General features: G+C 46.2%; 1 protein-coding gene across 1 annotated transcript; it reads right to left on the reverse strand.

Moving 5' to 3' along the window:
• Positions 1-221,221: 221,221 nt before the first annotated feature.
• On the reverse strand, positions 221,222-487,334 carry CPLX4 (complexin 4). Its single transcript, XM_069627069.1, has 3 exons — positions 486,690-487,334; positions 297,848-297,935; positions 221,222-228,692 (listed from the first exon to the last, which is right to left on the reverse strand). Exons 1-3 carry the CDS (start codon positions 486,854-486,856, stop codon positions 228,465-228,467), a joined length of 483 nt encoding a protein of 160 aa, XP_069483170.1. The 5' UTR covers positions 486,857-487,334; the 3' UTR covers positions 221,222-228,464.
• Between the last annotated feature and the right edge of the window lie 84,996 nt (positions 487,335-572,330).

Here is a 572,330-nt window from a genome sequence, read left to right on the forward strand (position 1 = left end):
TTCAATTATATGTGGCTACTTTTCGTTCCTTCTATTGGTATGACCTTGGCCCTCTTGGCACCAGTTGCATCTGCCGAGTTTCGATTCAGCCGTCTCGTCTCGTTTTGCTAGAATATGAATCTCTGATCATTCGACCTTTAGTAACATGGGTTGATTCTGCTTCCTTTGCAAAGTGGAATTGCACTTATAATACTGTGCTTCGTTTGAGGTAGATGTAAGTATAATGGCGCTTGCCGCACTATTCTTCTACTTAGCATAGCAAGCTGTACCGTTTTCCTAGCTTTCTTGCGGTTCAAAGCATATGTACAGGTGTAAACTGATCAACTGTATTCATTTTGCTTACAGCTTAACTCTCTTGTATTTTTGATAGCATTCTTTCACTTTAGGTTCACAATCTCTTTTCTTGTGGCGTTTCGTCTCTTTGTGTCATTCTCGGGTTGTCATTTCTTCTATCTGTGAGTCCACCCGGGTCCTCATGACGTCACCATTTGTCTTCCATTAAGGCCTTTTTGGTTTCTTCCGGGACTGTACTTAGGCAATCTTCATTTCGTCTCATTTGCTGGTAGGGTTTCCTTAATGGATACCTTACTGTCCATGGTTTTCTGGGTATCGGTACTTCAATAGGCGTTGTTTTTCTGATAGTCACTGGGCAGAGCCCCCTGAGGCTCTCTGCTTGTTTATTTGCTCATCATATGTCACATATTTTGGTGTGAACGTTCCTGGTACTGCAAATGGGTGACTCGAGTGCAGGCTTTATTTGGGACCTCCTCTACACCTTCAAAGCCTCTATAGAGACGGCTCACAAGTGGAATCAGAACATTGCTCAAAAAAAGCTTTATTTTTGCCTTGAGTTTCCCTTACTAGGTCAAACGTTGTCCACACAGTTCGAATCCACACTGCCACACCTTGCTCAGTATTCTTAGAGAGGCACATCTCCACCCTACTGATGACGTCCAACCAGACTGAAACACGTATCTGGGGTTGCTGTTGGTGTTCTTGAACAGAGGAGAATTGCCTATCATTTTGGTGCTGGACTGCCCCAGGGCAGGACAAAAATAGATATGTTTTGTATATTTCTCCTCTGTGAAAGATAGTGAGCTAAAGACTCAGGGTAAGGGTCTCGTAACCGGGACTAATGTCCAGCAGAGGGATTCCCAGGACCCCCCTTGTTTTTTTTAACCCATAATGGGCCCATTAAGCCAGTGCTTAGACAGCAAGGTGTCTTTTCGTTTGTCAAATATCTTTATTTTAAAACATTGTTTATAATAGTCATTTGTTCTACTTTCAGTCTCACTTACTACGTCCAGCCGAATTGACACCATTCGAATCAAGAGTTTCCTATGGTTCAAAAAAGAATACGCTAATTCGAATCAAAAAATCTCTATTGTTCAGAATAGCTTTAGCCCACTTCAAACTATAGTGACCTATTGGCTCGAATTGGATTGAGCCGAATCGGACATTTACGGACTCGGCTTGAATCAGCTCAATCTAATTCGAGCCAATAGGTCACTAAGGTTTCAATTGGGTTTAAGCTTTTGTGACCAATTGACATAGATTCATTTGAATTGGTTGAGGTTTTTTTTCAAAGCATAGGAAACTATTTATTCCAATTGTGTTGTTGGCTGGACGCAATAAGTGAAACTGAAGAAGACCAAATTACTGTTATTAACAACGTTTTGAAACAAAGATAGTTGACAAACAAAAAGACTGCTTGCTGTTTAAGCACTGGCTTAATGGGGCTCATTATGGGTTTGGCAGTGTGGTAAAATATGTTAATTGTGTTACCACCGTTTTCTTCGGCGGTAATAGCATTGCTAGTAATAGCAATACTTTAGTGTTTTGCAGTATGTGTTCTCGATTGGAACATGTTCTTTCACCTAAGTTGACAGCTGTTCGTAGAGCTCAGCTGTGACTAGTGGCACTCTGTTGATGACACTTCTGGCCTAGTAACAATCCCAAGTGATTCAACATCTGTGAAGAACCGACAGGATTACTAGATGTATAATCTTAAAATGAATTTAGTGAGGTTTTTATTAATCACGAAATGTAGGTGTGAAATTGGTTGTTACATTGAAATATATAATAAGGAAATATGCTCCTTGTGTGGTATGACAAGTTTGGTATAACGGAGAATTAATTTTTGCACTGGGCCACCTTTTAAAGATTATAGAAAAAGACAGCAATATTTGAAAACAATATATGAGGAAATCACAGAAAAGGGCAACTCCATTTATTGTTTTATCGTAAAGTTGAATATTGATATTTTGATAGAAATTAATTAGTGTACATGTTGTTTTAGTAACCATTTTGTATACCCATTGGTGTAAAAATGTTAATGTAATATGTATTATCAGTAATTTTTGTGTTTTTTTGTCTTTTAATTTGAGGTTTTGTAAAGCTTTTTATTAACCAAACACAAATATATATATATATATATATAATGGAGAATAGCGGATACTGTGTTTTAGGTAGACTGGATTTAGATTGTAATTGAAGTTAAACGAGCATTAAAACATAAAAAAGGCAGCCAAATAAAGTATATGGGGTGGGGGGTGTGGCCAGCAGCCTGCAAGATGGCAGCTTAGCTCCTTTTCTTCCTCTGAAGGAGTGAGAGACTAACATATTATTGACCCTTACAATTTGAATTTTTCTTTTCGCGGCACAGGGATATTCAATTGAGCATCTCTAATGATATTGCAGGTGACTTGACCCTTGAGATCTAACAAATAGATTCACTTACCTGACATCATCGGTGCAGCATGCTCCTTGTTGTGGGGCTGATTACTCGACCATGATGATTGGTGTTGGTGGCAGACTGGCCGCTCCAGTGGATCGATCAGTGGCCCATATAAACTGAGGAGGCATGATATGTCGGGCTGATGACGCAGCGGATACATCGTACACAGCTTCCAGTCATTTGCCCGTGGATGGCGTGTTCTCCGCCCGACACTGAGGTAACTTAGCTGGTATGGCATACTATGCTACTCCAACGCTTCTTTGATGTTTCGCCTCGTTCCCTTTGGCCTTCTCATGACTGACATCTACGGACCATATTTAGAATAACAAGTTATAACATTGTTTTTCCACTCTATATTTGCTTCATTTGCTTTAATTAGTCCCAACATGGCAGCTACTAAAGAAGAACTTTGTAAATTAATTGCAACAAACAAACTTTCTGCTATCAATGTATGTATGGAGATGAACTGTCCATATGTGTTCTTCTATATCAATGCTGGATACCTGTTCTTTATGCATGTATGTTTTCAAAAGTGAAATTAAAATGTTATCTGAAAGATTAGGAGAGGCCTAAGAGCTTATTTCTTTTGTCAAAGATAAAGTAGAGGGCCTGGAGATTATACAGCTATAGCAGAGAATATTGAAACTTGAAACAGATGTTTCTGAACTTAAAGATAGAACTACAAGAAACAATGATTACTTTTATGGTATTACAGAAAAAATGAAAATAACAATCCAATGAAAATATTGGATAACTGGATTCCTAAAGCTCTGAGCATTTTTCACTTTCTCTTGAATGACAAGGAGCACATAGAATAAAACCTTGTTTTACATCTAAGTTATTTGCCTGCCTTCTGTGACATCAACAGGCCCGGCAGGTTTTCTTCACTGCTAGGATAACCAATTATATTTGCTGGCCAAAAAGTTTTCATTTTACCAGATTTCTCCAAAGCAAGACAAAACAAAAGGAAAAGATTTTTATATATGCGGTCTTCTTTAAAAAACCTTGGTATGAGATATGTCTTGCTTGATCTGGCCAGAAAAATGATCACCATACCTACTAAAGATTTTCTAGAACCTAATGATCTACACAATCTCTTGAGACAGTACCTATGGATTCCTCTTCGACTGATGCTCTGTCAACATCAAACACCTCCTGTCAAGACGATTGTCATCCCTTTGAAGCTTCTTGTAAGTGTAATAAAAGTAACCTAAATAAATTCAACATTCCATGGACTAGATCTGATTCAGCTACATCTACTAATTTGCCTGTTTCTCGTGACAGAACTAGAGACACATTTAGATCCCCAATTGAAACAGCTGATATTGCTTTACTTCTGTACAAGATGAGTTACATTTATCTAGATCTATTTTACCTTTTTGGTTCCTAATCCATCTCATTAATCTACTCTGTGCCTTGCTACTCTTTCACGTGTCCTTTTTTTGTGTTTTCGTACATAATTCTCTTGCGATGTCACAGATTTTTGGAGTTACACCCTTTACAAATATATTACCTCTTAATTTCTCTAATTTTCTCCTTCTTGAGGCCTCCCTTTTGTCTTTCCTTTCTATGTTTCAAGTTTTCTTAATTTGAGTAATCATTTCAAAAAAGTATTTTGCAACTGTTGGTGTAATAAATATAGATATCTTGTGGTCCCTATTATTACTTTCATTACCTCCATGTATACACTTTAGTTCATACAGAATCCATGAATCTTAAAATCATTACTTGGAATATCAAAGGTATTAACCACCCAATAAGACGCCAACAAATTGTATCTCAATTATCGAAATTTCTAAATTTAAAATAGTCATTGCTTGTATTCAAGAAATGCATTTAGAATCAAAAAACGAAAATAAGAAACTTAAAAGATCCTGAATAGGTTACATATTCTTCTCATCTGCTCTTCACAAAAAAGGAAGTGTTGCAATCTTAATTAACAAGCAAGTATCTTTCAAACCAATTGGTGAAGAGTAAGATCTCGGAGGCTGTTGGATTATCCTTGAAGCAAATATTTCTATCCCTATTACTAATGTGAATGTTTATAGTCTTACTGCTCTTAATCCTCTCTTCTGGAACGACTTAAAACAAATTTGAATTGGAAGACATTTGGATTGTATAATTATTTGTGTAGACTGTAACCAGATTTGTGACTTTACTATAAATAGTACATCTAATGACAAGTTTATTCATTTAAAATCCCAGAAAAGCTTTTTGAAGATTTACATATTTTCGACTCATGGTGATTTTGTGTCACCCTGACCTGGAAGAATACACTTTGTTTTCCCCGCCTCATCAATCCCTTTCAAGGTTGCTTTAAAGTAAAATGTCACATGCATATATTTACTTGGGTGTTTATTTTGTGATTTATTTGAGTATGAAGGTTATATTGACTGCCTTCATTGATTTATATAAAATGCAAACAATGAATCATATATCAAATGCCCTTAAATGATTCATTAATTAAGAGGTGAATCATAATTCAAGTACCAACACGTGTTACACCCAGCCCAGGTTTTTTCAAGGCTAATGTCAATTCAAGGTATTTTCCTGTGTGTGCTCAACTTCCTATATTGAATTTTTGATATAGCGTTCCAAGGAATAAGTTCCCCAAGCACCCTAAGCATGAACACCTACTTATCAAGGCATAACAATGAGCACTATCAACTACATAGGACACCAGTAGGCATGGCACTATGAACCTTGTGACTATCAGAATGGCCTTAAAATAGGGTTCAGCACACATGTGGACTATCTTCTAAATCCCTTATTTAAAATGTAATCACGCATGGAGCCAAACATTTACGTTTAAATCACTCATCCAGTCCCTTTCAAGGTTGGACTATATCTTTTTAATTCACCACTAATTGCTACAGTACAAAGTTCTGAAATTGGATCCTTAGCGATTTCAGACCACGCTCTGGTTATCACTTCCCTTGAATGTGAATTTAATCCTACTAAGGCATCCAGGTGGAGATTTAATTATTATAAAGGATCCTTTTTTATTAAAAAATGACTTTATAGTGGAATCCGTTAATAACAAAAAGCAGAGGACACTTCTGTCCAAAATAATTGGGACTTTTTAAACATCATTTAGAGGCTTTGTCATACAATGATTTACTTGAAACATCATATTACAATGATTCATCCTATGTTACACTAAAATAATTATTAGTTAGCCGTATTGAATTTAAAAACATTTGAACTGAAAAAGGCTTCCAACTCCTTGCTTCATGTTAAAGCAAAATATGACAGAGGTTCTAATAAGGCAGGGAAATTGTTATCCTCAAATTTAATGCATAAGAAAAATTAATCTTTAATTACTTTCATAATTGATACTTCTGGTATGACAATAACTAATAATACCAAGATTAATAATGCTTTTTATATTTTTATTCAGAATTGTATTCCCCTGACCCATCCATAAATATTTCTAAAGTAAAACCATTTTTGATTGGGCATAATAAATTCCCCACTGAGCCTATTGACATGTCTTCCTTAGATCAACCTATTAATATACTAGAGTTCAAAAAAGCTATCCTGGATCTTAAAATTAGGAAATCTCTGGGTCCCAATAATGTTCTTATTGATTCTTACAGAACCTTTTCAGAATTACTTGCACCCAAACTTTTGAAATTTCGGACCACTTTTTTCTACATGAACCGAGTTTACGATTTTTGGAGCAGCTTTGCTTATACTGTTTGCCAAACTGGACAAAGATCCTTCACTCATTAAATATTACGTCCTATGCATCTTATTAACTGTGATTAAAAAATGTTTGGAAAAATCTTAGCTAACAGACTAGATTGCTTTATGCCCTGACTTGTTAATGAAGACCAGTCTGACTTCATAAAAGATCATTATGCTTTCTCAAATACTAAGCTTCTTGTCAATGCTCTAACACATGCTCAAAAATTATTCAATCCCCTCATTTTATTAACTCTTGATGCTGAAAATCCTTTGATCATTAATCATGGTTATTTATGTTTGAATCCTTAAAATGGCATAGCATTGCCTCTACCTTTATAAGGTGTATTACAATTCTTTATTCCTCACCTTCCACCTCACATTTTGTTAATGATACATTCTCACAATCCCTTCTAATCTCTAGCGGAACTCGACAAAGCTGCCCCTTATCTCCTATGCTGTTTAACTCTTGAATCACTCCTCCAAAACATTAGAATGAATGAGAATATATCAGGTTTACCTATTGAATAATTTAGTTACATTATCAGCATATGCTGATGATATCCTTCTATATTTATCTACTTCATCACAGTCTATTTCAAACTTGCTAACTATATATTTGAGTTCGGCCTTACCGTGGAAGAGGCAGGGTCCAAAGAGGAGGACGTCGACCAGTGTGGTAGAATGATGGTGATGCTGATCAGACCTGAGCAGATCCGAGGATGGCACTCCAAGAAACCAGGAACAAGCCAAGAAACAGCAGGCAGGAAATCAGGGCCCAGAACATCAGGGAACAGAAGCAGAATGAAAGGAGGGAAAAGGACACAGGAAACAAGGACACAGTAATGATGGAATGAACAAGAAACTCACAGGCAGGGGACGCACCTGCAGGAGCAGCGTCTACAATGTTGAGACGCGCTGGCTGTCTTCTGAACCTGGAAGGAAATATAGCTGAGCATGTAGAATGGCAAATGACTAGACCGCAGCTTTCATTGCGTCTAGTGCGTTATGTGCTTTCTATAGTGCCGATGCACGCTGTGGCACAGAAACCATAACCTTGAGGACAGCTGGCAATAGCGCCACAACGCCGCATCCCTGACACTATAATAAACAATGTTTCCTCAGGTTCTGGATACAAAATAAACCATGACCAATCTGAAATTCTTCCTTTAGCCAATTCGTGCTCGCTCCGAAACATACCTTTGCATGGAATGGAATGGTGTCCTAAATATATTAAACACCTTGGTATTCTTATATCAAAAGATATTGATACTACTATATCATTAAATACTTATTGACCTTTGAGAAGGTAAAAGTTATGTTACATGATGGTGTCCGTTATTTCTATCATGTTGAGGACATCTTGATTATACCTAGATGACTCTGAGCCCTGCAGTTTTATACTTTATCTCAATGCTTCCTATGACTTTTCCCTCTACATTCTTTGAAAAACTAGAGTTATCGTACTAAATTTCTTTTGAGCAACAAATTTCCAAGAATTGCATTGAACAAACTTAAATTGTCCAATAATAATGGTGCAGATAAATTCACTGATTTTCTAACATACCATTGAGAAGTTATTCTACGACAAATTGTTATTTTCTTCAACAATAAGAATCATGTGGTTAATGCTCCTACCTGGGTTAAGATAGGAGCTGATTTAATAGCCTCACTTAGCATGTCTCATATTCTACAAACAATGTTCTGGTCGAACATTAAAAAACTTCCCTCTTTTATACCTTTACAAAGCTGCTAAAAATAAACCTTTGGAATCCTCATATAACAGAACTGAATTGGATGTTCTATTTATCTGGAATAAAGTATCCCAATGAACTTTTATCCCATCATTTTTTTTATAGATGGTATTCTAATGGTATTCACCAAATTAACCACCTATTTAATAATTGTATTGCTATACCTTTCCTTATTATTGAATTTGAAAGGTAATCTCATTACTTCAGATTTCATCTTTTATTTCACAATTATTAACTCTATTTCAAGGCGTTACCCACCTTTTCCCAGAAACTTTATTTTATTGCTTTTAGTGCGAACCTAGCTCCAGAGCAGCAGAGCACTTTACAATAGGATTGGCCCACAATTGGGCTAAGCATTTTATACAGTAGTACAGTACTGTTGGTGGAGGGAGCAAGTCATTTCTATTCGACAGGCAGGTATTGTTGAAAGAGCTGTGTTTTTAATGTTTTTCAAAACTACTCTCATTTGTAGTAAATAATATTTCCACAAGAGTGGCAAAATTATATTCAGATACATCAGCCGTGGGGGATTTTGTGGTGGTGGCCTTTGAGTTCCCTGCTGTTACTAATTATGTGGTGACCTCTAACCTAGGTTCTCCTGGGCCCAAGCGCTGTGCATCGATGGTACAGTTGAACTATTGTTATACCTGCTGGTGGTCTTGCTGGATTAAGGGGGTCTAATTTGCCAAATTGCACATGGTTGTCGGAGGCATGTGTGACCTCTATTCCAGATGCTACCCAGGTTTCTCAGGGGCTTGAGGTTGGGAGTGCTTGAGGTAGGGTGGCCATAGAATATAACTCTGTCGGTTCGCTTGTCTCAGCAAAATGGCTGACATCGAATGACTTGAGCAGTTGGGCTCAGGCTCTAGTTACACCCAAGGGGTTTCCCCATGTATTTCCCTTGGGCCCCACAACTGCTAATTCACTTATTGACCAAGTGTAATTTCCATCATGGAATGTGGCTGGGGTTAAATCTAGACTAGCATGTGTTGAGACCCAATCATTATTTGAAGAGATGGACATCATTCTCCTGCAAGAGACGTGGTCTCCGGAGACAATTAATATTGTTAGTTTTGTCTCATATGTAGAACTGGCCCAGAGAAACAAGAGGGGCGGAATTGTGGATATCTGTGTACTCTGGTCAAATCTAATTTGAATAGTAAATTGGTGAGACTAGAGTCCCCATCCGCCTTTATTTTGGTGGCCAGAATTGCTAGACCTGGCACGTATGACATACTGGTCGTTAACCTTTATAAGAGCTTGCATAGTCAATACAAGAAGAACTTCTTGCAAGTCCTTGCTGCAGTGCTAGAGGATTATATCTTCCAGATCACCTCATAAAATCTGTGTTTGGTACTAGGCTGAGACTTTAATGCGAATTTGGGTGGAGGTACGGGAAACATGTTGTATGACGAGATGGTTGATGTGATAGCAGGTATTCCTCCTCCAATTATGATGAATCTTAGACGTGCGCAGAGGTTTACCTCTATCATTGGGGGATGCACACTGTAAATGGGCGCTTTCGTGGCAATATCCCAGGCAGGCACACTTACTCTTCTGCATTAGTTAGCTCCATCATTGATTATTTTAGTGTCCCAGACTCCCAGTGAAGTTTTGGGGTAACTGCTCGGGTTCAAAGTCATGGACAACATCTGCAGTGACCACTTTCCAATTATGCTCAATATTAGTCTAGGCCACAGAGATGTGTCACCTGGGCAGGTTTATCTGCCGGAGGTATTGTTGACTGCATCCGGTGGCAGGCTCAGGTGGAACAGCGATAGGAGGGAGGAACTTCTGAGAAAGGCTGTTCAATCTAGTTCATACAAACTAAAGGCTATATTGTTGGGGACTGGGGAGCATAATTCTATTTCACAGGAGTTTGGGTCACTATTGTGCAATTTCTCATTGATTATTACCCAGGCAATGGCAAAAGAAGGGAAGTACCAAGGATGGGTTGGTTTTGACCAGGAATGCACTAGAGCAATGTCTCAGTTACTCTTAGCATTGAAAAATCCTCTGACTACTAAACACTCCATTATTTGTGCAAGGCCTCTTTTTAAGAAGGTTTTGGCTAGGAGAAAAATGTTGATCGAAGATGAGGCATGGGACACTTAGGTCAGAGCTTCCAAGGATAATGACGTAAAACCTTTTGGGAAATTGAAAATCACAGCCCTTTTTACAAATGTAATCTGAAGGTCTCAGTCTCTAATGTATCAGACCTCACTTGTTTGGATCATTTCTTACCTTATATAGGGAACATCAAGGGGATGTGAATGGTAGCCCTGCTACCTTGGTTGGCATATGGAGCATGGAGGAGGAGGGCATTGCTATAAGGATCATTTTCTCAGTGGCGGAAATTACTAAAGCCTTTGGTTGTCCGTGCTGTAATTGGGCCCCGACAATGTTCCAGCTGACCTGTTTGTCATGGCGCCAGAATTGTGGGCCCTGGTTTTGACCCAGGGGTTCAATGCTATTTGTGCAGGGGGTGTGGTACTCCATCATGGTCCTGTGCAACCATCCAGCCAATTTACAAAAAGGGACCGCAGGAAGATCCCGCCTCATACAGGCCAATCTCACCTATAGACTCACTCTGTAAATCTTTGTCCATGCTATTCTTGAAAGGCTAGAGGAGTGGGTCGTGGACAGTGGGGTTCTCTCGTTGCTGCAGTTGGGATTCCGGCTGGGCCTGGGTATAGCTGAGCAGTCTCTTAATCTCTACACTGTGATTTCTCATTCCATCTATGTAACGTAGGATCTAATTTATCTGGCATTCATGGAGTACAGCTTTTGACAAGGTCAATCGAGCCAGGTTATGGGCCGTGCTCAGATCCATAAATTGCCCTCCAGCCCTGGTGATCCTCCTGGCACGATTGCATGACTCGACCCAGGCCTGTGTTAGGAGTGGTGCCAACAGGAGATGCACAGGAGTTAGGAGTGTGTCAGGGCTGTGTCTTCGCCCCCCTGCTATTCTCTCTGTATATGAATGGCCTTTACAATCATTTACTGAGATCCTCACCCCATGTCCCTAGGATGGGTGGCCGGCCTTTGCCGGTATTGGTGTATGTGGATGACACCGAATTAATGGCGCGTACCCCAATGGTTCTACAGAGGCTCATTTCCGACTATGCTTGCTTCATGGACAGTTTGGATCTGGTGATCAATGCCGCAAAGTCAGCAGTAATGGCCTGCTGTAGAGGGAGGCATCCTGGGAAATTTAGGGCAATGTATTTCAGGGGCGCGCTGATCCAAAGGGTTGATAATTTCGACTTTCTGCGGGTCAGGTTCTCTTTCAATCTTGGCCTGACTTTGCATATGAGTAAATAGGTATCTCATTTTAAGCAGACAATGGGAGGCATCATCAGGTCAATTGGTATGTGTAGAGCCAAACCAATTGACCTGTTGTTGAATTTGTACAATGTCAAAGCGGCCTTGGTCGCTAGATTTGGGATGGAGTTGTGGGGTTATTCTAATGTGAATTCCATCCAAGTAGCGGAGAACCATTTTTTCAAAAGCATTCTAGGCATGCTGTACTCTGCTCCAAATTTTGGGTTATACCTAGAAATGGCCTGTAAGCTAATTGGGGATGTGATTTCCCTGCAGACCGTCTTTCAGTGGCTCAGGCTTTGGGGCAATGAAGAAGCAGTCCTTACCCAAGTGTTAATATATTTTATGATCTCTTACAATATTGGTGGAAAGTTTCTGGGGTTGAGCCACATTAAGAATCAAATGACGGAAATCAACATCACACATTTGTACCCACCTTCTAATGTTGTATCTCCAGAGGGGATAGCATTGCTGACTAGCCATTTCCATTATCACCTAGGGTAATTGAGAGAGGGCTAGGAGCCGAAGGAACCTAAGAATCTAGGGCTAATGACCATTATGTCTTCTGGCACTCAGAAGTACTTACTGTGGGCTGTGTTACCAGAGGAACGAGTCATCATAACAAGGGCAAGGTTTGATTGTGTTTTATTACAGGCAATGGCGGCAGCATGGTCTGGGGAGATTGGCAATCGGTCTTGTCTTTTGTGTGATGCCCCATATGAAGATCTCTCCCATCTGATATTTTTCTGTCCGGCCTATGAGAGGGCGAGAGGTTCTCTATTATGCCCCTTGCTGCGCAAATTGGGTTTTCTACAATATTATCCTGCCTTCACTTTCTTATTATGGGTCGATTCCCCACGTGTTGGGTGGTCCCTCCTATCTTATCTAAAAACAGCACTCTATATCAGTAAACGTTTGCTTACGGATACGTCATATGGTAGTATATGGTTTTTATAGATGTTATGGTATGGTGCTTGTCATATTTATTTCTGTATTGTGATGTATTTTATTCTTGTATTGTTTTTATGTAAAGTTTTTTTCCGAAATAAACATTATGAAGATGATCATATTCAATACTGAATGAAAAAGTTGATGGAAACTTATTTAGCACCAATACTAAAAGAATGTGAGAGAGATTGGAGTTTGCATATGTTACCTGATTCATGGAAATCAATTTGGAAACAATATTACAATAATTCTGTTGCAACTAATGAAACTCAAACCAACTTTTTTGTTTTACATTCAGCATACCATACCCCAATGAGAATCTCCAAACTTTCTATAAACACTCCTAAACTAGGATGGTCGTGCAAATCCCCAAATGCGGATTAAATACATACATTCCGTTTGTACATGTTTTTGGGAAACGATATGCAATTGCTTGCCGGATATTTTTGATTGTCATCAACCGTTAACCCCAACTAATTTGATGACTGGAACTCTCTCGAATCCTTGTATGGAGGTAACATCCTCTCCAACCCTATTTAATCTTTTTTATTTGTCTAGGCTTTCATCTTATTTCTTCTAATAGGAATAATTCTGATAAATGATTGTATGTGATGTGGTGGAATTGTCTATGCTCTATCCATATTGCTTACTCAAGTAATATCATTCCTATATTGTCTAATAAATGGAGTGTTTATCAACTATTTTAGCAATAGATAATTATCACCAATATTTACTTTTCAAAACGATTAATTAATTATTCACTGTTGCCGGTTATGCGGCACGAAGAAGGACGCAAACAGGGAGGTGAAAGGAGCCTCTTTATTCCCCTCAACATAACAGACTGACTGGCACCTTTCCGCGCCTTCCCAGCAAACCCCCGCTTCCCTGCTCCCACGTCACACTAACACTCCGCCTCCCCAACGGAAGGGGCCGAGTGTGTTAACTCGTGGAGTGCCTGGCAACACTACCCCCGAACATTATATCCTAACATCAACTTAACACTCTTCAACAAGTCTCATTGGTTTCTTGATGACTCGTCGTGGCCTCTCCTCTTGAGCACTTGGCTGTAAGGCAATGGGGTTGTTCACTCCCTGGCTTGTCCCTCCCGGATCCCCGACCGGAGGGGTCCAGAGGTCGTCTCTCTGCAGGCGAGGCTCTGGGGAAGTAGACCTCTGCGGCACTTCTGTGCCTTCCCTCTTGATATAATGTCTAAATTGTTGACAGTTCCTGGTGACAGCTCGATTCTGATCCTCAGCCGTCACCATAGTGCCTTTCACTGCGACTACCCTCATGGGACTTGGGGCAAACCGCGGATCTGTCTTCCTGGTTATCCTCCTGATTGTCTCTGTGTCCGTCTTTTTCGCCTGCTCTGTCTATATTTAAATTAATTATAATAACATTCCATAATATCATTGTGTTTTTATATTTTATTGATATTATTGAATCTTGTTATTCATTTTTCTTTAGTTAATTTTCCTTTTAATCAGATGCTGGACTTTATAGATTATCATCTTTCTGTTTTATGTTAGAAAAGCACGCACAATTTACTGGTTTGGATTAAAACGTAAGAGAAAAAGAAATGGAAATAATAATTTGGCAATAAAATGCTACCAGCACAGTGCTCCTCAGCTGGTTAGTAGTTGCTAATTGAAACATTGTCTAAGTCTGATATACGTCAGCCCAACTTTTCAAGCTGGAAAAAGTGTGGCAGTGTAGAAGGTAATTTAAATGTGAGCAATGCCTTGCCAAATGAATAATCTAAAGAATCTTTGATCCCGGTTAATTCGCTATGCGACATTCACATCCAATGCAATAATCCTGGACTGAAGCTTGCATGGTAGAACCACATGTATATCATCGCACAAATAGAGCCCTTATAGTTCGGGGTTACTGTCCCTCCGTGGGGTTATATGGTGACACCTATAAGGAAAAATATTACAGCAGTATTGTTTTTATTTAATTAGAAAGTTACTGTGTGTATGGAATGTCATAGTGACACGTTGAGCCATGTTAGGGAGTTATTCTTGTTCAAAGTGTGTCATCTGCAATGTTCTGGGCATGGCTGAACTATGAGCAACAATGACTCAGGGGACAGCGAACAGGACACCCCTCTCGTTTCCTGTGACAATGGATATTCCCAGGTCTGAGGCGGAGAGAGGACAGTTGGGGAAAAGCCATTGAGAGTGAGAGAGATGACTGGACGGGATTCGGTGAGACTTCTCAATGGGGCTGTCGCTTCTGGCGATCCCCCTGCTGGCGAGGTCTGCCTGGAGCTTGGATACCCGCAGTGGAGCTAAGCAGCCAGATGCCCAGACATGGCCTCCCTATTCTTGAGGTCATTGTCTTACCCGCGGCATCACCACAAATAGCAGCCCTCTGACTTTCAAGAGATGAAAGGCAACATCAGACTCTATGTTGCTTAGGCCGAATGAATTGGGTTGAATGGAGGTTTGAGTTGGGTGCAGGCTCGGGAGAACCGACAGATGCTGCTGCTGAATCACGTTCCTAATGGGGGACATGTACCTGGGGCAGCTGCTGTTGCCTAGGTACGTGGAGAGGAGCAGACCCTGCCCGATCGCTAAATGCAAAAGGTGAAGAGGAGCAAGCAGTGTTTTCCTGGTGATTGATGGAGTCACCATGGTCTCCTGTCTTCAACCCAGACATTGCAGGAGAGGACTGGAGCCTGCCTTCAGTTCCTATCACTCAAACATCACAGAAGTTTTCAACAACTATAATGAGCAAGGATCACCCGGTGCTGCATGTGGTGTGTTGCCTGGGTATTAGGTCAAGAGACCTTTTTATAAAAAACGGGAAAAAAATCGATTTAGAAAGACTGCATTGTGACCGCAGTCAGTGAGATAGGGGGGGGGGCAGAAGGGTAGACATTGAGAATCAAGTAAGAAGGAAGAGGGTTGGAAGGAGAAGAATAAGGGTGATCTTTAGAAAGAAAGAAAAGAAGAGGAGAGGGGAGAAAAGAACACATAAGAGAAGAGGAAGAATCAGAGGGAGGGGGAGAGTAAGAAGAGAGAGAAGAGTAGATATATTACTCAAATGGGTAACCTTAGTGGTAAAAGAAGAGGCAAAGTTGGAGGCTGGCAGAGAAGAGGATAGCAGTGGATCAGAAGGAGGAGAAAGGATGTATTTCAGAGTGTGAAAAAGACATTGGGATGAGAGGAAAATTAGTTAAAAAGGTCAGTGTAGTATTGTTGTTTAGCAAGAAATAAAGCATAATCAAAAGCAGTATGATGAGAAGTTAGACTATTGGCATTAGAGGGGGAGTTGGACTTCTGCCATCAGCATTCTAGGTGGCGTAGAGTATGATGTAGTGAGTGGCGAGACAGAGTCTTCCATGGTTGATGAGCCTGCACATAGGAAAGCACGAGAAGCAGGAAAGAGAGCACCAAGAGACTTGGAGAATGAGGATGAGAGGAGAGAAGCTACACAATCAGCTGATGGTGAAGCAGCAATGTTCACTGAAGGGAGAGAAGAAGAAGTGAGAGCTGAGGTAAAAGCAGGGGAATTGAAACAATGAAGATCACGATAAACAAATGTCAAAGGGAAAGAAGGTCTAGGAGAAGAAGAAAGAGATGTAATACGTGAAAAGAAAAGAATGATCGGATGTGTACATAGGAAAGACATACTGAGATTAAAGGTAAAGGGAAGAACATTTTTGATCTAAGGAAGGACTAGAAATGTGGAAAGAGGGAGTAGGAATATTGAATACATTACATGAGTCAGGGATAGGGATTAGAGGGACATGAGAGGGAGTTGGGGTGAGATTAAGGTTGAAATCACAGAGTGAAGGAGAGAAGGCAGAAGAGCATTAAGAGCATTGAAAAAAAATGACAGGGCGAGGGGGCCGATGGACTTATAAAAAAGCCAAAGAATAGGGTTTAGTGAAAAAAGAGCATTGATATCCGAAAGTGGAAAAGAGAGGAAGATGAGGTGCAAGGAGAGGGATATAATAAGAAGAGTGCTAGTGGACCGGAGGGCAGGGAAGGGGGGCAGATGGCAGGGCAGGTGAGCAGCCTTCAGGGTGCTGGGAACGTGGGCTTGGATCATGGATCATGGGATTCAGCCTGGGATCCTAGCCACCTGATTGGCTGCCCATCGCCACCGTCCTGTGTACTAATAAGGGAAGAAGAACAATCAGAGAGCGGGATAGATAAGATTACAAGTAGTGTGGGGGAAGAGGGATGAACAGTGCAGTGGCAGGGAAGGGCATACGACATGCTAACCAAAAGGCAGAGTAAGATAGGAAAACAAGTAGAGAAATAAGAGAACAAAATAACTGAAGGAGGAGTGGAAAGACTTGCACCACAATGTAATTAGAACATAAAGGGTCCAGCAATGAGATGGCTTTAGGGCCTAAGTGGGACAGGAGGAAGGAAAATGGCCAGGGCAAGATGGGAAGAAAGTAGTGACAATGGCGCCAGAGACTAAAGACAGAAGACAGAGTGAGAGAATAAGCAGGGGAGTGGTGAGAAACTGCAAGAGAGAGACAGAAAGGAGTCAAATCCATCTGCTGACAGCTACACACAGCTCTGGACTTTTTCCAAACTGCTGCCGGGCTTTGCACCGCTGGTAAGGGGAAATGCCTTCCAGAGGTAGTTGGTGGGCTGATTGGTGTTGCCAGTTCCAGGAGGGCAGTTTATGATGCAGTGTACTGCGGGAGAGCTCAGGAGACAGTCCGTGGCCGAGGAGGTGGAAGAGTGGCCGTAGGACGATGGTGGACTAACCGGTAGGGCTTCACTGCTTCACTACGGGGAACAGCAGATGATAGCTCTGAAGGTAGGCAGGCACAATTGGGATATCCTACACGGGACAGCAGTTCAGGACTCAGGCGGCAGTGGGCAGATATGGGCCAAGGCAAAGCTTCCCATACTGATCTGCAATATTCACAGCTGGAAACAGACATGTATCTCATCCAGGGGGTGCAGCACACTGGTCAAAGTTGCAGACAGCTCTGGACTTTTCCCAGACTTTGCCTGCGGCTCTGCCCAGAAGTAAGATGAAATGCCTTCCAGAAGCAGTGGACGGCCTTCCTTTGGGATAGTCGAAGACACCTTTATGAAAAAATAAACCCACCCACCTTCCTGATCGTACAAGTGTATTTGTTTTTATTTGAGTACAATGTAACTGTATGTATGGTATGGTTTAGTGGCAAGTTGAGCCATTATTGTTTTTAGAGAGTTATTGTTGTTCAAAGTGTGTCAGTTAGGATGCTCAGGACATGGCTACACCATGGGGGAACACTGGCAGAGTGATACTGGACAGGACACCCCTCTAGTGTCCTAGGATAATGATGTTTCTTGGGCAGGAGAAAGATCGGATGGTTGGAGAAAATGAGAAAGAGGACTAAAGGGGATTCTATGAGACTACCCTGGGGCTGTAACTTCTGGTGACCACCCGGGCAGGCGAAGTTTGCTGGAGCTTGTGACTTTGAGCCCTGCAGTGGGGCGCTAGCTCACATGATGCCCTTGTTCAGCCTCCCTACTCCTGAAGGTGTTGCATCGCCCCGAGTATCACCATGAGGTGTTCTGCACCAACCATCAGGAGTCAAGAAGTGACAGCCACCGCTGTTGTGCCTAGACAGCATGAGTTGTCTGGCCCAAGGGAGAATTGGGTGAAAGCATGGCAGCACAAGGAGATGCAGGTGCCAGATCGGGTCCCAAATGGGGGCAATGCCTGGGCAAGGGAAGGGCCTAGGTTGGCCGCTGTCACCAAGGAAGTGAGGCAGGGATGGCCCTTGTCAGATCACTAAATGCAATAAGTGAGGACTCAGCAGCATTTCCCTGGTGAGACACTGTGCCACTGATCGTCTACCTGGGTGGTGCGGGTAGCAGGAGATGACTGGAGCCCGTCCAGGGTCCAGGTAAGGGATTTATGTGTATGCCTGCAGAGTGCAATGGAGTGCTGCCGGTACCAAACTCCATCTGACTCTCTGAGAACGATGAGTCAGAACACAACAACTCTGGAATAAGAACACAGCATATCTTTCCCCTCATGAACAATGAAACGACAAATGAGAAGAAAATGCATATAAAGGAATGAAGTGAGATGCAAGGAAATCAGATAACGTGCACGGGAAAAAATGGTTAACATCAAGAGCAAAAATACAATAAAATATTGCTTGAAAATAGCTCATGCTGAGAACTAAAAAGTGAGCATAAAGCGCAAAAATAGCTATAAAACATTGCTGGCTGATAACTCATTCACCTGGGCCTTGGACCACATTCCTCCTCTCTACATACGCCATAACCACTCGCATTGACAAACTTCACCACCTTCCACCACGACCACACCTTTCCTTATGGCAGTGATCCTCTTTGGACCCAAGAACCTACTCTTCAAACACTCCAAGCACTTGAGACCCAACCTTGGATCTTGATTAACACCTGATTACAAACAACCCAGTCACGGGGCTTGACCTTATGGCAATCATCAAACACTCTCATATAGTGCTCCTGCTCTTCCTCTATCACCCTCAAGATCTCCTCATGGTCCACTTACACAGGAACTGCCATTCCCATAAAACCGGACACAATTTAGTGCTGGGCTTGCGCCCCTTCAATGACACAAACGGAGACTCCTTTGTGACTGATTTCGGCATGGTAAAAGACCCCCACACCATTTGTCTCAACACTACCTGCCATAGCAAACCAGACCTCAACGCCAACTGAATGCCCCCTTTTAAGATTCTGTTGACTCGTTCAACCAACCCATTGGCCCTTGGATGATAGAGGGCCATGCATACATGTGCAATGAAAACCTCTCCCAAAAACCTCTTCATAATCTCTGAGCAGAAATGAACCCCATTGTTAGTGACTAACTCCTTCACAGAAAAACACCCCCTCAAGGAAATTCACCAATTCCGCCATCATGGCTTCCTTCACAGCCTTCCACTCAATCCACTTAGAATGATAGTCAACCATCACAAAAACATACTTACTACCAGCACCCAAACCTTAAATCGGACCCATCACATCTACTGCCAACTTTTGCCAAGGTTGAGCTGGAATGGTGACGGGAATGCGTGGAGTCTCCCATACCACTTTACTCTTATCACTCGCCATGCACGGAGCACAATCTCGTGCTCTCCTCTCAACATCAGCATCCATTGCTGACCACCAGTAACTCTGGAGTAATCTCCTCTTGGTGCCACTTGCCCCTACATGTCCCTGATGTGCAATATCCACTAACATTTCTTTGACAAACTCGGGAGGTACACATTTATCCCCTCTTCTGAGCTTCTAACCACACAAAGAAAGCTCGTCCTTCTCCTCAAGATACAGCGCAAATCTCTTTTCCAGACCATCCCTGCTGGGCCATTCCAGAGCTGTCCACTCAACAATGGACTTCAAAACTCCAACTTCACTATCTGCAGGTTCCCACTCAACCTCACTTAACACCTCATGCTCAATGCTGGCCACCGCCATGTCCTCTACACACAACTCTCCCCCCGCCCCTCAGAGGACCCAACTGGTATACGTGACAGTCTGCCACAGAATTATTTTTCCCTAACAAGTAACATACCTGGAAATCATAGCCCGTAAACCCTAACTGCCATTTGAAAATTCTTGGTGAGCCATTGTTGCACCCTACCCCTGACAACATTTGCACCAGGGGTTTATGGTCCATCCTGATCACACAACGTTGAGCCCACAAGAAATATTTACAACAGAGAGCTGCCCAGAAAACACAGCAAGAGCTTGTCTCTCGACCACTGAATACTTCACTTCAGCACCCCTAAGAGGACTGGACACGAAAACTACAACATGTTCATCCCTACCTTATCACCTTGTGCCAGGGATGCCCCCAGACCTAAAATGCTAGCATCTACCATCAAATACGTTTAGTTCTTAACACAAAATTTCCCCAGGGATCGGGCATTGGCTATACCCTCCTTGATGGTCCCAAATGTATTTTTACTCTCCTTTTTTAAGCAGCGATCTAAGGGCAATTGAAATGACCACAAAATTCTGCACACACTTTTGGTAATACTTAGCCAAAACCAAGAATGACCTCTGCTGATCTTTGTGCTTGGGTTCTGGAGCTAGACTGATGGCCTCTACTAAACTGTGCTTTGGGCAAATTCCTTCAGCTGAAATTAGATGTTGACATTCTCCACACCAATTCTACACTGCGCTGAACCATGAGTCCAGCCTCTCTCAATGTACACAAAACCTACACAAAACCTCCTTAAGGACAATATCATGCTCCTCACACGAGCTTGTATGCACCAAAATATCATCCTGGAATAGCACAATATTTTTAAAATTCTCCAGAACTTTTTTCCTGACCTGTTGGAATATTGTGGCCATCGAGGCCAAACCAAATGGCACCCTGCTGTAATTAAAAGTCCTGTTCCGTAGTAACAAAAGCAGTGACCTCTTGGCACTCCGGTGCTAATGGTACCTGGTGAGAGGCTGCCGGGAGATCAATGACAATAAAAAATTGGTTTGCCCCAGCATAGCCAAGACTTCTGAGATGATAGGCAGGGGATGACGATCCACCAAAATGTAATTGTTGATATCTCTAAGGTCCACAAATTGCCATTACTATTGGTGACTAACACCACATGGGACAACCACTCTGTGCCTTCCACTCTCTCAATGATTCCTTTCTATAATAATGCATCCAGTTCACTTTTGAACTGCTCTCTTAGATGATGCAGCACTGGTAGCACCTTGTGCACCACGGGATTGACATTACCCTTGGCCTTTATAAAATGTTTGAAATCCTTCTGCCTGCCCAGTTCTGTCGTGAACAACTTAGGAAACTCTGCAGCCTACTTGTTCTCAATTTCAGCTATCATCACTGGTTCCTTAAGGTTGCCCTGAATTTGGATGCCCAGGCTCACTTGTTCATCCCAACCGAGCAAGGGCGATCCCTTTTTTGCGAAATAGACATCGGCAACATATTTTCTGCCCTTATATTCAATGCGCATTTGAAATGTTCCTAACAGCTCTATTTCGACCTCTCTGAATCCCTAGGGTTGGATATCATGTTTCAGAAGATCTTGGATAAGACCTCGCAAGGCCCCTGTGAAGGTTTCTCCAGACACAATCGTCCATGGAGATGCACTATACACTTTCATGAGTAGTATCTTCCCATTTATGGTAAAGCCATCCAACAGACCCTTTTTTCCTCAATGTATTGCAGAAATCTAGAAGACATGCCAAACACTCCCTTCAGCTGTGGGTGACTGGGACTCTTGGGTCACTTCCTGTTCTGGCAGTGCTACCACCTGCTCTGCCACATTGATTGCCCCCTCCTTGCAGACACGGGAAAATTGCCCTCTGCGTTTACACTTGATGCAGTTAGCATGCTTAGCTGAGCAAAATAAACTGGATCACAAGTGTCTAGTGCTGCCATGCTTGAAACATTTGACTTCATTGCTGTTATCATTAGGTCTTTTGCTAGGAGTTTCTCTTGTACTTTCACATTGTTGGTGCATCTCACAAGTTGATCTCTGATCAACGAGCTTGTCAAAAGCCCAAACTAGCATCCTTAGAGCTGCCACATATTTATCCACAGGTTCCAAAGGATCTTGACTCCTTCGAAAAAACCTGTGGCGCTCAAACCTTCTTGCTCTCAAAATACTCCCGAGGCTTCCTGAGGGCTACGACAAATTCATTCAAATTGAATGAATTCCATCATAGACGCTGCATCCTGCTGTCCCGAGGTCGTGGAGTAAGACCGCCTGCTTCCTGGCTGGAGGAAATTTGTCCCCACTCAATGTGATGAGGTTGGCATCAAACATTCTCCTCTACCTCTTCTGATAGGAGGAGTGCCAGGTTTTGCCAAAAAAGGGAGGGGTGGAGGTTTCCCTGCAGCCACCATGACAACTCTCACAGTACAATTAGCACAATACCAAACCACAATAAGAAGCAGATTTTAGGGCTGAGCCCTGACATGGGGTGGTTCAGTCAGTTTATACATTCAGGACACTTGTGCAGTTCAAAGGACATAGGAACACACTTTTAAAGGATACAAATTCAGGGCAAAACCTTTCCTAGATAATCATACAGGGCAAGAAATCTTCAGCACATCCTTGGCTTGGCCAACACTTGCTGCGTGGACTGCAGGGACAGCTGCGATAGCTACCGCGTGTCTCGTTGCTATGGAAACACTCAGTTAACAAGTGACGTACGCTCAGGGTGCAAGGTCCTCTCCTCTGGGCCACCATGTGACAGTGTGCAAAACACTGATGGTACCCACATTTCTGATATTCTGCCTCAGACAAAATCACGCTGCCTCTACAGGTGAAAGCCAAAGGGGTCACAGTAGCATGCAACAACTGCTGGCTGCAAGAAATGATCAACTGCTACGTCTGGTGAGCTGCCCCAATCAAGTTAGATAGTCAAATAGAGAGGAACCCTGGTAGACTGCACTTTGCAGATTGTGTGCTCTGTTATGCCCACATTAATGAGGGTTATCTGTTACAGGAATTAGTGATTTCATGGAAAGAGCGTGGTCATGGCTTTGTGCCCCTCTTTTAGTTGTGATCCTAGCTCCCAGTGATGGGGGCCTCAAGTAGAAGAATGACGTTCATAGAGATGGTAACTGTTATATTATGCAAGAAAAGTAAATACATCTTTGTTTACAGGGTCACGTCACTAGTGTTTATGAGTGGTTACCTGCTGGCTGGGAGTTACCGCCATCTGACATCATGCCCTCTCTTTGAAGCATTGTTTTCACTAAGATTTATTCTTTTGTCCTTTTAGAAAAATCCTTAGTTGAATACACTAGGTTTCGTTTGTAAGTTGGATTATATCGTTGTTGATTTGGGATCTTTATTTGTTTAGTATTCTTAGTTCAGTTCACTAAGTCTCATAGGTTGAGAAAGTCCTTAAAGATAGAAGAATCCTGTTGAGGTTGAGATCAATGCAGTGAATGCTTCAATGTGTAATGTTCCCTTGGGTTCTAGTGGTATGCAAACCTCGTTCCTAGGTTTGAAGAAATGCTATTTCCTCAACACGTGTTTCTCCACCGCACGGTCGCGGTGGTTCTTCAGGAGGAATATCGGATGAGAATCAAAGGGTGTAAGGTTGTGGTCAGGTCAGATTAATTGTTGAAATTAGTTCACTTCGGTTGTACTGGAATGAATGGATTCTGTTTGTTCTGGTCGTTAGGTTTCCAATGTTACTTCTCGTTCGTAGGTGTCTCTACTAAGACAAGATTTCCTTACCTAACATTTTCGTTCTATTTCAGCTAGAATGGACAGGGATTAATATGGAGTGAACCCCCCAGCCCCCCGCTTACCTGATGGCAATCACCTTTTAGCGGGCCAGAGGGAAAATACATGGACCATACCCATGTGCTAAAATCTTTGTGATAAAAACTGATTACTCTAGTCTTATGCAGGTGGTGAGAGCACATCAAGGAATGTATTTTCTTTTTTTATTATATGGTTGAAGCACAACAAATGCAACGTTTAATACATTACATTTCAAATAGTATGGTCTGAAATGAACATTAACATAATTACTGCAATATATTACATGACCAACAGTAAATTTCATGTAACCATCAATACATTTTATACAAGCAACAAGTCAATTACAGGTAGATACATATCATAAAAAAAGACAAACAAGCAATATCATCAGGTTTCCCAAGCGCACTACTCAAATATAAAACAGTAAGTTAAAACAGTATAATAAAACACAGATGCAAAATCAATTACCAAGCAACCACCCTCTACTCCTGTATGTGGGGTTCCAATTTCAGGGATTTAACAAAACCTGTTACAGCAATTACTGTTGATGTTGTTCGCCCAGCAAGGCAACACGATCATGTTTGGTTGTCTTTGTCCCCTGTGTTAAAGTTTGAGAACTTTCTATAAACCAACCTCACATTTACCAGTTCTTTACAGTGAAACAGCCAGTGTTTAACTGATTCTGGAAACAGATTAGAGAACCGACAAAGGTCATGTGTCACATCAATCATACCATAGCAGGCCAATATTTACTTTGAGGCAAGCAGATTCCAACAGAATCGAAGAAATGTAGATCATACAGATCTGTCCGGATAAATACTAAGAAAAGTTGCTAAACTTCTAGTTTTTATGTTCACTCTGCAAGTGCAGCAATGAAGGATAGGAATTGAAAGATTCCTGTTTGTTAATCCAGTCATGTCTACATAAAATCAATGTTATTCTCCCGGGAACTTGAATCAGTTCATTTATAGAGCTCCCAATATGCAACAATATTGGCATACATAAATCTGCATATCTTAAAATTTTGGGCAATCCTGGGTCAAATAAATTGCGCTAAAATCTTCCTTCTGTAGGAGTCGAGACACAGCGATCATAAGGAAGGTAAGAAGGCAGAGCAGGGGACTGAGATACGTAGGTACACAACCCAGACTACAGACGTTCAGGGATTAATAGGAACCTACCCGAGCGATAAGAGGGGAAGTTGTGTGTAGTAAGAGGTACAAGCAGTGAGAGGACATTATCCAATCCGGCAGAGCTGTTCACTCATATACCTACCGTACTGCACCACAAGGGGACCTGATGTTGATAGTACAGCGTTACTGCATAGAGAACGTGATTTCTAAGCATTGACATATTGGGGCTTTGTCGTTGTAGGATTACCAGGGATCCACGTTTACAGGAGAACTCCCTGTGTTATATAATCGCGGACCAAGGACTAGAAACCCCATTGATGACAGGTAAAGCAGATTTCTTTTTAATTCATGACTGATGATGGACAGATACAGTGTATCAAAGAAAGGGACCATAGTAATGGACAATGAATTCATCCCTAGATACCTGACAAGATAAAAGCTTAAGAGGACGGACAAGAGCAGGAGCATACCTCCACAAGACACCCCTGAAAAATGAATCCATAGGGAGTTACAGGCTAACACAGGTAAGGTAGAATGACCCAATAAACATGCGGACTTCCACTCCCATACATTGGTATTATTTACCTACTCATAGTAAGCACTCGAAGACTGATGATGCCCCCATCTGTCTATTTTTTTAACCCCATACGGCCCGGGAATCTGCCCAACAAGCCCATTGGAAACTTGATGATATCCTCCAAGCATCCATGGAATGGAGACCTGAAAAGAAATTAGACATCACAGGTAGAATGCAGTATTAGCAGCATTTGTCCTGAAGAAAGCGACCACTGATTAGATCCGCTGAAACCGGTTGACTGTTAATAAGTAGTATTGGATTGATGATCCAAAGTTCGATACCCTCCATACATTGATGAAAGGGCTTGTTAAAGAAATATATCACAGCTATCCAATCTAACAGAAAAACAAACTAACTGATTAAATGGATATCTATTTTTAACCACTACCCGACCTAACAGGTCGAGTAGTTATTATTGATAAGACACACGTATTGGAGGCGGTACAAATAAAGACAAAAATCGACCACCAATAAGTGCGCACTTGACTTTTTTAGAGCACAGGAAAGTAGTGACAGAGGAAAGGGTAAGGACCTCTACACCCCATTTGTAGGTGGCACACCAGCGCACACTAGGGCTGGTGAAATATCTATCCATAGGGACTTAGATGTAGGAATAACATTTTAATAGAAATTCTTCTGTATATATTGTGTTGTAAAGTTTAGGGTACAGACAGGAGGTGACAGCCCCTTGACTCCAATTGTAGCTATCTAGTTGTTCTATGTCAGCCAGGTAAAGGTTAAACTGGCAGGGTGCCAAAATGCAGCCCTGCCTCACCCCCCTCCCAACCTCGATTTTTCTTGATAAATCCCCAGCATGATTCAAACACACTTGCATTTAGGAATCTGTATGCAACGCAATTATTAGCTTTAGCAGGCCGGATGAGATACCCCAAGCCTGCAACTTTCTCCACAGCTTCCCCCTATCGACCGCGTCAAATGCAGTGGATAGGTCTCATGAGGCCACATAAATTCCTTCATACGACCCGCTCCATGACAGTTGTTACAAGCAATTCATTGCTAACCCATTCATAGTCCAATGGGAGCCCATTTGCCATTTCTCAATTCTACCTGTAGACTCCACCCACGATTCTAGATGCAAAAGTAAGACAGACAAAAACACCTTACTGTCCACATCCAGAATTGTGATGGGCTTGAGCGGTTTCGTTTTTTATATATCGGGACTACATATGCCAAGGACCAGGTGGCAGGATATAATCCAGTATGAAGAACAGTCCCAAAGAAGTGATGATAAAACCTCTGCCCAACTCACCAAATTCCCTTTGAACATGTAGTTCGATAGGCCATTACGTCCCTGGTGAACAATCTCGAAAACAAAATCCTCTTTAGAGAGCTCATGTCTATTTACCTGGAGTAGTTGATCAAACCTTTCCCCTTAAAAATCGACAAAATTGGGCCCGAAATGTGTTACCCAGTTTACTTTCTGTAACTCATCTATCTGAAAAGTGGGCTGAGATGAATCCACTGCATTAATCAATCAGCAAAATGCTCTCAAGTCTTGGCCTCTGCGTCATCTTGGGCCCTTCTAGCTCTTGATTGCTGTAGTCAATTTTTATACTGCTGACGCGCATGCTTTATACCAACTAATCAATCCTCACGTGAGGCAGAAGTCACCTTCTTCAAATGGCAAATCTTTTGCCTCATGATTTTTTTCTGGGCAACTAATTTGCCATTGTATGCATGCTGGTGATTGTCATTCTGGCCCCGAGTCATTACCTTTTTTTTTACCCACACCCTTCCAGTAATGGACCATTACATTGGTCAAAACACGAGGGGTTAAGGTCAAATATTTCCATTCATGTGACATAATGGGCGCTTGCAAATGCTTGCACAATTCCTTTATGGCTCTTGCGAATGTTTGCACAGTTCTTTTATGGCTCTTGCCAATGCTTGTTCTCTTCATCTTGCACAGTTCCTTTAACTCATGTAATTCCACTTTCATTCATAAAGGCATTCCACCGTGCTTGCTTTTATTCAGATGGGTATTCAAAGTTCAAAGTGTTTGCTTTCATGTAAATCAGTATTCAATATGCTTCTTTCCATCAAAATGCTTGCTTTCCTTTAAAGCGGTATTCAGTATACATGTTTTCACCAAATGCTTGCTTTGATTTAACTCAGAGCTTTCATTCACTTTCCTATAACTCTAACATGCTAGCCTCCCGTCCCAGTGTCCTCTTTATTTAGGTTGACTCACTGGTCGGTGTTTACGGCTGCCTGCAAGGCTTCCCGCTGTCACAAACTCTCTCTCTCATGCAGCTTCTTCGATCCACCAACGATGCATATCTTGCAGCACAGGCCTCACTCAGCGGCTTCTCCTGCTTACGCTGGTTCCTTTTTTCGCACTTTGCCACCGGCATCCAGGCTCCTTCAGCCGCGCTTCACGCTGCATACACTATGTATCTTCTCTGGCCCTGTGAGTGCTCTGTCTGCCACGCCGTCTTCCAGGAGAGGTCCAGGAGCAGTCCCGCGACCTGCTTTCACAGCTGACCGCATGTTCTTCCATCTTCCTGCTTTTAAACATCATGCCATACTGATTGGCCCGAAAAAGACTAGACCATTCATTGCTAGCTTGGGAGTTCTGTGTTAACCTTAGATGCCTCCTCCTTGTCCCAGTACCTAACTGGTATTTGTCTGTGTATGTATCAATAAAGAGTGGTTGTGTGTCTCTAGTTGGTCTCTGACTCATCCCAGTATATAACTGGTGTGCTTTAGGGAAGCATTCACAAGAAAAGTAGGAAAGGGATTGACAACAGCCTATAAAGGCTTGGGGCACATTGGGCTCATGGTGAAAGGGAAATGGGGGATAGCATGTCTCACCTAAGGGTGCCTCACCCCCACTCCCCAAGTCTCTTCCACCCAGCTGAGCCTCCCTCGCGTATCCACCCCGAGGGTCAGGATCCGATAGAGTCAGCCTTTTCTTGGCCACCTCGGAGCCCGATAACTGGGGGAAAGAAGTGTGGACTCCCTCTGATTCCTCACACTGCAATCTTCCCACCCTCATAAACGCAATACACATGTGTTACTATATAAGGCTCATAGTTACCAATGTGGAGAATTGTATGTGACAAAAACTGAAATCTAGAGAAAATAAGGAAATGTAGAGGTTCCCTCTCTCGACAATGCTCTTTTTGTGTTATCAATAATCTTATGGAGTGGGGTTTCCTTAGTAATAGCCTTATCTATTCTTTATCATCACTTCTTAATATCTACTCGCAAACTAGAAATATTTGTGCAGCAAACAAGTATATTAAAAAAATGTAATACTTGCATGTCCCGATAGTTATATGGATGTTTGGGGCCTCTTTTCAATAAGGATTGGACTTTCAAGAAGAGCTGAGATAATCACATTTCAGTGCTCTCTGTCCTCCCTACACTTGATCACTTCTTCATGATTTACTTGTTTGCTTAGTTTTGGAAATAAATATGGGATTTGTGCTGGCAAAGAGTATTAGAAATGGGGGTGAACTTCATCCACACAAAGCTCCAGACTCTTTTCTGAGTCTGTCTTGCAGGTGGAAATCTCCTTGCCTGATAGTAAAATACTAATAGGTTTTGATTTTGTATACATGCACTGGTTTGATGACCATTTACAAGTTTGATAATTTCAGAGATGATATTATCAGTCCCTCTTATTAGAAGAAATTACACCTGTAAAATAGTACAGTTTTTGTAGTCCGTGTTTTATGGCTGGCCTATGATTTCTCTATATTTTACATAATCCAAGTGGGACTGCAACATAATAATTGTAAATCCACAGGATAACAAAGTCCAGTTTATGTTATTAAATGTCTTTTTGGCTTTTAAGTGAAAATCTTAGCAAAGCAATGTTAATTTATTATTTTCTGAATAAATTGACAACATGAAATTCATAGCACTTGAAGGATATGCTCTCTAGTTAGAAGCACATGTTTTCATGACTGACATCCAACGTGTTATTCAGAACAGTATTTCCATCACGTCCCTCTTCTCCTAGCCATTGGATTACATAATTTACTCTACTTATCTTTGAGGATAGAAAATGTCTCGTAAATGATGTCGCTCTACGTTTTCTAGGAGACAAGTGAGCCTGCGGTGTTCTCGCTAAAAAAAAGTCAATATTATTGTATGTAGTTCAATACTATGAGGCCACTGAATCACCCACAAGAGGCCAGTATCGAGCTTTTAGTTCTCGGCTTTCCCAATTTCGGCATCTGAGGAAAATATTGAGGTAAAATAATTTGCCCTGGATCATGTAAGTTGATCAAGTAGGAAAGCTAAGTTTCGAAGGAAGGTTTCTCTATTTGCGATTTAGTCTGAATACCACTTCTCCTTCAATCTCATCTTGAAATGTAGGCCTTCTTCCTAGATGTTTTTCAAAAGCAAAACTAGACATCTGTGTTCTATACATTTAACTTGTAAAGCAGCAAATCCCATGGTAACTCAACTTGGCATTACATGAGAAATCTTTATAGAAGGATTCATTGGAAGAGACAAGACTACAGCAGAGCATGCATCTGAGCTTCATTCATATGGAGGTAGCTAAAATGATCACTAGTATTTTGGGTAACAATTATTCAAACTAATACCTTGCAGAAACAATAGTTTATTCAGTGCTGGTGATAGCCTGGAAACCATCCTATTAATATTTCTGTGTGATTCAGAACATGCATTCCGAGATACTTGACATTACTCTGCCTTACAATTTCAACCTAAGTGTCAGAAAATGAGCCAAAAAGGCAAAATTGAGTTTGAGATATTTGAGACCGCAGGCTAGTGCGCCTGTTCACACATCCTGAGTGGTTGGTACTGAATCCGATTGGTTGACTTGATTTGATGGATCGATCTTCAGACCTGGATGGCAGTAAAATGGAAATTTGTAAGGTTAAAGAAACACCAATTCTGATTGGTTAGCAATGGATTGAACATTTTCCAGTGAGCTGCTCTCTTTGTGTGAGGAATGCATGGGGAGTTTGTAGATTCTATGCTGAAGAAAGTTGTAAAAGGGGCAGCCCTATGGTTACGCACCAACCCAGAGCAGGTTTAAGGTGCCCCTTGGACTGTTAGAATGTGTCTCTTATGCCCCAAAGAAAATGGTGGATTTGGTGATAAATTCTGCTCTCTCACCATATGGGTGAGAAATATGGTGGCCTCATCACGAGTTTGGCGGTAACCCTTAAATCCGGCGGTAGCGCTGTTACCGCCGGATTTAAGGGTCCGCCAAATCAGGACTTTGGCGGATTTCTCCCCAGCTCTGAGCTAGGGGGAAATCCGCCGAAAATTCACGCTCATACCACCGGCGGAAAATCCGCCCGGTGGTATGAGCGCAAAATTTCCCCATTGAGCCCAATGGGGAATGGGGCATTCCTGAAAGGGCTCAATGGGGAATGGGGATTTCCAAATCCGCCAAAGCGTGATCCAGCGCTAATAGCGCCGGTGGGTTTGGCGGTAGGGCAGATAGCGCAAGCGCTATTAGCGCCGGCGTTACCGCCCAACTCGTGATGAGGCCCATTGTCGGGTATATTCTAACAGAACAGGGCATGAAAGAGCAGGAAAAAATGCACTGGTGGCACTATAGGGTATGTGCGGATGTGAAAGATGGCAAGGGAAATGTGGAATATGAAGTGGGCTAGCCATAGAACAGGGCATATGCAGTATGGGGTCCCATGTTCTATTGCGCAGACCTCATTTTCAGTATCTGTGCCGGCCACAGTGTCCGTGGCTGAGCTCATGTCCATTGCACATTGTGGGTGTGTTTTAGGTGCATGTCACATGACCTTTGGGCCCAAGCACAGCATCCAATGGGCATGTCTCAGGAGGATAGCTCAGGGCAAACATGCTCGCCTTGGATGCAAGACATCACAGAGCACCACAGGTTCAATCCCCGGGTCCGCACTTAGAAGCCTTTGGGTATTAAGCACGTTATAAATAACCTATCATATCATATCAAGATCAGAGGCCATGCCGAGTGGGCAAGGTGGGAGCACAAATCAGCAATCAACCTAGTTTAAAGACAAACATATTTGCTTTTTCTTTGTTTCTTTCTGTCCTTCTTTCTTTTCTTTCTTCCTTTATTTCTTTATATGTCCATACGGAAGAGTTATTTTAAAGCTTACTCATCCTACCAACATCAATACGGAAACGCCATGACCGGACAACTACAAACCTTTACGACGAATAACCACAATACAAAATCACACCCGGAGAATCCACTGTAACTTAATAAATGCAAGGTCAATGTCCAAACATTCAACCGAAATATACGGCCTCCTATCAGACGGAGGCATAGACATCCTATTTGTAAGCAAAATGCAGCTAGACAACAAATACAAGATCACCCTCAACAACTGCCTGCCTGAAAACTTCAAATGCATCCAAGCAAACAGGAAATCCAAAAGAGAGGGGGGGGGCTAGCGATCATCCACAAGGAGCAACAGGCCACCAAAATGGAAGATCCATTAAACATTGATAAATGCAAATCCTTAATACTCCGGCTATCAGTAAACCCCAAAACAAACCTGAAATTCATACTGATATACAGACCGCCAACCTACGATGCAACTTTCGTAGACACCTTCAGGGAAGCAATCACCATCCTAGCCATCAAGAACAATCATCTGATCATCCTCAGAGATTTCAACTTCTGGTTCGACGAAGAAACCACAACCACACAAAAATCCTTAACTGCCCAACTAGCAGCCATGAACCTACAACAACTAGTCAAAGGAGCAACACACTCGGCAGGGCACACACTTAATGCAATCTTTGCCAACAAGGATCTCATCACCACGGCACCCCCAATTCAAATACTCTGGAGCGACCACCTCATCATTCCATTCATAATCACAACGGCCGCTCCAACAAAGAAGCAACAAGATAAACCACTGATCACGATGAATAAAAATTGGAGAACCATAAAAAACTCCAACCTAACCGAGCTCCTGGAACACAGCCAACCACAAGTAACAACCATGGAAGAAGCTGACCTAGACGAAAAAGTTGCCCTGCTCCATACCTGGATCGCAACAACCCTAGATGACATTGCTGAAGAAAAACCCTTCACCCCATCACATAAGAAAACAACAGCAAAATGGTTCACCCCACTACTCAGCACCATTAAAAGAAAACAACGAAAACTATAATCTGGAGGACCAACAACACCACTGCAAACAAATTGAAATTCCTGCAACAGATCCACGCATACAAAAAGGAAATACAAAAAGCGAAGAGGAAACACTACGACAACCGAATCTTCAAAGCACCAAACACCCAAAAAGAACTCCTCGAAAACATAAACGAAATAAAAAATCCACTGGGTTACAACAACACGCCAATTCCATCGATTAAACTATGCGATGACCTAGGAGACCACTTCAAAAACAAAATAAGTTCCATCCAACACACCATACAAAACAGACCAAGGGATCACACCTCAAACCCCACTGCCACCCACGAGGAACATCCAAACAAACTACGAAGCTTCCCGTAAATATCAGTGGAGACTTTCATCAAACTGGTAAACCAAAGCAACCAATAAGGCTCTCCTGAAAACCCCTGACCCCCGCACATATACAAAACAATTCTCAAACACGGAACCCCCATGGAATACCACATGAATCTCCTCAACCTCTCAATCTCAACAGGTAAAGTACCACAGGCCTTCAAATCGGCTTACATCAAGCCGCTACTCAAAGACACAACAGTAAACGTAGAGGACTTATCCAACTACAGACCCATTTCCAACATACCTTACATTGCCAGACTGCTAGAAACGTACGTCTACAAAATAACCCAAGAATTCATAGAAGAGCACTGCCTACTAGACCAGCCACAAGTTGGATTCAGATCAATGAGAGGAACAGAATCAGTTCTCCTCTCAATATGGGATGACCTAAAAACGAACGCAGACTCAGACAACAGTACCGCCCTGATTCTCCTTGATCTATCTGTAGCTTTCGACACGGTCAACCACGACATCCTCATAAAGAGATTAGAAGGACTAGGAATAACAGACACCACCCTACTATGGATCAAATCCTTCCTAACAAACAGAATCAAAACCATGTGGATGAAACCTTTTAAGTCCAAACCTAGAGATTCCACGTGCGGAGTACCACAAGGATCATCTTTCTCCCCGCTTCTATTCAACATCTACATGTACCTATTAATCAAACTCATCAAAAGGCATGGCCTCACATGCTACAACTACGCTGACGATACTCAAATAATCTTCAACATGAGAAGAAGACACCACACTAGAGAATTGCCTTTGTGATATATATTCAACTGGACGAACCTCAACCACCTCAAAATCAACCCAGGCAAAACAGAGATAATGATTGTTACAAAAAAAGGAAGCGACATCAACTACATCCCATGGCCAGGAGAGCTCAGCACCACACCAGCACCATCATCAATTGTAAAAAACCTAGGGGTCCTGATGGATAACAACCTCACTCTAGAGCCACAAGTAAACGCTCTGCTCAAGAAATGTTTCTTCCTCCTGCAAGTGGCAAAAAGGATCCTACCGTTCCTGTTGTTCGCCAACAAAACACTTACTATCATCGCTCTGATCATCTCCAGAGTAGATTATGCCAATAGCCTATACCTAGCCATGCCTGAACGACTTCTAAAAAAACTACAACGCATACAAAATGCGGCAGCCAGACTCCTCCTCAAGCTACCCAGAAGAGAACACATCACACCCGCACTAAAAATTCTACATCGGCTACCTTTGAAACAGCGAATAAAGTTAAAATCCATGTGCATCACACACAGGGCAATACAAAAACAAGGCGCATAATTCCTAAGCGATAAAAAATGCCTAAATCAACCAACAAGAACACTGAGATCAAGCAACACCATCCGCCTGGAAACAAAAACCCTATAACAGAAGAAAACTCTGAGGATCCTCTTTCTCTCACCAGGCACCGAAAACCTGGAATGACCTACCTAAGAATATACGGAACACAAAAAACCACCTAGCATTCAGGAAACTCCTCAAATCATGGCTCTTCACAGCGTAACTACAACAGCGACGCACAAGAATGCCCACCCGCTAAACAACGATGAATAAAGATACCAACCTCGGTCTCTCCCAAAATGGAAATACATAGAACCCAAAGAATGGACCCCATGACAGACCATAAGACATTATGAGTAATAGCCACAAAATGAGGACACTACAGACTGATCACACACTCAGACGAAAGCCCTTAAATGACTCATCCACTGCCTCCCGGCCGTACCTAATCCAAACTCCCAGCAGACACATTCAGATAGAAAGTGTGTAAGAGGAGACCACAACACCTGCTCCAACACCCAAGATGGAGAATAGACATCCAACCCACATTAATTAATCCATCAGAATTAGAACACTTACAGAGCTCGCTAGAATAGAACGGCGAGTGCATCACACCAACCTAAAACCCAACCCACAACACTTACCAGAACACTTACAGAGCGCATTAGAATAGCACAAGGAGCGCGTCACACAAACCCACAACCCTGCCAGGCATAACCCCTTCGGCCATCCTGACGATATTGGGAGGATTCGCGAGCGCCACACCCGTACGGAGCTCTGAATGTTAGCATGTTAAACTTCATATAACCCATTAACAAAAAAACTCAGCATTTCTGCAGATTTATCTCACTCAAAAATCTCACACAACCATTTCTCGCACAACAACCCGCACACACTTCACAACACTGCAACAACGCATAAACTGCACCAACAGCACACGAGGACTGACATCGATCCAATACTCGCACCAAAGCTCAGCACCTGGTGTATACCGAGTTGAAGCTGCCAACAGAACACCACTCCTCTCACTATCCTAATCCCGCTTCACCTACTAACCCATCCCACCTTCTTGTTTGCAAATCCGCCAGAGTGCCTGGGGACCAACTCTGTTGGTGATGGTGCGCGGTACAAATACCTTTAACATTTAACATTTACGTCAGGGCGCTGTACATGTATTTAAAATGACGAAAATCCCAATTACCTCGGATGGATTTATCCGAACGATAGAAATACTTTAGAAAATAAAATTTAAATTAAAAAAATCACAATAAAGGAGATTTGGCAACAATAGCTGAAAACAGAGTTCATCCAGTTATAGTAAACCACATGAGTCTGGATAAATGCTTTTTAAACATATTTCTAAACTCTCCAAGTGAAGAGTTGCGGCGAAAAAAGCAAGAGGAAATCAAAAAAGTGCAAATTGCCCAGGGAAAATTACAAAGTATATCGGCGTTCCAGTTGAATATAAATCCTCTGCCCCCCCAGGACGGACCAATGGAGGCGCTCATTAGCGAATGGGGGACTAGTTTCATGCTATTATTGCATAACCCTGACTGTACGCTCATTAAATGTAGCAGATAGTTTGTTCGTGAATAATACGGATTAGGCAGTAATCACTTTAACCTAATCCCCGGCATACTTATTTAAGTGGCCAGCCCGTTTGATTCTCTATAAAGGATTTGCCTAAAAAAATGGAATGTGAAAGAAAGGCCACAGAAAGTAAACATTAGCTAAAAGATTAAATTAATGCAGAGATTATGGCGTTGCCCTAATACCTATTATCACTATCACACTGCAGGTCATTGGGGAAAACAGCATGCATTTCTAGATGTGATCTGTGTCATGCTAAGTTGCACATAACTATGATGGTGTGAAAGTGAACCATAACTCAGGCTAGCATTAAGAACGAAGCAGGAGTATGCATTGGGATTATTTTCATTGTGCTGCCGACTTCATCGTCTTCCTCAAATTCTTACCCTGCGTCTTTACATCCAATCCGTAGCCAGCCCCCTCCCTATCGGGCATCTTCTATTTCTCGCAACTCTACTGCGCCTACGCTTTCCTTAGCAAGCAACACCCTCAACCTTTCTGTTCTTCACCCACCTCTGGCTTTTAATCCATCCCACTACTTATCCTCATTTTTTGGGTCTCCCACCCCCCAGACTAAAAACATCACCAATGTATTACATTTGAATCAGCAGCTAAGCATTGCCTTCTTCTCCTTGAAAATGCACCCTCCGTCCTTAGTTCGAGATCACCTCTCCTTAACAATTATCTCTCATCCGCATTTATGTAAGTATTTTTTATTTATTTATTTGGTATTTGTACAGCACGGTTAGCCCAGAGGCATCAAGGCGCTAGAATTTAAGAATATGGTTACATTAAAGTGTTATTACATCATACATGTTACTCGTTGCATGTTACAGATTGCGGTTACATTCATAAGACAGGTACGTGTTTGCTACAGTTTGTATTTGCATTCATAGGAAGAGTGCAGGGAGGAAGACAGGCAGGCTAGCAATGACAATTTGATTTAAGCAGGTGTCCTAGAAGAGGGCATAATCAGTATGTCACTTATCGTTTGTCACAGGTAAGTAATTGTTGTAAATCTAGTCTGAATAGTCTGGTTTTGAGACTTTTTTCGGAATGACCACAGGGATGGGTCGTTTCTCAATTGTGGTGGTAGGGAATTCCATAGATTAGCTGCGACTACCGGGAAGCTGGACCCTCCTGCCTTTACTCTTGTAAATCTTGGGATGGTGATACGGTTGGTGTAGGAGGAGCGAGTAGGTCTGTTGGATTGGGTTCTGTTGATTTGGTTACTGAGATATGTCGGGGCATTGTTGGCCAGGAATTTGTGGGTAAGGGTGAGGATTTTGAATTTAATCCGGTCGTGGACGGGTAGCCAATGTATGAGTCATCTGGCAGAGGAGATATGCTCATTCTTGGGTATGTTCAAAGCTGCTCTGATCATGTTATTTTGCACAATTTGAAGTTTTTTGATGTTACTCATGCTAGTGCCTGCGAATAGTGAGTTACAATAGTCTATCCTAGAAAGGATCAAGGCTCTTGCTAGAGTGACCCTATTGTCAGTTGAGAGAAAAGGTCGGCTGGATATGATACAGATGAGACAACGGCATTGACCTGTCTGGTGAGGGAGAGAGATGAGTCAATGTAGACGACCAATGTTTTTATTTCTTTGGCGACCAGAATCTTATTTCCATTGATATTAAAGGATTCTTATTGTTTTGGCAGGTTATCAAGTTTGGATTTATTTCCTATTAGGATAAGCTCTATTTTTTTCATTGTTAAGGCATCATTCATTTTGGGCCATCCAGGCCTGGATGGCAAGATAGATTTTGTTCAGGTTGAGGGTGGCAGCGTCATGACATCCTGGTTTTGGAATTAGTATTTGCGTATCATCTGCGTAATTGGTGTAGGTGATGCCCATGTTATCTAGATTGTCGAAGAGGAGCTTTTTTAATGCATTATAAAATGTTGGTGATACGCATGATCCCTGTGGGATGCCACAGGTTACTGGGATGAGGGAGGCTGCTGCTGTGGTTGAGAAGTCTCTCATTGTACGATTGAAAAGAAATGATTCAATCCATTTGATAGCTTCTGGTGAGTACTGGACTGCAGTTTCGAGGTTGTGGCATAGGATGTTGTGGTTGACCAGATCAAAGGCAGCCAAAAGGTCTAGTAGAAGAAGCATACATAGGTCTCCTCTGTCTTTGAATTGGTCCATCTGTATTTGCAGATCCACTAATGCTGTCTCTGTACCATAGCCAGGTCGAAACCCTAACTGTCTTAGTCCTAGTAGTTTGTTGGTTTCTAGGAATTGTTGGATCTGCAGATAAGCTGCACGGTCAATGATTTTTAGAAAGAATGGTATTGTCGTGATAGGTCGAAAATTAGTTGGGATATCAGGGACTAAGGTGTTTTTTTTTAACAAGGGTAACACCCAAGATTCTTTTAAGTCATCGGGAATGGAGCTGGAGGCGAATGAACTATTGACGATGGCCGTGATGAGAGGAGTTAGTTCCTAGTGCACATTCCATTATCAATGTGGCTGGACAGGTATCGCCTTTGCATCTGGAAGGTTTGAGTCCTTTAATGATAGTAACAGTTTCTGTTGTAGTTACCGGTCTAAATGCAAATCTATTGAGTAATGGTGGTTCTCGGGTTGCGGTTATGGGGTATGGGTTGGTGGTCTAGATCAAGATTGAGTATGGATTTTTTTACTTCAATTTTATTTTGTAGAAGGGAAATTTTGTCTGCTAGTGCTTTTTGAACATTAGTGAACCATAGCTGATCTTTGGTAGTGTGGTCAGGTGTTGGGGCAGGTGACTCAAGCTCGCGGAGGATAGCAAATAGTTCTCTAGGGTGTGATTGGGTGTTCTGGATTCTAGAGTTGTAGAGATTACTTTTGGCTTTGGTGATTGCTTCCTTGTAGTTTTCGGCGAGAGTTTTGAAGTTGGCTTTGTTTGAGGGTGTTGACGACTTCCGCCGGTTTCAGTTTGTATTTCATAGGTAAACCATGTGTTGATATGAGCTTTGTGTTTCATTTTCTTAGATTCCAGAGGAGCAATTGTGTCCATGGCTGTTAGAATGGTTTTGTTGTATAGCTTGATTAGTGGGGATGGGTCATCATCTGGATATGTGGCATTTGTTAGTGGTGCTAGGAGTTAGTGGTGCTTTGTTAGAGGTGCTAGGAGAAGTATGTATGATGAATATAGTCCAGGGAGGATTGCTCAAGGGCAACGTGCTGGCATTGGATACAAGACGACACGAAGCAACGCAGGTTTGATCCCTGGGTCCGAAATACGCAAATAAGACATATTCCTGTAACAGCGCCTCGATGCCCCCGGGCTGTGTGAGTGCTTGAAAAATGTAAATAAATAAATAATATTTGGGATTCATAAAGGGTGACCTTTTCTGAGAAGCAAGAGCACAGTGCAGAGTGGATGCACCCAGGGATTTATTTACAAGTAGGGTAAATACAAAGCAGAGGAGCTGGGATGTTTAGTGAGAGCATGTGAGGGGGTGCACTCCTGAGGAGTAGAAAATACATTCAATGGAGCGATCAGCAGTAGGAGAAATGATCTTTGAGGTCAAGTGATCCTGAATTGAATGAACAGTCTGTGCTGGTAACTTGTTCAAAGGACAGGATTCACAGCAGAAAAAGACCTGTTTCCTGTGTTCTTCCTTCTTGCAGTTCTTTGTAGCCTGTGATGTTGTGACTTCTGGTGGAGAGCTGGACCCCAGAGATGCTGAGCTTCACAGTCAAGTACACTGGGGGCTTGCCTCTGACTGCTTTGTAGTTGTTTCAGGCGGTCCTGTACATGCTGCATGCTTGAAGGGGTAGCCAGTGGTGCTTCTTGAAGATAGGGGGGATGTGGTTGGATTTTCTTCGTGTTGTGATGAAGCATGCTACAGTGTGCTGGACGGATTTCAGAGATCTGGGACTCCGGTGAGTAGGGCATTGCCACAGTCACGGTAGGAGATAACCAGGACTTGGACAAATCAGGATCACCCTACCACCCTCTCCCTGTATATGCCCTCATGTTTAGTCATGTAAGATGATCCCGGAATATGTTTTAGTGTACATCTCTAAACAAATGGCACATTGCACACATATGCATTTCGCGATTTTTGTTTCGGGCTAGATTTCAATTGAGATGCGATACAAAGATGGCATTTCATTTAAACATTTACCCCTGACTGCTATCTACTATAAAGTGCTATGCCTGGGCCAGGCCTTCTTTGATGCTTTTCAGCATCTGAGAAGATTCAATTACATGTGTGGCACCCTCCTGACCACGCGGAAAGAGAGGAGGATTCCAGTGAGGAGCCTATGGGGAAAGTTGAGTTAGCCTGGAGGCATTAAGCACCGTGTTCTGGGGCAGACCTGTGCAGTAATGCTCTGCTAGCCTGAGTCTAGGCAGGCCTGTGTAAAGTGATGGCCTTGGCAATGCATTGGGTCCTTGCCATAGACACCATCACCAAAACGCAGTGCTTAACTCTATTAGCAACCCTGCTCATTTGATCAGGTGGTAAAAGAGTTTCTTAAGTCAAAAGAAGCCTTTTTGTTTGATGGATGACTTTGCGTGGTGGTGCACCCATCCACCAAAGGGAAGATCAGGACATTTGAAAATGGCTGCCATGGACATGTGAGAGGGGCTCAGAAATCCCTTCTTGCTGTTTATGTTGGCGTCTTGGGATGAAGCAGAGGAAAGTAGGAGTGCTAAGTGAGGTAAGAGCAGGTGGGCAGCTGGAGAGTGTAGGGAGAGGTGTGTGAGGATCATGCGAGGTGAGGGAGAGGCATGGAACCACACTGGTGACAGTTAGAAGGAGCCTGGCATGCAGGGGAGATGTTATCAGCTGTCCTGGAACACAGGATAATACTGGGGGATTCAGCCCAGCATTACGTGATGCTATCTGCCTGGCACTCATATGCCGATAAGAACTTCCAGTTTTTATGATTTTACATATACATACCTTATACATATATACCACTAGACAAACACTTTAAAACATGTATACATAGCTGCCAGACAATTGATAATACGGAAAATTATTATCAGTAAATCAATACAATTACAATTCTATCAATTTTGCCTGTCCAATCCTCCTAACGGAGAGCTATGTGTCTGTTTCCCTGTTGTGCCTCTGTGCGCCTATTTGTGTAAAGCATTGTATGCCTCTATATGTCGCCTGTACGTGCTTGTAGAGTGTAGTAGAAGGGAGTGTCAGTGCAGGCAGGCCTGTGTGTGCGGATCTCTCCATGGCGGTCTGTGTATTGTCGTGTATGTACCTACCTGTATGTTATGTGTAAGTGTGTGTGTTTGTGTGTACACTTGTACACACCTGCATGAATGTGTATCAGTTTGTGGGTCTCTGGGCGTACTCATGGTGCTCATTATCGCTCTGCGAATCAGGCCCTAGTGTTCATTATGATTAATCCACCTGATGGTCATTTTGCCACACCAGTGTGCTTACCATTATTGTTCATCCTCTCTGATATGGCTCTTAGTTCTCATCCTGCTGGTTGAGGTCATCATTTCTAACCCTGTATAATACATGAATGATCACTACTCGCACTAATTAGCATTTCCTATGCAGTGTGAATGTTCTCTGATCCTCCCTGAAAGGAACATTTAGTTAATCCGGTGAATATATTAACAATTGCTAATACTTTCTGACAAGTCCATCATTTCTAATGGAGACCAATGTTATTTATTTTTAATCGTGCCTAATATAGATATTATTCTTCATTCTGTCTATTAAGATCCTCATTGCTAGCTCTGCCGGATACTCCTGTCATTGCTTTTCCTGTCCAATCGTACCCTGCCTGATTGACATTATTTCCAATCCTGACTCAGTCTGAGAGACATATTGTTTTTGTGTGTGTAGATAGAGAATGCATGGGAGGGGGAAGGTTCACTTTGAAGGTGAGGGCATTTGAGGCATGAAGGCAGAGAGAGGGACTTTTCCTTTCTACCTTTGCTGCAAAAATCTGTGATCCTTCTCTGAATGCATAAATGAAGGAATTCAGCACTAGTGAATAGGACTGGTGAACTTGCACCCAGTCCAACCAGTGGGCTGAACCAACCTCTGAGAGTGGTACTCCCGTGAGATCTCAAAGGACTTTACCCCACTGCAAAACTTTGCCAAAGCACAGCCTCCGGTTCAGGCAAGCAGGGTTTCATTCAGCGGGAACCAATCTCACAAAATGAGTCAATGTACTCTGGAGCCCAAGAGAAAGAGTGTACAGGCAGGCGTATATCCCTGTATGACCCCTTTTGTCTGTTGGCATGTTTATTGGACTCAATTTGTCGTCATTCCGTATTTCCCTATGTTACCCTTACTTATCCAAAGCACCAAAACAAGTGAGTCGTAAGTATGCCGACGCATAAAACACAGGCTTAAAGAGCCCCAGTCCAGACCACATTGTGTAATAATGGTTTATAGAAGAATTACAACAATTTTCAAATTAGTGAGCCAATAATTTTGAAAATAGGCAACTAATTGTTGTGACTTGAGTCATGTGAAAAAGGCAATGGCACATACAAAGTTGTACATCAAGCGCCATAAACACTGAGCCTTGAAAAAGCACCAACTTGGTGTGAAGCTTGTGTTGGGTGAGGTATGATGACATCTACATACGTCTTGTAAGTGGTTTCAACCCAGCACCCCACCTAAGTCACGGCTTGGCGTGAGATGCCCAGCTGGAACCCTTAATTATGTATTTCGATGTCTAAAGTTCTTTTATTTCTGAATGATGTACCCTTATATCACGCCCCTCTCTTTGAATCCCCCTACCCCTGGTCTCACTGAACCAAGAAGTAGGTTGTTTTGCAAAGTTAAAAGATGTATTTGATGGATTTGAACAAGATATATATCACACGTTTATGAATTTGAACAATACCTAGATATCACACTATTAATATTTATACAATGATCAGCAATGGGTGATATTACAACCAACAGTCTCTTTAATCAATAGGAGTATGGATGAAAAGAATAATGTAGCATAGAATGAACTTTGTGTGGGTTCAATAAAATGCAATGATAGGAAATTAATACAGCACAGAAATAAAACTTGATATAAATTCAATGAAATGCAATGTAATCACTCTTTCCCCCTGATACTACTCAATCCCCCCTAATATGCAATATAGAGATGGAAGGAGAGAAAACAGGCTTCAGGAATATACACTCTACAAATGCAGTTTCAATCCCAGTTCCCCCCAGCAAGCTGAGAGAAACAGGAATGATTTCAAAACAGGTCAAAGGCTTTTGAATGTGGCTTGGAATGAATGGGAAAAACACTAACAATTGATTTAATTCTCTAAATGGGATTCAAAACTAGTGGGAGCCGCTTTGGATAGCTTCAGGTAAACACTAGCAATGATGGTTGAACGACTGATATATAGGAAACTGAATTCAGAGGTTGAGTGCAAAGAAATAGCTGTTTTATATGGGATGAACTTGAGCCAAATGCAGAATCGCGGCAAACTTTTCTGCGTCCGTTAAGTGCGATTGTGAATGTGGTTCTGGGTTTGTTGGAAAGCTGAGGATGTTAGATTCAATTTGACACTTAAATGTCGCTCCTAGCATGTACGGTTCAGAAGGTATGAAGGTTTTAGTAAAGGTTGATTTTTCTCAAAAAGAGATTTCAAATGAAAGATGCGCTTTTGAAGATGACAAACAAGGATTGGCTTTACACTAAGGGGCTATGAAGACGTGAGATACCAACTGTACAGCCACCAGCCCAGAGGCGCCTCTCTCTGATCTTTCCCCGCTGCAACACTTGCCTTTCTTCAGCAACTATATTAGCGCAAAGATGATTTATCACTAGAATTATCACAGGACTATATGGATGAGAGAAGGATTCAGGACAGACAAAACAGGTTCTACAATGCAGTTCTGGATATGATAGAATGGTTTGGGATTGGATTACTTAAGGGTAAGAGATTGGCTATGGACAATTCAATGCTAAATACTCACAACTATGGTTTTGGAATAGGCCTGTCAGGATCTGGTCAAAGGCTTTTGGACTGGAATCTGCTAACCACCGGACAGGATTCAGGCGCTTGGTTCTGCCCTCAGTAAGGCACTCTGGTCTCTGCACGGCCTCTTGGACTGGATCTGATGGGTTGGTTCTGGGTTACAGCTCTGCTCTACTGGTTTGGATCTCTGGGTTCTAGCAAGGGTTCTTGGCAAGAAGCAGAAAAACAGCACAGCCCGGTTGTTCAATTTGTTGTGTGCCCCTTGGAAGTTTGGGTTTAAAATCAGGTTGCCAGATTTTAAAGGCCAGCTGAGAAGGGTTCAGCTTTGGATTGGGCCTTCTGCTTTCAGGGTTCTGGAGTCTGGATCTGGGTTCTCCTGCAGAGGGCTTCGCCAGTAAATCAGTTGATGGGTGAATGTGTCTGTCTGGAATGAGGTACGAACCACCCACTGATCATGGCCAGCTAGGGATCTTCTTACCAACAAACCGTCTTGGATTCGGAACATTTTTGGACATTTCATCAACCCTCCGAGGTCCTCTTTCCCAATGTAATCGGTATCCGTCAGGGGAAAGTTCTCTGGGTCCTCAATGTGTTGATAAAACTTACCAGTTATTGGATCCACTTTTTGAGCCATAATCAAATCAGCATCTGGGGTCTCCTTACTCCATTGTGCAGTTGAGAGTTCATTGTGAGCATTTGTCTGGGACCTAGTGATGGCAGTACCCTGGATCTCCCCCAACAGGGACTCAATCTCTAGTAGATCCCCTTGGATGGCTCCGGTTTTGGCCAGCTGTTCAGCTAAGTCATTTCCAGTTTTGGCTGGTCCCTCTACTTTAGAATGAGCTTTGATCTTTTTCCAGTAGATGTTCATCCCATTCGTGGTGACCAGATCATCAATATTTTGAATTAATTTCCCTTGTTTCAAGGGTTAGTTGTAAGCAAATAGCATGCCTCTTGTTTTCCGGTTATCCAGGTGCTCCACGAACCCGTTCCGTATATAATCAGAATCTGTGATTATGACCAGTTCGTGGCGTTGATGTTAGACAGCAGTGAGGATGGCTTGATGCACAGCCATCAACTCTGCCACTTGACTACTTCGGGGACAAATCTTGTACCCAGCGGAGGGTTCTGGGGTCTCATTCACCCATGCATTCCCTACGCCAGCCACAGGTTCTTTTTCCCCGTTGTTGTCAACATGGTAAGAGCCTCCATCCACATAGACCGTGGGAATTCCCTCACACTTGTCTTCTTCAAAGACTTTGTGTGGGGAATGGAGGTATGCCTCCATGTTGTCCTTGATTTTTAGACTCTCGTCCTCGAGACAGTTTTCTCTGGCACAATCATACAAGTCAGCCAGACCTTGCGCGAGGGGACTCTTCCTGTTTTGGCCATATCTGACCTCCACAGGAAAGCCTTGCATTGACAGAATCCAGGAAGTAATTCGGGAATTACTCACATTTCCGGCCCGGATTCTTTCACTTTGGAGATATTGCAGTGGCTGGTGTGGAGTCTCCACTATGATGTGTTCCCCTTGGATAAACGGGCGGTAATTCTTCAATGCCCACACCGTTGCCAGGAGTGCCTTCTCACAATCGTTAAATTTTTCCTCCACAGGGGATAAAGTTTTACCCGCATAGGAGATTACTTTATTGACCTTGTCATGATTTTGGTATAATACTGCAGTCAAGCATGTATTAGAGAATCCTGTCTCCAAGAAGAACTCCCTGTTTTTGACAGGGTAAGCTAGGCAAGGCGCTTGTGAGAGGCTTCTTTTGAGTTGTCTTACTGCCTCAGCTTGTTCAGGACCCCACTCCCACTTGACCCCCCCCTTCAAAGGATGAATCAGGGGTCTTGTGATCTCTGCATAGTCCTCAATGAACTTTCTACTGTAATTAGTCAGACCAAGGAGGCTCCTTAGTTCCCGCAGAGTTGTGGAGTCTTTCAATTTCTGGAGTGCTTCCACTTTCTTTTCCTGGGGACAGAGACCCTGAGGAGTAATCTCATGCCCCAAGAAATGTACACGGGTTCTACACCACTGTGCCTTTTGAAAGGCAAGTTTTGCTCCGGTAGCCCCCAACTGGGTCAGGACATAATGGATCTCCGCTATGTGTTCCTCCACCGTCGAGCTTCTGATGAGAACATCATCTACATAAACCAGGTTACCCCTTTCACCCAGATCGGGCATGGCCTTATGTAGAAACATGTTGAATTCATTGCCAGAGTTGATGTATCCGAAGGGAGTCCGGGTCCATGTGTACTACTGCCCCCCGAAGGTAAAGGCCAGCTCATATTGGTAATCCCTACTGACAGGTACAGTCAAGTACCCATTGGTCAGGTCTATTGCAGTGAATACCTGTGACCCCTGGATCTGGGCCAGCCCTTGGTCAATGTAGGGAAGAGGCCATCGGGAAGTATGGACCCGTATGTTGAGCACCCTAAGGTCGCGCAGAGTCTCCACTGGCCGTTTGGCTTCAATATTCCCAGCACCGGATTATTGAAGGAGCTGTGGACTGGACAGACTATCCCACGGGACTCAAGGTTCTTAATTACTTCAGTAAGGGACTCCAATGATGCGAGAGGAAAGCAATATTGCTTCACAAACACTGGAGTCATGCCAGGGTCCGTGGGAATTGTTGTTGTGTGGATGTCGGTGCGACCACAGTCATATGAGTCCACCGCAAAGAGATCTTGAAAATCCAAGAAAACTTGTTTCAACTTTTGCTTCTGCTCCAGAGTCTCACAGGCATCAGCTAGGTTGACTCTCTCTTCAACCATCTGCCTGAAGCCTGGAAAGACTTCTGGTTTTGCTATCTCAGCAGCCTACTCCAGCTGGGTGGAGAAGTCCCTGGTCAAGGTGCTGATTTGGACTGGTGGCTTCAGGTGGGGAAGGCAGTCCTCGCAGACTTGAAAATCACCTCATCCCTCCTGAAGTCACAAGTCACATCCTCCTTACCATAAGGGCAGGAAGTGTACACCAGGAAGTTCCTCCCATGCTGGGTAAAGATCCTGTCTGGTGTTGTGTTGTCATCACTATCACTGTCAAAACAGTCCTTGGGGATTGGTCCTAAAAGTTAATTGCCTAAATCTATGGAAAAATGTCGGTCATCAACCGCCATTCCAATAATGGTACCTGCGGCTAGAGTGATAATCTTTAAGTCGCTGTTATCAATCTCTATTGGAATGGTGTCATGTTCTATATTGACCAGTGGTGTTGGGTTCACCCCCAACCCTTGTTGTTGGAAATAAGTATTAAGATGAATATAGGCATCAGGGTTTTTCAATTTCTGTCCTCTTTTAACTTTCACTTCCAGGGAGAATTGTCGGGTCCTTTCTGGGATGGTGACTTCCTCTCCAATCTGAATTTCAGCAGCATAAGGCAGCAGTTGAGCTGACCTAAATGCTTTCTCTGGATCATCACAGCCCATGGGATTATCTGCTAATCGGGACCAAGCTTTGAAGTTTATTAGGTCCCAACTAATGGCAAAGCGATTGAGAATGTCACTGCCTAAGTAAAAGGTGGAAGTGACGTCTCGCACGACCCAACAATTATGGACTATGCTCTTGTTGCCTATGGAGATTTTGAGCATACACCTGCTTGGCAGGAGCTGTTTGGAATTGGGTGTTTCCAGATCCATTTCCCATTCGTCTATCAGTTTGAATGTAGGAATGGCTGGATCTTTTGGGAGATGGCGGAACATGGCTTCGCTGATGAAGCTCTTACCGTTGTTCACACACACTTGGGCGAGAACAGAGTCCTTCCCTTCATTTAACTGAACAGGGATGAATAACTGCTCTCCAATCTGCTGAATATCAGCCAGGCTTTGAGCTGAATTCTCATCTTTCTGGACTATAGGAGTGGGAATGTCTGATTGTGGATTAGTATAGAATTTCAGAGTATTTCCTTCCAGTGTGGAATGCCACCTTAAACTGGAAGGAAGGTTGATTTTCAGAAACAGAGAGGACCCCCCATCACCAGTTTGTTGTCCTACTGCTATTACTGTCACGTCTGGGATTTGGTTGTTCTGGAAGTGAAATTCTACTTGGTCAGGTTTTTGTTCAACCATGTGGCAGGTGCCATTTAAACTAACATGGTTGACACTCTGTTTTAATTTTATTGGTCGGCTAGTCTGGGTCCAGAGGACCTTGTTTACGTAATCTGTTAGGGGTGACAACCTTCTCAGGGTCATTGAACATTCCCTAGTAAACAAGAGGTGCCCTCTGCAGTTACAACTATGACCGGGTGCTTCACCTTGTGTCACCCAATTTTAATGTCCAAATCCGCAGTCCCCTCGACGGGAATTTCCTTCACATCAAAGTTCTGAAGTTGTCCAGGGAGAGGGGTGAGAGGAATTTGGTAATTATCCCCCCCTCCTGAATTCAATTTATCAAAGGCCTTTTTGGACAGAAGGGTAGCTTGGGATCTAGTGTCTACCAGTGCCATAATTGTACCCTGCCCCTGTATTTGGACCGGGGCATAGAATCTTCCCTCCTTCTGCGCAAGGGGGCACAGATAATGTACATTTTTGAACAACTGGTGGGTTAGTTTTCTAGTTTTGGAGACTGGAAGAGAAGAGATTTGGGCAGAATTCTGTGGGGTGTCTTGGGAATCTGCAAAGAAAAGGTGGCAACTAGATATGGGAGAAGTTTTGGGTTCCCCTGGTTCCGGTGCTGGGCCGCCCCCCCCTTTTTGGAGGCAGTCACCAGGATGGGTTTGAACCAGGGGATTTTCATGCTGTTGGTTCTGGGGTAGGATGATGGGTGGCACTAGCTCAGTCCCCACATCTACCCAGTCTGGATTTGGATCCTTTGGGACCCATTTTTCTTTCAGAGGAGTTCCCACATCTCTGAAGGAGAAGATCATTTTCCCAGGATCCTCTGAGGATCCCTCTCCTTCAAATTGGAAGATTTGTATCTCCGCCTCAAAATGGGTCTGTTTGGGTTCTTTGTTTCTGCTACCACCACCCCCTCTGCTCCTTGGGTGTCAGACTTTCAGGGGCAGGAGATTTTGGTTCCAGGGTTTTCAGGGGCTTTTTACAAGTGGGGAAGGAAGCTTCCTCCAAGGCTTTACACCCCCCCTTCCCCTTGTGCCTCCTCCCTGGGAACCGGTGGGTTGTCGGGGTTTATTTATTTTTATTTATTTATTTTAATTTATGATGCGCCGGTAGCCCGCAGGCCTCAGGGCGCAGAGATATGGACACGTTTACAACTGGACAGTGCTTATAAAGACGGGACAGACAAACAAGTGAGCAGGGGGCCTAAAAGGTAGGTTCGACAAAGGGATTATTTAAAACAGAGGGTCTTCACTTGCTTGCGGAAACTCAAATAGTTGGTTTCCAATCGGGTAGGAGTGGGGAGATTGTTCCAAATGCCGGCTGCCAGTATAGGGAAGGATCTGCCAAGACCACATTTGAGTTTATGCAGAGCAACTGTAATTTTACCGAGGTGGGTAGATCTAAGTGTTCTGCCGGGCACATAGGAATGAATCCTGGATTTCAAGTAAGCCGGGGCTTTTCCATGGATACATTTATGCACGATGGTTAAGGCCTTGAAATGGACCCTATCCTCTATTTTCAACCAGTGTAGCTCTCTTCTGGAGTCACTGATGTGCTGTGATTTGTTTTTTGCTTCACAATCCTTACTGCGTTATTCTGGACAAACTGATAGCTATGTATGCATTTCTTAGATGCACCTAGGATCAGGGCATTGCCATAGTCCAAACGGGACAGTATGGTGGCTCTGGCAATGGTGGCGCTGTTTTCCTCAGATATATATGGCCGGATGGATTTCAGTAGCCTGAGGTGATAAGCACAGTTTTTTTTATATATTATGCCTGCGCGTTTCTCCCCAATGAGGCTTCAAGCATCATACCCAGGGTTTTAACTTTACTTAGGACCTGAATATGTGTATCTTTTATTTTAAAGGATTTATACAAGGTGGATAGTTTCACTGTGACTGAAGGAGGTCCGAAGATCATAAGCTCGGTTTTTTGTCCATTCAGGCACATCCAATTGGAGTCCATCGAAAGTTCCACGTTATTGTAGACCAAGGTGAGCTGGTCACTATCTTTCTGATAGTCGCCGCTTAGCTCGATCACCAGCTGCCCCCGTCATTGTTCTGGAGCAGTAGGTCCGGAGTTTGGGGCATTCTGTGCTGTCATTCTCATCTGAGGTTTGGTTGAGCCCTCAGCATGCAACCCAGATCCTGTGCCATGTTTTGGACCTGGCGCTCTAGCTGTGACACCCGCTCAGGCTGATAAGGGGTTTTCATTTCTCCGCTGGGCTGATCCCGGGAAGGGTAGCTATCCCTTCTCTGAAAATACCCTGGGTTGGGAAAATGTGGGTACACCTCCACCCTTGGCCTCCCCTCTCCCGGATTGTGTTGTCTGGGCTCGGGAAAGAAGGATGGATTGCTCTGGGGTTGACAGTTGTGTGGGTACCTGGGGAAGAAGATCTGTCCAGGATTTGGGGAGTTTCTGCCCTCCTGGGGGAAGTGAGGAGGGAAGTTCCCTGGGTTAGGTGCTGTTTGGTTGGATCCCCCCCCTTGGGCTGGAGGGGTCCACACACAACCCAGGATGGGTCTGTTCCCCTTGTAACGGGGACTTATGTAGTCAGGGGAGTGAGGGATCCCATTTGTGGGACTACCTCCTTGGCTCCCTGTCTGTGACTGGCCCGATGGCCTTCTGGGCTTGGGATTATTCAGCTGTGCAGGTGGGTTTTTAGGCCCCCCCATCTCCAAATCTAAAATGGGGGCAACCTTCACCTCTGCCACCTTAGCGGCAGCAGGGGTTTTGGTTGGTTTGGGGCTTTTAGGATTATTCTTGTTTTCTATGGGTTTTGCACCTCATAAATTCGGGTGACCTGTTCAATGACCCAGTCTAGTGATCTTTTCTCATGATATTCTCTCACTAGCTGGGTCATGATGTACTTTGGTAGAGTGTGGAAAAAAGTATTGACAAATTCTTTGCTGTCCGTGCGCACCCTTCCGGTGGTCTGCGCAAAGGCACGCTTTAATTCCTGCACAGATTCTTGTGGGGCCTGATCCTCCCCACATTGCAAGTTGTAGGCTGCCTTGCGAGCCTCCTGAGGATTTCTCTGAACAGAAAAATGCTTCAAGATGGCCGCCCTATAGGTGGACCATCTAGAATCATTTTGGTCCTCCAGCCCCGCAAAGAAGCTGGAGTATTCTGGTGAGAAGGTCCATTTCACATATTGAATACAGCTCTGGCTGTCCTTCAAATAGAAAGTTTCCATCATCTACTCAAAGAGCTCTAAGTGCTCCCAAACAGAATACTTAGCGTTCTTATGATAGGGTGTGATGACGCTCCTTATCACCTTGATCTGTTTTAAGGGGTCCTTAAGCACTGAGAGGCGCTGACTCAGAGGCACTGCTGCCAGAGGTGCCCGTCTGGTCTTCTAGGTTCTCCCGGATTCTGCGAGCCTGGAAATGGCTGGCAGAATGTGGGGACCTAGTCTCCTGTGTCCTGGGGCGCTCAGAGGAGTCTTCTGATTCCACCTTGCTCCCAGGATTTGATAGGTAACCCCCCCCACACTGTCCTAGCTGAGCAGAGGTTTTCAGAATGCCCTAGTGGGCCTACCCTCATGGAGTTCCCCACTAAATTTCACAGTACTTGGGTGCCCATACCCCGATGCCCGCCCATCCATTCCTGGGAGGTGCTGGTCTGTGGGCCCCATACTTCTGATTGGATTCAAATCTGCCATCCCTGTGGCCCTTGGCTCATGTGCGCCAGTGGACATGGGGGTGGCAGAGTCTAGGGATTGGGAGAGATGAAGGCCTCTGGTACTAGGGTTCCTGGGGTTATGCTCAGGTGTTTCCCTTTCCCAGCGCACCTCATCTCTATCAGCCCCCAATCCCTGTTGCCATGCAAGAACCTATCCTTTCTGTTCTTCATTCAAGGCCTTATTAGTCTCTATCAATCTCTCTTGCATAGCTACCTGTCTGTGAACCCTGTCATTGTTCTCACAGAGAGCCTCATTTTCTCTCTGTGCTTCCTGGGTTGTTTTTGAGTTCTGGGCTAGTCTTTGCTGCAGGAGGGTTACCCTCCTGAGTCCTGTCCATACTGGCCTGGTCCTTCCTTGCTAGAGCATCTTCCACCCTCCTGGTGTGCTCGAACAATCTTTCATGCTCTTTTTGGAGGTCACCCAGTCCCTGAAGGGCCAGGTGAATTTCTTCCAGTTTCTCGTTTAAATGACAGACTTCCTGGCCTAAGGTGTCCCTTTCCTGCACAAGAGCCTGCCTCTGTGCTGCCAGGTCGTCCCTCTGTCTATGAAGCGCACTAGCTTTCTGGTGCTCTTCATCAAATTCTGCCTGGGTATCTAGGTCTTTCAAGATCAATTTATTGCTCTCCTCTTTCTCTCTGTCTAGTTGGCTTTGCAGGGTGGCTACCTGCTCTGTACATGCCCTGTTGAAATGCATCTGTTGCTCCAGCTTTTTCTGGCTCTGCAGTAGAGTGTCCAAACTTTCTTAGTACTCCTTCTGCAAGGCCAGAATTCTGGTATCCTGTTCTGCCTTTTCCTGCTGCAGGATACTCATGTCCACTTTTATCTTGATTATGTACTGCCTACTTTCATTTTCGGACTCTTGGCTCCTCTGCAGCCTCTGCTCAGCAGAGTCCAGATCAGTTTGGGTCTTTCCTAATGCCTGCAATTGCTTACTTGCCACATCTTGGCCCTCGGCATATTTATCGTGTATGGCTCCAATATGCAAGTACAGATATGCCGCTATTTTGGCAATCTTGTTTTGCTCATCCTTTGCCTTACGGGCCATATATAGTTCACTCGGGCCATGTGTAAGGGACCCTGATCTTTCCATTTATCTAACCCTGTTGCAGTGATGTGTTGTTTGATTGCCTGCAACCACAAATTCTGATCCTGCTCTGTCCACTCACCTCTCACAAATAACTTATGCAATAGGTGTTCTCTAGCCATATTGATCTCTACCAATGTCGCCATTCTGGAAATATTGATTTCCTTCCTGATTTACAGAAGTTTATTTTATTTTTGCAAAACAGACCCTTTCCTTAGAGCGTTCCCTTTTGAGTGATGCTTTTCGGAGTGTAACACAGCGTGGTAGCCCAACAGGATTTATGTACCCTGTCAGTTAGCACACTGTATTAAGCTGTCACAAATGGTATATCTAATTCAGAAATCCCGGATTCGAGCCCCCAATCTGTAAGTGGTTTCAACCCAGCACCCCACCTAAGTCAATGTCTGGCATGATATGCCCAGCTGGAACCCTTAATTATGTATTTTGATGTCTAAAGTTCTTTTATTTCTGAATGATGTACCCTCATATCACGCCCCTCTCTTTGAATCCCCCCGGGCTCACTGAACCAAGAAGTTGGTTGTTTTGCAAAGTTAAAAGATTTATTTGATGGATTTGAACAAATTATATATCACACTTTTATGACTTTGAACAATATCTAGATATCACACTATTGATATTTATACAATGATCAGCAATGGGTGATATTACAACCAACAATCTCTTTAATCAATAGGAGTATGGATGTGTGTGGGTTCAATGAAATGCAATGATAGGAAATTAATGCAGCACAGAAATAAAACTTGATATGAATTCAATCAAATGCAATGTAATCACTCTTTGCCCCTGGTACTACTCAATCCCCCCCTAATATGCAATATAGAGATGGAAGGAGAGAAAACAGGCTTGAGGAATATACACTCTACAAATGCAGTTTCAATCCCAGTTCCCCCCAGCAAGCTTACAGAAACAGGAATGATTTCAAAACAGGTCAAAGGCTTTTGAAAGTGGCTTGGAATGAATGGGAAAAACACTAAAAATTGATTTCATTCTCTAAATGGGATTCAAAACTAGTGGGAGCCGCTTAAGCGCGATTGCGGCAAAATTATAAGGAATTCTGGGTTCAGTAAAGGTCGATTTTTCTCAAAAAGAGTTAAGATTTCAAATGAAAGATGCGCTTTTGAAGATGACAAACAAGGATTGGCTTTACACTAAGGGGCTATGAAGATGTGAGATACCAACAGTACAGCCACCAGTCCAGAGACCAGTCCAGAGGCACCTCTGTCTGATCTTTGCCTGCTGCAAAACTTGACTTTCTTCAGCAAATATATATTAGCGCAAAGATGATTACAATTATCACAGGACTATTTGGATGAGAGAAGGATTCAGGACAGACAAAAGAGGTTCTACAATGCAGTTATGGATATGATAGAATGGTTTGGGATTGGATTTCTTAAGGATAAGAAATTGGCTATGGACAATTCTATGCTAAATACTCACAACTATGGTTTTGGAATAGGCCCGTCAGGATCTGGTCAAAGGGTTTTGGACTGGAATCTGCTAACCACCGGACAGGATTCAGGCGCTTGGTTCTGCCCTCAGCAAGGCACTCTGGTCTCTGCACGGCCTCTTGGACTGGATCTGATGGATTGGTTCTGGGTTACAGCTCTGCTCTACTGGTTTGGATCTCTGGGTTCCAGCAAGGGTTCTTGGCAAAAAGCAGAAAAACAGCCCAGCCCGGCTGTTCAATTTGTTGTGTGCCCCTTGGAAGTTTGGGGTTAAAATCAGGTTGCCAGATTTTAAAGGCCAGCTGAGAAGGGTTCAGCTTTGGATTGGGCCTTCTGCTTTCAGGGTTCTGGGGTCTGGATCTGGGTTCTCCTGCAGAGCGCTTTGCCAGTAAATCAATTGATGGGTGAATGTGTCTGTTCAGGTCCTCAACAGTCCCTATTTATGTATTTCCCAAAGGGGTGGATAGGCTGATTATACTAAGCCCACCCTCTAGGAAACTGATTGGTCAAAGTATTCCCTCTCTTCTGATTTGAGAATGAAACCAGCGTGTCATGATGTGTCATGATGACGCTGTGTTTATGGTCCAAGGAAAAACTTCCCCTTTGTTTCTAGACAGAAAATGTATTTTTCATATAAAACATATTTCCAATATCACCAACTTGCTAATAATGCATATTCACATAACAGATTTAATAAAGCACGTATCTGTCCAAGTCTCATCTTCTTAAGAGTTTCGGTTCACAATTGACAGTTTTTCACGCTTTTGGTTGGTTCCCAGTGTCAGATCTGTACACATTTTTCCACATACATGCGCATAACATCTGGGCATACTCCTGTGAAGTTTCATATTTTTAGCATTATCACAATGGCTACAAAGTCAATATTTTGGTAGTTCTGTCTCTGAACATCCCACAGATTCCAGAGTAGTTTTAAACTGTGAGCCACATTTTCATTTTAACAACCTTTACATTCCAGATTTTTACCAGTTTGGCACAGTTTTCTATGAGTCTTTTTCTCAAAACTATATTTTCTTCTGTTCCAGATACACAATTCAGTCTAACCCCGCCTCCAAGGTTTGGCTGAGCCAAGAGCAACCTGAGCCTCTTCCTGCCAGCAGCTGGTTTCTGTTGACGCCCAAATTAGCATTTACTTTCTGTCAAGGGAGTCTTTTGTCTCCTGTCAGAGCAAAAGGCCAAAGTCCCCTCCCACTTCCTTTCACAACTTCCTGCCAGTTCCTCAGCAGAGAGCAGGGGGGAAGATTCATTTGTTTGGGAGAAGCTGTGGAATGTCTTTTGAAGCCCAGTGTGGCTGGCTTTACCTCACTTTTAAAACACTGTTTAAAATAGTCTTTTTCTAAAATACAATTTACATTTTTAACAAATATAGCCACAAATCTCTTAATTCCAGCCTTTTTAAAATATAGAGATTGAATTTTATCAACCTCTATTGCTTTTGATGGGAAGTCTCTTCTTTTCCATACTTTGATTTTAATGTACAAGTTTAAATGACAGTATAAGTAAATGCCAGCTTCTGACACAGGCGAGCGGCGGTACTGCGGCCATTTCTGACATATTTTTCCCATGCAAGCACCTTTGAATGTGGATTCTTTAAATAAAGTGATGATTAACACCCAACAAGGATGTCGGATCTTTTGTGCTGAGAATCATTATTTTGCAAATTTAACAGCCACGGAAAAACAGAATTTTAAGCAGTTCTGTGTTTCCCTTGCCATGCAGCTCTGCTTTTTCGAGTAGTTTCATTTTACTCTGTGGTTAGCCCAATGATAGGTTTTGGTAGTGGTCTCCTGTGTTACCACTGACATAGGCAAAATGGATTGGCAGCCTATTTTTCAGGTTTTCCAGCACACTTCTCAGAGATATTGAGCGCATAGATCTCTTTGGCGGCCATTCTGTTGTTTTGATGAAAACAGCACACAGGGTTGTTGCAGGGCATAGACTAGTAGGTTAGAACATCCCACAGTCTGAACCATACAAGATGAATTTGCTTTAAGAAGAAAACCTCTAAATGCATTCTGGTTTCTCTGTGCAAATGAAAGGAAGTAATTTGTCATTTGTAGGAGGCTATGATTGAAGTGCGAATATGTCCTGTTTGTAATAGGTATTGTAAGATGGAAGGGTTGTACCCCTGGCGGTCTCTTCAGATTGCAGTCACATGCTGCAACATTGAAAATTTGAGAGCATATTAATAGAAGTGGTCCATAACCCATGTAACTCTTTGCAGTATTTTGACTCATCACACAACAATGGCACCATGGTTGGAAGCCATTAAATATCACCTCTGTCTCCAAAGAATTGTAAGCCTTTCTAGTCACTGCAGGTAGTTTGTCTCACCATCAAAGAATGGTGCACAGAGTTACAGTCACTGAGCAATATCCTCTTACTTTCAAAGAATTCTATAAAGTTTTCTCTGCAACAAGTATTTCCATTTGTCTCAGAAAATGGCACATTCAATTACAGCTACTGAATGCAATATCTGTCCTGCCTACAAATAGGGTTGTTCATTTGCTCCATCTGACAAGAAATGTCATGTGTGTTCATGTCATGGAAGGCGATCACAGGGATATGTCAGTGAACAGTCATACAACTATGGTTTATCCTATTTCAATCTTTCCTCTCTTCCTCAGCTAAAACCTATTTCATGTTTTACCTCTTCCTCAACCAAATCCTACTTTTAATTTTCACATCTCCCTCAACTATTTTAATTTTAATTATTTACCTCTCCCCCAACTAAATCCTACTTTAATGTTCTCCCACACCCTCAACTCAATCCTATAAAATTTCTGCTTCTCCCTCAACTGAAGCTCATTCTCTCAACTGCTCCAGTGGCCTCTTGCTCCTGTCTAATATGACTGATCCTAAAATCAAACCATAGATTCCCCGTATATACTATGTTAGCTAGAAACACTAAAGACATTTTCCCGTAGCAGTGATAATGTTTGCAAATACTTAATTCTGCAGTAATGCCCAATTTCTGGCTCTTTTGGAATATGACTGGATATGTTTGCCCAGAATTTGGGGTTAAGTGGCATATCATTTTGTAGATTCTAAAGTAGTTTGTTTTGGTCTCCATAATGTTTTCCTAATAAAATCTTATTTACAAAACCCAGTGTTTTAAAGAAACATGGTTTGAATCAACCTATAGAAACAGTATATCCAGTCAATATACATTCATTCATAATTGCAGTTATCATTGCTGCAATTAAATCGACTAGTTAATGGTTGCCTCTGCAATGTAGCTCTTTACAAGTCCTATTATTTGGCGCGCAACCAGAAGTGCACTCTAAGTGTACTGTCTGCTGTTGTCTGGTGTTCAACCAGAAACGCTGCCCGCCAGTTTCTGGAATGTGCATGTCATCTTTAATTCAGCACCTAAACAAGCCAATTTGGACTCCTTCAACGGAACTCATCTGGACTTTTATGAAGAGCATATTATACTCTATACAAGAAACCTAACAACATATTTAACCTACCATCCTTATGTTGCATTGAAGCCACGCCCTTCTTTGACATCACCGGCATAAATACAGGAGCGCGCGCGCAACTGGAAGTGCACTGTAAGTGTACTGGCTGCTGTCTGCTGGTCCGCTGGTCCACTGTGCTGCAGGCCGCGCAAATCTCTTGGCCTCTGTTTTCATCACCTTTACCCCTTATGTGCTAACGTTGTGAAAGGTATTTCTAAATCTAACTCTGCTTGTCAAATCTATAACAATGACAACGTATCACCTAACAGATTATATGCCAAATTCCGCTCCTCGATCATTCAATACCCCTTCAAGTTTGATTATACAATCCTCTCATATAGGAACCACCCCCCGTCAGCCTTTGAATAAACAACCCTTCCAATTTAATCCCAATATTTGCACGTTTTATCCAGAAGCGAAACAGGGCATTGCTTCCTTACCTCTAGTCACAGACCACTCTACTACAAATCCTGCTCAGCAATAATAGCGCCCAAGCGCCTACAGAAACATCCAACCCCCCTCCTACGCCCTCAATTACACTATCTGATTCTACAATGGAGGAATTCTCCACCCCTTTACCTATTACAACTGAGATGCAATTGTACCAGACGCCAGGTGAGCAATCCAACTTCCCAAATTTTTCTACAGTAGAAGCAGTCTTACACGTGGCAGACTCATCCTCTATTCCCATGTTATACTCTCAGGAGGTTAAGATGATTCCCACTCATAATGTCCATACTAGTCATCAGACCCAACGTCCGTCCTTTGGGAAACCCCACAAAATCGACTCAACAGTCTTCAAATAGCCTGTCAACAATGCAAACTAGCACTTCTTCTCAAACACCACCAGAGCTTCCCCACAGGCTCTCGGCTTCCCCCCCAACTGTTTTCCTCCAATGTACCCCTTGAAAATGATTAATCCTCTATCTCTCAGTCCTCCCTCGTAGCATCTTTTTCAAAACCTACACCAAGACCTTCCTTTGGCTTTCCACCGCAGCTGCTCAATATACTTGACGCTACTCTCAACGCAATATGTACAAGTCTCTTTTCTATAACAAAGCTATGTGAAACGCTTGATGAAAAGTCCCGGCATCACAATATGACCTTACAATTGCTATTCCCTAAATTTGACTGGATTGGGTGGAAACTCCAAGAGATCCTTGCTTCATCTTGTTTGACAGCTCCATGCTCTCTTACTCTGTCAAACTCTCCTTCTAATTATATTGTAAGCCAACTGAAGTCCAGGACAGGGAGCAGCAAATCCCTTAATGCAGAGGTCCATCACCCGAGTACATCAATCAAAGCTCTGATAATCCCAAGTAACGTGACCATATTTCATTGTACCCCTGGCTTAGAAGAAATTGGTTCTAGTGACATTGAGTACATTAAATATATCGAACCTAGTAATCTTGATGTCATTGAACGTTCTATTAAGTCAAAACCAATAAAGAATCTAGTGTGGTATAACATAAATGTATTAAAATCAAATGGCCTGCTTATACAAATCCTCAAATATCAACCACCACCAATTGAACATATTGATCCTGACACTTCTGATAAACAATCATGTCACCAGTATCTCAAAAATGCTCATGTTCAAACAATTTGAATCTTCCATCTATGAAACCCCCACATCCACCTGAGCGCCAGTCAAGATGATCCTGGCTATCCAAGTCAAACTGAACTAACCAGTCCTATAATGCTTCAAACACTCCCCTAGCCTCATGCTCACTAATATCATGGAACACTCAGGGATTTATGCATTTATTCTCATCGAAAGCAAATTTCTTAAATAATTATGACATTGTTCTCCTTCAAGAGACCTGGCTAACTGATCCCCCAATTTGGCCTGATCATACAATAACTCATGTTCCTGCTAATAAGGCACTCAAAGGTCGCCCATGTGCGGGCCTTTTGTTTGCAACCAAAATACAATCTGGTTTTTTATCTTGAAAACATTCCATCTCCATAAAGAGTGCCAGGGGACCACTCCAGTGGTGATATTGTGCGGTACAAATGTCCTTTAACATTAACATTAACATTAACGTATTCAAGCATCCAAGGAATAAAGATCTCTACAGAGAATCGTGCACATCCCCTATATCCGAATATCACAATAGTGAATATCTATTGGAATCCTGCTGTCATAGATGAGAAATCTTTTCTCTCCCACCTTAAAGCAGTACTAAATATAATGCTTCTAGAAAAAAGAATATGTACTACGATTATTGCGGGAGATCTTAATACTAATTTTATTCCCAAAAAATCTTTATACACCGATACAAGAGCGACTAAATGGCGAACTCTCATGGAAACCTATAATATTATTATGCTAAATGGGTCTTGAAATGAGGACTCCCCACCAGCCGCAACCTGGTCGATAGGATCTGCCTCTTCAATACTCGATTATATTGTGGGATGTTTTTACCCATGCATACAAGCCCTACCATAAAACTGTGCAGTACTGGCATGGAAAACATCATGATGGCCAGAACTTCCCAGAGAGTGCACAGGGAAAACATGAAGAATAGGCTGCCACCCATTTTTGCCTATGTTGTGAGCACAGGAGGGCACTGCCTAAAACCACCATTGGGCTACAAACACAGTAGCCTGAAACCATTGGGAATGGCAATGCTGATTGCCAAAAAAGCAACCCAGAACTGTGGGGAATTCATTTTCTTAATCCCAAAAATGGTTGCATTACCAGTACTCACCACTATCAGAAAGCCGGCGTTTTAAAACCACCAGACTTTTGTGTAAAACTGAACAAATGAAACAAAACCAGACCAAGGAAAGACTTGCTAAGAGGTGGATACAATGTAAAACTATATTCTGAAATGACTTGAATTAAGTAATTATTTAATGTATAGGTAAAAATTGTCAGTTTGATTTGAATGTAGAAAACTGGGAACAAAAAGTGACATTTAGCTGAAACCTGGCTTAATGAAACTGAATTCTGCCTGACAACTACCCGCGACAGGAGTTGAAACTGGATGCTCAGCCACTCTGCCCCTGGCCAAAAGGAGTTAACACCTCTCTGATTAGATTAGGGGCGGAGCAGCTGGGGACTACAGGGAGTTGGACAAAGGCCTGTCCTGGACTCAGGCAAATGTTACATTGGGGGTGTCGTAAAATAGCTTCCTCTTGGGAGAAACTGGGGGACAGCTGTGCCTCTGTGAACAAGCTGGCTTGGGGGAAGTGGATAAACCAGTTATTCCACCCTGTGATGTGGGAAGGCACACCCCTTTTTGACCAGAGCATAATTTAAAAAAGATAGATAACTCATAGTGCGGACTTGTCAGAATTATATAAGGAATATCATTATTTTTGTGATTTTTCTGTGAACATTTTAAGAGGTGTTAGGACCCTGTGGTGTATTCTGGGGGGAAAATAGGGTCTCACTCCAAATGTATGCATGTTAAAAATCTGACACTTTATCATCTGTAACCCATATCCCTGGTGCACATTTGTGTAAAATCTGGAAAGGTTTAGAGGTTGTTATCTGGATGAAAAGGGGAGAATTCTGTCATCAGTGGACACGACATCGTACAAAGACAGGGATCGGATGGTTTGGTGCTACAGAAAATATGTTAACTGGACCTACAATATTAGAAAAATGGTACATAGGTAAATATGTATCTGGGTCAGAAATAGATTTGTGTGCAATCTGACAAGGGGAGGTTCCTCTGACCATAAAACCTACAGCATCACTCTGACTCACATTTCCTTCCCCCAATCAAGGGAGAGAGGAGGAATTGGCCAATGATAAATGAGAGGGGCAGGTTTAGTTATGACCAGGCACACACCCATTTTCAAAACACATAAAAAGAGACTGCTGGGACAGGTAGAAAAATTCAATTCCATTTGCTGCGGAGCATGCTGACCGACGACTTCACATCCAGACAACCAGACTTCAAATCCATCAATCTCCAGAACCTGTAGCAGAAATTAACTTCAGAATTTGTAGCAGAGAGGCCTGAATCCACCAGCTGAATCCTCTTCAGCAGGCCTCAAAACTAACCAAACTATTCAACAGCCGGGCGAGCTGTTTGAAGTTTTGCCGAGAATTTTTGCAAGAACCTGTAGCAGTACCCAGAAAGCAGTGTTACATCCAGAATCCAGAGAGGCTAGACCAGCAGAGCAGAGCTGACCCAGATCGCTGTGAGCATAACCGGTGCCTGATTGACCCGCCGAGCAGACAGAACCGCAGCCGGACGTGTTGACCAGATCCGTGACGAGGCCTAGTTCAAATTTATATTGTGAGTACCTAGCAGAACTGTGCAGAACCAATCTCTTAGTTAAAATAATCTAATCCAAACTATTTTAACCTAAGTAGAACTGCCTCCTAGAAATTGTGTCATCTGTCATTTTTAAAGCTGCACAACTGTCACCAGTCAATTCTGCAGCTGCAAGCTGTCATCTGTCATTTTGAGTTTACTTTAAATCCGAAAAACTACCTTTATTTAATTGTCCGTATCTCTGGAACCGTTTGGGCTAGGAACGAGATTTAACTTTCCTCTGAAAGCTCAATTTCTCCACTTGTCAAAATAGCAGCTCCATTCTTTCTTTTGTTAAATCCGTTTGCAACTTGGTAATAACTCATAGAGCATTGCTAAAGTGAGCCTGAACTAATACCAACATGCATCTCCCACTCACCCTGAATCTCTAGAGGGAATTAAAAGCAATTTTAGCACCTTTTCCCATCCATTGCCATCACATGTAAAAAGCATTTTGGGCCTGTGTTTCAAACTCCTACCTGTTTCCTCTAAGCTTGCTGGGGGGGAACTGAATTTCGTATTGTATTTGATTGCATTCCTGAGAACTGTCTGCTCCTCTTTCCATCTCCTTCAATTTCTTACATTGCATAGGGAGGTGGGTGAATTGCCAGAGAAAAAGTGATTATCTTATCTTTTGCTAAAATCATATCAAGTATTTCTGTACTGCATTTTATTCCTCATTGCTTTTCCCTTGAAATCATAAAAGTATTTTTGCTACTTTATCCATCCTATACTAACTCCTCATTGATTGTAAAGAAGTGTGCTAGTGCCAGATTGCCCATTGTTGATCAACATCATATGACTAAGTGTACTATCAGATATTAATTTATTATAAAGTGTGATATATATATATTGTTTAAATTCTCAAATAAACCTTTTAATTTGCAAAACAAACCTACTTCTTGGCTCAGTGGGGTCAGGGGGATTCTAAGAGGGGGGTGTTATACAAGGGTGGTCACCCAGAGTACTGAACTAGACATAAAAATACATTAATAAGGGTTTTCCTCAGCATCCCAGACTAGGCATTGACTTGGCTGTAGTGTTGATTGAATATCACTTACAAAAGTGGGGGCTCGGAGCCGGGACATTCTGGGTTAGATTTACCACTTGTGCAGATTAAAAAAGTGTGACAACTGACCAGATACACATATCCGGTTAGATCACCACGCTGTTTTACACTGTGAAAGCATCCCTCAAAGGAACGCTCTAAGGAAACGGTCTGTTTTGCAAAATAAAATACAAACTTCTGTAAGTCAGGAAGGAACTCAAATTCCAGAATGACGACCTTGGTAGATATGAAAATAGCCAGAGAGCACTTCTTACATAAGCTATTTGTGAGAGGTGAGTGGACTCATCAGGACCAAACGGTCTGGTTGCAGGCAATCGCGCAACAGGTCACTGAAACAGGGTCAGACCTATGGAGAGATTAGGGTCCATTACATGTGGCCCTGAGTGAATTATACATGGCTCCTAAAGTTAAAGATGAACACGACAAGATGGTTAGGATAGCGGCATATTTGTATCTATATATGGGAGCCATGCAGGACAAATGTGCTGAAGGCCAAGATCTGGCAAATAGGCAACAGATGGCGTTAGAGAAGGCCCAATCTGATCTGGACTCTTCTGAGCAGAGGCTGCTCAGGAGCCAGGAGTCAGTAAAGGACATCAGACAGTACATCACTAAAATAAAGGAGGATATGGATGTGCTGCAACAGGAAAAGGCTGACCAGGATACCAGATTTCTGGCCTTGCATAAGGAGTACCAAGAAGGTTTGGACTCCCTACTGCAGAGCCAGAAAAAGCTGGAGCAACAGTTAGACTTCAATAGGGCATGTGCTGAGCAGGTAGTCACCCTGCAAAGCCACCTAGATAGGGAGAAGGCAGAGAGCAATAAACTGATTTTGAAAGACCTGGATACCCAGGCAGAGTTTGATGAAGAATGCCAGAAAGCTGGTGCCTTTCAAAGGCAGAGGGACGACCTGGCGTCACAAATGCAGGCTCTTGGTCAGGAAAGGGATACCTTAGGCCAGGAAGTCTGCCACTTAAAAAGAAAAATTGAAGAAAATCACTTGGCCCTCCAAGGGCTGGTTGACCTCCAAAAAGAGCATCAGGGCTTGCTAGATCACACCAGGAGGGTGGAGGAGGCTCTGGCAAGAAAGGAGCAGGCCAGTAGGGATGGGTCTGAGGAGGTTACACTCCTGAAGCAGAGTCTGGCCCAGTACTCCAGGACCAATCAGGAGGCACAGAGAGAAAATGAGGCTCTCTGTCAGCACAATGATAGGCTCCAGCAACAGGTAGCGATGCAGGAGAGACTGATAGAGTCTAGTAAGGCCTTAACTGAGGAACTGAAAGCGCAGGCTCTTGCATTGCAACAGGGTACAGGGGCGGATAGAGATGAGGTTCGCTGGGAAAGAGAAACTCCTGAGCATAACCTCAGGAGCCCTAGTGCCAGAGGCCTTCACTTCTACCAGTCCCTGGACTCTGCCACCCCCATGTTCCCTGGCGCACATGAGCACGGGGCCACAAGGATGGCAGATCACTATCCAGCTAAAAGTATGGGGCTCATAGGCCAGTACCACCCAGGAATGGAGGGGCGGGCATCCAGGTATGGGCACCCAAGCACAGTGCAATTTAGTGGGGAACCCCAGCAGAGTAGGCCCACTAAGGGCATCCTGAAAACCTCTGCCCAGTTAGGTCAGTGGGGGGGATACCCAGCAAATCCTGGCAGCAAGGAGGGGTCTCAAGACTCCTCTGAGCATTACAGGACACAGGAGACCAGGTCCCCACATTCTGCCAGCCATTCCCAGGCTCGCAGAAACCGGGAAAACTTGGAAGATCAGACGGGCGCCTCTGGGAGCAGCGCTTCTGAGTCGGCGGATGAATGGACCAGGGTTACCCGAACCAAAAAGGCCAATAAGGCAAAAAGGGCCTTGCTTGAGGACCCATTGAAACAAATAAAGGCAATAAGGAGTGTCATCACGCCTTATCATAAGAACGCCAAGTATTCTGTTTGGGAACACTTGGAGCTCTATGAGCAAATGATGGAGACTTTCCATTTGAAGGACAGCCAAAGCTGTATTCAATATGTAAAGTGGACCTTCTCACCAAAATACTCCAGTTTCTTTGCGGGGCTGGAGGATCAAAACCATTCAAGGTGGTCCACATACAGGGCGGCCATCTTGAAACATTTTTCTGTGCACAGAAATCCTCAAGAGGCTCGCAAGGCAGCCTACAATTTGCAATGTGGGGAGGATCAGGCCCCACAAGAGTTTGTGCAAGAATTAAAGCGTACTTTTGCACAGACCACCAGAAGGGTGCGCACGGATAGCAGAGAATTTATCAATACATTTTTCCATGCCTTACCCAAATACATAATGACCCAGCTCGTGAGAGATTTTCATGAGAAAAGATCTTTAGACTGGGTCATTGAACAGGCTACCCGGATCTATGAGGTGCAGAAGCCTATCAAAAATAAAAATAACGCGCCGAAAAACCCCAAAACCAACAGCACCCCTGCTGCTGCCAAGGTGGCAGAGGTAAAGGTTGCCCCCGTTTTAGATTTGGAGATGGGGGGGGCCTAAAAACCTGCCTGCACCAAATAATTCACAGCCCAGAAGGCCCTCGGGCCAGTCACAGACAGGGAGTCGAGGAGGTAGTCCCACAAATGGGGTCCCCCGCTCCCCTAACTATGTAAGTCCCCGCTACAAGGGAAACCGACCAATCCTGGGTTATGTGTGGACTCCTCCAGCCCAAGGGGGGGATCCAGCCAAGCACCTAACCCAGGGAACTTCCCTCCCAACTTCCCACAGGAGGGCAGAAATTCTCCAAATCCTGGGCAGAACTTTTTCCCCAGGTATCCACCCAATTTCCAGCCCCAAAATCATCCATCCTTCTTTCCCCAATTCCCTAGCCCAGACAACCTAATCCGGGAGAGGGGAGGCCAAGGGTGGAGGGGTACCAAAATCTTCCCAACCAGAGGTACTACCAGAGAAGGGATAGCTACCCTTCCCGGGATCAGCCCAGGGGAGAAAATAGAGCCCCGTATCAGCCTGAGCGGGTTTCACAACTTGAGCGCCAGGTCCAAAATATGGCACGGGATCTGGGTCACATACTGAGGGCTCAACAGAACCCTCAGATGAGCATGCCACCGCAGAATGCCGAAACTCTGGACCTGGTGCTCCAGAACAATGACGGGGGCAGCACCCCGATAACCCACCGGTTCCCAGGGTGGAGGCACAAGGGGAAGGGGTGTGTAAAGCCTTGGAGGAAGCTTCCTTCCCAACTTGTAAACAGCCCCTGGAAAACCAGGAACCGGAAACAAAATCTCCTGCCCCTGAAAGCCTGCCTCCCAAGGAGCAGAGGGGGGTAGGAGAAACAAAGGACCCAAACAGACCCACTTTGTGGAGGAGGTAAAGGTCTTCCAATTTGAGGGAGAGGGATCCTCAGAAGATCCTGGGAAAAGGATCTTCTCCTTCAGAGATGGGGGAACTCCTCCCAAGGAAAAATGGGTCCCAAGGGATGCCAATTCAGACTGGGGAGATGTGGAGACTGAGCTACCGCTGCCCATCATCTCATCCCAGAACCGACAGTACCGAAATCCCCTGGTTCAAACCCATCCTGGTGACTGCCTCCAAAAAAGGGGGGGCGGCCCAGAACCGGAACCAGGGGAACCCACAATGGCTCTGATCTCCAGTTGCCAACTTTTTCTTTCATATTCCCCAGGCTCTTCACAGAATTCTGCCCAAATCTCTTCGCTTGATATGTCCAAAACCAGAAAGATAGCCCACCAGTTGTCCAAAAATGTGCATTATCTGTGCCCCCTTGAGGAGAAGGAGGGAAGATACTATGCCCCGGTATAAGTACAGGGGCAGGGTACAATTTTAGCACTGGTGGACACTGGATCCCAAGCTACTCTTCTGTCCAAAAGGGCCTTTGAGGAACTAAATGCAGGAAGGGGGGAGATTCCTCTCACCTCTCTTCCTGGACAACTGCAGAACTTTGACGGGAAGGAAATTCCTGTTGAGGGGACTGCAGATTTGGACATCAAAATTGGGCGACACAAGGTGAAACACCCGGTCATAGTAGTGACTCCAGAGGGCACCCCTTGTTTACTAGGGAATGACCTCCTGAGAAGGTTGTCACCCCTAATAGATTGCGTAAACAAGGTCCTCTGGACCCAGACTAGCCGACCAATAAAATTAAAACAGAGTGTCAACCATGTTAGTTTAAATGGCACCTGCCACATGGTTGAACAAAAATCTGACCAAGTAGAATTTCACTTCCAGAACAACCAAATTCCAGACGTGACAGTAATAGCAGTAGGACAACAGACTGGTGATGGGGGGTCCTCTCTATTTCTGAAAATCAACCTTCCCTCCAGTTTAATGTGGTACTCCACACTGGAAGGAAATACTCTGAAATTCTTTACTAATCCACAATCAGAAACTCCCACTCCTATAGTCCAGAAAGATGTGAAATCAGCTCAGAGCCTGGCTGATATTCAGCAAATTGGAGAGCAGTTGTTCATCCCTGTTCAGTTAAATGATGGGAAGGACTCTGTTCTCGCTCGAGTGTGTGTGAACAACGGTAAGAGCTTCATCAGCTAAGCCATGTTCCGCCAACTCCCAAAAGATCCAGCCATTCCCACATTCAAACTGATAGACAAATGGGAAATGGACCTGGAAGCACCTAATTCCAAACATCTCCTGCCAAGCAGGTGTATGCTCAAAATCTCCATTGGCAACAAGAGCATAGTCCATAATTGTTGGGTCGTGCGAGATGTCACTGCCGCCTTTTACTTAGGCAGTGACATTCTCAATCGCTTTGCCATTAGTTTGGACCTAATAAACTTCAAAGCTTGGTCCCGATTAGCGGATAATCCCATGGGCTTTGATGATCCAGAAAAAGCATTTAGGTCAGCTCAATTGCTACCTTATAGGGTTGAAATTCAGCTCAAAAAGGAAGTCACCATCCCAGAAAAGACCCGACAATTCTCCCTGGAAGTGAAAGTTAAAAGAGGACAGAAATTGCAAAACCCTGATGCTTATATTCATCTAAATGCTTCTCTCCAACAGCAAGGGTAAGGGGTAAACCCAACACCATTAGTCAACATAGAACATGACACCATTCCAATAGAGGTGGATAACAGCGACTTACAGAGTATTACTCTAGCCGCAGGCACCACTATTCGAATGGCGGTTGATGACCGACATTTCTCCCTTGATTTAGGAAATGAACTGTTAGGACCAATCCCCAAGGACTGTTTTGACAGCGACAGCGAGGACAATACAACACCAGACAGGATTTTCACCCGGCATGGGGGGAACTTCCTGGTGTACACTTCTTGCCCTTATGGTAAGGAAGATGTGACTTGTGACTTCAGGAGGGATGAGGTGATTTTCCAGGTCCATGAGGGCTGCCTTTCCCACCTGAAGCCTCCAGTCCAAATCAGCACTCTGACCAGGGACTTCTCCACCCAGCTGGAGGAGGCCGCTGAGATAGCCAAATCAGAAGTCTTTCCATGCTTCAGGCAGATGGTGGAAGAGAGAGTCAACCTAGCTGATGCCTGTGTGACTCTGGAACAGAAGCAAAAGTTGAAACAAGTTTTCTTGGATTTCCAAGATCTCTTTGCGGTAGACTCATATGACTGTGGTCGCATCGACATCCACACCACAACAATTCCCACGGACCCTGGAATGACTCCAGTGTTTGTGAAGCAATATCGCTTGCCTCTCGCATCCATGGAGTCCCTTACTGAAAAAATTAAGAACCTTGAGTCCCGGGGAATAATCCGTCCAGTCCACAGCACTTTCAATAATCTGGTGCTGGGAATATTGAAGCCAAACGGCCAGTGGAGACTCTGCGCCGACCTTAGGGAGCTCAACAAACGGGTCCATACTTCCCGATGGCTTCTGCCCTACATTTACCAAGGGCTGGCCCAGATTCAGGGGTCACAGGTATTCACAGCAATAGACCTGACCAATGGATACTGGACCGTGCCTGTCAGTAGGGAGGACCAATACAAACTGGCTTTTACCTTTGGGGGCCAGCAGTACACATGGACCCGGACTCCCTTCGGATACCTAAACTCCGGCAATGAATTCAACATTTTCCTACATAAGGCCAGCCCGACCTGGGTGCGAGGGGTAACCTGGCTTATGTAGATGATGTCCTCATCAAAAGTTCATCTGTGGAGGAACACATAGCGGAGATCCGTTATGTTCTGACACAGTTGAGGGCTGCCGGAGCAAAACTTTCCTTTCAGAAAGCACAGTGGTGTAGAACCCGTGTTAATTTCTTGGGGCATGAGATTACTCCTCAGGGTCTCTGTCCCCAAGAAAAGAAAGCAGAAGCACTCCAGAAACTGGAAGACCCCACAACTCTGCGGGAACTAAGGAGCCTCCTTGGACTGACTAATTACAGCAGAAAGTTCATTGAAGGCTACGCAGAGATCACTAGACCCCTGATTCATCTCTTGAAGGGGGGGTCAAGTGGGAATGGGGTCCAGAACAATTCGAGGCGGTAAGACAACTCAAAAGAAGCCTCTCACAAGCGCCTTGCCTAGCTTACCCTGTCAGAATCAAGGAGTTCTTCCTGGAGACGGGGTTCTCTAATACGTGCTTGACGGCAGTATTATACCAAGAGCATGACAAGGTCAATAAAGTAATCTCCTATGCGAGCAAAACTTTATCCTCTGTGGAGGAAAAATTCAACGATTGTGAGAAGGCACTCCTGGCAACGGTGTGGGCATTGAAGAATTACCGCCCGTTTATCCAGGGGGAACACATCATAGTGGAGACTCCACACCAGCCTCTGCAATACCTCCAAAGTGACAGAATCTGGGCCGGAAATGTGAGTAATTCCCGAAATACTTCCTGGATTCTGTCAAGGCAAGGCTTTCCTGTAGAGGTCAGATATGGCCAAAACAAGAAGAGTCCCCTCGCGTAAGGTCTGGCTGACTTGCATGATTGTGCCAGAGAAAACTGTCTCGAGGACGAAAGTCTAAAAATCAAGGACAACATGGAGGCATACCTTAATTCCCCACACAAAGTCTTTGAAGAAGACAAGTGTGAGGGAATGCCCACTGTCTATGTGGATGGATGCTCTTGCCATGTTGACAACGACGGGGAAAAGAACTGGTGGCTGGCGTAGGGAATGCATGGGTGAAGGAGTTCCCAGAACCCTCCACTGGATACAATATTGGTCCCCGAAGTAGTCAGGTGGCAGAATTGATGGCTTTACATCAGGCCATCCTCACTGCTGTCCAGCATCAACTCCATGAACTGGTCATAATCACAGATTCGGATTATGTACGGAACGGGTTCGTGGAGCACCTGGTGAACTGGAAAACCAGAGGCATGTTATGTGCTAATAACAAACCCTTGAAACATGGGAAGTTAATTCAAATCATTGATGATCTGGTCACATCGAATGGGATGACCATCTACTGGATAAAGATCAAGGGTCATTCCAAAGTAGAGGGACCAGACAAAACTGGAAATTACTTAGCTGATCAGCTGGCCAAAACCGGGGCCATCCAAGGGGATCTAATAGAAATAGAGTCCCTGTTGGGGGAAATCCAGGTCACTGCTATCACTAGGTCCCAGATAAATGCTCACAATGATCTTTCAACTGCACAATGGAGTAAGGAGACCCCTGATGCTGATTTAATTACAGCTCAGAAGAGGGATCCAATTATTGGTGAGTTTTACCAACACCTTGAGGACCCTGAGAACTTTCCCCTGACGGATACCGATTACATTGGGAAAGAGGACCTAAGAGTGTTGATGAAATGTCCAAAAATGTTCCGAATCCAAGACGGTTTGTTGGTAAGGAAATCCCAAGCTGGCCATGATCAGTGGGTGGTTCCTACCTCGTTCCGAAGCCTGATGTTAAGTCACGCCCATGATGCGGCCACAGCCGGTCATAGGGGGTTTCACACAACACTGGAAATCTTAAGAGAGGTTGCATACTGGCCACACATGGGGCAGGATCTCGAACAAAACTTGAAGGGGTGTCTTGTGTGTGCACAATTTCAGCCATCATCCCTTACACACCGTGCGCCTCTCCAAAAGAGGGGGATGACACTGCCATGGTCAGATTTGCAAATCAACTTTGTAGGCCCTGTATTCCGCTCGTCTAGAGGAAACAAGTACATGTTGACCGTTACATGCTTGTTTACCAAGTGGGTGGAATGTCTCCCAGCCCCAAACTGCAAGGCAGAAACAGCAGCTGCCCTGATGATTAACCACATCTTTTCCCGTTTTGGTCTACCTCAAAGGATTGAGTCAGACAGGGGTAGCCACTTCACCAGTGAAGTAATGACAAAGATGTGGGAGATACTGGGGGTCAAAAGGAAGTTACATATTGCTTACAGGCCAGCTTCTTCTGGAACAGTGGAGAGATACAACCGAACCATTGTGAGCATATTAAAAAAGTTTGTGGCAGATTCTGGGCCAAGTTGGGCTATCCGATTACCTCTGGTCCTAATGGCCATCAGATCTACCCCTTCATCTGCAACTAAAATGTCACCATTTGAGTTGATGACTGGATGCAAGATGGTGCTTCCCCAGCATTTGCTCTACAGAACCCAAGAGCAAACGTTGATAAATGCCTCCACAACTCATGAGTATGTGGAGAATTTAAGGAAACACCTTCAGCATGCTTTTGCCTATGCTCAGCGGAATCTAGAAAGATCAGCCGAGGGCATGAAGACCCACTACGACCTGAAGACCACCTGGAAGGAATATAAGGTGGGTGATCGGGTCTATCTATACAATTTACAAAGGAACCAGGCCAAACAGCAAAAATTCTTGCCTACATGGAAGGGACCGTTTGAAATTATAGACAAGATCTCCCCTGTTGCCTATAAGATCTGCATCCCCAAAGGCAGTCTGGCGGAAGGGGAAGACAAGTGGGTACATGTAAATCAGCTAAAGTGTTGCCATCCCAGGCACACTCTGCAACAACTGGAGGAATCCACTGGAATCCCAGAGGGGGCCGCTCCAGAGTAAATCAATTCCAACCCTAAAATATTCCACATATAGCATATAAAATTCTGTGATCCTTGTATATATATATGTTCTTGTCTCCTAATTTAAAAAAGAAAATGTATATGTTCATATCTTCTGATTCATAAAATGTATATGTTCGCCACACCATTAATAGTGGTGAAGAAATGTCTACGAATAGGTATTGCCGCTTTGCTTTATCATCCTAGGAGAGATGAAACCATGGAGACTGGCCAAGGAGGATGACCGGGGACCGGGAGCAGAGACCCGAGGGGCCTGGGGTAACGCCCAATCCTCCCATCAGGACTAGCAAGGAGAACTGATTGATCGACTGGAGGGAGGAAAAGATTCTGAACTGTGCGATCCATGGAATTGGAAGAAGAGGAGGCGAACATCCCAGATCTTGCGAGTTCCATCAGCGAAAGGACAGAATGGCCATCGCAAGAGGGGGGGCTTGTGGGATGTTTTTACCCATGCATACAAGCCCTACCATAAAACTGTGCAGTACTGGCATGGAAAACATCATGATGGCCAGAACTCCCCAGAGAGTGCACAGGGAAACATGAAGAATAGGCTGCCACCCATTTTTGCCTATGTTGTGAGCACAGGAGGGCACTGCCTAAAACCACCATTGGGCTACACACACAGTAGCCTGAAACCATTGGGATTGGCAATGCTGATTGCCAAAAAAGCAACCCAGAACTGTGGGGAATTAATTTTCTTAATCCCAAAAATGGTTGCATTACCAGTACTCACCACTATCAGAAAGCCGGCGTTTTAAAACCACCAGACTTTTGTGTAAAACTGAACAAATTAAACAAAACCAGACCAAGGAAAGACTTGCTAAGAGGTGGATACAATGTAAAACTATATTCTGAAATGACTTGAAGGAAGTAATTATTTAATGTATAGGTAAAAATTGTCAGTTTGATTTGAATGTAGAAAACTGGGAACAAAAAGTGACATTTAGCTGAAACCTGGCTTAATGAAACTGAATTCTGCCTGACAACTACCCCCGACAGGAGTTGAAACTGGGTGCTCAGCCACTCTGTCCCTGGCCAAAAGGAGTTAACACCTCTCTGATTAGATTAGGGGTGGAGCAGCTGGGGACTACAGGGAGTTGAACAAAGGCCTGTCCTGGACTCAGGCAAATGTTATATTGGGGGTGTCGTAAAATAGCTTCCTCTTGGGAGAAACTGGGGGGCAGCTGTGCCTCTGTGAACAAGCTGGCTTAGGGAAGTGGATAAAACAGTTATTCCACCCTGTGATGTAGGAAGCCACACACCTTTTTGACCAGAGCATAATTTTAAAAAAGATAGATAACTCATAGTGCGGACTTGTCAGAATTATATAAGTAATATCATTATTTTTGTGATTTTTCTGTGAACATTTTAAGAGGTGTTAGGACCCTGTGGTGTATTCTGGGGGGTTGCTAGTGGAAAATGGGGTCTCACTCCAAATGTGTGCATGTTAAAAATCTGACACTTTATCATCTGTAACCCATATCCCTGGTGCACATTTGTGTAAAATCTGGAAAGGTTTAGAGGTCGTTATCTGGATGAAAAGGGGAGAATTCTGTCATCAGTGGACACGACATTGTACAAAGACAGGGATCGGATGGTTTGGTGCTACAGAAAATATGTTAACTGGACCTATAATATTAGAAAAATGGTACATAGATAAATATGTATCTGGGTCAGAAATAGATTTGTGTGCAATCTGACAAGGGGAGGTTCCTCTGACCATAAAACCTACAGCATCACTCTGACTCACATTTCCTTCCCCCAATCAAGGGAGAGAGGAGGAATTGGCCAATGATAAGTGGGAGGGGCAGGTTTAGTTATGACCAGGCACACACCCATTTTCAAAACACATAAAAGGAGACAGCTGGGACAAGTAGAGACATTCAATTCCATTTGCTGCGGAGCATGCTGACCGACGACTTCACATCCAGAGACCCAGACTTCAAATCCATCAATCTCCAGAACCTGTAGCAGAGATTAACTTCAGAATTTGTAGCAGAGAGGCCTGAATCCACCAGCTGAATCCTCTTCAGCAGGCCTCGAAACTAACCAAACTATTCAACAGCCGGGCAAGCTGTTTGAAGTTTTGCCGAGAGTTTTTGCAAGAACCTGTAGCAGTACCCAGAAAGCAGTGTTACATCCAGAATCCAGAGAGGCTAGACCAGCAGAGCAGAGCTGACCCAGATCGCTGTGAGCATAACCGGTGCCTGATTGACCCGCCGAGCAGACAGAACCGCAGCCGGACGTGTTGACCAGATCCGTGACGAGGCCTAGTTCAAATTTATATTGTGAGTACCTAGCAGAACTGTGCAGAACCAATCTCTTAGTTAAAATAATCTAATCCAAACTATTTTAACCTAAGTAGAACTGCCTCCTAGAAATCGTGTCATCTGTCATTTTTAAAGCTGCACAACTGTCACCTGTCAATTCTGCAAATGCAAGCTGTCACCTGTCATTTTGAGTTTACTTTAAATCTGAAAAACTACCTTTATTTAATTGTCCGTATCTCTGGAACCGTTCGGGCAAGGAACGAGATTTAACTTTCCTCTGAAAGCTTAGAATCTAAGCTTTCCAACAAGCCTAGAACCGACTTCCTACTCCTATACATTTTCCGCAATCACGATTTACGCACTCGCGAAATTTACCGCGATTTGCGATTTTGGCTCAATTTCTCCACCTGTCAAAATAGCAGCTCCATTCTTTCTTTTGTTAAATCCGTTTGCAACTTGGTAATAACTCATAGAGCATTGCTAAAGTGAGCCTGAACTAATACCAACATGCATCTCCCACTCACCCTGAATCTCTAGAGGGAATTAAAAGCAATTTTAGCACCTTTTCCCGTCCATTGCCATCACATGTAAAAAGCATTTTGGGCCTGTGTTTCAAACTTCTACCTGTTTCCTCTAAGCTTGCTGGGGGGGAACTGAATTTCGTATTGTATTTGATTGCATTCCTGAGAACTGTGTGCTCCTCTTTCCATCTCCTTCCATTTCTTACATTGCATAGGGAGGGGGGTGAATTGCCAGAGAAAAAGTGATTATCTTATCTTTTGCTAAAATCATATCAAGTATTTCTGTACTGCATTTTATTCCTCATTGCTTTTCCCTTGAAATCATAAAAGTATTTTTGCTACTTTATCCATCCTATACTAACTCCTCATTGATTGTAAAGAAGTGTGCTAGTACCAGATTACCCATTGTTGATCAACATCATATGTCTAAGTGTACTATCAGATATTAATTTATTATAAAGTGTGATATATATATTGTTTAAATTCTCAAATAAACCTTTTAATTTGCAAAACAAACCGACTTCTTGGCTCAGTGGGGTCAGGGGGATTCTAATAGGGGGGTGTTATACAAGGGTGGTCATCCAGAGTACTGAACTAGACATAAAAATACATTAATAAGGGTTTTCCTCAGCATCCCAGACTAGGCATTGACTTGGCTGTAGTGTTGATTGAATATCGCTTACAATATATTCATATATAGCAAATCGAATAAAAAAGCACTATTGTTCCAAATCATCCCAAGTGCATCAAGTAATCACCAAATATTGATATGATGTGATATTTTACTTGTATCGCGCTCGTACACAAGTGTTTCAGAGCGCGACTAGGCAAGGGAGGGGAACAAGGGAGAACACAGCACAACATAAAAACCATCTTACTAGGCCTAGCGACATTGAGAACGCGCAAGTGCATGGGAAAGGGAAAAGGGAAAAAGTGCTTGGAAGGGGGAGAGTGGAAAGTGCAGAACCCGAGGAGCGCAGATAAATAAAATAAATAAAATAAATAGAAAATTGAGGCAAACTGTGGTAATGCAGCCAGCAAGTGGCAAGTGCTGTGTTTAAGGCAGCAGACTGTGTAAGTCTGAATAAGTGCAGAAAAAGAAGAAAAATGGGGGGGTGGCTGTATGGGTACAGATACAGTCCCCAGAGTTCAAGGGGAGGCAGTGCAGGAAGGTGGCAGGGTGAGCAGGTACCTGGGCCCAGGGGACAGAGGGTGGCCAGGTGCACAGTGCCAAGAGAGAACAGATCAGCAGGGGAGAAGGGGAGTGAAGGCAGAAGCAAAGAGAAAGGTTTTGAGGTGCTTCCGGAATCGGAGATGTTCTCCTCAAGTTTTAGAGTGGCAGGGAGTCTGTTCCAGAGGGAGGCTGCAGCCGAAGATAGAGATCTACCCCCAGCTCGTTTCTTTGAAAAACGACTGACACTGAGGGAGTTAGAGGGAGAGGAGTGAAGAGATCGAGAGGTGAGGTATTTGCGGAGGGATAGCTGAAGGTATTTTGGACCCAGGCCCCAGAAAGCCTTGTGGACAATGCAGAGGGTTTTGAATGTAATCCTTGCATCCACTGGGAGCCAATTGAGATATTTCAAAGCTGGAGAGATACGATCCCAGGGCTTGAGGCCAAGGACAAGTCTCGCAGTCCGGTTCTGGATAAGTTGTAGAGAGCGGAGAGTAGAGGCAGGTAGATTTAGAAAGAGGCTGTTACAATAGTCCAAGGTAGAGACAACCAGATCTTGGGATATCATGAGCTTCGGGGGGAAGGGGAGGAGAGGCAGAATACCTCTAAGGAGGTGCAGTCGGAAGTTTGACTTTTTAGAGACATCAGAGATATGGGCCGAGAAGGAAAGTGTGGAGTTAAAGATGACGCCAAGGTTCTTAGCCTCGCAGGTAGGGGTAGGTGGAGGGCCAAGGGAGGCCGGCCAGAGAGTGAGGGAAAAGGATGGAGATGGTGTGCCAATGAGGAGGATATCTGCCTTGCTGGCATTCAGACAAAGATCATTGGCGGCACACCAATTTTGAATGGCAGTTAGGCAGTCAGAGATGAGAGAGGGAGAGGAGGTGGCCGAGGGCAGCCGGAAAATGAGTTGAGTGTCATCAGCGTAGCACTGGAAATTTGAGCAGAAAATGGCAATGCAGTGAGCGAGAGTTGCCAGGTATTGGTTGAAAAGCCAGGGTGAGAGGTTAGACCCCTGGGGAACCCCACAGGTGGAGAGGAAGATAGATGGTAGGAAAGACCCCAGTTGGACCTGGGAGGGTCGATCAGAGAGGAAAGAGGTCAGCCAGGCCAGAGCCTGATCAGTGATACCCAGATTATCACGGAGAGGGTTGAGCAGGATGGTGTAGTTGACCGTTTCGAAGGCAGAAGAGAGATCAAGAAGGATGAGGACAGAGGGAATGTTAGAATCAAGGTTGGAGAGCAGATCTTCACGGATATTGAGGAGAGCAGTTTCCATGCTTCTGGCCGCTCTGAAGCCAGACTGGTGGCCATGGAGACAACCAACAGAATCTGAATGAAGGTTAAGCCGAGAGATGGCCAGCTTTTCCAGGAGTTTGCCCAGAAAGGCGGTAATGGAAATTGGGCGATAGTTTGCTGGACAGGAAGGATCAGGTGTGGGTTTCTTGAGAAGAGGATGCACAAGGGAGTGCTTCAGAGGGGAGGAGAAGGATCCTGAGGCAAATGAGTGGTTGCAAAAATCAGCAAGGGCAGGAGCGAGGGTGTCAATGTGGTCCTTGATGGTTTTGGAGGAACAGGGATGAACCTGTTTTGACAAGGCTTTCATAGATCGGACTTGTCTAGCGACCTCGTCAGGGGAGAAAATATTAAAGGAAGAGAAAGATGGGATCCATATTGAAGCTCAAATGGATCCCTCACCCCATTCTGCACCCAGAATATAATATTCCATCTTTTAGTATTAATGAAGGACTCAATCATCTAATTTGGAAGCCTTACAAAATAGCTAGACTAAAGGATCATTTATTATCCACCAATGTAGAACAATCCTCGGAGTCCACATATGATTATACTAAATCCATCCAGATAATCATGCAATCTTACTCCTCAAATGGTCAGCCTACATTCAAGCACAAACATCCGTGGGACCTAGAAATGTATAACCTTAAACAAAAATGTAGCAATCCATGAGGAATCTATTACCATTAACATGCTCTCAATTAAAAACGAAATTGAAAACTAGATATAGAAACAGGATTAAACAAATCATAGCCGCTTGAAAACAAATCAATGCAGAAAGTATGTTGGGAGCAATTCTGAAAAAGTCAACCTTGCAAATTTTTAATCTCATAAACAATGTCATATCATCTGCAACCACATCCATTCAACTCAATCCCATTGCTGGAAAGACATGGATGAATCATTTCAAGGCACTTCTTAACAAATCAATCCAAGAAAATCCTTTAACAGTCTTACCTTGCCCTTACCTGTCCACGTTTTATTTTTGACATATGTATTCATAATTAAAAATCTAAGTCCATCAAGGGCCCCAGGCCGTGAAAAACTAAAAAATATTGCCCTGAGAACCTATCCAAATGAATGGGCAGATATCCTCGAAATAATCTTCTCTAACATCATCAAAAGAGGCATGATCCCTACAACTTGGCAAGAATCAATAATCGTTTCAATTTTTTAAAAAAGGCAATAGAGCTTTACCTGTAAATTACAGACCAATAGCACTTCTCGATGTGCCTGGCAACATTTCTGGCTGTCTAGTCTTTTACCATGTGGCTAAATGCAAATATTCTATTAGATATACATCAATCAGGTTTTATAAAGGGCATTAGAACATCACTAAATGTGTCAATTTTATGAACTCTCAAAAAGCAAGCCATCAGAAACAAACAGCCCATTTATTTAGCTCTAGTAAATTTTAAGCAGGCCTTTGATTCAGTGTCACGCTAGATTTTATGGTCCAAATTTCTTAATGCAAATTGCCCCTCTTATTGATTTCATTTTATCAAACAATTTTATACAAATACTGTGATAAAAATAAAATTGACTACCAATGGGCACCTGTCCGAAGCTATCCCGACCTCAGTAGGCCTGAAACAAAGATGTATTTTTGCTTCATGATATATTCATGATATTAACAAGGCAATCATTTTCACCAAAACTTGGACCTTGCAAAATTGGATATCTTCTATATACTGACGATTTAGTGATTTTGGGCAGGACACCTATAGGTTTACAAAGGAAACTGCAGGCTCTGGATCTATATGCCCTCAAAAATCTACTCATAATTAATGTAGAAAAATCAAATATCCTAGTATTCCACCATAAATTGCCAAAGCTAGGATATAAATTCAATTGGACTTTAGCAGGATCCAATCGTAGACAACTTTCACACTATAAATATTTAGGCGTAAACCTAAACAATCACATCTCTGATGCATTATACAAATAGGAACTCAAGAAAAGAATTCAACTTTTAACAACACAAGCCAAAGCGATCCAATATAAATATGGCAATTTTAGCTTTAGACCAGCAATACTATTCTATCTAAAAAATGTAGTACCAATCGTTACTTATGGAGCACACACTAAGCTACCTGGAAACACACAGAATTGGGAATTATTGGATGGTCTCTATTGGAAGCAAATCGTATCATCACCATCTAGTATACCCATGTCTGTTATTATACTGGAACTTGGTCTTCTGTCTTTAACTGCTTTTGTTTCATGGCAATGTTTTGCAGCGTACAGAAAATTCCTCATTACTTCCCCTACTGCCCATTCACTCATACCTGTCCTGAAGATCACACTTGATAGCACAATGAAAGGCCCACTACATCTCTGGAAACTAGATCGCATTTGCATATTGTCAGAAGCAAATATTACAACTGATCTATTAGTAGAATATCCCGAGAATGCAAAAAAGAAGTTATGGTCAATAGACTGGATAGCGACATGGGAGGCGTAAAACAAATACACCATATTTCGTGGCGGTATATTTCTTCATAAACCGCTACACAGACTATCTGCTTATCTGAGGCATTTCCCAGACTCAAAGTACGCCTTGGCAATCCTTTGATTAAGAGTAAATTTATGGCCAACCAAAAGCAGGCTAGTCCTATATAAATCTGAGACAGTTGCTTATAAAATATGTAGATTCTGTAAGGAGATTGACTCCCATGAGACTCTCAAACATCTGATTATAGATTGTACTACATTAACTATTCGAAGAGGACAAACTTATCATACATTTCTACAACAGTTTAGAACACTCACAAAGATCAAATGTGGGCCTTCATTTTTTATTCACCTCTAATATCGCTGAATTTAGTAACAGTTAATTATCTCATGTCTCTTGATCTCGCAAACGTGTAATACCACAAGTAAATGTGACAAAAATGATACTGTTGGTTTATACATGAATTGTCCACAAGATCTTATTGTTTGAAAATACATAGATCTCTTAGGCTGTCTCTTTTTAAATGATATGTTTGCTGAGTCATTATAATATTCTTAACTTCATCAAACTTTGAAGCCATGTTTTAGAAGAAATGTATTTTAAACTTTTATAGTCTTAAAAATAACAAATGAGATTTAACATATCAATGAATGAAATGAAGTAGACATTTTATTTATGATTTGATTTTAAACTGTTAAAGTTCTTTTTTAATGTGATAACTTGAAATTTGAATATACTAAAGATGAATTACAAGCTACGGAATACATGACAACTATATGCATGACAATCCCACAGTGACTATCATAGGTGTATATTCAGTTGCTTTCTTCAATACCAATGATGATCCCAAATCTGGAAATAAGCCATTGCATGATCTATGAAACTGGAGTTGAACAACATTTTTGTCAATATATATTTCTAAATATGTTATTCACGAATGTATAACAATTGTATTCAAGAAAACAAAAAAGTATTCACATTCTTCTATCAATGTTGATTGAAAAAGTAGTAATATCAACTAATACAACATGAAAAATTAAAATAAAAAAAAACAAGTCATATTATGTTATGATATGTTATGTTGATTTATTCTGCTCACCGCTGCCACCCAAGGCCGGTCTCGAGGTGCTCACGTGACTCTGCAAGAAAAGAGGGCGGGATGTGCAAGTGGGGATAGGATGATAGGATAGGTTCAGAATCACGAGAAACCGGTGTCTGTGTGCATTGTCTTGCATGAAAGTTGGTTTACGGCCCGGCTTGTTGTAACCGTAATGGTAAGACTCAGTGCCTCGGTTGTATGCAAGTGTTTATGTTGGGTGTGTTATTCATGTGCGGTTGGGTGAAAGTATAATCGTGTGCACTCCTTTGTTGCATCCATAAGGGGGAGTCCAGTGTTGTGGTTATATAATATATATAATATATATATAATTATATATAATGGTTGTTTGTTACATGCCTGATGGAGTTCTGTTGGTTTGTGTTTCAATGTGTTTGCGTGTGGTTAAGCTGGGGTTTTGTGTGCATTGGTATGTTCTGTCTGAGGTTAGGTGAAATATCTCCAAAGTTTGTTGGGTGCAAAAATTAATTAATGCTTGGTGTGTGTGTATGTGTATTTTAGCTAGTCCATAGTCGTGTATAGTGGTTGTGGATTGTGTCAGAGGAGAAGGAGTAAGGAGGATTGGTTACTACATTGGTTAATCTAGACGGTACCTTCAAAATATGTTTTCAGAGTGCACCCTTTTTCAGCTATGTGATACACTCCCACACTTCTGGCTGAGGTCCGCTGGCCGTCCCCGCCTCCTCTCCAACCTTTCCCTACTGGTTCTTCTGAGTGCAATAGATCGGTTGCACCCAATAGGTCTCTAGTTGCTCGGCAAGAATTATTTGGTATAATCGTGCGTCGGCTTGTTGTAGGATTTCCAGCTAAAGTGACGCATGGCTGTTCTTCACAATCATTCAGTAAGCAATGTGTGACTGAAAACTACCCTAACTCTCTGGAGTGACACAGGTTCGTCTACAACATTCAATTGAATGTGTTATATGGCTGGCATTTCCAAAATGTCTAGATGTTGTGCATGGGGTGTCCTCCACAGATCTGCCTAAGTCATGTCATTTGACACAGATAAACACCCATCTTTTCATTGATAATTCAGCCTATATCTCAAGTTATCAAAATCCCTGTACAATGTTCCATCTTCTTTATAGAATTAACACAAAGTGATCGAAAGCCAATTTGTTGACATTACTCTACTGACTTGTCTTAAGAAAAAGATGTTCTAAGCTGAATCTAAAGGTAGTTCATTCAAACATCTGCTGAAAGAAACCCTCCATTGTTCACTTATTTTAAGCTGTGGGGGTGGTAATTGTTGTAAAGTTGTTTTAATTGTGCTAGATTGAAATCAGGGTTATGCAGTTGTGCTGCAACTCTATTTGCTACTGTAATGGGGCAAATTAATATGCAGATAACACCTACTTCCCCTGCTAGGCAAGTACCAACTCCCACCCCTATTCCTCACCATTTTCATACAGGTGAGAAACGATGCCAGCTGAGGAAGCACTACCGCCCCATGAATCTGGGGTGAGAGACGAGACTAACTAAGGCAGGTTCTAAGTAGCAATACTTTAAATAGCCAATGTAAACCCCTCTGCCATTAGGAATTAGTTAGGTTGTGCTAATAGGGATTACAGTTAAATAGCAGGAAGCACAAGTTGTGTGCTGTATATAACTGAGGAGGGAGGAGGATTGTAGTATACCAAGAGAGGGACTCACTGCACTCATAGGGCAGATTGAATTATAAGCAGGATAAATGCAGAATTCACAGGAAGTGTGTGAGAAACCAAAGGGTGTCTCACTTGCTAGTCTCTGGGGATCTCTCTCTCAGGTGGCTAGGGCACGGACATCGACTTTTGACCCAGACCCTGGGGGTGGACAAGTGTGGGAGGATCACCTGGGTGGGGAATCTTCGGGGAGTGGGGGTGAGATAACCTATGGTGAGGTGCAGTATCCCCCCTTTCCCGTGTCCATACCCCATCTTATTTTATAGGATTTTCCAACATCCCAACCCCCCCTTTTTTTACACAAACACTGGGCAGAGGAAGAATAGAAATGAGAGAATAAAGGCTAACCCTTACATATGCCATTGGACATGTCCCATTAATAAGCTCAGGCAAAGTCAGGCACTTGACTTTAATGACACACATCTGATACCCATTAGGTCCCCCCACATGGATAAAAGGCAGACTGTGGAGACTCAGAGCAAGTTGGAACACGAGATGGAGCAGATCCTCTGTGGAGAAGGCCTGAACCCAGACAAGAAGAAGCCTGTATTGTGTTTCAAGGACACAGTGACACTCCCAGGTGAACGGCAGAGTTGGGGAGGAAAGGCAAAGCCTTTAGTATTAACCTTGACTCATGAATCAAAGCCACATAGGGCAGAAAAGAATGCACACAACCGATGAGTTAGCAAAAGATATGAAAGGCCATTTTTTTGTCAAGGAAAGGTTGAAGCTACAACAGTATCTCACAATTGTGGGTTGCGCACGTGCTGATGAGCCGTGAAAGAAAGCAAACCTGTAGTGAACTTTAAAGTCAGTGGTAACTGTGAAGCCAGTGATACAGAGTAGCGGAGTGGTCTGGCAAAAGGAAACATCACACTCGAAAGTCTCTGCAAAATATTTGATGTTTGTTATAAAGGAACAAAGTGAATGAACTTTGAAATATGCTATAGTCAAGATTAACTCAGACGAAAGGGGAAGTTAAAAGGTGATTGCTTTAAGAGAAAGACTTCTTGGAACTTTTTGAACTACCCCGACCAAGAGACACTGGGGCAAATATCACAAGGAAGAGCTGTAGTGGAAGTTGAAGTGGTCCTGCGGAGGTTTGTGGAAAAGCCTTGCACATTTGAAAATCTTCGACATCAGTGAAAGGTCCATGCCCAACTGAGGGAGACCTAGAATGTGCTTTTATTGAATGTGAATAAAGCTTGGGGAAGGGAGCCCCTGCAAGTGCTGTGATTGTGAGTTCTGAGCCTGACAGAGGTGGATCTATGTTGAATCAGGTACTTTCCTTGAGAGGTCCGAGCCTGACAGAGGGAGATTTACGTGAATTTTGAAGAATCGTGAAATAACTTTTTTGTGAACTTAATTGACTTTAACGTGGAAGGCCAAGCGGGCCGCGACACTCATTTTGAACTGCCTTTTTTTGATAACCTGAGCCAGAGTATGTCATGCTGTCTCCAGGGGTCGCCTTACTCCATGCTGTCCAAGGTGCGTATCTCGAGCTTTTATGTTATAACACTGACTTTCCTTTACATACACATTTCCCTTTACACACTTTTTGTAGAAGAGATAGGGCAGGCATCCATTTTTCTTTATAGTGAAGGCCATTTTGATGTGACATAGACTTACTAGGACTGTGTTTTCTTTATTATTTGATGTAGAGACCAGTCACATCATAGTTATAGGGCAAAGTAGGAGTTTTTCCAAACCCTCTTGCATCAGTGTCATACTTGTGATAGCATGCCTCCCTTAGAAGGGACAGCAGCGTATGGCAGATGCACAAAGTGAATGCAACATGCACAGATATGATATGATATGATATTTATAACATGCCTATACACAAGTGTTTCGAGGCGCGATGAGGCAAGGTGGGGGAATACAAAGGGAGGACAGACAACGATCCTACTAGGCCAAGTGTCATTCAGATCGTGCAAGTGCATGGGAAGGGGGAAAAGGAAAAGTGCGTGGGGGAAGGGAGCGGGGAAAGTGCAGTACATGGGAAAAGTGCAATAAATACGAAAAAATAAATAAACGGCCATCAAGTGGCAAGTAAGTGCAGACAAAGTGCTGGTAGGGGGACTGTAGGGATACAGAACAACGGTCCCCAGGTGCAGGGGTTGCCAGGGAGGCAGTGCAAGTGGGAAATTGATGGGGCCTGAGCCAGAAATCAGAAAGGGTGGCCAGGTAACCCGAGCAGTTTCAGTCAGGAAATCAGCAGGGGAGAGGGGGAGATAAAGTAGAGGCAAAGAGGAAGGCACTAACATGGATGTGAGAAGCTCAGGAGTGTAGCCATTTTCCTAACAGAGAGAGCACAGCAGGCCTAGAAGTAAGCAAGGCCTCAAACAAGAGGCTGAACTCACAAAAACATGTATATTTTAGAATCCTGAAGCTGCCCAGACAGTAGTTCGTAGCAGATGCCAAGGTCCGATGCAGAGAAGTCAGTAATGGAGATCCAGAATGCAGGAACGAGATAACAATTCCCAGAACGAAAAGCAGTCGACTCCCAAGCTAAATAAGTTACAATAAGAGCAAAAACAGCTATTGATGTCCAGGTGCATGAGATCATATGCCAAAAGTCGCGGATAGATGAAGTGTGTCCCCAGTGGTCACAAAGAGCACAACATGCACGTTAGAATTGGCTAAAACCCAGTAAATAGTATGCAATTAATTCACCAGTATGGTCCCCAACACGTGATCAAGATGTGAAAAACACTAGCCATTCATTACAAGCCAAGTTCAGATAAGACAGCTGCTGAAACTCTCTAGCACACACACAGGCACCAGATGACACACAAGGCCAAATACAATTGAATTGATAGGCCACATGGCCTGGGAATGTTGGGGAGTACTTTTAATTGGAATTAGTGCAGACTATTGACTTCTCTCTCCCCCTGCCCTATGTGTCTCTCACATTTTGACATCTTGTCAAAGTACCTAAGGTTGGTGAATAATGTGCCAACCAGTAAAAATCCTTTTTGTCATACCGCCTTGGATGGCTAATGGCAGCCAATCGGTAGCTAACATAATGATGTAGTAAAACTTGTATCTGGGGTGGGGTGAGCTCAGGAGGAGCCAACAGATAGTTATGGACAAATAGGGAAATTAACACTTATGTAATCCATATGCATGCTAAGGTATTAACCATTCCTAACCTCTCTTGTAGTATGACGTCATTGTTGACGTATCTGTAATACAAACTCCATGTACAATCTTTGTATTTGGTGACAGCTTTTATATGCTGCCCCGGTTGAGATTCTATGCTTTGAACAAAACTGGTTTTTACTGTGCACTTTAAGTACTCCATTATTGAGTATTGGTTTTATTTTCTTGGGAATTTGGGCCCATCTGTACACTACAGTGACATTGTGACAACAGGAATGAAAACTTGATTTACTTAATCAGGAAATGTCATTAAATGAAATGAATGTCCTTATAAGAAATTAGTGCCTGCGGCTATTACCAGATACATATTAAGAGTAGATTTTGCCACTCCTCTAAGGTACAGAAAATGATGTAGGATGTACTTTTACAAGCTGATATGAGTGGATGACACACAATCCAAAAGGAATTCTAACAAAATCTGATCCCATTACACCTGTTTTTACATTCAAACTAAAACCCATAAAAATGTGCTACTCCACCAGGAATGTCCTTATATTGAACCCACATGAGGAAGAATTACCAGCATAAAAAGAGGAAGCCTGAGGTTTGCTGAAATCACCTCTTCACAAATTAGCATCAGGGGTAGGTGGGCAGACCAATCAGGTTGTTCTAAATGTGGGCATCCGGAGAGAGCTCCTCACACCACCCTCGTGATTTCCTCATCCTCTCTACCCTGCCACAACTCTCCCCACTCTTCACACAAATCTCCCATTTTGCCACCAGGGAACATATTCCACAAGTCCACCCTCCTTACCCCTCCATCCGCCACTGCACTTATCTGTGTCCTGCTGCTACTCTCAAGACAAGGCTTCCCCACTCAAAACATCACAGCGAGGCAAATCGAGAGGGATAACTGGTAGTTCCCATTTTCTTTTATAGTCTAGCACGCCGCTTCACAACTAAAAACAAAAGCTACCAGCACCCCAGAGCTGGCTTTGCTCGGTCCTATAACTTGGGCCCATGGCCCTTACCTACCAGGGAAGCCCACAGGAACGGTATTATTGCATACTTGCTAATCACAGTTGTAGCCTCATTTAAAATGATTATTTTGACAAGGGAAATATTTTGCAGATGTTTCTTTTAGTTGTTTGCTACATATACCCTTCCAAATACTCCACATGTTAACACCATAAAACATTATTGAGGCTACCTTTCTCACATAGACATTAATTATAGGTAAGGCTCTCAGTTTTATGGTGTTTATTTTATAAACATTTCCATTTTTATTTTTGAAAATATGACCCCACAGATCCCTATGCTACTATGATCCTTGAAAACTGATTAGGGAAACTACAGCAAGTATGTGATTTCAACAGGTGTTGACAGTTAACACTATCGGAGGCCACATGAAATTCTTGTAAAAAATATAACACTCTGGTATACCTCCCCACTAGTAAACCTCTCCTGTGTTGGCAATTGAGAGCAGCAGCCTACTGCACGGATTGTTGCACAGTGACAGGTACATGCTTTTTCACTTCCCCTACTCCTACCACTGTCCCCGCTGCGGGCTTGGGGGGAGGTTCTGGAGGTAGGGGGTAATAAACATCATATCACTGTGACACCCCAGATAGGACATTGCTCGCCTTTCCTACACCCTAATGCTATTCTATCCACCTGGCTAATGAAGAGAGACTAGGGAGTTTGCTACCAGCCTGGTGTTACAAAGAATAATGTACACTCTAGTGAAGAGGAGAGTGTAAAGCAAAGCTGAAAGCACTCTACTGAAGAGCTGGGTGGCTTTTCAAGTAAGTCTTATTAACAACTATCTAGTTAACATGGTGTCTAACAAATACCTAAAAACACAGTCTAGTGAAGAGTACAGTGTCTTTTGAAGTAAGCTATGCAGCTAAGAGAACTGCCGTCATGCATAAACTGGGTGGTTACAGGAAGGCGGAATGTCGACACCAACTTCACAGTGGCAGTGTCTGGAGGATTGCCGGGGTAAACCCTGTTCACATATATGAAGATGTCTGGCAGCAGGCCAGGTGGTTTGTTTGAGACCCTACACATTAGGAGTGATCAAGATCAAATACAGTGCACACCCTATGGCTATTGTGAGAATCCAAAGGGTGTCTCACTTGCTTGTCCGCGGGAATCTCTCTCTCAGGTGGCCAGGGCACGGGCATTGCCTTTGGATCTGGACTCTGGTGGTGGCCCAGTGTGGGAGGATGACCTGGGTGGACGATCTTCAGGGAGTGTAGGGTGAGATAATCGATGGTGAGACACTGTATAGCCCCCAGCTCCGTGCCCATACCCCATCCTATTTTATAGGATTTCCCGATATCCCAAACCCCCGCCCCCTTTTCTACACAAACATTGGACTGAGGAAGAGAGAAAAGAGGGTAACCCTTACATATTCTATTGGACATGTCCCATTAATAAGGTCAGGCAAAGTCAGGCACTTGACCTTAATCACATACATCTGATACCAATTAGCTCCCCCCACATGGATAAAAGGCAGAACATGGAGACACACACAGAGCAAGGTGGAATACAAGAAGGAGCAGATCTTCCGGGCCCGAGGAGAAACCACAGGATCAGGACGACTGATCGACGGACCAGTGTGAGGGGCTAGGAAACCCTGAACATCCCTGCAGGAGCTTGTTGCCTCCGGGAAACCGTGAGAAATATGCAGAGAAGGCCAGAACCTAGACAAGAAGAAGCCTACATTGTGTTTCACGTCCGAGCCCGACTTAGGGAGACCTAGAAGGTGCTTTTGTTGAATGTGAATAAAGCTTGGGGAAGGGAGACCCTGTAAGTTTTGTGATTGCAAGGTCTGAGCCCGACAGAGGGAGGCCTACATGGACTATTGATGCCTTGAGAGGTCCGAGCCTATGTGAATTTTGTTGAATTGTGAAAGAACATTTTTGTGAACTTAAGTGATTTTAACGTGGAGGGTCAAGTGGGACTCGACCCATGTTTTGAACTGCCTTTTGTTTATAACCTGAGCCAGAGTGTGTTATCCTGTCTTCAGGGGCAGCCTTACTCCGTGCTGTCCAACGTGGGGAGGAGAGCTGACTCAGCCATCTTGATCCTTTATGTTATAACACTGACTTTCCTTTGCATACACATTTTCCTTTGCACACTTTTTGTATAAGAGATAGGGCAGAAATTAGTCTTTGTTAGTATAGGCCATTTCGATTTTACATAGAATGACTAGGACTGTGTTTTCTTTATTATTTGGTGGTAGAGACTACTCCCATCATAGCTATAGGGTAAAGTAGGAGTTTTTCCAAACCCCAAGAATGTAATAACGGTTTTGAAACATGTACCTCTTGTGTCAGTGTCATACCTGTGATACCATGCCTCCCTTACAGTATCCAGAAGTAGTCTTGCAGCAGGTCGACCACCAGAACTGGTTTCATGGCGGCTTGACAAACCCCACCGCAAGCGCTACACATGTCCTTTGCTATCGAAGGGTTTACCTTAAAAGAAACATCCTTAGGTTCTACCCAAATAGGGAGGCAAATCATCCATATACCAGAGAACACTATGATATTCTGGTGAGACATTTCCGACAATATCCACACTCAAGATTTAGAATATAGAGATTTGGGAGCTACTCCAGCAGCACCCATACCAGGAATAGCAGGGGAGAAAGGAATACTTCCATTCCAGACCCTCAAAGCATTAGTGGGCACCTGCTCCACAAGACAGAGGATATCCCTAGATGGTATTCCACCAAGCTGAGCCAGCTAAAGGCAGCCTACCCTGAGGTCACTTCTCAGCAGAGGCAGACAGAGGGCGCTAGCAATCATAATGCCAACATATTGTAATCCACCAATGGAACACTGTGATAGTTTTGTTTCAGTCCATAGTTGGTTTTACCTTCATTTAACGGGGACTCATTCAATTACAGCACTTACCTCCATTCTGAGAGAAATATTGAACTCGCAGGGAGCAGAAGCAGCAATGAGTTTTGCGCTGACAATAGCTAGGGGCAATTTTTCCATGATAGAAATGATACTCATGCCCCTAATAAAAGGTGAGTCAGTAAGACTAGAAGTCTTCAGACACCTAGCAGTATTGCCCAGTGACCAGAAAAGGAAACTCGAGTTTGGGCTCACTGTAACAGCTACTTATAGGTCCCTAGGCAGAGATCACCTCGGTAGACCCCCCCCCCATGGAAGGGAAAAAGAAGGAGCCTGGGAGAGCAAGCACTCTAAAGAGCACCACTTACTAACACCGCTGGTAACAGACAGGAACCAAGCAGCCATACCTTATCAGCTAGAGGCAGAAAGGGAAGGACAGTATGCCCTCTGCCAAAGAAGAAAGGGAGACATTTTGTAGAAGAACACTATCTATAGAAAGAGATAGTACCATCCCAGGCATGCAGCTGGTTGGGATAGAATACCCTTTAAGGGCAGAAGTGGTGAAAAAAGTACTTATCAGTTAAGGGAAAGGGCACAGCTTAGGCAGAAACAAAGATACAGAGATGAAAACTATCCTTCTCCTTCACAGAAAGAAAAGTAACAGGGCTTGGCACCTAAGGGATAGCAGAAGCCCGCTGGGAGGGTGGAGAAGAAAGGAAAAAGGAAGCAAACTGCAGCTTTGGGGTGAACGGGGACCAATGGGTTGGTTAGTCGTACAGTTGGAATCTGGTATGCATGTTTCCATATTTAAAGGACGCAAGAAGCTTTTACATCACATTCCTACAAATCGCAAACTAGAGGTTATCATTCCCACAGGAGAAGTGGTTAAGGACAATAATGTGTATATAGTTACAATTCACCTTGAAGGGGAACATCCAAAGGAATAGAGGCACTATTCTGGTCTAATTTGCATATAACACAAGATGGATTTTTAGAAGAACCTGATTGGCCCAGGCTATATGTTAGGGAAAGCCCTAGGGGGAGGAAGTGATTAAACTAGCATTTTCAGATGAAGTTGGAGAACATGCAGTGAGCTCCAATGCAGACGCATGAGCTGTTGTAAGTGCAGCACAGTTATACAAGAGCCATGTAGGACATGACACAGATTGCTCTCCACATACGATGCCAGTGTCTGCATCACCAAGGCATCAGAAACAATATCCCTTCAAAGCACAGGCTCTACCGGATTTGAAAGTAATGATGGATCAGTTATTAACCAAGGGTTTCTAATACAACAGGCAAGCCCCTATAATATAGCATTACTTCCAGTATTTAAACTAGATGGTTCATATTGATTGGTAATAGACTTTAGAATCTGAAAGGATAATACATGCACATAGGTTGTACAGAACATGCATAGTTCAGATCATTCTGAGTAACAAAGAGAGATATAAATATACGACTATATTGGATCTGGGGAATCGATTCTTTGCACAGCCTTTGGATTCAGAGAGCTATACATACACAGCTATAACCTTTAGGGCGAAACAGTTTTGTTTTGCCAGGCTCACATAGGGGTACCAACACAGTCCTGGGCCTAGGCTATTCTCTAGTCTAGTAGAATATAATCCCTCTTTGAAGGCATACACACATGCTGGACATATGCAGATGACATATACTGTACAGATGATGACTTAGATGAACACTTATAAAAGGTGGACTTAATCATAAGAACACAAGCTGCTAAAGGCTACATTTTCAATTTTAAGAAGTCTAAAATAGCCCATAGAAAATTATATTTCTGGGGTTTTCGTTACCTGATGAGGGAAGGGAACTTGCTCCAAAATTCCTACAGAAATGTGCATACACACAGAGCCCACGTACACGTTTTGTATTAACATATTTATAAAAAGAACAATATATATAAAAGCTTACATATTGATTTTCCCTTTTATAAGCCCACTCCCCTCCCTTCTCAAAGCAATATTACAAATTAAAACAGATTCAAAAACCTCCCCCAAATGTCTACATACAGTTTCACTGACATCTGTAAATGTAAATGAGAGTTTATTCATTTCCTCTATCCAGGTTTCCACTTCTGGACGAGTCAAAGCCTTGCAATTTCTTAGACTCAAATTCTTTGCCACCAATGCTCCCCTGATCAGCCATTCATTCTGTGCACTGGATAAATCGTCTACTAGGATACTTTCTCCCAAAATCAGAGTCTCAAAATCATAGTCCAGTGGCACCCTCAGAATCCTGTTAAAAATCAAAATCAGTGCACTCCAGAAATACTCCACTCTGTTATATTCCCAAATCATATGTTCCTGGGTACCAGTCCTGTGAGTAGGCCCGCAACATGCACAAGTATCATTAAGTCCTCTCTTATATAAGCATTAAGGTGTCCAATAAATTTTGTGCAGAATCTTGATCTGCCTTTATCATTCCCCTAGACTTAGTGATAAAAGGGCGACATTCTTACATAGGTTAGACCAGCGTGTCTGAAACATCTCTTCAGTTAACTTTGCTGACCATGTTTCTAATAATAATGTGTTACGCTGTGTGTAAGATACTATTAGCTTATATGTTTTTGAAGCTTGATGTCCCTCTGTCTCTGTTCTTAATACAATCTCAAGTACGTGCAACTGTGATACATTTTCGAAACCACTTTCTTTTTTTTTCACAACAACATTTTATTTGGTTTTACAATTCAGTTCAACATACACAACAATGCATTAAATTGTTCATTGCAACACTGTATCTGGTCTATCACAGTGTTTGATGGGTGAGGGGACTATCGGCATTCTTGCGTCCATTGATCTATGGGTTGTTCCATTGGTGAGTGGAAGTGGGTACTGCTCTTGGGGTGTTTTGCCTGGGGGTTGATGACTAATATAGAGGGGTGCATTGCAACCATCTGGTCAGTGGAGGTCTCTTGGTAAGGGTCAGGATTTAGCTGCGTAGTCCATAAATGGGTCCCATATGTTCCTAGTTCTATTCAGGGAACCTGTTCTTATTGCAGTGATTTTTTTGGCCACTGCTATGTCCCAGCATTTAGACCAGCATAGAGCTACGGATGCACCACTTCGTGTTTCCAAAGTCGTGCCATCGCTATTTTTGCTGCCAGAAGAAGGTGTGTGCATAGACGGGGGATTTGACCAGAGATTGGAAATGCGCCGTCTCCTGTTTCACCCAGAATAATTATTCCTGGATCCCAAGGTATCGAGAGACCAGAGATTTCTTTGATGTGTTGTAGCATTTCTGTCCAATATGTTTCAGCCTTTGGGCATGTCCAAACCATATGGAACAATGAGCCAGGGACCGGGCATCCTCGCCAGCAGGTACCAGGGATCTTCGGGTTGGCTTTATGGATTTGGGCTGGGGTGACATAGTACCTATAGCACAGTTTATATACCCCTTCCTGATTTGAGATACATTGAGAGCTTTTGTGTAATCATGCCCATATTTTCGCCCATTCCTTCACCTCGATCTCCCGCCCCAGATGCTTTTCCCACTACAACATATATCTTTCTTTTTTCCCGGGGTCTGCCCAATCTAGTAGGCGATAGATGGTTGAGATCCTCCCTCTCTTGGTCGGTGTTGTCAGTGAGAGCTCCAGAGCTGTTAGCTCTCTGGAGCATTTCTCTCGGGTTACCCTGTGGGACATCCAGTGCCTAATTTGTGTATAGCGAATCTGTCAGGCTCCCCCACCCCAAATTTTGCTTTACATCTCTCAAACGAGATGGGGGCTCCTTCTTCTAAAAATTTGCTAGTTTTAGCCAGCCCACCCTCTATCCAGGCCTGAAAGCAAGACGGGGACATACCTGGCGAGAAGTCGGAAATATTCCAGATGGGGGTCAGAGGGCCAAGAGAACTCCGAAAGCCACACCTACGGGCTGCCGATTTCCAGCACTGGACTGTTGCTAACGTAGATAGGAGGGGGCCGCTGTGTGTCTGTGGCTTTATATTTGGTAAGTGTGGTACGTTAGAGGGCGTAGTTGGGGACCAGGCTTCTTCGATTTGTGTCCATTTCGGGGGATCTTCCACTTGTGCCCAGGAGAATGCGTGAGACAGTTGGGCGGCTAGTGGGTATCTGGCTAGATCGGGTACTCCTAATCCTCCCTGTGCTTTCCCCCTCAGCATAATGCGCTTGCCAATTCGGGGTCTCTCCCCCCCAGACAAATTCTTGTATTTTCTTTTGTAGGACTTTTAGAGCCGGGCCTGGGATATGGATTGGTAATGCTGTGCAGTGGTACAGCCATCTGGGAATTATATTTATTTTAACGGTGGATATTCGCCCGAACCATGGGATTTCAAGCTGTTTCCACCTTTCGAGTTCATTTCGAAGGTCGCTAATTAGTTGCGGGATATTGCTTGAGTACTAACGTAGTGGGTCTTTTGTAATGTGCACCCCAATTGCCTCTGGCGCCCATGGAATTGGTGTTAGGGGGGGCTAAAGAATCTTTTTTACGTGTGGAGATGTTGATGGCCAAGGCCACCGACTTGGCCAGGTTTACCTTAAACCCCTGATAGGCTGCCAAAAGCTTTGATTTCTTCCCATAGTGCTTCTCGGGATGTTCCCATATTTGATGCTGTAATTAAAACATCATCTGCATATAGTGCAATTTTATATTCTTGGTCTCCCACGGTTAGCCCTGAAATTCTATTGTTTTGCCTCATCCTAGCAGCGAAAGGCGCCATAGACAGGGCAAAGATGAGAGGTGAGAGTGGACATCACTGCCTAGTGCCCCTGGATATCTGTATATTGCCCGACCTAGTGCCATTGACCCGCAGTTGTGTTTTGGGCGCTTGATAGTTAGCCATTACCCATGTGGTAAAGTTAGGGCCAAATCCGAAGTGCTCAAGGACTGCTCGAATGTATCCCCAGTCAACCCGATCAAAGGCTTTGTGGGCGTCTAGTGAGATAACGGCCATTCCCACCCCCATTTTATGGGCGTTTTCAATTATGTTTATTGTCCTCCTGATGTTGTTGTGAGTCCCTCTTCCCGGTATGAAGCCTGTTTGATCACTGTCAATTAGAGATGGGAGAACCGCCCCTTGTCTCCCAGCTAGAACTTTTGTGAAGATTTTGCCGTCATTGTTCAAGAGTGAGATTAGGCGTTAAGAGTCAGGTGACTTGGGGTCCTTCCCGGGTTAGTGAAGCAGGATAGTAAGTGACTCAGCCATTGATTCAGTGACCGATCTTGCAGATAAGAAGGAATTGAATAAGACTGCCATTTGGGGTGCTAGGATTCTGGTGTATTTTTTATAGAAGTTTGCGGAGAAGCCATCTGGCCAGGCGCTGTCGACTTGAGAGATTTGATGGCTTCGATGACTTATTCAGTATTGATGGGGGCTTCCAGGTCTTCTAGCTGACTTGAGTTTTGGGGGGGTATAGCCCTCAGGTATTCCGGCAAATCGTCTAGAACCGTAGGATCCCGGACATTACAGATTTATGGTGTCTAACCAGTTCCTTAATATTGTCTGCCTCAGAGTAGTATAGTTTCCCGTCGTCACCCCGTAGCTTGAGAATATTGTTTCTGCTGTGGATCTTTTTCACCTTCTGTGCTAAGACTTTATTTGCTTTGTTTCCTTTACTGTAGTAGAATTGTTTTGTGTATGCTAGCGATTTGCCTGTTCGGTCTCCGTAGTGCATTTCTAAAGCTATTTTGGACTTCCTCAAGGATCTTTCTATTTTCCTGGTGTAGCTCACTTTCAGTTCATTTTCTAGTTGCTGCACTTCCGATTCCAGTTTGGTTTCTGCAATGTTCACAATCCTTTTCTGCTCCGCCCCTACGCTAATCAGAGTGCCTCTGACTACAGTTTTCATAGCGTCCCAGATGATACTGATGGGGGAGTTCTCAGTGGTATTTTCTTTGAAATAGTTAGATATTGTGGTTTCCACTTCAGAACTGGTGCATTCGTCTAGTAGTAGGGAGTCATTCAATTTCCAATACCTCTGTGTTGGGTTTTTGTTGGCCCGATATGGCTAAAGTTGCGGAAACTGGGGCGTGGTCCGATATCATGCAGGTATGTATATCTACAGAATTGAGGCATGGGTACAGCACTCCGGATATTAGGACCAGGTCTATTCACGAATATCCTTTATGCACATTGGAATAGTGAGTATAGTCTCGTGCAGTGCCATTGAATAGTCTCCAGGTGTCGACAGTCTCGGTTTCTCTAAATAATATGACTGTATAGTCTGCCTTCGTGGGGGGAAGAGTCTTGTCCAGTTGAGGATTTGGTATGGAGTTAAAATCCCCGCCAATGATAAGGTGCCCTTCGCGAAAGGCCAGAATTGCCGTGATTAGGTTCGAGATGAAGCTAGGTTGGGATGTGTTGGGCCCATAGACAGTGACGAGTGTGATGGGAAGTTCTTCAAACAGGCCTTTCAGTAAGAGAAAGTGACCTTCAGGGTCTCTTTTAATGATGAGCTTTGATAAGGGGACTCTGTTGCTTAGTAATATGGCCACCCCTCTTTTCTTCTTCCCTGCTGTGGCAAAATAGGCTTTTTTATATCTGTTAAATTTTATTCGGTGCTCATCTTCTTGTAGTAAGTGGGTTTCTTGGAGTAATACAATGTCCCTGGCCAATTGGCCCAGTCTGTGTTCCACGGACCAACGCTTTCTTGGCGAGTTAATGACTTGGACATTCCAGGAGAGGATTCGCAACTCGCTTATGTCAGCCATCACCTGATACTTTTGCGTTGGATCTGCATTGTGTTTTGACCCTCGACTGGGGGAGTGAGCTTGTTAGTCGTGTTGTGTAGTTACGTCAGTGTTGAATGTGTCTCGCTGTTGCTGTAGTATGTTGCAGCGTTGGTTGGTAAGACGAAGCTTGAGATGGTTGAAGTCCCAAGCTTTTGATCAGTCCCTCCAAAACCCCCTTCCCCTTCCCTCACCCTCCCCCCATCACCCCTCCCTCAAAAAGAACTGGTAGGAGAAACGTCATCCTACTGCCACTGGGAAAACTGGTGGCTCCAATGCGCTTGCCGTTGGCCAACCAGGCCGCCGAAATGAGATATGATGATGCTTAAGCATTGCTCTCGCATTGGTAAGGTAGTTGTATGCAATTTGCCCTGAGGGGTTGCCTCAGTATCGTTCAGGAGGAATAATTGCCTGTGGTCGGATAATCTATAATCACTGGCAGTCCTGGACTCTCCTCATCCCGTGTTGGTATCTTTCTTAGTGGGACCTCGGGGTCTGTATCATCCACTGGCTCTTAACCATTCACTCCCCGAGGATTTGCCCGGGGAGGGTTGATTCGGATCTTCGGGTTCAGGCCCCTTTTCTGTTCTCTTACGGCCCATAAATTTGTCTGCTTCTTTTAGTGACTGAATTTGCTTCTGGGATCCCTCCCAACTGAATCTCACTAAAGTTGGAAATCCCCATTGGTATGGGATCTTCCTTTTGCGTAACCATTCTGTTAGTGGATGCATAACTTTCCATTTCTGCAGAGTGGAGTTCGCTAGGTCCTGATATAGCGATATTGTGGCCCCTTGGAAGGTGATTTGGCGCATCTGCCTCGCTTCGCGCATGATCTCCTCCTTTATTTGGGAAAAGTGTACCCTCGCTAGTACATCAGGGGGGAACTTGGATGTCCTCCTCATGATCGTTCTGTGCGCACGGTCCAACTCCAGAGGTGAGCCATCTGGGAGAGTGATTATGAACCGGAGAAGGTCCGAGACATAGGATTTCAGGTCTGCGTCTGGGATAGATGATGGAATACCTCGTATGCGGATGTTGTTCCTTCGCGATCGTTTTTCAGTGTCTTCTTGTTTTACTTCCAGGCTGGTGCATCTCGCCTCTAGGGCTGCTATTCTATCCCTGCCATGTTCAGTTTCAAATCTTTGATCACAGACCTCGGATTCCAGCTCGTAGGTTCGACGTTCCATTTCCACTACTCTTTAGTCCAGAGAGTTGATTTTCTTTGTTACTTCCTCTGTGCTATTTTGGATCTCCCTGGTTAATGCTGTTAAAAGGTCTTGAAGATCGGCCTTCGTGGCTGCTTGTGGTGGGAGTTGGTCAGACTCAGCTGAGGAGGATGTAATGTTTTTAATGGAGTCTTCTGGTGGGTCCATCTTTCTGGATTTTTCAGTGGATGAGTTGGCCATAAGGGTGGCAATATCTGTTTGTTTGGCCGATTTTCCGCTTCCTGACATTTTGCAACTGGGGGATCTGGGTAGCCGTCCTTCTTGCTTAATGGAGCTGCTTATTTTTCATGCAATAGCATCTCGCGCTGCCGCTCCACGAACCCGAACCTCACCGGGTCGACACCACTGGAGAGCGGGGAGGATTGGTGCCACCACCCAAGGCTTTAGTTCCTGCTGAGTAGTTTGGAGGCCGGTGCGATGCTGGGTCGGCCCTGAACCGGCCGACAGGGGGTTAATTAGGTGGCCATGATGTCGGCACGGCCCCAGACCGGATGAGATTAAGGGCCTCATTACACGGTAGGCGGTAACCATGGCGCTATCAGCGCCATGGTTGCCGCCGGTATTTTACCGTGTCCGCCTTGGTGGATGGCGGAATTACCGCCCTACTCCAAGGTGAGCGGGGACGGTAATTCCCCATTCACCAAGGCACTTCCCCATTGCCATTTTTGCCCCCATAGGGCTCAATGGGAATGGGGAAGGAGCTAATTACAGTACCGTTAAGGTCGGGTCCCGCAAAGGGACCTCGTAGTAAGGCGGTAAGGGTTTACCGGTACCAGTGCCCTTACCGGTACCGGTAAACCCTTACTGCCTACTGTGTAATGAGGCCCTAAGTGTCCAATGCCCCTTGGAGACGGGGGAGGCTGCTTAGCGGTGGCTGTATCAAGCCCCCGTGAGGCAATGGCGGTCCCCCGACCCCCCGACTCCTCACCTTGTAGACTGAGGACAGGTGCGGGTTCCGGCAGGCGCACGGTTCACTCTCCTCCTCGGGAGGAATCCCTCCTCCAAGATCGATCCCAGTGGGCTGGGCCTGCCGTAGCTCCCACTTCGTGGGCGGATAGTCACCGGGGGAGGGACCCGTCGCCCCCGACACCCCGCTGATGGTGCGGATTGTTCCCGCACGTGAGCCGGGCGGCGATCTCCTCTGCGGGCAGGGCCCTCCGGTGCCGACACAGGCGGAGCGTCAGCTTCAGGCTCCGGGGCGGTCACCCCGGTGCAGTTACACGGTCCCCCGCTGATTGAAGCAAGGGGCCGCTATCAGTCATGAGCAGTGGGACCCCGGGTGGCGTCACTCGTGTGCAATTCCCATGGACCAGGGTGCGGGCAGACGACCAGCGGAAGGGAGCCCCGGAGCCCCGGACCGATGTGACACTGTGGGACCGCGCCGCCGAGTTCGCAATCCGCTACGACTCTGGAAGGCAGTCCAATGGTCCGTCGCTATCGGGAGGTTATGGTGCAGTCTTTTGTTGCTCAGAGTACGGGACTGGAGCAGTCATAGCCGTGCAGGAAAGAGTGGTAATGTTGTTCGGCGGCTGAGGACAGGTTTAAAACACTCGCCGTTCATCCTTGTTGCAGAAGCTTTGCATTAAGGCGCGCGGCGGCCATCTTGGTCTCAATCAGGTCCCGATCCGAAAGGAGCCGAAACCATGCAAAATTGGCCACGGGACGGGGATCCATTCTAACGATACCCTCAGGGAAGCTTCCGACGCTATCTGTATAAATTGTGACTCTTAACGGAGTCTAAAAGCGGAGATATTATGTATGGCACATTGGGCCAGACAGGCGCTCTTAGGAAGCCATGCCGTACGCGGCACCTCCGAACCCTCGAAACCACTTTCTTAAGAGAACAATATTCTTGAACAGTACAATTGGGACGTTTTTTTATATCCTTCAGCTGGATGAAAGTGAGCCATTTTCCATTAGCCGTGAGGCCTCCAATCCACCTTACATCATCTAGAAACCATTCAGGGAAAAATAGCATTTTGTTTCCTTCTTTAATTAGCGGGTTGAACCACATGGAAGAATCAAGCTGTTGCTGAGGGTTCGAACGCAAGGAGCTCAAGAACTTCTTCAAGTTAGCCTCAGGAAGTCTGTCAGTACGGCAGAGGTAGATACGCGGGTGGGTTTTGTAGACAAAGTAGCCTTTGACATCAGTGGACCATACAAACTAGAAGTAAGAATTGGCAGAACAAGTCAAAGGTATCCACAGCGCTTGTACACAAGATAGCAAAGGCAAAAAGGCTGCAGGTGTCTGGGGGGTGTGGGTGTACTGCCAATACACGACCACGTTACTACAGAAATGAACAAAACAATCTGCCATATTTGAGCCATATTCTGTTGCCGTCTGTCATACACATCAGCCTCTACCGCATTTGCGAAGCATAAGAGCAAGTACTGGCATTTTATGCCCTTTTTGACTAGAAATTCCTGACTTCAACATTAAGCCTCAGATGTACAGCCAGCCAGGCTCGAAACACGTGTCAGGCTGTCCGACCATACAAAATAAAATATAATTTTGTATTTAATATTTGCATTTTTGGCGCAGTGTGTCCCTGGGATTTTTTAGTTCATGACTATACAAACTAGCCTCTTCACAGGTTCATTTATCCGAAACAACCATGAGGAAAAGAGCAACATGCTTGATTCCGAAAGCCAGGAGGTATGCTTGAAAGTTAGGTAAACCTCATCCTCCTCTGTCTGTTGGCAACTGAAGTTTTCAAGGATTGATGTGTGGTGGCTTATTATCCCAAAGGAAGCATTGAATCAGTCTATCGCTATCAGCCCATACATTTTTTGAAGGAATCATGCTGAGGACATAATTGATTTTAGGTGCACTGTTCATTTTCAAAGCGTTGAACTTCCCCCACAGCAAGAGGTTGAGTAACTTCCATCCCTCCAGATCTGATTTCAGATTTGAAGCTACATTATTCATATTTGCTGACATGATTTTATCTATTGAGCGTGTCTGCAGTATACCTAGATATTTAATGCTGTTGGAACACCAATGAATGCCTTAGGTAACTAGATTTGTCTTAGTACAGTATTTTTTCACATTGGCATAGCCTCCAATTTGGTCCAGTTAATCTTGTAACTGGACAGACTACCAAGAATTGCACTTTTTGGAAGGCTCAGACGGACCCTCTCGACAGGGGAAAGCGTGTCAAGGGTGCTGGAGATAGAGACATTGAGGTTAGTGAGAGCTAGGTCAGGGTGGAAGTCAGCCGAAGCAGTGGGTGGAGGAGAGTAGGTGGAGGCAAAGCAGCCCCTGTTACTATTTTCATGGGTCTGGAGACTATGAAGCTGAGTGGCAGTGCCGGGTGTGTTGCTGCATAAGGTGTGATGAGAGAAGAGAGTGGTCGGTGCAAGAGAGAGAGGTAGTGAGGGGGATAGAGAAAGGGATGTCAGTAGAGATGAGAGCATCTAAGGCGTGGCCCTCGGTGTGCTTGGAGCCAGAGGGTAGGATACAGAGGGAGAGAGAGTTGCAAAGGTTGTGGAAAGGACCTGAGGAGACAGGAGAGTCCAGATTGATGTTCAGATCACCCATCAGGAGGAGTTGAGAAGAGGAGGAGAGTAGGGAGGAGGCCAGGTCCGCCCATTCTGAGAGGAAGAGAGTGGTCTGACCTGGTGGTCGATAGAAGGTGGCCATAGTGAGAGAAGATTTAGGGGAGAGTGAGAGTTTGCAAACTAGGCACTCAAAGGAGGAGTAGGCCTAAGTAGGGATGATGGACACAGGTATCCACTCTGGGAAGATGAGCGCCACGCCCCCAGCAGTCTTCTTGAGCCTGGGCACAGAAAGGATTTTGTAGGGAGAAGTGTGTCAAAGCTCGTGATGGAGCTATCCTTGAACCATGTTTCTGTGATGGCGAGAACATCCAGATCCATGAGTTTGAGGAGGGTGCAGATGTCAGGCGAGTGTTCTGCCTTTGCAATGCACACATCTTGTGTGAAACAAGTTGTACTCAGCTGTTTCAGAAATCAATCTATTGATTGGCAGACCATGTATGTTATGTGAAATATTTTGACACCTCTCTTTTCTATAAACAAAGACCAGTACAGTGGCCAAGGAAGGCCAATTGGGAGCATTGTCCTATTCTGTTACTGAACTCACCACCAGAGTTTGATGCACAATTTCCATACACGAAAAAGCTCTCATTTAAGGGAGTGATGATAGAGTTGAACGACTTCATATTCCCCCCACTGTCTGCAAATGGACAGAATGTGTGGTCTGCACATGCTGCTGTGTATGATAAAACATTCTATGCTATGCCACAACGACAGAGAAAATATGGCAAGACACAGTCCCTCTTAAAATGTCATGGGGGGAACCATTGCAAGCACATGGAACAGACACTCTATATTTAGCATGCACGCATACCCTTTTAATGTTCTTCCTCAATTCCACTCATTGTGCAGTAAGGTGTAGTTAATACGTTCTATCCACGTATCGGGATTGGGTAGCCAAAGAGGGTAAATTCTGGAGGACAACAGCACAGCTTAACAAAGCAATACAGGAAAACAAATATGAACATATAAGAATACCTGAAGCATTCCAGTAGGCTGGAATTTTGCCAACAATGAGTGTTACACAAGGCATAGGTACCTATACAGCTTATGTTTCATTAAACATTTCACAACCATGCCATTTCGATAGGCAAGGCATGCCAGCTAATTTCGCAGTAAGCACCTTTGCATGATTTTGTTACTGAAATAGACACATGGGGAAGATCAGGTATTTGTTTAGCAATCCTAGATAGGATAGATCACCTAGAAAAGGACAGGGCCAAAAGGGAGGCGAAGGAAGCTGAAGTTACCTGAAAGAAAGGAAAATGAAGGAGTGTCTAGACTGCCCATCGAGATGAACCTTTTTGCAGCTGATGACAACTTTATTGCTTTGCAGCAGGGAATCTATAAACTGAGAGATATGGTAGTGGATATGGTGTAGATCATTCAAGAAGACTTGAAAACTTTACAGGATGAGCAACATGCAATGCTTGAACGTCTGAAGATCACAGGCTTCCTGGATACACACTCTACAGGTGTTCCAGACTGGTCTACCATCACATGAACAGAGCGGCTGACAGACTTGAATCTTTCAAAGACAGGCTATTTCTGAGTGTACCTGCACTTTTCTGAGTGTACTCAAGAAAACATTCCATGGAATATTGCTGTGGGACACTGGATAGAATCATGAATATTCCAGTGCCAGCTGAAACACCTCTGTTGTGTGCAGAACTGTAGCATCAAGTAGAGAAGCAATGGATACAAACTCTCTATGAGGTGCCCTACACCCATGCTGTTTGACTCATGAAGATTGTACAGTAAAACTGTATTCCCTGAGGAACTGTGTGGGATCACCCCATACAAGATGCCAGGACATTCTCAAGATCAGCCTGTGTGAGCAGAATTCAAACTCAACCTTGTACATGCTGAGTGCAATTTCACTTGAAACCTTCAGTAGTAAAGCTCTGCTACTACCTTACATCTTACTTCTTGCAGTTTAACGCTTCATGCTGTGGTGTGCCTGTGGGGACTGCCAGCTTGACTCAAAGGTGGTAAAGTGTTGCAACATCTTTTTTCATCCACCAGTGCGGACTGAGCTAATTCTATTGAATTGGCTTGAAGCAAAGCTATCACCTTTGAAGTTCCACAACTATCACTGAGACTGGCCTACCTCCTGGATATGAATATACACATCACTAGCACCACAGAGACCTTCGTAGAATCATCTAAAAGAGCACTGCAATTGGCCAAAGACCTGCTCAAGAGAACACCAGATTAGCCAAAGAAGATTCAAGCCCTATTGGAAAGCTCAGCTTCAACAAATGGGAGCTTCATTCTGGGATCCTTTATGGATTGGCTGACAAAGACATTCTTCTCTTTTAATTTGTTGAAGACTATTGTGGACTTGTTTGAAAACATAGGCTCAGGGAACACAACCTCACAGCTGGATTCATGCTGAGCCTGATTATCTTATTATTTTATCGTAACAAGTAGCAGTGACCGTCAGCGAATGAAGACTGTCTGAGTACCAGTACCTGCTGCAGTTGGCTCTTCTCAAGAAGAAATATTTATGTTTCAGAATTTAGTATCTAGTGAAGATTCTGAGTGAACACATTCATAGCCTCGCTCAGAAGCCTGAGGGTTCGTAGCATTATATAAATGCCAAAAAAAAATAAATAAATAAGCATTCTGTCATGTTTTACATGCTCTTTTGGCTCTTCACTCTTATTCCCATGATACCTATGATGCCTCCATGGCTTGCTCTACGGCTCATGGGTGAGATGACATGTAATTTCCCATGTCTGACCATGTCAGCCATACTTGAAGCAGCATGTGGTGTGAGCCATAGGCCCATCCTTAATGCTAAAGCAAAGTGTGATGCAAACACTTTCATAGTCAGTAAACACATGCTTCGAGAATTGTCTTAGAAATATCAAAAAACATTACATCAGTGTTTTTTTTTCAATAGTCCAGGCCGAGCACCAGTGACCTTGAGCCTGGTACATTGTGATTCTTTTGCGTGCGCAAAGCCGTTCATTGCTCTATAGGCTTTTTCTGGGACAAAAGGCAATTTTCAAATAAATAATAAACAAGAGATAACAATTCAAAATACGGCACTGCAGAAGAACTACAAAACACCATCCTCGATGTAGTTTTCACAGGATCAGTGCTGTCCGCTGACAATTTTGTTGAAAAGATTCCTAGTGCTAAATGACGAGATCGTCCTTGCTGTACTTTACACAAGAAAGATGTTGATCACTGACATTTTTGTTTAGAACAATTTTTAATGCTGGGTGAACATTGGCGGGCGTAGGACAGTTTTAGAGGCCGATTCATGGAATAATTAGCGCGGCGCAAGTGGGCAAAAACGTGCGAATCACAGTGGAATAGCGAAAATCGCAGTGCAATTGCGAAAATCGCACGAAAAGCAGCGCACGTCGATTCATGGAAGGCCGTGCGCGAGAAAACCAGCGGATGTGCGATAAAAAGTGCGCGGCGCACGTTGGCGCACAGGCCATCTAACAGCGTGCGCCAGGTCACTGCGAAAATCGCACAGGCCACAGCGAAAATCGCACATAGCGCGGCGCACGCAACAAAAGTAGGCGGAACACGGGCGTAACACTCGGAATGGGGAACAACTTGCCAAAACGTGGGCGTCACGGGGGAAGTACAGGGCACAAGTGCGCGGAACGCCCACACGCTCGCCTACAACACGTATTCATGGAATAGAATAGGGGAAAAAAGCGCACGCTCAAACCAGCGCACAGGCACAAACACGACCGCCACAAGAAAGCAGGCGGTAGCGTCTCTGCGGCTGTAAGAAATGTGCGCCAAAAGGTGCGCCAACAAATCGCACCTATATACTGCCATGATGAATGTCCCATACTGTGGCCCTCCAGGAAAAAAGACGTGCAAAGGGGTACCCACAAACACGGACACCCGCTGACAAAAAATACGTGTGCGTGTATACCGGGGTGCGCGGGAAGTCTAACACGCGATTTCAGCAGGGTACGTGCATCACAGGGGTTCGCGTGAAGTTTCACACGCGATCCGGTCTGGGGGAGCGGGCTACGTGTATTTCAGGGGTGCGCGGGAAGTTCCACACGCGAATAGCCTGGGCGCGTGTATTCCAGGGGTGCGCGGGAAGTTCCACACGCGAATAGCCTGGGCGCGTGTATTTCAGGGGTGCGCGGGAAGTTCCACACGCGAATAGCCTGGGCGCGTGTATTTCAGGGGTGCGCGGGAAGTTCCACACGCGAATAGCCTGGGCGCGTGTATTCCAGGGGTGCGCGGGAAGTTCCACACGCGAATAGCCTGGGCGCGTGTATTCCAGGGGTGCGCGGGAAGTTCCACACGCGAATAGCCTGGGCGCGTGTATTCCAGGGGTGCGCGGGAAGTTCCACACGCGAATAGCCTGGGCGCGTGTATTCCAGGGGTGCGCGGGAAGTTCCACACGCGAATAGCCTGGGCGCGTGTATTTCAGGGGTGCGCGGGAAGTTCCACACGCGAATAGCCTGGGCGCGTGTATTTCAGGGGTGCGCGGGAAGTTCCACACGCGAATAGCCTGGGCGCGTGTATTTCAGGGGTGCGCGGGAAGTTCCACACGCGAATAGCCTGGGCGCGTGTATTCCAGGGGTGCGCGGGAAGTTCCACACGCGAACAGCCTGGGCGCGTGTATTTCAGGGGTGCGCGGGAAGTTCCACACGCGAACAGCCTGGGCGCGTGTATTTCAGGGGTGCGCGGGAAGTTCCACACGCGAACAGCCTGGGCGCGTGTATTTCAGGGGTGCGCGGGAAGTTCCACACGCGAACAGCCTGGGCGCGTGTATTTCAGGGGTGCGCGGGAAGTTCCACACGCGAACAGCCTGGGCGCGTGTATTTCAGGGGTGCGCGGGAAGTTCCACACGCGAACAGCCTGGGCGCGTGTATTCCAGGGGTGCGCGGGAAGTTCCACACGCGAACAGCCTGGGCGCGTGTATTTCAGGGGTGCGCGGGAAGTTCCACACGCGAACAGCCTGGGCGCGTGTATTTCAGGGGTGCGCGGGAAGTTCCACACGCGAACAGCCTGGGCGCGTGTATTTCAGGGGTGCGCGGGAAGTTCCACATGTGATTTGACAGTGTGGGTCCTCCCAGGTGTACCCTGTACACCCTCCACGGCCCCTGCAGGCAGCCCACACCACAGGGGACTACCCTGCATCCCTGGTCATGTCCCGCAGGCAGCCCACCCACCATGGGCATGCCCCCCAGCAAAGGCACATGTCTCCTTGAACTAATGAACACCAACTCATGTCCCCTTGCACCCCCACCCCCCAGCACTGTGGGGCACCTGCCAGCAGGCCCCCACCCATGTCCAACTCATGTCCCCCACCCCCCCCACCCCCCAGCACTGTGGGGCACCTGCCAGCAGGCCCCCACCCATGTCCAACTCATGTCTCCCACCACCCCCACCACCCAGCCACCAGGGTCACCCTCCACCAGGCCCCCACTCATGTCACCCACCACCCCCACACCCCAGCACTGTGGGGCACCTACCAGCAGGCCCCCACCCATGTCCAACTCATGTCCCCCACCCCCCCCACCCCCCAGCACTGTGGGGCACCTGCCAGCAGGCCCCCACCCATGTCCAACTCATGTCCCCCACCACCCCCACCCCCCAGCACTGTGGGGCACCTGCCAGCAGGCCCCCACCCATGTCCAACTCATGTCCCCCACCACCCCCACCCCCCAGCACTGTGTGGGACCTGCCAGCAGGCCCCCACCCATGTCCAATCCATGCCCCCCTGCACCTGGGTCCCAACATTCCCCAATCATGTCCGTAATGCCCATCCTCCCCTGCCAAAAGGCCCAACCAACTATCACACCCACCCACATATCAAAGGCAATTACATGTTACACCCCCAATGTAAATAATGCAATTTAACACATGTCTGTCACACACAATGGCTGCAAGTGAATGACAAAACACCCAACATGACATGCCTGAAAGCAATGAGATGATACGACACATTGAAGATTAAAAAAATATGTATTGAACAGCAAATAAGAGAAAACACAAAGCAAATCAAACAAAACAAGATGAATGTCCAAGAAAAAATTCTGAAAAATTAAAATAAGCCAATTAAGAAGATCATCCTGGGTCCATGAGCCCTACCAAATTAAACCTAACTGACTACTAACTAAAAAGTGAACTATATACAAAAAAGTGGTGCATTGTCCAATCGCAACCAAAAAAAAATCAAAAAAACAAAGGAAACCTAACCCTAACTATACAACTATATACAAAGGCAGCGGGCTATTCGGACGGCTCACTGGTTGTTGTCATGGGCCAGGGCATCATCGAACTCCTGGTCAATGGCTTGGAGGCGGGCATGTTCCCTGGCCCCGAGGTCCCGCAGGGATAACGCAGTGTCCAGCTCAAACTCCCTGCGAAGACCCTCGAGGCACTCAGCCCGCCTCAGCGCCCTCCGCATGGAGTCCTCCGCCCTGACCATCGTGAGCCGTTCCTCCTCTGCCCGCTGCCGCTCCGCACCTATCCGCTGGCACAACCTCTCCCACACGGAAGCCACTCCCATTCCAGGGTTCTCCTGCCCTCCGGCCGATGCCTGCACCCCTGATGTTGATGGCCCCGAGCCATGATGCCTCCCACGTTGAGCCTGCTGCTGCCTCCGACGCAACTGCCTGTGCCAGCACGACGGCATCCAGGCTGATGGAAACCACCGACGCCGTCGTGCACGTGCCCTGCCCGATGATGCCGTCACATCCTCCATCTGCTGGGGTCCAGTTGGTCTGGTGTCCACCCCTGCTGGATCTCTGACTCCCGACTGTGGCAGGGATGGGATCCCCACCGAGCTGGCTGCATTGGTCGGGGCAGGTCCACAGGGGGCCCTGGTGGCATCTGGGCTGGAAGACGGCAAGGAGAACGACTGGTGGATAGCCTGCACAGAGGAGGAGAGGGCCGCCACATTGGCCAACACATGCAGGAAACCCCCGAACATGGCCGATCCCAATTGGGCCACGTCGGCACGGTGCACTTCGTGATGACGTGCGTGCTCCTCCCGGGAAGCACGCACGGCATCACGAATCACAGCCGTGCGCATCGCGACCCCAATCAGGACCTTCTCCGCACGGCCAGGGGTTCCCACGTCCGCAGGTGGAGGGGAGTCAGGTGACATGGACATCCCCTCTACCTGCGGACAGGCCTGGGACGGGGCATCCCTGCTGGTGCATGGTGGTGCACTCACAGGGTCAGGGACAGCGACATGCACAGGCCCCTCCACGGTGACCTGTGCTGCCTCCTGCCCCTGGCCCTGGACTGCACCACTTGCACCAGCAGGGATGCCCCCACCAGGCCCCATGTGTGCCCCAGTGGCGGCCTCCTCCTCCTCTGTGCAAACCACCAACCTGGATGGCTCCTCACCGTCTCCCACCGTAGCAGGCCCCTGTGGGGGCTCACCCACCCCTTCCGCTGCAGCCGTGGGGGCATCCCCGCCGCCTTGCTCCACAGCGCCGTCTCCGCCCTCTTCTTCACTAGCCGCTGCGTAGAGGGAGACAAAGAACACAAGCATCAGGGCACTGTACAATGGTCCCCTAGACAGGAAGCAATAGCAGATGAGCACCACTGTCAAAGTACACTTCCATCATGTCCCTCCACAACACATGGGTCAGTCCAGGCAAAACACACACAGTAACAGGCATGGTGCATGCCATGGACATTTCCATGCATGTCCAATGGACTCTTGAAACATTCAATGATATGTAACTCACATGCATCATGCCTCATGCCCATCACATGCACACACTTCACCTCAGTCACATCCATCTGGCCCCGAACACACCAAACACAGCGGTTACAAGGGTAATTTGGCTGCTTTACTGAATCTGTGCATTGTCACACACATGTGTCATGCATCCATGGCATGCACAAGTCACAGACACGCAGGTCAGGCACACAGACATGGCTACCATATATGTACCTGGCATCAGCACCCATCCCTCACCCCCACCCATGTCCAGGTACAGAGACTGGCATGCTCTCATGTTCAAAATCTGAATAGGGCTCCCCATGCGGCATTTCAACACATGCAACAACCATGTGCATCACACATCACTGGTCGCACATGCATTACCATGATGTCCCTGCACATATACATGCATACATGGCCTATGGCACACATACAGGCAAGTATCATAGAACCAGCACACCGCAACATGCCCTGTCTCACACAGTAATGCATGGACACTTACCGCTCAACTCCAGACGGGCCTCCCTCTCAAGGATCTGGGCGTGGAGCGCTGGGCGTACGCGTTCCAGGACCCTCATCTGGATGGAACTCATGCGGCCCCGGCCCCCCTCCACGAGGCGCCGGGCCTTCACAAGGGTCCTGGACCTCAAGTCCTCCCAGCGCTTCTTGATCTTCAGGATGTCGCGGGTTGCCACCCCCTCCGCGTTGATGGCAACCACACAGTCGGCCCAGATCCTCTGCCGTCCTTCCTTGCTGGCGCGGGACGATCCAAAGAGGGCATCATACTGCCCCAGGACATGCTCCACCAGGACACCAACTTCGGTGACAGTGAAGCTGGTGCCCCTCTGCCCCTCTGGCCTGGGGTTGCCACTGGTGCCAGATGTGGAAGTGCCCGACATGGCAACCCCAGAGGCAGGTGTGGGTGGGCAACTGGGTCCTGGGGCTGGGCTGTGGAGCGATTTAATACCAGTCGGGAGTCTTCAGTTCCAGCAGGGGTGGACACAGCAACTGGACCCCTGCAGATGGCTGATGTGCAGGCACCAAATGGCAGGGCACGGTGGCAGCAGGCAGGCAGGCAGGCAGGCAGCAGCAGATGGCACGTGGGAGGCTGCTCGGGGCACTGGGGGGCAGTAACTCGGCCTTCTGGGCAGGAGCGTGGGCTTCCGTGTGTTTTCGCGTGGCCAGCTTGATACGGAGTGATTTGGCACGTGAAAATCCTGCACGTCAGCGTGAAATCCGAGAAAAGGCCCTTAGCGCGTAAGCGCGTCAGCACGCATACGCGATTCTATTGGACCAGAGTCCCTCAGCGCGTAAGCGCGTCTGTGACGTGACCCGCACGGGTGTTCCCCACTCAGCACGTGATGACGGGGCACACGTGGAGATACTGCACGTCAGAGTGTCATCGCGTGTAATTGGACAAAAGTGCGCGTACACGCGATTGGCCTATGTACGTGTATTTAATGGGTGCACGGCCACTTACACACGCAAGTACGTCAGCGAACCTGTATCACGTGGTGCGTGTGAATTTCCGCACGCTATTGGACTGGGAACTGGATTCCAGGGGTGCGCGGGTCACACGCTGTATCCCGTGGTGCGTGTGAATTTCCACACGCTATTGGACTGGGAACTGGATTCCAGGGGTGCGCGGGTCACACGCTGTATCCCGTGGTGCGTGTGAATTTCCACACGCTATTGGACTGGGAACTGGATTCCAGGGGTGCGCGGGTCACACGCTGTATCCCGTGGTGCGTGTGAATTTCCACACGCTATTGGACTGGGAACTGGATTCCAGGGGTGTGCGGGTCACACGCTGTATCCCGTGGTGCGTGTGAATTTCCACACGCTATTGGACTGGGAACTGGATTCCAGGGGTGCGCGGGTCACACGCTGTATCCCGTGGTGCGTGTGAATTTCCACACGCTATTGGACTGGGAACTGGATTCCAGGGGTGCGCGGGTCACACGCTCGCCTAGAACACGCGCTAAGCATAAATTGCGGACTTTAACAATAACAAGCTCAGACGCCAGGATGAACATACCGTTCCTAGCAGCAGTGGCAGTGGGCTACCAAAGGAGGAGGAGGAGGATAGTCAGGGCCAGAATATTCACACCCAGAACCAGCCTTTTCGGGATGCCTGATGACCAGGTGTATGGGAGGTACAGGTTTCCACCACACATCATACTGGACCTGGTGAGTGAGTGGGAGGATGACCTCACATCACCCACCCTGTGCTCCCAAGCACTCAGCCCCCTGGAGAAGGTCCTCAATGTACTGCACTTCTTAGCCACTGGATCATTTCAGCGGACAAGTGCCATAGTGGGTGGGGTGTCACAGGCCACCCAGTCACGCTGCCTACACCAGGTCTTGAACATCATGACTGCACGCCCATCAGTCCGCAGGCACATATACCTGCCCAGAACACCTGCAGAAAGGCATGCTGCCGCCCTGGATTTTTACGCAGTGGCACGATTCCCCAAAGTGCTAGGTGCCATCGACTGCACCCATGTGGCTCTACGTCCCCCCAGGGCATCTGAGCACATATATAGGAAGCGCAAGCACTGGCATTCCATCAACGTGCAGGTAGCATGTAATGCCAAGGGAATCATCACCTCAGTATATGCAAACTATCCCGGCTCCACCCACGACAGCTTCATTTACCGAATGTCCACCCTAAGCCGGGACCTAGAAGCTGGGCGGCATGGCGATACATGGCTGCTTGGTGAGTATGTATGCCACTGCACATGCATGCATGTTGGATACTGAGCAAGGTCACAACCTCACCAATGATACCAATCCCCACCTCCACAGGGGACAGTGCCTACCCTCTCAGCCCCCACATGATGACGCCAATTCGGAACCCCACCACGCCACCCCAGGTAAGATTTAACACAGCCATCATTACATCCAGGGGCATAGTGGAGCGCACATTCGGAGTACTGAAGTCACGCTTTCGCTCCCTTGACCGTTCTGGCGGGCAGCTGTTATACGCTCCCACAGTAGTGTGCAGGATCATAGTGGCAGCATGTGTCCTGCACAACGTTGCAACACGCCGGGGCCTGGCCGTGGACATGGTGGTGGCCCCACATCCCCAACCACATGCACAGCCGCTGCGCATGGGAGGGGAAAGGGCACGGGGGGAGGCAGCCCGTACACAGCTAGTGGCTAATTACTTCACATAGAAATCACACCCCTGTGGAGTGCACACTGCCCTGGCACATTCCATCTGACAATCAATGATGACTCAACCTGACACTGATCCTGAATGTCTGGAGAATGAACCGTGAATACCATATCAGCCTGAGATTGTTCACCTGGAAGTGTCACAATGTGTGCATCCCTACCCACACAGACACCACCAATGCAGTTTTGTGAAGTTACACATTGAAGCAGCTAAAATGAATACCCACTTGCAAAATGCAACAAGAGGACAGTGCCATGTCAGCCAACCCAACCCCAGCACTGCCACACGACACACCGTGCCATATCATGCTAATTGCAGGTAAACAAAGTAATCCCCACAACATGACATCACTCTCACTATGTACAGTGGCACTATTAGCAACCTGCAACACCTGAAATGCTCACAGCAATGCCGGACCAACAACATACTTGAGCACGTAGTACCATTAACATGACATCAAAAATGTTACATATTAGTAGTCTCACCACCTGGAAATGCCTGCACTCCCACCACTACCAACTGTGCAGTGTTGGCGCCATGTAGAGTTGTAGGTGCACTGCTGCCAACATGGTCCCCATCGCCAGACTAGAGGTCCTTGTGTGGACTTGAGGAAGGGACCTGCAAATTGGGAGGTAGACACAGAAGAAGAGTTACACATCAATGCAACATGCAGTGTACAACACAACAGCAATATGCACTATGAATGTATACACAGTATTGACTACAGACTGGCCACACAGCTCATGGGAGTCCAACGTCACTGTGTAATTCACTGTCACTTGGGCACACCCTTTGCAAGCCCATGGAAACGGGAAGCAGGAGGGGTGTGTGTGACTCAAACCCAAGCATCTGAACCAAATACATTACAAGCCTGCATGTGCCCAGCCACAATGCAGCGTATGCCCACAGGAACCACGGAAGCCAACACATCGAAGCCAACACATCAGAGCCAACACATCGGAGCCAACAGATCGGAGCCAACAGATCGGAGCCAACAGATCGAAGCCAACAGATCGGAGCCAACACATCGGAGCCAACACATCGGAGCCAACACATCGGAGCCAACAGATCGGAGCCAACAGATCGGAGCCAACAGATCGTCCCAAAAAAATTGGGAATAAAAGAAATCAAAATAAAAATATAAAAAAGAAACAATCAAAAATGGCCATTGATGGGCCCGGGGGGGTTGGGGAGGCCACCCAGGAGGTCCGAGGACAGGATGCACACCAGAACCCACCTGCGTGGATCCTGGGAAGATAAAACACCTCCATGGGCTCATGGCCCACACGGCTACCCTATTGTGGGAGTATCACTACTGTTGCTATTATCACCCTGTGCAGCTGCATCCGGAGGTGGTTGCACTATGGGAGGCAGCCCACGCAAGGCCCTAGTCTGCTCCTCCATGGCTGCAAGCATGCGGGTGTGGTAGGTCTGGTTCTGGAGGATGAGTGTGCGGAGGTCCCCATGCAACAACTCACGGGATGCCCGGACCTCCGCCCTCGTTGCCTGCATCTCAGCTGAGAGCGTACGGGTGAGACGCTCCAGCTGCTGTTCTGTCCTTTGGTGTGTTGAAGCCTCAAGCTCAACAAGAGTCGTCCTGAGGTGTAGGAGCTCCTGCCTCAGGGCTTCCCTGTGGCCCTGGGACTCAATGGAGATGGCCTCCTGCAGAGTCGCCAGTGCCGCCCGCCTGTCCCTGTTGGACCCCAACATGTCCTCCCTGTGTGACTGGCAGATGGAGTCGGTTGCCTGCTCTAGTCGCTCCATCAGCCTTTCTGGGGGGACAATGGAAGTGGCCACCCTATCCATGGCCTGAGCCATCATCTCGGATGATGCAGCCTGTTGGGTAGCCATACCGTAAATGGATTGCTCCCATGCGGTATTGCCGGGTGGCGTACGGCCACCACGTCGGCGGGCACCACACCTGTCTGGGGCAAGGCGAACTGCGCCTTGCTGTGCCGGCACTGCCTGAGGCTGCAGGACTGCATTCCCCCTCTGATCTGCTGGCCCAGGAACAGGATCAGATGTCGCGGAGTGTGACCCTGCATCCGTAACCACCGAAGGCGTAGCTGCCAACACTGACATCCCCATGGAGGGTACTGACCCTGGTGCAGGTGGGTGAGACAGAACAGAATCCCTCCTGGAACACTCACCAGCGACGGCACGTAGGTCTCATCCGAATCAACACCTGAGTACAGCTCGGGGGAGGTGCAGCCAGAGACACCCCTTGAGAGCACGACCTGCAGCACTTGTGGGTTCTCCCCCACCACCACACCACGTCCCTCACTGGTGGTTGGTCGGCCCTGGGACTATCCCGGCTCCACCCACGACAGCTTCATTTACCGAATGTCCACCCTAAGCCGGGACCTAGAAGCTGGGCGGCATGGCGATACATGGCTGCTTGGTGAGTATGTATGCCACTGCACATGCATGCATGTTGGATACTGAGCAAGGTCACAACCTCACCAATGATACCAATCCCCACCTCCACAGGGGACAGTGCCTACCCTCTCAGCCCCCACATGATGACGCCAATTCGGAACCCCACCACGCCACCCCAGGTAAGATTTAACACAGCCATCATTACATCCAGGGGCATAGTGGAGCGCACATTCGGAGTACTGAAGTCACGCTTTCGCTCCCTTGACCGTTCTGGCGGGCAGCTGTTATACGCTCCCACAGTAGTGTGCAGGATCATAGTGGCAGCATGTGTCCTGCACAACGTTGCAACACGCCGGGGCCTGGCCGTGGACATGGTGGTGGCCCCACATCCCCAACCACATGCACAGCCGCTGCGCATGGGAGGGGAAAGGGCACGGGGGGAGGCAGCCCGTACACAGCTAGTGGCTAATTACTTCACATAGAAATCACACCCCTGTGGAGTGCACACTGCCCTGGCACATTCCATCTGACAATCAATGATGACTCAACCTGACACTGATCCTGAATGTCTGGAGAATGAACCGTGAATACCATATCAGCCTGAGATTGTTCACCTGGAAGTGTCACAATGTGTGCATCCCTACCCACACAGACACCACCAATGCAGTTTTGTGAAGTTACACATTGAAGCAGCTAAAATGAATACCCACTTGCAAAATGCAACAAGAGGACAGTGCCATGTCAGCCAACCCAACCCCAGCACTGCCACACGACACACCGTGCCATATCATGCTAATTGCAGGTAAACAAAGTAATCCCCACAACATGACATCACTCTCACTATGTACAGTGGCACTATTAGCAACCTGCAACACCTGAAATGCTCACAGCAATGCCGGACCAACAACATACTTGAGCACGTAGTACCATTAACATGACATCAAAAATGTTACATATTAGTAGTCTCACCACCTGGAAATGCCTGCACTCCCACCACTACCAACTGTGCAGTGTTGGCGCCATGTAGAGTTGTAGGTGCACTGCTGCCAACATGGTCCCCATCGCCAGACTAGAGGTCCTTGTGTGGACTTGAGGAAGGGACCTGCAAATTGGGAGGTAGACACAGAAGAAGAGTTACACATCAATGCAACATGCAGTGTACAACACAACAGCAATATGCACTATGAATGTATACACAGTATTGACTACAGACTGGCCACACAGCTCATGGGAGTCCAACGTCACTGTGTAATTCACTGTCACTTGGGCACACCCTTTGCAAGCCCATGGAAACGGGAAGCAGGAGGGGTGTGTGTGACTCAAACCCAAGCATCTGAACCAAATACATTACAAGCCTGCATGTGCCCAGCCACAATGCAGCGTATGCCCACAGGAACCACGGAAGCCAACACATCGAAGCCAACACATCGGAGCCAACACATCGGAGCCAACAGATCGGAGCCAACAGATCGGAGCCAACAGATCGAAGCCAACAGATCGGAGCCAACACATCGGAGCCAACACATCGGAGCCAACACATCGGAGCCAACAGATCGGAGCCAACAGATTGGAGCCAACAGATCGTCCCAAAAAAATTGGGAATAAAAGAAATCAAAATAAAAATATAAAAAAGAAACAATCAAAAATGGCCATTGATGGGCCCGGGGGGGTTGGGGAGGCCACCCAGGAGGTCCGAGGACAGGATGCACACCAGAACCCACCTGCGTGGATCCTGGGAAGATAAAACACCTCCATGGGCTCATGGCCCACACGGCTACCCTATTGTGGGAGTATCACTACTGTTGCTATTATCACCCTGTGCAGCTGCATCCGGAGGTGGTTGCACTATGGGAGGCAGCCCACGCAAGGCCCTAGTCTGCTCCTCCATGGCTGCAAGCATGCGGGTGTGGTAGGTCTGGTTCTGGAGGATGAGTGTGCGGAGGTCCCCATGCAACAACTCACGGGATGCCCGGACCTCCGCCCTCGTTGCCTGCATCTCAGCTGAGAGCGTACGGGTGAGACGCTCCAGCTGCTGTTCTGTCCTTTGGTGTGTTGAAGCCTCAAGCTCAACAAGAGTCGTCCTGAGGTGTAGGAGCTCCTGCCTCAGGGCTTCCCTGTGGCCCTGGGACTCAATGGAGATGGCCTCCTGCAGAGTCGCCAGTGCCGCCCGCCTGTCCCTGTTGGACCCCAACATGTCCTCCCTGTGTGACTGGCAGATGGAGTCGGTTGCCTGCTCTAGTCGCTCCATCAGCCTTTCTGGGGGGACAATGGAAGTGGCCACCCTATCCATGGCCTGAGCCATCATCTCGGATGATGCAGCCTGTTGGGTAGCCATACCGTAAATGGATTGCTCCCATGCGGTATTGCCGGGTGGCGTACGGCCACCACGTCGGCGGGCACCACACCTGTCTGGGGCAAGGCGAACTGCGCCTTGCTGTGCCGGCACTGCCTGAGGCTGCAGGACTGCATTCCCCCTCTGATCTGCTGGCCCAGGAACAGGATCAGATGTCGCGGAGTGTGACCCTGCATCCGTAACCACCGAAGGCGTAGCTGCCAACACTGACATCCCCATGGAGGGTACTGACCCTGGTGCAGGTGGGTGAGACAGAACAGAATCCCTCCTGGAACACTCACCAGCGACGGCACGTAGGTCTCATCCGAATCAACACCTGAGTACAGCTCGGGGGAGGTGCAGCCAGAGACACCCCTTGAGAGCACGACCTGCAGCACTTGTGGGTTCTCCCCCACCACCACACCACGTCCCTCACTGGTGGTTGGTCGGCCCTGGGACACCTCCTGGGTCTGCACCATCTCCACAACCCCAGCAGTATCAGGTGCGTCTTCCCCTGCAAAGACATGAAAACAAAGTAATGGAAACAGGCATTAGCACCATGGCACACATTGAGGGCTGAGAAGCAAGAGAACCAGTACTTGATTGACACATGTCCCACATGACTAAAACCCTCCCATGCATGCACCCTCACTGCGTATGAAGTGCAGGCAAATGGCACACACTGATGACACCAAGATGGAAGATGAACACATTTTCTGCATGCTGCCTGGCAGTGGCATCACACATTGGCCTGTGATTGGCAGGTGAAACACACATGCCATCACACAGATGGCATGTACCATTGCTATTGAGTGAAGATGGAGAGGAGGGCAGCACCTATTCATTCAGTCCAGTTCCCGCATGTAATGGCTTTTCTGATTCTAACAGGTCAGATTTTTCACCTGGAGCTGCCAGTCTGAAATGGTCAAATTGCACAGGGACATGTGTGTACAAATGATATCCAGGTAACAAAGTCACTCCACTTTACCATACCCATGTCAGACATGTGACTAGTGGACAGCGACATGCCTAGTGAAAGTGGTGGAATGCAAACAAACTGACTGAATGAACAGTGAAAAATAAGCAAATATGTTGTGTCAAGGTGACACTTCAAGGGCAACTGGCGTGCAGTTGTGCTAGATGTCTACTGTTGGCAGAAGGGATACTGCTATGGCCAAATGCAGCTGCGCAGGAAGTATTGCATGAAGCACATGGCTGACACATACGACTGAGGCGCACACACTCTCACCTGGCACCCGAACAGAAGCCCTCACACACACACCATGCACATGGATGACACACACATGCATGTGCACTCACCGGACAATGCCTCGTAATCAGCCAGATCTCCCACGCCTTGGATCTGTTCCTCCGTGACGTAGGTCCCAGCGACTGACTCATGTGGAGTGAGTTCCATGTCTACTACTGGAGACCCACCTCCAGTCACTAGAGTTGTGGCATGACTTGAGGCCAGCTTACTCTTTGCCCTGCGCTTTAGGTCATTCCAGCGCTTATAGCAATCATTGGCTGTGCGCCTCACGATTCCAATTGGCACTTACGATGTCCGCAACGGTCTGCCAGTGTGCCTGGCGTTGTGCAGGTGTGGTCTTGGATCCTGCAACAATGACCATCTTGTTGTCATGTCCGGACACATACTCGACAAGTGCATTCAGTTCGTCATCCGTGAAGCTGGGCTTCCTGGACGGGCCGGACTGTGTAGCCGTGTCTGGGGCATCAGCCTGTGCCGGACGAGCACTCTTCCTCTTCCGCTTGGAAGGTGGTGGTGATCCTGAGTGTCCTGCGCCGCTCTGGACACTAGGGGCAGGAGCCCTGGTGGACTCTGTATCAGGAGTGTGGGATTGCACACTCAGCATGGGAGTTGGTGCAGGCATTGGCTCTAGTGTGATGGTGTCAGGGGGAATGCCAGCAGCATGGACTAGGACCGACACTGTCCTGGCTGGGTGTGTGAGGGCTGGGGTGGATGGAGCCGCAGCTGCCCCTGCAGCCACTCCGCCCTGCCTCCTTGGTGCAGCAGATGACCTTGCTGCCCCAGATCCACGTGGCATGATGGCATCAACGTGCACCAGCGCACGTGTCGTAGCCCTGCTGACCTGGAAGTCAGCCATGGAGTCAGCCAGGTCTAGTGCCACAATGGGCTGGTCCAACAAGGGCTGAGCATGGATGGTGTCAGCCACTTCAGCCTCAACGGGAGGGGGGGAGGGGGGGGGAGGGGGGGGGGATGATGGGTGCCCTTGACTGGTCCTCCACACATGGGGGGACAGGCTCACCCTGCAAGTTACGACCACGTCCCCTACCGGATCCACCACGGCCACCACTTGTGGCTCTTCCACCTTTGCCACCCTTACGGAATCCTCGCCTCCCAGCCATGGCACTGATATTAATGTGCGTATGGGAGTGGCTGTAGACAATTGTCCTGGGCAATTGGGGGTCAAAGGGGTTGGGTACCAGATGGTAATTGTACCCTAGTGCTCTAGCACGGCTGATTGTAACCCCTGGGGAAAGATGACGGGTCACGCAACGCACAGGAGGCCCAAAAAAGGGAGATGACGTGCACGCAACCCCTCCTAGACCACGTGTGCAGAAAGAAAAACCTGCACTACGCTGTGGCACCCAGTAACACAAGAATGAACGTATGCGTGTCACACGCAGCCTAGAATGACCTCTGAAGGGGTAGGCTACACACGGGGCGAGCACAGAAGTTGGATACGTGCGTGACTCACCGTCTGCCAGGTAAAAGAGCGTGAAGAATGAGCGCGTTTGGCTGGCTAAACCCCCGCCAAAAGAAGATGTGTACGCTGTCTGAGAAGACAGGACAACAGTAGAAGGGGACACTGTTTGAGGGAACAGGCCCAGGTAAACCAGTAAAAGAGAAAAAAGAGAAAAAGCTGTCAGAGGTAACAGGGAATACGAACTGGATACGCTGTGAAGTAAATCGCGTGTGAAACGACAAGAAGTACAGAATTCACCCACTCGCTCTCCACGAAAAGCACGTACAAGGAAATGGTGTTCTACATGTACCTTATATACAGGCCCACACGTACAGCGTCACCTACGCGGCGTGTACGTTCACCAATCACACGCTTTGTCACTCCTGCGTGTAGATCCATTTTCACCAATCACACGCTTTGTCACTTCTGCGTGTAGATCCATTTTCACCATTCACACGCTTTGTCACTTCTGCGTGTAGATCCATTTTCACCAATCACACGCTTTGTCACTTCTACGTGTACATCCATTTTCACCAATCACACGCTTTGACACTGGGACGTGTCACGCAACAATTTCCTGCACGTGCAGGTGACTATAGGCGCGCATATGCTGTTGACGGGTTTACGCGCTAAGGGCCTTTGCTGACGTGTGGGATTTCACTCCCTATCAGGCTGTCCACGCGTTCACACACGAGAGACCACGCTCCTGGCCAGGAGGCCAAATTACTGCCCCCCAGAGCCCTGAGCACGCTCCCACCTGCCATCTGCTGCTGCCTGACTGCCTGCTGGCCACGTGCCCCACAGTGCTGATGGGTGGGGGTGTTGGGAGACATGGGTGGGGGCCTGGTGGAGGGTGCCCCTGCACTGGTGGGGGTGGTGGGAGACATGGGTGGGGGCTTGGTGGAGAGTGCCCCTGGTGGCGGGGGGGTGGGGGTGGTGGGAGACATGGGTGGGAGCCTGGTGGAGGCTGCCCCTGGTGGCGGGAGGGTGGGGGTGGTGGGAGACATGAGCGGGGGCCTGGTGGAGGCTGCCCCTGCACTGCTGTGGGGTGGGGGTGCAGGGGGACATGAGCAGGTGTGCAGGGTAGTCCCCTGTTTTGTAGGCTGCCTGCAGGGGCCGTGGAGGGTGTACAGGGAACACCTGTGAGGACCCACCCAGCCTAATCGCGTGTGATGATTCCCACGCACCCCTGTAATACACGTACCCTGGCCAATCGCGTGTTGAACTTCCCGCGTACCCCTGTAATACACGTACCCTGGCCAATCGCGTGTTAAACTTCCCGCGTACCCCTGTAATACACGTACCCTGGCTAATCGCGTGTTAAACTTCCCGCGTACCCCTGTAATACACTTACCCTGGCTAATCGCTTGTTAAACTTCCCGCGTACCCCTGTAATACACGTACCCTGGCCAATCGCGTGTTAAACTTCCCGCGTACCCCTGTAATACACGTACCCTGGCTAATCGCGTGTTAAACTTCCCGCGTATCCCTATAATACACTTACCCTGGCTAATCGCGTGTTCAACTTCCCGCGTACCCCTGTAATACACGTACCCTGGCCAATCGCGTGTTAAACTTCCCGCGTACCCCTGTAATACACGTACCCTGCCTAATCGCGTGTTAAACTTCCCGCGTACCCCTGTAATACACTTACCCTGGCTAATCGCGTGTTAAACTTCCCGCGTACCCCTGTAATACACGTACCCTGGCCAATCGCGTGTTAAACTTCCCGCGTACCCCTGTAATACACGTACCCTGCCTAATCGCGTGTTAAACTTCCCGCGTACCCCTGTAATACACGTACCCTGGCCAATCGCGTGTTAAACTTCCCGCGTACCCCTGTAATACACGTACCCTGGCTAATCGCGTGTATAACTTCCCGCGTACCCCTGTAATACACGTACCCTGGCCAATCGCGTGTTAAACTTCCCGCGTACCCCTGTAATACACGTACCCTGGCTAATCGCGTGTTAAACTTCCCGCGTACCCCTGTAATACACTTACCCTGGCTAATCGCGTGTTAAACTTCCCGCGTACCCCTGTAATACACGTACCCTGGCCAATCGCGTGTTGAACTTCCCGCTTACCCCTGTAATACACGTACCCTGGCTAATCGCGTGTATGACTTCACGCGTACCCCTGATATGCACGTTACCCGCTTTGCGTTCCTTGTTTGGCAGCCCTGTAAACTGGTCCAGGGTTAGCGCAGCCCTTTGCGATGATTTAGCGATTTTGATGGCTTTTCCTTGCGCGAGGGCGTTCTTGGGGGCGTTACTGGCGCTGCTGCAGGGTCGCTGCGATACTCTGCGCCACGGCTGGTTTGGGAGCATGAAATCCATGAATACGCTGTGCGCGGAAATCGGTTTTAGCGCACGTGCCTGGCGCAGTCAATCGCACGCGGACACTCTGCGCCAGCCGCGTGCGACACTTTTCAGCGAAATTCTATGAATTACCCTGCTAGTCTGTTGAAGGATGGGTATGTGACTCCTCCTGCCCATTGATCATAAATACACCAGGCTCAAAGCCCAGACAGCAGTTTGGGGTGGCATTTCTGGCAAGAAGACAAGGGGCAGATGGGGACGGCTGTAGGACTTGAGGGAGAAGACAGAGGCCTTCCAGAAGAGAGGGGCCAACTCCCTCTTTTTTCTTTTACTGGATTTTAAGTACACTAAGTAAGCTGGATTTCTGGATTTAAGGCATTTTTAGTCCGACATTTGTAAAAACATCTTACAAGTGTTGGATGACTATCACAGTCATAGTCATGGATGCCCAGGGCCTGCTGCAGAACCAACATAAATCACTCCCTTTCAGACCTAACCTCAGCTTCCTGGAAGGTTTGGTCCATGGTGGGGCCAAAAGTGCAGTGCAGTGCAGCAGTCTATTCCATTCCTTATCCCAATTTCCAACTCCACTTTTTCACTCCATGAGACAGAGGTTTTAGTGAAGGGAACCACTCTATACACCCCAGTTATAAGAGTTTACAATATTTCATAGAATACAAGGTGATATAAAAGACGAGCTAGCCCGAGCTCTCCTACAACCAGTCCTGTTTCCTTTCCAAACCAGTCTCTCAACTGTCCACTCAATAGCCTATTTCTATTTCACTTACTCTATTCTTACACTTCTGGTAGTGGAATTCCAGCAATGAGCCGTCCACCCAGATTTGGTCAAACATCAGTGCAACCACTGAATCCATTCCTTCACAACATTGGTGATCCTGATATTCTGCCCACTTCCATTACCCTAGAGAGAAAATGGAAAGAATGTAAAAACTGTCACAAAAAGCTGTTCTTCCCAGAGCCACCTATTCTGTTTTAAGAATAGAAAACACCACACTCCGGCTGGTAGGGTCTCTATTCTCAGGCACCATCACACTACCCACAAGTGTGATCGCTCTGCATATGGCATAGCCAAAGGCAATATCACAAGCATAGTGGGCCTCATTATGACCCTGCTGGTCTGGAAAATAAATTCCAGTATTTCCCTATACCAGCACTTTTCCAGACCGGCAGAGTACAGGTTTGCCAGTGAGGGTTGATTGATTTACCTCCAGCCAAGAGCTAGAGGTAAATCAGGACCTCTCCCCAAAAGAATAAGCTTGTATTAGCAGTGCCGGAAATACCGGCAACCCATGGAATGGGGATTTACCTACCATTGCTGGCAGCCAGGAAATCCTGGAAATTCCGGGATATCAGGCACCAGTAATGGTAGGTAAGTTTGCCGGTATCCCACCGGAATTACTGACGGGATACTGGCAAACATATAATGACCCCAAGTGACCCTGCCAGCAGGGGACACTGGGGCTCATTATATGTTTGCCAGTCTCCTGGCGGTATTAACACCAGGATACTGGAAAACGGTAATATGGTTATTGGCACCTGATTTGCTGGAATTACTGTCAGATTACTGGTGACGGCTACCGTAGGTTAATCCCCATTTCATGTAGGACTCCATGGGGGGATTGCTGGTTTTACCAACACCGATATTACCAGGACCAATAATACTGGTGCCTGTAATACCAGATGTTTTTTCCAGTGGGGTGCCTGACTTAGCTCCAGCTCTTGACTGGAGGTAACTCAGGCCATCCCACCAGAATACTTGCAGGTTGCTGGTCTGGAAAAGTGCTGGTAAACGTTATTACAGGATTCAATTCTGGATCGGCAAACTTAAAATGAGCCCCATTGTGCCTAGGGCATGATGCCTGAATAGGTCTTTCACAATGAACCTAGTAATCAGTAAGGTCGTTATACATGAAGCGCAGTCTTTGGTTATGGCTAACTCACAGTAACCCTATTAGCTGGTATAATCATTATTCTGTTGGAAAGGCTGTCGGGATATAGTGAGCCTACTGGCTGGTATGTTTACTGTGCATGATAAATATGTTCATGCTTTGACATTGCCCTATCCACAGAGGCCCTACCAAGAGGTAGAGCGATTGTGACCAGTGCATGACGGAAGTACATGCCCCAGGGATAGACCCACACTATCTAGGGCTTGAACTTGGCCCTACCAGTTGATTAGAATATTGTGCCTTAATAAAGTCCACCCTGTTCCATGCATACAGGCCCTTCCAGCCAGTAGGACCACTGTGTCTGACGTTTAGCCTTTAGGTACATTGTACGTACAGGAACTCTAGGAGTGGAGGCAACAGTGTGCCTTAGCCATCACCATCTCACATATCCCAACCATAGCAACCTTAAAATCTTAGTATTGCTGTGCCTGATAAATGGCTTGTTGGTTATGCCCAAGCCACAGTGACCCTACCTGTTTGTAGAGTGATTGGGCCCAGGATATTACTGAAGACAATGCCCTTGGGACACTGACAAGCTGGCTGCGTCAGCATGACTAACAAAAGGTTGTCCCTCATACCCCAACTTTTCTGGGAGATTACCTTTTGACTAAAGCTATAGGGATCCAACCAACCAACTAGTAGAGTCACCTAGCCCAGAATATAAGCTTCAGTCATATTCACCATGTCACTGCATCTGTCACAATCACTATCCGTATGGTGGTGCATACATAAACCATCTGCTAATTCAGTGATACTCTGGTCAAAATGACTCTGGGCACAGGGACAGGGCCAGATGGTATAGGCACTAAAACTAGGGCATGGCATTTTGCCATGATCTTGCTACACTGTTGTACTACTCAGTTGAGTCACATTAGCCAATCATCCCATCCATAATGTTGACTCTATGCCAGGGGCGTTGCTAGGGGGGGCTAAGGGGGCTATAGCCCCTGATCTTTTGGTTGTAGCCCCGAATAGAATCTCAGGAGCTACAGCCAAAAGACTAGCTAGCCCCCAGTACCGACAGTTCTGACATCAGCTTAGCCCCGGGTCTTTTCCAGACCTAGCAACTCCCCTGCTCTATGCTAAGTGATCCTATCAACTAATAACATCTCTGAGCCATGGACAGTCTTTTCCTATGCACCAGGTGTAGGGGGCTCTGATATATCATAGAGGCACTTTATCTGGAGAACGCCTATAGTAAAGTCTCTGAAGGGTTTACCATTGATAGAAAAGTACACAAGACGATGTATTTGTTGCTCCAGATGGGTTGGTTGATTGGCCTCCCTATGCTTCGCATAGTGATGAATCTCACTTTGTCTCTGAATTATGTGCAGGTCACTTTGCTGCTAGGCAGCCCATCCACCTCTTTGTCTGCATGCTGCCTGTTATCACGCCACTCTGCCTTGTCTCGTACCCTTCCTCTTCACAACACTTATCTTGACTTCTCCTCTCTAGTCTCACAGCCCTAAACTGTTTCTTGACACTCTCCTCACAGTTTGCTCAGCTGCTAAATTGGACACTTCCCTGTCTGATTTCCTGCTCCGATTCTGGCCAAGTCTGTCTTCCATTTCCACAGCCACATACGTCAAAATCTCTACTCTACTCTCCACGCTCTCCCACTCTCATCCCATGTCAGAATTTAGTACCATGGGACCCTCCCTATTTTGAAGACCGTCTCAGGGTTCGAATAGCTATCCATTTCCCAGATTGTGCTTTATCATCTATTGTGCTTTATCATCTAGTAATGGCCCTGGGGCCTGCATTAGGGCCATTCATTTTATTTAATGTAATTGCATTTTATTGATCATTGCGCAGACCAAGTTCAAAAGCTCTTTACAGCAGGATAGTGCCAATAGGGGGCCTGGTATTTTCTACAGTAGCACAATACTGTTGGTGGGGGAGGGGATGAATAGGCCTTTGCTCCTTTAACTTCCACTTCAGGGCATAACTGGGTGGTAAGGCACCCCTCCTCTGTGTACATTGCTTAAGTAAAGCAATTCCCAAGGCACAGAAATCTACCATGCTTGACATTATATGTGCATTGGGCTCCATTAACTCTATTTAGGACATGAATTCCAAACATTGTCAGACCCGAATGATCTTCGCTGTAAGGCTCATTGAGTCCAGCGGGCTAATTTTCAATCAAATGCAAATTGCATGAAGGGAACGCCATTTGAAAAACTAAACAGTGAAATGATGCAAAATCGCCTCTTCTCTTTTGCAAATAAATAAACGCTGCCTGCATTTTACGATTGGTTTGCAGCGTTTTTATAATGGATTCCTATTGAATCTGCTTGATCATTAGCAGGTGTCTAATTCTATGCGGATTCCATCCGTTTTTCGACTGCATGAAAACCCCATGCAGATTGCAATTGTAATGAGTAATTTATGACGCGCTTTATTCCGAGGGGTTTCCGAGCGCAGGCCCGGGGGGAAACGAACCTGTGTTACCCCCGCATCGTCTTGCTTCCAAGACGATTGCGTTGCCCCTGAGCTATCCCCCCGAGACTGTAAGACAAAGTGCTCACGCGTGGGCAGAGAGGTTACCCCCTCTCCATACCCCTCCTGCGTCATGTCAGCACGAAAACTGGCGGTAGTGGAAAGTCGAGGCTTTTCCACGCCACCCAAACAAACACGACCCCCAATCTGTAAACATGACTTGCCATGTTAAATAGCAGCACATACTGTTTAGTAAATAAGGGAACCTTGTATTCATGTCTGTATATGTTTCACTTTAGTTATGTGACGTTTATACTCATTGGCCCTCATAACGACCCTGGCGGAAATCGAAAAACGATGGCGGAAATGTAATACCGCCATCGAATACCGCTCGGTGCGATTATGACCCGTCACCGTAAAGTACGATGCCATCAGCGACACCGTAGTGAACGCCAACGCTAACTGCACCAAGTACGCGCACGCGCGCCATGCAAAACCGTAATTACCACCATGGCGCAACGGTACGCGAATGCTGACCCTAGCGGACATTTACTTAACGCCATCAAGCATGGCGGAAAGTACCATTCCGCCATGGTGAGAATTACGGCATCATGAACCAACCGTAAATGGCCCTACTGAGTGCCTGTACACCACTCCCTGCCCACATTGCACAACACCTCGTAGGTGCAATGAAGTTACACAATGCAACCAGTGAAATGTACAAGTCACCCATGCATGCCAACGAACAAATGAATGTAGGGGCTCCAAGTGCCTTGTGAGTGGCCATCCATATTTGGCATGTCACCATTGCCGTACTGATGCAGCCCAGGCACGTGAAGGTTCAAGTACAGCAATATGAACTGAAACATGAGACAAAACAACAACAGGCCCCCATCGCTTGACACCAGTGTAAGGCAACATTCAAAGCAGTATCCTGAGGGAGACTGCACCAGCCCTGTACCCTTGCCAGTAAACAAACCAACCATCAGCATAAGCATGTACCACACAAGTTGGCAGAGTGACTGAGCAGCCAGGCTCATCTCAAGAGGGGCCAATGGGAGCTGCAGGGCACAGATGGCACGAATACAGACGCTATTCCAATGGACATGACCTCAGTCTCCCTCCAAGAAACGCACGCAAACACAGGCACCTGTGACCAGCCATTTTCTGATAATCACATCATTCCACCAATCCACCTGGCTGACCGGCATCTGTTACACAAAAGCCAATCCCCCGCCCCTGAGCATGACATCATTAAAACAGTCATAATGGCAGGCCCCATCCCTGACCTTACTGGGCTTCGTAGGCAAACGCGGCCAGTACAGTACCACGCAACTATACTCAGAAGCCGGAACCCAATGCAGATCTCCTCACAATACACCGCTCCACAAATAGGAATATGCTACATTACTTGCAAAGAATAACGCTACACGGTTGAAATCAGAATCAAATTTTAATGCACATCAAATTCACCAAGCCCATACAGCTATTAGGTCATAAACTCCAAAATATTTTTCATTACTGTGGGCTGCATCCGCAATAAATGACCAGCTTCTTCTTGTGTGACGCCCTGTTCCTTCATGGTACACAGGGGCTACATTCACGTTCAAAAAGGCACCATGGAAGCGCCGAGAACCGCAGGGCCGTCCCATTAGGTAGGCACTAGTCCAGCTGAAAGGTTGATATGTAGCTCCTAGCCACTAGTACTGCGTAAGGGCATGTGGCCCATTGGCGATCGTCCCATAAGATCGTAATGGTGCTCCACTGATTAACTCGAAGCAGCAGGTGTCGGGAGTAAAAGCCATCTGCAGGAGTGGCATACAGATGGCAGCGGCAAAAGGGGAGGAGATACCTGTCACCCAAATGAAATGAAAAAGAATAGCATGGGCATCAGAACTTCATACGTATTACTCACTTCAATGATCACACTAAATCTACAGCCATATGCATGCTAGCCCACTCAAAAGGATTATTTCCACCCAAAAATCACTTGCGAATCATAACTATATAAATCGAGGTGAAAACACTATTACAAACGAGTGTTTGTGTGCATGCGTCTGTTAAGACAGAATCCATTAGATGGGATTAGTAACGTGCATAGACACAAGTGTCTGAAGGCGCGTCGAGACAGGGAGGGTTCAACAAGGGCAGATAGACGATGGTCCCACTATGGCAGCTCTGCATCACATAGCGCAGGGGAAGGGGATAGATTCCGAAAAGCCATGTACATGGCAAACTCTCAATTAAATCATCTGTCCATGCATCCATACATCATTCCCTCATCCCGGTATGAAAACGCCTGATTATTTACTCACATCACATTTGAAATTTCCATTGAGTCTGTGCGTAATGCAGTCTGCAAAATCCACTGTGCTCCAGCCCGGAATTCTAGTGTTGTGAAGTAACATGTATTTGGGAACGTCCTGCCTTATCGTCCACTACGCTATTGCGCATCCCATACTATTCATATCAATCATTGCATTCTCGCCATGGCCCCTGTCCCAAGGACATTAAACAATAGAACGTTATATTTGCAGTCAGACCTGTGGGCGTCTCCTCGCCACTAGCTGAAAACCGAAAGCGCTGTCCTTCGAATTCCTCATTTGCAACATCACGTCGATAAGGCATCTGTGACCGCTTGAAATCACAAATTCATCCATGTAGTGCGGCAGTGTGTGAAAATGGCAACTGGCTTCACTCACAAATGGGACGCCCCGCCCGTCGGTGAACCTCGGTACAGTGTTGCATGAGGGTCCACCGTTAATCGAGTACTACATTCCACTGACCCTTCACAAATTTGTTCGCGACTGCAAAGATAGTATGTGAAACAATGGGACCATAGCAGAATGAACATATAAGCCAATATTTCACTGCCATCGGGATTAAATACATGATTGTAATAGCAAGATGCCATGCGTCACATTGCAGCGTTGTGTGCGGGACGTGCTCGCCCAAAGGGGATTGCAGCTGGCACAGGTGGAATGAATCACCACAGGTGGAGGCTATACAGCCTGAAAACACATAAATTGCACACCCAACCCCCTCCCACAACCACACCCACTCCAAAATGCTACTGGCAGGACTAGCGATGTTGGCCCTGGGGGACCTGATAGCACTGCAAGTACTACAACTTCAAGAAGAAGACGAACACCAACTACTACAACAACTGGCCGCACAGAGGAGACGCAGGAGGAGGAGGAGGGCAAGGCAGGGCCAGCAAGGGCCACCAGCACAGCCACTACCACCACGCAGGCAGCCCGCAATCCCACGCCTCCGAGCTCATCCGTTCAACCTCACTGCTGAGCAGATCCACACCCTCTACCGTTTGGACGGGGACACCATAACCGCCATTGTGAACATGACACACGCTGACCTTGTCAGCATGATAGATAGCCCAACCGCCATCCCACCCCTACTGAAGGTGGTGTCTGTACTCCACTTCCTGGCCACAGGCACCTACCAGCACACAGTCGGACAGTTGCATGGCATTTCACAGCCACTGTTGTCACGGAGACTATCGCAAGTGCTCGATGCACTCCTGAAGCACGCAGACGACTACATCTCTTTACCACGCTCGGAGCAGGAGATTACAAACACAAAAGTGGGATTCCATGCACTGGTCAGCATACCGGGTTGCATTGGTGCCATCGACTGCACCCATGTGGAATTGGTTGTCCCACATGCCATGGAGGCCCAGTACCGCAACCGGAAACAATATCATTCTCTTAATGTACAGATGGTGTGTGACTCCAACAGGATCTTTACACATTGTTGTGCCCGATTTACTGGATCAACCCATGATTCTATGGTCTTGAGGAACTCTACAATACCACGCTACATGGAGCGACACGCAGGGAACAGATCCTGGCTACTCGGTGAGTCTCATTTCATGCATGATAATGTGGGGTATGTGATGCGGCAGGAAGGGGGGGGATGCGTACGTAGCAATGTCATTCCACAAACATCCTTTATTGTCCACATACAGGTGATGCTGGGTATCCACTGAAGAGATGGCTCCTCACACCACTCCGGAACCCACAGAACCAGCATGAGGAGGACTACAACCATGCCCACTCACGTACCCGTGTAGTCATTGAACAGGCATTCGGCCTACTGAAGGCTTGTTTCCGCTGCCTCAGCAGGTCTGGCGGGGCACTCCTGTACCGCCATGAGAAGGTTGCAAAGATGGTCATGGCATGTGTCATGCTACACAACATGTGCGTACGTAGAAATGTGCCCATGCCCCCTGACGCAGAACTACAAGCACCTGAAGATGGTCATGATGAGGGTGGGGATGTGGCAGCACCTCAAGGAGTCCGCGAGGCACAGGAGGCCCGTGAAATTCATCAGAATATCATAGATTCATGCTTCTAGCACTCACGCCTGGTGGCTGATACATGGACACGGGACTTGTGGCACTGTGTGTGTCTGGAACATGCACAATGTGGACTGTACGCCAATAAAGGCCTCGTACACAAAGATCAATGTCCACACATCTCATTGGATGATTATGTAATGTTTATAGCATATGTGAAATTATATTACACACCCCATCGACCCGCCACCCAAGAAAGCCCAACACCCCCCTCCACCCTCCTACCCTCCTACCTCCCCCCCGAACACCAGTGTCCAAAGATGCTCATTGTCAGTGGGCAGACGCTATTGCAAGCCCCCTCTCCGGGTTTCAGGGGCACCCCTGCCTGTGGAGCGCAGGTTCCTCCCAGATCTACGTTGGGGGCTGCCCTGGACGGAACTTGCAACGGATGATGTCTCTGCCTGCTCACGTCCATGCATGTCCCTAAGGGTTTGTGAGAGCTCAGTGAGCCCACGGCGCACAGCGGCAAGTTCACCACATACGTCTTTGGACGTCGCATGCAGTTCCCCCCTCAGGCTCTCGGTGCTTCTCTCCATTTGTACCCTTAGTGTCTCTGTACTTCTCTCCATTTGTGACCTTAGTGTCTCTGTACTTCTCTCCATTTGTGCCCTTAGTGTCTCTGTACTTCTCTCCATTTGTGCCCTAAGTGTCTCAGTAGATGTTTCTATGACTGCCTTAGAACCCCCACATTCATCAGCATGCTCCTTGAGGAGCGTGGCCAGTTGCTGCTGTTGCACGATCACCTGGTCGAGGGACTGTTGCCTCTGCTGGGCCATGCCCATTTGCGGTGGTGTCACAGAGGGGCTGATCACCTCATGTTGCCTTGCCACAGGGCTTGTGGGGGATGGCCAGTAGTCGTCTTGTGGGTGCCCCTGCGTGGTATCCTCATGGTGTACGGGATGAAACAAACAGGGGGATTGAGACAGGTCATGGATGGGTCCTACATCGACAGCACCGTTTTCTGTGTCGGAGCATGCTGCCATTAATGCAGTGTCACCTATGGTGCTGCTGCCACCAGAAGCAGTGCCTTCTGTGGCATCCATTGGGGGGACCTGTGGTGCTGCTGTTGTGGGCATGCTGGCTGCTGGGGTGCCTGTTGAAGTCCCCTCCTGTGTGCTGCCACTTGATTTGTGCTGCTGCCGTGTCTTGATCCGTGCAGCTGAGGTGGAGGGTCTTTGGCCGTTGGTCTTGGCCCTCTTTGCAGGTGTGCTGGTAGGGGTGTCCTGGAGCTCGTCGTTTGAATCGGACCCTGTGGTGGAGTAAAGGAGGGCGAGCGTTATTTATGGGTCTGTGGAAATTGGAATGGCAATGTATCACATGCATTGGGGTGGTACCTGAGGGTGTTTTGGGTCAGGGCCTTGGAGGTGGTTTCATTTTTGTGTGGATTGAGGATGCAGTTGTTTTGCAGCCTGCAGTTAGGGTGTGCATGCTGCACGTGTAGAGGGTGTTTTTAGGATTTTAAATTATTTATGTATTTAATGTGAGTTTTAAAGTGCGCTATCAGGCCAATGTATGTGGACGTTCTCCTGGACATGTGTTTCTGTTGCACTATGTGGACACATGGTACTTCACATGATTGGACATTGTGGATTTAGCATTGTTTTATTTGGCCCACCTACCTGATTCTTCGGATGTCTGCACTCCTTTCTCCATCCCTCCGACTCCCTCTATACTCTCCATTCCAATGGTGGAGGCACAGATTTCTTCCCAGGGGGTCAACTTGATGGGTGATTCCGATCCTCCCCCGGTAGCTGTGGCAATGTTACGGTTGGCTGATAGTATGCTCCGTACGCGTATCCGCAAGTCGTCCCATCGCTTTCTGCATTGCTGTGGGTTGCGGGGTGCGGTCCCCACCGCACTTACCCGCTGTGCCACCAGGGCCCATATGGCCTTCTTGTTCGCAAGTGCCGTCCTGGTCATTTGCGTCGAGAAGACGACGGCAGCATTCTCCTGGAGGGTCTCTGTGAGCACGGTGAGTTCCTCATGGGAGAAGTGGACCTGCCGCTTGCGGTCGCACGCTTTTTTAGCAACTTTTCCCATTTTGATTGTTTTAACTAGGGTGGCTTACGGGTTGGGATGTGTCTCAGGGTCGGATTTGTAATGGTTGTGTTGGGATTCTGATTTTGTAGGTGTACGGCGTGCTGTTTCCGGTTCCGGCCCCATGTTTTTACTTCCGTTTCCGTATATTTACGGTCACCGTATTTTGCGATTACCGCTCATTACGGTGACCGCTATGATGGGTGGCGGAATTGCACCTAGGGCGCCGTACGACGGCGGTGAGGGGCGTTTTGGGGACATTTCCGCCATCGCGGACTTTGCACTTCCGCCATGGCGTAATGCTCGTGCCCGATGGGTCGGAATTAGCCGCACTTTACTCCATCGTGCAATGGCGGAAATGCTATTTACGCTATGGCGGTCAGGTCAGTTACTTTCCACCAGGGTCGTAATGAGGGCCATTGAATATTAGGTACAATGGTAAACAGTGCGCTCCATTGTTTAAATATCTTCTTTCCCCTAAAGCTTACTTAAAGGTGATGTCAAGTATATACTGATTCATGGATTATTTGCGCCGAAAAAACGGGATTTGTGCGCCATTCTGCCCGCAAATCACTGTTTAACAAATGGGGATTTGCGGGCAGAATGGCGCACAAATCCCGTTTTTTTCAGCGCAAATAATCCATGAATCAAAAGTCAGCGCATTTTGCACTTGCTAGATTCTTTTCACCCGTGTGTTAGGCGCAGTAATGTCCGTCGTGTCTGCAGAACAAGTCATTACCAGCATCAACGTTAGCGCTAACATTCCTTCATTTGCTCTATGAGCACAAACTTTGAATGAATACTGACAATAAAAAAGAAAAAACTCTTTTGAAAATAATTGTATTATTTCTATTGACATTTTCATTTTCTGCAAAAAGAATGACACATCCTCAACAGCGACTTTTGTCATAAACAATGTATATAAGGTTGCATGCACTTCACTATACTGCTATATAATAGTGTAACTTTGCACTTCTGTTTCAAATCTGAAAATTCGAAAGAAAAGAGTTGCAATCAATATTGACATGCATTATTTGTCTTTTTTGATCCTGGTGTATTTATTTTCAGCAGATATCTGACGCACAGTGCAAGCTTTGCAAAAGCAGAACTTTCTAATCACAGGGCTATGGGTGCAACAGAAACGGGATGCCTATTTCTGTCACCTCACCGGCATCCTGTAACAGCGTATGTCTGTCCCAGGTGTCCCCCTGGTGGAATAGTGGTGCTCTACAAGACACATACATGATTATACAAAGGTAAATAAAGAAACGTCCACCTCTTGAACTGTGTGTGTGCGTGTGCGTGTGTTATCATGTTTGCAAATGGCCAAGCGCCACAGGTTAGCATTACACTTTTGATGGCTGAGTTTGCTTATAATAAATCAGTAAATTCACCTAAGATAATCAAAGAACATCTGTGCTAAAATGTCTTATTATGTTCAAATCCAGTTTGCTATTCATCTCATGTGTTTAATACGGATCCTAGTTAGCAAATGCATCTTGACATTCTTGTCCGCTTCCCTATATTCGTGGTAAACTTAATAAACACCAGTAAACATAATATGCACCAAATAAAGCAACTGCAACATTATTGTAGGTTTTTTTCTTTTTTGAGCCGGCAGTACACTTAGGCCACTTAGGCCTTGATTTACAAAAATGTTTTAACATTGGAAAGTTCCAGGAGATTGAGGGTGGGCACCGCTTGATTTGTTCAAGATTAGTTAAATCTAGGGTGATTGGTATCGGAGCGCACCTTGAGGCCTTGGCACAAGGTTACTATAGCTATATGGGGAGAGAACCACAAGTCAATCTGGTCCTAAGTGGGCTCGCGTTGAGCTCCCCTATGGAGTTGCAATGGGTTTGTAGTGTCGTATCAAATATTCACAATATCAGTCTAAATCAATAGACAACAGATATGGTGGTATAGCCAATTTTCCAAAATTGAATTCAGAGGCATGAAGTACGCCCAACAATTCAGTGGCAAAATGTTTTTATGCCAATGTATTTCGGACTATGTCCATCTTCAGGGCTTTAGGGCACTATATAAGATTCAAGAAAATGATACAGTGCCATATACATGTCCACATTCAAACGTGAGCACCATTGAGAGAAAGTCAGTTCAAGCTGTTGCTAAAAATAATGAATACACCGTCAGAGACCAAATTATTAACGAAAAAACTAATTATGAATGAAAAAACAAAATATAAATGAAAAAACAAAAATTGCACATACCCTTTGTTCATAAGTAGAACAGGTGTAAGACTAGGAGAAATGCGAGCAACATCGAACACAAGATTAGTAAAATATGTGGTTCTAAACTTCGTGCCACAGTAAATCCATCACTGGTTCCAATGAGTAAAATCAGTACCTGAGCGTGTTGCCACTAACTGTAACGTTGGCGTATGGATCTCAGAGCGTCATACATCTAAAATGATCAAAGGAATTATTGTTGTGCGTTTGTAGTGTCTCGCAATTCTTAAAGAAGATTTTGCCTACTTTGTTGTTCAACATCTGCTAACCATGCCGCTAAGCTGTGTGACAAATAGAGCTCTCTGTCATATGCTATGATAGATATCACTGTGTCTCATGCATCCTATCTCACGTGTAAAAAATGCTGAAGCTGTCTACACTGGTGTCCAGTCATAATCTCGAAAACAAAATGTCGAATTACAATAATGTCGAAGCAACAATGTCGAAAACAAAAATGTCGATTTTTTTTTTTTTTATTTACATTTTTTTTGGGGTTCCGGTGGTAAAAAAAGGGGTAAAACATAAAAATAAATTAAAAAAGGGGGGTTGTGGGGGGAACCCCCCATTTCGAATAAAAATCAACAAAAAAAAAAGAAATTCGACATTTTTGTTTTCGACTTTATTTTTTCGACATTATGACTTTCGACATATTTGTATTTGAGATTATGACTATAAACCGTCTACACTCACCTCTGGTCGCGTTTTGCAAATGCAGTGTACGCCGCTCCAAGAAGCCGGCGTTCCACAAGGAAGTCCCTGATATCTGTGTGTGGGTAGACTACTAGAATAGTATGCGTAGGCCTAGGTGAGGTAGCAATGTGTGCAAGAAGGCATTCCATCCTAAGGGAGTGAGCTGGTGTGCTGCACCGAGTTATCTAGGAATCTTTGTACATAATAGCAACCCCACCACCAGGATGAGGAGCAATGCGGTCGACATGAGCCAGACTGTAGTCAGGGGGCAGAGCTTGGACAATGGAGGGGCCGAGCTTGGATAATGGAGGGGCCGGATGTCACGTAGTATGACATCACTCTGACGCATAATGGATTATATGAAGTGTATTTTTTGTGGAAATCATTGAGAGACTGAGCGTACGTCCATTGATGTTCCTTGTAATCTCCCTGTTTCAGATAATTGTTAATTAAGCAGTAACTTGCAATCTTCTTGAATTTGTCCGGTTAAATGGACTCAGAATTATTCTGGTGTAATCTCATCCATTACAAATGCAAGTTCCAAGGGCCATAGGCTCACCTGTCTCTCACCTACATTGTACAATATGTACACCAAAACTCTCTTTGAGCACCTAGACAGTCTTAATATCCCATATACAAACTTCACCGATGACACCCAAGTCCTCTTGAAACTCACCGGCAACTATGATTTGGATTCTGCTAACATCAACTGGATCTATAGTGTCATTTAGGCGTGGATGGCTAGCCAGCATCTTTGCCTAAACAACGACAAAACAGAGTAACTCATTGTAGGGTCCCCACACCGTCTTAAAAACCTTGACCCTCCCTTCTCCTCCTTCTGCATCAATGGTAATAACACCTCTGTTATAACACACGTGAAAACACTGGGAGTCTATCTCGACTCCGAGCTCAACATGCACAAACATGCCAAGGCCATCGCCTTATTTGCAGCCTACTCCAGGAAATTCTTCACCCCAACAACTGCCTCACGCTCACCGAAGCCATCATTGGCAGCAAATTAGACTACTGCAATCCCATCCTTGCAGGAACCTCACCCAAAAACATAAATAAATTCCAGCTGATCCAAAATATTGCCCTCAGACCAGTCTGGGGACTGAAACGCTCTGACTACATTTCGATAGTGAGACGAGAAGCACACTGGCTACCCATCAAGGCACGGATCGAGATCAAAATACTCTCCATCACACATCGGATCCTGCACAACACTGCCCCCTTACGTCACCATCGCATTGCTAGGAAATCCAACCCTCGCCTCCTGTGATCCTCTTCCTCTACCTCTCAAACCACCCCAAGATTCACCAGAAAAGGAGCTGGAGGCACCAGCTTCACCTTCATCGCTCCCACCCTCTGGAATACTCTTCCTCCTGCACCCAAGATGAGCCCTCCTACCTGAACTTCTGAAAAAAAGGTAAAAAGCGCTTTCTTCCACAAATGTCTAAACATTTTCACACCATAGTGCTTACAATGAAAACTGCCTGTTTCTCGTCCTCATCTACTGCTCCTCTGCTCATTGCTACAACGCTGGAAGCTATAACTACTGAGCCTGAATGCAACCTCGCTGCCTCTGTGTTTGTAACTAATTGTTTCCTGACTGTGACCACACTGTAACCCTAAAGTTACAATGCATTTACTATTATGTAACAACCCTAGCACTGTGATACCTCTGGGTCTGGGCGCTATCAATAAATAAATAAATAAATAAATAAAATATAATAAATAAATCAAATAAAATATTCTATTGAAGTGAAGAAAAACACTTGAACACTCGATGTTATTACAGTACGCTTCTTAGGGCCTCTTTTCTAGCATGGCTGTATGGGGGATAAAAGGCATTCAAACGCTGTTACCGCCACTCTCCCACACCGGCACACTCCGAAATGAAGGATTTACCTCCAGCAGGTAAATCCATTTCACTCCCAAAAATTGGCAGATTTACCGTGGTGGGATTACTTCTTGTGTTAAATTCACAAAAATCCCCTTTAAGGCCTAAGGACTCCCAAAATGGGGATCAACACTGCTTTATTATCACCCGTAATCCAGCAATAAAAGAGGAGGACCGCGTGGGTTAGCATAAACAAGTTTGGAGGTAATTCTGTTGGAAAATTACAAATTACTGCCAGCCTTGTAATAAGAGCTTATTCTTGATATTTGTCAAGAGCCATGCGCAGCATCGTGTAAATATGCAGTGGAACCTAGTAATATTTGAAAAACACTAAATTCTAAGCTCTTATTTTCTACACACATACATTACTTTACAGTTTGAACATCCTATCAAACAATATTTAATAATTTCTTAAACAGCATTTTCCTTTATCGTTTAAGTTAACAAAATTGCAAACACCTGTCTGCCATACACATTCCAGATTTTAGCTTTAGTTTCCAAACTGGCTATTTGATTTGTTGGATTTGATAGCCATCGATCATTTAGTGAAACTGGCGAAGGGTCAGGGAAAGAGTTTGAAGAGGGTGGGCAAAATGACACCTTGCTAGGCGAGGTAAGAAGCTTGCACGGGACAGAGAGCTTGGGATAATGTATGGTGAATGACTGTTTATGGAAATAACATCTTAAAGTTACAGTATATCACGTCTTTCTTTTAGCCACTCAGGTTTCACAGAAAACGACTATTTAATGAGCTTTTGTGCCAGGAACATTTTGTTTAAGACACCATCTGCTTCCTCCCTCACACTGTTCAAGATTTCACTTCACCTGGCCCTCTTGTACTGAAACTGCCAAGGAAAGTGCTTCAGAGTGAATGCGGAATAGAAAGGACCATAGAAACCCAGCTGAAAGAAACAGAAAAAAGACAACTACAGCAAATACGCAGCAGGAACGCAAAGTGAATGCGAAATCGGGAACATCGCGATTAATCATTTCTAAAACATGGTCAGTATTATAAGGCCCTCCAAATTGAGAGCGCAACCTGCAGAGCCGCGCAAGGAACACCCACAACACCAGCCTTCTGTCTGCACGTGCACTGAGAAGCTTCTCTCGCGTTCTTCTTGCTGACAGATTTTATCCATCAGCTGTGATTATTGGATACCGAGGCTTGAGCCTCATTACTCCAACCTCTTGGGTTGAGTGTCTAGTCGTGGGCTTGATTAGTTCATGGTATGTGTGAACTTGTCACAGTAAGACTTTTTTCACACGGTCTTCGCCGTGATGGGCCGCAGGTCAAAAGGGTTTGCAATGGTGGCAGTGAGTCTCCTAATCAGAGGGTTCGCGTTCTGATCGAGTCCTTAGCAGAAGGTTTTGCTCAGCTTCGAGGTTCATCCAACATCTTGATGACCAGTTCTCTGGGACGGTCAGCTGTCCTTATGAAGAGTGGAGCTCCAGGTGCTACCCATTGTTCTGGACTTTCTGAAAACGCATCCGGTGTTGCTCCTGGCAGGTCATCCATGCTGGGGAAGCAAACGTCAGGTTCTGGTGATCGCCTTCTAAACGTTGGGAGGGGACATTTCTCTCTTCTACCCTGGATGGCTCCTCCTTCACCTCAGGCTGGGGGTTTTGTAAAGTATAACTTTCCCAAAAAGTCCAGTGAGGGTTTCACAGGTGTATTCCCAGAGCAAATCTAAGAAGTGGTGGGAAACCGATTCTTTTAAAGGCAAAAACCTGCATGTGATTGGACTCAAGCTAGCCTGCCTCAGTGGTCCAATCACTGTTCTTGAAAGAAGTGGGCTTTGCCCTTCTGACATCACTCTCAAAGTGCTTTGCTCTAGAGGAAGTGGAGGGGACTGGAAAGAGAGGGAGACGCAGAGAGAAACACAATTATGGACGTCTCCTACCACTGAACAGATCGCTCCTGACTGCTCTAAATCTACCCCCTTTCGTTCTCATCAGAATCAAAGGCCTTTGCAAATGCAGCATCCTGGTGTGAGGCTACTCCCTATGAATAGGTGTGCTCCTTTGATGCCTGGGCACATGGCAGCTGTGTGCTATGCAACTATCACTGGCGGAGATGTCTTACATGCTCTCACTAAGAGATCAAAGAAGAGGCATGGCCATTCAGGTTCCTGTACTATCGTGCTCAACCCGTATGGCCCAAATTCACATCACCCTTCGCAGCTGAGCTTGGCTCACAGGAGCTGACACATTTGTGATATCAAATTGGATGTAGCTGTAATAATTATGAGAATACCATCCAGCATACCCTAACTAAGGTATGGCTTATATTTAAAGATTATTCGGCCACCAGAAGGTAGACCCATAAATAATGGGTTTTGGAACAGGGGTGTATATTTTACATGCAGCCCCAGTGCTGCAAAGACTTGGCTGTCAGTGCAGCTGTCTAACCGGCACCTGGGAAAGGCAAAACCTGCGCTCTGCCACTGGTAGGGCAGGCACTGCAAATCAGGGTACTGATGCAGTAGGACACAGGTACACACTATGCTTTTGGCATGGAGCTTATACAAGAGGAATCTGATCAGCAGAGTACCCTTCAGAGATGAAATTACCTGCATCATTTTATTATTTTATAAAAATAAAAAAAACTGGAGCTGTGCTCCCTTGCCAGGTTGCAATGCCTCACTCCCCCTCCCGGCACTTACCTTTCCCTGGCCTGCATTGCCGCTATGCTTCACCAGGGGGAAGGGCATGAGCATTTTTCAGGTGCAATTGATTGCGTATCATATTTACCCGGTGCAGTCTACAGATCTCAATCATTTTTTTTTTTTACCTGGTACTGCATCTAGCCTCTTGGTTATATTTAGGCAATAAGTCCCCAGCCGCGGGGGGCATTACTGAGTCAGGTAAAGCTCCGGGGCCCATAGTTATAGGCGGGAGCGAAGCAAGGTCCTTAACGAAGGCCCCGGGGCATTACCTGACTCAGTAATGCCCCAAAGGCGAGGGGCTTATTGCTATTATTGCTATTAGTACCCCGCCCCTCAAGACTGGGGTACTAATAGCATTTGTTCTGTTCTGAAACGCTGTCGCGTTTCGGAATAGATAAAAAAACTATAATAAAATGGCCGCTGGGAAAGGGAAATCGGAGACCGTTTCCCCTTTCCATGGCGGCCATCAGGAGCGGACGTGCTGGGACAGAAGTGTTCCCAGCGCGATCGCTCCCGAAAAAGGAGAAAAAAGAAGGAAAGTGGGGTTGGGAGGGTGTGGAGGGGATTGTTTGCACGGGACGGGGGTGGAAGAAAGAAAATACTTACCTGAATCCCCGGTGGGGGAGGATGGCAGCCTCCAGCTATGTGGAGGCTTGGAGCGGGGATTGCCCTGTTCTGAGCCTTCTCATTGGTTGAGGGCTGTCAAGCCCCCCGCTGGGAAGCAAGGAAAGGAATCCCGGCCGAGGGATTCCTGATCCGGTAAAGCCCCTGCGAGGGCCAATCGGAATGTTTGTTACATTCTGATTGACACCTGCCGGGTACTAATGGTTATTTCTTTGGGGTAATAATATCTGCATGATAGCTCAGGGGCAATGCGCTAGTCTTGTAACCAAGCTGATGCGGAGCAACACATGTTCGATTCCCTAGGTCCGTGATGCGAAACCTCCGGGTATTAATAAAGAACCCATTACACAATTACAAATCTGTTGATAAAACGCCTGTTCGCGCACAGTTCAAAACGGTGTAGATTATGGATCTATGTATTGTCTGTACCCAAGTTGTAATAGTAAACACGCCACGTCACGTGATGCACCTGGCCACTTTATCCAGGCGTTATGTGCGGTAGTGAGTTTATCCATAATTGGTTTTCTATCTTAGTGCAAATGTGTTCCAGTAACTTTTTTTCACCACAGCGTTTGTCGCTTTTTTTGAAGATCCTTACAGGCCGATTCATGGAATTAATGTGCACCGAAAAAATGGCGCACGCATGCGAAAACGTGCGATTCGCAGTGAAATAGCGAAAATCGCAGTGCAAGTGCGATTATCGCACAGAAAACATCGCACATCAATTCATGGAAACCCGTGCACGCGCAAAATGTGGGATGTGCGCTGAAAAAGTGCGCGGCGCACGCTGGCGCATGCTGGCGCACACGTCATCGAACGCCGTGCGATAAGGCCACAGCGAATTCGCTCATAGCGCGGCGCACATAACAAAAGTAGGCGTCACACGGGGCGTCACACGCAGAATGGGGAACAACTCGTGAAAATGTGGGCGTCACTGGGGAAGTACAGGAGGCAAGTGCGCAGAACGCCCACACGCTCGCCTGCAACACGTATTCATGGAATCGAATAGGGAAAAACAGCGCACGGCCAAAGACGCGCACAGGCCCATACATGTCCGCCACACGAAAGCAGGCGGTAGCGTCCCTGCGCAGGAAAAAAATGTGCGCCAGAGAAGGCCCACATGCGATTGGGCCTGTGGGAGCGTGTGCGTGTATTTCAGAGGTGCGCGAGAAGTTTCACACGCGATAGGGCCTGGGGGAGCGTGTGCGTGTATTCCAGAGGTGCGCGAGAAGTTACTCACACGCGATTGGCCTGGGCGCCTGTATTTCAGAGGTGCGCGAGAAGTTCCACAGGCGATTTGCCTGGGCGCGTGTATTTCAGGGGTGCGCGAGAAGTTCCACACGCGATTGGCCTGGGCGCGGGTATTTCAGGGGTGCGTGAGAAGTTTCACACGCAATTGGCCTGGGCGCGTGTATTTCAGAGGTACGCGAGAAGTTCCACATGCGATATGCCTGGGCGCGTGTATTTCAGGGGTGCGCGAGAAGTTTCACACGCGATTGGCCTGGACGCGTGTATTTCAGAGGTGCGCGAGAAGTTCCACACGCGATTGGCCTGGGCGCGTGTATTTCAGGGGTGCGCGAGAAGTTTCACACACGATTGGCCTGGGCGCGTGTATTCCAGGGGTGCGCGAGAAGTTCCACACTCGATTGGCCTGGGCGTGTGTATTTCAGAGGTGCGCGAGAAGTTCCACACGCGATTTGCCTGGGCGTGTGTATTTCAGGGGTGCGCGAGAAGTTTCACACGCGATTGGCCTGGGCGCGTGTATTTCAGAGGTGCGTGAGAAATTCCACACGCGATTGGCCTGGGCGCGTGTATTTCAGGGGTGCGCGAGAAGTTTCACACGCGATTGGCCTGGGCGCGTGTATTCCAGGGGTGCGCGAGAAGTTCCACACGCGATTGGCCTGGGAGCGTGTATTTCAGAGGTGCGCGAGAAGTTCCACAGGCGATTTGCCTGGGCGTGTGTATTTCAGGGGTGCGCGAGAAGTTTCACACGCGATTGGCCTGGGCGCGTGTATTTCAGAGGTGCGCGAGAAGTTCCACATGCGATTGGCCTGGGCGCGTGTTTTTCAGGGGTGCGCGAGAAGTTTCACACGCGATTGGCCTGGGCGCGTGTATTTCAGGGGTGTGCGAGAAGTTCCACATGCGATTGGCCTGTGGCGCGTGTATTCCAGAGGTGCGCGAGAAGTTCCACACGCGATTGGCCTGTGTACACGATTCCATTGGACCAAAGCCCCTGACAGCGCAGGCGCGTCTGTGACGTGACACGCGCAGGCGTGTCCCTGTACCCGGGGGGAATGTTACAAGACCAAAAACTGCACGTCCGAGTGTCAGCCCGCGTAATTGGAGGATAGTGCCTCAGTGCGTATACGCGGAAGTGACGTTGGACGTGTGGTGCGGTTTAAAAGGTGCGTGTAGTACGTCATTTCCTTGTACGTGCTTCCCGTGGTGAGCGAGTGGGTGAAATCTGTACTTCTTGTCGGTTCACACGCGATTTACTTCACAGCGTTTCTAGTTCGTACTCCCTGTTACCTCTGTCAGTATTTTTCTGATTTTCTCTTCGACCTGTTTCCTCAAACAGTGTTGACTTCTCCTTCTGTCCTGTCTCCTCAGACAGTGTACAATTCTTCTTTTGGCGGGGGTGTTGCCAACGCGCACACGCGCGTATTTTTCACGCTCTTTTCCCAGGCAGACGGTGAGTCGCGCACGTATTTACCAACTGTGCTAGCCCCGTGTGTAGCGTACCCCTTCAGAGGTCATTGTAGGCTGCGTGTGACACTCATACGTTCATTTTTGTGTTTCTGGGTGCCACAGCGTAGTGCACATTCCTTTTCCCACGCACGTGGTCTACGAGGGGTCGCGTGCACGTCATTTTCTGTTTTAGGGGTGCCTGTGCGTTGCGTGACCCGTCATCTTTCCCCAGGCGTTCCATACAGCCTTGCTAGAGCACTTGGGTACGAATTCCATCTAGTACCCTACCCCTTTGACCCCCAATTGCCCAGGACAATTGTCCACTGCAACTCCTATATGCACAACTCCATCAGTGCCATGGCTGGGAGGCGAGCAAGTGGTAAGGGTGGCAAAGGTGGCCGAGCCTCAAGAGGTGGGCGTGGTGGGTGCGGTAGGGGACGTGGCCAGGATTTGCAGACTCCCCCTAACCCCCCACATGTGGAGGACCAGTCAGGGACACACATCCCCCCCCATAGTTGAGGGAAACGTGGCTGACACCATCCCTGCTCAGCCTTTGTTGGACCGGCCCGTTGTGGCACCTGACCTAGCACAGGGTGACTCCCAGGCTGACTTCCAGGTCGCCAAGTCTAGGCCACGGGTGGCGGCGCAAGCCAGTGTCACCAGGCCATGTGGTACAGGGGCAGCCATGTCATCTGCTGCCCCGAGTAGGCCGGGTGGGGAGGCTGCAGGGGCAGCTGCAGCTCCGTCCACCCCAGCTATGACTCCCCCAGCAAGGACAGTGTTGGTCCCGGTACATCAGACTGAGGTTCCCCCTGCCATCATCACACTTCAGCTAATGCCTGCAGAAAGTCATGTGGTCAGTGTGCCATCGCACACTACTACTACACAGTCCACCGGTGCTCCTGCCTCTAGTGTCCAGAGCGGCGTAGGGCACTCCGGATCCCCACCACCCACAAAAAGAAAGAGGAAGAGTGCTCGTCCAGTACAGACTGATGACCCCGACACGGCTACACGGTCCGGCACGCCAAGGAAGCCTAGCTTCAATGATGCCGAACTGGATGCACTTGTGCAGTATGTGTCCGAACATGACGCCGAAATGTTGGTCACTTCAGGGTGTAGGATTACACCTGCTCGACGTCAGGCACACTGGCAGTCCATCGCGGACAGCATAAGTGCCCTTGGGTTTATGAGGCGCACAGCTGTTGAGTGCTACAAGCGCTGGAACGACCTTAAGCGTAGGGCAAAGAAAAAGCTGGCCTCAAGTCATGCCGCAACTCTGGTGACTGGAGGTGGGTCTCCACAAGAGGACATAGAACTCACTCTACATGAGCATGTTGCTGGGACCTACGTCACAGAGGAGCAGATCCAAGGTGTGGGAGAAATGCCAGATTACGAGGCATTGTCCGGTGAGTGCACATGCATGTGTGTGTGATCCATGTGTATGCTGTTTGTGGGAGAGGTTCTGGTTGAGTGCCAGGTCAGGGTGTGTGTGCCTGAGTGTTTTGGCCCACCCATGTGCTTCATCCAATGCATTCGGCGCCCCGGGATTTGGGTATTACAGTATCCCTTCTGGCCACAGTAGGCGTTTTGCACTACATCGCGCCAGTTGCCCTTGAAGTGGCATCTTGCTACAACATTGTTCCGTATTTAGCTGTGTTCATTCAGGCTGATTGTAGGAATTCACCTGGTTCTACTGCGCATCACTCTGCCCTATTGTCACATATATGACATGCCTATGGTACATGCCATCTGTGTGATGGCATGTGTCATGTATGTGTATTGGACATGCCACTCACAGGCCAATGTGTGATGGCACTGCTAGCCAGCATGCAGCTGATGTGTTGCTCCCCCATCTTGGTGTCATCAGTGTCTGACATTTTCCTCCCCTTCCAACTCATGGACAGTGCATGCATGGGAGGGTTATAGTCATGTGGGACATGTGTAAATCAAGTACTGGTACTGTAGCTTGTCTGGCCTAATACCGTGCCATGGTGCTAATGCCTGTTTCCATTTTTTGTCTTTCAAGTTTTTGCAGAGGATGACGCACCTGATGCTGTTGAGGGAGAGGAGATGGTGCAGGCCCAGGAGGGATCTGAAGCACGACCAGGCACCAGTGGGGGACATGGTTTGGTGGTGGGGGAGAACCCTCTCTTACTGCAGGCCATACTGTCCAGGGGTGTCCCTGGCTGCACCTCCCCAGAACTCTTTTCAGGTGTTGATTCGGATGAGGCGTATGTGGATTCGCAGGTATGTGTTCATGGAAGGGATACTGTTCTGTCCGACCCACCTGCACCAGGGGTAGAGCCCACTATGGGGATGTCAGTGTTGGTAGGTGCGCCTGTGGTGGTTACGGATGCAGGGCCACACTCCGCAACATCTGATCCTGTTCCTGGGCCAGCAGTTCAGAGGGGAAATGCAGTCCTGCAGCCTCAGGCAGTGCCGACACAGCAAGGCGCAGTTCGCCTTGCCCCAGACAGGTGTGGTGCCCGCCAACGCGGTGGCCGTCCGCCACCAGGCAATACCGCATGGGAGCAATCCATTTACGGTATGGCCAACCAACAGGCAGCATCATCAGAAATGATTGCTCAAGCCATGGAGAGGGTGGCCACTTCCATTGTCCCCCCAAAAAGGGAGATGGAGCTACTACAGCAGGCAACAGACTCCATTTGTCAATCAGTCAGGGAGGACATGGTGGCGTCCAACAGGGACAGACAGGCGGCCCTGGACAATCTGAGGGTATCAATTTCTATAGATGCCCAGGGACAGAGGGAAGCCCTGAGGGGAGAGGTCCGGCACCTCAGGCAGACTCTTGTGGACCTTGAGGCTTCCACTGTCACCAGGACGGAACAGCTGCTGGAGCGCGTCACCCGTACGCTCTCAGCAGAAATGCAGGCAACTCGGGCGGGGGTCCGGGCAACACGTCGGGTGTTGCATGGGGATCTCCGCACCATATCCCTCCAGAACGAGGCCTTCCAGACCTGCATGCTTGCTGCCATGGGGGACCAAACTAGGGCTTTGCGTGGGCTGCCTCCCATAGCACCACCACCTCCTGTGGCAGCAGCAGCAGAGGTTGAGGAGAGCAAATCCAGCAGTGAATCTCCCACTATTTAGTAGCCGTGCAGGCCATGAGCCCATGGAGGTGTTTTTTTTCTCGCAACATTCACGCAGGTGGCTGTTGGTGGGCACCCTGTCCTCGGACCTCCTGGGTGGCCTCCCCCACTCTCCCTAGCCCACACATGGCCATTTTTGATTTCTTGTTGCAGTGTGTTGCCTTGTGTGGCTCCCGTGGGCATCCACTGTATTCCAGCTGGGCACATGCAGGCTTGTCCTGAGTTTGGGTTAGATGCTTGGGTTCGTGAAACACACACCCCTCCTGCTTCCCGTTTCCATGGGCTTGCACAGGGTGTGCCCAAGCGACAGTGAATTACACAATGACGTTGGACTCCCATGAGCTGTGTGGGCAATCTGTAGTCAATACTGTGTATACATTCCTAGTGCATATTGTTGTTCTATTGTGCACTGCATGGTGTATTGATGTGTGCTTGTGCATCCATGTCTCCCTCCTAATTTGCAGGTTCATTCCTCATGTCTTCACAAGGCCGTCCACTTTGGAGATGGAGCTCATGTTGTGAGCAGTGGACTTCCAGATGTGCGTGGCAACAACACTGTACAGTTGGAGGTGGTGGATGTGCTGGCATTCTCATGTTGTAAGACTACGTATCCTTTGCCTTACTGTCATGTTTATGCTATGTCGATTGTATTGTGGTAAGTATTTGGTCATGTGTGTTGTTGTTTCTACATTTATGTGGGCATAATGTGTGTGGCCAGTTTCCATTAGGGACACTGTACTTTGTGACACGTGTCACGTTTGGGGGATGACTTTGTTTGCTCTCACATGGCATGTCATGCCATGGTGTGTTGGGTGGCGGTGCTGGGGAGGGGTTGGGTGACATGTCACTGTTGTCATGTTGTGTCTTGCATGGGGGTAATGATTTTAGCAGCATAGAAGTGTGTCTTTTGAACACAGCATTGGTGGTGTTTGTGTAGGTAGGGAAGCACACAGTGGAACACTTCCAGATGTACAATCTCAGGTTGGTATGGTTGTGACAGTTGACTGTCCATTGACACATCATAATTGTCAGTTACAATCATCATTGATTGTCAGCTGGTATGTGCCAGGGCTGTGTGCACTCCACAGGGGTGTGATTTTATGTGAAGTAATTAGCCACGAGCTGCGTATGGGCTGCCTCACCCCGTGCCCTTTCCCCTCCCATGCACAGTGGGCATGCATGTGGTTGGGGATGTGGGGGCAGCACTATGTCCACGGCCAGTTCCCGGCGTGTTGCAACGTTGTGCAGGACACATGCTGCCACTATGATCCTGCACACTACTGGGGGAGCGTATAACAGCTGCCTGCCAGAACGGTCAAGGGAGCGGAAGCGTGACTTGAGCACTCCGAATGTGCGCTCCACGATGCCCGGGGTTGCAATGTGGGCTGTGTTGTATCTTACCTGGGGTGGTGTGGTGGGGTTCCAAATTGGCGTCATCATGTGGGTGCTGAGAGGGTAGGCACTGTCCCCTGGGGAGGTGGTGATGGGTATCATCAGTGGGGTTGTGACATTACTCAGTATCTGACATGCATGCATGCGCAGTGGCATTTATACTCACTGAGCAGCCATGTATCGCCATGCCGCCCAGCTTCTATGTCCCGGTTTCGGGTAGACCTTCTGTAGATGAAACTGTCATGGGTGGAGCCTGGATAGCTGGCGTATACTGAGATGATGATTCCCTTGGCATCACATACTACCTGGGCGTTGATGGAATGCCAGTGCTTGCGGTTTCTATAGATGTGTCAGTTGCCCTGGGGGGACGTAGAGCCACATGGGTGCAATCAATGGCACCTAGCACTTTGGGGAATTGTGCCACCCTGTAGAAATCCTGGGCAACAGCCTGCCTTTCTGCAGGTGTTCTGGGCAGGTATATGTGCCTGCGGACTGATGGGCGTGCAGTGATGATGGCCAAGACCTGGTGTAGGCAGCGTGACTGCGTGGCCTGTGACACCCCCCCCACTATGGCACTTGTCCGCTGAAATGATCCAGTGGCCAGGAAGTGCAGTACATTGAGGACCTTCTCCAGGGGGCTGAGTGCTTGGGAGCACAGGGTGGTTGATGTGAGGTCATCCTCCCACTCACTGACCAGGTCGAGTATTATGTGAGGTGGAAACCTGTACCTCCCATACACATGGTCATCAGGCATCCCAAAAAGGCTGGTTCTGGGTGTAAACATTCTGGCCCGGACTATCCTCCTCCTCCTCCTGCGGTATCCCACGGCCACTGCTGCTAGGAACGGTATGTTCGTCCTGGCGTCTGAGCTTGTATGTTGTTTGCGTGCACTTTTATGCTGTGCGGGTGGATGTACGCCTACTTCCTGCTGGCGTACGTGTTTCCGGATTGGCCACATTCATTTCCATGAATACGTGTTGTAGGCGAGCGTGTGAAACTTCCCGCGCAGCCCTGGAATTCCCGCACCCAGCCCAATCGCGTGTGGAACTTCTCACGCACCCCTGAAATACACGTACCCAGCTCCCCCAGGCCCGATCGTGTGTAAAACCACCCGCGAGCCCCTGAAATACACGTACCCCGCTCCCCCTGGCCCGATCGCGTGTGGAACTTCTTGCGCACCTCTGAACTACACGCGCCCAGGCCAATCGCGTGTGGAACTTCTCGCGCACCCCTGAAATGCACGCACACACTCCCCCAGGCCCGATCGCGTGTGGAACTTCTCGCCACCCATGAAATACACGTACCCCGCTCCCCCAGGCCCGATCACGTGTAAAACCACCCGCGAGCCCCTGAAATACACATACCCCGCTCCCCCAGGCCCGATCGCGTGTGATACTTCTCGCGCACCTCTGAAATACATGCACATGCTCCCCCAAGCCCGATCGCATGTGGATCTTCTCGCGCACCTCTGGACTACACGCACCCAGGGCAATCGCATGTGGAACTTCTTGCGCACCCCTGAAATACACGCACACGCTCCCCCAGGCCCGATCGCGTGTGGAAGTTCTCGCGCACCTCTGAACTACACGCGCCCAGGCCAATCGCGTGTGGAACTTCTCGTGCACCTCTGAACTACACGCGCCCAGGCCAATCGCGTGTGGAACTTCTCGCGCACTCCTGTAATACACGCACACGCTCCCCCAGGCCCGATCGTGTGTGGAACTTCTCGCGCACCCCTGAAATACACGTACCCCGCTCCCCCAGGCCCGATCTCGTGTAAAACCACCTGTGAGCCCCTGAAATACACGTACCCCGCTCCCCCAGGCCCGATCGCGTGTGGAACTTCTCGCGCACCTCTGAAACACACGCACACGCTCCCCCGGGCCCGATCGCGTGTGGAACTTCTCGCGCACCCCTGAAATACACGCACACGCTCCCCCAGGCCAGATCGCGTGTGAAACTTCTAGCGCACGCGTGTTCCCGAAATCCGTAATACGCGTTCCCCGCTTTGCGTTTGCTGTTTGCCAGTCCGGTAAACTGGTACAGGGCTGGCACGGCCCTTTGCGATGGTTTTGCGATCTTGATGGCTTTTCCTTGCACAAGGGCGTTCTTGGGGGCGTAACTGGCGTATCCATGAATACGCTGTGCGCGGAAATTGATTTTATCGCATGCGGCTGGCGCAGACATTCGCACGGGCACGCTGTGCGCCAGCCGCGTGCGACACTTTTGTGAGGAATTACATGAATCGGCTTGATAATCTCCTCTAATGGTTCAAACTAACGTTGGTGCGGGGGAGCGCCTGTCTGCAAATTATTTCCTTGGTTGCTAAGAGGCTTACTGTGGAAATGACAACAGGCCAGTAAACTGATCGCATAGGTTACTATAAAGGTTCATTAAAAGAAACAAAATACACAAAGGGACATTTCAACTGAGACTTCCACACCGAATGGTGTTTTCTGTGTCATGCAATGCAGTCCGCTACAATTAAACCCAATTATCAAGAGTTTTTATCTGCAAAAAACAAACCCTAAGGAAATACCCCATTTGTAAATTGGCACTTGCATGTTAAAACATGAGAAAAAATAAAGCATTGGCAAAGCCTATAGTTTTGGAGTTTATAGTGGTTTATTTCATTTTACATTTACCACAGAAGGAGGCACTCAGGAATGGCATCAGAGGGAGTAAGAAATCGCAGCATGTGAGGGAAGAAAGGGCCATACTGGAGCGTGACGGAAGCTCTATGGTGTAGGGGGCTAACTATGGAATACATGGCAGCACCAGGGAGAATACAAAACCCCAAGAGTTAATAGTAAGGCCAGCAACAGTACACAGGAGCATTATGCAAAGGTTTCGGCAAAGAATGACAGTGCACAGGGGGAGGAGTGACAGTGCAAAGGGGGAGGAACAACAGTGCAAAGGGAGAGGAACAACAGCACAAACGGGGGGAACAACAGTTCAAAGGGGGGGAACAACAGTGCAAAGGGGAGGAACAACAGCACAAAGGGGGGGAGGAATGACAATGCAAAGGGGGAGGAATAACAGCACAAAGAGGGAGAAACAACAGCACACAGGTGGGGGGAATGACAGTGCAAAGGAAGAGGAACAACAGCACAAAGGGGGGAACAACAGCACAAAGAGGGGAGGAACAACAGCGCAAAGGGTGGGACAACAGCGCAAAGAGGGGAGAAACAAAAGTGCAAAGGGGAAGAAATGACAGCGCAAAGGGGCAGAAATTACAGTGCAAAGGGGGGAGAAACAACAGTGCAAAAGGGGAGAAATGACAGCGCAAAGAGGAAGGAATGACAGTGCAAAGGGGGAGGAACAACAGGGGAAAGGGGGAAGAACAACAGCGCAAAGGGGGGGGCAACAGCGCAAAGGGGGGAGAAACAACAGTGCAAAGGGGAGAAATGACAGCGCAAAGCGAGGAGGAATAACAGTGCAAAGGGGGAAGGAATGACAGTGCAAAGGGGGAGGAACAACAGCGCAAAGGGGGAGAATCAGTGCAAATGGGGAAGGAATGACAGCATAAAGGGGGGATCCCTGTCACAGTGGGTGGCAAACAGGGTATCTGAATGAAGTTTCCCCCAATCGAGTTCTGTTTCTATTTGCTGTGCTTAGTGGGTGTATTTGTAGAGTCGGAGGCCAATGGGCTGCTCACACAGAAGTGCTTTTCAATCTTACAATCTCAGTTATATTTAATGCTAAGAGATATGATGATACACACATGCCAACTTCGATGGAAAACCCTAATGTGCAAATTATGTTCTCATAAGTGAACTTACTTTTTGTCCACAATAGCACAAGCTGCAATGCAGTTTGTGGCCTCCTTTCTGGTTGTTTAGTCCACAGCAATGCTGCTTTGTGTGGCGCCGCCCGATGACGGGCGCACGCGGCGGCGTGACGTATCACGCCGCCGCAGTTTGTATAAATAAAGGGGGCGTTCCCGGCCGCGGCAGAGCGACCGGGAAGCCCGAACTGGAAGGACTGGTGCCCGTGTGAGTCCTTGGGTGAAGGGGCTTACGGGACCGCGTGGGGGCTCTGACCCGCCCCCAACAGTGGCGACGAGTGATGAGGGAGACCCGGGCCCGGCGGTGAAATTGTTCATTCCGAATTTTTGAATGGAAGCGGAACGAAGCATCGCTTCGCTTCATGCCGGGTCGCGGGACGCACACGCGGCCGGCGGCCATTTTGTCTTGTAGGCCGTGAAACTTCACAAGGCTCCGGTTTGGAGCGTGAGTACATCACGGGCCTAATTTTTGGAAAAATTGGAAGTGGGAGTTATGACCTGCATGCCCATGCTGGTTTTGTGCATTTTTACACAATTTTGGGACTCTTACGTCGTGTGAAAGCCAGGAGAAGGACCAACATCACAGGGCCTGTACAGGCCCATCCAGTGCCTAGGCTCAATTTTTGGAACCCCCAGGCCTATATGGACTTTGACAAGGGGAATTCACTGCTTTCTCTTTGTCTCCTTCATCATCAAAGCGCTGTGGTTTCTTCGCTGGCTCCTTCATCATCAGGTTTGGCTGCATGTTGTGCCTCCATTGGTGCCCTGCCTAGAAACCTCCCTCAAGTTGGGTGCCTGGAGAGGAAGAAGTTTGAGTTGCGGCCCTCAGGACAGTAGGTAGGGGGTGCCTGTGCGCTCAAACCCATGGGTGACTCTGATGATTCGGACAGTGGTGGTGCAGCTGCGTCACGTCCCCGCGATCGTGGCCAGGCTGCTGCTCAACAACAGGCTGCCCTTCCACCGGTGATCCAGGCCCCTGCAGGACTGCTGCCTGGACAACCAGGGCTTCCCATTATGGCCCAAGCACGCTCACCTGCGGCCCATGCCGCCCTGCAGCCCATTCCTGAGTTCGATGCATCGGGCCCACCCTCGAGCATGGGGCCCCGTTGGAGAAGATGGGTGAGTCGCCTCGACATGTATTTCAGGGCTGCTCAGGTGATGGATGACGACAGCCGGATTGCCACCATGCTATACTCGGCCGGACCGGCAGTCCAGGAAATATTTGAATCACTGACTCCCATCAATAACTCCTACGATGCGGCCAAGGCGGCGCTCCTCGCGCATTTCCTCCCCCTTGCGAACGTGGACTATGAGAGGTTCGTTATGATTTCGGCTAAGCAGAAGGAAGAGGAATCACTGGACACTTTCTACGGTCGCTTACGCCGCCTCTCCCTCGGATGTGCATGGGGAGACGCAGACGACATGATGCGCACGATGCTGATCCAGGCATGCTCCTCTGGCAAGCTCAGGAGGCAGGTCCTGAGAGAGCCAGGCATCACGCTGCCCCGCATACTGGAGCTGGGCAGATGCCATGAGGTAGCGGAGGCCCGAGCCAGCAAGATGGAAGCAGGGTCTCGGTCGGGGAGGCCTGACGAAGTGTGTGTGGTGTGGCGAGGTGGCCGAGGTGTGAGACGCCCAGGTGGAGGACCCCGAGACAGGGCAGGAAGGAGTGGGGAGTCGTGCCAGAAGTGCGGGTAGGACCTCCCCCACATGACAGAGTGCCCTGCGGTCGGAAAAACCTGCGGGAGGTGTGGGCTGGCTGATCACTTCTCGCGGGTATGTCGTGCGGCCATGCCAGTGATGGTGCCGAGGGGTCAGGCATGGTTGTGGACTCCGCACCAGAACCAACCGCCCAGTGTAGCCCAGGTGGAGCAGGGTGAGGTCGAGCCCCAGGCGGAAGGAGCTGAGGAGGAAGACGAAGAGAACGTTTTTTTTGTCTCCAGCGTAGAAACGCTCAAAAGGAAAAGCAGGAGACAGCCAAGATGTGTAGTGGAGATCAACCACTCCCCAGTCCCGGTGCTCGTGGACACTGGTGCTTCCGTCAATGTGATGGCCAGAGGACATTTTGACTCTCTCAAACCCCTCCCGGGTCTGGCCACACCGAGAGCCCGCATATTTGCATTTGGGGGCCAGGAACCGATACCGCTGGACGGTGCCTTCGTGGCTGACGTGGAACATGATGGCTCACACATTAAGGCTCGATTCTACGTGACCCCGGTGAGCAGTAATACCTTGCTCAGCTGTGCAGCTGCAGAGGCATTAGGGATCGTGAGCTTCGCCTACTCCGTCCACCTTGAGGATATACATGACCTCCTGGACAAGTACGCTGCCCTCTTCAGCGGCATCGGAAAGATGACGGGGGAACCCATTCGACTACACATCGATGAGTCGGTGTAACCCATCGCACTGAAACACCAGCGAGTACCCTTTCACTTAAGGGGGCTGGTGGACAAGGAGTTGGACAATCTGGTGAGCCTGGATATCATCGAGAAAGTGGAAGGCCCAACCCCTTGGGTGTCCCCGATCGTGGTGGCCAGAAAGCCCAAGCAATCTGACTCAGTGCGCATATGCGTGGACATGAGGCTCCCGAACAAAGCGATCAGAAGGGAGCGGCATCTTACACCGACGATTGATGACATCATTGCGGATGTTCAAGGGGCTCGATTTTTCTCCAAGCTGGACCTCCGAGCTGGCTATCACCAGGTCGTCCTTCATCCTGACTCCCGGTACATAACAACTTTCACCACCCACCGGGGTCTGTATCGATACAAGCGGTTGAGCTTCGGGGTGTCGTCTGCCGCTGAAGTGTTCCAAAATATCATCAGGGGCGCCCTAGCAGACCTGGAGGGCGTCCTTAACATTAGCGACGACATCCTGGTGTTCGCCAAAACTGAAGTGGATCACATGAGGAGGCTGGGAAAGACCTTAGAACGACTCCAATCTCTGGGCCTCACCCTTCACCGGGAAAAATGTGAATTCATGCGCTCCTCCATCGAGTTTTTCGGATTCATCTTCAAGGAGGGGGGGGTGTCGCCAGACCCGAAAAAGGTCCAGGACATCAAGGCGGCGAAAGCCCCCGAGTCGGTGACCGACGTGAGGAGTTTCCTGGGGATGGTAACTTACTGTGGGCGGTTCATCCAGAACTTGGCGTCGAGATCGGAGCCACTCCGGGCGCTGACCAAGAAAGAATCACCATGGCAGTGAGGCCCCCTTGAACAAGCCGCTTTCGAGGACATTAAGGGTGCCCTCACAGCGGAGGACACGATGGCATTCTTCGACCCAGCATTAGAATCTGAAATCATGGTCGATGCAAGTCCCTTCGGGTTGGGAGCAGTGCTGACGCAGGTGGACCGCAACGGGAGTGTTCGACCTATAGCATATGCTAGCAAGGCCCTCACTGAGACTGAACAGAGGTACTCCCAGATCGAGCGGGAGGCCTTGGCGGTGCTGTGGGGCTGCAGGCACTTCCGGCTCTACGTCCTGGGACGCCCAGTGACGGTGGTTACTGACCACAAACCACTGCTTCTGATCCTGGTGGGCTCCTCTTCGAAACCACCGGCGAGAATCGAGAGGTGGATGCTCGCCCTCCTGGAATATTCTGTTACCCTGGTGTACAGGCCCGGGGCCAACAATGCCACGGACTATCTATCTCGTCACCCGGGAGTGTGCGGGGGAGAGGGATATGACACCTGCGGAGAGGAAGCGGACAGTCATGTTCGCATGGTGGTGGAAGCGGCAACACCAAACGCGATGTCCCTAGAGGAGTTGGAGGCTGCGGCAGCTGAGGACGAGTGCTTTCGAATTCTAAAAGACTCAATGCACAGTGGGTCGTGGAAGTCCATCCTCGAAGCAGGGGCCGGACGCACGCAAGAAGCCAAAACAGTATTGGAGCAGCTGTGGAAGGTAAAGGAGGAGCTGTCGTTTTCGGACTCTGGGCTGCTGCTCCGGGGTGACAGGATTGTTGTCCCACAGGCAAAGGTGGCGGAGGTGATCCATCTCGCCCACCATGGACATCAGGGCGCCGCCAAGACCAAGGCGCGGCTCCGCTCAAAGGTCTGGTTTCCAGAGTTAGAGAAAAGGGTGGATGACTTTGTGGCGGCCTGCGTATGGTGTCAGGCGGCCTCCCCTCTGCAACGTGAACCTGCCATTGAGGCCATGCCCCGAGGCCACGCCGACTTTGGCTCAACATCAGTGGGTACCCATTTCCTGGTGCTAGTCGATGAATACTCGAGATACCCCGAAGTGGAGTTCGTTGACTCAGTGGCCTTTGAGCATGTGGTGGTAGCGATGGAGAAAATGTTTGCGGCCCATGGTTTTCCCCACACCCTATGCTCCGACAATGGATCGCCCTTCCAAAGTGGGCGATTCTCCGAGCTGTTGGAGAGCTGCGGAATACAACACCGGAAGATATCCCCCCTGTGGCCTCGAGCGAACGGGGATGCAGAGAGACTGATGCGGACCCTAAACAAAACCTTCCGGATTGCTCAAGGGCAGGGCCAATCTTTACAATGGGCCCTCTATCAGTTCCTTCGGGTGTACCGCACCACCCCACATGCAGCCACGGGAGTGGCTCCGGCAGAGGTGTTATTCAAGAGATGCCCCCGGGGGCTGCTGCCGGAAGTTGGGGAGAAAGAACCGGGGGTCATCGATAATGAGCGGGTAGAGGCTCAAAGGCGAGTCCGAATTGAACAAGAAAACCTGCGCCGGGGTCTCCGCCCTCAGAGACTTGAACTAGGGGATGAGGTCCTCATCCGTAATCGACACCCCCACGGGAAGCTATCACTCCCCTATGAACCGGATCCCCTGGATGTAGTGGCGGTGAAGGGGTCCATGGTAACGGCCTCGGATGGACGATCAGCTGTCACCCGAAACGTGAGCTTCTTCAAGAAGCTGGGTGATCCACGAACTGACACCCCACCTGAACCGGATCCACCAGACACGACGGCTGACGGAGGCCTCTATGAAGCGGCGCCCGAATCCCCCGTCCGGGGAGAGGCGGTGGAAGGACGTCACGTGCCGGAGGTAGGCAGGAGGTACCCCCAGAGGGCTGGGCGAGGGAAACCTGCCTACCTCAGCGAATATGTCGTGGGACAAATGGCTAGTGAACTGGGGTGAGCAGATCTGGGTGGATGACATTAAAGGGGTTTTTTCTTTGGGTGTGAAGTAGCGTTTAAAGTAGATGTGTGATTTTCTGGTTAATAAAGTTAATGTTATTGCGTTCTGTTGTTCCTCCCGGAAAAGGAGGAGTGTGGCGCCGCAGTTTGTATAAATAAAGGGGGCGTTCCCGGCCGCGGCAGAGCGACCGGGAAGCCCGAACTGGAAGGACTGGTGCCCGTGTGAGTCCTTGGGTGAAGGGGCTTACGGGACCGCGTGGGGGCTCTGACCAGCCCCCAACACTTTGTACCCCAATGTTGCTATCACAACACCAGACGTGTTCCATTTCCAATCTTTTGTCCTATTAGCCCTTTCATGACCTGGCCAGGTGAAGCTTTATAGATGCGGCAGCATCAATTAAGTTATTGCCAAATCACCTGCTCCTTTCACTTTTGGAAACCGGGTGCAAAGTGAGTCATTTATTCCAACCCAGATGCTAGTAAATCGTTTTGCTATACTGTCCTTTTCTGTGCACCATCCTTTTTTGACCACTGATTGGGCGAGATCATTTAATCACATAACCTACTGTTACCCCTTGGATCGGGGCCTTGGAAATGAGTACGCATGACACAGAGGTTTGTAAACCACGTCTTCTTTATTCAACTGCCAACATAATACTGGAGTGAACGCGCGCCTTTCCCACAACTCCCCGCTCCCTTCCCAACGTCATGTGGTCCCGCCTCCTTGTTGCCGGAGACTCTACTTAACCCTGTGGTGCCAGGTAACACGACCCCCGGACAAAATGTCCAAACATCCCTTTAACATTCTTCGACCAGTCTTGTTGGTCTTCTGATTACTCGTTGCGGCCTCTCGTTTCTTTCCTCTGGTATGCTGTCATTTTGCGTCTCTCCATTTTGATCTGTCTGGCTGGCGTCTCCTTCCTGGGGAGACCACAGATCATCTCGGGGAGCCCGAGGCTCTGGGGTGATATGAGCCTCCACCGAGGTCTCGGTGGAGGCTAATAGTCTTCTCTTCTAACGTAGTGTTTGAATTGTTGACAATTCCTTGTGATGACTTTGTCCTGGTTTTGTGCTGTCATCATTGTCCCTTTCATGGCCGTGAAACTTCATGGGGCTCGGAGCATATCGAGAGTCAGTGTTACGTGCTATGGGTTGCTGTACTAACACCTCATCAATCTCGGGGTGTTGCCCAGCGCCTGGCATCAGTATCTTCTCTTGCCGCTCATTTTTGTTCGGCATCTCGATGCAGTACCCCAGCGTCCGGTCCTTCTGTACTTGACGGATTGCGTGGGATACGAGTGTGTACCTCATATCTAAGCATGAGTTCAGCAGGCGTCTTGTTGGTGGTGACATGTGGTGTGTTTCTGTAGTCTCTGAGAAGACGACATAGTGATTGGTGTGGGTTGTTTGCCTCAATTTGTGCTCTTTGGATTGTATTCTTTATGAATGCCATAAACCTTTCCGCCTTCCCGTTTGCTTGCGGGTGTCGAGGCGTGATCTTCATGTGTGTGAAACCCAGGTGGTCTGCTAGGGCTGCAAAATCGTGTCCACAGAACGGGGGACCATTGTCCGACTTTATGACCCTGGGGATTCCCCATTCATTGAGGACTTCCTCTACTACTGCTGCAACTTGTGGAAATGCTGTGGTTCCTATTCTCTTTACTATGCGATATCGCGAATGTTCATCTATTAGAAGTAAGAGGTATTCACCAGATTCTGTTGGTCGTAGAAATCCATGGCTACCTTTTCCCATGGGCGTTCTGGTATTTGTGTCAGTTGTAGGGGAGCCGGGGTTTCAGCTGGCGATGTGCATTGGCATGCGTGGCAGTTCCTCACCCATTCGTCAACTGCGGCGTCTAAAAACAGGAACCAGATGTGGCTTCTCTGTTGTTTCATTGTGTTTTCGGCTCCTCTGTGACCTTCATGTGCTGTTCAGACCACTTCTTTTCTTAAGGCAGCTGGAATCACAATGCGGCAGCCTCTAAGTAAAATGGTGTGATCTTTCACTGCCAATTCACTGTGTACCCTCGCCAACCTTTCAATTTCCTCTTTGCACACCCCCAGGTGTGCTAGCATTGCTTGTCAATGGTCTTTCCACTTGTTGGTAGACGTCAAACCAATGGCGAGTGCGATGGTGGGGTCCGCTGCTGATGCTGCAGCGACCGCGTCCAGTGAGAGTGCCGGAGGTAGGGAGTATTCTGCTATGTAGTTGATGTAAGCTACATCCCCTCTCCGTGTTAGCGGGGGTCCTACCGGGTGCCGTGAAAGGTAATCGGCGGGGAGATCACCTCCCGGTCGATGAATGATATCATAATGGTATTCCTTAAGTCGAATACCCCACCGTTCTATCCGCGGGGGCATCTTGGTGTGAGGGTTTCCGAACAATGATAACAGCGCCTGGGGATCTGTTATCAAAGTGAACCTTTTTCCTATTAGGAAGTTGTGAAATGTCCGCAGGCCCAGACTGCGGTGAGGCTTTCTTTTTCAGCCTGGGAGTAGGCCGTCTCCGGGGTGGACAATGCTCTGCTGGCATACGCTACCACATGTCTGGGGTTGATGTCTGCACCACTCGTCTGCGCTAGGATCACTCCTAGGCCCACAGGGCTGGTGTCCACAATCACTCCCGTGTCCCAATCCGGGTTGAAGTAGGCCAGCCGGTGCACCTCGGTGAGTGCTTTCTTGATGTCGCCGAATGCCTGTTGGCATCCTGGTGTCCATGCAAAAACCGCATCCTTCTATAGGAGTTTCCTGAGAGGTTTTGTGAGTGACGCATAATGCGGTATATATCTGGAGCAGTATCCAGCCATCCCCAGAAAAGAACGGACGTCGGCTGCCTGTTGCGGTTCCTTGAGGTTGGAGATAGTGTCCACCTTTTCAGGGTCAGGCATCATGCCTTCACTGGAGAAAATGCTGAAACTGCATTTTTCGATGTTAAGTGTGAGACCCGCGTCTTGAATGGCTTGCATGTGACAAAAGGCGCTGCGTCATGTGATTCCTTCGACGAGCCGTAGACGAGAATGTCATCACTGTAGTTCAGTGCTCCACGTATCGGCCTGATGATCTGCCGTATTGTCTCCTGAAAGATTTCAGCGGCTGATGAGATGCTGAAGTTTAGTCTGAGGTACCTGAATAAACCATCATGGGTTGCAAAGGTCGTGATTGCCCTCGACTCTGGGTGTAACTCCAGCTGATGGTAGCCTTGTCTTAGATCGAGTTTGGAAAACATGCCTGCATTGTTTAGCCGTACAATCATGTCCTCAATGCATGGGCCTGGGTGTTTTTCCCGTTGGATGGCAGTGTTGGCTACCCTCATGTTGACGCATAGTCGTAGCTTGCCACTGTCTTTGGGCACTATGACAAGTGGGGACACCCACGGTGTTGGTCCAGTTGCTGGTTCAATGATGCCATCGGTGAGTAGTTGTTGGAGTTCACGCGATACTGCCTCTTGAAGGTGGAAACCGACTCTTCTCGGATGTTGTGGTATTGGTCTCACCTTTTGGTCAATATGAAGTTTGATTGGGGGACCCTTTAGTTTGCCCAAATTAGAGCATATGTTTGGGAATTTTCGTTCGATGTCTGCCTTTGAAATCAGGTTTTGTGATTGTTTCCGCACTATTGTTCTGATCTGCTCTGTTGACTTTTGGCGGGTTGTGGCGGAGGTGATTGTGTCCCCTGCTCTTACGTGGATCTCAATTAGTCCTAAGTGGGACGCTGTATGATAGCTGAGCAGACATCAGCCTTTTGTGAGGGACCTAACCACGTGGATGGTGGTGTCCACTTGGCGTCCATTGAGGAGCAGATGTCGGGAGACCCGTCCAATTGTTTGTAGAGGCGTGGCTGCACCCCATTGAAAAATTCTGGAGTGCGAGGGCTCGAGTATTGGTGGCCGTGGGATTTTCCTGTATTCTTGTTCGCCCATTATGTTTACCGTGGCACCTGAGTCCACCATAAAGTGGAAAATACAGTTCTCCATTTTAATCAGTATTTTGGGTGCTTCTTTGGCTTCTTCATTGTCGAGTGCAAGGTTGACGTACTCGTCCTGGTGGTGTGGGTCGTATTGTATGTAGTATGCGGTAGCTGGTGGATAATAGTATTGTGTGTCTTCACCATGATCTTCAGGAGGATTGTCGTATTCGTCTGTTAGTTGTTGTGGTCGATCCGTGTACTCACGACATTGAGTCTGTTCATGGTCTTGATATTCATTGACTGCTCTTATGTGTCTCCGTTGGTTCTGTGGGTAGTATTGTTGTGACCCATAATGTTGAGGTGCCGGGCGGAAAGGCGTTCTGACTGGACAGTGGGGTGGCATTGTAGGGAACGGTTTTCCTTCTCTATACACTGATTGGAAATGTCCTTCCCTGCCACAGTGTGTGCATCTTTGTGACAGCGCTGGGCAAGATCCTCAGTGTGGGTATGCCATGCCACACCGGTAGCACTGTCGTTGTTGTCGTGGTATTTGTGGTGTTTGTGTTCTGTAGGACTGCACGCCCTTATCGTATTGGCGTGATGATTGGACCACCACTATGAGTTCTGACGAGTCTTGTTTTGGGTTATTGTTGCCGGTCATGGACGCGTCCTGCGCGTCAACTCTTTCAAATATGCGGGCGAGTTAGCTGACTTCTGGGATGGTTAGTGGTTTCTTTAAAAGCTGCTTCTTTAATGCAGGTGATAAACAGCCTTCTATGCCTCTAAGACGTATTGCTTCTTCTAAGGTGAATTCGTCAAATTTGCAGTGTGCTCCCTTCACTCTCAGGCGAGTTATGAATTCATCAACTGTTTCTTGTGGCTTCTGCGAACATTGATTGAACAGGTATCCTTCATAATCGCGATTTGTCTCGATTATAATTAATTTGTCCAGGGCGCTGATGAGTTTTGCGAAATCATTTTGTTCAGCTGCAGGCACTGTCTTGACGATAGTTTTTATTCCCCCTCCCACCAAGTTTAGAAAAATGTCCCTTGTATGGAGAGTCTCCATCCCCCGATCGTTTTACGAAATGATGGAAGTCTTCCATCCATTCTGTCCATCTCGGCCCTTTGGTGGCTTGTGGTGTCATGGAAAATGGTGGTGGCTTTCTGAGCTGGATGGACTTGGCCGCACGTGGTGGCTGGGGTGACATGGGGTTACTCATTGTGCTGGGGAAGTGTTCTTGTGGGGGCTCTGACGTGCCAACAGGTTTTCTCGTGTGTGAGGAGCTCCAAGGTGATGGGCCGCGTGGCCCGTGAGATTGTGTTCACTTCTCCTCAGTGCACTTGCAAATGTTCACTCACCCATTCATGGCCACAGGGACTCTGGGCTCATGTGTCCCTTGTGCTTTGTGTCGCCTCCCTTGGGTGCTTGTCGTCGTGGTCGAGTGCTCGTGGGCTCTCCAATGTTTTGTAGGAGGAGGTGGAGGGGCGTGTTGCCCAGTATCTTTTCCCTTTATAAATATGTTTTTTTTTTTTCACATGCCTGGCGGGATCGCCAGCGTGGATGAAGGAGAAGCTGGAACATCGGGCAGTTTGCCTGTGCAGCGACGGCCTGGGCCCCGCCGCGACAGAAAGCAGGAGGAGGATCAGCTGCCGAGCGTCGGCGCTGGCGTTGCTGCTGGTAGGAGGAGGATCGGGCGGACTGCCCGTGCGTGGAAAGGTGTGGCTCTCAAACGCCTGGCCCGACAGCCGTTGCAGGAAGGAGGAGGAGGAGGAGGAGGATTGGCAGTGGGGAGGTTAGAGTACTGGGACAAACCTCGTTGCCAGTGTTACCCCTTGGATCGGGTCCTTGGAAATGAGTATGCACGACACAGAGGTTTGCAAACATAGTCTTCTTTATTCAACTGCCAACATAATACTGGCGCAAGCGCGCGCCTTTCCCACAACTCCCCGCTCCCTTCCCAACGTCATGTGGTCCCGCCCCCTTGTGGGCGGGGACTCTACTTAACCCTGTGGTGCCGGGTAACACTTACTCCCAAGAAATGGTGGCCTTGAGCAGACCCCTTTCAGTGCATCCTGTTTTCTTATTCCTTGTGTATATATATCACCATCAGAGCGCATAGAAATGGAGAAATCCAGCATAAAGCGCTATGCTACACATATTCATATTCTTATTCTTTTTCCCACAAGTGTGAGTATGCTCCCTGGAATACTACTCTTAGCAGCCTTCTGGCCCTGTGGACCTTTATTTTAAAATGCAGCTGACGTGACAGCATGTGAATAAATACTTGAAATGGCAAAGACAACCTCTATAACTAAGATATCATGATGCTGTACTATAGGAGCTATCATTCATGTTAGGGGAGGGCACAGTCCTCTGTCCATGGTGAGCGCCTAGGCTCGGCATGGGTAGGCGGGGCTACCGCTGTGGGATGTATTTACCCATGCATCCGAGCCCTACCTCAAAACTGTGCAGTACTGACATGGAAAACATCATGATGGCCAGAGCTTCCCAGAAAATGCACAGGGAAATGCATGAAGAATAGGCTGCCACTCATTTTTGCCGATGTTATGGGCACAGAAGGACACTGCCTAAAACCACCATTGGACTACCCACACAGTAGTCTGAAATCATTGGGAGTGGCAATGCTGATTGCCAAAAGCAAACCCATAACTGTTGGGAATTCATTTTCTTAAATCCCAAAAAGGGGTGCAGTACCAGTACTCACCACTATCAGAAAGCCGGCGTTTTAAAACCACCAGGTTTTACTTTTTTGTAGAAAACTGAATAAATGAACCCAAAACATGCCAAAGAAAGACTTACTGAGAGGTGGATCCAATGTAAAGTTATATTCTGAAGTGACTTGAAGGTTATAACAAGACTGGCTGAGCTGTGGATTTCAGCAGTTTAAGTAAATGTGGACTGAAAGACACTAAAAAAAATCTAAATGTTTAAATTGACTGAGTGACCTACTTTTGAGTGTCACATAGGTTGCAATTGTTTAAATGTCATACTTTTAAACTTAGAATCAGCCTTCTAGCTGCATATGTGAAAATGTTTAGTTTTCTTTGAATGCAGAAACTGGGGAACAGAAATGACATGTAGCTAAAAACTGGCTTAAAGAGATTCCAATTTGCCTGGCAACTACCCCCATCAGGAGTGAAACTTGAGTCACAGCTGTGTTCCCAGGCCTAGCTGCCCTTTTTGCTGCTCACACCAAAAGGGATATGACACTTCCCTGATTGAATTACCTGGGCTCTGCAGGAAATTGAACAAAGCCCTGTCTTGACTCAGGCAAATGTTTTATGGCGGGAGTCGTAAATGGAGATTTCTCCTGGAAGCACAGGGGAGGGGCACTGCCTGTGAGAGCAAGCTGGCTTGGCAGAACTGGAAAAACCAGAAATTCAACCTTGTGCTGGAGGAAAACCACACCCCTTTGGGGCCAGAACATAACTCTAAAAAGATGAATAACTCATAGTACGGACTTGTGAAAATTATTTAAATGACACCATAATTCTTGTGATTTTTCCGCCCACATTTTAAGAGGTTTTTAGAACCGGTGGCATGTTCAGGGGGGTTTTAGCGGAAAAGAGGATATTACTCAAAATGTGTGCATGTGAAAAATCTGACACTTCATCAATTAATGTCCATACTCCTTGCGCACATGTGTGTAAATTTGGGGTAATGTACGGTATCGCAAACCAGTTAAAAAAGTGCAAAATATTGCCATTTCTGAATGCAAGCTCCCAGGAAGAGCAGAGTTTGAACAGCGGATACCTCCTGTGATGTGTGAGGGGTGCGTGTAATTTTAAAACAATATGTACCTCTGCAAATATGTATTTGGTTCAAATCTAGATTTGTGTGTAAGTTGACAGGAGGAGTGGACTTTCTGCAGGCTGTAAAATGACATCACTCTGACACAACTTAGCTCCCCCAATCAGGGGAGAAATGAAAGCTTGGCCAATGATAAGTGGAGAGGGGCTGGCTAGCGATGCTGCTCACACACACCCATTTTAAAAACACATAAAAGCAGAGAGACAGGACAGATAGGGACTTTCAAATCCATTTGCAGCTGGAAGCTCTGCCGGGAAAATCCATACTTTACCTCCATCAATCTCCAGAGAAAGCTGTGCAGAAAGATCCAGACTTTAAATCCCTCAATCTTCAGAATCCAGAGAGAGAGCAGACCCAGATCACTGTGAAGTGCAGAGACCAGAGTCCAGTTTAAAACCTGACCAGATCCGTGGCGAGGTCCATTTAACTCAAGAATATAGTGTGAGTACCTAGAAAACTGTGCAGAACCAATCTCTTAGTTAAAATAATATAATTCAATCCTATTTTAATCTAAGTAGAACTGTCTCTTAACTGTCACCTGTCATTTGTAAAGCTGTCACTTGTCTGAAAAACGACCTTTATTTAATCGCTCATATCTCCGTGACCGTTTGTGCTAGAGACTTGCGGTAACTTTCATCTGGAAGCTGAGATCCTAGGCTTTCTTAGGACCCCAAAACGATAGTGATAGTCCTTGTAGTTCCTCTGTAATCGTGCTCGGCGCATTCGCAAATTTAGCCGCGATTTGACATTTTACCGCGATTTGCAAATTTCTCCACTTGCAAAAAGATAGCTGCTTTTGCTTTCCTCTGAAAGAAATTCGTTTGCCTCATAAAAACATCCCTGCATCATTGCTAGTGTGAGCCTGGACTAATATTAACTATATACCACTCACCCTGAACCTCTAGAGGGAATTAAAAGCATTTTAGCATATTTTTTCTTCATTTCCAGCACATTTAAAAGCATTTGGGCCTGTGTTTTCAACTTCTGTAGTCTAAGTTGCTGGGGTGAACTGAATCACATTTGATTGCATTTCTGAGAATTGTGTGCCTTCCTTCCATTTCCTTGCATTGCATAAAAGGGGGTGGGGGGGTGAATTGTCCAAGAAAGTGATTACATTGTCTTTTGCTGAAATCCTATCAAGTTATTTTCTGTACTGCATTTCATTCCACATTGCATCCATTTGAAACCATAAAAGTATTGTTGCTATCTTATCCATTTCATGTCAACTCCTTAGTGATTATCAAGAAGTGTGCTAGTGCCAGATTCTCCGTTGTTAATCTTTATCATATCAGATTAAGTGTGCTATTCAATTATTAATTTATTCTAAAGTGTGATATATATACCTATTGTTTAAACTATCAATTAAACCTTTTAACTTGCAAAACAGAACTACTTCTTGGCTCAGTGGGGTCAGGGGGATTCTGAGAGAGGGGTGTTATATAGGGGTAGTCATCCAGAACGCATGAACTGGACATAAAGATATATCAATAAGGGTTTTCATTCAGTATTCTAGACTAGGCGTTGACTTGGCTGTAGTGCTGAATTGAATCCTCTTACAAATTGGGGGCTCGTGCCGGACGTTTGGGTTAGATCTACCATTTGTGCAGATTAATACAGCGTGCCAGCTGACCAGATACACATATCCGGTCGGATCACCACGCTGTGTTACGCTGTAAAGCACTTCTCAAAGGAACGCTCTAAGAAAAAGGTCTGTTTTGCAAAAATAAAATACAAACTTCTGTAAGTCAGGACAGAGACCATTCTCTAGAATGACGACCTTAGTAGACATGAAAATAGCCAGAGAGCACTTCTTACATAAGTTATTTGTGAGAGGTGAGTGGACTCACCAGGACCAAACAGTCTGGTTGCAGGCCATCACACCCCAAATCACGGCTACAGGGTCAGATATATGGAGAGACCAGGGTCCCTTACATGTGGCCCTGAGTGAACTATATATGTCCTCTAAGGCCAAGGATGAGCACAACAAGATTGCCAGGGTAGCGGCATATTTATATTTACATATGGGAGCCATGCAGGACAAATGTGCTGAAGGCCAAGATCTGGCGAGTAGGCAACTGCTGGCATTACAGAAGGCCCAATCTGAGCTGGACTCTTCTGAGCAGAGGCTGCTCAGGAGCCAGGAGTCAGAAAATGACAGTAGGCAGTATATCATTAAAATAAAAGAGGACATGGATATACTGCAACAGGAAAAGGCTGACCAGGATACTAGATTTCTGGCCCTGCAGAAGGAACACCGAGACAGTTTGGACTCCTTACTGCAGAGCCAGAAAAAGCTGGAGCAACAATTAGACTTTAACAGGGCATGCACGGAGCAGGTAGCCAGCCTGCAAAGTCATCTAGATAGAGTGAAGGTAGAGAGCAACAAGCTGATTTCGAAAGACCTGGATACCCAGGCAGAGTTTGATGAAGAACGCCAGAAAGCTGGTGCCTTTCAAAGGCAGAGGGACGACCTGGCGGCACAAATGCAGGCTCTTAGTCAGGAAAGAGACGCCTTAGGCCAGGAAGTCTGCCATTTAAAAAGAAAAATGGAAGAAAATCACCTGGCCCACCAGGGACTGGGTGACCTCCAAAAAGAACACCAGAACTTGTTAGAGCACACCAGGAGGGTGGAGGATGCTCTAGCAAGAAAGGAGCAGGCCAATAGGGACACAGCTCAGGAGGTAACCCTCCTGCAGCAAAGACTGGCCCAGTGCTCCAAGACCAATCAGGAAACACAGAGAGAGAATGAGGCTCTCTGCCAGCGCAATGATAGACTCCAACAACAGGTAGCGATGCAGGAGAGACTGATAGAGTCTAGTAAGGCCTTAACTGAGGAACTGAAGGCGCAGGCTCTTGCATTGCAACAGGGAGCAGGGGCGGATAGAGATGAGGTTCGCTGGGAAAGAGAAACTCCTGAGCATAACCCCAGGAGCCCTAGTACCAGAGGCCTTTATCTCTCTCGGTCCCTGGACTCTGCCACCCCCATGTCCCCTGGCGCACATGAGCACAGGGCCACAGGGATGGCAGATTACTATCCAGCCAGAAGTATGGGGCTCATAGGCCAGTACCACCCAGGTATGGAGGGGCGGGCATCCGGGTATGGGCACCCCAGCACAGTGCAATTTAATGGGGAACCCCAGGAGAGTAGGCCCCTTAAGGGCATCCTGAAAAACTCTGCCCAGTTAGGTCAGTGGGGGGGGGTACCCAGCAAATCCTGGCAGCAAGGAGGGATCTGAGGACTCCTCTGAGCACCACAGGAAACAGGAGACCAGGTCCCCACATTCTGCCAGCCATTCCCAGGCTCGCAGAATCCGGGAAAACCTGGAAGATCTGACGGGAACCTCTGGGAGCAGTGCCTCTGAGTCAGAGGATGAATGGACCAGGGTTACCCGAACCAAAAGGGCCAGTAAGGCAAAAAGGGCCTTGCTTAAGGACCCCTTAAAGCAGATTAAGGCGTTCAGGGGCGTCATCACGCCTTACCATAAGAACGCTAAGTATTCTGTTTGGGAGCACTTAGAGTTGTTTGAGCAAATGATGGAGACTTTCCATTTGAAGGACAGCCAAAGCTGTATTCAATATGTAAAGTGGACCTTCTCCCCGGAATACTCCAGTTTCTTTGCGGGGCTGGAGGACCAAAATCATTTAAGATGGTCCACCTATAAGGCGGCCATCTTGAAACATTTTTCCATTCATAGAAATCCTCAAGAGGCTCGCAAGGCAGCCTATAATTTGCAATGTGGGGAGGATCAGGCCCCACAAGAATTTGTGAGAACTAAGAACTAAAACGTGCTTTTGCGCAGACCACCAGAAGGGTGCGCACAGACAGTAGAGAATTCATTAATACATTTTTTCATGCCTTGCCCAAATACATAATTACCCAGCTCGTGAGGGATTTTCACGAGAAAAGATCTTTAGACTGGGTCATTGAACAGGCTACCCGGATCTATGAGGTGCAGAAACCGGTAGATAGCAAAAGTAATGCCCAGAAAAACCCCAAAGCCAACAGCACCCCTGCTGCTGCCAAGGTGGCAGAGGTAAAGGTCACCCCCGTTTTGGATTTGGAGATGGGGGGGCCTAAAAACCTACCTGCGCCTAATAATGCTAGGCCCAGAAGGTCCTCGGGCCAGTCACAGACAGGGAGCCAGGGAGGCAGCCCCACAAATGGGGTCCCTCGCTCTCCTGATTATGTAAGCCCCCGTTACAAGGGAAACAGACCCATCCTGGGTTATGTGTGGACTCTTCCAGCCCAAGGGGGGAGATCCAGCCAAGAACCTAACCCAGGGAACTTTCCTCCTAACTTCCCACCGGAGGGCAGAAATTCTCCGAATCCTGGGCAGAACTTTTTCCCCAGGTATCCACCCAATTTCCAGCCCCAAAATCCTCCACCCTTCTTTCCCCAATTCCCTGAGCCCAGACAACCTAATCCGGGAGAGGGGAGGCCAAGGGTGGAGGGGTACCCAAATCTTCCCAACCAGGGGTACTACCAAAGAAGGGATAGCTACCCTTCCCGGGATCAGCCCAGGGGAGAAAACAGGGCCCCGTATCAGCCTGAGCGGGTTTCCCAGTTAGAGCGCCAGGTTCAAAACATGGCGCGGGATCTGGGTCACATACTGAGGGCTCAGCAGAACCCTCAGATCGGCATGCCGGCGCAGAACGCACCCAACTCTGAACCTGGTGCCCCAGAACAATGACGGGGGCAGCACCCCGATAACTCACCGGTTCCCAGGGAGGAGGCACAAAGGGAAGGGGGGTGTAAAGCCTTGGAGGAAGCTTCCTTCCTCACTTGTAAACAGCCCCTGGAAACCCAGGAACCGGAAACAAAATCTCTTGCCCCTGAAAGTCTGCCTCCTAAGGAGCAGAGGGGGGGTAGGAGAAACAAAAGACCCAAACAGACTCAGTTTGAGGAGGAGGTACAGATCTTCCAATTTGAGGGGGAGGGATCCTCAGAGGGTCCGGGGAAAAGGATCTTCTCCTTCAGAGAGGGGGGAACTCCTCCCAAAGAAAAATGGGTCCCTAGGGATGCAAATCCAGACTGGGGAGATGTGGAGACTGAGCTACCGCCGCCCACCATCTCATCCCAGAACCAACAGCAAGAAAATCCCCTGGTTCAAACCCATCCTGGTGACTGCCTCCAAAAAGGGGGGGGCGGCCCGGAACCGGAGCCAGGGGAACCCACAATGGCTCTGATCTCCAGTTGCCAAATTTTTCTTTCAGATTCCCAAGGCTCTCTGCAGAATTCCGCCCAAATCTCTTCGCTAGCGATGTCCAAAACCAGAAAATTAGCCCACCACTTGTCCAAAAATGTACATTATCTGTGCCCCCTTGAGGAGAAGGAGGGAAGATATTACGCCCCGGTACAAGTACAGGGGCAGGGTACAATTTTGGCACTCGTGGACACTGGATCTCAAGCTACCCTTCTGTCCAGAAGGGCCTTTGACGAACTGAATGCAGGAAGGGGAGAGAATTACCAAATTCCTCTCACCTCTGTTCCTGGACAACTCCAGAACTTTGACGGGAAGGAAATTCCCGTTGAGGGGACGGCAGACTTGGACATTAAAATTGGGCGACACAAGTTGAAACACCCAGTCATAGTTGTGACTCCAGAGGGCACCCCTTGTTTACTAGGGAATGACCTCCTGAGAAGGTTGTCACCCCTAATAGATTGTGTAAACAAGGTCCTCTGGACCCAGACTAGCCGACCAATAAAATTAAAACAGAGTGTCAACCATGTTAGTTTAAACGGCACGTGCCACATGGTTGAACAAAAATCTGACCAAGTAGAATTTCACTTCCAGAATAGCCAAATTCCAGACGTGACAGTAATAGCAGTAGGACAACAGACTGGTGATGGAGGGTCCTCTCTATTTCTGAAAATCAACCTTCCTTCCAGTCTAAAGTGGTATTCCACGCTGGAAGGAAACACTCTGAAATTCTATACCAATCCACAACCTGAAACTCCCACTCCTATAGTCCAGAAAGATGTGAAATCAGCTCAGAGCCTGGCTGATATTCAGCAAATTGGAGAGCAGTTGTTCATCCCTGTTCAGTTAAATGATGGGAAGGACTCTGTTCTCGCTCGAGTGTGTGTGAACAACGGTAAGAGCTTCATCAGCGAAGCCATGTTCCGCCAACTCCCAAAAGATCCAGCCATTCCCACATTCAAACTGATAGACAAATGGGAAATGGACCTGGAAGCGCCTAATCCCAAACATCTCCTGCCAAGCAGGTGTATGCTCAAAATCTCCATTGGCAACAAGAGCATAGTCCACAATTGTTGGGTCGTGCGAGACGTCCCTGCCGCCTTTTACTTAGGCAGTGACATTCTCAATCGCTTTGCCATTAGTTTGGACCTAATAAACTTCAAAGCTTGGTCCCGATTAGCGGATAATCCCATGGGCTTTGATGATCCAGAAAAAGCATTTAGGTCAGCTCAATTGCTACCTTATGCAGTTGAAATTCAGATCAAAGAGGAAGTCACCATCCCAGAAAGGACCCGACAATTCTCCCTGGAAGTGAAAGTTAAAAGAGGACAACATTTGAAAAACCCTGATGCTTACATACATCTAAATGCTTCTCTCCAACAGCAAGGGTTGGGGGTAAACCCAACACCATTAGTCAACATCGAAAAGGACACCATTCCAATAGAGGTGGATAACAGCGACTTAAAGAGTATTACTCTAGCCGCAGGCACCATTATAGGAATGGCGGTTGATGACCGACATTTCTCCATTGATCTTGGAAATGAACTGCTAGGGCCAATCCCCAAGGACTGCTTTGACAGTGACAGTGATGACAATACAACAACAGACAGGATTTTTACCCGGCATGGGGGGAACTTCCTGGTGTACACTTCCTGCCCCTATGGTAAGGAAGATGTGACTTGTGACTTCAGGAGGGATGAGGTGATTTTCCAGGTCCATGAGGGCTGCCTTTCCCACCTGAAGCCTCCAGTCCAAATCAGCACTCTGACCAGGGACTTCTCCACCCAGTTGGAGGAGGCCGCGGAGATAGCCAAACCAGAAGTCTTTCCAGGCTTCAGGCAGATGGTGGAAGAGAGAGTCAACCTAGCTGATGCCTGTGTGACTCTGGAACAAAAGCAAAAGTTGAAACAAGTTTTCTTGGATTTCCAAGATCTCTTTGCGGTAGACTCATATGACTGTGGTCGCACTGACATCCACACAACAACAATCCCCACGGACCCTGGCATAACTCCAGTGTTTGTGAAGCAATATCGCTTGCCTCTCGCATCCATGGAGTCCCTTACTGAAATAATTAAGAACCTTGAGTCCAGGGGAATAATCCGTCCCATCCACAGCACCTTCAATAATCCGGTGCTGGGAATATTGAAGCCAAACGGCCAGTGGAGACTCTGTGCCGACCTCAGGGAGCTCAACAAACGGGTCCATACTTCCCGATGGCCTCTGCCCTACATTGACCAAGGGCTGGCCCAGATCCAGGGGTCACAGGTATTCACTGCAATAGACCTGACCAATGGATACTGGACCGTGCCTGTCAGTAGGGAGGACCAATACAAACTGGCTTTTACTTTTGGGGGCCAGCAGTACACATGGACCCGGACTCCTTTTGGATACCTCAACTCCGGTAATGAGTTCAATATTTTCCTACATAAGGCCATGCCCGACCTGGGTGCGAGGGGTAACCTGGCTTATGTAGATGATGTCCTCATCAAAAGTTCATCTGTGGAGGAACACATAGCGGAGATCCGTTATGTTCTGACGCAGTTGAGGGCCGCCGGAGCAAAACTTTCCTTTCAGAAAGCAGAGTGGTGTAGAACCCGTGTTAATTTCTTGGGGCATGAGATTACTCCTCAGGGTCTCTGTCCCCAGGAAAAGAAAGTGGAAGCACTTCAGAAACTGAAAGACCCCACAACTCTGCGGGAACTAAGGAGCCTCCTTGGACTGACTAATTACAGCAGAAAGTTCATTGAGGGCTACGCAGAGATCACCATACCCCTGATTCATCTCCTGAAAGGGGGGGTCAAGTGGGAATGGGGTCCAGAACAAGCCGAGGCAGTAAGACAACTCAAGAGAAGCCTCTCACAAGCGCCTTGCCTAGCTTACCCTGTCAGAAACAAGGAGTTCTTCCTGGAGACGGGCTTCTCTAATACGTGCTTGACGGCAGTATTATACCAAAAGCATGACAAGGTCAATAAAGTAATCTCCTATGCGAGCAAAACTTTATCCTCTGTGGAGGAAAAATTCAACGATTGTGAGAAGGCACTCCTGGCAACGGTGTGGGCATTGAAGAATTACCGCCCGTTTATCTAGGGGGAACACATCATAGTGGAGACTCCACACCAGCCTCTGCAATATCTCCAAAGTGACAGAATCCGGGCCGGAAATGTGAGTAATTCCCGAATTACTTCCTGGATTCTGTCAATGCAAGGCTTTCCTGTGGAGGTCAGATATGGCCAAAACAAGAAGAGTCACCTCGCGTAAGGTCTGGCTGACTTGCATGATTGTGCCAGAGAAAACTGTCTCGAGGACGAAAGTCTAAAAATCAAGGACAACATGGAGGCATACCTTAATTCCCCACACAAAGTCTTTGAAGAGGACAAGTGTGAGGGAATGCCCACTGTCTATGTGGATGGATGCTCTTACCATGTTGACAACAACGGGGAGAAAGAACTGGTGGCTGGCGTAGGGAATGCATGGGTGAATGAGTCCCCAGAACCCTCCGCTGGATACAAAATTGGTCCCCGAAGTAGTCAGGTGGCAGAATTGATGGCTGTGCATCAGGCTATCCTCACTGCTGTCCAGCATCAACTCTGCGAACTGGTCATAATCACAGATTCGGATTATGTACGGAACGTGTTCGTGGAGCACCTGGTTAATTGGAAAACCAGAGGCATGTTGTGTGCTAACAACAAACCCTTGAAACATGGGAAGTTGATCCAAAACATTGATGATCTGGTCACCTCGAATGAGATGACCATCTATTGGAAAAAGATCAAGGGTCATTCCAAAGTAGAAGGACCAGACAAAACTGGAAATGACTTAGCTGATCAGCTGGCCAAAACCGGGGCCATCCAAGGGGATCTAATTGAGATTGAGTTCCTGTTGGGGGAAATCCAGTTCACTGCTATCACTAGGTCCCAGACAAATGCTCACAACGACCTTTCAATTGCACAATGGAGCAAGGAGACCCCTGATGCGGATTTGATTACCGCTCAGAAGGGGGATCCAATTATTGGTAAATTTTACCAGCACCTTGAGGACCCTGAGAACTTTCCCCTGACGGATACCGATTACATTGGGAAAGAGGACCTAAGAATGTTGATGAAATGTCCAAAAATGTTCCGAATCCAAGACGGTTTGCTGGTAAGGAAATCCAAAGCTGGCCACGATCAGTGGGTGGTTCCTACCTCATTCCGAAGCCTGATGTTAAGTCACGCCCATGATGCGGCCACCGCCGGTCATAGGGGGTTTCACACAACATTGGAAATCTTAAGAGAGGTTGCATACTGGCCACACATGGGGCAGGACCTCGACCAATACTTGAAGGGGTGTCTTGTGTGTGCACAATTTCAGCCATCATCCCTCACGCACCGCGCACCTCTCCAAAAGCGGGGGATGACACTGCCATGGTCAGATTTACAAATCGACTTTGTAGGCCCCGTGATTAGCTCTGCTAGGGGGAATAAGTACATGTTGACTGTGACATGCTTGTTTACCAAGTGGGTGGAATGTCTCCCAGCCCCAAATTGCAAGGCAGAAACGGCAGCTGCCTTGATGATTAACCACATCTTTTCCCGTTTTGGTCTACCTCAAAGGATTGAGTCAGACAGAGGTAGCCACTTCACCAGTGAAGTAATGACAAAGATGTGGGAGATACTGGGGGTCAAAAGGAAGTTGCATATTGCTTACCGGCCAGCTTCTTCTGGGGCAGTAGAGAGATATAACCGGACAATTGTGAGCATCTTAAAAAAGTTTGTGGCAGATTCTGGGCCAAGTTGGGATATCCGATTACCTCTGGTCCTAATGGCCATCAGATCTACCCCTTCATCTGCAACCAAAATGTCACCATTTGAATTGATGACTGGACGCAAGATGGTACTTCCTCCGCATTTGCTCTACAGGACCCAAGAGCAGACACTGATAAATGCCTCCACAACTCATGAGTATGTGGAGAACTTAAGGAAACACCTTCAACATGCTTTTGCTTATGCTCAGCGGAATCTAGAAAGATCAGCTGATAGCATGAAGACCCATTATGACCTGAAAACTTCCAGGAAGGAATATCAGGTGGGAGACCGGGTCTATCTATACAACTTCCAAAGGAACCAGGCCAAGCAGCGCAAATTTTTGCCTACATGGAAGGGACCCTTTGAGATCATCGACAAGATCTCCCCTGTGGCCTACAAAATCCACATCCCCAAAGGTCCTTTGGCAGCGGGGGAAGACAAGTGGGTCCACATAAACCAGTTGAAATGTTGCCATCCCAGGCATACTCTGCAACAACTGGAGGAATCCTCTGGAATCCTAGCGGGTACTGTCTCAGACTAATTCAGTTCCAACCATAAAACATACCACATCTAGTCTCTAAAATATTGTGATTTGCATGAAACTGTCTCTTAGTTATCCTTTCTTTTTAAAATAAGAATGTAATGTTAGGTTATTGTGAAATGTATATGCTGCCCCACTATCTCAACAGTGGTGAAAAAAACGTCTATGAGTAGGTATTGCCGCTTTTGCTTTATCATCCTAGGAGAGATGAAACCATGGAGAATGACCAAGGAGGACGATCCGGAGACCGGGAGCAGAGACGCAACGGGCCCAGCGTACCGCCCAATATTCCCATCAGGACCGGGGAGGATGACCGATCGATCCACCGGATGAAGGAAGAGATGCTGAACTGGCCATCTACCGGAAGAAGATGAGAACTACATCCCAGATCTTGCGGGTCCCACCAGTGAAGGATCAGATGGCCACCGCAAGAAGGGGGGCTTGTGGGATGTATTTACCCATGCATCCGAGCCCTACCTCAAAACTGTGCAGTACTGACATGGAAAACATCATGATGGCCAGAGCTTCCCAGAAAATGCACAGGGAAATGCATGAAGAATAGGCTGCCACTCATTTTTGCCGATGTTATGGGCACAGAAGGACACTGCCTAAAACCACCATTGGACTACCCACACAGTAGTCTGAAATCATTGGGAGTGGCAATGCTGATTGCCAAAAGCAAACCCATAACTGTTGGGAATTCATTTTCTTAAATCCCAAAAAGGGGTGCAGTACCAGTACTCACCACTATCAGAAAGCCGGCGTTTTAAAACCACCAGATTTTACTTTTTTGTAGAAAACTGAATAAATGAACCCAAAACATGCCAAAGAAAGACTTACTGAGAGGTGGATCCAATGTAAAGTTATATTCTGAAGTGACTTGAAGGTTATAACAAGACTGGCTGAGCTGTGGATTTCAGCAGTTTAAGTAAATGTGGACTGAAAGACACTAAAAAAAATCTAAATGTTTAAATTGACTGAGTGACCTACTTTTGAGTGTCACATAGGTTGCAATTGTTTAAATGTCATACTTTTAAACTTAGAATCAGCCTTCTAGCTGCATATGTGAAAATGTTTAGTTTTCTTTGAATGCAGAAACTGGGGAACAGAAATGACATGTAGCTAAAAACTGGCTTAAAGAGATTCCAATTTGCCTGGCAACTACCCCCATCAGGAGTGAAACTTGAGTCACAGCTGTGTTCCCAGGCCTAGCTGCCCTTTTTGCTGCTCACACCAAAAGGGATATGACACTTTCCTGATTGAATTACCTGGGCTCTGCAGGAAATTGAACAAAGCCCTGTCTTGACTCAGGCAAATGTTTTATGGCGGGAGTCGTAAATGGAGATTTCTCCTGGAAGCACAGGGGAGGGGCACTGCCTGTGAGAGCAAGCTGGCTTGGCAGAACTGGAAAAACCAGAAATTCAACCTTGTGCTGGAGGAAAACCACACCCCTTTGGGGCCAGAACATAACTCTAAAAAGATGAATAACTCATAGTACGGACTTGTGAAAATTATTTAAATGACACCATAATTCTTGTGATTTTTCTGCCCACATTTTAAGAGGTTTTTAGAACCGGTGGCATGTTCAGGGGGGTTTTAGCGGAAAAGAGGATATTACTCAAAATGTGTGCATGTGAAAAATCTGACACTTCATCAATTAATGTCCATACTCCTTGCGCACATGTGTGTAAATTTGGGGTAAGGTACGGTATCGCAAACCAGTTAAAAAAGTGCAAAATATTGCCATTTCTGAATGCAAGCTCCCAGGAAGAGCAGAGTTTGAACAGCGGATACCTCCTGTGATATGTGAGGGGTGCGTGTAATTTTAAAACAATATGTACCTCTGCAAATATGTATTTGGTTCAAATCTAGATTTGTGTGTAAGTTGACAGGAGGAGTGGACTTTCTGCAGGCTGTAAAATGACATCACTCTGACACAACTTAGCTCCCCCAATCAGGGGAGAAATGAAAGCTTGGCCAATGATAAGTGGAGAGGGGCTGGCTAGCGATGCTGCTCACACACACCCATTTTAAAAACACATAAAAGCAGAGAGACAGGACAGATAGGGACTTTCAAATCCATTTGCAGCTGGAAGCTCTGCCGGGAAAATCCATACTTTACCTCCATCAATCTCCAGAGAAAGCTGTGGAGAAAGATCCAGACTTTAAATCCCTCAATCTTCAGAATCCAGTGAGAGAGCAGACCCAGATCACTGTGAAGTGCAGAGACCAGAGTCCAGTTTAAAACCTGACCAGATCCGTGGCGAGGTCCATTTAACTCAAGAATATAGTGTGAGTACCTAGAAAACTGTGCAGAACCAATCTCTTAGTTAAAATAATATAATTCAATCCTATTTTAATCTAAGTAGAACTGTCTCTTAACTGTCACCTGTCATTTGTAAAGCTGTCACTTGTCATTTTCTAGTTGCAAGCTGCACTTGTCTTTTTGAACTTTAAAATTTCAAATCTGAAAAACGACCTTTATTTAACCGCTCATATCTCCGTGACCGTTTGTGCTAGAGACTTGCAGTAACTTTAATCTGGAAGCTGAGATCCTAGGCTTTCCTAGGACCCCAAAACGATAGTGATAGTCCTTGTAGTTCCTCTGTAATCGCGCTCGGCGCATTCGCAAATTTAGCCGCGATTTGACATTTTACCGCGATTTGCAAATTTCTCCACTTGCAAAAAGATAGCTGCTTTTGCTTTCCTCTGAAAGAAATTCGTTTGCCTCATAAAAACCATCCCTGCATCATTGCTAGTGTGAGCCTGGACTAATATTAACTAGATACCACTCACCCTGAACCTCTAGAGGGAATTAAAAGCATTTTAGCATATTTTTTCTTCATTTCCAGCACATTTAAAAGCATTTGGGCCTGTGTTTTCAACTTCTGTAGTCTAAGTTGCTGGGGTGAACTGAATCACATTTGATTGCATTTCTGAGAATTGTGTGCCTTCCTTCCATTTCCTTGCATTACATAAAAGGGGGGGGTGAATTGTCCAAGAAAGTGATTACATTGTCTTTTGCTGAAATCCTATCAAGTTATTTTCTGTACTGCATTTGATTCCACATTGCATCCCTATGAAACCATAAAAGTATTGTTGCTATCTTATCCATTTCATGTCAACTCCTTAGTGATTATCAAGAAGTGTGCTAGTGCCAGATTCTCCGTTGTTAATCTTTATCATATCAGATTAAGTGTGCTATTCAATTATTAATTTATTCTAAAGTGTGATATATATACCTATTGTTTAAACTATCAATTAAACCTTTTAACTTGCAAAACAGAACTACTTCTTGGCTCAGTGGGGTCAGGGGGATTCTGAGAGAGGGGTGTTATATAGGGGTAGTCATCCAGAACGCATGAACTGGACATAAAGATATATCAATAAGGGTTTTCATTCAGTATTCTAGACTAGGCGTTGACTTGGCTGTAGTGCTGAATTGAATCCTCTTACACCGCCAAACGTTTCAGCAGTTGCTGCTTAAGATTAAAGGAGTTAACACGCTACCTGCACCGGCTCTGTGTTTCATTACTGTGCATGCTTGATATTTTAATGTGCTCGCATCAGATCTAACATTGGAAACAAGGTCTCATGAACGGACGCATGCAGCACAGGTAGACACCTGTTCCAGTGTTCACTCTCAACGGAGCTCCTGCTGATGTCCTACCACCGTATTGAAGTCCCGGCTGCCCAGGAAAATCCACCCACAACGCCTGAAGGACTACAGTGAGACAGCAACCCCTCATTTTGCCTGCTATTACACCCTGTAATGCTACACACGGCCCCATTCCCAAAGACTGAGGGATAGCCTGCGCACACGTTCATATTAATAAGCACATGGCAAGGAACTGTCTGCACCCACCTCCTACAGCCACACTGGCACACGCTCCACGTGCCTCAAAGTCTGCACGTCATTTTGTCTGCACTCACCTGCTGTAACTACCTTGGTACATGCTTCACGTGCCTCCAAGCCTGCAATATTCCTCTCATCACAGTGGTCTGTGAGCAATGTGCCTCCAAACTCAGTGCATTAAGTGAAAAACACATCACAACATGTCAGGGGATGAGGCAGTTGGCAGCTCCACCTCACATGCCTTCCCACCCCATGTATCCCCGCCTCGTGAAAGGACAGAAATGGGAAACGAATCACAACATCTACAGGCGGTCCCCCACTTCGACATTACGGATACCAGCAGCCTGGCATCACGGTGCAACCGATGGTTACAGGAACTCCAAATATATATTGATGCAACAGGAGTGAGGGAAGAACGCTGCCTCAGGGAATACTCCTACACTCGTTAGGACCAGTAGTCTGCAACATCGTTCTTGATATGCCACAAAGCTCCACCTATACCTTTCAAGGTATTATTGACGCCCTGAACAACTTTTTCACCCCACTGCGAAACGTAGATTATGAACGCCACATTTTTCCTACGCAAGAAAAAGGGGAAACCCTGAACAATTTTGTCATGAGACTCACAAAAAGGGAGATTTATTATGACTTTGAACATTACTCGACTGAAGAAGCCCTGGCATCACAAACAATTGCTGGGTGCGAGTAAGCGGAATTTCGGAAAAAACTACTACCGAGGATCAGATCACTAGAGGAAATATTGCAATTAGCCAGAGCGTACATGGCTCTCTCCGTGCAAACCGAAGCATTGGGAAATGTTAAAATAACGCAGATGCCGCCCACTCCACCACTATGCCAGATTTGTGCATCAGAACGAGACAATCGAGACAATAATAAAGACCAATGGAAATGCTACAGGTGCTGCTACAATTTTCCTTATGTAGGGCCATGCCCAGCAGTTGGTCACATGTGCGACAAGTGTGGTGGTGAGAACCATTTCCAGTCTATTTCTAAAAATGTCAGCTATTACCAGAGGTCTACGGACTACAGTGGGCCAAGCAGGAGATGAGACAGCTCCAGCTCCAGACAGCTTACATCACCGACAACATCTCTGAGCAGAAGGATAAGATCCCCGCGAAGATCCAGACAAACAAGACACAGGAGAGATGAATCCCGAAAAAAGACGCTCCCCTGAAATCACGGAAAAAAGAGATCAACAAGGCACAAAGTGCGATATATTGAAGTCTCACCAAGAGGAAACGCATCAGGCTCATTGTCATCTGGCGGTGACCGCAAGCAAGGTTATGTACATGCCTTAGGTAACAAGACAGCGACAGAATATAGCCTGACATTATTAGCACAACTCAATGGCAGCCCCTGAGAATTCCTGATCGACACCGGGGCAACTGTGAATGTAGTCAATGAGGTAACATACCAAGGACTCAAATACAAAAAACGCTTTAGCCAGCTGACGTTGACATTTATCCATATGGAGCAAACACAGCGTTAAATTATAAAAGCATGTTTAAGGCAACCTCCACATACAAGGACAAAATAGCAAAAATATTGATATACGTAATACAAGGAGAGGGACCAGATGGGTCTAGTACATATCATGTACCAAATCATGACAGCATATACCACAAGCCCAAAAGACATGATGCAAAAACTTTTCCCAGCCTTATTCAAAGGACTTGGTGGGCTCAAAGGAAAACAAGTCAAATTGCATATCAATTGCGACATCCAGCCCATGGCACAACATTACAGAGGAATACCGCTGAACATCCAGAACCAAGTTGAAGATGAAATACAAGCCCTCCTGGATCAAGACATCATAGAGCATGCAACCGGACCTACACCCTGGGTATCCCCTACCGTCCCAGTCCCAAAGAAAGAAAACAGGTAAAGCATCTGCATCTATGTAGACATGAGGGCACCAAATACATCCATTTAGAGAGAGAGGCATACTTCAATGAGAATCACAGACATGATGCACCTGCTTCACTGAGCAAAAGTCTTCTTAAAATTAGATCTTAATAAAGGTTATCATCAGCTTGAGTTACATCCCAATACATAACCACATTCTCCACCCATGTTGGTTTATTTTTGCTACAAAGGGTGTCTTCGGCCGTGGACATTTTCCAGAATGAGATACACCAGGTAATTAAGCACGTTCCACAATGTCTCAATTATAGTGATGACATCCTAGTGTTTGGCACCACTCAGGAATCTCATGATGATGCATTGCGTCGCGTTTGCATGGTGCTGGAAGAGGCAAACCTAACCCTGAATGTTGTCAAATGTGAACTCCACAAGACAACCCTCAAATTCTTTGGGCACATTTTCTCACAAGAAGGCCTCCAACCTGACCCGGAAAAAGTTCAAGCACATGTAGAAGCGCACAATCCATTTCAGCCATCCGTTCTTTCCTAGGAAAGGCTAGTTACTGCAGCGATGTATACAGGACTTCGCCCCCATCAGTACTACGCTAAGACATCTCACAGGAAAGGGACAAGAATTTGCATGGTCAAATAACTTTGAGGACGCCTTTCAGGAAATAAAGCACTGAATCACATCGGCCTTGTGCATGGCATAGGTTTCCAAACCTGGAAACGAAACTGACTGTTGATGCGAGTCCAGTCGGCGTAGGGGCAATCCTTGCACAATTCAAGCCTGGCTCTCCTTTCTTGGAATCATGCTGAATCGTAGCATATGCATGCCAGTTGCAGCCTATCGCCGGCAGAGTGCGCATTCTAACAGCCAGAAAAATAGTGTTTAGCTGTGGTGTGGGCCTTTGAGCACTACCATCTATTTCTGTATGGACAACATTTCACCATCATCACAGACCATCAGGCCCTCATGCCCATATACGGAAAATCAACAGCAAAAATGCCCCCACGAATTGCCAGGTGGGGACTCCGCCTCCAAGAATATTCTTTCGAAATACTACACAAACCCAGAAAAGAAAACAACCCGGCCGACTTCTATCAAGCTACCCTCTACCCACAAAACAAGAATCACAATCTCACAAGGCAGATCAATACCCAAATTTGAATATATGTATGCTCGTTATGTAACCATGTCCTAAATTGCGCCCTGATGCCTCCGGGCCTGACAGTGCGCGTTCCAAATAAAACAAATACAAATACAAAAATATGTAAATGATATCATCAGCAACGCTCTTCCCAAGTCAATCACCATTTCAGAACTAAGGACTGGGGCCTCTCCATAGAGCAAGAATGAATATGTTCCAGCAGATGGCACAATGCAAAACAAAAGTATATGACCTTGTCAGAGCAAGAACAGAAACACCTTAGAACACTCCATCTTCTGAAGCATTCCCTGTCACTGTCCCCAGAAGGTCTGTTGCTAAAGGAGGCCCGGATAGTGATTCCACACATGCTACAAGACTGAGTCATTGACATTGTTCACACCGGACACAAGGGAATAGTCTCCACAAAATGACTACTGCAAACAAAAGTGTGGTTTCCCCAAATCGACACGAAAGTGGAAGAAATCTTAGGGAAGTGTACAATATGCAAGGCGGTTGCTCCCCGCACATTCCTAGAACCCCTAAATATGACAGCCATGCCGACTCAAGTATGGAGTGAAGTGGCAGTTGACATGTTTAGGCCGCTTCCCAATGGCAAGCATGTGTTGGTAATCATAGATGAGATGTCACGGTTCCTAGAGGTACACTTGATACGCTCCACGGCAGCACATGCTGTCATTTCAGCTCTAGACAAAACTTTTATTGATTATGGCATCCCAACAGTAGTAAAGTCTGACAATGGTCCACCGGGTAGCGGACAAGAATTTAGAATGTTGCTGAACATTTAGGATTCCAACACAGGAAGATTACCCTGTGCTGGCTACAGCGAATGGCACTGTAGAACATTTCATGGCAAATCAGAAACGCGTCTTACAAATATGCTCTGTCACCAGAGGATCGCTCATGCAAGCGATCTGCAACCTACTGCGGGACTATCGGAACACCCCTCACAGCTCCACGGGAGTGTGTCCATCAGAACTCATCTTCGGCAGAATTGGCAGAACCAACATCCCGCACTCTAGCACAAACGAAACAACTGCTGACACGGAACTAAGAGTGAGAGAAAAGGACAGAGAGAGCAAAGAAAAAATGAAGACATACGCAGATGCAAGGAGAATGGCAAAAGAACCAGAAGTATGCATCGGGGATCAAGTACTTGTGTGTCAAGAACAAGGGTCCAGAGAGATACCAGCATTCAGTACACAACCCATGACAATCACCCACATCAAGGGATCCATCGTGACAGCAGCAAGTCCCCAAGGTACGGTCACCCGAAACTCCTCGTACTTCAAACAACTAGAAAGTGAAACAACGCTGCAGAATGAAGGGAGTGTTTCAACTCATGATGACTCTGATTGCTGTTCTGACTTCATGGACGCTGCTGTGGATACAGACAATAGTGATAGTGAGAGGGATGATCACTTCCCAGGTGTTAAAGCAAAGGGAAGATGTAGCATCCTCTTTCTATATCCATCATGTTAGGGGAGGACATAGTCCGTTGTCCATGGCAAGCACCTAGGCTCGGCATGGGTAGGTGAGGCTAGGTTTCCCCTTTCACCCAATCGGGCATGGCCTTATGCAGAAAGGTGTTAAATTCATTGCCAGAGTTTATGTATCCAGAGGGGGTTCGGGTCCACAGGTACTGCTGCCCCTCGAAGGTAAAGGCAAGCTTATACTGGTCTTCCCTATTCATGGGTACTGAGTAGTAACCGTTGGTCAGGTCAATGGCGGTATACACATTTGACCTTTAGATCTGGGCCAGTCCCTGATCGATGTAGGGAGGAGGCCATCTCGACACATGAACATGTTTGTTTAACTCCCTAAGGTCTGAGCAAAGTCTCCATTGGCCATTGGTTTTGAGTATCCCCAAAACCAATGGCCAATGGAGGTTATTAAAGGTACTGTGGACTGGACGAATTATCCCATGGGATTCTAAGTTCTTTATAATCTCTGTGAGTGATTCCATAGACACGAGAGGCAACTGGTATTGCTTTACAAACACAGGGGCCATCCCAGGGTCTGTTGGTATGGAGGTGGAGTGTATCTAAGGCGACCACAGTCGTACGAGTCCATGGCAAAGATCCCTTGAAAATCCAAAAACACCTGTTTCAGCTTCAGCTTTTTCTTCTCGGTCTCACAGGTATCAGCAAGGTTGATTTGTTCCTCATCCATCTGTCTGATGCCTTGAAATACCTCAGGTTTTGCAATTTCAACGGTATCCTCCAGTTGAGTAGAGAGATCTCTTTTTATGGTGTTGGCCTAGACATGAGGTTTCAAGGAGGGGAGGCAGTTACTGTTTACTTGAAATACCACCTCATCCTTCCTGATGTCACAGTTTACCTCTTCCCCACCATAAGGCAGGAAGAGTACACCAAGAAATTCCCCCTCTTACCGGGTGAAAATCTTTTCCGGAGGCATGTCGTTGTCACAATTGCAACAGTGATTTGGAATCTGTCCCAATATCTCATTCCCTAAGTCAATGGAAAAATGTTGGGCATCAACCGCCATTCCAATAAAGGTATCTGTGCCCAAAGTGATACTTCTAGGGTCACTGTTATCCACCAATATTCGAATGGTGTTGTGTTCTAGGTCAACTAGTGGTGTCGGATTCAAATACAGCCCCTGCTGTTGGAGGTGATAATTCAAATTTATATAAGCGTCCTTGTTTTTTCGGTTCTGTCCTCGCTTACTTTTTAGGGGAATTGTGAATTGTCGTACCAGTCCTCGGATGCTGACCTCTTCTCCCTTTTGAACTTCAACTGCATATGGCACAATTGAGCTGACCAAAATGATTTCTCCGGATTGTCAAAGCCCATGGGGTTACCCCATAGTCGGGACCAGGCTTTGCGATTAATTAGGTCCAAATTCATTGCGAATCAATTGAGAATGTCACTGCTTAAGTAAAATGCAGAGGGGACATCTCTCACAACCCAGCAATTATGATCTATGCTTTTGTGTGGCCAATGGACATTTTTAGCAAGCACCTAGGCAGGAGATGTTTGCAATGTGAGGTTTCCAGGCCCATTTCCCACTTATCAATCAACTTAAATGTGGGAATGATCTGATCATTTGGGAGTTTCCTGAATAACGCTTCGCTGATGGAGCTTTTTCCATTAATCAGGCAAACTCTGGCGATAACAGCCCCCCCCCCTCATTTACCTGAATGGGGAAAAACAACTGTTCACTCTTTTTCTGGATGTTAGCCAAACTTTGAGCTGGTTTTTCATCATCTTCTGTCATGGGATTTGGGTCTTCTTCAGATTGTTGATCAGTATAAAATTTCAGGGATTTCCCTTCCACTGTGGAATGCCACTTAAAACTGGAAGGAAGGTTGATTTTAAAAAAATGGAGAAGGGTTCCCATCACCAGTTTTTCTCCTACGGAGATGACAGTGATGTCAGGGACTGGATTATTCCTAAAGTGAAATTCGATTTGATCGGACCTTTGTTCAATCATGTGGCATGTGCCATTTAGACTTGCGTAATATGCGCTTTGTTTCAATTGTATTGGCTGGTTCGTCTGTGTCCAGAGGACCTTGTTCACACAGTCGATCAGGGGTGATAACCTCAATAGACAAGGTGTGCCCTTTGGAGTGACGACTATCACCAGGTGTTTCACCCTATGTCCCCCAATTTTGATTTCCAGATCCGTAGTCCCCTTGACGGAAATATCATTTCTGTTGAAGTTTTGGAGTTGTCCAGGAAGAGGTGTGAGGGGAATTTGGTGACTCTCCCGGCTTGGGGTGTCAGAAAGGTTGCCTGGGATCCTGTATCCACCAGCGCTGAAAATACACATTGTCCCTGTACGTTGATGCAGGCATAAAATCTGCCTTCCCTCTCCTCAAGGGGGCAAAGAAAATGTGCATTTTGGGCCAGCTTGGCAGTTCATTTCTTTATTTTGAAATACAACACTGTGTGATATTGGGCAGTTTCTGTGTCAGAGTCTGGGAACCTGTAAAGAAAATTTGGTACCCTGATATTTGTGGGATTGGGAAATACCCTTTTTCCCCTGATTCTCTGCTGAACTTGAACCAATTTGGGGAGAGGATCCCTCATTGATTTCAGAGTCCTCTGGTTGACATTATTGTGATTCAGGAATTGGCGGTTCTGGGTCAGGCCCCATACTTACCCCATCTAAGTTAGGGTCTTCCGGGACCCATTTTTCCTTGGGAGGAATTCCGCCATCCCTGAAAGAGAAGATTTTCTTCCCTGAATCCTCAGGGATTCTTCCCCTTCAAACTGGATGATGAGGACTTCCTCCACGAAATTGTTTTTCTTTGTCCCTTGGTTTCTCCTACTTAACCTCTCTTCCCTAGGTTGCAGCGTTTTGGTGGTAAGAGATTTTGGATCAGGTTCAGAGGTTTCATGGGGTTTTTCACAAAGTTTCCTCTGGGGCTTTGCATCTCCCTTTCCCCCAGGCCTCCTCCTCTGAAACCAATTGCTTGTCAGGGTTTTCTCCCAGTCATTGCTCCGGGGCACCAGACCCTGGGTTGGAGCTGTTTTGGGCAGCCATGTCCATTTGAGGGCCCTGCTGAGCCCTCAACATGCGACTCACAGCTTGGCTCAGACTTTGGACCTGGCGCTCAAGTTGCAACATCCTTTCTTGTTGGTATGGGGGCCTTGACTCATACCTTTGCTGCTCTCGGGAAGGGTAGCTGTCCGTTCTCCAAGAGTAGCTCAGGTATTGAGTGTTTCCCTGGTAGCCCACCATCCTTGGCCTCCCTTCTCCCTGATTTGGGGGTCTAGAGTCCTGAAAGCAGGGAGAGAGAGGAGGATTGTTTTAAAAGTTGGGGTTTGGAGGGTATCTGGGAAAGAAACTTAAGTTGGATGTTAGAATATTTCTTCCCTCCTGCAGGAGGTTTGGAGGGAAGTTTTGTGAGAAGTTTGGAGGGAAGTTTCCAGGGGCAGTACTTACCTGATTGGACCCCCCATTGTGCCAGGGGAGTCCATACGTACCCCAAGATGGGGTATGTAACCTTGTATCTTGGGCTAATAAAGGTGGCAGAGTCAGGTGATGCATTTGTTGGATACCTGCCTGGTTACCACCCAATTGGGATTGATCAGAGGGTCTCCTCTGCCTCACATTTGGTTTAGTAGATGGAGGAGCATTTTTAGACCCCCCCCCATTTCTAAGTCCAGAATTGGGGTATTCTTCACCTCTGCTACCTTGGCAGCAGCAGGGATGTCGGATGGTTTTGGATTGTTTGGATTGTTTTTGTTTTCAACTCCGCTTTTGGACCTCATAGATCTGTGTAGCCTGTTCTATTACCCAATCCAGGGTCCTTTGCTCATGGAAGTTCCTTACCAATTGGGTTATGATAAACTTTGGGAGGGCATGAAAATACGTATTAATAAGCTCTGTACTATTGATGGCACTGGTCTAAAGGTCTGGGCAAATGCCTGCTTCAGTTCTTGCACAAACTCCCCAGGTGCCTGATCTTCTCTGCACTGCAGGTTGTAGGCCACCTTTCAAGCCTCCTGAGGGTTCCTGTGCACAAAGAAGTGTTTCAAGATGGCTGCCTTGTAGGTAGACCATCTTTGATGTTCTTGAACCTCCAGCCCAGCAAAGAAGCTAGAGTATTCCAGGGAGAATGTCCACTTGACAAACTCCATGGAATTGTGATCATTTTGTTATGCCAAATGATGTCATCATCTGGTCATGCAGCTCCAGATGCTTCCATACTGAGTATTTTGTTTTTTTTGTGGTAGGGAGTCATGAAGCTTCTGATGGCTTTGATCTGTCAAATTTGGTCTTTTACAAGAGTTGTCTTTTGTCTGGCATCCTTCTTTTTCCACTGCAGCTGAGTCCATCTGCTCTCAGACACAGAGCTGGTACTAATTGTGGTCCACTCCCTTTCCTCTTGGTCTCCCTGTCTCCCTGAGACTGGGAATCCATCCCAGAATGATGGGGTCTGGTCTCTTCTCCCATGTAATGCTGTGGGCTCTCTGAGTCACTTTCCCTGGGCTCCACCTTTCACTCAGGGGTGTACTAATCTTCCTCCTACCTTCTTCTGGGTATGGTGGATAACTCATTTTCAACCTCCTTGTCAGTCAGTTCCTGGAAACATGATTTGCTTTTCTCCAGGTCTGTCTTTAATTGGCACACTTCCTGGCACAGGGTATTTTTTTTCCTGACACAATGTGCTATTCTATTAGCTGAAGTGATCTCTCTGCCATTTCATAGTGCTCAAGTTCTGGTGCTCCTGATCAAATTCCGCCTGGGATGGACCTCCTTTATGATCCACTGGTTATTCTCCTCTTTCAATTGCTTAATCTGCATTTGAAATGCGCATATGTCCTCTAAGCAGGCCCTTTTGTGCACCACTTGATGACTTAATTTTTGTTGACTCTCAGGCTCTCAACCCTTTCTTGACATTCCTCTCTCAGTGCTAAAAATTGGGCCTCCTGCTCTAAATTCATTTTCTGCTGTGCCGCTAACTCATCCTTTAACTGCTGAATGATGTTTTCTAATTTTAACTCAGAATCTTGACTCCGTTGCACTTTCTCCTCTACTTGTTTAAACTCTCTCTGTGCTTGATCCAAAAGCTCAGATTAATTTTTCACAGAGGCTACACTCTCCTGGTATCTTTCTTCCATGATCATCACATGGAAGTACATATATGCTGTGAGCTGAGCCATTTTAATTTGCTCATCTCTTGTCATCTGCGTCATATAAAAATGTGTCAGGGCTTGATGTAACAGGTCATTATCCTGCCACACATCCATATTTATAGAGATAAACTCTTGCCTCATTCTAGATTGCCATGATTCATGTTCCTGTTCTACCCATTCACCTTTAATGAACAATTTGGATAGAAGGTGCTTTCTGGTGAATGTTAATATCTACGGTGCTCATTATGAAAGGTGTTCTGCACCGAATGGGTTCTCTATGCAAGGGCAAACTCTCAATCCTGCTTCTGCTTAGTTTGTTTTCACAATATTATATTTACACACACAGCCCTGAAACCCAGGGTACAAGTTTGGGTGATGCCTTTACAATGCAACCCAGCTTTCTATCCACAAAATGTAACAATACCTTCAATGACTATTCTGCTCTGTTGCCCTGTCACGGGTGAAAACACGTTTCAACCTTTACAGGGCAACAGAGCAGAAGAGCCCCCAATTTGTCATAATTTATTACACAACACACGCAAGCCAGTGATCTCCTTCCCCTACAATGAGTGTAGGGCTTTGATGTTTTTATACTATGGATCCTTTCTTGAGAAGGCCTCCAACCCGTCTCACACCCAACCTCCACAAACACCCCCAAGGAACCAGGCCGGTGTATATCAATAATACATTTATGAATTTATTATTTAATGTCAAATAAAAACTACAAATTACAACAGTCACCAATGTTGTGGCAACAAAAATGGTAATGACTTCTGTAAACGACCAGGTTAAGATATACTGACACAAACCTTTTAATTACAAAACAGAAGAACAATAATTCAACGCACAACAACAGCACACTGGTTAATCACTCCCCCTGTGTAAAGCACTCCCCCTGCGACCCTGACCCCCCCAAACATCAATTGGACTTGATTCATTTGAATGGAAGGCAGTGGCAGGGTGTAGGAATACAAGGGAAACATCGGTTTTGGTGTGGTGCCCACAGAAACAATATGGGAGCCAGAAAAGAAAGGGGAACATTTGTTTGGCACAGCACAATGGAAGAATTGGGTTTTTAATTATTTATCACAACTGCTATGAAAAAAATAGAAAGACAGGAAATGTGTTTCCTTTAACATAGAAAGACAGTCAGGGCTTTTAGAGAATACTAGTCAGTACACAAGGGAGAAATCAGTTTTAGGAGATTCAACACATGGGCAATGAGAAAGACAATGCAAATGGGAATTGGCTTTTATTGATGCTTAAAATGACAAGCAAGCTCTGGGAAATGGGGTAGATCACAAGAGGGTTAGGATGACAGATGCAATGGGAAAATACAGCTGTAGATGGAAATTCGTTTAGCAGGGCACAATTTAAACACAGGGACAAATTCATTTCTCAGATCACAATGGGATTAATTATTTTGGGCATCACTTTATGACTATACCAGTTAACAATGCACTCGCTGGGAAAATATGGATGGTTTCAAATTCCAAAAATACAAATACTGTGAAATAAATAGGGAAAATAAATAATTGGCTTAGAAAAATACACTAAGGATTTACACAGGCAAATGGAGATTCTTCAGTGGGCAATGACTGAAATACACAGGCAAATGGGGATTCTTCAATGGGGCAATGACTGAAATACAGGCAAATGGGGATTTTGAAAGGGGGAATTATCTAATGCACTGCTATTGCTGGGAAGTTCCTCCAGATTTCGGGAATGTCGATCACCTCAGGGGCTAGTGGAAAGAGCCCTGAACTGAGACAGAGTGACTTATTTTTAGGGCAAATGACATCTCTAATGTGTCATAGGTCCCGCAGAAGGGATTGGTTCTGTGTCACTAGTCCACTCCCATCTGTGCGCTGATAGGTTCAGAAAATGTGGGAGTTCTTTGGGACACCAGTGGAGGAGACCCCTCCATCATCGTACTTCGACAGGGGGGTTTGGTCTGGTTCAGGGACCTAGAAATCTCACTGCATGACAAGCTGTCACGCACTCCACACACTCCCCCTCAGTGTTCCTGGTGTTCCCCTTGCCCGTCCTCGCACCTCCACCCCATCCCATCCTCTTGCCCGGTTCCGGGACTCACTTGTGCTTTCCCCTAGTCCCCATGTGCCACTGCGCATGGTTCGACATGCTGCCTACTCGCAGAGACGCCCGTTCCATTGGCGTGTCCCTTGGCGATTGCGAGACCGGCTTCTTCTGTGTCACATGAACAGCATCTCCCACTCACGTGTTTCTAAGTTACGCTCACGTGATGCGGTTGTGGCTCATGTGACCTGAAGTTAATAGGCAGCGCCGGTATTTAAACAGCTGCATCGCAACACTTCGGTGCTTCACAGCTGTTTATTTGGACACCTGTTCGGCGCTACACTTATTCCTTTGGATTACTTGGACATTGACCTTGGATTATTACTACAGACTGCTATCGGATTTCCCCTGGCTTTTGGCTTTTGCTTCATTGGATTCCTTGTTACGATTCACAGACTGCCTTCTGGACATTCTACTTACTTAATCCTTTGGTACTACGTTTCACTCAGCTTCCTTGTCCGGATTGTGGCATTAGGTGGGCCCGGCACATGCAGCTCGGTGTCATCTACTGCCCTGCAAAGGGAAACAGCCTTGCTGGGTCCCGGAACCTCCTCTATAGGTGCAGCAGATACTCCACGGCCACTTATTGGTAAGACTGTTCCACTTCCTTGTTGTCTGGTTTGTCATTGCTGTCTTAGGCTTGTTACTTAAATGGTGCTTTCTTTACAGTGGTTTGGGGTTCCCAGAGGTCCACGGTTCCGGAAGATCATCTCCCACCTGTGGCCTCAAAGGTTGTACAGAGAGTGATTTAGATTCTCTCTGTGTGGCACTTGTGGACAGATGACTCTTCTGACTACACGACAGTCAAGACACAACAGACTGTGAAGCCATCCTGTCGTGTAGTCAATGGAGGGAGCCGCGGATGACCCCTTGGCCACTATGGTCCAAGCCATAACCGTGTTACATGCAGATATGGCCGCAGCAAACACTGCCATTCACCAACGTTTAGACAACATCCAAAGCACTAGACACCCCCTGCCTCCAGATGCTGAGTTTGGGGATGCTTCACCAGCGTCAGCAGCCCCACACCCTGTCCAGCCCCTGAGAGGTTTCATGGGGATCCTAGTAAGTTTAGAACCTTCTTGAATCAATACAAACTGCATTTCTTGTGTAGGCCCCAAGCCTTTCCAGGCTCAACCACTAAAGCAACATTCACCCTCTCACATCTAGCCGGTACAGCCGCTGCCTTGGCTAACCCGCTCCTGGAAAATGATAACCCAGCACTTTATGATTTTGATTTACTGGTCATGGAAATGTCCCGGGTATTCGACACTCGTCACAAGATTCAGTCCCAAGACCTGGAACTCCTGGAACTGGGACAAGGGAGAGGGTCCTTAATCGAGTATATAACAAAGTTCAATCAGCTTGCAGCCGAGACCTCTTGGCCTGAAAGTAAAAAGGCTGTTGTGTTTTATAGAGGCCTAAACAACGCTATGAAGAACGCTCTTGCTGTTGTTCCCTCCTTGGAAACCTCTTACCAAGACTTAGTTGAACTAACTCTACAGTTGGACGGCAGGCATTCTGAACGCAGGGCTGAGGCCGGTTTTGCTCATATGTCAAACCCATCTGTCACCCCTGCTACCTCCAACACCAGTCACAAACCCATGCAGATTGGAGGCATAAGGATCCCGATCACACCCTTAGAAAGGGAACGCAGGAGGGTGGATAATACATGCTATTATTGCGGTCTAACTGGTCATTTCGTGAAGGAGTGTCCCCATCGGCCAAAGCTCAAGTCTTCAGGTTTTCGCAGTGCTCGACCCTAGAACCGGGGGCTGGGTTGAGCGCTTCTTGTTACACCCCAAACCCTATTCCTGCATTCGGTCGCATCAGGCCCATAAATGTACAGGCTATTCTTCAACCTACGCCTGATGTCTCACACCCGGTTACTATTATTATCGACTCTGGGCCCACGGGTAATTATATTGACATTGCGCTTGCTCAAACCCTGAAACTACCCCTCCTAACTAAAACCAGGCCAGAACCAGTGCAGGCAGTCGATGGAACATCTCTGATTTCTGGGCCCATCAAACAGCAGACAGCCCCAATGCTCCTGACCATACAGGCTATACACAAGGAAACCCTGAGCTTTGATCTCATCTCGATGCCCCAGTTTGGCTTAATATTGGAGATACCTTGGCTCCAGGAGCACAATCCGTTAATAGATTGGAAAGCAGGCTCCGTGCACTTCGAATCTGATCTCTGCCAACACTATTGCCTACTAGCAACCACTAACAACAACACACCTGCTCAGGCTTTGGGGCCCATTGCTCACTTGACCATAGAAGATTCTACGATTCCCCCAACAGAACAACATATAGTAGGACTGATCTCCACACTTGTTCCCACCCAATACCAGGATTACACAGGGGTGTTTGATCGTGGTTCATCTGAAGTACTTCCCCCACATCGTCCTTACGGCTGCCCAATAGACTTGGTTCCAGGTAGTGCTATTCCCACAGGCCAGATTTATTCTCTCTCTCCTACAGAAGACATAGCCCTGAAGGATTACATCCAAAAGTCCCTCCGCCTAGGCCATATACGTCCTTCCACTTCTCCAGCAGCTAGCCCCATCTTTTTTGTCCCCAAAAAGGACGGCGATTTGCGGCCGTGCATAGACTATCGCCGGCTTAATGCCATCACAAAAAAAGACCGCTACCCCATTCTTCTAATCACACCTCTGCTGGACCGCCTCACACACCCAACTGTCTTCACTAAACTGGATCTCCGTGGTGCTTACAATCTAGTCCGTGTGCGCCCTGGAGACGATGGAAGACCGCCTTTTTCACCCGCTACGGGTTGTATGAATATACGGTCATGCCATTCGGTCTATGCAATGCACCGGCCACGTTCCAGAGATTCATGAATGACATCTTTTCCGATATCTTGGACGTGTTTGTCGTGGTCTACCTAGACGACATTTTGATTTTTTCCCAGAATATGAAGGATCACGTACAACATGTTCGGGAAGTGCTTTCTCGTCTACAAAGACACTCCTTGTTTGCCAAACCCGAGAAATGCCAGTTCCATGCAGACTCTGTGGAGTTCCTCGGTTTTCATATCACGTCTGGGGGGTTGGCCATGAATTCTTCCAAAGTGCGGGCAGTGTTGGGCTGTCCAGTCCCTAAAACCCTGATGGCACTTCAGTCTTTTCTTGGCTTCGCTAATTTCTATAGGCGTTTTATCTCCGGGTTCTCGTCTCTAGTGGCGCCCCTTACTTCTTTGACGAGTCCTCGCACTCCCTTCCTGTGGACAGAGTCACACCAACGAGCCTTCGAGGCGCTCAAAACAGCCTTCACTACCGCCCCTATCCTACAACACCCAGACCCAAAACTACCGTTCATCATGGAGGCTGACGCCTCTTCCTTCGCCTTGGGTGCGGTTTTGTCAAAGACTTGCTCTGCCACCGGTCGTCTTCACCCCGTGGCCTTTCACTCCCACAAATACATTGATGCCGAGTCCTACTACACTGTGACCGAAAAAGAATTGCTGGCTGTCATGGATGCTTTCCGTGTTTGGCAGCACCATCTCTTGGGTGCTAAGCACCGGGTCACGGTTTATTCAGATCATCAGAACCTAGAATCCTTGAAATGTATCAACAGCAGGCAGGTCAGATGGCATTTTTTCTTTGCGGCTTATGATTTTGTTATCAAGCATCGCTCGGGTTCAATCCACGGCAAGGCCGATGCATTGTCACGTTCCCCTGGGGGGGTGGCCTTGGATGTTGGCAAGTTAATTTGTTTGTGTACACCGACCTTGCCTTTACTCGAAGCTGTTCGGAGCTGGGTCACCCTACACCCTGACCAGTTGTCCGAATGGGATCTTGTGATTCATGATGGACTACCCTTTGTCTCTGATCGCCTATTCTTGCCCACTGCAGATACCCGCAACATGGCCTTGGAGTGGTCCCATGATGCCCGTGTTCATGGACACCCCGGCCAGAAACGCACGTTGGCGTTACTGAAACGATGGTGCTGGTGGCTGTCCATGAAGAGGGACGTGGAATGTTATGTTAACACCTGTGCAGTTTGCGCACAATGTAAGCATCGTAGGGGTTGCCCTGTTGGCCTCCTGCTTCCTTTACCTGTCCCTCCCAGGGCCTGGCACACCATGACCATGGATTTCGTCACCGATTTGCCCCGGGTCTAGGGCTTTGATACCTTGTGGGTGGTCATTGATTCCTTTTCTAAGATGGCTCATTTCATTCCCTGCAAGGGCATTTCCTCAGCGCCTACACTGGCCAGGCTGTTCTTTGAGAACGTTTTCTGTCTCTTCGGCTTCCTTCGGTTCTCATCTCGGATAGGGGTACCCAATTTACGTCACGCTTTTGGCGTGCTCTGACCAAACTACTTGGTATGGATGTCCGCTTCTCCTCAACATATCACCCCGAGACGGACGGCCAGACCGAAAGGCTCAACCAAACCTTGGAGCAGTATCTAGGCTGTCTAACCTTGCAGATGCAAACATCCTGGTTGAGAGTGCTGCATCTCACAGAGTTTGTATACAACAACGCTGTGCATTCCTCCACGGGTTTCTACCCCTTCTATGTCCTGTATGGTCAGCACCCCCATGTTTTACCCTTCGCGGACCTACCATCCTCTGTCAACCTGGCTGCCGCTGCTTGTGTTAGGGGCCTGTCCTCCATCCACGCGCAGGTCTCGACCCACCTCGTCGAGGCTCAGGCGTCCATGAAGGCACAGGCGGATAGGAAACGGTTGATGGCCCCGTTGTATTCCGTGGATTCCCGTGTTTGGTTGTCTACTCGTCACTTACGGCTGGTGGGTTGCTGCAAGCTGTTGCCTTGTTTTGTAGGACCCAATGTAGTTACGCGAGTTATCAACCCTGTGACCTATCGTCTTGCACTCCCGGGATCCTGGCGGCTTCACCTAGTTTTCCATGTCTCCCTGCTCAAGCCCTGTCCCATTCCTACGCGGCTTCGTGCCCCTGTAGCTCCGGTGTCTCTGTCCACCCCGGATGTGTTCGAAATCTCTGCTATCCTGGGCTCCCGTGTCTGTAGGGGTATTCTTCAGTACCTTGTGGACTGGTCGGGGTATGGCCCGGAGGAAAGGTCCTGGGTCCCTGCTGTTGATGTCCATGCCCCCCGCCTGGTGGCATGGTTCCATAGGGACAATCCTTCATGCCCACGCGGTCGTGGGCCTTTGGGTGGGGGATCTGTCACGCACTCCACACACTCACCCCTCAGTGTTCCTAGTATTCCCCTTGCCCGTCCTCGCACCTCCACCCCATCCCGTCCTCTTGCACGGTTCCGGGACTCACTTGTGCTTTACCCGAGTCCCCATGTGCCACCGCGCATGGTTCTACATGCTGCCTACTCGCAGAGATGCCCGTTCCATTGGTGTGTCCCTTGGCGATTGCGAGACCGGCTTCTTCTGCGTCACATGACCAGCATCTCCCGCTCATGTGTTTCTAAGTTATGCTCATGTGATGCGGTTGCAGCTCATGTGACCGGAAGGTAATAGGCAGCGTCGATATTTAAACAGCCGCATCGCAACACTTCGGTGCTTCACAGCTGTTCATTTGGACACCTGTTCGGCGCTAAACTTATTCCTTCGGATTACTTGGACATTGACCTTGGATTATTACTACGACTGCTTTCGGATTTCCCCTGGCTTCTGGCTTTTGCTTCATTGGATTCCTTGTTACGATTCACAGACTGCCTTCTGGACATTCTACTTACTTAATCCTTTGGTACTACGTTTCGCTCAGCTTCCTTGTCCGGATTGTGGCATCAGGTGGGCCCGGCACACGCAGTTTAGTGTCATCTACTGCCCTGCAAAGGGAAACAGCCTTGATGGGTCCCGGAACCTCCTCTATCGGTGCAGCAGATACTCCACGTCCACTTATTGGTAAGACCGTTCCACTTCCTTGTTGGCTGGTTTGTTATTGCTGTCTTAGGCTTGTTACTTAACCGGTGCTTTCTTTACAGTGGTTCGGGGTTCCCAGAGGTCCACGGTTCCAGAAGATCATCTCCCACCTGTGGCCTCAAAGGTTGTACAGAAAGTGATTTAGATTCTCTCTGTGCGGCACTTGTCGACAGAGGACTCTTCTGACTACACGATAGTCAAGACAAAACACAAGCGCCCTTAATCCCCACATTTTGACAAATATGAAGGCATTTTTTAAACCTATATTTTGCTGTGACTCATATAAGCCTTGTCAGGTGTATCTAGGTCATTCCTATGCAGAGCTACGGTTTTTCCTCATTTACTAAAAAATTATATTAGTGACAACTATGGCCCTTGGTGGACATCATATGAATCATATTCTGCATGTTTTAATCAACTTTTCAGCTACCTCGCATCCATAAGGAGGGCCACATTATGTTTTTGTTAATAGCTTTTGGTATGTTGGTCTCGCACCAAAATCATTTTTAGATGGTGAGAAGTGGTTAACTTCCACCTTTTCAGAAATCCTACCATGACTATTGTGAGACAAATATTACCGATTTTACACAATGAAAACCATTTCTCCCATTTTACACAATGGACAGTCAAACCCAGCTATTGACCCTGGCCCCCATCCTTGCAAGTTCCCTCTTCCTCGCTGCGACATAAAGAGGGGTCCTTTGTGGAGATAAGCTTGCACATTCCAAGGGGTAACGACCAGCTAATGCATGTTTTATTGTAGCCTGTGTTACCTGGGTCATAAAAGCAGGAGAACAGAACTGCCTTTATCTTGTCCATACCGAGAATTCAATCTCTAAGCATATTTAAGTTGTATTTGTAAAGGAAGGCTCTCATGCTTGAAGTGAGCCAGGCCTAAATCCCCATGACAACAGGGGACTTGGAATCCAGTTTCATATCTGAAGAAATACCACAGCCTTCCCTCACTCATTCGAAAATTGCCTTTTAACTCACATTTTACTTTGAATGCACTCTTGAAATGCACACAATTTTTATATGGATAAATGTCACTGCAAAGTTGTGCCCTTCACACAGTGGTTGCTTTGCAGAGTGTCACTTTGGAGGCAAAATCGAAATGTCATTTTGTTGCTTTCAGCCATGAAAGGCCTTCATTTTGCTGCAGCGGTTTAAACTCAGTTCAGCATACCAGTATAGATCCTGTGCATGGTTGTTTCATATGTGATGGGCTCATGATAGACAGAAACCAAGTTCATATTTTTAAAGTCTTGTGGACACTTTGATGAGCATTATTTTAGTTTAAAGGGAAAAACGAATATTCATGCATTTGTTTCTTTCACAGTAAAAATGCTTCATTTTACTGCGAAGGTTTGAAACACCATAATGACATTTTCATTTAACATTCTGGGCATCGGGCGTGGCCAACGAGCTACGGATGCAGCTGTGAATCCTCGCAGCTCCCGCTCCAGGCTGCATACCATCTGAATAATATCCAGCAAAAAAGCATGAGGGTACCACTGATGCACCCCAGAGTGGACCGGAACCATTAGAGACCTGCAATAGAGCAGCAGGGAGTAGGTGAGAGGACCGTCTCCAAAGTTTTCGGATCAAAGTTCTGAGACCTGCCACCGTGAGAGCAAGATGGCAGTGGGTGCGAAACCCTCAGACTAAGGGTCTCCGACACGGAGCGCCTGCCCAGTCTGGGGTCGCTGCGGGCAGATGGGCATAGGTGTCCCATGGTTGGAGCCCAGACTTGAAAAGACACAGGACAAATGCAAAGCACTGGTGAGGTGGGAAACGGAGCAGGCAGAGAGCATTACGCGCCAGGGGTCTCAGTGACGTGTCTGCCTGCCGACCGGAGCGTTGAGGGCGGGACGCTCTGGGGACAGCCAGCACGGTCACTTGGATCACCATAAAAACAGTCACGGAGGAGAGAATACGACCACAAGGGCCCCCGCTCAACACCCTGCTGTGCTGCAAAGTGTGCGAAAACCCGCCAGGAAGGAGCAGATAGTGGAAGAGCTAAACCCACACAAGGACCCGAGGCTCAGGAGAAGTGGGATTGCAGCAGAGCTGCAACGGGTAGCCTAATCCTTCTGCAGAGATTCACGTTGGGAGCCAAGGGGTCCCGGGCGGCAGACCAGACTCGCAGTGGAGAAAGATCACAGCTGAGACATTGGTGAGGCCCTGCAGCGCCAACGGGATCCAGGGGACAATCACCGATGGAGGACGGCAAAGGGCAAGATGAGTGGCCGTGGGTAAAAGGCCAAAGACCGGGACCCAGATCAAGGCACAGGGGCTCAGAGGCATTAGTAATAGAGCCGGAATACCGGAGCTGAGCAGGAGGCCAATATTAGATCGGGGAGCCAGACCCAGACACCGGTGCCCACCCAGAGCACATTGTGAAGGCAGGAGAGGAGCAGACGCAGGGACCCGGGTACACTGGAGTGGATCCGAGCCAACGGATGGTCACTGAGGGAGGCAGATCTGCGAAGTGGTGGACCCCGGGCCTGGAAGACGAGGAGGAGTGAGTGTTGGGGTGTTGACTGAGACAAGGACATCCAGAAGGGGTGCAGAATTCACGAACATTCTGCTGTGGAAGACTGACTTGGAAGGAGGTGGACCACAGACGGGGGATTCCAGAAGGGGGCAATGAGGAGGCACTGACTGCGCGATCAGGAGGATATAGAGGTGGAGAGTGCCAGCATCACAGAGTGGGGGCTCGGAAGGGTAGAACAAAGAGTGGCCTTAAAGTCACTAGAGCAGTTCGACATTGGACTATATACTACCAAAATTCATGGGGAAGTTTACAAGGCTGGCAGGTTTTAGCTTGGTTGATAAAGCAAGAAAACCAAGGGAGGGAAATCACCCAAATACGGGACTCAAAGGGGGAGCCAGTGTCATTGCAACAAGGGATAAACAAAGTCTTCCAGAGATATTATGAGCAATTATACCTGTCAAAGAAGACATACTCAGACCAAGAAGCCTTAGACCGTCTTGATTTGGTACACATGCCAAGACTGGATATCAAGGATAGGGACAGCCTGGTCTTGCCCATAGAGGAGGGGCAAATCATTGGGGCAATCAAGTCATTGCAGACCAACAGAGCACCGGGCAGTGATGGCTTCCCGGTGGAGTTTTGTAGAACATTTGCAGACATACTAATCCCTCAATTGAAATGAGTCTACGACCATGTTTTCCAGAAGGGGTTGTTACCGGAATCAGTGAGAGAGGAGGTAATCACAGTTTTCTTTAAAAAGGGGGAGATCCACTACAGTGCACCTCGTATAGGGCCATCCCTCTGTAAAATGTTGATACAAACATTTTGGGAAAGGTGATAGCGAATAGGTTGGCGAGAGTGGCCCCCGGTTTAATACACCCGGAACAGTGCGGGTTTGTAGGGGGACCGGATACTAGTATGATCTTGCGCAGAGTGCAGCATGTCATGGACCTGGTCAAAAACTTGCGAAGAGAACTGGCTTTGGTGGCGATAGACGCGGTCAAGGCTTTCGATTCGCTGCAGTGGCCATGACTATTCAAGGTGCTAGAGGCATGTGGCATGGGGGAAATGATGATGAGGTGGTTGCGGCTGTTATATAATACCCCAACGCAAGGGTCAAAATAGGGGGATGGGTCTCGCACGGGTGGTGGCTAGAATAAGGTACACGGCAAGGATGTCCGGTCCCTCCCATTATATTTCTTCTGGCACTGGAACCATTGGCGAATTATTTTCAAAATGACATCGTAGAAATGGGTATACGGGTATGGGGGCGACACACCGCATATCACTTTATGAAGATGATGTGCTGTTGTATGTAGACAATCCCTTGGAGAACATTCTGGTAATTTTAGAGGTGTTGGACAATTTTCATAAACTGTCATGGTTTCGGGTAAACAAGAACAAATCACTGGTATTTCGATTGGCGGCCGTGAGGGATCGGAACGGGGAAGAGTTCTCATGCGATGACCTTCGTTGGGAGTGGGAATCTTTCAAACACCTTGGGATTCACATTTACCATGAGGTGGAGGAGACATTCGTCCATAATACCGGATAGGGGATGTGGTTGCATTTTGGAAAAAATTACCTCTTTCCCTGATGTGGAGGATCACACTCTGCAAGATGGTAGTACTCCCACCTTTATTACATTACTTTGTGAATATCCCCTACATGGTGAAGAGGGTATTTTTCAAGATGCTAGACAAGATGCTGGGGGAATTACTGTGGCATACAGGGCACACCAGAGTTGCCAAGCAGACGCTACGCTGCAAGAGAGATGAAGGGGGGGTCAACATGTAGGACTTTGAGCTATACTGTAGGGTGATGTAAATGCAAGCGACGTCAAGGTGGCAGAATGGACTGGAGGGGGAGCTGATAGGACTAGTGTGGGGATATCACCACGGAGGCAGGGAATAGAGTTACTAGGAGGATGCATAAGGGGCAAGGTTCAGGAGGTATGGGCAACACTGTTGAAGAAAATGCATGCTAAACAGATATATAGCAAGGAACTCCCGATTGGATTTGATGCCACTATTAGAACGGCACTGCGATGCGTGGGCCACAGAGATCTGATAGATAGGCAATGCATCACTGTGAGGGATCTTTTTAAAGACGGGAAAATGCAGATGTTTGAGGAGTGGAGCCAAACATATCAAATAGCAAAAGGCAACTTCCTTCCATACGCCATGGTGGTAAAACGCATGGCAACACTATAGGAGAGCATTCCGGAGAAACAGGAGGAACACCCAGTGATGCAGACACTTCTAGGGCTGGAGCAGAGCAGCAGTAGAGTATCGAGGGTGTATAGAGTATTGCAGACAGCAAGGGGGCGGGCGGGGAGTTGGCAGTTAAGAGTAAGTAGGAAAAGTATTTGGGGGCGTCTATTTCAGAAGAGCAGTGGGCACGGATTTGGGAGCAGATTAAGAAATCATCTAGGAATGCACGATTCCAGCTCAACCAATTCTATTACCTGCAGAGAGTATATCTGACACCGGAAAGAATACCCTCGATTAACCACACAGCGTTCCATGCATGCACAAGGTGCAAGGCGGACCATGCTGGCTTTTGGCATATGGTGTGGGGTTGGCCAGTGGTAGTGAAATATTGGGAAGAGGTGGTAAGCAAAATGAATGCTATATTAGGGGGTAATTATGAATGCACTCACGAGGTGTTTCCGGGAGCAAAGAGGTATAAAAACCAAAACAGAATTGCATGATTTCTTTTAATATTGGCCAAAAGGCGGATTGCGATACAATGGAAAAGGGAGGCTGGCCCATCAGTCGGACGGTGTTTACTCGAGGTACGTCATTGAGGCATGGCCAAAGTGGATTACCTAAACAAGCATATGGACCCGGAGGGGGAAAGCACGCAGGTGGTGGATTGGGGTTAGTTGCTAAACAAGCTTGCATCCACATAAGATCTAAAACCACCCAAAAACGCACGTACGACTGCAAGTACAGTAGGGGAGAGAGGGGAAGCCGGGAATGGCGTAATGGGAGGAGCCCTTCACTTAGGATGGCAAGGAGCAGAGGAGGGGAGTTAGGGGAAGCAACGGGACGATGTAGCGCTGGGGAATGGGGGAGGGGACTGGGTGAAGTTGGTGGAGGAGGGACTGGCGGTCGGAGGGGCGGGGAGAGCGGGATGGATGGGAAATTATTGGGGTCAGGGGACAGGTTGATCTCAGAAATGGAGGACACAGTAGAACTCCAAGGGGGTCCAAACGTGGGCTGGAGAGGGTCATGAATTATTGCGACATGGGAATCACATTGGATCGCAGCGAACTGTGCCCCGGTGGAAGAGCGCTTGGTAAGGGCTTGGCAAGTGGTTAGGAATGGATCACAGGATTGGGAAAAGACATATTGAGGCAACCATGACAATAGCATAGATGGGGAACAGGGGATGGTACATACTGTAAAATTCATTGTCTTCGCTCCTTGATTTCTTCCTGCTCATGTGTGATGTTCATTGTTTGGTTAAAACAATAAAAACCTTTTTTTTTTAAACATTCTGGGCACTGCTGTTTCTTAGAACGTTACCTCAGCTCTCCCATAGTTTGTCAAACCTTGCCATATGCCTTTCCCTTATGCCAGGCAGTTGGCATTTTTAAGTATCTTCAGATTTTGAGGCCCAATTTTACTCCTTGCTTTGATTTCCTAGGCCTCACTTTGCACATTATTTCAGCGTAGGCCTTTTCTACTTAGGGGCATGTCCCCCACTGACTCTGGCCTTTTACTTATGGCATCCGGGGCTATTTCACCCCACATATAACAGCTCACTCTTACTCCCACTCCATCACCAGATCCCAGGCTGACCCCCTTGCAGTTTCCTCTGTTTCCATGATTTGAAATATCGAGCCAACTTTCCAATAAACTGCTACTTGGGAGCAGAATAAATTCCAAGTTCATTAGGCGTCTTTCACTCTGCATTGTCCGAGTGCAGATCCCATATCTACAATTACCAGCATGGCCCCGACCAAAGCATCCCATCGTGTCTGGCAGAGGCTGGCTGGCAAATAAAGGTGGTTTACCATGTAAGCCAGGGCAATAGAAGGGGGTGAGTGACAAGGATTGAGAAATGTGGCCAAGGGAAGGGCTGCTCAGGTCTATCAAGAATTCTCTAACTTCTCCATGTATTTAATTTGGTCTAGCACTAATGGTTGAATGTGATGGGAATGGAGGAGTTGTAACCTGCTGCCAAATTGCAAACTGGGACACCTGTGCTCAAATCCCAGCTTTCCCATTTATCAAATTGTATTCTCTTGGTGAAATCATTTTACAACCTTTGGTATGTGGTGGAGATTCCCTTGAGCTTGCGTTTCTAAGAAATTACAAACATAACTAACAGCAATAATGAAGCTCGGGGAACTTTTTGTGCAGTCACTCTTGGGCCTCCGTGACTTAATGCATCATAAAAATGTTACAGTGTTGCACCGGTGGGAGCAGAGAACGGAGACATAGAGTTCCCCCACTCCGTTTGCAAAAAGTGAAAAAGGGTTTCTGCGCCCATCTATTACTGCGCCACGATGAAGTTCAGGTATCAACCAAAACCAGTTTTTCTTAATTCATCTTATATTTATTGATAGCCCATAAAGATGACACGTGTTTCAGCACCCTAAGTGTGCCTTTTTCAAATCTGGGCATTAAGGCTTGATATACTATCGTCGGAATGCGTGCATTGATCTTGTGTTGTCAGAGAGAGTCCCATCAGACTCATAAGCGCTCCGAGCACTTAACAATCTGGTTTCCTGCTTCACGCATCGGGTTTGATGCGTGAAGCAGGAAACCAGATTTAAGAATTAAGAAAAACTGGTTTTGGTTGATACCTGAACTTCACTGTGGCGCAGTAATCGATGGGCGCAGAAACCCTTTATAACTAACAGCAATGTTGCATACAAGGAAAGTAATGGCAATACAGTCTATTGTATATTCCTGAGAATGTGTGGTTAGGGAGAGGTTGGCACTAAGTGTAGTTGTTCTGGAAGTTGGGGCTGCTGCATAGGTCAAATGTTGCCACTCCTCCCCTGGTGGTAGGCTATAGAAAAGGGGGTCAATTTTACCACTGCCGGCATACCGAGGCACATGGGTAGGAAATATAGTACTGTTTCTGCAGGTGTCAATGCATCGGGCAGCCCTACCATGCCAACCCACACAAAGAAACACAAGTAGCCTGCCACAAGCATTTCCCGTCGATGGGTATGGAGCACCAGCTGTTCTGTGATTTGTTTTCCCTAGGGCGTCAGCCGTAGTGATAGGAGCAACAACCAGAGTGAGGGTTATGCCAGGGTATCACACCTGAATCACATCCATGCAGCAACATGGAAGACTCAGTTGAGCAGGGCTCTGTGAATAATTTACTTTTGTTATTGGTCCAAGCTTTTGTTCCCTACTTTTATCATTCTACTACAAACAAATCCATTCTAAAAAAAATTCAAAATGATAAAAAGAAATAAAATTATTATTATTATTATTATTATTATTATTATTATTATTATTATTATTATTATTCTTACTAATTTGAGCACTAATCATTCTCGGATTATTTTTTACTGAGGGACATAGAAACTTCTCTGATTACCGTAAATGAGAAGCTGCGCCTTAAAACATTATTGAGGGTCATTCTGTGTATCAAAGCTGCTCCTTGAAAGAAGGTGCAGAGGCTATTTTGTGAATCTGAGAAGGAATAATACTATAATTCCACATATAATAAACACAGACTGTTACAACAAAGCTGATAGGGTCCATTGGAACCTGAGCAAGGCAGTTCTTACAGTCAGTTTTGAGACGCAGGTTTGATATTACATCATGACATGGACCTAAGGGACAGAATGTGAATGTGTATGCACGTGTGTTTGTACTGGGACACAGATCTTATTTTGGCAGGAGGGGAGTTGTGCATCAACCAATATCAGCTCCCTGTTCGAAGCACTGAGGAGGCAGAGGGGGGCATTTTTACTGGCCATCTATGATAGATGCCTAGTAAAAAAATACCATTCCTACTCTTTGGGCCCCCCAGCACCTCACATGCAGTGTGTGTGTGATATGCTGGGGGACCCAGAGAGCAGACATGGCAATTTTTATTAGTCAGCTATGATAAAGCAAGCATCATAAATGTTATTATGTGGCTAGACTGGCATTTTAATCCAATGAGTCTAGCCATTTCTTACTGTGGCATGCCTTTTTGTATTGGGCATCTTTGAGAAAGGAAGCATGATAAGTGTTATTATGTGGCTTGACTGGCATTTTGGTCCAGCTAGTCTAGCCATTTCTTATTGTGGCTGATATTTTGTATTGGGCATCTTTAATACAGCAATCATGATACGTTTTATTATATAGCCAGAATGCCATTTTAATGCAGCCAGTTTGGACGTATTTTCATACTGTGGCCAGGCATTTTTTATGGTAAAGCCAACTGAACTATGTTCTTACGTGGGGAAACTGCCACATTTTGGCAGAACAGGCTGTCAGGCTTCAGCTCTACCTCCCCCTTCTCCTCACCTGAATCCTCGGAAGTTAGATCCTTAAGAGCAGCTTCAGTCTTTCTACGGTCCTTCTTCTTGTTGGGAGCCTTGGCCTTGGGTGTCCAGACCTTCCGCTCGCGTAAATAAGGTCTGGCCCCTCCGAAGGCCTCCTTGGCAGAGATGGGAACCTTCCCTCGGGGGACACCGGGGGGCCAGCCTCACTCCCAGGGAAAAATCCAGAAGGTAGAAAAAACCCTGGAGATCTTGAAGGTAAGAGGTGGTGGTTCAGGTATATCCAAAGACCAATATGCATCAGTTGAAAACACTTCCGTCCAGCTGGGTGGCCAAGTATCCTTATTATGGGTCGAAGATCTGAAGTAAGGTAGGATGGAGGAGGTAATACTGAAGTAATACGAACAGATAGGAAATCGCCGTATTCTGGGAAAAAAGGAAGGACTGCAACTGGAGAAGGGAGGTACACAGAGTGCAGGTTGGTAAGAACAGCTATAAATAAATAGACAGCTGTTCTGACAAGGAGATAAAGAAATAGAGGAAGAAAACGAAAGCAAGGTAAAGTAAGGAGTTTTAGTATGGAATGGGCAGACACCGTAGAAAGGTAAGTCGGAATAAGTGGGAGGAGAGGAATAAGCCGCACGTGTCCGAAGGCGGGTGCAAGCTGCAGAGGCGAGGAATGACAGACGCTTCAGAAAGGTAAGTCGGAATAAGTGGGAGAAGAGGATTAAAGCAGCACACGTCCGAAGGTGAGTGCAAGCTGCGGAGCAGAGAATGGCAGATGCCGCAGAAAGCTAGGTCGGAATAAGTGGGAGGAGAGAAATAAAGCCGCACACGCCCGAAGGACAGCACACGCTGCGGGGCAGGGAGCAGGAAATGGAGAACGAACACTAAGAGAGAGAGACTAACACCCGATACCACAAACCGAGAGGCAGAAAGAAGGTAGCGAGAACAGAAGGCACTGGCGAGAAGGCAGGCAGCAGGGAAAACTTGCAAGAATAGAATGCTGGCAAAGAACTAGGAGGAATGAGAGAAGGTAAACTTATACTACAGTGGTAAATGGAGCATCATAGCAGGAAATACAGCTACAACGCACCGAACCAGGGGGCGGAGTCGGATCTTATAGGGAACTCCGCCATTTTAGGTGAGGACTAGAAAGTAACAGTGAGTATGTCAATGCCTCCTATGGTTCCATATCTTCCACCCGCTGTTCCTGACAGTATACCCCCTGTCCCCTCGGGGGGCCCCCGGGTTTACCCGGGTGGAGTTGGTGAAACCTCTTCAACAGCCAGGGTGCATGGATGTGGCTCTCAGGTTCCCAGGATCTTTCTTCAACAGGGTAACCCTTCTAATGAACCAGGTATTGTAACCTACCCTTTTACGGTATCTGGAATCAACCAGATAGGCCACTTCGTATTCATCTGGAACCTGGACGACCTGAGTACGCCCTCTATGGACAGGTCTTTGGAAGGGTTCATCCTTATGCTCTTTTAGTAGGGAGACATGGAAGACCGGATGCACTTTCTTGAGATAGTGAGGGAGTTTGAGCTTAAAGGCCTTTGGGTTGATCTGTTGTACAATGGGGAAAGGCCCAAGGAATCGTGGGGAGAAGAATTTTCTGGTATGGACCCATCTTGGTAAGAATCCGGTGGATAACCAGACTAATTGTCCTGTCTTCCATTCCGGATAGGAGCTTCTGTTTCTATCTGCCCATCTCTTTTGTGACTGTTGGCTGGCCAAGTGTGCTTTCTTTGCTAGTTCATGTACTTCGTGTAGGTCCTTCAATACTCCATCCAAAGCCGGAATCTTGGTAGAAGGAGAACTAAGCCAGGGCAGATGTTGGGGATGAAACCCATAAGTACAAAAAAAAAGCACTCATCTGAATCGAAGTGTGTAAGGCATTATTATAGGCAAACTCAGCTTGCGGAAGAAATCGATACCACTCTTCCTGCCGGGGACTACAGAAGCATCTCAGATACTGCTCCAGGCTGGAGTTTAGTCTTTCAGTCTGTCCATTGCTCTGCGGGTGATAACCCAAAGAAAGAGCCCTGTGGATACCCAGGATCTGACAGAGAGAAGTCCAGAATCTAGAGGTAAATTGAGGTCCTCGATCAGAAACTATGGTCCGGGGCAAACCATGCAGGCAAACTATATCTTGAAGAAACACCGCAGCAGTCTCTGAGGCAGAAGAAATCTGCTTGAAGGCAGAAAAGTGGGCTAATTTGCTGTATGAGCCAATAGTCACCATGATCACTGTCATGTCATATGACTGGGGAAGATCCACTATAAAATCGGTAGAAATATGTTCCCAGGGGCGTTCTGGTAACAAATGTTGCTGCAGTAGTCCTAGAGATTTACCCGTCCGATGTTTGTTGGAAGCACAAACGGAACAGGTGGACACGTACTGGCACACATCGTTTCTGAGCGTAGGCCACCAAAACCCCCTACGTAGTAATTCATAGGTTTTCCTAATACCAGGATGTCCTGTTAAGGGAGTATCATGAAACCAGGAAAGGACTAGTTTCTGGAGTTTTTTTGGTGGGAATGTACTTTCATGATAATATAACCCATCATTTCCTTGGATGATCTTGGAAGGTAGATTAGTGCAGGTTTGATACTGGGGAATCAACTCTTGAAGAAAAGAGAAAGTAGAAGCCAAAATCTTAAGTTCAGGGAAGATCAAGTCATGACCATGGTAGGAACCGAAGCCTTCCCCGAGACTCCGTGACAAGGCATCAGCCTTCTTGTTTTCTGTTCCGGGAATGTAGGTTATAACAAAGTCAAACTGTAGGAAAAAGTATGCCCATCTGGCGTGTCGTGCATTGGTGCATTCCATTTGCTGTAATACCAAAAGGTTACGGTGATCTGTATGGATGATAAAGTAGTGTGCAGCGCCTTGTAAGAGATGGCGTCATTCTTGGCAAGCCAACTTAATTGCCAATAGCTCTCTTTCGAGTACCGAATAGTTACGTTCACTGCTCGCCAGGGTCTTAGAGTAGTATGCCACTGGGTGTTCGTATCCGTCATCGGATCTCTGAAGCAGGATGGCCCCTACTGCCCCTATTGAAGCATCAGTCTCCAATATGTATGGTTTGGTTTGATCCGGCTGGACCAATATGGGTGCTGTGGTGAAACTTTTCTTGAGCGTAAGGAAGGCTTCCCTAGGTTCCTTACCAAAGGTATACTTGACACCCTTCTTAAGTAGAGAAGTGAGTGGGAGCACTGTGTTAGAGAAATTGGGAATGAGCCATCGATAAAAGTTAGTTTGCAAAGGTAGCGGGCGCCCCTCTCTCGACAAAACAAGGCCTGATAACCTGTTCAGTGGTTATTAACCACTTGAGAGTTCGCAGCCACTGCTTTTACTCACTGTGCCTTTCACAGATGGGAAATATCCATTTGCATATCAGTCTTTGTCCTGCCCAGGGGCAGTCCAGCACCGAAATACAATGGCAATTCCAATCTGAACGAGAGTACCACCAGCAACCCCATACACGTGTTTCACCCTTGTTGGGGATCATCAGTGAGGTGAAGCTGATGCCTCTCTAAGCACAGTGAGAGGGAGACCACGTCTGGTTGCCCCCAGGAGACCTAGGGTTACCAATCCCAGGTTCCTTGAAATTTAGTTTGCAAAGGTAGCGGGCGCCCCTCTCTCGACAAAACAAGGCCTGATAACCTGTTCAGTGGTTATTAACCACTTGAGAGTTCGCAGCCACTGCTTTTACTCACTGTGCCTTTCACAGATGGGAAATATCCATTTGCATATCAGTCTTTGTCCTGCCCAGGGGCAGTCCAGCACCGAAATACAATGGCAATTCCAATCTGAACGAGAGTACCACCAGCAACCCCATACACGTGTTTCACCCTTGTTGGGGATCATCAGTGAGGTGAAGCTGATGCCTCTCTAAGCACAGTGAGAGGGAGACCACGTCTGGTTGCCCCCAGGAGACCTAGGGTTACCAATCCCAGGTTCCTTGAAATTTAGTTTGCAAAGGTAGCGGGCGCCCCTCTCTCGACAAAACAAGGCCTGATAACCTGTTCAGTGGTTATTAACCACTTGAGAGTTCGCAGCCACTGCTTTTACTCACTGTGCCTTTCACAGATGGGAAATATCCATTTGCATATCAGTCTTTGTCCTGCCCAGGGGCAGTCCAGCACCGAAATACAATGGCAATTCCAATCTGAACGAGAGTACCACCAGCAACCCCATACACGTGTTTCACCCTTGTTGGGGATCATCAGTGAGGTGAAGCTGATGCCTCTCTAAGCACAGTGAGAGGGAGACCACGTCTGGTTGCCCCCAGGAGACCTAGGGTTACCAATCCCAGGTTCCTTGAAATTTAGTTTGCAAAGGTAGCGGGCGCCCCTCTCTCGACAAAACAAGGCCTGATAACCTGTTCAGTGGTTATTAACCACTTGAGAGTTCGCAGCCACTGCTTTTACTCACTGTGCCTTTCACAGATGGGAAATATCCATTTGCATATCAGTCTTTGTCCTGCCCAGGGGCAGTCCAGCACCGAAATACAATGGCAATTCCAATCTGAACGAGAGTACCACCAGCAACCCCATACACGTGTTTCACCCTTGTTGGGGATCATCAGTGAGGTGAAGCTGATGCCTCTCTAAGCACAGTGAGAGGGAGACCACGTCTGGTTGCCCCCAGGAGACCTAGGGTTACCAATCCCAGGTTCCTTGAAATTTAGTTTGCAAAGGTAGCGGGCGCCCCTCTCTCGACAAAACAAGGCCTGATAACCTGTTCAGTGGTTATTAACCACTTGAGAGTTCGCAGCCACTGCTTTTACTCACTGTGCCTTTCACAGATGGGAAATATCCATTTGCATATCAGTCTTTGTCCTGCCCAGGGGCAGTCCAGCACCGAAATACAATGGCAATTCCAATCTGAACGAGAGTACCACCAGCAACCCCATACACGTGTTTCACCCTTGTTGGGGATCATCAGTGAGGTGAAGCTGATGCCTCTCTAAGCACAGTGAGAGGGAGACCACGTCTGGTTGCCCCCAGGAGACCTAGGGTTACCAATCCCAGGTTCCTTGAAACAACAACAAGGGTGAAACACGTGTATGGGGTTGCTGGTGGTACTCTCGTTCAGATTGGAGTTGCCATTGTATTTCGGTGCTGGACTGCCCCTGGGCAGGACAAAGACTGATATGCAAATGGATATTTCCCATCTGTGAAAGGCACAGTGAGTAAAAGCAGTGGCTGCGAACTCTCAAGTGGTTAATAACCACTGAACAGGTTATCATGTCTGTTCTTGCGAGAGAGGGGCGCCCGCTACCTTTGTTAAACTATTCTTAAGGAACCTGGGATTGGTAACCCTAGGTCTCCTGGGGGCAACCAGACGTGGTCTCCCTCTCACTGTGCTTAGAGAGGCATCAGCTTCACCTCACTGATGATCCCCAACAAGGGTGAAACACGTGTATGGGGTTGCTGGTGGTACTCTCGTTCAGATTGGAGTTGCCATTGTATTTCGGTGCTGGACTGCCCCTGGGCAGGACAAAGACTGATATGCAAATGGATATTTCCCATCTGTGAAAGGCACAGTGAGTAAAAGCAGTGGCTGCGAACTCTCAAGTGGTTAATAACCACTGAACAGGTTATCATGTCTGTTCTTGCGAGAGAGGGGCGCCCGCTACCTTTGTTAAACTATTTTTAAGGAACCTGGGATTGGTAACCCTAGGTCTCCTGGGGGCAACCAGACGTGGTCTCCCTCTCACTGTGCTTAGAGAGGCATCAGCTTCACCTCACTGATGATCCCCAACAAGGGTGAAACACGTGTATGGGGTTGCTGGTGGTACTCTCGTTCAGATTGGAGTTGCCATTGTATTTCGGTGCTGGACTGCCCCTGGGCAGGACAAAGACTGATATGCAAATGGATATTTCCCATCTGTGAAAGGCACAGTGAGTAAAAGCAGTGGCTGCGAACTCTCAAGTGGTTAATAACCACTGAACAGGTTATCATGTCTGTTCTTGCGAGAGAGGGGCGCCCGCTACCTTTGTTAAACTATTTTTAAGGAACCTGGGATTGGTAACCCTAGGTCTCCTGGGGGCAACCAGACGTGGTCTCCCTCTCACTGTGCTTAGAGAGGCATCAGCTTCACCTCACTGATGATCCCCAACAAGGGTGAAACACGTGTATGGGGTTGCTGGTGGTACTCTCGTTCAGATTGGAGTTGCCATTGTATTTCGGTGCTGGACTGCCCCTGGGCAGGACAAAGACTGATATGCAAATGGATATTTCCCATCTGTGAAAGGCACAGTGAGTAAAAGCAGTGGCTGCGAACTCTCAAGTGGTTAATAACCACTGAACAGGTTATCATGTCTGTTCTTGCGAGAGAGGGGCGCCCGCTACCTTTGTTAAACTATTTTTAAGGAACCTGGGATTGGTAACCCTAGGTCTCCTGGGGGCAACCAGACGTGGTCTCCCTCTCACTGTGCTTAGAGAGGCATCAGCTTCACCTCACTGATGATCCCCAACAAGGGTGAAACACGTGTATGGGGTTGCTGGTGGTACTCTCGTTCAGATTGGAGTTGCCATTGTATTTCGGTGCTGGACTGCCCCTGGGCAGGACAAAGACTGATATGCAAATGGATATTTCCCATCTGTGAAAGGCACAGTGAGTAAAAGCAGTGGCTGCGAACTCTCAAGTGGTTAATAACCACTGAACAGGTTATCATGTCTGTTCTTGCGAGAGAGGGGCGCCCGCTACCTTTGTTAAACTATCGATAAAAGTTAGCCAATCCCAGGAAACCTTGTAACTCCTTCACGTTGACAGGTTCCTTCCATTCCCTGATTGCCTTGACCTTAATTGAATCCATTTCTATTTCCTTCTTGGACAGTATGAATCCTAAGTAGGACACAGAAGTAGCTTCGAACTGGCACTTTTCTGGCTTGACCAGCAACTGATGGGACTGTAGGCGCTGTAACACCTGCTTGACCAGTTGCATATGATCTGATAATGTCTTGGAGAATATCAAGATGTCGTCTAGGTATACCATCACTGACAAAAATAACATATCGGCGAAAACCTTATCCATGTATCTCTGGCATATGGCTGGGGCATTTACAAGGCCGAACGGCATTACCCTCTATTCAAATAGTCCAAAAGTGGTATGGAAGGCCGTCTTCCATTCGTCCCCTTGTCTTATTCTTAAGAGGTGATAAGCACCTCTCAGGTCAAGCTTGGTAAAGTAAACCACTCCTTGAACGGCCTCCAATATGTCCCGTATCAACGGCATGGGATACCGGTCTCGGATGGTTACCTTGTTAAGGCCTCTGTAGTCAATACATGGGCGTAATTCAGCAGAGTCCTTCTTGGGAATAAAGAATAAGGAGGCTCCACAAGAGGATTTAGACTCCTGGATGAGCCCGTTTTGCAGATTGGCATCAAGGTAGTCTCATAGGGCATTCCTTTCTGGGAGTGACAAGGGGTACATATGCCCAAAAGGAACTACAGTGTCTAGAATTAAGTCTGTGCAGCAGTCTTCTGCCGTGTGTGGAGGTAATTGTCGGGGTAGGATGTCCAGGAACACCTCCGAAAAGTCCTGATACTGGTGCGGGACTGAGGATACTATTAGGGGACCCGTGGTACGGGTTCCTTCTTCAGATAATACCTTGGTGGTGGATAGGTTCATGCAGTTTGATTTACAGAACTGCGAGTTTAAGCTCACCCTGTTGGCAGTACAATCGATGTGAGGGTTATGCTTTCTTAACCAAGGTATTCCGATCACCAAGGGAAAGTGAGCTTCTCTGATTTGGTCAAAAACCAGATACTCCTCATGGTGGCCCATTCTCATCTTCAGAGGAATCGTCTCTCTTGTTATGGGCCCTGAGGACAAAGGCATCCCATCTACGCCTTCTACCGGAATCGGCCTTGACTTAGGTCTTGTAGAGACAAGGTGTTCCATTGCCCAGTTGGATTCCATGAAGATACCGGCTGCTCTGCAGTCTAACATGGCCAACACCTCTGTAGGACCAGACTCGGACAACCACAGAAAGACTCTGAAGACCATCAAACTCTCTATTTTTCTTGAGTTGTAGCAAGGGTACTTGGTATTTCCCCTGAAACTTCCCTTGCAGCAGATCGGGGGTTGGAGTTTTCCTTCCGTCTAGGAGGCACCTCTGGACAGTCTCTTAATAAGTGCTTCAAGGAACCACAGTACATACACAATCTGGAGTCTCGACAACGTTTTCGTTCTTCTGGAGTAACGGGTCCTCGAGCAGCTCCTATTTGCATGGGTTCATCTGTAAAGGTTGTGGACCTTGTAGTCGGGGACGGAGAGGGTAAACTGATAGCCTGAGGAGTTCCGCAAAGTCGTCTTCTTTCTTGCCAACGTTCCTGCAACCGAAACTCTATCTGGAGAGACAAAGTCATCAAATCCTGGAAGGATGTGGGCCGGGCTGCTCGTGCAAGCTTATCCTTGATCTCATCATGGAGACCTCGTCTGAATATTGTCTGTTGGGCAGAGACTGGACTGTCTGCCTTGGCTGCTAGTCTCAGTAAGCGGGAATATATGTTTGAACATCTGTGTATCCCTGGCGAACATCCAGTATAGCTTCTAATGAGGAGTATAGCACTTCGGGTCTGTCAAACCTCTCCTTAAATACCTCTACAAAACGGCCATAGTCGTTCAACGAAGGGTCACTACTGGTGACCAACGGTGTAGCCCAGGATAGAGCATTTCCTGTGAGGTTAGCAATGATGAAACCGACTCTGGATCTAGCCGTCTCGTATGCATGGGGCCGGAAAGTAAAGTAGACCTTGCAGGCGTCAAGAAAGTCCTTAAGCCCTCCAGGGTGACCGTCATACTTTCCAAAGGAAAGCAGCATAGTTGGCAAGTCGCCGTGATCATCTCGGTGTAACACCACCTGTTGTCGGAGAGCAATATTCTCTGTTCTCAAGGCTTGTACCTCTGTCACTAGTTCTTGATACTTCTCCAAGGACGCCATGGGTAATGATGGGCGTTGTCTGCTGTCAGGCTTCAGCTCTACCTCCCCCTTCTCCTCACCTGAATCCTCGGACGTTAGATGCTTAAGAGCAGCTTCAGTCTTTCTACAGTCCTTCTTCTTGTTGGGAGCCTTGGCCTTGGGTGTCCGGACCTTCCGCTCCTGTAAATAAGGTCTGGCCCCTCCCACCTTGGCAGAGATGGGAACCTGCTCTCGGGGGACACCGGGGGGCCAGCCTCACTCCCAGGGAAAAAGCCGGAAGGCAGAAAAAACCCTGGAGATCTTGAAGGTTAGAGGTGGTGTTTCAGGTATATCCAAAGACCAATATGCAGTAGATGAAAACACTTCCGTCCAGCTGGGTGGCCAAATATCCTTATTATGGGTTGAAGATCTGAAGTAAGGTAGGATGGAGGAGGTAATACTGAAGTAATACGAACATATAGGAAATCGCCGTATTCTGGGAAAAAAGGAAGGACTGCAACTGGAGAAGGGAGGTACACGAAGTGCAGGTTGGTAAGAACAGCTATAAATAAATAGACAGCTGTTCTGACAAGGAGAAAAAGAAATAGAGGAAGAAAACGAAAGCAAGGTAAAGTAACAAGTTTTAGTATGGAATGGGCAGACGCCATAGAAAGGTAAGTCGGAATAAGTGGGAGGAGAGGAATAAGTCGCATGTGTCCGAAGGCGGGTGCAAGCTGCAGAGGCGAGGAATGGCAGACGCAGCAGAAAGTTAAGTCGGAATAAGTGGGAGAAGAGGATTAAAGCCCACGCGTCCGAAGGCTAATGCAAGCTGCGGAGCAGAGAATGGCAGACGCTGCAGAAAGGTAGGTCGGAATAAGTGGGAGGAGAGAAATAAAGCCGCAGGCACCCGAAGGAAAGCACACGCTGCGGGGCAGGGAGCAGGAAATGGAGAACGAACACTAAGAGGGAGAGACTAACACCCGATACCACAAACCGAGAGGCAGAAAGAAGGTAGCGAGAACAGAAGGCACTGGCGAGAAGGCAGGCAGCAGGAAAAACTTGCAAGAATAGAACGCTGGCAAAGAACTAGGAGGAATGAGAGAAGGTAAACGTATACCACAGGAGTAAACGGAGCGTCATAGCAGGAAATACAGATACAACGCACCACACCAGGGGGCAGAGTCGGATCTTATAGGGAACTCCGCCATGTTAGGTGAGGACTAGAATGTAACAGTGAGTATGTCAATGCCTCCAACGGTTCCATATCTTCCACCCGCTGTTCCTGACACAGGCATGGACATGATTTCTTATAGTATCATTACTGCCATTGTGCATAAAGAAAACATGAATATGTGCTTAAATGGGAATACTGGCATATATTGGTGCAGCCAGCATGAAAATGTATGGATGTAGCCAGCGTGAACAGGTTTTTATACTGGCATATATTGTGGGTAAATGCAAAGTGAAAATGTGTTGGCAAATGCTCCTCCAAACTGTTGGTGACTTGCATCTATTGGATCTTTTCATGCATTACCGTACAAAACCAATTGCAAACTGTTTGGCATTTTAGCCAATCTTTGCACCATTTTAAGGTATTATTTAAAAGAAATCTCTGGGTGTGAATCCCCCAACAGCTCTTAATTTGGGAAAATCTGTACGCACCACCAATTAAAAAATTCACCAGCCACGACTGTAGTGTACAGCCAGAAACTGAAAACTGTAAACAATTCTACAGAGGCAAAGTGAAATTCCTGCAACCATTGCTAAAGAACAAAGGGAGCAGTTGCCTCCTTTACCCCTGTACTTGGCGCCTTTATGTGAATGTCCTTGACTATCATTTGAAACTGAGGTATGAGTGATATCTCTTCTGTTAAACTGACTATTTCTGACTAGCTGTTATTTAAAGCTGAGCCGGAAGTGATACCTCTTCTGCTAAATACCACCTCGAACTACACAATATTTGAAGCTGTGCTGGGAGTCATGTCTGCTTGAAGTAAAAGAATGCAGTCTCTTGCTGACTGTAAGGGCATTTTGAGTTAACTTTTTAGGATGTATAGTAACTTGATGCAAAACATGTATTGCATTAAACCTACTCTGAACATGCTTAATGACATGTTTTTCTTTTACCAGATAGGTAAAATATGGGCATACTTAAACCAGTTTTGCCTGCTGACCCTTAATTTGGTGTGCCACCACCCCGCCTCACCATGTTGTATTTTTGCCCCCCAGTTTTCCCCTCCTAATACTAAATTTTAGCGACGCCACAGCATTTACCCAAAAGGATACAGGGCTCAGAAGCCCAAAAGGAATGACAGCAGAAGAAATCTAGGGGAAAGGAACACAACCCTGTCTTTGGAGTCCTGTATTTGTGAACATTGTTTATTGCATCTCCTTTTTGCCAGAGGGGCTGGGAACTTTTCTGTTTGTTTGAACTACCATGAACACTTTACTTTGGGAGGAGATCATCCTTGCAGAGTTGGTTTAAGTTGTTAAGTGTTAGGGACAGAGGTAGGCTTTTGAGACACGACAGAAACAGACTTTTTGGTTTTGGACATCCTGATGATTTCATTAGTTTTCCTTGAGGCAGGGAATCCCCTCTTAGCTTTAGGGAGAGAGAGGCCTTTTGCCAACCCTTTCTTGATTAATAAAAGTCTGTACCCAGAAATATTCCACCATTGTGTCTTAGCCTTACTTCTGTACCCTTACAATACATATAGATAATTGGAATAAGCCAACTGTAGACGTTGTGGCTGAGGAGGGTGGCGTCAATATGTTGTTTGATTCAGTGATTGTTGGCACTATGGCAAAAAAGCAACCTCAATATGCACCAATAGTGCTCCCAAGGAGGGGCACACAGGGCATAATGCGACTGTAAGGTGATGGAGGTATGACCGCCTCTGTCCAGCAGAAACTAATCACCATCAAATGAATGCACCCTTTCATCCTGTGTCACTGGGAGCAACATGTGACATTGAAGCCATCTCAAGTGAGTGACTTACTATAGTCATGATATGGCTCTTACTAAATAAGGGACAGGGGCCCGATGGGGCCCAAAAAGAAAGGGCTGCAGAGTTTCTATGGCCCAGAAACTCAAAGAGAATATGAAAGGAAGAAAGCCACTGCAGTAACAATAACATTGAAAAAGGAACGTAGAAAGGACAAAATGTACTCTATTCCTCATCAGATTATAGAATATACATTGGGACTCATTACAAGTTTGCCGCTCCGCGAACTACGGTACCAGTAAGCTTGTGGGTCCCGTAGGACCCGGACTGGCAAACTACGAGTTGTGCTTGCGAGTGCCTTTCTGCCCGCCAGGTCTCACCTGGCGGGCAGAGCGGCACCCGCGAGCACAACTTGTCGGATGCACCGGCACCGTGCATAACGGTGGTGGTGCATCCGGCTTCCCCATTCCCATTGAGCCCTGTGTGGCTCAATGGGAATGGCGAAGAATTTTTCCCGGCGCCCAGGATGGGCAAATACCAGGTGTGGCAAGGCCGTAATGAGCCGGTAATTGGCCATTTCTGGGCACCGGAAAAAATAAAATACCGGCGGCAGCGTGCCTGTATTACAGGCACAGCTACCGCCAGCCTCGTAATGAGGCCCCTTATTTGGAGAAAAATTGAGGCCCTGCTGAAAAAGGAGCTAATGGAATATGCAGCAGCGACCATTCGGTTATTTTCCAGCTGCCGGTTTATCAACAAAAGGTCTTCCAAGGAACATATAGGCGAAGTCAAGAAGGAAAGGAATTCACTCTGGAGGCTCACTCTGAGTTCTTGCATCGTGGAAAGACTAAATCGGGGAGCAAACCACAATTGAAAATAATGCTTGATGCAACATACTCTTGTAAAATTGAAGAGTGACAGGTGGATGGTTTTGAATTAATCATAACTGCTGCCATTGCTCAGGACAACCTCCCCACCCAAACGTTTTTTTTTCATCTTGCTGAGTCATTACAAAGGGGAAAAAGCCCGGAGCAAACCAGGCTTGGCCACGTTCCAAATGGCGCAGTCCCTGCCCATACTGATAGGTCCCATCTCCCAATTCATCTTTCTGATCAGAACGCACCGCAACGAGGCGAACAGGCGTCCCAAAAAAACAGATAAAGATCTTAATTGAGAAGCACCAGGTGATACAACCCCACACCTACATGCTTATACAACATTTGGCATGTGTATATGGGTATGGTATATCACCCATAGTGCTCCAACTAAAGCATACTTATCCAAACACCATAAGGGCGGCACTAACGGATGAGTGCAGTACATGGTGAAAATGGAACTGTGATGCCCCCAGATCACCATGGTATATCCACCTGCACCAAGCATGTGATGTGACTGCTACATCAACATGTACATGGATGGTTGTACATGAAGTGATAGATCCCGATGCCAATGCCAATGGAGAGATATTGGGCTGGTAAACATCGGTACAATATAGGCTTGCAGGCGTGCCCAAAGACAGTGACGCAATGCAGGAGGCGTGTTGACAATCTCTACTCACCAGCTCATCATTTCTCAAGTAGTCCTGGTAGAAATAACCTTTCTCCTGAGCTTCACCTCTTTGGCGTTCCCTTTGCTGACAACTTGGTCTTTGTTACATGCTTTAGGAAAGGAACATCTTCTTACACGCAGGAATTGGCATGTCCCTCATGCGCATGACAGATATGTAGGAAGAAAAAAAGGGACTATAGTGGAAATAGGGATCAAATCATTGGCCGTAGATTCTACTATGCAAAGGATCACCACGTTGCTCTAGAATTGGGCAAAGAGCATACTCAGATTGCTGAAGCCAACTATTTATATTGGGCTCCGCATGAGTTGGCTATGATTCCAGAAGACTGGCATGGATGTATAGCAAATAGGCAGGTTGTATAGTGACACTTGTATAGTGCCAGCAGTAATAACAGTGACTACGGCATGCCTGTGCCTCTTTGTTTTATTTACAAAGGGATCCCTCCTGTACCCTGCACCTCTCCCTCTGCCACCTTCTAATCCCATTCCACTTAGCCTCCTGTGTGCAGGAGTGCACGGGCACGCCACAGCCGGTGGTTTTGGTCCCAGCATTCTAGCACCGGTGCAGTCATTCTGACCACGGGTAAGGTGCTTCCTTGTGTGAATGGAGTGTTGATAAAAGGGCCGAAACAAATTATTCGAAAATGTAATGCGTTGTCCTCCGCCGTATTACAACTTTACACCCTCCCAGTGGTAAAACGTGCACATGTTGAAAACCTGCAGGCACATTTTTGGTACACCCCAAGAAAATCAATGTCCTTCCATGATTGGGAGATGGAAATCATGTAGGTACATTAGTTGATCACAACGCTATTTTCCCTCGTACATAAAAGTGGAGTGGGGTCAGTATTAACCCTTCTGTGCATTTCAAAGGGTGTGGCAAGGTATACTTTATGGCATCCAGAAGGGAACCATCAGATTATATCTTTATCATGTTCTGAAGCATGTATAGACCGCCAATCATCTCTTCAGTGGCTTATGGAGCTGGTGCCTTAGCTGAGAAAATTGAGTATTGTGCCCTCACCCTCAGTACGCAGACAATAGCCTTAAAAGAAGAAAGGAAAACAGGGGCACAAGGGGGGCGGAGGTGGGGGGCAGGAAGATGCAGGACTAGGATATGGACACACAGAGCCAACACATTTTAATTGTGATAGGAGGAATATGATTGTGCAAGTAGGGGTGAGTGTGTCATGATAGGCAATGGATCAGGTGGAATGCAGTCAGATTTAGAAAACTCATGGTAGGAAAAACTTTTCAATGGCAATGTTTTCTAGAACTGTGTGAGAAGCAGAAGAAGCAGGGGATATTAATAGAAACATGGCTGTGCATTGACCCTATGGTGTGGTATAGGAGCCCTTAAAGTGTGGAGGCCAGAACTGACAGGCAGAAGGATTTAGGCGCCTACTGAAAATCCTAATGATAAAATCTGGGAATGCCAAGCAAACAGTCAGAAGTGGCAGAGCCAAAGATAGGCTGGATGTGTAAAAAAACTGAAGGTGGGGAACCACAGTTGGAGAAATGGCATTGGAAAGAGGAAAGAATTCACTCAGCAAGAACTATGCGGGAGTTGATGAATTGGAATAATTTAAGAGTCATCTCAATTCCACCTCCAATGCCCGAATGCCTGATGTGAGAATGGTGCATATAAATGATGCTACAGTAACAGACATCCCAGTCCACAGATGGAACATGTAACCCAGAATACAAATGAGTCATGAAACACCTGAAAAGTATAAGAGAGATTGCGCATATAATGACACCTGTGACCATTACATAAAGTAAGAGCTGGCCTGTGAATCGTTAATCACTCAAAACTCGACACGTACCAATTAAGGGAACAATTCAACTCCAAAATAATAGACATTATGACCTGTGAGATCGGTAAAATCAAAAGGTCCGCACGAGAGGGGCCATTTAAGAATGAGGTAAGTGATTAGTGAACCTACATGATCTTATGTATTTATGTGCTTGATATCTCCATTTTCGGATCTGATTCCCTATGTGAATATGCTTTGACCTGTTTAGAGGAAGTTTGTATATTTTTAAAAAGACGGTGCCTCCTCATTAGTTATGCAAATGTCACACTTCACCAGATCACATCTTTACTGTGCTGTTTACGTTATGCTGTGTCACATGACTTGGCTTTCAATACAATTTCTGACCATCACTGAATACCACGTTTAAAGTGTACTTCCCCATTTGTGTACTCTCCTGATAGTGTAGGGGATACCCCAATAATGTCACTGTGTATATTACGTTGTTTTACATTCCTTTCCTTCTATCACACATGCTAATCTTTACAGATCCCACTTTCTCGTTGGTATATTCCACTGATAGCGAGAGGCTATTTTTGGACCTTTATAAAGTTTTATGCAATGTGTTTGCTATGTTTGATATGTTACACAGCTTTTAAAGCAAATGTTGACCTTCATTGAATGTGTGAGGTTGATACGACACATCACATAAGGGGGGAAAGGGGTTTTAAAATGTTACAGCTTTCACAATTTTACCTCCTTCTTATGGGGTAGGTAAAAATTCACAGATTTGTTTAGGTAAATTCCGACCTCATTATCTTGTGGAATTTACTGAATGTGGGAATCCCATGGAATGTAAAAGATATACGTCCTAGAGTAAGTCAATGAATATTAGTAGGTTTAAGAAAAGTCTGTTTTATTGTCCAACGATGTGCATTGGTTTAAAAAGGAACTGTTTGTGTATAACATTGAATGCAAATTTAACAGAAATATGAATGGGACAAAAATCAAGAAATTACAGCAATTCATCGAGTTTGCGATTTGAAAAAAGTTCTCTTTTTAATATGTGGTAATTGCATTGTTACAACAGCAAAAGATGGATATAGCACTTTTTTAAATGAATGGCCATTTCTTTTCCATTTTAAGGTAAGCAATGTGCACCACTGCCCTTAAAAAGTAGACAACACAATGTCTATATTGATATCATGTAAGATCTACCTGACTGCATCAACATAATAATGAAAGAAACTCAGACATTCGTAGGCGCATGACACATACTCATACTTACAATTGTGCTTGTGCTTGTGCTCTACCAATATTCAATCAGGACACTTTTTTTTCAGACCCCATCAACGGCAAAATAACTTTTTCCTCATTGACCATTTGGTGAATACACTGGTATCCCCATGTGGTAAATATGATATAGGGCAAACAACCCAGAGATTTAAATAACGACTTACAATTCGAATTAGAAATGCAAAGCCCAGTGTTGCCAGACATTTTACTGAGTGCCATCACAGAGTGAGTCAACTTCGTAGATTTGCCCTAGAAGATGTGAAAACACATCTATGAAGAAGAAACAAAGTTAGCCAGTTTTGGTTGCCGGGATCGGCGCTGCGTTGTAGCTCGTCCGGTCCACAAGGCTGCTTGGAAAAGTACAAGCCACTTCCTGGTTAACCTGGTTAACCAGCCCCAACTGGAACCCCAACGTGGGCCACCAGCCGCAAGCACATAACAGCAAATCTGCTGTGACCGGACCTCTGCCTTGATAAAGACCTCGGTTGAAACGCGCGTCGGCTGTTTTTTGTATCACCAAGTTGCCACAAGAAGAACTATAGATTATCTATGCTGTTTAAACACCAATAAGACCACCAATCACATGACTCAAGGTCTGGACAATTACTACTTAACCCTTTTCGCAATTGGACCATCGAAATTAGCCAGCGCCCACTGCTAACAAAGGGTTTGTCTCCCCACCAAGTTCCTAACCAATCGGGAACCTAGGAGTGGCTCCCAAGTCAAACCATGTACCAGGCAGCAGGCTAAAGAAAAACTAACAAGAGAGGGTGCACAGAGGACCAGCGGTCCCGACATCAAAACTCCTGAATCCCTTGAAACTCTAATTTAAATACCACCCTATCTTCCACTGACATGAACAGTGAACACAGCATCAGCTTGCCAGAATCAACACCTAGTTCACTCAGTTGAAGTGGCCTAACATCGCTACATAGACAATCCCAATAAGGGGAATCTAATCCTCCTGTCATTGTCGCTTTAAATTGCGCTTTAACATCCTTTGTCTCACTTTATGAAAATATACATTTAGATGTGTAACTTCACTCAGCCTTGCGGGAAGATATCTCTAAAAAATTGGATAAAACCAGGAGAGCCCTACATATGGGTTTTATGAGATAGGGAAACAATTAGGTAAATGTACTTTTGCAACATCTAACTGGAGAGAACGCTTGTATTCCGCAGGAGAAGAGAACGGTAATGCCAGCAATGCATTCAATGGAGTAAAATATTACTTAGTCTATCCTCATTGTGTCCAATTCCCTGAATAAATTGGACTTGGCGGAGTCTAATGTAGGGACTGGACCTGAGCATAATGATGTCATTCCAATTAGGTTGGCCAAGGAATCTAAAAGTTGTCAAACTGTTCAGGTTCTGGAGACTGAAAAAGAGGCATTTAACATTGCTACTGTGTCTGAACCTATTATTGATATCACTGTGATGCAAGGTGAATCTTCACCTCCTAAAACTCAGAATAAGTTGTCGAAATAACAGGATAAAAAAGCTAAGAACATTAAGACAAAAAAGATAAATGGCTCTTGTCTCGCAAATTCCAGAGAAACTTAAAATTACCTAATGTGCAAGCAGAATTTAGTTAATCAGACAGGTTACCAAGGGGCACTGTTATCTCCGACATAAGGTCCCAGCAATTTGAGCCTCAAATGCTTGCAGACAAAGATATAAACTAATTGTTGCAGGATTTAGGAGAAAAATTGCAGAACAGACTTATGCTGATTCTACAAAGCCAACATTATCATCAGAAGGACTTTTTTTTATCCCAGTTGCTCTGTAGGGCTGGAATTGAACCTATTGGTGTAATAGGGTGCTGTGACAGGGGATTCTAATATTCCAGACGTATTTTTCAAGAACTTCACAGGATTATTGGTTGGGGCCCTGGTTGCTGAGGGACAGGGTGCCCCTTTGAGATCCCAGGAGGTAGGAGTTTCTAATCTCTCAAACCAAGCCTCTAAGAATTTAATAGGATTATTGGGAGGGGCTTGTTGTTGTTGTCCCATTGCAGGCATCCAAGGACCAGGCTTTTCATTTCAATAAACAGTGTAAAAACCCATTTGCAAAAAAATAAATGGGACTTAAAACAGAAAATATAATCACAAAATAAATATGGATGACTACAAACAGAAATGCTGATGGAATAAACAGAAAGCCTTCATTGTAATATATTTTTAAAATATATTTTTTCTCATACACATATATTGTAGATTTCGTTAAAGCCTACATTTATTATACAAGTTAGTGGGTTGACTGGTTTCATCCCTATCATTTTACCAAACGTCATTGGAAATAGTTTAGGAGATAGTTTTACAACTTATCATGTAATCAACAAATGGACGTGCAGAGAAAATGCACAAGACACAACACGACTGTCAGAGTGGGGATAGAACTTCTCCTGAAAGTACATGATCACCAAACTTCCATTGGCAACATTTAAAGTAAAACAAGCAGTACACAAGAACTGAAGGAAAATCCTAGACATTGCTACAAAACATGGAAGAAATCACAAGGAACATCAATATGATGTGTTTGTTATGTGTGTATGCCAGTGTGAAACCCTTGCGTAGCCATGTGCTTTTAATGACTTGTGGCAGCTGTTGATCACCATCTGTCCGGAGTTACTTATGGATGCTTGCAGGTTCTTCCTTAAGGTTATTTCACTTCTTATGTTCAGGGCTCATGTGCACCATTGTGTATAGGCAGATTCACCATTGCAATCCCCCTTCTTAAGCGCCCGAAAAAAGTATCTGTGTATTTTCGTGTTCACCATTATTTCTGAATGTTTTCTTTGTTTCTTTGATATTTTTAAGAACAGGGTGAGATGTGAATCTGCTTTGAGTTGCCCTGCAATGAAAAGACGCTGATAAAAAGGCATGTCTTAGAAAAATATAAAAAATAGCAGTTTAGAGGTTCACTGATGGCAAAGAAGTTAATCCTAAAACATTGCAAATCAAGAAAATACATAGTTTAATTAAGTATTTAAACTGGTAGATATGGAGCGAGTGATCTATAACAGCCAGAAGAAAAGGAAACTACTTGAAAATATTTGGAGCAGGATTCTGGATTAGCTCTGTGATTCTAGTTCCCTAAGAGGGGGGTGATGGGTGGGTGATTAATGCGGGCACTGTTGTAAATATCATGAATATGTGAGTTACATTTTTTTTTTTAAATGACAATTCACGCGAAAAATTGTTAAATTGGAGTGCTCATTACTCTAAGCAACATTATTGCATTTATTGATTGATTGATGTATTGGTTTGTGCCTTTAGAGTGTCCATTGCAGCCCACAGAAGGTGTTAGAGCATTGTTTGGTTTATGGGATGGACACCATTATGGTATGTATAATTATATGGATTGTGCATAGCAGTTTACACATTTACATGTGAATGGTCGATAGGATGATAGCTCTCAGTATAATATGCAGTCATTGATTTTGCACCCTACAAGCAATAGAGGTGAACCTCAACACAAGGTTTATAATTACATGGATTGTCAAAAATGAAATATATAATTACTCCTAACTGGTTGACAGGACATAGACCTATGTGCGCCTATAACAGTAATCAGTGGTGGAAATGGATAAAATGTGGTGGGGGATCCCACAACACAAGGACCGGGGTGGGGGAGGAGTTGGGGGCATGGGCTGGGGGCTCATTGTGGACATCCAGCAATGCTGGAATACTTTCAAAAAATAATAATAATAAAGCGCCTGCGACGGAAGCATTACCTTCTACCGCCGGCTTTGGCACTGGTGTCTTTCAATTGTACATGTAGCGAGCATTGTGCATTACACACCAGTGCCAAAGCCGCGGTAAGAGGCAATGCTGCCGTCGCGATCACTTTTTTTTTCTTTTTTTCTTTTTTAAGTATTCCAGCGCGGTTCATGGGCTTGGGCGGCTGACTCTGGCTGGATGCCGAGATCCGGCTACACATCTTGTGCCGGATCTTGGATCCGCCGAGAGCTGGCCCAATGACCAGCACTGACAGTAATGCCATAGTACGATGTAAGATCCTGTTGGGAGTCTGGGTGGTTGGATTAAGGATTCTGTTTATCGGGAGATTCTAGTTTGGGGATATTTAAGATGTGGCATATTCTGAATCTTTCATTAGTTTTTATAGATTTTTCAACGGCCAGTAGATTCTGTTGGGAGGGATGTATGATGATGGAAGTTGGGAAAGGTGTAGCAGGTTTAGGGTCCCCGGAGGCGTTGGATTAGACGCATTCCAGCATGGTTGTAGACACTTTCTGCAGCCATTAGTCAGTAGACATATTTGCAAAAGTAATTACGGAAGGGCCAAACTAGGGAGCAAAACAATCCGGTTACATATACAGGAATTAACATTGGGGAACATTATCATAAGAGTAAGTGTGTCAGTAAATGCTTGTCGGGATTGTCAGCAGCCCCACCTGTGAGCTCGTAATACAAGCAACATTGAATCAGTAAGACTGAGCTTTGAGCGAGCTGACTTGTCTACTCTATGAGGAAGCTTTAGGGAGGCTGGGGGAATTTGTTAGACCTCTGGGGCTGGCACAAAGTTGTATGCAAGGGAGGATGTAATGTGGGTATAAAAAGTAAGGAGTCTTGCATTATGTGTGATAGAAGTGGTTTTTCTTTTTTTATGCTTAGCACAATGATAGGGTCATGTAACGGTTCATTTTGTTCTCACAGTTAATGAAAGGAATGTCACATTAATGTATGTTAATGAGATTTAGGTCAGAAAATGATAATAAAATATTCAGCACAAGATGTCTGCTCATTTTACCACATTTTCCTTACAATAAATATAGGGTAAAAAGCAGTTACAGTATGAGTAATTCTGTGCCCACATGTTTTGTAACCTGCTATTGAACTGTAAAAAATGTAAGCAAAATACCTTTTCAATATCTCAAAATAAATAATATGAAGGTAATTTATGGCTGGTAAATCATTTCTTAGAGGGCTTGGATGTGATATCATTGAGAATTGTAGTTGAAGCATGATGTTCAGAGCAGCCTATTACGTTGGGTATAGTGAAGACTGCCCTGGTAAACCATAAAAGTGCTACATTGCAAACCTTTCAAAAATTCAATGAAGATTTCTATTCCTTGATTGGTTAGACACCGAGGTGGGATTATGCGGAAGGAGCACTTTTGATACAGCGCTGAACGGTGGGACTGGGTATGTAGCCCTGATAAAGTTGTAAAAATGAAATCTTTATCTACTTTTTCCCAAATGTTCTTCTCTTTTTAAAAAACCTCAGCTGTGTATAAAACTTGCTCCTTCACCAACTATTAGAAGACTATTCATGCTGCTCAGATTTAATAGATTGGAGGCATGGGATGTCAAAGGGGCACGGCTCGGTATCCCAAAAAAGAATCGTAGGTGCCATTTATACCGAGAAGCCTATCAAATAGAGTCTATAAGACATGTGACGACATCCTGTACGGCCATGAATTATATCTATGTGTAATACTATAGTAAAAATATTGAGAAGATAGAGCTCATCAGGAATTAATTGTTCTGGTTGAGATGTGTATCTGGCTATAGTAATGGTGTATTAATTGCTATTGTTCGGGTATGGAAATTGGTCACAGGAAAACTGGCGGTTTTAGATTGAATGAATTGATTTTATCTTGATTGAAGTAAAATAATTCTTATTTAATTGCTAATGATGAATTGTATTGAGTTCTTTGTGTAGAATTTGTATTTTTACATTGAATAGGCCCAATACAAATAACAATAAAATATACATGTTCTCTCAATCGGGACTAGAACAATTCGAGAGCTGAAATTGGGTTGTAGATATTGCCCTGTTGTGTTTCAGGTAGCTATACTTACAGTTGTGAGGCTCTAATGAAACTGTGTCAGGTACCTCAGTTTGGGGCTCTGTCTTGTATTATTTTCCCTCCAAAAACTTATCTTTGAAAGCATAAACTATACTATGATTGCAGCTTTGCCACAGGAGCCTATTGATAAATAATACGGAAAAATAATTGCAAGTCAAACCATTCGTTTCATGATTAGAGTCATGTTTTTTAGCATTATACTACTATCTCAATTTCTTATTGGAAAATCTCCAAAGCAATCTCAGCCTTATTATGACAGGGGACAAATACTTAGCAGAAGGAACTTGTTTGACCTAATGACTTGTGACCCAAGTACAAGTTGGCCAATCCCTGGATCACATTGACCATATCTATCATGAAGCCATGAATGGACAAAGAATGAGACAAATAATATGGTTTGTATTAGGTGGGATGCCAATTACCCTGAACAAACAGAAATAAAAAATCATAAAATACAAGAAAAAGGAGATTTATGAGCATTTAACACCTTGTGATTCCTCCGCATGCTAATGGGAGCAACCAATGTCTATTTTCCAGCATTTCTGGCTAGAAATAGGGTGCTATAACCTTTCCCCTAGATCTTGTAATTATGCTACTCTAGAGTGGATGTTTGAAAAAAGATTCAATGGAGACTTTCAAATAGATGACTGGGATTCTACACAATGCTCAGACAATTATCCTTTTGGACGTCTTGGCATGTTAGCAGTGTAGTACTCTGAGACCAATTTCTCAATTATCGTTGTTATAAAGAGACACCAAAAATGTAAACAAAGCGATGTAAGATCAAAAATCTATTAATATTTTTGCCTTTCATCTTAATCATCAAGGTTGATCTTAATGAAGAGATCTGTAATAGGGAAATTTGAGCAAATCCATGATCATGGACATGCCTAATTTGTAATAGCTTCAACTGTACACTTAGCCATTATATAGTACAACAGATGCATGTCCTTTTTGCTGTAAAGCTGTTCATCACTCAGGTAGCAAAATGAACAAGCACACGTCTTCTTTTACATTAAAATACATTTCTCCTCTGCAGCCTGCTTCATCTCAGTGAATGTCGTTTGGGCCTTTTCTTTAATAGTGTCTAAATCCATATTCTGAATATTTTGAATGTGTCCTAGGATTGAGTTCTTGTCTTCTTCTTCATCCTGGTCTTCAGCCACCATTTTCTGGAGGTCTTCTGGTAAGTCCACATCATCTCCAGCCATCTGTATTTGACTTTCATCTTTCTCACTCTGAAAAAAATTAAAGACAATAACGATCACTGATCACCAAATTTATTGCATCCTCGGACCATACCATATATTAAAAAAAAATGTAATTTACTAACTTTTGTTTTTAAAACAATAACTATTTGTAATTGTCGAAATGCAGTGCAGGTTCATCAAAAATGCGTTCCAATAAATGTATCAGCAGTACCAGGTTATGATGTTCCCCTGACAAAAACAAATGGGAAATGTATCTTACAAGGGTAAGAGGAGTTATCATCCAAGTGAAAGACATTAGTTGAGACAACAATATTGTTAAAGCTGCAAACCATGACCTTATAGGGTATGATTTGAGTGGAGATTTGATTTGAATGGAGACTTCATTCCACAAAAATCTTAGGGTTAGTGAGTGACAACACATTACCCTTGAACCTTCAATGACATCACCCCACATTCTCTCCTCAACCCATGTATCCCATGTCGTTCCTATGTGCCAGTTCAGGACCTCCATCCTCACTCCTGAGCTAACAATGAACATGGAAAAGGCATTCTGCAAGCTCCTTTCATTATTTCCATGAGCCCACTTTCGATTGCATGCTTTTTTGACATGAGAAATAGCTTGTGCTTTTGGCGTAACAAGATCCCCAACCACTGGTTATTGATTCCTTGTGCGGTACAAGAATTGACTTGTGTGGAGAGCAGTAGTAACTGTCAAAATTATATGCATTATAGAGCAGCGGTTGTCACCCTTTAGTTAAGGTGAGTCGGACTCCCGTAGGAAATCCAAAAAAATGAATTGCTAATAACCTTTTACTTGTGCAACAGATGTGAACAACATTCTGAACTCAATTAGGGATGTGCGGCTCTCCCAGAATGCACATTTGTGAAAGTCATGTTAAAAAAAAAGTTATTAAGTAAGAAAAAAAAAGTTGTGGTCTAGTCCCCATTCATTTTCTCATACACAAAAAAGGTCAATTATTGCTCCACTGCACATCCCAAACCACTGGACGGATTTAGGTCTGAAACACATTTGGGCACAATGCATTGACTCCCGATCCATGTGTGGTTTGGGGTTATTCCATCCAGTAGTTTTTTACATTTTGTAATACAACTTTTTATTGTTTTCATGTTAAAACATAACACACAAGCAAATACCATTGCTTGACTTTATAGCATAAATAAGTTGCCATCCATGCACAAAACGGCACAAAGGAAAAGACAGAATCGGGTTTCAATAACAGATGTCACAGAATGCAAGATAAAAGCACATCGTTTTCTTCAGCCCTCTCCCCACCCCTTTGCCCCAGACATTTTGAAACTTGGAGGAACTACATCGGGCACATGTCAACTTTGACGGACCACCGGCTTGCCCAGGGGCATTCCGGAGCATCCCACAATCAAGCAATGATCATTTTAATCAGTCCCATAGCAACTAACAAAAACACCTTCTCGCATTTAGAAAACCCGGCTTCCACCAATATTTGAAGGAGCACAAGTTTCGGATATTTTGGCACATCGGAACCCATTACAACCAACAGCCTCTTGAGCCATTTCCCCCAGAATACTTGAATCTGAGAGCACTCCCATAACGTGTGGAAAAACATGCTACCCGGTCTCCGGCATCGCAAGCAGCGATGACTGTCTCCCTTAACCTATTCAAACAGCACTGTGCGAGTGTAATAGATGCAGTGTAAATTTGTATAGATCAGATCTAGCGGGCCTATATCCCATTCCCACTTATCCCTGAAGCGGATCAATTCCTTAGCCCCAAATGCAGAGAGTACTTTACATGGAGCGTAAGTTACCTTGGTATCAATACACTCTGCGAGTATGTTAGCCTCCAGGGGGAACTCTGAGGAACATCATTCAAGGATGAAAACTGGGTTCTCATAGTGTGGGTTAGTTGGATATAACTAAAGTGCTCACAGACCTGCTCTCCAACCTTGACTCTAACATTCCTTCTGTCCTTATCCTCTGCTTTTGATACGGTCAACCATACCACCCTGCTCAATCATCTCCGTGACAACCTGAGTATCACTGATCTGGCTCTGGCATGGCTGACCTCCTTTCTCTCTGATCGACCCTCCCAGGTACAACTTGGGTCCTTCCTCTCTTCTATCTCCCTCTCTACCTGTGGTGATCCCCAGGGGTCTAACCTCTTGCCCTGGCTTTTCAACCAATACTTGGCAACTCTCACCTACTGCATTTCCATTTTTTGCTCAAATTTCCAGTGCTATGCCGACGACACCCAACTCATTTTCAGGCTTCCCTCGGCCAACTCCTCTCCTTCCGTCATCTCTGACTGTCTAATCGCCATTCAAAATTGGTGTGATCATTGGATCTTTGTTTAAATGCCAACAAAACTGAGATCCTCCTCATTGGTACACCCTCTCCATCCTTTCCCCTCACTCTCTGGCTGGCCTCCCTTGGCCCTCCTCCTGCCCCTACCTGCGAAGCCAAGAACCTCGAGGTCATCTTTGACTCCACACTTTCCATCTCTGCACACATCTCTGATGTCTCAAAAAGTCTAACTTCTTACTGCTCTTCCTTAGAGGTATTCTTCCTTTCCTCTCCTTTCCTCAGAAGCTCACTGTCTCCCAAGCTCTGATTCCCTCTAGGTTGGACAACTGTAACAGCCTCTTTCTAAATCTGCCTGCCTCCACTCTCTGCTCTTTACAACTAATCCAGAACAGGACTGCAAGACTTGTCCTTGGCCTCAAGCCCTGGGATCGTATCTCTCCAGCTCTGAAATCCCTTCATTGGCTCCAAGTGGATGTGAGGATTACATTTAAAACCATTTGCATTGTCTACAACACTTTCTGGGAACTGGGTCCAAAATACCTTCAACTATCCCTCCGTAAATACCTCCCCTCGTGAGCCCTTCACTCCTCTACCTCTAACTCCCTCAGGGTAAGTTGTTTTTCAAAGAAACAAGCTGGTGGCAGATCTCTGTCTTCGGCTGGGGCCTCCCTTTGGAACTGCCTCCCTGCCACCTTGAAACTTGAAGAAAACCATCTACGATTCCGGAAGCTCCTCAAGACCTTCCTCTTTGTCTCTGCCTTTGCCCCTCTACTCCCCTGTTGATCTGCTTTCTCTCTCGGCACGGTCGCACCTGGCCTACCTCTGTCCTTTGGGACCAGGTACCTACTCACCCTGCCACCCTCTTGCACTGCCCCCTTGCCACTCCTTGCACTGGGGCCTGTATCTGTACCCATACAGTCCCCCCATTCTTCTTCTGCACTTATCAGATACACCCTATCTGACTAACCTTGCACTTTGCCACTCACAGGCTGCACTACTAGTGTTCTTGATCACCCTATTTATTTATTTATTTATTTATTTATTTATTTATTTACTTATTATTTATCTTGTTCTCTCCTATGCTCTGCACTTTCCAATTTCTCCCCCATCCCATGCACTATCCCCTTTTTCCCTTCCCCATGCACTTGCACGTTTTCAATGTCACTGGGCCTAGCAAGATCATTGTTTTTTGTTTCTTCCCCTGTTCACCTTCCCTTTGCCTGGTCGCGCTCTGAAACACCTGTGTACGAGCGTGAAGTAAATAAAATATCATATCATATCCTATAACTACTCGGGAGTCGGAACACCTCCTGCAAAGTCTGAAAGGGAAGAAGACACCCCTCTCACACTACATCTGCAAGGGTTAATATTCTGCGGTTTTCCCAAATCTTTAAGTGTCCCATCTTGAGAAGCTTTGGGAGGTTTGTCCTGTACCAGATGGGGTTGATCCTGTAAGAATGTGCCTCAGCCCAAATCTGCTGCATATGCTGTATCAAAGGAGGGTGTGCGCCTTTGCCACATTGCCCCCATAAAGCACTTGTACAGGAGACCTCCCAGCCATCCAACCCCTTTCCGATTTAATGTGAGGTCTCCATGCAACCAGTCATTCACCACACCCGATTGTGCTGCCGAGTAATACGTTGCAGATTGGGTAGGGCAAACGCACCCTCCCACACTGAGTGCTGCAAAGTTGTTAGGGCAAGGCGTGTTTGTCCCACCCCCCGCCCCCACAATATCTAACATTTCTATCCTGACAAATTTGGTGATCAGAAGAGGGGCATTTTGCATCACATAAAGACATGTGGGAAGATAGATAGCATCTTGAAGAGGGCCACTTTGCCTAGTAAGTTCAGAGGGAGAGATTGTCAGTGTACCACGTCAAACTTAAACTTGTCTATTATCGGATGAAGATTTAACGGAGAAACTTAGAGAGGTGACATCCGATCTGGATGCCCAAATAGCTAAAACCCGTCATGGAGATCTGTTAGGGGCAGTTCTGTGGAGTTGCTACGACAGCCTGCATGTACAGGGAACAAAAACGATTTCTACCACTTTACTTTAAGACCCCGAACCCTTGATAGTTATTTAGTATTTGTGTCACTAAGTGGCAGGTGATCATGGGGTTACCCATGTATATCACGAGATCATCCGCATACAATGAAACCTGATCTCCCCCACGAAGCCATTTGAATCCCTCCCAATCGGGGTTGTATCAGGGTTTAATTGCCAATGGTTTCATGGCCAGAGTGAAAAGGGAGAGAGGGCTCAGCCCTGTCTCGTCCCTCATCCTAGTGGGAAGGTCCTTGTGGAGATGCCATTAACTCTGACCTCAGCCCCGGGTGAAATATAAAGCAAGCGTATCCTACTCAAAAGGTTCCCTCCAAAGCCTATGACTTCCATAATACCCCACAGGGAATCTCAATGGACCGAATCAAAAGCCTTCTCAAAGTCCACTGAAAGGAGAGGTAATGGAACAGAGATTGTGGACGCTTGACTTATGGCCAGATGCACTCTGCGTAGATTCACGAGTGTGTATTTGGAAGGCATGAACCTGCATTGGTCTGGATGAATTAAGGACCCAATTACCCGTAATAAATGGTTAACCAAAACCATTGCCAACATGTTCACCTCACCATTTATGAGCGAAATTGGCCTACAAGAGGCACAGATCTCGGTTGTTTGCCTGATTTGGGGAGAACTAAAATACGTGCTTTCCTGAGGTCTAGGGGAAGGAGACCCTCATGTCTGCACTGCATAAATAGGCCATGGAGAGGCTCTTCCAAACCTCCGCTGGGAAGCCATTCGGGCCTGGGGACTTCCCTGAATGTAGCTGGGAGATAGCTGTAGTTATCTATTCCTCTGAAATATCAGCTTCCAAACCCAATCTCTGCTGTTCTGCCAACCGTAGAAGGTCTATTTGTTCAATTACCATCAACCCCTCATAAATGGACTGTTCCAACAGGGCACGGTATAAGGACTCCTAATATGTTGCAAATGCATTCGCGATTTCATCATCTTCCATCAGAACATTCCCATTGTTCTCCTGCAAAGCTCTCACGTAACCATTACCCATATTCCTCCTTTCCAGCCATGCCAACATCTGACCTGATTTATCCCCGGATTCATGTATCTGACTGTGTTTGACCCAGTGCGCCTGCTTAATGTTTTCTAGGACTATATAGTGCATCTAGGGCCTTCAAGAGTGCCACCTGCGCCATTGGGGACCCAAAGGAAATGAAATCCTCCTCTGCCGCTCTTGAGGCTGATTCAGCCTGTCTCACTGCTGATGTCAGCTGCTTCCATTGTGCCGCTATCAGTGAGATTGACTCACCCCATAGAATCGCTTTGTATCCCTCCCACAAAGTGATTGGGCTGTCCACAGACCCTTCATAATTGGCAAAGTATTAAGAGGTAGTGTGAGATATTGCCTCTGTGAATTCAGGTTAAACAAAATAATACGTGTTTAGTCTCCAAACCAGTGAGGGCTATGGCACCCACTTTTAAGTGAGATAAGCAGCGGTGAGTGATCCCTCTAGCCAAGAATGTCCCTGAAAGGAGCCTATGACTACTACACTGTGGGATGAAAAAGTAATCAAGTATTGACATAGAGGAGTGAACCCCCAACCCATCGTTGGTTAGGAATGTCTAATCAACCCATCGCTGTGACAAAGGAACACAATTTAGTGGGCAGATCTGAGTTCCTACTGCCTATACGGGTCATGCCCATCCTCAGATCCATGACATCATTGAAACCCACCCACGCCCAAGACCCATGAGTCAGCTTGACCCTGCACTATAAGCTTCTGGAGATCATTTAATAATTCCAATGTGAGATTAGGGGGTGCATAAACAGCTACTGGATCAAAACAAACCTCTCCATGGGATACGACCGTACCTCACTAAGTTTAAAAGGGACCCAATGATCCTCTGGAAAATTCGGCATGAAATGCCATTTCGTAGTCGGTTCACATGAAGAACTTGCAACCCGTCCAGCAAAATGAGTTTCCATGAGAAGGGCAAAATCCAGTGAATATCTATTGAGAGACTGCAACACCAGCATTCACTTAATGCTGGCGCACAGCCCGTTGATATCCCATGTTAATAAAGTAACTGCCCGTCATGCGCCATCCTTTCCAAAGACCCATATCAGAGGCCGTTTACTGAGAGAACCCCGCCTAACAAACGGGAGTAAGAAATTCCAACTCAGCCAAGCAATACAGATAAACCAGAAAGAAAACACTCTCCCAACCCCCACAACCAGCCCTGCACTTCACCCAAAACTGAAGCACTTGTCGCCCTAACTGTGTGAAACATACATGGGCAATTAAGTCAATCATGTGAAGAGAGTCCGCTGAGACAGCTAAAGTATAATAGAGCGCCTCCACAAGAGTTTGTTCATTTCCGACTGAACTAATGCCAAAAAGAACACACTGAACACAGCTTCATCCACTGTCCACCATCTCATGGGCATCACAAGCGTCCTCAGCCAGCGAGTTCAATGCAGGAGAAGAGGGTGAGTACCCCAGCACCGGTCGTGTCACTTCATTCCACTGTTTGGTGTCCGGCACGGGCTGGTTATAGGTAACAAATAATGTCCATGCTCCTTGTGGATTATTAAAGAGGTGAGTCTTTGCCCTATGATATACTTTCAGTTGTGAAGGGGAAAAAAGGGATGTTTGATGCCACAAGAAAGCAGCTTCTTCTTTATAGAGTCGAAAGACTGCTGTGCTCACTGTACCTCTCTGGTATAATGTGGAAAAAAATTGAATTCTGGATCCACTGTACACGATCGCACTGGTGGCCATAGCCATTTGTAGCAGGGTGTCTCTATCCCTGTAATTCAATAGCCTTGCAATTACAGTACGTGGCAGGAAAAGTGAGGAAGCTTATGAGAGAAGGCAGGCACCAGTCGAAAAGGAGAAGGGTAGGTTGAGAACCTTAGGCCATGATAGTGCCATTGTGATAGACAATAATGATGCACCTAGAGGATAGAAGTATGCCAAGAGTACTTCCCACCTAGTGCCACCATACATGGGTGAGGAGGAGAAAGGTAGCTGCATTCTTATGGCAGAGGTGTTGTGCAAAGTGTTTTCTAGTGGTGTATACTGGCAGATGTGTGTGGGTCTAGAGCTGTGCCTTTGGCTAAAGTTCAATAATCATGGAGTGCAACAGGTTTAAAAAGCATTGGCTGTGACTTAATGAGTGTCCTAGTGCTCTAGCTACATTCTATGTTCACCTAGAATCTTTGCACTAGCTCCATTCTACCCTTACCTAGGTACCATGCACTGGATAGATTGTATATTCATCAAACTTCATCTAAGTGCAACACAATGCCTGCTCCCAAAATACATCGAAGTGCAGCACAATGCCTGCTCCAAAAAAACATCTAAGTGCAACACAATGCCTGCTCCCAAAATACATCTAAGTGCAACACAATGCCTGCTCCCAAAATACATCTAAGTGCAACACAATGCCTGCTCCCAAAATACATCGAAGTGCAGCACAATGCCTGCTCCAAAAAAACATCTAAGTGCAATACAATGCCTGCTCCCAAAATACATCGAAGTGCAGCACAATGCCTGCTCCAAAAAAACATCTAAGTGCAACACAATGCCTGCTCCCAAAATACATCTAAGTGAAACACATGATTTACTAAGGTTGACGCTTTTGATACTGAATGGAGACCTGGATTTCCTCCATCATTTTAGACATGTCAGGCGTCTGCAGCCTTTGGCTCTTTAAATCTTTTAGACTACAACTCCCAACAGCCCAGTCAATGCTGAGGGGTAGGGGGAGTTGTAGTCCAAAACTTCTGGTAAGCTGCAGGTTGCAAACCTTGAGATATGTGATGCATCACAATGGTATTGCATAGTCATGTACATTTGGTATCTTCAAGTTCTTAAATTGTAATTGGTTTTTCTGCCAAATAAGCTGCATTAGGCACTTCTTATGGTGATGCTTGGCCCCAATTTATCAGTGACGTTAGCTGTGCACAAGCTTTCGGGATGCTGTTTCTCATTTCACCACTAGGTGTACCTTGCCATTGAACTCTGCCTGAGCACCCTTGCCTTCACGTGCTGGCCACAAGGGCAGTGTGAGAAATAGGGGAGTGTGACATAGGCATCCATTCAAGCACATAGGTATTCAGACGCTAAACACTCTGCATGGCAGGGGTGGTGGCGGCTTTGAGTTACAGCTGCCTTGCTCCCTCCAATACATTTGGGAGCAAGGGTTTGAACCTGCTGCTCGCTAATAAATTCGGTTAGCGCATCAAAAATTGGGTGACCCAGATCAACTGTTTGTAGTACTTGAGGCCTTTTATGGATAATTCACACAGCGGAAAAATACGTTATGTGGACCTGCTATTGCACAGTATGCACATTATGTACATGTAGTTAACATGGTTGAAGACAGTATTTGATGGGGGCACGTTCCCGTAAAAGAGGGGCGATCCTGTGGGAGTCATTACAAGTCTGGAGGTATTTCTGCTTTAAATCTGCAGAAATACCACCAAACGAAATGACTGTTAAGGCAACTTGGTTCCGTGGATTTGCCAAAGGATTACAAGTGGTGGTAGGCTGAAGGTTTCTCCTCCACCTTACCAACAAACCTATAGTATGGCAGTGCAGCAATGTGGTAGTAACAGCATTACCACCATGCTACTGACATTTTATTACCACACCACTGTACTTGTGAGAGGGCCCTGCATACTATATTTTGTGCTTACTGAACATCATGTTTTTAGGTAGTTTACAGTTAAGCAATTGGGCACTATTGCAGTAATGACCACTTCATATTGAAATGTCAGTGCATACTCTGCTCTTATTCCAAAAGCAGAACTACTGTACACACACTGACAGCAGTATAATATTTGTAAGGGTTACCCACTATATTGCCTATGTTTCTGAGCCAGTGCCCCAAAATGCATTTTAATTTGACCTCCTCAACAATGCAGACAGCCTCCTAAAGCCCGAACCCCCATCTTTGCGATTTGGATGCTGATCTTCCTTAAGCATTTTCCTCTTGCCAAATAGTTCCCAGTTAACACGTGGGGGTTGGGGAACTGCACTTACTGCAGAAGTGATATATTTATTTATTATTAGCAGAAGTACCCGTTCTCCGAACGGGTTCTGTAGACAGACATGATAACACTGATACTGTAGGTCGCTGTTCCAATTCGCTTATCGCTTGATGTGCTTTGCACCCTGAAGTAAACTGCACTTAGAATGGGTGCGTGTGGCTGGATGACATAACCCGGTTAACATTGGGAGGAGGCGAGAGTTGGTTTGCTGCTGCATACTGGGACCTTCTGTTCTCTACCCCACCTGTCACCTCACCCTGGCGTGGTGAAGTTCGTTGCAGTGCAATGCGGTGCAAATATCTTGGGAACTGTGTATCCTAGGGCCTGGACCTGAAATTGTGTCCCTCGTGTCGGGACTGGTCCTTCTACGATCACATTGATGTTTCAGCTATTTTAGGCAACCGTCTCATCTGTGACGGTGCTGATATCCAGAGAAAGGGGTGGGGTGTCCAAATGTCATGTAGCTAGTAGTGTCCAGTGGGTCCTAACAGGTTACTATGCAAAATGTGGCGCTGATTGGTGAAACAGTTGGAATTGTATTTATTTATTTATTATTTTATTTATTTATTGCATTTATTATACGCCCAAACCCAGGGGTGTCACGGCGTAGTTACAGACATCTTTGCATGAATGGATACAGTTACAATCAATACATTTGCAGTCAAAACTTTAGCACCTGGAAACACAGGGTTCACTATACATTACAATCAGATATAGGCAATGGCTAGTCAGGATGGTGAGCCCTGAGAACAGCAGTTGGCTGTTTAAAATGTATTGAATAGCCATGTTTATAAGGACTTCTTTTAATGGGAGTGTATTCCAGGTTTTAGGGGCCGTTACTGGAAAACTGCTTCCCCCTGCTCTGGAGCATTTGTAACGTGGGATAGAGAGATGTGCGTATTTACAGGATCTGAGTGCTCTTGATGTCTTATTCAGGGAGACAGTGTTGTTTAGGGAAGTGGGTGTCTTCTTTGCTAGACATTTGTGGGTGACATCGAGTGTTTTGAATATGATTCTAGCTTTTATAGGTAGCCAGTGGGCTTCCCTCCTGGTAGTCGAGATGTGGTCTGATTGGTTTAGGCCAAGGGCTGCTCGCAGAGCTTTATTTAGCAGAAACTGCAATTTAGCCAAGTTGGCATTCGAGGTACCTAGCAATAGTACATTGCAATTATCTCGCTTTGATAAAATAAGAGCCCGGGCTAGGGTGGTACAGTTGTCCGGCGTGAGAAATTGTTGACTTAGTTCAATCAGTTTAGATGTTTAAGAAGTGGCCGATGATAGAGCATTCACGTGTTAGACATTGGGCCTAATCACGACTTGGGCGGTAACCCTTAAACTCGGCGGTAACGCTCTTAGCACTGATTTTAAGGGTCCGTCGGATCACGACTCCAAACACCGCCGGCGCAATAACAGCTGGCGCAAGGACAGCCGGATGTACAAGCGTCGGCCCTAACAGTGCCAGGAACCCTTAGCGCTAAAACATCATCAATCACGAGTCCGGCGTAAGCACTATTAGCGCCAGAAAAGCGGCGGATAATCCACCGAAAATACCTGCAGCAAAAAACTGGAGGTAACAGAACACAGGCCACAGCAATAAGGGCCCAGGTGGAAGCAATGCAAATCTGAGGCCTACAAAGGACCCACCCATGCACAACACACCCTCCCCAACCCCATTACACCAGCAGGAGCAGGGAGGAGACAGCAATGAGGGCCCAGGTGGAGGCAATGCAAATCCGAGGCCTACAAAGGACCCACCCATGCACAACACACCCTCCCCAACCCAATTACACCAGCAGGAGCAGGGAGGAGACAGCAATGAGGGCCCAGGTGGAGGCAATGCAAATCTGAGGCCTACAAAGGACCCACCCATGCACAACACACCCTCCCCAACACCATGCTGCCATTTGGAGCCGGGAGCCTTGATGTCGACTTCTACCTGCTGCGCCTGGAGCTACAGAGGCCAGTCAACCAGGCCATGGCCCTGGGAGTGCAGGGGGCAGTGGGGATGAGGAGAAGAAGGAGGAGAGCAGCACCAGCAAGGCGGCCAGCCATCCCCAGGGTCAGGCCAACACCCTGGGCCCTAACTGATGGTCAGTTGGTGACAGAATATCGGCTGGACAGGGCAACCCTCACCCAGTTGCTGGACACAATCCAGGGTGACATATGCAGCCGCATAGCCACCATCACGGCAGTACCTCCCCTAGTGAAGCTTGTGTCTGTGCTTCAATTTCATGGGACTGGCAGCTACCAACATACTGTTGCCATGATGCATGGAATGGCCCAGTCCACATTCAGTGCCATGCTGCGACAGGTGCTTGATGCACCGTTGAATCATGTGAATGAACACATTGCATTGCCAGCCACACAGGCACAGGTGCACCAGTTTAAGGGTCAATTCTATGCCATTGCCCAAGTCCCGAATGTAATAGCAGCCCTGACTGCACACATGTGGCACTTGTACCACCCCAGGCATATGAGGCTGCCTAGAGGAACCAGAAACAGTACCATTCCCTCAACGTGCAGATGACATGTGGCACTGACCTCACCTTCAGCCACTGCTGTGCCCGCTACCCAGGATCCACCCACGACTCCATGGTCCTACGCAACAGTACCCTGCCGGCGTACATGGAAAGGCACCGAGGCCAAAACACATGGCTACTGGGTGAGTACAAATGTATACCACAAAGCATGTCAATCCACAACTAATGGTGCCTGTCACAGAATCCATCATTCCCAATAGTCAGCACCATCACAGCAGCATACACATTCAAGCACCTTGCACAATGAACCTTGGACATGTCCAACCCAGCAGAACACACCCATGCAGGATGTAAGACATGTGGCGGCACAGTGACATATGGAAGTCCCACCACAACAAGGCCTCCTGTGTGAGTAGCACCATGGCTCCCAACACTGACACAGTACAGATATCCCACCCTGGCCATCCGACAGTAGTGAAAACCCAATCCATGAGCTGGCACATCCACGAATGCTCCACACATAAGTAGGCCGAGTAATGACAATGCACATCCCACAAACACTGTCCCCAAAATGGCCATGGAAATGCATGGATAACAGTACAGAATAGTGAAGAGCAGCAAATGCAACTGTAGCCAAATGGATTTGCAATGACACATGAGGCAGCCACTTCTGTCAGGCAGAAGTAGATGGAAGGGCCCCCTCTTCCTGCGACAAGTGAATGAGTACTGTTACATACAGAAACATAGGTGTACCAAGTGGAGAGTACCCCATTGATTCAATCGTGCCCGTAGGACAGCACACTCCACAATGTTATAGCCCAAATGACAAATATGGCAAAATCACACTGATGACAGGGCTCTGTACACCCACTAGACTTACCTTGTCCCCATACAGGCTTTCTCTCCCCTGCAGGTGATTCGGGATATCCCCAGTACACGTGGCTCATGACCCCTGTGCGTCACCCACACACGGCGGGGGAGCGGGCATACAACCTTGGCCATGCCCGTACACGGATCTGCGTTGAGAGGGCATTTGGCCTGCTGAAGGCACGCTTCCGTTGCCTCGAACGCACAGGAGGTGCAATGATGTATGCACCAGAAAAAGTTGGAAAAATAGTACTGATATGTGCCATGCTGCACAACATCTGTTGTCGCAGAAATGTGCCACTGCCCCAGAGGCTCATGTGCGGCCACCTGAGGATGGTGGTGAGGGCGATGAAGTGCCAGAAGGTGTTGCACATGCACAAAAGGTTGGGTGAGGGAAGGGAGGTTGGCCAGACAGGTATTGATTGATGGAACCTTTTAGAAATGGGTAATAGGTAAATTGTACATATGTCACTTCAACATTAAATTGCATTTGTAACAATCACTACTGTCCATGCATTGTGATTTTTTTAACGTGATTTATTTTCCGTCCAACAATCCCCCCTCCCCCCAGTGAACAGCCAACAATCCTCCCTCCCCCCAGTGAACACCCAACAATCCCTCCTTCCCCCAGTGAACACCCAACAACCCCTCCTCCCCCCAGTGTACAACCCCAAACTGTACAGTTGCCTCATCAGGCCAACAACAATGATGCCATGCACCACTAGGATGGGCGCGGGTGCTTCCCACTCCCAGGACCCTCCGGTGTGCGTGCCCTCCGGTGGTGCAAGGACCGGCGCCTTGGAGATGGGTATAGTGAACTCTCTGTGGGTGTGGTGGAAGTTGAGGGTATGGAAGCGTTGCCCATCATGTGCTGGCGCATGAGGTTATTGGCCTCGCGTTGTTGTTCTGCAAGTGCAGACACTGCCTCTGTGAATTCACGGACTCGTTGCCCAAAGCCTGTCAGAGCAGCGGTGCATTGTTGGACAACTTGTCGTGTGCGGGCATTGTCCCGCGCAATGTACTGACACCCATGCCGGATGGAAGTGCTCACGGCCTTAATATGCCGGCTCTGGACCTTTGCCATTGCTTCCACCTTGGCCTGTTTTGCCTCAATGACATCCAGCCGGCCCATGACTGCTGCCCCTGTGACAAAGGCCTCTACTGGTGCTTCAGGTGGTGGACTGCGAATTGTGCGCTGTCAGGGGGGGGGGGCTGCATGGCGACAAGCCACCACACTGGACTGGTGTCATGATCTCTGCTTCCAAAAGATCAGGACTTGCCCGACTCCCTTGGAAGCAGACCCATAACCCCGGTTCCGAGTGCCAGCCAGTCCCAATTGGGACCTTTTGGACCCTGTCCTGGCGCCAGTGGCACCAGGCTCATAACGATGCCCAGTCCCAGCGCTGGAAGCGCCGGGCTCATAATGCTTGGGTGGACTTACCTGCAGCAGACCATGCTGCTTACTTACCTGCCAATTGAACCCCTGATCCTCTTCTGTTTGGGACAACTTTTCCTGTTGGGTGGGGCAGGAGCCACTCCCTAGGTTCAGAACACTGGAACTCTTCTGGAAAGCAGGAACTCTTTTCTTACCTAGGCATGGCTGTGGAAGGAGACACCTAAGCACTACAGGAGGCTATTTAAACCACACCCGATGGATGAATCTTGCTTTGCGTTATTCTGCATTCTCTGCAGCAGAACGCTCATCGTGTCTTCTGCTTCTGATCCTGGGCCTAAGGGAACAAAGGCTTACCATCCTGGAATCCAGTCTTCAGCAGCACCTGTAAAGACAAAGAAAGAACAGGTTAGCACTACCGTCTTCAGTGGCAGCGCATCTCTTACCTGGTCCATCGGCTGTCACCAACGCCTCGCGCTGCATTCCGCATCTGAAAGACAAAGGCTTACCTGCTCTTCGCATGCTCCGGAGGTCTTCGCACTGCATTCCGGCATATGAAAGACAAAAGCTTACCAGCTCTTCGCACGCTCCGGAGGCCTTCGGCGCTGCATCCCGCATCTGAAAGACAAAAGAAGGTGCGTTTAAAGACATTGGGCAACTTTATCACTCACGTGCCATTACTCCTTCCCACGCCGAATCCAGTGGGTATTCGAGCACCCTTCAGCTTCTCTAAAGCTCCGAACTTGTACCTGCAAGATAAAAGGGACAGTTAGTGCGCATCGTAAAGCAGGCTACAAGCGCTTACTTACGTGCTTCCAGGCGCTTCTATTCCTCACGCGGGTTCGATCCTCAACTCTCATCAGCCCGCCATCGCCAGAACCCTGCAAAACAAGAGATATCATTACAAAAGACTTTTAAGACATTTGAAGTGCCCAGAACTTACCGTTCGTGCAGTTAACGACGGACAGCAGTCCTCTGAGGTCAAGAGGCCTGCACCCTTATCCAGTGAAGAAACTGGTTACGGCACCCTGCCCCGAGGCAGATGGAGAGCTCGGCGTTCACTTACCTAAGGTGAGGGTGTTAACCTTTGGGGTTCTACAGGAGAAGAGAAAGGGAAGAGGAGAGAGGCACCCAATAACCCCAGTTCATTAATCCCATATTTTCTATCTGCAGACATCTTACTCTTCGAGTCAGACATACAGTGCACAGAGGTCCAGCCCAAAGAGCCAACCGTGTGTTACACATCACCTTTGAAGATACGGCATTCACCCAGTCAAGACCGGCGCCTCTGCAGGAATCAGGTGAGCGTTACAGAACGCAAAGCCTATCGCAAAACTCCCACCCAGGCGCTATGGAAACCTCGGATCCCGACCAGCTAGCCCAGTTACTTGGGGAACTAAGAGCAGAAGTGCATGCAGCCCGTCAGGAAACGAATGCTCTAAGAAGGGAACTGATTATTTCCAAGGAGCGAACAGACGATCTCGCTAGACAATTGCTACAGTCACAAGCCGGACAAACTCCGTTACCCGCATCAGGGGCAAATCTTCCTTCAACATCCTCTACGAACCCAGTGCAGATCAACCTACCTGGGAATGTACCTCTGGCTCCGCCCGAACGATTTTCTGGTGACCCAAAGAGGTTTGCAGTATTTATTAATCAGTGCCGGTTGCACTTCTTATGCCGGCCAGCAGCCTTTCCAACTGATCAAGCTAAGGTAGCTTTCGTGCTTTCGTACCTTAGTGGCAATGCGGCAGACTGGTCGAGCCCTCTAGTTAATCAAGATGATCCGGTTCTCCATGTTTTTCAAGCTTTTCAGCTCAGTATGGAAAAACTGTTTGCAAGACATTCACAGGGTCAGGCCTTGGACAATGAGCTCCTTTCATTGCGACAGTTTAATCAAGACCTTTTGGCTTATATTGCGTCTTTCAACAGACTGATAGTGGAAACTCGATGGCCTGAGGACAAAAGGATTACGCTGTTTTATAGAGGTCTACGTGGAGAGCTCAAAGATGTGTTAGCCCAAGTAGTGAATCCCCCGCAAGACTGTTCGGACTATATTGACTTAGTCGTTCAAATTGACCACAGACTGCAGAACAGGAAGGCCGATCGTTCCAAGTTTGATGCTCGAGTATTTTCCAAACCACCAACTCCTACCAAAGGAGTAGACTCCGGGGAACCCATGCAAATAGGGGGCCTGAAAGGACCACTAACACAAAAGGAGCGGGAAAGGAGAAAACAGCTGCAATTATGCCTCTATTGCGGAAACTCGGGGCACTTTCTTCGAGACTGTCCGGTGAAACCAGCCAAGAAGGCAGTAGGAGCTGCAGTTACCAGGGTCACAAACTCTGAGCAGGGAAACGACCTCGCCCGACAAGAATAGAGGTCCTCTTGCCGAGCGTTAAAACCAGTTCCGTGACCTCGCATTTCGTGATACCTATGGTCCTCATTAGCCCTGAACATCCGGATCGATTACATGTGATTGAAGCTTACGTCGACAGCGGTGCCATCGGCAATTATGTGGATCATGAAATGGTTTTGAGGATGAATCTGACTCTTTGTCCAAAGGCTGTAAAGGACGTCATTACTACGGTGGATGGTACGGAGATAGCCTCCGGACCAGTAACGCATACCACCCAAGAAGTGACGCTAGTAAGTCAAGATGGACACCATGAGAAGATTGTGTTCGATGTGATCAAGGCCCCTCAGTTCCAGATTATTCTAGGAATTCCTTGGTTAGAGAAGCACAATCCTCAGATCGATTGGCGAGCAAGAACGGTTCAGTTTCCAGAATGTGTCTCTACTTGTCACCCTCGACCTGGTGTTGCACTGGCAGCAATTTCCTCGGAGGCTCCTCAGTTACCTCCTGAATACCTAGAATTCCAAGATGTTTTCCGGAAGGATCAGGCTAACTCTCTACCTCCTCATAGGTCTTATGACTGCCAGACAGACCTGATACCTGGATCTACTCCTCCTTGTAGTAGAATTTATGCCCTCACCGAGCCTGAGAATCTTCACCTCCGACAATACCTGGATCAATACCTAGCGAATGGGTTTATTCGTCCTTCCAAGTCCCCTGCTTCCTCAGCTTTGTTCTTCGTTCCAAAAAAAGAAGGGGACCTTAGAACTTGTATAGATTATCGCGCCCTGAACCAGATCCCCGTTAAGAATAGATATCCGTTACCTTTGATCCCTGAACTCCTGGACCAAGTCAGAAAAGCATGCATATATACAAAGCTGGATCTTAGAGGAGCCTACCACTTGGTACGAGTAAAAGAGGGCGATGAATGGAAGACTGCCTTCCGCACCAAGTATGGGCTATTTGAATATCAGGTCATGCCCTTCGGACTTTGCAATGCCCCGGCCACCTTTCAATATTTTATGAACGATGTCCTCAGAGAGCTCATAGATGTGTGTGTTGTTGTTTACATTGACGACATCCTCGTTTATTCTTCATCGGAAACTGAACATCGGAAACACGTGAAAATGGTCCTCGAGAGATTGCGTCAACACAAACTTTTCGCTAAGTTGGAAAAATGTGTTTTCAACGTGACTGAAGTTGAATTCTTGGGATTCATATTATCACCTAGCGGAGTGCGTATGGATTTAAAGAAGGTCGATGCAATTCTCAAATGGCCATCGCCATCCGCCGTAAAAGGTGTTCAAAGCATGTTAGGCTTCGCTAACTTTTACCGCAGGTTTATCCCCGAATTCTCTCGAATAGTCCAGCCCATCACCGCCTTGTTAAAGAAAAACAAACGTTTTGAATGGTCTACCGAGGCGGAACAAGCTTTCCAGAATTTGAAGACTAGATTTATCTCTGCACCGATCTTAAAACATCCTCGCCCAGAACTCCCCTACATCGTTGAAACTGATGCTTCGAGCCTTGCCATGGGGGCAGTTCTATCACAAAAGGACCCAGTAACCAATCAGTTGCATCCCGTGGCATTTTGGTCCCGCAAATTCTCGCCTCCTGAAATCAATTACACTATTACTGATAAGGAACTTCTAGCTATCAAGTCCGCCTTTAAGGCTTGGCGGCATTATCTTCTGGGGGCCCGACACACCGTTACTGTGATTACAGATCACCGAAACCTGCAATATTTGAAAACCGCAAAAGCTCAATCCTCTAGGCAACTCCGTTGGGCACTATTCTTTGCCGAGTTTGACTTCATAATTACCTATCGACCTGGTACAAAAAACGGTAAAGCTGATGCCCTTTCTCGGATGGGAGTGGAAGAACATTTGATCAATCCTAAACCTGTACCTATCATTCCCGAACAAAGAATTCTATGTGTAATCGCCACACAATCCATAGAGGAAGTTAAGGATAAAGCCAGGCTACTGGTAACTCCAGCAGACATACAGAATTGGCATCTGCAGGGAAAGGACTTTACGGTGAAGGACAACCTATTATATTTCCAAGAACGGTTATACCTGCCCAGCACAGATTTACAGAAAAAGGTAATCTCTTGTTATCACGATTCTTTAATGGAAGGACATCCCGGTATGACCAAGACCTCGGAAAAGATCAAGCGCTACTTCTGGTGGCCGTCTTGGAAAAAAGATATCAGAGACTTTATAATGTCCTGTGGAGTATGCGCCCAAAACAAGAGTCAAAAGGAAAAACCAGCCGGCCTCTTACGCCCTATTGACATCCCGCCTCGCCCTTGGCATACGCTTTCTATGGACTTCATCACCGATCTACCTCCATGCTCCGGATACAATACGATCCTAGTAATCGTGGACCTATTCTCCAAGATGGCGCATTTCATTCCACTCAAAGGCTTACCAACAGCAGCAACTCTGGCCCGAGAATTTCTCGAAAACATCGTCCGACTGCATGGTTTTCCTTCAGTTCTAATTTCGGATCGAGGTAGTCAATTTATTTCTCATTTTTGGCGAAGTTGCTGTCGGTCGGCTCAAATTGATGTGAGACTTTCGACCAGCCACCACCCTCAAACCGACGGACAAACCGAGAGGACCAATCAAACTCTGGAACAGTATTTGCGCTGCATGCTACAACAAACTGAAAAAACTTGGAAAGATATCCTTTGGATAGCCGAATATGCCTACAATAACTCTGTCCACTCGGGAACTGGGAAGACCCCGTTTTTTCTTTTATACGGTAGTCACCCTCGAACCTCGGAGTTGGATCCACTCCAAGATCTTGGAACACCAGCAGTAGACCACCTGCATTCTACAATCACCCAAGCCTTTAAGGAAGCCGTTTCTCACCTTCAAAGGGCTAAAGAACAATACAAGAAAGGAGCAGACCAACATCGGAAGGAAGCCCCCCAATATCAAGTAGGAGATCAAGTCTGGTTATCCACCAAATATCTACCTTTAAAAGGACCACGCACATTCAACCCAAGATACCTTGGTCCCTATTCCATCACTACCATAGTAAATCCAGTAGCGGTCAAGTTGGACTTGCCCCCTCACATGAAGATACATCCGGTCTTCCACGTCTCTCTATTAAAACCTGTGCAACCTCAAACCCGACTAACTACATCTCCAAAACCTATTCTAGTTGATGGAGAACTCGAGTTTGAAGTCAAAAGCATCCTGGATTCCAAGATCTCCAAATCTAAACTATTTTACCTGATTGACTGGAAAGGCTACGGTCCCCAAGAAAGATCCTGGGAACCTGCAGAATATGTCCACGCGCCTCGTCTAATCAAAAGATTTCATCGAACATTTCCTAACAAGCCCAAACCCCCGGAGAAGCCCGGTTTGGGAGGGGCCTTGCGGGGGGGTTCTGTCATGATCTCTGCTTCCAAAAGATCAGGACTTGCCCGACTCCCTTGGAAGCAGACCCATAACCCCGGTTCCGAGTGCCAGCCAGTCCCAATTGGGACCTTTTGAACCCTGTCCTGGCGCCAGTGGCACCAGGCTCATAAAGATGCCCAGTCCCAGCGCTGAAAGCGCCAGGCTCATAATGCTTGGGTGGACTTACCTGCAGCAGACCATGCTGCTTACTTACCTGCCAGTTGAACCCCTGATCCTCTTCTGTTTGGGACTACTTTTCCTGTTGGGTGGGGCAGGAGCCACTCCCTAGGTTCAGAACACTGGAACTCTTCTGGAAAGCAGGAACACTTTTCTTACCTAGGCGTGGCTGTGGAAGGAGACATCTAAGCACTACAGGAGGCTATTTAAACCACACCCGATGGATGAATCTTGCTTTGCGTTATTCTGCATTCTCTGCAGCAGAACGCTCATCGTGTCTTCTGCTTCTGATCCTGGGCCTAAGGGAACAAAGGCTTACCATCCTGGAATCCAGTCTTCAGCAGCACCTGTAAAGACAAAGAAAGAACAGGTTAGCACTACAGTCTTCAGTGGCAGCGCATTTCTTACCTGGTCCATCGGCTGTCACCAACGCCTTGCGCTGCATTCCGGCATCTGAAAGACAAAGGCTTACCTACTCTTCGCATGCTCCGGAGGTCTTCGCACTGCATTCCGGCATCTGAAAGACAAAAGCTTACCAGCTCTTCGCACGCTCCGGAGGCCTTCGGCGCTGCATCCCGCATCTGAAAGACAAAAGAAGTTGCGTTTAAAGACATTGGGCAACTTTATTACTCACGTGCCATTACTCCTTCCCATGCCGAATCCAGTGGGTATTCCAGCACCCTTCAGCTTCTCTAAAGCTCCGAACTTGTACCTGCAAGATAAAAGGGACAGTTAGTGCGCATCGTGAAGCAGGCTACAAGCGCTTACTTACGTGCTTCCAGGCGCTTCTATTCCTCACGCGGGTTCGATCCTCAACTCTCATCAGCCCGCCATCCGCCATCGCCGGTACCCTGCAAAACAAGAGATATCATTACAAAAGACTTTTAAGACATTTGAAGTGCCCAGAACTTACCGTTCGTACAGTTAACGACGGACAGCAGTCCTCTGAGGTCAAGAGGCCTGCACCCTTATCCAGTGAAGAAACTGGTTACGGCACCCTGCCCCGAGGCAGATGGAGAGCTCGGCGTTCACTTACCTAAGGTGCGGGTGTTAACCTTTGGGGTTCTACAGGAGAAGAGAAAGGGAAGAGGAGAGAGGCACCCAATAACCCCAGTTCATTAATCCCATATTTTCTATCTGCAGACATCTTACTCTTCGAGTCAAACATACAGTGCACAGAGGTCCAGCCCAAAGAGCCAACCGTGTGTTACACATCACCTTTGAAGATACGGCATTCACCCAGTCAAGACCGGCGCCTCTGCGGGAATCAGGTGAGCGTTACAACTGGGCTGCCTGGCTCCGATCGATGGCCCTCTGGGCTCCCATAGGATGGAGTGTCCACATCGGGCTGTGGTGTGCTGCAGCCACGCACAGGCACATGGGGCCTCCCTGTCTGCTGTCTGTCTGGGCTTCCATGGGGTGTTGACACCCCTTCTCCATCACTACTGCTGTGGGTGTGTTGTGCGGTGGCATGATGCACACGTGGAGGTGTTGCTCCCACGTTGGGCTCACATTCCGGCCTCTCTCCCTCGGCATCGGGGCTGTGGATGTTGGGTTCTGGTGAGCTGACGGTCGCCTCCCTGTGGCCATGTGGCCATGTGGCTGCCGCTGCTGTCTGGCGGGGCTGCGTCGGGGTGAGGTGGGTGTTCCCCGGTGTTGTCTCCCATGGGTGTGGCCTTTTTTGGGGGTGCTGGTGGAGGCACGGTGTTGTGGGCTCATTGTCTGTGTGGCCTCATCGCCATCATCACCGGCTGTTGGGATCGACGTGTGCCTGTAGGGTACATAGAGGGTGGTTTTAGTACAATGCTACTTACATTTGTGTGATGCAGGTCATGCCAACAAGTGTGAATGAAGATAGTAACAATGACGCATTCAACTTGCATTCTGTTCAGTCACCATGTGGTGCTTGTTGTGGATGTGCATGGAGGTACACTGCATGGGAACGCGTGGTTGTGGTGGACTGCGCTCAGGCTTTTGTGGTTGTGTTGATGCACAGTACCACTCTACGTAGCTGTCCTATGGCTATGGGAGTCTATCCCCTGCCCAGGTCCTTCATGCTCTGCACGTACAGGGTCGTCTAGGCAGCACCAACGTTCTAGGGATGTGGCCCTCACTTACGGGTGTATGCAGAGCCTCAGACACATGTCTTCACTCTAATTCAGATGCATGTATTCGGGGAAGGGGCTCACCTGCCATTGGATTGATGCCAGTCCCTGCCTCCGCTTCACCAATGCCCTCAATGGTTCCAACGTCAATGACACCCGTCATTTTTTCCTCCCATGGTGTGAGCTCGGGGGGAGGGGGGTGATGGCCCTCCTCCAGTGCCCCTGCTTGCACGCCTGTGCTGGGACAGGATGCCTCGCACTCGCACGCGCAGGTCATTCAGCCGCTTGCGGCAGTCCTCCCCATCCCGGGGCACGCGCCCCACTACACTGACCCTTTCAGCAACAGATCGCCATATTTGGCCTCGGTGCTGGGCGCTGGTTTTGCGCTGCTGCAGCTCATGGTGGTGCGTCAGTGCTTCATCCACAAGCACCTCAAGCTCCTGATCACTGAACTTGGGTTTTCGGACCCTGTCCAGTGCAGACTTGCCCCTCGTGCGCTCTTGACTCATTATTAGGCTTTAGATTGCGTGGATGGCTTCCAGTGGCTCTGATATCCGACGGATTGTGATTTCCAAGATGGCCGCCGCTTTATTTCCCATTCCAGCGGTGACGCGTTTCCAGCGCGCTCATAGCGCGCGCTATGAGCGCGAAGTGGCGGTAGCACACGGTGCGCCGGCTTTAAGGGTTCGCGCTAATTGCGCTAACGCCTTGGACAGGGGCGCGTGCATGATAACTCGTGATCTGGCGGATTTTCCGCCGGGTGCCTTGGCGTTAGCGCTATTTAGGTCCGGCGGATAATCCGCCATGTTTACCGCCCAAGTCGTGATGAGGCCCATTGTCAAGTTTGCATCTGGGTAAACACCTTGCATTTTAACTTGCTTCAGGACTGGGATGGAAGTTCCATCGAAATGTATTGCTGTGTAGTCGGAGTGGAGGACATTGATTTTGACTGGGAAGCCCACAATGAGTATCCCCATTTTCTCATCGTTGAGGCAGAGACTGTTGATAGCCGTCCAATTTTTAATTATAGCATAGATTTTATTAATCGTGCATGTGTCCTGGTCATAGTTACCAGTGATGGGGATGAGGAGCTGGTTGTCATCTGTGAAATTCGTATAGATGACACCCATGGCATCCAAGGCAGCGAATAATAGCTTTGTGTACGCATTGTATAGTGTAGGCGACAGGCAAGATCCTTGTGGGACTCCTGGTGGTACTGGGATAGGGTCTGCAGCTTCCTTGCCAATGGAAACTTGAGAAGTTCGATCAGCAAGGAAGGATTTAACCAAAGAAGTAGCTTTTTGCGAGAACTGTAAGCCCTAAGCTAATATGGCACATAGTTTGTCATGGTCAACTAGGTTGAATGCAGCAGACAAATCTAATAGTAGCAGGATGCAAAGTTTGCCAGCGTCTCTTATGGAGGCCATCTGAATTTTTTGGTCCATTAGTGCCGTTTTAGGTTGGGCCTAAAACCAGATTTTCTGACTCTGAGGGGGTGGTTTTGTTCAAGATGAGATTGAATTTGAGAGTAGGCTATTTTATCAATTATTTTCAGCAAGAACGGGACCGTGGTTATGGGGCGATAGTTTGTGGGGACTGTTGCATACAGCTATGTTTTTTTTTAGAAGTGGGGTCACCCAAGCTTCCTTGATGCTGGTGGGGATAGTGTTTCTGCGAAAAGAGGCATTACCAAATTTGGTAATGATGGGAGTAAGTGTGGGGGAACATAGTTTGACTAAGTGAGCTGGGAAGCTATCTCCTTTACAATTGGAGGGTTTAAGTTTGGATATAGTGTCTAACACTTGGTCTTGACTTACTGGAGAGAATTTGAATTGGGTATTAGTGTTGTCATTGGTTCTGTCGATGGTTGGTGGGGGTGAGTTGTTGTTAGCCAGTAGCTCTCTTTTGGTGGTGATTATTGTTTGAAGCACTTGAATTTTAGAAGCAAGAGCATTCTGTATGGTTGTGCACCAAACTTTGCTTGACTTGCCTGGCGTGGTGGATGGGATGGAGTTCTCCAATTCTCGCTGTATTGTGAAGAGCTCTTTGGAGTTTGAGGCAGCATTACTGATGCAAGTATTCAGGGCATTGGCTTTATGTGCTATGATAGCTGCTTTGTAGGTTTGGTTTACTTTTAAGAATGCATTGGTGGTGTCAATCGAAGATGTTTTGCTTTATGGATGTGTTCCAGAGACCTTTTTATTGTGCCTAAGTGGTACTAGTTCATCATTAAACCAGAAGTTGGAGCATTTGTCTGGGCGTCGCATTTTAGTTGTGAGTGGGGCTAAGGAACCAATGGTAGTTAATAGGCAATTATGGTAGATGTCGGCAAGACAGCAAGGGTTTTCACTCGAGAGGGTATTAGCAGCGAGGGATTCCTCCAGAATAGGGGTGAGAGCGGGCGGATCCAGCTTCCCATATCTCGCACCCACTCACTGGAACGCCTTACCTCCCACAATCCGAGGTGAGGCGTCCCTCAGCACCTTCCGCAAAACCATGAAAACCATCTTATTCACATAAGATGCCTCGCACCAGTTGAATACATCTCATATGTTCCTAATGCATAATCTGTATTGTAATGACTAACCGTACCAACCAAAATATCAGCTCTATGCCTTGTGGAAGTCATAATGTACCACTGAATGCCTCTTTGCCTGTAACCAAGCTCTTGCAAGTAACAGCGCCTCAATGCCCATGGGTTACTTGCGCGCTATATAAATATAAATAAATAAATACTGTCATGTTCCGAATGTTTCTTGTCTCAACCGTGTCCAATAAGGTAGGTGTAGGATGATGTTTCTCGATGCTAGTTAGTGTAAAACTAATAAGATGGTGGTCTGTCCAATCAAATGGTGCAATAGAGTGTATGGAAATATGAGTATTTAGTGTGAGTATCCAGTCTAATACTCTGCCCTTATTGTGGGTGTGGGCATGGGTTAACTGTGAGAAGTTCATGTCTATGAGCGAGGAAAAGGAGGCATTGGCTTTAAAGTCTTGTTTGTCATTAAAACCTAGGTTGATATCCCCAAGGATTATAAACTCAGTGTTCGATTTGAAGTGGCGGGTAAGGAGGAGTGGAATGTTCAATCCAGGAGGGATGTTGTTATTGGGTGCTCTGTAGACAACCAGGATGTTAACAGTCGTTTTCGGGTTTGTCGTGAATTTAACAAGGAGTAATTCATATCCTTCTATGGAGTCAAGTGGGCACATTATGAGTTGCAGGTTGGCTTTGGATATTATAGCTACTCCATCTCCCTGTGCATTGGGTCTATCAGCCCTTATAACATTGAATTCTAATGGAATGGCTGATGCTAGTAGGGGGCCTGAGGCTTGGTGCAACCAGATTTCCGTTACTACTAGTAAGTCAAGTTGATGGTTTAGTATAAGGTCATGGGTATCGATGGCATGAGCTCCAAGTGAGCGTACATTTCGAAGTTTACCTTTAAAGCTTTGGGTAGGTTCTCGGGTGGGCTGAGGGTAATAGTCGGCTGAGGCTGTATGGTCATAGTTGGGGTACGTTGTTCAGATGCCGTGTTGGGTTGCAATATTGATTCGATAGATGGTGGTGGAAGGGGTGCCGGGATTGTTTTTTTTTTTGTAGGACTGTGTGTGCATGACATTTGCGTTTGGGGGTGACGGAAAACCTTTATGGTGAGACTAGCAGGATCTTGGTAGTAGGTTTGCACTCGTAATCTACTTAGCCTGGAGGTTCCCTGAATGGGGCACATGGTGATGGAGGAGGGTAGCAGAGGTTTGCAGAGGGTAGCAGAATTGTATAAGGAGCAACTCTTCCCCAAGCCACAAATCCACAGACACATTTTTTGACTTGTGCTGAAATCTGGCCAACGGGAAGGGGTGTCTGAATGTCATGTAGCCACTAATGTCCAGAGGCTCCTAACAGGTAACTATGCAAAATCTGGTGCAGATGGCTGAACCAGTGTGGAGTTGTATAAGAAACAACGCTTCACGAGGCGACAAACCCACAAACAAATGTTGACATTTGCTGAAATCCGGGGAAAGGGGTGGGGTCTCCAAATGTCAGTAATGTCCAGAGGGTACTGCGGGCACTTGTGCGCCCTGAGGCCTACAGGCATGTGGCGCGTTATAAGAATTAAAATAAATAAATACTAACAGGTAACTATGCACAGTTTGGTGCCGATTGGTGAAACGATGTGGAATTGTATAAGGAACAATGCTTCACCACAAACCCACAGACACATTTTGACTTTTGATGAAATCCAGGGAAAGGAGTGGGGTGTCCAAATGTCATGTAGCCAGCAATGTCCGGAGGGTCCTAACAGTCAACTATGCAACATTTGTTGCAGATTGGTGAAATGGTGTGGAATTGTATGAGGAACAAAGCTGCGCCACAAATCGTTTAGTGTCTCTTTTTAATCTATAACATTTGTGTAGGTAATTTCAAGACACAGATGAATCTTCATGAATGTTTATACGGGAATGCTACGTCCTGACGAAGATGGACATCATCTGTAATCCAGCTAGATGTGTTTTCCATCAAAACTACCTGGTTTAAGGCGCCATGCTCACAATACTGTTTTACGTATTTGTGGTTTATTTCGCATGTCACCGTAGTAGTTGACGTATAGCATCTCATGTTAGACTTTTTAGAGTATGGGTTTATGAATATCATTTTTGTGAAGACCTTTCAGTTTCTTGTTTATTGCAATGTTCAAACTGCTAGATTCGGAACTAACGACTTTTTTTGCTGCCACTATCAGGATTTAATCCATCTTCGAATTCATTTCGAAACCATCCTGACTATATTCGGTTGACTAGGATTTTTTCCACCCGAGGGATTCCCTTCTCTCGAGTTGACTTGGACTTATTTTGGACGATGGTGATTATTACCCAGCTTGTAATTGGGCAGCAAGTTCCCAGCAGCTCTATTGTGATATTAGCATTTTTCTTCACATTTTGCACTTTATTCATGTTGTATAACTGTATGTCCTATATTTATACTTACTCTTATATGAGCTCTGATCTATTTAATAATCATTTTAATGTTTCTAATTAAATAAAGAAAAATAAATACATTTTTCAAAAAAACTTGTCTACGTATTACATGTAGTGATCTGAGGGGTTGATTGAGGGACCGCCCCGAATACTGGTGGGATTGTGTTGTTTATAGTGGACTTGTTTATATCCGCTGGCTTGAGTTCTGTGCCTTGTTTCTGGTTGTTTCCCCTCTTGCCAGCGATGTAGGGGGTACCCATCTATTGTATTGCTGCGCCACAAATCGGGCCACAAATAAACACATGTTTACTTTTATATAGAGAGATGGATTTAGTTTCCTAAAGCGTGAACCAGGCCCCATGGGCATGTACTAACATTACAAATATCACTACAAATATCTACATGAAAACTGGCAGAATCTCAGTACAACATATATCAGGACAGGAATTGAATATACGAGATTGTTCAGGCATTTCCTAATGTATTTTATTAGATGAGCACACCGGAATGTAAGACAGTTCTACAGTAGCCACTGCTCCTTAATGGCACTGTACTGTGTGCCTAAACAGATGCTGTAGAGCAGGTGATGACTATCAGAGTGGTCCGGAAGGAGCATTAATTATTAATGTATTACTGTGAGAGAAGCTTATCCGAAGGGTGGGTTTTTATTTTCAGCTGAAAGCATTATTGCTTTAATAATAGTTAATAGGACTACTATTTGTAGTGGAAGCATCGTCATATGCTTGAGAAAAACCCCAGTTGTAAATTGGACTTGCAGCATCCACTCAATACCTATTGTATGGGCAGGAGTTATCGTGCAGTAGTATTAGTCTTCTATGGCTACTGGATGGAGGTTTTAATTGTATTCAATGCTCTTACCATAATCCCCATACTAAAAGGTTGCCAGTAATGGCCTTGATCTTCCAGGCGGTCACATATAATCATATACACAAAGTGATCAAGGCATATATGTCACACAAGACCAACCACATTTGCTCAACAAACACCGTTGATTCATCAAATAATGTTATCAAAAGTTCAAAACAACAAAAATGGCGTACAAACTAAATTTGATAACCCCACATATACACACATGCCCACAACAAAAGTCAGATGTTGAAAAGGCAGAAACTAATAAATAATTACTGTCTAAAATCCAATTTATATTATTCACACACTACAATAATCAACAGATTAAACAGAAGACAATAAATACAGACAATTTGTCATTAACAAAACTAAGAACAAATAATGCACATATATTGACAGGAAACACCCCTCTCAACACGGGGGGAAGAAATCTTGCTAACAGTAGTCATATAACCTGCCCTTATTTAGCAGTGTGTTTGTTTCTTTTACATGTAGTCAACATGTTGTTGCATTTTGGACGATCGGTGAGCAGATATCGTGCTCCAGTTTTATGCAACCTTCATCAGGACAGAAACAATGCTTGATTTAAAAAAAGCACCCACTGTGCTCCTGTGTTCACATGTGTTGTGTATAGCCCCTTTCTAGTTGAAAGTGGGCAACTGTGGCAATGCCAACCTCTTGTTTTGTGCAACCCACTTCCCTTTTGGGAGCTGCTACCCTCTGTCATTTTAATATATGCGACCATAAGACGTCTTTATAGTCAAGGGTATCCTGCTGGAGTAATGTGTACTCCAAAACATAAGCACAGCCAGTCTGTGCCGATTATTTCAGATTCTCTCTTCAAATGGGGATCTATTCACCCAGGCCCCCATAGACTGGCTTCTCTACGACCCTTTGTTTCTATGTGTGGACTAATTAATAACTCCTCCGGGGCTCCAGCAATCAGTCGATATCGAGGCCGGCAGCACTTCTGGACTGCTGTGATTCAAGACCCGTAAGTAAACACGCACAGAGATAATGGAAAGAGAGGAGGGACATACACCCTCACTGCCACTTCTATACCTTGGACTACAGTAGCAGAGGTGGCCTCCCAATGCCACCGTACTCAAACAGGTGGCTAACATCCACACACATCCTGCTACAGTATCAGAGTGTAGGCTCATTTGCCGGCATGTGATGAGTTAATTGGTACTGTGGTGGCCCATCAACCCACCCTACTCTGATAACGAAGACAACAACCCCCAAACCCGGGCATCACAATAGCCTGTCAGCAACACCACGGCCAGCTAGCCACCAAGTCACATCATAGTGTATTCTGCACTTACATGACATAGACACCCCTGTTCAAGCATAGTGTTGAGTGCAGGCTATCCATTGTAATGGACAGTCTCTGCAGTAGTGCAAAATACACAATTAATTATTATCATTCAGTTCAGAGTAACATTCAGCACAGTGGAGAGAGCAATCAATGTCTGGCCTTTTTTCAACACGTGAGATGTGAGATGTGAATATTAAAAATGCTTTTGCCTACTAAAGGTCACAGAGAAGAGCCTACCAAATGTGAGCCACATCCAATAATCAGACAGTGTGAGAACAACGACATACACAATTCCCTTCGCTAATGATTACATTAAATAATGGTTAGGAATACAGAAACCCTTTATCTTCCAATGAATCATTGTGAACAGGTCCCCGACATGAGTAAAATACCATAATTCAGGACCAGATCATTATCAGGTTAGTTTTACAAAAAAGGCTCAAGCAGGGGTCTGGAGGAGAGATGGCAGGGAATTGATTGCAATGTGATCAATTTTAAGAAAAGACAATGTGACTTCCGTGATGATTCATAGGATCTTGTCACTTTTTCCTAAAGGGGAGCGCTTTCCTGTGAGCCTCGGGAGGTGAGCTCACTACACAACATAGGGGTGGCAAACAGTGGGACCTCACAGGGAGAGACTCCCCTCTTGGGGACAGGGTCTCCCTTTCCATCCACAAACTCCCTAGACCAATACACATGATGTGGGTGATGCATGACTAGCTAAACACAGGAGGCACAATGATGGACACTTACCTGAGGTGTCCTCATAATTCTCCAGGCCTCCCATGCCTTGCACTTGCTCAAGGGGTGTATTGTATTGGCTTGTGGCCTCTTCATGCAGTGTCAGCTGCTCCTTGTCTGCTTGACCCCATCCAGTTGCCATTGCAGAGGCCAGGTTGACACTCAGCTTGTGCTTGGTGTGACAGGTGAGATTATTGTAGTGCTTCACAACATGTTCTGCTCTGCGCATCTCCACCGCTAAAGCGTTAATCTGATCCATTACATGATGCCAATGCACCATACGTTGTGCGTGTGTATGTGTGCTCCCTGCGTACAGGCATATGTCACGATGGTGATCGGTCACATAGTCAATGAGGATCTGAAGCTCCTCATCAGTGAAGTTCGTCTTCCTCTGTGGGCCAGTGTCCTGTGCCGTGTGTCGGGTTTGAACCTCTTCCTGCTTTGCAGGGCATCCCTTCCTACTGCTAGTTGGAGCTAAATTTTACTACTACTTTTTACCTTCGTATGACCACTTTGACTTTGAATGGCATTTACATTGGCCTTTCCCATGGCCTCGTGGTAATCGTAGTTTCAACAAAACAACACAACCTAAAAGGGCTTCAAATGAGCGCCCCCGCAACACCCAAGCACTCTGCTTCTGAACCTTTCAATTGCACAACCTTTGGCCCAGCACAGTTCGGTTTTACTATTCTTCTTCTTTGACTCACCGGCTGTGCTGAACTGTGCTAAACTGTTGGAGGTTCTTGTCTCGGGAGTCAAGGACAGCCCCACGGCGGCAAGTGCTTCTCCCCGCTTTGACTATCAGTGCCGGAGGACCCCATGTGCCACTGGCACCTGTCACACAACACGAGAGCTGGACTTCCCAGTCTTATGCTTTCCCTTTCGGAAGCTTCTCGGATCAGAGTTGTAAAGGGCAAGGGCAATTTCCTCTTCATTGTCCCTCCAGGTTTCTTTGCCTTTCTCCTCCGCTTGGGTCATGTGTGTTGTGCATGTGCATGCATGTTTGTGTTGTAACCCTTGTGTTGGCTGCATGTGTTCATCAGCATTCAATATAAGCATACTTTTCCTGTACGATGCACCGCATGTGTGAGGTGTGACATCTGTGGATTGGACATGCAATGCTATTTGCAGTGTGTGTCGTACAACTGGGTCAACCGTGCACATGCCATGTAACTAGTGGATGAGATGTGCTAGGATGCCAAGTGTGCCAGATGTGTATGTGGGGGCCATGTCATGTGCATGCATGATGCCCATGTTGTTGTGCCGACCTAGGCACTGTGTACTATGCATACCTCACGTATGAAGGTGACACGTGCCTTTGGATGTTTGGCACTGTTACGTTGCAGCATTGTTTTTGTGGCTGTGCTATTGAGGCATGTATGTGTTGCATGTATGCCAGACGGGTTGTGATGGAAGCATGTTGTTTGTTGTGATTGTGTGGAGAGTTGCCCATACAGGTGTTTGCATGGCCATGCTGGGAGCGTTGCAATTATGGTTGGCTACTGGTGACCAGGATTCCACTCTGTGTCTTGTCCACAATGTGTCCACGGCAGTGAGCCGGCACATCAGCGCTTCCATACATTTGGGGTGTGTGCATTCTACCAACCCCTGTTTTAGTTGTATATTGTTATGTTTAATGCAGGTTTTATATGGTTCCGTTACATGCTTCATGCTGTTCATTTGTGTGCCTGCAACATTAAATGTTGACATTTCACACAGTGAATCTCACCATTGCAAGTCATGTGTATTGTGGCGTGCCTGTATGTGCTGCTAGTGCTGTGATGGTTGTGGGTGGAGGCTTGCACATGTGCCTGACATGTGGGGGTGGGTACACCAGACAACTGGGGGTTGCAATGGGGGTTTTAAATTACATGTGCATGTGCAACTTCTCTGTGTGTTTGGCCTCAATGTGGTTGGGGAGGGGGGTTCTGGTGTGTGTGTGTGTGAGATGATGTTCATCCAGGTATGTTTGCATTGATTGTGGATGTGTTTTTTGTTTCTTTGACTTTGACTGTGGATGTAATGCCACCTGTTCTTGTGTGTTTGCACATTTTCACATTGTTTTCATTTCATGCCCACTGTTGTTCCTGTGTCCACTTTGCACATGCTTGGAATTGTGTATCTGACCACGCTCTGTTAACTGCATTGTGTATTTCGCCTTCTGGTTGCTGCGATGGGAGGTGGTGTGGATGAGTGGCCTGGTGAAGTCACTTGCACATTTCTTTATCATTGCTGTTTAACTCCCGTGTCTTGCGCACATGCCCACCAGCATGTGCAGTCACACAATGCCTGCTCTCATGTCTTGCTCCACCTCTGCCCTTGAATGCTGTTGTGACCTATGTTTGCTCATTTTGTGTGGCAGCACACATTTCCTGTCTCAGTGAGTCATGAACTCTCTGACTGCCCTCACATCACCCATGCACGGGCCAGTCAGGTTGCGGTCCCTGACAGGGACTTTGCCACCCCTTCCACCCGGATCACTTATGCTCAGGCTGTTACGTGCTAGGTCAATATTTGTTGATCTGGCCAATGTTCAAATGGGATTTACTTCTGTCCTGAGGTCACATTTATTTGCTGTGCTTTGGTGCCTTTGCAGTGACTCATGGCCAACATGCACATGCCACTTTGCATTGCATTCACTTGTCACGTATGGATGGGGTGGTCACAGTTTTGTTCGTGCAATATGGCGCTGTCTTGCTGGGGTGCTGCAGATTCCGGTCAACTAGCGAGTGACAGCGGATGGTCCGGTCCTGCAATGATGTTGGGTGCTTCTTGTTGATCAGGTGGTCTTTGATAATGGGAAACAGATATTAACCAAAAGTGTGTATTAACCGCAGTTTGTCTGCATTTAATGTTCTCAAAATTGGGTGGACAAGAAACACATACACGAGCATTGTTAGTTCATTTGTTACTGGTGCATTCTAAACCCTTTTAACTGGCTACCACCTCATTTTAATTGTTACTTGCTTCTTGCTGTACATAAGATAATTCAAGTGTGCATATTTATTTACTGTGTTTTGTATGGCGTTCAGCTGAAATAAAGTATTTTGACTGACTGACTGATATGCATATATTAACCTGAAAAAGGCCTGGCCAAAAACAACCAGGCCGTGGTACCCAAAACTGAAGTTGGCATTTTGAATAACGTAGAAATGTTGACATATTTGCTTTTGAACAGAGTGGTTTTTTGACGAACCTGGTGATTTAAATGGAAAAAGAAACACGTAAAAAAACATGTTTCTGGTAAATTTGTAAACTTTGTGATACTTATACATTATATTTATGTATGTTGTATACATATTGGTGCTGTTTGTTGGTAATATATGCATATGTTGTGATCATTGTACTATAATGTAGGTTACATGGTTGTTTTTTTTTTATAGATTCAAATTCGCACTGTTACATTTTACAATATTATATTTAGAATTGAGATTGTATAAATTCTTTGTAATCCAAAAGTCTTTTACTGGCAGGTAACAAAGTTCTCATAAAACAAAAGAAAAGTATTTTTTATCTTCAAGGTACAATATTGGATTGTCACTTCTTCTTGATTTATAATATTGATTTGTCAGAACTGATTTCTTCTTAGATAACAAAACACTTTTCATCTGACTTCACAATAACATTTGTATCCAAATGGTTTTAATCACAGTTCATCAAACATCTCACTGGTCTAGCCACTGTCTTTCCTTTGCAACCTTTAACCACACTACAGTACTTTAATATCGTCTTCCTGGTCCACTAACCTGCCAGCGCTATCACTAACAATCCCTGGTGTACTCCCCTGCCAGGACTAAAAACTCCTAACACTACTGACAGTACTTTGTGGTAAGGTTTCCTTCAACACTCAAAGTTTTTGTCATTAAACAACATTAAGATTCACAGTTTCTTCTGTAATGACACAATATTTATTTATTTATTTTTTACATTTGTATAGCGCACAAACAGCCTTTGGGCATTGTGGTGCTGTTACTTGAGGGGAACTTAGTTACAGGGAAAGTACAAGTGGGTTAAACAATTACACATAGTACATTTATACATATTTGATCATAGGTTATAAATACACTTTGCAGGTTAACAGGAGATGCAGTAAGCAATCACGTGAGGTGAGTGTGGTGTTAATCAGGCAAAGAGCATACCCATTGTGCTGTTTGTTCCACTATTCTATTTACCCCAGGCAATGCAGATTATATCCCACTCTGCCTTGTTACGTCTTACAAGGACGGTTTATCTCCTGCCATTCTTAGTTCCACATAAAACAACTGTTGTTAATTTCTCTTTGCCAGATTTGCTCTTTCTTGGCTTAGGCAATGCTTGTTAATATAAGAATTACATATTGCCTCCTCTTTACTTTGGCAATGGTTGTTATTGCTTTCCTTTGAAATTGTTCCGTCTTTACTTTGGGAATGCAAGTTTTTTTCTGTTCTGAAACACTCTGGCATTTCGGAACACAAAAAAAAAGTAAAACAAATGGCCGCAGGGGACGGCAAAACAAAGTCTGTTTTCCCTTTCCATGGCAGCCATTCAAAACTATTAAAAAAATTAAACAAACAAAATGGTCACCATGGAAAGGGAGAAGGGAATACATGTTCACCCTTTCCATGGTGGCCATTCCAAAAAAAGGAAAAAAGGAAACAACAATAATATAACAAAAAATAATAGCTGCACAGAAAGGAGAGAAGGGACCCGTAGTCCCTTCTTCCTTTCCATGACGGTCTGTTGCAGACCAGGAGCGGACACGCTGGGGTCAGAAGTGTTCCCAGCATATCCACTCCCAAAATGGACAGAAAAGAAGGTAAGTGGGGATGGGGGGTGGCCCGGGTGGGGAGGGAATTCTGTAGATGGGGGATGGGGAGAAGGGGACCACTTACCTCGTTCCCCGGCAGGTGATTCCCCCGTTGCAAGCCTCCTGCCAAGTTACTAATTGAGTATATTGTTCAGATAACGTTCTTACATTAGTTCAGTATTCAAAATAGTATTCAGTGGGCAGCATTCAACTATGGGACATCCTGGGGCTTCCTATCTTAGGCAAACTCACTGGCTTTTCCACACATGTCTGCTCAAGCTGCTACCACTGTCTCTTCTGTGCGCTTCTGAACGTTGGACTGCTTCAGTTGCTTCCCCACATCCCTGCGCCACTTGGGGAAGGAGCATGCCTTGATCCTCCTGCTCTTTGGTGCTCACCAGCACTGGGATCAGGAAACATATAAAGAGAGCTTCTCCCTCTCATAGGATGGTTTCTTCATTTACCGCTTCCCGTTGCACGACCTCTGCAATTCAGGTTCTCTGTCCTGAAGACCTCCTCAGCACTGGACTCTGCATTAGCAACAGCGGCAGTTCTGGTGTCTTCTGTTCTCTGCTTCTGCAACTGCAACTTCGGCTGGCAATTCCTCCACCCTCCTGTCCTAATGACCTGCACCTGCGGAGGCTTTATATATTCAAAGGTCCTGCTCAGATGTGGGTCATTAGAATCACTAGAATGCAGTTAGCAGTTTATGGCCTCCGAGATCCTCGTCCCTGTCCCAGTATTTAGGGCATTGTGGACTTGAAGTCCCCAGTGTTTATATCAGAAATACGGCCTTCAACTTTACTTAATTCACTCTGTGTATTAAACACACCTTTAGGTAAGGATTCTAAATTGGTCAATGGTTGGTTTTGATTTAAGGAAGAATTACCTTTATCGGAAATCAAGATGTCAATGCCCTGATTTCCATAATGATCACTATTGTTTTCATTATCAACAAGAACGGTAGGTTTAGAAAGAGAGAACATACTTTGACAGCAAATCATTAAATATTCTGGCATCATGGAACACATATCTTCTGAAGAAGATAAATACTGTGTCCCTCCTAGCGGAACCCTCCCAATCCATTGGGGCCCTTCTCCTTCCAGGTGATCTTCCCAGCTAATACCACCTCCAGGGTTAGGATCAGGTAGTGGCTGCCTTCCTGTGGCCACCTGGGAGGAGACTTTATGTAGGGTTTCTATGAGGATTCCGCAGGATTTATAACTGCTGTTTTGATTGAAAAATAGTTATATGGCTGCTAAGCAAATGTAGGCCCTTGCAGACTGTATTAAACTCTTCACAAATTCTACAATATATTTGAAAAGTTATGTAGTAAAAGGTGCTGTATGACTGTCTCTCTAGTGCTTGTGAGCTCTTAAAGGAAGTTTACATGAAAAACAGGTTAGGCTTTTAAATTGCACATTTCGGCTGCTGGTGTGCAATTGGATCCTGCAGTAAAGCATAAGTATTTATCCATCCACTATATTTAAGGCAATGATTATGTTACAGTCTCATTTAGCAAAATGTCAACCCTGGGTTAAGCACCAACATTACTTTGTAGCAACAGAGTATATTTGGGAAGTGTGTATGTTTAACATAGCACGCCTTCTAGCAGAGAAACCATCTTCACTTTGCACTGACAAAGCAACAAGTGCATCCTCGCAGATTACATCCTGTCAATTCCCACATCTACAAAATGCTAGGCAAAGAACTTCAATGGGTCTGTCTTACCTACTAAATTAAAGTATCTACTGAAGCCATCAGCTTTGGAGTGTTCAGAACAAGGCTTTTGTTGGATATTCATATGTTCGAGATTCACACTGTTTTGTTGGATATTGGATATGGTCCAACAAAACAATGTAGACTTCTCCCCTTGCATGCCTCCATTTCATCAAAGGCAGCTTGTGGTTGTCTGAACCATGAGGTGGAACACAAAAATGTAAGGTCTCATCTTACAGACAGCCCACACAACAGCAAATGCCTCTTTGACAATGATTGCCCTGTTTTGCTTTCTTTTGTTTTCAACCTTCTGCTGATGAAGATGACAGGTTTTCTGCCCATGAAGAGTTTAGCTCCATTTCCAAAATCGAAAGCCTCTGTTTGTATAATGAGCCCCACAGAGTAGTCCGTTTTTTTTTTTTTAGAACTGGAACCATGTAAATGCCTCCGGAGTAGCTCTAAAAGGTTAACGTTTAAGAGTACTACCTTCGATCTCCTGTGCAGACCCGATTCCGCTCAGCATTCTCAAAGCTATTATCTCTTCTTTTCCACCTTGCACCCTTGGTCTCTGCCGCTGTTCCCTTGTCCTTTACTAACAGTCACATTCCTGCAAAACTTAAACATGCTTCGATTATTCCTCTCCTTAAAAAGCCTCACCTTGATTCCTCTTTTCCTATTTCCCTTCTTCCCTTTCTTATGAAACCTTTGGAAGCTCTGGTCACACCTTTTCTCTCCTCATTTCTCTGGGACTCTGGGTTCCTTGACTCTTTCCAGTCTGGGTTTTGGCCTAACCAGGGAACAATCTGTCCTGCTGTCTGCGGTTGATGACCTGGCTCAGATCGTGGATCGGGGTGATGTTGGAGCCCTGATCCTGCTTGACCTCTCTGTCTTATTTGACACCGTTGATCATGACATCCTAATTGAGTGGTTGTCATCTGCGGGTATCTCGGACACAGTCCTGCACTGGTTCATGTAATTTCTTTTGGATCGGTCTCACTCTCTTTCTATCTCTCCATATTCATCCTCTTGTGAAACAGATTCACTCTTTTGGTTTTCAGTGTTTCTAGCACGCGATGATGCACAAATGTTGGTGCGCCTTGATATGTCTCTCCCGGCAACTGCTGAGCATTGCCGTTCCTGCTTGTCTTCTGTCCACTGTCAGATGGGCAACAACTGGCTTTGTCTTAATGGTGAAAAAAACAGAGGTCTTCATTGGTGGTTCATCACTGGAGAGCTCACCCAGACCATCAGCTTTTTGTCCCCTTTTCCAATGTCTTCTGCAGTGGTTAAGGAGCTGGGTGTGAAGCTCTGCTTCTTTGTCTATGCAGGCACATAGTGAGCACAGTGTACCAGACTGTCCATTTCAAACTGTGGATCCTGAGTAAAGTTCTTAATTACCTTCCCCTCCAGCGTCATCCCCTGGTCATATCCTTCCTGACGTCATGAAACTTGTACTATTGCAACTCCCTTTATCTTGCGCAACCTGCTTACCTTTTACATCACTTGCAAATCCTCCAAAATTCTGTAGCTAGGCTGTCCATGGTGCCTCCCCACTACTCTTCCGCCTCCTTTATCTTAAACACCCTTCACTGGCTGCCAGTGTCTAAGATGATCACGTTTAGAGACCTTTGTATTGTACATTAGGGCTTTATACAACAGGGCCTGAATACCTTCAATAGAAATGTTGTCAATTTGTTTCCTCACGCTCTTTGTGCTCGGATACTGCCTTGCGTATCCTTGCCCCACATGCTAAGTATTCTCGGGTGGGAGGAAGTTCTATTTCAGTTGCTGCAGAGCAACTGTGGAACGCCATTCCATTATCCCTTCGCAAGATTTGTGATAATCTGCTATTTCGGCGTGCCCTTGAGACATTTTTGTTTTCAGTCTAATTCCTGCTTTCGGTTTCTAGCTTCCTTACAGTCCTGCTCCATCAGCGCCATGATGCCCTAGTTGGTGAAGGCTGAGCTTTAGAAATGTTTTTAGCATAACATAACATTTGAACGTGATTCAAGGGGAAAGAAATAGTCCCATGCCCGTTAATATAGGCACAATAGTACCCAGTGAAGCAAAGGCATACCCTCCCCTGATCTGTGACATAGATATATGTTGCTTTCTTGAACAGCATGGTTTTTAGCCTGGCGTGGCTTTGTCTGCCCACCATTGACCTGATCCCTAAATATGCCACAGCATCCTTTGCTATTTGGCATTTGGAGGCCTTGATATACATGCCATCATTCTGCATTGCCTGAAGCACTTCTTTCAGATGAAACATGTGATGTTCCCAACTGTGATCAAACACAGAAAATGTGCCCAAACAGGTCATACTGAAGGCATCCATGTTAAACTGTATTCATATAAAACCGCCTTGATATGAATATTGGCCTAAGCCCATTCGCATTGCACAGAAAACTGCGTTTGAAATGCTCTGATTTCTGATCAATTTCGCCGCCATTTTAAGAATCATCCACCATTTTGTTTTTAACTCTTGCTTTGTGTCCTAAAATGGTGGACTGTGTTTTCAACTATAGCCGAGCCGAACGATCTTTGAGTTGTGTCAACATTTAGGCTGACTGAGAGCAGACTGTTTGTTCTATGCGAAGAAACCTTGTGACTCGTATGAACTACAATTCAAGTGTCGTCTGCGCTCACAGGCCTCATCCTCATCTAAACAATGGAACAATGTAGAGCAAACTTAAACCGTGTGCTTTGGTTGTAATATATTGTGTTCTTTCTTGAAACTAGGCTTACTATGAAACCGGAGACCCAATACTGCCATTGTATCTTCATGGACAAGCAAACTTGTTAAATCTGTTAAATAATATTGTCGTATTTGTCATGAGAACTGGGAACGAACCCTAGCAGTTTATTATTAGTTTGTAGAGGGGCTGGACAATGATTGGAAAAAAAAATGTATAAAAGAGCCCACATTAAGATGTCCAGCACTCTCACCCCTCACTGTGTCTGCTGGTACACACTGCAAGGTGTTGGGAGCCAGATAGCTATCTGTTTTGCTTTGAATTCTGTACAGAAATAAAGATACTTGTATCTTTCGACCCGTGATTGGCGAATTTCATTTTGTGGTTCTAAGCCTCGATATTTCTTTGGTCTTTCAGATTGCGCCCGAATAGGGACCCTCAAGATTGATGTCATCTCGCTAAAAGAAGACAGGGCTATCAGACCGGGATTGGAGAGTGAGAAAAAGGGGGCCCCTTTGTATGAGACGCGACACCTCGACAGTACTGCACGATCCTATCCCTGGACGGTGAGCATGCGGTTCGAGCGGGCATCTTGACGAGGGACCCCATAATGAGGTGGGCTCTTCGCCGAAATCACCAACCACGAGGATCCTTTGTAATCCTACCGGACCTCCTTAGTCTTTGAAATCAGGTGAGTCGTGCCGCGATTCCTAAGAATCCTGATATTGGTTGCAGTTTTGCACCCGCGAGTACAAACAATGCCAGGTAACACCAGTAATCTGACATGCCTGTGAAATTGCCTGTTTCAGGGGTTTATTCCGCAGAGACACACAATCTTTGGGATGAGGTCAACCGGCGCCACCTGTTGGCTCTCCGGCTTCTTTAATGTACTCCAAGTACAGCCTAAATAGTATTGTATTTAACGATATTTGACACAGAAAAACAAGACATGCTTCCGAATTTCAGTGGCCAGTTCATGGTAGTTTTGAAATTGCCTGTATAGAGTACTTAGAGTCTAATATTGTTAAAGAAAAAGGCTAGGCCTGCAGCATTTGATGTAATTAAGGATTGGAGAAAGGAAGCTATGCAGTAACTTAAGAATAAAGAGAAACATGCACGTCGACATATGTCTAAAACTGAAAAAATTACTGTATGATTAACAGAAACAGTCAAAATCTGTGAGATGTATGGATAGGGCTTTTCAACTTGGAGTACAGCAAATATATCCGTCTCAGGATTTTCATAACTCAGAAGAGCTGATCAATAAGCTATTGAATGAGCGTAGGACTGTTGCCACTGCACCACCTCCTTATGTGATTCTCCCTGTTGTTTTACCTCTTCCCGCTGTTGCACCTCCTCCCGTTGTTGTTCCTTTTCCTCCAGCTGTTGCTACTCTTCCTGTTGTTGTTTCACCTTCTGCATCCTCTCCCTTACCGACAGTTGCCGTTCTGTCACAATCCCGTTACGGGCCCAGGGGTGGCAGGCCAACAGGGGGAGGAGCCCCCTTCCCATACAATAGGGAAAAGGTGGACATGGATGGTGGCCGGCTGGCTCGAGCTTGTGGGTGGGCGTGACCTAATTGCAGCCCGCAAGAAAGAGCTCAATGCAAGGGCACCACCCATCACAAGCCAAAAAGAAATGGGTACATGCGAGTCCGGCACATGCAGCAATTTACCTTCAATCGCAGCCAACACCCTTCCGCATCTAGCTCCGGCAGGGTGTGGCACAGGACTATAAAGCCACGCCTCGGACTGCACCCTGTGCTTAGCGTTTCTTCTGCTCCTGACAAGAGTAGTGTTTTGCTTACTGCTCCTGCACTCCAGCATCTTCCTGCATTGAGCTCCTTGGTCAAGAACATTCTTCTGCATCCAGTTGGGACTCCATCAGCATCCTTTGGTCCTTCAGCATCCTTCTGTCCTTCGGCAGCCTTCAGCAACCGTTAGCATCCTGGTCTTCAGTTTTGGTCTGCGGCCTTCAGCATCCTGTTCACGGCGCTCTGTGGCGGACTCCGTCCTCCTCACATCCTGCATGGACTTGCTCCCACCCTGGGTCTTCCAGGCCCCCAGCTCCTGAAGTCAGACGCCCTGTACGAAAGCAAGCAACAGGGTTAGCACCCGCCTTCTGTTATCCTCCCATCAGAACCAATCCCCCACCTAAAAACACAAGAACATACCTGCATCCAGGAACTGGCGATCCACCCTAAGGGCTCTGCTACTAGTTCAGTGCTGAACTTGCAACACCTGGGGGGAGAGAAAGAATATAAGACAGTTAGCAGAGACATCACACCTGGGAGAGAGACTCATCTGCTTCAGCCCCCTTCTTCGGAACCCATCTCCGGAGCCGCGCTTGCAGACACTTAACCAGAGGTGAGCCGCATCCACGCACTCCAGCCAGCCTCGCCTTTTAAGGGGATTAGGAGAAGGAGAGGGGAGTCGGGAAACATTGCAGCTATTTTCCACAGTAGACTTACCCTCTGTTTGCCCCTTAGGTTTACACAACACCCCCAGAACACCAGTGATGCTAGTCCCAAACACACCCAGGCCCCTCCCGACCTCACGGCCCCTTGGAGGTTTTTCCTCCAGGCGACAGGTGAGGGAAGGCATGGCTGGGACATACGACCGGATGAAGGGGACCAGTACGCGGGCCACTCTGCAGTACAGTATGGTCCAGGCACTCCTGAAGGGCACCAGAGGTAAGCGTGACAAAACGCTAAACCCACATGGTAAGCCTTGCCCGAGTGTCATGGACCCAGGAGTAGATCACCTTTCCACCCTTTTGGGAAAACTGCGGGCTGAGATGCACGCGGCCCGCTCTGAGACAAACGCCATAAAAAGGAAAGTGGTAGACAATGGGGAGAAGACGGAGGATTTGGACAAATGGTTACCAGTCTCTCAAGCTGGCCAAGTCCCCCTTCCTGGACCCGTTGAAAAGGGAGCTGAGAGGGCCCCCCACATCCAGGCTACGACACCACACTCAGTCCCTCTGGCCCCGCCAGAACGATTCCTAGGGGACCCTCAACAACATGCTATGTTTATGAATCTATGCAGATTGCATTTCCTATGCCGGCCGTAACCTTCCCCTCTGACCAGACTAAGGTAGCCTTTGTCCTGTCTTACTTGGGGGGCCACGCGGCCAATTGGTACGTACCCCTGGTGAATAGGGATGATCCCGTTCTGCACGACTTCGGTGCTTTCCAGCAGGAGTTAGACAAACTGTTCGCCCGTAACAATCAGGGGGCAGCTCTGGATGCAGAACTACTGGCGTTATGGCAGTGGTCGCAAGACCTATTGGTGTATGTTACCGCCTTTAACCGACTGATGGCCGAAACCAACTGGCCGGAGGAAAAAAGAACCACTCTATTCTATCGGGGTCTCAGGGGAGAATTAAAAGATGTCGTGGCTCAAGTGGTCAATCCGCCCGCCCGCTGCGCAGACTACATAGACCTAGTAATCCAGTTGAATCAACGCTTACAAGAAAGAAAGGCTGATCAGAGTAAGGTGGAAGCCCAGCCTGTTTATATTTGTCCATGTGAAGGGACTGGGCGTCCATCAGAGAGCGCCCCAGAACCCATGCAGCTGGGTAGTGCCCAAGGACCCCTCTCAAAAGAAGAAAGGGAGAGATGGCGGCACCATCAGTTATGTTTGTATTGCAGCAAGGCAGATCACTTCTTAAAAGACTGCACAAACAAACAAAAAAAAAAAACCTTGGGAGTCACAGGAGAGATGTTGAACAATCAAGAGAAGCCTGAGCAGCCTTCGTAAAACTGCAGAACTCGAAAAGAGTAGGGATCAGCTTGTCGAGAGAGGTTAAAGTAAACACAGTATCATATCTTACAGTACCCGTCATTCTGATTAAGCCTGGACACCCCCATCAGATGCATGCGCTGGAGGCTTACATAGACTGCGGAGCCATCAGCAACTATATTGACATGGGCATAGCGCGAAGAATTGGCATTCAGGGACAGCAGCGAGGAAAGATCTATAATATCATTTCGGTGGATGGCTATCGCTGATATCAGGCCCCGTTTCGCTATTCACCGAGGAGGTGGAGATGTTGTGTAAAGATGGCCATAGAGAAAGCATAACCTTCAACCTAATCACCACCCTGCAATTTCAGTTAATCCTAGGCATGCCTTGGCTTGAACGTCATAACCCAGTAATCAATTGGAGAAACCATACAGTCATGTTCCCATCAGAATGCCTCCATACTTGCTATCCATACCTGCCCCCAGTCCACAGAGCGCTCAAATTGCTGTGGCATCCCTTAGTGCGTTGGGGCTCCTACCCTACCGGTATCAAGAGTTCGCAGACGTCTTTCAGAAGGAGGCTGTGCAGACCTTGCCACAGCACAGGCCATATGATTGCCAGATCGACCTGATGCCCAGAACGAAACCCCCATGCAGCCGCATCAACGCGCTGACAGAAAAAGAAAACCAACATCTGCAGGAGTATTTAGAGCGGTACCTCGCCAATGGGTTCATTCGACCATTCAAATCCCCAGCATTCTTAGTGCTGTTTTTCATCCCGAAGAAGGGAGGCGAGCTGCAGACCTGCATTGAATACAGGGGACTTAACAAGATTACGGTAAAGAATAGATATCCCCTGTCGCTTATTCCCAGACTCTTGGATCAGCTTAAGGATCAAAAATATACACCGAATTAGATCTACATGGAGCGTACCACCTTGTTCGTATAAAAGAGGGAGATGAATGGGAAACGGCCTTCCGCGCGAAATATAGGCTATTTGAATACACTATGATGCTTTTCGGGTTGTGCAACGCTCCAGCGGCCTTCCAGTTTTTTATGACAGATGTGTTACAGGAACTACTTAATGTGTGCGTCATGGTCTACATTGACGGTATACTTATCTACACTGCATCAGAAGAGGAACACGTGCAACAAGTAACCGCAGTCCTGAGAAAACTTCGTCAGCACCACTTGTACGCCAAGTTGGAGAAGTGCTATTTCTACGTCAAGACGGTAGAATTTCTAGCGTTCATATTAACCCCGCATGGCATCCAGGTGTATAACAGAAAGGTGGAAGCAATTTTAAACGGGCCTACTCCTACGTCCATAATATCAGTGCAATGCTTCCTTGGTTTTGCGAACTTCTATCAACGCATTATACCAGGGTTTTCGGACATAGCGCATCCCATTACCTCCCTACTACGAAAACGCAAAACATTCAAGTGGTCACCTGAAGCAGAGCGAGCATTTGGGCAACTCAAGACACAATTCCAAACGGCCCCTATCTTAAAACATCCAAATCCTGACCTGCGTTTCGTAGTTGAAACGGACGCGTCCAGTGTTGCGATGGGGGCGGTGCTATCGCAGAGGGATCCTATTACCACTCACCTACACCAAATCGCCTTCTGATCGAAAAACATGTCACCTAGCGAAATGAATTACTCCATAACCGACAAGGAACTTTTGCTCATCAAAGCGGCATTTAAGGAATAGCGTCATCATCTACAGGGGGCACGACACACTATCATGGTCTACACGGATCATCAAAACTTGCAGTACTTATGGACCACACGCGCCCCATCACCCCGTCAGCTCCGTTGGGCCCAGTTCTTCTCTGAATATGACTTTATAATCATGTTTCGCCCTAGAGTCAAGAATGGGAAAGCGGACGCGTTGTCACGCATCGGATGGAGTCAGGAAGAAAAAGACGCTTACGCACCCTCTGCACTCGTGGCTATCATACCAGGAAACAAATTGCTAGGGTTACTCAACCCAATAGCGTCACTTCTAGACCAGTTCCATCAGGACATAATGCAGGCCCTGACCCCAGAGCAATGGCAAGAATGGATAACCCAAGATGAGCATCACTCCATGGAAAATGGTCTTCCATTTCATCAAGGACGGCTGTATGTTCCTTGTACCTTGCCTGCAAACCGAACTAATGCATAACTACCACGATACTCTGTTTGCGGGCCACCCTGGAATCACTAAAACCTTTGGGAAAATCCACCAGTATTACTGGTGGGCCACTTCGCAAAAGGATGTAATATAATATGTCAAGACATGCGATGTGTGTGCGCGTAGTAAGATGCCTAATACGCGACCCTCCGGGTTACTTCACCCTCTGCCAATACCACCCGTCCCATGGCACACCATCTCGATGGACTTTATAACTGAGTTTCCTCTGTGCAATGGATATAATACCATTATGGTGGTAGTGGACTTACTTACAAAGATGGCACACTTTGTCGCCCTTAAGGGGTTACCAAATGCTGAAAGATTAGCGCATGCTTTCTTGACAAACATTGTAAGGTTACATGGCTTTCCATCGGTCATCATCTCGGATAGGGGAAGTCAGTTTGTATCCAAGGTTTTGGAGGCATTGCTGCAAACAAGCCCAAATTGACGCCCGACTATCTACAAGCCATCACCCACAAACGGATGGGCAGACCGAGAGAACCAACCAGACATTAGAACAGTATTTGCGGTGCATGTTTCCTCAATCCGAGGGAAGTTGGGTTGACCTTGTGTGGGTGGCTGAATATGTTTACAATAATAAAATCCATAGCACCACTGGGTTCACCCCTTTTTATTTTCTCCATGGACGACATCCAAAGACCACCGAGTTCGATCCAACCACTGCCCTGGAGATGCCTGCGGTCACATCCCTTCATACTAACATTAAGGAAACATTACAAAAGGCCCATGCAACACTTCAGGAAACCAAAAATACACAAAAGATATTTGCAGACAGGAGAAGAAGGGAGGCCCCTGAATATAGAGTTGGGGACAGGGTATGGCTCTCCACCAGACATATTCGACTAAAAGGCTCAAAGAGGTTCCACCCTAAATTCATAGGACCCTACCCTATATGCGCCATTATTAATCCAGTGGCGGTAAAACTCGAACTTCCCCCAAATCTAAAAATCCACCCAGTCTTCCACATATCCCTGCTTAAATCCGTACACCCCTGAACCCGGGACTCCTTCAACAAGCCCCCCCTAATAGAATTCCAGGAAAGAGAAAAGGAATACGAAATAAAAGAAATTCTGGACACCAAAATTTGTAGACAACGTTTATACTATTTGGTAGACTGGAAGGGGTACAGTGCTCAGGATAGGACATGTGAACCCCAGGAAAACATTCATGCTCCCCGGTTGATTACCCGCTTTCACCATAATTATCCACACAAACAAGGACAGGGAGGGGCGCTCCTTGGGGGGGCTTTGGAGGGGAGTGCTGTCACGATCCCGATACGGCCCCAGGGGTGGCGGGTCAACATGGAGAGGGTGCCTGCTTCCCATACAATAGGGAAAAGGTGGACAGGGATGGTGGCTGGTTGGTGCGCGCGTGTGGGTGGGTATGACCTAATTGCGGCCCGCAAGAAAGAGCTGAATTCAAGGGCATCGCCAATCACAAGCCAAGAATCACTGAGCATGTGCGAGTCCGTCACGTGCGGCAATTTACCTGGCACATGCACAAAGCCAATGCCCTTCTACATCTAGCTCTGGCAGGGTGTGGCACAGGACTATAAAGCCACGCACCGGACCGCACCCTGTGCTTAGCGTTTCTTCTGCTCCTGACAAGAGTAGTGTTTCGCTTACCGCTCCTGCTCTCAAGCATCTTCCTGCGTTGAGCTCCTTGGTCAAGAACATTCTTCTGCACCAGTTGGGACTCCTTCAGCATCCTTCGGTCCTTCAGCTTCCTTCGGTCCTTCAGCTTCCTTCGGTCCTTCAGCATCCATCAGCAACCTTCAGCATACTGGTCTTCAGTCTTGGTCTGCGCCCTTCAACATCCTGTTCACGCCGTTCTGTGTCCGACTCCGTCGTCCTCACATCCTGCACAGACTTGCTCCCGTCCTGGGTCTTCCAAGCCCCCAGCTCCTGGAGTCAGACACCCTGTACAAAAGCAAGCAACAGGGTTAGCATCCGCCTTCCGTTATCCTCCCATTAGAATAAACCCCCCACCTAAGAACTCGAGAACTTACCTGTATCCAGGAACTGGCGATACACCCTCAGGTCTCCGCTACCGGTTCAGCGCTGAAGTGCCAACACCTGGGGGGAGAGAAAGAACATAAGACAGTTAGCAGAGGCATCACACCTGGGAGACTCATTCGCTTCAGCCCCCCTCTTCGGGACCCATCTCCGGAGCCGCGCTTGTAGACACAGAACCAAATGTGAGCCGCATCCACGCGCTCCAGCCAGCCGCGCCTTTTAATGGGATTAGGAGAAGGAGAGGGGAATGGGGGGCCATTGCAGCTATTTTCCACAGTAGACTTGCCCATTAGGTTTCCACAACACCACCCAGAGCACCAGGAACGCTAGTCCCGAACACACCCAGGCCCCTCGCGACCTCACGGCCCCCTGGAGGTTTTTCCTCCAGGCGACAGGTGAGGGAAGGCATGGCTGGGACATACGACTGGGTGAAGGGGACCAATACGGGGGGCACTCTGCAGTACAGTCCGGACCAGGCACTCCTGCAGGGCACCAGAGGTTAGCGTGACACGCTCCCTTAATTACGTCTTTACCGCCAGCGGTAGTGTCTCCACTGCCTATTGTACAATATTTGTCTGAACTTTCTTTTCCAAGTGGTTCTGCTCCACTTATAGCGATTGAAGGGGCGAGTGCTGATTCAAGAATAGTGATTCGTAGTACACTATCTAAAGCTAGAAAAAGAGAATTGTATGCCTGGGCTAAGAAATATATAGAAGAAGGTGAAAAATCAGCTGTCTTAACTGCGATTTCAGCCTAAGAAAGTATTCCCGGATAGAATATTTTGATAGAAGGGATGGGAATGCATTTAGCTGATGTTTGGAGTGTTTGACGGACATTAATGTCCCACAGGGGTTGAGGGATTTGACTGTCCTAGCTTGCTCAAGGGACACTGCATAGAAAGTATATGAGTTTGTTGAGAGCGTTTTTGAGTTTAAGAGGGAGGTAGATCGGTTATAGAATGATGAAATAGATGGTAATAGCTTGGAAGCCTCGAAATGTGCAGAAACGATTTCTTCCTTCATGTAAACCAATGAGTGAAAAGATGCGTATTTGCACAAGAGACGCGCTTAGGTGGATTTCAGATCTTTCAATTTCTCCCATTTAAGTGTATGACACGATTAGTCAGTATGCTCTGGCTATGCAAAGGAAAGTGGTTCAGGTAATGGTAGAGTACCTACAGGATGAGCTTATGAAGAAAAAGGTTTGGACAGAGGAGCTGGGTGAAGTGATTGACCAAAAATGCTGGCTGCGTTGCTGTGGTAATGTGAGGCTTGTGAGCATGGACTGGGGCTTAAGAGTGTCGCAAACCAAGCTTCTATTTAGGGCCTTTTGGACGCCAGTGCATCTGTTTAAGCGACACTTGTTGGAAAATGATCTGTGCTGGAAATGCAAACAAGCAAGAGGTACCTTAAGTAATCAGATCTGGTTCTGTCCCAAGACTAAGGTATTCTGGGAGGGAGTTTGTGAGAGATTAGGTTTGGTGTTGAGCAGCACCATTCCAATGGTTGCGTCTCTCTTAGTACTGGGTGATGTGTCATTGTTAGAGGATGTTGACTTTAGAAAGAGAATGTGGTTCCTTAGGGCCTGCATGATTGCGAAAAAGAGAATTCTTAGGGCTTGGAAGTCGTCGAGCTCTTTTTGCATCAATGAGTGGGTGGATGAGTTGCTTATGATCTCCACCTATGAAAAGGCAATTTGCAAATTGAAAGGAGAGACTGAAAAGTTTATGGACATATGGGAGATCTTTCTCAATGTGTATGGTTAAAGTCTCATGGTGACTCAATATGCTGGTGTGTTTTGTCCAAATTCACTATTACCCTGAAATGTATTCTGATTTGCTCTTATGCTAGCCAAGATCATGCCATGTTACGTGGGGATGTGTTTATTGATTATTTATAAATTGTACTACCAAATGATACAGTTAGATATTCTTCTGTTTCATTCTCTTCTTTTCTGGTCTCTTTTCAATATTCTCTCTTCTTCTACTTTTTCTCCTGTTTCTTGTGTTATGCATTATGAGATGATTTCTTCTTCTTTTTCTGGTCTTTTGGACTCAATCTTGTGACCAGGTTTGTAATTTTATTAAGCTTGTTTATTTCTAATTGTATTGCAAACTTTATTGGTGAAAATAAAAATGATAAAACACTAAAAAAAAAGGAAAAAAAAAGAAAAAGGTTTGTTGTCCCGCAGATTTGATGGTAATTTATAAGAGCATTTTTGCCCAATACTGCTTTGGGTACTTTGTCACTTGATTTAGCTTTGTTAATTAATGAACGTTCAAAATCGCCTACTTCTCAATTGCCAATGATGGAGCTTCCTCCAACATTTGTTCCTAAAGTAGAAATTCCAGCTAATTTTGCAACAGGCGCAGCAGCCGCTACTATTGAAGCACACTATGTCTCACAATTTGTTCATGTTCCATTTTCTAGACAGGAAGTGAATACCATTAGACAGACGATTCCAGATATTAGGAAAAATACAACAGGATTTTATAAAGAAATTGAATCTGTCTTGCATTCGTCAGTTTTCACCCTGAGTGATATAGACTTGATGTTCCCTGTGATCCTACCTACTGATTTATGGAAACAGATTAGAACTGTAGATGATCAGGCAGGACTGGGTGACACATGGGTTAAATTGGTACGGATAGATGGAGAAAGGAATGTTGGTGAGAAACCGCCACAGGTGATATTGACACTGCCAGACAGAAAAGTAACTACATTGAGCACTTTGGGTCCAGAGAGAAGCATAGTTTGGGACAAGCTTAAAGCTTGTATCCAAGGGAAATCTGAAGGTGATACCGAATTTTTTAATCGGTTCGAACAAGTGTTTTCAGATTTCAGCGGTCAGGACCACAAAAAGGCTGTTTGTAGACACATTTGTGTGTGGATTGTTGCCTGATATCCAAGCACAGATTATGACTTCTGAAAGTGCCTGGCAAGCTATATCGCAGTCTGAAGTATTGCACATGGCTCAGTATTATGAGAATAGGGTCAATACTGAAAAAGAGAAGATATAAAAGAAGAAGGGAGACTTGAAAACAAAAATATTGTTGCAGAAAATAGTAAGAGGTACCTGAGGTGGGAATACACAGTTTAGAGGTCAGTTTGCACCACAGAGTAATGCGTAAATGGGTCCTGTACGCATGAACCAATGTGCCTATTGCAGACAGGAAGGTCATTGGTGAGCACAATGCCAGATCCTTCAGCAGCGATCGAATAACCCATATGGTACCATGGGTAGACGATCCAGAGGCCATCCTGGGATAGGGAGCGCTGGTAGAAGTCAGTTCGCTCAGAATTAACAGTAATTTTCGCAGGATAGTCAGCAGCAGAGTGTTAATAATGGGAACATTTTTGATAATCCTTTGATTGTCTATTTTTCTGAGGATCTTGCATTTGATGATGTTATGTTCTGTCAGCCAGAAGCAGAGTATGGAACCAGTACCTATTGCAGTCAATCAGAAAGGGCCCTACGTTCAGATGAAGGTGGGGAATAGGAAGCAACTATTTTGATAGATACAGGAGCACAGAAGTGTTCAGTTGATCATTCACGGGTTCCAGATATTCCACTGTTAGGGGAGGACAACATTTCTGTAGGGTTCTCTGGTACGCCAGTGGTTAGTCTGGTCTCTCAGCTGGTACTGATTCCACTGGGACCATTCACCGATTCATATCCATTTCTTTTGATGACGAATTGTGGTGAAAATTTGTTGGGGTTGAATCTGTTGAAAGAATTGAATGCTGTAATTTACTGTTCTACGGATGGAGTACATTTGACGATTTCACCTCAACGAACTTCTGTTTCACAATTCTTGACTAGGCCTTTAGCGACTGAATTGGATAAGGTTCTGGCATGTTTATGGGTGGTAGATGATAATGACGTTGGTATTTTCAAAACTTAGCCTGTTAAAATTGTGTTGAAACCAGGTGCTAAACTACAACGTATTCCACAGTATAAGATTTCAGTTCATGGCGAACAAGCTCTGAAGAGTATAGTTTCTGATTTTGTACATTGAGGAGTGATCGAGGAAATTGCAGGAAGTTTATATAATAGTCAGATTCTACCGGTATATAAGAAAGGGGATAATGCAATTCCTTTCCATTTTATTATTGATTTGCGTGCTGTCAATAAGATTGTTGCTCCACAATTTACGATTGTGCCTGGTGTGACTACAATATTGACAATGATTCCAGCTTCAGCTACTCGTTTTAGTGTTGTGGACCTAAAGAATGCTTTCTTTAGTATTCCTGTACATGTTGAAAGTAGATATTTGTTCACGTTCACCCTAGGGGGAAGCTCATTTACATTTATCCGTGTGCCACAAGGGTACACTGAGCATTTATAGTAGAGCATTGAAGGAACAGCTTGATACACTTGAGTTACCTTCCACCTGTACGTTGTTGCAGTATGTTAACGATCTTCTTTTAGCTGCAGATTCAGAGGTTACTTGCAAGGAGGGCACCGTGTTGCTGCTTATCCATCTAACAGAACATGGGCATAAGGCTTCATTAAAAAAGTTTAAATATTGTCGACATGAGGTTTCCTATTTATGCTTTCTCCTGTCAAAGGATGGGAGAAGACTGACACCTGAACGGATACAAAGCATCTCTAGCATGTCTGTCCCAAATACACAGAAAGAGGTCAGAGCCTTGATAGGCATGGCTTCATACTGTAGACTAGGGGAGCACAACTGATTTTGACAAAGGGCTGAAAGTACCTTACATGATGGCTATAGTGGGCTGAAAAATAAAAGGGGATGGGGTGGTAGGCGTGGTGGGGCGTGGCGTGGCAGGAGGCTTTTTCAACCCCTAATTTTTATTAAACACTATGCCCCATGGCCCCCCCCCTCAAGCAAACACTATGCCCCATGGCTCCCACCCCTTAACCAAACACTATACCCCATGACACCCACCCCTCATGCAAACACTACGCCCCAAGGCACCCACCCCTCAAGCAAACACTATGCCCCATTGCCCCCACCCCCTCAACCAAACACTGTGCCCCAAGACACGAAACCCTCCTGCAAACACTATGCCCCAAGACACCCACCCCTCAAGCAAACACTATGCCCCAAGACACCCACCCCTCAAGCAAACACTAGGCCCCAAGACACCCACACCTCAAGCAAACACTATGCCCCAAGACACCCACCCCTCAAGCAAACACTATGTCCCATGGCCCCCACTCCCTGACCAAACACTATGCCCCAAGACACCCACCCCTCATGCAAACACTATGCCCCATATCCCCCACTCCCCAACCAAACACAGTGTCCCATGGCCCCCACCCCTCAAGCAAGCACTATGCCCCAAGATACCCACCCCTCAAGCAAACACTATGCCCCAAGACACCCACCCCTCAACCAAACACTATGCCCCAAGACACACATCCTCCTTGCAAACACTATGCCCCATGATACCCACCCCTCATGCAAACACTATGCCCCAAGACACCCACCCCTCAAGCAAGCACTATGCCCCATGCCACCAAGCATGCACCATGCATACATACTCATACAGACCCCAACCCCCCACCCCTGCATACAAACTAACACGTATACACCATGCACCCATTCAGACCCGAAACCCCACCCCCAACTCAGTACACAAACTCACAAGCATACACCATGCACTCATACAGACCCAAACCCACCACCCCCAACTCAGCACACAAACCCACAAGCATACACCATGCACCCATACAGACACGAATCCCCCACCCCAACTCAGCACACAAACATACACCATGTATTCATACAGACCTGAACCACCCCACCCCCACCCCACCCCCCAAACTCACCAAACAAACTCACAAGCATGCATGCATACAGACCCGGATCCCCCACCCCCACATCTCAACATACACTGGACGTGCACACAACAACAAACATTCAGGCAGATACGACCCCTCCACCCCCCAAGCATCTCAACATACACTGCACTGGCACACAAACACATTCAGGCATAACCGACACACACCCCACCCCTGCATCTCAACATACACTGAACTTGCACACAAACACATTCAGGCAGAACCGACACACACCCCTCCTCCGCATCTCAGCACACACTGCACTTGCACACAAACACATTCAAGCAGACCCGACACACACACCCCCTCCACATCGCAACACACAATGCACTTGCACACAAGCACATTCAGGCAGACCCGACACACACCCCCCCGCCACATCTCAACATACACTGAACTTGCACACAAACACATTCAGGCAGACCCGACACACACACACCCCCTCCGCATCTCAACACACACTGCACTTGCACACAAACACATTCAAGCAGACCCAACACACACCCCACCCCTGCATCTCAACATACACTGCAGACATACAAATACAAACACACCCATACACACCCGAGACACACCCCACCTCTGCATCTCAATATACGTACAAAAACAAAAAATACAGTCAGGACAGACCCAAGAAAGACAGATAGACACACACACACAAACACACACACACACAAACATACAACCCCCCCACCATATACTTACCCAGATGTGCTAGAACACTGGCAAGGCTTCTGGCACTACGGCTGGCGTGGCTGTGACAAGGCTGAAATGCCTTCCGGCATCAAGCCTTACTGGCCACGCCAGCGGTAGTGCTGGCACTCCATTGGTGCAGCACAAACGCACTAGGTGACTCGTAGAAGCTGCGTGGTTTGTGTGCACTGAACCAATGAGGGCCAGTGTTTTGTTTGGCCGGAAGACAACAAAGACTTTCCTAATGGAGGGCGGCCGATGCTGCCCTCCATTAGGAAAGTCTTTGTTGCAGGCAGGCCGGACAAAACGGCATGGCGGGCCGCAACTGGCCAGAGGGCCGTATGTTGTGCACCCATGCTGTAGACCGTGGATCCCTAACTTTTCATTAATGATAAAACCAATGTTGGCATTGACAAAGAAGGGCATTTCTTTGCCTTTACCGTGGAGGATGGATTGCCAGAAAGCTTTTGATCTCCTCAAGGCTCTGTTGTGTTCAGCACCAGTTTTGGGCACACCAAATTACAACAAGGAACAAGGCCTTTATTCTATATGTGCATGAATGTGATGGATGTGCTTTGGCTGTGTTAACGAACAAACATGGAGGGAAGAATAGACCATGCGGTTATTTTTCTTCCACCCTTGATGCTACTGCATGTGCTTTCGCGAGATGTTTGAGAGCTGTCGCTGCTGCCGCTGCATCTGTAAAACAAAGTGAGGGTAAGGTTGTGGGTCACTCCTTAATCATGATGGCCTCTCTCCGTAGACATTCTATTAAACAGAATGCAAATGCAACATCTCACATCAGTACGATTAACAAGATAGAGCTATGGTTACAATGGTTCATGGTCCAACTCACATAGTTGTCAAAAAGATTTGTAAATTGTTGGAACCCGTCTGGGTTAATGTGAATATTTCAAAAACTGCTGAGCGTTTTGTCCAAAATTGCATGGTATGCTTAGAGCATAATCTTAGGAAAGGTACATCGACACCGAGGTGTAGTTTTGGTCCCCCTCTATGCTTTTTGAGGTTATACACTTTGATTTTATTGAAATGGAGCATTGCCAGAATTACAAGTATGTTCTAATAGTTATTTGTGCATTCAGTAAATGGGTCAAAGCTTTTCCTTTAAAACACGCCACAGCAAAAACCATGCTGAAGGAATATTTTCCTAGGTTTGGTTTGCCGAGAGTCATTTGGTCGGACAATGGGCCACATTTTATCGCTGCTGTTATCCTGCAAGTATGCGCGGGATTACAGATCGATAAACGGTTCCATTCGGCCAGACACGCTCAGAGTGCTGGACTTGTAGAACGCCATAATGGTATACTAAAGAATAAGATTGCGAAGATCTGCGCAAATAGTAATTTGAAATGGCCAGATGCCTTACCAATAGCTTTATTATCCATGCAGATGAACGCACAGTCAAAGACAGGGTTCTCGCTTTATGGGATAGTCATGGGGATACCAGCCAGTATTTGCAATGTACCTAAACCCAAGCGGCTAAAAGATGTAGAGCATTTGCTCCTTTCTGAGGACTGTGACCAGTTAACTCAAAACTTGTATTCGAATTATCAACAGATGCGAGAAGCGTTCCCAGTAAAGTACGAGGGTCCAGGTCATCGACTCCGACCTGGGGACTGGGTACTCATGAAATCGTTTGAAAGAGCCTTCTGTCTCGCACCTCACTGGAGAGGACCGCACCAAGTACTCTTGGTCACACAGACCACTGTACGAGTGGAAGGGAAACAACACTGGATCCACGCAACGCATATCAAGAAGATACCTTTTTTTATGCCCCATGACAAAGGGGAAGAGAAGGAAATTGTTTACTTTGATGTTCACCACAAGCCTGTTTTATCTACGGAAATGCTTCCTGAGCCAGTGGGGCCTGGGAGACTGCTCCTTTGCCTTCAAGTTCTTCTTTGGATCTCTCTTCACTGTTGAGCAATCTTGCTTCCGCTTCATCACTTCCTTCAGGAAGCGATGACACTCTGTTTGCAGATCACACTGTACCTGGAGTTTTGAGGTACGATCTGCATCCGAGACACCGGACATACAGCACAGCATTGGCTGTGCCCACAAGGAATCATCGTTGAGCCAGTCCTGTGTCACTATTTCCCTGAAAAATAAATAAGAGGCAGGGACCGGCAAAGTTACCTTCAAGCAAGATAGGCCACGTGGTCAGAAGCCACCGACGGATGAAATGAAAGAGTCTATCAGAGAGGCTTCTAAACGGACTCTGAGAAACAATGTCCCTTCCTAAATCCACTTGTGCGGAGCAAGCTATTGGTCTTGTGGTTATTAAAGACTCTGTTCATCAAAGATCATGGTCCTTGAGGACCCACTGTTTTTCAATCATAGTACTGGTCTGTTTTATAGTTGTATTTACGCTGAGTTTCTGGTACATGGAAAGAGTGCATCCGCTTGAACCTTTTTTACCCACTAAAATAATCCCCACTGTGTCTCCACTTTTTGTGCATCTGCACACTCGTCCTCCTTGAGACTCCCAACATAGACAGGGTTACCATAATAACACTCTCCTAATGATCATGAATTAGACCAATCCGATTCTTAACGGAACAAAAAGCTGGGTGTGTTCACACTTGCTACAGCACGGTGTAAAGGGACTGGGCTGGTATATTAATCCTCTTCCTTTAACTACTGCATGCTACGCCTAGCTCAGGGCATTATTCTTTGGTAGTTGGAACAATAGTATTTCTGGGAACTTCAATGGGACTAATCTAAATTAATTTGAAAAACGAGTCCTAAAACCTTTGGGATGTTCTCTCTTTGCGAATAGAAGCAAACTCAATGTTGCTTCTATTAGGCCTTCTGATAGACTCTCTAGACATTTTCAGTCATTGATTTCCTTCAAGATGGCTCCCGTAGGCAATCGATATGCCATGCATCCTTCCTATACTATTAATCATAGCCCCAACTCTATTTCTTTCTGTATACAAAGGGAAGGTACTCAGCCAATGGGTACATTCGAGGGTTGTACTAACATTGCAAATCTAACCAGTGAGTACAGACCTTTGTATGTAGGAGACCCTGTTCACTTTGTTTGTGGCAATGGGGCCTATCCTTGGCTACCCAGAGATTGTCAGGGTACTTGTTACTTGGGCATCTTATTACCAGGGGTATACGTGGCTACCACCACTGAAGTTTCTAGAGCTCGTCCATGGTGGGATGAGAATGGTGACACTCCTTCACAAGTCATGGGTGATGTAGCAAAATCCTTTGTGCCATTTTGAGGACAGATAATGAATTCTGAGGATATTGGAAGACTAGCAAGGGTATTGGAAAAGACCATCGATAGGACCACTGATATTCTGTACAACATGACCCTGGAGCAAAAGGCAATCAGATTAGTGGCCCTCCAAAATAGGATGGTGTTAGACGTCATCCAAGCTGAGCGTGGTGGGGTATGCAAATTGGTGGGATCCGCGTGCTGTGTTTTTGTACCTGACTCTTCCCCTACCATATTCAAAGCAATAAGAAATCTACATACCTTGAGTACTGAAGTAAATGTCCCAGAGTGGGTTTTTGAATAAAGCGAATGTATGAGTAATGCTCTTTGTTTAGGCCAAAAGGAGGGTTTGTTAAACTGTATTCATATAAAACCGCCTTGATATGAATATTGGCCTAAGCCCGTTCGCGTTGCATAGAAAACCACGTTTGAAATGCTCCGATTTCTGATCAACTTCGCCGCCATTTTAAGAATCATCCGTCATTTTGATTTTAACTCTTGCTTTGTGTCCTAAAATGGTGGACTGTGTTTTCAACTACAGCCGAGCCGAACGACCTTTGATTTGTGTCAACATTTCGGCTGACTGAGAGCAGACTGTTTGTTCTATGCAAAGAAACCTTGTGACTCGTATGAACTACAATTCAAGTGTCGTCTGTGCTCACAAGCCTCATCCTCATCTAAACAATGGAACAATGTAGAGCAAACTCAAACCGTGTGCTTTAGTTGTAATATATTGTGTCCTTTCTTGAAACTAGGCTTACTATGAGCCGGAGTCCCAATACTGCCATTGTATCTTCATGGACATTCAAACTTTGGTAAATCTGTTAAATAATATTGATATATTTGTCATGTGAACTGGGCACGAACCCTAGCATGTAAATTATTAGTTCAGAGAGGGGCTGGACAATGATTGGAAAAATGTATAAAAGAGCCCACATTAAGATGTCCAGTACTATCACCCCTCAATGTGTCTGATGGTACATAATGCGAGGTGTTGGGAGCCATATAGCTATCTGTTTTGCTTTGAATTCTGTACAGAAATAAAGATACTTGTATCTTTCGACCCGTGATTGGGGAATTTCATTTTGCAGTACTAAGCCTCTGTATTTCTTTGGTCTTTCGTGCAGACCCATCAGAACATGTTTTAATACTGTTTGGAAAAGTGCCAGGTGTATGTCCTAATGCAAAGAGCAATGCAGTGAACTGGTGCTGCTCTCATGTGACAAATGCTGACCTCTCCTTGACACTATTCATCCGACTTAGCTGCCAATATGATGACATACGGTCAGAGGCACTCTGGGACAACTGAGATCTCTGCATGGATGTTGGGGATCTGTTCTTATAGCAGACAAAAATATACTGATTCTCTATTGCAGTTTGCTCCCAGAGCATCTACAGAGAACATTTTCCATCCGTTTCACTTTTCAATTCATGAAGGCATCCTGAGATCAAAGCACCACAGAGGTTCAATGCAAGGCTGTGCGTGTGACCAAATGCATAGCCGAGAAGATACAGCGAGTTACTGATTAGTCTTGATGCTCTTGCAGCCTTGTATTGGATTTTTTTCATTCTGCTGATTCTTTCGAGCTTCATTCTTGCATGACCATTTCTTGGTCCTCATCTTTTTATGTACAAGACTTGCATTGAACTTTGAAGGGTGTTTATTTTACTCACACCCCCGCAGGCCAGGCGCTGCCCTGAAGAAGAAACAATTTTGACTATGTTTGTCTACAAGATTATTTACATTTTTTTTACCACCATCTTCTACTTATTGTACTTTGATTTGAAGAACCATGTCCATGATATAACATGTAACTTGTATTGACAAGTTTGGCTAAGAATTACGACGTACGGGCTCCCTTCTGCGAGAGCGAACACGGCCTAATGACCTGTTGTATGGCAAGGTGCCCAAAAAAGTGTCTGCAGCCACATTTGAGTTCACTGTACCTTTCACAAAGGAGAAATACCCATTTGCATATTAGTCTTTGTCCCACCCGCTTGAGCAGTCTAGTACCAAATGCTAGGCCATCCTCCTTTGAACAAGAGCACCAACAGCAAACCCAAACACATGTTTCGGCCTAGTCGGGCCTCATCAGTGAGGTGAGCTGTGTCTCTCTTAGCACTGTGAGCAAGGGGCCACGTCTGGATAACTATGTAACTTAGGGTGACCAACCCTAAGCGCCTTAAACAAAGAAAAAGAGGTACAGGCGCCCCTCTGCTAGAACAAACACAGCCTAATGACCTATTCAATGGGAAGGTGCCCACGCGAGAGTCCGCAGCCACTTTTTTGCTCCTGTACCTTTCACAAAGGAGGAATAGCCATTTGCATATCAGTCTATGTCCCGCCCGCTTGAGCAGTCCAGCACCGAAATGCTACGGAATCCTCCTTTGAATCGGAGTACCAACTGCAACCACAGACACGTGTTCCGGCCTAGTCGAGCCTCATCAGTGAGGTAGAGCTGAGCCTCTCTGAGTACAGTGAGCAAGGGGTGCACGTCTGGATAACCCTAGGTAAATTACGGTGACCAACCCTAAGTTCCTTAAACATAGAAAAAGAGGTACAGGCACATCCCTGCGAGAACGAACATGGCTTAATGTACTGTTCTATGGGAAGGTGCCCACTCGAGAGTCTGCAGCCACATTTTAGCTCACTATACCTTTCACAAAGGAGGAATATCTACAGCCAAAAAGGAAGGTCTTGAGTTGTTTCCAGAACTGGAGGTGGTTCTGCTCAAGTTTGAAAGAGGCTGTTCAAGAGGGAGGCCCCATCCAAGGAGCTGGATCTGCCCCCAACTCTCTGCTTGGAGAAACGTCGACTCAGAGAGTTGGAGGTGGATGAGCGGAGTGCTCGAGAAGGAAGATGGTTTGGAAGCGAAAGTTGGAGGTAGAGCAGTACCAGGCCCCAGAAAGCCTTGTGGAAGGTGTCTTGGAGACAGGGAGAGTGGGAAGTATAATTTAAACAAGCAGGGAGAAAGGGGGAGGTGAACCACGTATGCCCTGCCCTGGAGATCCTCATATCAGTTGAGAGGGGAGTGAGGAATGCAAAGTTTAGTTTAGTATATTGAGGTCATTGTCGAGCACTTCAGTGGCAATTGTCTCAGTAATGCAGCATGTTCTGAAGCCTGAATGGAAGCCTTGCAGTATGTTTTTGGTGATATTATTGTAGCTGGATTTCTACTATTCCTTTTAACATCTTGCACAACTGGGGTAAGAAGGTGATTGGGAGGTAGTTGCTGAGGTTGGAATTGTAATGATGTGCCTTTTTTCAGTAGAGGGAGGATCTGGTGTATCCTGAAGGAGGGGTATATGGTACCATGTGTGAGGGAGACATTGCTGGAGTAGGAGGGCTTTGGAGGACAGTTCTTGGCAATTGTGAGAGTGAGGATATCCACCTGGACGTCTTTAAGGAAATTATTTGCAATATAGCTTTCCATGAGAAGGATCAGAAGGTAGTCAATCCTGGGCTAAGATGCTGGTGATCTGGTAGTATATTAGTGCTCATTCTGGTTTGGTTGTTATTGACTTGGTAATTGTGTTAACAAAAGTATCAAATGATACTGTTTAATATTTCAGCTGAATAAGGTATTGGGAGAGGAGTAGGTGAATGGGATACGTAGTTAGTGCAGTTGTGTGTTGCTGAGAATGGTGCATTGCTCTTATCTGCTTGTGGGATGGTCCATAGATAAAGGCTGCTTTGACTGTCTCTTTCTTTTGGTGCCGATTTGATTGAGAGTAGAGCGTTCGGTGTAGCAAAGTGCTTTTGCAACTGCATTATCTGGTGTCATATGGATATTTTAGAGCTTTTAATCTCTTTGATAAAATGCTCTGCTCATTTCTAACAAGATGCATTCACTAAAGCCACATAGGAATGTTTTCATTTTTAGAATTTGGTTTGTAGGTAGTTATTAGAAAAGGCATGGGTGGAGTTTTATGTGAAGATTGCACTGTCAGCTTGTTCAAGTAGATCTTGAAGGAAGACATTGGTCAGGACTTGGTCTATGGGACTTGTGGAGATCTTTTTGAATTATCTGGTGAGTAACTTGAAGAGTTAAGTTGGCATGCGCTGAGTGGACTGTATGTAAAAAGTCTTTTGTTTGTTTTAGGAATTTTGTTATTTTATTAATATCCAGATTATTTTAGTTTTGTATACCTGCAGCATGACTTCCTGTAATCTCATTAATGTCAAACAATATGTGATGTCACTTCACATTATGTCATGGCGTTTGTGATGTCACTTCTGCTACTGCTGACCTTTGACAAATTGACTTTGTCTTTTTTAGAGGAGATTCCACAGAAGGCAAGCCATTCTATCTTCTTGACAAATATGTTTGTTTTAATTATAAAGCTGCCTTCTCAGAAAGTCAATACCACAGTGTGAGTGAGCTGTGGAATTTACATATTCAATCAATAACGAAATTATTTATTATTACCAGATTTTGTAGAAACCCAGAGCAGTGCAGATTTTTCTCAGAAGCTGCTGAGCGACCAAGAAGCATCATACAGATGGTGAACATGGTTTTAAATTTTCTAAAGCAAAATAGGCTAATTTCTCTCTTGCCCTCATCCTCTTGGGTCGACCTTCCCTAAAAGAGAGTTTAGCATTTCCCAGAGGACGATGGGAAGGTCTCTTCCATGTTGCTCACTCTCTCGTGGTCGGGAAAATGTGACCTTAGACCGTTAACTAACAGAACTAGAAGACAACTGCAGTAAGACGTTTATCGCAAAGCACATCATAACTCACTGAGGTGCTATTTATCACAACTTAACTATGCAGCAAAGTTTTCAATCATCATGGAACACACCTCATCTCAAGGCTTATCTGCTCATAGTGCAACAACAGGGGAGATTATTAAACCATGTTACTTAATCAATAATATCTGCACTAGCGAGTTTTCATGGGGGGGTAACAGCCAGTAACCAAATTAAAGGCCCCAGAAAAGCAAAGCAAGCACAGCAGAACGGTGATTATAAATATTAGTATACTGTACTAGTGAAAAATAGCGATGGAGTCCTGGTGCACTAATAAATAGATACGTGGCAGATGAACAGATGGTGCTGCAGCAATGACGGAGGAGCAGCCAGGGGGAAGGGTGGTAAACACAGAAGACAAACCCTCAGATGGAGAATCGTGAACATAAATACAAGATAAGGGAGTTCACTGAAATGAAACGTTTTAGGCCTTTTTATTCCGGGCTGTTTTTAAGAAGCCTAAATATGAACAACACACAAACACAAGTAGAATAGATAAAAATGACATATTATGTTGTTGTTAGAATATGAACACAAGTAGAATAGAGACAAGTGTCATATTCTGTTGTGTTTAGAATATGAACACAAGTAGAATGTAATTAGTTTGCAACACCATAGGCAGTTGAGCCACATTGAAGGAGTTGGTTTGCAGCATACACTGAGAAGATCACTAAGAGACACACACACACGAAGAAACAGTATTCCTGATGAACTAACTGTTAATGTAGATGTAGCAATGAGCAGAGGTTCTGCCCTTTTGCAGCAAAGGCCTCATGTGAAGTTGCCCAACGTGTTATTTTTGAGCTGCCACACTGCAATGCTTAGATTTGTTCAACTTTATGAAAAACCCTTTCTTGCCTGAAAGTAGGTGGCAGACAAAGTTACAGTGGAAGAAAGTACTAAATAGTGCTTGACAGAGCGTGGAAGAGATATTGTTCCCATGACACAAGTACAGATATTTATCAGTTATTTCTGGTCCAAATAGTAATTGAATAAACACACAGAAGCCTAGATCGCCAGGTGCATGCTGCCCCAAGACGAAAAATTGCCAAAGACACTAAACTAATACACAGTGCCCCCTATGGCCAATTAGTACCACTACACCCTATACTAAACACAGTAAAATAGAAGAAAATATCTCCGGCAGATAGAGCCCCATAAAGACTGTTATTCATCTTGTCACCCAATTAAAAGAGTGTGCACCTGCATTGGCAGCGAGTATCGAGACAACAGATGCTAACTAGAATATTCAAGGTTAGAGAAGCAGTCTGTGACAAATGGGGCGCTGGCATGGGAAATGAGATGGGATTATCTTTCTGTTCTTGGAAACAGGGGTCTGAGCTCTCTATCCTTAGCCACAGTAAATCAAATAATAATTGGACTGTCTAGGATGGTTGCAACATTCGATGCCACGTAAAGAGTTGCCATCTAATGGCAGAAAAGTATTCTTATCACTGCCAGTATGGTGTGCAAACCAACCAGAGTGAGCGATTTTGATGTTATTGTAATGATGACTGTATTTGAGGGGTTGGACATGAGTGGGATTGTAGATAATGGACTTGCCAATGGTAGACTGCAATGTATAGGGATCTATAGGGGTTTTGATTAGCGTAGCCAACTATTATGTTAGAAAATATCACATGTATCCTTTTTTGTAATCATGCAGATCGTGTGGTTTCCCCACCTTATAATCTTTAGCCCGATGTGGGCTTGTTGAGTTTGTAATATCTTCGTTGACTCCCGGCCAACACTTTGTTTTTGAATAAAGTGAATAAAGCAGTTTTTTCTTGCACTTCCTTATTTTTGTTAATGGACTGGTTTTGTGTGCATTAATAAACCAGTAACATGGTGGTAAGGGAATTAAGCCAATGTTTTTATTCTTCTGCCTAGTAATGATTTAGGAGGCCAGAAGGAGGAATACTGCCAGCTCATGCCTAGAGGTAATTCCTTCCTAAAAACTGAGAAATTGCTAGTGACGGAATGACCAGTGATAATTCCTCCAATCTCCAATGGTGTCCAACTGAAGAATAACATACATTTATAATGAGGCAGTTTTATCGTAAAAATGGCCAGCAGTAATGGTAAACAAGTTTGGCAGTAATAGCATTGCTAATACTGTCAAACTCATCATGAGTCACGAGGCAGGGAGGAGGTCACTCCCATAATGCACAGCTCAGGAACACTAGACTCAGGTGGGAGTTCCACAAGGAACTGCCGTCATGATGGCAGCTCAGAAGGGCAAATTGGAATTTCTGAGAATTACCAACTGGTAAATCACTCAGCCCAAAACATCTGATTGGTGGACTCCGGGGGGTGTGGGCACTAATATCCTGTAGTCTTGAGTTCTAGCTGCAGAGCAGCTTCCTCAACAGCAAGATGGTCTGTCCTGCATGTTAGGAAATAGCCTTCAAACAAATGTTCATCTGCTATATGATATGATATATGATATGGGATTTATAATGTGCCTATACACAAATGTTTCAAGGCGCGAAGTTGCAAGGGAAGGGGAACAGAGGGAAGACAGACACAAGGATCTTACTAGGCTAGGTGACATTGAGATCGCGCAAGTGCAGGGGAAGAGGGAGGGGAAAGTGCGGAGAAGGAGGGAGGGGAAAGTGCAGGGAAGGACAGTAGGGATACAAAAACCGTCCCAAGTGCAGGATTTACCCGGGCGGCAGTTTTGAAATGCAGCTGGTGGGGGAGGGGACCTGGGCCCGGCATTAGAGGGTAGCCAGGTGACCAGTACAGTTTCAGTCAGGAGTTCAGCAGGGGAGAGGAGAGAAGGCAGACGGAAAGAGGAAGGTCTTGAGGTGCTTCCGTAACTGGAAATGGTTCTCCTCAAGTTTCAGGGAGGCATGGACACCCCAACTGAAGAAAGAGATCTACCACCAACTCGTTGCTTGGAGAAGAGACTGACCCTGAGGGAGTTGGAGGCTGATGAGCTACGAGCTCCAGATGAAGATATTTAAGAAATGAGAGTTGGAGGTAATTAGGCCCCAGTCCCCAGAAGGTCTTGTGGACAATGCATAGGGTTTTGAACTTAATCCTCGCAACCACTGGGTGCCAGTGCAGAGATTTCAGTCCTGGAGAGATACGATCCCTGGGCTTGAGGCCAAGGACACGTCTCACAGTCCTGTTCTGGATAAGTTGCAGAGGGCTGAGAGTAGAAGCAAGGAGATTTAGACAGAGGTTATTGCAGTAGTCTAGCCTAGAGAGAACCTGAGCTTCTTGGGAAAGGAGAGGAAAGGAAGAATACCTCTGAAGAGGTGCAGCTGGTAGTGTGACGTCCTAGAGACATCAGAGATGTGAGGAGAGAAGGAGAGAGTGGAGTCGGAGATGACCCCGAGGTGTTTAGCCTCACAGGTGGGAGAAGGAAAAGTGCCAAGAGAGGCCGGCCAGAGAGTGACAGGAAAGGAGGAAGCAGGTGTGCCAATGAGGACTATCTCAGTCTTACTAGCATTAAGGCAGAGATCGTTGGCGGAATACCACTCCTGGATAGCGGACAGACAGTCAGAGATGAGAGAAGGAGTAGAGGTGGTGGAAGGGAGCCTGAAAATGAGCTGAGTGTCGTCCGCATAGCACTGAAAGTTGGGGCAGAGAGCGGCAATGCAGTGGGCAAGAAGGGCCAGGTATTGGTTGAACAGCCAGGGAGCGAGGTTAGACCCTTGGGGAACACCACAGGTAGAGATAGAAAGTTGGACCTGGGAGGGTCGATCTGAGAGGAAAGAGATCAGCCAAGCCAGGGCCTGATTGGTGATACCCAGGTTATCACGAGACGGTTGAGCAGGATGGCATGGTTGACTGTGTCAAAGTCAAAAGAAAGACCAAGTAAGATGAGGACACGGGGTATTGGAGTCAAGGTTGGAAAGCAGGTCTTCACGGATGTTCAGGAGAGCAGTTTCCGTGATTCTGGCAGCTATGAAGCCAGACTGATGGTCATGTAGCCAACCAACCAATTCAGTGTGGAGATTAAACTGGGAGATGGCCAGCTTTTCCAGGAGTTTGCCCAGGAAAGGAGTGATGGAGATTGGGCAGTAGTTAGCAGGGCAGGAGGGGACATACTGACCTGTCTTAATCCAGTGTATGTGGAAGGCATTAAACCATAACATTTAAATACATTGAGAAGTCACTGGAATTCACAGAACCTCTTAATGTTTCAGCTTTGCTGTTCCAGATAGGTAACAACTGAGTTCCAGGGGAACATGAATATTACAGCAATCCAGCAATCTGCCATAACTTCAAACTTCATAACTTTAATTAAATTCATCAACAGTACTGAAAAGACCACATGCACGATGGTTATGTAGTCACACAGAGGCTGACATTTGTCTGATGTAGAGCAGTTAGGAAATGCAATATTTTAACTATGTTTTATTTATGTTTATGGGTTTATTCGTATGAACAATTCTTATAAACAAGGTATGGGCATTTTCTTTATAATAAATGTTGCTAATGTCTTTCCTTTCCATTATAGGTGGTCCACAAGGCATCTATTCACAATATTTAAGCTTCAAGGGCCTCCTCGATCTTCCTTTTACAACTAGGGAAACCAAGGCTAAGTGGAGGTGATCAGCTACGATTGCAAACGAGAGCCAGGGTAACATTCACAACTGGTGCTCATCCCAATGAAGGGCAGAATGGTGCTCCTTCTGCCCGCTTACAAGAACCATTGGGCATCATTACGAGTTTGGTGGTGTGGGAAAAAAGTGGAGTTAATTCTGTTACGTCCATTTTTCCTGCAACACAACCAGATGTAGTTCCGGCATGAATCCCCAATGGAGTCCTATGGACTGCACTAAATGGGGATTTACAAAGCCAAACTGCAACTTATAATCCAGTGGTAACGGTAACACCGTTTGATGATATCTCAGTGGTATGACCAATAAGATACCACTAAACTCGTAATGAGCCCCATCTAGAGAGTCTGGAAGAGAGTGCTCTAGTTGGAGTGGAGCATATCTACTATTTTCAAAAGGCATTTTTAGAACAAGAGGATGTGAAGGATATCAGTTAGCATCTCTTTATTTATTGTGTTTTACATAGCACCAACATCGTGTGCTTAGTGAGCTTATTGGCTGTTATATCCTTACAAACACCAGCCCTTTATGATTAAATCATTGGAGATTATAAAGGATACACAGACCAGATGCAAATATCAATAAATTATTAAATGGATTAGCACTTATTTATTTGATCCTGTGATAACCCTAAAACACATGGACACATTTGAAAACCAACTAACATTTGAATCAAATTAATAGCTGTGACGAATCAACTCCTGGGGCACCAGTGGTCCAGGGAGGAATATCAGTTTCTAAACCATCAAGCAGCCCCACACCTCTAGGACAGCAGAAAGGATCCGAACCGATTGGAAACAGAAGCAAATTATAAACCTTCTTGTCCAATTTTGGTAACGTGGACAGAACGGCAGGCTTATCTCTGCAAGGTTGTGGATCGTTGGTTAGCTGCAACTCAGCGAAAATACAATTTGTTACCCAATGATAAAAGGGACTGTCCACTCAAGGTTGTATACAAATATCTACTTTATTATTATTCAACAGACAGTTCTAGCACACTAAAAAATACAACCCACCCTGTAAAGGAATGCAGAGAACAGACAATTTCAAGAAGGAAAAGGGATGCACTCTGGATACTGACAGGAGTGTAGTCAGTAAAGAAATTAATCACAATAGTTCAAGGATACTTGGTTTCAGCACAAAGGGAGAAATGGGGCGTGAAATGTCACTAGGGAACTTCGGAGAAGGACCATGGGGGACAGAACAACAATGTACCTTGCGCTTGTACAAGTTCTTGGTGCTCGACATGGTCGACTCGGTTTCAGGATGCTTTGCAGCTCCTGCAACAGAGTTCAAGATGGGAGCCAGCTGTGGGTATCAGACGGCAGGCAGTTCAGCGAGCGAGGCTGGACTGACAGTTGCATACTGGCCTACACAGTGGCTCAGGATCAGGAGTCATTGTCTCAGTGCTGGTTGGTGGGTCTGAAGAACTGGTCGAGATGTCTCAGACAACATTAGCGACTGTGGCAGTACAACAGTCAGCTGTGAAGTCAGTTGCAGCTCGAGGGGCTCGACTGACTCAGAAATGTCCTTTAGGCAGACGCTGGTTGATGCTTGTCAATGCACTCCTCCTAGCTTCTTCACTGGGCTTGTGTCGTCCTTTAAGTCGGAGGGCCCAAAGCTGAGGAGAGTGTTGCAGACACTGGCATTGTCTCGGGTTTGTTTCAGAAACTCTCTGGCACTTCCCACCTAGGAAGCTTGCTTGCAGAACCTAGCAGGGTATGCTGTGTTGTGGCTGGGTACCGGTTCTGAGGCTGCAGGATGGCCTTTTGGATTCAGTATCTCCCTCTCTTCCCTCTTTCACTGCCGGAAGCTGTTAGGCAGACTGTACCTCCAGCCAGGTCCAAATTAGTTCTTCTTGTTACTCCTTGCAAGGTCTGCAGATGATCTGCCCAAAGAGGGGCTCAGCCCTCTTTTAAAGCCAAATTGGCCACAAGGATTGATGCCAAATAGACCGCTGTGATTGGTGTAGGCCAAGCCTGCCTTAATAAACCAATCCTGGGTCCCCACCAACAATCTCCTGTATGCATGAGGTCATAATCAGAGTGCTTTGCAACAGAAAAGGTAAAGGGGTGAAAACATGTAATACTAAGTCCCACCCATCGTCCTGTCTGTTGTTGATGAAAGGGTCTCTCTAGTCAATGGAGCTCTCTTTGGTCCCAGATTAAAGTGGCAGGTCTCCCTTGAAACTGCGCCGAGAACAGACTTTCTGTCTCCATCAATCCACATACTCGTACCTTCTGAATGGGGTCCTTACGCAGGGGTTGCCTTTTGCAAACACAGAGTTTCAGACATGACAGGTCCCTGCCCTTGATACTGAGAGGCAGGAGCTGGCTTGAGGTTCACACAGTGTATATCAAAGGGTGTTGGGGTTTCCTATATACTTTATTAAACATTGTAGCCAGCCCCATGTGGGCGTATTTAAATTTATACTCTATTAGTATGTTCATTATGTTAATTGCTGCCACCATCTGCAGTGCTTACAGAAGAGGAAAGGGTGGATCCATGGAGACTTTCATCATTAATTAGGCTGGCCATGGCAGGGGGAAGGTTTTGCCATCCCCCTTCTGAGATGGCATGGTGTACTCTTGGCTGTCATATTCAAACTCAATATGACAGGGGGACGTGGCTTGTAGGCTATGTCCACCCAGAGTACACAGGTCTATGTGTATGCCATGCATGATCATAGGAAATGTGTGTATATTAGCCCCACACATTTTCTGGAGGTTCATCTACCATCATTCAATTTCTTTTACAAACATTAAGCAATTGAGACATGTTAAACCTGAGAACGGTAAGGAAAATTGTCAGAGAGATCTGGCATGCGATCAAAAATCCTGACTGATCCAGCTGACTTACTTACTTGTGGAAGTCTGTATTTCTCCCTCATATGGACCCGAAGTGTCGCTCTCTCTGCTTTCTTCTGGATAAATACTGCATCGCGCTCCATCCTGTACAGCAAAAGAGAAAACAGTAACTTAAATGGGGCATAGAAAATAGGTAAGTTTGGTAATAAGATAATTTACTCAAATGTATGCAATATCAAATTTGTTATATCCCAAAGAGGCAATGAATATGGTGAGTGATTCACTTTAAAAATATCTCCTAACATAACAAAAGAGCATACAACTAGCAGTTATGCCAGTTAGGTTACATTTTCCTTTTTAAGCTAAATCCTCCTCACCTATGAGACCCCCAGCACTTTTTGCTGGATTTGTGGATTATTTTTCTATGTTCCTGAGTGAGTGGGAAAACTTGTCCCCCCTCACCCTTTCTTTTACTCTTTTTATGGGTGTCCTTTTTATGACTCTCTATACTTAATTTATGGAATTATACGTTCCTATAACTTTTTGCGCATCTGCATTTTCCTATTGCAGCAAAAAGCACTTTCTGTGCAGTGTTGCTGGGGTGCCCATCGTGTTCCCCCTTTTATTTTCTCTTGGGTTCCTTGCGTGAACTGCTGTTCTCAAAGGTAGGATACTTGTTATCCTTTCTACAATCACCACAGTGAGATCACCTTATGTGGAGTACTGAGGAGATACATGGTATACCCTTTCTCACTGCTCTTGTAACATTTATGTTACAGTGACAAGCTTACTATTATGGCTGGTGGCAGTGGACATGTTCTACAGACTTTTGTGCGATTTCTCCTTGCAGGATGTCAAATCTTCCGCAGTCATGCACAGAAGTGTCACCATTCATCTAGAAGGGTAGCTTCTTTCTTTTATTGCCATTTTAAGTGTGCTTCTTCTTTCCTCTCCCTTCTTCTGCTGTCCTGGAAGGGGGAGGTCCTGTTAAATGACTCCAATCAAGCAGTCCCACTAAGTCAGTGCCTTGTCTGGGATTGCTCAAGTGAAGCATTTATTTATATATTTTTATGTCCAGTTCGTGTACTCTGGATGACAACCCTTCTATAACACCCCTCTCTTAGAATCCCCCTGTCCCCACTGAGCCAAGAAGTAAGTTTATTTTGCAAATTTAAAAGGTTTATTTGAGAATTAAACAATATATATATATATATATCGCACTTTTATAATAAATTAATAATTGATATCACACTTAGACATATGACAGTGAGTGATCAACAATGGATGATGTGATACTAGCACAATGGGTAATTACTTAGGAGTAGTATAGAGGATAAGGTAGCTGAGAATGCTTTATATGGTACAAGGAAATGCAAGGTGGAAAAGAAGCAACATAGGAATAAACTTGATATGATTTCAGCAACACATAATATAATCACTTTTCCCCTTTTGGCAATTCACCCCCCCTCTATGCAAGGTAAGGAGGTGGAAGTAACACACACAGTCTTGAGGAATACAATCACAGTACAATCCCAATTCAGTTCCCCCCTAGCAAGCTTAGATCAACAGGTATGATTTTAAACACAGGCAAAGTACGTTAAAGGTGGTATGCAAAGAAGGGAAAAATATGATAAAAATTATTTTAATTCCCTCTAGAGGTTCATGGTGAGTGATAGCTACTTTAAATTAGTTCAGGATCACTTTAGCAATGCTCTATAATTGATTGTCAGGTTGCAAACAAATTTCAGCAAAGGAAAGCATGGACAAATATTTTTACATGTGGCTGAAATGAAGCAAAATGTCAAATCGCGGCAATTTAGTCGCGTGCGTCGAGCGCAATTACGGAGGAGGTATAAGGTGTATTAGAATCTCAGCTTTAAAATAAAAGTTAAATCTTGCTTCTATCACAAACGGTTGAATAGATACGGACGATTTTGTGGAGGTAGATTTTTAGAAATGAAAATTCAAGCTCAGAATGACAGATGACAGTTTTGAGGTTTGAGATCACAGAAGGAACACAATATTTCTAGGATGCAGTTCTCAATAGGTTAAAATAGTTTGAATTAGATTATTTTAGACTAAGAGATTGGGTTTTGCACAGTCTCCTTTTATGTGTTTAGAAAGTGGGAGGATCGGCTCATCTTCTATGCCCAACCCTCTCAACTTATCATTGGCCAGTTACTCCTCTCTCCCTTGATTGGGGGAACTGGGTTGTGAGTCAGAGTGATGAGGTAGGTTTATGGTCAGAGGATCCTCCCCTTGTCAAATTGCACACAAATCTATTTCTGATCCAAATACATATTTATCTATGTACCATTTTTCTAATATTATACGTCCAGTTAACATATTTTCTGTAGCACCAAACCATCCGATCCCTGTCTTTGTAAGATGTCGTGTCCACTTATGACAGAATTCTGCCCTTTTCATCCAGATAACGACCTCTAAACATTTCCATATTTTACACAAATGTGCACCAGGGATATGGGTGTCAGATGATAAAGTGTCAGATTTTTAACATGCATACATTTGCAGTAACAACCTTTTTTCCGATACTATCCCCAAGAACATACCACAGGGTCCTAACACCTCTTAAAATGTGCACAGAAAAATTGCAAGAATGATGATGTTATTTATATAACTTTTACAAGTCTGCACTATGAATTATCCATCTTTTTAAAATTATGCTCTGGCCCCAAAGGGGTGTGGTTTTCCAAAGCACATGGTGGAATTTCTGGTTTATCCACTTCCCCCAAGCTCAGCTGGCTCACAGATGCAGTGCCCCGCCCTGATTCCTTCCAAGAGGAAGCCATTTACGACCCCCCCTAATTTAACATTTGCCTAGGCTAAGGACAGTGCTTTGTTTAGTTTCCTGTAGTCCCCAGGTGCTCCTCCCCTGATTCAATCAGGGAGGTGTCATCTCCTTTTGGTGGGGGCAGCAGAAAGCAGCCAGGCCTGGGAAGAGTGGCTGAGCAAGTTTCACTCCTGTCGGGGGTAGTTGCCGGGCAGAATTCACTCACTTCAAGCCAGGCTTCAGCTAAATGTCACTTTAGTACCCAGTTTTCTACATTCAAATCAAACTGGCAATTTCTACACATGCAGCTAGAACGCTGATTCTAAGTTCAAAACCATGACATTTCAACAGTTGCAAACTATGTGACACTCAACAGTAGGTCACTCAGTTATTTTAAACATTTAGATTTTAGTGTCTTTCAGTCCAATTTCACTTCAGCTGCTGACATCCACAGCTCAGCCAGTTTTGTTATAAACATTGTTTTGGGCTCTTTCTCTTTCCAGATTTAGTAAGCACACAAGAATACCTTCTGCCAAATGCCTGCTGGTGTTCATTGAGATTTTTGAATATCTTGCAATGTTCAAAATAGGCATTTTTAGCTTGCATTTCAAAGGAACAAAGGTGATTTCAACGCGCTTTTTTTTTTATTTTAGCCACCGGCACTGCTGTTTTTCCTTTGGCACACATTTCACTCATGGAACTCCTGGCCCCTCACGCTCACACTGGTGGGTGGCAGGTCATGGGACTATTTTGCTGTGCACAAAACTGCGCGGTTCTCCAGGATTCTGGCGCAAATGTGGGCTTTTCCGCCCTCTTGGATTTCCTAAGCCCACAGCACCAAGTGTTGCAGCATAATAACTTGAACGTGGGCCAAGACACCCAACAAGCCCCCCCACCCGACTGCGCTTTGATTTCGAGTCGAGGGGGAGTCAGGTGCAAAGGATGTTTTGATCCACGCGTTGGTATGTCCGCATCCTCTTCTTCCAATTTCGCAGATGGCACAGTTCAGCATCTTTTCCTCCATCCGGTAGGATCGATCGGTTCTCTTCGCCAGTCCTGATGGGAATATTGGGTGATACCCTGGGCCCCTCGGATCTTTGCTCTCGGTCCCTGGGTCGTTCTCCTTGGTCAGTCTCCATGGTTTCATCTCTCCTAGGATGATAAAGCAAAAGTGGCAATACCTATTCGTAGACATTTCTCCCCCACTATTGATATAGTGGGGCGGCATATACATTTTATAGTCAAAACATGAACATATAAATTTTTTTTTTAACTGAGGAGGCAAGAACATATTCAAGAATCATAGAATTTTATAGGCTATATGTGGAATATTTTAGGGTGGAACTGAATTAATCTGGAGCGGTCCCCTCTGGTATTGCAGTGGACCCCTCCAGTTGCTGCAGAGTGTACCTGGGATGGCAACACTTTAGCTGATTTATATGGACCCACTTGTCTTCGCCTGCCGCCAGACTACCTTTGGGGATGCGGATCTTATAAGCTACTGGGGAGATCTTGTCTATAATTTCAAACGGTCCCTTCCATGTAGGCAAACATTTTCACTGTTTGGCCTGGTTCCTTTGGAAATTGTATAGATAGACCTGGTCTCCCACATTATATACTTTCCTGGTGGTCTTCAGGTCGTAGTGGGTCTTCATGCTATCAGCTGATCTTTCTAGATTCCGCTGAGCATAGGCAAAAGCATGTTGGAGGTGTTTCCTTAAATTCTCCACATACTCATGAGTTGTGGAGGCATTTATCAACGTCTGCTCTTGGGTCCTGTAGAGCAAATGCTGGGGAAGCACCATCTTGCGTCCAGTTATCAGCTCAAACGGTGACATTTTAGTTGCAGATGAAGGGGTAGATCTGATGGCCATTAGGACCAGAGGTAATCGGATATCCCAACGTGGCCCAGAATCTGCCACAAACTTTTTTAAGATGCTCACAATGGTCCGGTTGTAGAGTTCTACTGCCCCAGAAGAAGCTGGCCGGTAAGCAATATGTAACTTCCTTTTGACCCCCAGTATCTCCCGCATCTTTTTCATTACCTCGCTGGTGAAATGGCTACCTCTGTCTGACTCAATCCTTTGAGGTAGACCAAAACGGGAAAAGATGTGGTTAATCATCAGATCGCGACAGTCTATCCATACCTTGCCCCTGAATATAAGGAAAACAAGGAAAAGGAGAGGACACAAAACATTGGCTCAGCCAATAGACGCAAGAAGAGAGGTGTTTCATTTTCAGACACCTCCAGCTCTGATTCTGATAAAAGCAATCAACTTCCAGCTCATGGTCATTTTCCATATCCTGGACCATACCCGATGCAACTGCCTTTTTTAGGGTATGGGGGCCCCAGAGGTGGACACTGGGGCCCCCCTCCACCTCCAATGCCCCCCTTTGTGTTCCCCAACTGGAGACAACCGAGGGGGAGGAAGAGATCACAACGGAGGTACTAGAACATGTTTGCAATACGATCCCTATATTTAACATCTCTGGGGTGAATCTGACAAAGGGAGAAATTAACGTCCTTTCTAAAGGACTCTCTTTTGTCCCTACTAATCCAACGAATTGGTACAACATGGATTGCGAACTAAGACATTTTTTTCGAAAAATTTTCCTCAAATCCTTTTTCCAAGACACAGGTGATTCTGAACAAGAATCAGACACCGGTTTCCGTCCAAAATCCACATTTTGTCCTACTGAAGCTGAAGTGGCCCCGGCCATCATCACATTTGAGAAATGTGTATTACAAGAGGTCCAGAAAATAAGAGCCAGGACATCTGTACACCGACACAATCTGTCGAATGAGGAACGACAAGCCCTCAAGAACTTGGCAGCCAACACGGGTATTGTGATAAAATCAGCTGACAAGGGCGGGGGAATTGTGATACAGAGCAAAGACTAATATTTGACCATGTTTAACTCCCTCCTGGATGATGACACTAATTACAGGAAACTCAGGAAAGATCCAACATTGGAAATCAAACATCTTATACAGGAGGCCACCACGTTTGCCCTGGAACACCAATGGATTACCAAAAAGGAAGAAGAATTTTTGAACACCTCAGAAGGATGCATCCCTGCCTTCTATGCTTTACCAAAGATACATAAAGATGCACAGAATCCACCGGGCAGACCGATTGTATCTGGATGCGGCTCGATTCTTGAACCCCTGTGCAAATTCATAGATTTCTTCTTGAAACCCCTCAGCCAGAAGACACCTACATATTTAAGGGACACAATGGCTACCATTGAATGCTTTGAAGGCCAACTACAAAACCCAATGAGCAGCCGCATCGCTACAATGGACATTACATCGCTGTACACGAGTATCCATCAGACTGAGGCAATTGAATGCATGCGAGCACATCTGACCCACCACATGACACAAAGAAGGGTTCCGAATAATTTCATAATTGAACTTTTGGAATTAGCCCTGACCAAGATTTTTTTCTGTTTCAACGAACGCTTCTACTTGCAAATTAGCGGCACGGCCATGGGGGCTGCTTTTGCCCCGAGCCTTGCCATCATTTTTATGGCAGAGTTCGAAAGAAGTTTTGTACTGGATACTGAAAACCCATTTCTCAACAACATCAGCCACTGGAAAAGATACATAGATGATATAATTTTCTTGTGGGAAGGCAATTTGGATTCTCTTCTTAACTTTCAACAGTGGCTCAATTCGTGTCACCCGTCTATATCATTTTCTCTTGAATCCAGTCCATCCAATATCAACTTCTTGGACCTACAAATCAGCGAGAAGGAAGGTTCGCTGTCTTGTTCACTATACAAGAAACAGACCGATAGAAATTCATTATTGCATTACACCAGTTCACACCCACGCAATCTGAGGGACAACTTACCATATGGGCAATTCCTCTGCTTGAGGAGGAACTGCACAGACAAAAACGACTTTCGCCAGCATGGATCTGAACTTAAGGAACGCCTTTTAGACCGAGGGTATCCCAGTAAACTAGTGAAGAACAACTACAAGAGAGCCTTGAATACCCCTCGGGAGGTCCTACTACAACCTAAGCCCAGATCAGAGGAAGAAGTCAAGATGACTTGTGTCACCACCTTCTGCCAGGCAACCACACAAATAAAACAGGCCATCAGAAAATTCTGGCCGTTAGTCCAATTAAATCTGGAACACGAACCATTCCCCCGAATGGCTTTGAAACGCTCCAAAAATCTCAAAGAACACCTCACTAAGGCAAGATTTACCAGCGCTACCTCACAAAACACACTCTGGAATCTACGGAATCTAACTGGGCACTACCCGTGTGGCAATTGCTCCATATGCAGGTTCACCATCAAACTTAAAAGTTTCGCTATCGCAGGGAAACAGTGGGTGTTCCGTCACTTTTCGAACTGTAAAAGCCAGAACGTTATATACCTTATCGAATGCCCATGTGGACTTAAATATGTGGGCCAAACAAGCCGACCAGTGCACAAAAGAATAGTGGAACACCGCTCACGGATCAGATGTAGAACTCACACATCCCCATTAGTTGGACATTATGTGGAATACCAACATAGTCATGATGACATGAAATGGTGGGTGGTGGATATGGTCCAAGGCAACACCAACACTGCTAATACACTTAACCACAAGGAAGCCTGGTGGGTTTTCAAACTGGATACCGTGAAACACGGACTAAATGAGGCCAATGCCAAACCCTAGTTTTGACATACAATGTTGATTTTGCCTGTTTGAATTCTCTTTGACAAAACATACAGGGTGTGGGTGTATGGGGCTTGGGCCTTTTGTGAGGCCACTCCACTACACGCCTGACCCACACCACTCCCTGACTCCTCTCCTCTCTCTGATTTGGATTGGTTCTTAATGTACCCCTATGCTGCTGTTGCCATGTGTCTCCCACCTTTTGTTCACTGTTACTTATTGTATGATTGAATTCATCAACATGTGTACCAACTGTGATCTGACAACGTGAGACTGCTTTGCAATCTCTAAATTGCATTACAATGTTGATTACATCTGACACAAACCATGTTAAACTACTGGAAGCGTTTTAATTCATGATGTTTGTATTTTTAGAAAGTGGATTTTCCACTACATTGCTGTGCTGTTTGTACACACTCAGCCCCCTGACAAGTTTTTCAAATTGGGCACTCACCAGCTTCATGCACCCAGCTTAGTGTATATCTTCTTCCTGTCCTCGGCGATCCCCCTTGGCTTCATACTGGAGCTACCTCCTGCTCTACTGGCCAATTCGTGCCAGCCCTTTTAGTTCCCTCCCCCTCTCATTTCCCCCCCCCCACCGCCACTTCTTTTCGGGCTCGACTCGTATGACACTATGGGTGCTGCCTCCTGGGACGCATGCGCTCGACTAGGACACTACGTTCCTATGCCATGCGCATGCGCCCGCTTACTCGGTACAGGAGCCCGTCCCTGTGCTCATGCCCTCCCAGGATCAGTGTTTCTGTTTCCGTACATGCGCAGTGCCCGCTCTTACGGGACCAGTGTCTTCACACGCGCGCATGCGCAATCTCCTCTTACATTCAAGTGAATCACGCGCGCTCTAGCATTTTAGCAGTGTCTCTCACTGTGCACTGCTCACTTGCGACACGGGATGCGGACCGGCACGCATCTTCGAAATCTCTTCACAGCGACGGCTTCATTCTACACGCCGTTTGGAGACGGGAAGGCACCTTACCCCTGGGACTCCAGCACTCTCCTCTTTAATGGGGTTACTCTGCTTCCTCCGTACTGAGTCACTATGCCCCTCTTCTCCTTAATCAACCATAGCTCCGGGGCCCACAGCCCTTTTCCCCTCCATGGCACGCAGATTGGACCGCGACCCTAATTCTCCTCACTGCATGCCCCTGCCACATCTTTTCACGATGTATGGCTTCTGCATGACACACTCTGTGTACTTCAACTGGTCGGCACCGTCCCTGCCATGTGTTTTTTATCTATGCGATTTGGGGAGCCCACTCTTCGGAGTTGCCCTGCATGTTATTTTCTAATCACCCATCTGGGCACGGCATCCTTCATTCGCCGTCTTGGGCATGGGAATGTATTCTCATTTTTTGTGATGGGCACCTCTTTCTGCCATCTGAATCCTTCGGTCCACACATCGTTTGAGCCACTACTTGCTCCAGTTTTCTTCCCAATCATGTTGGCATTCATATAGTAATCATTAGCAGCCCCATATTCACATCAATATTTTGGTCAGCTCATGTTGTAGGATCTCCAGCCACACTCTGATTTCTTCTCTGGAATGATCCACTTACCTGCAAGCTCCACATCAACATAACACACATCCCTGGGTTTGACTGATTGACGCGCACGCCGGCTCCTGACATGACTTACAGTGTGTCTGTAGTAAGTGTTGCCTTTCTGCTACCTCTCGGTGCTACATGTTCTTTGACCTGCACTGATACAGCATAGAGATGTTTCTGTTCTTTCTGATCCGTTTCTCTCCTGTTTCTTGTATCTCCTTGATAGGCCTTCCAGTTTTGACACAACGGGTCTCTAACTCACCCTCTGCTCGACTGGCTCCGGGCCCCCATAGAGGAACCTGCTTCTTGCAACCACGGTTCCACACAGTACCTGTGCTAATTCTGCACGGGCCCTCTCCTTGGTCACCTTGATCATTGGAGCTTCTTTTCTACAACCCCCCTCTTCTCTGTTCAGGTGGGTAGTGCCAGCCTCTAGGTGCCAAATGTTCTCTCCTTTTGGCAACCTTTCCAGCTTCATGTCTCCTTCCTTTTTTTGAACCCTCCCCTTTTTAATACTAGTGTTTCACGTGTTCTACCATTGTTAGGCATGTACAGATTGGTGGGATGCTGGGGGTGATTTGTTCTTACCTGCTTCTTCTTCCCCCCTTCTGATTCCTTTTCTTTGCTCTGTTTACCCACGTAGAGCGAAATCCGCAGGTCCAGATGAAGGTAGCCTTCACTGCCCGCCGAAACGTCTTATTGGACACGTAATTTCTATACGGCCCATTTTTCAAAATCAGCAGGAATATAACCACCGACGTTGACCTAGGATTGGTCTCTTGATAAACTCCCACCAGCTGATCCTCCAAGTCACCAGGAGGACCTGACCTCTGGCATTGGTTTGGAACCACACATGCCCTGGGCTCCAAACCCTAGGAATTGACATTTGGCATTTGGTTCTTTGGCCGTGGCCACTAATACATCAGACTCTGGTGGGGGTCGCATTTGGTTGCTTTGCCCTATCACACACGACCAGGATGTGTTGGGATTTTGCTTTTTGTTGTTTTATTCTCTTCACTTTGTCTTTTTAATTCATTATATAGACTGTGGATTCAGTTACACATTGTGTGGATGGTTTTTTGTTTGAAAATGTTTATTTCTTGTCAAATACCAGAATGTATCTTCCATACTATTCGATGTAAATTCACTGTGCACTTTAATGATCATGGTTTCTGTTTCTGAAAGTACCATTTTTTGTAAATGCTCCTTTGGGAGATCATGTCTATTTGTTAAACAATAACTGTACAATTAATAAATAGCCACTAAGCTATTACAGTAATTTTCTCTATATATTGTCTTTTGCTCCAAGGCAGCAACACTCGATGCTCCGGCGTAGCCTGAGATATCAAATTAATTAGATATCCAGAGTATTTGGGTTCAACATTTATTGTTTCATAGGCGTACTAGTCTTAAGCCTTTTGTTCGTAGAGCACCACACGGAAAAAACAGTGTGTGTAACAAGTTAAATATTTTTGATGGGATAAGGTCAGTTCCTTGTTTGTATAACAGTGGTTAATCATCAGGGCAGCTGCTGTTTCTGCCTTGCAGTTTGGGGCCGGGAGACATTCCACCCACTTGGTAAACAAGCATGTGACGGTCAACCTGTACTTGTTTCCTCTAGACGAGTGAATTACAGGGCCTACGAAGTTGATTTGCAAATCTCACCATGGCAGTGTCATCCCCCTCTTTTGGAGAGGTGCACGGTGTGTGAGGGATGATGGCTGAAATTGTGCACACACCAGACACCCTTTCAAGTATTGGTCGAGGTCCTGCCCCATGTGTGGCCAGTATGCAACCTCTCTTAAGATATCAAGTGTTGTGTGAAACCACCTATGACCGGCTGTGGCCGCATCATGGGCGTGACTTAACATCAGGCTTCGGAATGAGGTAGGGACCACCCACTGATCATGGCCAGCTTGGGGTTTCCTTACCAACAAACCGTCTTGGATTCGGAACATCTTTGGACATTTCATCAACACTCTATGGTCCTCCTTCCCAATGTAATCGATATCCGTCAGGGGAAAGTTCTCATGGTCCTCAATGTGTTGGTAAAACTTACCAATTATTGGATCCCTCTTTTGAGCCGTAATTACATCAGCATCAGGGGTCTCCTTATTCCATTGTGCAATTGAAAGATCATTGTGAACATTTATCTGGGACCTAGTGATAGCAGTGACCTGGATTTCCCCCAACAGGGACTTCATTTATATTAGATCCCCTTGGATGGCCCCGGTTTTGGCCAGCTGATCAGCTAAGTCATTTCCAGTTTTGTCTGGCCCCTCTACTTTGGAATGACCCTTGATTTTTTTCCAGTAGATGGTCATCCCATTCGATGTGACCAGATCATCAATGTTTTGGATTAACTTCCCATGTTTCAGGGGTTTGTTATTAGCACATAACATGCCTCTGGTTTTCCAATTGACCAAGTGCTCCACGAACCCCTTCCGTACATAATCTGAATCTGTGATTATGACCAGTTCGTGGAGTTGATGTTGGACAGCAGTGAGGATGGCTTGATGCACAGCCATCAACTCTGCTACCTGACTACTTTGGGGACCAATTTTGTACCCAGCGGAGGGTTCTGGGGACTCATTCACACATGCATTCCCTACGCCGGCCACCAGTTCTTTCTCCCCGTTGTTGTCAACATGGTAAGAGCATCCATCCACATAGACAGTGGGCATTCCCTCACACTTGTCTTCTTCAAAGACTTTGTGGGGGGAATTAAGGTATGCCTCCATGTTGTCCTTGATTTTTAGACTTTCATTCTCGAGACAGTTTTCTCTAGCACAATCATGCAAGTCAGCCAGACCTCGCGCGAGGGGACTCTTCTTGTTTTGGCCATATCTGACCTCCACAGGAAAGCCTTGCATTGACAAAATCCAGGAAGTAATTCGGGAATTACTCACATTTCCGGCCCGGATTCTGTCACTTTGGAGATATTGCAGAGGCTGGTGTGGAGTCTCCACTATGATGTGTTCCCCCTGGATGAACGGGCGGTAATTCTTCAATGCCCACACCGTTGACAGGAGTGCCTTTTCACAATCGTTGAATTTTTCCTCCACAGAGGATAAAGTTTTGCTCGCATAGGAGATTACTTTATTGACCTTGTCATGCTTTTGGTATAATACTGCCATCAAGCACGTATTAGAAAACCCTGTCTCCAGGAAGAACTCCTTGTTTCTGACAGGGTAAGTTAGGCAAGGCGCTTGTGAGAGGCTTCTTTTGAGTTGTCTTACTGCCTCGGATTGTTCTGGACCACATTTCCACTTGACCCCCCCCCTCAAAAGATGAATCAGGGGTCTGGTGATCTCTGCGTAGCTCTCAATGAACTTTCTGCTGTAATTAGTCAGTCCAAGGAGGCTCCTTAGTTCCCGCAGAGTTGTGGGATCCTTCAGTTTCTGGAGTGCTTCCACTTTCTTTTCTTGGGGACAGAGACCCTGAGGAGTAATCTCATGCCCCAAGAAATTAACACGGGTTCTACACCACTGTGCTTTCTGAAAGGAAAGTTTTGCTCCGGCGGCCCTCAACTGTGTCAGAAAATAACGGATCTCCGCTATGTGTTCTTCCACAGATGAACTTTTGATGAGGACATCATCTACATAAGCCAGGCTACCCCTCGCACCCAGGTCGGGCATGGCCTTATGTAGGAAAATGTTGAATTCATTGCCGGAGTTGAGGTATCTGAAGGGAGTCTGGGTCCATGTGTACTGCTGGCCCCCAAAGGTAAAAGCCAGTTTGTATTGGTCCTCCCTACTGACAGGCACGGTCCAGTATCCATTGGTCAGGTCTATTGCTGTGAATACCTGTGACCCCTGAATCTGGGCCAGCCCTTGGTCAATGTAGGGCAGAGGCCATCAGGAAGTATGGACCCGTTTGTTGAGCTCCCTAAGGTCGGCACAGAGTCTCCACTGGCCGTTTGGCTTCAATATTCCCAGCACCGGATTATTGAAGGTGCTGTGTACTAGACGGATTATTCCCCGGGACTCAAGGTTCTTAATTATTTCAGTAAGGGATTCCATGGATGCGAGAGGCAAACGATATTGCTTCACAAACACTGGAGTCATTACAGGGCCCGTGGGAATTGTTGTTGTGTGGATGTCGGTGCGACCACAGTCATATGAGTCTACCGCAAAGAGATCTTGGAAATCCAAGAAAACTTGTTTCAACTTTTGCTTCTGTTCCAGAGTCACACAGGCATCTGCCAGGTTGACGCTCTCTTCCACCATCTGCCTGAAGCCTGGAAAGACTTCTGGTTTTGCTATCTCAGCGGCCTCCTCCAGCTGGGTGGAGAAGTCCCTGGTCAGAGTGCTGATTTGGACTGGAGGCTTCAGGTGGGAAAGGCAGCCCTCATGGACCTGGAAAATCACCTCATCCCTTCTGAAGTCACAAGTCACGTCTTCCTTACCGTAAGGGCAAGAAGTGTACACCAGGAAGTTCCCCCCATGCCGGGTAAAGATCCTGTCTGGTGTTGTATTGTCATCACTGTCAAAACAGTCCTTGGGGATTGGTCCTAACAGTTCATTTCCTAAATCAATGGAGAAATGTCGGTCATCAACCGCTATTCCAATAATGGTGCCTGCGGCTAGAGTAATACTCTGTAAGTCGCTGTTATCCACCTCTATTGGAATGGTGTCATGTTCTATGTTGACTAATGGTGTTGGGTTTACCCCTAACCCTTGCTGTTGGAGAGAAGCATTTAGATGAATATAAGCATCAGGGTTTTTCAATTTTTGTCCTCTTTTAACTTTCACTTCCAGGGAGAATTGTCGGGTCCTTTCTGGGATGGTGACTTCCTCCTTAATCTGAATTTCCACTGCATAAGGTAGCAATTGAGCTGACCTAAATGCTTTTTCTGGATCATCAAGGCCCATGGGATTATCCGCTAATCGGGACCAAGCTTTGAAGTTTATTAGGTCCAAACTAATGGCAAAGCGATTGAGAATGTCACTGCCTAAGTAAAAGGCGGCAGTGACGTCTCGCACGACCCAACAATTATGGACTATGCTCGTGTTGGCAATGGAGATTTTGAGCATACACCTGCTTGGCAGGAGATGTTTCGAATTGGGTGTTTCCAGATCCATTTCCCATTTTTCTATCAGTTTGAATGTGGGAATGGCTGGATCTTTTGGGAGTTGGCAGAACATGGCTTCGCTGATGAAGCTCTTACCGTTGTTCACACACACTCGGCCGAGAACAGAGTCCTTCCCATCATTTAACTGAACAGGGATGAACAACTGCTCTCCAATTTGCTGAATATCAGCCAGGCTCTGAGCTGATTTCACATCTTTCTGGACTATAGGAGTGGGAGTGTCTGATTGTGGATTGGTAAAGAATTTCAGAGTGTTTCCTTCCAGTGTGGAATACCACCTTAAACTGGAAGGAAGGTTGATTTTCAGAAATAGAGAGGAACTCCCATCACCAGTCTGTTGTCCTACTGCTATTACTGTCACATATGGAATTTGGTTGTTCTGAAAGTGAAATTCTACTTGGTCAGATTTTTGTTCAACCATGTGGCACGTGCCGTTTAAACTAACATGGTTGACACTCTGCTTTAATTTTATTGGTCGGCTAGTTTGGGTCCAGAGAACCTTGTTTACACAATCTATTAGGGGTGACAACCTTCTCAGGAGGTCATTCCCTAGTAAACAAGGGGTGCCCTCTGAAGTCACTACTATGACCGGGTGTTTCACCTTGTGTCGCCCAATTTTGATGTCCAAGTCTGCAGTCCCCTCAACGGGAATTTCCTTCCCGTCAAAGTTCTGCAGTTGTCCAGGAAGCGAGGTGAGAGGAATACAGTAATTCACCCCCCTTTCTGCATTTAGTTCATCAAAGGCCCTTTTGGACAGAAGGGTAGCTCTGGATCCAGTGTCCACCAGTGCCAAAATTGTACCCTGCCCCTGTACTTGTACCAGGGCATAGTATCTTCCCTCCTTCTCCTCAAGGGGGCCCAGATAATGCACATTTTTGGACAACAATTGGTGGGCTAACTTTCTGGTTTTGGACATGGCGAGAGAAGAGATTTGGGCATAATTCTGTGGAGAGCCTGGGGAATCTGAAAGAAAAAGTTGGCAACTGAAAATGGTTTCGGGTTTTGGGCCACCCCCCCTTTTTGGAGGCAGTGATCAGGATAGGTTTGACCCATGGGATTTTGGTATTGTTGGTTCTGGGATAGAATGATGGGCGGCGACAGCTCAATCCTCACATCTACCCAGTCTATTGATTCAGTTTCAGGTTCCCCTGGTTCCGGTTTTAGGCCGCCCCTGTCTTTTTGGAGGCAGTCACCAGGATGGGTTTGAACCAGGGGTTTTTGGTATTGTTGGTTCTGGGATAGGATGATGGGCGGCGACAGCTCAATCCCCACATCTAGCCAGTCTGGATTGAAATCCCTTGGGACCCATTTTTCCTTGGGAGGAGTTCCCCCATCTCTGAAGAAGATCTTTCCCTCAAATTGGAAGACTTTTACCTCCTCCACAAAGTGGGTCTGTTTGGGTACTTTGTTTCTCCAACCCCCTCTCTGCTCCTTGGGAGGCAGACTTTCAGGGGCAGGAGATTTTGTTTCTGGTTCCTGGTTTTCCAGGGGCTGTTAACAAGTAGGGAAGGAAGCTTCCTCCAAGGCTTTACACCCCTCTTCCCCTTGTGCCTCCTCCCTGGGAACCAGTGGGTTATCGGGGTGCTGCCCCGTCATTGTTCTGGAGCACCAGGTCCAGAGTTTGGGGCATTCTGCGTTGGCATGCTCATCTGAGGGTTCTGCTGAGCCCTCAGTATGTGACCCAGATCCCGTGCCATATTTTGGACCTGGCGCTCAAGTTGGGAAACCCGCTCAGGTTGATACGGGGTTCTGTTTTCTCCCCTGGGCTGATCCCGGGAAGGGTAGCTATTCCTTCTCTGGTAATACCCTGGGATGGGAAGATTTGGGTACCCCTCCACCCTTGGCCTCCCCTCTCCCGGATTAGGTGGTCTGGGCTCAGGGAATTGGGGAAAGAAGGATGGATGGTTTTGGGGTTGGAAATTGGGTGGGTACCTGGGAAAAAAGTTCTGCCCAGTGTTTGGGGAATTTCTGCCCTCCTGTCGGAAGTTAGGCGGGATGTTCCCTGGGTCAGGTGCTTGGCTGGATCCCCCCCCTTGGGCTGGAGGAGTCCACACATAACCCAGGATTGGTCTGTTTCCCTTGTAGCGGGGACTTACATAGTCAGGGGAGCGGGGGACCCCATTTGTGGGACTACCTCCTTGACTCCCTGTCTGTGACTGGCCCGAGGGCCTTCTGGGCTGTGAATTATTTGGTGCAGGTGGGTTTTTAGGTCCCCCCATCTCCAAATCTAAAATGGGGGCAACCTTTACTTCTGCCACCTTGGCAACAGCAGGGGTGCTGTTGGTTTTGTTTTTTTTGGCTGATTCTTGTTTTCCACCGGTTTCTGCACCTCATAGATGCGGGTGGCTTGCTCAATGACCCAGTCTAAAGATCTTTTCTCGTGAAAATCTCTCATGAGCTGGGTCATTATGTATTTGGGGAGAGCATGGAAAAATGTGTTGATGAATTCTCTGCTGTCCGTGCGCACCCTTCTGGTGGTCTGCGCAAAGGCACGCTTCAATTCTTGCACAAATTCTTGTGGGGCCTGATCCTCCCCACATTGCAAATTGTAGGTTGCCTTGCGAGCCTCTTGGGGATTTCTATGCACAGAAAAGTGTTTCAAGATGGCCACCCTATAGGTGGGCCATCTTGAATGATTTTGGTCCTCCAGCCCCGCAAAGAAACTGGAGTATTCTGGGGAGAATGTCCATTTGATGTACTGGATGCAGCTACTGATAAGGCGTGATGACACTCCTGATTGCCTTAATCTGTTTTAAGGGGTCCTTAAGCAAGGCCCTTTTTGCCTTATTGGCCTTATTGGTTCGGGTAACCCTGGTCCATTCATCCTCCGACTCAGAAGCACTGCTCCCAGAGGTGCCCGTCTGATCTTCCAGGTTTTCCCAGATTCTGCGAGCCTGGGAATGGCTGGCAGAATGTGGGGACCTAGTCTCCTGTGTCCTGTGACGCTCAGAGGAGTCTTCAGATCCCTCCTTGCTAACAGGATTTGCTGGGTACCCCCCCCACTGACCTAACTGGGCAGAGGTTTTCAGGATGCCCTTAGTGGGCCTACTCTCCTGGGGTTCCCCACTAAATTGCACTGTGCTTAGGTGCCCATACCCGGATGCATGCCCATCCATTCCTGGGTGGTACTGGCCTATGAGCCCCATCCTTTTGGCTGGATAGTAATCTGCCAACCCTGTGGCCCTGTGCTCATGTGCGCCAGGGGACATGAGGGTGGCAGAGTCCAGGGACTGGGAGAGATGAAGGCCTCTGGTACTAGGGCTCCTGAGGTTATGCTCAGGTGTTTCCCTTTCCCAGCGAACTTCATCTCTATCAGCCCCTGCTCCTGGTTGCAATGCAAGAGCCTGGGCTTTTAGTTCCTCAACCAAGGCCTTACTAGACTCTATCAGTCTCTCCTGCATGGCTACCTGTTGCTGGAGCCTATCATTGTGCTGACAGAGAGCCTCATTCTCTCTCTGCGCCTCCTGATTGGTCCTGGAGTACTGGGCCAGTCTTTGCTGCTGGAGGATTACCTCCTGAGTCCCATCCCTACTGGCCTGCTCCTTTCTTGCCAGAGCATCTTCCACCCTCCTGGTGTGCTCTAGCAAGTCGTGATGCTCTTTTTGGAGGTGACCCAGCCCCTGGAGGGCCAGGTGATTTTCTTCAATTTGTTCTTTTAATTGGCAGACTTCCTGGCCTAAGGTGCCCTTTCCTGACAAAGAGCCTGCATCTGTGCCGCCAGGTCGTCCCTCTGCCTTTGAAAGGCACCAGTTTTCTGGCGCTCTTCCTGAAATTCTGTCTGGGTGTCCAGGTCTTTCAGAATCAGTTTATTGCTCTCCTCTTTTTCTCTATCCAATTGGCTTTGCAGGGTGGCTACCTGCTTTGTGCATGCCCTGTTGAAATCTATCTGTTGCTCCAGCTTTTTCTGGCTCTGCAGTAAGGAGTCCAAACTGTCTTGGTGCTCCTTCTACAAAGCCAGAATTCTGGTATCCTGGTCAGCCTTTTCCTGTTGCAGGATATCCATATCCTCCTTCATTTTAATGATGTATTGTCTACTCTCGTTTTCTGACTCCTGGCTTCTGTGCAGCCTCTGCTCAGAAGAGACCAGGTCAGATTGGGCCTTTTCTAACGCCATCTGTTGCCTATTTGCCAGATCTTGGCCTTCAGCACATTTGTCCTGCATGGCTGCCATATATAGATACAAATATGCCGCTATCCTGGCAATCTTATTGTGTTCATCTTTGGCTTTAGAAGCCATATATAGTTCACTCAGGGCCACATGTAAGGGACCCTGATCTCTCCACATATCTGACCCAGTTGTAGTGACCTGTTGTGTGATCGCCTGCAACCATACATTTTGGTCCTGTTCAGACCATTCACCTCTCACAAACAGTTTATGTAAGAGGTGCTCCCTAGCTATCTTCATATCTACCAAGGTCGTCATTCTGGAGATTGATTTCCTTCCTGACTTACAGAAGTTTGTATTTAATTTTGCAAAACAGACCGTTTCCTTAGAGCGTTCCTTTGAGGAGTGCTTTACAGCGTAACACAGCGTGGTGATCTAACCGGATATGTATCCTGTCAGCTGGCACACTGTATTAATCTGCACAAGTGATAGACCTAATCCAGAATCCCCAGCTACGAGCCCCCACTTTGTTAAATGACTCCAATCAAGCAGTCCCACTAAGTCAGTGCCTTGTCTGGGATTGCTCAAGGGAAGCCCTTATTTATATATTTTTATGTCCAGTTCGTGTACTTTGGATGACAACCCTTATATAACACCCCTCTCTTAGAATCCCCCTGACCCCACTGAGCCAAGAAGTAAGTTTGTTTTGCAAATTTAAAAGGTTTATTTGTGAATTAAACAATATATATATATCGCACTTTTATAATAAATTAATAATTGATATCACACTTAGACATATGACAGTGAGTGATCAACAATGGATGATGTGATACTAGCACAATGGGTAATTACTTAGGAGTAGTATAGAGGATAAGGTAGCTGAGAATGCTTTATATGGTACAAGGAAATGCAAGGTGGAAAAGAAGCAACACAGGAATAAACTTGATATGATTTCAGCAACACATAATATAATCACTTTTCCCCTTTTGGCAATTCACCCCCCCTCTATGCAATGTAAGGAGGTGGAAGTAACACACACAGTCTTCAAGAATACAATCACAGTACAATCCCAATTCAGTTCCCCCCCTAGCAAGCTTAGATCAACAGGGATAATTTTAAACACAGGCAAAGTACTTTAAAGGTGGTATGCAAAGAAGGGTAAAATATGCTAAAAATTATTTTAATTCCCTCTAGAGGTTCAGGGTGAGTGATAGCTACTTTAAATTAGTTCAGGATCACTTTAGCAATGCTCTATGAATGATTGTCAGGTTGCAAACGAATTTCAGCAAAGGAAAGCAAGGACACATATTTTTACATGTGGTTGAAATGAAGCAAAATGTCAAATCGCAGCAATTTAGTCGCGTGCGTCGAGCGCGATTACAGAGGAGGTATAAGGAGTATTAGAATCTCAGCTTTAAAATAAAAGTTAAATCTCGCTTCTATCACAAACGGTTTAAGAGATACGGACGATTGTGTGGAGGTAGATTTCAGAAATGAAAAGTCAAGCTCAGAATGACAGATGACAGTTTATAGGTTTGAGATCACAGAAGGAACACAAGATTTCTAGGATGCAGTTCTCAATAGGTTAAAATAGTTTGAATTAGATTATTTTAGACTAAGAGATTGGGTTTTGCACAGTCTCCTTTTATGTGTTTAGAAAGGGGGAGGGTAGGCTCATCTTCTATGCCCAACCCTCTCAACTTATCATTGGCCAGTTCCTCCTCTCTCCCTTGTTTGGGGGAACTGGGTTGTGAGTCAGAGTGATGAGGTAGGTTTATTGTCAGAGGATCCTCCCCTTGTCAAATTGCACACAAATCTATTTCTGATCCAAATACATATTTATCTATGTACCATTTTTCTAATATTATACGTCCAGTTAACATATTTTCTGTAGCACCAAATCATCTGATCCCTGTCTTTGTAAGATGTCGTGTCCACTTATGACAGAATTCTGCCCTTTTCCTCCAGATAACGACCTCTAAACCTTTCCATATTTTACACAAATGTGCACCAGGGATATGGGTTTCAGATGATAAAGTGTCAGATTTTTAACATGCATACATTTGGAGTAACAACCTTTTTTCCGCTACTATCCCCAAGAACATACCACAGGGTCCTAACACCTCTTAAAATGTGCACAGAAGAATTGCAAGAATGGCGATGTTATTTATATAATTTTTACAAGTCCGCACTATGAATTATCCATCTTTTTAAAATTATGCTCTGGCCCCAAAGGGATGTGATTTTCTAAAGCACATTTTGGAATTTCTGGTTTATCCACTTCCCCCAAGCTCAGCTTGCTCACAGATGCAGTGCCCCTCCCCGATTCCTTCCCAGAGGAAGCCATTTACGACCCCCCCTAATTTAACATTTGCCTGGGCCAAGGACAGTGCTTTGTTTAGTTTCCTGCAGTCCCCAGGTGCTCCTCCCCTAATTTAACATTTGCCTGGGCCAAGGACAGTGCTTTGTTTAGTTTCCTGTAGTCCCCAGGTGCTCCTCCCCTGATTCAATCAGGGAGGTGTCATCTCCTTTTGGTGGGGGCAGCAGAATGCAGCCAGGCCTGGGAAGAGTGGCTGAGCAAGTTTCACTCCTGTCCGGGGTAGTTGCCGGGCGGAATTCACTCTCTTCAAGCCAGGCTTCAGCTAAATGTCACTTTAGTACCCAGTTTTCTACATTCAAATCAAACTGACAATTTTTACACATGCAGCTAGAATGCTGATTCTAAGTTCAAAACCATGACATTTCAACAGTTGCAAACTATGTGACACTCAACAGTAGGTCACTCATTTATTTTAAACATTTAGATTTTAGTGTCTTTCAGTCCAATTTCACTTCAGCTGCTGACATCCACAGTTCAGCCAGTTTTGTTATAAACATTGTTTTGGGCTCTTTCTCTTTCCAGATTTAGTATGCACACAAGAATACCTTCTGCCAAATGTCTGCTGGTGTTCATTTAGATTTTTGAATATCTTGCAATGTTTAAAATAGGCATTTTTAGCTTGCATTTCAAAGAAACAAAAGTGATTTCAACACGCTTTTTTTATTTTAGCCACCGGCACTGCTGTTTTTCCTTTGGCACACATTTCACTCATGGCACTCCTGGCCCCTTACGCTCGCAAGGTGGGTGGCAGGTCAGGGGACCATTTTGCTGTGCACAAAACTGCGCGGTTCTCTAGGATCCTGGCGCAAATGTGGCCTTTTCCGCCCTCTTGGATTTCCTAAGCCCACAGCACCAAGTGTTGCAGCATAATAACTTGAACGTGGGCCAACACACCCAACAAGCCCCCCCCGCCTGACTGCGCTTTGATTTCGAGTCGAGGGGGAGTCGGGTGCAAAGGATGTTTTGATCCTCGCGTTGGTATGTCCGCATCCTCTTCTTCCAATTCCGCAGATGGCACAGTTCAGCATCTTTTCCTCCATCCAGTTGGATCGATCGGTTCTCCTCGCCGGTCCTGATGGTAATTATGGGCGGTACCCTGGGCCCATCGGATCTTTGCTCTCGGTCCCTGGGTCGTTCTCCTTGGTCAGTCTCCATGGTTTCATCTCTCCTAGGATGATAAAGCAAAAGCGGCAATACCTATTCGTAGACATTTCTCCCCCACTATTGATATAGTGGAGCGGCATATACATTTTATAGTCAAAACATGAACATATACATTTTTTTTTTAACTCAGGAGGCAAGAACATATTCAAGAATCATAGAATTTTATAGGCTATATGTGGAATATTTCAGGGTGGAACTGAATTAATCTGGAGCGGTCCCCTCTGGTATTGCAGAGGACCCCTCCAGTTGCTGCAGAGTGTACCTGGGATGGCAACACTTTAGCTGATTTATATGGACCCACTTTTCTTCCCCTTCCGCCAGACTACCTTTGGGGATGCAGATCTTATAAGCTACTGGGGAGATCTTGTCTATAATTTCAAACGGTCCCTTCCATGTAGGCAAACATTTTCACTGTTTGGCCTGGTTCCTTTGGAAATTGTATAGATAGACCCGGTCTCCCACATTATATACTTTCCTGGTGGTCTTCAGGTCGTAGTGGGTCTTCATGCTATCAGCTGATCTTTCTAGATTCCGCTGAGCATAGGCAAAAGCATGTTGGAGGTGTTTCCTTAAATTCTCCACATACTCATGAGTTGTGGAGGCATTTATCAACGTCTGCTCTTGGGTCCTGTAGAGCAAATGCTGGGGAAGCACCATCTTGCGTCCAGTTATCAGCTCAAGCGGTGACATTTTAGTTGCAGATGAAGGGGTAGATCTGATGGCCATTAGGACCAGAGGTAATCCGATATCCCAACTTGGCCCAGAATCTGCCACAAACTTTTTTAAGATGCTCACAATGGTCCAGTTGTAGAGTTCTACTGCCCCAGAAGAAGCTGGCCGGTAAGCAATATGTAACTTCCTTTTGACCCCCAGTATCTCCCGCATCTTTGTCATTACCTCGCTGGTGAAATGGCTACCTCTGTCTGACTCAATCCTTTGAGGTAGACCAAAACGGGAAAAGATGTGGTTAATCATCAGATCGAGACAGTCTATCCATACCTTGCCCCTGAATATAAGGAAAACAAGGAAAAGGAGAGGACACAAAACATTAGCTCAGCCAATAGACGCAAGAAGAGAGGTGTTTCATTTTCAGACACCTCCAGCTCTGATTCTGATAAAAGCAATCAACTTCCAGCTCATGGTCATTTTCCATATCCTGGACCCTACCCGATGCAACCGCCTTTTTTAGGGTATGGGGGCCCCAGAGGTGGACACTGGGGCCCCCCTCCACCTCCAATGCTCCCCCTTTCAGTTCCCCAACTGGAGACAACTGAGGGGGAGGAAGAGATCACAACGGAGGTACTAGAACATGTTTGCAATACGATCCCTATATTTAACATCTCTGGGGTGAATCTGACAAAGGGAGAAATTAACGTCCTTTCTAAAGGACTCTCTTTTGTCCCTACTAATCCAACAAATTGGTACAACATGGATTGCGAACTAAGACATTTTTTCCGAAAAATTTGCCTCAAATCCTTTTTCCAAGACACAGGTGATTCTGAACAAGAATCAGACACCGGTTTCCGTCCAAAATCCACATTTTGTCCTACTGAAGCTGAAGTGGCCCCGGCCATCATCACATTTGAGAAATGTGTATTACAAGAGGTCCAGAAAATAAGAGCCAAGACATCTGTACACCGACACAATCTGTCGAATGAGGAACGACAAGCCCTCAAGAACTTGGCAGCAAACACGGGTATTGTGATAAAATCAGCTGACAAGGGCGGGGGAATTGTGATACAGAGCAAAGACTAATATTTGACCATGTTTAACTCCCTCCTGGATGATGACACTAATTACAGGAAACTCAGGAAAGATCCAACATTGGAAATCAAACATCTTATACAGGAGGCCACCACGTTTGCCCTGGAACACCAATGAATTACCAAAAAGGAAGAAGAATTTTTGAACACCTCAGAAGGACGCATCCCTGCCTTCTATGCTTTACCAAAGATACATAAAGATGCACAGAATCCACCGGGCAGACCGATTGTATCTGGATGCGGCTCGATTCTTGAACCCCTGTGCAAATTCATATATTTCTTCTTGAAACCCCTCAGCCAGAAGACACCTACGTATTTAAGGGACACAATGGCTACCATTGAATGCTTTGAAGGCCAACTACATAACCCAATGAGCAGCCGCATCGCTACAATTGGCATTACATCGCTGTACACGAGTATCCCGCAGACTGAGGCAATTGAATGCATGCGAGCACATCTGACCCACCACATGACACAAAGAAGGGTTCCGACAAATTTCATAATTGAACTTTTGGAATTAGCCCTGACCAAGAATTTTTTCTGTTTCAGCGAACGCTTCTACTTGCAAATTAGCGCCACAGCCATTTGGGGCTGCTTTTGCCCCGAGCCTTGCCATCATTTTTATGCCAGAGTTCGAAAGAAGTTTTGTACTGGATACTGAAAACCCATTTCTCAACAACATCATCCACTGGAAAAGATACATAGATGATATAATTTTCTTGTGGGAAGGCAATTTGGATTCTCTTCTTAACTTTCAACAGTGGCTCAATTCGTGTCACCTGTCTATATCATTTTCTCTTTAATCCAGTCCATCCAATATCAACTTCTTGGACCTACAAATCAGCGAGAAGGAAGGTTTGCTGTCTTGTTCACTATACAAGAAACAGACCGATAGAAATTCATTATTGCATTACACCAGTTCACAACCACGCAATCTGAGGGACAACTTACCATATGGGCAATTCCTCCGCTTGAGGAGGAACTGCACAGACAAAAACGACTTTCGCCAGCATGGATCTGAACTTAAGGAACACCTTTTAGACCGAGGGTATCCCAGTAAACTAGTGAAGAACAACTACAAGAGAGCCTTGAATACCCCTTGGGAGGTCCTACTACAACCTAAGCCCAGATCAGAGGAAGAAGTCAAGATGACTTGTGTCACCACTTTCTGCCAGGCAACCACGCAAATAAAACAGGCCATCAGAAAATTCTGGCCGTTAGTCCAATTAAATCTGGAACACGAACCATTCCCCCGAATGGCTTTGAAACGCTCCAAAAATCTCAAAGAACACCTCACTAAGGCAAGATTTACCAGCGCTACCTCACAAAACACACTCTGGAATCTACGGAATCTAACTGGGCACTACCCGTGTGGCAATTGCTCCATATGCAGGTTCACCATCAAACTTAAAAGTTTCGCTATCGCAGGGAAACAGTGGGTGTTCCGTCACTTTTCGAACTGTAAAAGCCAGAACGTGATATACCTTATCGAATGCCCATGTGGACTTAAATATGTGGGCCAAAAAAGCCGACCAGTGCACAAAAGAATAGTGGAACACCGCTCACAGATCAGATGTAGAACTCACACATCCCCATTAGTTGGACATTATGTGGAATACCAACATAGTCATGATGACATGAAATGGTGGGTGGTGGATATGGTCCAAGGCAACACCAACACTGCTAATACACTTAACCACAAGGAAGCCTGGTGGGTTTTCAAACTCGATACCGTGAAACACGGACTAAATGAGGCCAATGTTGTGGATTACAGACCCTAGTTTTGACTACAATGTTGATTTTGCCTGTTTGAATTCTCTTTGACAAAACATACAGGGTGTGGGTGTATGGGGCTTGGGCCTTTTGTGAGGCCACTCCACTACACGCCTGACCCACACCACTCCCTGACTCCTCTCCTCTCTCTGATTTGGATTGGTTCTTAATGTACCCCTATGCTGCTGTTGCCATGTGTCTCCCACCTTTTGTTCACTGTTACTTATTGTATGATTGAATTCATCAACATGTGTACCAACTGTGATCTGACAACGTGAGACTCCTTTGCAATCTCTAAATTGCATTACAATGTTGATTACATCTGACACAAACCATGTTAAACTACTAGACGCGTTTTAATTCATGATGTTTGTATTTTTAGAAAGTGGATTTTCCACTACATTACTGTGCTGTTTGTACACACTCAGCCCCCTGACAAGTTTTTCAAATTGGGCACTCACCAGCTTCATGCACCCAGCTTAGTGTATATGTTCTTCCTGTCCTCGGCGATCCCCCTTGGCTTCATACTGGAGCTACCTCCTGCTCTACTGGCCAATTCGTGCCAGCCCTTTTAGTTCCCTCCCCCTCCCATTCCCCCCCCCTTACCGCCACTTCTTTTCGGGCTCGACTCATATGACACTATGGGCGCTGCCTCCTGGGACGCATGCGCTCGACTAGGACACTACGTTCCTATGCCATGCGCATGCGCCTGCTTACTCGGTACAGGAGCCCGTCCCTGTGCTCATGCCCTCCCAGGATCAGTGTTTCTGTTTCCGTACATGCGCAGTGCCCGCTCTTACGGGACCAGTGTCTTCACACCCGCGCATGCGCAATCTCCTCTTACATTCAAGTGAATCACGCGCGCTCTAGCATTTTAGCAGTGTCTCTCACTGTGCACTGCTCACTTGCGACACGGGATGCGGACCGGCACGCATCTTCGAAATCTCTTCACAGCGACGGCTTCATTCTACACGCCGTTTGGAGACGGGTAGGCACCTTACCCCTGGGACTCCAGTACTCTCCTCTTTAATGGGGTTACTCTGCTTCCTCCGTACTGAGTCACTATGCCCCTCTTCTCCTTAATCAACCATAGCTCCTGGGCCCACAGCCCTTTTCCCCTCCATGGCACGCAGATTGGACCGCGACCCTAATTCTGCTCAATGCATGCCCCTGCCACATCTTTTCACGATGTGTGGCTTCTGCATGACACACTCTGTGTACTTCAACTGGTCGGGCACCGTCCCTGCCATGTGTTTTTTATCTATGCGATTTGGGGAGCCCACTCTTCAGAGTTGCCCTGCATGTTATTTTCTAATCACCCATCTGGGCACGGCATCCTTCATTCGCCGTCTTGGGCATGGGAATGTATTCTCATTTTTTGTGATGGGCACCTCTTTCTGCCATCTGAATCCTTCGGTCCACACATCGTTTGAGCCACTACTTGCTCCAGTTTTCTTCCCAATCATGTTGGCATTCACATAGTAATCATTAGCAGCCCCATATTCACATCAATATTTTGGTCAGCTCATGTTGTAGGATCTCCAGCCACACTCTGATTTCTTCTCTGGAATGATCCACTTACCTGCAAGCTCCACATCAACTGCACACCCATCCCTGGGTTTGACTGATTGACGCGCACGCCGGCTCCTGACATGACTTACAGTGTGTCTGTAGTAAGTGTTGCCTTTCTGCTACCTCTCGGTGCTACATGTTCTTTGACCTGCACTGATGCAGCATAGAGATGTTTCTGTTCTTTCTGATCCGTTTCTCTCCTGTTTCTTGTATCTCCTTGATAGGCCTTCCAGTTTTGACACAACGGGTCTCTAACTCACCCTCTGCTCGACTGGCTCCGGGCCCCCACAGAGGAACCTGCTTCTTGCAACCACGGTTCCACACAGCCCCTGTGCTAATTCTGCACGGGCCCTCTCCTTGGTCACCTTGATCATTGGAGCTTCTTTTCTACAACCCCCCTCTTCTCTGTTCAGGTGGGTAGTGCCAGCCTACAGGTGCCAAATGTTCTCTCCTTTTGGCAACCTTTCCAGCTTCGTGTCTCCTTCCTTTTTTTGAAACCTCCCCTTTTTAATACTAGTGCTTCACGTGTTCTACCATTGTTAGGCATGTACAGATTGGTGGGATGCTGGGGGTGATTTGTTCTTACCCGCTTCTTCCCCCCTTCTGATTCCTTTTCTTTGCTCTGTTTTCCCACGTAGAGCGACATCCGCAGGTCTAGATGAAGGTAGCATTCACTGCCCGCTGAAACGTCTTATTGGACACGTAATTTTTATACGGCCCATTTTTCAAAATCAGCAGGAATATAACCACCAACGTTGACCTAGGATTGGGCTCTTGATAAACTCCCACCAGCTGATCCTCCAAGTCACCAGGAGGACCTGACATCTGGCATTGGTTTGGAACCAAACATGCCCTGGGCTCCAAACCCTAGGAATTGACATTTGGTTCTTTGGCCGTGGCCACTAATACATCAGACTCTGGTGGGGGTCGCATTTGGTTGCTTTGCCCTATCACACACAACCAGGACGTGTTGGGATTTTGCTTTTTGTTGTTTTCTTCTCTTCACTTTGTCTTTTTAATTCATTATATAGACTGTGGATTCAGTTACACATTGTGTGGATGGTTTTTTGTTTGAAAATGTTTATTTCTTGTCAAATACCAGAATGTATCTTCCATACTATTCGATGTAAATTCACTGTGCACTTTAATGATCATGGTTTCTGTTTCTGAAAGTACCATTTTTTGTAAATGCTCCTTTGGGAGATCATGTCTATTTGTTAAACAATAACTGTACAATTAATAAATAGCCACTAAGCTATTACAGTAATTTTCTCTATATATTGGGCCTCATTACGACCCTGGCGGTAAGGGGTTAATGCCAGCGTTAGCTGCGCCGACCCCTTACCTCCAATTACGAGGTCCCCTAGCGCCCTGGTGCTTTTAACACCTGCTTTTAGCAGGTGTTAAAATCCATGGCGCTAAGGGACCATGGAGTTAATTACGCCACCGTAATTTACGGTGGCGTAATTAACGCCTTCCCCACTCCCATTATGCCCTATGGGGCAAAAATGGGAATGGGGAAGGGTAAATGGGGATTGGGGACTTACCGCCCCGCCTAGGTCGGAATGGGGCGGTAAGTCCGCCAACCGCCTGGGTCGTAATGAGGCCCATTGTCTTTTGCTCCAAGGCAGCAACACTCGATGCTCCGGGGTAGCCTGAGATATGAAATTAATTAGATATCCAGAGTATTTGGGTTCAACATTTATTGTTTCATAGGCGTACTAGTCTTAAGCCTTTTGTTCGTAGAGCACCACACGGAAAAAACAGTGTGTGTAACAAGTTAAATATTTTTGATGGGATAAGGTCAGTTCCTTGTTTGTATAACAGTGGTTAATCATCAGGGCAGCTGCTGTTTCTGCCTTGCAGTTTGGGGCCGGGAGACATTCCACCCACTTGGTAAACAAGCATGTGACGGTCAACCTGTACTTGTTTCCTCTAGACGAGCGAATTACAGGGCCTACGAAGTCGATTTGCAAATCTCACCATGGCAGTGTCATCCCCCTCTTTTGGAGAGGTGCACGGTGTGTGAGGGATGATGGCTGAAATTGTGCACACACCAGACACCCTTTCAAGTATTGGTCGAGGTCCTGCCCCATGTGTGGCCAGTATGCAACCTCTCTTAAGATCTCAAGTGTTGTGTGAAACCACCTATGACCGGCTGTGGCCGCATCATGGGCGTGACTTAACATCAGGCTTCGGAATGAGGTAGAGACCACCCACTGATCATGGCCAGCTTGGGGTTTCCTTACCAACAAACCGTCTTGGATTCGGAACATCTTTGGACATTTCATCAACACGCTATGGTCCTCCTTCCCAATGTAATCGATATCCGTCAGGGGAAAGTTCTCATGGTCCTCAATGTGTTGGTAAAACTTACCAATTATTGGGTCCCTCTTTTGAGCCGCAATTACATCAGCATCAGGGGTCTCCTTACTCCATTGTGCAGTTGAAAGATCATTGTGAACATTTATCTGGGACCTAGTGATAGCAGTGACCTGGATTTCCCCCAACAGGGACTCCATTTACATTAGATCCCCTTGGATGGCCCCGGTTTTGGCCAGCTGATCAGCTACGTCATTTCCAGTTTTGTCTGGCCCCTCTACTTTGGAATGACCCTTGATTTTTTTCCAGTAGATGGTCATCCCATTCGATGTGACCAGATCATCAATGTTTTGGATTAACTTCCCATGTTTCAGGGGTTTGTTATTAGCACATAACATGCCTCTGGTTTTCCAATTGACCAGATGCTCCACGAACCCCTTCCGTACATAATCTGAATCTGTGATTATGACCAGTTCGTGGAGTTGATGTTGGACAGCAGTGAGGATGGCTTGATGCACAGCCATCAACTCTGCTACCTGACTACTTTGGGGACCAATTTTGTACCCAGCGGAGGGTTCTGGGGACTCACTCACGCATGCATTCCCTACACCGGCCACCAGTTCTTTCTCCCCGTTGTTGTCAACATGGTAAGAGCATCCATCCACATAGACAGTGGGCATTCATTCACACTTGTCTTCTTCAAAGACTTTGTGGGGGGAATTAAGGTATGCCTCCATGTTGTCCTTGATTTTTAGACTTTCATTCTCGAGACAGTTTTCTCTAGCACAAACATGCAAGTCAGCCAGACCTTGCGCGAGGGGACTCTTCTTGTTTTGGCCATATCTGACCTCCACAGGAAAGCCTTGCATTGACAAAATCCAGGAAGTAATTCGGGAATTACTCACATTTCCGGCCCGGATTCTGTCACTTTGGAGATATTGCAGAGGCTGGTGTGGAGTCTCCACTATGATGTGTTCCCCCTGGATGAACGGGCGGTAATTCTTCAATGCCCACACCGTTGACAGGAGTGCCTTTTCACAATCGTTGAATTTTTCCTCCACAGAGGATAAAGTTTTGCTCGCATAGGAGATTACTTTATTGACCTTGTCATGCTTTTGGTATAATACTGCCATCAAGCACGTATTAGAAAACCCTGTCTCCAGGAAGAACTCCTTGTTTCTGACAGGGTAAGTTAGGCAAGGCGCTTGTGAGAGGCTTCTTTTGAGTTGTCTTACTGCCTCGGATTGTTCTGGACCACATTTCCACTTGACCCCCCCCTCAAAAGATGAATCAGGGGTCTGGTGATCTCTGCGTAGCTCTCAATGAACTTTCTGCTGTAATTAGTCAGTCCAAGGAGGCTCCTTAGTTCCCGCAGAGTTGTGGGATCCTTCAGTTTCTGGAGTGCTTCCACTTTCTTTTCTTGGGGACAGAGACCCTGAGGAGTAATCTCATGCCCCAAGAAATTAACACGGGTTCTACACCACAGTGCTTTCTGAAAGGAAAGTTTTGCTCCGGCGGCCCTCAACTGTGTCAGAACATAACGGATCTCCGCTATGTGTTCTTCCACAGATGAACTTTTGATGAGGACATCATCTACATAAGCCAGGTTACCCCTCGCACCCAGGTCGGGCATGGCCTTATGTAGGAAAATGTTGAATTCATTGCCGGAGTTGAGGTATCCGAAGGGAGTCTGGGTCCATGTGTACTGCTGGCCCCCAAAGGTAAAAGCCAGTTTGTATTGGTCCTCCCTACTGACAGGCACGGTCCAGTATCCATTGGTCAGGTCTATTGCTGTGAATACCTGTGACCCCTGAACCTGGGCCAGCCCTTGGTCAATGTAGGGCAGAGGCCATCAGGAAGTATGGACCCGTTTGTTGAGCTCCCTAAGGTCGGCACAGAGTCTCCACTGGCCGTTTGGCTTCAATATTCCCAGCACCGGATTATTGAAGGTGCTGTGTACTAGACGGATTATTCCCCGGGACTCAAGGTTCTTAATTATTTCAATAAGGGACTCCATGGATGCGAGAGGCAAACAATATTGCTTCACAAACACTGGAGTCATTCCAGGGTCCGTGGGAATTGTTGTTGTGTGGATGTCGGTGCGACCACAGTCATATGAGTCTACTGCAAAGAGATCTTGGAAATCCAAGAAAACTTGTTTCAACTTTTGCTTCTGTTCCAGAGTCACACAGGCATCAGCCAGGTTGACTCTCTCTTCCACCATCTGCCTGAAGCCTGGAAAGACTTCTGGTTTTGCTATCTCAGCGGCCTCCTCCAGCTGGGTGGAGAAGTCCCTGGTCAGAGTGCTGATTTGGACTGGAGGCTTCAGGTGGGAAAGGCAGCCCTCATGGACCTGGAAAATCACCTCATCCCTTCTGAAGTCACAAGTCACGTCTTCCTTACCATAAGGGCAAGAAGTGTACACCAGGAAGTTCCCCCCATGCCAGGTAAAGATCCTGTCTGGTGTTGTATTGTCATCACTGTCACTGTCAAAACAGTCCTTGGGGATTGGTCCTAACAGTTCATTTCCTAAATCAATGGAGAAATGTCGGTCATCAACCGCTATTCCAATAATGGTGCCTGCGGCTAGAATAATACTCTGTAAGTCGCTGTTATCCACCTCTATTGGAATGGTGTCATGTTCTATGTTGACTAATGGTGTTGGGTTTACCCCTAACCCTTGCTGTTGGAGAGAAGCATTTAGATGAATATAAGCATCAGGGTTTTTCAATTTTTGTCCTCTTTTAACTTTCACTTCCAGGGAGAATTGTCGGGTCCTTTCTGGGATGGTGACTTCCTCCTTAATCTGAATTTCCACTGCATAAGGTAGCAATTGAGCTGACCTAAATGCTTTTTCTGGATCATCAAAGCCCATGGGATTATCCGCTAATTGGGACCAAGCTTTGAAGTTTATTAGGTCCAAACTAATGGCAAAGCGATTGAGAATGTCACTGCCTAAGTAAAAGGCGGCAGGGACGTCTCGCACGACCCAACAATTATGGACTATGCTCTTGTTGCCAATGGAGATTTTGAGCATACACCTGCTTGGCAGGAGATGTTTTCGAATTGGGTGTTTCCAGATCCATTTCCCATTTTTCTATCAGTTTGAATGTGGGAATGGCTGGATCTTTTGGGAGTTGGCGGAACATGGCTTTGCTGATGACGCTCTTACCGTTGTTCACCCACACTCGGCCGAAAACAGAGTCCTTCCCATCATTTAACTGAACAGGGATGAACAACTGCTCTCCAATTTGCTGAATATCAGCCAGGCTCTGAGCTGATTTCACATCTTTCTGTACTATAGGAGTGGGAGTGTCTGATTGTGGATTGGTAAAGAATTTCAGAGTGTTTCCTTCCAGCGTGGAATACCACCTTAAACTGGAAGGAAGGTTGATTTTCAGAAATAGAGAGGACCCCCCATCACCAGTCTGTTGTCCTACTGCTCTTACTGTCACATCTGGAATTTGGTTGTTCTGGAAGTGAAATTCTACTTGGTCAGATTTTTGTTCAACCATGTGGCACGTGCCATTTAAACTAACATGGTTGACACTCTGCTTTAATTTTATTGGTCGGCTAGTCTGGGTCCAGAGGACCTTCTTAACACAATCTATTAGGGGTGACAACCTTCTCAGGAGGTCATTCCCTAGTAAACAAGGGGTGCCCTCTGGAGTCACTACTATGACCGGGTGTTTCACCTTGTGTCGCCCAATTTTGATGTCCAAGTCTGCAGTCCCCTCGACGGGAATTTCCTTCCCATCAAAGTTCTGCAGTTGTCCAGGAAGAGAGGTGAGAGGAATACGGTAATTCTCCCCCCTTCCTGCATTTAGTTCATCAAAGGCCCTTTTGGACAGAAGGGTAGCTTGGGATCCAGTGTCCACCAGTGCCAAAATTGTACCCTGCCCCTGTACTTGTACCGGGGCATAGTATCTTCCCTCCTTCTCCTCAAGGGGGCACAGATAATGCACATTTTTGGACAACTGGTGGGCTAACTTTCTGGTTTTGGACATGGCGAGAGAAGAGATTTGGCCAGAATTCTGTGGAGAGCCTGGGGAATCTGAAAGAAAAAGTTGGCAACTGGAAATGGTTTCGGGTTTTGGGCCGCCCCCCCTTTTTGGAGGCAGTCATAAGGATAGGTTTGACCCATGGGATTTTGGTATTGTTGGTTCTGGGATAGAATGATAGGCGGCGACAGATCAATCCCCACATCTACCCAGTCTATTGATTCAGTTTTAAGTTCCCCTGCTTCCGGTTCTGGGCCGCACCTGTCTTTTTGGAGGCAGTCACCAGGATGGGTTTGAACCAGGGGTTTTTGGTATTGTTGGTTCTGGGATAGGATGATGGGCGGCGACAGCTCAATCCCCACATCTACCCAGTCTGGATTGAAATCCCTTGGGACCCATTTTTCCTTGGGAGGAGTTCCCCCATCTCTGAAGGAGAAGATCCTTTCCCCAGGATCCTCTTGGGATCTCTCTCCCTCAAATTGGAAGACCTTTACCTCCTCCACAAAGTGGGTCTGTTTGGGTACTTTGTTTCTCCAACCCCCTCTCTGCTCCTTGGGAGGCAGACTTTCAGGGGCAGGAGATTTTGTTTCCGGTTCCTGGTTTTCCAGGGGCTGTTTACAAGTTGGGAAGGAAGCTTCCTCCAAGGATTTACACCCCTCTTCCCCTTGTGCCTCCTCCCTGGGAACAGGTGGGTTATGGGGGTGCTGCCCCCGTCATTGTTCTGGAGCACCAGGTTCAGAGTTTGGGGCATTCTGCGGTGGCATGTGTTATGAAGATGCAACGGAGGCAGGTAGGCTTGTAACATAGATTTATTAAGTATATAAGTGAGAAGAGAAGACCCCACATCTCATGGGCTCCCTTCCCTTCAGCTCTCTCCACCAACTGTCGATACTTGAATTATAACAAGAAACCTCGCACCAGCATTCCATGACCTCATAATGCATAGCCCTTTCACACTAGAGGTTTCTTGCATTATCTTTCATATAGGAAGAACTCCTCCCCTAAGAAGAAGCAACACAACACATCTTCCCCCTTTCTCTTTTTTTTTTTATATATATATATATATATATATATATATATATATATATATATATATATATATATATATATATATATATATATATATATATATATATATATCCAGACTAGTTCACTTTTCCATAAAACTGGTTTTAGAACACAATGCCATGAATGGCTCAGTTACCCTCCCCCACGTTCCTCTCCTGGGTGTTGCCCATACATGACTCTCACGTGTGGCCTCTCTTCACAGTGGCAACTCTATTTTTATTCCACACTTGCCCACCAGCAACTCGCACTGCCCCTTTCATGACTGCCACTACTCTGACAGGATCCGAATAAAGGGGCTCACCTTTCCTCCTTATCACTCCTCTCTTTATCCTGACCCAGTCACCACACTCCACACGTAACTCCTTCTTTCCTCTCCTCAAATTCTCACGTTTGACCCACTCTGACTTCTTCTTCACTAATGATCTTCTCACTTCGTCCACAACGAGATCGGTCTCCCTACATCTTCCTAGCCATGGTGGACAAGCCATAGAGTATGGCTTCCTTCCCCTCATGACTTCAAACGGGCACAGACCAGTTGTAGAATGTGGTGCCATCCTCAAAGCCCACATCCTATTCTGTATCAAAGCTACCTTATCTAATACGCACTCTTCTCCCATACGCACACTCTCCATCACACACCTATTCATTCTCTCAACTACACCATTTGACTCAGGATGGTACAATGATGTTCTTTTGTGACCAACTCCACATTTCCTCAAATAGTTCGAAAACGCTTCTCCAATAAGCCGGAGGTATTGTCTGTAGCCGAGGGGAAGAACAAAAGGAGAGGAAAGAACAGATCGTCAGGGAGGAGTAATCCCGAAGAGAGGAAGACGTGGACACCGTTCCCTTGCGGAGCCGCTCACAGAAACCAAGGGTGGGTCGACCTTGTGGCACTGCAGCTCACGCACAGGGCGAACTTGGCAATCAAGAGGTATCAGTTCATAGGAGCTTGCCAAATGCAGGATTCATCGGATCCTGCGTACTTCAGCTGGGGTCTTCTCTTCACCTGCTAATCCATTGTGCTGTGCACGCGTGGGTTCGGATCCCATCCTCGTCGCCATTGTTATGAAGATGCAACGGAGGCAGGTAGGCTTGTAACATAGATGTATTAAGTATATAAGTGAGAAGAGAAGACCCCACATCTCATGGGCTCCCTTCCCTTCAGCTCTCTCCACCAACTGTCGATACTTGAATTATAACAAGAAACCTCGCACCAGCATTCCATGACCTCATAATGCATAGCCCTTTCACACTAGAGGTTTCTTGCATTATCTTTCATATAGGAAGGACTCCTCCCCTAAGAAGAAGCAACACAACAGCATGCTCATCTGAGGGTTCTGCTGAGCCCTCAGTATGTGACCCAGGTCCCGTGCCATATTTTGGACCTGGCGCTCAATTTGGGAAACCCGCTCAGGTTGATACGGGGTTCTGTTTTCTCCCCTGGGCTGATCCCGCGAAGGGTAGCTATCCCTTCTCTGGTAATACCCTGGGTTGGGAAGATTTGGGTACCCCGCCACCCCTGGCCTCCCCTCTGCCGGATTAGGTGGTCTGGGCTCAGGGATTTGGGGAAAGAAGGATGGATGATTTTGGGGTTGAAAATTGGGTGGGTACCTGGGAAAAAAATTCTGCCCAGTGTTTGGGGAATTTCTGCCCTCCTGTGGGAAGTTAGGAGGGACGTTCCCTGGGTCAGGTGTTTGGCTGGATCCCCCCCCTTGGGCTGGAGGAGTCCACACATAACCCAGGATTGGTCTGTTTCCCTTGTAGCGGGGACTTACATAGTCAGGGGAGCGGGGCACCCCATTTGTGGGACTACCTCCTTGACTCCCTGTCTGTGACTGGCCCGAGGGCCTTCTGGGCTGTGAATTATTTGGTGCAGGCAGGTTTTTAGGTCCCCCATCTCCAAATCTAAAATGGGGGCAACCTTTACCTCGGCCTCCTTGGCAACAGCAGGGGTGCTGTTGGTTTTGGTTTTATTTGGCTGATTCTTGTTTTCCACACCTCATAAATGCGGGTGGCTTGCTCAATGACCCAGTCTAAAGATCTTTTCTCGTGAAAATCTCTCACGAGCTGGGTCATTATGTATTTGGGGAGAGCATGGAAAAATGTGTTGATGAATTCTCTGCTGTCCGTGCGCACCCTTCTGGTGGTCTGCGCAAAGGCACGCTTCAATTCTTGCACAAATTCTTGTGGGGCCTGATCCTCCCCACATTGTAAATTGTAGGCTGCCTTGTGAGCCTCTTGGGGATTTCTATGCACAGAAAAGTGTTTCAATATGGCCACCCTATAGGTGGACCATCTTGAATGATTTTGGTCCTCCAGCCCCGCAAAGAAACTGGAGTATTCTGGGGAGAATGTCCATTTGAGGTGCTGGATGCAGCTACTGCTGTCCTTCAAATGGATGGTCTCCATCATTTGCTCAAAGAGCTCCAAGTGTCCCCACACAGAATACTTGTAGTTCTTGTGATAAGGCGTGATGACACTCCTGATTGCCTTAATCTGTTTTAAGGGGTCCTTAAGCAAGGCCCTTTTGCCTTATTGGCCTTTTTGGTTCAGGTAACCCTGGTCCATTCATCCTCCGACTCAGAAGCACTGCTCCCAGAGGTGCCCGTCTGATATTCCAGGTTTTCCCAGATTCTGCGAGACTGGGAATGGCTGGTAGAATGTGGGGACCTGGTCTCCTGTGTCCTGTGACGCTCAGAGGAGTCTGAAGATCCCTCCTTGCTACCAGGATTTGCTGGGTACCCACCCACTGACCTAAATGGGCAGATGTTTTCAGGATGCCCTTAGTGGGCCTACTCTCCTGGAGTTCCCCACTAAATTGCACTGTGCTTAGGTGCCCATACCCGGATGCCCGCCCATTCATTCCTGGGTGGTACTGGCCTATGAGCCCCATCCTTTTGGCTGGATAGTAATCTGCCATCCCTGCGGCCCTGTGCTCATGTGCGCCAAGGGACATGAGGGTGGCAGAGTCCAGGGACTGGGAGAGATGAAGGCCTCTGGTACTAGGGCTCCTAAGGTTATGCTCAGGTGTTTCCCTTTCCCAGCGAACTTCATCTCTATCAGCCCCTGCTCCTGGTTGCAATGCAAGAGCCTGGGCTTTCAGTTCCTCAACCAAGGCCTTACTAGATTCTATCAGTCTCTCCTGCATGGCTACCTGTTGCTGGAGCCTATCATTGTGCTGACAGAGAGCCTCATTCTCTCTCTGTGCCTCCTGATTGGCCCTGGAGTACTGGGCCAGGCTTTGATGCAGGAGGGTTACCTCCTGAGTCCCATCCCTACTGGCCTGCTCCTTTCTTGCCAGAGCATCTTCCACCCTCCTGGTGTGCTCTAGCAAGTCGTGATGCTCTTTTTGGAGGTCACCCAGCCCCTGGAGGGCCAGGTGATTTTCTTAAATTTTTTCTTTTAATTGACAGACTTCCTGGCCTAAGGTGTCCCTTTTCTGACTAAGAGCCTGCATCTGGGCCGCCAAGTCGTCCCTCTGCCTTCTGGCGCTCTTCCTGAAATTCTGTCTGGGTGTCCAGGTCTTTCAGAATCAGTTTATTGCTCTCCTCTTTTTCTCTATCCAATTGGCTTTGCAGGGTGGCTACTTGCTTTGTGCATGTCCTGTTGAAATCTATCTGTTGCACCAGCTTTTTCTGGCTCTGCAGTAAGGAGTCCAAACTGTTTTGGTGCTCCTTCTGCTAAGCCAGAATTCTGGTATCCTGGTCAGCCTTTTCCTGTTGCAGGATATCCATATCCTCCTTCATTTTAATGATGTATTGTCTACTCTCGTTTTCTGACTCCTGGCTTCTGTGCAGCCTCTGCTCAGAAGAGACCAGGTCAGATTGGGCCTTTTCTTACGCCATCTGTTGCCTATTTGCCAGATCTTGGCCTTCAGCACATTTGTCCTGCATGGCTCCCATATATAGATACAAATATGCCGCTATCCTGGCAATCTTATTGTGTTCATCTTTGGCTTTAGAAGCCATATATAGTTCACTCAGGGCCACATGTAAGGGACCCTGATCTCTCCACATATCTGACCCAGTTGTAGTGACCTGTTGTGTGATCGCCTGCAACCATACATTTTGGTCCTGTTCAGACCATTCACCTCTCACAAACAGTTTATGTAAGAGGTGCTCCCTAGCTATCTTCATATCTACCAAGGTCGTCATTCTGGAGATTGATTTCCTTCCTGATTTACAGATGTTTGTATTTTATTTTGCAAAACAGACTGTTTCCTTAGAGCGTTCCTTTGAGGAGTGCTTTACAGCGTAACACAGCGTGGTGATCTAACCGGATATGTATCCTGTCAGCTGGCACACTGTATTAATCTGCACAAGTGATAGACCTAATCCAGAATCCCAGGCTACGAGCCCCCACTTTGTTAAATGACTCCAATCAAGCAGTCCCACTAAGTCAGTGCCTTGTCTGGGATTGCTCAAGGGAAGCCCTTATTTATATATTTTTATGTCGAGTTCGTGTACTCTGGATGACAACCCTTATATAACACCCCTCACTTAGAATCCCCCTGACCCCACTGAGCCAAGAATTAAGTTTGCTTTGCAAATTTAAATGGTTTATTTCAGAATTAAACAATATATATATATATTGCACTTTTATAATAAATTAATAATTGATATCACACTTGGACGTATGACAGTGAGTGATCAACAATGGATGATGTGATACTAGCACACTGGGTAATTACTTAGGAGTAGTATAGAGGAGAAGGTAGCTGAGAATGCTTTATATGGTACAAGGAAATGCAAGGTGGAAAAGAAGCAACACAGGAATAAACTTGATATGATTTCAGCAACACATAAAATAATCACTTTTCCCCTTTTGGCAATTCACCCCCCCTCTATGCAATGTAAGGAGGCGGAAGTAACACACACACAGTCTTCAGGAATACAATCACAGTACAATCCCAATTCAGTTCCCCCCTAGCAAGCCTAGATCAACAGGGATGATTTTAAACACAGGCAAAGTACTTTAAAGGTGGTATGCAAAGAAGGGAAAAATATGCTAAAAATTATTTTAATTCCCTCTAGAGGTTCAGGGTGAGTGATAGCTACTTTAAATTAGTTCAGGATCACTTTAGCAATGCTCTATGAATGATTGTCAGGTTGCAAACGAATTTCAGCAAAGGAAAGCAAGGACACATATTTTTACATGTGGCTGAAATGAAGCAAAATGTCAAATTGCAGCAATTTAGTCGCGTGCGTCGAGCGCAGTTATGGAGGAGGTATAAGGAGTAGCAAGTCGGTTTAGAGCTTGTTGGAAAGGGTTGAAGAGATACGGACGATTTTGTGGAGGTAGTTTTCAGAAATGAAAAGTTAAGCTCAGAATGACAGATGACAGTTTTCAGGTTTGGGATCACAGAAGGAACACAAGATTTCTAGGATGCAGTTCGCAATAGGTTAAAATAGTTTGAATTAGATTATTTTAGACTAAGAGATTGGGTTTTGCACAGTCTCCTTTAATGTGTTTAGAAAGGGGGAGGGTCGGCTCATCTTCTATGCCCAACCCTCTCAACTTATCATTGGCCAGTTCCTCCTCTCTTCCTTGATTGGGGGAACTGGGTTGTGAGTCAGAGTGATGAGGTAGGTTTATGGTCAGAGGATCCTCCCCTTGTCAAATTGCACACAAATCTATTTCTGATCCAAATACATATTTATCTATGTACCATTTTTCTAATATTATACGTCCAGTTAACATATTTTCTGTAGCACCAAATCATCCGATCCCTGTCTTTGTAAGATGTTGTGTCCACTTATGACATAATTCTGCCCTTTTCATTCAGATAACAACCTCTAAACCTTTCCAGATTTTACACAAATGTGCACCAGGGATATGGGTTTCAGATGATAAAGTGTCAGATTTTTAACATGCATACATTTGGAGTAACAACCTTTTTTCCGCTACTATCCCCAAGAACATACCACAGGGTCCTAACACCTCTTAAAATGTGCACCGAAAAAATTGCAAGAATGATGATGTTATTTATATAATTTTTACAAGTCCGCACTATGAATTATCCATCTTTTTAAAATTATGCTCTGGCCCCAAAGGGGTGTGGTTTTCCAAAGCACATGGTGGAATTTCTGGTTTATCCACTTCCCCCAAGCTCAGCTGGCTCATAGATGCAGTGCCCCTCCCCGATTCCTTCCAAGAGGAAGCCATTTACGACCCCCCTAATTTAACATTTGCCTGGGCCAACGACAGTGCTTTGTTTAGTTTCCTGTAGTCCCCAGGCGCTCCTCCCCTAATTCAATCAGGGAGGTGTCATCTACTTTTGGTGGGGGCAGCAGAATGCAGCCAGGCCTGGGAAGAGTGGCTGAGCAAGTTTCACTCCTGTCGGGGGTAGTTGCCGGGCAGAATTCACTCTCTTCAAGCCAGGCTTCAGCTAAATGTCACTTTAGTACCCAGTTTTCTACATTCAAATCAAACTGACAATTTTTACACATGCAGCTAGAACGCTGATTCTAAGTTCAAAACCATGACATTTCAACAGTTGCAAACTATGTGACACTCAACAGTAGGTCACTCATTTATTTTAAACATTTAGATTTTAGTGTCTTTCAGTCCAATTTCACTTCAGCTGCTGACATTCGCAGCTCAGCCAGTTTTGTTATAAACATTGTTTTGGGCTCTTTCTCTTTCCAGATTTAGTATGCACACAAGAATACCTTCTGCCAAATGTCTGCTGGTGTTCATTGAGATTTTTGAATATCTTGCAATGTTTAAAATAGGCATTTTTAGCTTGCATTTCAAAGAAACAAAGGTGATTTCAACGCGCTTTTTTTATTTTAGCCACCGGCACTGCTGTTTTTCCTTTGGCACACATTTCACTCATGGCACTCCTGGCCCCTCACGCTCGCACTGGTGGGTGGCCGGTCAGGGGATCATTTTGCTGTGCACAAAACTGTGCGGTTCTCCAGGATTCTGGCGCAAATGTGGGCTTTTCCGCCCTTTTGGATTTCCTAAGCCCACAGCACCAAGTGTTGCAGCATAATAACTTGAACATGGGCCAAGACACCCAACAGTCCTGGTTTGATTTTTGTCTTTGGTGGAAACCTTGTGTAGCCCACTGAGGCTCCAGAGTGTCTGCAAAGACAGGAAATGAGGGAGGAATCCAACACTTTGCAGCCCTTTGTCTTCTGGCATGCCTGCCTGAAACCAATCCTAACTGGGAGGCTGGCTGTTCTGCAAGGACAGCCACCTCCCAAAGTTTGAATGTAGCATGTCTGCTGATAGGCTGGGTTCCTGGATCTGAAAGCTGAAGATAAGTCAAACAATGGGCTCAATGCGATGAGGAAGAAGAGAAGACCCCTGTAGCTGATTTCAGCAACCAGAGATGCCTGCTGTGTAACCGCTACCTGTGCAGACTGCTTCCATGCGACCTAGGAGTCCCAAAGACGATGACTCCAACGTTGTGACTGACTGGACCAATAGTGTTAAAAGACCTGAATTTCGAGCCATACCACAATGAGCTGTGACCTTCCTGGACTGAAAACCCCAAATACCCTTGTATCTCAAGGCTGAGTGTTATGCAACATCTTCACTTGAACAAATGTAGCTGACATTCCGGTGGACTCCTGTTGGATCTCCAGAAGCAAGATCCCACCCCTTGAAGTCCCCTCACAAGAGTGCTGGACCGAGATAGAGAGACAAATCGATCAGATGACAACCATTCCACATATTTATTATTATTATTTTATTTTTTTATAATGCACGCCAAGCCCAAATGCATATGGGCGCTTTCTTACAGATAAAAAGGTTACAATTGTTACTGAGGTTACATATGTACAATACTCATAAGGCAAGGTATATACAGTTGAGATGCAATGTTATAGATGCAGTATTTACATGGTTATATATGGGAGTCCAAGGAAGAGTAGTAAGGGTTTGGTATGTACAGCAGACATGGGTGGGGTGCATTAATTTCCCAGACCTTTGATTGATTGATTGTTTATTTGTATAGCGCCTATACACAATGGGCCTCATCACGACCCTGGCGGTCTGGAAATAACGGTGGCGGTAAACCCGCCGCCACCGTTGTTTCCGGACCGCCTGATCCCGACCCCTGCAGGCGGGAGGTGATGTTCCCGCCAGGTCTGACCTGGCGGGTTTAACACCTCCCGCATGCAGGCGGACGAGGAAACACCGGCAGCATTACGAGATGCTGCCGGTGTTTCCATGATCCCGATTCCCATTGAGTCCCATAGGACTCAATGGGAATGGGGATTTACACCATTCCGCCTCCGTGATTCCCGGAAAACCGGGGTTGTAATGCCCCGGTAATTCCGGGAATCACGGAGGCGGAATGGTAATACGAGTCCGGCGGTAACCAGGCGGTTTTACCGCTGCGGTTGCCGCCGGACTCGTAATGAGGCCCAATGTGTTTCAATGCGCATCAAGGAGGGAGGGAACATGGGAGAATACAGTTACATTCATACAGGTCCTTGAAACAAATCAGAATGTGAAAAAACTATCATAGCATAACAGGTAGTACAAGTGCATGGAACAATAAGGGAGAGGAGAGGAAGGAAAAAAGGAGACAAGACTAGCAGTAACATTACTATGCCTGACGACAACTGTTGCAGTGCATGAGAGACAGGGGGGGCGTTGAGGGGGAGTGGAGAGAAGGGAGAAGGAGAGGAACAAACAAGTGACTGTCTTAAAAGGTCAAGACTATTCAAGGTAGTGGTGGGGGGGAGTTGGAGGAGAGGCCAAGGAGGGAAGGGGGAGACAGACACGCTGTTATCAGAGGTCAAGGGACAAGTGATAAGAGGAAGTGAGTAAGTGCTAAGATATAATTGAAAAGGTGGTGCAGTGGAGGGCAAGATGGCTGCAAAAGGCAGGCAGCTACGATTACTATGCAGGACGGCAATTGGGGTAGAGCCGATATTTCACAGGACAAAGGGAGGGAAAGGAAGGGGGGGAGGGCAGGAGAGGGAGGGTGAGGAGAAAGGGGAGGGGGGAGCCAATGGTGCTAAAGGCAAGCAGGGGGTGAGTGGGGACAGAGAGACACTCACGGGGGTAAGGGGGAGAGGGGGCAAGAGACACTTAAGAGGGTACATGGAGGGTTGGGGGGCGCAGAGACGCACACAGGGGAAAGAGGGGACACTGACATACTCACCGGGGCATGGGGGGACACAGACATACTCACAGGGGCATGGGGGACACTGACATACTCACAGGCGTATGGGGGGACACAGACAGTCATGGGGGCATGGGTGGACACAGGCATTGTGGACACAGATGATTGCACCATCACTCAAATACTCAACTGCCCCAAAAAACATGACAAAGTAGGAAAATCAAGAAAAGATACAAACTACACAAAGATCAAACAAAAACAGCATGACAAAGTAGGAAAATCAAGAAAAGATACAAACTACACAAAGATCAAACAAAAACAGCATAACTGCATAGGCACAGCACGAGAAAAGAACACTTGGACAGGAAGTTGGCCAAACAACCCATCACGTGTAAAGATCTCAAATAAAATCAGAAAATGTATCCAACTCTCCATTCATAGATCCATGTCACTTTACCATCCCAAACGCAACACATGCGCTGCACAAATACACATACCACTTTGCCCGTACATCTTAACACAATTCTTCCTTTAGTTTACTTGGGCTTCTCATTCATTCCACTGAACTCAAAATCCACTTATATAGATTAACAAACTAGCATCACAAATGCTACAACATTTTGGCACTTCTACAATCTCATACCGGAGGCGCGACCTCCCTTACTACATTTGCAAAACATTTCACTAATACAACTCACATATTCATATTCACACACAAACAAACTGTGCCATACTCATTAAATCAAGGTTTACACCAATATTATACATGCATATGCTTCATCACCTAACTTAATGCCCTGATTACTTTATACATTTACAACATTTCTTTAAAACTCTGTCACATTTGCATATAAAGCCTTAAATATACTACTAGCATAATGCATTTCATTTCCTACATATCAAATGTAATTGCACTTCTTAAACTCGTTAACATTGTTAGTTTGTTTATTGCTGTCAGTATAGTGTCATTGTACAGGTCAGTCATTTTGGTTGCATCAGAATTACCCGTGATTTGTGTTGCCAAGACGGTTGCAATAACGGGAGTAAATTGTTGGCTGTGATATTTCTTTCATTTCTAGATGGAGCAGCTGCGGCCAGTTTTGGGAGATTGGACTGGCTGATCTTGGTATCGATGTTGAATATTATGAGATGGTGGTCTGACCATGGACAGGGAGAGTTCGATGAGATGGCCGAGTTGCAGTTGATATCCGCAAGCCAGTCAAGTATATGACCTTTCACATGTTTGGGATTCTGGATCCTATGCGAGAAGCCGAGAGCTGACATAGGGCCTCATTACGAGGTGGGCGGTAAGGGATTACCGGTCAGGGCACCGGTGCCAGTAACACCTTTCCGCCCTACTACGAGTTCCATTTGCAGGTCATTCCTCAACGCCTGGTTTTACCAGGCGTTAAGGACAGGACCTGCAAAGGGATACCAGGTTCAATAACGGTACCGCAATTTGCGGTACCATTATTGCCGCCTTCCCCCTTCCCATTGAGCCCTATGGGGGCTCGAATGGGAATGGGGAATGGCTCTGGTGAATGGGGAATTACCGGTCCCTCCGACCTCGGAATGGACCGATAATTGCTCCATCCACCAGACCGGAGTCGGTACGATTTTGGAGGCAGCCATGGTGCTAATGTCGCCATGGCTACCTCCAACCTCGTAATGAGGCCCATAGTGTTGGTCATGGATATAGCGTTTTTGTCGAGTGGGTCATTGAGGCCTAAGTTAAAATCACCCAGTATGATGGTTTGTGATTTAGGTTTGGCATTTGCAGATAGGATGTGTGTTACCTCATTCTCTAAGGTGCGTAGAAGCCCTGGCGGTCTGTAGATGAGGTTGATATTTAGTGCAGCAGTTGCAGACAGGGACATTTTTACTGAGAGAAGTTCAAATGATGTGAGGGGAGTGGCAGAAGTCTCTCATATTCAGGAAAGTTTTTGAGATGATGGCTATGCCTCCACCTTTGGCAGTTGGTCTGTCCATCCTACAGATAGAGCAGCTGTCTGGGACGGCCAGTGAGTGGATTGGCCCAGCTGCGGCATGCTGCGGCATGGAGCCAGTATTTGGTTATGGCTAGGAAGTCTAATTTATGTGATGTGATGATGTCTGAGATGTCTAGTGCGTGGGCTGATAGAGATCTGGCATTGATGAGGGCTCCTGAGATGTTGTAGTCAGGGGTGCTAATGTTGGTGTGGTGAACTGTGGGTGTGAACTGGTGCAGGCAGTTCTGAGTGTAATGAACATCGTGGGATGGTGGGGCATTGGTGAAGGTAGTGTCTCTTGTGGGCTTCGTTCGGGATGCAAGGTTGTCGTTTCTGAGTGTCAGTGGACAAAGGCAACTGGTGGGTGGACTGAGGCATTAATGGGTTGCCCAGACTGTGCTTTTCACAGTGCACAGACAGGTTGTAATTCTCTCGGAGTGTCTTGTGGTGATGGTTGATCGCTGCAGGTAGGAAGCGGGCCGGTTGAAAAGATCGGTAGTCAGGTAGGTGTAGAGGCATGGATATGGACCAGGATAGTCGGAGGATGGAGAGGGCTATAGCGTGGCTTGCGTAAATGAGGCATTTGATAAGTGCGGTAGACATAATGGTCGGTTAGGTTGACAGAATTTGGTGAGAGGTGGTAATTGCTGCTCAATGTGGGTAGAAGGGGCAGCAAAGGTTCTTGGTTAGAGCGGTAGGTTGGCCTTGTGCTGGGGGCCTGAGCATTCTCTGGCTTTAGAGGATGCCGGGGGACTGGTGTTAGTTGCACTACATTAGAATCCTATAGAACATGTGAGGCTGTTAATGTCCGTGCAAGTTGAGAGTTGTTGCCTGTGGGCACAGAGGGGCAAGCAAGTAACTGCATGCGAGATTATAGGTGTGCCGGGCAGTGTAAATTAATTCAATAAACTTTACAGATAGTCGTCATAAGGGCCAATTGGACACATACGGTTGACACAGTAGGTCAGCAAGGTGGCTCTCAGGAGGCGCTAGGATGACTGTAGGCGACTTTAGGAATCTAAATAAGGCACTGTATAACAATTCAATTCACTTTGGGGAGAGATAAAAAAATATGACACTTCAAATCACTTTACAGGTGGTCAAAAGATTTTGATTAATAAGCAGCGATAGGTGTGTGAGGTGCAGCAGGAAAGCCACGAGGGCCGTCCGCTGCAGCGTCATGGAGTAAGTTGGGTGGGACTTCAAGCACCCACGTATGACTGGCAGATCGTGCTGATTGGTCTAGATCGCAGACACCTGTGTAAGGGAGGTGTGGCTTTCCTATGAATTGACATTGTAGATCAATGATTAGATGAGGATCCCTACTAATTGAGTGTTGAAGCTCGCTAGGTAGATGATGTTTTCCCGCAGGAGGTAGCTAGATTGTTTCCAGAGTGCGGAAGATAATTGGCTGGTTAAGCTCCCCTAGGGAGTGGGCGTATCATACGCGAGGTGACGCAGCGTGCGCAGTCCGATTATAACAGGTGATTGATTGTTGCATACTCCACTCCAGACGTAGTGGGAAGACAGCTGTGGGGTAAATGGGGAATAAAAGTGTCAAAGATAGCGTGCATTCATTGGTTCTGAAATTGTACGTACTTGTAATATCTTGTAGAGGTTTGTGACGTCACCCATAGGGCTTGTATAGGACACAATGACCATCTGGTCTTCACCCAGGGGTGGACGAGGGCAGGAGGTGCAAAAGGGTGGGGGCGAGGGGAGAGAGGTGGCCGTGCACGGAGAACGCCAGCAGCGCTCGACATAGGGGGTTGCACCAGAAGAGGGAGGGGACTGAGCAGACAGTGGGGACGGGAAGGAGGAGGAACTAAGTTGAAGGTGTGCCAAGTACAGGCGGCACAGGAAGGTGGGGCAGCTCAAAGGCATGCCACACAGGGCAGGTAGCCGCAGGGGTCTTCGTGCGCCACGGTCGATGGGGGCCATAGTCCTGATATAGGAAAGGAAGAAAAGCAAAATCAGAGCATTGAAATGGCCTTTCTTTTCAGCGGACAGTCGGAAGTCCCCCGCTTACGGGGCCAGGTAACAGGTTGACGTTGAGAAAAGTAAAAATTGTAACATGGCCACATACAATGGGTCGGGGGCAGGAGCAGGGTTGGGGTTCAGAGCAAGCGCTTTAACTACACTGCTTCAACACATCTGCACGACACTGTCACCACATAAAGAAAAAATTATAAAATACAGCATACAATGGACACAAGGAACAGACAACAAAATAAGGGTACTGTGGCCGCCCAACGGCAGCTTCGACACGTTTACCCAACACTACTTGCTGACATATCTACATAACACATACAAAGGGAAAGAGTTAGCGAGCCATCTAGAAGTTTTTGATCTCTGGAAGATGTTCCAGGGAGGTACACCAGGAGCCCTGGGGACTGTTCGCAGTACAGGGGGTTAAGGAAGAGAAGGGGATAAGGGAAGAGACGTAGGCAAAAGAGGAGAAGGTGAAATGAGGGGGCGGGGTACGGCGCACAAAAACTCATCCAGCACTGAAGAAAGTAAGGAGGAGGCAGAAGGATAATTTGCGGTAGCAGAGGCAAAGGTTAAAAAAGAAGGAGCAGAGGACATGCCCATGGCTAAGGTAGTGAAGAAGGAGGAAGGGGGTTTGTATCCAATAACAGAACTAAGAGAAGCCGCGCCCGACAGCAACTAACGGCTGCTGAGGGGTACTCAAACCCAGCATACAGCCCTCCACCATACGCACCAATAGATAGCTGCCAAAAGGGGATGGTGGCAACGGGCACAGTAGATTCAACCACAACGCAGACAGGTACCGGGGGCGGGAGGAGGCTCCTGGGAATCTTTGCAAACATAGGGCCAGATGAATGGATTGAAGCACAGGTGCTTCTGAAACTCCGGGGGACACTAACAGGGGAAGAGGAGGACGCAGTGAGGAAGGTAAGCAATGAAGAGATGGATCATACACAGGCAGGGCACGAGGTAAGTAAAGGGAGAGAAGGGCGGCTGTCACAAGAAGAGGAAGAGATGCTGGAGGATAGGTTGGCAGAGTTGAGGGACGTACGAAGCGCACTGATCAGACAGTTCGAGCAGGAAACCCGGGAAAGGAAGGAAGAAAGGAAAGCAGATAAGGAAGAGAAGGCGAGGATGAAGGAAATAACAGAGGAGAGGAAGAAAGAAGAAGCGCGCATTCGGGCAATCGCAGAAAGAGTGACGCACGTGGAGCAAAGGGAGATGAGAAGGAATGAGGAGGAGCGGGAAGAAAATGACAGGGAAATGGGACTGTGGAAAAAGAAGATTATATCAGAAAGTGCGTGGAAATATGAAGAAGGTAAGGTTATAGAAAGCATACTGAAAAGGGAAGGGGGAATATGGGGGAGGAAAGAAGAAGAGGAGAGGATATTAGCAAAGGTGAGCAATGAAGTAATGGAAGAACTTTGCAGGAAACGAGCGGAAATAGGTGGCGAGGTAGTGAAAAAGAAGAATGAAGAAAGGGGAGAGAGGAAGCCGGAACATGGAGCAAAAAAGTATACATGCCAGGATAAGGAGGTGGTGACAACATCAACACAGGGGGTTGCGGTTAAAGGAGGTGAGTAGACAGAAGTGGACCTACTAGATTTAAGGACGGTGACAGTGGGGGGGAAACGCACAGAGTGGGGATTGACATTCCCTGATGGATTTTGCAGCGAGGAAGAAGAAGGGTTGTGCGAAGGTGGAAGAGATGGAAATAGGGAGAGTTTAGATAAATCATACATAACACGCACTAACTGCAAGTCACCATGGGCATGCAGGAGACACGGGGAGAACAAAACAGAAGAAACGAAAAGCAGAGAAGTGAACAGAAAAACACCAAGACCACTGACACCATCACCTGTACACACTCCATATGTCGGCAGACTTAGGGACCTCCCAGGACGCAGGCAGGAAGAGCGAGCAAACACGCCCATGACGGGGCAAGAGGGTAGCAGGAGGGGAAGGAAGAACATAGGAGGTGATAGGATAAACTACTGTAACATTGACAGCATTGAAGAGTTACTAAATATGGAGGAAGATGAGGAATATACTAACATAACCCCACACAAGCAGACACCGGGGGTGAGGGAGTACCACTTGATGCCACTACTAGAGAGGGGAGGAGCTAGGCCACAATATGTCCCCTGGAAGCATGCCGATAAGGAAAATATCAAATGCAGACTTCCATCTCTAAGTGGAGGAGCTGGGAAGTGGATATATGAGATGGAAAAATAAACTGAGGGGCAAAAACTAGCGGTGGGGGATGTGAAGGGGCTGCTAAATTCAATACTGGGGGATGCTGCAGATGACATTTGGAAGAGGGCGGGATTCCCAGGGGTAACAATAAGCAACACGTCACATGATGGGGCGCCATTCGCCAACTGTAGGCACGCGCTCTGGCAGGCATTGAGGGTTCAATACCCAGACACGTCAGACATAGGAGCAATAACATCATGCAAGATGCGTGAGAATGAAGATCCTGTTGATTACATCCAGGAGATTTAGGAGAAGTGGCACCTGGAAACGCGGGAACCGTGGGACAAAACACTCGCAATTCTTTACCACATACTAGTATAAGGGCTACCAGAACAAGTACAGAAGAAGTTGAAGAAATTAGTGGGAATGGGAGCTAAGGCATGGCCAGGAATACAACTGACAATAGTGCACTACTGAAGGATGTGGCAAGAGAAGATGAAACAAAAGGAGGAAGATAGAAAGACAGAGGAAGCAAAATTGGTACAAAAGAAACTATCTAAGTATGCCATGGAAGGAGCACTGATAACAGCACCCGCACCCACGCAGGTCACAGTGACGCAAGACAACACAATACCAAGCACCATTGCAACAAGCAAAGATATTGACACAGCAGATGCCTCCACCCCACCATACACAGCGCACGTGGGAGGAGCTTATATGCAACCTGCTAATGGATACTCAAATAACTACAGAGGGAGGGGCGGCCAAATGAGGAGGAGGGGCTATGGCTCACCAGCACAACAGGGGGGAGGGTTCTGGGGTTACACTCAATATGGACAACAGGGGTACCAAGACAACACAGGGGGAATTCCATGGCAAGCACGTGAACCACCGACATGCTGGATATGTGGAATGGTGGGGCACATGCCACGCACTTGCAGAATGAGACCAGCACAAGCCGCATGGGGAGAGCAAGGGCAGCAAGGGCCTATGGGGGAACAACAAGTTTACCAACAACAGCAAGAGACACAGCAACCACTACAACAAGCACCAATGCCACAGCCCAACTACAAATACAAGCGTACACACAACAACCACACATGCCACAACAACAGGAACAGCAAACACAACAGCAACCACAACCACACATACATGCACACAACCACAGCAGCAGGTGATTGCAAAACATCAACAACAGGTCCAAACAGTGCAACAGCTCACACAAATACAGGGCAACGCAATATCATCGACTGACACGCCTGTAACACAGACACAGCTGGGGAGGGTCACAATATTGGGTCACAACCCTACACAGGGAATGGACAGTCACTATACCCACAATAGGATAGCCCACAGATGTCTTTGATGTGTCCCATCCTATCAGTAACACCTAACCCTGCGGAGGAACCACGCATACAGGTGGCGATAGGTGACAAAAATGTTTCCTTCCTAGTTGACACAGGGGCCACTAGGTCATGCATAAGGGAGGGAAACTTTAACTTGTCAGGCGAAGCTATGAACACTCAAGGATTTTCTGGGGCACGAGGGTTGGTTCCCTTCACTGATAACATCTCCTTATCTGTAGGGGATCATGATATGTCTCCCGCTGCTGTCCTCAAAGCAATCACCAGTAAACATACTAGGGAGAGACATCATGATCAGATTGAATATGACCATCTCCTTCACTGAAAAGGGAATAATTAGCACCACACCAGGCATTAACATGCTCACAGCACGACAAATACTGCAGGCTTATTGTGTCAAAACAGTGGCCAGGGCAGAACCTGTAGATCGAGACATCTTCCAATATGGGAGAGACATGGCAATAGCATGGCTACCAGGAATTGAAGGAAAAATCTGGAGGAGAACAACAGCTTACCTCTTCCGACCAGAAACACCAGCTAGTGAAAAGGAAGGGACAATGATATCAGTGAGCATTGAGAGCATTATGGCAACCCCAGACTACATTGTAGTACATGCCCAGAACAGGGAAGGGAGAGCATGGAGAGCAGTAATAGCACTAGCAGAGGGTGCTGACTAACACAGGTATCAGATCAGGAGCTCTTCTTGGACAATAATGGAGAGGGGGAGATGGTGTTTGAGATGAGCGTTAACATCTGGTTGACAGTGACATACAAACAAGTAGGTCAAAAGACGGCACTGGCACAAGAGGCACCTGCCACTACAGCTGTTCCATTTTACTAAGAGGATCTGGAAGCAGTACCAGCATCTCTATGGACCACCAGTCCATATGACGTGGGCTGCATCAAAAGCATTGGCGGGGTACAAATAAAATTGAAAAAAGGAGCAATGCTGCCAAGAGTAAAGCAATACCCACTATCAAAGGAAGCAGATGAGGGGATATATGAAACACTAACAGCCCTCATAAATAGAGGTATACTAGTACCATCAGAGTCTCCATGAAACACTGCTGTGTACCCTGTGCGCAAGGCGAAGGGAGGGTCTTGGCGTTTCATCCCGGATTTAAGACCCCTCAACCACATTGTAGAAGCAGAATACCTTATAGCAGCCAATCCAGCCACTATATTATGTGGAACATCAGCAGAGGCGTCACGGTTTACTGTGATTGACCTCAAAAATGCATTCTTCTCGATACCTCTACACCCTGACTCACAAGATCTGACAAGTTTCATATACCGCAACACAAAATGAAAACACACAAGGCTCCCACAAGGGTACTGTGAGTCACCATCCATGTTTAACAGAGTGATACAAATGGATTTGGGTAACATTGACATGGAAAGCATGGTGCTGCAATGTGTAGATGACATCATCATCTGCAGCACCACAGAGGAGAAATGCAGGAAGGACTCTGTAAAAATGCTGATGGAGTTAGCAGAAAAAGGGTACAAGGTAGACAAGGAAAAGTTGCAGTACTGCCAAGAACAAGTACTCTACATAGGCCAGCTCATTTCACAACATGGAAGGAACATTGCACCACAAAGGGCACACGCCATAACAAACACACACAGCCACAGACAGTGAGAGAACTGCAGCAGTTTCTGGGCCTATGCAACTACTGCAGGGCCTGGGTTTTTGACTACAGCTCATACATAGGACCACTGCTTGAGGCCCTCAGAGAAGCACAAAGGGGGGAGAAGAAGTTGGGATGGACAAGGGAAATGGCAGAGGCATTTCAGGAACTAAAACACGCCATTTCCACAGCACCAGTACTGGCCACCCCAAATTATGAAGAACAATTTTTCATCTTTTCACATTGTGGCTCAGCAGTAATGAAGGCAGTACTGACACAAAAAACTAGCATGGGACACAAACCAGTAGTATTTTACAGTGGACACCTGGACCCTGTAATGTAAGGTCACTTCCCGTGCGAACAGAGCCTGGCCGCCACAGCTTTTGCGGTAGAAAAATCCTCCTCAATAACAATGGGCTGTCCCACCACACTGTACGTGGAACATGCCTTTTTGCAATACTGGACAAACCAAAATCAACCTTGATGACCCAACGGGCATCAGGGTACGAAATAATTTTGTCCAGACCAGAACTAAAAATTGTGAGGTGCAGGAACGTGAACCCAGCAAGGTTTATAGCAGAGGTAGTAGAAGATGGCAACTACGCTCATGATTGCACACAGACCATTGACATTTACTCCAGCACAAGAAAAGTTGAGGAAAATGCCCTAGAGGGGGAGGGATAATGTACATTGATGGATCATCAACAATTGACCAGAGGGATGGGGTACGAAGGACAGGAGCAACAGTGGTACGACCAAGGGATGATTGGACCTATGTCCCAGTAAAATGTTTTCAGTTACTGCAACACTATTCAGCTCAAGCAGCAGAACTAGTGGCCCTAATTTTGGCACTAAAGGCAAATGACAAAAGAGTGACCATATATTCCGACAGTGCATATGTCACATCAACAGTACACTCAGGTTTAATTAAATGGCAGCGAAGAAGGTTCAGAAGAGCAGACGGCACCTCGGTGCAACATGCTCTACTACTTCTGAACTAATCGAAATAATTGAAGACCCCAGGGAAATAGCCTTGGTGAAGTGTCAGGCCCATACAAATAGGGATGATCTGATTTCCAAAGGCAACGAAACAGCAGACGCACATGCTAAATATGCTGCGTATTTTGGCGAGATGTGGACCCCCCCCAGAAAAAGATATGGGGAGGGCGGGGGCAAGGCAGATGTTGATGAAGGATGGGTACACACACATCCCTGAACCATAAATAATAAAATTACAGGCAGCAGCACCTATGGCAGAGAAGGAGCTTTGGGTCAAAAGAGGATGCACAATGTCTCCCAAAGACGCACTATGGCGACAAAATAACACAGGCAAAATAGTGATGCCCCTTGCCCTATTGAAAACAGCATTGGTCCAACTACATCACCCCACACACACAGGAAAAGAGGTGATTGCAGCACGAATAAAAGAGGCCTGGTTCTGTCCCGAGCTAAATTCACACGTTGCAAACTTTATTAGCAATTGTCTCACTGGCCAACAATTTACGGCCGGTCACACGCTGCAAGTGATAAAAGGTACTATACCCCAGCCAGAAGGACCCTTCCTGCACCTACATATTGACTACGTTGACATGATCAATGTATGTCAAGGATAAAGATACATGGTTGTAGTAGTATACCCATTTTAAAGGTGGATCGAGGCCGGTCCATGCTCCCATGCAGACACCTTCAGAGCAGCAAAGTTCCTGGTCAGGGAGGTGTTCCCGAGGTGGGGGGGTATGCAAAGTGCTGCGGTCTGACAACGGCCCACACTTTGCCAATGAAATGTTCCAACACATAACTGCCCTCCTTGGTATAAAGCATAAGTTTGCATGCGCGTACCACCCACAGGAAAATGGCATCTGTGAATGCCTCAACGGCCTCCTAAAAGAAGAGATAGCAAAAATTCAGCAAACAACCAAGAAAAGTTGGCTTTACTGCCTCCCCTTGTCCCTATTTGAGTTAAGAAATAGGCCAGGGTCAGACCACCACCTCACACCCCACGAGGTGGTGACCGGACGCCAAATGCACCTTCCACTCACACCACCATCAAGAGCTATAACAGATTGCCATGCCTCACAAAACGTCTTTGGTGAAGAAATGTACGAATATGTATCTTCCTTGGTTACTAGTGTTGCCTTTATTTCTCAACAGATCGAAAGAACGCAGGGCGGGTCGAAGAACACCCAACAAGAAGGTAACACAAATGAAGAACTGGAACAAGCAGCACAGTGGACAGTAAAGGAGGGGGACCACATCCTTCTATGTAACTTTAACCTCCGGTGGAACAGCCCTCGCTTCACTGGGCCCTACCTGGTGGAGAAAACAGCTCCTAGAGCGTAAAGCTTAGAGATAAACACGTCTGGACCCACCTGCATGACATCAAGCCCTACAAAGATCAGGCCCGCCCTTTCGTCGACGACAGGGCCAACGCAGAAGCAGCAACAACAACCAACGACAACAGCAACACAGCCCATACCCCAAACACCCCTAAGGACACAGGTGAACAATCGCCCATAGCCCACCCCATAGTCACGAGATCCCAAAGTAAAACAAACCCTGCCCCAGCCACTACCTAAATAAAGAACATTGTCCAACAGATCTGCAATTTTACACCACACTGTGTAGACACGTGCATGTTCTCTTCTCTTTTTTGTCTCGCACATGCAGGTACTGCACAGTACTGTTTATATAGAAAGAGTTGAATATAAGTTACTAACGCATACCTCATTGCCCAGAGGTAAATGCTGCCCGCGGATGACAACACCCCAGAAGCACTGTCACACCAATTTGTTTATGTTATAAAAAGACCAAAACACTTAAAGAAAAGAAGAATACATGTGTATTATAACACCTTTCTTTTGATCATAGAGCAATCATTCTCACATATCCACGAACACTTACCAGTCCTAAGAGATAGGACGGTGAGGAAAGCGTGGGAACAGCTTTTCGCCTGGGCATTGAATGACTATATGACAGGGAGAGCTTAAATAAAGACACTAACATATTAATGATTATTTTTAGAAATTTTCAGGCGGGCATCTATATTATCAAAAGTAAAGAAAAAAGCTGCATGACTGCAGCACAGGTAAGAAGAACCATGCCAGTGATATTAGCAATTGTAATAAAGACAATAGGCCTATTTTTTATCACTGGTCTACCTGCTGCCACTGTCTGGCTGGCACACTATGCTTCCTATGTCATGGCTGCACCTTCTACTTACCAACTCCCCACCACGACACAACAGGTACGGTATCAGGTGGTAGAAGTAACCCAAGAGAAAACAGGAAGAGGGATAAACGTAGTATTTCTATTGAAAACCACGGGGTAGACACATATGTTACAGAATCCGCACACGTCTCAAATAACATGTGGTACCAGCACATGTTCAAAATTGGTAGGGGGACAACTAAGGACAACTGCTATGTGTGCTCATTGATCCCATACGCCAGGAGCGCATCCAGAACATTTGTGGCAACTGAGGTACCTACATCATCAGTGGAGTCCCTGCTATACCTGGCCTTGTTCCAAACAAGAGGGTGATTTCAGGGGAAACTAGCAACGCTGAGATGGAAATCAAGGGATACATACCCGTATGAAAACAATTTCATCAAAACACTACCCATGTACGACAACTACTGGCAGCATACACAATAGCTCAAATATGTGACGGGTGGACCAGACAAAGGAGAAACAAAGGAAGTAACATTGGACTATCTACCATGCGAGTGGCGAGCAAGAAAAGGTGCCGGGTTACCAGGGTGCTGGGAAAGACCACTGATATTAATATATGGAAAAGTATATACAAAAGAAGGATGGGTGGACGGGGTTGTAGGAAGCAATATTGTGACATTGTCAAAAGCAGTAGTGGTAACAGTAAATGAAGAGAACAATAAATGTTACAATGGATGGACAAGAAGTGCAGCCCTAGTGACCTGGCTAGAAAAAGACGAGGAACCAATAACCATCCTTCCACTAACTGCATCTACACTTATCAGCACGATGGGAATGTCGATTTTGGAAGGAACAGCAACTGCAAAAGAACAATAATGATTGCTGAGGGGTGTGCTGGTAGAGCAGTTCTGATGGACCACTATTGGGCCTGCAGAGGAAGAGCATACCACAGCTTGGCACCATCATGTAATGTAATATGCACTATGGTACACATCAACGTACCATCCCTAGTAGTACCACAGAAACATGTCAACCTGGGGAACTTCCCTAAAATGGACGAAGGGAACAGAAGGAAGAAATGATCAGTGAAGATAGGAGGAGGAAGAGAAAAGAACGACATGGCAATATTGTCGAGAGTAAAACGACAAGGAGAACCACTGATGGGGAACTACCTGTGGGGAAGATCAGAAACAACTCTTAGTGACATCCCACCAGAACACAGACTGTTCAGCAGAGCGGCAATGTTCTTCTCCTCCATCATACATCCAGGAATGCAGGCATATGTAAATGCAAAGTGGCTCCAGATAACCAGATTGGAACTAATGATGACAATTAACTCCACCGTCAATGGATTCAACACGATAAAAAGAACTGAGGGCAGTACGAATGGTGGCACTCCAGAACAGATATGTGTTGGATCTCCTGATCGCAATGGAAGGAGGAGTTTGTGCAAAAATTGGGAGCTTGTGTTGCACATTTAGCCCTGCCAGCGACACAGACAATGGCACACTTTCTGAGGCAGTATCACAACTTGCCAAGATGGAAGAAGAAGCAAAGGGAATGAAGAGAGATGGTAGCTGGTTTTCCTACTTGTGGTCATGGATGCCATCATGGCTATCAGATGGTCTTAAAATCATTGCAGGATGGATAATATTGGGAACGGTCGCCCTGTTGGGAATTAAGTGTTGGAAGGCAAGTTCAGCGCGTGCTACTGATGAAATGATAGAAATGATCGGCATGCACGCCCTAATGTCAGATGAAGACGACAAACATACAGACATCATCATAAAGGAACGAGAACGGTTACGCCAGCAGATACTAGAAGCAGACTTATATATATTCACCATCAGTAAAGGTAGAAAACCCAAGGAACCTGAAGAGCTACGTTGGAAAGTGGGTTTAGCCTGGCGGTGGATGCGTATACATGTACTGGTCATTTGAAGATCACGTGAACCAGTACGGACACCTGCGGCAATAACAAAGGTATGTAGAGTACGCAGAGACAAGAGAGAGGATAATTTTGTGGTCAACAAGTCGACCAGAGGGGGGACTGAAGTGGGAAAATGGGAAAATACCCTCCCCCATTCTCATCCAGACCATGGCCCCAGACATCAAGGCCCAAGCACCCACCGCGAGAGGAGTTCGACCCATTCACCTCATCGCCAGACGACACGACCCCATGTGTCCACGGACCACACACTCGGGCAGCCTGCCCACTACCACGTCCTGGTCAAGCATACGTCAGCCACATGGACCAACTCGATTAGACAACCGCCACAAACACCATCATCATTAGAGATGCCATGACGACATAGCCAACAGACAAGAACACCCATGCCACCATGCACACTGGTCACTCACACACCAACCCACACGAAGAACATACTCAGTGCTATGACGCAGCGGGCTGACACACCCACAGACACGCATTGTTGTTATTTTTCACATAGGCCTCCTAAAGCACAGCAGAAAAGCAAGACGCCTGAAGAGCTCGTGTATACATGCTTGCAGATGCTTTCTCGGGACCTAGCCCTATGAAGACACCACCTATGTATCTATTGCTGCTTGTGAGACTCTGTCGCCCTTCACAACCCCATATTATGGATTGTGTAGCGCCACCCAGAAGCTAGGCCCAAAGTAAGCCGCAAAGCAAGAGTCCCCAGGCAGGAGCTTCTCAGATGAAAATCCTCTCAGATGAAAATGCAAAGCACTGACCACGCAGAACGAGCCCCAACGAGAGCTCACAGCCAAGGCCGCAATGTTGCCATCTACATACCGCGCTCCCCGCGCCAAGGTTACACCTGTCAACACTGAATGCTCCTCAGAGCCGAAATACAAATCAAATGCTCATAATTCTGCTCCAGCTACAGTCTCCCCACACGTGACCAAGCCGAACTGACAAGATGCCAAGTTTACGAGACAGAAAGTCGCCGGAGTCCCACGTCTGGGACACGGTCAGCAACAACGAAGCGCCAAGTTGGATACCAACAGCGATGGGAAAGACATGCACATCAGCCACTGGCCAGACCTGTCCATTGTCCACCACTAACACATAGTTGCACATTGTTGCACGGCAATGGTCCCAGGTTTGGGGCTCACGAGGGAACCAATCAGAATACGAGGGGCTCACCACTGACGCCAATTTAGCTAGCCAATCACCAAGTGTCCCCTTGTAACAATTTTGGTGTAGCAACTGTTAGGGACAATCCAAGTGTACCACCTGACCCGTCCTTATCCAATAATCCTTCCTGCTATTGGTAACTATACTGACCCTACCACTCGGGGAGCCAACCCGAAGTGGCGTTAGGTTTTGTGACAATTTTCCTAGGTGACGCAAGTAGCGTGTCATACTACAGTAAAAAGGGCCTGCGAGCCCCACTAATGCTGGGAGTCTCTCTGGATGCATACGGGCTGAGAGTATACCTGCCATTACTATAATAAACAGCAGTGACTACCTTGCTCTTGTATGTGCCTCATACTCCTTTTGGGACGCGGGAGGAGTTGGGGCCTCCCCAGCCCCGGAAGTCCACGGATGGCTCTGCCGGCCCCCGGGAAATCACCCCGACACCCGTCAAATGGCAAGTCGAGAATTTGGATTTCAACTCCAGCCCTGAAGCTTATGGCCTTCATGCATGCCTGGAACATGTGCACTGTTTGTCACACCTGAGTCTGCTGTGTCAGCACAGAATCTTCTGCACCTTCTGAAGTCTCTTCTCTAATTACAACCTTTGCCTCTTCTTGCATGTCCGCGGATAGGTGCGTCAAAAACGTGTCCATCCTGTGCCAGCATGCTCCGTCATCTTTGGCAATAATCTCACGCGGGTTGACTGTTGTAGTTGTCATTGACGCCACAATGGAGATCTATCAGCCTATAGCCTGTAGCTTCCTTCCATGTCCGGTGTGGCAGTCATTGTTTTAAAAACACAGAGTGGATACTTACACGATTTTGACTTAAATAACAGCTACTAATCATGGAACTTCGCTTTGGTATGGGATTTTAGACTGGGGTTTAAATATATTTCTCTGCAATAAAAGTCACTAATGGATCATGTTATCACTGGATCCTTTGTAAAACTTAAGTATGGGGATTATGTTGGCAACAATCAATTTCCCATACCACTCTGATGTAAGATTAAAGGGGTAGTTCGCTCAGAAATGTTATAGTCCCAATTGATCAGGCATGTGTTTTCGATCTTATATCGATCCCTCTTAAAAAAAATTCCTATGCACCTTACCTTAGTTTTCCTCACTTTTATACTTGTAAAAATGCCTGCCTGGGCACCACCATCTTGTGGAAATCTTATCTGTTGATCCATCGCCCTAAGTTCATGTGCCCTCCCAGCACTAAATCATATCACCCTCCCCTCAAGCTGACATCACTATATGCTTACGCACCGTTCACAACACCAATGTACGTCTCATGTGAACGTCCTCTGTGCGCCTTCTATTGATGTGTCACCATGGAAATGCCAAGACGGCTCTTTCCTCACAAATGTAAACAAAGCCTTTCTGATCACACAGCATTGGAGTTTCTTTCGTATCTGTGCATTTATTTGGGTCTCCCTGATTTGTTTGATCTCTGTTCAGCTATCTGTCAAGTACTCCACACATTTACAGCAGGTACTTATGCTGCCATAAAATAATGAACTCATTAGTCGCTTTTTATTTAGTCACCTTATATTATGTACAAATGTATTTACCAAACCATATTTTAATTATACTTTAACATGGCATGCTCTTTACATGTATCCTTGCAAATGTTTAAATGTTTTCCTGGTTAATCTTGACGTTGCACAATTGGTTTTTCTAACATGGCTTTTTTCAGCTTGTTTTGTTAACATTGAATTTTCATGTGAAACCTCAGTACGCTAATGTATACAAACCAAAACATTTCTATTCATCTCACTGTTGACTCTGTACTTTTTCAATATTCAGGAACTATGGGCAATATTCAGCCATACCTGTACGAGCCGGAATATTCAGAAGAGAAAATCTATGAAATAGAAAAAAGTCGAGACCATGGAGAATCAGAGGCTAGTTGTGTCGATCAATCACCGGCGCTTGAACCCAGTCCCATGGAGGACATTTCCACCTGGTGTACCTGCTACAGTTGTGAGATTATGTAAAGTGTGTTGGAGAACTGCTGTTGCCGAGAAAACTCTGGCTGCTTGGCCTACATTGCCGCAGAAGACACAACACCACTATGTGTTAGCGAGCTGCATCACTTCAGGGCAGCCTGCCTTGCAAGATCTGTGTTCCGAATGCTGATGGTCCTTATGCACAAACTTCGATCTACAGTTCACACGCATAATCCAAGTAACGAGAAAGTTAACTCAATATGTGGTGTGTGTTTGATAACCGAGACGGCTAACATTTCATGTTGTACCCCTATAACTTAGTAACTTCTATGGGTCACTGACGAAAGCCTTTTACTATACATTGAATACATTTTTTTTCTAATCTCAAACCCTAATTTTCAGCTTTAGCATCTAAGTCCAAACAATTACCTTTCTTTCAATTGGAAGTAAAAAACAAATGTGCCACCATCTCCCCAACTGTTTTTAATTGAATGGGTGTCCACAATTTCAATTGATCCCCACTTGATATCCAGCGCCGTTAGTGCTTTCAACAAACATTTACTTTTTAATGGCTCACACTGACTTACATTTAAAAAGGTATTTACAACATAATACATGCAAATATTGGGTTCATTCAAGTAAACTTTTTCTGTATCTCTTTTACAGTTGGTACAAGCTTGTGGCCTACAGTGCATTTACATGGTGGATTAATGGAAGACTAGGATTTCGTGTTCGATGAGTGATACCTGCCTGTGTGGTTTGCACCATTCGTGAAAAATTCCCAAGTGCCTCAGGACAATACGCAGATATATGCATACAGTACCTAGACCGCAGCAGTACAATTTGTAGTTTGTCATTGAAACCCACTTTACAAAACTTATATTTATTTCAATAAGTCGATACGAAAAGTGGCTGGAAATTATTTGTAAGTACACAACACATACAAACATATAAGAGGATTGTGAATGATTGGTATTCTTCAATAGGTTTACTGGCCTATTGCGCTCCCCTCATACACATCCATCCCCTCACCGTTATCAATGCCAGCTTGCACTTTTGGCCGTGCGCTCGCAAGGGGGCTGGCTGGGTGGGAAGGCTGAAGGTGCTGAATACTATGTACACCTCAAAGGGCTCTTTGGCATGGGACCATTGAACACATGGCCTCCCCAGACCTGGTGTCTCCAAACTCCCATTTGAAGACCCCACCCCTGCAATCAACATATCTCTGTGCCCTTTCAATGTGTTCCGGGCCTCTTGCGCTCACCTCATCCACATCCATCCGCCCTACGGTATGAATGGCAGTTTGCACCTTTGGTCGTGTGGTTGCAAGGGGGCTTCACTGGCAGGATGCGGGGGGTCCACATTTGTCATACATGCTCTTTGGGTGTGAGCGAACACGTCACACATTCACATACACACCCACTTCTGGAACTCTTTATGAAAACTGTAGAGGTTACCAAGAAAACATCTCTGAAATTGACTCGGGATATCGCCATCCATCCACTTTTTTCATTGCTTGCTGAATAGGTTCATCTGCTCTTCTTACTAACGGTTAGTCAATTTTTACTATTGTTATCCTTAGTGTCAAATGTTATCTGCTCTGCCACTTTCTATTGCTTTATACTCAATGTACAACCTATTCTCTATTTAATATATGCAAAAAATCTACACCATTATTAACCATCATATGTACTTTTTTATCTGTAACTAGGACATGGGCCAGTACATCTATACCTTCATTTCTAACTTTAAGTGTTATGCGGATGACACCCAGCTCTCTTTCAGGCTATCCCCTCAGCCTCTTATCCTCCCTCTCTCATACCTGACTGTCTATCCACCATTCAGGATTGTTGCACCTCAAACAATATCTTCCTTATTGCCAGTAAGACTTGGATCCTTTTCATTGGTACGCCAGCTCCCACTTTCCATCTATCATTATGGCGCCCTCCTTGGGCCCGCAACCTACACCTTCCTGTGAGGCAAAAAAACAAGGTGTCATCTTCGGCTCCACTCTCTCCTATTCACACATTACAGATCGTGCCAAGAAGGACCACTTTCAGCTGCACATATGCAGAGGTATTCTACCTTTTCTCACTTTACGACAGAAGCTCACTGTATCGAGAGCCTTGGTTCTATCTTTCTCAATCTGCCTATCTCTACTCTTTGCCCTCTGCAACTAATCCAGAGAAGAACTGTGAGACTTATACTTTGCCTCAATCCCAGGCACCGTAACTTTCCAGGCCTGACATTACTCCACTGGCTCTTGGTGACTGCAAGAATCAGGGCAGGGCCCGCACTACATCCAACTCTTTCAAAATGCCTTCCTTCTAGAGCCCTGGCTTCGCTAACTACAACTCTATGAGGGTCAGACGCTTCTCTAGACAGAGTGGCTGTGAGATCTCTCTCCTATGCAGGAGCCTCCCTCTGGAATGGCCTTCTTGCATTTACCCTGAGCAGCTCTGCTCTGGCTGCACGTACTCTGTGCTATGCTGCCTTGATCCCACTTACGCCGACCCTATCCCTCGCACTTCCCCCTGTCCATGCACTTTGCGTTGTCACACTTACATGATTCGAATGACACAAGCCCTTGCAGTATCATTTGTCTCCTATTCCCCCTATCTCCCCTCCATTGTCTTGTGGCTCCTACAAACACTTGTGTCCATGCGTGTTTTAATTGGCATATCTTATTCTCATATCAAATAACATTACTCAGTATTGCTTCCAAATGGAATATTTCATAGGGCATGTTCATAATTTATGCTTGCTATAGTGTCTCATTATTTTTACATTCATTTTTTGTTATTTTAATTCACAGATCATAAGTTCATTCCAAAAATGCCTTCATGTATCGTGTTTGGTTGCCCCAATGTTTGCCATGCAATAAGTGAAAGTACAGTCTTGCTTGTCTTTCCGAGGGATATCAATTTAGTAAAAATACGGCTTTGGAACTGCGGCTTTCCAATGTCTGAGATTGAAAGTAGAGCCAACGATGTCTCGGCTGATGTGAGGGGCAATCGATTCCGCGTCTGCAGAATGCACTTCTCTGAAAAAATATACGAACAGTCCAAGTTCACTAAAAAGGGTTGCCCCAGACTCCATTGCAAATTAATACTCAATGCTGTTCCTACTGAATTTAAGCACACACTAAACCCGGTGAGTAGTTTATTGGGACACGATTATTCTAATATATTGCACTATTTTGTAAAATGTGTGTATGTAATATGTTTTCCAAACAATCATTCAATACATAGAAATAGTATGTGAACAGATAACATAATGAATGATTTGTAATTTTTGATGGATACTGCTATTTATATTTTACTGCACAAGTTTCCATTGTGCACTGTGGTTTATACATTTATATCTGTAGATTACTTTGTGAATACCTTGCTTATGGATAAAGTTGTTCATACATTTATATTTATAGATTACTTTGTGTATACTTTGTTTATGGATATATTAATAGTTCAGAACAGCGTGAGCTTCTCCAAAAACGGTGTCTTTTACGAATTGGTCAATTTGTTAAATGTGTTGATGAGGTGGGTTTAGGCTCTAGGGATGGAACCTGCCTGTGCTAAGCTCCATTTGCATTGTGATTGTGAGTTTTAGCAAGATCACAGGAGTGGTTTTTGGGGTTCAGCCTGAGCCCCAGTTTGGTAGGTAGGAAAAAAGTCTTTTTACTCCCGGCTATCTTGTTTGGAAAATCCAAAATAAATATTTGTAACACTCTGGTTAGTACGAAATAATCAGTTTATTATTGGTGTTCTTCTTGGGTGGTTCATTCCATAGATATAATTGTGTTTTAAGAAACACTATTTAGGACTTGGTGTGTAAGTTTGGTCAGCCGACACGTGTTTCGACCCATAAGGTCTTTCTCAAGGCAAGAATTATTTGCTGTGTGCCCTCAGTGGGGTTCTGTTGTAATGAGACTGTCCTTAAGGCAGTCTTGGCTCCTGTTGGGCCCTGCGTACTCTGTCTGGCATCCTGGGCGTTGCTCCGCTGCTCTACGTAGGCCTTCGGTCATGCACCCAAGACTCTAGGCCCTGGCCACAACCACTGCAGCATAACAAAATCATAGAAGCAAAGATTTTTACTGTGGTATTTGGGCTGCTTAGGGGATATGTTTTCAAAAATGGGAGTACTGATTGGCAGTAGTTTAATAGTGTTTATAGGATAGTGAGATGATGTGTGTTAGTTTGTTTGTTGGATTGTGTTCAGAATGTTGGTATTGAAGACTCTAGGAATTTTGTGTTTTATTTATTGGTGAGGTGTTTGTTTGCATGGCTGTGTTGTGTTGCGGTCTTTGTGAGTTTAAATATTATATGCTTACTGTTTCCTTTGTTGAGGCTGTATGAAGAGTTTTGGCCAGGCCATGCAGTCAAGATTGTAGTGTTTGGCAACAAGCGCTGCAGCATAAGATACCCATGGAAGCAAACATTTTGGATTGTGGTTTATGGTCAGGTGTTTGCTTGAATGGGTGTGTTATGCTGTGGTGTTTGTGAGTCAAATGATTACATACTTACTGTTTGACTTTTTGTGGTTGTATGCAGTTTTTTCATGACATGGGTAGTTGAAGCAGACATTTTTTTCCAATCACTGTGATAAAAGAAAACATCACATGTTAGTGTAGGTAGTTTATAATGAGTATTGCATTGCATAGTAGACATTTCTGTATTTTGCCGACCCTCATAGTTAGTACTTTAGAAGTACTATAGTTGAAACCAGTGTACTCTGCAATTTGCTCAATTCCTGTGTTTGTTGATTAAATCATTGGGTCTGTGGGAAGAAAATCCATGCTGGATTCAAAACATCTTTCTACGTTGTGGTACAATATATTTCTTTCATTCAGTTCAGTAGGAGGAATTGAACTTGTGTATGGGTTTTGATTTTGAAGTGGTGGTAGTATTGTTGCAATTAGATAGCAGTTGGTGCATTCTATTTGTTTATTTCTTTTTCCATTTTAGTGGTATTCATCTATCTGTTGGCTTGTTGCAGAATCTTGGGGCAGTTAGATACCTGTTGCCGTATTCTAACTGGTCATAGTTTTGAATACCAAGTTTTGTTTATGTTCATACACAGATTAGTTATTACATTTTGGTTTTAGGATTATTAAGTAAGAGTTTACAAGATTTGCTGCTAATCTCTGTCTTAGAGTAATGGTAGTATGATTACATTTGAACCATACACAATTTTTTTATATATATGCAGTGTAGTGACCTGCATTGGTTGTGGCTCCTGCATGGTAGATTATACCTATTGTTGTGAAGGTTTTCTTACCAAGTGAGACTTGACCATGTGTGAATCCAGTCAGCTTGCAGTTGTTTTTGGTACCATCTGCATTATAACGTAAAAGCATACTACTACATATTTACTATGTGCAGGTAGTACATAATCTGCCATGGTTTGCATTTTGTACAAGTTGCTGAAATGAAATGGGTTCACAGTTAGGTATGGATACATACACAAAGCGTTCATTAGGAACTTTTTCTTGTACTACATGCCTGCAAAGAGTGCATGTATGTTTCCACATGTATGAAATCTGGAAGATTTCATTTATAGGTATGTTTTTTTTAGTAAGTACATTATACATTCTTGTGGATCTTCTTGAGAGTTTATAGTGAATTTGACCATTCCAGCACAGTAGTCCAATACCTGCCTTATTCCAGAAACACTGTAAGTGTTGTCAGGATTGTTGGTTGCATTTTATGAAGGACTATCATTTGCAAACACAATTGGTCTGTACCGTTTAAGTAAATGTTGTCAATAATTGGTGGCAATTTACAACAGTTGTATTTGAAAATTTGAATGGATTTGACAGTTCTGTGTCCAAGTCATTTGTTCGCAGTGTGTGTTGCTTCTTTGAAGAGGTAGTTGAGTTACTTTGAGCAGTACATTCTTCTTTGGTTGTGGTCCTTGATGAAGTATTAGCTTATTTTACTTTCTTTGGAGGAATTTCTGTGAGATCCTGCATAGTTTCAGTCTGAAGTAGTTTTCTTTTACAACATTTTGCTTTTTGTGGAACAGGATAGGTTTTTAGATGGTTCTAGAATGCAAGGAATATCAGCATTTACTTTACTCGCATCAGAGTTGATTAGAAATAGTCTGTGAAGTGTACATAAGCATGATAGTGCTACATAGCTCATGTCTTTTTTAAAAACGGTGCTACCAATATCTATCAATGCTTTATCTAGGGTAAGACCTTGTGATTTGTGAATGGTGACTGCGTAAGCTAGAGTTAGAGAAAATTGTTCTCTGCGTACATACTGGTCTTTGAAAAGAAGGAAGCGGGCTGTTTAGCGTCCTATTCTTTTAAGTTCGGATAGTTTGTCAAAGAGAATATTGACAAATTGAATGTTGTTGTCACGTGGGTATGTTTGAAAGCCAACAACTGTACCAAGTGCTCAATTAACTAGTCCTTGGTCCATGTCAAGGTTACGTTTAAGCATTACTCTACAGTTTAAAGATAATTTAAATATTTTCTCCATACCAGCTGTGTTAGAGATCGAGTTTTCCAAGGTATTTAGCCTTGTTGTGGGTTGTTCACACATGGGTAGTGTCATACCATGTACATCCAGTTTGTCTGTGGAACTAATTTGAACTACTTGTTGCATTTCTTTTTTTAACATCATTTCATAAAATTGTGAACAGCTTGCAACAGTTGGCATCAAGGACATACAATTGACATTTTTGTCTGGCAATTGTTCCATGACATCAGTAGCACATGAGTTATGGCCATAGAGTGTATGGATGTGCCTGGTTTTTAATATAGATTGTGCTTCTTGAGATAGTACACCAACTCTAATACAATGTTGGTGTATCTGAGGTCTGCAGACTGACACATGTTTTCAGTTAATTCTATGTTTTGGAAATGTTGCCAAAGGTTGACATTTTCTATGCTGCCAAGAGTTTTACAGAACAGTTTGTGCACTAAGGTTTTAAAAACAGGTTTACCTTTCACGGGTGTTAATTTAAGAAGATCTCAGAAAACAATAATGTGTTTTCCTCCAAAGAGCTCTTCATAGTATGTTTTGAGGACCCCTTGTAATCTGAGGTGAATCAAAGCCAACATTAGGTTGGAGACCATGCTCTCCTCATCTATTAGCAGCATTTTCATTTGTTTGAAAACTCTGCATAGTTCCGTTGCAGCTTCTGTAGAAAGTTTGTAGTAGTCTCATTTGTTTTGGTGTTCTACTGGAAGGAGTATTAATCGGTGTAAAGTGACACCGCCTATGTTGTAGGCAGCTAAACCTGTGGGGGAAGTTACAATAACTGACAGTTTGTTATTTGTCAATTGTTGGAGGAACTTGCTGATGATTTTGATTAAGAATGTTTTGCCTGAACCAGCTTGACCACTCACATATAGGAGTACATGATTGTAGTTTTGGCAGGTACAGCTTTTACTTTCATGTTGCACACCATGTTCAATTTGTTTTTTTACTTCTTGGAAAATGCTACACTGCTCATTGTTAAGTTGTGATTTCAGTACATCAAAGTCTTCTGTAGATTGCTCATACTGGCACATGGTGTTTTCTACTTCTGTCATTGCTAATTCTGCCTCACTTGCTATTAGTGGCTGTCCAAGTGTTTCTTGGCTTCCTGTCACAGAAGGTTGACTAGTGTCAGGAGTGTCCATATCTAGTTGCGTCTGAAGTTCTTTATGTTGCTGTTCATTGTGCAACATTGTTTGGTACTGTGTAAAGTTTATGTCTGTTATAGTGCTTTCATTTGCTTTGAAAGCGTCTTCATAGGAGTCATAGGTATCTAGTGACTCTTATTCTTTTCTCCATGGTTTAAAAAGTTGTAGCAGAGACATGTACTACAGTTCTTTATGTTGAGGAGTTTTTAATGACAATTTGATATGATTAATTAAGCTGTCTTTCTTTTCATCTGGTTTAATATTATGTTTGTATGTAAAGTTTTGGGCTACGTGGTATAGAGACATGGTTTGCAAAGTGGTACTCCTGTTTGGGAAGTATGTGTCCAGTAAATTGTTTTTGAAAATGTCTTGGCTGTTGGGATCATTTTTGGCTATTGTTTCTATGTCTTCATATGATTTCAGAACTCTTTTTTCTAGATTTAGCAGGACCAAGATTTAGCCATACTATATTTTCAGATCTTCCATACAGCTTCATAGCAGCCACATTCTCTATGAGAGAGCATTTTTATGCCTAAGCTGTACAATTTCTGTGATAGTGTTTTGTCAGATGATATGTCATCCCAGAGGTCCTCAAGCTCTGTTTTCTCTGCTTTGGTTAAGTAGGCTGTGACATATTGTGCAACTGCAGTGGAATTGTCTGCAATGTACTGCACATCTATGTTTGCATTCCATATGAGGGTAATGATTGCATTGTAATCATTGATGTATTTTGATTCTTCTGTTCATTTTATGTAATATGTGTTCTTAGGTGATTTGCCTTTGACACTATGTCTAACTGAAGACATGATGTTGTTTACTTGACCTGATATTGAAACTGGTCTAGGGAAACCAAAGCAGCATTTGCGACGACAATATTTCCCACATTTGTGTCTTTGAAATTGTAAAATTTGTGCATGAAGGTCACTATGTCTTGTTTGTGAAGGGATTTCACAAGTGACATATTTTTGGATGAACTGTAAAACAGTGGCATCACTGTCCTATCCGAATTTAGGAGCATCTTTAATCCACAGCATGTGGATGTGTGGTGCTCCTCTGGCTTGGTATTCTTTCCTCCAAATGAAGTGTTGTACTTCTCTGAGGGGAGCAACAGTTTTATTACAAATGAAGCGTGGCATAGCAATGAAGCGATGATGGAAATATCTTGATACATTTACAGGATCTATAGAGCAGAGTTCTGTTTTTTTTTTAATATCTATGTTTGTTTTGCTTTTGTTTGCTATGCGTAGGAAATCATGCAAATATTCCCATGCATATTCTGCACAACTTAATGTCACAAACCAAGTGAGTGGGCCAAGGTTTCTCATCATACAGCGTACATCTCCACGACGTCTGAACCAGTATTCTTTTGTACCACACATGTTTGCTAAAAGATTTGTAATGGTTGACTGTAAAATCTCTTCTTTTTCTTGCACTTTTTGTAGTAATTCCGTAGTGGACATATTTTGAAAATTGGGACCTGATTTCAATGTGTGTGCAACTCCGTAGCATAGAGTTGCTAGTTCACTTTCAAAGAGAAGGTGGAATATGTATTCCACATTTTGTCTGAAGCTGGGGTCTTCAGAATATATTCGTAAAGAGCGGTATTCTGATGCTGTTATTTGTGTGGGTCTATCATCCTACCTTCCTCCTTTCCAAGTAGGAAAGAGTAGAGGAAAGGCACGTGCTTCTATACTTTTTTTCCCATATGCTGATTGGAGATCCTTTGCCTTGTCATATTTGGTATGTTCGCAGTGCATCATCTATGGTGTCTTTAGAGTGTAATAGATGAATTGTATAATGGTCTAAAATATTGGATTCTGTAGCAGGATCTAGAAGTTGAAATTGACCAGTTTCTGATGACTCTTAAATTATTTCAGTGGTTTCCCTCAGGTTTTCTTCAATATTAATTTCTCTGTAGTATTCGTTGTTGTTTTTTAGATATAGCAGGGATTGTCTAACATTATGTAAGTCCACGAGTTGTTGCCAACATTTTTTTTCTTTTGTAGGTACGCCATTTACTACGATAATTAAAGATTGATCTATTGCACATTGCACTCCCAGAGTGTGTACACTGTCTTTGAGATCTAATGGCAAATAAACTACTTTGCCACAAATGCCTTTCACTAATTCAGAGGGAGGCAGTTTCGCTGTTTTTGGTTGAAGGCGTATTATTGCTTGAAATGAGTACACTATTTGAATTATGATGCTCTCATATAAGTTGAGTTGTTTCAGAGGTTTTGGTAATGGGAATAATTCCAAGTTATTTGTGATAGCACGTGAAGGTGTTTGGTTGTTGTCAAGTTTTGCAGAGCAGTAACTGCAAAGTATTAAAGGGTCAGTAATCTCGTATTTGTTTTCTGCTATAAGATAGAGAGCTAATTGGAACAATTTGGAATCTTCATTGTCTTCTATTTTGTACATTAGGTCTACAGTTTTTGTGATATTTTTATAAAATTCCTGCAGCAACACACACACACATGGTTTGGTACTTCAGCAGATGTACTTTTAAACTTTAATATTTCTTTTTTGTATGTGCGTAAAAGAAGGTTGCTTTCTGTACAGTTGTTGCTAGTCTGTTCTAAATCTATTGCATTTTGTAAGTGGTTTTCTGTTCCAAAATATTTTCTCTGGATATGTTCTATTTCTTTGAGTAGTTGTTTGGCTGTACCATGTAGAAGATTGTTATTTAAATAGGCTAGTGCTAAAGCAGGACTTTTGGCATAGTACAGTTTATGGACCAGATTTCTTCTAGTTGAATGATGTGTTGATATCATTTTGATATGGTGGAAGGTGCTTTTGCAAATAGGTCCATAAATGCAGGCTAATGAATGTCCTTGTAGTCCTGTGTATTTGCGCACTGGACAGGAGTCCATATTTTGAAGTAGTTTCATTTTGAATTTGTCTTTGCCTTTTACATACTGATTTAGGAACTGGTGTAAATATTTGAAAGATTTTTTGGCTATGTTACACATTGATGTGCACAGCCATTTGTAGACTGGACGTATTGTTTCAGCAGAATTGAGAGTTGATACTGAGGTTTCTGGGGATATTTTTGTGAGTAGCGTTTCTTGTTCCATAATGGTATTATTCAGTTTTTCGTACCCTCGTCCACTGCTATGTATGGCAATTGGGTTTATTTGCTTTTGTTTGAATGCTTCTTCATTGAAATATGGTTCTGTGCTCGTGGAGTGACTCCATTCACCTCCACAGATGTTTATGAAGCTATCTTTGTTGATATTCCGTTTATTGAGAAGTCTTATTTGTAGTTCAGTACTTAGTTTTGTTAGTGGTTTCATTCTGTTTAAACCTAAAATAAATAATTTCCTTTTGAGAAGGATTGCACTGTCTATGAGAGCTTCTAGGATTAATTTTCTACGGTAGGTTTTAAGGGTTGTGCATGATTTCTCTCCTGTTTTTATGAGGTTCTGAAGGACTCTGTGGCGGAACATTTTTGGTAAAATATTTTTTTGGCATGCTTACTTGTCGCTACATCAAGATATAGGTGCAATGTTAGCACTAGAGGTAGCTGCAGTGTTGTTAATCACTTTCTGTTTCATTTTACATTTTGAAAGAAGAGGTAAAGTTTCTGTACTGGAAGCTTGTTCTGTTTCGCTTAATGAATATTAGCTGTTTTGTTTGAACTTTATGTACACATTTTGCTAGAGGTGGATGCTTATTTTGGAGAGTTTTAGTTTGATTTTGTTTACTTTTGTATAGCTTTCTACAGAGTTGCTTTTTGGTAGGCATTCTGTGGGGTCTGTTGGAGAAAAAAGAAAGTGTGGGTTGGGATCTTGTGCAGTGTATGAGTGCTTTGTGCATGAGTGTTTGAGTATGCTGGTAAGGATGTATGCAGGGATGTGTGATTGTGCAATGGGCTGCTACATCAGGTTGGGAAGGCTATTCTTGTATTTGTGTGTTACTATACTGGTGTTCAGATTACAATACAAAGTATGGAGCTGGTGAGGGGAAGCACTAATACTGAATTTAATGTTGCAGGGTTAGTAAAATTGTTTGTTCTAGAATACTAGAATTCTACAGTGTTTGAGTAACAGGTAGATCATTATGGCAGTATTGCACTTACTTTTTTGGATGGAAAGTGTAGGTTTCTTAAGAGTTCTCCTTCGTACTTGAGACACTGCTGCTTTTCAGGGGAGTGGTCTTCACTGCAATTGTGAAAGAAAGAAGTTAGTAAAAATGTGTGTTAATAGCGCTGTTGTTAATGTAGACACGGGTTTCTTTGTTTTTGCAGTAGTTGTTCTTTCTGATAACTCTGCATAGCATGTACATGCACTTTCCTTTGCCTATGTGCATTCTGTATATTTCTTTTAGAATCTGTTAGTTGAATGTGCTTTAGAAATGAGTCCAATAGTAAGCGCACAGAGCACATGTGGTGTTATTGGATGTTAGGAGATAGAAGAAATAATCGTATGCTTTTTCTGCTATTTTTACAAGGTAAATGGCAAGAAGTATACGGAAAAGTATGCAATGTATGCATTTGTGAAGGTGTGGCAAATAAAGCAGTAGGATTTGATGGGACCAGCAGCTTATTCCTCAGTAGGTCATTACCAAAGTGCTGGGTGATTATGTGGTGCTTGGAGATGGGAGAGTCTGAAATAAAGTAAGAGTTGCAAGGAAGTATCTGGTGCTTGTGTTGCAGATGGAAGGGAAGGGGGAGGTGTTGTATGTGTTGCTTTACAACACTGTACATAGTTGTAGATGATGTGATAGACATGAATGCACCATTGCATAGTTGAATGTTGTTATACTTTTTAGAACGGAATGGGCAACCAGCTGGAATGAGAGAGTTGTCTAGATTGGAAGAACAGTTATAGAGGCAGTGGTGTTGTTTCAGCTGGGAGCTTTTCAAATGATATTGGCTATCTGTGTGCATAAATAAAGATGCATGCACTCATCCTGGGTGTGTGTCATTTTATAACACACTAGAAAGGCTTTTTCCATAATTATACTGTTATTTCTCCCATCTTTTAACATGAAATGACACTTTGTTAGATAGCTGTGTGTGTTGTGTTTGATTAGTGTTATAATCATCTGTAAAGGAAGCTGAAATGATAGAATGTATGTTAAATATGCAGAATGCATAGAAATGAAATTGTATGTACATCTTATGGCCTATAATGCATTAAATGCTATTACGGTTGAAATGTGGCTAAATAGGTGGCCGTGGTTACACAAATGATAGAATGAATGAAGAAAATAACAGTTTGCACATTGCAGTTAATAATATGGGTAAATTAAAATTCGGAGAGCAGACAACTTTGCAAGTGACAGTTGATCGTAGCAGATGGGAGAAATGACAATACGCTTGTTTTACAGGTTATACAGGGTAAGTGGCAGTTACTCTGTTTATATGTATTCATACATGCCAACCCTCCCGATTTAGGCTGGAGGCTCCTGATTTTTCAGTGAAAAAAATAGTTATTTGTCACATTCTCCCACCTAAAATTATTGTAGCCCCAATGCATTTCTATGGGGAAATGTAGGTATCCCGATTTCCCTGTGGAAATCTCCCTGCCAGGTGGCTCTGAATGTTGGCATGCATGTGCATGTATGTGCATTTATACAAGAAATGTACATGTACTGTGCGGAAAATATTCAGTGCAATTGTACTCAGAGTGATCAACAGTACATCTAAAGTGCTGAATTGTGATGATGGAGTTAGATGTAGAGTTTTTGGATGTGATTGGTGGATGGTTGTGTGACTGCTTACCAGTAGCCAATGAGGGAATGGTGCAGAGAGTGAAGTGGAAAGGGTAGAAGGGCTGTCCCAGTGTTACGCTCTCTGCGGACACCGCAGCTGTTAGCGGGCAGGGCGTGCCACATACGGGGCTTCTCAACATATCGAAATGGAAATAGGACTTGAGGATTAGCCAATTAGGTGTTGAGGTTCTGTTTTGTATTGAGAGGGGCTGTGTGTAGTGAAGATGGCAGAGGTGGAGAAAGTCTGGGTGTTGGTGTTAGGAGATATGTTTGTGAATGGTTTGGAGCAGTTTGCTAAATGTAGGGATGTGGCTTACAATTGTGATGTAAAAGGAATGGAGGTGGTGTGGAACACTGTGCCTGGTTTCAATTTGCAGGCAATGCTAGAAGTTTGTGAAGACTTGTCTTGGGTCAATAGTCCACATGTGGTTGTTCTGCACTGTGGTGCTTTGCATTTGGGCTATGTCAGTGCCCCTAATTTGTAAAAAGATCTAGAAAACTTGGCATTGTGAACCAAGGTAATTTTTCCTGGTTTGGTACTTAGGACAATATGGGACAATAGTTCTGTTTTTTGTCCTCAGCAAAATATTGCTAGGTGTTTAATCAATCGAGGCATGTTTGTTGTAATGTTGATTACTTTAAAGAAGATGGCATGTCTTTATCTTTTATGGGAAATGCCATGATGTTTTGCAACATAAGGGTTGCTTCGCAGAAGCTAATGTGAAGATTTTTGGAGCAAAATAAGAATAAAAAAAAACAAAATACAAAATAAAAGGTGTTACTGAATCATCTGCAAAACCCCCCCAAAACCTCCCCAAAAAAAGGCTCTTTTCAGAGCCAACCTCAAAGGGGAATTGGGGAAAACTATTTAAATTTTAATTCCCCACGCTCAGATTTTACAATTTGCCTGCGGACACTGCGGTTGTCCGCAGACAGCGTGTATTACATACAGGATTTTTGAGGTTGAGAAGCATGCACATGAGACTTACCAGAGTAAGAGATTGGTCAATAGGTTTTACTAGGTGTGATGTGCGAGCAGAGACTTTTTCAGAAAGTCTTTTTCCTGAGAGGAGAGCACATAGCTATGGCTGTGTGTTTCAGAAAAGCAGATTGTCTGGATTTTGGGAGATCCCTGGATAAATTGGTTGGAAGTGCATGCAGATCATTGTGGAGTGGCTGTACATCTTGGATTCCCTCATGCGGAAGTGCACTGGCATGGAGTGCGTGGAATGAAGTGGCTGGATTTGGTACCTCTTTGTGGTACTTTGGTGACACAGTGTCATCCAGAAAGTATTATTATTCATTGTGGAGGGAACAGTTTAGGACATGTGTCTGGAATCTCTTTGCAATTTGCAATGAAAGAAGGACTTGGGAAAGTCATTTATCCAAACTCCAGAGTAATTGTTTCCCGTATTGTGCAGAGACAAATGTGGCTGCGTTCTTCTTCATTTGGTCCACAAATGGAGAAAGCAATCATGACAGCGTGCCCCTCAGTCTGCAGGCACATATACATGCCCAGAACACCCGCAGAAAGGCAGGCCGCTGTCCAGGACTTTTACAGGGTGGCACACTTCCCTAAAGTGCTCGGTGCCATAGATTGCACCCATGTGGCCCTACGTCCACCTAGGGCCACTGACCTCATCTACCGAAACCACAAGCACTGGCATTCCATCAACGTGCAGGTGGTATGCGATGCAAAGGGAATCATCACCTCTGTCTATGCAAACTACCCTGGCTCCACCCATGACAGTTTCATATACAGAATGTCTGCCCTTAGCCGGGCCCTGGAAGCTGGGCAGCATGGCGACACATGGCTCCTAGGTGAGTACAAATGCCTGTGCACATGCATGCATGCATGTCACACACACACACACACACAAATACACAAACCCCAATAATCACAACTATCATCACCTCTCCAGGGGACAGTGCCTACCCTCTGAGCAACCACATGATGACGCCAACCCGGAACCCCACCACACCACCCCAGGTAAGATACAACGCTGCCCATATTGCAACCAGAGCCATAGTGGAGCGCACATTCGGAGTGCTCAAGTCACGCTTCCGCTCCCTTGACCGCTCTGGCGGGCAGCTACTCTATGCATCCCCAGTAGCGTGCAGGATCATTGTGGCAGCATGTTTCCTGCACAATGTTGCAACACGGTGGTGCCCCCACATCCCCAACCACAGGCACAGGCACTGCCCATGGGAGGGGACAGGGCACGTGGCGAGGCAGCCCGGACCCAGCTTGTGGCCACATTTTTCACCTAAACTCCCACCCCTGCGTAGTGCACACAGGCCTGGCACATACCAGGTGACAATAAATGATGACAAAGAGACAGTCAACTGTCACAACCTTACCACCCTGAGAACGGTGCCATGGAAGTGCCACATTGTGTGCATCCCTAGCTACTTAAACATAAGCAATCCTGTGTGACCAAAAGGCACACATGCAAGGTGTGAATCACACAGACCTGCAAAACAGGCCATGACTATCACTGCTATGTCACCCAAACCCTCCCAAAACACAACATGAAATGGCAAGCAATAGCTATACACCAACACAGTACCAATAAGGTACACATTGACATGTGAAAAATGTAAAGTGGCATCACACAATGATGCCTAGCATGGAATCAGATGAAATGACTGACCAACAACCTCCCACCCAAAGGAAGTCATACCCAAATGCATTCCAACAGTTGTAGTTGTAACATAACAATGAATGCATGTCTACATGCACATTGTGCATTGCAAAATCAACACTGCAGCTTCTGTGTGCCGTGCCCACCTCATGCAACACACTGCTCAGTGCACAGCATAGTGAACAGCCATTGTGTGTGACGCACACCCTGAGCATCACATCCAAGCGACAAACTAAATCAAAAAGCAAATTATGCATGTACAGGATCCAGAATTGGTCATAGATCATGTGCTGCAGGGACACAGTGGGCACCAGAAGGCAAACAGAGTGTAGATGTGGACATGGAAGGGTGGTTGTGTAGTGGATCATAGAGCGAGTGTGTGGGTCAGTAGGGACATGCACTCAATATATGCATGTGCAATCAAGTGACCATCGGTTTCCTCTACAAATCACATGTGAACATTCACCATGTGTACACCCCAGCATGTCAAGCCACAACTATTCCCTCACGCCTGAAAGGTAAACACAACACATGAAGAGGCATTGATCAGCAGAATACATCATGTACATAGGATACTGCAATTACAATGTCAGGGTGTGCATCACACTGTAGGGCAAGGCAACTGTCAACAACAAAACACCCCCCTCCCTCACAAATCACCATGACCCACTGAACAACTGCATCTGGGTTATCTAGCATTCATCCTTGAAGTTCACCTGGCCACAGGATCACCCTTCCCCTTTGTCACCATCTCCCACCTTGTGTGCAAAAAGTGTCTAGCACCCTCAGAGGCCACCTTGACTTGCAAAAACACCACATCAAAGAGAACTCAAAGCAGGCCAACACAGAAGCCAAGCAAAAAGCCTGCAGGCAGCAAAACAAACCAGAAGACCCTCCAGTAGATGATTTGAAGTAGCAGTACGTCACAAAGCCAAAGTACTACCACAATGACGTAACAACCAAGGTAGCACAGTAAAACAATGTCACAACAGGATGTGTACCATGTGTGGTACATAACACAGAATAATGCACCACAAACTGATGTGTACTGTCACTGTTCCCGTGTACAGATGCAGGAGTGGCATGAACCAACCACCCCGACCGTGGCTGGGTGCCTGCAAGGTCAAACTCACACTGGCCTCTGAGACCCTGGTGGGGAAGGAGGGTCAGGGATATGCAGTTGGGACAGACATTGCTATACTAACTGGAATGAGGGGCAGGAGAGGGGAGTAGGATTCACATGGGAAAGTAGGAAATGCACAAAACTGTACCACTCACATTAACACATACACAAGTACACCAAACCTGATCATCATGCACATAGTAACAAATTACTCAAATGGAAGATAAACAGAAACTTATCTCTGGGGTGAGTGCTGGCCTCCTGCCTGCGCACTCTCAGGTCCGGTAACAGGAGCAGTTCAATGCTGCAAAGAGAGCCAGTGTTACTAATCTGTGCGTGCCCATAAGACACAAACACACCCCCATATATGCCCCAAAGTAACAAAATACTCTACAAACAAACAATCTGGTGTGGATGCTTCGTACCCATACGTAACATTACCCCTGTGATGGTTCATACACAGTCAATGCAGTAAGTCATGTGCCGCTGGGTGCATTGCAAATGGAAGACCAATGTGTCACGAATCACACAACATGCAATGTTCCCTGGGTAAGCAGCCAGACGCATATAGCAAGGAATGACTTCAGAACAAGTCGTGTTCCACCATGACCCAAAAAAAGTAGGTAGTGCATGTGTCAAATTCTACATGGTAATGAAATGCACTGCACACAAGTCTGTCCCTTGCTGTCTGTCCCTGTGAGCTGCTTCTTTCCATGTCTCTGAATGCTACATGGCTAATACAAGTGCCTCAATGGACCATGGTGGACCGGAGGGTATGTGCCACTGGCCCTGCAGGTGCCCCAGACAACTTTCCCATCAACTAGCCATTAGTCCACCAACGCATCTCAGTTGTATTGTGCGCTTCAACACCAATATTTGTCCAAGCTCACCGTCAGTGCTGCTACTAAGCATGCATGTGCAACTGGCCAGGTGGAAGGTCTGCTGCGTTGTGGCCCCCCTGTCCTGCTCACCTTGCCTGGAGTCCCTTGAAATACGTCAGCTGTTTTCAGATGTATGAGCGCAATCCCTGTGCCTCTGCTTGCACACACATGCGCATGTCGGCACCACCAAACGTGTTCAGCTTCCAGACGTCCAATGGCCCATGTCTGCTGGCAAAGGTGGTCTGGAGGCTCATCACCCTGGAGAAAGGGCATGAAACACATGTTTAATGCTTTAAAATCATCTGTGTGTGTCTCTTCAGGCATTACATGACTGGACCATGTCAGGGCCGTACAACACAAATCACACCATCAGTCCGTCTTTCACAGGCAAATTGTTGAACACACCATCTACGCCATGAATTGCAACACGCATATGTACAGTATAGATAATAAACATACTACACAATGAATAGCAATGAATGTACACATCAATCATGAAACCCCCCATCTAGCGAATGAAGAACAGTGATCAATAACACCCCTATCATCCCCACTAGGGGTGTTAACACAAGTTTCACAGCAGCAGACATGCCACAGATATGACAGTCCAGAGCCCTTGTGTAATAGGCTGTTACACCGAACCATCCTTGCGAGCCCATGGATAAGGGAAGCAGGAGTGGCATGTGTGAGTCAAGGACCCCAAGCTGCAAACACATACACAAGACAAGCTTGAAGGGCCCAGCTGGAACAGACAGTGGATGCTCTCAAAAGCCACAAAGCACCACACCGCCACATGAAAGCACAATAGACAAACAATTTCAAACTATATTAACTAATTACACTAACTATGAAAAACCTACATTACCTATTTAAACTAACTATCAAAATGAAACTAAACTAACTAAACTAAAAGAAAAATCAAAAATCAAAAATTGCCACATACAACCCAGGGTGCTGCTCAACACCCACGTTCGATGATGTTGGGGGAAAAAAAAACCTCCATGGGCTCAACGCCTGCACAGCCCGCCCTATGTGAGAGATAGATTGTCGTCCGAGTCTGGCTCTTCCTGGAAAGGAGGACGTGGCACATGAGCCTGACCACTCCTAGCCGCAGCTTGCCCCTCATCGGCAGCAAGTCTGCCGGACGGGTGAGCCTGGTTCTGTGCAGCGATCACACGTAGGTCTGCATGCAGAACCCCCCCTGATACACATGCTTCCTCTTGCAAGGTAGCATGTGTAACACAGAGTTCATCCTGCAAGGCCTGGCTGGACAGCTGCTGCACCTCCCGGCAAGCATGTAGCTCAGCCGAGATGGTACGCTCAATCTGCGCAAACCTCTTCTCTGCCCGCTCCCTCTGGGACATCAGAAGGACACCCAGAGTGGATCTGAGGGAAGCATACTCTTGCATCAGGGCCGCCATGTGTGCCTCTGCGTGAGGAGCAATTGCTTTATGCAGAGACCACATTTCAGCCTGGCGTGCCCTGTCTGAGGCCGCCATGCCCAGCCTGAGCGAGCGGGCCGTGGACCATGCCGCCTGCTGCTGGAGAAGCACCTGCCTAGCAGGGGAGCACGGATTGGGCCACACGCTCCATGTTCTCAGCGATGTTCTCCATTGCTGCCTCCCTCCGTTCAGAATTGGCAGTCATGTCTTGCTCCCACTCAGTATACTGCGGTTGCGCGCGGCAACCACCTTGCTGGGCTTGACCCCTGCGGGACCCAAGGACTGGGTGTACTGGTTGTGTTGGCTCCGCCCACGGCTGCACGACTATATGCCCCCGTCGACGTGATGGCCCAGGCACATCAGTGACTGGTGTGGAGGGTGACCCTGCGTCCCAATCCACCACAGACGGAGGTTCCAAGACTGTCTGACCCCTCAGTGCAGGTGTCGCGGACAGAGGAGTGTCCACATCAGAATCACTCACCCCTGACATATGGACCTGATGCTCATCCAACTCGACATGGATGTCAGAGTGGTCATCAGGGCTGGACTCATTGTCAGCCAGAGACAAGATGGACTGTAGCACATGTGGGTTTTCGTGGCCTACCACCCCATGACCCCCACTTGTGCCGGGTTGCTGTAGTGATGACAACCTTGTGCCTGGCATGACAACACCATCCTCTGGCTCCATTGCGTCAACTTCTGTATAGTGAGAAAAAAAACAGTCACTACACATGTTAGAAGCACACAACAAACACACACACACACACACACACACACACATCAAGCAGACATGTCACACACAAAATAGAGCCTGCCATGCATGCTGGGTCAACTTGAAATTGCTTCTGTGATTAGGCATGTCGAAAGGTGTCGGTTTGCACTGAAGTGGGTCGAGGCAGTGCAGCAAATATGTACGTTACTCACTATCTACATGTACAAGAACTTCATGATGTGTGTCAGAAAATGTGAAGGCAGTGAAAGGTCAACCTCATGCATCACGTGCAATGTACATTCAATGGGTAGCAGGTCTACAAGTAAACCACCCCTCCCCCCCAAGTGCAAATGCAGGGATGCCTAGCATGGTATCAAAAGGCTGAACATAGACCTGTGTATTGACAGACAGTGTTGACTAGCATCAACTGCATCATGTGAGTCAAGTGACAACACAGCAAATGATGATGGAACAGTAAGCAGGACACATAATGAAACCTTTGGAGTACACCCACGTGTGAAGAAGACTACACCAGTTGGACAGAGTCATTAGCCATTAAACAGGCTGAGGCCTGTGACCCAGACAGACCGTCACACCATAAACATGTGTGTGACGCAGGACTGAGCCACAGTGGAAATGGGAAGGCTGATGAAATGCCATGCAATGTAGGTCACCCTCGACTCCTACTACAATGATCATCCAGTCAAGGACACATAGGGGCATGAGTGGAATACACATGGAGCATGAATGGGCACGCATGTCCCTGCTGGGCATCTGACCTCTGCACAGTCCAAGTGAGACACCCTTCATCAAGTACAAAGGATGTACCACACAGCATATGTCTGGCAGATTGGCTGCTGGAAGTCAGCATGTACACAGGACGCATGAACAGGGAAGTACTCAATGGCAAAATTGAAGCATACCAGTGTTAAGGTGGAATTGGGGTGCAGAGGGGCAAGGGAGCATGCCTACATGGTGTACCCGCATGCAGGCACAGGCCACATGCACGTCAGTCATGCTATGACATAGTCCCTGGGCTGGGAGGAAGGTCACCCCACGCTACATGCGGAAGGGCCAGTGAGCTGGAACATGGACTTTAGGGGCATCCTGGTGACCAGCATGTGAGTAGGGTGCAATAGTGGTGATGCGGACAGTCCCCGTCTGCTACACATGTCCACCATCCAGCAGAGCAGACATGCATCAGGGAAGCATTGCATTACTTGCACATCAGAACCATGTATATGTGACATGTAGTGGCAGTCATGCACAACACATCACACAAGTGAAACACACGTCCACAACAAACACGCAGCAACACTCACTGGACTGGGCATCAAAGTCCGGCATCTCTCCCACTCCTTCGACCGATTCAGATGGTATGAACTCCGCAACGAGTGACTCATGCGGAGTGAGGTCTTCCTCCTCAGGTGCAGGCCCAAAGCCAGTCACCAGAGTCAAGTTGTAATTTGAGGCACGCTTAGCCTTAGCGCTGTGTTTGAGGTCATTCCAACGCTTTTTGCACTCTTGCGCCTTGGGCACCTCATGGCCGAATGCACTCACATGTTCCGCAACTTGCTTCCAGTGGGTATCACGGTGGGCAGCCGTAGTCTGACAATTAGGACCCACTAGAATGTCACGGCTGTGGCCCAACATGTAGTCCATGAGGCAGTCCAGTTCCTGGTTGCAAAGGCTTCTTCCTCAACGTGCTGGAGGTCGTGGCTATGTGTGGGGTCCCAGCCTGTGCTGCATGTGCAACCTTCCTCCTCTTGGATTGTGGCGCAGACCCTGGCTAACAAATGCCGCCCTGATCACTATGGCCAGTATCACCGGTGGATTGAGCCAAGGGAGTGGCAGGTGGAGGGTCGACCAAAGGCCTGATTTGCGTCAGTGGCAGCTGGGTGCCCTCTAATAGGTACTGCTCAGCAACATCTGCTGTGGCAGGGTCATCGACCGCAACTGTCCTGGTTGGCAGACTCACAACAGGGGTGTTGTTGGCTGCATCTGCCCCTGCACTTGCCAACACCCGGCTGGTCGGGGCAGCAGATGACATTACTGCCCCAGGGACACGTGTCTTGGTCAGGGCAGCCTTGTGTACACCTATGGTTTCCCTCCTGGCCTGTTGGAAACGCAGCCTGCGCTGGCAGACCCTGAGCCTGGGTGGTGGTGTCCACAGCTGCACCTGCAGCTACCACTACCCTTGAGCCCGTGGCAGTCGATGAAACAGACTGCCGGGTCACACGGGCGCCAGTGCCAGATGCAGAAGCTGCATCTCCCGGAACTACAGGGGGTGGTGGCAAGACTGCACCAACACATGGCACAACATCGTGCTCAAGTGGCGCACCTCTGCCTCTTCCCCCTCTGCGGCCACCCTGGACACCCTGGAGTCCCCCTACTCCCTGGTCACCCCGGCCACATCCCTGACCATGCCCGCCATGAGGAGGATGCCCAGCTGAGGCGCCCCTCACCTTTGGTGGCCTCCCAACCATGGCACACATGGAGTAGTGCCAATGGGAGGTGTACACCATAATTGGCCTGGGCAATTGGGGTGAAGGGGGTGGGATGCAAGATGTTAACAGCCCCCCTGCACCTGCAAGGCTGTGTGTGACCCCGGTGATGTAGTGATGGGTCACGCAATGCTCAGGCACCCCAAAACTTCAGTAAAACCGTGCACGCAACCCTGCAGCCTACGTGCGTGGAATCAACCTCCCGCAGTACCCGATGGCACCCAGTAACACGAAAAACACATACGCATGGGACACGCAGGCTACTATGACCTCGAAAACGGGTGCGATACACAGGGGCACCCGCAGTGGGAAAAATAGCGTGCGCGACTCACCGTCTGACTAGCGTGATAATGAAAAACACGCGTAGCCAATACCCCCACCAAAAGAAGAGATACGTCCTCGATCCGCTGTGAAGTTGTGATGGCGCGCGAAACAACACGAAGCAGCAACACACGTCGGTCTCCACGAAAGGCACGTACAGCGAACTGCTGGCCCCGCTCACCTTTAACCCGTGCTGAGGGAAACGCCCGTGCGCCTCATGTCACTTACGCTAAGGGCCTTTCCTCAAATTACACTCAGATGTGCAAGATTTTCACGTGCCAAATTACTCCGTATCAAGCTGGCCACGCAACAACACACAAGACCATGATCCTGCCCAGAAGGCCGAATTACTGCCCCCCAGAGCCCCAAGCACGCTCCCACCTGCCATCTGCTGCTGCCTGCCTCCTGCCCACGTGCCCTGCTATTTGGTGCCTGCACGTCAGCCAGGGTTCCTGTTGCTGTGTCCACCCCTGCTGGAGCAGAAGACTCCCGACTGGGATACCATCGCTCCACAGACCAGCCCCAAGACCCAGTTGCACACCCACGCCTGCCTCGGGAGTCGCCATGTCGGGGCAAACACCATCTGAGACCACTGGCGACCCCCAGAGGGCCACCAGCTTCAGTGTGAAGGAAGTTGGTGTCCTGGTGGAGCATGTCCTTGGGCATTTTGATGCCCTCTTCGGAACATCATGCGCCAACAAGGAAGGACGGAAGAGGATCTGGGACGACATAGCGGTTGCCATCAACGCGGAGGGGGTGGCAACACGTGACATCAAGCACGTCAAGAAGCACTGGGAGGACTTCAGGTCCAGGACCCTCTAAAAAGCCCGGCGCAATCGCGGAGGGGGGCCGGGTCAGCATGAGTGACATCCAGATGAGGGTCCTGGAAAGCATATGCCCATCGCACCACGCCCAGATCCTTCGGAGGAAGACCCGTCTGGAGTAGAGCGGTAAGTGGCCAAGCATTGGTGTGTGAGACAGGGCATGTTGCAGTGTGCTGGTAGTCTGATACTTGCCTGTATGTTGACATAGGCCATGTATGGATGTGTGTGTGCAGGGACATCATGGTCATGCATGTGAGACCAGTAATGTGTGAACCACATGGTTGGTGCATGTGTTACAATGCAACATGGGGAGCTGTATGCCAAATGCACACATGAAAGCATGCCAGTCTCTGTACTTGGACATGGAGGGGGTGTGAGGGATGGGTGCTGCTGTCATGTACATGTATGGTGCACATGTGTGTGTGTCTGAGAAGTGTGTGTGTGACTTTGAAATGCCATGGATGCATGACACATGTCTGTGATGATGTGTAGATTCACTCATGCAGTGCGGTCGCCGTTGTTTGCAATGTGTCTATCCACTGTGTCTGTGGTGTACAAGCCATGATGCATGACCCTCCGGTGATGTGTGTGCATGGGATCAGTGTGAGCCATGATGCATGTGAGTTTGAAGGCAACATTTTGGTTAATACCAGTAATGTGTGAACCACATGGTTGGTGCATGTGTTACAATGCAACATGGGGAGCTGTATGCCAAATGCACACATGAAAGCATGCCAGTCTCTGTTCTTGGACATGGAGGGGGTGTGAGGGATGGGTGCTGCTGTCATGTACATGTATGGTGCACATGTGTGTGTGTGTCTGAGAAGTGTGTGTGTGACTTTGAAATGCCATGGATGCATGACACATGTCTGTGATGATGTGTAGATTCACTCAGGCAGTGCGGTCGCCGTTGTTTGCACTGTGTCTATCCACTGTGTCTATCCACTGTGTCTGTGGTGTACAAGCCATGATGCATGACCCTCCGGTGATGTGTGTGCATGGGATCAGTGTGAGCCATGATGCATGTGAGTTTGAAGGCAACATTTTGGTTAATAGAGGCCCTTGTACATGGATGCTGATGTTGATTGCAGGCGCCGTGCCCGTTTCTGCATGTGTGTTGCGTGCATTCACCCATGCATTGTGGAGGGACAGGATGGAAGTAACGTTTGACACTGCCACTCATGTGTTATTGCTTCCTGTCGAGGGGAATATTGTACTGTACCCTGATGCTTGTGTTCTATGTCTCCTTCTACGCAGCGTCAAGTGAAGAAGAGGGCGGAGACGACGCTGTGGAGCCAACCGGCGGGGATGCCTCCACCGGGCGGCGACGCAAGGCCCAGCCACCCTCCCAGGACTTGCCATCATCCGGGAGCGAGGGGGCTGGTGCCGCGTCTGCCACTACGGCTGTGGCGGAAGGGCCGGGTGAGCCTCCACAGGGGCTTACAATGGCAGAAGACGGTACAGAGACATCCAGGTTGGTGGACATCCTGGGCGGAGAACGCACGCCATCACGAACAGCAGCGTCGCAACGTGGTACTGTTGGGAGGGGCCCTAGTCGGTGGGTTCCTACATGTGACACGCACTCTGGCGGACCTCTCCTCCTCTCTGGAGACTATGCGCCAGTCGTTCTCCCTGCCGTCTTCCGACCCAGATTCTGTGGACCTGGCCTGACCAACACAGCCAGCTTGGTGGAGATCCCATCCCTGCCACAGTCGGCGGTCTAGCAGGGTTGGACACCACAACTGGAGACCAGCTGATGGAGGATGTGCAGGCATCATCGGACAGGGCACATGGACAGCACCAGCAGCAGGAGCAGGCTCTAGGTGGGAGCAATGATGGCTCTGGCCATCAACATCAAGGGGGCAGGCATCGGCCAGAGGGCAGGAGGACCCTGGAAAGGGTGTGTCTTCCGTGTGACTGTGGTTGGGCCAGCATATAGGTGCGGAGCAGCGGCGGGCGGAAGAGGCACGGCTCACCATGGTCAGGGCGGAGTTCTCCATGCGTCGGGCGTTGAGGCGGGCAGAGTGCCTCGAGGCGACTCGCAGGGAGTTGGAACAGGCCATGAGTGCCTCCCTGCGAGACCTCGGGGCCAGGACAGAGGCCCGCCTCCAGCAAATAGACATGGAGTTCGATGATGCCCTGGCCGACAACATCACTGAGTGAACCGCAGGACTTGCCCGCCGCCATTGTAAATAGTTTATAGTGTTAGGTTTCCTTTTCGTTTTTTATATTTTGGAGCTTTTGGACTATGCCCCACACTTTTGTATATAGTTTTTTTGTTAGGTAGGTTATTAGATAGGTTTCATTTATTTCGTTTGGCTCATGGACCCTTGACAATTGGATTGTACATAGTTGGACGTTGGATTTATTTGGACATTTTAATTTCATTTCACCATGGATCAATGGATTTACCTTTTTGCGTTTCATTTGGATTTGGTTTGGTGGACAGAGTTTTGGCCATTTTTCTTTTGGATTACTTGGGATTTCTTGAGGATTTTTTTTTTTTCATTTGGACATGCATTTCATTTCTGCCATTATTTTATGCTTTAATTACTTTACATTGATTTTCATATTAATACATTTTGATGTTTTACTTCAATGTGTGGGATTCGCTCATTGCGTTCATGCATGTTGACATGTGGGTTTTCTCACTCAATGGCAACCAGTGTGTGTGTGTGTGTGTGTGTGTGTGTGTGTGTGTGTGTGTGTGTGTGTGTGTGACGGACATGTGTTGATGTACATAGTTGACTTTTGGTTTGTGTCATGAGATGGGCATGTCACTGCTGGGTGGGTGAGTGTGTGGGGGGACATGAGTGGGACATGAGTGGGGGCCTGTGGCAGGTGCCCCTCACTGCTGGGGGGTGGAGGTGCTGGGGGACATGAGTGGGACATGAGTGGGGGCCTGCTGGCAGGTGCCCCTCACTGCTGGGGGGTAGGGGTGCTGGGGGACATGAGTGGGGGCCTGCTGGCAGGTGCCCCTCACTGCTGGGGGGTGGGGGTGCTGGGGGACATGAGTGGGGGCCTGCTGGCAGGTGCCCCTCACTGCTGGAGGGTGGGGATGCTGGGGGACATGAGTGGGACATGAGTGGGGGCCTGCTGGCAGGTGCCCCTCACTGCTGGGGGGTGGGGTGCTGGGGGACATGAGTGGAGGCCTGCTGGCAGGGCCCCTCACTGCTGGGGGGTGGGGGTGCTGGGGGACATGAGTGGGACATGAGTGGGGGCCTGCTGGCAGGTGCCCCTCACTGCTGGGGGGTGGGGGTGCTGGGGACATGAGTGGGGGCCTGCTGGCAAGTGCCCCTCACTGCTGGGGGTGTGGGTGCTGGGGGACATCAGTGGGGGCCTGCTGGCAGGTGCCCCTCACTTCTAGGGGGTGGGGGTGCTGGGGACATGAGTGGGACAATTAGTGGGGGCCTGCTGGCAGGTGCCCCGCACTGCTGGGGGGTGGGGTGCTGGGGGACATGAGTGGGACATAAGTGGGGGCCTGCTGGCAGGTGCTCCTCACTGCTGGGGGGTGGGGGTCCTGGGGGACATGAGTTGGTGATCACTAGTGCAAGGTGACATGTGGCCTGGCTACCCCGCACGCACAGGACCAATCGCGTGTGAAACTTCCCGTGTACCCCAGTAATACACGTACCCCGCTCGCACTGGGCCAATCGCATGTGAAACTTCACGCGCACCCCAGTAATGCACATACCCCGCTCGCACATGCCCAATCGCATGTGTAACTTCCCGCGCACCCCCCAAATCCACATACCCTGCACGCACAGGGCCAATCGCGTGTGAACCTTCCCGCGCACCCCAGTAATACATGTACCCCGCTTGCACAGGCCCAATCGCGTGTGAGACTACCCGCGCAGCGGGGTACGTGTATTTGGAGGGGTGCGCAGGGAGTTTTACAGGTGTTTTCGTGGTTGTGGGCCTGTGCACCATGTACGGGATTTGTGCGCTGTACATGGCGCACGGGGAGGGGTTGGGGGCGTAACTGGCGCTGCTGCAGGGTCGCTGCGCCACTCTGCGCCACGGCTGGTTTTGGATGTTGAAATCCATGAATACGCTGTGCGCGGAAATGGATTTTAGCGCACGCAGCTGGCGCAGAAAGTCGCACGCGCACACTGTGTGCCAGCCGCGTGCACCACTTGTGCGATGAATTCTATGAATTACCCTGTATGTTTCGTAGTACACACATTTTTCGCAGAGATTGAGTACATCTTACTTATGCTGGCAATCAGATTTTTCTGCGGAATATACAAAATGCATTGCAACCTTTTATGGAATTACAGCAATCCAGTTTGCAGTAGGTGTTGACCATTTGAAGTTTTTGAAACAAAAAAACACCACAAAAAGGCACTTTTTCAGGGCCACCACTTCCTCACAGAGAAAAGTGCAATGGTTCTGAAAGGGGAGCACCACAAACATTTTAGACGTCCGCAGACTTCTAAAAATGCACAGGACCTGTAGTATTTCATTGACACTTCTTTTTTTGAACTGTGAAAGGCGCCTCTAAAAAGAGCCTTTTTTTTGGTTTTTGTTGGTTTATATAATTTTTTGTTTTTTAAACATGACACAAAAGGAAAGAAAGGGAAAGGAGGGTAAGGAAGGGATACTAACCACAGGGATAATGAAGGGCAGGGGGAGAGAGGAAGATGTAGGGTTGGCTTTATTCAGGTAGGTAGCAGTCCTTCTCATGCTCCTTGACCACAGTCTCGAAAGCACTTTGAAGGTTCTCCCCCCTGCAGAGTACTGCGTTGCAATACATGCACAATACTGTGACCTTCGAAAGGTAAGGATCAACAGTATCAAGTATGGCCTGCAAGGCAGTTGGAGGGATGCGCTGCCCCACAGGAGTGTCTCTTGTGGTGGCAGGAGCAGAAATGGAGGATGCTGCAGGGGAACTCAAACTACTACATTTATCGCAAGGTACAACCTTACGAATAGCCCCACTGTGGAACGACTTTAGGTGTCGTTTCATTGAGGTAGTACCATAGCTGTACACACCCGGTTTCCCACGACTCAGCACCACATTGCACTGATTGCAGGTCATCTTGTTTGCATGTGCTTTTGGTACTCCATCAAGAGTGGTAAATAACCTCCACACCCAAGAATCACGGTGAGCACTAGTAGTAGGGACTTCCACTATCTCATTCTCTCCATCCTCTTCATCACTCTCCGCTGTATCCTCACACCTGTTCACCATCTCCCCAAGAGCCTGCAGAGGGGATGGTGGAGGGGTTGGGGCTGGTGTTGAGTCAGCAGTAGCACCAGCAGAAGCCAAGGATGCCATCAAGACAGCGGTTTTAAAGAGCAAGAGCAATCCAATGCAACGAGGAGACGTCTCTGTCCTGGAATCCCAAAAACAGAATAAGGAGCAGCTCTGGGGAGTTGCCTTTTATAAGGGTGCTGGGACGCTCTTCGCGGACACCCGTGCTGTCTGCGAACACTTTGAACACCAAGAAAGGGCTCAAGAAGTTCCAAAAAGAATGCAGATTGCCAGGGACATGGTCTGGGACATGTGCAAGGGTGAACTTTCCCAGGAAAATAACTTGGATTGCCAATAAAAACACTTTTTAGGTGTCCGGAGGTCCGGACAGGTTCATTACGCTTAATGCGGGTGCGGTCACATGATGACATTGCGGACACATTTGCGAATGGGAAGGCTGTCGGTAGGACACCAAATGCACGGGGTTCGGCCTACGCATGCGTGCAGTTGTTCTACGGAGAGTGTTCCAATCCCTGAAATAATTAAAAGTGCGACACACATGCAGCGGACAGTTTCGGACAGACACAATGTTCATTGGGGCCAAGGGTGTGATACTGACAGTGTTCAGGTCCTCAAATAAAATCAATGTGCATCACAACTTTGCGGACAGGTGGACGGGTTATAAGTTCTACGGACATGTTCATTCTGGTTGCAGACAATGCGAACAGGGGGAATGTTGTTAGGACACTTTGATTTGCATAGTTAGGAACATGCGGACGCCTTTAGTGTTCTGCGGACACTCCCATTTTGACTACGGACAACTCGAAGAGGCACAGTGTCCTTAGGACACCCTTATTTTGCTTAATTACGGACAGGAGGACATCTTTTGTGTCCTAAGGACACCTCCATTTTGATTGCAAACAGTACGAACAGGTATAGTGTCCTTAGGACAGCCCCATTTTGGCTAATTACAGATATCCTGGACACCCGCGCTGTCCACGGACACCCTAACTGCCTTTTTTTAAAAAAATAAGACACATAGGAATATGGTAACAACACACTTAACAGTTTGTTATTACATAAAAGAATACACATTATGAAAGAAAGGGGGAAGCAAAAACTGAAACAAATATAGGGGAATTAGGGGCTTGTACATGATGGGTTGTAGGGGAGGAAGGGATTGAAGTCTCATCGTAACGTTTTTCTTGCTGGGGAGTTTTTGGTGATGGTTGGTTGGGACATGGAGAAGGGGTACACGTACATGTGGGACAGTGATATTTAATTTTTTCTTTTATATGGTCCTCCACAAAGTGTTTTAAAAGAATTAAATTTGACATTAATAAATCAATTTGTTGTCCCATTCGCTGCAGACGTTTTTGTAAGGTCTCTGTTTCTGTATTTCTAATGTCTGTATGGTCTGTTAAAATGCAAACATTGTAATCATCTGAGTAACCATATGTTTTTATAAATTATAAACTGATATTTTTAGGTGAAAAATCATCAGATAAACTGTCTCAAGATGTCGTTTGTGAGATGAATGATTTTAATATTACAATGTTTAACAATCTAATCATTTTCATTAAAATTACTGAAGTAGTTGAAATTGAAGATAACCATGGCCCAGAGGTATACATAAGATATTAATACATTTGAAATCATCACATTTATAACCTTCACGTAACATTTTTAATTTGTATATTGTTTACAAGAGTGCAAGTGGTTATTTGTACATTTGTATATATGAATCCTGCAGTTCAAAAATCAAATAATATGGTCGGTTGATACAATTTCTAAATGTTGGCTCTTAGCTTGGTCTTGATGTCATCAAACCAGAATCTAATGTTCCAATTAAAACCAAGAAAACAAAAAAAAATGTTATCAAAATGAATTGTTTACAATCTATTATTTTGAGTTTACATTTTTATGGTATAATTGCAATATTATGTATGTCTACAAAACAGTAAGCATGTTTTCTTTCATCCATTAGAGACAAGGAAGAAGAGGAGTATGACGACACAGACAACAACCCAATCTAAGTAGTGGCTTGCCAAACCAATGTTAATTGGGAGCAGCTACATTTTGATGCTCAACATGCTCTTATCAAAATTCATAGCCGTGATGCATATTTCCAGGGCTCGGAGTTTAAATGTTATGTCACCAGTGACCCATGCAAAGTAACCATGGATTATTGCTGCAGCAAAATAAGCCAACATGAATATACAGAAATAACAGATCCTTTTTTTAATTGCATGCAAACTGCTGACACAATCCAAACCTGCTTAAAAAAAATTAAATCTAAGAAAGAGAAAATTATCACTCTTCCACCAATACATTTGCAAAATCCTGAAACTAAAATAAGTCAAGCAACTTTGCAAGTGATCGACTATTATGCTCTTGATCAGGACTTCACTCTTCCGAGTGTTAATGACTTATCCACCACCATTTAATCGCAAACCACGGTAGTGCAGGACAATTGGCTGTTGCGGGAGCTAAAATACATTGTATTCGACTGCTGCCTGATTAAGATTATGAAAATGATAAGGTATGATTATAAATTACATTGTATAGTTTGAGGGGAGTCATTGGTTAAATGTACTTGTGTAGTTAAAGGCACAGTTGTAAAGATCAAGGGTAGCTGTGTACAGACCCATAACACATTTGCCTGCTCTGCTCAACCTATACTTCGAAAAGTGCCTGTTGGAATTTTACTTGTTCAGCTGCTTTACTGTTTAGCGGATCAACGTTCAGCAAAATGTCAAGTTTCTGTATATTTGTGAGCTAAATAATGCACATACCACTCCAGTTTCATTTCGAGCTGAGGACCCCGTATACAGAGGTACCCCGGACATACTGCGATCTGGGACCCACTGTGGCCCTTCACAGTCAGCGGGAACCCGAGAGATGTCGGCCTGAAGCACTCTCAGGCATATTCCTAAGTGCAATCACGCACACACTATCCTTCAACCACGTGAGGATAGTTCCCAGCTTGCCACTGCCACCGGAGCAGCAGAATCAACGGACAGCACCACCAATGGTGCCTCTCCTGACGAAGGCCAGCATATAGACCGGCTTCAATCAAGCCATGTTTTGGCCGAAACACACCTGTGTCGATCCCCGTGACACAACTGTATCTTCCCCCTCGTGTATGTTGTGTAAATATCTGTTGTGTACACCTTGTGTGAACTAACCCTGGGGCCATTTTCAAGCCTCAGGCATACTTTCCCTGCTTGATAGTTCTTTCTCTATCACATCTATACAGGGAATGTACTTCAGTGTGGAGTTTTAACCTCAATACATCAGAGGTTGACACTTAACCCGTGTTACCACCGTTCACAATCACTTTTGTCCGTTTGATGCCAAAAAAACTTTCGTGCTTATCGAAAGACCTGTAAAATAAATTGTTGAATGAACTAAAAAAGGACTGTGTCAATGTAAAATAAACATACATGCACGGCACAACTGGCTTACTTGTAGGATCTTCTTCATCCTGATTATTCCTTTTTTTTGTACATACCACTCCAAGACATGCAAACCAAAAAAATATTGAGTTCAGTCGTGGTGCAAGTGTCTGAACGTAGATCTTCAGTTGCAATGGAAAAATCTAGGTTAATTAAATCCATTGAACTTTTGCAATACAGAGGAATGCAAATAGGCTTGATACCCACTGACAGGCACATGCAGTTCCCACACGCACAGCATCATTATGATGTATGGCACATTGCAAATCAATTTCTAAAAATGTCACAGCTGCTGGAAAGAAAAATTGCTACGGAAAGCATTTTAAATTGTTCACATTCTATCATCAACAATCTTTGGTGGAGCTCAACAACTTGTGATGGATCTGCTGCTCGAAAAATGGCATTCATTGATGCACCATTGTTCAAACAAACACTTGTGGGACGAAAACTAACATTTCCACGAATGTGCACATGGACCATTGAGTGTAGAGCCTGAGCTTATGAAAAGGTGGTTTGTCCCAGGCTCCCCTGCTCACTCATCACTTGAGAAGATTGTCTATGACAAAACATTTTCCAGAGACAAGAGGGGACTCACCGATCTCTGACACACTGGAGATTTGGAGGTGTTCCATAATATGTGCCCAAAGTACAGGCCTAAAAGGTTGCATTTTTCAATAGACAGTATGGAGGCCAGAAAAAGACTAGCTGCACTTGCACATAGTGAAAACATTGTCAGGGAACAATTGAAAACTGCCAGAAAACTCAGGGATCTCTGTTACAACAAGGAGTTCACAAAAAGAAGCAAACAGTGGGTGGCAAAGCCAATCTTACAGCCGATGGATTTCAATTTTGTAAAAGATCTGACATTGAATGTGCTGGCTATACAAATGCATGGAATAGTTCTGTATTTTATTCCCAGGGCACAGTCTATGCCACAGAACATTGCCAAAGAGGGTTGCCCTCCCAATCCTGAACTTGTTGAAAGGTTGACATCAAGATTCAAATGATGTGTGTCTCTCTTCACAATTCTTTTTTAAAAAAATATAAATAAAGCCTATTTGAACAGTTTAACATTTGGAAATTGTTCTAATTCTAACAAGTTGCACAGAGTTGTGGGCAGGTCTCTCTCCTCAGATGGTGCCTCCATTTGGAAGCGCCTCCCGTCCACCATCAGAATTCAGCTACACCTCTTAATTCCAGAAAGTGCTCAAAACTATTCTCTGCTCTACCACTTTACTTCTTTCCCTTCACTGCAAATCAACCGGTGGCCTGTCCCCTAGGAAATGTTATATCATCCCAGGCCCCTACTTCCAGCCAATTCCAGCACTCCTCCATTCCCCAATGCACTGCCCTGTGGGCCCTGCTTGGTGGTTCCACATACCACTGTTTATGAGTCACCTGTACTTGCGATTAGCTGAGGTTCTCTTCCTTGGCTCCCCTTAGCACGTCCCTCCCGGACCTCCTCCATCACTTGTCCTCTATTGTAGTCCGCCTTGCATTCCCATCCACTACACTACTCCTAATTTCACTTCCACATCCGAATACAGCAAGATCCATGATGAGATCTAATGATCTCTGTTTCATTGCAAGCAGGACCGAACTCATATTGGGACTCCGGGTCACCTGATTCCCCCCCTGCACTTGGCCCACTCTTAATGTGTTATTCTACCTCTCCTTTCCCTGAAGCCAGAGCTCTTGGGGTGTTGTTTGACTCTTCTCTTTCCTTCACTCCTCATATCTTGGGCCTTGCCAAGAAGGCCCACTTTCACCTTTGGCTCATTAGAGGGATTCTCAACTTTCCTCACCTTCCCCCAGAAGCTCAATGTCTCTATAGCTCTGGTCCACTCCAGGCTGGACTACTGCAACAGTGTATTCCTCAATCTACCCTCTACCTCTCTACTACCTCTCAAAATAATCTGGAATAGTGCTGTGCGACTTATCCTTGTCCTCAATCATAGAGACCGTATCTCTCCAGCCCTAACATTTTTTTTACTGTCTTAAGGTTGCAGCACGGATCAAGTTCATATCCCTATGCGCACCCAAGCCTGTCTGGGGTGTGGGGCCTGTGGTCTGGGGAAACGATACCTGCAACTGGCGCTTACTAAATATTTTCCTTCTATATCCCTTGGATCCTCCAACTCCGTCTCCAACTCTCTGCTAGTCAAACGCTTCTCCAAGCATAGACCTGGTGGCAGTTCAATTTCTTCTGTTAGCACTCTCCATTAGCCCCCTCTCCCTCTCCGTCTTGAACCAGATCTCCCCAAGTCCTGCAAGCTTCTCAAGAATATCCTCTTCTCCTCTTCCTTCCCTCTCTCCCTTATGTGCTAACTCCCCTTATTCGCTGAGATTGGCAACCAGGTACCTTATGAGTCCTACCGGGTCCTGGCCTTCTGCCCAACCATCTCCAGCATCACCACGCCTGCACTTGCCTTCTGACTTTCCCCTGCCTATGTAGCTGTATCAAGTCATGTTTGCACTTACTCATCTGGCGGCTGGCATCCCTTCCCTGGGCTGTCACAGCCTTGTAACTTACATGTTGTCTCCTAAACAGGCTCCATCACAATTCCCCCCCTTAGGTTCCTCTATCAATTCACCCCCAACCTTTTCCTATTCCCTCCCTCTATGCACTTGCACGTTCCAATAGTCATGAGCAGTAGCGTGGTTGTCTTGTTTAATTTATTGTCAATTCCCTTCATTGCTCTGGTTGTTTCATTGCCACGTTGCCTTCTTGACTTGTGGTGCCTTGAAACACTATTCTAGCTGTATAAGCGTCTTACAAATGCCCAATAAATAAATAACTCAATAAATAGTATGACTAAGACTGTATAGTTAGAGTTTTTTACATTGTTGTTCTTATTTCCCCTGTTCCCATCCGTTTGTCCTTGTGGCACTTTCAAACACAATTTTGTTGTTTAAAGCACCTTACAAATGATAAATAAAATATGAATACAAATAATGATGGTGGTGCAAACCGTCTTTTCAGATACGTAGTCTAACTTTGCTGGCAAGTAGGAATCTTGCTAATACGCTGCTGATTGAAACAGACCAAAGCTTTATGTGTCAACTGATGTTCTCCTTCTGTACTAGATTTCCAGTGCTATGCTGATGACACAAAGCTTTCCTTCAAGCTTCCCTCTACTACCTCCTCTTCCACCGATCTCTTTCCCGATTGTATTACCGTTGTTTATGCTTGGTGCACAGCCAATGATCTGTGTCTTGATGCAGGTAAAGCATAGATTCTTCTGATTGGGGACCCTGCACCATGTTTGCCTCCATCACTCTGTCTGCCCTACTTGGGCACTCTATCATCACAATCTAGTGAGGCCAAAAGCCTTTTGGTGATCTAAGACTCCTCTCTCTCATTCTGCCCCTGACATCTTAGACATTTCAAAGAAGACATTATTTTAGCGGCGCCTCCTTCAATGCATTCTCCCTTTCCTCATCTTACCCTCTAAGGTCAATGTTTTCAGAGCTCTGGCCCATTCCAGGGAGTACTTGTGCAAGAGCCTCTTCCACAATCTTGCTCTTTCCTCACCTCACCCCTGTCAACCATTTCAGAATAGGGTTGAAAGGCTAGTTCTTGGCCTAAAGCCCATAACCGCATCTCTACTGCTATAATATCCCTCCACTGGCTCTCGTTCGCCCACAGCAGCAGTGACTATCGGCCTGGCTCTTCATGAGTCTTAGAGGCCACTGAGCCCTCTGCCCAGTCAACACCAGCACCCACCACCATCAATACTTTCCTCTGGTCCCCCCATATTACTTCAGGGCGGTTGGGAATCCATGCCTTGAGGCACCGCTGCACAAGCACTTAGCCAGTAGCCTCCTCCCATGGCACACCATGGCATTTACCATACTCATCCCCAACAGCACTTGCCCATAGATTGGTCCACCACCCTCCACCCCCCTTTCCTCTCTCCTTCACTGCTAACATACCTTGCACAATACAAATTTGACAGGGCCCAGCAGTACAGTTTGTGTTTATTTATTGCCATTGTTAAGTTACTCAACTTTTTTACCTACCCATTTTGTTTTTGGCACCACTATTTGTTGTATAGGCACATTCCAAATACTCATCAAATGAAAGTCAAATCGATGCAGAAATAAAGATGATTGCTGTAATAGATGAGCACATTAGCCAAGTAAGCCATTCAAAACTGAACTCACACTAGGCATGCATTCATTACACTGATGGGTTATATCATTTTTCAACATGCTCATTGCTCGTGTGGCTCTGGGTGAAACATTCCAGTCCTGGTGCAAAATAGCACATTTGTCTAAACTTTCACACCCTTTGCGCACACTTCCAGGTCCACCGTGTCCTGTCTGCACCTGGATTCAGCGCATCTGTGAAACAATCCGTAAATGTTGTGTCACCAGATGCGTTTTTACCATTAAAATGCTAGTAAATATTGTTGTATGCGGAATACTGGAAATATGTCATTGCGTATCCGCGCACAGTCACCAAAGAGTATTTTTCATTTTTGTGGGATGCGTACCCGCATAAACGAAACTCGCTTTAAACACTGCATGAAGAGGCTCATTTTTGTTTTGGCCTTGAATCCAACACACTAGCAACTTCAAGGACACAAAGAATTGATAAGATTCACTATATTAAAAGCAGACACAGCAAAGTTCGGTTTCTATTTCTGAAACCTCTATTTTGAAGCATTTGTCTCCCATGACACAGAAAATGCACGCTCAAAGCACAATAATTATGCAATTGAGGATGGTAAGTGTGCTGTATGGTTTATAGTGAAAATGTCGAAAACAAAAATGCCGAAAAAAATAATGTTGAAAAAAAAATGTTGAATGGTTTTTTTTTTTTGTTTTTTTTTATGGGGGGTTCCCTCCCCAACCCCCATTTATTTTTTATAGCTAAACCCAAAAACACATACAAATAAAAAAAAACATTCGATTTTTTTTTCAACATTTTTGTTTTCGACTTTTTGCGGTCGACATTATAACTGCACACCGTGCTGTATGCTATATGATTAACCATGTCACGGATGAATGTTCAATTTGACGCAACGAATCGACATCGTCCGTGTTAACTGAACTTGCTGATTGCCCCTTCACCAGCCAGGATCTGTGTTTCCTACCATGCCTCGAACGCACAGCTCCCAGACTTTATTCCTGCCCAGAGCAGTAGCTCCTACGGCCATTATTAGCCGTCTATGGCACTGGCGACGTAGCCCCCTGTCATGCAGGGCAATGCTTTTTGTTTATGCTCATTGACTCATTGCACCACCATTACTAGTTATGTCCTAAGCGCACTGCATGCCGGCCCGCCACATATGTGTTTTCCATTTGGCAGTTTGCTCCCCAGTGCGCATGTCCAATGATCATGCAAGGCCAGGTGTGTTTTGCTTTTCCAGCCTTGTATGGGCCATCAGGGATTCAGGTTGCAGACCTGCAGACCTAAATGTACCTAGGGTGTGCTCCTGCACCTCTCCACACATTTAGATCTACCAAGACAGCGTGAATGAGGCACTCAGGCTCAACCAGACATGCCCACTATAAGAAGGAAGTTCTGTCTGCTTCCTGGTTCCTGTTCATGCTGTGAGGGAGCTGGAGGGCCGTTGTGATAAGTGGTGTCTCGATCTGGGCCGCAGGTTAGAGACAACTAGATGTATGTATGTATTTATGTATGTTTATATGTGTGTGTGTGTGTTTGTGCATGCAGGGGTTTATATCTGTAAGTGTGCATATGAAAGAGAGTGTATGTTGTATTGTGCACGAGTGAATGAGAAAAATGTATGTATATGGGAATGCATGTGTACAATGGGAGCATTATTTACTTTACTTTAATTCTTATAACGCGCCAGATCAACCAAAGGTCTCAAGGTGCACAAGAAAGACAAAACAAGACACACAACATCACAAATCAGGAGGCTAATGAAGAACCAGCTCTAAACTACGCCCTGATTGAAAGAAAATGTCTTCATTGCCTTCTTGAAAGAAGCCAGGCTGGCAATGGCTCTAATTGACATATGGAGTTCTTTCCAAATGTGAGGGGCCTGGCAGTATTGGTGCAGCATGTTTTTTTTTGTTTTACTGTAACATTGAACTTCTACTGGAAACAAAAGGTATAGGTAACAAGATAAGTATTATTGCAAGGTTAGACTAGCCTACATTGGTGACATCATTCTGGCCATGTATTCCTATTGCTGGGAATCATTTATCACTGGGAATTAAGGGCAAAAAAACATGGTAAGTTTTATTAAGTGGAAAGACTGGCATACGTTGATGGAGCCAGTCTTGATATATTTTCATATTGCAGCATGGCGGTTTTTAATGTGCATAAAAAGTAAAGCAAACAAGAATAGTGCAATTACATCACTAAACTGGACTAATGTGGCGCAGGCAGTCTGGCCATGCATTTTTACTGTGACATGGCAGTTATTACTGGGCATCAAGAGTAAAACCAACATAAGTGTTTTATGTGGTTAGACTGGCCTACATTGGTGAAGCCAGTATGGATATATTTCCTTAATGTTGCATTTTGTACTGGGCATCAAATGTAAAGCAAACATACGTGTTATTATGTGGATAGACTGGCCTACATTGCTGCAGCCAATCTGGACATGTTTTCTTACTGTAGCATGGCATTTTTACTGGAAAACCCAACAAAAGTAGGTTCATACATCGGGAAACTGGCAGATATTGGCAAAGCAATATGCCATTATGCTTTCTTACAGTATCATTGCTGTCATTATGTGCATTGCAAGCACATTTGCAAGTCGTTCAGTTATTTGAGCTCTGAGCATAAAGTGGTGGTGTTTTGGCTCCCTACTTGTCTATTTATCCAAATAGATTTGTTCACGATTCAACTATTTCACATGAGACAAATCTTGATTAGATATGGGTTGACGGCAGCAGAGACAGCCAGTTATAGATTTTGCAGCAACCTGTGTGAAATTGAAACAGTGAAACATTAACTGACCTACTGTCCTGCACGTCATGGTAAACACATTATATCTATTAATAAATGTGTAATTTCTAACACCTCAGTTGATTTTGAAGTCTTGTGAGCCATGTGCCTCTCTGGTAGCACTGCATTGATTGCTTTGGACGTGGGTGGTTTTATTAAATGTTTAAAACTAGATGGAACTGAATGAATTTAGTAGATCTGTTGGTGTATTTTTTCATGACTGTTTAAGCTCAGATTATTTAAATGTGGTTGATTTCATGAAATGCATCGATATATTTTAGGGGATGGAAATGTATGCATTTTATAGTATGACTATCAAAACGTACCCGTTCTCCGAACGGGTTCTGTGGACAGACATGACAACACTCATAAATTATTGAAAATCAATAATCATGGAGGTCACTGTTTCGATTCACTTATAGCTTGATGTGCTTTGCACTCTGAAATACACTGCACTGAGAATGGGTGGGTGTGGCTAGCAGACATACCCCGGAGCAGGCGTTGGGGGAGACGAGAGTTGGTGTGCTGCTGCATACTGTCATCTACTGTGCTCTCTCCCCACCTTTTGCCTCACCCTGGTGTGGTGCAGTTCGTTGTGGTGCATTGCAGTGCAAATGTGCCAGAAAGCATGCATTCTTGGGGTGAGGAACGGTGCTTCTACGACCACATTGATGTTTCACCGATGTGTGTGAAGGTACTGGAATCCAGGGAAAGGGTTGGGGTCTCCAAATGTCATGTAGCCAGTAATGTCCGGAGGATCCTAACAGGTAACTATGTAGAATTTGGTGCAGATTGGTGAAACGATGTGGAATTGTATAAGGAACAACTCTTTGCCAAGCCACAAACCCACAAACTAATTTTGACTTTTGCTGAAATCCAGGGAAAGGGTTGGGGTGTCCACATGTCATGTAGCCAGTAATATCTGGAGGGTCCTAACAGTTAATCATGCACAATTTGGTGCAGATTGGTGAACCGGTGTGGAATTGCAACAGGAACAACGCTTCACCAAGCCTAAACCCAGCCCAAACCCACACATTTTCACTTTTATAAATATAGATTTTATAGTTATAGTTCTTTTCTTTTTTACTTGAAACCATTTTCTAAAAATGTTGTTTTATCAGGATATGTGTACACTCTGTAAAATCGTGTTTCTCTTTCTTGTAATAATCTGTTCTTTTCTTACTCTTTGTGTGATGTAAAGATATAATTTGTTAAAGGTTATTTATTAACCATGCAACAATTTTTTAAAAAGGAAGGTGCGAACACTGGAGGTGGGTGGAGCAACTGTGTGGCAGGGCCTGATCATGTGGCCAGCAGCCTACTCAATGCTGTCTGCCTGGAGCTGACCTAGAGTCCTAAAGTAGAGGCTCGGAAGTCGGCTAATCGTTTTTGACTTAATGGATGCGTTTGGATGAAATTTTACAAACAAAATGTTTGTCAAAGGCACTCCCAAACTGGACATTTTGGGAACAATTCATTCAAAAATAAAAATGTTATCAAAAAAACATAAAAATAAAATGTTTAGCCTACTCCAATTTATTCTCCCATAGAGAAAAAGTGCAGTATTTGAATAATTAAAACGTGTAAACGTAAAACATTTTATATACTGGCCTTTTCAGAAATAAATGAAAAGCCGCCATTCTTTTTTTTGTTCGAAGCGAGCGATTCCCACGATAATACCGATAGAAGGCGAAAATGAAAGAACAAAAAATGCTAATAACCTTCTCAACTTTGAAAAAATATTAAAAAAACTCTTCTGTTTATGTAGTCATTCCTAGGGGAACACAGATGGTTTTGAACAACAGCACTTAGATGGTCTGGCCATACGTGCTATATTAATACCACAACCAATAGCGATAGCAATAGCAATCACATCAGGTTACAGGTCGTGAGTGGGAAAGAAGACACCATGTGAAGTTGGGGATTTGGAGGTGTATTGGGGAGCCAGTTACGGGTAGAACATTTTTGGTTTATCTGGGGACGTCTGTTGGAATTTTACAAGATTACAGTGGCAAAGCCGCAAGACAAGCTCAGAAAAAAATGTACGTCACACAAAGCGATGAGCAATGGGAGGTAATGGGTGAGGGTTAAGGATGTATTGAGTGGAGCGCGGGGACTTGGACAAAAGAAGGTGGACACATGTTGAGTGCTTGCGAGGACATGGAAGACTTTTTCATTCTGAGCATCTTTTTCCCCGGTACGACGTCCTTTCATTGTGTGATGTTTTTTTGCTGGGTTTTTCACTGTGAAATTTTGGCCGAAAACACTCATCACATTTTTTGGGGGGGTTAGAAAAATATATAAATGGGGGTGGGTGTTCGGGTATATATAAAAAAAATGTAAGGGATTGGGGGAGAACCCCCCAAAAATAAAAAAAAATATTCAATTAGTTTTTTCGTAAATAAAATCTGCAGTAAAAAACCCAGCGAAAAAACATCCCACGATGAAATGACATGGAACCCTTTCCCCGTTATCTCAGGAATCTACAAACCACCACGCTACAGCAGTAATTCCAGTTATTGGAATCGATTACTGTAAAATAAGTGTGGGAATAAGGAGCTTGAAGGAATAATGTATCATCTGCAGCGCCTACATATACTGGGTGGGGGGCAATGGGTATTTGGTACACATTAATGGTATGGCATGGCCATTGGCCATGGCTATTGGCCCCAAAAGAAAGCTTTTGGTGAAACATGTACAGAAGCCATGGCCAAAGCCCATGGGTAGTGAGACCTCAAGAAACTATTCTACATGTTCGGTCGTAGCCGCTGGCTGTGGCTGCAGGCCATGGCTAGTGGGCCCTGAAGAAACTATAGCATAACAAAACCCTTGGAATTCAATGAAAAAACATTAGTTAAGTGAGAAATGAAACTGGTGGCCTGAACCTCATGAAACACACAGGATTCCAGGCCCGTCATCCCAGTCGATACTAGCACCCCCGTACCCCACTGTACTGCGGGGACCCTGCATTTGCACTTAGCCAAAGGCTATCCGCCTTGGCCCCCCTTCGCACTTCCCTCCTGGGCCTTCCACCAGTAATTGCCCACTCCTCTATTCTCCTCCACTCCCTCCCTATCTCCTGCACTTCTCATCACTGCCCTTGACCGCCTGAATGTCACATGACCTACTAGGACCATGACTGTATTTTACTGTTTTACCACTGTTACTTTTCCCCTGTTCCCTTCCCAGTTAGCCTTGTGCCGCTTTGAAACGCTCTTCAGTTGTATAAGCACCTAATAAATGCTAAACAAAATTAAAGAGTTAAGGTGATCAGATTTAATGCAACAAAACCCCTAAAAATAAGCATTAACATTTTCAAGCAAGTGCACTTTGACTATGCGGACCCTGTTGCGCAGGTTATGACCAAAATGATGACATCAATGGTGACATCACTAATTACATCAGACATGACATCACTGATGAAATCACTTTGAAAAACAATTATTTATGTCATACAAGTCTTTAATGATGAGGTCAATAATTACATCATATATGACATTATTGATTATATACGAAAGAATATCTTTGTTCACTTCTTTAGATACATATTTAATGTTAGTACACTTCACAATCATAAAAACATAAAATGGAACGATACACTGATACAGAAGTGTCATATTATTACATGTGGATAATTAATTTGTTGTACTTATCAATGTATACAATTTTAAATACAAATATGTAACGTTATACAAATTATTCGGGTAAATCTTTTTCATTATAAAAAGTATATCTAGCAATAAAAATAGGAATTGATAGAAGTATAAACATGCTTAATGTAAGTGTTATGAAAATAATAAATGTACACATTTAAATTTACAATTCTCCTTCCTGTAATAGCATTACATGATCAAATTATTTTCTAAAGGCCCCATTTTATTAAACAAATAATAACATATAATAGAAAGTATGTGACCATGTTCATAGCAATAGAACAGAATCTAAGAATGAAATGTTTGGTTAATATACACACAAAAAATCAGTTACTGATACTACATAATTGCATTTATAGAAAATAAATTAAGATTAGAAAGTATATATTTAATTGTAGACATGACAATTGTATTACTAAGATTTGTAGTCATATCTTTGGAAAATAAATAATGAATTTCTATTCCAGTATAACAGTTTACCCTTCAAAGTGCATAATGCTTATATACTACTCTTCATTGTAATAACCTCTGTATGCACTTAGAATTGTTCACTGTACATTATGTTTAAAGAAACAAGGCCAGAATACAGCATACTGTGCAAGTATGAAATATGTACATACATATTATGTAGAAAAACCAGTTCTCATATTTCATAATGTAATTAATCAAACCAGTGATATCAGTGATTTAATTAATGACGCCATCAGTGATGTAATGTGTGATGTAATTAGTGGCCCCCAAATATACCAATTTGTGGCCCCCAAATATACCAATTTGTGCAATATATACAGTTGCCAAAGGCCGTGCCACTGGTCATAGCCGAAAGGCCATGGCTAGTGGGCCCCATAGAAAGCCATTGGTGCAACATGGAGCGAGGCCACAGACGAAGGGCATGGCCAGTGGCCGTGGCCGAACGCTATCTCAAGTGGGCCCCAAAGAAACGTATTGGTGCAATATGTAGAGTGGCCAAGGCCGAAGGCTGTGGCCACTAGCAATAGCCATCCATGACTAGAGGGCCCCAAAGAAAGCTATTGGTGCGACAAGTCCAGTGGCCAGGACTGAAGCCCATGGCTAGTGGGCCACAAAGAAACTATTGGTGTAACATTTACAGTGCCCAAGGCCACAGCTGGGAGCCCTGATCATGGCCAAAGGCCATGGCTAGTTGGCACCAAAGAAAGCTTTTGGTGCAACATGGACAGCGGCCAAGGCCGAAAGCCGTGGCCGTTAATTATGGTCGAAGGCCATGGCTAGTGGGCCTCAAAGATACCTATTAGGGCAATGTGCACAGTGACCCAGGCAGATGGTTGTTGGGACTGGCCATTGCTGAAGGCCATGGCTAGTGGGCCCCAAAGAAACCTATTGGTGCCTCATGTGCAGTGACCAGGGCCGAAGGCCATGGCCACTGGTCTTCGGTGGAGGTCTTGGCTAGTGGGCCCAAAAACAAACTATTGGTGTAACATGTACAGCGACCATGGCCGAAGCCCATGGCTAGTGGGCCCCAAAGAAAGCTATATTTGCAATGTGGACAGTGGCCAAGTTGTAAAGCCATGTCTAGTGGCCATATAAAACCTATTGGTGCAACATATACAGTGGCCACAGTTGTAGGCCATGGCTAGTGGCCCCCAAAGTAACCTATTTGTGCAACATGTACAGTGGCCATAGCCAAAAGCCATGGCTAGTGGGCGCCAAATAAACTATGGTATGGCAAAACCCTTGAAATTCAGTGAAAACCTTTTAGTTCAACGAGAGTTAAGGTGATCAGATTTAATGTGAAAAATACATGGCAGTAAAGCCCAGTGCTTTAAGTGGGCCGTGGCCTGCCGGGGCCGGGCCCCGGCTGTCTCCAAAAAGTGGGGCTGAGCCGGGGCCCTGCCGTGGCCCCCAGTCCCACCGCACGCAACATTGGCGGGATGCATTATCCCGTCGCGGCCGCAGCCGCGACGGGAGATGCGCCTGCCATGAAGTCAGGCTAGCTGACAGAAGTGGCAGCCAACCACAGCGATGCTGTGCCTGGCTGCCACTTCTGTCAGTCATAGTAACTGCCTCTGGTGACCCCTCGCGCGAGGGGTCATCAGAGGCAGTTACTGTTCCTTTGTTTCCCCAGGTCGCCGAGGCATCTTTAACCCTCGGCGAACCTGGGGATTCCTCGAGGTTTATAAAAGATGGCTTGAAAAGTACACAATTCAAGCCATCTTTTATAAAGCTTTGCCGACGGACAATTTTGTCCGCAGTCAAAGCTTTATAAAAGATGGCTTGAATTGTGTACTTTCAAAGCCATCTTTTATAAACCCGAAAACATGGCCTGAAAACTAGGCAAACCGTAAGGTACGCACACAAATATATATACATGTTATATATCTGTGTGCGTACCTTACTATGGTTTGTGTACTTTGCAGGCCATCTTTTCTAAACATAGAAATATGTAACATATGTAACATATTTCTATGTTTAGAAAAGATGGCCTGCAAAGTACACAAACCATAGTAAGGTACGCACACAGATACATAACATGTATATATATTTGTGTGCAGACCTTACGATTTGCGTGCTTTTAGGCCATGCCCTCCCAGAAGCCACGCCTCCAAATGAGGGCCCCCTCTCGATTTCTTACCCCACTTAAAGCCCTGGTAAAGCCTTTGAAATTCACTGAGAAACCTTTATTTTGAAAACAGTGAAGATGAACAATACATTGCAACAAAACCTTTCAAACACAGTGAAAAAAACCTTAGTTAAAGAGACATAAAGGTAAAAATTTAACACAACAAATACCATCAGTGTTGTCATATATGATGTAATTAGTGATGTCACCAGTGACGTCATAAGTGATGTAATCTCTGATGTAAATATTGTGGTTAAACTCTGAACAACAGGCGGCGAGTAGTTAAGGTGGCTTTGCCTGAATTGTCTGTGGAATTTCAAAGGTTTTTCTGTGTTACATTTTCACATTAACGTCTCTTTAACTAAGGCTTTTCACTGAATATATAGGAAAGTCCATTTGAGCCAAGTCACACATTCCACAATGCCACCTAGTAGCCATCGCTGGAAGTTCACCTCCAGTTCTGAGTCACAACAGCAAGCCATTGTGGGTATGAAAAGTAGCTGAAATGCAAACCTTTTTCTCCAGAAAATTGTCTTTGTCTAAGAGGGCAGTGCTACTTTATAAATAGCTTAATCAACCCAAGACAGATATTTGCAAGGCTGCCAGGACAACTACATACCTGGTTCCAGCCTTATTAGGGATCATCAGTGCAGTACAATCCTGACAGCCCTGCGGTTGGAGCATTGCAGCCTTGAAAATGTCTGTCTTGGGTTGATTAAGCTATGTATAAAGTAGCACTGCCCTCTTAGACTATGCATAGCCGAAGGCTGTAGTGTTAAAATCAATAGAGAGTGGACACGGCGAAAGGCCATGGCTAGTGGTGCCAAAAAATATACAGAGGGCACAGCCAAAGGCTGTGGCCACTGAAAAATATACCGTAGGCACGGCCGATGGTCGTGGCCAGTGGCACCGAAAAATATACAATAGTCACGAAGAAGGCCATGATCACCGGCCATGGATGAACGCCATGGCCAGTGGCACTTAAAAATATACAGTGGGAATGGCACAAAGGCACATATATATTATAAGAGAAGGAATTTACAATGCCATACAAAATGAAGTTATGGGGGACATGGAATTATGGGGGAGTTCAACGGGAATGTACCGAGTTAAGCCAGTCCTGAGTTTCCGAATGCGCTGAATTTCAAGGGTTTTGTTGCATTAAGTTTACTCACCTTAACTACACTTCAACTAAAGTCTTTTCCTTGAATATGTATATAACACTGCAGCTCCTGAAAATGTGTGGACAGAGAACGTTTAAATGCTCCAACAGGACTGGGATGGACTAGGATCTATGTGGTTACTGTGAATCGAAACTAATGCAAGACGAAAATGTCGATTTTCTTTTTTCTTTATGCACTTTTCAACTGATGACATCACTTGTTTTTGTTCAATGCCAAATTTAGACAAGGTGGTTTAGTTCAGTGACAATCAGGATGTGAAAACTGAAAAAGTGCTATATAGCTAGATGTTAACCTTCTTCTAGTTTCTTAAAGTGCTTTCTTTAGGGTTTGCTCTAAGCTCATGGTGCACATATATGGGACAATAAGCAGGCCTCAAACACACAATTGATTTATATACATAAGGATGAACTATAATGTTATTGACATTTTCTGGTGATGTTGTTTCTTTCTTCCTTACTTTAGTTTCCATTTATGTGGCTTTGATTTGTATGCATTGCAGATCTTCATATGCATAGTTTGTACTAACACACGTATGTAGTAAATCTTCTATTATTAGCTAGTTATTCCAGGTTTAACATTACTCAAAACTCTGATAAGGTAGCATTATTTTACTAGCTAAAATTGCCAGATTAAAAATATTCTACTTCTATGATACACGCTGCAGCCATTGCCTACTTGTATGTATTATTAGGTTACTGTAATAACAACACTCCAATATAATATTTTGTTTAGATAAATATATTCTTCAATGCCTTACGTACTTCATGATAGGTTTCCTGATCACCCCTGACATCTTGTTACCAACATTGTAAACACAACCGCTTGTAAGAACTTTTTATTATAATGAATTGCATATGTGAATTCATCAGTGATGTCATCAATGACATTTGTGATGTCATCTTTGACGCTGTGGGTGTTAGTATTAGCAGTGCCCGGCGGTGGCCTGAATTATTGTTGCTTAGTTTACCATAACTGGCGAATCTCTGGGGATTTTCGGTTTTACTTGTAAACATAAAGTCCTTTTAACAAAATGTTTACTCTGAATTGCATAGGTTTTTTTTACTGCAACTTAACAATAACATCCCTTTAACAACATTTTTCACTGAATTTCATTTTACCATTTCACCCTAACTTCATAATATCATAATCACCCCAATATATCATAATTTTCAGCAAATAATTACCCCCATTATATCACCAATTTCAGACAATCTAGAAAGTTTCAAGTAAAAACTGTGCCATTTCCCACCTCCTAGTTACATTCTAAACACTTGAATGTCTGATGTCATTGTGGACAGTGTCACGTGACCACACGTGCCTGTGGCATGATGACGTGTTCGCCAAAGCATCTGCACTTTGCGTACGGGTCCGTGCTTCATGAACGGTTGAAACTGCATTTCCATCTGATCTAGGTCGTTTTAACCCGAAAAGGATGTTTTTTCAGTGAATTACATGGCCTGCGGTAGCGGCCATGTAGTTATGGTTAAGTTGCTAAACCCATAGGAAGAGCACTTTTTGGGTGGCTTACAACTTCGCCTCCCCTGGACGAACCCTCACCAAACTTTGCAAAAAAAGTATATGGCCCACTCTGAATTCCTTTGCAAAGTTTGGTGAGGTTTGGTCAAGGGGGGGCAAAGTTATATGGGGGTCCCAACATTTCTTTTTTTCCCATAGACATAATGGGAAAAAACTTTGCTCACGCCTACAGCCCAAACCGCTGGATGGATTTTCACCAAATGTGCGGCAGGAGTGGCAGCTTGGTCCCGAAAGTGTGCTTTTGTTAATTTGGTGTAAATCCGTCCAGTATATTTTTTTTAAACAACCAAAACGTAAGGCCAAAATATTAGTGATATCTATGTCCGCCCCGTGGACACACTTCCCTGTTCGTTCCGCGGACAGGACACCGATTGGCTAATTGACTTGCATCATGTCCGTGAACACACACCGTGTTCGCTGATTGGTTGGCGTGAAGCGTGATGTGCGTCAGATTTTTGGAAATGCCTGCCATCTTGGATTCGTGGACATCGGCCAGTTTCCGCGGACATCGCGGTAAAAACATATAAAGAAACACAACATTGCACTTGTCAAACTTATCAAATAATCTCTGGGGAGGTGATGGATGATGAGGATGGGATGGAATATGGCTGCAAGAAGCAAAAAAACAGGTGTTTTCCGCCACAAAAGCCCGCGAACAGTCCAGATGTTGGCGAACAGTCCTGTGAAAGGGTTCCATGTAATAATGTCGCCACAAAAATATCGCCATGCAAAAATATCGCCGAAAAATTGTCGTTTTTTGTGGCGACATTATTGCATTGAACATGCGGGGGACACCCCCGCAACCCCCAAATTTTTTTGTTTTTTTTGTTTTTCAAATATTTTTTTTTGCCCCTGTCGCCATATATATGGTCACCCAAATAATATCGGCACGTCATTTTCCTGGCTATATTATTTACGGCGACCATATATGTGGTGATATTATTACCTGATACCTGTGAAAGTTCACAGACACCTCTGCATTACTGGTTTGGTGAAAAGCAGTTCTTTGATGGTTTATAACTTTGGCGCCACTTAATGAAACTGCATGTAATTTTGCAATTATATTCCTGACCTGATCCCTGAAAAGTTTTCAAAGTTTGGTGTGATTCTGTCAAGAGGGGGCAAAATTAGAGGGGGGGGTCCCAAAATAATGTTAAGGCTTATAAATGAGGTGCCATTTGACGAATCTACACTTAATTTGACAAACTGATAACACAAAAAGATATAAATGTTTTTGCGAAGTTCAGTGGGATTTTGTCAAGAGTGGGCAGAATTAGAGGGGGGTCCCAAAATATTGTAAAGGCTTATAAATGTGGTGCCATTTGACAAATCTACACAAAGGTTTGCAAAAAGATTATAGATCTAGATATAAATGTTTTCTAAAGTCTGAATGGATTTTGTCAAGTGGGGGCTAGGTTATATGACGATTGTATGTGCATCATTTGACACTTTTGAAAAAATAAAACATGGGTGGATTTCCAGCAAACTTGTGTAAGGAGCATTGAGAAGGACCTGAAAGCATGGTTTTGCAAATGCGCCTGTGTTTTATTTTTTGACAAGTGTCATAATGTAGGTACAAAAAATAGTGATATACCTTTGGTGACTGAGGTGTAGCCTGTGGCCATGGGCAGTGGCTAGATTGTCCGGGTCATGGAATAAGGTCATGATCCGGACAATCTGGCTACTGGCCATGACCACGAGGGACAAAACATGGGGTTAAAGTGGCCATGTCCACCTGGGACTGGCTTTGTGGTAAGGTTATTCAAAATTGGGATAGATTTGAAAAGGAAGGAAAATGTGCTTGTGGTAATATGGTCATAGAGTTCTCTTTTTGCCTTCTGCAGGCTGCCATGGAAAGCAAAGAGGGGCCCTGTATGGAACCCCGGCTTCCCTTTCCATGGTGGCCATCTTGGAAAATGATTTTCCTTCCTACACCGGAGTCCAGGGAACCTAGTGTGCTAATGGCCTTCATCCCCCATTTCAGGGGCTGGAATGGGGGGATAATGGTCCAGAGACCTCGTTATCCACCCTCGCTTCGCTTGGGCTGATAACTTGAGCTGCCAGGCCGGTGTCCACCGTTCCCTCCCTGGAACAGAGGATAAACGCCACAACATTGCCATTAGCATAACACAAAATGCAAATGGAAATGTTGGAAATTCTTATTGAGTCTATGTACTTTACTGAGAAATATAAAGTAGATGGAGTCTATGCGTTTTTTTTAATTCTATTTTTTAACTGTGAAAGGTGGTTCCTAAAGGAACATTTCTTTTGTTTTTGGATGCATTTTTTTTGTTGGCAGGAGAGCTTAGAACGAAACGTGTGGAGGGAAATGACGGAAGAGGCACCAAACACTAATATGGAGCGTCAGGTGGATAGAGGAAAATGTTGCGCGTGTGTTATGGCATTAGCTGATTCCATTTCAAGATAAATAGCAGTTTAGCTAAACGTGTACTAGATTGTTAATGGATGAGTAGGAATAGGTGTTGGAGCTGTGCAAGGGAAATTTTGAAGCCGAAAGTTCCTAGATCAGTAGAAAATGCAGTTCTGAACTGTCCGCGAAGCACGGATCTTATCGTGAAGTGTGGACGGGTTCTCGGAGACATCATCATGCCGCGTGCCAGCATATATTCATGTGGCACTGTCCGGAAGGTCCGCAATGAAGTCAGATGTTCGTAGACATTATGGTTAATTTGCACTGATAAAAACCTATAAAATTCAATTAAAAAACTTTGTTAAGGGGACGTTATGGTTAAGTTGCACTAGTAAAAACCTATGAAATTCAATGGAAAAACGTTGTTAAAGGGACATTTTGGTTAAGTTGCGCTACTAAAAACCTATCAAATTCAGTGAAAAAACTTTGTTAAAGGGACGTTATGGTTACAAGTAAAACTGAAAAACCCCTGAAATTCGCCAGTTATGGTAAGCTAAGCAACCATAACTCGCACAACCACCGTGCACTGCTAAGAACAACACCCATGACATTAAAGATGACATCACAGATGTGATTGATCACAGAGGTCCTAGATGCTGCTAAATTGCCACTTTAATGCAAGCGTTTCCCCCTGTAATTCAGAAAGGCGTTGGAAGCTACATTACTTTAACTCTGAACCGTCCCAGTGCACAAACCACGGATGACATCACGCACAACACATTTTATGTCATCATCAATTACATCAGTGAAGCTAGAGGATACTGGTGACATTACAAATGACATTACTTGCAACATCACATACAATGATTTAGCCATCACTTATTGCTTCGTCATTGACATCATTGAGTACATTACTGATGACACAATTTGTCATACCCTGTGATACTATGGATGGTATAATTGGTAGAGCAAATTACAAATGAATGCCCGAGAAGAACAAGTTACTTCTTACCTTGTAACGTTCTTTCGACGGGATGTTCCTCCGACGTATTCCTCATCTTAGATATCTCCTTCCAGCTCTGCTGGCCTCGGAAATTTTTTACTCTAGAGGGCGCTGCGCGTCGACCTCCTCCGAGTCGATGTCCCTCGACAGCCGCCGTATCGACGTCGACGTCATCCTGCCTATAAAGGCTGCACGCAGCGTCCGTTGCTCAGTTCCGTTTTGTAGCCCACAATAATACTTTCTGGACTAACTAATCACCCTGAAGGAGCGTAAACTGCAACAACAAGGGAAGTAGAACTGCGGGGATGGATGGGAGGGTCGATGAGGAATACGTCGGAGGAACATCCCGTCGAAAGAACGTTACAAGGTAAGAAGTAACTTGTTCTTCGAAGGGATTGTGCCCTCCGACGTATTCCTCATCTTAGATAGGCTCCCATAGCAGTATTCTATTATCGGAGGAGGGAGTACTGACTTCGCGCTGTCTTCTATTGATGAATAGAATGCAGTACAGCCCTTCCAAACCTAGTCTCTTGACTGGAGGAGGAATCCAAATTGTAAAAACGTGTAAAGGTATGGACAGACGACCATGTAGCGGCCGCACATATGTCTTTAACCGGCACGCCTCTTTTGAGGGCCGATGAAGCTGCAATACCTCTGGTCGAATGAGCCCTAAAGTTTTGAGGGGGCTCTTTCCCTGCCAGTTTATAACATTCCAGAATGGCTAGAATGATCCATCTGGAAATGGTCTGCTTAGTTATTGGTAACCCCAGCTTGTGACCTGCGTAACCTACAAACAGCTGGTCTGCCTGTCTTATCCTGGCTAGTCTACTGATTAAAAACTTAAAGCCCTCCTAGGGTCTAGCCTGTGTAACCTCTCTTCCTCTTTCCCCGGGTAAGGAGGAGGATAGAAAGATGGTAGGGTAATCTTCTGAGTGATATGGAATTCAGAAACCACCTTTGGGAGGAAATTAGGCTTCACTTGCAGGACAACTTTGTCTTTGTGAAATATTGTGTGAGGGGGTTTACAAGAAAGAGCTTGTAATTCGCTCACCCTTCTAGCAGATGTAAGTGCTATTAATAAAACAGTTTTAAGGGTAAGGAATCTTAACGAACAAGAATGGAGAGGTTTGAAAGGTGTACCCATCAGGAAAGTTAGTACTAAGTTTAAATCCCATAGGGGAATTTGGAATGGTCTTGGGGGATAAACATTGGTTAACCCCTTTAGAAACTGTATTACCAAGGGTAATTTGAAATAGCATGGTTCTTCCGCAGTAAGCTTAAAGATGGATAGCGCTGTGAGATAGCCCTTAATGGTGCCAACTTGAAGGCCTGAATTTGCCAAATGTAGTAGGAAGGACAAAACCATTGGTGTACCACATGAAAAAGGGTCGATATTCTGTTCTCTACACCAGCTGCAAAATCTGTTCCAACGGCAGCGGTATAAAGACTTTGTTGCTGGCCTCCTTGCCGAAAGCAACACCTCCATAACATCATCAGGGAGGTCCCAATCCTTGTACCTCAGCCTTTCAGAAGCCAAGCGTGAAGGTTGAGGGTTTTGATGTCTGGATGGAGAACCTGACCTCCCTTCTGTGAGAGTAGGTTCTCTCTGAGTGGAAGTCGAATTGGAGGGCAGATGGACAAGTCTAGAAGGTCCGGGTACCACGTTCTCCTGGCCCAATCTGGGGCAATTAGGATCATGGTTCTCCGGAATCTTCTCAACCTCCTGATCATTTGAGGAATGACAGGGACCGGTGGGAACGCGTACAGAAGCGGAAACTCCCAGTCCACTATGAACGCGTCTCCCAGAGCTCCTCTCGGGGGAAATTCCCTTGAGCAGAACAGGTCGCATTTCCTGTTTAGGCAGGTGGCGAACAGATCTACCTGAGGGGTTCCCCAAAGGGCGAAGATCTCTTGAAGGACTTCCTGAGCTAGCTCCCACTCGTGGGAGACTGTGTTCTGCCTGCTCAGAGCGTCCGCTGTCAAGTTCTTCTCTCCGGCTAGGTGAACTGCCGATAGAAAGATTCCTTCTTGGATTGCCCAAAACCAGAGCTGCATCGCCTCTCTGCACAGGGGTAGTGATCCTACGCCTCCTCTTTTGTTGAGGTAATGCATGGGCACCGTGTTGTCCGTCATTATCAGGACGTTCTTCCCTTGTACAGCTGGCAGGAACGCCTGATGGCTCTCAGCTCTAACAGTTTGATATGTAGTCTGGACTCCGATGGAGACCAACGACCGCTGATGGTCAAGTCGTTGGCGTGGGCTCCCCACCCCGTGAGTGAGGCATCCGTGACTACTGTTATCTCTGGCAAGGGTTGCCAAAACTGTTCTCCTTTCAGAATGTTCTCCTGACAGGCCCACCACTGAAGGTCTCGAGCCACCCTGCCGGGAACCTGAAGAAGATCTGTCATTCTCCCTGAGAATTGTGACCACTGAGTCCTCAGTGCCCACTGGAGGGATCTCATTCTCAGGTGGCCTAGCAACCTCAAAAAGTCGAAGGCTGGGAGACGTTGGGCATGTTGGAACTTGGTAACCATCTGTAGAATATCTTGAGCCCTCACCTCTGGTGGTGAGGCTTTTCCCAGGGAAGTGTCCAAGATCGCTCCTATGAACTGGAGTCTCTGCGATGGTATCATTTGTGACTTCTTTAAATTGAGGGAGAAGCCCAGTCTGTGAAGGAAGTGGCACACGTGATTTAGCTGGATCTGAGCTTGTTCCGGAGAAACAGCCCTGATCAACCAATCGTCCAGGTAGGGGTAGACGTGAATCCCTTCCCTCCTTAGACTTGCAGCCACTACCGAAATTAACTTGGTGAAGACCCTCGGGGCAGAGGTCAGCCCAAATGGCAGCACTCGAAATTGATAGTGAGAGTTGCCAATTGCGAACCTCAGGTATTTCCTGTGTTTAAGATGGATAGGCACATGGAAATAAGCGTCCTGAAGGTCCAGAGATACCAACCAGTCCTGGAACTGAAGGACCTGGAGGATCTGAGAAAGAGTGACCATCTTGAATTTGTCTTTTCTGAGGAATTTGTTCAATTCTCGCAAGTCTCAGTCCTCCGTTTTTCTTTGGAATGAGAAAGTAAGAGGAGTACCAGCCCTTGTTCCTCTCCACTACAGGTACCGGTTCTATCACACCTTTCTCTAGCAGGTCCCAAATTTCCTGCAAGAGGAGCGGATCTGGAGCTTTCTGAGAGCTGATCCCCGGTGGATAACTCTGAGGTATATGTAGGAAAGGCAGGCAGTAACCTTGGGCAACTGTTTCCAATGCCCAAGCATCTGACGTGATAGCCTGCCATACCGCCAGATGTTGAGTCAACCTGCCTCCTACAGGTGTCCTGTGAGGGAAGTCCTCAGAGTGGTTTTGGGGCGGCTGATGCAGATGCCGATGGTAAAGAGGTACCTGCTGTTGCTGCGGCTTTTGAATATCTACCCCGTCCACCTCGGGTAGTTCTTCTTTGTCCCCTTTGAGCCGGTCGTCCTCTACCTCTTCTGAATGCGGAGTAGAAGCAAAAGGACTTGCCCCTCGCAGAGGTTCCTGTGGGACGAAAAGGAGTCTGACGGATTGCAGCCCCTAGGGATTTTGCTGCTGCTTTTGAAGTTTGCAGTTTCTCTAAACTGTCATTCGCCTTTTTCCCGAACAAAGAAGAGCCATCGAATGGCATGTTCAAGAGCCTGGCTTGCACATCTGGGGCAAAACCAGACTTTCTCAACCAAGCGAATCTCCTGGTTGATGTACTTGCCGCCATTGCTCTGCTGATACTGTCAGCCGAATCAATACCCATCTGGAGGGATTCACACATAGCGTCTTTACCGTCCTGTATAATATTCAGGAACGCATCCCTTTCCTCTCCCTCCGGGATGCAGTCAGCCGCTGTAGAAGCACACTCCCAAAGTGTATGGCTGAACCTAGCAAGGGTGCAAGTAGCATTAACAGATTTTAACGCCATGCTACATGCTGAAAAGACTTTCTTTGCCAGAGCATCATATTTTTTATCGTCCCTGTCCTGTGGGACGGTAGGATAAGCCGTCTTGACATCGGTAGAGGATGCTGCCTGTACCACCAGACTTTCTGGGGATGGGTGTTTAGACAAAAACTCTGGGTCTGTAGAAGATACCCTGTACTTTGTAGACAGTTTTTTATTTACTGCTGGTACTACATCTGGGGTTTCCCAGTTTGTCATGATCTTTCTCTGAAGAGCTTTATGAAAAGGCACCACAGGATCCTCCTGTAGGCCTTTGTCAAGAATATCCATGAGGTCATCTTGTTGGAAAGATTGTGAAGGTGCAGACCACCCCATGAACTCTGTGATCCTGGCCATTAAGGCTCTATAGGGGGTTTCAGCATGCTCCCCCGGGTCTGGCTTAGCAAACTCCACCTCAGGGGAAGTGTCTAACCCACTTGCCTCATGTAAGGAATCATGAAGATCCTTTAACCTGCGCTCTTCAGAGGAAAATTCCTCTCTAATTGGGGTTACAGGTCCCTGCAACACAAATGTGTCTTCCTGTTCAGACAATTCACCCTCTTCCAAAATTGAGGACATAGTTCTCAATTGTTCTGAACTCATAAAGGGAGTAAATCCCATTTCCAAGGCAGAGGGTGCCGAACTTGTCATTATCGGCCTCGAAAACGTCGATGTCGTCGACGCCGACGTCGAAGGCTTCGAGCGTGGCGTCGAAAACAAAGGCGGAGGCCTCGAAGACCTCGACAGAATTGGAATTCTACTCGACAATCTCGAAGCCATCGACGTCGAGGACCTGGGGATAGTCACTGGGTGTGTCGTAACCGTGACTTTTCTTGGCGTCGACGCCGGTGTCGAAGCTGGCGTCGAGTCGACAGACCCGTGTGTCGAAGGTCCCTTCGACAACGGCGTCGAAGACATCGACCTCGACGGAACCCTCGTCGACGGCGTCGACGGAACCTTCGAGGAAGGTTTGGAGGTCATAGTCCTACTCGAGGGTTCGAGACGCGCTCGAGAGGTTTCCTTCGCCGGGTACTGCGACTCGCGGCGTTTTTGACCTTCGGTTCTTTCGACCAGAGCATCGCTCTCGGCAGTCTTCGAGGGGGTCGAGGCCGCTTTCTCGAAGACGCTCATCATATTTTTGCGGAATTCCTCCCATTCAGCCCGGGAACTATGTTTCGTGGGGCAAGGGATTCTTTTTGGCGAAACAGAGGAAGAGGAAGACGGAGAAGGGGATCTTCGACGTCTCCTCTTCGAGTGCTTCGATCTCGAGGAGTGATGAGACCCACTCCGAGACCTGGAGCGCGAATGGTGACGAGGAGACGAATGTCTCGACTTCGTCGACGAAGAAGAAGCTTTAAAAGTCTTACCTTTCTCCAGCTTCCCCCTACGCTCCTTCAGGGCCTTAGCTGTCATGGACATACAGTCCTCGCATTCCGAACAATGGTGTTCAGCTCCCAAACACCACAGACAAACTCTGCGAGGGTCAGTCAACAACATCTTTTTCCCACAATCTCGACATTTCTTGAAGCCGGATCGAGGAGTTGTCGGTTCCGACGAGGAAGCCATCGAGTACGGATCGAATGACTGGAGGTAAATAGGATTAATCTGACTAAGAACTGAGCAACGGTATTCCGAGGCACTGAGTAAACGCGGAAAAACGGAACTGAGCAACGGACGCTGCGCGCGGCCTTTATAGGCAGGGACATCGACTCGGAGGACGTCGACGCGCAGCGCCCTGTAGAGAAAAAATTTTCCGAGGCCAGCAGAGCTGGAAGGAGATATCTAAGATGAGGAATACGTCGGAGGACCAATCCCTTCGAAATGCAATATTTAAATAAAAAATAGTTCTACACACTTCACTGATGGGGGCACGTGTGTTTTTGTCTTAATTTCACATCTACCTCTTCCTTCTACAAATGTCACTTTTTTAGTAATCAGCTTCTAACAATTCAGATAATAATAGATAAGTATATCGTAATAAAACAATTTCCAGTACAGTTCTTGGATTTGACTCTCTCTGTCCTCAAATTGACACACTTTGCATGAAACCATTAATATTCAGTTGCAAACTCAAACGATTTAAAAAAGCAGTCACTTTGGCCTTCAGCATATGTAAAAAGGTAGTTTGTATGGAAATAGTTACATGTTAAAAAGTCCACAACATACTCCTTCAAAGCTTGGTGATAAAATAAAAAGTAGATATGCATAGTGTAATAGCTGCAGCATTGAACAGAAGGATAGTAACATGAAAGGGAGGAAACAGTTCACCAAATCCCTTTGCTTCTTATATTAAAACGAATTGTCTGTTCCTTAAAGGTAGACATAGTAAAGTGTCATGCAAACTATAGCATGTTTCTCAACTGTCTTGGAATAAAGGATATTAATTTTTCATACAGATATTTACTTTGCACTAATGTCATAAGTGATGCCATTTGTGATGCCATCAGTGTGCTGATGGGCTGTGAAACAAGGCAGCTCGGATTTAAGGTGGCATTGCTTCCAACACCTGCTAAATTTCAAGGTTTTAATATTATAATTTATGTCGTGTGGTAAGTTATCAGTGTGTTCCTAGGCAAAATAAATGTAGGGTTCCCCTGATAGGGTAGGGGTCTGTGGCACTGGTCCCCCTTAGGGGGAACCGAATGATGTACAAGAGGGAGAGCGAGGCTCTTTCAAATGGAGATACAGTGACTGCATTTAAAAGAACATATAAGCAGTTATAGCTTGTGGGGGGCAGGGGGCGCTGACAAACAATATTTCTACTCAAGGGAAGGCTCATTATAAGAACATGTTGAATACCACTGCCATAGGGGCTCTATGGGCCTCAGGATATGCCCTATGGATATGACTAGTAGCTACTTTGCCTAGGGTATGGTCTTTGCCACATGATGAGGCAAAGGAGGTGGTAATGGAAGAAGAAGAGGAAGAGGGATAAGGATGAGTAGGAGGAACAGTGATGAGGATGTGCACGAGAGACTGACAGGATCAGCATAAGGGACTGTGATGAGGGTTTGCATGAGGACTGTGTTGAGGATACGCATGAGGGAATGCGAGAAGGATGCTTTTGAGAGACTGTGACGTGGATGCACGCTAGAGACTGTGATGAGGATCCGTTTCAGGCACTGTGATGGGAATCCACCTGAAGAACTGTGATGGGGATAAGTGTGAGGGAGTGTGATGGGGATGCATACAAGGCACTGTGACAGCGATGCACTAGAGAGACTTTAATGGGCATGATAGAATATGATGATGATGATGATGATGCACATGAGGAAATGTGATGGGTATGCATGTGAGGGACTGTGATAGGGATGTGCCCAAGGGACTGTGATAGGGGATGCACATAAGGGACTGCGATGAGGGATGCTCAAGTGGGACTGTGACAGGGCATGCACGTGAGGGGTTTTGATGGGCATGCGCATGAATAACGGTGATGGGGATGCGCATGAGGGACTTTGCCAGTGGATGCGCATGAAGGACTGTGCCAGGGGATGTACACGAGGGACCAAGCCAAAAGATGCACATGAGTAACTGTGACAGGGGATGCATGCACAAGGCCTGTCAAGCATACGAGGGACAGTGATGGGGGATGCTCAAGAGGGACAGTGATGGGGGATGCACAAGAGGGACAGTGATGGGGGATGCACAAGAGGGACAGTGATGGGGGATGCACAAGAGGGGCTGCGATGGGGATGCGCATGATGGACTTTAATGCAGATGCATGTGAGGGACTGTGACAGAGATGCGTGTGAGGAACAGTTATGGGGATGCAGGCAAGGGACTGTGACGGGGGATAAGCCCAAGGGACTGTGACGAGCGATGCATGCAAGATGCTGTGATGGTGGTTGCATGCAAGGGACATTGACGTGGATGTGCCTGAGGAACTATGACAGGTATGCATGTTAGGAAAGATTTCTTAATTGTGGGTAATTTCCTTCCATGTGGCAACCCCTAAACTTTTTGCTGTTGTTTTCACCAGGATCTAGACTTTGCCAGAGAAGTGCCGCCTTCTGCCGCACTCCTCTGGGCTTTCGCTCCATTCTTACGGGGAAACTGACATGCCCTTAAGACAGTCAGTACCGGGAAACGTTTTCCGTAGTTTCTTTATCATGTTGCAGTTTTCGCTCAACATGGCACAAGAGGGTACTGTAAGCGAAGGTACTGCTCTCTTGGGTCTCTAGTCTTCTACAGGCCCTAGATACTCTTTTTGGATTGTAAATGATTGGTGCAAGTGAATCACGGACGGGACTGGTGGCAGCGATCGTTTCTTGTGTTTTTGAGCTCCTTTTTGTGTTTTAAGCGTGTTTCTCGCGCTTAGCCCAAAAGGGTGGCCTGGCTCCCAAAATGGCCAGACCACGAGGCTCTTTGTCCTGTCCGCTGACCGTCTTGCCCCCTTCACCTTCCCCAGGTCGAGCCGACCCGGGGCCTTACTTATTTGGGCATGTACTTTCCCGCAAAACACAGATGCTTTCGCCGGCTTCTACAGGCCTTGTGTGTGCCTCCAGGATGTGGGCTGGGATGTCTGGTCCCAGTACACATCCTGGGTGCCAGAGAGTCTAGTGTGTCGTGAATGCCTGGGACCACCGTGGTCCGTGATAGGTCCACGTATGGTGTGAGTGTTTTGTGAGCAGATCTCCCATTGGGTCCCCTCCAATTTGGCGCGAAGGGAAGCGTAGATAAGAGGAGGCTTTAAACACCACTACCATGTCGATCTCCTGAGTTCTCACGAACAAAGGAATACAGGAGCCAAGTATCCTGCAACCACGAGGCTGAACCGTGGAAACACTGGTGACCCGCTGAAGGACTGCTCCTCTGCACTGCTGTCGCTTTGTGAAACCCTTTCTACCTCTGATCGAACGAGAAGGCCTGTACTGGTACTTCGACCCTTGGAATAGCGGGAACAGCTATTCTCGGCACCTTCACCATCTCCTGCACGTAAGCCTTCGCAAGTGTCTCTGGGCCATCCAGCAGACTGACCAGCCTACCCAGGAGTCTTGCTCTGTAACCGCCGTCAGGTTGTGTTGTATTACGAGTCCTTGTCACTCTCACATGATTCGTACACTTGGCATTCCCAGGTCTGAAGTGAGTAGTGTACATTGGGCTGAAATACACACGGCCGCTCCGCTGCCCTGCTGTGGTAACAAACTGTGCGGGTTCACTGCGTTTGGGACGCCCTCAACTCAACTTCTGCTGCTGCGGAATCTACACGACGACGAGACGTCCCCTGCTCTTATCTGAACCTGCAAGTACTGAAAATGACGCGGAGAAGCCTGGGTCTGCCTGCATCGGGGACCGGTGAGTAGCATAGCTAGGAACTGGTCGCCCTCCTGCAGTAGCCCATAGCCTATCCTCGCTGTGCCAAACAGCACGCCTTTCCGTACTCGCGCTCTGCTTCTGCCCACAGTGGAGGCTGCGCTTGAGTCGCGGAGCTCTGTTCATCTTCATTTGTTCACCGAACTGCTTGATTCCCTCGAAGAGACTCCCCTTTTTGCCCGTTGGCACCAGAGTGTGCAGGTACTTTTGAGCACAAGGCTCCACTCTTCGTAGGGTTTGGACTTCCTTTTAGTTAGGTGCCTCTGAAGGCGGACTGGGTCTGATTATTATTCGCACTGCCTGTTTTCCTCCCCATCTAGGTGGTCTACACATTTCGTGCGTCTAACGTGTTAGACTCGTTTGTATTTGTATATATATTGTATTGGTTTGGTATGTGTTGGTTTACTTGAGTTTTATTGTGATTTCTCGCTACGGTCATTGTTGCAAAGGCCTTGGAATAAATGTGTCTATATTTTTAATATAACACCTGTTTGGAGTAATTTGTAAGTGTCCTTGCTTTGTGTGCTCATTGCGGGCTTTCATTCACCCTCACCCCTCTTGAGACCTAGTCTTGACCGCCGCGATCGCTACCTTGATTGGTCTGGCTTGTCCAGAGGTTACCCTGTTCCAAGAAACTAGGCTGGCCTTCTGAACCTCTGCACCTCCAGGACAGAGTTCAGAAATCCGTCTTAACAATGCACATAAGGGCCTGTGGCGAGGATGCATGGGATTCAGGGGACTGGGAAAAGGAAGCGGGAGATGAGTATAATGCAATGGATTCATAATGGGGTACCGGAACGAGAAGAAGGGAGGTGGGGCTAATGCAATGGATTCATAATGAGATACCTGGACAAGGAAGAGGGATGTGGGGTAGGGTAACATATTAATAATGGGGTATCTGAATGAGGGAGGTGGGAGTAGTGAAATGGATTAAAAATGGGTTACTGGGACAAAGGAGGTGTAGTAGTGCAATGGATTAATAATGGGGTTCCGGGAAGATGAGGGAGGTGGGGGTAGAGCAGCAGATAATGGGGTACCAGAACAAGGAAGAGGGGATGGGTATAGTTCAATTGATTACAAATGGGGTACCGGGACAAGGAAGAGGGAGGCTGTAAGGCTGTGGTAGTGCAATGGATTAATAATGGCGTACCAGGATGAGGAAGTGGGAGGTGGGGATGTAGCAACACATTACCAATGGGCTACTGGGACAAAGAAGAGGGAGGTGGGGTAGTGAAATTGATTACTAATGGTGTACCAGGATGAGGAAGAGGAAGGCAGTGGTAACGCACTGGGTTACTGATGGGGTGTTGGGACGAGGAAGCGTGAGGCATGACTAATGGGGTCCTCGGACGGGAACAGTGAGGCTGCAGGCCTGGGGTAATGGGACGAGGAAGAGGAAGGAGGAGGTATTAGAAAGTTGTATTAATGGGCAAAGGGGATGATGAACATGGGGTGCTGGTAATGGGTACTGGTACTAGGAAGAGGTGGGAGTAATGGGGTATTGGGACGAGGAAGAGTGATGCAAGCAAATGCAATGGATTACCAATCGGGTACAGGGACGGGGAAGAGGGAGGTTGGGATAATGCAACAGATTACTAATGTAGTACTGGGACAAAGAAGAGGGATGAATGGATTACTAATGGTATACCAGGACAAAGAAGAGGAAGCTGCGTGGTTCACCATAAATGAAATCCAAATACAATCAACTAACGAATGAGAAGCTGAATAATTGCACTGCTTTTACGAGTGTGGTACATATGATTAAACTGCATGCAATTATTCCGCTGATAAAGCAAGTGAATAGGTGTTGCCTCATGTAATGGACAGCACCTTACATGAGACCTGGAGACTGACTTAATTTAAAGTGAACAGGTGCCAGAAAAACACTTTTTTTCCTTCCCATGTGTATATATGCATTTCAGTCACCATGAAAATCGTGTACCTTCCGGATGCAGGTAGTGAATTGCTTCCTTGAGAGACATGAACTTTTTACAATTAGGAAAAATAGCACCTTTGTAACAAGAAAAAGCAAAATATATATTGGAATCTACAAACAGTAATATCGGTGATGGGCAGAACTGCATTGTATTTCATCAATAATCACTTATCGCTTATAAATCATGGAAATGTACCAGCAGAAAATGCAAAACCTAAATTTGAGAAAATGGGGTTAAAAGATATTTTATTTGAACTTCCAATTGTGGATGTATTCAAGGTGACAAATACCTAATTATGTACCTGGCAAAATATGGTGTTTTCTACAGGCTTGCACGTTATCATTACAATGGAAGTGAATAGGCCTTGTTCAGGCACACAGAAACCCAGTGAAATTACAGACAGACTCACTTCTATGCTTCTGCCCTAACAATAAAACTCCCAAGAGACTTGCCTTGATCATCGAAAATGTATAACCTGTGTTTGCCTTAAATCATGAAAAGCCCATTGGTGTCCCACGATAAAAGGGCCCTGTGAACAGGCCTGCTTAGTGAATGAGCAGCTCCCTTTGTGAATCTTTGTGAATTCATCTCAGAAGAAGATATTCTTAAACATACAGCTTGAATTCCACAAATGCAGTTTCTATGGTGCGTTTGCTGATAATCATCAGGCCTGTTCTATGAAGGCCTATTTTTAAACATTTATTTTTGTTCACTTACTATGATAACTTTGAACTCTAGTCTCCTCATAACATGCAACCACATTGTCAGCCTATTTGAAACTAGATGCCTTTGGCAGCAGAGCAAGGTTACTTATGAACTGAAAGGAACGCTAGAACCATGGGGTTCACCATCCCAAGACAAGGAAACCTAAGATGCTAACTTGTTTTCCTTTTTTAGATAAATCCACAACCAAATTAGTTATAATCAAATAGAAAAATGTGCCTTGATCGCTTGACCGTCTGAATGCCCTCTTTAAATTGGTATTTGTAGGATTTTTAAACCTACATAAAATAATTAATAGTAAATGGTTTATGAAAAACAAAACCTGTCACCCTGATGACTGTTCATATATTTTGCGCTGAACTCAAACTGTTTCACTTCATCAACCTGTAATCACCCTTGTGTCCTGCATCTATTGTAACCTCTTGTAACCTCATTCATGTCTCCTCTTGTAACTTCATTCATGTCTCCTCTTGTAACTTAATGGAAGTATTACTGCAACCCATCTTATGTAACCACTTGTAACCTAATTCACTTCATGTCACCTCTTGCAACTCAATGTACGTACTACTGTAACCCCTCACTGTATATAACCACTTATAATTTTTTGTAACATGTAAACGATTCTTATGTAAGTAATGCGCCCAGATGCCTCAGGTCTTGGCACGCTCTATAACTAAACAAAATACAAATACAAATACCACACATTATAACACATATCCAGATGTGTGTGTAGCACTGGGGATTATAGAGATCTATATTTGTTTGATGTGGCATGTTGCTATCAGAACATATAGCATACAATTGATTTTGCATTCAAAGGTATTAACTCCATTTCATTTTCTAGTCACATGCATAGAAATTATGATTAGCCAATTAAAAATGCAGGCGTGTATCCTAGGAGAGTGTGTGACTGGTGTTTGACTATTGAGCAAGCCAAAAAGTGTGACATAATCATGACAAAGTGTCGGAATATGAGTGATTATAAAATTCAGGAACGCACAGGGACTAGGGATCTCACTCTGTAAAAGCTGTAGGGAAGAACACATGTCCCCACTAGATGAGTTCTGAATCTGCAAAATTGGCCATTGTCCATGAGGGATTTGGAACTAAGTTAACCTGAGGCAGACCTGCTTTCCTGAAAAAAGACCAGGAAAGGTTTGTTGGCTGGGAATTCCCTGGAAAGCTTTGCAGGCCTCTGCTTGCTCTACACCTCAAAAGAAATAGTCAAAGTGAGTATAAAAATAAATCACCAAATGTAATTAGCTAAGTCCCCCAGAATCATTGCCCTGCAATGGGGGGCAACTTCTCTTGGGGCACTTCTTTCAATAAGAATAACTTAATATTAGAGTGGAAAAATGGACTGTGCTTTTCAGTATATTTAAATCTGGTTTCTTGTAGAAACATAGCATTTTATCCACACAGTGATCGGGGGCTGATAAAATATCACTGACATAATTATAAAAGAATATTGTAGTTTGCTGGTGTGAATTACATCCTGTTTTAATAGTATTTAACGCTGAGGAAGATGACGTTTAAATAAATACAAAAATGCTTTCTCTGTGCACTGTTTAAAACAGGGTACATGTCGCTAAAGTGTAGCATTTTGTAAGTATTAGCTAAATCGGATGCTTCAGTATTCACAACTATAGCATAATACTTTGGACTGTGAATCAGTTGGCATGCTTCATGGTCCAAATTGAAAATTGCTCGTTAATTTACCACTAGTGAATGCCATAGGCATTCAAAAGTGAATGTGAACTGAAAGGGAGTTTAGGTATTCTCTTTCCTCTCCTGCAGAAAATAATCCCAAAATTTAAAAAAACCCTCTTCCTTCTCTTGGCTTTGCACCACAGAGTAAGGGATCTGCACCAGTATGACCCCATTCACATGTGAAGTGGGAGGGGAGTTCCCCCTTGTATTAGAAAATCACAGAACCATGTTCCTATCTTCGGTGGGTTAACTGATGTACATACATCCTGAACATACAAATCCATACAACCTGAACATACAAATCCATACAACTTTGAACATACATCCTGTGTTCAAAGTTGATAACACTGCTTTTCTGACCTAAACCTGCAGACTTCTGATCCACTTGTATTTACATCACATGAACTTGGATTAGAAATGTATAACCCAACATTCACAAGTGGGACAAAGAAGTAAATATAGGTATATAATAATATGTTTTCTATGCGAACATTCTCTGGTGCCAATACTTGTTTTTGATACTGGAGAAAATAAAATGTGCTCATTTGATAGTTATTGCCTTACGTTGATTTTGTGTGAATGTTAATCGAGGAGAGCAAGACATTGGCCGATATGTGGCATTATGTTCATGCAATAAAGTGATACCTTTAGGTGACCTTGTTTTATTTAGGATTAGAATTATTATAAATAATAGTTCTGTCCTTTGAAGGAATGTGTGTGTTAAATTTATCAAGATGTCAAAGGCAGGTTCAGTTGGGTAAATAAGCCAATGTGAAGTATAAATGATATCTTGTGGTGACTTCCCCTTCATATAATAAGGGGACAAACTTTGAATTCAAGTTTTTATCACAAATAGCCCATTTGTTGTCCCAGAATTGTGTGGTGGGACTCTATACTAAGGGCTCCTAAATTAGTGTTGGCCGCTTAGTGAAAACATCCACGTATATGAAATATGTGAGAGATTGGACAAGACACAAAAAACTGTTATATTGTGTTATTGGTGGTGGAGGCAGGAGCTCCTTTAAGCGAGTCTTACTAGTTTTTTCGATTTTGATACTTTGTTCCGGAATAACATCCACTGACTCTGCCGCCACCCATATCCTTTTGGCTCTAGACAAATCAAAGTTTCTCCTGTCGGCTGCTAGCCAACATTACCCACATCTTGATTTGAGCTTTCTGCACAGTGACTGCCAGCTAATTACTGTATCATTTTGGAAACTGGATTTGTCTAACTAGTAGACGTGTGGTGTGTTATATATTATTATATCATAAATCTGCAGGAGTTATGTCTCGGACATACAATCTCCGAAATGTCTCAATGTGGGTTGACTTAAGAGCCCCTGAATTAGATGAGCCATTTGAGCTGGAGAAAGTGGTTGAACCTCTCTCCAGAATGCTGTTCAAGTCCCAGCTTCAGGCTTTGCTTCCTCCATCTCAGTTGATAATTGACGATCAGATACCCTCATTCTCAGGAGACAGCTCACAGGAAGTCGCAAATTTACAGCCGGGGTGTGGGGATTCCCACACAGCTTTTGAAAATGGGCTAGAATACACTTTAACAGTGATTGCCATTAAACAACGAAAATCACAGATTTTTTTACTAAAAGGAAATATTGCAGTTTGGGAGAGAATTAATTGTTTGGTCCAAATGAGATAGGAGAATCATAAAGCTCTGTTCCCCCTGTGGTAACGGCGTTGGTTGCTACTTCCAGCTTAACAACAACACCGAAGGCCCACATGGATGAACGATTACCTCGCCCTATTGCCCAATCTCTTGTCTTGAGTCCCTTCTTTGCGACTGCAAACTTTGCGACTCATGAAAGAGAGCAAGCAATGCGGAAAACATCGGAAAAGTAGAATGGCACCCCATCCAGTTGCCTCATGTGAAGGCCTAAAATAGGCAAGTGTAGTGACTCTTTCAGCTTTGAATTTCCTTTTGAATTCATTGGTTAACACTTTTGAGCTCCTAATGAGTGAATTCAAGACTTATTCTGGGATCCTGTTGGAACTAACTAAGGAGGTAGCAGGATGCAAATCTTCTTTGGTAGGCAAGAGGACAGCTTTAAACTCCACAGTGGCTGAGGCCTTAAAAGAACTTAAGAGAGATGCATTACCGCACACTAAGGGCATTAATGATTTGAAGGACAAATGCTCGACAATTAATCAGCAGATTGAGATTCTGAATGTGCATATGACAGCTTTACTAAAAAAGACACACCACCAGGACAATGGGGAGGTTGTGGTGGAATCTTCCCCTTTGGATAGTGATAGTCAGGTTTTGGACGATACCCCACTATCTGAATCAGCCTTGGAAGAATACATTATAATGGCACACATTATGGACAATCCTCTTCCACAATGCTGTAAGAGTGCAGAAAGCACTCAGGGCCTCATTACGACCTCGGCGGTAGCCATGCCGCTATTGGCGGCATGGCTGCTGCCGAAATCGCGTCCGGGTCCTCAGAATGAGGAATTACCGGGCCATTCCGAGTTCGGAAGGCCCGGTAATTCCTCCCTCCAAGGACAGCGACCCGGTCCTTCCCCATTCCCATTTCAGCCCCAATAGGGCTGAATGGGAATGGGAGAGGGAGCAAACAACGGGCCATTACGAGTTGGCCCGTGGTTTGACCAGGCGTTGCTTCCTGGGTCCCGCGAGGGGACCTCGTAATGAGACGGTACGGGGTAAACGGCGCCGGCACCTTTTATGGCGCTGTTTACCCCGTACTGCCAGGGTTGTAATGAGGCCCTCAATCTTTGACAGTTGCTCAAAGTAAAGAATTGGTTTTGAATTCTTACAAGAACAGTGGTAAAAAGGGCAAAAAGAAAAGGAAAAGACATCAAGACAATGATGGAGGGGTAATGACAGCTGCTCTAAAACCTGAACCAAACACAAAACATGAGAAATCACAAAAGATAAAGAATGCTGTAAAATCTCAATTTATTCGCTCTATCGAGTTTCCCAGTGAAGATGGTCTAAGGAATATAAGTAAAGAAGTTAACAGATTAAGCGACTCAGAGCAACAGACGAGTAACAAATTCGACTTGGCAACAGAGGGCAAAAGCTCTGAGCAAAACAGTCACTCCCTCAGCTCAGATGAGGCTATGCCCCAGGCCAGCCCGACATTAAAGAACGCTAGTGTGGGAGTACAAACTGATTAGGACCCATCTCCCACTATGTGGCAGCCGATATTTTATCGGGGGAAGAAGCAATCAGCAGGCACTGCAGGCTCAATGACGCAATTCACAAGCCTGGATAAGGTAAAAGAACAGTGCTCTGTCACTGAGGGAACTCAGCAGTGTCCAGATAAGGTCATGACAGTGGAGAGAGCACAGCAGGAGACAACATCCTCCCAGGGTGGAGCGACAAATATGTTAAGCCAGGAGGCCACAGAAAAGTATGACTTGGGGTGACCCACTAAAAGTCAGTCTAGTCAGCCCTTTGCCATTTTTAGGGTATGTATGAGATGCCTATCTAATGAAAAAAAGCTAAAATCTTTCAATAGAAGTGCGATCCTTACTATATTCAAGGATATTGCTGACTTGTACTATTTTTCCTCCCTTGATATTGAATATGTCTGTGTTCACCATGCTAAATGTACATACATAGTAGAGATGGGCCTAAATACACTGCTGGGGGCTAATGCAGTCCTGGCAGTTAGTCAGGAGCTGAGATCCTGGGACTATGAGGTCTCGCCAGAACTAATCACAATCTAGGTTGGAGTCGAAAACATGAGTTAGGGGGCTCACTTTGTCATGTCAATGGAATCAATGTCGGAAAGTCTCCTGTTTGAGGGACTATGCCAATGTATGGTCTTTGCTGCCGGACATTCTATCTCAGATTTTTCAAACATTGGGTGCTGCTGAAGATTCACTTTAGTAAAGGCTGAGTTTATATTGATTGCTTGGAATATGAGGGGTTCCAGCTCTTTTAAAATGAAAGTGATAAGCGATGAATTATTTGTAAAGTACAATATAATTATTTTCCAGGGGACCTGGCTGACTATGAGATTTAAGGTAGACAGGTTTGCTATGATTGAGCAATTAGTAATTCAAAGTGGGGTGGCAGGGTTCCTGCAGATGGTCGACTGATTGCAGTCAGGAACTCAATTTTTCTGAATTCAGAACCAATAGGTAGTGAGGTGCATGGCATTTTCGCACCTAAGGTTGATATTGGGGGATTTGAATCTATTTTGCGTATTATACTGATTAACATCTATTGGATCCCCTCGTGTTCTTCTTTATAAGACTTCTTGTCATCTCTGCCAGATTTTCTCCTAGAGAGGACATCATATGGCTCAGCAGGTATTATTCTGATGGGTGATTTGAATTAGCAATGTATTGGAACATGTGCTTCCGGGGGTAGTCAACGTAAAGAACCCTCAGTGAATGGTATGCAATGGCACTCATTTTTCACATATTGAGCTTTATTCATGGTGAATGGGAACATTAAGGGGGATGTCCCTCCAGCTGCAACTTGAGGCAGGAGCTCCCTTCGCTCAGCTATTGACTACTTATTTTTCAGGGAACACACGTTTGGAAGATGCACAAGTTTCAAGGTTCAGGAGGAAGTCAGCAGTGACAACAATATGTTGATTGCTGCTTTCTCCCACTTAATTGTCACTTTGAAAAGATCCTATCATACCGATTTAAGAATCAACCCTAATAGGAATAGAATTGTAATATTTGAAAAAGGTGGGGCCCATTTAAATCATAGTCTTCAAACCTCCTTTGACAGTTGTACTGAGTCTTAGTTGAAAATCCAGTGTGACCCTTCCAATTTTGTGGGATTCTTATGGAATTCCAATCCTCCAGTGAAGTTTGACAAACATTTTTTTAAAAAAGCAGAACAAACACTCTTTTGATGAAGAAACATGGCACAAGAAGCGTGAGTTTAGGAGGGCCATTCCAGTGGTTACAAATAAATGCTCAAATAATTTTGCTCTTCATTATGAACTTAAAACTGCAAATGAGTATAAAAACTGGTCGAGATCATGTTGGTATTTTCATCACCAGAGGGATGGCGAGGGGATGCTGAGGGCCGTGAACAACACCTACTCTCTGAGCTTTTGGTCCTCATCACCTCTTGCAATCTTCCCAAAATAGTGTTCAGAGCAATGTTGTGATGGAATCTTCTAGGTGTGTTGTCTTGTTGGCCTTATATAAGAAGCCCTCAATATTGGAGTGTAAACTAGAGGTTGAAGTATAGCTGGTCATTGAACGTTACAAAGGAAATCATTGCAGATCTGATCATAGTTTCCTCCTCGTGAAGGATCACCAGTACCAACAGCCTCACTAATCAGATACTGCAGTCAGACGCTGACTTATGTACTGTTAACTCTTTTTATTGAGGTGTTAAAGAAAAAATCTTTACCAGAATCATGGCGCTCAGCAATTATTGTTAAGGTGTACAAGAAGGGTGATTGGGCGGATCCTACTAATTACAACTCGATCACCTTATTGGATGCCGACAGCAACATGTTTGCTTGCGTGATATCGAAGGAGCTGAGACCAATGGAATTCTGTCCATGCACCAAATTGGTTTTCGCAGGGGCCCTTCTACATCCTTTAATGGCCTTGTTATGATTATAGTATCTAGTAGATCATTTCTAAAGGACGGCCCTGTTCTGTTTGGTGCCTGGATAGATTTGTCAAAGGCTTTTGACAGAATTAATAGGGAATGTTTATGGTGCAAATTGAAACAATGGGGACTGCCTTCATCATTACTGGCAATAATTGGTTATATGCATGAACGATCCCAGTTAAAAGTGAGATTGGACCTGCAAGGTCATTTATGTTCACCGATTGTTACACAGAGAGAAAAGTGAGGCAGGGGTGGCATCATCGCCCCCTGCCTCTTCAACGTGTATCTTGCTGATTTGGCAGAGACTTTAGATCAGTTCAACTTAGCAAGTTGAAGATTGGTTCTGCAAGGATTCATTGGATAGCCTATGCAGATGATTTCGTCCTGTCAGACTAGACTTTCAATGCCTACTGAGAGCTTTAGGGGACAGCGTTATGATAAATGATTCGTAGATAAATCCTGCAAAATCACACAAGATTTAAGAGACCCTTTAGATGGTCATCTTCTTTCAAGAGGAGCCTGGGTAATGAAATTAAAGTTGTCACTGAAGTATTATACTTAGGCGTTAGGCTGAGATCTTTTCCCACAGTGGCTCATTTAAATTCAGAGTTAGAGGGTAAGCTGGTTCAGCTATCTTGTAAAATGAAAAAAACTGCTCTGTGCGTATTGTAGATTCTCATTGGTGCCCCTGGTAAGATTGTATATGGCCAACCTAAATCCCTCCTTCATCTACAGATTAGAAACGCATCCCTTAATAAGTGTCATAGATTGGAACAGATTGGAAGGGAAACTATGGAAGAATGTGTTAACCCTACCCCCATAGAATCCCTATTGCCTGTCTAAGGTATGAGTTGGGTCTTCAGTCAATGCATGCTCACATAGATTGGCGGATCATATCTCTGTAAAGGCATATTTTAGTCCCTCAGAGGCTGTCATTATATGAAGATATTAGAGTTTGGCTAAATGATGCTTCCAACCCCTTTTTAATTAAGTGGAAAAGTAAAGAGGGCAGGATTATGTTGGAGTCTGAACATAGTGTAAATGATCTTATACAGAATCCTCAAAGCTTTAAAGAATCCTTAAAAAGAATGGATTGGATCATTACAATATCAGTGATGCGTAGGTCTTCAATAGTGCAGTCTTCATCATTAATTGACAAGCCCAGAGGCTACCTTCCCATGTACTCAAGACGGTTTCCTAACTCATGTTGGTGGGTAATTATCTAAGGTTTTGTCTAAATGTTCTACCCACAAGCGAAAATCAGTTTAGCCGCAATGGACATTCTTATGCAGACCACCTGTGCCACCTATGTGCAAGATCGGCACCACAAATACTGAGGCATGTAATGATAGAATGCTTGGGTCTTGAGAGAAAAATTCCTGTCATGCTTTGTGGAAAATAAGGGATGGTTGTCTTGAAAGAATTTTTGGGAGAGAATGGTAGCCGGGCACAAACTCTGTTTAACTATTAAGGTCCCAAAAGTGTTAAAGGAGTTGGGATTAGCATTTTAGGTTTAAATCCAGTGATTCAATGATATCCTGTTTTGTGTGTATGTTATCTAATGAAACTTTTTTATGTGTTTTTATTTTTTTCTTAACACATGTGTTTTAAAAATTTGATTTGTGAAAGTGTCACGCTCACCTTAGCTCTGCAGGAGTATCAGGATTCTCTGTTCGAGCTCGGTTGTTGGACCGCTTCTCTGGATGACTGGATGGGTGTTTCCTAAATCAGGGATTGAATATAAGGCAGTGGTAAGTACTTAGGGCCTATGCTGGCTCTCCCTGCCACCCCTCTGCAACCTCACACTGTGTATGCACTGTGTGTTTGCTCAACATGGCTGATTAAGTTGTGGGCTCTCTGTCCTGCTTTTCTCTTTCTCTCAGCAGGGGCGCTTTGTCCAGCAGTTACTTCACTGATGGCGCAGAAGCACTCGTTAAGTAGTCCAGTCCCTTGCTTGCTTCGATTCCTGCTTGGGTGTGACTTGCTTGGGCTGGGAAAACTGTCTCTGAGGGTTTCCTCCTGTATGACCTTGTTGAGGTTCCCCCAATATAATGTTCTGAATAATGTCCGTGTACTACGATGTATGCATCTTACGCGTGTGACTTTGCTTTTGTCTTCTGCAGGTTCCAGCTGAATTCCCTGTGGGACAGGAGCCAGCGTCGCTGGAGTAGGAGCCAATGGCTCGTGAAAACATTGGAGCGCCAGAAGCAGATGGCGAGAGGCCGGCGGTGCGGAAGCTGGAGCCGACGGTTCATAGAAACGTCGGAGCGCCAGCAGAAGGTGAACAGGGGCCGGAGACTCCTGTGCGCTCAGAGCGCCTGAAGAAGGTGCAGCTGTGCGGGAGCAAAGGAGGGCCTGGAGGTGCCATGAATGAGACGAGGCAATAGCCGAGGTTCCAGTCAGGAACATAGTAACCTTGACAGAGTTCAGGGAGTATCCGGGTCTTGAAGAGCAGCGAGAGTTCAACTCTTGTTAATGCTGACCCGGAGCTGCGGTAAGCGTGCCGTGCCTCTTGAGCAAATAACACTAAGCACGGAATTCTATATGGGTGTGACTTATATAGCCAGCCACACCCAGCAGCTAGACTGCTTCTTTGGTTCCTTAGGAATTAAGTTCCTCCATGTTAGTATTCCAAGGATGCCATGCCTAGACCAACTGGGCAGTTTCATAGTTCTCCTTTTGGGAATGTGCAGTAACACTTTATGTGCCCCAAGGGAGGTTGTAAGGGTTTTTCTATGGGAGTGTGTTTGAGAAGTGAGTGCTATTGGAATCGTTACAGAAAGGTCAGATTGTCGGCTGTAACACAATAAAGAAAAAAACACATTTTCTACAGGGGTGATGCTATTTATAACTAATGAGGTACTGGGATGAGGAAGAGAGAGGTATGGGTAATTGGGTACTGGGATGAGGAATAGTGAGGTTGGTGCCTGGGGTACTGGGATAAGGAAGAGGATGGATGAGGTAATGCAAAGGATTACTAATGGAATGCTGGAGCCAGTAATTAAGTACTGGTATGAAGAAGAGAGAGGCAGTAGTAATGCATCAGATTACTAATGGGGTAGCAGAATGAGAAGATGGAGGTCGGGGCAATATGACATATTATTAATGGGGTACCAGGACAAGGAAGGGGTAAAGTGGGAGTAATGCAAAGTATTATTAAGCGGGTACCGGAATGTGTAAATGTGAGGTGTGGGTAATCAGGTACTGGCTAGAAGGGTGAGACAGGTGATAGAGTACTGGGAGGTGAATGAGGGGGTCCAGAAAATTGGAAACTAGGAGAATGATAATGGAGCTGGGTGTAATGAAACAGTTTTCTAATGGGGTACTTGGACAAGGGAGATTTAGGTGGGGGAATGCAATGGAGTATTACATAGATAATGAGACAAGGAAGAGTGAGGCAGGGTAATACAAATGATTACTAATGGTGTACTGGGATGAGCAAGAGGGAGGCAGGATAATTAAATGGATTACTAATGGGGCACTGCGACTATGACCCGCAGTCCTTATCTGTTGCAGAGCTACAGCAAGATAATGAATTCTTACAGATCTTGTTAAACCAAACAGTGAAAAACACTCCTGGGTCTTCTGACAAGCCTTCTAACACCGCAACAGCCAAGGATATAGCACTCATTGTGGGAGACTCTAAACCAGAATACGCTGTTGCCAGAGTGATATGCGCAAGATCAGCTTGGCAAGCTCCCCAGAATGCTGGAAACCCTTATTTGACAGGACAAGGCAGTCATTATCCTGAGGTTTGTGCATCTGGTCCTGGGTACAAAAGACCTATACTAACCATCGGTTGTCTTAATGCTTCCACAGTATCTACTAACCACAATAACCCTAAGGTCAGTCTTCCCATTGCTACAACCGAATTTTCTGCCACACCAGCTTCTGAAGCTTTAGATCAAACTAATGATACTTACCTGCTACACGAACAACTCCTACGCCTTAAAAGAAAGACCGAAGACCTCTATGATGACTTTGTTTATTTGCATTATAAGAATCTTATGAAGGGACACAAGTCACCAGACCATCTGACACTATGTCCAACACCTGACATCTTATCTTTAGAGATCGACATGATAAGGCCTGGAATTGCCATACAGAAAAGTATACAGACTTATACCAAGCAGATGGAAGACCTAAATATAGCATATGTATCCCTTCTAAAGACTGACACAGCTCTTTCACCTTCCAGCCACAGAAACTCAGGTTGTTGTACTGACAGAAAAGAATTAACTCCTCCGGTGGGTCAAATTACGCACACAGCCATTACACCACAAAACAAGGGTGGTCTTCTCATTGGAAATCCCTCTGAGTCAAAGGATGGTTCCGCCCTCACCCTTGCCTATTGTCCAGTACTCACACTTACAACCTCTTCTGAAATGACAATGGCAGCTGAAGAGACTGGCGCAGTCCACACCGAGCATGCTGAGTTGGCAAGCGGGGCTTGCCAAAGTGTGTCTGTGCTATCAGACAACACTCTTGAGCAATCAACATCTTCAGTTTCTTCGATACCCCCTGAATCGCCAGTGGTTGAGGTAGCCGATCCACCAGTAGTTGCAACACCTGAACTGTCTGTAGCTGCTACAGCACCCGAACTTCCAACTGCAATTCATGATCTTCCTGCTGCCGTGGTTCCTAAACTCCCTGCCACATTTGAGACTCCTCAAGTCTCTGCTGCAAATCTTGAGGTTGCTATAGCTACTGTGATTCCTGAAGCTACTGCTAATTCTGATGCTCCCGATGCCCAGATTTCTACTTCCTTCGCAGCTGTGCTCGCTGCAGCAGAATCCTCTGCTACACAACCTGATCCCTCAGCACCTTCTCTTCCGGATCCTACATCCGCCATGCTAACTGTTGCAAAGTCAGCGAAGGGTTTCCCTGTTAAGACTACTGCTCCAGTTGTTCCTGCTGGTGTATCTATAGCACTAAGACTGCCAGACTCTTCTCTACCAGTCTCAGGTGCGTTCCAGCCCGCTGGTTCTCTCATGACACCCACACACCCAGTTGCTACAGCCTTGATACTCTCTACAGCCATTCAAGATCTCACTGCTGCTGTAACCTCTGAACTGTCTACTAATCGTGGGAAAACCGCTGCTGTGACTCCTGAACTCTCTGCGGCTAACCCTAACGTTGTCATTGCTGCTCCGGATGTCTTGGAAAGCCTTCCTAAAGCTACCAACTCTGCTGTACCTATGGCTCCACTTTCCAGCACCATATTGTTGCCCGTCAAAGCAAAATCTATCATGGAGCCTGCAGCAGTTTTTCGCAGTTCCTCTCTTCATGCACACTCAGTTGGGGTCTGTGTTCCAAAGACTTCATCTATTCTAATTTCTGCATCAAAAGTTCAGAACTTTGGTACTATCTCCGTCATTCAAGACTCTCACCTTGCAACCTGTTTCTGGTGCTTCATGATGTGCCTTTTTGGATTAAGACTCTTGTACGGTGTGACAGACATTCTTCCTGTAGGTCGGTCTTCAGGGAGCCTGGAGAGGGGCATACTGTCATGCCTGCGCCATGGGCGCATCCATTTACGCTCAATTTGGACTATATGTTTATCATTTATTTACAACAGACTCTTGGATCCATCTATATTTACTTTGGGAACTTTATTTCCCATTTGCGAGACTTTGGTGCTTTATTATTATTTCCAACAAACTACGCATACCATAATGCACCTGGCTACAAGCATCGATTCCTGGCTGTTCCTATTGGTTATCAAAGGAACTATACCCCCCAGAAGCCCTAGGGACTTGCCCTGCTTCCACCAGCCCAGGAACAGAAAGGGAGGTGGCCGATTGCCTGCAGGTGTGCTTCGCCAGGTGCAACCAATTAACCTGCCCCTGTGCTGGGCTAGGCAGTGTAAAGGCTGCTGCCTGCAGTGGTTCAGCCTCTTGCATCTGAGAGTCCTTCCTCCACCTTTTGCATCTTCCTACGGATCTTGTATGCTGCTTACCTTCACTCCTGCTTGGACCCTGCCTTGTTGCTTGCTCCACCCTGCTGCCTCCAGCCATAGCCTTCCAGGCTCCCTGCCTCACAGCCCTGCTCCTCTGGGCTCTCCACACTGCAGCTGATCACGCTCTGCTGCCTTCCAGCCTCCGCCCTTGCCCTGCCAGGCTCTCCACATTGCCGCCGATCACGCTCTGCTGCCTTCCAGCCTCCGCCCTTGCCCTGCCGGGCTCTCCACATTGCAGCCGATCACGCTCTGCTGCCTTCCAGCCTCCGCCCTTGCCCTGCCGGGCTCTCCACATTGCAGCCGATCACGCTCTGCTGCCTTCCAGCCTCCGCCCTTGCCCTGCCGGGCTCTCCACATTGCAGCCGATCATGCTCTGCTGCCTTCCAGCCCCCGCCCTTGCCCTGCCGGGCTCTCCACATTGCAGCCGATCACGCTCTGCTGCCTTCCAGCCTCCGCCCTTGCCCTGCCGGGCTCTCCACATTGCAGCCGATCACGCTCTGCTGCCTTCCAGCCTCCGCCCTTGCCCTGCCGGGCTCTCCACATTGCAGCCGATCACGCTCTGCTGCTTTCCAGCCCCAGCCCTTGTCCTCTGGGCTCCCTGCCCTGCAGCCTGCCTCACTCCGGCTGCCTTCAGCCCTTGTCTTCTGGGCTCCCTGCTCTGCAGCCTGCCTCACTCCGGCTGCCTTCAGCCCTTGTCTTCTGGGCCTTCCTAGTTTGCAGCTTATCACGCTCTGCTGCCTACTACCTACCTTTTCCGCTGGGTTCTCGGCCTAGCAGCCCTCTACAGTCCTCTGCTACCTTCTACGTTCAGCGGCCCTGTCCCTCAGGGTTCACTCCTTACTGCCTGGCCCTTACGGGATCCTTGCCGTGCAGTCTGCTTTACTCGGCTCCCCTACGCCCTTTTCCTCTGGGCGTTCTACCTTACAGTCCTACTCCTGTTTGCTTACTCATTGCTTTCCTGCTCCTCTGAGCTCTAAACCTTGTTCCTTACTGTCCTCTGCTATCCTATCCTGTTACATGACTTTCCTTTCATTTCCTTCTGCTAGTTTGCTATCACCTCCTTTCCTGGATTTGTCTGTAGTATCTTCTCTTGTACTGTTTGTAGACCCTTTTGTACAGAGCTTGTCTGTTGGTTCCCATCAGTCAACCTCTGCCCCTTCCCTTGTCCTGTTTCTACATTACAGACACCCAGAGCTGCTGTTCCAAGTCATGAGCAAACAGCGTGGGCCTCTGTTATAGCAAACTGTGCAGAAGGCTAGAGTATTTCCAAGGTTTGTGGAATACTCTTTTCCTATATCTGCATACACCCCAAGAGGGTATTCATTCTGTATATTTTCCCTTGCTACTCTTGCTTACTCTTCATTCTCTTTCCTTTCTGCTGTGTGTGTTCTTATCTGTCCACTTTATTTGGCACAACCACCCAAACCCTTTCTGGGTGTCCTGTGCCACTCTTAATAGAGTGCCACTCCTGACAACTACTTTCCACCCGGGTGTGGTCGGGGAAGGATACATACCTGATCGGTGGAAGGATACACACTTGGAACTTCTTCCAAAGCTATTTAAACCACGCCCGATCAGCAACTCACGCTTCGCGTTGTTCTGCTCCTCGCAGCTGGACGCTCACCGTGTCAGCTCCTGCATCTGGACCTCAGCCACGCCTGTCAGTATCCTGGGTCACCTGCAAAGGGAGACAAGAGACCTTACCTGCTAAATCAGCACCACGGAGACATCACACCGACGATCCTGAAAAGGAAGACATCATTTTTAAAAGCATTTTGCTACGATCGCTGCAGCGCTGCATTTCACCCACCTTTCCTGGGCGCCTCCATCTTCAGCAGCGATCATCCGGATCCACAGCCACTTCCCAGAGCCTAGAGAGAAAAAGACAAGAACAAAGGTGAGAGAAGGAAGGGAATAGGAAAAGCTCAGTTTCCTTTTAAGACTTACCTGTTGGGTCATTCCCATTTCATTCCCGGTCTTGCTGCTTCCAGGCATTTTCCGGACCCCGGCCCCTATGGGGAAAAAAGACAAAGACATTGAATGAGCGAATGCAAAGACATTACCCGAGCGCTCATCCAGAACTTACCTGTCATTTACTGGAACTGCACGTTTCACTTCGATATCTCCGGCATTCCGAACCCCGGCCCCTAAGGGGAAAAAGACATAAGCATTAGCGCTTGCTGCAACAAGACAATGAACATTATTATTAAGCTTGGACTTTTGAACTTGCAACAGAACTTTTACAGCGCCTTACCTGAATAGTCAAGCCTATTTGAACTCCCATCAATCCCCAATCCAGTGAAGTAACTGCGTTTCAGCGCGCCCCTGCTTCAGAAGCAGGATGGAGAGCTCATCCTTCCTGACCCTAAGGTGAGACTTCACGGGGAATTGTGGAAGGGTATCGTGGAGGGTTGGAAGAGAGTGGGAGGCTTGAGCATAATTCTGTCAGTAGGTAATACTCCCTTTTCACGCACAGGGGAATATTCCTGCGAGCCAGAGTAGAGGGGCCCTTCCTGTCCATCTTCAGAGTCCTGCGCTTCACCATTGAAGAAGCATCAGCACTCAAGCCAGACATGCGCCTCCGTGGGAATCAGGTGAGCGTTACAGAACGCAAAGCCTACCCACAATTTCCCACCCGGGCGCTATGGAGACTTTCGAGACAGATCAGCTGGCCCAGCTTTTGGGGGAATTACGGGCTGAAATGCACTCAGCCCGCCAGGAGACTAACGCTTTCAAAAGAGAACTGATCCTATCCAAGGAAAGAACAGATGACCTGGCCAAAAGGTTATTACAGGCCCAGGCAGGGCACACTCCTTTACCTAATTCCGGAGGTACTTCCACATCAATGGGCTTGAATAACCTGGTACAAATCAATCTACCTGGACACATGCCTTTGGCCCCGCCTGAACGTTTTGCGGGGGATCCCAAGAAATATGCCTTCTTTATGAACCAATGTCGTTTACACGTTCTATGCAGGCCCGGGGCCTTCCCTAACGACCAGACCAAGGTAGCCTTTATACTATCTTACCTCAGTGGCAGTGCTGCCGATTGGTCTATTCCATTGGTAAATCAGGATGATCCCATTCTCCAGGATTTTCAGGGCTTCCAGGCCAGCATGGAAAGATTGTTTGCTCGACACTCTCAAGGACAGGCCCTTGATAACGAACTGCTATCCTTACGACAAGGTAATCAGAATCTCCTGTCCTACATTGCCACCTTTAATAGACTGATTGTGGAAACTGGATGGCCAGAAAACAAAAGGATCACATTGTTACATCGAGGCCTGCGCGGAGAGCTTAAGGATGTTCTAGCTCAGATAGTAAATCTACCCCAGGTCTGCGCAGACTACATAGACTTGGTGGGTTCAACTTGATCACAGACTTCAAAATAGAAAAGCAGATCGGTTCAAGTACGAAACCCGAGTACCGATCAAAACCCACGCTAACTCCAAGAGTACCAACGTATCCGAACCTATGCAAATCGGCGGTGTTAAAGGACCATTAACGCAGAAGGAACGAGAGAGAAGGCAGCAAATGCAACTTTGTCTGTATTGCAGGACTTCCGGTCACTTTCTTCGAAATTGTCCAGTTAAACCACCTAGGAAGGTGGTTGGAGCCACTGATAACGATTTATTGGCACCTGATTCAGGAAACGACTTAGCCCGACAAGCGTAGGGGTCCGCTTGCCGAGCTTGAAAACAAACTCTTTGACCTCGCATTTTGTCATGCCAATGGTGCTCGTGGACCCAAAACAGCCTCAGAAGTTGCATGCTATAAAAGCATACATCGACAGTGGAGCTATTGGAAATTACATAGACCGTGAATTGGCTTCCAGGATTAAGCTCCCTCTCCGCCCAAAAGTAACCCAAGATGTCATTACTACAGTAGATGGAACCGAAATAGTCTCAGGGCCTGTAACGCATTCCAGTATTGAAGTGACACTGGTGGGTCAGGATGGACATCGGGAAGCAATCGTGTTTGATGTGATCAAGGCCCCACAATTTCAAGTAATTCTTGGAATTCCTTGGTTAGAAACACATAATCCCAGAATTGACGGGCATGCAAAGAAGATAAGTTTTCCTGATGTGAACCAACTTGTTATCCAAGAAATGCAGCTATAGGTCTAGCCTCAGCAACTTCCACCCCTGTACAGCTACCGTCAGAATACCAAGAATTCCAAGACGTTTTTTTCCAAGACGTTTTTCAGAAGGAACAGGCTAACACGTTACCTCCCCATCGGTCTTATGATTGCCAAATCGATCTGGTACCCAATGCTCAACTACCTTGTAGTAGGATTTATGCTCTTACGGAACCTGAGAACCTGCATTTGCGTCAGTATTTAGATCAGTACCTAGCCAATGGTTTTATTCGCCCGTCCAAGTCTCCTGTCTCCTCAGCTCTGTTCTTCGTGCCGAAAAAAAGAGGGCGACCTTAGAACATGTATAGACTATCGCGCCCTAAATCAAATAACGATTAAGAATCGTTATCCTCTGCCCCTGATCCCTAAGCTTATCGACCAGGTGAAAGACGCTTGTGTGTACACCAAGTTAGATCTCCGAGGAGCTTATCACCTGGGGCGTATAAAAGAAGGCGACGAATGGAAGACTGCATTCCGCACCAAATTTGGGCTCTTCGAATATCAGGTGATGCCCTTCGGGTTGTGCAATGCACCTGCCGCCTTTCAGTACTTTATGAATGATGTTCTTCGGGAACTTATCGATGTCTGTGTCATTGTTTACATTGACGACATCCTGGTGTACTCTTCTTCAGAATCCGATCACAGAAAACATGTTAGGGCAGTTCTTGAGAAATTGCGCCAGCACAGACTATTCGCAAAGCTCGAAAAATGCGTTTTTCATACCACAGAAGTTGAGTTTCTCAGATTCATCCTGACACCTCAAGGAGTACGAATGGACTCGCAAAAGGTGGACGCCATCCTCAAATGGCCCTCTCCTAGCTCGGTGAAGGGAGTTCAGAGCATGCTCGGCTTCGCCAATTTCTATCGAAGATTCATCCCGGAATTTTCCCGAACAGTCCAACCCATCGCAGCTCTCCTAAAGAAAAACAAACGCTTTGAATGGACTCTTGAGGCCGAACAAGCCTTTCAGGACCTGAAAACCAAATTCACCTCTGCACCTGTATTGAAGCACCCGCACCCAGATCTCCCTTACATTGTGGAAACCGACGCATCCAGTTCAGCCATGGGAGCTGTCCTGTCGCAAAGAGACCCAGAAACTAACCAACTACACCCTGTGGCCTTTTGGTCCAGGAAATGTTCTCCTCCTGAAATCAACTACGCAATTACCGACAAAGAGTTACTGGCTATTAAATCTGCTTTCAAGGCTTGGCGTCACACCTTCTCGGGGCAAGACACACCATCACCGTAATTACGGACCACAGAAATTTACAGTATTTAAAGACGGCCAAAGCTCAATCTTCACAACAACTCCGATGGGCTCTATTCTTTGCGGAATTTGATTTTGTAATTACCTATCGCCCTGGCTGCAAGAATGGTAAAGCGGACGCCTTATCCCGGATTGGCACGGAAGAACCCAATTCGAGTTTAGAACCTGTGCCAATCATACTTGAACAAAGAATCTTAGGCCTAACTTCATTGCAAACTATTGAGGACATCCAAACGCAAGTAAAACAACTTCTAGACTCTTCAGCCTTACTGGAATGGAGTCAAAAGGGTCCTCATTACACCGTTAAGGATGATTTACCCTACTTCCAGGAGCAGTTGTTTCTGCCAATTAAAGAATTGCAAGAACTTGTTATTGCCCATCATCATGAATCATTAATGGAAGGACACCCTGGTATCGCTAAAACGGAGGAAAAAATCAAACGCCACTTCTGGTGGCCTTGTTGGAGAAAAGACAAAGTCTTTTGTATTGTCTCGCGGAATTTGCGCCCAAAACAAGGGTCAAAAGAAAAGGCCAGCCGGCCTACTTCAACCCTTGGATATTCCACCGGCACCATGGCACACCCTGTCAATGGACTTTATAACCGACCTGCCTCCTTGTGCTGGTTACAAAACAATCCTTGTAATTGTGGACCTATTCTCCAAAATGGCCCACTTTATCCCTTTAAAAGGTTTGCCTTCAGCTTCCAACTTGGCCAAGGAATTCCTGGAGAATATAGTTTGCATACATGGTTTCCCTTCCATATTAGTCTCGGATCGTGGAAGTCAATTTATCTCCCATTTTTGGAAGAAGTGTTGCCAATTAGCACAAATAGATGTGCGGTTATCCACCAGCCACCACCCCCAGACCGACGGACAAACCGAGAGAACCAATCAGACTCTCGAGCAATATCTTCGGTGCATGTTACACCAATCTGAGTTGAATTGGAAAGACATTCTTTGGATCGCAGAATATGCATACAACTCAGTGCATTCTGGAACCGGACAAACCCCTTTTTATACTTTATATGGTCACCATCCTCGGACCTCTGACCTAGACCCACCTCTGACCCTGGAAATGCCCGCAGTAAATCATCTGCATTCCACAATAACCCGAGCCTTCAAAGAAGCTGAAATTCATTTACAGCAAGCCAAGAAAAAGTATAAAGAAAACGCTGATTTGCACCGAAGTACAACTCCTCCTTACCAAGTAGGAGACCAGGTATGGCTAGCAACTAAACATTTACCCCTCAAGGGCCCGCGAACCTTCAATCCCAGATTCATAGGACCTTATCCCATCAAGGCTATAATCAACCCAGTGGCCTTTAAACTGGATTTACCATCCAACATGCGTATTTATCCAGTTTTTCATGCATCACTTTTGAAGCCAGTACAACCAGGAACCCGACTGTCCAAGCCTCCAGATCCAGTTCAAATTGAAGGGGAATTAGAATTCGAAGTTAAAGACATTTTAGACTCCAAGGTGGTAAAGTCGAAACTCTTCTATCTTGTTGACTGGAAGGGATATGGACCTCAGGAGAGATCGTGGGAGCCTAGCAACCATGTCCACGCACCTCGATTAGTACAAAGGTTTCACCGGAGATTTCCGAACAAGCCAAAACCCCCAGAGGAAAGAACCTTGGGAGGGGCCATGAGGGGGGGCAGTTACTGTCATGATGCCTACCTCCAAGGAGCCAGGTCCGACCCAGCAACCCCAGAGGCAGGCATCATTACCCCCAGGGGAGTGCCAGCGGGCCCAAGCTGGGGCCCTTTGGACGCAGTCCTGGTGCCTTAGGCGCCAGGCTTATGTTGGCACCCTGTCCTGGCGCCTTAGGCGCCAGGCTCATAAAGCTAGACATGTGTTCAAGTGTTTTAATGTGCACTTACCTGATGCAGACCATGCCGCTACATCCAGGCCCTCTTGAGGCCTGAATGGAACTACTTTACCTGTGGGACTACTTTCCACCCGGGTGTGGTCGGGGAAGGATACATACCTGATCGGTGGAAGGATACACACTTGGAACTTCTTCCAAAGCTATTTAAACCACGCCCGATCAGCAACTCACGCTTCGCGTTGTTCTGCTCCTCGCAGCTGGACGCTCACCGTGTCAGCTCCTGCATCTGGACCTCAGCCACGCCTGTCAGTATCCTGGGTCACCTGCAAAGGGAGACGAGACCTTACCTGCTAAATCAGCACCACGGAGACATCACACCGACGATCCTGAAAAGGAAGACATCATTTTTAAAAGCATTTTGCTACGATCGCTGCAGCGCTGCATTTCACTCACCTTTCCTGGGCGCCTCCATCTTCAGCAGCGATCATCCGGATCCACAGCCACTTCCCAGAGCCTAGAGAGAAAAAGACAAGAACAAAGGTGAGAGAAGGAAGGGAATAGGAAAAGCTCAGTTTCCTTTTAAGACTTACCTGTTGGGTCATTCCCATTTCATTTCGGGTCTTGCCGCTTCCAGGCATTTTCCGACCCCGGTGCCTATGGGGAAAAAAGACAAAGACATTGAATGAGCGAATGCAAAGACATTACCCGAGCGCTCATCCAGAACTTACCTGTCATTTACTGGAACTGCACGTTTCACTTCGGGTCGGCGCCATATCTCCGGCATTCCGAACCCCGGCCCCTAAGGGGAAAAAGACATAAGCCTTAGCGCTTGCTGCAACAAGACAATGAACATTATTATTAAGCTTGGACTTTTGAACTTGCAACATAACTTTTACAGCGCCTTACCTGAATAGTCAAGCTTATTTGAACTCCCATCAATCCTCAATCCAGTGAAGTAACTGGATTTCAACGCGCCCCTGCTTCAGAAGCAGGATGGAGAGCTCATCCTTCCTGACCCTAAGGTGAGACTTCACGGGGAATCGTGGAAGGGTATCGTGGAGGGTTGGAAGAGAGTGGGAGGCTTGATCATAATTCTGTCAGTAGGTAATACTCCCTTTTCACGCACAGGGGAATATTCCTGCGAGCCAGAGAAGCCAGAGTAGAGGGGCCCTTCCTGTCCATCTTCAGAGTCCTGCGCTTCACCATTGAAGAAGCATCAGCACTCAAGCCAGACCTGCGCCTCCGTGGGAATCAGGTGAGCGTTACAATGGCCTCCTGCCATGCACAGATATCTTAATTTTTCCAGACCAAGAAGCAGTCTCGAGGACAACCACAAAGGAATAATTGACACATGACTACCGAGGTGGTGATTGATTGTAGCAATAATTGGAGGGAAAGCTGGGGGTGCAGACGAACTCCCTGCACCTGGCCGGCTATTCTGCACGCTGCTAAGCAAGTGGAAAACCAATCATAGTGGACCAAGTAATCAAGGGTCCTATAGTTAGTAGAACCAATGAGACGTCGTACATTTAGTGACGTTTACAGTAGCCATTTCGAAGGTAGGTCTTAGATGCCCCACCTGCCAGTGTTTGTCCAATCCCCTCACTCCGTTACCATATACAGATATAGTACATATATTAAAGTTACATTCCTAGCACCAGTAGAATTGCATGCAACATGTTATGTGTTACACGTCAGTGATGACGAGTTTTTAGTATAAATGATGTGTTTTTTCTGAAGTTTGTTGGAGTTGTTGAAGCGAGAAGGAAGATCGAGCGATTGCTGATATTCATGAACTCCCTGTTTTTTGTACTTGCCATTAAATGGACTCCCTTTGCCAAACTATTGAGTTGTCATTATTGATTTGATGCAAGAATATTAATCTGCATCCCCATCCATCTCACGGGTGCTGATGCCTTATCTTGAAGTGCTATTGGGAAACCGACAGCTCTATGGGCCGGTTGGGGACCTAGTACACACTTGGTAGCAGAGAGAGGATGGTTTATCGACTATCGATTAATTAAGACACCCATTGGCCATCGACATAAGTAATTCTGGTCCTCTGCAATATCACAAGTCCTTTGCCATCCGGCTAAGTAGACCGAGAAGCTCCCAGTAGATAGTGGTTAGACTAAAGTGTAAAACCTGCAGGTTGAGATCTGAAGGAACCTGTGCTTTCTCCCACAAACCCCTTCCCACTTCTATGAGCAGCCGATTGAGCAAAAAGCAGGAGAGGCGGTAACAAAGACAGTGATCCAGAGTATCCAGAGAGAAAAAACATGCAAACGGTGAGTGAAAAAGGCTAAATGCTTTGGCAAAAAATTGCATGCCTTAGAACAAGTAAGGGAAGGTAACGGAGAGAGGTGGGATAAAATAATGTCAGAGTAATAGTAGAATCTATATATATAACGGGAAAAGAATTAGTGACTTGAGGGTGACCGAGCAATAGATAGAGGATACCGGGAGGATACCCGAGCATAGTGGATACCGGGAGGTTATCCAAGCTAGAGAGAGGATACCAGGAGAATGCCTGAGAAGAGAGAGGATACACCCAGATACCTGTGCTTTAATATAGCGCTAGAAGAAGCCTGCATTCAAAGTCCTGAAAAAGTAGGGCACAGTAGGAGACCAGAATCAATGAAAGAGGTGATCTGAAATGGATGGGCTTACATTCCATGTCGGAATAGCAATAGGGGCAGGAGATTTGTGTAGCCGGCTGGAGTCTGTCTAGTCTGTTTTGTGGGTTTTTTTCCTCTGACGTCATAAGACATTTTTTGGGAGGATTTAACATGAAAATTGCACGATTGTATATCCAGGATGTTGTATGATATGAATTGATGGTTGTTGTTTGGAAAGATAAAAATTATTTTTGGTGAAAAACAGGATTGGAGCTTGAGACGATTGGTGCTCGCTCATATTGTTGGTTTTGGTTGAGAAACGTAAAAAGCATAACAAAGTGTCATATGAGGAGAAGGTGAACAGATTTAAGCATTGAAGACGTTACACCGTTAATACACTTGTGCAAACAGTTGCCAAAACATGCACCTAAGCTGAAAAAGTACAGTGCAGAACGGGTTAAAGGAACCACCCACAACATGTTTATCCCCAGGCGGATCGCTATCTAAAGCAGTCTTGCAACACATGACGACATATTTGCATGCCACATACACGGGCAAAAAGTTAGACAAACACCTAGCGAGTTTAGAACTTTGGAAGATGTACCAAGAGGATAAGGAGGAGGAGCCGCCGTTAGATTGTATACTTAACATAGGCACAGAGCGGGGTGAAACGCATTCCGCGCCACCCGCCCCGTCTGAAACAAAAATCGAAGCCAGTAAAGTCGAAGGATTATACCCGTTGAGGGAACTTAAAGCAGCCATGGGATATAGCAACCCGGCGTACGAGTCACCTACGCCAAGTAGTGACGAAAACCCAGACAAAGATAGAGATAGAGATATCTCCTCCAAAGTCCCAAGGGACAAGGAGACATGCGAGAAAGAAAGGGGAGACCAGGCACAAGCAAGTACATCTCTAGACAATAATAGAGAGGGCAAGAGACGGATAGGAGATGAGAACAGAACTGATGAGATGGCATTCACACAGAATGAATGGATGGGAGGTCAGATTCTATTGAAAATCGATGGTAAAGGCATTGAGGACGTGAGACAAAAGGGAGAACCAGAAAGGAAAAGGAAAAAGGATTGAGAGACGAAAGGATCAGGAAAAAGGATAGACAGACGAGAGCAGTTGTATCGTGAGGATATGAAAAGCAATCATAAGCAGAGAACCGCTAATAATCAGGACTGGCAAGAACAATGAAGGATAGAAGAAGAAGAACAGAAAATACGGGAAAAGAGAATAAAGAGACAAGGGATGAGGACATACAAAGGGCAAATGAACAAAGAGATGTGAAGAAACAGGAAGAAGATAGGGTCAGAGAGGAAGCGAGGAAGTGCACAGCGTTTGATGATGACATAGAACGCAAGCGAAGACAGACAGCACAGGATCTTGAATATCTAGAGAGAGAAGTTAAAAAACCCGATCCAATAGTAGACTGGGAAGACATTGAAGAATTCTTCCCTGAGTACGATTCAGTACCAGGCAGGTCTAGGGCAAATATCAAAGATGACTTTGACACCAGAAGCATCAGAGAAACGATCGATAGAAGATATGATGAAATGGGGCTAGAACAAGTACCCCAAGGGAAATGAGAGGACGCCCGTCTGGAGAGCACTCAGTTGTAGGACACTGAGGATGCCTCCCGAAGTAGCAGAAATAGAGAGCTGTCCCTAGATAGGTTGATGCTAAATAGACACGAGGAAGATGAGAGAAGTTGCACGAGTTGGGCCCAGACAATATCAGACGCAGAAAGAGAGGAATATGAGGAAAAGGGAGAAGAGAGAAGACGCGAAAAACGGTTCTCTGGAGGAAAAGGGATAAGATGGTTAGATTGTAGCGAGTCTGCACCTAAGGCATCAGTCAGCCACACAGTCAGACCGACACAAAGGAGTATTCTATGGTCAGAGGGGGGTGTCTCCACCGACCTATGTGAGCCGACTGAGGACATTGCCAGGTAGACGGTGATGCAGGACTATTACCCCTACAGTGGATAGAAAAATGATGAGAGAGGAAAAGGAGTGCAATATATTACAATTCCCGTTGCTCAAAAAGGGAGGAACGAAGCCACAGTATATACCACGGCCACAAATGGATCGAGAAAATCTGAAAAATAAGCTTCCAATGTTAACATCTGGAGCCGGAAAATGGATAAATGAGTTAGAAAAAATGACTGGAGGGAACATGTTAGCAATAGGGGATATCAAGGGTCTTTTAATCGCCACCATACTTGGTGATAGAGAGCTGACGATGTGTGGACACGGGCAGGTTATCCTGGCGTGACTACAGTTAATACTGCGCATGATGGAGCTCCATTTAATAATTGCGCAGCTGCGGTATGGAAAGCATTACGATTGCTATACCAGGACATTTCAGACATGGGAGCTCTAATGACATGTAATATGAAGGAGTCAGAGGATCCTTTGCTTTACATTCAGAATTTCCAAGACGCCTGGGTATTGGAAACTCAGAAATCTTGGGGAAATCTATACCCATGTTTTACCATATATTGTGCCAAGGGCTGCCAGATCAGGTGCAGAAGCAGCTCAAGAAGTTGGTAGGAATCAAGGCCAAACTGTGGTCTGAAATACAGTTGACCATAGCTCACTATTGCAGATTGCTGCAGGAGAAGAATCGCAAAAAAAGAGGCTGCACGAAAAGTTGAAGAGGCAAAATTAGTGCAGAAAAAATTGTCAAAGTATGCCAATGAAGGGGAAATGATAACTAGCACAGACGGATCGAACATACAGCAGGTCAATAATCAACAGCAGGTTAATCAGGGCAGTAATGGATTCTACCCAAAGGGGAGAGGCTTTCGAGGAAGAGGGTGGCAGAGTAATCAGGGAGGTTTCCAAGGTAATCAGGGAGGTTTTCAAAACATGCAAAATGGCAATCAGGGTATGTCCAATGGGCAAATAATCAGACCACTGCCAATATGTTGGACGTGTGAAATGTCAGGTCATCTACCACGCACATGCAGAAATCAAGGCATGGTGCAAAACGATCAAGGAACAAGAGTAGGAATGGTGAATCCACCTGCCTTTTTACAGCAGAGTGGGAATGGAGTTGCACAAAAACACGGTGCAGCAGCAAGTGCCAGGAGCACAGCAAAGCTTGCAAACTCAGAATGTGACACATTTCCTGCATGGACAGTCTCAACAGTCGCCTATGCAACTGTCACAGACAACAAGTGCATGCCAGGTACTGAATTCTGTAATGAGAAATAACACTGGTGATGAAGGAAATCCATTCACTCAGAATGGGACAAAGATGTATATGGATTAGGACAGCTCACTGGGAAACCTGATGTGTTCTATCCTATCAGTGACACCGAACCCTCACAAGGAACCAAGGGTAGATGTCGTTATAGGGGATAAAGAATATTTCTTCTTAGTTGACATGGGTGCAACAGCCTCGTGTATACGTGAAGGCATGTTTTCCTTGTCCGGCGATGCCATAAATACTCAGGGCTTCACAGGAGAAACAAAGTCATGTTCCTTTTTACAGATGAACTTCCAGTCTCTATAGGAGAATATGACATGAATGTGCCACTGCTATATTCAAGGCAAACCCAAGTAAATATATTGGGACAAGACCTAATCACGAAATTAAACATGACCATCTCATTCACGGAGAAGGGCATAGTATGTTCAACTCCAGGGAGGCATTATTTGAACATATGCGAAATGATTATAGCATACACGGGACAAACAGCTATGAGGTCTGTCCCAAAGGAACAAGAAATATTCACGTATGCAGTGCGTTTATTAATGGCAGGGCTACCAGGCCTTGCAGACAAAACCATGAGGATGCCCGATGAGTTTCTGTTCAGACCAAGAATACCTATGCATGAGGAAAAGGGACAAGTATTTCCCTTGACAATACACACAGCCATAGTGCGATGGAAAAGGTCATTGGTCGATGGTTGTGATGATGAAGGCAGACAATGGTGCACAGTAATCGCCATTGAGGAAGGGTACAGATTGACTGACGTCACTGATGATGATCTGTTTGACAAACAAACAGGTGTAGAGGAAACAACAGTTGAGGTAAAACTTGTTTTCTGGGTGAGAATGATCAAAAGAATGGTGCCCCAGAGAATGATGCTGGCACAAAACCATCCTGAATATTTTGATGACCCAGGTGCCTTCTTAGTGTGTGGATCACATGCCCCTATTTCGTAGGTTTACTGAAAGGAGTCGGAGAAGTGAGGATTAAATTGAAACCAGGAGCAATTCTACCCAAGGCACAACAATATCCCATGTCTAGGGAGCACATGAGGGGATTTTCAAGACAATTTCTGCCATGCTGGAGAAGGGCATTTTGGTGATGTCAGAGTCGTCATGCAATACCGCAGTGTACCCTATGAAAAAATCAAGGGGAGGGTCATGGAGACTAAATCAAGATTTACGCACGATAAATGATATTGTAGAGGCCGAGTTCCCTGTAGTCCCTAACCCGTCCACAATCCTATGTAATATACCTGTTGAGGCAAAATATTTCACAGTGACTTGAAAAATGCATTTTTCTCAATCCCATAGACTCACAAGATTTGACGTCATTTATGTTCAGACAGATGCGTCTGAAAAGCACAACGTTACCCCGGGTTACTGTGAGTCTCCTTCAATCTTCAACAGAGTCCTGCAGATGGACTTAAGCAATATTTCATTAGTGAGTGTTGTCTTGAAATATGTGGATGACATCTTAAGTTGCAGCACGGCAGAGGAGACGTGCAGACACAATTCTATTCAGCTATTGACTATATTGGCTGAGAAGACATACAAAGTTGACAAAGAGAAGTTACAATATTGCCAACAAGAAGTGCTTTACATAGGCCAGCTGATCTCACATGAGGGGAAAAGGGTTACCCCTGAAAAGGCTGAAGCCATATTGAACACAGCCAAGCCACACACAATAAAACAGATGCAGAGTTGTTTAGGCCTTTGCAATTATGTCAGGGCAGGGGTCTTTTACTACAGCTCGTATACCAAGCCATTGTTATAGGCCCTAAAGAAAGCACAGGTGACAAAAGAAAAAAGTGAATGGACTAAAACCATGGAAGAAGGGTTTGTTGAACTCAAGAAAGCTATTTGCACAGCACCAGTTTTAGGAATTCCCAATTTTGCAGAGGAATTCTACCTGGTTTCACACACAAATGGCAGTGTTATGACACCAGCACTCACACAGACAACCACGTTGGGGTACAAGCCCTTGGCATACTACAGTGGGAATCTAGACCCAGTAATGAGTGGTCACTTCCCATGTGAACAAAGTTTAGCTGCCGCAGCGTTCACCATAGAGAAGGCTACAACCATTGTGATGGGATGCTTAATGACATTATTCTTCGAGCATGCATTATTTGCCATTCTAGAAAAACCAAAAGGCACATTGACATCTCAGAGAGCTTCTGCTCATATCAAATCCACCGATTAAGATAATTCGATGTAAGATAGTGAACCCAGCTATGTTTATAGCAGAGCCAGTCACTGACGGAGAGCCAATCCATGACTGCGCAAACTATGAAGAATTCTATGATGGGATTCCCAGAGTGAAAGATAATGCATTGGCAGAAGGAGAAATTGTCTTCGTTGACGGTTCCTCGAGAATCGATCAAAATGATGGGCAAATATATACAGACACTGCTGGGGTAAAGCACACAGAAAATGGAGAATTTCGAGTACTCATTAGTTCACGATTACCATCTCATTATTCAGCACAAGCTGCAGAGTTGTTGGCATTGATACTCGCACTCGAGAATCACGCAAACCAGGAAGTGACAGTATACAGTGACTCAGCCTATGTGACGTCGACAGTGCACGCAGGTTTAGCGCACTGGAAAAGGAAGGCCTACATCCGAGCGGACGGCAGGACACTGCAGCACGCAGCCTTATTTTACAGGCTCATTAAGGAATTATAGCTCCCAGTGGGCATAGCGGTCGTGAAAGGACACGAAAGGAACAGATTTTATCTCACATGGAAATCAAGCAGGAGACACGGAAGCCAAGCGTATGGCGACCAAAGACGAAACAATAATGAATGTGGAAATAACTGATGTGCATGAGAAGATGATTGTTGCACGAAGTGAACCTGAGGGTTATAATAACATGGGGCAAACCCAGTTAATGGAACTCCAAGGGGCGGTACCGAAGGAGGAGAACCACTGGAAGCAGCCAGGGTGTTCTTTAAATCTCTCTGAAAGCTTGTGGCGACAAGACAGCACTGGTAAACCGGTGATGCCTATAGCCCTTTAAAAAATAGGATTGGGACAATTGCATTATTCAGCGCACAGGACAAAAGAGAATCTAGCAGCAACGATCCCTGAAGACTGGTTTATACCGAACTTAGCAGAGCACGTTGCATTTTTTATGGTGAACTGTATAATCTGCCAACAGTTCACGGGTGGGCGTAGACTAAGAGTAATTTGAGGAGTCATCTCAAGGCCCAATGGACCTTTTCAGCACTTGCATGTCGATTATGTCGATATGATTCAAGTATGTAACGGGAACAGGTATCTAATTGTTGTGGTGTGTCCATTCTCTAGATGGATAGAAGCAGGTCCATGTACACACCCAGACTCTACGTGTGTGGCCAAATTTCTGGCGAGAGAAATATTTCCCAGGTGGGGAGTATGTGAGGTCATGATGTCAGATAATGGGCCTCACTTTGTTAATGCAGTCTTTGAACAGATTAGCTTGCTGCTTGGTATAAAGCACAAATTCCCGTTGGCGTATCATCCACAAGGTAATGGGATATGTGAGAAGCTCAATGGCTTGTGAAAGGAAAGGATAGCCCAGTTGAAGCTTACTCTAAAGAAGGGATGGTTGCACTGCCTTCCATTGGCACTGTATGCACTCAGAAACCAGCCTGGTTCTGACCATCATCTTCCGCCGCACGAAATAGCAACAGGCATAAGGATACACACTCCATTGACACCCCGAGATAGAACTAGATGTGATGCTCAGCCATCAGGGGAAATTTGAGGATTGAGATGCAAAATTACTTGAATTGCATTACATCTTGTCTTACTGTAATTTTCAGCACAGCTGCAGAGACGACAAAAAGGGTGCAGTTCAGCACAGAACACAGAAGGAGATACTACAACAGACCTGATTCAAAGTTTACGTCTACCACCAATTTTCCCTGGAGGCATGGTCCTGGTGAGGAACCACACAAGGAAAAAGTGGGACGAGCCAAGGTTCAACTGACCCTTTAAAGTGGAAGACGTCACTCCCTCTGCAGTCAAGCTACAAGGAAGAAGAGCTTGGCTATTCCTGTGTGATATCAAGCCATACAATGGAGAAGGCCCCATGCCCGCACCCCAACACGTCAAGACTACAGACAACGGGGTAGAACCGCAGCATGTGCAGACGAGATCCATGACGAGAAAGAAGGACGCATGACCAGCAAAGACAAAGAACTGTTGTGCAAGGTTGTGGGGACAAGGACATGAAAACGGACACACTGTGCATCCTAGTTGCAGGGTGAAGAAGAAAATTGCATGCATAATCCACACCATAGTTTATTAACTTTGAACTTTGGACTGAGGCACACTGAAGCCTTGATAAGAAAATGATATGCCAAATTGTGATCGAGGACACACAAATTGGAAGAAAATACAGTATCCAGACTCTTTCCAAACAGGAGCCTTGTTTGGACTCCCTTATGGTGTCCCCCAGCAGTGACATCACTAAATACGTCTTAATTTACTTTGAGCTAGTATTGAGATCATTCCCGTCATTAGTGGGAAGGCTCACTAGCATCACTGAATTTCTTCAAGACCCTGAAAACGAAAAGACAATAAGGAGGCTGCTCACTGTGATCGCGAAGCAGTTCCTCCTGCTTTCGGAGTACATAGAGGAAAAAATAAGTGTCCCAAGCAGAAGAAGAAGCGAATAGGCCTGTCAGCGTGCTATTCTTTCACTTAATTGAAGATTGTCCAGATCTTGTAGGGAGAGACACTGACGTCTTGACATTTTTGCGAGATCCAGCAAAAACGTTTGAGTATAATCCTGAACGGAATCATAATTTAGGTTGCTCTTCACGCTCATCAAAATCACAGAAGCTGCTCATCATAATTGCCGAACAATTCCTTTCACAGCAAGGACAAGACCAATGTCCCTGTCACCAGAGATAGCAGACTAGCGAGCAACATCTTCTTTCGCCTGATTGAGGACTTTCCAGAACTTGTGGGGAGACCTGCCAGTGTTGAAGTCCTCACTTTCATCAAACACCCAGATAATTCTACACAGATGAGCATGCTCCTGCATGGCATTGTGATGCAAGTTGAACTTTCCAATCATCATCAGAATTTCCGGAGAAGACTGTAAACATTTTGCCGAAGGTCAGATCGAGAAAGTTTTGCCATAGACTTCACTCTTGTGTATTCTGGCGAGGACACAATATGGGTTCTGGAGTGAAACAAATTAGAGGAATCGATTGGGAACTTGTGTATTTTGAAGACGGACAGCAAGAATGACTTGCTGAACTTATTGTCTTAGTTGACATTTTTCATATACACAAAAGAGAACTGTATCCAGAGACAATAGACAATCCATTGTCCAACCAAAGAAGGACAATTGTTCCAGTACATGCAACCGACAATCAGAGACAGCAGATATCCAGAGATATTGTTGCCTAGAATGTATTAAAAGTTAGTCTTCTTTCCTTAGATGATAGAGATGGGCAACCAAAGCAGCAGAATTGTCATCCCTCAGGAGGAAAGACACTCTTATTGTTCCAGAACTAAGTGTTGTCGACTAACCTATAGAGGTATAATGTAGTTATGCATTGTATTCATCATTGTTTTACTGTCACTGATGATTCAAACTGCATTTTTTATTGGTGCACAAAGTGTTCCAATTCCAGTGCACCCACCTAATGATGTACGCATGACACCCACGAAGGCACCCAGACCCTTTATAATGATTCCAGTTCCTAGAAGGTCTGACAAATGAGTGAGTGAACTTGAAATGGATGTGATTAGCAATGGCACACATATAGTAACAAGCAAGTTGAAAAGCCGGAGATAGGGTCAGCAGAGTAAGAATGAGAAAAGGTTACTGACAAAAATGTGTGGTGTGCGTGCACAGCCTCCTCTTATCGAAAGATCCTTCTGTTTAAACCACTGCTCATTGGAATTCAAAATTGGGTGCAAACCCGCTGGAAAGGTGCCTCCGTGGACTGGCACACTACGAAAACAGGGGGTATGGACCAAGGCCGTGAAGCCAGCGGTGCGGGCTGCACTCCAAAACCACCCCTTAGGGTGTATAAGTTCAATGTAGTTCGAACTAAAAATAACAAATTTCCATTGGTTTACTGCAAAGTGTGATAGTTTAATGTTAAATTCTTTAATCGTGAATTTTGCATCTCGTTAACTGTACATCTTAAGAACAGCAGATGTGCTGGGTGAGCTATAAAAACATTAGTTTTGGCCAATGCATTTCGGAACCTTGTTCCTTCGTCAGGGCCAGCTCATTCTCAAATGCATCTGATCCGAATGCAAAAAATGATAAGCAATCGAATCTGTAATGTAATCCACAAACATATACGCAAGATTAATTGATTAAATATGCATCAATCGCAAAACATATTCACATGAATAATACAGGTTGATGAAACCATTAAAGCATACAGTATTGCATTTTCAATTTATGGATGTGTTCGGCATGCCGATAGTGAGTCCATCATGCCCCAGTTACCAATGTAAATACACAAGTCGAGTCACACAATTCCAAAAAGTTAACCGGGGTGCCAACGTACGCCGGGAAAAGAGGATATTGTTTACAGAATAATTAATGTTTAGGGGATGTATCACATAACCATGGCAAAAAAGTAAAATAGAAAGTATAAATTACATACGTGTCATCCCATATTTAATGCGTGATAACAGGTGGCGGGATCATATTAAGAAAAGGAAAGAAAAACGGTAGAAAAAATCACCAACAGACTGCCACAAATCTTACTGCTTGTCAACTTTCAGTGTCATAGAAATCGACCTATACTAACCTTGCTATGGCGGCAGAATGGACTGTGAATCGTAAGACGACGCTTTGAAGCTTGAGGCTTGTTGGAAGGCGTTCGGTGAACGTCTGCTGATTCTTATCTAGGGAAAACATGCTTCGCGATCAGTTGTGTAACAATATGATGTTGCTAAAGCGCTTATAATGTCTAGGGCTCGCTAGCACACGACCGTGCAGTACGACGCGTCTTACCTGAATGTTCAGATGTGGAAAATCGGCAGAACGCGGCTAAGGACGCGTTCTCGGTTACTATGGTGCTTTATCACGAAGCTTCTTACACGTCGCCTAGCTACGTGAAAAGAGCTACAGAGTTCTGTGAAAAGCCGGCGGCCATCTTACTGCGGCTGCTAGCTTCCATCATACATGTGCCCTAACGGGTATACTATAAAGGATGAAATGTCTAATTGAAATTGCTCAACTAAGGATGAAATATCTAATTGAAAAGTGATACTTGGGGGTGTAGTGGTGGTAAAAAATGTGGCAAAATACGGATAATATGAAAAAATGTTGTGTTATAAAAATTAAAATGATAAAAATATATTGTAAGAAATGTATAGTTAATAAAAAAGTTAAATTAATGAAATAATGAAAGACATAACTAGGCAAAGAACATGCCCGAGAAGACAAATTCTACTGAGACCGATAACCACAATGAGGGCCGGCCTTAGTCTGACTGATCTGGTTCCGTACGGTACACTATTCCTGAAGCTCAGGCTGATTTACCATTACTGTTATTACTATGTTAAGATTGAAGTAAAGCTAAGGGCAACGTTAGATTCAAGGGGTCTCGGTTGCCATATAGCTAGTCACTCTAGGGTGCAGGTTAATTTAAGGAACACACTGAAAAGAAAGGGAGAACAGAATAAAAGTAAGAGGAAAAAAGGAAAAAGGAAAAAGAAAAACAAATTGTTAAACAGACATCTTATATAATTGTGCAAATCGTCACTACTATTCCTTATGATTTACATCGGTCGCGGTGATTCTTGCAAAATCATGTTCCCACTCGGTGCTGCTGATGTTGACACAACCAAAATTATCAAACAAACAGTACAATATCTAATGCGTAATGTATAATGCGTTCTAATGTGTCCCATGCTGTTAACCCATTATAGTCTAGTGATTCCAGCATCAAAGAAAACAACTGAGGTCGAACTCCTCGTTCATTCCATTCGGTGTCAATGAGTCAAGTTTGTTGATCCAAAAAGCTTCTTTCTGTGCTCTCCACTGCTTCATATCTCGAGAGTGTCCTTTGGGAGGCATGACTTCAAGTACCAGAAATCTCAACTGGCTCACTGTGTGCCCATTGTCATTAAAATGCCTAGCAACAGCTGACATCCTGTTCTTATTCCTAATATTGGATTTATGCTCATTTATCCTAATTCTGATTTTACGTGAGGTCTCCCCCACGTAATACTTACCACATGGGCATCTGAGTGCATAGATTACATTTTCCGAAAGACATGTCGCATGCTGTCTTAGTGCAAGTTTTACACCAGTGCGTGGATGTGCAATTGTACTGCCTTTAATAATGCTGTTGCAATTACCACAACTCATACATGGATGAGTCCCGGGGAATTTGTCTGGTTTAGTAACTGGTGTTCTCTCCTTAGTGTTCATCAATAAGTTCCGCAAGTTACTGCTTTTCTGATATGCAAATATGGGTGGTGTAGGAAACAGGTCCACTGTTCGCTCATCACTTGTAAGAATATTCCATCTGTTGCGTATTATAGTCTTAATGTGCTTGCTCTGTATGGAATATTTAGTCACGAAGACCAAATCTGGACTGTTAGTAATAGGTTTCTTTACTAGCAATTGTTGTCGTTCCTGGGCATCAGTCTTGGCTTGTGCTGTTACTAAATCTACCTCTGGGTATCCTCTTGCTTGCAGCTTTTGTTGCAATTGTTGTAATCGTAAGTTACAATCCTCTGGGTCACTTACGATTCTTTTGATCCTTAACATTTGACCGTAGGGCAAATTCTGAAGTGTCTTAGGTGGATGAAAACTGAGCCGATGTAGCAGGTTATTGCGATCTGTAGGTTTCGTGTACAATGTGGTGGTAATTTTATTGGCTCGGATAACTGTTTGTACATCAAGATAGTGTACATTAGGATTACCTATATCTATAGTAAATTGGATACGTTGATCGATCCCATTGAGAAATATCAAAAATTCTTGAAGATCTTGTACACTACCTATCCATATGCCGAAGATGTCATCTATAAATCTCACCCATGTCTTCAACTGGTGTTGCCATCTGGGATTAGATAATACATGTGTTGTTTCAAATTGATACATAAAACAATTAGCATATGATGGTGCCATAGTGGCTCCCATGGCAGTCCCCGATATCTGATTGTAATATTTGCCATCGTACTTAAAACAGGAGTTCTTGGAGATGAAGTCAAGAAGAATAATGAGAAACTCATTATTGGCTCCAATGTCTGTTGCACTGAGTAAGAGAGATTCAACTGCTTGCTGTCCCAGATCATGCGGAATACTGGTGTAGAGGCTGACAACATCAATAGTAAATAGAATGTCTCCAGGTGCCAATGAGATAGTATCTAATATTTGGAGGAAATGCGTAGTGTCCCTTACATATGTCCTTGTGGCTTGGAAAGTGGTTGTAGAAAAAAATCTATATATGTTCCTAAAGGTTGTAATAGACTTCTCGTGGCAGCTACTATTGGTCTGCCGGGTGGATTGATCAAGCTTTTGTGGATCTTAGGCAAGGTATATAGGTGAGGCATTGCTGGAAATGCGGTCCATAGATACGCCCTTGTTTTGGTGCTAATCCATTCGTTTTCTACGGCTTTATCGAGAATATCTGTTAGTTTCCTCTTGATCTCCGGAGTGGGGTCTTGTGGTAGTAGAGTGTAGGTATTAGTATCCGACAATTGGCGCAAGCATTCTGAATGATATTGTGATGCGTCTTGGATCACCATTGCTCCACCTTTATCCGCGGGACGGATGACTATAGTTTCATCGCCGAACAATGTACGTATCTGTGACAGCTCACCTCTATTCAAATTAGTTCTTCTTGGTGCGCGAAATTGCATCTTTTTGAGGTCGTTCAATACCATTTTTTGAAACATGTCTATTGCTGGTACTTGTACTGGCGGGCAAAAGGTGCTGCTTGGTTTAAATTCTGTGTACTCTGACTCTATTGTTGTAGGTTACTGACAACCACACACATGCAAACGATGAGTGCACCTACACCAGGTCTTGTGTCAATATCTACAGAATCACAATCCAAAGAATGGGAGAAGGGTAGACAACCAACAATGAGAAACTCTACTACAACTGAAGTTGAAAGACAAATGGAAAAAGCTGAACCTTTAACGAACCAAAAGGAGTTGGAGAAGAAATCAACATAGACAGCATTGATTAGTACCCCTGACCCAGCACTGAAAGGGTCAAGTGCTAGCCCAGAAGAAATCTCATGTGCAGAGATGATGGCAGAATCATTATGGCCGTTCATAGCCAGAGAGAGGAAAAGACAAGAGGACAAGGAAAGAATTTCTAGACTTTCTTCTACCCAAATGGTACAGATGAAGAAACATGAACCATGGATGGAAGTACCTGAGAATCCTCCAGTGAGAAGGAGTTACATGGAGGCTATTAAGGATGTGATGATAGAAAACTACATGAAAACCTTGACAGTCAGAAGAAGCATACAAGGAGATGATAATGAACTAAATGACTACCTGGACAGCACAGCACACTTGGGAAATAACATCTGGTACCAACTTATGAAAGAAGTTGGAAGACGAAATTCAGAGGAGGAATGCTTTGTTTGTGCACTCCTACCTTACAGAATGGGGAAATCAATGGTCTTTGTAGCTGTTGTAATAGATGTACAGACGGCGCGCTGACTATCACACGTAGCAATGTGCAAGACCAGAGGCCAGTTGATGGGAAGTGATGCCTCATTGAAATGGGCAACTGAAGCAATGGATCCAAATGAAGACGATTATGTCCAGGACATAAAGACAAGAAACAATGGATAACAAAACATATTGTGATCAGATATGAGAAGCCTGGAGTTAAAGGAGCAGAGATCAGAAGAGAGGCAAATCAAAAACTAAACATTCAAGGGAACACTCCAGAAGAAGCTCAGAAGTGGAAAAACAGAGGACAAATGCAAATTTGGGGAACAGTGATTTCACCAGACGGCTGGGAGAAAGGAGTGGTTATCTGAAAAGCATGGATGGTCTTCGGTCACTACGAGCCCACCATTAACATAGTGTGAAATGGATGCAAGCCATTATGGCCAAAACGTGCTTAACTGTTGACATGGGTTGAGGACAGAGGAGGACTCTTACAGTGCCATGGAGAGCCCAAAATTCTTCAGGAATAATGGCACAAGGAAAATGGGGGAGAATCAGAACTGTGGACGAGTTTTTGACACCCCAGGAATGGTACATGGTACTGCAGTGATCATGGATCATTATTGGGCAAGTGGATCCAAAGCATATATCAGGCTGCCAAGAAACTGGGGAGGTATATGCACAATAGTGAATGTCCATGTTCTAGCATTGGTGATTCTAAAAAGTGATCTGAATATTGACAGCTTCCCGAAAGCAGATACTCACCTGAGGAAGAAGAGATCTGTGGAACTGATGAATCGAATGAAGAGAGAGAATTACTTTTCTGCTAAATCAGAAGAAGCTTTTCATGCAATTACGTATGAACACAGACTGTTCAGCCTAACCTAATCAGTGTTCATAACAATTATTATGCCAAGAGTTCATGTTGGAGCAAATACTAAATGGTGGCAGATAACCAGATGGGAGTTAATGCAAACCATCAACACGACGATAAAAGGATTCAACGCAATCAAGGAAGAGTTAAGGGCAATCCGACTAATGACTCTCCAGAACAGATATGTCCTTGACATGATTACAGCTATGGATGGAGGTGTTTGTGCAAATCGGAGAATCATGTTGCACATTTATACCATCTCACGACGAAGAAAATGGAACTTTGACAGAGGCAATAGGTATGTTGACAAAAGTATAGAATCAGATGATCGATGAAAATGACGAAGTGGACGACGACAGTTGGTTTGGATCACGATTCTCATGGGTTCCACAGTGGATGGCAGATGCATTTAAATTCTTAGGAGCCCTGCTAGTGAGAATATTGCTTGGATTCGGTGTTATCAAGATAATAATCTCTAAGTGCCAGAAAACTGCGAAAAAGTCCAAAGGGATGAAGATCAGGATTGATGTCAGACCGGGATGAAAACCCAAGGACCTGACTGATGAAGAAATAAGGGACTTTGTGAATGCCAGCATTTATGCACCAGAAGGAACAAAGTTTCGATATCCCAAGAAACATAGAAATTATGTGGGAAAATGGATCTATTGTAGACCAAGCGGACAATGTCAACTAATGACTTGGAACAAAGATGAGCATGTGAGAACAGCAGGAAACTTGAAGGGTGTCATAAGGATATGGACCCCAAAGATGTATTTCTTCCAACCTCTATGTGTGGATCCAGAGGAGGAAATAAAAGTGGATCCAGAGGATGAAATAAAGGTGGATATCAAGGAAGAAGTGAAATTGGTCGATGAATCGACCAGAGGAGGGAGTGTAGAGGAGGTCCCAAGCACGACCCGCACTCCAACCGTCCATTTTGAAGTACCAGGAACTTTCACGCCGAAATATGTGACATATGTGACATGATGAGCAAATAAACCAGCAGAGAGCCGCAGTTGGGCTCTGTCCAGTACCTATCAGAAGAACAGCACCTGTTGAAGTACCGTCACTCAAGAAAACCTGGACAGTAAGGTACCCATTGAGAAAGCGATATCAACAAATGAAACAGAATGAAGATTGTCAGAACGCAGTCCCTGAAGAAGCTAAAAAGATACTGAAGGAAGACGAATGGTGACGTCACAAGAACCCAGACTGACTCACATATAGAAGATATGATGACCTGCGAATGATGAAGAGACGAAACACCATGGATAAGTGACATCATGAGTTTAAGGGGAAATACCAATGTCAAATGCCAAAATCTTATGCCGTGAACACGGTGAAGTTATTCAGTTAGTTTAAACGTGTACATATGCATGGAACCGCAATAAGCAAAGAATCGTGAGGCTTGCTTATGCGGAGTTGTAAAATAGATTGCGGCAAGCGCCACCTGTACATATCTACCTCAAAACGAGCACTGTATATAAGTATACTTCCACTATGCATAAGAGCAAAATCAACCAAAGGTTACTAAAGGTCTGAAGAGGAGAGCTCTGCAGCAACCCAAACTAAGAATTAAAGACAGAAAGAAACTCAGACAAGGGCAAATCATGCCAAGAAGCCAAGGTTGTATCGGCTGAAATAGGCCAACAGTGGATACAACTTATGATACAATTCATGAAAGCAGAACAAGGTATCCTGTCCATAAAGGTCAATATAAGCCACAGGAGGCAGATGGCTGCAGAGGCTGGCAGAAGTAAATCAAATACACAAATTAAATGAAGAATAAGACAATTTCACAGTGTCGGATTCACATGACCAGCCAAGCGAGACGAGATGAAACTTTCACACCCACGAATGGCCTTGTGCCATGCACAGATATTTTAATTTTTCCAGACCAAGAAGCAGTCTTGAGGCCAACCACAAAGGAATAATTGACACATGATCACTGAGGTGATAGTTTATTGTAGCAATAATTGGAGGGAAAGCTGGGGGTGCAGACGAGCTCCCTGCACCTGGTCGGCTATTCTGCACACTGCTAAGCAAGTGGAAAAGTATGAGTGGGGTTGTTGCCAACACAATCATAGTGGACCAAGTAATCAAGGGTCCTATAGTTAGTAGAACCAATGAGATGTCATGCTATTAGTGATGTTTACAGTAGCCATTTTGAAGGCAGGGCTTAGATGCCCCACCTGATAGTGTTTGTCCAAACCCCTCACTCCGTTACCATATACACCTATAGTACATATATTAAAGTTACCTTCCTAGAACCAGTAGAATTGCATGCAATATTTTAAGCGTTACACGTCAGTGATGATGAGTTTTTAATATAAATGATGTTTTTTTTATGAAGTTCATTGGAGTTGTTGAAGCAAGAAGGAAGATCGAGCGATTGCTGATATTCATGAACTCCCCTTTCCACTTCACTCTTTGCAGCACTCCCCCATTGGCTACTGTTAAGCAGTCACACAGCCATCCACCAATCACGGGCAAAAACTCGACATCTAACTCTGTTATCACAGTTCAACACTTTAGATGTATTGTTGAACACTCAGAGTACAGATCTCCTGTAATTGAAAAGCACCTCCTTCAAAAAATACAACAAACTCTCCAAGATTTCTGCTTCCAGATTCATCCGCCTCTGCATCCATCAGCACAGACTACAGGTATGCATATATTTTGTAGAGTACTCTGTCACAAATGCACCTGAACAGGCTGCCTGCCACTTACACTGCATAACCTACTGAATAATTGTACTCTCATGTGTCCCATCTCCTGACATCAAGTGGCAATTGCAGTCAATGCTGTGTGCTTTAATATTTGTCTTTTAATGCCCATTTGCAGAACAGCTGCAAGCCACATATTTAAATTTTATGAGCAAGTGGCAGATCCAATGTTAAATGCCCAGAATGCACACAGAAAAGGGAAACTGCATGTATGTTAGCAAAAGCATGGCAAGTACGTACATTGCAAAATTACCACAATGCACAATTGTAAGGAAAGCAAAGAAATGCATATGTACATTGGCAACAGTGCTATCTGTAAATTTGAATAAATATATGCAAGACCAGGAAAGAATTTCTGCACTCATGTAGCAAGCATCTATGTGTGGGAAACTTAACAAAATTCCACACACGGTAACATTATTCTAAAAGCCAGTGATGTCTCTGCTGGAAGATAAAACCTAGAAGAAACCTACTCTTCATATCCAACAAAGTAATTGCAGTACTGTAATAGTGTTCTGCCTGTTACTCAGACAGTGCAGTGATGTTGTATTGTAGCCTAGACAATTCTATCCAACCCCACAGCACTTGCTTCACTCTTACTCACGGCACCTTAGCAGGCCCACTCTTTGTATTTTCATCTGAACACCAGTATGGTAACATGCACTTATTTTGTGAAAACATCTTAATGTCCTTGCTTGTTCAAGCACAGTGCACTGTCATACACACAGAAGCAAATCTTTCACACAGGAACACAAACACATACCAGTACAACCTTCCCAACCAAAAGTAACAGCCCTTTCCACAATCACACACCCCTATATGTATGCCTACCCTCATATTCAGACACTCATGCACAGTGCACACAGATACATTGCACAACTTCCAAACCCACACTTCACTTTTTTCTCCAACGGACACAAGAGAATGCCTACCAAAAAGCAACTCCGTAGAAACCAACGCAGATATAGAAGAGATAAAACTCAATGCATGCAAAATAGCCATCCTCCGCTAGCAGACTTTGTATGAAATAGCCAATACAGCCACCGAGCAAAATGGAACCAGGTAGCAGGAAAATAAGTGTGCACCCTCTTCCAAAATGTAAAACTAAAAGTAAATGTATTAAGAATGCAACTACCAGTAGTGCTAACACTGCATCAACCAATGTTAACGTAGCCACAGGTAAGCATTCGAAGAAAGAAAACTGTAAATAAAATGTTACACCATAGAGTCTTTCAAAACCTTATAAAAACAGGGGAGACATCATGCTCAACCCTTAAAACTTACTGCAGAAAACTGATTCTGGAAGCTCTCATACACAGTGCAATGCTCTGCAAAAGGAAATAGTTTATATTAATTTTAAAGAGAATGAAACCATTAACAAAATTAATTAGTAAACTACAAAAAGTACTCCGCAACATATGCAATATCAACATAGATACCTTTGCACATTTCTGTGCAGGTGAGTGGATTCACACAACCAGCACAAAGCCATTTTTCAATGACGAGGCATACAAACAAGAGCAAACAAACCCAATTGCCATACATAGCAGTGGCCGAGGGTATGAAAGGGTAGACCGTACCATTATGGCAGAAGAAACGCTGATTGAAAGAACATCCCCAACAAACTTACAATCAACTCTCCATTCCACCGAACCAATTTGTTCCCTCTACAAATGGTCATGCACCTCAATGAGTAACTTACGAAAACAGTCCTTCAAATCTTTACGGCTATTCCTCAAACAGTATGTGGAAGCCAAAGACAAATTAAAAATGAAAATATTACAAACCATGACTCCTGTCCAGTAGGCAAATACACAGGACTGTGAGGACATTCATTAGCCTGCATTTCCGGGCCTGCTTGCAAAAGCACCGTCCACCACATGAAAATGTTAGTAACACACCATTCTACTATACGAAATCTCGTTCAGAGACTGTACTATGCAAAATGTCTTGCTTTAGTACTGGAGCATTTAAATCACATTCTCCTACATGGCAGAGCCAAGCAACTCCTGGAAGAAATGGACCACATCCAAAGCAAATATTTTGTAAGTGAAGAGCACTTACAAAATCCAGTAACATTAGAACAGAGTAGCGACAATCTTGCAGATGCCAACCTTCTATTCCACACGTACAAAAAATAAATAAACTTTAAAAGCATATCTACTGAAGTACCAAACCACATATGTCTATGTAGTTGCAGAGCTTTTTATACAAAGAACACCAAAACTGCAGATGTAGCATACAAAATAGCAGACAATGAGGAATCCCAATGGTTCCAATTAGCTCTATACCTTACAGCAGAAAGCAAATACGAAAGGACTAACCCCTCAATACTTTAGACATTCTGCCCTGCAAAGCTTGATAATAACCAAATGCCTAGGTTGGCGCGGCCAGCGTGCATGGCGTAAGGAAGTGAATCCACCGGGCTTCCGTCCACGAACCTGCATTAGATCCTTTTGCGGCAGATAGTGGTATATCTGTGAGCACCTGACCGCAGCCCCAGGCAGAGGAATTCTTCCCCCACCTTCCGGAGCGCCTCCGGATACAAATCGGACTGGGGAAGCTACCGCAATAACTGTTCTGAGCGGCCCCCCTTGCGCCCTTTAAAATGGCGGCACTGGTCTCTCAGAGCACTTGGGGGAAAAAGAACCCAGCGACCTCCCGTTTCTAATCCTCAAGGATTGCTGGAATCACCTACATGCCAGCACTGATCTGCAGTTCTGACTCCTGATGGGTGCGCAGAGGAAAGCCTGAGGGCACTGAGGCAGCACCGCATGGAACGCGGACCGATAACAGTCCCCTGCTCCTCCCCAGACTGCCGAGCTGCCGGGCGGTGTGCCTGTGCACCATCCACACAGGAGCAGGACACCACGTCGCGTGTGGAGAAGACAGACCTCTGCAGGAGAGGGCGGGGAGAGGGGCCCCCGAAACCAGCGGAGCCCCATATGCTGTTGCTGCGACCATGGGCCATGGAGAAGGAGAGCCGAACGCACCAGTAAGGTTGCGGCAGGCGGACCCAGCGAGACCTAGTAAAGGACCACAGGTACAGGGGGACCCCAACCTGCCACCACGAGTGGGAGAGCGTCTCATGACCATGCCTCCCCTCCCTAGGTACGGCACATCGGAGCGTGAACTCAGAAGCAAATGGGGACCCAGATCTGCGCATTATCATAGCGCTGCTCCTGAAGAGACTGTGGGCTGGTAGCTGCCGCCTCTCTCTACCTCTCGCCCCCAGCCTGTCCGCAAGCTCTTTAGGGGCAGAGGACCCAAGGGGCCACCTCTGAACACACTAGGCATTCTCTTGAGGACACCCACAGGAGTGACACACCAAGTGGGGAATTAAGCCACTAGGAGGGTACCGGAAGCAACCCCACACGGAAGAGCAGTGGCCCGTCAGACTGCTAGGGTCGCACAGAGTAGCCCGAACTCCCACTGGACCACAACTATTGAAGACAAGCCAGACCAGGACACCCGGATTATGTCCGAACAATTGGGCAGGCAGAGGGCACAGTGGGTGCCCTGCTGGTGGGCCACGTACCACCATGAAACAGCCACATAGGCCAGGCAGCTGTGAACCCAACGCACCGCCTTAACCACACAGTGTGGAAAGCATGCTTTTGCCATCTCAGTCCCACTGAAATAATCGGACAGGTAAATAGCACGATTGCGAACACCCGGCTCGCCTGCTCACAGGTGGCACATGCTGACTGAGACCTCAGGGGTACAAGAACCCCCGAGAGAGACCCAAGCTGAGTAAAACCATCCCAGAGTGTGCTCGCTGAAAGCACGAAGAACCAGAAGCAAGCACCCGCACCATCACCACTGAGGGCGAACCCATTCACACTTCGGAGCCCGGGGATCCACTAGCCAGCACACATCAAAGCAACAACCCTGCGAGCTCGAGTGAACATGTCCCCTTCTAAAAATAAAACAAACCGTTGATAATGGAATCTTTCACAGCAGCCAAACCTAAACAGCAGCAGCAACCAGAACCCCCCGTGCCACCTTCCAGTCCAGACAACACCAAGGACGCACAGGTGCTCCAAGCCATAGCAACCCTCAGGTCATTCATTGACACCAAAATAGATGAGGAAGTCTGATATGCAGCTGATGTGCCAGGATGCCCGTAACCTAGCGGAGAGCGGAGAAAGTGTCCACTGCGGAAGCCGGGCTACAGGAAACCACTGAGACCATGTCAGACCTGAAAGACAGAGTCCAAGAGCTTTAAAAGAGAGTGACATACCTTGAGGCACAATCTGAAGACGCTGTGGGGGCGCGCTCACCGCAACAATGTTCGCATTTTAGGTATCCCGGAGGACATGGAGGGCGTAAACCCGACCGATTTTGTGGAAACCATGCTACTGCAAGAGATTGGCACCGGCAATTTATCCCAAGGCTTCTCAGTGGAGATGGCTCATAGATCCCTACAAAAGAGGCCCCCCCCGACTCACACCCATGCCCGATGATCGCAAAGATATTGCATTTTCTGGACAGAGAAGTCATACCCAGGTACTCGAGAGAAGGAAGAGAAATCAAGTGAGGAGACTCCAAAATTGCCATTTACCCGGACTACACACCAGTAGTACAACGAGCCAGGAACTCTTTTGTGCCTGTAAAAGCGAGGCTCCGGAAACTCAACCTCAAATACATGCTGCTCTACCCATCTCGCCTTAAGGTTCTCTACAAGGGGAAGCAGATTTTTCTGGAAACGTCCAAGGCAGCCAATATGTGGCTGGAAAACAATAACTTAGCCGGAGATGACAAACCCGTCACTTGAACGAGAAAGGGCCTGGGAGGAGGGAGGATGGGGAACCACGAGAAAGCATAAAAAGGTCCATAAGAAGCTACAACAAGAAGATTACTGCACCACACTATCACTATATTCTCACCTTAGTTCCTGGTTTGGACGGTAAGCCCGCTGACCCACAAGCAAAGAGCACCAACACCCACCCCGTAGAAAGTTCAGTGCAGGCCAGTTGCCAGCAGCTTCTTCGTGCCAAATGGCCTGGACAGGCTCAGATGGCCGGGGCGCACCTGAGCACCGCCTTTTCGTGGTGGCAGCTGGGAGCAGTTGTTTATTGTTATTGTGTGTTTGTCCGCCCACAAAGGCGGTGGTTGGGACGGTTGCGGAATCTCCAGTAGAAATTGAGTGCGGTGCGGCAGGAATGTGGTCCGGGGACCAAGGGGGTACAGACCCCTAAACCAGCCCGGCCAAGGTTCATCTTAGTGCAACCCTGCAGAGACACGGCGATGGAGGAGGGTGGCCGACCTCCCAATGGACCCTAATATCGATATGACAACGCAAGTCACAGTGTTAACCTGGAATGTCTGGGGTTTAGGCACCTACCTCCGTAGGAACAGGATTAAGTCATACCTGAACAGAAAGAGGGTGGGGATCATCTGAGAAAAGATGCTATGGCTGGGCTGCAGGAGCACTGGGGGGGCGGGGGTTCGGGGCGGCCTATTCCAAATTTACACGCAGAGTGTTCACATTGGTAAGCCCCCAGATTCCTTTCAAGCTACTCCAGGAAGAGTCGGATCCGGAGGGACGGTATGTGATAGTGCAGGGTTACATAGAACAGGTGGATGTGTGCCTAGTAAACTTCTATTTCCCCAATTGTCACATTTCAGCCCATTTAGAGCTATTATACACCAAGGTAACTCATCACAGGAACAGTCTTTTTATCTGGGGGGGCTTTAACTGTGTCTGCGATCTAGATATGGACAGGTCTGCTCCTCCCCTAAACCGAGCTGCAGTGGCCTCCACCGCGTTGAACTCAGCGGTAGAAAGACTTCACTTGTCAGATGTCTGGCGCGAACTACATCCGGGATGGAGGGGCTACTCCTATTACTCATCAAGCCAGTCAAGTGGCACAGCGAGTAGAGCACTCGCTTTGACATCCGTGCAGAGCTTGCTAACGCAGGTTCGAATCACGGCTGGGCCAAACTCAGCCTTTCATCCTTCCGAGGTCGATAAATGAGCACCACACACCGTGGGTAATAATAAGCAGCGCTCAGATACCCGAGGGTTCGTAGCACTATATAAATGCAAAATTATTATTATTATTATCCCCACATAATCTTTACACCAGGATAGACCACATCTTCACAGGTAGGGAGAGTCTTGTACATATGGACTCGGCACAATATTTATGGAGGTCCATATCAGACCACTCGCCATTACTGGTACAATGGAGTATCACCGGCCCTACACTCCCTATCCCCTTATGGATAATGTCGATAGAGACCCTGAAAGACTCAGCATTCAGAACTGGTCTCCAAGAATCCTTGGAGAAATATATTGAGGAGAATGAGGGCAATGTGGATAGGGTGGGCACAGTATGGGAGGCCCTGAAAGTAGTGATTCGGGGGAGAAGTCATTGCAAAAGCTGGAGGTATCAGGAAACTGTTCAGTATTGAGTTAGAGCGATGGAAAGAAGAAATCAGAAAAGTTGAATCCACCTCCCCCAGCACTCGGCAAGATGAGGAGTCATTACATGAGCTACGAGACAAATGCCACGATACATGGGGCAGATTGGCCAAGTTTGATTACACGGTCAGAACCACCAGGGCGCACACTGAAGCTGACAGACCTGGCCGCTTACTGGCCTGGCTCTGCAAAAGGGAGAACCCCAAACACGCCACAACATCACTAAGAGGGGCGGACGGCACCCTACTCCAGACACAGCTGGACATCGATGACTAGTTTAAATCATTCTATACCCAACTCTATTCGCACGACACCCTCATATAACGGGAGAAAATCCTAGATACACTTGAGGAAATAGGCCTACCTAAATTAACATCTGCACAGAAAGATGCCCTTGATGCAGAAATCACAGTCAAAGACATCACAGAGGCTATAACATTTTTAACTTCTAGATCCTACTATAGCATCTAATATTTTAGACAATTATACAATTCACCCACTGCACTCCAAAGACATATCAAATTTGGCAAGCCAAAGGATCTCCAATCAGCATATGGGAAAAATTGTAGAAGCACAAACCTTTCCTACTGGAAAAGGTGGAAGGTATGATGAAAGATGGACACAAATAACAGCATCAGAATACCGCTCTTCACAAATGTATTCTGAAGACCTCAGATTCAGACAAAATATTAAATACATATTCCACCTCCTGTTTGAAAGTGAACTAGCAACTTTATGTTACGGAGTTGCACGCACACTGAAAACAGGTTACAATTTTTGTAAACATTTCTGATACGCATCTACGTCAAAAGGTGCAAGACAAAGATGAAGTTTTACAGTCAAGTATTACAAAAAAGCGGGGTACCAATGAATACTGGTTCTGACGTTACGCAAATGTACGGTGTATGCTACGCAACCTTAGCTCACCCACATGGTTTGTCAATTTAAGTTGTGCAGAGTAGGCATGGGAAGACGATTTCCTATGCATAACTATCAAAAACAAGCAAGGATAAACATGAAAACACCAGGAGGACTCTGCTCTCTTGTAAATGTGTTAAGATACTTCCATCACCACTTTATTGCCATGCTGAACTTCATTTGTAATAAAACAATTGCTCCCCTCAGAGAAGTGTAACTCTTCTTTTGGAGAAAAGAATATCAATCCAGAGGAGCACCACACTTCCACATCCGTATAGTAAGAATGTATATTTATTTATTTAAAGTTTGACAAAAATTAATAACGACCAGACATCAGCTACCAACGCTGTGGCACTATACCCAATATCACAACTCCAAATTACTTTCCGTTATAGCTCATGGATGAGTCTGCTATTTAGAAAGTACAAAAAAGGTAGCAGGCGCCCCTCTCTCGCAAGAACACAGCATGATAACCTGTTCAGTGGTTATTAACCACTTTGGTACAGGTACAGTGAGCAAAAAGCAGATGGCTGCGAATGCTGAAAGTGGTTAATAACCACTGAACAGGTTATCATGCCGTGTTCTTTCGAGAGAGGTGTGCCTGCTACCTTTTTTGTATTTTTGGAAGGAACTTGGGGTTGGTCACCATAAGTTACCTGGGGGCAGCCAGATGTGGGCTCCCTGCTCATTGTGCTCAGATAAGCACAGCTTCACCTCACTGATGATGCCCAACAAGGCTGAAACACGTGTATGGGGTTGCTGTTGGTACTCTTGTTCAGAGGGGAATTGTCATAGTATTTCGATGCTGGACTGCCCATGTGGGCGGGACAAAACCTGATATTCAAATGAATATTTCCCATCTGTGAAAGGTACAGTGAGCAAAGAGCAGATGGCTGCGAACTCTCAAAGTGGTTAAAAACCACTGAATAGGTTATCATGCCTAGTTCTTTCGAGAGAGGGGCGCCTGCTACCTTTTCGTGCTATTTAGAAAGCACACCAAACTGAATGCTTTTCAAAATGTTAGCAATGGTGAGGTTTGCAGAGTGATGCATGTTTTGAGTTAGTTCTCTGTATTGGAAATTTTTCCAGAGATTTACATTTCGTAGGCTGCCAAGTGTGTTACGTCACAGTTTGTGTCCGAAGGTTTTAAAAGTAGGTTCACCTTTCACTAGTATTAATTGAAGAAGATCTCCGAAATAAATAACGTGTTTTCCTCCAAAGAGTTCTTCATAGTTTGTTTTAAGGAACTCTTGCAATCTGAGGTGAATCAAAGCCAACATTAGGTTGTAGACCATGCTCACCTCATCTATTAGGAGCATTTTCATTTGTTTCAGAAAGTTTGTAGTAGTCTAATTTGTTTTGATGTTCTACTGGAAGGATTAGCAATTGGTGTAAAGTAACACCACCTCTGTTGTAGGCAGCTAAACCTGTGGGGGCAGTTACAACAGATGAAAGCTTGTTGTTTGTCAATTGTTGGAGGAACTTGCTTATGATTTTTATTAAGAATGTTTTGCCTGAACCAGATTCACCACTTACATAGAGGAGTGCAGGTTTATAGTTTTGAGAGGTACAAGTTTTAGTTTTGTGTTGCACACCATGTTCACTTTCTTTAGTTACTTCCAGGAAAATGCTACACTAGTCATCATTCAGGTGTGATTTGAGTAGAGCAAATGTTTCCTCAGATTCCTCATACTGACACATGGTGTTTTCTATTTCAGACATGGCTAATTCTGCCTCATCTACTATGAGTGGCTTTCCAAGTGGTTCTTGGTTTCCTGTAAGGGAAGGTTGACTGCTCTCAGGAATGTCTACATTTAGTTGTGCTTGACGTTCTTCCTCTTGTTGGTGTTCATTGTCCAACAAGTTTTTGTACTGTTTGAAATGTATATCTGTTATAGTGCTTTCACTCGCATTGAACGCATCTTCATAGGAGGCATGGGTGTCCAATAAATCATCTTCTTTTCTCCATGGTTTTAAAAGTTACAGTGGGGACATGTAGTAAAGTGCTCTATGTTGAGGAGTTTTAAATTATATGATTAATCAGACTGTGTTTGGTAAGTTTAACCAGGCTGCCCTCACAACTTTTGACTATGTATTCATCTTTTTTCTCTTCTGGTTTAATATTATTTTTTATGAGTTTTGGGCTATGTGGTATAGATACATGGTTTCCAAAGCAGTACTCCTGTTTGGGTAGTATGTGTCCAATAAAATGTTTTTCAAAATGTCCTGGCTGTTGGGATCGTTTTTGGCTATTGTTTCTATGTCTTGGTACAATTTGAGAATTCTTTTTGTGGCAGGACCAAGGCTTAGCCAGACTATGTTTTCAGATTTACCATGTAAGGCTGTGCCGGTTAAATGGTCTGCGGCATCGTATTAACCACATTCTCTATGGGAGAGCATTTTTATGCCAAAGCTGTATAATGCTTTTTTGTCAGTGTTATGTCAGATGATATATCACCCCAGAGGTCTTTCACCTCTGTTTTCCCAGCTTTGGTTAAGTAGGCTGTGACATATCGTGCAACTGCAGTAGAATTGTCTGCAATGCACTGCACATCTAGGTTTGCATTACACAGAAGGGCAATGATTGCATTGTAATCATTGAAGTACGTTGATGCTTCGCTTTGTTTAATGCAGTATTTGTTCTTAGGCGATTTGCCTTTCACACTGTGTATAACAGAAGACATGAAGGTTTTTACTTGTCCCTTTGCTGAAACTGGTCTAGGGAAACCAAAGCAGCATTTGGTGTAGTATTTGCCTTTGTATTTATATCTGTGTCGACAATACTTGCCACATTTGTCTTTGAACATGCAAAATGTGTGCATGTAGCTCACTATGTGTGCTTTCTGAAGGTATTTCACAAGTTACATATTTGTGAATGAACTGCAAAACAATGGCATCAATGTCCTGACCAAATTTAGGAGCATCTTTTATCCACAAAAGCATGTTGACGTGTGGTGCTCCTCTGGATTTATATTCTTTTCTCCAAAAGAAGTGCTGCACTTCTCTGAGGGGAGCAATTGTTTTATTACAGATGAAGTGCAGCATGGCAATAAAGTGGTGATGGAAGTATCTTAACACATTTACAGGGTCAAGAGAGCAGAGTCCTCCTGGTGTTTTCATGTATATCCTTGCTTGTTTTCGTTTCTTATGCGTAGGAAATCATACAAGTCTTCCCATGCCTACTCTGCACAAATTAAAGTGACAAACCATGTGGGTCCGCTAAGGTTGCGTAGCATACACCGTACATTTGCGTAATGTTGGAACCAGTATTCTTTGGTACCCCGCTTGTTTGCCAAGAGGTTTGTAATACTTGACTGTAAAACTTCATCTTTTTCTTGCACCTTTTGAAGTAGCTGCGTAGCAGACATGTTTGAAAAAGTGAACCTGTTTTCAGTGTGTGTGCAACTCCGTAACATAAAGTTGCTAGTTCACTTTCAAACAGGAGGTGGAATATGTATTTAATATTTTGTCTGAATCTGGGGTCTTCAGAATACATTCATGAAGAGCGGTATTCTGATGCTGTTATTTGTGTGCGTCTTTCATCATACCTTCCACCTTTTCCAGTAGGAAAGGCACATGCTTTTACACTTTTTCCCATATGCTGATTGGAGATCCTTTGGCTTGCCACATTTGATATGTCTTTGGAGTGCAGTGGGTGAATTTTATACTGGTCTAAATTATTGGATGCCATAGTAGGATCTAGAAGTTCAAATTGGCCAGTTGATGCGGAAACCTGAATTATTTTGGTGGTTTCTCTCAGGTTTTCTTCAATGTTTATTTCTGTGTAGTATTCATTGTTCTCTTTAAGATATTGCAGGGCTTCTCTAACTTTTTTTAAGTCTACTAGTCGCTGCCACATTTTTTTGTCTTTTGGAGGTTCACCATTCACTAGGATAATCAAAGATTGATCTATTGGCCGTTGCACTCCCAGAGTGTCTACATTTTCTTTAAGATCTAATGGCAAATAAACTACTTTGCCACAAATACCTTTCAGTAATAATTCAGAGGGAGACAACGTGGCTGTTTTCGTTTGAAGGCGTATTATTGCATGAAATGGGTGTACTGTTTGGATTACAATGCTCTCATATAAATTAAGATGTTGGAGTGGTTTTGGAAGTGGGAATATTTCCAAGTTATTAGCGATAGTCCGTGAAGGCATTTGATCCACTGATGAAACCAGGTATTTGTTGGGCTGGGTGCGAAACGGGTTGGAGGCCTCACCAAAGTGAATCTTTTGAAACACTTTGGGTGCACGCCACCTTGCTTGGGGGGGGGGGCGAGAAACTCCCGGAGTTGAGTGTGACCACCTAATAAACTGTGACAGAATTATAAATGCCCTAGTTCTGTTGTTCGCACGACCCAAGAGACACTAAAGTAACCCCAGGCCTGCAATACTGAATACCCTCCTGCAACCTCTGTCAATGCTGTGGTGCATCATCTCGTTGAGTGCTGTTCCAGCTGCAAATTTGTGAGCTACTGCCTGGGCCTACAGAAACTGCATCCCGACTATAGAACTCCACTACGAAGAGTAGAGGACCGAGAGAAGGACAAAATTCTGCCAGACGGCAACCGTTGCTGTTTCTGAAAGCTGTGCTGAGCCACCTCAGCCAAGTGCTGCAAAGATTGTTTTCTGGGCACACCTGTGACTGAGTCTGACCATCTCGTCCCACCAAAAGTTCTTCATTCAGCCACCAAGTCCAGCTACCCGAACCGGAGCTGCTGTCGTCTTACCTTGGGGAACCACCGGTGACATTGAACTTCTTCACCATAGAAGGTACTAACTCCTGGGTACTCCGCTATGTAAGTTTTGTGTTGCTGTTTGCTCCCCCTGAGCTTCTTGAGCCACGTTGGGGTGGATGACCCAACCGTGTTCTACCAGGTCTAAGGACATTACTCCGAGTGGCTGAAAACCTTCAGGTGGCCTACCTAGCCCCGCTGAACACTTTGAGGGTAAGTAAAAATAGTTCACACAGGGACAATTGCATTTGCTCCGCTTCAGTAGTAGACTTTAGATGAATTACAGGTAAGTATAAGAGTAGCTTTTATTTGGGTATTGCAGGCCTGGAAGGTCACAGCACTTGGCGGGTGGCTTTCATCTTGTGGCACGGCATACACCAACCCATTCAAATCCCCACTACTGAGAAGTGTGCAGTCAGCCTCCATTCTACAGGCTCCCTGCTGTGCACTGCAATTCCGCTACCTCTTCCTGTCTAGGGCCTTGATAGCCTACGCTGCTCTGTTCATCCCTCGCAGCCTTTAGCTCCCAAAGCCAGAGGACTCATGAGTTATGTCTCCCCTGCATCCCTGTGAGATTCTGAGGTGAAGATGAAGCTGGACCAACAGTTATGCTCGTGGGCTGGGGGCCATGGGGTGGTCAGAGGATGGAGTAGGAAGTCAGGTTTGCCATAGTGTGCCTGTCTCTGCATGCCTTCCTTTCGTCTGCGCGGATGCTCTATGTGTGAGGAGAGAACAGTCCATTCCTTCTGGTCTTTCCCATGGCCTGTGGGTGCAGTCTTCTGTGTTTGTGTAGGAAGACTACACTGCCACCTGCTCATTGCGCTTCTCCGTGTTCATCTTCCTGTGTTTCTATGTTATTTTTTCACATTGCATGTTATTTAACCAGAGCTCGATGTGTCTCGTGTCAGGCACAAGAAGCTGATCCGGTCTTAGTTTTTCTTTATAATAGTACTCTTGGTTTCCACTTTTAAATGGAGGACTGCAATTCCCAGAATGCACAAACTAGATCGCATAGACCCGTCATGAGACAACTTCAGAGCTCAGCTTATGTGAAGATGTTCTAGTTCGCTAAACTGTTGCTTCGTTGTCTAGTTACAATGATTGCATATAGCAATCTTAATTAGTTATGTTAGTGGGGCTATTTAGGGCAAGGCTACACCTGCTCCATGCGTGATAAGGCTGTGCACACGGAAGCCTTTCTGAGAAGTGTGGTACTGTCCCGTTATGCACACGGAAGCCTTTCTGAGAAGTGTGGTACTGTCCTGTTATGCACACGGAAGCCTTTCTGAGAAGTGTTTACTGTCCCGTTGTGCACACGGAAGCCTTGGTGGGAAATGTGTACTGTCCCTTTGTGCACACAGAAGCCTTGTTGGGTGTGTGGTACTCGGGGGTGGACTAGGAACTAAAAGAGGCACTGGACATCATTTTCAAAGTGGCCCAATATTACACACTTTCAGCAAGCTCACCCCTTTCCTACGAGAACATTTGGAAATAAAATAGGTTACCACAGAAAAGGGTCCCAGGGTGCAGGGGCCTACCGGGAAATATCAAAGGTTCCCTACAGGCCAGTCCACCCCTGGTAATACGGTCTCTTGCTGCACACCAAAGCCTTGCTGGGAAGTGTGACACTCTCCCTTTGTGCACACCGAAACCTTGGTGGGAAGTGTGATACTGTCCCTTTGTGCACACGGAGGCCTTGCTGAGAAGTGTGGTACTGTCCCTTTGTGCACACCGAAGCCTTCCTGGGAAGTGTGGTACTATCCTATGGTGCACACCGAAGCCTTGCTGGGAAGTAGGGCACTGTCCCTTTGTGCACCTTTCTGAGAAGTGTGTACTGTCCCTTTGTGCACACGGAAGCCTTGCTGAGACGTGTGGTACTGTCCCTTTATGCACACGGAAGCCTTGCTGAGAAGTGTGTACTGCCCCTTTGTGCACACGGAAGCCTTGCTGAGAAGTGTGGTACTGTCCCTTTATGCACACGGAAGCCTTGCTGAGAAGTGAGTACTGTCCCTTTGTGCACACGGAAGCATTGCTAAGCAGTGTGGTACTATCCCCATGCAGCACACTGAAGCCTTGCTGAGAAGTGTGGTACTGTCCCTTTGTGCACACCGAAGCCTTGCTGAGAAGTGGGGTGCTGTCCCTTTGTGCACACCGAAGCCTTGCTGAGAAGTGGGGTACTGTGCCTTTATGCACACCCAGCCCATGCCTAGAAGTGTGGTACTGTCCCTTTGTGCACACCCAGCCCATGCCTAGAAGTGTAGCGTTGTCCCTTGGTGCACATGGAAGCCTTCATGGGAGGCAACGGTGGTGTCCATTAAAATACAGCAAACCTGCTGCTGCGCCTTGCAGTAGTGTGAACTCTACTCGCTTTTAAGGGTACCAACTGTGACCGGACTCTTTTCACACGAACATGTTTACAAAGTACCCAGCCCCATCGTTATTCTCCACGCACACACTAGGTTGATAATTGTGTCTGCTATTGCTGGGTTTTTAAACCTCTTACAGTCATTAACCTTTCACACGTAATCTTCTTAAATGTGGATTTGAATACCTGTCATACAATTAATCACCACCAAAATAGAGTGACTGGAGCTTTATAAAATCCCTCATCGATGTTCAATAACACCACGCGCTTTGCACCTTAGCCTGCAAATATGATCGCACAGGACGTTTGCTGTACATGTTTCGCCTTAGCCTGTGTGCATGCATTTTCGCATGCAGGCTGCGATCATTAGCAGAACATGTCAAAGTGCTGTGAGGCAAACTGGGTTTTGAAATCCCGATTTTACTCTATGAAAAGCAAACGATGAGTAATTTCCCGAATCTTGAACACTTCTTTGTTGTTAGATGCCAACCTCCTATTGGGCAATTCATTTTATGTTTTAAAGTGGTGTATTGCAGCAGGAAGTGTGTAATGAAACGTAGCATTTGGTTGCGATAAGATATTTTCCATCTAGTTATATTTTTCAATGAAACATGCATCCATTCAATAAAAAAAATGGCAATGCACAACGTTGAAGATGTACAAATCAGGTACCCGTTGAAAAACAAGGGTATCTTATCTTAAAAAGTGCTGCTATTACCACACATGTGATCTTATGGTAACAGCCTCTTCTGATGCCCCATCTCAATACCGTAATGGTCTCAAAGTGTTATTTTTATCAGGGTATTTGTTGAGCGCGGACCTCGCTTCAAAAAGCAATGGAGCGCTTGACCAGAGGTATGCAACAGTACAGATGCATAACAAGGCGCTTTACAGAGGTGTACAACAGAGCGCTTTTCAGATGTGTAGAACAGCGCAGATGTATAACAGGGCGCTTTACAGAGCTGTAGAACAGTACAGGTGCATAAGGGGTGCTTTACAGAGGTGTCGAACAGTACAGATGCATAACGGGGCGCTTTTCAGAGGTGTAGAACAGTACAGATACATAACGTAGCGCTTTAGAGAGGTGTAGAACAGTACAGATGAACAAGTTACTTTCTTACCTGGTAACGTTCTTTCGATGGGATGGTCCGTGACGTATTCCATATCTATGACATGTAATCACCACAGCTGTGCTGCTTCGGAAACTTTTTTCGGCGTCTGCGTCCTGCGTCGATGACGTCGACCCGCCGTCGTCGAGGAACTCCTCCGACGTCCGACGTCATCCGATGTGATAAGTAGGACGCACAACGCCCGTAGCCTCAGTTGTAGTTTTTTCCCGCAGAACGTGTGACATTAGTCAACTGCCAGTCAGACACAAAGCCTTGCGGAACGTAAGCTGCAATCGCAAAAGAAATTCTGCAGCGGGGAAGGCAGGGCGGGAGCGATATGGAATACGTCGTCGGACCATCCCATCGAAAGAACGTTACCAGGTAAGAAAGTAACTTGTTCTTCGAGGGGATTGGGGCCTCCGACGAATTCCATATCTATGACAGACTCCCAAAGCAGTACCAGAGCAAGGAGGAGGGAAATAATTTAGAATCAAAATTTAGATTAGCCAATCAAATAGCAGAGCAAAGGACCGCCTTGCCAAAGGCCAGATCCTGTCCTCGGATGGAATCGAGGGAATAGTGGCGTACAAATGTATGTACTGAAGCCCAGGTGGCTGCATCACAGATGTTGCGAATAGGAACACCCCTCTGCAGGGCAGTAGATGCAGCCATTCCCCTGGTAGAATGGGTCCGCAAGCCAGCCGGTGGGTCCTTACCCGCTAAGCGGTAACACTCCGAGATGGCCAAAATAATCCAGCGAGACAAAGTCTGTTTCGTCACAGCTTGCGCCAAACGCTTTCCAGCGTAACCAATAAAGAGTTGATCGTCCACTCTGACCCGGGACATGCGTGAAATATAAAAGCTTAAAGCTCTCCTAGGATCAAGCCTATGGAGCCTCTCCTCTTCCTTACCAGGATGCGGAGGAGGATAGAATGCCGGAAGAACAACCTTCTGGGCCAAATGAAATTCCGTCACTACCTTCGGAAGAAAAGAAGGACGAACTCTAAGGACAACCCTGTCCTTGTGAAATACAGTGAAGGGTGGCTTAACTGAAAGTGCCTGTAACTCACTCACTCTGCGAGCGGAAATAACCGCAACTAAAAACACAGTTTTCAGAGTTAACAGCCTCAAAGGGCAAGAATGTAAAGGCTCAAACGAAGCACCCATAAGAAACTGAAGAACAAGGTTTAAATCCCAACAGGGCACCAGGAAAGGTGACGGAGGGAACACATTAGTGAGCCCTTTCAGAAACTGTGAAATCAAAGGGATTTTAAAGTAAGAACACTCTTCAGACGAGCGCTTAAAGATGGACAGCGCCGCCAGGTAACCTTTAACGGTACCCACTTGCAAGCTCCTGTGGGCCAAAGAAAGTAAAAAGGACAGAACCATGGGGATGTCACATGCAAAAGGATCCACATTCTGAACTCTGCACCAGTCGCAGAACTTACGCCAACGGCAACGGTACAGAGACTTTGTTGCTGGCCTTCGGGCCGAAAGCAACACCTCCATCATGTCCTCAGGGAGTTCCCAATCCTTATACCTCAACCTTTCAGAAGCCAAGCGTGAAGGTTGAGGGATCTGACCTCTGGATGGAGAACCTGACCCCCCTCCCGTGAGAGCAGATCGTCTCGGTAGGGAAGACGACGTGGAGGGCAGATGGATAAGTCGAGAAGGTCCGGGTACCACGTCCTCCGAGCCCACGCCGGGGCAATGAGGATCGTCCGGGAACCGAACTTCTGTAACCTCCGCAGCACTTGCGGGATGACGGGGACTGGAGGAAACGCGTACAGCAGTGGGAATGACCACTCCACCACGAACGCGTCTCCTAAGGCTCCTTTTGGAGGAAATTCCCGCGAGCAAAACCTTTCGCACTTCCGGTTGACACTGGAGGCGAAGAGATCCACTTGAGGGGTCCCCCAAAGGGCGAAGATCTCCAGGAGAATCTCCTGAGCCAACTCCCACTCGTGAGAGATCGCGCTCTGCCTGCTCAGAGCGTCCGCCGTCATGTTTTCGTCTCCGGCCAGATGAACTGCCGAGATCGAAACTTCCTGCTGTATAGCCCAGAACTCGAGCTGCATCGCCTCCCTGCACAGAGGAAGTGACCCTACCCCCCCCTTTTTGTTGAGGTAGTGCATGGCCACTGTGTTGTCCGTCAGGATCAGGACACTCTTTCCTTGCACAGTCGGCAGAAAAGCCTTCAGGGCTAGCCTGACGGCCCTCAGCTCCAACAGATTGATATGGAGTCTGGACTCCGACGGAGACCAACGACCGCTGACTGTCAGCCCGTTGGCATGAGCTCCCCATCCCGTGAGGGATGCATCCGTCACAATCGTCACCTCCGGCCAGGGAAGCCAAAATGGAGCCCCCTTCATCAAGTTGCCTTCGACGGCCCACCACAGAAGATCCCGGGCGACCGAGGGCGGCACCTGAACCGGGTCCGACATCCTGCCGGAGGACTGCGACCATTGCGTCTTGAGTGCCCACTGCAAAGATCTCATCCACAGGCGAGCCTCTGGCACCAGAAGAATGCAGGATGCCATGAGGCCGAGCAACCTCAAGAACTCGAACGCTCGGAGCGTCTGGGCATGCTGAAACTTGTGCACCATCTGCTGAATGTGAAGAGCCCTCACCTGGGGAGGAAAACACTGCCCCAGGGAAGTGTCGAGCACTGCGCCGATGTACTGGAGCCGCTGTGTTGGCGTCAAATGGGACTTCTTTAAATTGAGGGAGAAGCCCAGCCTGTGAAGGGAGTGGCAGGTGACGGACAGATAATCCAGGACTTGGGAGAGCTCCCCCTGATCAACCAATCGTCCAGTAGGGGTAGACGTGAATCCCCACTTGCCTGAGATGCGCTGCCACCACCACCATGAGCTTGGTGAAAACCCTCGGGGCGGAGGTCAATCCGAACGGCAGGACCCGAAACTGAAAGTGAGAGACACCAACCGCGAACCTCAGGTACTTCTTGTGCTTGTGATGGATCGGCACATGGCACATGGAAGTAAGCATCCTTGAGGTCGAGTGACACCAACCAGTCCTGAAGCTGAAGGGCCTGGAGGACTTGAGAGAGAGAGAGTAACCATCTTGAACTTGTCCTTCCTGAGGAGTTTGTTCAAACCGCGCAAGTCCATGATGGGTCTCAATCCCCCGTCTTTCTTCGAAATCAAAAAATAAGGGGAATACCATACCTTGTTCCTCTCCGCTACTGGCACCAGTTCTATGGCGCCTTTCTCCAGCAGGGCTTGAATTTCCTGCGCAAGGAGCGGATCCGGACTCTGCAAAGAGAGGTTCCCCGGTGGATTGTCAAGAGGCCTGTGCCGAAAGGGAAGACAGTAGCCGTGGGTTATGATCTCCAGAACCCACACATCTGAAGTAATGGCTTGCCACTCTACAAGATGCTGCGCCAGCCTTCCCCCAACCGGCGAACCATGGGACATGGCCTCATGACTGAGTGGGAGCGGCTGCGGCGTTACCTGAGGGCAAAGAGGCAACTGCCCGAGCGGCCTTGGCACCACGGGTACCCTGTCGTCCACCTCTGGTACCCCTGCGTTGGCCTCTTTGACTGCCAGCTCCTCTCGCTTTACTGAAGGACGAGTAATAGCGAAAGGAACCACCCCTCCACTGCTGTCCCCTAGGACGAAAAGGCAGAGGTTGGCGAACTGCAGCGCCCAACGACTTCGCTGCAGCTTTTGAGGTCTGCAACCTCTCAAGGATCTCGTCAGCCTTGCTGCCAAAAAGGTGTTCACGGTCAAAGGGCATGTTGAGGAGCCGGGACTGCACATCAGGAGCAAACCCAGAATTCCGCAACCACGCAAACCTGCGTATCACGGTGCTCGCCGCCATGGACCTACTGACGCATTCAGCTAAGTCCAAACCCGACTGAACGGACTCACACATGGCATCCTTACCATCCTGGACCATAGCAAGGAAACCATCCCGTTCGTCCCCTTCGGGAATATGTTCAGCCGCTAACGCAACACAGTTCCACAGAGTGTGTGTGAAACGAGACAAGGCACAAATGGAGTTGGCCGCCTGAAGCGCCATACCACCAGAAGAAAACACTTTCTTCGCCCAGCCATCAAAACGTTTGTCGTCCCTATCAGGAGGGATGGTAGGGTACGACGCCTGCTTTGCCGGGGCCATGGCCGCCTGCACCACCAAACTCTCAGGAGTGGGGTGCCTGGTCAAGTAGCAGGGGTCGCTACTGGCTGGACGGTATTTTCGCGACAAGGATCTGCCCACCGCCGGGAGACTCTCCGGAGCAGTCCAAGCCGCCGCCACCCTTCTCTGTAAAGCCATATGGAACGGCAGTACCGGGTCAGTTGGGGGACCAACATCAAGGATGTCCGTTAGATCATCCTGCACAAACTCCCCTGGGGGAGCAGACCATCCCAAGTACTCAGAAACCCTAGCCATAAGACGCCGGTACGAGGAATCGGCATGAGAGCCAGGCTCAGGCCTACAAAACTCCACCTCCGGAGAGGTGTCCAGTCCACTGGCATCATGCAGTGACTGCCTCAAATCGTCAAACAGACTGTGGCCCGAGACAATTTCATCTGGAACCTGACTGGGAACCAGGCCATCAGAATCCTCATCCGCCTCTGAAATATATTCCAGGTGGCGAAAAGAAGGCACCCGAGAGTGCTTGCTCTTAACCAGAGCCTTCCTATGGGGTTCTCCCGTGCCACGGGGTACCTCCGACACGAAAGGCGTCGATGGCGTCGAGCGAATCGGCGCCGGCGTCGATAGAACAGGCATCGTCGCTGAGGGGATCGGCGTCGACGTCGAGGAAATCGGCGACGACGTTAGATGCAGCGCTGCCAGCATTGGCGGCGTCGACACAGCCCTCGAAGCCGGAGCCCCGAGCGTGTCCTTCGACGACCTGAGCGTCGACGGCTTCCTCGGAGCCGGAGCCTCGAGAAAGCCTGTCGACGCCCTCGACGCCTCAGACGTTGATGTCTTCCTCGAAGACCTCACAGGTGCACACGGTCTCGAACGCGTCGAGGACCGGGACTTGGAACGGGTACGTCGAGAACGAGTCTCCTTGTCCGAACGGGACCTCTCCCGTGACTCGTGCCGACCACTCTTGCGAGCGGTGTCTCTCGACCTCTCACGACCGACCCCACTCGGGGGCGTGGACGGCTTAGTACCCTGCGACTCAAGAATCGCCAGCATTTTCTTCCCGAAGGAAGCCCATTCCTCTGGCGTCGCATGGCTGGTGGGGTAAGCGACGTGCCGGGCAGAGTCCTCCGAAGAGGACCTGGAAGACGACCGGTGTCGGCGCTTCCGAGAATGCCTCAAAGAGGCTGAAGAGTGGCGAGACCGACTCCTAGAAGGAGACCCACGAGGCTTCCGACGATGACGCGGAGAGTCACCCCTCGAATCATCCATCGAAAGCCCCGCAGACTTCGACTTCCGGGGCTTGGACACCCGACCTACCGACAACTTCTTCTTACGTTCGAGTAAGGCTTTGGACGTGAGCGACTGGCAGTCGATACAGTCATCCGTTTCGTGGGCCTCCCTGAGGCACCAGAGGCAGGCTCTCTCCCCGCACTTCTTGAAACCCGGACGCGGGGTCGAAGACGAAGTAGAAGACATCTTCACACGAAGGAATTTCACAAAACGAACAGGTTCGAAGAACCGAGAAGAACAGAACTCCAAAGAGTCGAGGCGTTAACCGAGATTCACGAAGCAATACATTCGCGGAAAAAACGGAACTGAGGCTACGGGCGTCGTGCGTCCTACTTATCACATCAGATGACGTCGGAGGAGGTCCTCGACGATGGCGCGTCGACGTCATCGACGCAGGACGCAGACGCCGAAAAAGGTTTCCGAAGCAGCACAGCTGTAGATATGGAATACGTCGGAGGACCCAATCCCCTCGAAGTTATGTTAAAGGTACTTATATAGCGCACCGTCACCAATGGAATTGGTCCACAGGCGCTCTGGTGGATCTGTAAACAAGAAGGAGGGCGGGAAGGGTTAGTCGGGTGGAGACGGAGTAGGAGAGGTGGTGTGTTCTCGGCGGCTTCAGCTCGGTATACACTGAGTGTTGGGCTTTGGTGCAAGTACCGGATCGGGCGAGACCTCAGGTGCTGTAGGTGCTGTTTATGTGTTGTTGATGCGGTGTGGTAAAGTGTGTGCGGATTGCTGGGAGAGAAATGGTTGTGTGGGTTGAGTAAGGAGAGATTTGGAGGTTGGGTTAGTGGGGTCTGTATCCTGATTCTGATACTTCGGTTTTCGTTTGAGCTGTATCCCTGTGGGTGGGGTTGTTGCGGATTCCTTATAGGCGTCGCGCTGTGGTGTGTGAAGGTGCAGCGCAGATCCAGCTGTATCCTAGTGGGTATTGTATGGAGTGATAGGTATGTCTGATCCTTTCCTTCGGGGGTGGAGCTGAGGTTGGTACTACCTATTCTCTTGTTATCTATTGTGACAGCGGTCTGTTAGAGTTTGGAATGGTTCAGGGTCAATGTGCTGTTGATGAGGCATAACGGGGCGCTTTACAGAGGTGTACAATAGAGTGCTTTACAGAGGTGTAGAACAGTACAGATGCATAATGGGTGCGCTTTTCAGAGGTAACAGAACAGATATACAGTGGGGGTAGGATACAGAGGGGCACAGAGGAGGGGTACAGCTGTACCAAGTGGTGGGTAGGTGAGGGACAGGCAGAGTCTAGAAAGTCAGGTGTCACGAGGGACGACGTGATGGCCTAGGTGTTGAGGAGGAGTCACTCCTTGAAGAGGTGGGTCTTGAGTTTATTTTCTGAATTGTAGGAGCGTGAGGGAGAGTCTGATGCCAGCAAGGCTTGTCTGCAGTAGCATATCAAGCCACACCCTTGGTTGCCCAGAGCATAGTCTAGAAGTGGGTAGAGGAAAGGCAACCTCAAGGGCTGGGGGAGAAGCTGGGATTTAGAGGAGTGATGGTGGTTTCACTAGTCTGGTTTAGGTGTCGACCTAGCTGAGGAAGGGCACAGAAGGAATGCAGATTTCAGAGGGCTGTACTAAGGTGTGCAACACCAGGCAGTGTGGGCAGTTTTACGCGACTCAGTGGTAATCTAGCAACAGTGAGTGGCGGTGTGATGGGCCCTAGATCTGCTCAAACGGACCCTTCAAGGGTGGAGGCATATTAACAGAGTTACACTTTATTGTGCCCACGCAATAATTGGAAGAATGCCAGACCTAACTGCCAAGAATGACAGAGCCACGTGTTCACTGCGTAGAGAATGCGTTAAGAAACATTAAGGGTGAGCAGTATGGGCGGAGTATATTGAACAATTGGGCTACATTGCAATAGACACTGACATGAACTTATGCTTGCAGTTATTCTTGCCCATTACACCTCACTCAGTCCCATTAGATGACTAACTAGGCCTACTGTACTTAACAGACTTCTACCCTTTCCACCTTCTATCGCCAACCAATGAAATCAGTGTTACACAACCTGGGGACTTCCTTTAGGGTTAACCTGCACCCATACATAACCCCTACCAAATGCACATTTAGAATCTCAAATTGGCACGTAGGTAACGGTTACTCCCTACCTACCCTCTTCAACACCACAGGGTTTTCGCATCTGACTTCCTGCTATCTGACCAACACCAGCCAGACCGTACTTACAGGGCCTTACTCAGTCAGGCCAATTTTACTGGCAGAAGGGCACTATGTAAGACCCCTTACCTCCTACATATCTACATGGAAGCAAGACAGGTGCTAATTAGTGACGATTGGCTGCTTGACTCACTGAATAGTACAATACAGGGGGGTCTTCGGGGATAACCACAAAATTAAGTCACTGAGGTAGCTGAACAAGTAGAGCTTTTTAATGTTTTTTTTTTAGAAAAGCAAAAGAAAAATACATTATCTTTCACAGATTATACCTTTTTTTAGCCAACACAGATGTTTGGCTGCTAGATTTTAAGACCACGCAGGTGCCCTCCTCTGGCAGTTTTCTTGCAAAGGAAATAGAGCCTTCGTGTATAGGGGAGAGCCACCTGATTATACACTGCACTGTGGGGGAGGCCAACGTGGTAGGCGTCGGCAGAAAAGGATTGAGCATTGTTCTGCAGTAAGCACTCACTCTGCACTTATGATTTGCTAAAAGGAAATACAGGGTTGGTACAAAGTCTCAAATAAAACGCACTGCAATTCACTCTTGGCAGAGCTTATCAAAAGAGCGCTACGATATAACCCAAATATTATGCAGCCAGGGAATGGCCTTGCTCACTACATTCGCTCAGACAGTGTGATATGGAGTCAATTACATTACCACCAGGGAGAATTGTGGTTTGCCGGTTGCTCGTGGAGCCCCGTCCTGCTAATACATGAGTACAATGCACACTCACTTCTCTTCCACCAGCTGCCTCTGGTATTCCTCGTACTCGTCCCGGGTCATCCCGTGAGCCGCCGCAGGGTCCGAAACATTCCCCTCTTCTTTTTTCTCTTCGTCGCCGCCTCCGAATCCAAAACTTTTCACTTGGCTGCTGATCATGCTCTTCAGCAAGAAGGACATCCTGATTCCCCAGAAAAATGCCCAACTAGTCCAGAAAAAAGCACAAAACAACAACAACAATCCAAAGAGAGCGGACACGAGGCGGCGCGACGGCAGTGGCGCTGAGCCTCAGCCGCCTCTCAAGGGCATATAATGCTGGTGAAAAGGAAATGCCAAAAACAGTTTGTCAGACATAATCTGGATTAAAAGGCCGAACTCCTTAGCAAACACCGGCAGATGGTTCAGATTACTCCAAAAATCATTAGATGCAGCTGCCTACTTTCATAATGATGCTGTGAGCTAATTGCAGGACAGGCCAGTCTTTCTCATTATTAATTGCGATATTTTCCCAGGGATACTTCCGTCTATGGCACGCTCCACGGAGGGAAGGGGGCTCGCGCGACGCCAAAGCGCTGCAATCCGATGCCACCGTCCGTCGTCTATGGCGGCTGCAGACCAAGAGACTGACTCGGAAGAGCCAGCCAGGTTCTGATGATTACTGCTGGGAAAAGGCCAAAAACAGATCTGTCAGACTGTTACATAAGAGAAAGAATTGACACCTCCTTAATATACAGCAACAACCCTGTACTATGCTCATGTATGGAATGCGCTGAAGTTAATCATAATTTCTCTATAATGTATAATACTTATCGCTTTGTAGCCTAGTGTGACATCACTACTCATATGCAATAAGAAAATGGCATCACTATTGATGAGGCAATATGCCCCAAGGTGTTGGGCCAACGCCCAAGTTAAGGGCCCGAGTGCAGCAGGGTACCTTAACGAGGGTGGCGGTGCCATTACCGAAAGGGTTGGATCGCCACCGAGGGAATATCGCCATTATAACCCGTGTAGTTCCCTACACGGGTACTAATGGTGTCTTTAAAAATATATATATATATCGTACCTTTCTTGCGTGTCCCGGCTCTGGCAGTGCTGCTGTTTGTGTGAAGTCCATTTTTCATGTTGATGGCTGTGAGTCAACATGAAAACTGACTTTACAAACAGCAGCACAGAGCGCAGTACTGAGTGTCGCCGGGCCACACACAAAAGGTACATTTCTTTTTTTTTTATTTAAAAAATAAAAAAATACACCATTGGCACCCATGCAGGAAAATACACTGATGCTAATTGGCAAAGGGGCAGCGGGTAAGGAAAGTGAGCGCTGGCTACCCAGTGCCACACACAGCGGTCGAAGTGAGCAGGAACGGCCGGGAGCGGTGTTCCACTACTTTTATTTTTTTACTGTTAACAGCTCCACTACTTTTGGCACCCATTTTCACCAATCTGGAACTGTTCTTTGTGAAGTTAAAGCACACCTCTCCACTTCCCCACCGGATATCAGTAACAGCTAAACTGAAATCGGTTTCAACTCAATTGGCCGTCAACCAGCATGGCTGCAACCCTTGAAAAATGTGTTGCACGTTTCTCTCTTTCTTCCTACTCTCTCCCCTGCTGGAGTTACACTTCCACTATTCTTTTTTGGTACACTTCGATCACTGACCACACACAGCTTGTGTTCCGAGCCACCTGGTTGGGCAGCGCCCCCCTCCCCCATCTGTGGTGCTAACCTATAATAATTTACTGCCGTTTGTTTGTGACATCACAATGCCTGCTGTTATGTACATAGCAGAATTCTAGCACTTCATAAAATCCGTGGCTAGCTTTTCAGATCCCCCTCTTCTGCAATAGCTTCATGTGGCACTTCACAGCCATTCATTCACAGGCAACTTTCATGGTAGTACGGTGGGGTTTAACACATGAGAGCAATAATATACCAGCAAGCAAGCACTTATTATTTTTTAAATAACTTGTATTGAAGTGCTTAAAATATTGTTCGCAACACAAGTTGCATACACGTTTTTATTTTAAAAAGGCATATTTTGCATTCATTAAATGTTTACAAAACGAACTGAAAGATGTGCCTCAGAGTAAGCAACAGGCCGGGTTTTAAATGAGACGGCGCTGTGGCCATGTGTTGTAAGGAATAAAATACAATACATTGTGTACAAAGGATATGGAAAGACATCAAAAATCTGAGGCCATATAAGCAACTCGACCTTTGACCTGGTTTCTCTTTTTGGTGATCGACCTGCATTATCTTTATAAAAGTATATTTGCTTTGCCCCATATATGAGCAGCCCCAATGACGGGGGTTCCCGAGATCCCCATGTAAGAGGAACAGCCCTAAATGGTCCTGTAAAGCACTTGAGTGTGCTTGCACTGGAGGCCTGTTCTAATCACTGCGAGTGCCAATGAGATTTCTCCAGACTTGGCACTGCAGGAGGCCAGATGGGGATTCTCTTAGCTTAATGCATTTCCATTAAATGAGTTCATCACAGGGCTTCTGTCAGGGGGGGCGTACAAGGTAGAGCAGTACTTACCCAGTGCATTGGAAAACACTCTTTTCATGGAATGAGCAGTGGGTGGGGCGAGTGAGTCAGGGAATTGGGTAGGAAGTGACAGGAGAAGTTATTTAGTTTCCCATACCACTATGGGCCACTAATTGGAGGTGGCAACATGACATTTAGAAGTTAGGATCATGGGGGTAGGGAGAGGCAAGAGTAGACCTCAAGACTAGGGTGACCATGTCAGAAGTGGAAGCAATGTTGCTTGGCAGTCCAGTGTCGTGCAGAGGAGTTCAATGTGCTGTGCCTTGTCCTTCGGGAAATCTCGCTGTGGATGTGTGGCTAGATAAGTTTGGAAGCTAAAATATGGCGTTATATTTTGGGAATTCAAAACTCGGTATCTGTGAAAACTATTTACTTGGAGCTGGGCATTGAGGCGTTGAGTCCGATGGCTGCTATCAATTAGATCATGCCGTGCTTCAAAATGAATATAATCTAAGATAATATGATATCTGCATTCATGCAAGAAGAAATAAGAAAGGAACACATTAAAGCCCTAAATTCTTCGTGCAAATTAGTAAGAGAATTTACGAACAAGATTGACATGAAGATCGATTGGGAAGCTGACATGAGTATACACAGTTATAGGCCAGGGACAGAGGAGCGGAATCCGATTCACCCTCGCTGGGGTTCTGATAAAGAGAAATAGACAAGAAATGGTAGCACGCCTTTATTTGTTAGGTAAACCACAGCCCTACATAATACATTCCCATCACCATGCTACAGACCGGTCGTTATATAACTAATGCTGAATCGGCTTCTCTGCCTTGCGCTTGCAGGTCTCAGATGGGGAATTATTAGAGAAGAAAGAACTTGTTGAATATGCGGGTACCCCGAATATTTGGAAACAGCCAGACATCTTATATTGCGTTGGGATAAATGAACACCCATGAGATGGACTGATTTTGAAAGATTTGTATAGAGGCTAGTTTCTATTACTAAAGATGGCTTTTGGATCCGTTGCCAAATTTCTCTAAGTATTGCATAGAGGAAAAATGAATACAACTGAAAAATGCACTGACAAATTGAAGAATAGCACTTTGTATATATGTAATGTGAATATTCTACGAATTGAGTAATAATACTTGTTTTGATAGTTTTAACTTAAAGTATTACATTTGTGTGTGTGAGGTTATTTTTGTAGCTTTTTTTTAGCTGTATCACACAAATAAAAAAAAAGAAAATAAGGACGTCTTTTTTGGGAAAGATATGGTTATATCTTTTCTTCTATGCCCTCTTAGTAAGTCTGCCAAGCATGGAACCTTTCCCCTGGGTGTGTTTGTGTATGTGTGAGGATGTGATGTCATCTGCCTCCCGGTCTGTGTTAACCCGTACCACATTCCAAGCGTGAGTTAGGGCAGGTCCATCTAGAATCTGAGGGATGAAGGATGCTGTAAGTCTCTGTCCCACTTATGTCTTCCCCCTGCCTGTGCCTGGCTTCATGGTGACTACTGGTGTATCCTGTGCCTGAATAAACTAAAATCCCTTTTAACCTGGCCTAGAACTACAATGTTCATCTGACTCCTGTTCACTGCCATTCAATTTACAATTTGACTGGGTGACCAAAGTGAGTCGAGAACCAGGTGCTTCTGTTCAGTTGCCCCTGGGAACTGTGGCAGGAGGATTGAGAAGATAGCCAATTTAGGCCTTCAAAACTCTGTCCTGTCCTCATTTTCCAAGCTAACACGTTTCCTCCTTTTACGCATAGAGGATCCTTTGTGGTCTTCTTTGGCTTGGGTAGCCTCTGCTTCCTAAAGCCCTGTGAAAGTTGTGAATAGATTTGTTGGTCACAGCAGATCCCCTCCTGACTCTTGGAGCCTGTTTTCACGATTCAGAATTCGGTCTCTAACTTTTCCAGCTTCCTAAAAAGGTACTTTGCGACTTTTACGCAGGACCGAGCATTTTAACACGCACATCGAACATTAAGCACAAGGCTCCATTCATCGTAGGACTGGAATAAGTTAGGATTTTCACTTCTGAAGTTTGTCTATGCTCTAAAGGTTATGTGCCCTTTTTCCTTACAGGTATTGGTGAAGTTTCTAACTTTATCGCATTGACTCCAGTGATTGTATATATTTTACATAGTGTGTTGTTTGTCTGGTATTTTACATTGCTTTTCATTATTTTACTGTGTTGATACTTGGGCCCCTAATAAATAGTATATTTTGGTATACTTCTGTCTAATGGTAATTCTTAGTCTTTCACTGTGTGTGCTCATTGAAGACCACTAATCACCCTCACTCCTCTGCCTTGACTCCTCTCCAAGCTACCGTGAATTGATCTGGCTATCTTCCCAGAAGTGTCCCCGGTTTCACTAAAAAGGGTGGCCTTCTACATGTCTGTCCACCTGGGCAGAGTTTAGAAATTCATTCCAACACCCATGAACAACATGACGGTAGGATGTGCGGGCTTGGCCAAAAGGGGCAGAAAGTAACTGTTGGACAATGCAAGGGTGTATTGAGAGGGAATCTGAGGAGAGTTGTTTTGAGAGGAAATCTGGGATGGGTTGTTGGGGAAGGGCTTCAGGGGATGGATATTTTGGGGGGAGGGATGGTGTCACAGGGAAGGTCAATTCACCATTCTACATAAAAATTGGTTCCACTAGAAGCAATGCTAGGACATTCATTATTGTGTGCAAGTGTTAAATGAATGAAGTGACAATTTACAAAGGTGCAAGGCAAGTACAATTCAATGGTGCTCAGAAAAAATTGTCAATGAATTCACAGCACCCGCAGGCCCCGAGTCGTCCTCATCAGGGTGTGGTATGTCCTCATGCGGGGGCAGGAGAATGTTCTGTCTGATGCAGATGTTGTGCAACATTATACAGGTGAGGACGATCTGAACCACCTTATCGGGCCTATACATGAGGGCCCCTCCAGAGTGGTGTTAGCAGCAGAAGCGATCTTTCAACAGACCAAAGTTGCGCTAGCCACACACCCTACTCCGGACATGTGCCCGGTTGTATGCAACCTCCTGTGGCATCTGGGGATTCCTCAGTGAAGTCATAAGCCACGGAAGCTGGGGGGATCCAGAGTCATCTGCAAAGGACATAGGTGCAATTTACAGTGATCTGTGGTTGCGTTGCTTGTAACAACAGCATGTTGATAGACAGTCTGTTCACGCATGCCACGTTTGGTCACAGAACATGATTTCACATTTCACTGGTGCCTTCCTGGTTGCTGCTCTTTTTCCCCACTTAAGGATGCCTAAGCCCCACCCACCTGGTGCATTCCTGGTTGCTGCTCTTTTTCCCTACTTAAGGAGCCCTCCAGCCTCTTTTCCTTTACAGATGGGGAGCAGGTGCAAGTGGATCTAGGTCACCTGGCCTAAGCCCCGCCCACCTGGTGCCTTCATGGTTGCTGCTCTTTTTCCCTACTTAAGGAGCCCTCCAGCCTCTTTTCCTTTGCAGATGGGGAGCAGGTGCAAGAGGATCTAGGTCACCTGGCCTAAGTCCCACCCACCTGGTGCCTTCCTGGTTGATGCTCTTTTTCCCCACTTAAGGTTGCCTAAGCCCTGCCCACCTGGTGCCCTCCCGACTGTTGCTCTTTTTCCCTACTTAAGGAGCCCTCCAGCCTCTTTCTTTTCAGATGGGGAGCAGGTGCAAGTGGATCTAGGTCACCTGGCCTAAGCCCCGCCCACCTGGTGCCTTCCTGCTTGCTGCCCCTTTTCTCAATTTAAGGAGCCCTTCGGCCTCTTTTCCTTTGCAGATGGGGAGCAGGTGCAAGTGGATCTAGCTCACATGGCCTAAGACCGCCCACCTTCTTACCCCTGTCTCTTTCTTTCTGCTCTTAACTCTTAGATCAAGGACGTCTCTCACCTGGACGTCTGAAGCGAAGGGCAAACGAAGAAAAGGGCAATTCCTGTTAGGACCAGGAGGACCCAGGGCCCGAACCCGTGCTCAGACAGCAGGTATGCATGCACCGACATGTGTTTACTCCCTCTGTCCCCACAGGCCATCCCCACTATCATCAGGCAATGGCAACATCAACTTCTCTGGTACTGGGGTGATGACAGGTGTTCTGTGGCCCACCCCCTTCCTGGTCCTGTGATATCCTTGTGTCCCCACCTCCAGCCCTCCACCCCTTTCTTGCCCCTCATTATGTCCTCCCCCCTGCTTGCCAACCCTCTCGTTCCCTCTTCCCTTCTCCCTTATCTTTTCTGCCACCCCCTTCACATCTTTCACTACAGGAGTTGTCTCGATTCACTATTATCTCACCATCACCGACCTGTTGCCAACGCTTGGATTTGACCTTATAGACACATTGGATCTCATTACGAGTCCGGCGGTAACCGAGGCGGTAACTGAGGCGGTAAAACAGCCTGGTTAACGCTGGACTCGTATTACCATTCCGCCTCCGTGACTCCCGGAATTACCGGGGCATTACAACCCCGGTGTCCCAGGAATTTCGGAGGCGGAATGGTGTTAATCCCCATTCCCATTGAGTCCCATAGGACTCAATGGGAATGGGGATCATGGAAACACTGGCAACATCTCGTGATGGTGCCGGTGTTTCCTCGTCCACCTGCAAGTCAGACCTGGCGGGTTTGACGCCTCCGCCTGCAGGAGTTGTGATGGAAACAACTGTGGCGGTAAACCTGCCGCCACCGTTGTTTCCATGCCGGGCGAGTTATAATGAGGCCCTTGACTTGGTGTTTCACCTTCTCAACTCTCATGCTGGACCTCACCGGGATCTCGCACTCAGGGTGGCTCTGAATGATGCTGTGCCCCTTCTGGAATATTATGCGTTTTACTGACCTCTGCAACGGTATTCCCTCTCCCCTCTGCTTCTCTGTTCTTTTTCCCTGTTTATTCTCTGTTCTCTCCTCTCCCTTCTTCCTTCGCCCTACCTTTTTTTTCTATGCACTTATTCTATCAGAATTGTTCCTTGACCTAGTTTGATAGCAACAACATTTGTTTCCCCCCAGCCCCTTCCAGCACTATCTGAAATGTCATCAGGCCTAATACGACAGTTGCTTTTTTTGTTCCTCTCTCTCTCCTCTTGTAAAATTCCGGCTCTACCAGAAATGTCGTCAGGCCTAGTACGGTAGTCGCCTGTCTGTTTCCCATTCCTACCTATCTGTGTCTTGGCACTTGCTCTATCTGAAATGTCACCAGGCCGAGTACGATAGTTAATTTCACATTCTTGTTGTTCATGGCCTGTAAGAATGTCATTGTATTTTTCCCTTGTTCCCTCCCTTGCTGTGAAGCACTTTTGAACACATTGTGTATATGCACTACATAAATAAACTATCATATCATTCCAGTGCTTGCATGTGGCGTGGACTACTCAGGGGGTGTGTTTTGTCTGTCATGGTATATCTTGCACACAGCTCACAGCCAACACTCAATGCTTTCAGGATCTGTGATTGACATGGCAGCTGGTTTGAGTCTGTGCATTGCTCCCATGCATGTGCCCCGATGGGTGTATGGCTAACGTGCAGGTTTTCTGTGAACATTCCATGATTAATTTACATTCATGGTTAGCTGAGAGCATACAATTAGATTGACCAGTGTCATGTTCCTCAGTTGCAGTTAAGCGGCATGTCATTTAATGTATGGCAGTGGTCTTTGAGCATATACATACCGAGCGCCAATGGTGTTTGTGGTCCCTCCACCTAGTGTTTCAGCCCCAAGGGATGTCTTGAGGGGCCAAGGCTTTTCAATGATGTTGTGATTTGTTAGTGCATCTGCTATACATGATTAACATTCTACTGCATCCTTTTACATTGAAATGACAGTCATCTTCATCCTGTGTTATATTGCCTACTGTCTTCTGTGTCCTTTTTGCTGGACTCTGGGAGCATCCCGTGGACATACTTTGGACACCCCTAGGAGTGACAGACCCACAGTTGGCCAACCATAGAGGTCTTGCCCTATGCGATGTTTCATTGTAGTTCCTGAAATTCAGTGTGTGTAGCTGGCCTGTTTGTAATATTTGAATTGCCCATTTTATGCAGCAACATAATTCATGTCTTAGTCCTGTGGGTTGCGGTCAGTCATGTGTGGGTAGACCCTGCATGTACATGGCTTTGGCAGAGCATGCACATTTGATGTGTGTTAATACCCCCAAACCCCCTCAGATTGCAAGTCAATTGTACTGCAAGGTTGTTGTGATGGAAGTTGGACTTACCCAATATCCAGGTCCGTTGGCCTCTGTGCCTCTCCATGCATACCAGCAGCATGCTGATCCGCAGGACCATAGCATCATGGGTAGAACCTGGGATGCGGGCAGAGCAGTGTGTGATGGTGAGGTCTGGATCACAATCCACAAATGTAAAATTCCATTTACCTGGTAAAATAACTTGGAATATTTGATTTTGGCATGGAGAGAGGTCTACACTGGTGGTTTGTTCTATGTAATAGGGGATCTAAGTTTTCACCGACCTAGATACAAAGAGATAAAAGTAATTATTTGTCAAGATTACCATTATACAGTGAACAATTATGATGTAGAGGCACTAGGCTGCTCTGAGGAAGAAATGGAACATGACACCAGTTGCTGGCTCCTTTTCTTTAAAGAATATCAACTATTGCAAATGGTGAATGTTAAGGATGAAGATATTTATCTATTATCTAGTTTAACTTCCCGTCCCCAGGAGGATTATAGACATTCAGCAAAAGGATCTGAGTATTTCCAGTTCCCCAGGGCAATTCCACAACTACCGCCAGGACCAGTTCCAGATACTCTGAGGGAAGGAACTCTTTCTCCCTTAGATGATTAGCGACTACAGTAATTACTCCTCCAAAGGCATGGCCTTTCTCATGCGTCCGAGCTTTTCTTTGGAACATCATAAAACCATATCAAATCCTGCATTAGCCAGGATTCTGGATTCAGAAAGATATCTGCCGTAGTTAAGAAATATACATCCAATGGATTAATAAAAAAAAACTGTGGCTCCTAGAATTCCAAGATCTGATACATACATTCTTTGAAGGCATTAGTCACTCCACCCCCTCCATATTTGTGGGTAACCCAGTTTGAAAGGTATAGTTTTCCCCTTCTTGAGAGAATGGCATATCTTAGCCACAATACCTTGAATTACATACTCTGGCACAGAAATATCTCTATTAGTATCTTTTAACACATTTTTACCCTTGGATTAATCTTTATTTCCTTTATTAACTCATAGCCCAATTGCAGAAAATGATTTGCTTGTGTCGTAAGCATTTCAGTGATGATAGGTGATACAAAATCAATCGCTGCTCAATTAGTTTCCCAGCTTTGATGCAGGGTTCCCACTCGTTTTATATAATGGGTAGTGATCTTTTTCAAAGAGGTCACTTGGTGTAGCAATTCTGATACATTTGAACGATTTAAAAACAGACTTGCAGAAGTGGCATATCGTTCCAGTGAGGCCCCTCGCCTTTAATGGGCACAAAAAACACAAAAACACAGCACTGTGCACCGCACCGTGCTCCTCACCGGTGTGGGATGTATTTAGATAAAGGTACCACCTCCAGGCAGCAATGAGTATAGAAACAGGATTTTTCCTTTGGCAGGTAGAGGGAGTCACAAGTAACACAAACACACAGCGCTGCAAATGTGCATACGTTTAGAATCATTGTATGCAAATTTATATAATGAATATTAATGAGGGGTATCCTGAAAACCCAACGTGGATCCGGCCTTCGAGTTGGGCAACCTGATCCTTTCCTGGTGAGTACTGTATAGTTGCAGGCTTGCCTCTAACATTGCTCCTTGTACAGTACATGCTCTCCTTGATGTGTCTGCCCTTGTGCTTAAGGCTGTGTCACAGCCCTGCAACACACCTGCTACTTTGCCCTTTTGGTAGCAGGCTCCAAGACTTCACTGCCTTTAGTAGCATGGAAATCATGGTTCTCCCCCAAGGTACCATTCTGGGGACTTCCCACCACCTGTGAAACCCACTCCCCAAACCGATGGGTATACTATTTTACCACAGAGGACACATGATGGTTCAAACACGTACCACATGTGACATGTCAGCTAAGGCACACAAGAAAACGCAGGTGAAAACGTGCATCAGACAAAAATGAGCTTTCGAGGAGTGCCTCAGCATACACTTGCACGAGGACATCACCAGCCATCTATTGTGCAATATGAGCCCCTCTTCCCTTCAAATACGACAGGAACTGTGGAAATGGTACCGCAAGACATTTACACAAGAGCTCGTGGGCACTGTACAAGAGCGCCAACATTTGCACCAAAACAGAGGCACAGACACTGTCAAAATCTGGCACAAGACCCACATGCTCAGATTAAGAGCATTTGGGGTTTTTCAGGGCACCTGGGGCCAGATTACAGAAACTGCACAAGTGCAAATGCAATGTTTGCACAGTATTAGCACTATGACAAAGTTTGCCCTATTTTGAAAAAAACACTGGGACACATTAGAAAAACACTGCACCATGACAAGTGCAGTTTGGCACATTAAAAGCACCAGGGTAATGAATTGCCCAAGTAAAAAAAAGAAAAATAAATTCTTCGAGGCATTTTCCACTAGAGCAAAGTTTGCCCTAGTGCTAATACTACATTATTTATTAGCACACGGGTAAACTTTGCACGGGTGCAAACATGCATCAAAAATGTATCTTTTTTACACTAGGGCAAGTTTTGCCTTGGTGCTTATACCATGCCAAACTGCACTTGTCATGGTGCAATGGTTTTCTAATACTTCCAAGTGTTTTTAGAAATAGGTCAAACTTTGCCCTGCTACTAATATCGTGCAAATGTGCACTTGCACCAGTGCAAAGGTTCCGTAATCTGGCTCCAGACTGCCGTTGCTATGTTAGAAAGTGTTACAGTGCAGTTGTCTCAAAACAGACGCACGTACTGCGCAGCAAAACTGCTAGCCGTCAATACAATCTGACATGCCAGCAAATGGCACTTGCACTCCTGCCCATACACATTGCACCGAACACTGTGCACAGGTGTGCTTGGTGCTATACCTCGGAGTGTGCAGATGGATCAGAAATCAGGTGGGAGACCAGTATCGACTTTCCATGGAGGGGAATCAACATATGGACCATTCGGGTTTTCCTACCACCTTTTTCTTATATTTTTGCAGGAAAGGGCCAACCGTCTTAGTTTACGATAAACTGCACAAGAGTTCCTCTAATTCCTATCAAGGTAACTTAAAATAAAAACCTGGACTAATCTCAACCCAGAATATACCACCTCTCATGGTCGTTGGGAACTCCGACAGGCTTAGCCCACTCTCCAGGGATACCCCGAAAGCTTGGTACAATTTGGGATCTACAGGTTTTGAAACTTTTTTTATTTTTTAAAAGTCTACATTTTGGTTGTGAACTTGTGTTCGACCAGTTTTTTCCTTATGTATTACGACCCCCCCCCCCCCACTGCCCCATACCTCTACCGCCCTACCGCGATATACATACAAAACGGGTCGAATTCTGGACGATCAAAAGTGCACAACGAAAATGAAGACAAAAAAAAAAATAGTGTTTTAGATAACAAGATACCATGATTTATTCAGTGCTGGAAGAAGTACAATGCCCTGTAGGGAAGATACACGGATCCCGACCGACCTCAGGATTACTGTCCCTCCAGGAAACTATGGGAGTATCAGACCATATAAACAGATGATGCAAAGGTAGTTTCAGCTGATGAGGAAATAGATATACTAACTAGGAAATAGATATACCTTTCAGCGGTATCTGGTCCTTGCATCGAAAAAAAAGCATCAAACGCATTTTGTTATAGGTAAAGGGTTTAGTTTTATTATAATGGTTTTGAAGGTTAAAAAGGGTGGTTAGAGGGGACCCCCATTAAAAAAAATATAATTAAAAAATGCATTCAATGCAATTTTTTTCGATGCCTTTTTTTTAGATGGAATGGTATGTCGATGATAGGAATTCGATGCAATCACTAGGAACCTCTTTCAGCAAACCTTACAATATCATTCTAGGACAGCCTGTGGCACAATTTATATGTGAACAAATTAAAAGGTAGAGAATTCTGACTCCGACTTTCAAACATAAGGGACCTTCAACCAAGTGGTACTCTATTCACTGGAGAGCTATTACCTTGAAGAACCAAGGGACATCACTGTTTTTGCCGTGCTGTCGTTTAGTGGCCAATAACCCTAGTACAGCCCAACTATGAACTTATACCTGCTCCTTCTTAGGCAACCTTTCACCCCGTCCCCTTGATGCTCCATGATCCACGTTGGCTTTGATCCCTCTCTCCTCATACTTACTCTTCTCCTCCCCTTCTGTTGTAGTGTTCAGCCTCAACTCTGTCTCACTTGTCGCTCAAACTCTCTGCTCCACATCCCTCTCCTTCTGCTGAGACCGCAGCCCTCAAACCTGAGGCTCTCATTGTCCAGGAATCTCCAACCTCATTAATCCACCTCGCAGACCGAACATCTGTTCCTCTGCCCCACCTCCTATCACTCGTTCACGTCTGAAGTGCCGAATCCCTGTTGTATCACTGACCAGACTCATATCATCCTCAACGTTCATTTCAAGCTACCACAGAATCCTGGAACTCCCTCATGACTCTGCTACACTAGCAGCTCTCTGCACTGGCTATGCTACTTTCTTCCACGTTCCCTGACTGGTTTGGAAGGGTGGTTCATTCTCACAGAGGCCCTCCCTATTCCCCCTCTTACATCTCTTCCGCTTTTGAATGTGCTAGTATTAAATACGCCACAGCCCTTCAGCATTTTCACTCTCTAAGACACCCACTGATCATTTTACCCTTTCATGGCCAAACCCTATCCATACGTCATTTCATACGGGCATTCCCATTGTTATGTTAGTCTAAAGTAACCTCCCCATAACCTCTGCAGCCGCCCGCCTTAAACTTGACTCCCTAGCTAACCACTTCCTCTACTGCGTCCACGAACAACCTACCCTCTCTGATGGGAACTCTCTCGTCTTTCTCTCTAGTTCGCTCCCTTCCCCTGACATCTCCATTGGTACCCACCCTATGATCACTTGAATGTATTTCCCTCTACTTCTAATTTGCTCATCTGTTGAATCAAAAAAAGAACTTCAAGTAGGGCTCACTTATCCCTTAACTTGATTATGCCAAGCCCTCTCTCCTGTCTCTCCCCTATTCATGCCTCTTCCATTGGCTGTGTTTTTTCGGACTTTCACTATGCACTTATGACTCCCTTTGGCCAACACTTTCCCATCCCGCCACACCCTGGATCACCTCCGAGATCCAGACCCTCAAAATAATCATACAACACTGGTGCAAAACCCTGACTCTTAGCCTACACAAATTCCATTGCTGCTCTACCTCTGTCCCAACAACCAATTCCTCCTATTTCACAAATCTAATTTCCTGCTTTCGCAATGACCCCTACAAACTTTCATCTACCCTATAAACTTTGCTCACACCTCACAAACCAATATCTTTTGCCTCCTCCCTCTCTGCTAAAAACTATGCTCACTACTTTTCCTTTAAATGTTCCTTTCAAATGTGCAAGTCTCACAGCCATCCTCTCTCCCCACTGTCTTTCTACCAACATCTCCCTATTCTTGACTCCCTCCTCACCCCCCAACCAAATTAACACCCATCCTTCACAGCAAAAATCCATCTTGCGCTATCAACCTGTTTGTTCCTCAAAAGGTAAACCCCTGATCTCAATCACCTACATCATTGTCTCTGATCTATGAAAGGCCTTTCTCTCCATTGGACTCATCCCTTCTTCCTTCAAATCTGCTACTGTTCAACCCTTTTCAAGAAACCCTCTGTTCACCCAAACGTCCACCACAAGCTATTGCACAGTTTACTGCCTACCACATTATTCAAAAGTCATTGTGCAGGTGATCTTCATTCACATCCTAATGGTCTCCAACATCAACTTCAATCGGGTTTCAGTAGCAAGCAATTCACTGAGAGTGCACTCATGCATGTCTTCAATATTCTCTCCTACGCACACCACTCCAAGCTGCCTTCTATATTCACCATTTTGGACCACACTCTCACTGTATCACCACTCCTCCTCACATTCCAGGAGCTTTGTTCTTACTAATTTGCTCTAGTCAGGATCGCCTCCTACCTGGGAAGGTCGCTCTTAAAACCTCCTACAACTTGCAAATCTATGACTCCACCACACTCCCTGTCTGCATCCCCCAAGGATCCGTCCTTGGCCCTCTGCTCCTCACCCTCAAAACCTCTGTCCCAAGTAGACGTATCTCGTCCTTAGGATTTCACAGCCGCCTCTTTGCTGACGACAAATCTTTTTCTCCTTTCCCACCTTCAACCGTATCATCTCTGAACACATTAACTTTCTATCTGCTTCCCACCTAACCTGCTTCGTCACTCACCCAAACCTCACAAAAGTGGGGTAATCTTTGATAGTAATTGCAACAATATATCACTACCTCCCCTCTCTGCTGCTTTTATTAACCTTCTAAAAAGTTTGAAAACACTCAATGTATTACTCACCACTGTCCGGAAACTGTAGTCTTCCAACACATGCCCTGCAAATGCAACTTCTGATTGTGTCTAATCTTTGGCCTTCCTCTCTGCCCTCTTAGACCCATATTCTCCAACCCGTGGATCATGAGCCACTAGTAGCTTGCCTGGTCCTGCCCAGTAGCTCTGTCGGCTGTGCCGCCTCTCGAGGACCCTCACTCAGGTTAGGGGACAGGGGAAAGGGGCTGCTTCTACAGCCCAGGGTGGAGCCAGTGTTGCTGTTGCTCTGCAAGGCAGACATTCAGTGTGCCTTGTACATTTCCGAGTCTCTGATGAGAGAAATAAATGACTTTGGCCAATGCACAGATTGTTATTTTGGGTTTATAGTCATTCCATCGACGAAGCATCTAATGCCATACCATCTCAAAAAAAGCATCTAATGCATTTTTGATTATTTTTTTATTTAATGGGCCCCCCCAACCGCCCTTTATTTAACCTTTAAAACCTATTTTTATTAAACCAAACCCTTTACCATCTAAAAAAAAAAGCATTAGATGCTTTTTTTAATGATTTTTTTTTTTTAGATGGTATGGCTGTCGATGTTTGTTTGTTTTTATTATTTATAATGTGCGAGCGTACTCGAGGGTATCAGGGCGCAGCCTTTACAAGAATTTGCAAAGCTTGGTTACACGTCATAGGGTATACAAAGAGACAGTAAGTTACACCAATAATATATACATATCAACAATGAGGTGCATGGATATTATATACATATAAACAAGTGGGCACATGTGGTTACATTGTGTGCGGGTAGCATGAGAAGGGGACAACCTGGCAGTGGAGTATCTTTGACGGCCTACATTTTCAGCCATGAAACTACCTTAGATCGGAAGTTCTGGTAGGTCAGGACCACTCTGAAATTAGGCGGTAAGGAGTTCCACAGTTTGGCTGCTTTCACTGGGAAGCTGTTGCCCCCTATGGTGGCACGTTTAAAGTTAGGGACAGAGAGGCAGCCTTTGTAGGCAGTTCTGGTAGGTCTCAGGGAGGACTGTCTATGGAATCTATTGATCAGGTAAGTAGGGGCAGCGTTATTGAGGGATTTGTGAGTGAGCAATGCAGTTTTTAAGAGAATTTTGTCCTTGATGGAGAGCCAGTTGTTCTGTTGACGGAGTCCTGAGATGTGATCTCTTCTGGAGATGCCCAAAGCCGCTCTGAGAGCGTTATTTTGAAGAGTTTGTAGTTTGCTAGTGGTAGCCTTGGAGGATCCCAGATAGAGGGCGTTACAATAGTCCAGGCGGGACAGTATAAGGGCTCTAGCGAGGGTAAGGCAACTAGTGACAGACAGAAATGGTTTAGCTGTGCGGATTAATTTATACGTATAGGCCGTGGAGGAAGCCAGGGAGCTCACCTGTCTTCTGAAAGAGAAATTAGAGTCCAGGTAAAAACCCAAAGTTTTGACCTCTTGTTCAACCCTGATGTTGTTATCATCAATCATGAAAGAGTTGTAGGCAGGGCCAACTTTCTTTAAACTGGACTTAGTGCCTAGGATGATAAGTTCCGTTTTATCATCATTCAGGCATAGTCCATGTATGGCCATCCATGCCCGGATGATGATGTACACCCTATTTAGCAAGGCCAAATCCTTTCCATAATCTCCAGAAAGCGGAAGGAGGATCTGGGCATCATCTGCATAGTTAGTGTAGGTGATACCGAGATGATCCAAATCATCGAAAATGGGCTTGGTAACTATGTTGTACAATGTGGGGGAGACACAGGAGCCCTGTGGGATGCCACAAGTGATTGGTATGGGGTCTGCCACCGTGGTGGGTGAGAAGACCCTCATGGTTCTACCGTTGAGAAAAGAGGTAATCCAGGTGATGGCCTCAGTAGAGAAATGAGCTGATGTGTGCAAAGGACATAGTGATCGACCAGGTCGAAAGCTGCAGACAGATTGAGGAGGAGGAGTAGGGCAACACAGCCGTTGTCTCGAAGCGTATCGATCTGAACTTTCAAGTCAATGAGAGCAGTTTCAGTCCCATGTTGAGGGCGGAACCCTGATTGTCTGGAACCTAGTAGATGGTGTTCTTCCAGGTACTTCTGAATTTGTACATAGGCAATCTTGTCCAGGATTTTTAGTAGAAAGGGAACAGTTGTTATAGCTCTGTAATTAGTGGTCGTGGCTGGGTCAAGTGTGGGTTTTTTAAATAGTGGACGTACCCAGGATTGTTTCAGATTGGTGGGGATGGAGCCAGTGGTGAAGGAGGCATTAATTAGTTTTGTGATGAAGGGGGAGAGGTCACGGGCGGCACAGGTCTCCCTGACAGTTGGAGGGTTTCAGAGACAGGATGATTTTTTCTACTTCGAGAATCGTGACTTTAGAGAAGTTGAAGCAAGTGAGATCTGTAAGCATGGGCTTATCTGGTGTTTTTGAAGGGAGAGTGTCATAGAGGCATACTTTTTATGGGCGATTTTACTTTGGAGGGTTGCAATTTTGTTTGCTAGGGCGCTTTGGATTTCTGAGCACCAGTTTTTGTCTTTGGTACAGGTGTCAGGAGGTACTATGGGGGTTTCTACTTCTTTAAGGATGGAGAATAATTCCTTCATGTTTGATTTTGCATGGGATATGAGAGAGTCATAGGAGGTTCTTTTAGCCAGGTAAATTTATTTTTTGTAAAGTGTGGCTAATTTGGAAAGTTTGAGTTTATTTGCGGCTGAGGGGGATTTTTTCCAAGTGGCCTCACAGTTCCTTTTTTGCTGCCTTAAATTTTTAAGGAATGGTGTGTACCATTTGTTTAGATGTGTGTTCGGTTTGCTTGATCTCAGTTTAAGGGGGGCAATTAGGTCCAGTGAGGTGGCCATGATCTTATTATATTCTTCAACCAGGGTCTCTGGGTCCAGGTTGTCTGGGAGTGTGTTGAGTGTAGGGAGTAGGTTCGGGATGAGTCTTTCAGCTGTCATATTCTTCCTGTTTCTTGTGAGGGTGGGCGGGACCCTGATAATGGGTGGGGGTGGAGGTCTGTCAGTAGAAAGCAGGAACGAGACCTGGAGGTGGTCGGTCCAGGCTAGTGGTGAGATGTTTGTAATGTTCGCTAGACAGTTGTAATCGGCTACCCAATCGAGTGTTCTGCCTTTGGAGTGTGTAGGTGACATACTTCTTTGCGTGAAACCTAGTTCCGAAAGAGTGTTGACTATAGTGCTGGCGGAATGGTCTTCAGGATCATTGTAACCCATATTAAAGTCGCATAGGGTGAGAACTTGGGTAGAGCTTGTAAGGTTACTGGAGAGGATAGTGTTAATAACTTCAATGCGGCCTGGCAGACGGTAGATCAAACGGATGTTGAGAGTTTGGGTGTTGGTAAGTGGGACTTTAACTGAGAGTGTTTCGCATGATAGGACTTTGGTAGGTGTTGTTAGTCTCATGGTAAGACTACATTTGTGAATGATGGCAACACCTCCTCCTCTGGAATTGGGACGGTCTGGTCTCAGGATAGAGTAATTATCTGGGACTGCCAACATAAGCATGGGACCTGCTGCTTGGTGTAGCCAGGTCTCAGTAAGGGCAAGAAGGTCAAGGTATTCTTTGAGGATCAGGTCGGCGATTTCTGTAGCGTGAGCTACTAATGATCTGGCGTTAATCAAGGCTCCCTTTGTTTTGGGGCTGGTTGTATTTTTAGCGGTAGTAGTGTGGCACTTGTCCTGTTTTGAATCAGGGGTAGCCTGAGTAGGGGAGCTGAGTGAAGGTCTGGGGTTGGAGTTTTGGGGCAAGTGGATTTTTTTGTAGAAGAGCTAGGTAGAGTTTTGGAGATCTGTGAGGTAGGTAGTGAGCGGGCGAGGGGCTCATAGATTTTGGCTAATCTGGCTCTAAGTCCTAGATTCCGATCGATAGTAGAACGAGAGATTGGTAAACTGCAGTGCTTGAGGGTAATTTATATCTGGGTGCGAGGACTTGGTATTAGGCATAGCTGAGTATAGCATGTTAGGTAGCTGAGGAGCCATGCTAGGCCGTAGTGCAGTGTTGAAGAGGAACAAGATGCAGGCAAGCACATTGGTAATTAATGGACACATGCTCAGTAGTGGTGGCAAGAGTGTTGGGTGATCAGGGAGTTGGTTTGGTTAACACCGGTTGGACCGATGTACGTTGGTATGGCTAGTAACTAATTAGCTGCGAGGCATTGAGAAGCACCTCAGTTTGGGATAAGATAATGTTACTAGCTCGTAGCACCTAGATTTAAGGCAATTCAAATGCCAGATATCTGACACAGCATGGCACATTGGCGCTTAGTGCACTGCATCAATAGCTGATCAGATACCATATTAGGTAGGTTATGTGCAAAGTAGGCTGGCATGCAAGTTTGAAGTGGGCACAGTTGACTAAAATGCAGCAGGGCAGCATCTAAATTTGAGTAGGCATAGTTGATTTAAGTGAAAGTGGGCAGCATCTGAATTTGAAATAGGCACAGTTGACTAAAGTGCAAAGGGGCAACATCTAAGTTTGAAATAGGCACAGCTGACTAAAATGCAGAGGGGCAACATCTAAGTTTGAAATAGGCACAATTGACTAAAATGCAAAGGGGCAACATTTAAGTTTGAAATGGGCACTATTGACTCAAATGCAGATGGGCAACATCTAAGTTTGAAATAGGCACAGATGACTAAAATGCAAGGTTGCTTGGTCGATGGTTTGGTTGTCGATGCAATGACCGGAAACCGTAATTTTGTGCCCTGGTGTTGGAGATTCCAGACTGGAAGCAGAACACATATCAGTGACATACACTGAACAGCTGAGAGAGCAGATTCTGCTATGGCGAATCGTGCAGCACCTCCCTTTTACTCAGCTAACGTTGAGTAATCAATAGCGTTTGCAGAGCTGACATTCGAGAAGGCAGGAACCTCCAGCTACAGATGGACTCCCGAAGAATGCATCCTAGGAACGTACCCCAGACCGGCCAAACTTAAGCATAGGGTGACATTAATGGACCTACTGTGCCTTCTGGCCAAAAGACATATCACCATGTCCTGGAGAAAGCCAGCAGGGCCCAGATATGGCGCCTGGCGCAGCAAACTTATTAGATGGATTGATGCAGAAACTAGGGCGTGGGAAGATAGCGTTGCCAGATCTACTGATGAGTCCAGCTCCACCCTAGAAGCATGGAGGGAGATAGTTAGAACTATAACATACCCCTCAGACGATAAACCCCCATGAACAAACACTAACTGACCATGCTGAACCGCAAAAACTTAGAAACCCATGAGGGAGGCCCCCAAATACCTAAGGAAATTGCTGCATTCAAGAATCCCCCCCTCCCCTACAACACCCCCTACAGAAGTCTTGGTAAATGCACGATGAAGACTGGATATGGAGACAGTTTATGTTAATGTTATCAGTTTACTGTTTATTGTTTGGAACGTTCTCTCATTTGATATCTCTTGCTTCCTCTCGTTCCCCCCCTCCCCCTCCCCTCTCTCTTTCTTTCTCCTCTTTCCCTTCCTTCCTCACCTTTCGCTCTTCCCCCTTCTTTCCACTCCCCCCTTACCTCTGATCACTATCATATTATTCCAAAGAGTTTGCATTATATGGCACGATTGACCTGCCACGTGTCACTGTCTTATGATAAATGCCAATAAACCAACTTGAAAATAAATAAATCAATAGCGTTTGCAGGTGAGGGCATACTGGCAATGTTTCAATTGTTTTTACACTGACAGCAGACTAGCTTTATTAATTTACCAGCTTTGGTATCTTCCCCCTCCCCCACCCCACGCTAACCTCTGTGAATCAAATGGCCAGACAGCGGTTCAGTTGCATGCATCTTGGTAGGAGGGGCTGTGACTTTGCAGCATGCCAGCCAGGGACATCATTGGAGGGTCAGCAGAGGTAGCAGCTGCTACCCCGGTCTTCCTCCTTGGTACCCCTGGCTATGTTCTTGCAACCCCTGGATCAGATAGAGGTCACACACAGCTCAGAGCCTGGCCTACATTCAAAAAATTGGTGGCCGGCTCAGCAGCACAAGAGAGCATCCACAGGTAAGACTGGGGGGTTTCACACCTGCTAAAATTAAGGGCTGGGATGACAATGCAGCCATGGCAGTGCATTCCTTTGTATCTGGAGAAGAAAGTGATCAGTGTAAAAAAAAAAGAAAAATAGTTATTGGCTTCTTGCATTTTTTTTTTTCAGCACTAGGTTTACCTAAAGTGTTATTGGGATAACCGTCCTCAAGTACATAAGGATGTGTGACATCAATCGGCTGCTTGTTGTGCTCAAGACGTTATGTTTGATAGGCTCACTAATCGCCGTCACCTGTTGCTTAGTGCTCCATCCCATTTATGTAATAGCAGGAGAGGTTTTTCTGGAGAATTTCAAGAAGGAATTTACAAAGGTTTGTAAAAAACCTAGCTTTTGTTTTAAACATGAATAGCTTGTATAGGGAAATGCATGCTTCGCTGAACGAGGAAGTAAAAGCCGATTGAGAGAAGCATGTGTTTTGCATTGGTAAACATTGGCTACTTCATATATGCCAAAAAGCTCCATGTTACATTTAGAGCAGCTTCTCCATTCCTGTTTTTTTTTTTTTTTGCATTCTGGGACATGTAGCCCAAGATTTATTATGGGAAAAGCACATTCCCAGAATAAAAAAAAAGGACTTACTGGGCATTGCCAAAGCAGCATGGGCTTGTCACGTTGCATTCTGCTGATGCAGTCTACTGAAAATAAGCATTGGCAAAGCCAACAAGTTCGGCTTTTACCTAGGCATGGGCTCTGCATTTTTCAGGCAGTGCCGTAATATTGCTACCTGGCCATAAGAGTGCAACAGCTGGAAAATGGTGCTACTACATGGAATATAATGGCAGTGCCTGGCAAGCGCCTACTTAATGCCTATAAACAGCCACAACTTGGGGTTTCCAATGTTGGTTGGAACAGGAATTAAGTGCAAGGTACATAAACAAGGACATATACTGCTTTTAAATCAAGTGGGTGATGATACACTTGGTAAAGACAGTTTTATTAAATCAAGAGCGATTTATTTCTAGGAGTAATTATGGCATTACCTTTCCAAATACTGCTCAGAAAGCACAGAACTAGACTGCGCGGTCCCAGGGGGATGGGTTTGGGGTAGGGATGGGAACGTGGTCAATGGGAATGTCCATAAGGACTTCCATGGGTGGGTTAATACTCAACAACCAGTGTGTTCCTTCTTGCATCTCATCTTTCTCCTGTCTGCACGTCCTACGATAATAACCAAAACTAGAAATGGCACAACAGACCAACATACAATATAATTACTGCATCCTTATAATACGGTAGCCGTAAGCTTGCAGTTTTTATGCACTTTGAAATTAATTGCAGGGTTTTCTTCAATTCTATAAGCGGTGCAAAAATCTCTCCATTTGCTGTGATGTAGATAACGGTGCCTAAAGGGGATTTAAGAAGCCCATTGAAGAAAGTCAGAGTGATGGCAGGAGAATATAAATCATGATAGCAGCACCTAAACATACAGATATTAGGAGTATCATTCACATGACCCATTAACTCAATGTCATTACTGGAGCATCCGATGGCAGCACATTGACATGCAAGGCTGTACCTTACATATAGTGACACTGACCAGTGTACGAAGCACTGCCTATTTTATATTGTAATACTAGGGATTTTTAGGATGCTTTTAGCATGCGATGCAGCACTTGGACTAGTGTTAACATGACTTATTACACCCATGATTGTGACGTTATCTGGCAGCGGATGGGATTGTTTCAACAACGGACATTGACCTTTGCTTATGATGGCTGCATCTCTACTGTACCTTACCTATGCTAGCTGACCACGCTTCCCAAATGAGGCGTTTACTAACAAAATGGAAGACATGGGCCATTTCATGCTGCACTTGGAATGGACACGCAAGGCTATACGTGGCATTAGACAGCAGTGTCCATATAAAAGACTACCCTCTGCATAGCATGGCAGCACATGAAAATGTGGTGCTCATTTTAGCTGGTGCTGGACATGTTGCGAAATAGAGCCATCTTATAATCAGAATTAAGGAAGAGTTCAGTGAACGAATCACTGACTGTGAGAAGCTGGAGCCCTGTATCATGTTCATGTCAAACCTTGACATGGAAGTCCATGTTGGTGAACCTTTGGAACACACGAGCGTGCTGTGAAACCTGGACCGATTTGCAATGAAACTGGAGATGGTCAGCCTTCAAGGTAACATTCAATTGAAAACCAGGCAATCAAACACACTTTTCTAGAGTTATCTTGATTCCAAGGAGTGCAAGATCCTTGACACAGCAATACTAAAAGTCACCTCCCCATTTGGTTCCACCTTTCTCTGTTAAAAGATCGACAAAATACCTCACACGCAGATATGTTGTCAGGTGTCAGGGTGGGAATGAGAAACATCCGACAGGTACTAGGGATTTTCTTACACTGCAGAGCGTGTCCGCTCTTGAAACAACCCAAGCAAAGGTTGTTCCAGTTCCAATCGGGGATATTGGTAATTACCCCCTTCAACTCTGATCTAGATACTCTACCCTCTACAGTATCCCATCCACTGCTGAGACTGTCACAGTGATATAGAGACCAGCTCACTATTTTGAATACTTTCAGGGATATAGCTCCTTTTTTGATTCGCTCTTCGTCTCGGGTGTAGTGCTCATACTTTCTTTAGGGCTAAAGTGCCCTGCTCATTAGCAGCCTTTGGTTTTCTGGCCCCTCCGTTCTGTTACATCTGGCTGCCACACTTCTTATCACCTCTATTAAATAGCTCAAGTGGTGCCGAAGTACATGGGTTGGTCTCTCGTATGATCTGGTCTCCAAGCCCCACCCAACTGTGGGGTGAAAAATAGCCCCTGGATGCAAGAAGTAAAGAGGCCAGAGTCAGTTACGAGGACTCGCCAAAATGCAAGTCCTGCACAGAAATTAGGTCCGACATAAGGCCTTGTGAACTCAACTCAAAAGGAAAGAAAGTGTGTTAAATTGCAAAATATGGAGCAGTGCGCAATTCTTCTCATGAATGAATGACACAGGGAAAGAACATTTTGACAAATCCATGGAAAGCCACACTGACACCTCATGAAAGCACAGTGCTCAGTATCTTAAAGGAAATACCAGAATTGTGTGTCCAAGTAGCTGCAGTGAAACGGAGCATTTTCTTTCATGTAAATAAAATGATGTAATTTCATTTTTCCCTTTAGACTAATATTATGTACAGCAAAATGCTCGCCAGACTTTCAAAAAGTGAATAGGGTTTCTGCTGAGCACAAGCTCACAAAATGGACAATGTTAAAACAACTTGCATAGTGTTGAAACTGTTTATTTTATAAGATGTCATTTTAAATGCCTTCAAGTACAAGTTACAGGCTGTTTGTTGCAAGGGACCGGGATGTTGATTTCTTCAAATGTGAAACCAAGTTCTCCTCCCTGTTGCCTGAGAGAGAGAGAGAGAGAGAGAGAGAGAGAGAGAGAGAGAGAGAGAGAGAGAGAGAGAGAGAGAGAGAGAGAGAGAGAGAGAGAGAGAGAGAGAGAGAGAGAGAGAGAGAGAGAGAGAGAGAGAGAGGGGCCTGGCTGCCGTAATTGTCAGTACTAATCCTTAAAGACATAAATAATAATATGCTCTTAGATGGGAAACACAGGGTGGACCAGATAAGATTGTATCTGTTCTGCAGCCCTTGTGACCTCTGGGTCACAAACCCCATAAAAAGTGCATTAGTTTAGTCATTAGCCCTTGGAGGAGCAGGCTGATCTAAACACAGACCCCTCTATTGACGTCACAGGCATGAACAGGGAAACACACTTTTAAACATGGGTAATGAAGCTGCACATAGATGGGAGAAATGCTTTTTATTGTGTAAATTTGACAATATACATCGCACAACAGTCATTCTAGGACTTGTGTAAAGTTAACCCCTTCTAACCATGCTAAAATGATTTTTTGTGGGATAAACACAAAGTAATTCATGAAATGTGATGTGGTGGTCCTTGTGTTTACCAGCGATGTGAAAAATGTATAAAGCATGCCCGAGTAGTATGCCACTCGTAAAGCACCATATTTTTTACTGATATAGTCCCAGAGTAAATGAAGAAAAACGGTATCTCTTCACAGGAATGACATGCAGACCTCAAACTCTCATGTGATGTGCCTTAGAATATAGTTCTCAAAAAAGTATTCATACATTTCAAATTGTGGAGATTAAGAGCACTTGCCATGTAGGGAGAGTTCTACGTTCCCAAAGCAGACCGAGCCCACTTGTCGAAGTGAGATGAAGTTCTCTCCTCCCGTAGTTGTCTCAAAACACTCCCCTATTCCCTTGTCTCATCTGCACACAGGTGGGAGGGGGGTAGTGACACTACCAATCCCTTTCGCGAGAACTATGAAAAGTTACTGATGTCATCTGGCCTATAACTAAGCCAGCTTTCCTTAGAGCTGGAGTTCTCCCACTAATTCCTTGAGGTGACCTGCTGCCAAAATTGGGTGTGAACCATTGCAGTGGAGCCAGGAGACAGACTGTTTGGGATCCTTGGAGGACTCAGGAAATCCTTGACTGACCCCATGCTATCCCAGCGGTGTGCCCTGATGCTCACTGATGCCCAGTCCAGAACTCCCTGTAAGTAGAAATACCCCAAGCCATAGATTGTGTATGCCCCATATTTTTCAAGCATTGTTTTAGTATTGTCCCATTGAAAAATCCTGTTTACCTGTGTCGCTACATAGCATTTTTATCAAAGTAAATCAATTAATTCCCCATTTATTTCACGGGACCTGTACTGGTGGCATTCGAAACAAACAATCTTTTTCGTGTGTGTTGCGAGCCGGTATAGTCAAAGATTTGCCAAAAGATTTAATTTCAAAAAGCCTCATTTCCTCATGTGTTCCCATTGTAGGGTGCAAAACAAAATTGTCCCTGTGTTCCCATTGTAAGCTTAAAACCAAAATGAATTCCCATTTGCATTTTATTTCCTACATTGCAATTGTGCTAAACATCTCAAAATCTATTTTCCCATTCTGTTCTGATAATAAACCTAAAGCCCTGTGTGTAATTGTGAAATGTAGCAAAACAAATTTTCCCCATTGCATTTTGGTCTCTTCTATTGCTTCTGTGGTCAAATCTTCCAAAATCCGATTTTCCCATTGTGTGCTGAATAATATTCCCGAAAGCCCTGCCTGTCCTTTTAGTTGTAAGAAAAACAAATTCCCCATTTCTATCTATTCTTTCCCACAGCAGTGGGTTTAAATGATTAAAAACAGATTTAACCATTGTGCTCTGCAAAACGAGTTTTCCCCTTACCTTTCTTCCCGTCATATTGTTTCTGTGAATCATACCCAATAACTGATTTTCCCTTCTGTTCCCACTCCCTGCCACTGCCTTCCATTCAAAAGAGTCAAGCCTAGTGGATGTTTGGGGGTGAAGGTTGCTGGGACCAAAGTATAACCCTGTTTGCAGTCATTTCTATTGTGTGCTTTGACCTGTTCTTTGCTTGTATTGGGGGGTGATGTAAAGGGAAACTATTGTACTGCATATTCTAGTGTCATCTCTGTGTGGATACTTTACCAAAGTCATTTTGTTTTTGTGTTGCCACAACATTGGTGGCTGAGGTAATCTGTTTGCTCCAATTTTAAATAAATATTCTTAATACACACCGGACTGGTTCCTAGTCCACTGTGGCACTGGGTATTTGTTGGGGTTGTGTGCGAGACGGGTGGAGGCCTTAGATATAAAGAAAAGCGTTTTTATTGTGCACCACATTCATTGTAGGGGGAAGGAGACCCCTGACTTTTGTGTGACCGTATAATAAACCGTGACCATAAACCCACCTCGCACACATATGTACTAACATCTGTTGCGAAAAATGTGACGAATTCTCCTTCAACTAAAAGTATTGTGCAGTAATCTGCCGATCACTTAATATTTCAGAGGAACAGAAGGAGCAACAGATAGAGATTGGTGACTGCTTCCAGTTGAAACCAAGGTAACTAGAGGAAAACAGCATGTCTGCAAGTGCCTCAGTACACTTCAGCCTGGGTGGTAAGTGGCACAAGAGAATGCCAGTCATGTGTCCTCCGGAAGAGACCCCCAGAAACACAAAGTCCAAAGGCACTATCTCCAGCAGCTGCTGCTCAGAAGAGCAAGAAAGGACTTCTAGCCTGTTCTGAGCCGTACATCACCAGTGAACTGAGATCAAGCTGGGATATCCTTCCAAGAACCAGATCATCCAAACTACTACCTTTGCAGCTGAGCTCGCCAGGCTCAAAGCCAACCTCGTTCCCTTCGAGCCCTGCTCCAACTTAAATACACAGGAAGTGAATTTTCGCCATAACTAAAATTGAACCTTCAGTCAAGTAGCACCAACTTGTAGCAACTGCCACATGGCTGAGAGGCCATGGACCTGCTGTTGACGACACAAGATATTGGGATTTTTACATCAGCACTCAACCCTATAGAACTTACCCAGAAGACTAGTGCAGTGCTCTCAAGCTTCCTACAAAGAACTAAGGTTAGGTTTAATTTCCTAGCATCCTAGGGGTCATGACCCCTTTGCCTTACCCCAGAATTGGTTAGGTCCACATATTGCTAGTTTACCCAAAGGCATGGCAAAGAGTAACTTTGGAGTTTTAACTTATCAAATAATTTAAGTATTTCATCCATGCCATATAATTTCCAGGGATTCAACATGGATATAAGTGTACATCATCCAGCCTGTACTTCGTCTGTTTTCCTTTTTCAAGGTTATTAGACCGTTTTCCCACATAGAGCAAAAACCTATGTCGTTGGGCTCTTTTGCATACCTACAGTGCGTTGCTCGGTGCTAAAGAACCAGAGGTGAACTTCCGGGGGTGACATGTTGTGGTGTGAGGGAAAGTGGAATACAGCAGGTGGAACTTGGAAGGTGGGGGGGTTCTGCAAGGGGGACTGGAACGAAGGGGGAATCAGTTGGAGTAGGATATTAAAGGATGGCAGAGTCATAGTATATGGTGTACTCGTATTTATTGAAGCGGTTCTGATCAATGTGTGGGTGCGCAAGAACATAACATGTGTGCTTGTTAGCTGAAACAGCTTATTCTACTTTCATACCATCATACATCAAAGATTAGCAAGAACTCTGAATAATAAGCAATCGTACATCAAAGGTGAAATTGTGCATATAAATGAACTTTGCCTATATTTTCACATATATTATTTTTCTAAATATATATTTTAAAAAATTACTTCATGATATCTGATAGGTTTCGTTCTGAGGTATGCGTCAACCACATATCCCTAATTTTCAATATATATTCAGCTGTATCAAGGAGAACATTTTGCCCAGCAGGGGACGCCATGCGACTTCAGCATTAGGATTCCTCAACACTGGATAGGACACCGAGCGCCCATATGTAGCTCTAATCGCGGCCTCCGTTTCCTTTTTACCCCATGGTCAGCTGCGTTTGGGAAAAACCAAGAAACTGGAGGAGCTCTCTACCATTGGGGTAGATTGGAAGGAAAATGAGGGATAAGATGGAGGGATATCCATCAAAAAGAACATTACAGCAGGTAAGTCATGTGTTCTTCTAATGGCGATTGTCCTCCCATATAGTCCTCATCTTAGATCCCACAGCAGTAAAACGATCTTTGGAGGTGCGGAGAGTGAGACCAGAGAAAGAAGATCCTATACCAGAAAGTTTTAAAAGTCTCTCTTCCAAAGAGAGTATCCTGACCCTGACTCTAGGGAGAATCAAAGTTTTAATGCTTAGTAAAGGTATGCAATGAGGACAAGGTTGCTGCTGGCCAAATTTCTAGCATCGCAACACTCCCCCCCCTCTGGATGGCAGAAGTGGTCGACATCTCTCTGGTAAAGTGTGCACTCCCTCCATCCCTCCCTTCCTCCTAAGTGGCCTTTCGATCCATCTTCGCCTCCTATTGAGTAGCATTCCGCAATGCGAGCACCAATGAAGATTACCTCTGCTCACTCCGCCGGGAGTCTTGATTCTATTTAAGACACAGATGTGAGCATTTTGCACCAACTTTTTAAATCTAATCTTCAGCAGTTCCAATTAAATCAACAGAAAATGACAATTTATCATTTTCCTTTTTAAACTACATTTCTCTTTTTTTCTAATTTTTCTGTATTTCATTCCATTTCTTGTCCTTGGTCTCTAGCCACTTCCTGTCTCTTTGCGCCACCTCTTGGGATGCTATGAACTGATCCGTAAACACTGCAAACGTAACCACAAAGTCGCACAAAATCAAAAATCAACCTTTACCCCCATACATCCTCAGGCAACAATCCATTCTCCAACAAACTAGTCCAGCTTGTTCGAATCATTGCTCACGCGGTTCTACTCTGCCACGCCTGTCGATCAATTGTTCTTCTAGTCTCCTGTCAAGTGAGAAAACACCATTAGGGGTGGAGCATGCGCTGCCCTAAACTTATCACAGTGGACTAAAACGTTAATACAGTATCCACATAAAGTGCATGCGCCGGGTGGGCTAGTAATGCTTGCCTCAGTGTCTTTAATAGAATCAAGAGTACCTGCACAATGAGCAGGGGCACTCATCTTTCATTTTCAAAACCAGAAACAAGCATTCTACTTGTTCAAAGCTCTGCACTACCACTAGACTAGTACGCTGCCCATAGGATATCTACCAATGCTACACCTGCTGTGAACGCTATAGACGCTATAGCTCCTCTCAGAGGCCACCCTAAATTTCGCTAGGTCGACACCAGCCTGGTGCATAATGTAGCAAACCCATCTGGCTATAGTGGCCATTGCTATTGCATTGAATGGCTTCTAAGGCACAACAGTTGCAACACTCCAGCCGAGCGGAATTGCGCTGTCCTGTACTCGTACTCCCAAATACATGTCGCCACACACAGCTTCGGCCGATTGGTCAGGTAGCGATACGAGATCGAGGAGGAGCTTGTTTTCATCCTCCTCCCAAGCATGAAGCTGCCTCTTTCCAGTCCATAGACCATCCTGTCTATCTCCAATGTCTTAACGTCTGAAACTCGCTGGCATGATACCAGTCACAATAGCATTGCTAGCTTCCCTGACAATTGAGTCATGGATAAGTACCTGTTGGCCGACCAGCTTGCTAGGAATAGCAACACCATGTTCACATCCTATAAATGCATGTATCTGGTGGTGCACAAAATCGAGCCCCCTTTTGAGCCTGACCATGCACGGGTGATCCCTGAGCGCCACTCCATCTACTGACGAGTGTCGCGCAGATATCGCTGACTGATACACACCCATTGTCCTGAAGGCTTTTCCTTTCTCCAGGAGGGATGCAAGAACATTAAAGGACTGCCACTAAAGGGGCCGAAATGGAAGGAATAACTCACCCTTTGCACTAGCTCTCCCATCTGCCCCATGCCGCATCATAGCTCCTGCGTGTAGAAGGGGCCCAATAGTCCGAGATGGGGTGGCCCAAAATGCATGGCAAAGCCCATTTTACCCAGATACCTTGCACACCATCAGCCGGAGTGTGATTCGCACTCTAAGAGGATGAAATGACCCAGCTGGGTCCGTGAAGAGGTACACGCCTGATGGGAGAATCCACGAGAAATCTGAAGAAGGTTTCCAGACGCTGGAATCCGTCAGGTATCATGAATTACAATCTGCTACCACATTTAAGGTCCCGGGAAGATATTCGGCTGTACCCCATATCCCCATCCATGGCAATAGTGCCAAAAGTGCTTTGCTAATTCTGCAAGGAGTCTGGATCTTGTCCCTTCTAGGTGATTTATATATCCGACTGCTGAGATGCTGTCCATCTTCAGTAGTATGCAGCAGTTTGTCTTGCCTTTTGCAAACACTTTTTTTGCGAATGATCCAGCTAACAGTTCTAGGCAGTTTATATGAAGTTTTCGTGCATCTGAGCTCCATTTGCCTCCGGTCTCTAGTTTGCTGCATCGAGCTCGCCAGCCTGCTCTGCTGGCGTCCGATTCCATGACCAGATCGGGCCAGTCTCCGAAGATGGCACGTACGTTCCATGCGTCCATCTTCTGTAGCCAGCAGAGTAACTCTGTGTTCGATTCCTGGTCTAACGGAATCGTCGGATGATATCGGTTTTGCAGGTGCCCAATCTTTAATCTCTGGAGCGCCCTGTAACATAAGGGCCTGGAAAAAATGGCCTGAACGGAGGCAGCTAACAGGCCTGCTACTCTCGTCAGAGCTCAGACACAGATGACTTGCTTGCCGAGGCAAAGTCATCTCTTTTTTGATATCTCGTATCTTCTTTGCTGGGAGATTCAAGGTTGTTTTTTTTTCCACCACGAGAACTATGAAACGTAGTGTCCTCGTTAGGGATATATCTGACTTTTCTTGATTGACCAGGAACCCTGGGGCTGAAAGGAGGTTCTTCACCCATCCTGTCTGATACAATAGTGTCTCCTTGTCACTTGCCAGCAGCAGAATGTTGAAGTGTATAATTATGTGTATGACTTTCTCCCTGATGGCCGACGCTCCCGGCCTCATGAGCTTGGTAAATGCCCATGGTGCTGACGAGACTGAACGGCATAGTCTTGAATTGCCAGAATTGCCTTTGCCAGCTGAATGCGAGAAAGGGTCAATACTCTGCATGCACGATGACCATAAGATAGACCTGAAGGATGCCTATTCTTGTAAGCCAGTTGTCTTTCTTTAGAACGTCTCTCAACTGATGAACACGTTCCATCTTGAAGTGCCTGTAAACTAGCCAACTGTTTAATTCTTTGAGGTTTATGACCAGTCTGGCCTTCTCTTTCCCGTGAACCAGCAACATATTGCTCATGAACATGTGGGCCTGCGGATACACCTAAATGGCCTCCTTCCTCTTGAGCTGCATCAGCTTGTCGTGAAGAAGTCTTTGCTCTGCCTGCTTGGGCTCACCTCCTGGAGTGGGTATTGCATAAATTCCAGCTAAAGCCCTTGGGTAGTTTGTAGCACTCATGCATCGCTGGGCGGTGCACACCAGTGCGGCCAGAATCTCAATGTCCTCCCTTCTATCAGATGGTAGACTGCAGCTTTCACCTGGGTTTGTTCGATGTCATCTCCCCGTTCCTCTGGGGAATCTCCCTATGGCTGGGAAGAAGGAATCTTTCTGTCTTGATTCCCAGCAATGGGCCTTGTCACCCTGAGGTCTTCGGGAAGTCGCAAAGCGACCGGCTGATCGACCTCTGCAGCGGCCGGTCCCAGCAAAAACTCAGCTCGGGAAGATCTTCTTTATGGAGGCTTGTGCCTTCTCAAGGGAGGTGTATGTTCCTATGAATCTCCCCATTTCTTTACCAAAGGATTCCCCAAAAAGTAGCCCTTGCACATCTTCTCCACTTTGTATGTAGCGAGGTCATTTAGCTTGGCATCGATTTTCAAAAGGAGCCCTCTCCACTAAAAGGAGATTGCACAATTAGCATTTCCCAACAGACAAACTGCTCATGGGGCCCAATTAGCTAGGGTATCAGCATCTACATCCTCGCTTGTGTCTCTGGCTCGTTCTGCCAGGTCCATAATTTTCACCAAGGGGCTGGTGAGGTCTAGAACCTTCTCCTGGTAGCTCTTCCGGGACCGATCCACACCCTTCTAATGGTCTTTTGCTGTTTTTGTGACAAATGGCACCATTTTAGGGTCCAGTTTGGGCGCCTCCGCCACATTGCCTATCACGTCCAAGCACAGGCATTCTGCTCTCATGCACAGCATGGTCTGCTTATCCTCCATTTTTATTATTCTTTGAGACAAACTTTGCCACTCTAGGTGTTGGCTGTCAGTCCGAAGATCTGTGGTTCTTGATGTCCACTGGATTGGACATGTCTGACACCTCGGAGTCAGCTACTTTGAGGTTTCTTTCTGCTCTCTTGATGCTTTTGGGTCTGGCCCAATCTCCCTTTGGCTTACTTTGCACTTCCTGTGAGGAGGTTGTAGCCTTTTGCGACTCGTCTTCGGACGGACCCTGCATCGTTATCACCCATATTCTTTTCTCCTGCGGTGGGGGGTAATGAGGCATGGCACTGCTGTCCTTTGAAGAAAAGTAAGGGTCTTTCAGCTTGCGGGTCATGTTACTCTCCTGAAGGTTTCCTTTAGCATCAGCCTTTGTGGACGTGCTTTCCTTACTTGCTTTGGTGATTTTACATTCTCGGTCCAGGATAGATTGTAGTGTGGCTAGTCTTTCCTGAATATGCCTCACTCGTTCCGCCACTGCTTCTACCAATGAGTTGCCCAGCATATTTTTGAAGAGGAGCGCTAGCTCGCTCTGCGCCGACTTGTCCTTGCTCCATTCATAGTCCGACATGTCTCCCAGGTGCTGTGTACCGCTTGTCTTAACGGTGAATGGCACGTCCACCCGCAGTTGGTATTTGTATGAAAAACAATATATATATATAATTGCATAGTTTTTTATTAGCGTAACTTAGCCATAACCTCCCTTTTTAATACATTTTATTTTACTGAATACACGTATACATAGTGTGAATTTGATAGATGTTTAGTAGGATTCCCTTACTTTATAAACTTTTTGGGCGGCTTATAACTTTGCTCCCCCTGGACGAATCCTCACCAAACTTTGCAAAAAAAAAGTATATGGCTCACTCTGAATATTTTTGCAAAGTTTGGTGAGGTTTGGTCCAGGTGTCCTGAATATCCACAATTAACCAAAATGTAGGTGTCCTGAGGAGACTATTCCTGTCCGTACTGTACGCAAGAAAAATGGAACTGTCCTTAGAACACACGCGGTGTCCGGGTTGTCCGTAATTAACCAAAATGGAGGTGTCCTAAGGACATGATACCTGTCCGTGTTGTCCGCAGGCAAGTTGGAACTGTTCTAAGAACACGTGCAGTGTCTGGGATGTCTGTAATTAAACAAAAATGGGGTGTCCTAAGGACACTGCACCTGTCTGTACTGTCCGCAGGTAAGTTGAAACTGTTTTAAGAACACACGCAGTGTCCACGGACATAAAAAATGCCCACACGGCATAGTTAAAATGTTTGATTCTATGGGTGTGCTATGCTGCAGTGGTTGTGGACAGGGCCTAGAGACAGTCCTTAGGACACCCCATTTTTGTTTAATTACGGACATCCGGGACAACGCGTGTGTTCTTAGAACAGTTACAACTTGCCTGCGGACAACACGGACAGGTATCGTATCCTTAGGACATCTCCATTTTGGTTAATAACGGACAACCCGGGCACCATGTGTGTTCTAAGGACAGTTCCATTTTTCTTGCGTACAGTACGGAAAGGAATATTGTCCTCAGTCCTCAGGACACCTCCATTTTGGTTAATTGCGGATATTCAGGATACCACGCTTGTTCTTAGAACAGTTTGAACTTGCCTGTGGACAACACAGACCGGTATTGTGTCCTTAGGACACCCCTATTTTTAATGATTACGGACATCCTGGACAGTGCAGCTGTCCGCGGACACAACAAACACAGCAGGGGTGCCTGCCACCTAAATGAATACAACATTTGACCCATCTCTTATTCCCCCACTGTCGCCAAACACTCTTACACACCAACACACTTGCCAAAGTTGTATTTCTCCCCCATTTGTCTCCGCGCTGTCTGCGGATCCAAGATGATGGGCGCATCGGAACAACCAGACGCACTTGACGCTCTTCGTCATCCAATCAGTGGGCACGTCACATGTCCGCGGACATGCCGCTAGTCGATTGGCCAATCGGTGTCCTGTGGGAGGAGCGAACAGGGAAGTGTGTCCGCGGGGCGGACATAGATTTCACTAATTTTATTAGACCTACTTTTTCATCATTTAAAAAAAAAACTATTGGACGGATTTTCACCAAATTTACAAAAGCACGCTTTCAGGACCAAGCTGCTGCTCCTGCCGCAAATTTGGTAAAAATCCGTCCAGCGGTTTCGGCTGTAGGCATGAGCAATTTCTTTTTCCCCATTCAGTCTATGGGAAAGAACAAGTTACTTACCTGTAACTGTTGCTCTCCAGCATGGGTCTGGGATGGATTCACATGCTCATGAATATTCCCCGTCAGGCTGGGAATCCTCAGTAAAGAAAAAATCAGTATCAGTTTTGTTTCTGATCTGTCTTTCTTAGTAGTAACCAATCACTGGTCTCTGGGTCATACTGACCCCACCCAAAGACTGCCCTCTACCTAAGCCCCTCCCCTGGCAGCCATCCTCACATTTGGTAGCACGTAAAGTGGCAGTATGACAAAGTGAAGAGCCACAGAGGGGTAGGAGGGAGGGTTCACATGTGAATCCATGCCAGACCCATGCTGGAGAACAACAGTTACAGGTAAGTAACTTGTTCCTTCTCCAGCATGGGGTCTGGCATGGATTCACATGCTCATGAATATAAGAATACATAGCAGTACATACATACACAACCACGGGAGGTGGCAAGGCTCAACATTAAGCATTACATAAACTCAACATTAAGCAACTCTTACCTCCTCACCAGGCCCACCTTCAGGTGAACAGGTTGCGCAGCACTGCTTGGCCGACTCTGGACTCCTCCCTGGAATCCCAGTCGACGCAGTAGAATCTTGTGAAGATGTGCGTCGACCTCCACGTAGCAACCCTGCAGATGTCCAACAGGGGCACACCAGACAAGAACGCTGTGGTAGCAGCGATCGCTCTGGTCGAATGGGCTCTTGGACAGCTGGGCAACGGTCAGTTTGCCAACCGGTGACAGTGCATGATGCAGCCGGAGACCATCTGGAAATGGAAGCCTTCGAGGGGGGCCTTCCCTTGGTTCACAGGTCCAAAGTTCACAAACCGCTGTGTCGTCTTCCGAAACCTCTTCGAGCGGTCCACGTAGAACTTCAGCGCTCTAGCTACATCCAGCGAGTGCAAAGTCCTCTTGGCCAGCGACGAAGGCGATGGGAAGAAAACTAATAACACCAAGGGCTCATTGCGATGGAAGTCGGACGGCACCTTGGGCATGAAGGAGGGGTGCGTCCTCAGCACCACCCTCGTCTTCTGGAAAATCAAGTATGGAGGCTTGCAGTATAGGGCCTGGATCTCTCCCACCCGTCATGCGGAGGTGATGGCCACAAGAAATGCTGTTTTCCAAGACAGGAACTTCAACGGTGCTGAATGCAGAGGCTCGAATGGTGGCCCCATGAGCCTGGTCAGCACCACGTTGAGCTCCCACGACGGTGCCGGAGCCTTCACCGGTGGGAACGATTGGAACAGTCCTTTCATAAATTCCGTCACCAGGCGATGGGACCACAGGGATGGCCGTCCCGTAGTTCTGGTGTATCGGGAAATCGCTGCCAGATGTATCTTGATGGAAGCATGAGCTAGTCCAGCCTTGGCCAGCGACAGCAGGTACGGTAGCACTTGAGGAGCCGTAATCCGTAGATGGTTAATCTGTGCATGGCACCAGACAGAGAACCTCTTCCACTTGTGTCCGTAGCACTTCAGAGTTGAGGACGCCCTGGCCTTAGCAAGCACCTCCTTGCAGTCCGCCGGGATATCGTACCTGCCAAACTCTAGTGCTGCAGGAGCCAGGCCTGCAAGTTCAGCGACTCCGGGTCGTTATGAAGGATGGCGCCTCCTTCACTGGAGAGAAGTTCTGCGTCCGTCGGCAGTTTGACAGGGGGGGACGCTGACCAGACCAGAAGGTCCGGGAACCAGATCTGTCTCATCCACGCCGGTGCGACGAGGATCATCGTGCACCGGGAACTCTTGAGTTGGTTGACGAGTCGCAGTAGCAACAGCAACGGAGGGGACGCATACAGGAACAGGCCGTCGCAGGGGAACGAGAAAGCATCCCCCATGCTCCTCAGCTGGGGAAACCTGCTGGCGAAACTCTGGCACTTGGAGTTTGTCGCCATCGCGGACAGGTCGATCTGGGGTTTGCCCCATCGTTGGAAAAGTCGATCCACTTGATCCTGACGCAGTTCCCACTCGTGGCACGAGCGCAGCTCCCTGCTGAGTGAGTCGGCGATGGTGTTCTTTATCCCCGCTAGAAGAAAGGGCACCAGAAACATTCCCTGGGCGACGGCCCAATGCCACAGGTCCTGGTCCTCCATGGACAGGGCTGGGGATCTGGTTCCTCCCTGCTTCCGGATGTAGAATATGGTGGTGGTGTTGTCAGTGAAGATCCTCACCACCTTGCCCTTGAGGGATGGGAGAAAGGACCTGAGGGCCCAGAACACTGCTCGGAGCTCCAGGATGTTGATGTGGAGGGACCTCTCCTCCGGGAGCGTAAAGATCTCCGGTGTGCGTGCCCCATCCCTCCAGGGAGGCATCCGTTGTCACCGTCTCCTGGTGTGCCGGGGTCTGAAAGTCAGTGTCCGCCGCAAGATGCGCGCGGGTGCCCCACCACCGAACTGCTTGGCGGAAGGCCTTGTTGAGCGGGATCTTGTCTTCGAAACTGCCTGCCACTTGCATCCAACGGGCATCGAGGAACTCCTGTAGACGACGCATCCGCAGCCTGCATAGGCGCAACAGGTAGATGCAAGAGAACATCATGCCGAGAAGGGACTTGATGGACTTCACCCTGGCCACATCCGTGGCCAGCAGGCGCTGCACCTTGTCCAGGATGGCCTTCGTCCTTTTCTCCGACGGAGAGGCCAAACGCGCCACTGTATCGAGCTTGGCTCCCAGAAACAGTGTGACCTGCAACAGAACCAGGTGGGATTTGGGGAAGTTGATGGAGAATCCCAGATCCATGAGCAGTCTGATGTCTTCGCTGTGTGCTCGACGGCGAGTTCCCTTGTCCTTGCTCGGATGAGCCAATCGTCCAGGTAGGGGTAACGTGGATCCCCTGCAGGCACAGCCGCGCTGCCATTGGTGCTAGGCACTTGGTGAATACCCTGGGCGCCGACTTCAACCCGAATGGCAGGGCCTTGAATCGGTAATGCTGTCCTTGGACTACGAATCTGAGAAACCTTTGGTGTCCTTTTAGAATGGGGATGTGGAAGTAGGCATCCTCTAAGTCCAGCGACGATAGGAAGTTGCCTTCCTCCAGCTGTCCGAGCACATGCTGGAGGGTGACCATCCAGAACTTCTGGGCCTTGATGTATTTGTTTAACCGACGCAGGTCCAGGATGGGTCATCAACCGCCTGTCTTCTCTCTGAGGAAGTATCTTAAGTATACTCCGGAGCCCCGGAGCCTCTTTGGGACAAGCTCGATGGCCCCTTTCTTGAGCATCGCCCTTACTTCTAACAGCAGTTGAGGGATGTGATTTTTCTTCCTGGCCACGGGAGGAATGCGGGGGGCACTTCTTTAAAAATTCGAGAGTGTTGCCGTGGGCCAGGGCATCCAGCACCCAACGGTCAGTGGAGATGGACTCCCACACCCTGCTGGACTTCGCCAGCTGGCCTCCCACCAGGGTGCTCAGGTGGGGGCCCAGCGCTACGGCCAGATTAGTCCTGCTTGGAGGCAGCCTTGCCCCCCCTTGGCCTCCTTGGCGATGACAGCGAGATCCTGCTGACTTGCCGCGTCCTCTGTAGGCCTCTTGCGACGAGGAACGGGCCGCCTGGCGGTACGTTGAGGAGCCACCGCCGAATCTTTTGGAGGCACCTTGCTTGCCTCCGGAGTTCCGAAAGGGCGGCCGTCGTTGCTGCAAAACTCCTAAGGCCCGAGCCGTCTCCGTGTCGGTATTGATGGCCTGAAGTGACGCATCTATCGTTTTTCCAAAAAGGTTGTTCCCGTCGAAGGGCATGTCCTTTGCATGTCCTGGCGGAAATCTGTTGCCTTGAGCCACCCCCGCCGTTGAAGGCAAACATCGTTGCCCAACTGGCAGAACACGGTGTCGGCAATGACCGTGGCCACCGTTATGGCGTGGTCCGATGCCACCTCACCTTCCTGCAGGATCTCCTGGGCTTCTGCCCCCTAGTCGTCCAGTAGGAAGTCCAGCAGGGGAGCAATCTTGTACCACAACTCCCTGTCATAGCGGGCCACAATCACTAGGGCATTGGCCGCCTTAATTGTCATTGCCGCAGACGAGATGACTCATCCCATGGCGTCCAGTTTCTTTCCCTCGCCGTCCGGTGGGGAAGTTGAAGGTGACGCCCCCGCCGCTTTCTTCTTGGCCACCGCTGAGACGACCGAATCTGGGGTCAGCTGTGCCCTAAGGCACAAAGGGGGGGAATCGGTACTTCTTCTCGTACCGATCCCTCTTGGCAGGAGTCATGAACGGGTTCTTCAGAAGAGCAAGTCCCTCTTTCCATATGTCATCAAGCAACAGCACTGCGAGGACCGTCTTCCTCTTGGCCTCGCACCATTGATAGAGGACCGTCTTCCTCTTGGCCTCGCACCATTGATAGAGGAAGCCTTCCTTTGTTCTTCGGGGCAGATCTGGAAAAGCTTGGATGTCCTGGCAATCATGGGGTGGAAGGAGCCAATTTCGTCGGGGGGGAAGGCCTGAGGGGGTGGTGATGGAAGGCCCATCCCGCCGTCACCACCGTTGTCATCCGTCCCCGTCATGGCCGTATCTGTTCCCGTGTCATCCCTAGGATCAGGGGAAGGAGAAAAAGGCTGAGAGGGCTGCAAGGGCCGGGGTGGATGAACTCTCCTCTGCTTGTTTGGAGGGCTTCCCGATGGGCCCGGTTATGCTGGGTCATCCGTTGGGGGTAGAAGCAACCTCGTCCTCATCTCCGTGCGTAAGGTTTGGATTGCCATCAAAATGGCCACCGAGTTGTCTTCAGACTCGGGCACCGGTTGCGATGAGCGCGATCGTTGCTCCTCCTCCACGGGAGCCTTGTTGGCGCCACTGTCGCTCTCTTCGGCATTCCTCCCGTGGGACCGGACCTCCTCAAACCTCTTGTTGAGGCCCTTCACGACTTCGACCAGCTCCTCCTCAGAGGTTGTATCTGTGTCCGTAATGGCCACCGCCCCCCCCATCTTTCCACAGGGGTCTCATCGATGGGCTGAAAAGAGGATTCCCTCCGTGGTGGCAGGGAAACTCTGGGCCCCGAGGTCGCCTCCACTAGGGAAGCCTCCACAGGCTTCGCCAGGGCCGCCACGACTCCCTCAATCCTTAGCCAGGTGGAGCAAGGCCTTCACCACCTTAGGTGCGCTTGAGGCCTTCAACTTGGGGTGAGGGTCACCGCCTCGCTCCCCCTCGGCTGGTTCCTTCGGTATCGACTGGGGCCTCGCCAGAAGCTTACCCGGGTTCTCCGATTTTCTCTTCCCCGAGCCAGAGCGTTGGCTCGTGTTTGGTGTCGGTAAAAGTGCGCCCTGCCTGGCAGCTGAGGAGCCCGACCCTTCGGCGCTCCCGGAGCCCGCGGACTCACAGTGCTTTGCCTTTTGTTGGGCCCCTGTCGCTGGAGCGCCCTCAAAGGTCTTAGAAGACCGCTCGGACTTCTTCTCACCTGCTGTGCTCTTCTCCAACCAGCTGGCAAGGCAGATCCGATGATCCTTCATAGTCCATTTCGACAAGTTCTTGCAAAACGCACAATCCTTCTCCACGTGCGTTTTGTCCTCATGAAGGCAGTAGAGACATCATGAATGCTTGTCCTCCTTGAACACATTCTGTAATCCGCATCCAGGGCAGCTCCTAAACAGCTTGGATCCTTTTGTCGAGCTTCCCTTGTCCTGGGCCATGTCCACGAGGTAGGCCTCAGAATCTTCTGGAATCCTCCAAGAAGCGTAACTCGACGAAAACTTCGGCCTTGAGGGGCGTAGAAAAATCTGAAATGGGTCCCCGTTGATCGGAAGTGAAGACGGTGGAGCTTGAGGCTCGATTGACCGAAAAAATTAGATTAAACTCTTAGAAAAAACGCAGTAAAAGCTCGAGAGCTTTAGCACAAGGACTCCCAACACTTGAACGTGCAGTAAAAATCTGAGGATGGCTGCCAGGGGAGGGGTTTAGGAAGAGGGCAGTCATTGGCTGAGGGCAGTATGACCCAGAGACCAGTGATTGGTTATTACTTAGAGACAGATCAGAAACGAAACTGATACTGATTTTTTCTTTACCGAGGATTCCCAGCCTGACGACGGGGAATATTCATGAGCATGTGAATCTATGCCAGACCCCATGCTGGAGAAAAATGAAGTTTTGGGACCTCCCCTATAACTTCCCCCCCCTGGACCAAACCTTGCACAAAAATTCAGAGTGGGCCATATACTTTTTTTTTTTTTTTAAACTTTGGTTTTATTGGCATTTTGTAAATTTAACAAACCGGGCTGAATAACCCATTAGGCACACCAGGTGATTAACTGTTCCATTCAACCCTTAACCCCCCCCTTCCCACCGCCCCCCTCCCAACAGTGCCCCTCCCCCCTGCAATCCTGCAATAACTTCAAACGAAAGAGACAATGAGCGGCTTTATCCTTCCCTGTGTTCAGGAGACGCTGTGGTGGGTGACCATTCTTTCCGGCCGTGGTCGATGGTGCCGTTTCCCCGGTCGTGGGCATGCAAGGCAGGCCCAGCTGGGCTCCAGGCCCTCCTCCCCTCCCTCGGTGTGGGTCAGTGTCTCAAGTCAGTGGACATCCCATCCCCACGATTGTTGCACCCCATACCAATGTGCCATGAAAGACCCTGAGTCGTTGTTCACCAGAGCTGTGAGTTTGTCCATCAAGAACATGTTCTTTACTTTCCTCAGCCAATCCTCCTTGGAGGGGAGTTCCGGGCTCTTCCACTTCTGAGCCAGGGCCACCCTCCCCGCTCGCAGCATTGTTTCCATCATCCTTGGATATCTATATATTTCCAAGTCTTCCGGGGGTACTCCCAACAACATTGACAGAGGGTCCTGGGAGAGAGGCTCGTCCGATGCCTCCGCGATCCAGGACCGAACTCTTCCCCAGAAGACCTGAACTTTCGGGCAGAGCCACCACATGTGCTTCCTGGATCCCCTCTGGCCACAACCCCTCGGGCACATTGGAGTAACACCCGGGAACATTTTAGATAATTTTACTGGGTCCCTATGCCACCCCTGCAAAACCTTGAAATTATGTTCCATGTCTGCGGTGAACAAGTTCCCATGGAAAGCGATTTTGAAAATTCTCGACCAGGTGTCTTCCGAGATGACCTCTCCCACCAAATCGTCCCAGAATGAGCGGAAGCCCCTTCTCCCGGGGAGGTTAAAAGTGTTCAGGATTTTATACATGTTCGACACCGCACCCTTTCTCGTAGTCGCTGTATCTATGAACTTTTCAAAGGGGGTCAGCTGCCTCCTCAAGTTTTGGCCCCAAGATTGGTCGCACAATATGCCCTTGAGGCGGAGGTATTCAAAAATGGTGAGGGATCCTCGCCGAGGGCCTCCCTCAGGTCCTCGTATGGGAGAAACTCCCCCTCCCTGAACATCTGCCCAGCCCATTCCATCCCCATGTCGGACCAGGTCTGGGAATTCCGAAATCCCCTCCCGCCCACATCAAGGGGGAGCCCCCAAAGGGAGGACATCGGGGACGGCCATGAAGTGAGGTAGGCTGTCTGTGGGCCCTCCCTCCAAATTTCCCATAGGACTCCCAGGGTCGGGTGTCTTCTTAACTTCCCCGGGATAGATTTGCATGGTGCCCACAGGAGGTCTCTAACCTTCAGGGGGTGGGCGTCCATGTCCTCTAAGTAAGTCCAGTATGTCCCCATCCCCTCTCTCATGTGTTCCAAGAGAACCCTCAATTGTGCAGCCCGGAAGTACTGGCGGAAATCAGGGAGCCCAAATCCCCCCTCCTCCCTCGGCAGTGTCAGGGTCGCTCTCCCAGTCCTTGGGGTTTTCCCCTGCCATATAAATTCTTGGACTGCGTTTTGTAGGACCCTGAAGGTCTGCTCTGGGATGGTGGTGGGGAGCGCTGTGAACAGGTACAGAAGCCTGGGTAAGATTCATCTTGACCGCTGTCATCCGGCCGTACCAGGACAGGATCATCTTGTCCCATCTCCTCAAGTCTGACCTGATCCCTGCAATTATAGGGTCATAGTTAGTGGAGGCTAGTTTGGATAGGTCCCTAGTTAGCAGGACTCCCAGGTATCGGATGGATGTCTTTCCCACCGTGATTCCCTCGAACCTGTCCAGGGGGTCCAGCTCGGGGTCTCGCACTTTCATTGGGAGCAGGACCGATTTGGTTGTGTTGATTCTCAGTCCGGAGAAGCGACCAAATGTGGACACCAGGGACAGAAAGGGGGGGAGCGAGGCGGCCGGTTCCACCACATAAGCAAGGATGTCGTCTGCAAAGAGGGAGAGTTTGAACTCTACGTCGCCTCTGCTAATCCCCCTGATGCCCGCATGCGCTCTGATCGCTATAGCTAATGGTTCTATCGTTAGGACATATATCAAGGGGGAGAGGGGACAACCCTGCCTGGTCCCTCGCGAAAGTGCGAAGGACTCGGTCAACCTCCCATTCACCTGGACCCTCGCTGTGGGGGCTCTATAGAGTGCCGATACCCAGCTCCTTATATGGGACCCGAAGCCCATTTTCTGGAGAAGAAGTTCCATGTACCTCCACTCCACCCTGTCAAAAGCTTTTTCGGAGTCTAGAGAGAGGACACATGCGTCCAGGTCAGATTCCTGTACGAAGTGGAGCAGATCTATCGTTTTTCGGATATTGTCCGACCCCTGTCTCCCTCTTATGAAGCCCACCTGGTCCCCATGAACCAACCTCGGCATTATCCCCTCCATCCGCCTCCCCACCACCTTGGCCAGGATCTTGACATCCGTGTTCAGTAACGATATCGGGCGGTATGAGGAGCATTCTGCCGGGTCTTTCCCCTCCTTGGGCAGTACTGCTATAATGGCGCCCATCATGGATTCAGGGAGAGTGCCTCCCTCGAGGACAGAATTGAAGACCCTCGCCAGGTGTGGGGCCAAGCTGGAGCGGAACCTCTTGTAGAAGTACACTGTATAACCGTCCTCCCCCGGGGAGGTTCCCACCTTCATCCCACTTATCACTTTGTCTATCTCCTCCTCGGTTACCGGACCCTCTAACCCCTCCGACATCTCTTGTGTTAGGGCCGGGACTTGTATGGACTCCAGGAAGCCTTCTATCTGGGCATCGCCCTCGCCATATTCTGAGGTATATAGTTCCTCATAGTAGTGGCGAAAGGCCTCTCCTATGTGAGGAGCATCGTAGCCTATCGTCCCCTGGGCGTCCTTCACTGCCTTGACCATTCTGCTTCTTTGGACTTCCCTTAGTTTCCAGGCTAGGATACTATCTGCCTTATCCCCTTTGTCATAATATTTCTGCTTCACCATCTGGAGGCTCCTCTCCGTTTTGTGCAGGAGGAGGTTTTTGAGTTGGAGTCTGTAATCCTCCAGGGCCGTGACCTGGTCACGCTCGAGTGGCCGCTCCGGAAGCCCGCCAGGCCGGAGCTGGGCTATTTTATCCCTTAGGGTCTTTTCCAGGGTCTCCCTTTCTCTTTTCTTCTGGGCTCCTATTTTGATGAGCACACCTCGTAGGGTTGCCTTGAATGCATCCCACAGTGTGTGTGTGCCGACTTCCCCATTGTCGTTCAAGTCAAAGAACTCCGTGATGGCATCTAGCACTTCCTGCGCAATGGCCTCGTCTTTGAGAAGGGAATCATTGCATTTCCAGCGGCCTCTGCGATCCGCGTGCCAACCCTCAGCTATAGTGACGCGGACCATGTCATGATCCGTCCAGGGGACGGGGTCTACACTGTAGCCCGAGACGTGTGGGCGAAGCGTCTCGTCCACCAGGATATAATCGATTCTGGAAAATGAGGTATGAATGGCCGAGTAGTATGTGAACGAGGAGACGTCGGACCTGGGGAGTGGAATCGTGTCGACCAGGCCCAGCTCAGTGTTGACCCTCCGGAAGCATCGTGCCATGCCCTCGTCCGCCGGTCTGACGGCCAAGTCGCTTCCTATCTAAGGCCGGGTCTAGGACCATGTTGAAATCTCCCCCTACCACTATTTTTCCTTGGACAAAGAGTTTGAGCCTGTCCCTCACCTCCTCCCAGAACTGGGCTTGGCCTTCATTAGGGCCGTATATAGCTACGAGGGTTAAGGGGGCCCCCTGTAAAGTGCCCCTCACCATTAGGTAACGACCCTCGGGGTCCTTCAGGGTCGCCTCCTGCTCAAAGCCTATGCTCCTTGCTAGCAGAATTGCCACTCCCCTCCTCTTTGACCCATGTGATGCACAAAAAACCTCGCCGATTCCTCCTCCCCTCATCTTGGGTTCCTTCCCCCGGGCCCAATGTGTCTCCTGCAGGAAAAGCAGGTCTAGCTTGGCTCTTCTGAACTCCCTGCAAACCAGGGACCTCTTTGTGGGGGTATTCAGACCTCGCACATTCAAGGTGCCCACCCCCAGGGCCGGCAAACCATTAGCCATTCTCTATGTATCTCTCTCGGTTGGCCACCCGCGTCGTGTCTAAAACCCTGTGTCGCTTCATTTGTCTCGCTACTGGATTGCTTGGATTTTCCCTTCCCCCTTCCCCCAGGGCCCTAAAACTGACCCCAAACATCCCCTCCTCCCCCCTCCCTGAGAAAACATCCCCCGCCAACTTGAAAGAACCCCCCACCCCCCTACCCGACGTCCGGCCAATGAGTTCCGCCATCACTGGCTTGTGGCCGGACCACCAGCCTGGCCTCCCCAGGCTGGGCCCGCTGAACAATGCTCATCTCCTTGAGCCCCCTTTCCCCCCCCCAGCCTCTTCCCCCACGGTTGCCCACTGTGTACTTGCTGTTCCAGGGGACAGAGTCGTCACTGGGACCTCACGTGCCTCCACGCCTGTCCCGCAGATTGTCGGGGTTCCCCCGCCGTCAGCCTTCCGAGTCCATTTGTTCTCCTTCCCGGGCGGGAAGTGGAGTATTCAATTTTTTGTATTTTCTTGAGGCTGTTTTCCTTCTCCTGGGTCCCGACTGCCCCGGCCCACCCCCGGACAGAGCCTCCGGGCCGATTGGACTTCTCCGGGGGGCTGGGTCCACCACGTAATCGTGTATGGCTCCTCTAATATCCTCTTCTGTGACCAGCGTGGTGCGTTGGCCCATGTATTCGAAGGATAAGGAGAAAGGATAGCCCCACCTGTAGCGCACCCCCTTCTCCTTAAGTAGCTGCGTCAGGGGACGGCACATTCTGCGCTTCGCCAAGGTGTAGGCAGAGAGATCCTGAAAAATAGTAATCTGGGCATTGTTGTAGGTGATCACCCCTGCCTTCCTCGCTTCTTCCAGAACCTTGGTTTTTTCCGTGTAGTAGTGGAATCGGGCTAGGACAGACCGGGGGTTCCCGGCCCTGCCCCCTGCTCTATGCACCCTGTCGAACGTGGGTTCCGTGGTCATCTCCTCCGCGAACAGGAGGGTGATAATGTCTTTCACGACTCGGGTTAGATCTCTCTCTGTCTCCCCCTCCGTTTCCGGGATCCCGAAAAATCTTAAGTTATTCCTCCTTTCCCTGTTTTCAAAGTCGTCAAACTGTCTGGCCTTTTCCTCGTCCCTTTTCTCCAAGGCCGAGAGCCTCATGTCAAATTGGACCTCCTGTGCCGTTGACGAGGACTGATTGGTTTCTACCCGTTGCAGCCTCTCCTCCACTTTGTCCACCCTTTGTTCCATTTTTTCAAATTTCTGGGCGATATCTGATCGCATTTCCCTAATTTCCTGAAGGATGGAGGCAAAGCCCCTCTCCATCGCCGTCGCGGGTTCCGCCATGTTTCCCGGGTGGGTCGGGTCCCCGGAGCCCGTGTGGCTGCTGTTGCGGTCCTTATACCTGAACGCTTGCAGCGACTCTAGCCCGTTCATGCGATCCCCCTCTGTGCCCCCCTCGGGGTCTGCCGCTGACCCAGATCCCGCACGTCTTGTGGTGGTCCCGTGGGGAGGGGGAGGCTGCCAACGTCGTGTACCAGCCTCTGATTGCCGTCCAAGTTCTGCACCCAGGGGGGGAGTCAGGCGGGCACACGCCCCGGGGTCGTCACCGGGGGCCACCACCCGATTAGGCCTGGTCTCTGTACCTCCGGGCTCTCTGGGTTCCTTTATTGGGTTGGTGGGTGGTATCCCCACCCCCCAGCGTGTCTTGCGCTGTGCTGCCCGGCCCGGGCCCCAACAGGACTACGATAGCAGGGGGGGGCGTGCTGCGGGGGTCGCCTTGGCCACCCCTGATCCCGGGTGGGCTCTCCTCTTCCTGCGTTTGTCTCCTGAGGGCTCGGGGGGCAACGCTTCCAGGCCCCGGATGCTGGGCCCGAGGCCGCCGACTGGGTCGTCCCGGCCTGGTGCGGGGGCCAAGGCCGGGAGTCCGGTTCTTGACAGTGGTGGGCCGGCGGGAGGGGCCCGTCCGGCTCTTCGGTTTTTTTTTTTTTTTTCCCGGGCCGCTTCCCGCCGCCGGGGCTCGGCAGGGGCGGGCCCGTGCCGATCCTCTGAGGCGATCCTTCAGCCGGGGGTGGTCTTTGCTACCGTGGCCCCCCTACCTTCTTCGCCCGATGTTGGTGCCGCTTCCGTTCGGCTGCTCCTTCTGGGTCGGCAAGACACTGCGCTCCGGCTGGCGATCGGGCTGCACTGCTGGGCTCCGTACGTCCACAGGCCTCTCCCCGTTCCCTCGGCCGCGACTCCAACGCGGCTCGAACTCTGGTTCTCGGGGGGCGGCGAGATCCGCTCCTTCGTGCCGGCGTCTCACGGGGGGGCCACCAGTCGATGGCCAGATAGCTGATCCGCCGGGGGGGTCCGGGGGGGGCTCAATCCCTCTGTAAGGCCCTGTCCTGGCGGGAGCTCGGCACTAGGCTACCATTGCCTCTGCGCCCCCTGGTGGTACTCTCGGCCATATACTTTTATTGCAAAGTTTGGTGAGGATTCGTCCATGGGGAGCAAAGTTATAAGCCGCCCAAAAAGTTTATAAAGTAAGGGAATCCTACTAAACATCTATCAAATTCACACTATGTATACGTGTATTCAGTAAAATAAAATGTATTAAAAAGGGAGGTTATGGCTAAGTTACGCTAATAAAAAACTATGCAATTCAGTAAAAAAAAAAATGAAAAACCCCTGAAATTCGCAAGTTATGGTCAACTAAGCAACCATAACTCACGCGACCACCATGTACTGCTAAGGCTAAAACCCAGGACATCAAAGATGACATCACAAATGTCATTGATGACATCACTGATGATATCACATGTGCATTTACCTTTCATGAAAGGTCTGTACAAGGGATTCTTATTATAATGTTGACAAAAAAGTGTCAAGGATCATTGGAATACATATCATGAGCTACTTTGTGCATTAAGCAATGCAATGATATGAATAGCATTCTATTATGAAGATCTATCCAGTATACTAAGCTACTCATGTAGAAACATAGGCATTGTGTGCAGCATACATGATGGAGGTGCAATATTCATAATCTTGCCATGTTGAATAGTGAAATGATAACTGCTTTCTTATTAGAGTTTTGTGTACTGTAAAACATGTAATAAGTAGCTAATAAAACCTACTTACTGCATAATTGCATTATTACAGACAAAACACAAAGACAACAACACATACAAATATGAGTGTGTATATATATATATATATATATATATATATAGGTAAAGTGAAGTAAGCAAAAAAGCAGCAGTATTAGCAGAAAGTGTTCATAACCCAACTGATTACCTTTATGCACAGAAATGATGGCTCTGTTTGAAAGCTGCTACATACCCTATGTATATGTATCACATGATGTGACTGGACCCTAAGGAAAGTAGTGCGAGTACAATGTATACAAATATAAGCATATACAGGGAAAGTACAGTAATAAAAAAAAACAAGAACTATCAGAATGTGCTGATAACCCTACTGATTATCTTCATGCACAGAAAGGATTGCTGTCTTTCAAGCCTGTGTCTTCCCCTATGTATATGTTTCATATGATGTACTGGACCCTAAGAGAATTACTGTAAGAACATACTTGAAGGATAAGTCTACGAATATAGGGCCTTTTCAATTTTCAGTTCATGACTGTTACTGAACAAAACCATGTGGCCTAGATATGTCAATATGTCAGTAAAGGAAAAAAGGGGGAGCCAGACATGTGATGTCATCAATGACATTTGTGATGTCATCTTTGATGTCCAGGGTGTTAGTCTTAGCAGTGCACGGTGGTCGCACAAATTATGGTTGCTTAGCTTACCATAACTGGCGAATTTCAGGGGTTTTTCGGTTTTACTTGGAACCATAATGTCCCTTTAACAAAGTTTTTTACTGAATATATATATACATATTCAAAAACAAAGTACCCTACAGCCGTCTAGATAATGTACTAAACGCCACGAGGAGCGTTAAAAAATGTCAGAGCACTCGAGACCGTGCTTAGTTTGTTAGGTAACTATTTATTAAAATACATCACAACAGTGCAGTAAATATAATAGACTGCCAGTCTGGGCAGACCAGATGGTACGCAAACTCACCCATTCGGGTGGAAACCACCACGCGTTACGCTCGTCACTCGAGCTTCGCCAGTTAAAGTAAAACTCCATTCACATCAGCTTCCTCCAATTTGAAACCAGCCGAGTGCCAGGCTCTGTCCCTCAATCATGTGACTATGTTGCTGCTTGACGCTCAGTGGCGTCTCTGTAAAATGCAACCATCATGTTTAAATGTTCAAGCCCAATGCACTAAACATGTGCCCATGCACTTTTGTGATAATAAAATGTACCAGTGGTGTATAGAACAAAGACAGAGGCTACACCCGACATTCCGCTTGATGATCATAAAAATGGTGTTAATAACGGAAGCGTGCAGCGCAAGCGCGCCTAGTTAATTGACAAATGCTAATGTGGACTGGATTAAATTCCTGCCACAAACGCAATAAACCCAAATGGCAGAGTGACTTGAAAAAGAGTACAGCTGCCTCAAAAAGTACAATGCAGTCTAGTGCTGCTGTCTGTTCGCTGTGCGGATGTGGAGCTGCGATAACCTTGAAGATGGTGTAATTAGTGTTAAATATGCTCCTCATCCATTTTAAGTGCAGATGCAATAGTGTGCAAACTTCGCACTGAATGTGCTTAGTACAAACAGCATTAACTATATCCAATTGATAGTAGAATTAGGTACGTTCTTCATATAATAAAGTATTAATGCTATGTTGTGCGAACTATGTATATGCTCAAAGCAAACCAATACAAGGTACAAATGTCTGTGCAGGACAGCAGTCAGAATACACAAAAAATATGAATATCGAAGATAAAAAGATAAGTCTGTGATTGCATTTATATACAAGAGGTTGCAATAGTTGCCACCATCCATCAAATGAAAGGATGAGTATTGAAATTCCCCCCAGTAACCATACATTGCATTAATTCAATACACAAGTTCAATGGGGGAATAACTCACAAAAAAAAACATCAGGAAAAGAACACAGCATGATCAGTTCATGAATACATACATTTCAGAGTCAATGTTAAAACCCTGCGGTTTCAAAGTGTCAAACTTACAAATTAGTTTAGCCCCCAGTTTGCGTAACCCCAATTCTCTGTTCCCCAATCTCTTGTGTTGAGGTATGTGGGCCAGGCCCAAGAAAGAAATCTTTACGTTGCCATTATGTTTTTGAGCAAAATGCAACATCAGAACGTATGTAGGATCTCCATATTTTATAGCTCTATAGTGTTGTAATATACATAACTTAAGTGGACCCTATGTAACATAGGCCACACCCACAAGTAATAACATACACTATAAATTTAGTGAGACATGTGATCCTGTGTTTGTATGTCCATGGTCTGCCAATCAAACTCACAAATGGTTCTCTGGTGACAAAGATGCACATCTTACATTGTGAGCATTTTATTTAGACCAAACTTTTGACCACTCATAGAAAGCCAGCCAATGCTCTTATTATCTGTGATGACCATGCTAGGAGACAAAATGTTTTTCAAAGTGGGCGCTCTCCAGAACGTGACATGCAGAAAAGGACCCAATACCTTATTCAAATGTCTCTATGGTCAGTATTTTCCAATGTTTTGTCATGATGGCTTTAATTTCCTTAGCTTGAAGGTTAAAACCTGTAATGAACCCAATGGTGTCATCTTTAGGTTTCATTTTGGTTTTAAAATGATCTATTCTGGTTCGTTGTTCAGCTTTACTGTAGCACTGTTCCACCATGCTACCTACATAGCTACTATTAACAAATCTCTGGCCAATTTGTTTAGCTTCCAATTGAAAATCTGTGGCCATATTGCATTACGCTTTTCTCTGAGGAATTCACCATAAGGTATGGATTTTTTAAGTGCAGTGGGGTGATGGCTTGTAGGGCAGTGTTGGAACTTGTTCCTATTCTATATAGGCTGGACTTAGTAAGTTAACTACCTGGAATTTAATGTCCAGGAATATCAGTTCCTCTTTGCTCATAGTAGTGGTTGACGGCATTGTTGTTCAAAATACCAATGTATTCAGATAAACAATCTTCTGACCCGTCCCATATAACGAATAGGTCATCTATCAAACGATACCACATCACTATATGTTGGGTAAAAGGTTCCAACTCTTCTCTCCATGCCATCTTAGTCTCCCACCAGTCCATGTGTAGATTAGCATACATGGGCGCCATGCATGACCCCATGGCCGTGCCGTGGATTTGTCTATAGATATTTTCATACAGAAAGTAGTTGTGTTATGATATGATAGGTTATTTATAACGTGCTTAATACCCAGAGGTTTCTAAGCGCTGACCCGGGGATCGAACCTGTGTTGCTCCAGGTCACCTTGCTTCCAAGGTGAGCATGTAGCCCCCGAGCTAGCCTCCAGAGTTCTAGACAGAATTGTAACATTTCTAGAAGCATAAGATTGTGTTGCCAATAACTTACTGATCTACTTTCTAAGAAATGTTGGCATGCATTCAACCCATATCAATGTTTGATAAAAGTGCAAAGAGACCCAACATCTAGAGAAACCAAAAATGTAATGAGATTCCCAATTGACATGGTTCAATTTCCAAAGTAAATCCAAAGTATCACAGATATAAGAACTTAAATTTAAGACAAACAGTTGGAAAAAATAGTTTAAAAATGTGGAAGTGTTCTCAAGTAAGCTACCAATAGAGGACACACTCGGGAGTCCTGGAGGATCAGAGAGACTCTTATGGATCTTGGGGTTGAAATAGATGAGGAGTAATAGGACGGCTGGTTTTTAAAAAGAAATATTTTTCTCCACTAATTAGTTCCAGATAACACCAATGTCAGAGTAAGGAGAAAAACATGAGGTTAGTGTCCGTCAAAATGGATTATGCAACTTCCTCATAGCAGGTGACATCACAAAATTGTCTGTACGCCTCATCCTTATATTGGATGCTGTCCATGATAACTATACCTCCTCCTCTATCCGAGGGGTGATGAAGATATTATGATCTTTCCCTAGGTTATCAATAGCTAAAGATTGAGAAAAACTTAGATTTCATCAGTTTTTTCAAATTTTTCCTTTATAACCAGCTCCTCATATTTCAATCGAGCTACAGTCAATGTTCAGGCGGATTTAGGTTTAAAGATACTCGGAGAGCTCACATCTGTATTTATCCCGTAATGGTCACCCAATGTTGAATTGTCTAGAGTCTCATTGCAGACTGTAAAATATGCATTATTGTTCTCCAGATCAGTAAGGCAATTAAGGTTTGCAAGATCATTCATAGAGAGAGAGGACACACTTCTATTATGGTCAATATTCGGTCGCCCTTCATCCACTTTGGTGTCATAAAACTTAGTAAGCTTTAATTTTCTTGTGAACTTGAAAAGATCTATTCTGGTGGGGTTAAAATTATAGGCATATATGGGGCTGAACAAAACAAAAGAACTGATTCTTCCATCGGTGTCCGTGCTATACCAGATTTGTTGAACATTTTCAACTGTAGGTCTTCCTCTCAGTCTCCCCCTGTGGTTGTTGCCAAATCGTGTTGTTCTGCCACTCTGTCTCGATTTGACTTTCCCACCTTTCCTGCTGTTCCTCTTCCTTGGATGCCTAATTGACCCCATCCTCTCATGCCCATCCTGCTGTCCATCTGGAGTAGCTTGAATTCCTCTAAAAAGTTTATGTTTTGAAGTTGTAGCTTCAGTTCCCAAAACATTCAATTTCTGAGCTTCTTCTGCTGCCGTTTGTTTTTTCTAACATGTTTGGTCCAGTCTAGCTTTGATTGGGCCATCAAATCTGTTGGCAAAGGGTTAAATCCACCCCTGCTCATAAACCAGTCTCTCAAATTCAAGTTGCTTCTTAGTCTTATTTCACATTCGAATCGGCTTTCTTCCAACCTGGACATGCGTTTCTTACATTCATCTGCAGAGGTGAATAATTCTTCTTCCATATTTTCTATGTTATTTATAAGTTTTGCTCTGTCCAGTTTGGCATATTTAATGAGACTCACAATCATCCAGAATGAGCAGGTATTGGTATGGCTCGTCCATTCTTCAATCAGCATAGGATCTGTATCTTCATAAGTGGGAACGGTTAAAATCCGTAATCCTCTAGGAACATTTAAACATGGTGGTTGCATTTTACAGAGACTCCACTGAGCGTCAAGCAGCAACATAATCACTTGATTGAGGGACAGCGAGGCAGGGCCTGCCACTTGGCTTGTTTCAAATGCGAAGAAGCTAATGTGAATGGAGTTTTACTTTGAGTGACGAGCAGAACGCGCAGTGTTTTCCACTCGGATGGGTGAGTTTGCTTACCACCTGGTCTGCATAGACTGGCAGTCTATTATATTTACTGCACTGTTATGATGTATTTTAATGAATAAACTAAGCATGGTTTCGAGGGCTCAGGCATTTTTCTGTTTTCCCTCATGTGCGTTTAGTACCTTATCTAGGCGGCTGTGGGAGACTTGTTGTTTGACATTTTTAAGCATAGCCTGCTCAAGCCCAGCAGCACGAGCGCTTAATTGGCTAATCCCGTTTCTTGATATATATATATATATATATATTAAAAAGAAACTGACAGATATTTCTTCCCACTTGAAAGACAAAGCTCAAATAACATTCCAAAAACCTCCATCCATATGATAGAAAGTAGTGTCTTCTTTCTTCCAAAGAGAAAAAACAAAAAACTATAACAAAACAGTGGCTGATGGGACCCATCCCAAGCTTTTTCAAGTGCAGCAAGTGTAGAGCATGTAGATATAGTCTAAACGTCAAACAATATGTGAACTAACAAACAAAGGAAATTATACCAATAAAAAATTATTAACACGTGAAGGCCAATTTTCCATATATGTCATACAATGCGGCTGTGAGAAGCAATCCATAGGAAGTACAAACCATATGGTTAAAACGTGCATCCTACAACACATCCAAACAAACAAAGATTATGTGTATACTCTGGCCAAGCATTTTCAAGAGACATATTATGGAGACCTATCAACATTACACTACTTTGTCATAGACACTATTGAGAACCACTCACGAGGAAGGGACAGAGTCTCTCAGCTTTTTGTGAACTTGGACACTAAAGTCCCAAATGGACATAACATGGATAAAGAGATGCACACGTTTCTAGGGGACCAGTAAACAGCAATGCCATCTTTTTGAGTCGATTACCCTTATCTATAACAAGAAATAGCAGAACGGTTAAACAAACTTTCACATCCTCAGACATGTATGGAATGATAGCTATAGAGGACTTTACCATAAGATATGAAAAACATCTGTTTATTAAAATGATATACATCTTTCAAGTAACGAGAGCTTACTAACATGCATAGGACACTAATCCCAACAGTTTTGAATGGTGATATATGCTGTAGATGTTTATGTACTTTAGGAGTAGATATGGTTCATCTCTTCATTTGCACAACATGGATAGAAAAATGCAAGCACGTGTAATGTCACTGGACATTCATGTTATACTTTATGAATTTCTCAAAATCTGGGATGAGTGGAAATGGCGTAGACTCCTTGTAAATGGCTGCCTATATGTGAGGGAAACATTGCCATTCACGGTTCGGGAATAACCACCCTGCACTGAAGGTAGAAACATGTTGCTCATGAAATTTACATATAGGATGTCGCTAGCCCATGATGTAGGGTTTAGGCACTATCACACTTTTTCCATAAATTGCTGCTAATGTATTAATGCCCATATAACGCTTCTCATGCACGATGGCACTTTATCTATATGCTGTAATAATCAAGGATATGGTATCTGTTTGAATTGCACATATATGTTTTTGGGAAAATGATTATGCACAGCTGCAGCTTCATTGCTAAAATGTTGCAGATAGACAATTGTGACTGATTTGCCATTAAGGAACACAACGCATTATTCACCGATCTTTGAGTTTTGATGCTATATCCTGAGATAAAGAGATACCTTGAAATTTTACAGACACCCTGCAAGGGAGAATAGTGCCCTTTTCAACGCACATTGCCGAGCACAGACAATTTAGTTCAAATACACCAACAGCATGGCGATCATAAATGAGTACATGTGGTTGCCCAGAAGAGTGCGTAAGCAGAGCTACATAGGTGTATACAGACATATACATACACATATTTTGTCACATATGCACCATCTTAGGGATGTGACAAGTAGGCAATTTCTGGCTATTTTGGTTATATTTCAAACCATCTATAAGGAGTCATAAAGGCACTTACTGTCGCACCCACTATTATGAGAAATAAATAAGGGACCACATACAATATACACACCATTAGCATAAAGGGGATACAAGGCAGCCTCTAGATTAGACCAAGATGGCACCTGGTTTAGTAACAAACCCCATTAGATAACAGACTGGGCTACACAAGAGAAAGAGCAGAGGGACTACCACCACACGCTGCCACAGAAATGGTATAAAATAATTGCTTACACGCACCTTCAACTCGGACGACATCTTCATGGCGAAACGCGTTGGTTGACTCCATGGAGTCTCTTAATGTTATCCCACTCGTGATTTTCAATTTTTTCTAGAATTTTAAATGAGTTGCCCAAATACGACACAGAGTTGTCGCTGACTTTTGACACATTTTCTTTTCCTTTTTCAGTGGCTTTATGCACCTCTAACTAGGACTACGTGCCTAGCAGCTGCCTGCCACCTCTTTGTCCCTACTGGTGTGTTTTGGCCACTGCTTAGTGCCTCTTGACAATCTTCAATTGCTTTCATAAAATGGCATGTGGCGGAGTACAATATATGGCAGCCTGTTTGATGTTATCAGTAGCTGCAATGTCGCTGTATTCTCTCTCCCTTGTTTGTAAAATGCACGGGCTCGATTCCGTGAGCCCGGAGTTCACTAGAAGCCAAGCGCGTCTTTGTTCTTTTCAGCACGCTCACCGTTCTGATACCGAGACGTGTCGGTTGTGAGATGTGGCTGAACTCTGCCCCCCAAAGGAGGGAGCCGCTCTGCCTGAGCCGCGCCGCACACTCCCACCGGGGCCAAGCAGGTCCCTGGATGTGCTTTAAGTAAAGCACAAGACCCGCTCGGTCAGGTGCAGCGAGTGGCTGCTGTGATGTTGACCTGCAGGCCTCTGCAGGGAGGCCAGCTGGGAGGCGCGGCCTGCGCGCGGGGGCCTGTTGCGAGTCGCGGTGCGCGGGGGCGGCGCAGCAATAATTCACACGACTACCTCTGTGGTTGCGTAAACCCGGACTGGCGTTTAGACGCCAGTTCCGGTGATACCTTTATTAATCACTTCCGGCGGTGGCATGTCACGTGACCCTGCTTTCGGGACACGTGACATCACATTCCTCCCCAAGTTAGAGGCAAAATGTCCCCCCCCCCCTCCATTTTAGTCCCAGCTATTTTACTTTGAGTCTTACTTCTGAATGTGTGGGAATCCCAGTCTTTGCGGCCGTCTTCCTTGGTGTATCTCATTCACGACATATCCTTGAAGGCGGGAGGACGGTCTGGGTCTGTCTCTCAGGCAGTAACGGGTGCTCCTTTCTGGTGGCGCGTCTCCTGTGGCGGCTTCTTCTGCATCGTTAGTTTCTTCCGGTGCTTCTGTGGTCTGCTGTGGCGTGTGCGCTTGGGGTGAACGCGCCACTTCACATCTCTGGGGCGATTGTTGTTCTTCCCATAGTTCTTGAGGTACTTTCCTGAAGTGGGAGATATTTCTGGTCACCGTCTCTTTCCCTCGGGTTGCTGTGATCATGCTGTGGTTGGTGGTCGTGACGGTCCACGGGCGGGCTTCGAAATTTAAGGACATCTTCTTCGGTGTTGCCCGGTTCCTGACGAGGACCGTGTCTCCCGGGTTTATTTCTCTGTGTTGTGCTCGTCGAGCAATGCTTTCACGCTCATTGTGTCTTTCTCGTCTTGCTTCCATCTCAGTGATGTCCGGGTCAGGCGCTGCCCAGTCTGGGTGTATCGGGAGCTCTGCCTGGATTGGAACTCCAAACATGAGGGCCGCTGGGCTGACTCCTGTGGCTGAGTGAGGGGTTTGACGGTGTGTCCTCAGAAACCGGAATACAGCTTTCAGCCAGGGGTGTCCTTGATTCTTGGCGATCCTGATGATCTTGTTCAGTGATCCCATAAAGCGCTCTGCGTCACCGTTTGCCTGAGGCCATCTCGGGGTGATGCGTTGGTGTTTGACATTGACCTCTTTGAAAAATTCTTTTAGTTCTTGACTGGCAAACGACGGGCCGTTGTCACTTTTGATTTTCTTGGGAATGCCGTGAGTTGCGAATATTTTCTCCAGTGTGAGAATGGTGGTTTCGGTGTTTGTCGATGCTACATGCTCGACTTCTGGGTATCTGCTGAATTCGTCTATTACTACTAGCAGGTATCCTTCCCCGGCGATGGTGCAGTGGTCCATACTGACTGCCTCCCATCGTATTGTGCTTCGGGGGGCGCAGCTGAGGGGTTCGGGGTTTTCTGGTCTCTGTGATGCTTGGCATGCTGTGCAGGATTCTACGATTCTCTGGTGCATGTTCGGCATCCACATCCGGGATTTTAAGTAGGCGGTTGACTTGACGATCCCCTGGTGTCCACTGTGGGCCAGTTTGAGTGCTCTGGCCTCGAGGGATTCTGGCAATATGATCCTGTGTCCTTTCAGTATTACGCCTTCGGGTGCTACGGATAGTTCATGCCTGATGCCGAACAAAGCCCTGAGTTTGGCTTGGGCTGCGGTTGTTCGGTGAGACATTGACATGAGGTATGTTTTCCAGTTGCCCGACTGAATAGCCGCTGTCGTATGCTTCAGGACTGTGTCTCCTGCAGTTTCTTGTACTACTTCTTGTAGTGTCATTGCTCGTGGTCGGGCGCACGCTATCACGTGGCAGACGTGTTCGTCTGTTTTTGTTGCGTGGTGCTGTTCCTTGTCAGTGGCTGGCCGCGGATGGCGGGACAGGTAGTCTGCCGGGTTGTCTGATCCTGGGCGGTACTCTACTGCGATGTTGTAGGGTTGCAGCTGCAACATCCACTTTTCAATGCGGGCGGGAGGGTGTGGTGCGGAGCCTCGGAATATCGGGACCAGAGGCTTGTGGTCGGTGAAGACTTTAGCTTGCTTCCCTAGTAGGTAGACTTTAAAATGGCGACATCCCCACAGAATGGCCAACGCTTCCTTCTCGATGTGTGCGTAGTTTAATTCCGGTTTGGTGAGAGCTCTGCTGGCAAACGCGATTGGAAATACCGTGCCGTCTTTGTCTGTTTGGGTCAGCACGGCCCCCAGGCCAACTGGGCTGGCGTCGACAAGGAGTTCGGTCTGTCGGTCCACGTTGAAAAACGCCATGGTGGTGGAGGCGGATAGGGAGTCTTTTATCAGTTGAAAGGCTTGTTGGTGGACTTCCGTCCACTCCCACTGTCGATCTTTCTTGGTTAGGTCCCTGAGTGGATTGGCGATGCTTGCGAGATCAGGGATGAACCGGGCACAGTAGGTGGCCATCCCCATAAAACTTCTCACCTCCGAGGCTGACTTTGGTGGTTCGAATTCTTTTATGTCTTGTACTTTTGATGGGTCTGGGGATACTCCTGCTGCGCTGAAAATGTATCCGAAGAAACAGAGTTCCTTTTTGTTGAATTCGCACTTGTCTGCGTTGAGGGTCAGTCCGGCATCCTCGAGTCTCCTTAGGACTGCTGCGAGGCGTTGGTGATGGTCGTCCTTGTTCGATGCATATACGAGGATGTCGTCACTGATGTTAGTGGTTCCTTCGAGGCCTGTAATGACTTTCCTGATCTCATGCTGGAATACTTCTGCCGCTGATGATATTCCAAAATTGAGTCTTTTGTATCGCATCAGGCCAAGATGGGATGAAAATGTCGTGATATATCTGGATTCTTTTGATAGTTTTAGTTGATGATAGCCGGACCGGAGGTCGAGCTTGCTAAAGATTGTCGCGCCCGTTAGGTCTACAATGAGTTCGTCAATGGTGGGAGTGACATGGCGCTCACGGCCGATGGCTATGTTGGGGAGACGCATGTCGATACATATCCTTACGGCGCCCGGTTGTTTTGGCTTCTGGGCTACTACCATCGGTGAAACCCACGGGGTTGGTCCAGACGTCTTTTCGATGATCCCTGCGTCTTCGAGTTTGAGTAACTCCTTCTCCACGGCCTCTCTCAGGTGGAAAGGTATTCGCCTGTGCCGTACTGCTTTGGGTTCGATGGTCGGGTCTATGTGTAGCTTAACTGTTCTCCCTTTTAGGCGTCCGATGCCTTGGAAAAGCTTTTTGTGTCGCCCCAACAGGTCGTGTAGTTCATCGTGTTGTGTATTGAATGCGAAGTGAATCAGTTCTAACTTTTCGGCTGTCTTGCAGCTAAGGAGAGTCTCACACCCGGCATCTACTACGTATATACGGGCTCTGCAGCTGGTGTTATTGTGGGCAAAGTCGGATTTGAATGATCCTCGCACAGGCAGGGGTTTCTTTGATCCATAGGCGTATAGCCTGACTTTCCTCTTGAGGAGTGTTGGCTTGGGGTTGAGACTGTTGAATTCTGTCACGGGCATGACATTTACTGTGGCTCCGGTGTCGATGATAACTTTCAGTGGGCTTCCGTCAGAGAGGATGGTGCATGTTGGTCTCCTCTTTCGTCGTGCTTTCCGTGGGTCCACTGCCGATATTAAGTGCACTCGGTGTGTGCGTCTTTTCCCTTTCTTCCTCCTTTCTTTGCCTTGTCTTTCGGGGGATGAGTCGCTGTCGCTTTCGTCGCTATCACTCGTGGTCTGGGATCTTTGTGATTCGTCGACTGCTCTGGCTTTTCCTCTCCGCGGTGTTTGGCGTGTTTCATTGGGTGCGAATCTCCTGCGTGGTTCTTGAGATGGCCGCGGGTCTGCATCACGGTCATTTTTGTTCGGTGGGTTTAGGCAGACCGCCGCGTAGTGATTCAGGCGGTTGCATTTCTTGCACGTTGATCCCCATGCAGGGCAGGAGTCTCCTTTATGCCATGGGCCTCCGCACCACTTGCACGATTGGTCACGCCTTTGTGGTGGTTGCCCTCTCGGGTTCTGCTTCGGGCGGGTGCCCTGGTGTCGGGAAATTGCTGCTATGTCTTCTGTTGGTCCTGTGTTGTCTATCGGAAGCCTCTGGATGGCGGCTTCCATGACTGCCACTTGTTCTTCTGTTTGCTCGCGGAGTCTTGCCATCTCGAGGATGCGTGATAGTCTTACATTCTTCTCTGATAATATTGCTCTCCTCAGTTTCTCAGAGGAGATGCCGTTAATGATTTGGAGGCGTATGGCGAACTCCTCGTCCGGAAATTCGCATCCTACGGCCATTTCGCGGAGGCGAGCGTGAAACTTGTCCACTGTCTCTTTCTCCCGTTGTCTCGCCATGCAGAAATGGAACCGCTCGTAGTCGGGGTTGAGGTCTGGTTTGAACATGTTAGAAAGGGCGGCTTTTGCTGCTGTGTAGTTGGCGTCGCCGCCTCTGTTCGGTGTGGCGTTGAACAGGCGCAGGGCGGCAGATCCTATGTTGAGGAGGAGGAAGGTGCGCATTTTCTTGGGCGTAATGATGTCTCTCGCGTCGAGGTGCATCTCGAATTGTTGTATCCAAATTTCCCACCTGATGGCCGCTCCGTTGGTGAACGGGTCAAAGGGTGGCATGAACGTGGTAAGCGAGGGGTCTGAACGGTCTTCGGTGAGGCTCCTCCTCGACGTGGACCTAGCGCCGGACTCGGACGGGCTGAATGTCGGGTCGGACATGTTGTGTTCCGCGGCGTTGCGGCGTTGAGTTTCAGCTTACTGTCTGGTGGTGGTTGGGCCTGCGAGGGCCTGCAGCGTGCGGTCGCACGTGTGGCGCTTTGGTTCGGCAGGCCTGCGTCCCTGCTTCTCTCCTGTCGTGAGGTCGTGATCTGATGCTGGGCGTAGCTGCCAGGAATAGGGAGGCTGTTCCCCCGGGTTGTAGTTGAGTTGGGCGAGATAGAGAAGAAGAAAAAAAAAAATTGTTTTTTTTTTTTTTTCTTTTTTTTTTTTTTCGTAGGGGCCCCGGGGTGCTGGGGCCGCTTTCCGCTGCTGCCGGGGCCGCTTTCCAGATCGTGGGCGGGGCCGGCGTTGTTATCTTGCCGGCTCCGCGAGTATGTAAGCGCGGGTCCGTGGGCGCGAAAACCGCCGTTGTTTTCGGGGCTCGCGATCCACTTTCCGCCTCGTCGCCAGTGTGATGTTGACCTGCAGGCCTCTGCAGGGAGGCCAGCTGGGAGGCGCGGCCTGCGCGCGGGGGCCTGTTGCGAGTCGCGGTGCGCGGGGGCGGCGCAGCAATAATTCACACGACTACCTCTGTGGTTGCGTAAACCCGGACTGGCGTTTAGACGCCAGTTCCGGTGATACCTTTATTAATCACTTCCGGCGGTGGCATGTCACGTGACCCTGCTTTCGGGACACGTGACATCACAGCTGCTATCTATTATAATAGGATAAAGCCTGCCAAAGCTCGGGCTGCCTACAGGAGTTCACGGACTCCACAATCCCACAATGAACCTTGCGTGGTGTTGCACGCACCTTACTGCCATATCTAAACAAAATGACAAAACTACATTATCACAGGCTTCTCTTAAGTCATATCTTTACTGTAGAGCACTATATATGCATATCTTGCTAAAGAGAGAGCAAGTGGCTAGATTCCAAGGCCAGGAAATGGAATGAACAAAAGAATGTGAAAAAAAGGGAAATTAGTTTTAAAAAGAAAAAAATGAGAAGATGTCATTTTCTGTTTATTTTGTAGAAAGTGCTGAAGAGTAGATTAAAGAAGTTGGATCACAATGCTCACCTCCGGTCTTGACATAGATTATGTTTGTTCCATTATAGCTCTGCCCATCCCAGAGCCTGTATAGCCAATGAAAAGTTGATCTTCAAGTCCAGCTCCCTAGTTCTAGCCAGGTAGAAACACAAGACACTTGGGATTGAATCTATGAAAGCCCTCCCCTTCTTTAGACTGGTGGGAGAGGGCAGATAAAAAAACACTAGGAGCTGAATTAGTGGGGACAAGTAAAACATACACGACCTTGGCAATACTCTGAGGGGGATAAACTTCACAAGAGAAGATGGTTTATTACCTGTCTTGCAGGTGTGCTAGGTACTAGGAAAATGGTCATCCAGGTTAATACCCTAGAGAGCATGAGTGTATGCCATCAGAGCCTCACACTGCTCCTTAGGAATGTCAGGACTAATTTTAATTCCCTGGGGGGACAATTAAGTGACCTGGTGGGAACATGTTCAGTAATCTTCTCAAACATTGCATAACCATAGGGATGGGAAAGGTAGGATACTTGCTCTGGCGTACGTTTGAATACGATCAGTGCTGCAAGTAGCCTTTTATTGCTGAAATCTGCTGGCCCTTCCCAGATAGGCCTAGTAGGAAGGAGAGCACCAAAGTTGGTCTTAGTGACCCAGTACCGGCTAGCATACGTTTTCCAGTGGGAGCTGTATATTGGCTTCATGGCTGGTTTTCTCGCAAAAAAGTCACTATACACCTCAGACTTTCAGAAGAAACGCATTGAAATGTAAGATGCTGAGGTTCGGGTTAAGGATCAAAACCCTGGCTGGGAGGGAAAATGCACCCTTCAGGCGAAGGCACCAAAAACGGCAGATGGCCATGTCCAGAAGGTCCAGGTACCACATCCCTCTTGCGCGATGCAGTGCAAATAGAATATGGTCACCTCAAACCTCAACATCTTAAAACATGAGAAATGACCGAAGTTGGTTGAAATGCATAAAGAAGTGAAAATTGCCAGTTTATTACAAACGCATCCCCCAGTGCTCCACTTAGAGGAAATTCCGTTGAGCAGAATAGTTTTCAACCTTTAGTGAACCATTCATGTGGTCATATATGCATCCAGTACAAACGGGAGGTGCAAATATCTGCAAGGATCTTCTGCCAGAGCTTCCACTCTTGCAAGACTAAGCCATGCCTGCTCCTGGCATCCACCATTCTGTTCTTATTCCTGGCATGATGGGTTGCTCAGAGGGAGACAATATACTCCTAATACTGAAAACCAGAGAGGCATCGCTTCTTGACAAGAGGGACAGTAATCCATGGGCACCGCGGGGACCATCAGGGGAAGTAAACTTTTCTCCTGGATGGAAGACCATACGTGCTAGTTTGATTGCCCGCAGCTCCAGTAGGTTTATAGGAGAGTGAGCATCTCAACCTTTTAGGGACACATCCATCACCACAGTGCCCTCTAGCCATGGCTGCAAAAAAGAATCTCCTTCTCCCTGTAGGCCCACAACAAAAGGTCCTGCAAAGCCTGACTCAAGACCTGCAAGAGGTCCATCATGTTGCCTGAGAACTGTGACCACTGAGAGTGGAGAAGCCAGCAAAAGGATCTCATTCGCAGTCAAGCACCCTGCACCACAAAAATGCTTGAAGCCAAGAGGCTAAGCAAATCAGAGAAAGTCTGAGGCCCAGAGTGGGAGCATTCGGAAATTTCACATCCATCTGCGCGATATTTACAGTCTATCCTCAGGGGAGAAGCCTTCACAGAGTGAGTGTCCACAACCGCTCAGATTAACTGCAGCGTTTGAGAGGGTGTCACTTGAGACGTCTTGAAATTCAGGGAGTAGGCCAGTTTGTTTATTAGCTGGCAGACCTAACTCCGATAGTCCTGGGCTTGTTTCCAGAGAACAAAGCTTGACGAGCCAGTCATCAATACAACGGAACACATTCGACTCCCTCTCTTGTGAGGCTTGCTGCCACCACAGACACCATCTTGGTGAAAACCTTTGTGTGGATGTTAACCCGAGAGGCAAGAACTGGAATTGTTAAATGATGCCGCCAATCACCAAACTCGGGTGCCTTCTGTACTTGGGATGTATTGCCACTTACGCATTGTGAAGGTCCAATGACACCATCCAATTAATGAATCTTTTAGAACACGTTTAATACCGGAGACCAGTCTCTAAGCACAGGGCTGGGATTTAAGCCTCTGTTGCCCTGTGGTAGCTTACTTCAAAGACTATCCTCCCAGCCTAAAACCCTGAATCTCTTGTATTGGAGGATTTGCATTGGGATCAACATCTTGAACTGATCCTTTCCCCTGAGGAACTTTGTTCAAGTGCCTAAGGTCCAAGAAGAGGTGCAGCCCTCCATCCTTTTTCGGCACCAAGAAGTAGTAGCAATACCACCCATGGCCCAGTACTATAATGGTCACTAGCTCAATGGCTGCCTTCTCCAGCAGGGAGCGTATCTGCTGCAGGAGCCAAGAAGGTTGAGGGAGAGGCCAGTTTGGTGGCCAAACTAAGACAGGAACACAATCACCACCTGTCAGATCAAAACGTCCAAAGTAATGAGGTACCATTCTCAGACGCACTCTGTCAGAATTGCCCACACTGGTGAGGCATGAAAGACTTCCTCACAGAGGTTTCGACAAAGGTGGGGTTCCAGAGGGGACAGCAGCAAAGTCAATTTATGCTTCCTTGCAATATCTACTTCTACCTGACCAGGTAGATTTGCTCTTGTCTCGTTTAGAACTAAGAGCAATTCATCTGCCTTAGAGTCAAATGGAGGCGTTCCATCAAACAGCAGACCTAGCAGCTTTATTTGGACATCTGGCACAAACCCCAATGTTTCTCAATTACAAAAATCTCCTGGTCACTTAGCTAGTCCCATGAACCTAGCTCCACAGTCTGCAGCTTCTAAGCCTGCCTGTAGTGGTTGGCATGCCAGCTACAAGTACGTTTTGCCGAAATAGGTCATCAAAACTTCCCTTTCAAATTTTTTGTACCCTCCCCTTCCGCACCCATTTGTAACTTTTCCCGACACCCCAACCCCTTTTCTGCCCTTACCCACCTCCCAGAATTTCGATGAATTATTTCACTAAAGTGTAATCATATAAAGTCATAAAAACGGCTGTCGAAACAGTGTACTAAACAGATTGTGAAATTCATCTTTTATCACCCCCTCGGGAATGTGAGAAGTGGCATCGGACACCAATTTCCATAAAATAAGCGACTATTTCACAAGGGAATGGGTATGGCATACATTAATGGCTTTTAGAGCCACAAACTAGAAGAGAAAACCTTTTTGGTCAAACCCCCCCCCCCCATCCCTACCTAGGGGGAAACGTTTGGAATACTATATGGCTCTCGGAGTAGGGTGCTTCGACAGTAAATCTAGATCTACAAGGAGTCCATTTATAGTTTTTAACAAGCTCTTTATCCAAGGCTGGCACTGAGCAGGGTTTTTCCAAAGCTCCATGATCGGGTCCTGCAGGGCTGCATTTAAGGGAATCACTGGTTCCTTCGAGGGCCCTTTTTCTAGGAGGTCCGTCAGGTCATACTGGATGACCAGCCTTGCCGGGAAACGCCAGCCTAAAGACTCTGCCACCTTCAACATTGTATATGGAAAGGCCCCATTTGGGTGAATATGAGTGCCTAAATGTCAATCAAGGTCAGGTGCTATATCCAGCCCACTCAGGTCTTTAAATTGGCAGCCAACTCAGACATACCTGCCCCAACCAAGATCAAATCCTCAGGGAAATCTATTTGAGCACTGCACATTGGAGCGAAACTGAATGGAACCAGGTCCCATTCCTCAAATAGTGTTAGAATTGGTCTGAGGAAGCCACTCCTCGAATCAAGGTATACTTCGATGTGTCTGTCGGCTGGCACTAGAAAAGGGAGACCAACTCCATGGTTATCCCTGCTGAGGGGACCTCTGACAGAATGCATCAACTCGCATCGAATTGGTCAGTCTCAACGAGGTAGCCGGTTCACACTGTGCCCATGCTAAAGCAGCCAGTACTGCTGGCTTTTGATGAATAGGCCCATCATGTGGAGCTTAAATTGCTCAGATTGTTCCACAGAGGAATTTTTAAGGAAAGCTAACTTTGCAGCCTCTGTCAGGTGAAGACTCTGAAGAACTGTCCCTACATCATCGCTTCCTTTTTTTCGATGACTAGGTGGAAGGGTGGGAGTCGCTCCTCCAGTGGGAGTTTTTCCTGTGTTTTTTTTTACTCTTCTTTCGAGATCTCTCCAGGGGCTTGTCTTTCCGGATTTACCCTTGAAAGGTGTCGTTCGAAGAGATTTAGAAGTAGGGCAGCCCAGGGTCAATTTAGTCCATCTGTCCTAAAAGGCCTTCGGGGGCAGCAAGAACTGCACTCTGATATCGTGGTCAACACCTAAACAAAAGTGGTGCTGGTTAGTCAAACACATTTTCGAATCACTGTCTGCACAGTGCTTAAGCCACAACGATTTAGGTGTTGACAGTAAGGGAAATTTGAAGTTGCAGGAGTACATCTAAGAGGAGAGAATCAGTGGGGTTGGGGGGGGCTACAGTTTCGATTACAATAGAGTATTAGTGCAAGGAAAAGAAAGAGCTCTATCTAGTGGGACACAGTATATCTTTACTGGATCAGTACATTCCGCTCTGCACCTGCTCATCGATTACATAAACATACATTTATAGAACTGCTTTTAATTTAAAATTGTAGTATCCAAAATGAGTAGAAAGTAAGCAGCAGAGAATAAGAACCATTTTATATGCGATATATACCCAGGGTCTAGATATGAATATTCTGAATTGGGAAAAAGATTTTTAAAGAAGAAAAGGCAATTTCCATTCTCAAAGGGAATATTTTTAGGCAAATATTCTGATCATGGAAGGCTGTTTTGGGGCCTCCTCACCCCCACCTCCTTTTCCTCCCCGAGGGTTTTGAACCAGGATCTTGTCCGGTGCTTCACCCTTGCAGCCTTCGCTGCTGCCTCGGCAGCTGCGTTCCGCCTCGCAGGCAGGTATATCCTTTGGCCCATAGAAGCCACCCTCGTAGGATCGGGACCTACCGCTGCCATGGTAGTCACAGTAGGTGTCGAAGTGGTTGACAAGGACTTTGACTGTGCTGGTCAAGCCTGCTTGGGCTGTCAAGCCTTCTTCTCTTCCTCCGGCCTAGGCTTATCCGATTTCTACCCTAACTTGGCCAGGGTCAACGACTTCCTCTTTGAGGAGGAGCTCGATGGCAGGATGGCTATCAAGGCTGAAGGAGATCGTGATCGTGGCCTAACCAATCTGGGACCCGCATCAGCGGCCAACCCAGTGGAAATGGACTTGCGATTCTTGGCTTTATCTTGGACCCCCACGGATGGGGCATCCTGAAATGACTTGGATCTCTAGCCAGAGGGAGACTGCCATTCGGACCGGCCGGTCCTGGGTGAGGCATGACTCTGCCCGGAGGACTGGGCAGGGGCCTTGTTTGAATTAAGCCATGCCGTCAGCCTATGCCATGCCGCTTACTTTGTCTTCTTCGAGAAGCCCAGGCATATCTCGCACTCTACCTCCTTGCGGTCCTGGTGCAGGCAGTAAAGACATTGTAGATGTTGGTCCTCTACAAAGGCATTTCGTAGCCCGCATTTGGTGCAGGGCCTTCCAGAAACTTCAAATCTTCAACCTTGGGGGGGGGGGCCCAAAATTTAGACAGCGGGTCCCCATTGCTAGGCGATGAGGAAAGAGCACACAGGCTCTGATGGAAACTAAAATCGAACTTTTCCTGGAAAAAAACAGACAAATGGCTTGGTGAGCACTCGACTCCCAACGCTGAGGCATGCAGTAAAAAAAAGAAGATGGCTGCCAAAGGCAGGGTTTAGGGAGAGGATTGTCATTGGATGGGGGCAGTAAGACCCGGAGGACAGTGATTGCTTTATAGGAGAAACAGTTTAAGAGTGAAAGTGAAACCGTTTTTTCTTTTACTCTGGATTTTCAGCCTGACGATGGGGAATATTGATGAGCATGTGAATCCAGGCCAGGCCCCAAGCTGGAGAATAATTTGATATGGATGTGATTTTATTTTATATTTAAATGATTTGCAAGATGAAATTTGCAACTAAGAAGAAACAAGGATTCTAATAATTTGGTTGGATTGATATATATTTATATATATATATATATATATATATATATATTCAGTAAAAAATGTTAAAGGGACGTTATGGTTAAGTTGCGCTACTAAAAACCTATGAAATTCAGTGAAAAAACTTTGTTAAAGTGGACGTTATGGTTCAAAGTAAAACCGAAAAACCCCTGAAATTCGGCAGTTATGGTAAGATAAGCAACCATAACTCACGCCACCGTGCACTGCTAACACTAACACCCAGGACATCAAAGATGACATCACAAATGTCATTGATGACATCACTGATGACATCACATGTCTGGCTCTCCCTTTACTGACATATCTAAGCCGCATAGTTTTCTTCAGTAACAGTCAGGAAGTAAAAATTGAATCGGTACTATATTTGTAGACTTAGGGTCAAGTCACATCATATGAAACATATACATAGCGGAAGACACAGGCTTGAAAGAGCGATCCTTTCTGTGCATGAAGATAATCATTAGGGCTATCAGCACTTTCTCATAGTTTTATTTGTATTACTCTACCTTCCCTGTATATGCTCATATTTGTATACATTATATTCACTCTCCTTTCCTTTGGGCGCAGTCACATCATGTGATACACATACATATGGTAAGTAGCAGCTTTGAAACAGAGCAATAGTTTCTCTGCATAAAGACAATCAGTTAGGTTATGAACTCTTTCTGCTACTACTTCTGCTTTTTTGTTTACTTCACTGTCCCTGTATATACTCATATTTGTATGTGTTGTCTCTGTGTTTTGTCTGTAATAATTATGTATTAAGTGGGTTTTATTATCTACTTATTACATGTTTCACAGTACGCAAAACTCGAATAAGAAAGCAGTTATTTCACTATTCAACATGGCAAGATTATGAATATGGCACCTTCATCATGTATGCTGCACACATTGCCCATGTTTCTGCATGAGAAGCTTAGTATACTGGACAGAACTTCATAATAGAATGCTATTTATATCAATGCATTGCTTAATGCACTAATTAGCTCATGAAATGTATCCCAATGATCCATGACAGTTTTTGGTCAGCATTATAAGAATCCCTTGTACAGAGTTTTCATGAAAAGTAAATGCACATGTGATGTCGTCAATGACATTTGTGATGTCATCTTTGATGTCCTGGGTGTTAGTGTTAGCAGTGCACAGTGGCGCGAGGTATGGTTGCTTATCTTACCATAACTGCCGAATTTCAGGGGTTTTTCGGTTTTACTTTGAACCATAACGTCCCTTTAACAACGTTTTTTTTACTGAATTTCATAGGTTTTTAGTAGCGACACAACCATAATACCCCTGACTTTAAATACATGTAACATAGAACATACTGAACCCCTAGCTAGTGATTTCGAACTCCGTGGATTACCGCCATGTCCGCGGACATATCGAAAATCTGAGCGCGGTGAATGTAAATTTAAATAGTGTGCCCCATTTCCCGTTTGAAGTTGGCTCTGAAAAGAGCCGTTTTTTTGCAGATGCTTGACAGACACCTGTTCAGTCTTTTTTTTTTCTTCTTACTTTACTCCTAAAATCTTCACATAACCTTCTCCAAAGCAACCCTTACATTCCAAAACAGCATGGCATTTCCCATAAAAGATAAGGAAATGCCATCTTCTTTAAAATAAACAGAATTACTGGAATCAAGATTCTCATTATTACAGAAGAACATACCAGCTCTAAGTATGAAGGCACACATGCCTCGGTTGATTACACACCTAGCATTGTTTTGCTGAGGACAAAAAACTGAACTATTGTCCCATATTACCCTAGGTAGTAATCCAGAAAAAATTAATTTGGCATTTGGAAGGATGTTCATTACTGCTTGAACCAAGTGTTCCAAATCTGCCAACAAAGTAGGGGCACTGACGCAGCCCAAATGGAAAGCACCATAGTGCAAAACTACCACATGGGGACTGTTCATCCTGCCCATATCTTCACAAACTTGTACAATTCCCTGTACATTGCAATCAGGCACAGTGCTCCACACCACCTCCACTCCTTTAACATCAAAATTCTTGGCAACATGCCTGCATTGAGCATACTGTTGTAAACCATGCACAAACATATCTCCAAGAACCAACACCCTGACTTTCTCCACTTCTGCCACCTTCACTACACACAGTCTCTTTCAACACAAATCCACAACCTCAACATCTGATTGGCTGATCCCTACAGTCTTCTTTCCATGCTGGATTTGCTGGAAAACCCCGGATATAGCAAGCCCTGTCCACGGGCCGCGTAACTCTTAGACAGCCCTTCTACCATTTCCACTTCACTCTGTGCCATTCCCTCATTGCATACAGCTAAGCAGTCACACAATACGGAGAACGTCCTCAGAACACCCCCATTTTGTTTATTTTCAAACATTTCAGGACACGGCGAGTGTTTTTCTGGCTCACTCTTTTCTTTTGCTGACATATCTAGGCCACATGGTTTTCTTCAGTAACAGTCAAACTAAAAATTGTATTTTATTTGTAGACATATCCTACACGTAGGTTCTTATAGTAATTCCCTTAGAGTCCAGTCACATCATATGAAACATATACATAGGGGAAGACACAAGCTTTAAAGACAGCATTATTTTCATGAAAATAAATGATGATTTCTCTGTTTCAAAGCTATTTACCCTATGTATATGTATATTGGTATGTGTTCTTGTCTCTGCGTTTTCTCTATAGTAATGCAATTATGTAATACATGGGTTTTATTAGCTACTTATTACATATTTCACAGTACACAAAAATCTATTAAGAGAACAATTATTTCATTATTCAACATATTAACATTACGAATATTATACCGTCATCTTGTACGCTGCACACAATGCTATGTTTCTGCATTAGTAGCTTAGTATACTAGATAGAACCCCATAATAGAATGCTATTTATATCAATGCATCGTTCAAAGCACTAATTAGGGTATGATATTTATTGCAATGATCCTTGACACTTTCTTCGCAACATTATAATAAGAATCGCTTGTACACATATTTCATGAAAAGTACATACACATGTGATGTCATCAATGACATTTGTGATGTCGTGGGTGTTAGTCTTAGCAGTGCACAGTGGTGGCCCGAGTTATAGTTGCTTAGCCTACCCTAACTTGCGAATTTCAGGGGTTTTTCGGTTTTACTTGGAACCATAACATCCCTTTAACAAAGTTTTTTTCACTGAATTTCATAGGTTTTTAGCAGCGTAACTTAACCATAATGTCCCGTTAACAAAGTTATTTTATCAGCACGCAAACAATATACAAAGATGGAGTGTAAAAAGCAATTTCTCAGAGATGGCTGTACACAGAATGTTGCAAACTAAGAATTTAAAGTCGTTTACAGTGAAGGTCAGCTGCTTCCATTTTTTGCTCGCGTGCCGGAGAGGCCCACGACTCACACTATAAGGTTCTATTGTTTTTTTACCTTGACAGACAGGGATCGTGCTAAAAGACTTCTTTTGAAGGATTGTTGCAAAAACGTAACACACGATAAGGATGAAATTTCTGAAACGAAACCACTTTTATATATTATAATCACTATGAGAAAGATCGTTGGCACAGACGGAGTCGTATTTTGGGACTGCACTACGCTTAAACAATTGAAAATGCCAATATAATGCAAGTAACCCTTTGGATTATTTTATACCAGAATATAATAACAATAGCATGGCGTTAAAGCCTGGTTAAGCTGTACTTGTTCGTTCAATGTGGCATAGTGTTTTCTACTGCGCACTATCACCGTCGAATTGGTCCCCTGTCGCTTAGAGGGCTCTGAAAAAGGCAGGACAGAGGGTGGATTAATGGGAAAAAGTTAACATACTCCGTTGCACTATTCTCGCTAGCAAATAGTTTCACGCCCTAATATATAAAATGAATATTTTTAATGAAGATCGGCCGGTGAGACTAATTTATGTTTTTTAAAACAGGTACGTCCTTCCGTATTGTCAATGCCACGATTTTCAAACCCCAGCTGATGGTTTCTTTAACTGCCAGGTGCTGCTCCATGTAAGCCACTTTATGACCCTCACCATTTTATGGGACAATCGCCAAGGACCAATATGCCCTTACGCAGTACTAGCGGCTAGAAGCAACATACCAACCATTATGGTGGTCTAATGCCTCGTTGTTGGAGCAGCCTTCCGATTATCAGTGCGACCATTTGCTTCTTTTATCATAAACCAACAGCCTGTGTACCCTAATGCCTCGTTGTTGTAGCAGCCTTCCGATGATCAGTGCGACCATTTGCTTCTTTTATCATAAACCAACAGCCTGTGTACCGCAAAGGAACAGCACTTGGCTCAAGATGAACTTTTGCTGATCGACAGCAAAGACAAATGCAAATCGCTGAATATTCTCTAAACATTTGATGTCAAATAAATGTACTTTACGAACTGTACAATCTTGCTGTTTGCTTTTAAATCACAGTTTCATATTCCGAATTGTTGGGCACTGTGTTGAGATGTGTGTTGTTTTCCGGGTTCTGTGTAAAGTTGTGTAGGACTGGAGACGACTGAGCGCGTTTGGCTACGCACCCTGTAACGACACGGAGAGAGGCGGGGAATATGAATGCTTTGATAATGTCAGGCTTAGGGGCGGGACATATGATTTAGTGTCGCAAAAGCAGGTCAGCCAGGTCGATGGTGCAAGTGAAAGGATTATCACAATGTCGGCGCACAGCAGCCTGATTTATCGTTTCTTTAGTGGACAAAAAGTCGGGTAAGGCCCATAGGAAATTGTACCATCAGCGGACATAAGGAGGGTTCTTAGAACACTTTCAATCTGACAACGAACAATACGAACAGCGTTCTCAGAACACCCCCATTTTGTTTAATTGAAAACATTTCGGGACACCGCGAGTGTTCTTAGAACACATTCAACTTGCCAGAGTACAATACGGACAGAGTCCTCAGGACACCCCCATTTTGTTTGTGTACGAACATTTAAGGACACTGCAAGTGTTCTTAGCTCAATTTTAGCTTGCGAACAAAACGGACACATACTCCGTCCGCAGAACACCCCACCATTTAGTTTATTTACAAAATTTCAGAACAGCCGTGTTGTCTGCAGACAAATCGAACACAACAAAAGAGTCTAGCACATAAAAAAAAAGAACATTTAAAAAACACAAGTTTTGGGACCCCCCCTATAACTTTGTCCCCCCTGGACCAAACCTCTCCAAACTTTGCAAAAAGAATTCAGAGTGGGCCACATACTTTTTTTTGCAAAGTTTGGTGAGGCTTCGTCCAGAAGGAGCGAAGTTATAAGCCACCCAGAAAAATTCTCTTCCTATGGAAACACCAACTTAGCCATAACTACCGCGTCCATATATGGGATACATTACTCACCGTAATCGTATTTCTGATGCTTGTATCTGCTTAGATTCACATGCTGTGCATAGGCCGACATCTAGTGGAAGCTGCGGAGTATTACAGTTTGTTTTTTGAAACTCGAAAATGGGCGTCGACACAGGCGTGCCAGTAATACTATCCCTAGTGTGACGTCCACTGTACCCAAGATCCCTCACGCGTCTAGGATCCTCAGATTGTATTTTTTCTGACATGAGGAAGCATGAGGAGTAGCGCGAGTACAGATAATCCAAGCAGATAGACAGAAAGGTAAGACTACACGCAATCATGCGCCTTCTCTCGGAGGGGAGGAAGGGTGGGTCGCATGTGAATCTAAGCAGATACAAGCATCAGAAATACGATTACGGTGAGTAATGTATCCCTTCTGAGGCTTGTGGAATCTGCTTAGATCACATGCTGTGCATAGATTAGCGAGCAGTACCAGAAGAAGGTGGGGTGTGAGAAGGGTCATGAGCAAACAGGTGTCTTAGAACCGCTTGTCCCACTTGTGTATCTGTCTTGGAATGAGTGTCAATGCAGTAATGCTGAGTAAAAGTGTGAATAAAGCTCCAAGTAGCTGCTTTGCAAATGGTGTCGAGGGGAACATTTGCAATGCAAGCCAGAGTGGCCCCAATGCCTCTAGTAGAATGGGCCCTTGGCGTAAAAGGCAGAGTTTTTTCAGAAAGAGAGTAACACAGCTGTATACAGTTGATAATCCACTTCGAGATCGCGCCCTTAGAGACGCGATCCCCCTCTCTGCCTGTAGCTACGGAGACAAACAGTTGATCTGTTTTCCTTAGCGGTCTGGTTTTATTTACATAGTAGAGGACCGCCCTACGCACATCAAGGGTGTGTAGTTTCACCTCAGCTGAGCTCTGCGGGTTCTGGAAGAAAGCCGGAAGCTTGATGGACTGGTTTACATGGAACTTAGATATAAATTTAGGTGAGAACCTAGGGTGTGTGCGTAAAACCAGTTTGTCCTTGTGGATAGTAAAGAAAGGATCCTGCACTGACAGAGCCTGAATTTCACTGACCCTTCTTATAGAGGTAATGGCTACTAAGAAGGCCGTTTTATAAGTCAGGTGTTTGAGACTACTTTTATGCATGGGTTCGAAAGGGGGGCCCATGAGCTTAGCTAGCACCACATTGAGGTCCCATCCTGGCGGTGGGTTCGAAATAGGAGGGTGAAGTCTCTTTACTCCTTCCATGAAGGCTTTAACTACTGGTACTTTCCACCACGATACTTTGTTATGGGATGTGGTGTAAGCCGAGAGGGCTGCCAGGTGTACCTTCAGAGAGTTAAAAACCAAACCTGCGTCCAGCAGGTGGAGCATGTATGTTACAACGTTGGAAGGAGTGCAATCAACTGGGTTGATTTGTTTATTCTGGCACCAAATAACGAATCTCTTCCACTTGTCAAAGTAACAGTGCCTTGTGTTTGGTTTCCTGGATTCTTTTAGGATGTCCATACACCTCTGTGGTAAATTGAGATGCCCAAACTCTATGACCTCAGGAGCCATGCTGCCAGGTTCATTGAGTTGGGTTCCTGGTGCACTGTTTGACCTTGTTGCTGGGACAGTAGGTTGTACCAGGCTGGGAGTTTGATGGGCTCGCACACCGCCATCCTGCGTAGGTGTGGAAACCATGGTTGTCTCGCCCACATGGGAGCAACTAGGATGAGCGTCATCGATTCCTTGTTCATCTTGTACACCACCTTCCTGATGAGGAGTTGGTGGAAAAGCGTACGCAAACATCCCTGACCAGTTCATCCACAGGGCGTTCCCTTGGGAGTCTGGCTGGGGGAACCTGGATGCAAATCCTGGGCATTGTTTGTTTTCGCTTGTGGCGAATAGGTCTATAAGTGGTGAAACCCCACTGAGAGAAGAGATCTTCTACGATATCTCTGTGAAGGACCCATTCGTGTTCTTCTGGGAGGGAGTCTCTGCTTAGGGCATCCGCTAGGGAATTGAGCTCCCCTGGAACATGTTGTGATGACAGGAAGATGTTCCGTCTGAGTGCCCATATCCAGATTTTCTGGGCAAGCTTGGACAGATTTGGCGAACGAGTACCTCCTTGTTTGTTCAGATAGAACATGGCTGTCGTGCTGTCCGTCCGGATTTGCACCGACAAGTTTAGCAGATGGGGCTCGAACGCCCGAAGCGCTCGGAATACTGCCAGAAGCTCTAGCAGGTTGATGTGGTTCTTGGCTACTGAGTGAGACCAGAGACCCTGAGCTGTGTGGTGGAGATGGTGAGCTCCCCACCCAGTCAGGCATGCATCTGTAGTCACCACTGCCTGTACTTCGGGATCGTAAAAGGGTTTTCCCCTTGCGAGATTCTCTCTTGTCCACCAGTGTAAGCTCTGTACGAGTGTTGGCGAAACGACCACTAGATCGTCCCACTGACCACTTGCCTGAGACCACTGTTTCGCCAACCATTCCTGCATGGGACGCATGCGCAGACGCGCGTGGGGGACCAGGTAAATGCATGACGCCATCATGCCCAGTAACCGCATTGCTTTGCGTACCGTTATTTGTTGACCTGACTGATAATGTGGAATTTGCAGTAGTATATTCCGAATTCTCTCTTCCGAAGGGAAGGTCAACCCTTTCTGAGTATCTAGGATTGCTCCTAGGAACTGTTTTGAGGTGCTTGGCACCAGACTTGACTCCTTCTCGTTGATAGAGAAGCCTAATTCGTGGAGGAGGTCGATAGTCCTCTGAATGTTTGACCTGCAAATTCCTGGGGTTTCCCCCGTTATGAGCCAGTCGTCCAGATAAGGGTACACTGGGATTGCCTCCCTGCGTAGGTGTGCAGCTGCCACCGCCAGTACCTTGGTGAATACCCTTGGTGCTGAAGCTATCCCGAAGTGCAGTACCTTGAATTGGTAGTGACGACTGTCCACCTTGAAGCGCAAGTATTTTCTGTGCGCTGGGAGCATGGAAATATGAAAATAAGCATCTTTCATATCCAAGGTTGCCATGTAATCCCCTTTTTTTAGGAGGGGGATTACCTCTTGTAGCGTGGTCATACGGAATTTTTGGGGCTTGACATACTTGTTGGCAGGCCGTAAGTCCAATACTGGGCGCATTGTCAAATCTTTCTTTGGCACAAGGAAGTAAGTTGAATAGATACCCTTGTTTACCTGGTGTCCTGGGACGAGTTCTATCGCGTCCTTTTCTAGCAGAATGGCGATCTCCTCGAGAAGGATCTTCTGATGTTCTAAGGAGTGTATTCTTTGTCGTGGAGGGTGGTTCCGGGGACGCTGCAGTAATTCTATACAATATCCTGTGGACACTGTTGACAGCACCCATCTGTCTGAGGTGATCCCTTCCCAAGCCTGGGAGAAGTTGGAAATGCGTCCCCCCTACTGGGGTTGCGTGAGAAGGGACCCTGAACTGAGCGTCACTGCTTTGGTGGAGGCGTGCCACCTCCCTTGTTGGGGCTGCCTCTGCCTCTTCCACGACCTCTCTTGTTCCCCCTGCCGTAACCTTGGGTAGACTGCTGGTTGTTGTTCCATTGTGTACCCTGTCCTTGGGCATAGTTGCCTCTTTGTGAATTTGGGCCGCGTGGGCGACGAAAATTACTGTTCCCCCTCTGGTTAGGGGGTTTGTTGGTAAGCTGGCCAAGGGATTTGAGAGTCTCGTATTCGTCCTTGGCATTCTTAAGTGCGTCTTCGACCGCTTTCCCAAACAATAGATCGGGTTCCACCGGCTTGTCTATTAATGAAGCCTGTGTTTCTGTTTTGAACCCCGACTGCCGTAACCACGCATGTCTCTTGATAACAGTACCTTCTGCTATCAATCTTCCTGCGTTGTCCGCGGCGTCGAAAGTTGCTTTTAATATGCAACCAGACACGGCTCTCCCTTCTGCCGAGATCCGAGCCAACTGGCCCTTTAACGGTTCAGGAGCAGAGGCAATGAGCGCCGCGACCTCTTCCCATTGATGGCAGTTGTAACTTGCCAACAGGGTGGTGGAGTTTGCAATCCTTGCTTGGTAGGCGGACGTTGAGGCTACCTTCCTGCCAAACCCGTACAGTTTTTTGCTCTCCTTGTCGGGAGGAGCTTCTGACGACGATAAGGGTGTCCCAGCCCTCTTCCGAGTGTTGGTAACCACTAGGGAGTCATGTCCTCTTATATAAAGAGGGTCAGACTGGGCTGCCCGAAAAAGTTTTTCGACTCTGGGGTTGACGGCTCTGGTGAGGTTAGGATTCACCAGGGATGGATCTATTCTACGTTGGATGGATTTAAGGATAGGGATGGTGTGAGCGACCGGCCTCCTCTCTCCCACCAACTCTTCTGCGAAGTCCCTTTCCTCCTGTACACCATGGGTGTCGATGTGAAAATGTTCTGCTGCGCGAGCGAGAACTTCATTAAGGAGGGGCTGGTTATCAACTGGCGAGTCGGTAACTGGGGCTTCGCTCTCTACCGGGGAATCTACTCTGTAAATTTCCTGCTCATCTTCTACCTCCTCCAGGTCCTAATCATCCGCATAGTATTCAGTACCGGTTTGTTCCTCCATAATTTTAAACTCCTGGTCCCCTTCAGGGAAAGGCTGTCCTTGGTATCTGGGGTGTGGAGTAGAGTATGGAGTAGAGTAAGGCTGCACCTCGAAGGGTTCAGGCCTTTCGAACCGGGCCTTTTTACTTAGGGGGATAGGATCAGAGGAGCCTGAGGGTGTGGCCCCTTGAGGGTCATACGAAAGGAAATGTTCTGGGTTTTTGTCATAAAAATCAGCTAAGGAAGACATCCTTGACATGACCCTGTCTATATCTTCACTGGACCATTCTTTGGAACAGGGTATGGCTTTAGTAGGCAACTTAGAGGACTTATCAAGGGTACCCTTGCTGGATGTTGATGTCCCAGTAGATTTATGTTTGTCTGTCTGCTTAGGGTGGAAGGATTGTCTTACAGGAGTGGAAGGCTGTGCTTTCCGCTGTTTCCCCCCCTCCCCGTGCGTGGAAAAATGTTTTCCCTGCCCCTTGGAGGCCCCAGAGACTTTCTACGCCTGGCGTCGAGGGTCGGGAGAGGCATCTGTGTGTTTCGAGCGTGGGGCCTCGCTGGTGTTAACTGCGGCCTCGGTCTCCTGGAGCGCGGCCTGGGGGTGGAAGTCGTCTTCGTCTTCCGACGATCGAACTTCCGTTAATCTAGGGAGCGAGGCACTCTTGGCAAGAGTGGATGATTGCCTTGCGTCATGAGGCGATCTCGATCGAGAGCGCCCAGAGGACACCGAGTCGGACCGTTCTATCTGTGCCTATTTCCGAGAAGTCGACGTCGTCGAGGTTCGGTTGGACTTAGTGTGCTTAGTGTGTGTAGCGCTTGCGTCGCCGGGGGTCTTCCCCCATAGCCGCCCTGCCGGACAACCTTCCGAGGTCGGGGACCTGCGCTCGGCAGTCTTTCGACGCCGTAATGCCCTCGCCGTCCGAAAGTACGGCGTCGCTGCCATCGCTGAAGGCGCCCTCCGCTGCCATGGCCGCCTGCCTGGCGTGGTGGGCCCAACGCTTTGTCGAACGGTCCTTAAGTGTCTTAGGCTTAAACCTACTACACGCTCTGCAGTTCGCTTCGGGGTGGTCCCTCGGCAAGCAGAGATTGCACGTGGCGTGCCTGTCGACCCAAGGGTATTTGCGGTTGCACTTGGGGCAGAATTGGAAAGGGGTACCCTCCATACGCACCTTGAGGCAGCGGGCTGGTAAGTGTAGGAAATATATAAGGTGTACCTATATACCAAGAGTGAAGAGTATGTACCACCCCCCACTCTCCCTACTTGCAGGGCCGAGGCCAGCGGCCTACTAGGCCCGGGCCGAGGCCAGCGGCCTTCCGAGGCCCAGATCCGTCGTGCAGCAGCCGACGGTCGATGTCTTCTCCAGCCGTCGTCGAGGGTCGACGTTGGGGTGGGGAAGGATGTCAATAATTAATTAATTTTAAACTTCAATAATTAGCAAAAGTATGGCTAAGGCCAGGGGACTCCGCAAGATGCTTCCGACCAGTATGGCGGAAAAAAACAATCTGAGGATCCTAGACGCGTGAGGGATCTTGGGTACAGTGGACGTCACACTACGGATAGTATTACTGGTACGCCTGTGTCGACGCCCATTTTCGAGTTTCGAAAAACAAACTAATACTTCGCAGCTTCCACTAGATGTCGGCCTATGCACAGCATGTGATCTAAGCAGATTCCACAAGCCTCAGAAATATATATATGTAGAAAAAAGGACTGGAAACCAATCCGGGTTACATTGGCACTCCGGCTGTGATCAAAGCGAAAGGCTGGATGTCTTCAATAAATCCACACACAGACTTGTGTTCCGTGCAGTCAAAGTGTCCTTTATTGTTTAAGATACATGGACAAAGGAGGCAGCAACGGTCTTAGGTGCAAGAAAGGAACGACGCGTTTCACCCTACTCGGGCTTCGTCAGGTAAGTGACATAGAGAGAGGACTGTGGTATTATATAGACAAGTGTATGAGTCCTTTTTCAATGTTTTGCACTACAATAAGGTAACAAGTGGTAGACAAAAATGCAGCCATGTTGGAACCTACATAACAACACATCTCAGTGCATTTATAAGAGAGACGGCATTTTCATAAACAGTGTAGCGGTTTGAAACATGTTTGTTTGATCAAACCAAATGTCCCAAGTGGGTAAGGGGTGGACAGAAAGACTGAGATTACTGATATTGAATCACTGATATTAAATCATGTGGTTTCATCTTGGTATTTGCCAATGTCAATAAAATTAGGTAAGACGATCGTACACCGTTTTCTATTGTGCTGGGTTTGTTTAGTGCAGCCCAAGTGGGCCGACACATTGTCTCAACATGGACTGAAGTGTGCTCTCAAAAAATTGTTTTACAACATATATGTTGCAGACATCAAAATTGAGATATGCAGGTGTTTTATAGGTAATAAAGTGCTGCATGCTTTGTAAACATTGAAAAACGGTTGTTTGATAAAGTGCTGAGTGCTCTCAATAAAGTGCATAGTATAAAGTGCATATTTCAAAATCGCAAGTGATTGGGAATTAAATCTAAAGGCGGTACTTAACCCTTGCGGGTACCTCTAATATGTATTCTATCCCACTCAGATCTCTGTATATCATAAGTATCAAAAATGTTGATATTAATGGGCAGTGTGTTACCCTCGCGGGCGCCCAGATGCTGTGACATGAGGCTGTATATGACCCTTGCGGGTGCCTCACATATTGGTCGATTCCACTATGCATAACTGTACTTGGAAGAGACATACGATCCATGATATATATTATGAATATTCATAATAAAACATATAGGTGGTCTAATATGTACACATAGGCAGTGTGTTACCCTTGCGGGCGCCTATATATTGTGACTGTACCAACCTGTATATTTAGCAAGGTAGTAAAAAGTAATTAATGCAAATGCAAGAATAAATATTGCCTTCTAAAATTGTTGTACGGACATATTATGAAAAAAGTTTTGAAAAAAGTTTTAAAAAGTTAAGTTGCTTGATGTTATATGTTAAAATTACTCCTTATAATTCAAGTACAAACGATTTAAGGTGCATAGTGCTGGATGTCACATTCATGTGTTGGTGTTTTATGCTTGAAAGTTTGTTTAGTGGATATGGGGCATGATATTTTTAACATTCAAATTATTGCCTTCTCCCATACTTCAAATACATAGGTTACATTTAAAACAATTCTGCGGTTAATGCACATTGTTTTGTGGGAACTTGCAATACATTTGACAACTAAATGATAAATGCACTTTACATATTGATAAAAACAGCACTTGGTAGAGCTAAAGATAAAACATCCTCTCCCTGAACTAAGTTGCTAATTTAAAATGATTGGTGATATAAAACAACAATCAAAGTGAAAAACTGCTTGCAGGGAAAACCGTGTAGGGATGCATAGGCGTCCAAATTAGACTCAATTTTCTAAAAACTTTATTTCATTGCACATATCCACCAAATAGACAAGATATACAAAAAATGCAAATAATATATATAGAATTTTCAGAAATGCAGAAAAATTGGAAAAATTCGGAAGGGCTCAGGTCTATGAATGATTGAGATTTGAAGTCTTTAAATGTTTAGGATCCCAAAAATGCATATAGTTCTTCGTCACGATTGTGACCTCCTGGATACTTGGTGTTAAAATCTACTATATATCTGGATTCCATTTGTCTGAGTATTCGTAGTCTGTCCCCTCCTCTTGGGTGAATTATAGCTGAGTCAATAATGAAATACTTGAAAGAACTGATGTCATTTTGATGTACTTCTTTAAAATGTTTAGCAAGTGGGTAAGACATATCATGATTTTTGATTGCACGTAGATGTTGCAATATTCTTAGCCTAGCTTCTAGTTTAGTGCTACCTACATACCATAAATTGCAGGAACAAATAATCACATAGATGGCAAATTGTGTAAAACATCTCAGATCTTGTTTGATTTTAACTTCTTTCTTGGTCCGAGGATGTAGGAATATTTTCATGTTTATTCCATGACGACATGCTTTACATTTAGCACAAGTAAAAAAACCCGATATTTCGGTGGGTAGCCAGGTGTTAGTACTTTGTTTGGGCGATCGGAACATACTCGGTGATAGTTTACTTTGTATCGAAGGTGGTTTTCTGTAAGTCATAGTGGCATGTGTTGGCAAGTATGGAGTAATGTCCTGGTCTCTTTTCAGGAGATGCCAGTAAGATTTGTTTGATTTCTTTTGCTCCAGAATTGAAAGTGGTAATGAATCTGAGTGCGCAATCTTCATGCGGTAGATTCTTTGTTGAATTTTTGATTGTATTTCTTTTGGCTAGAATCATCTCTCGGGTTTTCTTGCAGGTTTGATCGTAGGCTTTGTTAATAACTGTTTTCTTATAGCCTCGGATTAAGAATCTAGCCGCAGTTTTTTTGGCATTTTTTTCCCATGTTTCATTCTCACTACAGTTTCTTTTTACCCGTAAGAACTCTCCGTATGGAATACTGTTTTTGAGACTTTGTGGATGTGCACTGGTTGCATGTAATATTGTATTAGTACTTGTTTCTTTTCTGTGCAGTTCTGTACTTATGCTGTTTCCAACAATTTTCACCTTAATATCTAAATAAACTATTTCTGTTTTACTATGATGTTCTGTAAATTGTAGATTCTGCTGATTTTGATTCAGAGTATGAAAGAAAGTTATCCATTCAGTGTTCGTCCCGCTCCAAATAATAAAAAGATCAATGTATCTTTGCCACATGATTACTTTATCTGTATGTTCTTTATAGTTGTCATTGTGAAAAAGGTCTTCTTCCCATTCACCCATGTATAGATTAGCAAAGGTAGGAGCCACTGCTGTACACACACACACACCCTATACCTGTAAACTCATCCGAGCAGCCAAACCATTCCTAACTCCCAATAACTACATTACCCTGGCTAGAGCATTGATCTGATCTAAGATGGATTACTGTAATGCCCTTTATGTAGGCAGTAACAAATACATCATAAATAAGATCCAAATCCTACAAAATAACGCCCTAAGGAGCAGCACTAAGTATCCCTAAGAAAGCCCACATCTCACATACCAGAAGAACTGTTAACTGGCTCTCCACGAAAGACAAGCTCTTTCTTAAATCTGTTTCCCGGACACACAAATGCCTTCACGACTGGGCCCCTAAATATCTTACAAGATTCTCTAAACAGTCTTCCGACCGACCCGCCAGGAGTTCCCATGCCAACTTACTAGTCCCAAGATTCAAACGGACGCTGACAGGAGGGAGCAGCTTCCCTGTCAAAGCAGCAATACACTGGAACTCACTAACGCCACCTCTAAGGAAAGACCTCCCCTATCTTCAGTTCAGGACGAATATTATCCAGTGGATGAAAGACCTTGACAACCAATACTCCCTGGTTCCCTTCATGCTTGGCCAGCCTAACATTATTTAAATTGGCCAGTGCGATTTCCAGTACGCTTAATGTTCAGTGTACTCCTGTTATTTTCTTTGCTACTATGTAAACTGCCCTAGATAAAGTGTCGTTGGTATCCGCTACTTATGCTGTCACTGTGTCCCTATTGTAACTCCATGGGACGTTATCCAATATGCTATATGTAACCAAGCTATACAACCCTCTTACTATTTTTGCGCCTTGTTACCCTTTGGGTTATGTGCGCATTATAAATAATAAAAACAAAAACATGTATATATAAGTTTCTGAATACAAGTACTATTTTAGCATCATTTCATTTTGTACAGGATAGTACAATTTTGCGCTGGATGTGATTTGTGTAGTTCTAAATTATAGGCCTGTTCTGACTTTACTTTTCCCCCTTCTACTCTGCTCAGTATGGAACAAGTTACTTACCTGTAACTGTTGTTCTCCAGCATGGGTCTGGCATGGATTCACATGCTCATGAATATTCCCCGTCAGGCTGGGAATCCTCGGTAAATAACAAAATCAGTTTAAGTTTCGTTTCTGAACTGTCTTTCTACTAATAACCAATCACTGGTCTCTGGGTCATACTGCCCCCAGCCAATGTCTGCCCTCTACCTAAACCCCTCCTTTGGCAGCCAGCTTCAGGTTTGGTAGCATGTAAAGTGGTAGTATGACCAAGTGAAGAGCCACAGAGGGGAAGGAGGGAGGGTTTGCATGTGAATCCATGCCAGACCCATGCCAGAGAACAACAGTTACAGGTAAGTAACTTGTTTCTTCTCCAGCATGGGGTCTGGCATGGATTCACATGCTCATAAATATAAGAATACATAGCAGTACACACATGCACAACTACGGGAGGTGGCAAAAGGCTCAACATCAAGCATTGCATAAACTCAACATTAAGCAACTCTTACCTCCTCACCAGGCCCACCTTCAGGCGAACAGGTAGCGCAACACTGCTTGGCCGACTCTGGACAACTCCCTGGAATCCCAGTCGACGCAGTAGAATCTCGTGAAGGTGTGCGTTGACCTCCACGTAGCAGCCCTGCAGATGTCCAGCAGGGGCACACCAGACAAGAACGCCATAGTAGCAGCGATCACTCTGGTCGAATGGGCTCTCAGACGGCCGGGCAACGGTCGGTTGGCCAACCGAGGACAGTGCATGATGCAGCCGGAGAGCCATCTGGAAATGGAAGCCTTCGAGAGAGCCTTCCCTTGGTTCACAGGTCCAAAGTTCACGAACAGCTGTGATGTCTTCCGAAAACTCTTAGTTCGGTCCACGCAGAACTTAAGCGCTCTAGCTACATCCAGCAAGTGCAAAGTCCTCTCGGCCGGCGATGAAGGCGACGGAAAGAAAACTGACAACACCAAGGGCTTGTTAAGATGGAAGTCCGACAGCACCTTGGTCATGAAAGAGGGGTGCGTCCTCAGCACCACCCTCGCATCGTGAAAAGTCAAGTATGGAGGCTTGCAGGATAGGGCCTGAATCTCTCCCACGCGTCGCGCGGAGGTGATGGAAACAAGGAACGCCGTCTTCCACGACAGGAACTTCAACGGAGCCAAATGCAAGGGCTTGAATGGCGGCCCCAAGAGCCTGGTCAGCACCACGTTGAGCTCCCACGCCGGGGCTGGAGCCTTCACCAGCGGGAACGATTGGAACAGTCCCTTCATAAATTCCTTCACCAGTCGATGAGACCACAAGGACGGCCGTCCTGTAGTTCTGGTGTATCGGGAGATCGCTGCCAGATGCATCTTGATGGAAGCGTGAGCTAGTCCAGCTTTGGCCAGCGACAGTAGGTATGGTAGCACTTGAGGTGCCGTAATCCATAGAGGGGTGATCTTCTGTGCACGGCACCAGACAGAGAACCTCTTCCACTTATGTCCGTAGCACTTGAGAGTTGAGGATGCCCTGGCCTTTGCAAGAACCTCTCTGCAGTCAGCCGGGATATCGTACCCTCCAAACTCTAGTGCTGCAGGAGCCAGGCCTGCAAGTTCTGCGACTCCGGGTCGTGATGAAAAATGGCGCCTCCCTCTCTGGAGAGAAGATCTGCGTCTGTCAACAGCTTGACTGGTGGGGACGCTGAGAGGTCCAGAAGGTCCTGGAACCAGATCTGTCTCGGCCACACCGGTGCGATGAGGATCATCCTGCACTGGGACCTCTTGAGCTGGCAGATGAGTCGAAGCAGCAGCGGCAACGGAGGAAACGCATACAGGAACAGGCCGTCCCAGGGGAACGAGAAAGCATTGCCCATGATCCTCGGCTGGGGAAACCTGCTGGCGAACCTCTGGCACTTGCGAAACCCGGTGTCGGCAAAGACCATTGCCACCATTATGGCGTAGTCTGACACCACCTCACCTTGCTGCAGAATCTCTAGGGCCTCCACCCTCTTGTCTGGTAGGAAGTCCAGTAGGGGAGCTATCTTGTACCATAGCTCCCCGTCGTAACGGGCCACAATCGCTAAGGCGTTGGCCGCTTTAATTGTCGTCGCTGCCGCC

The sequence above is a fragment of the Ambystoma mexicanum genome, chromosome 6p (genome assembly GCF_040938575.1).
Source record: "Ambystoma mexicanum isolate Mex_15411 chromosome 6p, UKY_AmexF1_1, whole genome shotgun sequence".
Taxonomy (NCBI): domain Eukaryota; kingdom Metazoa; phylum Chordata; class Amphibia; order Caudata; family Ambystomatidae; genus Ambystoma; species Ambystoma mexicanum.

Coding starts and splice junctions, on each gene's coding strand:
- CPLX4 (XM_069627069.1), bottom strand. CDS start 486,856: ATGTCCTTCTTGCTGAAGAGCATGATCAGCAGCCAAGTGAAAAGTTTT. Junction 297,936..486,689: donor AGGCAGCTGGTGGAAGAGAA/GTGAGTGTGCAT, acceptor TTTGCTGTACAG/GATGGAGCGCGATGCAGTAT. Junction 228,693..297,847: donor AGAAATACAGACTTCCACAA/GTAAGTAAGTCA, acceptor AATTTTTTTCAG/AGTGAGAAAGATGAAAGTCA.